Here is a 542,174-nt window from a genome sequence, read left to right as displayed (position 1 = left end):
TCTGAAGAGAGCTTGATAGTTTACATCATCGGTGCAGTCGCTGGCCTTGTGCTGGGCATTCTGGCTTTTGTAAAAACCAACGACAGGCCACCTTCCAGGTTTCAGCTTCCATGGCTTGCCGGGGGTTTCCTGATGAGCGTGATTTGGACCTATCTCTTTGCACAGGAGTTGGTCTCTCTCTTGGTCTCGATAGGGACCGTGCTAGAGATAAGCCCCTCCATTTTGGGGTTTACAGTCCTGGCCTGGGGCAACTCAGTGAGCGACCTGATTGCATGCATGGCAGTGGCACTCCGTGGCAGGCCGGGAGGGATCCAAGTGGCCGTTACTGGCTGCTACGGCGGGGCTATCTTCAACGTCTCGGTAGGCCTGGGGCTCTCCTTTGTTTTCGCTTCGTGGAGTGCGTACCCTTCAGCAGTGAACATCTCAAGGGACCTTGCTCTGTTTCAGACAATGGGGTTTATGGTCGGAGGCCTCCTGTGGGCCTTGGTCATGTTGCCAAGGAGAGGCATGAGGTTTGACAGGGTCTTGGGGATCGGCCTGCTGTCGATCTACCTCTGTTCCTTGTCTCTTAGAATTGTTCAGTATCTTTGATCGCTTCCATTGCGTTGAGTCTTGTTTGTAATCAAGTATGGAAAATTACAATGAAGAAGAACGTTAAAAATTCTTAAACCAACGAATTCGAGCCGGTCTGGTCCAGAGAACCAGTTTGGACCGGGTGTGTCAATAGCGCTATATGTATCGTAGCGTGGTCAATGGCTGCATCGAAGAAAGCGGCGGCGAAGAGAGCCGTCGCGTCCATGGCAGAAGACCTGACCGGGGGAGACGAGAGGAGCAACTCCAACGATTCTACTCAGCCTCCTCCGGTTGGTCGGTTATAATTTGACATGTTAGATACTCGAGAAATGCGGATTTACTCGAATTTGGACGGAGACTTTGTTATCGTTTTTGAAGTTATAGAGAATCGCCATTTGATGTTCTATCTTCTGTAGGGAAATTGATTTGTAGATTCAACGCTTCGATTTCGCAGATTTTGAAATCTATATTTTCCTCTCATATAAGGAGTTCGATCGGATCGGAACAACAAGATAAGGAAAAATTATATCATGGCAGATAAGGTACAAGTAGAAGGTAGTAGTACCTGATAGCATATCAATAACTTCTACAGTGCAAGCTACCTTTGAAAAAATTGGATGCTTTCCTCTTAGGTAATTTTTACTGTAGGTGCGAGAGAAGTAAGTTTCATCCTTCAACCTTGTCCAATGAAACAGAGTAAGTTCCCAACCACCACAACATTTCTCCTCCCTGTTTCTTTCTGAGCACCACCACAATAATTGCATACTAGTCCTTTTAGGATAGAAAATGAATTGGAAGCACTAAGGTTTTTCCAGAAGACTTGAAAGAGTTCATGATGTCTTTGTTGTAGATGCAGCCCAAAACAAAGATTTCCTCTTACGTAATTTTTATTTAGGTGCTAGAGAAGCAAGTTTCATGCCTCACCCAAGGCAGTTTGTTTAATCAAGGTTAACCTTTTCCCGCATGAAACAAAGTCAGGATCCTATGTTCTATTTCCATTATGAACTCTAGGCGCTTTTCCCCACAATAGAGCTTGCTGTAATCCAACATGATGCGCTGTCAGCTCCAAATTGGTATCTTGTGGCATTTCTGCACTTAATGCACCAGGAGGTTTAACAGTTGTACCATCTGATTGCCACCGATCTTACGGTTTTGAAAGATTTGAGAAAAATGTTAAAGTGTGTAGTCGTGGTATGATTTTGTTCTTAAGTGTGTGTATCAAAAAGCTATTTTATGAATATTTGTAAGCTTGTTATGTTGAAGAATTTGTTGTTTTTCTTTTAAAGTTTGAGCTTCAAAAAGCTTTTCTTTTCCAATGTTTGTAATCATGCTTGTTGAACAATATGTTATTGTTATTTCTTCTAAAGTTGGAGTATAAATTCTTTTCTGAATATTTGTAATCATGCTATGTTGAACAATATACAACTGTGGACAAATCAATTGGCATTGTATATGAAAGGGGGAAAAAATTGCTGCTGCTGAAAGTTCAAATGCCTGGGATATGAAATTTATTTTGATTTCTTTACTAATAAATTTTCTTTTGTGGAAATTTTCAGCAATCACCCAACTCCAGATCTTTACAGAAGCCTAAAATCATGAGTCAGCGAAGTTCCAACTATCAGTCTCCGATACATCGGCAAAATATTATCTGTCTTTGCCCTCGTGTTTCTATTGGGAGGAACACTCACCTTCTCTGCAAGATAAATAGAACCTACAAGAAGAGTTTTATGATTACAAAGTCTCTGGTGAAACAACTGAAGCAGAAAGCGAAGCTTCCAGTAGAATCAGCTGGCGTATCAGTGATCAGGAACAATTTTCCTTTTTTTCTTTCTGTTTTTGGGAGACGTGAACACAGATTAACCTTCAAAATGAATCCCGCAAAAAAAAAACAAAAAACAAAAAATACATTTTAGTGAGAATTCCGGAGTCCCACACTTGCACGCGTTCATCTGATGAATTCAGAAATTTGAGTTTTCTACTGGTAATACAAAATATATAACTGGCGACATTGGTTGTGGAACTATCACCCATTAAATGCAACAGCCTAATTTGTTTGTGCCACATTACAGATTGTACAAAATATAACTGCACAATATCGAGCATCACGACCGAGGCCTTACCCTACGGCCGCTGGAGTCCTCACCGTCCGATAGCTGGCCCCAAACGCTCCGGCTCTTACCACCACTGCTGCAGTCCTCTTCCCATCCTGCAATTATCTTCAAGATTTCTGACTGCAGAGACGGGCAATTTTCTTTGAGGTACTCGACTCCACTGGAGCGCATGAATGCTACATGATACAGAGAATTCTGTCATAAGATGAGTACGGTGAAAGAAAAAAAAATGCATAGGAATGCAATCACAAAATTCTCACTTCATTGAATATCCAGTTCTTCCTGAATAATAAGGTTTACCTTTTTTATTAAAAAAATTACAATGCACGTGTCAGGAATTAGGACATACTAAATTGAATACATAACTCTTCAAACAGTTCGTACTTCGTTTAAGCGCCAGATGAAAGGCCATCAAACAAGAAAATATCACTTTTTAGTGCACAGCGAGGGCTACATTGACATTTCATCAAGATGCAATTGGAGGCTCCAAATTTCTTATGTGATCTTTGACAATGAATGCCATGCATTCACTAGACCATGATGTTATAATTATATCTCAGCATGTTAAGGATGTAGAAGAAAGGGAGGAGAATGAATGTTAAATATATAAAATTACAAAAATACCCTCACTTCTTAAATTAGACATTGATTTGGAACAAGGATAATTTGAAAATTAATATTTTAAAATAGGGATAAGATTGAAACAAAAAATATTTTGGGTTCCCTTCCCCTTCATCTTCCTTTTCATGGGTAAGAATGGTTAAAGTTTACCAATCCTTACCTTTCATTTCCTTTAGCACACTCCTCTCTAAATAGGGTTCAAGGTTCCCCTTCCCCTTATTTACCCTTCCCTCACCTCCTCCCGAATAAAACATAAATTGGTAGGTTTTACTCTAAGTAATTGGAAAACAGTTATTGTATCAGCACCCATTCAAGCCATATCCTTTGAAGGGCCATTTTCTCCTATAAACCATCCACGTCTTGTCCTTAAAATTGGGCTTCCATTTATATTTCCTCAGCCACATTATCCTCTGAATGAAATCTATGGGATCTTTCCCTATTGCATTTGCACACAAAAGATCCTAGACATGCATAAAGCTCTTTTTTGTACCCAAAAGTTTAGAATGATTAAAGAATTTCTCAGTGTCAAGATGTGTCCTGGATACCCAACACTAGCATGACAAATGCCTTTGATGTATTATTAAATCAAAGTGTTGCAGTCAAACAAATCCAAACACAGAGAGCAATATAGTCTATATTCTCTGTTTGAGAGAGAGAAAAAACACTATGCCTGTTTCTCGTCTAGATTGTAACACAGAGCCTCAGTTCCTCTTCTTAGATGTTTTTCCTATGATAATGCATAGTATTGTGAGTGATGCAGATGGTAAGGTTTCACCCTCAATCTTCACCTAACATACAAAAAAATTGCTTTCCTTTTTGAGTTTTGCCCATAAGCAACATATCGATGCACTTTGAAATAGACAGTGTAACATTGCTTGTACACAATCAAGTCTAAGAGGGTCAATGTGCAAGTGATGGGCTAAGACAACAAAATGCATATGCAGTGATGAAGCCATGATAGGTTATAAGATTGTACTTTCTATAAGAAATTACCTTCACCCAAACTGACTCAGAAATCTGATAAAGCCATGATAGGTTATAAGCTTCTGTTTTCCATAAGAAACTACCTCATACCCAAAATGACTCAAAATTATGAGGTTATTTCACCTTATTTTCTTTCATATCAAGGATCATTCCGAGAGGTTATTGCACCTTATTTTCTTTCATATCAAGGATCATTCCGAGAGAGAGAGAGAGAGAGAAAGACAGAGAGAGAGAGAGAGAGAGAGTTGATGTGCATAGATTAGAACATATATCTACAAATTACAACCAACTGCTATTTCATTTATGTGTTTGTCGAATCTCTCTCTACCAAAGGATCTAAAATAACAGAACTAATTGGGATATAAAACAAAAACTGGAAACATGTTCGTGAGAGCCAACAACAACTAATTGGATAATATGCTCCTGTCAAAGATAAATTATTTATCCAACTCAACTCATATAATCACAGTCTGAAAAAACTAAATAAAATTTCAACAGAATTTTAATATTCTGGTAAAAATACCAGCATAAGAAAAACCTCAAGTAACCAATCAAGCAAAACTGGAAACCAGAAATTGTTTCTTCTTTTTCTACAAAACACATTATCTAGACTCTACTGCTTTGGAGGGGTACAATGTCTTTTTAGATAAACACTATAGTACACCAGGTATATTGAAGTGGAACAATGGGTGATTTTCTTACACTACCATAAATTAAATAGTTGCATACAGAACTGAATTGGATCCAAAGAGAGCACATAAGAACAAACATTTAGAGAAAAAGCATGCTTAGTGAGACTTCCTATAGGTTATACTGAAATGCTGTATAACCTGAGTAGATACTCATTCAATAGCCTATTAATGAAAAGGACGCAAAACCTCAATAGTAAATGATAAGTACCTCCAAGATTTTCTGCAACATATTTAAGACAAGCAGCTTTAAGTTCTGTAGCATGATAGTGATCAGCTAGTGAAAGAGTGTTGGCAACTGAATCCACACACAAATCCTTGCACAGATGTGCCTCACATAGAAGTCGAAGCCTCTCCAAGCCATACTTATCTGCTGCAGCCAACAACTTTGCAGCCATTCTGCCAGATGGAGAAGATTCAGGGGAGTCTGATTTTGTTGTCTCATCATCTTCTATGAAAGAATCTCTATATATAAAATGCAGCATTGCCTGGTTGGGAACAATGAACCAAAAATGTAATAGCATGCTGGGAATTAGAATAACTCAAGAAAATCAACAGCAATAAGAAAATCAATAGCCTTACCCTAAACACCTTAGGTTCCATATCTGAAATAATAATATTATTCTCCTCATCATTTGGATTCTCATAAAATTGAGATTTAAACACGGGAGATCGTGCAGCTAATACCAATTTATGGGCATGAAATTTTTCCCCAGAAACATCAAAAACCACATCAGAACCTTCCTGCCTATCCAAAAGAGAACCAAAATGTACTCCAATATCAGAATCTGGAACTTCTATAGAGTGTAGCCTAGGTGAGTCCACAACTGACATCACAACACCAACAGTGCAATCAATTTTTAAACAATCATCCTTGAGGTAATCAGACGTCTCGAGAGCAGCACGCCTAAAAAAACGTTTGTAACCCCTGAAAATGTAGATGCAAAAAACCACAATAACATACCAAGAAACCAGGGATGCATGCATCTTCAATAATTGTCGAAATACGCGAACAAATGGAATACTAAAATGAAGCTTTCTTCATAAAACCTCAGAAGAACACCGAATAATTCACACATGTTAAACTTCAAAAGCTACATGTAGTACTAAAAAAAAGAGTTGTATGAGAGCACTTGTGCTAAAATCTTGGAACTGTTTAATATTTCCTTCTATAAACATGTAAAACTCCATACATAAAAATGGCAATCACATGTTTGTCTGTGTTAAAGCCCATATACATATTAGGGTTAAGGTCCATAAAGGTCCTGTTATCTATATATAGTTATATGTAACTATTGGATAATTATGATTCCAAATCCTAATTCGTCACATGGTATCAGAGCGTTAGGGTTTAGGCTACTTCCTCCCTGACTTTTGCCGATTTCTTTCCTCACCGGTTTTTGTTTCCAAGTTTTCCTCTCGCGTGCCGCCGCCGCCAATCCTCCTCGGCTTCCTCCGTCGCCAGGAGCCGCTGCCGCGTCCGTTCCAGCGCCGACTCCCTGTCCCGCCGTTTGGCATCATTTTTTTTGGTAATAATCACGAGCATTTCTCAACATGTCTTCAATAAATGTAAATGCAATAATTATTAATATCACCTTAGATGGTCAGAATTATCCAGAGTGGGCTTTCTGTGTAGAGACTGCATTAAGGGGTTATGGTTTACTTTTTCATTTAAATGAATCTCCACCTGTGCTTAAGAATGATGGTAGTAATGCTGCTGCAATAACAGAATGGCATATTAATGATGGAAAAGTGATGGCTGCCATGGTCAATAGTACTAAACAATCCATGATTATGAGTCTTTCTAAGTTCAAAACAGCTAAGGACATATGGAACAACTTGAAGAAGCGCTATGTTCAGGATAGTGGTGCTCTTTTACATAATCTCATGCAGCAAACTCATGAAATTATGCAGAATGATATGTCCATTGATGAGTACTACTCTGCTTTTGATCGTTTGATGGGATCACTGATTTCCATGATACCAGAGTGTACAACTGTTCCTTGCCCAACACACAAGTTTATTGAAAAGTTTTTCACTTACAGATTTGTTATGGGAGTTCGGGCTGAATATGATTCTATTCGTACACGATTACTTCACAATTCTTCTGATCTCACTATGGCACAGGCATTGTCTGATTTACTTGCAGAAGAAACACGTCTCAAGTCTATGTCTTCTTCTGCATTTGTCTCTCATAGTGTGTTGGCAGCTTCTCAAAGGATCAGTGTACCAAAAAGCTTCTCTTCAGAGCCCTGTAAGCATTGTGGCAAGACTGGTCATCTTCCAGAGAATTGTTTTTCTATTCATCCAGAGAAGTTGGTTGACTATCGTGCACGTCGTGCTGCCCGTGGTACTGCCCGTGGTGCTCGTGGTCGTGGTACTGGTTCCACTCCTGGAGGTTCAGTGTCTATTGCTGCTGCTTCACCTGTTACTGCTCCTTCGTCGTCTTGGGTACTTGATTCAGGGGCTTCTTTTCATGTGACATCTGATCAGTCCCAGTTGGTCGCTTGCAAGCCGGTCACTGATGGAGCTTCTATTCGGACAGCTGATGGTACATCTTGTCATATCACTCACCAGGGTTCACTTTGCAATCCTTATTTTTCTGTACCAAATGTTTCTTTAGTACCTCAGTTATCCATGAATCTTCTTTCGGTTGGTCAAGTTACCGACCAAAATTGTTTTGTTGGATTTGATGACTCATCTTGTTTTATTCAGGACCGTCGAAGCGGGAAAGTGATTGGGACTGGCCATCGCCGTAAAGGTGTTCCTAGCCTTTACATCCTAGATACTTTGCGTCTTCCTTCTTCCATTGAAACTTCTGCTCGTGTGTCATCCGCTACATCGGGTTCTGTTTGTTCTTCCTTCGCCCAGTGGCATCATCGTCTTGGTCATCTTTGTGGGTCTCGACTGTCCACATTAATAAATAAAGGTTGTTTAGGTCATACAACTATTGAGTCTGATTTTCATTGTAAGGGTTGCAAACTTGGAAAACAAATACAACTACCATATTCATCTAGTATTTCTCATTCTGCTAGACATTTTGATCTTATTCATTCTGATGTATGGGGTCCTGCACCTTTTCCTACAAAGGGTGGTCACAAATATTATGTCATTTTTATTGATGATCATTCTCGATATACATGGGTTTATTTTATGAAACATCGCTCTCAGTTGTGTTCTATTTATCAGTCTTTTGTCCGCATGGTTCACACACAATTTTCTACTCCTATTAGAGTTTTTCGCTCTGACTCTGGGGGAGAGTATTTGTCTGATGTTTTTCGTCAATTTTTGTCATCTGAGGGCACTCTTGCTCAGCTCTCTTGTCCTGGCGCTCATGCTCAGAATGGTGTTGCTGAACGCAAACATCGTCATATTATAGAGACTGCCCGCACACTTTTGATTTCATCTTTTGTGCCTTCTCATTTTTGGGGTGAAGCTGTTTCTACTGCTGTCTATCTCATAAATAGACAACCCTCATCCAAACTGTCTGGAAAATGTCCTGGTGAAGTTCTTTTTGGTACTTCTCCCAGTTATGATCATCTCCGAGTTTTTGGATCTACTTGTTATGTTTTGCTTGCACCTCGTGAGCGAACTAAGTTGACTGCACAATCTGTTGAATGTGTTTTTCTAGGATATAGTCCTGAACATAAAGGTTATCGGTGTTATGATCCTTTTTCTCGTCGCATACGTATCTCTCGCGATGTGACCTTTGTTGAGGATCGTCCTTTCTTTTATAACCCCTCTACTCGGCCCTCATATTCTCCCACAGAATCCACATCGTTCCTGTGTCTACCTCCTATCTCATCCTCTGATGATGTCACTACTCCTTCTCATCATATTACCCCTATTCCTGCTCCTTCTATTTCCATCACTCCACCTTCACAGGGGACTACATCTCCTCCTGTACCACCTCCATTTCATCCTAAACCACCTATCACACGTGTATTCCATCGTCGTCCCACAAATCTCACAGTGTCTCCATCTGGTTCTACCACCACGGCCAGTCCTGATATACCTGCTGTTGATGTTTCTAATGATATTGATGAGTCTCATACTGTTCCTGATGAGTTACAGGTTGGTCCAAGATATAATTTAAGAGATCGTGCTACTATTGGTCCCGCTGCCAAGTATGGTTTTACATGTGTGAGTGTCGAGCCATCCACTTACCAAGAAGCTTCTAATATTCCGGAATGGCAACTTGCTATGTCTGAGGAGCTTGCTGCTCTTGATCGTACAGGCACTTGGGATATTGTTCCACTACCATCACATGCAGTGCCAATTACATCTAAATGGGTATTCAAAATTAAGACCAAGTCTGATGGTTCTATCGAGAGATACAAAGCTCGTCTTGTTGCTAGAGGTTTTCAGCAAACTCAAGGACGAGATTATGATGAGACATTTGCACCAGTTGCTCATATGACTACCGTTCGTACTCTTATTGCCGTGGCTGCTACTTCTTCTTGGACCATCTCTCAAATGGATGTTAAGAATGCTTTTCTTCATGGTGATTTGCATGAAGAAGTTTATATGCAACCACCCCCAGGTGTTGATGCTCCTCCTGGTCATGTTTGTCGCCTTCGTCGTGCTCTATATGGTCTTAAACAGGCTCCTCGTGCTTGGTTTGAGCGCTTTGTATCTGTGATACAAGCTGCTGGGTTTTTACCTAGTGATCATGACCCTGCTCTATTTATTCATCTCTCTCCACGTGGACGCACTTTGCTTCTTCTATATGTTGATGATATGTTGATTACGGGAGACGATGTGGAACACATTTCTTGTGTGAAGAAGCAACTTAGTGAGCAATTTCAAATGTCTGATTTGGGTTCACTCAGTTATTTCTTAGGGATTGAGGTATTACATTCGGCAGATGGCTACTACCTTTCTCAGTCCAAATACATACAAGACCTTATTCATAGTTCTGGCATTACAGATAGTCGAACAGCTGCGACACCTATGGATCTTCATTTACAACTTCGTTCTACTGATGGTACACCTCTTGAGGATCCGTCTCGATATCGGCGTATTGTAGGCAGCCTTGTCTATCTCACTGTTACCAGACCTGATATTGCTCATGCAGTTCATATTCTGAGTCAGTTTGTGAGTGCTCCTACTTCCATTCATTTTGGACATTTGCTTCGTGTACTACGGTACTTAAGGGGGACATCTTCTCAGTGTTTGTTCTATGCTCGTGATAGTCCACTTCAGCTTCATGCTTACTCAGACTCCACCTGGGCAAGTGACCCAACAGATCGTCGTTCTGTCACAGGTTATTGCATTTTTCTTGGTTCTTCTCCTCTTGCATGGAAGTCTAAAAAGCAGGTGGCTGTATCTCGTTCTAGTACAGAAGCAGAACTTCGAGCACTTGCCACTACCACTTCAGAGATAGTATGGCTTCGATGGTTATTAGCAGATTTTGGTATTTCTTGTGATGCTCCTACACCTCTTCTGTGTGACAATACTGGAGCCATACAGATTGCCAATGATCCTGTGAAGCATGAACTTACAAAGCATATTGGTGTTGATGCTTTCTTTACTCGGTCTCATTGTCATCAGAAAACAATTGCTCTTCAGTATGTGCCCTCAGAACTACAAGTGGCAGATTTTTTCACTAAAGCACAAACTCGAGAGCAACATCGGCTTCATTTACTCAAACTCAATGTTTCAGAACCTCCACTTCCACCTTGAGTTTGAAGGGGGGTGTTAAAGCCCATATACATATTAGGGTTAAGGCATATAAAGGTTACTGTTATCTATATATAGTTGTATGTAACTATTGGATAATTATAATTCCAAATCCTAATTTTCGTCACATCTTTACATAAGGAAAATTGATTGTGGAGAATGTATGGTGATTCATACACAACAAAGCAGTCCTATGCAACCTTGCTAAATTTCAATTAATTGTGACTACAGTATCCCCTAACATTACCCTCCATAAGTTGCAAAATTTTCCTCAGAATATGGGGCTGACCTACAGTTCTCACCGAAAAATACTATCGGAAGATGCGTATGAAAATCAACAGACTAGTAAGTAAGTTCCACGACTATTGTTTAAGCCACAAAGCAATTCAAGGCTTAGAGAACAAACAACAAACGAATGCAACGATAACCAACAAGGAAATATATGTATTGCAAAAGACAAGAAATGTGCTGTATGACTATTACCACATGCTCCCACGGTATTTGAGAGTATACGGACCGCTCTCGAGAGAACGGTCGAAGTGGCTGTGAACCTTGTGCTTTCCCTTACCGCTCTGGTCGAGGAGCGTGAGCTCAAAGAGCGCCCTCACGTCGGTACCCTCGCTTGCGAGGGCAATGAACACGGACACGTAGGCGGAATTATCTTCGGGGTTCTTCCCGTCGGGGTAGAAGTAGATCGCCCACTCGAAACCACCCACGGAGAAGGTCTCGCTGGCAATGTGTTTGCCGACGCCCATCCCCTTGGCGAGGGAATAACCCTGGATCACGAACTTGTGCGACCCGTTCACGGTCTCCGTCACCGACCGAGAACTCGTCGGGAAGAGCTCCAGCTCCCTGTCCGGCATCCTTCGCAAAAAAGGCTTCGGATGGGGAAAAGCGAGGCGACCGGTGAAGGGGACGGAGCTCGGACGAAGGAATTGGGAATTAGGGCTAACGTATCTCACATCCGATCGTGAAATTTAGAAAGTTTAGGGCATTTAGTTTTTCCGAATCACCCCTCAAAACTTTAAGAATAAGAAAGCAGAGAAAAGTTCATGTTTTTGGTAAATTTACCGACGGCTATTATTTTATTGTATTTTATTTTATATCAAATGACGCTGGCGTTTCTCAATTTGGATCACTTATAAGGGCATGTTTGGTAAGGAGTAATCAGGCTTTAATGTAATCAGGATTACATTACAAGATGATTTACTTTGTTTGGTAACATTTTAGAGATGTAATGTAATGTAATTGGATTACAAAAGAGGAGCCAAGATATGTAATCTGTATTACAAAGGAAATAGTATGTAATCCGATTACATTACAGATTCTATTTTTATCGTACCAAATATACCCTTCCACTTTATTAATAAAATTAATAATTTTATAAAATCAATAATTTATTAATTATAATTAATTATTAATTATTAATAAAGTTAATTAAAATAATTAATAAAAGTATTAATAAAATAATAATTATTAGTTATTAAAATAAGTATTAATAATTATAATTAATAAAATAATTAAAATAATAAAATTATTAATAATTATTATTATTAATTTAAATAAAAATTATTATTATTAATTAATAAAATATTTATTAATTATTTTAATAAATTTTATTTTATAATTTTAATTAATAATTAATTATTAATAAAATTTATTAAAATAATTAATAAAAGTATTAATAAAATAATAATTATTAATTATTAAAATAAGTATTAATAATTATAATTAATAAAATAATAAAATTATTAATAATTATTATTAATAATAAAATAATAATTATTAATTATTAAAATAATTGTATTAATAATTATAATTAATAAAATAATTAAAATAATAAAATTATTAATAATAATTATTAATAATTTAAATAAAAATTATTTATTATTATTAATAATTAATAAAATATTTATTAATTATTTTAATAATTTTTATTTTATAATTTTAATTAATTATTATTTAAACTAATTAATTATTTTAAAAATAAAAATAATTAATTAATTATTAATAATTAATTTTAAAAATTAATAGTTAATAATAAATTATTAATTATTAAAAATTATTAATTAATTTTAATTAGTAATTAATAAATATTTTAATATTTTTTATTTTTTATAATTAATAAAATTATTAAATAATTATTAATTTTATTAATAAAAATTATTAATTTTATTAATAATAAAAATTAATAATTAATAATTAATAATTATTAATAAAATAATTTATTTTAAAGATAATAAAAATAATCTTTATTATTACATTTATTTTTATTTTATTTTAAAAATTAGGAGGGTATTATTGGTATTTTATAATAATAAAAATTAAATTCCTTACTGAAAATAATATACACCAAACACTGTAATGTAATCATTCTTGTAATCAAAGATTACATGCATTCCATAGTAATGTAATCTTGATTACATTACATTACATTACAAACTTGATTACATTACAAGCGTGATTACATTACGTCGTACCAAACGTAGCCTTATTTCAGTTACTGTTTTGTGAAATTTTAATATATTAAAATTCTAGAAATTTTTTCCCAAACTTAAATACTAAAGAATTTTAATAAAATTATTATAGATGAGGTCGCCTTCCAGAATAGATAAATAAGGTCACCAATAATTTCATTAATATGTAATTAGCATTTTATAAAATCTACCATGATGCCTATTCAACAATTGTTGGTGGGTTTAATCCTATTGAAATGGGAAGCCAAAAAAGTCATTACTCGGGCGTAAGCATTCAAATTTCAAATTGATACGACAAACACACACATAGAATTCATAAATTCCCATGGCATGGGAATCAAAAACACACAACCAAGGTCCAGATATCTTCTTCTACATTATTGCCTCAAGATGACCTGAGTTATTAGGGGAAACAAAAAACAAATCAAGATGAGGATAGATAGTTATTATTTTATGGTGGCACACAACTTCCAGCAGAGCCAAGTGATGCATGCATGCATGCATCAACTGGAAGCTGTGAAAAATCACCATTGGTACTTGGCAGCAACAAGGACTTTTTCATAGTGCTCGGCAGCACTTTCCCAACTGAGGTCCTGCATCATCCCTCGCCTCTGCAATCCCACCCAGCTCTCCTTGTAATTCCGATATGTGTTTAGACAATGACCGAGTGCCGCTATCATCCTATCTGCCTCTGCCCTGTCAAAGGTCCATCCCAACCCTGTCTCATTGAACGGATCAAACTGTTGCACAGTATCTCGAAGACCACCTACTGCATGCACAACAGGAATTGTTCCGTACATCATAGCATAAAGCTGGTTCAATCCACAAGGTTCGAACCTGGAGGGCATCAGTAGGATATCAGCACCTGCTGTGATCCGATGAGCCATTTTCACTGAGAACCCAACCCATCCCCTAACCTTACCGCGATGCTCACGTTCAAATCTTCGAAGCATTTTCTCGAGGTCTGGCCTCCCAGTGCCCAGCATGATTATCTGTAGATCTTGACCGACGAGCCAGTGCATGGCCTCCGCTATGAGATCTACACCTTTTTGATGGTCTAATCTCCCAATGAAGGCAAGAATAGGAACGTCGTCACGGACAGGCAGACCAAACTCTCGTTGCAAAGCAGCCTTGCACTGGGCCTTTCCCATTTCAAGAGTTTCCAGGGAGAAGTTGGTGTAACCATCAGAATTTAAGTGAGCGTCAAATTTTGGATTCCAACTATGGGTATCGATTCCATTTACAATACCATGGAATTTCCAATGGCACTCGTTGATGATCTCATGCAATCCCCAACCACCTTCAGATGTTTTTAACTCCCAAGCATAGCCATGGCTAACTGTAACCACACGGTCAGCAGCTCTTATACCAGCTGCAAAAATGTTAAAATGCTCACCTCCAACAGGATCATCCAGTCTAAACGAGTCAATGTGATCATGTGGCAAATCCACATATGAGAAGTCATCTAGCGGACCACGACCCTGGATGAGAAATCCCGATTAGCATACAAATTTAATAGAAGAAAAAAAACATGATGATATAATTGATAATGCTAGCCTTAGAGTTGCATCTTTTAATACCTGAAAAAGCAACTCCTGTCTTATATTTGGTAACAAAGACAGGTCGATAGACTGTTAAAAACAAAAACTGAACAACCAAAATTAATTCCTCTGAATCTCCAACACATTGTCTAATCCAAGATAATGAGATGAACCCACCTTTGGAAGATCTTCAATATTACATGAATTTCTTCAACATGTAATCAACAGTTTATTTACTTGCATTCACATGGGTAACTGTTAATATTAGCAACAACTCCAAATTGAATTATTGACACCAACTCATATTTATCTTTCCATTCACCAATAGGGATACCAGACTAATTGATGTATTTGCTACCTTGACAAATAAATGGTTTGAGTTTTATATATATATATATATATATATATAAGTCATCCATGCCAAAGGGGCCCAGAAAGAACAAAAGAAATAAGAAATAAGAACTCATTTGACACTAGAAACCACACATGAATAAGCATATACCTGATGGGCAATGTTGTGAATAACCAAGAGACAGCGAGCGTATGTCATTAATCCACGATCACGGAAACATGCCTTCAAATAAACTGGAAGTAAGGAGGTATGCCAATCGTTGGCAATGAAAACCAAATTCCCATCTCCATAACAGAATCCACCACATGGGACATGCCAAGGAACCTGAAAAAATGATACAGGAATATTCGCTTGTTCACACAAATGAGAAGGAATAAATAATATGTATATTACTGACACAAATGTTATTCAAAACTTGCCATGAGATGTAATCAAAACAACTAATAGTAATAAAAAAGATGGAAAGTCAATCGAGCTTAATGTATAAAAGATAAGATCAAAGGAAGAGAGAACATTCAAAAAATTCAGAAAAATCTGTAATGAATCTCCAAGAAAAACAACTACACCTTTGCACAAAAGTAGCTATACTCCAAAAGGTAGAACTGCAAACACCTCTTTATTTACGCTGACACCTAATAATTGTAAATGACAAAACTCTGTTTTCTTGCACACTATGTAGCAGAAAACACCTAAAATATTTGTCATTTTTATTTAGCCACCGATATTTGGCCAAACATGGCTGGCTAGTAGTTGAAAATGTTTTTGAATCCTAATCACAAGTACAATTTCAACCGCCAAAGTTAGTTCCAAGACCAATGGCAAAGGTTAAAATTTGAATTAGACATTGACAGCCAAATAATACTTAAACCTTATGAGCATGAATCTTAATTGTATTTTTTGTAAGACAAGATCTGTCACCCAAGTGATACGAGAGGCATTTGCTACCCTAGTACTTCAATATGCAAAGTATGGACTAAGAGATTAACAAGAAAAATCAATCGTAACATCATTTAGGAATACCTCAACTGCTGCTTTGCAGAACAATATCATTCTCTTCAAAATGTCCTGGTTTCAAATATTAAAGGAAAATTTAGGTGGAACTATTCATTGCTAAGAACAAAGTTAAAAACAACGACAATATTTTTTTAGAAACATATGAAAGCTAAAATTCCCTGTTAATGTATCATTTAAAGGAAAAAAGAACAAAAATTACCACTCGGTTTCCGCCATATATATCATTTCCAATATGGCGGAAAATAGGACTATCAATGAAGACAAAATCAACAGAATCGATGTAAGTCTGATAGTATTTAATCTCCATGTCCTGTAAAATAAGATTATGCCATAGTTTAAGGGAAGATTAAAGGATATGTTTCATCAATGAGAATATGAAAAGAATGAATACCTGTCCATCAACCTTGTACCTTTTAAGATCCCCTATTTCCTTAGGTTCAGGATAGTTTCCATATCTTGGAGACACTACCTAAAGAAACAAATTGTAGGATAATGAATATACTTAATTCAAGAACTAAATGAATTAAACTATCCATTTCTATTTGGCATATAATCAAACTCCAACTTATTGTCATGACCAATTTGGATTAAAAAAACTTATTATCTTGTCAGACTCAACCAACAAATCAAAATACTTATAGTTACGCATCCAAACTTATCAAGCTTCTTTGATTAGTCGATAACTCACCATGTGCTAGACCGAGGTGTGATAGTCTCCTGCATAAGCCCTCTAACGTCCTTGTCAAGACCTAGAGTCCTAACTACAACTCAAAACCATCCCTAATAGGCAACATGTGAGGGCCAATGGTAGGTACACCATTTTGCTGATAGCCCTTTCCTAGCACTTTGTTATGCCTAAGATTAAGTTTTGCATTGTTTCTAAGTGCCACAACTTAGATGAGAAAACTAACCCACTAACTTTTTTTCAAGCCCAACAACCTTGCTTTGATGAGAAATTAATCCCATTAACTTGTTAGGCTCAATCACTAACCATTTAAATCCAAGTTAATAGTCATTCACTCATCCAATCCAAACTTTTTTATTAGTTCATATCTCACTGCGGGGTTGAACTAGGGTTTTATAGTTCTACCTAAAAAATGTAGTTCAAAGGAGAAATTAGTGCCCATCAAATTAAACATCGTAATTAACATTAATAAATAAATACAGAAATTCTTTAATGCTTATTCACTTTTTTCCCAAGAGTTACATGAAGAGGTAGCAAGTTAAGACAAGTACCATGACACGATGTCCTCTCTTGGCCAATGCTTTTGGTAAAGCTCCAACAACATCTCCAAGCCCACCTATACGCAAACAAACTGTTTAAGTGCTAAAAATAACAAGTTACAATCTCAACTCAATCATGTAAATTGTAATAGTTTAATTGGTGCTGGTAGGCAAGTGCCTCAAAATGAAAGGTCAGGAGAATGATTGAGAATTCTGTGAAACCAAGAAGTCTTCCTCCAATATCAAAGATATAAATTTCCAAGTAAAGAGAATTTTATTCAGTCAATGTGAAACAAGCCATGCCTGTTTTAGACCATGGTGCACATTCTGCAGCTACCAATATGATATTCATTACATTTGGACCAGCCAAAGGAGGAGAGTTCAGATTTCCTTCTTCTGGTGGAACTTCTTGTTGATTGCTTGAGGTTTGCACATATGCTTCTGCATAGATTCCAAGGTTCTCATCTTTCTTGACATAAGATTCTGTCTCTTCAGAGAAATTTCTCTTTTCAATAATCTGCATCAAAATCCAAAGGATATAGACAAGAAAAAAAGAGAAAAATATATGGCATCAACCACACCAAACTGGTGTTATTGAATACTAATGATACTCATGAATTGTTTTTACCAGAGGAAATACCAAGTACCTACAAACTCACAAGTATATGAACATTTACAATCAAAGGAACTCAAATTATATGGATTACAAGGAATAAAGAAAAATAGTAATTATAATACTCAAATTACAAGGAACTCAAATTTATTTTACTACCAAGTAGTAACTAATACTACTCATTGCTTAGTGTGAGTAGAAAAATAAATAGAACATGATCAAAATTCATACATAAAATTTACAATTTGGTCTTATTTAAGGTCATACAACTAACTTCCCTAAAAGTGTACCTTTAATCATAAAGGGGACAGTAGATTTTGTGAAGTCTAGAACATTGTTCTTAAAAGTATAATGTGGCAGCAATTATTTGTATATTAAATAATATTGGTACTGTTATTTTGACCACGTGTTACCTCAATAAAGATTAGTTTACAAGTTTGACAACGTCATCATGGTAGATAAACAAAAGTCCACTATGTTCATTTTGAACCACCCACTACCCAAGCTAGGAGACCAATTTGTAGTATGAGGTTATAAGTATCTGTACACCAATGAGACAATGTTTCCCCACAAAAGCATATCAAATTACTCAAATGCTTCAAGATATGGAACAAAATAAAACCTGTTGCAGCAGGTTCCTCTGCATTTCCAACACCTTCTTGCTTTGTTCCATTGTTTGTGCAACAGAATCATCATCCTCAACATCTCGATCGCTATCCTCTTGTATATCATTAATATTGCTTCTCCCAACTGCTCCTGAAGACTTTCCCCTGTGGTTGATTGGAACTAGATCCGCTGATTGTCCATGGTATAAAGCATTAAGAAACCTCATTGTGCAAGCACTTCCAGTGTGATCAATATGCTTGAGTGTGATTTTGCTCTAAAGGAGAAAAGAGCCATATCAATCTAAAGGCCTAGAAAAAAAACAAAGGCTTGTAACATTTAAGCCCATTTAAATGTATGTATTAGCTAGCAACACCTCAGTATTTTTCCATGACCAGTCTGGAATCAAGGAGTCCATTTTTCCACATTAAAAGAATTTAACCCACACAACAATTCAGAATATATCAAAGCAAAATTATAAAAGCTCTTTTCCATATTCATTTTGAAAAAGAATTTACTTGAAGTACAAGAAGTCTGGAATTTCAATGTCTCGTCAAAAAAGATGAAATTAAATTAAAGAATGCAAACGTTATCTCAAATTCAAACAACCTGAGACAAGGACAGATAGACTGAAACTGCATTTACAACTCAAAGAAACGAAGAAGAAATTCAGGTTGTATAAACGATTTTTGTTCAACAGGTAGGAAGATACTTGGCGAGCTAGCTAGAAGAACATTCTAGTTTAATGAAAAAAATATTAAAACATCTAGAAAATCCCACTTTAAAATTTCATCTAAACTATATACATCGACGCTCGACGGGTGGACCGATGAACGGATCGGGTGGGCTGACGGACGGACACAGCACCATGCGAAATCACAAATATAGACAAACAATTGTCTGGGAGAAAGAAAAGCTGATCAAGAGACTCACAAGCCAGAATGTTCACAGGTGAAAGAGCAAAGAAAAAGGGAAAAGGTAATTAACTTTTTTCTTGAAACCCCAAAAAAGCTTTGTTGATGATGATAAAGACCACGAGAATCAAACAACGGAAAGAATTAACAATTTCGAACTTTACTTTTGCTGTAGGGAAACTCCTATAATTGAATAATCCCCTTCCAGACAAAAAAACCTCTTATAAAATTCTAAAGAACGTTATCGATAAAAGTTCTAGTTAGCTCCATTTCCATGAGCGAGGAACCGTACCCCTTTCTTGACTTCTGAAAGACCCGCCATAAATCGACTCATACAGAGAGGATTCACCCAGCAAAGCGGAGAGTGGCCAAGAGGGCGAGCCCCGCCGTGCAGGAGGCGGCAGCTGGCCGCGCCGGGCTGCGGCGGCGCTGGAGGAGAGGAGAGGAGGTGGGAGAACATGCTGAGCGAAGTGGCCGTAGTAGTTACGGTGGTGGTACAGCCGGAGCTAAAGGTGTCAGTCTTTATATATACGATGGATTGTACGGTTACGAGGATTCTGAACCGTCCTTTTGATAAAAAACGACCTTTAACCTAATTTTCAAAATTCACGGTCTGAAATCGTTGATTATCATTCGATTTACTGTTCAAAATTATTGCTGAAATGAGGTTTGAATCATTGCTGAAATGATTCAAAATTATTATTTATATTTTATTTTTAAAAAAAAATATTTTATTTTTTCATAATTATCATGAGATTCTCAATCACGTGATTCTAATCATTAGTATATTAATTAATATTATTATATTTTTAATATGCTAAAATATATTTCATATAGGTTATATGTTTTGATTAATTTTATGTTTCATGATAATCTTCATTATAAATATAAATATAATTTTATTATTAAATAAATTATGCCTTTTGATAAATTTATTATTGAATATATTATACAAATTAAATAGTTTCTATAAACTGATAAAATAAGATTAATGAGTTAAATAAGATCATGAGTTAAAAGTAAAATATTTTTATATTAAAATTTTAAAATAAAAATATTTAAAAAAATTAATTTAATAAAAGAGTAAAATAATAAAAACTCAAAACAAATAAGTTAACTTACATTAGATCATGCTAAAATATTATTAAATGAAACTTATTTAAAAATTTCTAAAATTAAATTTAAAATTTTAATTTTTGGAAAATAAATACGAATGAATGATTGAGTAGGTTGAACTAGTTATAGAACCATCGATTAATCAATTCATTTAGAGCCCAATCGGATTGGTAATAGGGTCGAATCCATTGAACCAAATTAATAAGTAATTGACCCGTTAACCTAATTTAAATTTTGGATTGAATCTGATTTGGATCTAACCCATTGGCATGTCTAGTTTATTAGCGTTGTGGGGGCGTCTTCTCATAAAATATGTTTTTTTAAACAAAAACAAAAGAAACAATTGTCATTCCAAGTTTGGGTGGATCCATGAAGCAATTTGCTTTTAAATAAGATTAAGAAACTTATTAAATTTTAATTCTATAATTAATTATACATAAATATGTATAATTAATTATACATAAATAAAATAAATTATGTTGACCATCATTGTCATGCGCCTGTAGCTCAGTGGATAGAGCGTCTGTTTCCTAAGCAGAAAGTCGTAGGTTCGACCCCTACCTGGCGCGATTTTACTCTTCTGTAGTAAATTCAAAACACAGTTTATGTACATAAAAAAAATAAATTTTATCAAAAAGAATTGTTTAAATTGTGTGCAACATTGATTTTTCATGTGTAATTCTTTATAGCATAACAGCTAAGAATCAGATAAAACTCACTGTCGAAACTCACAAGGAATGCGTTACATCATAATTTGAAGTTAGTTACAAGAACTGTAACAGGTCCCCAGAATCCTGTGAATTGTTGAACCTGTGATATCTCCAAACCACAAACCATCTGGTATAGATAATACATTTTTTTTTATTAGAAACATCATCTAGATTTCCAACACATATTGAGAAATGGCTCAAGTATACACGTGAATTGAACAACAGTAAGTTATAATATACATGATCAAATAAAAAAGTTTGATAGACTAATGTCTCCTTGGGAAACAGGGGAATACACAACATGAAACAGCACACAAACTCTCGAGTGAGTTGGCACAAAGCTGATACGATATAGGGAAGCAAACTCTGCACTTAACCATGCGCTGACACTTCCAGAGAAGATAATTCAGTATTCAGAGAGTTTACATCTGGGTTACATTCCTCATCTCTGCTTTCAGGAGCCAGTTCCAGTGCTGGAATTGTTTCAGTGGCAACTTCTGTTGTTGTTTCAATATTGGCTTCAGGTTTAACTTTCTCCACTTTTGCCCTTGTGATCGATACTTTGGGCTTCGCAGCAGCTGGCTTAGCTTCTGGTGATGCAGGTTTTGATTTCTGACAGGGAAGCTTGGCAAGTGATCTTTCAGTGGGCTTCTTTGAACTTGATCTCCCTTGATTCGTTGCTGCTGTTTCATTCAGTTTTGTGGTGGGAGCCAGGTGCATGCTCCAGGTAGCTTCTGAAGGATTTTCTGTCGTCGTGTTGGATGGCTTGCGTCGGCCAAGTTTAGGCGACCTAGCACGGGTTGGTGGGATCTAATACAAGAAAAAGGTGTGGTAATATTGATATTAGAACATTGAAGGGAAATAAAGTTGCATAAATGGTATCAAAAGGGTGTTTCAAGAAGAGAAGAATACTCGATGAAAAGACACTTGAGGATAACAACAGAGCATTTGGTTCCTCAGAACCACAGGTTATTTTCAACATTCCACAGAGTTATATTAGAATCAATGGCATACTTTGCATGAATTAAATGCAAAAGTGAAAATTTCTAATTACATGTTGTTTCCAAGAGTCATACTTTGCATGTTTCTTAAGAGCTCTAAGTGATCATGAAGCTTCATGGTCAGACAAGAGCTGTTTGGTATAGGTTTTAATAGGATGATTGAAAACCCCCTAGTTTCAAGTGTCATAAAGTAGTAAGGTGATTTGCTAAATCAAGAGTATCCAGGTTATAATTTTTTTTGAAAAAAAAAAGAAGAAAGCCTAGTCAAGGTTACTTCAATCAGAAAAATCATAACTCTTCATTGATGATTATCACAGCACTTAAATAATGGTTGATTTGCTTTGAAACACCTGTTGCAATTGTGGATACTAAAACTAAATACCACAATCTGTGTTCTGATGCTTTTAGGAATTTCCACGGTCCTTTTTTTATAGCATCTCACTATTTCTTCACTTCTATGCACAGTCAAAATAAACAAGTGTCCACATGATCAAGAAAGGTCATCTCATATCCCCATTTTATTTAAGTATTAACCAAGAATTCAGATTATAAAATCCACCAGATAGTGCAAACAATTGCAAACACATGCCATGCATTGTGCAGATAAGAATTGCTACCTTCTTCAGTTCAACTTTCGGAGGACCATGTTCTTGATAAAAGCTTGGCATCGGTGTTGCCTTAAAAGTCAAGCTCTTCCTCAGCCGTCTGATCTCAGCCTCTTGATTTTCCTGTATTATAATATTATATAACTTGAGTATGAATGTAGCTGAACTGTGGAGGTTGTCTAAAATTTTCTGTTGAGAAAAAAGGACAAAGATAACTTGAGTTACTCTTATATGTTACCTTAGACTTTTCCTGCAAATTTGTCTGTTCTACTTCCTTAGCTTGATTCTTCTCTTCAAGTTTCATAAAAAACTGAGAACATTGAGATGATATATTTTCAAATGTGAGTAAAATGTTTCACTTTGTGGGAGAATTATAAATGAGTAGAATAAACCATTGATAACCTCCTTGCGTTTCTCTGCACGCTCTTCCAATCTGAAACTAAAACCAGAAATAGTGCTCCTCCTTGCACGTGGAGAACCACTGGGAAAGGCAAACATGATTATCGAATACAAATGTGGCAAGCATACGCTATGTTATGTGCAACCTCAAGCTACACAGTGTAGTTCAAATGGCATCACAATCTCATAATCACTAATACATTATTCATTTTTAGCTTTAGACTATTTGAGCTCAATTATGAGATTTATGCTATTTTTTCCAGTCCATATGTAACTTATCCATCACACGAACAAGTACTGGTATGGAGTAAACTAACAATTAAGAGCCATATTAAATATCAAGCAGGGTCATTGATAGGTGAGCTAAGTTGCTAGGCATCAGAGTAGAGGCACCTTTAGAAATTGTAAAGTGATTTCAACAAGGTGCAATAAAGGAACTAAGATTTGCCGCCTCTTCAAAAGGCCCAAGGTACAGGAAAAAAAATTGAATGCCTGTTCGATGTGTATGATGATTACACCCTTTAGATAGTCTAATTTTCAGCATCATACAACTAATATAGCTGATGCTTTTACCTTCCCAGTAATGATAGTTTTTGATATTCTGTGGACATGATTATAACACTAGAAACCTTGATTATGTCGTTAGACTTTCTTGGTTGAGTTTGCACATTAATAGATAAGTTAAAGGTTAAATTACTGGCAGCTTATGAAATTAATAAGTGCCTAAGCAAAAGAAAGTACAGAAAATGTGCTCATATGATAGAGGATGCATCGAACTGAGGACTTTACTTCCATAGCTAATGGTGGAATTTGACTACCATGTACAAAATTTAACTATATTTCTATTTGCTATGAGTGACTGAAGATATGATAAAGGAAGAGCAGCAATAGAACTAGGGCAATGCACAAATATCTTACATTCCAGTTTCTGAAGCAATATCTTCTACAGGTGCATCCATTGAACCAGTCTTTGTTGGCTGGTATTAACAAAGATAGTTGAAAGATATAACAAATGCACTATACTAAAGCACAAAAAGTATGAGGGTTTTATGGCACTACTTAGAGTTAGAGAAACAAAACAGAGGAACTTACCAATGATCTCCGAGTGCAAGTCCCAGTTGTTAGAGATGGTTGCTTTGCAGGACGAATGGCTGAGAAAAGCATACAATTTACATGAGAAGAAGTGGATACATGTAGAATACCACAGAAGTTGGGAAAAATTACGATTAATAGTCGAGGACGCATCCTTAGGTTGCCCCAGGATTGCCGAGTTCTTCCTCCCACTGGCCCCAAGATGGCCTTTAGAAGGAAATGAGTGACTCGGCACAAGAGCAGATTTTTTCTTTTGGTGTTCATTTGAATGACCATTATGACTCCCTTTGTCTTTCTGTGCCTTTTCTGATTGAAAGTCTTCACCAGATCTCAATTTCTGGAATTATAGGGAATACTTATTCTAATCCAAAATGACCTCTGCGCAAGAAAAAGAGACTCAAAAAGAAGAACTCAATGCAAATACCTCAACAGGATTTGAGGATTTGATTCCTGCAACAGATACAGAACCTTCATTAACCTCTTCAGAAGAATCAACAACTTCCCCCTCTGATTGTTCTGTGCAGCGGTTTATGGCTTCCACAGTATCAACATAAGGATTGCTATCTTCTTTGATCATATTTGACCCAACTCCATTCACCACCGGATCCTTAACCGCCATACCCTTTTGGAACTCCAGTTCGTCTATGGCACCAGATTCCATCCTTTTAATCTACACCCACACCGAAGTTGAACTCTGCAACAATTTGCTTCAAAAAGTCATCTTCACAGCACCACATCACCCTCTCAGACCCGAAAGTGTACATAGAAAAAGACAACGCTCATTTCTGCTGCATCCAGATAACTTAAGCGCCAGCCAAATGAAAAGGCTATAGCGTAAAGTGTTCCAAACTTTTCGTTAAACAAATGCAGCGATTCAAACTACTTCAAGTGAGTATGAAAAATTCGACAGCGAACGAACAAAAAACAAAAACATGCTGAAAGATCTACAAGTTTTACTCACTTAAAGTAGAGGCTCATAATTGCAGCACCGAAATCAGGAATACCAAAACACATTCCCCAACTTTGGGATGGGCGATCCCCTAAACCGGGAGACACAATAGGATCACAGATCAACTAAAAACATAATTACCTGCAGAGTTCAAGCACAGCGATCAAGATGCCACGAGAGATCCGCCACGAAACGGACAAACGCCATTCCCCGAAGTCTCCTCGTGAGATCGAACCGTCGGGATTGAAGTAAATCGAACCAAACGCCTCCTCGCCAAAGGAATCAATGTTCCCGTCGTTCCAATCACCACCGGCCACCACCGGATCCGCCCTCCTTTCCGCCGCCTCTCGGTGACAAGACAACGAAGGGACGGAGGACCTTACGCTAACTATAGCGAGTGGCCGGAATGAATTTACCATTTTGCCACTAAATCCACCCATGGTAAATCTTCGTATTACGTAGAATGTTGCAAAAGAAATTGCCCGACGAGGATATATTTGTCCTTTTCTCCTACCGTGCCGTCTACCGTGCACCTGTCGTGTAACTGTTCCTCCGACTGACGTGGCGCTTCGAAGACAGAAAATTCAAACTAGGTAATTCCTATTTGACCCCAACATTTACCTGCGTCACCTACCAGCTTCCTTGTTGTTTCTGATAAGGCGCCATCGTGGGACCCACAAAATCCACCAACGGAACAAATGGGTTTGATCTCAAAAACGGACGGCCGCTTGGACATCCGCATAGTCATGCGGTACGAGCCTCCGGACAATTCGGTTGGCCTGGATTACGTGTCGGCATCGCGACGTGAGCTGGCGAGAACGTGGGGCGGGCGGATCGGACGGCGAAGAGGAGAGCACAGGGAAGCCGCAGGCTGTTCGATGGGACCTGTTGTCGCCTGCGAAACATCAAATTTCCTAAGTCTCCATCACAGCCGTCCATCCTCACTGACCGAGCAATTGGACGGTCGTAACGGTTGATCTAAACCCGATTGGCGGGTCGGGTCATGCGGATCCAACCCGATAACATTGAATTGGTAAATGAGGTTATGAATCTACGCTTTGTTTGCGTTGTGCAATCATTTTCCATTAAAAATGGAAGTTATAATCAACCAAAACTCATCCTTTAAGAAAAATAGAAATTTGATCCAAAACCACTCACGTCAATGTTTAAAGATAATTACGTATTTTAATTATTTAAAGTTAAAATCAAATTTGCAGTAGCTAAATATGAAATATTTATATATATATAAAGCAACAACCCGATATAATTAACTTGTTGACAAAAAAAATTAGACAAGATATGGTCTGGTTTGATTGGCAACTAAAAATGGGGCCCACAGGCCAGGCCCCACACTTCTATTTTTGTTAGTTGGTTGTCTGTAACACCATAATTTATTATATCTTTCGACCAACATTCTCCCTTTTTTTTCGGCCTCCAGTTAAAAAAATTAATTTAATTTTTTTTATATTTATCCTCTTAAAATTGGTCAAAAAACTTTCTTATTTAGTGTGCAAAGTTAATTAGTATGCCAAATATTTGAGTTGTTTTTTTTCTTAATATTGAAAAGTGTTTATTTATAAATTAAATTAAATTTGAAATAATAATAATAATAAATTTATATTTATATAATTTTTAAAACAGTTTAATTGATTTTAGATTATATTCAGATTCAGGTATCGTTTTCTTCGATTCGTCGATCCCTTTCACCACCAACCCTCTTGTCCTTTATCGGCAACGACGTCTCCTCCACCAATCCAAGTCCAACACACTCCACCTGGGGATCGCCGAGAGCGAGGGGATATGGCATTGGCGTCGCTGTTCCGCCGATTCTCCTTCTCCTCTGCCTCCGTCGTCAGTCGGTACACCCTTTCGCGCACCGGCTGCTGCTGTACCTGTACGTATGTTTCTTCTCGTAGAAATTGATCTTTGTTCGATCGTGGAGGTTATGGTTCTTCTTTATGTGCAAGGATTCAGTTTGTTTGGATCATTACGGTTCACCTTTCGGATCAAGATTGTTTTTTTCCCCCGAAAAAAAATAGAGGGAATAAAAATTTGATATCCGATCAGTATCATTTGGCAATATCGTGTAAACTTCTCTGTTCTTTCGGTACGCGTGTTTGTATGTAGTCCTCATTGACGAACGAAGCAGCCTGCGAAAAGGAGAAATCTGGCGTCACGGTGTGTCCTTTATGCGTTTGTACGTCGAGGGCTGATAGATTAGAGAGCATTTCAACGTTTCTTGATACTCGGGTTTTTATATTTGCATTGTAGTGGACGAAGCAGCTGAATGCGCCACTGGAGATTATATATCCTGAAATCGCAGATATAATTGAGCTTGAGAAGGCTAGGCAGTGGAAGGTACCTCTTGAGTTTGTCTTCTTTCTTTCTTGTTTCGGAGTCTCATTCGTTCAATTTCGGTCAGAAACTATCTTGCTTGCATGTAAACGATCCTTATAAATAGTTGATTGGGATATGCTTCCTGTTCGATGCAATTTCTATTAATGATAGTTGTAAATTTTTATGATGCATAATTTGGAATGTGATGGAAGGAACTAGAACTCATACCATCAGAAAATTTCACATCGGTGTCAGTTATGCAAGCAGTAGGGTCGGTCATGACAAACAAGTGTAGTGAAGGGTATCCTGGTGCGCGATACTATGGTGGTAATGAGTAAGTTGTAGTTACCTTCTTATTGGTATTAGCTTATTTTTAGCAGAGTTTCTCTGCTTCAGTATGGAAATGGAATGCCATGCTGACTTGATTTTGGATATAGTTTTCTTTGATGAAGTCTAATTATTCATTCCTCATTCCAGATACATTGACATGGCTGAATCATTGTGCCAAAAAGGCGCTCTGGAAACTTTTGGCTTAGATTCTGCAAAATCGGGTCGGAAACTACTATCCTCAACTTCCTTAGATGTAATAATCGGTAGCTAGATGGTAACTATTGTTATCTAGATACTTCTGAAACTTTTTATAGAAGCTAGGATTTATATGGCTGATGTTGCCAGTACTGTCTTCCCCTTCTATGTTGTCATATTTGCATTTATAGGTTTAGTGTTTAGCTGCTTGTTGTTTTATGTAGTTCTTCTACCAACTCTTCATCAATCAATTCTATGGAAAAGCCAAGTTTCATTCCACTCCAGAATTTAGAGCTTATCAAGAGCAAGTATTGAAGAATTGTGCTAGATTCGCTAATGTGCCATTTTTTCTGTCTTTGCTCTTTATTTGCAGAATATCATGAAGAAGCAACTTCTCCAAGTTCTACTGTTATAGCGGCTGTTGTTTTGTTTGAACTCTTACTCAATTTGTCAAAATTCATTAGACTCAAATAGCTGATGAGTCATATTAGCAGTGTTTGGTTGAGAAAAGCTACGATCTTGTATCTGGAGGAACAGATAATCATTTGCTACTGGTGAACCTTAGGAACAAGGTAAGAGGGTGTTGGGTTCAACACCTATCGAGACTCTATTTGTGAATTGACTATGCCAGCATGTGGTCATATACTAGCTGGATTATTGCTTCATCATGTTCAAATGTTGCTCTCTTGAATCAAAATATGTCGTTCACAACTGAGGGCCATTGAACCTTTTATCTATCTATTATTTCAGTGGTGTTTCTGTTATCTGGTTGCAAATTTATTTTCAGGAGAATCATTTGTAGGGAATTGATGGATCCAGAGCCGAGAAGGTGCTGGAGTCTGTACATATTGCAGCTAACAAAAATACAGTACGTGGTGATGTGTTTGCCATGGTTCTGGTGGCATCTATGTTGTTAAACAGTTGGATCTTTCTTACAGTCATTTTTTCACCTCTTCAGGGACCAGCCCTCACATCAAGAGGATTTGTCAAAGATGATTATGCTAAAGTTGCAGACTTCTTTGATATGGCTGTTAAATTGGTATTGAAAATCAAGGCTGAGACAAAAGGTATAAATTTCCATGACTTGATGACTCTTTTTTTTGGAGTTATTCACCTATGCTCTTGTTTCTGTATTTCTATGGTAGGATCCACACATTATGTTATGCTTGTGTTCGGTTCGAGATTTACTTGTTTCTCATCTTAATGTCAAAACCAGGTGGATCAAAACTCAAGGATTTTGTAGCCACTCTGCGAAATGATGCTAATATCCAGTCTGAAATTGCCCAAATCCGCCACCAGGTGGAGGAATTCGCGAAGCAGTTTCCGACGATCGGATTTGACAAAGAGACAAATTTGAGATGGACGGATACATAAATAATGCTCTTAATTCAGATGTCACAGTTAAGTTTCAATACTATTCAAGGTAATTTCCCTCAATGTTTCCTAGATCTTTCAATATGTCCCATAAAGTTTGATTAATGTTAAAACACCCTTAAAAGAATTCTTTTGCTGTTAATATATTCTTTGGGTTATTTAAAAAAACCACCCTTTTATTAACAAATATTCCATAATATGCCTTTATTATTATTATTATTATTATTTTAAAAAAGTTATTTCACCCTGCCACAAGGCAACAGACATGCTCCGGAGGCTGGTCCTCGCGCCTGCAACTCGTCAGTAATGCTGATAAAGCGATGAGGAGGCAACGATCGATGGTGTTAGTAAATGGCAGTGCAGCCTCGTATCGCCTTCCATGAGGACATGATGTCGTTAGCCATGCAGCCTCCTCGCTCTCATGTTCTCTGACTGTGATTCAGCATTACTGTGAAGAATCATCAAAGAAAAGAAAAGAAAAGAAATGAAAATTTTAGAGGGGGACATCCCTTAATTGCACTTCCATGAGGACATGATGTTGGCAGCCAAATAGCGAACCGGTTTTGGGCCGACTCATTGAACCGGCCAATCGGTTCGAAGCACACAATATATTCATGGTAGCCGAGCATGTCTCCGCCTTGACATTCTCATCTGTGTTTGTGTACAAAGATGGCGAACTCTCTCGAGAGGTACTCTTCCTGTTCCGAGCAGAAGAAGCCCTGCGTCCGCTGGATCGACCGCTACTTCAACGACTGCGTCTGCACCGCCGCCGGCGAGTTCTCCTTCGCACTCGGCATCGCCAGTCTCGTCTGCTGGGGCGTCGCCGAGATCCCTCAGCTCGTCACCAACTTCCGGACCAAGTCCGCCCACGGCGTCTCCCTCGCCCTACTTCTAACTTGGGTCGTCGGGTAAATTATATTCCTCTCTTAGTTGCAATTACATTCTCTTAATTAAGCATGTACTAATTAATCGCCTTCCTTAATTTCTGTACGCAGTGACATCTTCAATCTCGTTGGCTGCCTTCTTGAGCCAGTGACAGTAAGGCCAACTGATTTTGGCTTTTTTTTAATTATTAGAATGCGTGCTCACTTCATAACTGATCCGTTACTTCTATCTGCAGTTACCTACTCAGCTTTATACGGCTCTGGTAATTAAATCACTAAGATGCAGGTTAGTTCTAAATTTACTTAGCTAAAATTATGAACTAAATCAAAATCGCGGATGCAGTTATACACAGCGACAACAGTGGTGCTGGTGCTTCAATCTCTGTACTACGACTACTGGGTGAAATGGTGGAAAAGCAGGAATGTTGATGTCACTGAAGATCAAGTAATGAATCATTACGGTCTAATTACTCATTGTTTGCTGAAGTAACAAGTGATTTCTGTAGCTTCTAACTAAGAATTATAAAGGTGGAAGAGGAGATCAGAAGGCCTTTGAATCATAGTACAAAGCTGGAGGAGGAGAAGCCGAGCAGGCCCATTCCGACCACTGCGCCAGCTAAAGCAGCGTCGCGTACTGATGTATACTACACGTATGTGCTTGTCTTTATGAATCCTTACCGTGCATGGTCCAATAACTGATGGATGGATGCAATGCGTGCAGGTCGGCGAGGTCATTGGCGAGCAGTGGAACCCCGTCGCATGGGGCGTCTTACCTCGGATTCAGAAGTGGTCCTTCGGCGGTCTCCGTCTTCCACGATTCGTCGTCCGATGAGGACGAGGTGGTGCAAGCTCCAAGCCAAAACACCACCGCGATGTCACCATCAGTGAGTAGTCGAATTACATCACTTGCGGCTATACTGAATCGCTAGGTCTTGCTGTGGATAACGTTCTTATCCATCATACTCAGCAGTTTACTGAAGACACCTAGTTAATAATTTTAATAATGAAGCAACTGGAAGATATTTAATTGTTTGTTTGCCGTCTCATCGGAACTTCAAGATAAGAATTCTTCGTGTCAACAGCCTACCCACATGCGTTTCATTTTGAGCGCTACGAGTCATCGCATATTTAATTTACACGTTTCTGTCCTTTTGATGTGAAAATTTTGGCTTTGTTTAATTTGGAATTGTCCTATATGACTCACTGTATGATATTCAATATAATTTGTTTCCCAGAAAAAAACAACAACATATTCAATATTGGAGGATATGAACTAATTATATATACTTTGTCAGTGCTTCGTGATATATATATTGAGATAATTTTGTTGTAGTTACGTTGTCGGTGGTTGCATATCGCTTTTATATTCTCTTTAAGTATTTAAAATTATCTCTTTAAAAGATTCCTGATTGATATATATATATATATATCACGTTAATCTCATGACCGTTCTTTTCTTCTTGCTGTTAAAATGAGAGTATTACAGTTAATTCACCTCCTTTTATATATTTTGCTCATGGTTTATTAAATGGTAATGTGTCTTTTGGAAACAATAGCTTGAGTCGATCTTGCATCATCGAATCGTATCTAATATTGTCAGTTCACTTTTGATAGGTTAGTTATGGCGCTTTCGTTGCAAGTGTGGTTGGATTACCATTCCAGGCTAAAGCTTCGATGCAAAGAACAATCTTACAGGTAATGAATTATAAGGATAGACAAATCAAGATCAGTGCTGAAACTTAATCTTCAATTTAATCTTCACGTTGCAGGATATCAACTTGAGGACCACAGAAGATGGCAGAGTTTATGGTCTTATATTAGGCTGGATTATGGCTGCAATTTATATGGGAGGCCGTTTGCCTCAAATCTACTTAAACGTAAGTACCATCGAGCATTAAAAAAGAAACAAACCATTTATTGTTATAAACGAACAAGACAAAGAATAATAGAGAGCAAAGGAGAGAAATTCTTATTGCTTGTCTAAATGGTGCATCTATACAATGCTTCATACATGTCCTATTTATAGGACTAATACAAGAATAAATTAATGAGTATTAATATGAAATTAAATGTCTCATATTAATGCTAGAATATAATGCACCAAGAGTTACACATAATGGCATAATGACATCCATTTACTATTGCATTTATAATACTCCCCCTTGGATGTCATTTATATACTGTCTCATTAAAAACCTTACCAGGAAAATCCAGTGGGAAAAAACCATGGTGAAGGAAAAAAGAGTGCAGTATGTAAACTCCCCCTCTTTGTAACATCACTTTAAACTTTCGAGTCTCCGCATGCCAATTTTATACACTAACCTTTTAAAGGTCGTAGTAGGCAATGCTTTTGTAAATAGATCTGCTAGATTATCTGATGAACGAATTTGATGAACATCAATATCACCTTTCTTCTGGAGATCATGAGTGAAAAAGAATTTTGGTGATATGTGTTTCGTTCTATCGCCTTTAATATATCCTCCCTTTAATTGTGCAATACAAGCAGCATTATCCTCATATAAAATTGTTGGAGAATTCTTATTCATGGATAAACCACATGACTCTCGAATGTGATGTATAATTGATCTCAACCATACACATTCTCGACTTGCTTCATGAATTGCTATGATCTCGGAATGATTTGAAGATGTGGCGGTAATTGTTTGTTTCATAGATCTCCAAGATATAGCTGTACCACCATATGTGAATACATAACCCGTTTGAGATCTACCATTATGAGGATCAGATAAATATCCTGCATCTGCGTATCCAATCAATTTAGCTTCACGTACATATGGATAATATAATCCCATGTCCATAGTACCTTGAAGGTACCGAAAAATATGCTTAACTCCATTCCAATGTCTCTTTGTTGGTGAAGAACTATATCTCGCTAATAAATTTACTGCAAATGATATATCAGGTCTAGTATGACTAGCCATATACATTAGCGCTCCAATAGCACTAAGATATGGTACTTCAGGACCAAGTAGTTCTTCATCATTCATACGAGGTCGAAATGGATCTTTATTTACATCAAGCGATCTCACGATCATTGGACAACTCAAGGGATGTGCTTTATCCATAAAAAATCTCTTTAATACTCTTGATGTATAAGCAGATTGGTGAACAAAAATTCCATTCTCTAAATGCTCAATTTGCAAGCCAAGACATAATTTTGTTTTCCCGAGATCTTTCATCTCAAACTCTTTCTTGAGATAATCAACTGTTTCAGATAGTTCATCTGTTGATCCAATAATATTCAGATCGTCTACATAAATTGCAATTATTACAAATTGTGATTCAGATCTCTTAATAAACACACATGAACATATTGGATCATTTTGAAATCCATTCTTTAACAAATATTCACTGAGACGTTTATACCACATACGTCCAGATTGTTTCAATCCGTATAGAGATCTGCATAATTTAACCGAGTAAAGGTCTCGACGATCTGAATTACATGCTTCTGGCATTTTAAATCCTTCAGGGAGTTTTATGTATATGTTGTTCTCAAGAGAGCCATATAAATATGCTGTAACGACATCCATCAATCTCATCTGCAATTTCTCATGGATTGATAAACTTATCAGAAATCTAAATGTTGTTGCATCCACCACAGGAGAATATGTCTCCTCATAATCAATACCAGGTCTCTGCGAGAATCCCTGGGCAACAAGTCGTGCCTTATATCTGACAATTTCATTTTTCTCATTTCTTTTTCTTACAAATACCCATTTATAACCAATTGGTTTAACACCTTCAGGAGTACGGACGACAGGTCCAAAAACTTTATGCTTTGCGAGTGATTTTAATTCAGCTTCAATCGCATCTTTCCATTTTGGCCAATCATTTCTCCGTCTGCATTCTTCTACAGACTTTGGTTCAAGATCCTCGTCTTCATTAACAATATCGCATGCTATAGCATATGCAAAATTTTCATCGACGTCGATTTCATCTCGATTCCATCTTTTTCCAATCAAAACATAGTTTATAGAGATCTCTTCATTTTCAGGTACCTGTGATTCTTCTATAATCATTTTCTCAATGACTGGATGCTCTTCTGGAGTAATTGTTTCCTCAATTTGAGCCTTTACTTCCTTTCTTTTTCGAGGATTTTTATCTTTGGAACCGACTGGTCTACCACGCTTCACTTGCACATTAGGCTCGTTAGCAATAATGGGTTGCCCTTCAGGAACATCAATTCTAATTGGAGCATTTGCAGCTGGAATATAAGACTTCGTAACTTTCTTAGGGTCAGTAAAAACATCTGGCAATTGATTTGCTAAATTTTGCAAGTGAATAATTTTCTGAACTTTGAGTTCAGATTGCTTTGTACGAGGATCATAATGAGCTAATGATAACTCACGCCAGTTTATTTCTTTTTCCAACTGCTTATTTTCCCCTTTCAATGTTGGAAATATCATTTCATCAAAATGACAATCGGCAAACCGTGCCGTGAATAAATCACCCGTCAATGGCTCAAGATATTTAATTATAGACGGTGATTCATATCCAACATATATCCCCAATCTCCTTTGGGGTCCCATCTTTGTGCGTTGTGGTGGAGCAATTGGCACATATACCGCACAGCCAAAAATTCTAAGATGGGAAATATTTGGTTCCTGACCATAAACCATTTCCAAAGGGGAGACCTCATTATAATGTGTAGGTCTGATACGAATTAATGCTGCCGCGTGTAAAATAGCATGTCCCCAAGCTTGTATCGGAAGTTTCGTTTTCATAAGCAACGGTCTTGCAATTAGTTGAAGACGTTTTATCAATGACTCTGCAAGACCATTTTGCGTGTGAACATGTGCTACTGGATGTTCAACATTTATCCCAATTGACATACAATAATTATTAAAAGCTTGGGAAGTAAATTCTCCAGCATTATCAAGACGAATAGATTTAATTGAATAATCCGGGAAGTGAGCTCGTAATTTGATAATTTGAGCAAGCAATCTTGCAAACGCTTGATTACGAGTTGATAATAGACACACATGTGACCACCTTGTTGATGCGTCAATTAATACCATAAAATATCTGAATGGTCCACATGGTGGATGAATAGGCCCACATATATCACCTTGTATTCTTTCAAGAAATTTCAAAGGTTCAGTCCTGATTTTAGATGGTGATGGCCTTATTATTAACTTCCCTTGTGAACAAGCAGCACAAGAAAATTCATTGGGTAGAAAAATCTTCTGGTTTTTCAGTGAATGCCCACATGAATGATTAATTATTCTTCGCATCATAATAGCTCCAGGATGTCCCAATCTATCATGCCATGTAATAAAACTATGTTGATCGACAAACTTCTGGTTTGTAACGACATGTACTTCGCCAACACTTATGTTTGTGAAATATAGTCCAGATGAAACTGCGGGTAATTTTTCTAAGAAACATTTTTTACCCAAGATGATACTTGTGATAGATAAAAATTCTTTATTGTCCTTCATTTGAAGTCTCAATGTGATATCCATTTCTGCGGATATCTTTAAAACTCAATAAATTTCTTTGAGACTTGGACGAATACAATGCATTATCAATATAAATATTTGTTCCTCTGGGTAATATAATATTTGCTCTTCCGGAGCCTTCAATAATTTTGGAACTACCTGATATTGTATTCACGCATGTCTCATTCATCACCAAGAAGGTAAAAAATTTCTTGCTTTTCAAAATGGTATGTGTTGAGGCACTGTCTACGAGACAACTACATTTTTCATTCGTCGAGTATTCGCTTCCGGGAACCTCCATTTTCTTCATGAGATAAAATAAAATATTAAGATAAAAATAAACATGAACAATACGAACACAATATCAGACTAAATATCGACTTGGTGGTTAAGGTACATCTTTCTTATCAAGAGGGAGTTCATGATATTATTAAAATTATTTTAAGTGTTTGAATGAACTTGATTAATAAAATTAATTACTCAAAATATGCGAAAAATATAAATAAGAACTATGTAATCATGGAATTTCATTAAACATTATAAAGAAAACATAAATATCAAATGACATCATTGTTATTTTCATGCTCGACAAGAAAATCGGCTTCATCAAATTGGGAGAAATCATCAATACCAAAAGTTATTTTATCATCACCGGAAGCCGAAGTCGAGTTGGTCTCCATTATCATTTTTCTGTTATTGGAAACAAAGTTGGTCTCAATGTTCCCTTTTCCTTTTAGCGAAGCTTGATAAAGATCGATAAAATGCTTCGGCGTACGACAGGTACGTGACCAATGACCCTTCATGCCGCAACGATAGCGTTTGTTCTCTACGGTCTTATTGATTTGATTCTTTTTATCATCATGCATCTCTTTGTTGTTCTTCCCTTTCTCCATATATTGGGGGGAATTATTGCGAAAATAGTGTCGACCACCACCACCACGTCCACGACCATATCCACGTCCACGTCCATTTCCACGGGCACGACGGCCACGACCACGATGTTGTCTTTCATAATTAGATGATGTCACATTCACTTCAGGGAATGGAGTCGATCCGGTTGGACGAGCTTCATGATTCTTCAACAAAAGCTCATTATTTTGTTCGGCCAATAATAGACATGAAATCAATTCAGAATACTTCTCAAATCCTTTTGCACGATATTGCTGCTGCAGGAGCACATTCGTTGCATGAAAAGTGGAGAATGTTTTCTCTAACATGTCTCCATCAGTAATAGTTTCTCCACATAATTTGAGTTGAGAAGTAATTCGAAACTCCAATTTCGTGAGGTTCGACATGATGACTATAATAGAAACTAAATGATGAGATAAAAATGAACAAGATTGAAAGTTTTCGAGGATACCGTTGTCAACCTCGATGGACTTGGCTTTCACAAATGAGGTGCGAAACTTTGCTACCACAGACGAGGAGGGAGCTTTGACCTTTGCTTCGGAAACGAGAGCTTCGTGCTGATAACGTGTTATAAACGAACAAGACAAAGAATAATAGAGAGCAAAGGAGAGAAATTCTTATTGCTTGTCTAAATGGTGCATCTATACAATGCTTCATACATGTCCTATTTATAGGACTAATACAAGAATAAATTAATGAGTATTAATATGAAATTAAATGTCTCATATTAATGCTAGAATATAATGCACCAAGAGTTACACATAATGGCATAATGGCATCCATTTACTATTGCATTTATAATATTTATATATTTAAAAAAGGTATAAATTTTTCCTCCTAATTTTAATCATTTCAATGCATCCATGTTAAACAGATGAAGCGGGGAAGTGTGGAGGTACGTAGTTAATTAATTCATACATGCGTTTACCATGTCTATTAATTGTGGAATTTAGAATGATTAGTGCCAATGACTCAATGTTTTGTAGGGATTAAACCCTCTAATGTTCATTTTTGCAATCATCGCGAATGCGACTTACGTGGGAAGGTCCTTTCTAACACCAGCTAGTTATATATGATGAGTACTTCTTCTTACAAGTAAGTAAATTATCAAAATAATTATCATGATGTGGATGCAGCATACTCGTAAGAAGCGTGGAGTGGGAAAGAATCAAAGCTAATGCGCCTTGGCTGCTGGATGCAATAGTTTGCGTGTTACTGGATCTGTTTGTATCCTTCATGATATATCGGTCAATTAATTAAGATTTATGTTATTAAAATTCTAATTAATAGATCAACTTTGTGTGTATATATATATATTATGCCTTAACCGGTGTTCCAAACAGATCATGATCCAATTTGTGTACTACAAGTTTGGTTGCAGAAAGGAACAGTGGAATGAAGAGGAAGGCACCGCAGTGAAGGAAAAGGTTCTTATAACTTGAGGGAGGGGATCTACCGAGAGTTGTGTCGTGACTTTTTTTCTTTTTCTGTTGATTGACGATCGAGGAAATTAATAAGATGGATTGTATTTTAAATTTTTGCTGCTGAATTGCCCTTTAAATTGAGAAATTACGTTGGGATATTCAAAAAAGTAGAGGAGAAATGAATCGGTTGACAGTGCCAGCTTCCACCATCACCAAGTCTACGCACCAACAAAAAAGCAGAGCTGACAAATAGATTCTCCAGTGTTTCAGTTCGCTTCTGCCATGCCATTAACTCTGCCTTGCCTCCAATCCATTTCTTGACTATTCTCTCGTTTAAAAGTACCGCAGTCCACCACCCCATCCATCCTTCCCATCTTCAAATCCTCTCCTTTCTTTCTTCAAGTCCCTCTTAATCATGGTCTGTCCTTCCAAGCCGTCGCCTGCCGGCAGCGGCCGGCGGCTCTCCGACCTGCTGGCGGAGCGACAGGAGCCCTTCTTGTTGGACCTCTACCTCATTGAGAAAGGTCACCATGGAAGCCTCCCAACGCCACTCTGCTGGACCACCAAGAGGATGACCAGAAAGCATGGCGTCGGAAGGAGGGGCACATTTCAGCTCCTCAAGTGCATGCTCACCAAGTTTCTCCATGGGAAAGCCTTGAACTGGGGCAGGAAAAAGGTCGTCCTTCCCTTGCAGGATGAGCATGAACACCACCTATCTTCTCCTGTCTCTGTGGATGAGTCGAAGCAGCTCAGCCCTGTCTCTGTTCTTGACCTGCACTCCTGTGGAGATGACTCTCCTGCTCATTTAAATTCCAGTAAGCTTATTGTCAAGATTTAGAGATTCAGTTGTATAATCTCATCATGTGTGTGTGTGTCTCTCTCTCTATGGCAGATGCACAAGAGATAAAAGATTTTAATGTCTTCCAAGAGTTGCTTGAGCTTGCTTGCTGTTCGACCTTCACCGACCCGGCTGCTAACTCAGGGAAACAATTTGATGAGGCAGAGGAACTTGTGTTGAACAATGAGAAGGATGACAAAAGCATCACACATCGCCATGGAAGTTTAGCCCATGAGATTGCTGATGAGACTCTCCACTTGACCTCTACAGAGATGTCCAATACCAGGAGGAAATGGTATGAGTTCCAACCTCATGTGAGAGAGATTGGATTCTATTTAGAAGAAGTCATTTTCCATGATATCAGAGAAGATGTAATCCTAGAGATGCTAGACTTTTTGGTGTAGATGTGTAGGAGGTTACTTAAAAGTACACATAATGCAGCTTTTGCATAGTTTCAGAAATATAATGATACCTAAGGAAGGGACCACAAAATCACTCTCAAAATGCTTTCAAAAAATGGTAGGTGTCTACTCTTATCATTGAAGTCTCAACCACCAGGAACATATATACAGTGCATGCCACAGCAAACAGATTGGCTTCTTGATGAGCAAACGAAGTAACTTGTAATTAAAGACTCAATGACTGCACTTACTCTTTTCGTGCACTTTGTCATTGAATTAGATGTGACAGAGTCATCATTGATATACTAATTAATGCTCAGATTTGGAGTAGTAGAAGCTGCTGTTGAGCATGATCTTTGTCACGGAATTTTCGATACTACACCTGCTTTAACCTTGGTGATTCAGAGATTAGAAAAGGTAGCAGTAAATATATCAGTTTTTTCTCCTAATGATTGGCTAAATTGTCTTCAGTTAGCTTTATTCTATTTGTCCTCCAAAACCATGTGCAGCATTGACTACGTGAAATACAATTCATATAATTAATGCAAAAGTTGCTTGAAGGATTAATGAACTTCAGCAGTGAGGAGAAACTTAAGTTGATGGATTAGAACCTTTTGTCACATCTTGAACACGGCAAGCATGATCCTATGAGTAAAATAATACTTGCAACTTTCAAAATGTCAGAGTACCAGAAGACAGCTTCCCACCAAACTACAAATTATGTATTTAAAGAGAGCTGACATTTTAAGATGTTTGGGTAGGTTAACGCAGACAAAATAACCAGGTTCTTTAAGTGAATAATAAAAGCAACAAGAAGTCTGATTGTATAATGGCATGGGTTCAATTTATTGTGTCTTCAGAAACAAACATGCTTTGTGGAACATCAAGTTTTGAGGCTAGTCATTCCAAGAGTTTGTTGAAGATCCTCGGTCAATGGTGAATCGTAACGATGATTTGCCAATGATGATCTCAAAGCTGTAAAGCACATTTGATTTTTTTTTTTTTTTTTTTTTTTTTTGCCTGCCCCATTGTTTCTCTATGCTGATGTTTGTCGATGGAGTTTGTGGAATAAAGCACACTATGAGGAAATCGTTGGGATGTGTAAAGGAGCTGAACCAAGAATATCATCACACAGGTTGGCTTTGTTTTCAGGTGAGTTGTGGTTATCTGCCCTTGGACTGCTCCAGACGCTGCTAGACACAGACCGGAGTGAGCTCGTCTGAAGGACATGAGTAGGAGATGACTCTAGCCTATTGTTCAAATCACATCCATCAGCCAAGAAGTTTATAGATGAGGAGAAAAGGTTTTTGCATTGTTCATTGGTGGTGCGGCTGGCATTGTTTAGAACCTCTCCAAGTGGACTGGCCATTGTAGACTCACAGGAATTCGACATCAGACCTTTCTGATATTGGCTTACTTGCCTTGGTACACCTACTTCTCGCACCATATTGATTGCATTACTTTCCTGTAATGAAAAACTTGTATGCTCCTTGCTGATCGGAGAGGTGGTTACCGAATTGGAGGAAGACATAGGTGTTGAAATAGAGAGTTGGGTTCTATCGGATCTCGTTTCTTTTACCTCTGACCAGGATACAAACTGATTTCTCGATAATTCATCATCGATTTGGATTTGTTGGCCACCAAACTTTGAGGTAGAGATACAGTTGATGCTGTGAGACTTACTGCTTGGAGGTTTCGAAGGAGATACCATAAAAATGGATCCATGTTGAACTCCACATAAGGGATTCTGTTCTTGTGATACTGAAAATAAGCTACTGCTATTCCTTGAGTTCAAAGAACAAAGCAAAGAGAGACATTCTGATTCCTGTGTGCATTCGTTAGCTTTACTATTGTTCATTTTAATCCTACAAAAGAATGAACAAGAAAAATGAGGGAAAGAACATGGGGGATCTCAAAATAGTTGTTAGAGACTTAGAATGCATAAATGAAAACTAGACATTCGAGAAAATTATAGAAAACAATTCTGCCATAGATGATTTTTAGTGGTTTAGCACTAAGCCTAATTCTCAGCAAGACCAATTTTTTTAAGCCTGATAAATAAACCAGTTAAATGAGTTCAGATAAGAATATCAGAAAAGATAAAGGGACTATAAACGAATCAATGGGACTGAGTGGCAATTGGTTTACTCAATTCGGTTTCATTGGTTCTTGACACTTCTGATGTTGTGCTCAAAACAAGTTGTTTCTTGAACTAATTGGCACAAAGTTCATTACATGGCACGACTTGGCACGGTTTTGGCCATGAACAAAAAGCAGGTCACTTTGTATCTAGCCCAACACCTAATGAGCTCATTTCTGATCTCGAGCATTACGCCTACACATTTGAGCATCAAATAGCCTGGCAAGAACCATACTAGACTCGCCTAGTAAGTTAAGCACGAACCTTAAATCGTTTACTATGGCTAGTTACCAATTTTTATGAATCTTGAACATAAATCTTCAAAAATATCCCTAGCAAGAAAAGTTTTAATAGTGTTTCCTTGGCTCATTAGGTTAGATGGCATCTTCCAGCTTGATAAAATCATCAATACCATCAAGCAATTAAAACAATGTAGATTAGATTTTAAGACAATATTAGTGCCAAATGAAACCACAAGTGAGAGTTACCTGTCCAATTGTGAAGGGCAGCTATCAGTTGTCTGCAAATATTCAGTTTGATGCAGTGAATTGGTGAGGCTGACAGAAATTTCACCATTAGACACAATGGCCACAGATTTTGTTTGTGCTGTGGCAGGAATGACTTTCACAGCATGATCAATGCAGCCTTCCACATGCTTTCTTGAACGATGGCGGCCCCGATTCATGTGCCTTTCACAGTACTTCTGGTTGGCAACAACATCCCTAGAGCATCGCCATTTTTTCCCATCAGTTCGGCGACATCTACCAGGCTCTGGATCCTCATTTCCCGCTTGTCGCCATCCTACTGAAGAAGTCATGAAACTATGCTAAATAAAAACACTGTGCCTATCACCATTTCAGTTGATCATATTGAAGAAGGGAAATTTTCAGAAACCAGATACAATTGCACTTGCTATGATGTAGCACAGTATAAGAACAAAATGTGGGGTTAGGGAATACTTGTGAAAGATATTTTCAGGGACAAAATACATAAAGCAAAAGAAGCAAGCAACTAAGGGATCTCGACGTACAGTTGAGAGTAATAGCTTTAGTATCTAACAAGATATGAAAATAGAATGATTATTACACTAAAAAGGAAAAGCATTTCAACTTTACTTTCTACCAAGTGACTAAAATGCAATTCCATTATCACAATACAAAAGAACACTTTACTTCAACCAAAGAAAATTGGCACTTAATTTCTACTTGACAAATCAAAAGAAGAAGTTAGCATCTTCAATCAAGCAACAAGATACAAAAGACTTGTGAAAATTGCTTCCTTGCATTTGCCATGAGAATGGAAGTCTTACATGTATGTGAGCTAAAATATCCAGTTGAAAATGGAGGGAACTCAAAATCTCTGCTTACGGAGATGAGCAGATTTGGTGGAATTGCCATATTGGCAACAATGTATGTGTAGATCAACGTCTGGCGTTTGAGCTCCAGCCACTGAGATGGAGTGAAAGGTCCACTTACCCTTGACAAAACTCCATGCTTGTTCTCAAGAAAGCCCCCTGTATACATACCTGAAAAAAAAAAGTAGGTGAGGAAAAGAAAAGCGTGAGTTTGAAGATGGCACAGAGGAAATGCAAAAAAGAACAGAGGAAAAAATGTAGTATAGGAAATGAACAAAGCATAAAAAAGGCCACAGAACCATCAGGGGGTCTTGAAGAAGGAGGGATAGAACTTACAACATGCTTCACTTGCCTGCAATATTCAGGAAAGAACGCAGGCGCTAGTATACAATTTATTCCCCCTTTCTTGTTCTTTATTTCATTATAAGAAAGAGAGAAGAATCAAAGTGATATCAAAAGACTATTCGTGGATTCAGTACTCGAATTAAAGAGCCTCTTTACAAGACAAGCCATTGTCTTGCGCGGGGAAGGAAACCTACGTCGAACCCTATGAGATAGCTAAGAACCCTAGCTCCCTGAAACAAGCGTGAAACTACCTATCTATAGCAACATGTTTAATGCCAGTCACCTCCTGCATTCCTCATATGAGAGGGTGTTGGACTAGATGCTGAGAGGTGGTGGCAGCATGGCAATGTCCCATCCAGTTTGAGCATCAATTCTTCCTGCTTTGATGGCGAAGAGAAACTTAGCATTTGCTCTCCCTCAGGAAATAGGGAGCTGGGGGTAAAGAAAGGCGCCATTTTTACAGGCGCTAGCATCCTCAGCTGAGTTCTGGCCAGCTTGAGACATCGCATGCCATGGTCCTCAGCTTCATTCATCCTTTGGCCGCCGAGCTCAGCATCGGAAAACTCCATGGAAGGCGAGAAGACACCACCAGATTCAGAGGAAAACCCAGCCGAAGCACCCACCATTCCACCAAAGTCCATCTTTCAGCTACTGAAGGAGCAGCACTCAGTGCAAGACTGCAGGCACAAGAAGTGCAGATGTGGGTGCAGGAAAGCGAACACGAAAAGGAAGTGAGACGGAGAGGGAGGAGAAAAGTGGCAGGTCAGGGAAAGGAAGCATTTTTAACGTGGACAAGCTCAAGAGGCGACGCTGATTTCCTTTTTCTGTAGAATGGCCGAGAGGAGAGAGACATAATGGTGTTGAGAATCAATGATCAGTTGAGCTAATAGCACTTTCAAATTCCAGTTGAGTTGATCCTTGTTTAGCTCTTGGAAGAGGGGGGTTAGTTAGTGTTTTGAAAATGATTGAATCCAATCGATCGATTGAATCTTGCCCTTTGCCTCCTCTTGTAAAACTACTATTTTGTTCTATTTTTCCCCTCTATTAATTATCACTGAGTGGCATTGTATGAATGCAATGCCATGTGATATCACATGCCAATCATGGCACCTTGCAAACTCATTCCTTCCTTCTGTGGTCCACTTAATGGAAGCATGGAACCTTAACTTGAATTTTGAAGAACAAGTGTATGGGGGGGAATACACACAACTTCCTGGTCCCAATACTAATTGTCATTGATGGTAGGTCGCCATGTGAAGTGGCAGCCAGCCACTGCTACTGCACACTCGACACTTCAACTACATTCCAGTTCTTGTCCACCCAAAACAATCCCACTGATTAATCTCCAAACACTTTGCTCAACATTCCAGTTCTTGGCTTAACATATAAACCTCCTCCTTCCCTACTTTATAAGCAAGCCTTTGCTCGCTTTTTGTCCCCCTACATGGCCTTCTGATTGCGTGCTGCCTTTCGCTTTCTGCACAGTGTACAAGTCCCACAACTTGAGAAGCTTAAAAAGACACAATGATTCAAATTTTTTTTAGCAGGGCATTAATGATTGAGATGCATCACGAGAGTGGCAAGAGATGGAGCCATTCTATCGCTGAACTGTTGGATGGACACATGACTTCCATTGTTTTCTGCTGTCTTTTTATTTTCAGTAACGTTGATGGAGGAATGGTCCATTAAATGAAGCAAGTCCATGGCTGGATGAACAACTCAACACAGGAATGAAAATAAACAAAAACGTCGTCTAATTCTAAAATTAATCGGATGAAACTCTGATGATGAAGAAGAAGATGAAACAGTGGTGGAGATGATGATCTCGTCGAGCCACTAGCAGTCCGGCCCGTTTAACAACTCTAAATTATCATTTTATTGGGCATTTTTGAATAGGAGGGCCGATAATTTTTCTTAAGGCCCAATTTGGCTATTTCACTATCCTATTACTATCCTATTGAATTGGGTATCAATCTATCCCTTCGATACATGAAATTTGTTCAGATGACTAAATCTTGTATGTGGCACCGACATCACCTGATGTTTCTCCATCATGAATCCATGGAATAAATGCCATTATGACCTCTCCTTTGAACACTGCAAGACACCATGATATAATCTTGTATGTGGGTGACTGCTACTTAACCAAATAAAATTTCTGACAACTTCTTTGATATAACGCAAACTTTGATTTATCTGATGATGATCTTTCCAAAGATGTCCTAACGCAAACATGCTATAATCTTGTATGCCAAAAGTTGCACTGCAATCCAACAAAACTTCTGGCAAAGTGTGTTTTTTTTTATATATATAGCAAGGTGGCTTCTTCAGTGGGTTGATTTGGCTTCTTTACTCATGAGGCCACATTAATCTAATCATAACTTTCATTGTCTGCCACTAATGTATTGTGTTAGCCTGCCTAAAGCCTCACATGAGAAAAGTTGATGGATTTGAGATAGTGCACATCCTGTTGACTATTTGATGTCTTTCATTTTGACCATGTTCCAGAATTCAATTCCAAGCAAGCTTGCTCAAGCTTTTGAAGCGTGAAGGACAAGAAGGTAAAAGGATTCCAAGGTTCCACATGTTTCAGATTAAAAAAAGGAGAAGAAAAAAAGGTTATGTACCTGTGTGATGGGTTGGTAGTTGGAAAAATGAGTGCAGAAATGGCTGGCATTGTGTCAGTAGAAGGTTGCACCTCCACAGCTTGGTGTGGAAGAGAAGCACCTTGCTATTTTGTCCCATAAAAAGCATTAAAATAACAGCGAGACCAGCAATGCCTCGTTCTCTTTATCTACCTTTGAATCACCTAATGCTTAGATTAGCTAACACTCTCTCCTTTGGGCAAAACATAAATTACTGAGTGCAGTCAGCAGTGGTTAGCAGTCCCCTCTTTAATAAAAGGGGGTTCACCTCCCTCTTCTCCACCTTTTTCAACTCATTGGATTATAGGTAACTTGCACCTATTTCAGGCCCTTGTTTTATGTTTCTTGATGATTTTTCATTTTCTTCTTCATGAGCATTTAGCTTGCTAAAGGTAAGGTTTTCTACTGGAGGTGTTTATTCTTGATAGGATTTAAGGCTTGGGGTTTTCATTCACCTTTTCTGGTTTGCTTTAGCTGAGGTCAAAATTTCATACAAGCAACGTGAGGGAGGAGCTGGTGCTTGGAAGAGTTAAGCTTTGAGATTATTTCCAAAGAGCAGTTATTTGTAGCCATATTTCCACTTCTCATTTGCAGGTTTATGGTGAGTGTTTGGACTCACGTAATATTTTCTTTGATGTCTGTTTACACACAGATCCTTAGCTGGAAATAGTCCAAGACAGAAGGAGTTTCCCTTCTTGACCTTGCAATGTTATCTGTTAATCAATTTACTTATTCAGATCTCCTCTCACATCTTCCCCAAAAAATATAGTCAAATGTGTTGAAATTTCTGCCATTGTTTATGTTTCAGTGTTGTTCAATTGTTACAAAAGGGAAGTATTCTGCAAAAATCTTACTTGGTGCCATTGATTTTGTCCCTTATGGTATTCATTTTCAAACCCTCCGCAATTCATTTCATTGATCGATAGCAGTTCCTAGGAATGTAGTAATGAGCGCTTTCAGCTTGCTTAAACTGAAGCTCTTTGGAAGAGAAGAAAAGAGGGAGATTGTATCAATTCTTTTTCTGCCAGTACAAGGAGCAAGACAATTCCTTTATACTTGGATCAAAAGGTTAGCTTTTCTATCTTCTGGGGAACTGAAGTGTAGGAGATATGTGATCCTTGTGGGCTCAGAGCAATCTTGCTGGTGCATGCTAGATTTGATGGCTTGACATTTGTTCCTCTATCTTGCTTTCTGTGTGTAGGATTCTTTGCAAGTGACTTCTTTTGCTTTTTATCTCTTGATTTAAAGCTGCCAAGGGTAAATGTTCCTTGTTGAGTTCTGCAAGAAATTACCAGTCAACATTCCTTCAATTCTTTACCTAAAGCGAAAGTTACCCGTGTTCCCACATCATCTGTTTGAACCTAAACCTTGAATTCAACCCCAAACTCTTCTTTTGATGTTGATGCAAATCGCAGATGTATTCCGCTCGACCATCTGGACTTGTTGGCACATCTTCAGCTGCGATGGCTTCCGAAGAGTATTCGGGAAACAGTTGGGATTCCCTCACTGTGGTGCAGAGGACGAACTTCACTGAGTCAAATAGAATGTCCCTTTACAGCAATGCTCCTGGTGCTGCACCCTGTCACAATGGAAGATCTCATGAAGACATGAATTCCATTGACGACGGTAACAAGAGGAAAATTGCAGCTGGAGGTGGACAATTTCCTTTCCACTCTCCAGGAAATAATAGTTCTCAAGTAAGACAAGAGTTAAATTCTTTAAATCTCTGGTTATGTAAGTATGAACTCATGTTAAGTTCTGAGGCTAAACCAATTTCTTTATCAGAAGGTGAAGGCTGAAATGCAGCAACTTGAGCGTTTCAGAGGTCCTCCAGGGAAAGATGAGAAGAAGCAGAAGAATGAATTGAGCCCTGGAAGCAGCGACCATAAGCCAAGCAGTAAAAATGGCAGAGTTTCTGAGAATGCTGATGCTTCAAAGGATGATTCTATCCATGTCAGGGCCAAGAGAGGCCAGGCCACCAATATTCACAGCCTTGCAGAAAGAGTAGGTGGTTTATTGTGAAGCAGTCTTTTCTGATTTATGATTACAGTTTCTCTAATTATTATTATGATTATGACCATTATCATCATCTTAACATGCAGGTTAGAAGGGAAAAGATCAGTGAAAGGATGAAACTTCTTCAAGATCTTGTTCCAGGATGCAACAAGGTAATTGCTTTGCTTCTTGCATAATGGTGCACATTGAACATTACATTGCAAATTTGCAGATAAATGGCAAGGCTTTGATGCTCGATGAGATCATCAACTACGTACAGTCATTGCAGCACCAAGTCGAGGTAGCTCCTAAAGCCTGTTTAATTAAGACATGATTCATCGGCTGGAGTTATATAAGAACTCAAACTTTTGCTACTGAAATGTGCAGTTCCTTTCAATGAAGCTTGCGGCTGTCCATCCGGAAATGAACTTTGATCTTGACCAAATTCTTCCAAAAGATGTACGATCAATAGCATGGAGACTCTTTTCAATTCTGTTACTCGACTCCAATACAAGCACTTACCACAGAATGAGATGTTACTGCATCTGATGTTAACTGAATTTTGTTCATTCAGGTTCTTCAATCGTGCTACAGCGGATCGTCTGTTATTGCATTTGGACCAGGAATGAGCAACTTCCATCCTGCCTTGTATGCCTCCACCTATCAAAGAATCACTCAACTTGAGATGCCTTACGTTGCCCATACTTCAGAGGATTTGCAGCATTCTCCCTTGTTACAAGCCTCACACCTGTCTCAGGTAACTCTCAATCCATTTCTTCTCCAAAACATGCCTTCTTCGCCTGCCCATGCTTCAATTCCTTCTGACATGGCGCATAGCAGAATCTACCAAGTCCATGGCAGGATGAGTTCCACAACATGAACCCTGTTCCTAGTGAAGCTGCCACGGACCAAATGCATTGGTAGGTGGTCTTGTAATAGATAGATCATGGAAGTTTTTTGATGGCAGAGCCAGTGATGCAGCGAAGGCATACCAGTTATCCTCCCAATCAATTACATTTAAGAATGCAGTGATGGCTTCAAGCGTCTGTTCTCGTTTCGGATTAAAAATGATGTGCAGATAGAATTTCACATTTCTAGCTTTTATCTTCATCTTGATTGGATTTGCAATCAGCTGAGTTTCTGTGGATTTTTGTCATCGTCTAATTGGTCGTGTGGATAAATTTATGCACATTCAAGGAACTGGATGTTATCGAACCTCAACTAAAGTCAATCTTAAAAGATCATTCACCTTCTCTTATGGGGAGCATATTTTAGAATGCTCACAATCTTTTCACACTAACTAGGATAGACTGATCAATTGTGCTACTTGATAATTTACTTCGATCGATCATTATAAACGTACAGGAAAAGCATACAGAACCTCTCGAGTGAGAATCACACGTTGTAGGACAATGATGCAGCACGACTCTGATATACACAATCAATCCTCTTCTCTTCTCGCACAATATCAAAGTGCACACAAAGTGGTCTCGTAGCCAAATGTAGGAGAATATATATGTGTGTCAAATATTCTAACAATACCTTGGACCACGCACCTAGAAGAGATCATGCATGTGTGGTACGTCCTATGAAATGATTCTACTTTGTAGTTGCAGGTACAAAGATTACAACTTTAGTTCCTGTTCTGCGTCTGACAATTTCCAAGTGAGTCGCTTTCTTCTGCACTGTAGGATCCAAGTAATCTCCTTGTGACCAAGGACTACAGCAAAGGTTGCAGATGGCTCAAGATCACATGGGAAAAGATGAAAGGAATAGCATCTGGGAGCTTGTCTTGAATGCCTTGGCCTCTGCGATCGATTAACAGATATCATATCAATAGCTAGCACAGAATAGCATAGCATAGCATGAGAATTGAGAGTGGTCCTAGCTAGATTGATTGGTCATCATCTCAGATATGGTCAGAGATCATATGGCTTTCTCTCCCACACGCAAAACCGTTGCATTGTTGAGCTTGAAAAGATCTTTTTTCTGTTTTACATTTGACTCGATGAAGAATCTTCTTTGTTCAGCATCAAAATTAGAACAAGATGTCATCGAAAGAATAACAAGAAGTGTTGAATTACTCAATTAATTCGTTCGAGGAGCAGGGAGCTAGCTAGCTAGCTAGGTAAAGTGATGCATGATGCATTTGCGAGAAAGGCAAGTAAGAGAGATTTGTCGAGCTAGGGAGGACCTCAACCTCATGCAAATGCAATGGGTGGGTCCCCAGTGGGGCAGTGTGGGCCAGGGAGCCACATGGGTGTGTCTGACCCACCCACCCACAAATAGCCTTCGAATTGAATGAAGGAAGGAGGCATTGGCAAGCCCAACATTAATGAGCATCCATTCATTCATTCCTTCCTTCACCCTCACTCAATTGCAACCCATGATCCATCCCCATCAGCTCACAGACATGCACCTTCCCTTTTCCCACCCAAGCAAAGCAACTAAAAAAATATCATCAGACCTTAAGATTCCCCGGCCCTTGCTTGCTCATTCATCCCAAAGATCGACACACGCTCCAGTCCAGTATCAATGTATTATTGCACCATGCACCCTCACCTCCAACTTAACTGAAACTCAGTTCTTCCTAGCTAGCTAGTTGAATTTGCATTGGTTATGCAAAAGTGGGAAGAGTTTGTATGTATGTTCTTCATAAACCATCACAGAGAAGAGAGACGATCAATTGAATACTCCATGCAAGAATTAATGTAATTTCTTCGATATATTGTATTTCTGTACAAAGATGACCACGAAGAACTTGCACTATATATGTCTCTGCTTATGGATTTTAATAAGTTGAACATCATCAAGTTACCAAAATCATCTGGATTAAACATATATATAAACTTCCGAGGAAGAAGAGGAAGGTGTAGGGGATTTGAATTAGGAGTCTGTATTAACTGTAATTCTAATTGAGTTAATTAACATGCTGCGGAATTGGTGAAGGGGTTGAAGAAGTGGTGGCTGGACTTGGGCGGCGCTGCTACTACTACCGAGGCGGCACCGCCGACGATCTTGGGGCCGTCGGTGGCGGTGGCTGTGGGTCTGCCGATCCTCTCGCAGGAGGGACACATGGAGAGGGTGGCCGCCGGGAATTGCATGTAGAACGGCGGTTGCTGCGAGAATTTGAGGGCCCTCAGCTCCTGCAGCTCCTTCTGCAGTCTCTGGTTCTCGGTGGTCAGCGTCTCGTAGCACCGCTTCAGGAACTCGCAATCCACCTCCGTTTGCTTCAGCTTCGTCCTGTATTTTATTTTGATTGATTCTTGATTAATTTATGGGGGAAAAAGAAGATAGAAAGCCAGAATCAAATTATAAATGCGTACCTTGCTCTCCGATTCTGGAACCAAACTTCGACTTGCCGTGGACGGAGATTCAATTGCTTGGCCAAGGCTTGCTTTTGTTTCTGCATGAAAATTAGATCCCGCGCGCTTGAAATTGATTAACAAGGAGAAAATAAATGAACAAGGTGGAATATTAATTATCGATCATCAGTTCCTACCGGATTAAGAGTGCTATGCTCCTTGAATCGGTCCTCCAGCAGAGCAGACTGCTCCTTGGTGAGCCTGAGCTTCTTCCTACCACAGTTGTTGTCTTCCTCCTCGTCAGTACTCGCCCTACAATTATTAGAAACTCTCTCCGCCTCCACTTCCTCAACGTCCTTCTCCTTCTTAACGCAGACCGCAGCGGCCGAGGCAGAGGAAAACGACGAGACGGCGCTGCAGGGGGACGCCAGAGGCCGGCCCTCTTCCCCTGTATTCACAGTGCTTTGCATGGCCTTGAGCACCTCATCGTCGTCGGCGGCGAGGCTCAAGGTGAGGGAGGCGGACTCCCGTGGCTGTCGCCGCCGGCGGTGGTCGGCCGTGGAGGTTGTGCTGGCGGCCGGACCAATAGCCAAGCCTAGAGAAAGTCCGGTGTCACAAAGATGTTGAGGAGGATTCATGTCCATGTAGCTACTTGCCTCTTCACCTCCTCCTCCACTGCCTCTATTTTATATGGCCAGAGAGAGGAAAAAGGGATGAATATATGCTTATGATTGCTAGCAAAGGAAAGAAAATAATTAAAAATAAGACTTGAGTAGGATAATTAGAATCATCGATCATTAACTAAACTTTATATATTTTATGAGGATGTATACATATTCACACCAAATATAATTTGATCCAAGTGTGACAATTAACCTAACTCACTAATAGTACTAAAGAAAATTTAAAGGGAGACCAATGAACAACTCCTAGGTGAGATGAGCTCACTAGCTTGATAGGTGGCTTCTGAGAATTTATTTAACAAATGACCTAATACTTGGAGTAGAGGGCAATGATATATATGTTGCACCACATATGCACCAACAGTGTGATAATTTTTTATATTTTAATCAAGTCTAATATTATAATTATATTTCCCATGCATGATCATATCATCATCATAAAAACACAAATTAAATTGATAGAGATTGAGTTGATCCTAACTTGATCATCTAATTATTAGAGTAAACAAATTTCAAGATCATTGTTCTATTACTCATAATGAGTATAAGAAGCATAATTAGAAAACTTGCAACAAAACTAGATTGTTTGAAAATAGATATATAGTTTTGATTGATTGGCTTAGGAAGTTAGGATGTCATAAATAAGTGTCTTATCTTTTTTACCACCAACTTATTTTCCTTGAATATGAACTATTTAACTAAATAGTTATTAAATTAAAGAAATATTATAAATTTATGAAAGTCAGTTGACACGTCTCATGCCATCTAGAAAAATGCATCAGTGGTGTTGCATAGCACAAATTAAATAGACTCAACCTATCTTAAACTTGTAATTAAGTAAACCAATGTTGTTAATGCTTAAATACCAAAACTTCTTCTATCTAAATGCTTGAGATTTGAATCTAATAAAGCTTAAGTAAATAAAGATATATATATAGAGAGAGAGAGAATAATACTCATCAAATTAAAGATATTTTTGCATCGCAATCTCATCGTAAAAATGAATCAATAACAATTGACCTTAATTATAACTTAAACGCGACAATATATAATGACCAGCCGTTGGCAAGTACTCATGATTGTTACAACTTCAAGTCAACGTCAACTTCAATTGCCATCAAACACACATTAATTAATTAATTTTGCACTGTGTCACTCCAGAAGTCACATCGAATCACGTCGCCTTTACACTGACTCGAGCTTGATCGAGTCACGAGCAGTTAAGTCGAGCAGAATTAACAATTAATGACTTATTATTTGCACAGCCAAATTAATTAAGACCCCAACTATATATGTAGTCAAATACTGCTTTACATATTCTGTAAATCTGGTAACTATATATATATATATGGTAACTATATATATATATGATCTATATATTGAGGGTCCGACATGAATGAAAGGCACACATGAGGTGTTGGGAATCTGAATGATGTACAGTAGCTAACTTGCAAGGTACAGCATCAGCATGGGGCTCTTGTATCTCGCCCTTGTCTACCCTGATTTGGGGAGCTGACACTGTAACTGTTGATGCTTATATTCCTCTCTTTCTAGTTTCTTGATTTCAATGGAATGAGGAGAAGGAAGCTACATATATATGTGCACTGCATATACATGTATATATCCGATCCGTTTAATCTATATATATATATAGACGTGTTGACTTTGTTGGCTATATGATGATGCGTGTTTCTCACACCAAGTACTCTTTGGATCACTGTCGTGCAATGGCAATGGCATGATAAGATATGCATTGACTTAGACGCAACCGCACAAATCTCCATCATTAAAGAATATAATATATATATGTAATTAATTAATGGCTAGCTCTTCAACTAAATCGACCTCCTTACCATATGCCTAAATAATCAAATATTCTCTCTTGATCTTGATCGAACAATATATATCTCGCATTTAATCCTCGTGCCGACAGCGCGCGTGTCGCGGCTGCCGTCGGAGCCACGCGGGCGAGCACCGCTGACGCAAGGGCGGCTGCCTCGCCAATGATTTGCCATCATGTGGAGCATTAGCATTAGCATTAGATTCTTCAGTAGCAATCATATGCCTGCAACTAATTAATAATCAACTGTATTATATATATATATATATATATATATTAATTTGAGGTGAGAGATAAAGAAAGGGATAAGGAAGAAGGAAGAAGAAGAGAGAATTGATCCAATGGGAGAGCACGAGATCAGTCCGTGTCTCTTCTGAGCCACTCTTTTTGCAACCACAGCCGACCAAGTGGTCTGCAAAATTATATTTTACGAATGGCAGCACTGTTTTCCTGTCACTCCAACATTAGGCCATCACAGTGCGTACGCTTATCCAAACCAAAGGTGAAAGGAAAGATCGATGCAGTTGGAAAGTGCACCGTGCATCGATCACTAAAGAAATGACGAGACCTGTTTTTCCGAGGGAGGTGGGTGGGTGGTTGGACTAGCTAGCTAGCTGCTGACCGGCCGTCCTGGACATCTGTTGAGAGCTTTTGCTCAGCATGCATGAACATGCATGTCATGCCTCGTGCGTGGTGACTGTGCTCTGAACCCACGCATGCATGCACTTGGATTTCTTCTACTTAATTTCTGATGGATGAGCTGTAGCCAGATGGAGTTGTTAATTATCACCGGCCCTCATTAATTATTGACCTTTCAAAGTGCTCACATGTCATGTAATATGACCTGTAAATTAAATTAAACAAAATTAAGTTGATAGATGATGAGCTAGGAAGGAAGGAAGGAAGGAGGATTTATTCCCATTACCTTTTTCAAATTTTTTTCTACCTTTACCTCCATAAATGTCAATGGTCCAAAAGGAAGGAGAGAGAGAGAGAGGAAGAGATGAGATAGTGAAAGAAAGGAGAATTGAAACCAAAATCCACTACTTAATTCACTACTATGGGCTTCCATTACTCCACTCCACAATTAATGAACATTAATTAATTAAGAATATTAGGCCTAATCTCAATATATTATGGGACCACATAGTATATGTATGAGTTGGTGTGAGTAAGACAAGTTTGGATTCTTACTTCACATGGAGATGATATGAATCATTTGGCATCACCATCAACAAATCCTCAAATCTGGGGTGGGGGCCTCTTGTCTACCATGAGTTCTGCTTGGAGGCCAACATCCCCTCACTCCTCCTCGACTCGGCCTTGAGTCAACATAGTAATCATGCACCAGGCCACTGTCCTCCATTCATGAAATGATTGAACTTAAGCACAAGGACAAGGAAGGACATGCATGTGGGGTCATTTAACTCTTGCTTCACACTTAAGATATATATATATATATATATATACATGTAGTATTATATATATATATATATCTTGCAATTTTGCCAACTTCTTAATTAATTATGAATTAGGTGTGGAGTACTTAAGGGCTACCGACCAATAATGGTCATTTATATGGCTGCCGGCCATAAGATTGCCTATCATTAAGATTATCATACACAATTAATGCTAATCGATCGATATATCCTTAATTAGCTAGCTAGCTAGCTAGCTAGAGAAGTAAACTCGATCTATAGAAAACTTTAATCACTATACAAAAAGATGAGCTCAAATTAAATTCACATTGATTGATTAGAGCTTCTTGATCATGCATCCTCATGAAAGCATTTATTTGTCTCATAATTATACCAAAGCTTTATGATTGATCTTTGGACCACAGCAATGCGGTTAAAATCATTTGTCCACATCTTAAACTATTTCCTGACATGCTTTATTTGTCTCTTTTATAGTGTTCCTTTAATCATCATCCTTTTTAGTGTCTAAGATGAATTAATGTTTTGGAGAAGAGAGAGAGAAAAAAAAAAATTCATCTAATTTCAAATGATGATGTGGTTAATTAGCAAATATATATATGCTAGCTACTTCAAAACTTCAAGGTTGCTGTACTTCAATTATTTGTGTTTATTAGGGGAGGGGGATCAAAATTTGATTGTTTTTCATAGATCTTCTCAATGAAAGTCTCTCAACATACAGATAAATAATTAAGTCGGTCCCATGAAATGTCAAGTGTCTTTCCTTGCAAGGAGAGACATTGACATAGCTCATGATTAATAACACAAAGAAAACACAAGTCATGCTCACTTGGATTGTTTAATCCACTCAAACTCGTGTCATGTTTAGCTTGAAAACAACACCAAGGGACCAAAACAAAAGCACATGCACCACTGTTCGACAGTCAACATTATTAGGTCTCTTGATTCTTATATATCCATCATGAACCATATATATAATTAATTAGATGGAAAGTAATTGATCAATAAATAAATGATATACCAATGGAAAAAAAAAGATTGTTTAATGTCTTCGAGTATGCATGTGACATCATGGCAAGTATAATCACTTGATGTGCAAGCCATGCCAAAAGCCTACTTAATTAAAAAGATATTCTTCATCATTGAATGTTGAATCTAGACTTGGTAGTGGTAAAAACTTTGATTGTATAGGGTAGGTCATATCTTATTCTCCTACCTTTAAGGGTCTTCAACTTAGACAAAGTGGTGAATCTTACATACGTAGACTCAAATGCAATAATCTTTTTGTTTTTTTAAAAATAAATACATAATTGCTTTTGTACATCATCAATGTTGGTGTAAGAATAAGAAGACAAGGAGATGATAAGTTTGACAATTTCATTAAATAATTAAACATGTGATGATTAAAGAAGAGGGCCACTTTTCTATAGAATATGTTAACTCTTTTGTACTAACATTCTATATTAAATAGATTATGAGACATTCAATCCGCACTAATTAATGAAATCGAAGATAAGGTCATGTTAGGACATATAGATTTACCTACCATGACGACATGAGCTTATCATCTTAAGTTAGTCTTATGTATTTGATAATATATATTAACAATCGTTTGCAATATTTAATTGTATCGTTTTAGGAGATAGATTTAAAAGATCTTCTAACTTACAAGTAATTGGTTGGGTGGCTAGGACTCATCAAGTAGACACTAAACTCATGCATGTAATTTAATTAATACATGATGCTCCATGTAATAATTAGTTAGTTTGGGATTTGAAGAGTAAGAAAAGGACAAATTTCGTAATTAGGTTTGCGTGCATAAAATAATATGCGTATGAGGTCATGAAACCTAAATGGATAATAATGTTTAATAGGTATTACGCAAGGCTTATTAAGGCAATTAATGATAGCACGTGTTGACTCATCATTTGATTTGAATAGAAAATGTTCCCAATGATTTTTATTGCCGACCCAAATGATTTGGCAAGGACGACAGTGCTAATTATTATTGTTATTATTTATCCTTTTTTTGTTACCAACTTTTTTTTTAATAATTCGGAGTCGTGTAGATGTCATTATGTGAATCTTTAAATAAGAGCTTGGATTAGGTCCTTTTTACGTGTATTGGAAGAAAAGAAAAGAAAAAAAAAGAAAAGAATTAGAGAGAAAGAAGACAACTATACAAATTGAACTATGCGAACTATTCAAAAATTAATAAAAGATAAAAATCTCATCAAGAAGAAAACTATATAGAAAAGTCAAACTAAAAACTATATTAATTGAAAGATAATTAATTATATAAAACTATATTTATTATTAAAATAAACAATGTTAATTGCCTCTAAATTAACATTGCAAAAACATTAAATATTTAATTTGTTACAGATATATAAATTTTAAATATTTATTTTTTAAATTGTTTTTTCTACTTAATTGTTTGTTTAGAAATTAATAAAATCATCCGAGTAAATTAAGTCTATAACAAACTTGATATAACTTTGTTACGGCAATTATGGGTAACTATAATGGCATCAAACAAAGAAAGCAATTGTTGGTTGCATTAACAGGGTTGAACACAGCAACTGCATGCATGATTTAAAATAGCTGACAAGAGAATGCTGTTTATTATATTATAATTTCCTATGGAATGGTTGTCTATTCAAATCAAATGATTATTGTTTAATTGAAAATATAATTGTAAACTAATAGAGGAATGACGTTGTTGAAACATATGAAAAATAAAATTGCTTCCTCAAAAATGTTAGCCATTTCACCTCTTGAGCCAAAACATACTGTTCATTTGCAAATGATAAATCTTGACAACGATTTCAGGACTTTTAAAAAAAATAATTAAAATGAGAGGCTCCAAATATAAAAATAAAAATCTCACCTTACATGCTTATCCAACGTAACGTTACTTGTAACAAAATCAAACTCTCGCCCTTGCAAATTTAAGTGAGAAATTGAAAATCTCACCCTTACAAATATCAGTACAAACGCCTGCAACACGAAGGTCATACTTGAGAGGCTAAGCTTCTGCAACTCAAGAGAAACAAATGAACCAAGATGACAAGAACCAGAACCCAAATTACACAAATCTTAAGAAGAAAACATTTGCAACATTTTCCGCATGTCTATGATAATCACAAATAGAGGTGTGTGTGTGTGGATATATATGATGGGGCAGATGGCGATGGAACGTGCCTAGCCACCTGAGTGTGATACTGGTGTCGTCACGAACTGACCGCTCTTGAAACTGTGGGCAAATTGCTGCGGCAAAGCATGCTCCACCTACAACAAAAAGGAATAGATTTGCTCTGCATAATCAAAACTTACAAATCGACAGTTTACATATACTTGCTGCATGAAAATCACTTATTATATTTCAAAGCAACAAGCCCAAAAGATTGATGTTGAGTGTTTAGGTGCATTAAAATTGTTTTGGGTCTAACAATGTCATCATAAATTCTTTTCAATTTCAAGTATCAAAACAGAGCAAGTATGAAAGCTAGAAAAATATTTCCAATTGAAATCTGCTGTGATGATATACTACTTGTAGAACATTCACCATAGTAAAAGGTGGAGATTTCGAAACGCCATCAGTGTTCGGTTTTTACCAGCTGCGCTTCAACTAAATTCAATTAAGTTTGCTGCAAGAATATCCTAAATTGGACAGATTGTTAAGAGGTCCATTGGGCTGCAGAAGTTTCCGCTTCCTGACATGATGAAAATGCGTGAGCGTTTTGCATATGCCAGCTCAACTTTGATGAAGACAACCACATTTTTCATAGGCTAGGAAGGTCGACTTGGATCATGTTAACTTTGGAAGATTTTAGACAAAAAAAAAAAAAGGGCGGGGGGGGGGGGGGGGGGGGGGGGGGGGGGGGGGGGGGTGGGGATTTAGGCAAGAGATGGAGCCCTAAGAAAGACAGGAATATAAAAATTCTCAACTCAATTCAATAACCAAGAGAGGAAGAAAATTGAGGAAAGATTTGTTTCATTCATTGCAAATGATCCATTTACCTCACCATCTTTCTCTTCTCTTTTTGGCCCATGGAGACGTGCAAGGCAATGGCCGTGGTGCTTGCAGCAGCGCGCAGTCGGCATACACTCATTGCTCGTGTTGCAAACAGCAAGTCAGCAATAACAATCAACAGGAGACATAGGAGAAGTATGTGCAGAGTAAAATTGTCAAGTGCTACAGAAGTGCTGGCTGGCAGCACAATGTCAGTGGCAGCGTCCAGAACTGCTCTGAATTTGCAGCTTGCATTGCATAGAGCCTGCCAGCAAAACCAACAGGAGACAAAGGACAGGCGGTATGCAGGAGGTAAAACTCTTCCACTTATTTCATGATTTCTCTTCACACTTATCCCTCCTCCCAAGCAAAAAGCTTTTGGTAATTTCATGCTCTCCAATTTTCCCTCTCCCTTCCAACCTACTATCCCTATTTTCTAAGCTCCCAAGTAAATAAGACATTATAGTGCCTTTTAGATCCCAATTTTCTTGCTTCTTTCCCTACAGTAGACATGCCTTTAAGCTAGATGCAAGTAGGCAAGATGACAGACTCCATGGCTCCATAGTTCATTGGTTACCATACTTCAAATCAGCCTCAAAAAGGAACTAAAAGGTGAAATATTGGTGTATCCCGTAAAAACTTAACACAAAGTCCATATGACAAGAATATCAAATTAGCTACCCATGTTAGGTCCTATGTTTTAAATACATAAAAGAGAAGATGTCATCATGCATGAATAAGAAGGTCAAGCAATTGTTTAATCAGAATTTGAGGACAAGTGATAGCATTAGAATGTGCCTTACCCAGTCACTGTCAGGACTACCGCCTGGAACAAGTACATTAATTTCACTTGATTTGGCAGTAGTTATTGAAGCCCCTAATGAATGTTTGCCCAGGTACAATTGGCAACCTGATGTATTGTCAATTGATATTGTTGGTGCTGAACCCTGCATGAAACAGAAAAGACAAATCTTTGAACTCTGGTGGCATGGTAAATGCAATAACCTATTTATAGTTGTTTGAAATAATCTATTTCAAAAAAGAAAACAAATCTATAAAGAATCTCTTGCAAAAATCTGCTTTAATCAACTTGTATAACTATCAAAGCCTATGCTGATGGTTTAGTGCATAAACAACCATGGAAATTAATCTGTTTGGCAGTTTTTATTAGTTCCAAAGATGATTCTAGTGGAAGTTAGTTATCCCAAGACCTAAGTAATACAGTGAAAATTAGTTTGAATGTTCTTTGCTTGGACAAGGAATTAAATTCTTTGTTATAGATACGAATCTTCATAATATCATTTCTCAGCCCAGAAATGCTACGACTAAAAAAAATGCCTTCCTTTGGACCTAATTTCCAACCAATATGGTGAGCTAGTTACTCTGCCCCAGAAAAAGGGCAGGTCTTGTGCACAATTAAAAAGAATGACCGTCAAACTCCTGTCATACTGCAGAAGCTCAAACTAGATCATGAGACGGAGTGTTCCTAAATCAGAGGGGAATAGACAAATGCATCCAATTGTCTGTATGACTCAAGAACAAGTACAGAGACACAGTACTTTATTTTCAAATGGAGAAAACTAGGGAGAAAATTCTGCAAATTTCAATCCAAAGATCTCTTACAAATGAAAGAGAATTAGAGAAGTTAATGAACATTTTCTCAAAAGCACTAGTGACCTTAAAAAAACCAAGAAAAAACAAGTCCAGAATTAGCATTCCAGATGCTCCTGTAAGTAAAGTGGAAAATAAAAACTAGGCACCTTCCAAACAAATGTCTGAATTCTATAAGTCACTAGATATGGTTTGGTACCTGACATTGCACTTCAATGCCATTGCAATTCACAATTTCACAAGCGGCTACAACATCCTAATAACAAATATTTAGAGAAATTGTTAGTCCATGACGATATGCATGATAAGCCACATAGGGTATCAGTGTACAAATTTACACACTGACCGTGAACACAATACCCATCTTGGTGCATTTATCAATTGTAATGTTGTTCACTTTTCCTGTATAATAAACATCACATAGATTTCTCTCTTTTTTTTCTTTTCAGAATGTCACATTAAAATGACAAAAATTATTTTTCACAAGAAACCTAACATTTGATCAGAATTACCTTTAATTTGTAAAACTGAATTTTTGCATCCATATAGGTATACAGTTTGCTTGGAATCACAGTCATCAATAACCAGGTTCTTTTTTCCAATCTGATTCTCAACAACCCATCTAACGATACAGAAACTAACAGGTTACACTCGAGGGAGAAAATATATATAACTGGAAGACTATATTAAGAGAAGTATTAAAAAGACTACAATTAATAGATTTCTTTTGGGAAAAAGAAAGAAAGAAAAGCATCACTCACTTGCGACCCATTTGAAGCTCGAGTTTTGGAGGCCCTTCTTTACGGAAGGAGAAGGAACTAGCACGAGAACCTTTTTCAGTAGCAGCAACAACACCAGTTTGATCTGCTCGGTTTTTGGTCTTCATATCATCAGTGACTTTCCTCAGACCTTCCAGATGAAAAATTGTATTAATTATTTACTTAGAAAAAAACAAACTGTACAAGTTCAATCTTTTTTTGTTCAGTATGTGTTGCATGCCTGAAGTTACTGATTTGCCAGAGCTGATCTCTTGGAAGACAGCAGACATTCCCTTCTTTGGTTGTGATGTTGCAGCATCAGAGATAAAAAGTGGTGCTGAAGGAGGAGGTGGAGGGGCCTTTGCTGGAGGACCTTTTGCCACAGGAGCGGATGCCAATGTAGAAAGAACCGCAGCACCAGAAGATCCCCAAACAATACCTATGGGATAAAATCTCTTCACATAGTTCTGCAACCCGGGTATGTACAACTCCTTCAAAGCTTTTGCCCATTCTACATGGTTTGCATCTTTATTCCTGTACTCCACAAGAATCTAGATACCAAAGTTGTAAGTTATCTTGCACTTTGCAAGGTAGTGTAAATGATGAAGCAAACATCACACCGCAAACCAATTCTATGTTACTTTAGAAAGTTAGTCAGCAAACTACCACAATGGGGAAAAAAACTAAAGAAATGATAAACCGATGCAAAAGTTTGTTATGATCAATTATTAGTTGAAGGTGTCAGGGATAAAGTTGAACCACATAATTTAAGAGATTTGAATTAGAGTAATTTTATAGTCTTACATAGAGTTCACTATAGGAATAGGATCCATATGGCCAATCCAAATCCTTGCAACTAGCATGGCTTGTTTCAACCCATGAGCATAAAAATTTGCCATTTGTGCACGCACACACACACAAAAACAGCTTGTAGATTTACATGTTGAAATTTGTTAATCTATAATTAGAATTTAGAACAGTGATTGCACAGAATATGTAAAGACACAATAAACGGTAAGTAGCATCAGGTAAAAGTAATCAATTTTTTTCCAGCCATCTGATTGACTTAAAATCATTCTTCAAATAGACAACTAAATTCAAAGCAGAAAAGAAAATAACAGAACATGTGGAAGTTATATCATGAGCCCAAATCATTTGACAAACAAGGTAAAACTAAAGTGCATACCTTGTTATTATAGAATTCCGCCATCTGCCAACTTTCTTCCACATGAGCAGTTGGCACACTCATGCCTTGAAGATGCAACATATAAAAGTAACGAGAAGAGTTTGTCAGGATTCCAAATAAAATTCCAAGTTGTCCACAGTATAAAGGATGACTAGTTCAAAAAATATACATACCTAAATCTTTTCCCAAGTAACCTACCCATGCCAAGGCTGTAAGACTATCTGCAGAAGTCTTCAAATGATTGAAAAATTCCGGCCGTTTTCCTTCTGTCAAGGCACTTGCTTTAAGGATCACTTCATTGAGTGGCTTCAAGAACTCTTGTAAACCATCTAGGTCAGGTTTCTGGAAAGAAAAGTGCGATCACATTCGATGCACTCTAGGCAAGCAAATGCATAGCTGCATTCCGCAAATATTCAAGAATGAATGTAACAAAAATCAGCAAAAAAGTAACAATTCGCAATCAGTTCTGGTTGCTGGAAGTTATCAATGATTCTTGATCAAATGGCAACCGCTAAAAGTAGGTAGTTGATACAGTAAACAGTCCGATCAATCAGGTGAGGTGGTTCAGACTAACAAAGTAAAGCACGCACATAGAAACGCACTGATGCAGATACTTAAATACTTGAGAAGTAATTTTGTAGGCCTCTTCAAAAGTTCAAGCACATTGTACGAGCAAATCAGATTTAGAAGATCCTTTCACAGTCATAGAAAGGAGTCGACGCGCCCAATCCGCCAGCAACGAAACAGGCAATTCGGCAGAGAAGGAAAAGTAGAGGCGGAAAGGATCAGATCATCCGAAACAGACCTGGCACTGCTTGGCCTTGACGAGGAGCTCCTTGAGCACGGAGAAGGCTTCGGCCAGGATCTTAGTGGCCTCCTGTACCTTTCCCCCGATCTTATCGGCGGCGGCAGAAAGCCGCCGGAGGAAGTTCTGGACCAGCTCGTCTAATGCAGCGATGGCCGGATCCACTGCGTCGGGCTCTTCGTCGACGAGGCCTGGCGGCAGCGCGCGAGATCCGGGGACAGCGAGGGCCTCGAGGCGCGAGACCGCGGCCTCCAACCTGTCGACCAGTTCCTTCTCCATGGCCACAGTTAGGGTTCCGCCGGATGGCTGGTCCGGGTATTTATAGGAAGTCGAGCAACGTGCGCACGGCTGGCTTAGGCTGGCAACGGCCTTCTTTTGCTTCGTGGACTTATGAATTCTGGGCGGTTGGTGTAGCCGAAAGGCTTGGTGTCGGTTTACTCTCTGTTTACTTTGGCAGTAGAATGTTGCAAAGGAAAAGAATGAAAGGACTAAAGTGCCCATCCTCTTTGTTTTCCTTTTTTTATATTTAAATAATTTAAGTATCACTAATTTCGGAGGTCAAAAGTAATCCATCAAAAGAAAATTAATTCTTAAAAATTCCCTGCTTACAAATTCCACATTCCAAATTCACAACAGAAACAAACTTGAAATAAGAAATCGATTCCAAATTCCAAAGAGAAACAAACATGAAATAAGAAATTTAAAACAGGGATTGCATTTCTGCAATTTCTGATGATCTTCGCTCGACTGAACAATCTTTAATTCACAACGAATCTACACACAAACAAGTTAATCGTCTCTGTTCCCCGTCTACCAGCCTTGAACCGGCCACCGCCTTTCCGGGTCCGGCAGCCACGAAGCCCTTCTCTTCTTTCTGTCCTTGTTCTTGTCGATTTCCCTTGTGCCTTCTCCTTCCTCGTAATAATTATTGTCCGCCTGATCAATATTCGGCAATTCACAGAGCCTTTTACCGGAGAAATACTGGGTCAGAAACCTCCAAGCGCCGGCCTTGCTCCGCCGCGGCTGCGGCGGAGCGAGCTCCTCCGGCGATCTCGCCGATTTCGAGATCCGCTCGTACCTGGCGCACTCGGAGGCAATGGGCGACGATCCGAGGATGAGCCGGGAACTGTAGGATCTCCCGACGACGATGCTCGCGAGGAAAGAATCAGTCCTCTGCGGCCATCTCGAACTCCTCCCGCCGCCGAGTTCTGCCTCCATCGATCCACAGGAAGTTTAGGAAGGAAGGTGAGTAAATCGAATGCTGAGAAGAGACGATGGAGTTGACGAGGACTCGCTTCCCTAGCTCGCCTTCTTCGCTTCCACGCAACCTTTTCGACGGAGCACCACGGTTGGCATCACCACCGCCTATTAAGGATCGATTACTCACTTCTCTACCTTGCTTGTTATTGGCTGATGCGATGATGAACTTTTTGCATAAAGCCCCAATCAAATCAAACTGTACCATTTTATCATCATTTGTTTTTAATTATCATTAACCACGATATGTTTTAAGAAAATCATACTTAACTAAATTATTAATAAAAATAATTGTAGAAAATCAAATGTAATTATTGCCACAAATTTTTTGATAACAAATTTTTAACATGTTATAATTAACTGAATTGAAGTGACAAAACGCGTAAAACATTTTTTGAATTAAGTGACAAGATCAAGTATACAATGTGCATGAACTATACATTATATACATGAATCATACATTCTTAACTATGCACAAATAGACATGTAACTCACACTTAGTTACGATACTTATTTGATCAAAATCACACAATTGCTATGTTTTCTTAGACAATTCTTGCTAGTGTTAAGGTTCTTGCCGAGTACACTCTAGTGCCTTCGTGTACAAAGGATAGTTTTATCGGTTTAAACCGCTGAACAATAGCCGTATTGCAAGTCGAGGAACCCTTGGGAATGTGAAGCACACGAACTACGCAATCTTCTTCAAGCTTTGGGTTTGCATGGAGATGAGAAGGGAGATCGATCAAGAACTCTCCACTTTCGTCAGTCTTTCCATAGGCCCATCTCACTTTTCCTCCTCCAATTTTGCATTCGACTCCAACCTCGACACCTTCAAATTATACCAATGAATTTAATTTTTTATGATTCAAGTAGAATTCAAATGCCAATTAAAATAACCTGAAAATTTACAAATTATGTACACGTTGAAGGAGCAAATAATTATTAAATATGTAGTTAAACTTATTCATTATATATAGTTGCAACTTCCTCACCTAAACATTGCGTAATTACCTTCAACTCGTAACTCAATTTAATTTAATAGTTAAGATTAAATTAATCTTCCTTATGGAATTAAAAACCACAATTATTAATTCCTAAGCTTGTCGAAAAAGATTATAGGTTGGCTTGTCACAGTGTTGTTCGAAGCTGATACAACCCTCGCTTCAAACTTCGAAAGTGACCTTCATGTATCTATCTTTATCCCACCTAATTAATTATTTATGAGACGCTAATTCCAAATCAAAGAAATTAGATTAACATCTACATAACGATGTTAATTATCTAAAGTCTGTGAATCACTGTGATAAATCATATGTTAAGATCCACATAAGAAGTTAAATCATAACGTTAATTATACCTGGGACAAGCGACTTGACGCCGGCACTGCAGACGACGGCTCCGTCCACCAACACCGTGGACAGCTTCTCATCGCCGTAGCCGGCCTCGCGGACGAGCTCCGCCTCCTGCGAGAGCTGCACGGCCGTCTCCTCCGCCTTCCTCTTCGTCGTCCTCGCGGCCGTTTCCGAGAACAAGAGGAGCAGAAAAGCCATGATCAGCACGTACAAAATCTTCTCCATCCCCCTAGCTTGTTTGTGAGAAGAAAGCGAGGATGGCGAAGAAGGCTTTTATGAGGGAAACGTGGCCAAGTGTTGCTTCGTTTGCAGTTCACGAGAGGCAACAGAGAGTGCTTATCGACGATGGCGATTGACACTGGAATATATATATACTGATAAAGTGATCAGTGCTGAATATTCATTTAATTTAATTAATTCTGTGCAATTTTCTTCTCCATATTTAGTAGTCATGGATTGGTAATCTGAAATTGACGACTTGCATAAACTCAAAATTCAGACCCGATGATTCATTTAAATTATTTAAATGATACCACAATTGCAGTGCAACCAAGTCTCTGAGTGACTTGGCTTGAACTTTGCTAAACTCGACAGGGTTACTTTGATTAATTTCTAGTTATCTTGATCCAATCCGACTCAACTCAAGTGCAATCGAGATTCTAAGGATTTAGATCTATATTGACCAGGTCAAGAATATACCACCCAAAGTATAAATTGACCATGTCAAAGATAAGGATATGCCACTCAAAGAATATATTGACCAGGTTAAGAAGACGCCACGCAGAATGTTGACTGCTTCAATATCATACGACGAACCCTTGCTTACTCCGCAACTTGCTCTTGTAGCGAATTGAAGGCCCAAGAACAGAAGCCTGTCGACCCAAATGGACTTGGAAAAATGAGTGGGGAATCATACGCAAGCATGCACTAGTGCTGAAGAAAGCGAAACAGAGAGACAGAGACTCTCTCCGCCCGACTCGCTGGCCATGGCAGGGGGATGAGGGATTCTGACTAAAACACCCACAGCGCATTAATCTGAACCCATCATCATCAGCACAAGCAACAGACACGGTCCTGGAATCCGGACAAGTAATGAGTGCTCGGAAGATCCGCTGCAGATTGATGTCACCTACTCCTCCCACTCTGCCTCGCCCTTTTACAGCACTCATCGTTTCTAGTTTCTGTTTCTGTTTCGTATCAGTTCGTTGGAAGTGAGGGCCTCGGTGCAGTTGCAGAGACGGCAAGGTCAGTGCTTGTAGTCTGTAGATTTGATGAACTGGTTTTAATCAGAAGGTGGGAGGGATGTCATGGCAACATGTTAATATCGCTTTTCTGCACAACTTTCCTTTGGATTTACTGAGTGTAGTGCCTTGTGGTGGACTGAAGCTCCTGCACATGGCTGCTCCCGTTTCAAAGCCATGGGAGCTCAAAACCCAAACCCTTGCCTCTCCCAAGAGAATCAACAGTTAGGAACAGGACCACCCTACGGGATGCCCACAGTGAAAACCCAGATGTTGGTGGGAGTAATCTATTCCTGTAAGAGCCCCGGGAAGGGCGAACTGGCGAAGGGTAGTGAAATCCTCACCCAGTAGGGAGAAAAGTACAACTTTCCCTACACTTTATCTATTAAAAACTAGTTTTTCTATGAGTTTTCTACGTATCTGATCTCTCTTCTTCATGTTCCACTACCTTTTTTTTCGATAGCAGAAGCATTCAAGTGTTTCCCTTTTATCTTTTCCTTGCAGGTTGATCTGAGTTCCTCTGTTACTCTTGGCTTCTTAGATCGAATTGGAGCATTGCTCATGTTAGAACCATTTTTTTTATCAGATGGCAATTCTTAGAGTGGCTGTTGCACTCTGCCTACTGCTCCTCATCCTCTGCGGCTGTTGCAATGATCATCCGATTTCAGCATTTCTTACTCTGTTCCTGCTTGTTCTTTCCCCTTCCGCTCTATTTGCTATCAAACAGCTCGGAAAAGCCCAGAGATCGTCACAGAGTTTTGCAGACAAGAAGGCAGCTACTGGCTCAGAAGTTGCATCACTGGAATCTGAAGGATTGGAGTATCAGCTGACCAGTAAGGCTCCATGCATGGGCACTGAGTTATCTGAAAAGGATGAAGAGAATTCAATATCCGACGATGAAAATCTCATTGAGATCTCGCTCCCTGATGGCCATTTTCTTGCACATGATGAGACAAAGGCATTGTTGAAGCCACTGCCTCTATTGAGTGGATTCCTGCCAAACCCTCTACAGGATTCAGTGGTGAGGCAACAAGGACTCATGGAGCTCTTAGCAGAAATCAACGAAGAAGAAAACTTGATCGAGATTGACATCGTTAGAGGCTCCATCAAATGCTCAAGAGTGGGAATTAAGACATGAGCTAGGTTATGATTAAGTTCAGTGATAATTCATCCTATTTTTAATTAGTTGTATCAGAGACAAACGTTGGGTGGAACTGAGTTACAAAATGTGAGAAATATTATGACGTTTCTCTTGCTCTACTACAGTTTTTTAAAGCCTGCAATCCTGTTTAAAGCCTTAAAGCATTTGATTTGAGACATTAGTTAGTAGGGTTGTAGTGTTTGTGGCCTGTGGGGGGTTTAAAGACAATACTTTCTCTTTAACTTTCTTTTCTGGGAAGTTTCACTAGTCTTTCTTGGATACCTCCAGTTAAAGGTGTAATTGAATTGAGCCGAATCAAGTTGAGCAGTAAGATGTTCGAGTTTGACTCGATTGATTTTTTCCTAAGCTTGAGCTCGATCGATTCGAGTTTGATTCGACTTTTTCTTCTGTAAAAGACTTTTTCTAAATCACTGGATGCGTTGTATGATGACGTGGATGAGTTCGATTCTGGAGTGAAAGGAGCAAATCGACGTGCTCGAGAAATACTAGGGAAATAGTTGCAAAAACATGCACACAATTCTTATTTTTTATTTTGTTTTTTAAAAAATATTGATGTATTATCTTTTTATCAAGCCTGTTTTTGAGTTTTGTGGTTGCCGTTTTGCATATCTGTAGTACTTTTCCTAGTGTAATTTAATTTAAAGATAATATTTAAATAAAAACAATTTCTTTGTATATATTTTGATTTGCCAATTAATAGTCGAAAATAATATATTTCAACTTAAAAGATATTTTTCATGAATTTTAAATTTATTTTGGTTATAAAAAAAATTAGAAATAAATTCATGAAGTTTGATGCGTTCGCAGCACCGACACGGAGCTTCTTCCCCTAGTGACGCCGTAGCGGTTGTTCCCGTCTACTCTTCTCTTCCCCGAGATCAAGATCTCAGATGGCCGGCTTCTCTGCCTCTGCCTTGGCTGCCACGGCTTTCCTTCTTCTTCTCTGCCTCGGCCAATGTAGAACCGTGAAGAGAGACGGTAGTTCTTGAAATTTCTTTGCTTTCTGATGCATTTTCAAGATCCGAGTCGCTTTGACACCCCGAATCATCTAATTTCACTTAAAAAATGCATTTTTCTTGCATTCGAGTGGTTTGTTAGCTTGTGGATTCATTTGCTTTTTATGGAGATGGATGAGTGTACTTTTCCATTGGGAGCGAGGGTTTGAGACGTAAACCAAAATATCCTTGCTTCGTAGTTTGGGAGCGAAGGATAGTGGATTGTGCTTCTGGTTTGTTCATTAATAACTTTCGATTGATTTCTTGATTGTTATGAGTAGGTATCTCTCTCCAGCAATCTATTGTCCTCACAAGTCATTGCCAACTGATTTTTCGCTAGTTGAAAAGGTCCACCCTTCTTTACTGACATACCGTGGAAGTGACCTTGAGATCTACCAGGACAGCAATTTAGTCCATTCTTAGTATTGAAATCTGGACGTCCTTTCTTTTTTTTTGATGAAATGATTTTTTTTTTTTTTTTATGAAACAATCTGGACGTCCTTTCGAATCACAAGTTAGTGGTAAATGATATCGACATCAAGCACCTGTTGTTGATATCAACATCAAGGAATCAACTCTATGGAGGTAGATGCTGGAGTCAATTGTTCCAAAGTACGCTTTTTGAGTGAAGATTGTACCACTAGGGAACAAAAGATCAACCTTCTATAAAACTACATAGTGGGATTTTCTCTCTTGTGTTAGAAGCAATACACTTAACACATATGTAAGAGGCACATGGACAAGTCTCTACCCATGAAACGAACACATCTCCATCCACACTAGACTCCTCTCAACACCTATTGAGAAAATAAACATAGTCTACTGCTTCCTTCATGCCAAAAGCACTCTCTAAGAAGAAAAACTCCTATGCAAGTTCTCTATCCTGCAATAGATTTTGCATACAGCTGAAGTCCTTGTTGTAGGTTTGTCATGCTTTTTGAGGTGAAAAAGTTTTGCTCAACTCTCCAGCGACCACCACCAAAGAAAAAACAATTCAAAAATCCTTTTTTGATAGGATTTTATCTCCTATAGTTTCTCATTGGGTTGATTAAGCCACGCCAGGCCATTGTCATGTGCACCCACTGACAAACATTTGCTAGACTGTGCACTTATATTCAACCTAAACTACAGAACATGCAACTCAAACTTGTCAAACCCAACAAGAATTGACATTGTTGAGTATGTTCGTACTTTAGAATCTTCAACTAGAACTAAAGAGTAAGGTCACTAGGTAATATCATATACATCTTTCTGAAACTTTTACTTTGAATGTAGTGCATGGCTTGTAAAACAGCTTCGCTCAGTATTGGTAGTTCATTCTTATGCTAACAACTTTTTTTCTTTTTTTACTTTATTTTGTTTATGATTAGAACATGGGTCAGTTCATTTTAATTCATAGATGGAGGATTCTTGACACCTTCCATAATGAAGCTAGCTTTTTTTCCTTGCAGTAAAAGCATTAAATGAAATCAAGGCATCTCTTGGTTGGAGAGTGGTTTATGCGTGGGTTGGAGACGACCCATGTGGTGATGGTAACTTACCCCCATGGTCAGGGGTCACATGCTCACAACAAGGAGATTATAGAGTTGTGACTGAATTGTATGTCAAATACCTATCCTATTTTCTTTAAATACTAATGTGTCTCAAATTTACTGACTTCCAACTTTTCCACTTCCTCTCTTGGATGCTAAACTTGTTGCATCAGTAGCAACGTATATGAACTTGTCCTCTGAGAGATTTTGATAACTAGGTTATCAACTGATTCTGTCTATTGTGTTTTTTTTTCCAAATTTATCTTTTAGCATCACATTTCTTCCATAATTTGATTTTATTATGAGTTTCTGTTTCAGAAGTAAATAAATAGTCATTCATACAATATAAAGTGGATCAGATGGGATTATGATTAATTTTTCAATAGTGCACTTACTTGGAATTATACATTGTTCTGGCTTGTTTGGTAGCTGTTTCATCCAACAAAATTATCCTTATTACATTTTTTGTATAGCTCTTATTTTTGCTAACTTATGTAATATGATACCCAAAATATTTTTTCAATCACTTATTACATTTTGTTGAATCTCTCTAGTTGTCACTAAATCATGGAATATGATGCCCAAAAATATTTTGATAAAGTTCCTTGGATATAAAACTGTGCAGGGTTGCAAAATATAGATTCTCAGCTATTATATGTTCTTGATTCTAGTTTTTACAGTCTAATCTGTGTTGGCAGGATTTATGTACTAAATGCGGAAGTATAGATTTTCTGCTATGTCCATGAATCTACTGATTTTTTATGATATGATGCCCAAATCATAGTTGAGAAATTTCCCTAGTGGTGAAACTGGTGGTGGGAGATTTATAAAATATAAAAATTAGTAGTTTGAGATCGTAGTGACATAATAGGATACATTAACCCAGAGGGTGATCATTTGAAAGTACACATGCTCTGTCATGCTTTTTGTCTAATACAGTAATATGTTATTCACTTCTGGTGATAATTCTATTTCTAATGCCTCTAGCTGGTCTGATTGAGCATAGACAACAAGTACTAATAAATGCCTATAGGCTCTATAATCTTGCTCCAGTTCAATTTTAAAATACGTATAGAACATCAGTTAGAGCTCTGAAAATACTCTCTTCATAAAACATTGTATTCTTTGTGGTAAATTGTGCATAAGTGGTATTTGATGGAAACATAAGAACTCTACAATGTACTAAAAAGTAAGTGGGTGAAAGTTTTATACTAGACCTTTTTTTGTGTCATATGCATTGTTTTCTTGTGCAACCTCTTCACAGAAATTGCTCTGAGTCTTTGAGAAATATCTAATAGTTAGCTATATACCAACTTTCATGCTTCCATTCGTTATGATTCTGAAGTATCTATACATCTGTATATGCTAAAGAAGTTCATCCTCATTCACACCAACATACCTATAGTACTTTGTTGAAGAAATTGTTGAAAATATTGACAAAATGAAGCAACTATCTTGTTTGTAACTACAATTTTTACAACCTATATTTGTCTAACACATGAGAACAGTGTTAAATCAATGAAAAAACAATTATCCACTAAGATAACGGATTTCAGACATTGTATTTATACAATTAACTTATTCCCATTATGAACTTGGTGAAAGGACAGTCAAGCAAACTCTTGTTACTTTGAAATATGGTTTGCTCATAGATTTTTGTTGCTTGAGAATTCATAATAGCTACCTATTTTCAGAAGGAAACTTAGTTTTTCTCTACGATTATTATGGAACTAATAGCACAATTTTGAGGATGGATAATTGTTTGACTAGTATTTTCTAGAAGAGTTTTGACATTTTGAATTTCCTGAGAAAAATCAATTATGAAACTGAAATTTTGTAATGAAGTTAGAATATAGGCAAGATTGTTGGTATGCTACTTCATTATCTTATGTTGAAGCTCATACCTTTATCCTTGCAGGGAAGTTTATGCAGTATCAATTGTTGGTCCTTTTCCCATTGCTGTCACAAATCTCCTGGATCTTACAAGACTGTTAGTACCCTCAACTGCCTTCGTAGAACTATTTAAACTCGTTCTTTATCACATCATGCTTTAAGACAGATGAAAGATTACACATCTGTTATATTAATCATAAGAATTCTGGTTTAGTTTACAACTAGTTGTGGTTGATAACACGTTTCTCTTATATATATATATATATATATATATATATAGACATGATCAGTTAATTGCATTGTCAGTTATTCAGAAATTTAAACTTGTTAAATTGCAATTTCATGCATGGGCAAGTGCTTCATTTTGGAATAAAAGTTATTTTAAAATTCGGTTATGCAATGACAGGGATCTTCACAATAACAAGTTGACTGGACCTATACCCCCACAAATTGGCCAGCTGAGACACCTGAAGATATTGTGAGAATCTTCAGTGATTTCTCCACCATTTCTTTTGCTTTTTAGTATGTCTTCTGTGGAAATTTGCTCTGTTATTTTCTTTTATAAGATATAATTCACAGGCCTTTGATATATTTTTAACCTATTATATTAACTTGTATAGTGATAGATGTCTTTTCTAGAGCCAAGGAGCAAGTTGGCATTTAAATGTCAGACAAATAGTCCAGTTCTTATCACCATGAACATAGATTACTGAATTTTAATTGAAGAAAGCCTGAGAAACTATTATACCTATCAAACTAAAATTTTAAGTATTATTTCATCTATCTTTTTTTTCTAGATATATTAGTTATTAATTGAATGTTATGCAATCCTACCATGCACTATGAGGAAGAATGAATAAGCATGGTGATTTTGCAGAGTCCACTATTCAGTCTTACAATTGCATCTGCAACTTTCAGGATATGCAATTTCATATTTATTTTTCTCTGAAAAAATGTACTACTCTAACAAATACTGAAATACACATGTTTACCCTTTACGTCTGAAGTGGAATAAATCACCGTGCTTATAGTTGCCACCCAGGATAGTGATCTTCAATGTGAGAGACTACTACTATACTTTTGACGGCAATTTCTTATCTACAACTTTGCTTCTGCAAGAAAATATTGTCACTTGCCCCTTCTTGAATATGCCTCAGAACCTTGTGCTATCAGTATGAAATCTTTCATTTCTATTACTAGTGGTTTTGTTAGTTGACACATACGGGATTGCTTTCATTTACCTATTTTAGAAATGCTGGTTCTGACAGGATAAAAGTATGGAAAGACTTAATTACAAAAATAATTAGGCTGGATTAGAATGGGTTGTCTAAGTGATGCATAATGCCTAGGTTAAGAAAGATATATTGTTGTTAGTAAATTGAGCAAACTTGCATTCTGTATAAAGAGAATGAAATGATTAATGTTTTGAAGTTGCTAGCAATGAGCATGATAATTTCTTGCATCTCAAGGATATGCCAAAAATTGTCCCTCTAACCTATTTTCAAATAAAGTGAAGAATTTATATAATTATGAGAAAGAGATTTAGATTTTTCGTTCTAGTGATGGATAGTTTCGACCATTATGTTTTGCCTAAATATGAATCAGACTATTTGAATATTAATCATCTGGTGTAGTTGTGTCGTTTAATTCAGATATAACAGCTGCCTGACTGATGCTAGGTCTTCTTTTAATTTTATTATTAAACTGAATTCTGGTGACTGTTTTTTTCTTGTGAAAACAAGATCTATCTAAACAACTTGGCTTTTACATATTTTATACTTTGCATCCTGCAAACTCATTTTATGGATAGTTAATAAATATAGTTCTATTTCCATGTTTTCTATTGTGCTTTAGGAATCTAAGATGGAACAAGCTGCAAGATGCCATTCCACCTGAAATTGGTCAACTGAAGAAACTGACTCATTTGTAAATTCATGGACAATTTGTTTTTCTCTCATGTAGATTTTATTTGTCTGTGCTGATTTACTGAAACTGTAACAGGTACTTGAGCTTCAACAATTTTAAAGGTGAAATTCCTGTGGAGCTTGCCAATCTTCCTGAGCTACGGTATCTGTATCTTCAAGAGAACCGCCTTACTGGAAAAGTTCCTCCTGAGTTGGGAAACCTAAAGAATCTACGGCATCTGTACTGTTCACTATCTCTCTCTCTATATATATACAGTTGTAGCTGCATGACTGTGTTAATCGCATATTCTTGTCTTGCATACGCATGCTGTGCGCACATACACATGCATTTTGTTGCATATTGGTTACCCTTCACAATACTAATCCAGTGACTTTCTACTTCTTTGGATGCTGAAATTTGTTGGTTTTTCTTTCTATACTACGGTGGTGAATAATTAAATGGAGAAAATTAATAGCTGGATCTCTTACCAGTGATGTAGGTAACAATCACTTATCGGGGACCTTAAAGGACCTTATACGCAATGGAGATGGTTTTCCTTCTCTTCGTAACTTGTACGTGGATATGTTACTTCCATCATAATATGCATTCAGTGATAAATATGCCAGTCTCTGATATGTAGGTATTTGAACGATAATCAAATGACCGGCGGTTTGCCTGATCAGCTTGCCAACATGGCCAACTTGGAAATTTTGTGCGTGTTCTATCATGAGTTCATGCTTACTATTTCCTTGAACGATGTGGATATTTATTTTCGCATAAATGTCGCAGGTACTTGTCAAACAACAAAATGACTGGGCCAGTGACTCTGAAGCCTGTTCAAATTCCGAGATTGACTTATTTGTGAGTTCCCTACTTAAATGTCCAATCCTAAGTAGCTCGATATTGTTTTGTTTTCTGATTTAGAGTAAATCTTGCTCTTTGGTCCATACTGAAAATCTTCTCAGGTATCTGGATCATAATGCATTTACTGGGGGAATCCCGGACGGATTATACAAGCACCCTTTCTTGAAAGAGCTGTAAGCTTCTTTAAGCAGTCTGCATTCCAACAATAGGCACTAATACAATGATTTAAGTAGGTTTTCAATAAGAAAATTGGATGCAGGTATATTGAGGGCAACCAATTGAAGCCTGGGGCAAAGCCTAAAGGCGTTCACAAGGTGTTTGAACTGACCGATACAGAGTTTTTGTTTTAGGTATTTAGTACTATCCATGTCCAATATCCATTGTCTTTCCTTCAAATCACCAGGGAATGACAAATGTTCTTAGAATATGTCAAATATAATCATCTATTTTTTTTCTCAAAAATGTCTAGCTATATTACTTGTATTTTCTCAGAGTTTTCACATGTAAAAGAAATTCGTACCTGCTATATATATATATATATATATATATATATATATATATATATATATATATATATATATATATATATATTGTTATGCTTTCAATGAATAACACTTGGCGTGATAATGAAGAATTTTGACCTCTATAGAAAAAAAACCACAATTCATCAAAAAAACTATCTAACTGCATTGTTCCTCACGTTCCCTTGCTGGGTCCGTGACACAATCATCGCCGCAGAAGAAGCGTTCACGGGAATCTGGCCGTGACGGCCTTGAACTCCTGAGCCCCAACTGCACTCACGACGTCGCAGAACAACACCTTTCCAAATAGCGTAAACCTTCCAATTGAATTAATGACGACGACATTAAAATCTCGTACTTCACCTGTCTCTCTCTTCCTTAATTTCCATACAGAACTGGGACGTACGACGCTTCTCAGAGGGAGCTGTTTCCCGTCAGTTCGGCGGATTGCACAGCCACTGCGTCTTCTTGCCATTATGAATGACTCTAAGAAGTCGATGGGTGTTGTGGATGGAATGTGGTACGCTGGCATTTCTGCAAACAGCCAGCCTCCTCATCCCTCGTCACTGCTCGTCAGCCAAGGAAAGGGAAGGGAAGGGAAGGCATGGGCAATTTGATTGCCCAAAAAATCATTTCATCCATTAGACAAGAGCAGAAAGGCAGTGACAGCCCTTCCTTGGATTGCGCTTTTATGAGACGCGGAGGTCGTCCCTACTCCACCTAATTATATTGCAGAAGAGGATGAAGTTTTTCAAGATTTCGTGCGTTTTGATTGGGAGGCCTGGCCAAGGTTCGAGCGAGCTCAGAACATGACGAGGAGCAGAGCATGGAGACAAACGATTTTGGAGTCCGAGGCTTGCAGCTGGTACTGCCCTTCGATTGACGTGGTGCAGTTTGTAAGGCCAATGCATCAGAGGACTACACCGCGCTATCTTTATCGACACTGACACGCACCCATGACGCATGGGTTAAACTGTTGCTGCTTGCTCCTCCGTGCCTGGCCTGACAGACTTGTGCTCCCTTTTGACTCCTGCACTCGCGAATTGATTTGAAGGGGAAATTAATTAACAATACAAAATTTTTAGTGAGTCTGCATTGGTATGCACCATAATTCTATAGTATCAGTTGGAATTAGATGCATGGGCATGGCTCTTCTCTCCCATTAATTATATGCCTCGTCTTGGTTCTCCCTGTTCTCTATACGGAATACCAATTAAGAATCTCTGTTCATCTCGTCAGATCCAAGCCCAAATATACGCAGATCAACTACCAGCACTTGATGAGAATCACAGGCATTCAGTAAGCTCATCGAGCTTTCAATTCAATCCGTGCATGAAGCTAATAAATACAACTGAAATTCCTCTTTACCTTCGTTGCAGGAAACTAACGCACCCTGCACCTTCGTCTAGGTTGCCCTCCCAACTGTCGTCTCGCCGGCGCTAGCTGCTCGGTCACGGTATCATGGCTGGTCAGGAGCTGCACTGGCCGGGCAGCCACAGGAGCGCTGCTGTGCTGGCGTCGGCGGCGCTCCGTCGGCCGAAGCAGGGGCTTAAGTGCCCCCGGTGCGACTCCCCCAACACCAAATTCTGCTACTACAACAACTACAGCCTCTCCCAACCCAGACACTTCTGCAAGAACTGCCGGCGGTACTGGACCGAGGGCGGCGCGCTTCGCGAAGTGCCGGTCGGCGGTGGCTGTCGCAAGAACAAGAAATTCAGATCCTTGACGGGCTCCAGTCGCCACGGCATTGGTCTGCCGCCGGTAATCCCCAGACTCAATGATCATCAACCTGCTTCCGACCCAGCACTCTTCTCGCCCACTGACGACGCGGGATTCAATTCCCCGCCGAACATTGCGGCCGAAGCGTGCGGCTCTGCCGTCAGCGGCAACGCCATCAATGCCTCTTCCATCGAGTTGCTGAGTTCCATAAACCAAGACCTCCATTGGAAGCTTCAGCGGCAGAGGCAGGCCGTGCTCTTCGGAGCGGAAGGAACTCACAACGAGGGCCAACACGAGGTAATACTATCTTCCCCGCCGGAGCGGACGCCTGCCCTCGCCGCTTGCAGTGGCAGTGGATTCAGAGATCCTCAAGATTCGACCGCATGGCTCTCGGAGTGCCCCAACTACGCTACGCTGCCTTCCACCGCTGCTGTCAGCATCACGAGCAGCGGCGACGTGAGCAACACAAGCTATTGGAACAGAGAAGCTCTTGCATGGAATGACAAGCCAGAGTTCACCACACCGCTGCCTTAGGCAAGATTAAAAAACCATGAAATTATGTGTTATCTCCGATCTTAAGGAATTTTATCATGCCTGATCGATAGATATGATTCTGACAATAGAATCTTTGTCTAAAACCCTGTGCGTGTATATATATATATATATATATATATATATGCCTCTCTCCACCTTTTCTTCTTTATACTTTTGCCGAAGAATAATTGTGTATTTCCAAACTCACTTCCGATCGAGTTTGGTGGCCACTGAGATGACATCGATCATCGAAAATTTCCTAACACAAACAAGTTAATTTCAGTCGGTCCACTGAATAATAGCATGGATGATCAAGGAGAAAGCATGGATTAAGAGCGTACGTATATAGAATGTGGCATCCTTGCACTGCTCTCCACACTGCACTCGGACGAAGAATCTATCTATCTATCTATCTAATGACAGTACTGGCACTGCAATTCCATTATATATATATAAGTTATGTTAACGTGAGAGGAAGCAGTAGCTTTGCTTTTGCAGTAGATGAACAGGGAAAAGGAAAGCTAGTCCACAAAAGACACCAGAGAAGGCTCGTTGCCTGCATCATTGCTGGTTCCCTTATCGACTTCCGTGACAAAACCAACTCCCACACATGTCTGTTTCTCCCTTTTGCACTTCCTCGATCACGCCAAACCCAACCACACCCTCCCTTATTCTTCCATGTTAATTTCTTTGCCTAAACTAAACACAATCTAATCACCAAGCATTAGCCAGCCACAGACAAGCTAGCTAGTTTTCTAGTGTAGAAATTAAACTATTTCTTGTTCATTCGTGAGAAAAAACAACTTGATTTTGACTTAAGCTAGCTAGCCTTTAATCATGAAGCTACCTACCTTCTAGCTTTATAGCTCTCTTTCTTATCTACTTTTTGTCCATAATCTGTATCTTGATTTTGAGATTCACTCTCTAAATTAATTTGCAGCCATGACTTTAAAAATCTTATCATGATCTATATATCTGCAAATGAATTATCACAACAATTCAACAACAAACATAATCATAGTAGTGCTATCAAATATATAACTTAACTTTTAATATTTTAGTGAACCAACTTTTAGTCATTTGCATTGTCAATGAATGTAATAGATTGTAGAAGTCATTTACATAAGTGACCTTCTAGCTCACCTTCAATCATGCATGAAGTATAAGTTTGTTACATTCCTAAGCGAGTCGATCGATCGAGGAGAGGCAGTTTTGGAATTTTATATATTTAAAGGAATTTGGTTTTTGAAAAACAATAGAATTAGGGAGGGACACTGTTGGAACTGCACTTTGGTTTCTTTTATGTTCCCTCCGTCCCTGAACACAGCTGTGTCTTCGCTTTTTCTTTCTCAGTGTGTGTTTAGAGAAGGAAAGAGAGCGGAGAAGCGAGGGGAGGAGAATGGGAGCCATGCCGGATACGTCGTCTTTACTCTTTCCGGCGATGAAGGCATCGACCTCTCCCCGGTTCTGTGGACCGATCAGCAGGAGGTGATTGATTTCGACTTCGCTTTTTTTACTTGGTTTCGATTATGCTGTCTTAGCTTGTCGTAATGGCATCATGTTTGCCTTGTTTTCGAGATTTAAGTAGGTAAATCGTGGAAAAAATGTGGGTTTTTTAACGTTCTTTCAGCCTTGTTTTTGTGTGTCATGCAACGGATGATTGATTAGTGCCATATAAAGCACTTTTTATTGTCTCTTTGACGCATTGAATTCTGTTTAAAGGCATTTGTTTGCAAATTAGGAAAAGCATCACAGTTTGCACCCTTTTACCTCGAAATCTGGTTCTTCTTGCTTCCAATTTCATGAATCTTGTGGTTTTGGTGAGATTATCCTGTTGATTTCAACGACAAAGAGAATAGTCTGTGTGATGGCTTCGTATTGTTCGGTAGGATCCTTTACCGCTGTGGAATTGCTGCATGCGTTTTCTCTATAAATGTATCATTTTGATTTGTAGGATATTCTCTGACGTTGCTGGGGATATAACTGTTTATGTGGATGGGCAGTCATTCTTATTGCACAAGGTATGGCTACTTAAACCATCTCTGCATATGTGACTTGATATAGCCTTATTTTCAATAACTAACAATCATATTTCTTTTGCTGCATGACATCAATTTACTCAAGTAATACTAACTTGATTTATTCGACCTATTCTTTTCCTAGTTCCCTCTGGTTTCACGAAGTGGGAAAATCTGGAAAATGGTAGTTGAATCCAGGGACCCAGACCTCTCACGATTGGAGCTTCATGAGGTACCTGGGGGAGCTGAGGCATTTGAGCTTGCTGCTAAGTTCTGTTACGGGACAACCTTTGAGATTACAACAAGTAACGTTGCCCAGCTTCGTTGCATTGCTGATTATCTGGAAATGACAGAACAATATCAAGAATGCAACCTGATTGTGAGAGCAGAGGCCTTTTTAAACGAGGTTGTGTTTCAAAGCCTTGAAAAGTCTCTGGAAGTTTTATGTGCATGTAATGGTTTGTATCCTATAGTCGACGAGACCGGTATAGTGAATAGATGCATAGATGCAATTGCAATGAATGCTAGCAAGGAGCAACTGGTTTCAGGTTTGGCTCACTTAGAATGCGATAGCAGGTCAGGAAAATTAATGATGCATTGTCAGGACTGGTGGGTGGAAGATCTTTCTGTACTAAAAATTGATCTTTATCAGCGAGTTATTGCTGCATTGAGGAGAACAGGTGTAAGAGCAGATACAATCACCCAATCTCTTATGCATTATGCTCAAACCTCTCTAAAGGGAATTGAAAAACGACAGGTTTGGGAGTTTGGCCTTGATGCAGGAGACAATCAAAGAGTGGTAGTGGAAACTCTTGTTGGTCTTCTAGTAACAGAGAATATCAAATCAGTTCCTCTCTCCTTCCTGTTTGGAATTTTAAGGATGGCAATTGAGGTCGATGCAAATTTCAATTGTAGACAGGAACTTGAAAGGAGGATTGGATTTCGATTAGAACTGGCTTCTCTTGATGACTTGCTTATTCCTTCCTCACAAGCAAGTGATTCAGTGTTTGATATTGATACCGTTCACAGGATACTCGTAAACTTTTTGAGAAGAATTGAGGTAGAAGACTCCGAAGAATCATCACACAGTTCATATGAATCTGAAGGACACAAGTCTCCATGCCACAGTTCAGTGTTAAAAATAGGACGGCTCATGGATGGGTATCTTGCTGAAATTGCACCTGATTCGCATCTTAAACTTCCAAAGTTCATGGCAATGATTGAACTCTTACCAGATTACTCTCGTGTTACTGATGACGGACTCTATAGAGCCATTGACATATACTTGAAGGTACCTTGTCAATTGATTTCCTTGGTTTAGTTTGTAGTTCATATCTGTAAATCCTTTCAGGCTCATCCATCGTTAATGGAATCGGAGTGCAAGAAATTGTGCAAGCTCATTGACTGCCAGAAGCTCTCCCAGGAAGCCTCCAACCATGCAGCCCAAAACGACCGGCTGCCCCTCCAGATGATCGTTCGCGTCCTCTACCATGAGCAAGTTCGGCTCAAGTCTACCCTCTCAGTGAGCTCCGGCGATGCTGCATCCTTCTCGCAGAGGCTGATGAGCAGCAATAGTGTTCCAAGCGGTGCAGTCTCCCCCAGAGACAACTATGCTTCTCTAAGGAGGGAAAACAAAGAACTCAAGCTAGAAATATCGAGAATGAGGGTGAGACTCAGTGAACTGGAGAAAGAACAAGCATTCATGAAGCGAGGGATGACAGATAGCAGCAGGTCAGGAGAACATAGCAGTGCATTCTTTTCCTCCATCTCCAGAGGGATTGGTAAGATTGCAATGTTTGGCCCGGCACATGGAAAGCAACGTAAAAGCACGAGAAAGTCTCAACTTTCAGATGGAAAGAGCCATAGAAGGCAAAGACAATCTGAATTCATAAGCCATTGAGGTATTCGAATGTGATCAAGTTAGTTATTACGGTTAGAGGTAGTTTTCTATCTTTGGTGTAACTGCAGCCTCAACTGAAGAAGCATGTGCAAAGAGATGCTGATTTAATTGGCAAATTAACCGTCGTCTAATTAAAACAATTGAATTATAAAAATTAAAATTAAAATTAATTAATAAATAAATTAATGTATTCTACCACTTTCTACACCCGCGCGATGATACGTCGCCTTAGCAGCAACCCCTCGCTCCGATCCCTCTCGCCGGACGACGCTCTCCAGCAATTCGACCGCCTTCTTCACCTCTCGCCCTTTCCCTCCGACCACCGCACCTACGCCTTCCTCCTCCGCCTCTGCTCCTTCCTCCACCCCGTCCATGGCCTCCAGCTCCACGCCCGCCTCCTCAAGTTTGGCTTCCACTCCCACCTCGTCCTCCAGAACTCCCTCCTCAGCTTCTACTCCTCCGCCGCTGACATCCCCTCCATCCGCCGCGTATTCGCCGGCATCGCCCGCCCGGACGTCGTCTCCTGGACCTCCTTCGTGTCCGCTCTAGCGCGGGCCGGCCGCGACGTGGACGCGCTCGCCGCCTTCCGCTCCATGGATGTGCTTCCCAACGCCCTCACCCTCGTCGGCGTCCTTCCTGCTTGCGCTCGCCTCGGCGAGCTCCGCTCGGGCAGGGCTATCCACGGCTTCGCTCGTCGCGGTGCCCGCAACGTCATACTGGACAACGCTATCCTGGATTTCTATATGAGGTGTGGGGATTTGCTCAGTGCACGCAACCTGTTCGGCGAAATGCCCCTGAGGGATGTCGTGTCGTGGACGACTCTGATCTCCGGTTGCAACGAGAACAGACTACCTGAAGAGGCTATATCAGCTTTCTGCGCGATGCTAAGAGATGGTATTAGTCAGGTCCAGCCCAACGAGGCCACCCTCGTAAGCGTCCTCCGTGCCTGCACTTCTCTCACGGCGTTGAGCAGAGGCAAGAGTATCCATTCCTACTTGATCAAGAGTTGGGTTGGCGTCAATGTTCTCACGGGTAATGCTTTGATAAACATGTACGCAAAATGTGGAGAACTAGCCATGGCCTGGAGAGTCTTTCGTGGCCTTACCTGCAGAGACTCGGTGTCTTGGTCCACCATGATTGCGGGGTTTGCAATGAACAGCCGAGCAGAGCTAGCATTCCGACTGTTTGCTTTAATGATTTGCCACGGGCTCAAGCCGGACAGTGTGACCTTCCTTGCATTGCTCACAGCCTGCTGTCATGCAGGATTGGTCGACCAAGGATTGACGATATTTATGTCAATGAGCAAGATCTATCGTATTTGTCCTGAAAAGAAACATTTCACATGTATGATAGATACCTTGGGAAGGGCTGGACGCCTAAAAGAAGCGGAAGAGTTCTTCAAGAGCCTACCCATTGAACCTGACAAGCATGTAGTAGGAGCTCTGTTAAGTGCAGGCAAGAAGCACGGTTGCAATCAAGCAGAAAGCAAGCTCTTTTATGAGAAGGATTTTGTCAGTCACTTGGGGGTTGGAGGAGGCACTTACGCATTGGTGTCTAATATTTTGGCTGATGCTGGTAGATACGAGGCTTCTTATCATGTGAGAGATCTAATGAGAACACAGAAGGTAAAGAAGACCGCTGGTTGCAGTAGGATTGGGGTTCATTGACATTCCTTGAGCTCCAGAATTCGAATTATGCTTGCTGGAAGGAAGAAGACAGTGGAATGAATGATTGCAGAACGAATTGCTACTACGCCTTAGTAGAGACTGATGATCACAACAGATAGGGAGGGAATAGATGTGTGTAATAGATATTTGATTATCTACGAACGAAAAACGTGGAGTGGCAACATCCAAGCAACAGTGTGTGTATGCAAAGCAAAACTGGGAACTGCTTCCTTTAAACTTATGGCCCCTCTGGAATGGAAAGGACAAAACAAAACAAAAGCAAGGCCACAATTATTATGTACAAGATTCAAACACGACTGCACAAAAAAAGCGGAGGTAACAAAACAAAATTCGCGGATGCATTCCATCGCAAGACATCAGGAACACAAAAACCAAAAGTATGAAAAAATTAAAGTATAATTATCGAGGAATTAGATTCTTCTCATTCCCTGAATCATATGCCAAAGAGATGATGATGCTAAAACAAATGAAAAAGAAGAGAAGGCTCAAAGCAAATTGAGCTCCTCAGCAAACCAAATAGGATCGATTACAGAGAAATATAACTGTGTATTTCGATCGATACGTATACGTTGTCGTTGAAATTAATTTCTTAGATGCGAGCATGGTTCGACCACGAGGTGTGGTCCATGGTTAACCCTGCCCTCTTCTCCAGCCGCACCGGGTTCTCCTTCTCGCCGATGAGTCTCGCTGGGTTCCCTACCGCCGTCGTCCTCGGGGGCACCGCCTTCAGCACCACCGACCCGGCCCCGATCTTTGCCCCTTCCCCGATCGTTACGTTGCCCAGGATCTGCGTCCCGGCGCCGATGAGTACCCCGTCGCCGATCTTCGGGTGCCGGTCGCCGCCCTCCTTCCCGGTTCCTCCGAGCGTGACCCCGTGCAGGATGGAGGCGTCGTCGCCCACCACGGCCGTCTCGCCGAAGACCACCCCGGTGGCGTGGTCCAGCAGCACGCCGGCGCCGATCCTGGCGGCCGGGTGGATGTCGACTGCGAAGACCTCCGAGGAGCGGCTCTGCAGGAGGAGCGCCGCCGCGCGGCGGCCCTCTGCCCAGAGACGGTGCGCCGCGCGGTGGGTCTGCAGCGCGAGGAAGCCCTTGTAGTAGAGGAAGCAGTGGACCATCTTGGCGCAGGCCGGGTCGCGGTCGACCGCTGCGCGCAGGTCGGCCCGGACGGCGCGGCGGATCTCGGCGTCGCTGCAGAAGGCGGAGATGAGCAGATCGTTGACGGACGCGTGGGGGAGGAGGGCGGGGACGGCGAGCTTGGCGGCGAGATGTGCGGCGAGGGCGGACTCGAGGGTGGGGTGGGCGAGCACGAGCTCGCAGTAGAACTGGCGGAGGAGAGGCTCCTCCTCGGCATCGCTCCGCGCCTCGTCCTGTATACGAATCCAGGCCTCGTCGACCTCGACGTAGTGACGGAGGTCGGTGCCATCGACGACAAGCGATCGGCCGGCGTCGACGAACGTGAAGTTAGGGGAGCACTTCCGCACGCGAGCGGCCATGACCTCGCAGGACATTGCAACCAAGAGCAAAGAGGAGAAGGGCGCGATGTGATGTGATTCCGATCAGATAGGAAGCAGATATGTGTACATATATAGAAACCGAACAGTAGCAAAATTAATTTCGTGTAAACGGGAACAAGGATCTTCATCCGTTGATTAAGCAGCCACCGGAGTCATGAACGGTTCCGATCAAAGGCTACTACAGTGCTTCATAAAGGATGACGTTTGAGATTACGAAACAATGTCTGAAGGATGAACAGAACGGCCTTTGACTGACGGCTGCTAATTTAAAAAACGAAACCTTGGGGAAGAAGAAGCCTTTTGACTTGCTTCTCTATAATCATGCAGTGGCTACCAGTGACTTACTCTGTAATTCTCAGGAAAATGACGTGTACTGCCGCATCAGCTCATCCCATCGAATTTAATTTATTTAAATTGAAATTGAATAAAATTTTTTTATGGACCATTTGATTTTTATATAAAAATTAAATTAATAAAATATCAATTTAATTGATTGAAAATTTAAATAATAAAATTTTCTATTAAAGTCAGGAATTATAAAATTAAAAATATTAAACTCTCAGTTAGATATAATGGAATTTGATTTAATTGATTTCATTAAATTTAGATTTTTAAAATTAAAACCATATGAAAATAATTGATTTTTTAAAAAAATATTAACTTTTTAAATTAACTGAATCGCATTTTTTATTTTAATCTACTTCGATCGATTAATTTAATTTAATCCATCTTTTATTCATCTTTATCTAAAAGAGTTTTTAACCAACAACACACTAATTATGCAATTATGAAATTTTTAGGTGAACTAAAAAAATTTATATATACTGACCATTATAATAATTGCAGTAGCCAGTTTATTGAATAGATTATAATATTGCAGTAGCCATTTTAAAAATGATTTTAATATTTGTATCAAGACTTAACAATGTTGACTAAAAGAATTTTTAAATATAAAAATATATTATATATAATATTTTTTATAACAAAATTGAAAAAACAATTTAATTTTTTTACGTTGGAAACAAGGCACCCTTTTGACTTTTTCTTTTTCATTTTTTTGTTCAAAAAGGTGCCATTTTGATTTTTTTTGGGATGGCAAATTATAACGAGGTAGTCATATTTTCGCTCCCATATGCATAATTTAATTGGTATTTAAGTAATAAATTATTATAATAAAAAAATTTTGAAAAAAAATATATTTTTTTAAAATAAAATCCTCCCACATTAATCATAATTTATTTTCCTTCAAATTGTTATAGGACCCATACTGAAGAGCACTTAAAAGCGTTCACTTGATTTTCAATTTTTTAAGCTTCCTTAGGCTAAACAGAAGAAGTCACGTTAGCGACACCAAACATCCGCTTATCCGCGTAATCACGTTGACGCTCAAGTTCCAGAGTAGCTCACAGGATTGAATATGAACACTCTTTAGGTATGATCATTGCAACGAAGGAGAGTCGCACACTCATTAAATAGAGATATCTAGTAAAACTTCTTCTATTTCAATTCACATGCAATTCATTGCATTTTGTGATCGCCAACCATGATTTCACGTCAAAAGCCATATTTTCAAGCCATATTTTCAAGCTTTCTTACTTAGCTAAATAGAAGTCAGCAGCCACGTCAGCAACATTACGTTGACGAAGTAACTCACAGCATTGAAGGGGAAGACTCTATGTCGGTATATTGCACGCAAAGGAAAACCAGACACGCATTAAATGGATAGATAGTGTAACTTCTACTTCAATTCTAAGCAAACACGCAATTCATTGGAAAATTTAAAAAAAAAATTGGAAAAAAAAGGTTTGAATTATTATGAGTATGAGATTTGGGATTTTCAAAATTAATTATATGAATAGAGTCCGTGATAACATGGAGATGTCCCTAGCTTAAACAGTTGAGTCAAATTAACTCTATCGTGCAAAAATAAAATATCATTAATCTATAGATAATTTTGTAAGGCACCTAAAATCATTATAAATGGCAGCATGCATACCAAATTCAATATTTCTTCATACTCAGTGAGGAAGTGTTGACTGTTTATCCGCCACGTATAATTTTATTCGCAATGTGTGATTAATTTAATAAAAATGTATTTATTCACAAAGCCAAAAAGGGGAAAAATATATTAAAACGTATCCAATCGATTTACTTGATAAATGGAACGTTTTCTGTTCGATGCCGATATAAAAACCAATCCGTCGCCCCAATTCGGATCCCGTACCGTTGTCTCGAGATCGGGCGCTTGATCGAGTGATGGCCGGCCGGCGGGATGGGCTTCTGACACGGCCTCATGGATTGCCGTCGCGCGGATCTCGAATCGCCGCAGCCGTCGCCGTCGGCATCCTCCTCGGCTGCGTCTGCGCTTTCCTCTACCCGGACGGCCTCTTCCGTTCTTTCTCCCGCGTCCAGGATTCTGCCGCTGGATCGTTTCAGGCAAGTTTTGGTGCTTCTTCTCCTTGCTCATTGTCTTGCTCTTGCAAAGATGGGATCAGATCCGGGTAACATAAGCGAGAAAGATGATTTCTTGACAATATTTACTAAAAAATGGCTATATCGTTATGGATCTGAAATGGTCTTCGTCTTTTTCTTTATGATTTTTTATTTCCTATTTTCATTCACTCCTCTCTGTTTCTGTATCTCTGATTAGATTCTGTTGAGATACAGCTAGGGTTTTAACTATGGTTTCATTTAGTGGGGATCTGAAAGCTAATGTCGTGGATATTGGCTTTTTGTACATAGTGAAGTTAATAGACTCCTAACAAAGTCTATCTCTCTGTGAGTTCTTTTTCTTCTTTGTAGTTTTCGCGTTTCTTTAGATACACGCTGATTTTTTATACTCAGGCATGTGGTGGTACTGTGTTCATTTGTGATCAATAAAGTAATATTATTGTTTGCTCTGTAGATTTTTGTGACCAATTATGTCATGCCATTATGTTAGTCTTTGCTTTGTGCTCAATTATGGCATGATATTGTAGGTGTGTTTCCTTCCTACGGGCAAGCATATGACGATATTTTAACTCTACATAATCTAAAGTTTTGTTCTTTCTTTCTACATAATCTAAAGCTTAGTGAACATAAGCACAAAACAACTGAGTTTTTGTTGCTTGCCACTACCATGATCAAGAGAAGTCATGTTTGTCCCAATTTTTCCTTAATCATTAGTGACATATGTCAGGTGACTCCATACTGTTTTAGCGTTTCAACCATCAATTTGGGATGTTTGACTTAATAATAGTTGTTTAGATCTTTTCTATCAAAAGTCCTTTAGATGAGCAAATATATATTTGCTTGCTATTGACTTTTGTTTCTCAAAATCTCTTCTTTGTACAAGACTAGGGTTGAGTATTCGGTTAAAACCGAATCGAATCGAACCGAATTAACCGAAAACTGAATAAACCGATTTTTTTTCGAACCAACCGAACTTACCAAATTTTCCAATAAAAACCGAACAAACCAAACCAATATTTTATCGGTTAATTCGGTTTTCGACCGAATTAACCGATTTTTTTAAATATTATGAAAATTTTACTAATTAATTAGGGATTTATAAATTTATTTACTTAAAAATTATAAATTATTTTTCTAGTTTGATTAATTCGATTTATTCGGTTTAACCGAATAAGGAATTTTAAAACCGAAACCGAACAGAATTAACCGATTTTTTTAAAAAAAATAACCGAACCGAATTTTTTAATTCGGTCGGTTCGGTCGGTTTATTCGGTTTAATTGAATTTTTGCTCACCCGTATACAAGACAGAAATGTTAATAGCGAGCTGATCTCTGAACAATTTGTTAGGGTTGAAAATAATAAAGGTGGCAGTTCTCTGATGTAAGAAACCAAATATGAGAATTTTGATGTTCTTCAACATTAGCAAGTCGTGAGATGATGATAACGAAATAAATTATAGTGTAACTCCAAGTTCGAATACTAGTCAGATTAAACTGGTTGAAATTTGAACATTTCATAAGAAACTACTAGGTCATGTTCCAATGATCATGAAACTAATGTAGTAATATCTAAGATTCAAGGAAATAGAATGTTAGATGAGTAGCAAAATATCTAACATTTTTTGTTCTTGAAAAGGAAATTTTACTTGAAAGTACTCCTGAATTAGTGGTAACTCTCTACTTTCTTGTTCTAAGTTCTGTCTTGATATGTTGACTAAGGTCATTGACTTGCTACCCTTCAGAAATTTCCTTTATTTCATATATCACCACCTTTTTTGTTCCAAGCAAAAAGCTTCATGTAAAACTCTAATTTATTTCATTGTTTTTTTGTTGTGTGGCTTAGATGGTATATAAACAGCCAAGTATTACTCAATTGATTCTATTTGTTCTTTTGTGTAGGATACCTTGGTAAAATGTGAGACAAGTGAGAGGACTAGTATGTTGAAATCCGAGAATGAAGAATTGAAGAAGCAGGTGTCAGAGTTGATTGCAAAACTTAAACTGACCGAACAGAATATAAATCAGGCTCAAAAGCATACCCTAACTTTAGGAGAGCAACCTAAAGCTGGTCCCTTTGGCACTGTGAAGTCATTGAGAACAAATCCTACTGTTGTTCCTGATGAATCTGTGAACCCCAGATTGGCAAACATACTCACAAAAGTAGCTGTGAGGAAGGAGCTTATAGTTGCACTAGCAAATTCCAATGTGAAGGATATGCTTGAGCTATGGTTTCAGAATATTAAAAGAGTAGGTATACCCAACTATCTAGTTGTAGCATTGGATGATGAGACAGAACGATTTTGTAACTCTAATGAAGTTCCTGTTTACCGAAGGAATCCTGATGAAAGTATTGATAACATTGGAAGGACTGGTGGAAATCATGTTGTCTCTGGATTAAAATTCCGCATTTTGAGGGAATTTTTGCAGCTTGGATACAGCATTCTTCTTTCAGATGTTGATATAATCTACTTGCAGAATCCATTTGATCATCTCTACAGGGATTGTGACGTTGAGTCCATGAGTGATGGTCACAGTAATATGACGGCTTATGGTTATGATGATGTCTTTGATGAGCCTAAAATGGGATGGGCTAGATATGCTCATACGATGAGGATTTGGGTATATAACTCTGGGTTTTTTTACATAAGACCGACAGTCCCATCTATAGAACTCTTGGATCGTGTTGCAGATCGGTTGGCACATGAACAGGCATGGGATCAAAGAGTGTTCAACGAAGAACTATTTTTCCCCTCACACCCAGGATATGATGGGCTTCATGCATCCAAGAGGACCATGGATATGTATCTCTTCATGAACAGCAAAGTGCTCTTCAAGACTGTGAGAAAAGATGCTCACTTGCGTCGCTTGAAGCCTGTGATTGTTCATGTCAATTACCATCCAGAAAAGTTTGCTAGAATGAAAGCTGTCATCGAATTTTATGTGAATGGGAAGCAAGATGCATTTGACCCTTTTCCAGATGGTTCACTGTCCTAGTTGCATCTGATACCTGCCATGTCCGGCTTGGAATCTATAAGAGCTACAGCTTCATTCTTCTGCCTCGACTTTGTAGGTTATATGCATGCTTGCTTGTTCCTACTATACCTTCTAGCTATTCCTCAATATATTTTCATCTTCAAAAAACTAGGATAGTTTCTATCTTTTTCCCCAGGGTTTTAGTGTTGTTGGCTGTTTTCACCTAAATCCCTTGTGTGTAATCAAAATACTAAACTTTCCGAAGGATCGTTTTAAGCTTTGATTTTCTTTTTCATGTTGTTTTCTTTAGTCGATATTGTAGGTGTATCCAATTATTTGAAAATTTACCTGCTAGTTATCATTCCAATTGCTGTGTTAAATCTATTTTGTTTCAATTTGCTGTCTCTAGTTTAAATACATGTGTTTTTGTTCAGTCCAAATAGACTCCAATGACAATTTCGTTATTTTGATTTTTTAATCAACACAGACTAAATCCCATAGGAGCAAATAATGTGTCCTATTCACTCACTGTTCCTTTGGTCGAAGTAGAGAATAGCTGAGTTGGTTACGACACAGCAGATTTGCAGAATAGGACAATGGTTTGAATCCTAGTGAAGTCAGGCAATACCCTCCTGACCAACTGTAGTTTTTCGATTTACCTTCTCACAGATGGTCGTGGGGCTGCTTAAAGTAGCGGATTTCACCTTTTGCAGAAGAAGTAGAAAATAAAAGAGGGAAAATATTGATTGTCACTTGCACACTGATTGGCATAGCCTCACACTGGCTTCAGCACTTCTTTTGCGATGCTGATGCTCATGGCACTTGAGATCGCTGGGCAAGATGTGGCAGAGCTGATAATAAAATAGCACAGAAGAGAAGAAAACCTTATAGCGGCGAAAGAATTGGAGGTCCTAGAATCCAAGGCTACTTTGGAATCGAAGCTTGAGACAAATGGCAATCTTGTGCATTATTCTGTCCCATTCAGCAATGATGAGGTCCTAGTTATTAACTTCTCGTAGAGGGACAAGTCTACTTCTATGGAAGGATTGCTCCTTATCATTCAGGGTACGTACAAGTTTAGATGGGCATTCTAGAACTTAAGAGAGATATTTCTAAGGTATTAGTCCATTAAATGCCTCATTACTTTATTATTAACTTTTGTTTATTGTTTCTGCTTCCTCATTCATAAAGTGCTTCAGTTATTACATATTCAACTAGATCATCGAACTAGTTTATTTATCCCCAAGATTCCCCAATCAGTAAATGGCATTCAAGTAGAATGATAGATACCAAACTCCTGATAGATCATTTTGAATGCTCATCCTGCTACAGTAGGGAAGTTGGTTCACATGGTATCTTAATGAGTCCTGAAGTGTATGATGAGAAAGTAGAACTTGACATTTGTTATGCAAAAGCCAAAAGGTGAATTTCTGGTGGACCCTGTCTCCTCCTAAACATGAAACTGAAGAAGATGTGCATGGAGCAACTAAATAATACACATTGTTTACTTTATGGTGTCTTTCTTAGACCAGGCGTTCACACATGGAATTGTTTCCGAATTCTCTCCTTGCATTTATAATCCATCCATATTTTCCTTCTACAATAAGGCAGAGGGAAAACCATTTATGATCCATCCATATTTTCCTTCTACAATAATAATAATAATAATAATAATAATAATAATAACATCGTCAAATTCCATCTACAGTAGTTCTGCTCAGCTTCTGGCGTGGAGTTAGGTGTTGCAGTTTTAAATGCGATATGAAGGCAGCGACAGAGGTGGTTGGAGAACAATCGCGGCCGCTTCCATCTCGCGCTCCGCTATCTCTTCCTTCGCTCTCTTCCAGGCTCTCCTCGTCGCGGGTTCAGGAGAAGCATACCAGCCGAAGCGGATCGAGAGATGGTGGGGCCGGGTCGCCCGCTCTTCGTGCTCTTCGGGTCTTCCATCGTTCAGTTCAGCTTCAGCAATGGCGGATGGGGAGCCATCCTCGCGGACGTCTATGCGCGTAAGGTAATTGACCTACCCCCTCTTTCTGATCGATGATGCCATGCATCAAGCGCTGGTCAAGTTGTTGCCAGAGGTTCAGTCGGCGTTTTCGTCGATGCACGATTGGCAAACGGTGCATAGTTCCGATCATTTGGCTGGATTGAAGGTCCGGCCTCTTTTGCTGTTGTTGTCCATGGGATGAGAATAAGCATCCCATTTTCGCTTTCTCGAGTCCGCTTTAGCAAATTCCCCACATTTGTCATAAAGAACGAAATGGGTATAGGAAAGGGAAGAAGGAAAAGCGGTGAGAGTTGAGACCTCAGACAGACATAGCCTGCTGAGAGATCAGATCACCACTGTCAACTTAGTTCTTTTTATAGCGTCAGCCTCAAGCAGGTATGATGTCCTAATCTGCCACCTTAGACCACCCTATATCAAAATCAATGCTCATTTAATTTAGAAGTCAATTTCATTGTAAATCAGAATCCACATAGTGGAAGTTCTCCTCCATGGCTGAATCAATTCTTAAGCACCTGGAATGCTTCTGTAGCATCACAAGATATGGAGCACAGCACACAAAATGTACACACCAATTCGCAGTTCAACTCACGCCTAATCGACGAAAAGAAACAAAAACCTTACTTCACGTGCTCTTGAATGCCAAAAGCACTAGTAGTGGAAAAAGTCCTCTTCTCTCAATGCTCCCCGGTTTCCTTACCTCTCACGCGCTACATGACTCCCAAGACAACCAAAAATAGTCTTTAAATAGGTTCTGGCACTACATTGATTGGTGCACCTAAGTCCCCATGGACAATAAGTCTCTGAAGAGCCAATCACCATTACCCTAAACCCTAAAAACATAAAAGCAGGAGAAAATGAAGAAGAGTACGTAGTGAATGATGTATTTTGTAGCTAGAGAGGGGAATTTGTAGCTAACATAAGACTAGGAGAAAATGCAGAAGAGTAGTGAAAGATATATTTTTGTATTTAGAGAGGAGAATTTGCAATCCTAAATATCATATTTGTTGCCACAAGATAACCTCACAAAGATTGACTTGTCAACTTGATAGAACAAACAAATTTAGCGATTTAATGATAAGTATCAAGTTATCAATTCAATGAAGTCTTTCTTTCTTTCTTAGATTGCTAATCTGGTTCAATTTGAGGTAAAATTGGAATTTGGTTCAGTCTCATACAAATTGAGTTTGAGATAGGTTGGAGTTAATCACAAATTAGAGATGAGATTAAAGCTAATCTCATTGTTGTTGATTTTTTTTTTCTTATTCGTGGTATCAACTTGATTTTATGTTCAGAACATCGACTTAGCAGTTTCAATCTTGAAGTTTTATTTTTTATTTTATGTTGTGGTATCATATATTTTTTATCATTCACATACTGTTTATTTTGTTCATCCAATTAGGCTGATATTTTGCTGCGTGGATATCTTGGTTGGAATTCACAGCGTGGTGTCCAAGTGCTTGAAAAAGTTTTTCCAAAAGTATGACCTTTTATTCCTTCTATTTATCACGATTTGACGACTTAGGGAACTTGATGGTTTAGAAAGTTTTAAATGCACTTGTGTATTTTGAATGCAGTTGGTGGGTTTCCATGTCTGTATTCTTATAGGAAACTTTTGTTTAACATTCTATCCTTGGCCGCTTTCTGTGTTTTGGTGCAATCAGAAATGATCGAGCAGTCGCCTGATAGACCATCTAAGTGCCTATGACAATGGCTTGTCACACCATTCCTGACAGGCTGCAATTCATGCCATACAATGAACTCACTTCTCAATATGACTCAGTTTTTTAAAAAAGGAAAAAAATACTATTGGAAAATATGTTGTTTTGAGGGATTGAGTTTATCTAAGTTTTGGTCCTTGTGTATGTTCAGCATTTACAATCACAGAAGACTACTACTTTGCTGGTAAGGGTTTGGCTGTCTACCATGACTCCAGACCTTACCACTCAATGTGCTTAATCTTCCACCGACACCAAAAGGATTCTATCATCAGCTGATGGAATCATGGAAGCACTTCGTATTTGATCCACCTTCCTTAAATGATTGTTCAATTTTTAATGTTGTCATTTGTCATACAAAAAACACCGTTCAACTAAACTTTTTGTCATACAAAAAACACCGTCATACAATTTCTGGGAAAAAAAATTATGCTTCTGCATTCATTCTACTGGATTTATTTTCTTTGGTCTTGATCACATGGCGTCGACACACTACATCGGACCAATGTGAAACTATTACAACTCAAATGACTCCCGTCTTGTGGATCAGGAGAGTACTATTAATTGTCAGACAATTTCATCAGCATTACTTGTACCAGATGTTGCATAACACTAAAATGTACTTGCATGACTTCATCTTAGAATGTGATGCCTTTGTAAAAAATCTTCTCTTCTCCATCTTTTAGTGTCAAACAGCTCTATGTGATTCTTTGTATGCAGATTTTTGAATCTTCTTTTTTTTCTAAAGCTTACTTGTTGTGCAACTACTTCCAAACTCTTGTTTCTTCCATTCACTTCTTCTTGTGTACTCACTATCTCTTTTTCTTTTACTTTTGCTAATTTGTTCTGTTATTAGTGGAAATTTATTAATACCACAAGCTAACATACTTTTGCTAAATTAAGGATGCAGCTGTGCAACCCTCTTTAGTGATAGTTTATTTTGGCGGCAATGACTCAATGGGTTCTCACTCATCTGGACTAGGTCCTCACGTCCCTCTCCCAGCATATGTTGAGAACATGAGAAAGATAGGAACTCATCTCAAGGTGACTATTTTTAAGGCATAGGTGAAACTTGATCATCCTCTTACATGATAATACATTGATTTTATGTTCAGAACTTATCTGAGAAGACGCGCATTATCTTCCTTACTAATCCACCCGTGAATGAGGAATTGATCCATCGTACGCAAAGGTAGCATATTGATTAGTGTTTGGTGTTGAGTTTTGACTTCTTGTTCATCTATCTGAAGTTTTAACCATCTTATTATCATATCCAGTCCTTACCTAACTAAGTTAGTTCGGACAAATGAATTATGCCGGAAATATTCTGAAGCTTGTGTAAAACTGTGCGAGGAGATGGACATAAAATGTGTTGATACGTTCAATGCAATACAAAAGCTGGATGGCTGGCAAACTGCTTGTTTTGCTGCGTAAGTTTTATCTACCATCTTGTGTGGTTCATTGCAATTAATTTGATTGTCTAGCGACCTTAATTTTATTGTTGTTCCTAGGCAATATTTATTGTATCCTCATATTGCATTGCTTTTAACATTTTGTTCCTTGGCACTTGTAGATGCTGGTATTTTAGTGATTACTTGAGATGCACTGACTGCTCATTTAGGTTAAAAATAACAACTTTATTAGTTAATCTTCTTACCTATCTAATCTAGTTCATATAGATATTTTTATTTTTCTTGAGCAAACAGTAGGGATACCATTCATCCATTTCAACTATCACTTATCTAGGTCTATTAGATCAACTTGTAATGCTCTTTTACTTGATAGTTCTTACTGATAAGAGCTTCATCACAGTGATGGCATTCACTTATCTTCAGAAGGAAGCAAGATACTAGTAGCTGAGATAATTAAGATCTTGAAAGAAGCTGTTTGGAAGCCGTCTCTGTACTGGAAATCTATGCCAACCGAGTTCTCGGAGGATTCACCTTATGATGTTGTTGCTTCGAATGGAGTTTCCACAATCAACATTTCCAATTTGACTTCTCACAGAGAAATTCAATGGGATTGAAAAACCTTTGACCCTACTTGTAAATAAGCTACTTTAGATGTGCTCCACTTGAAACATCCCAGCGCCAAGTAAAATGGTATGAGCAACCTAAGACAGCTTAGAATTAAACGTAGTGCTTGAACTAGACCTTGCATTATCATTAATTAAAATTTTATGCATTTGACTAGTTCCTTTTTAGATAATTTCTAACTGGTATATTCTTAGTTCTTTATCTTCTGATGTGTTACTTGTAGCAGTTGGCTAATCCTTTCTGGTCATTTCTGCATTCAATTCAAGTGTAGAATCCAATTTCTTTGACTCGTTATGACTTGGATGTGCAATTGGAATACTTGAAACAGAACAATGCTTGGTAACTCTGCCTCGATGATTTGTTTTTAATCAGTATGGTTTGTGATTTCTTGTTCTTCAACATGTATTCCAAACTACACAACTCATTGCCACAACGTGAATTCTCATTACATTCCAATGGTGACAAAGAACAACAAAAACAGCCACTGTCAGAGAACCACCGTCGGTGAGTGCGCTTGTGTGTCGGAGAAGCTCTTCACTTCTATAACCTTGTTCACCAACAACTTCCATTTCAGCTCGTCCTTCTTGCTCTGATGCTTCAACTTCTCCTTAAAATTCCTTCAACAATTCATAAGATTATTCGTTTCCATGTAATCGGTGGTGGAGAAGGAGACCAAAGCAAACGATGGGCTATACAAAATACCTGCAAAGAGGGACTTTACAGCCGTCACCCAGAGAGCACAGCCGAGAATGGAGCTCAAGCAGCTGCCACATTCTCTTGCAGTGGGTGCATCCGCCGAGAACTCGGTTCTTGCAGCCGGCGAAATGGCGGACTAAGGCTTCCAGTCCTCTGCACGCCGGGAATTCGCACGGCTCCGCGTTCTGCCTCAGAACCTTGTCGTGAGGGCCGATCGTCCGGCATCCATCTGTGCATATATGAACAAGGGCCTCCATTGCCTCGTGCAGCTGCAGGTAAATCTTCCTCTCCTCTGATCTCCTCAGCGTCTCCGACTTCCTCTGATGAGTCATACGATTCGCTTAAGGCAGCGAAGTTTCAAAGCTGAAGCTGTGCAAAAGAGGTTCGTAGTTACCGTCTCCGCAGCCTTCACGGAGTCGAGCAGCTCTTGTGCGAGCTCGTGATCACTCTCCCTCATCACCTTCCACCCGCCGGAAGCGGACACCAGCTTGAAGTTCTTGACGATCAACCGTTGGCAGAGAAGGGAGAGGCGAGCCGCGTCGCAAAGCCGCGCGAGCTGCAGCGCGTCCACCGCGTTCTCGGCTGTGAGGAGACCTCGTTCCAGTTGATTGGCGCACTCCTCCTTCAAAGAGGGGATCATGAACACATGCGCCAGCACTAGCAGGTGAAGCACGAACTGGTCCATCTCTTCTTGCTCGTAGCTATCAGATGCAATGCCACACGCTTTATTGCACGGTCGAAAATTGGACTCCAGCACTACTTTGAGCTCTTACCTTGACGTGTAGAGGAAGCGAAGGAAGACGAGGACTGCACGGTGAGGAACACCTCGGACGGAGATGGCTCTCCGGCCTCGCCTCTTGGATTGCCTCAGCATGTTCTTCAGCACCGGCGAAGCCATGCCCTGTCGTCGATTGTTACAAGTCCCACGATAAATTCATCAAAAACTTCCACTCTGTTCCGAAGAAGAAGAGGAGGAGGAGGGTGTTACAAGAATGCTGGCATGGGCAGGGACGATTCCATCATTGGTGTAGACCGAAACGTCAGCTCGATAGCCGTCGGAAAAAAGCCTTTCCAGTAGATCAGCGTTCGACTTCCCGGAGGCGGCGGAACATCTGCCATGAGACATTCTCGGCTCAACATGCTTACTGCTGGTTCTTAAACCGAGCAACGGGGGCGGTTGCGGGCAACACCTTTCCTTGCTCATCTCCCTCCTCTGCTCTTCCATGCCTTAATTAGTTTGCTCTTTGTCGCTTCAATCAAACAAGAATAGCTAACGAAACTACACAGATTAAACAAACTGTTCTTCGATATCAGAGAAAAAAAAAGGTACCTGGAATTTGTGAAGGGAAGGAAGGAGGTACTCCTTACAATCCAGCAAGAGATCTCTGAGCCCCCTTGATGAGATGATTAATTGTGAAATGCCCCTCCTCTTCTCCCCTCGGACAAAGTAAAGCTGGGACAAAGATGCAAATCCAGAGGTTAATCTTTTTCTTTTATACATGTTAAGGTTAATCTTTGGTTATCAGCCATGAAACATCCTTTGACATGCAAGAATTAGCCGTGTCGTTCCCTTCCAAATCTTCTGGTGGAAAAATTAGCCTCCTTTTAGCCTCTTACTGTAGTAATTTTAGCTGTCGATAAGGATGTCAACTGACTAAAATAACAATGTCAGACGACGCCAAACATAGTGAGAACAACCTGGCGATGAGTGTTCTTTATTTTGATTATTAATGTATGAATCTTCAGCATATTTAATATATTTATTAAACAAATAATTCTGAAGAAAAATATGGTGCTTCATTGATAATAATTAAAATAGAAAACTTTTTTTTATTATTTAAAAATTAAAGTGAGCTGTTTTATAAATAGAAAAGGTCGATGGATTCGTTGAGAATCATTGTAGCTAGTACTGGCCGTCCGTTTGAATGGGCCCTTCCTGCGAGCCTCGTTCACGGCCGTCCATCAGAGTCTCCGTCTTTCAAAAGCGCGTTTCCATTAAAATCCCTATAAATATCTTTGCATAGTTTTTCCAGTGTCCGTGAAGAGAAAGGCCCTATTGCATTCGCCTTCTCTCTCTCTCTCTCTCTCTCTCTCTCTCTCTTCTCTCTTCGCCGCCGCTGCAATGACCGGACCCGGGCTGTTCTCCGACATCGGAAAGAAGGCGAAAGGTACTTTTGATTTGATATCGCTTTCCCTTCGTCACTCGTCGCATCCCAATTTCCTCCTGCGTTTTTAACCTAGGATTTTGATTTTGATTTTCCCTTCTTCCTTTGGTTGGTTACTCAGATCTGCTGACCAAGGACTACTATACCTACGATCAGAAGCTATCCGTCTCGAGTTCCAGCGTCAGCGGAGTGGTAATCATCCTTCGAGCCTTCATTTAGTTTTCTTCGCCTTTTTTTTTGATTCGTGTCGTTATTTTTAGGATGCCTATACTGTTCTCTGAATTGCTCGATTATAATCGGTGGTCAGTTCATGTCTATTGCCTCTTCAAAAAATATGTTCTTAGCTGCTGATCTGATTGTTTTAAAAAGAGGATCCTTTTTTTTTGTTGCTTTTATGAAAAATAATGTTTCCATTTTGATAATGTTTTCTAGTCCCTGTTCCTTCAAGAAAATTTGGGCACACCTATTCTTTTTGTTACCAACTCAGGCAATTCAGTTTTTCTGTTTACTCATGAATTTGCTACTGGGCAATTGGTTGGTTGACGTTCTTCTTTCTAATTATCTTACACATCTGAAGTGGCTTGGAACGTCTTGTTAGATTAAAAACCCTTTTTATGTGTCTATTCATGTCAAATGGCTTTTTCTGTAATAGTGATTCAACCATCTTGTTATTTTATTTTTAAAATTCTGCTTGTACTGTTTTTAGTATTAATGTCTGTTACTAGTGAATGTCTGCTGGTTCCTTGCATTGCTAGCTTGCAAGTTTGTTTTACTATTTATATGCAGTCATCAACATCACTAAGTCCATGCAGCAATATATATTGAAAACAGAAGTGGATAGGCAAGTAGATCTGATATGAGTTACTAAAACGGAAGAGATGTTTTATATTAGTAGAATGACTAATGATTCTTTGTTGGAGCCATCAGTATAATGTTATCATATAGTAAAATAAACGGAGTATCTAAGGAATTGAAAACTGCATTTTGTGCCAAAGGAGATATTCATAGGACAAAGCACTTCTAGAAGTAGGCGTGGACTAAATCTTAGATTTAACATGAAAAATCGTGCGGAAGCTTTTATACCTTGTCCTGTTAACATGAACAGTGTCAATCAGGAGTTTCGTTTATATATCTGTAATACAAGCTATGCCATCACTTTTTTTGAAGTACATATTATTTTATCACCAGATGTGAATGATTGAAAGAGTAAAATGAATATACTGAAGTTTTTCTTAACTTTATTTAACTACTGGAAATGAAATGGTTGCTGACCATAATAAGTTCTCCCAACACATTTTCCTAGGCAATAGCCTTGTGTTTATTTTCCTTATCATTTCTGTGATAACATATAGTTGGGAGTTGCTGTCATTCTGGGATTGCAAATTATTTCTATCACATAAGATATGAAAGAAATGCTGATGGAAAGGGATTTAGTGAAAATTTTGTTTCCATTTTTTTCTCATGGATTTGATCATTCACATAATGCCACTGCCTAGCACCTTTTGTTGCTTTAATCAAACTATTGTTTCTATCCACTCTGCAAACAGATATTCATGTTCCAACAAGTATCTCTCCAGTGTCCCTCTTAATAATGTTCTTATATGTTTCTCTCCAAAGAAAGATAATGGAGTTATTAAATAGTATTTAGTATTTATTACCATATACTTTTGTGGAAGGAGAGTCTTAGCGCAATGGTAAAGTTGGTGTCATGTGACCTAAATGTCACGGATTCGAGTCTCAGAAATAATATCTTGTAAAACAAGGTAAGATTGCATATCCTTCCTTGGGCTCTTTTATACTTCCCTTGTGTCGTGCTAGTGAATTATGTGTTTATTGCATAAATGTTACCGACTTGATCTCAAAAGACTGACAAACAATGGAATTCAGCATTAGTGCTTTTTGATACCGTAATGAGTATGGTCCTTGTAATTACATCATTACAGCTTCTCTTCAGAGACATTCAATAAAATGGGATGGATACAAAGAAATATATGTGCCCAAATATAGATCCAACTACTGGCCAGATATGTGTAGCTTTAAGTTAATGGTATTTCACTTATTAAGCCTGTAAACTTCCTCTTTAACCCACAAGTTTCCATGTGCGACTGTAGGGTGGTGTGGTACACTTCAAATTCTTTATTTCTCCTCGTTTCTTAGATTTCTATATATCATGAAACGAAATGATTTCTTTGGTTTGTATTTAACCGTGTCATATGAAATTGAGTGTTATGATCAATAACTATTTATTTGGGTATGTAATACTGAAACCCCACAACCTGATCCTTCTACCAAGATTTAGGATCATTCTGTATTAATGTTTACCAATAATTGTATATTTGTGTATTTCTCAGCCGGCTATATTCATCATTTTCCCATTCTCGATCTAATTAATGAGCAGGCACTTACATCTGCAGCTGTCAGGAAAGGAGGGCTTTGTACTTTTGATGTTGGTTCGCAGTACAAGTATAAGAACACCCTCATTGATGCGAAAGTCGACACTGAATCTAATGTACATTTTCTGCTCCATTCTTTCTCAATAATAGTTGAAAATTGATAACAAACTAAGAGGTTTTCATTTCTCACTTCACTTCTTTCCAGATTTCTGCCACTTTGATCATCTCAGACATTTTGCCGTCCACAAAGGCTATTGCTTCGATCAAGCTGCCTGATTATAACTCTGGAAAGGTACTAAGGTTTGCTCATTTTAGTTGTTGACTTTTTAATACTGGATAAAATAAATTTTTTGTTATTCAGCTGGAAGTGCAATATTTACACCATCATGCAAGTCTTGCATCGGTTGTGACTTTGAACAAGTCCCCGTTAATTGAGCTTTCTGGAACAATTGGCGCCCAAGGTATTGCCTTTGGTTCAGAAGTTGGATACGATACCTCCTCAGGAGTTTTAACCAAGTACAATGCCGGAATAGACCTAACAAAGCCAGAGTATAATGCTTCTGTAATCCTGTAAGCCTTACTACTGTTAAATTCTATTTCTTCAACATTTTCATCCAAGAGTTTGTTTGCAATGACACTTCTCTCCTCAGGATGGACAAGGGAGACACTCTAAAAGCTTCCTTGGTGCGCCATTTGGACGAGACACAAAGGAACACTGGGGTACTAGAAATTCTCAGAAGGTTCTCCATAAATGAGAACACAGTCACTGTAGGAGCACAATATGCACTGGATCCCCAGACAATAGTGAAGGCAAGGCTCAACAATTTTGGTAAGTTAGGGGCTCTACTTCAGCATGAAGTGATTCCCAAATCAATATTAACCATCTCTGGAGAGTTAGACACCAAGGCCTTGGAAAGGACTCCCAAGTTCGGTTTAGCTCTCGCTCTCAAGCCTTGATTATCATCGTGGCCACAATTGAGAGCGTGTGCATTTATTCGTTAGGTCAAAAGGGCGGTTGTGAAATAAGATGCTCCACAGGTTTGTATTTTATTTTATTTTATTTTGAAATTTTGACTACTGTGGACAACTAACTAATTTGATCGTCCATGTCTCTAGGGTGTTTAAGATGCAATTCCAGTTGTACTATTTATCAAGATGTTTCACCATTTACTTTTCCACAGAATTCGTGATTGAGATTCTAATGGCCAACCAAACACATTTTCAACTCGGCTATCACTCATTGTCCGAAAGAGCAGAAGACGCACGCAAAAGGCCACTTCTTTTATTAGCGAGGCTCGGTCCCTCAGTAGCTGGCATTGGCCCATGTTTGCTAGATTGATCAAAAAGCAGCAGCATTCAATTTAGTTTTTTGACCATTTCAAAACTGGCTTCTGTTCTTCGAACTGACCTGTTTCTTCTCTTCGATCTGACTGCCTCAAAGACCGACCATCTCGATCTCCTAAGCGTTGGAATCAAGAAGCCATGGGTTTAGTGCAGCAGGATCAAAAGAATGGGCCATGCTAGAATTACAATGCGACATGACCTCCTCTGCACAAGTCAAGTGCTGGGACCAATATCACCTGTCCAGCCAACATAAATCCTAGCAACCTGAACGGCTGAACCTAATGCCACATCCGAATTAAATGTGCATACTTATAGTTGACCATAGAACAACTACTGTTGGTGTCCCCTCCTCCATCTCTTCCTTGTGCCAGCTAGCTATTAATCACTCGTGCACAGCTCCATTCCATCAACCATGATGGGAACACAGGCACAGGCACAGGCAAGGCTTCATTGCCCTTTCCTTTCCTCGCTTCTGTTGGATGATTTCATTCCCTTTTCTTCATTTCGCTCGGCTCCTCCACTGCAACTCACTGTTCCTGCACTGCCAAATTGAATTATCCTACTGCTGCGGCTGCTAGCTGCTGAAACTATTGCAATGAATTTGAACTTGACAGTAGCTGCATCTAAGAAAAATTGCTTATCTGTCTTTGTATACTTCCTTCTCGTTTTCTCCTTCTCTACATTTCCTCTGCTAACAGTCAACCCTGTCTTCGGCCCTCCTCCTCGTAGAATGTCATTGTTGGTCCTAGTAGATGAAATGAAGACTGACTTTGTACGTGTCAATGAATCAAATAATGTGTTTATTATGCCTTTTTGTTGCACAAACAAATAATTGCTTCAGATTCTAGCCAGCAATCATAAGTTTGATTGAAGCAGCCATATTGTGGACACCATTGCGACAAGCTCTTTGGATTCATTTTCCAGAAATACCTATAAGAAATATATCTTTTCTTTAACAGTATCTCTTTATTTCTTTCCTTTTATATAATTCTCTCTCTCTCTCTTTTTCCAGAATAAAAGCAGGACTTGATCTTTTTTACAAGTTCAGAATTTTTTTAATGTGCCCATTTTTATGTTCTTCAAGAGAAGAGAATTGTGAGTGTTGCCAGAATATGACACTGTGCTACTGGTTTATAGTAAAGATTTCTTTTTCTCCTTGTATTTATTCCGAGAAGGTGAAACCTTTACAACTGATGCACTTGATTCATAATTACTATTCCACTGATAATATTGAACATGAAGTATTTGATTCCAAGCTTCAATCTTCAATGAATGAACGCTAGAACACAATTTTTTTTTTTTTTATCTTTGTCCGATATGCGTTAACGTGGTGCCCATATTTTGTTCCTTTGTAGGTCTCTCTACCAATTGCTCAATTCCCACGTATACTTTTCCTGTCTATCTATCTCTATCGTACTCGGATAACTCCTCAATGAATGAACGCAACACACACGAGGAAGAGAGATCTTCCCTCTCTGTCTCTCTCTCTCTCTCTTAGATGTCTCTCCGAGATCACCAGCACAGCGGCCAATCCCCGTTTGGCTCTCTTAAATTTCATCTCTTCCGAGGAACACAAGCCTACGCGAGTGAAGGACGGCAGATGCATGAAGACAAACCTTGCCTGTGATCGCCTTCTGCTGCCTCATCAGCTACTGCCAGTACTAGTGCTACTACTACTACAAATCTCCCCCCTCCTCCTCTTGCCTTTATATCGCAACCCAATCGCTACCATCGTCCGCAACGACTTCCGATGCTCGTCGAGGGAGGGAGGTAGAAGAAGCGATGAGCTCAGAATGCAGCAGCGGTTGCCAATCCGGTTGGACTACGTACTTCGTCCACTCATCAGATGAGCAGAACTCTCTTTGTCACAAAGATGGTGAATCCTTCCGACGGGTAGAGGACGAGGTGGAGGACTTGTCTATGATCTCTGATGCGTCCTCTGGACCGCAACATTTCAATGAAGTTAATGGGAATGGCTACTGCTACCTTTACTCTGCTTTGGTTCCGGCTGATGGTGGCAAGAAGAAGAGAGCTATGGTTGAGCCTCAACAAAACCAGCGATCCTCTGTTCTGGATGACACTGCCAGTTCCCACCGCTTGACCAACTCCAAGGCATGCTCTCTTCCTCCTGCTCTGCTTTACCTCTCTTTGATACTGTTTTTTTTTCCGACTCGACATCTTTGTATGAAATCACAGAATAGCTTCACGGACTGCAACTATCAGATGAAGGAATCCATGGAGGAAAATTTGGACTTCTCTTATGATTTCTCCACGACCCAATTTCAAGTGAACGTCTAGCCTTTTTGTAACTATGTTATATTATATTTCGTTCCCTGTGGGTTTACAACAAGAGAAAATTTTGCAGGCAAACTCTGCTCTGAGGATGCAAATGGGGCACTCTCAATCCTCTGCTTGTGCCAAACCAGCCGCGACAAGACCGGTTAAGTAGCTAATGGTATTTCCATTTCTTTATTTTTACCTTTATTCTTACGGTGAGATTTGTTCCTGTTGCGATCCACAGGGATCGAGGAAAAAAGGAAGGAAGATGTATTAATGAGGCTCCTCTGTTTCGGAGAAGAAAAAGAATGCTACGAAGGCTCCATTCCAATATATCTCCAAGATAGACAGATTTCTTCCTTCAGTGTTTTTTTGTTGTTGTTGTTGTAGTCGTTGTTTTTTTCAGTTCTATGTCAATGCATCAGGAAACAGCCTGAGCAGATGGGAAGAAAATAAATAAATAAATAAAATTGCTTTTATTCCAAAAAAAAAAGAGTAAAAAGTATTGTTTTCAATGATTCTCTTGTCATGGAAAGAGGTAACAGAATGTAGCTTGTGCATCTGTTCAGTGTTTTGTCCGCACACTGAAGTCTTTGGAATGAGCCAGCAGGCTTTGTTTCCCCTCTCCACCAACTCACAAGCATACTGTTAAGGGAACATAGATTCAAACAGAGACTGATTCCATTACGGCAGTCAGGAGAAGGATTCTAAAACAAAACACATAACCACACATAACAATACTAGTAGTGTCTTCTAATTGATCAGAGTATCTTAAGATGCATGTTTTCTGTAGAATAATATCTTATGGATATTCAAGCAACAGTCGATGATGTTGACCAACTCAAGAGTTTAAAAAATCAATTATATTAAAAAGAAGAAGAAGAAAAAACAATGAGAGATTGCTTTGAGCAATATTCCAGCTTTCACAACGCATGAGTAGGACTGGACTACTAATGAGTTGCCAAGGTCCATACTGTTGCAGGTCTTTAATACCTGGGCCTATCTCTTTTATTGGGTCACGCGCCATGTAAACATTAAAATAAAGCACCTTTGCAGTCAATGTGTGGGGTGTTCTTCTTGAAGGATTTCTTCTTCCTCTTCTCCTTCTTTCTTCTCTTCTCTTTTTTCTGTGACTGTGAATCTGAAATGTGCATTTGGTATCTTTGGATGTTCCTCTCCACTTCAACAAGTAACTAAAGAGAAGACATAATCTTTAGCTCTTTCCTCTGAGCAGGTCATTGTTGGCCCTTAGTTTAATTTCCTGCAAGACCTTCATGTATCTTCATTATATTCACTATAGCGATCAGACATCTGATGCACACGGACAAATATATTGATTAAGCTTAGCTGGAACTGAGAAGGAACGTAATGGAGCCAATTAATTGAGAATGCATCCTTTTTAAATATTTCCAGTATATTTATAGCAGCATCCATCTCACTTCTTGTACTCTTTAAATGAAATAGTCCTTCTCTTTAACGTGTGCTGTTTTTTCTTCTTCTTCTTTTTTTTCTAAGAGCAATCGGGTGGATCAAATTTCTCACCCAGATAGTTAGTGAGAGGAAACAAAGCCAACAAGGTGAAAGTGAGACATTAGTGTTCTTAACTCCTCGAGGAGCCCACCTCGAATATATGGGAGGACGATCCCATTTGAATTTCGAAATGAGAAGCAAAAGCATTTATTTAGTGTTCTTGAATCGCATGAGACCTCAGTCAGTCAGTCATCATGTGAATCAACGAGTGAATATATTTATTAAGGATTCTCTTTGCACTCATTTGCAACTTAAATGAAAATAAAAAAGTAATCTTCTTCTCATCACACTCACCTAGCCTTTGCAGGATTTGGACTTCAGAAATCCCCCTCCTTTTCTTGCTTAGTCGCATCGAGCTCCATTAGAGAGACACTTTGGATTTTGTACTCTTTGCTTAATTGCTCAGTTCTTTGGTTTCAGCTGCTGCCTCCAAGTCTCATTGAGAGAAGAGAGCTTCAATAGGGCAGCCATAGGCTTGTTCCTACATATTTGAAACGGCATTTTACTATTATCTAACTTTCATAATATCAAAATCATACTATAAAATTCAGATCTGAATGCATAAATATGTTAAAGAGACTTTCAAGAATACACGATGAGCCTACATTATTTAAAATGTCAAAGTCCTACAAATCCATTAATGATGTTGATTAGTGAACATCATTGTCCTAGATCTTGTAATGAACTTGTGATAAATTTTATCAAACCTTTATAAATTTAAAAAATTATGTGATTTTGATATTATAAAAATTAAGTACATAAAATGAAAAAAAATCCATATTTAAAATAAGATCCTTTTAAATTTATCATGTTCTTAAAAAGTAATTTTAATGGATAAAAATACAGATTTATCGTGCTCTTAGAAATCTAATTGTACTCCTATATGTTGAGTTTGTGGATGAAAAGTAACATAAATATTTTTTTAAAAATTATTAGTAATCAATTTGCAGAAGAATTTTGGAAATATAAAAAAACACCTTGAAATCATGTTGGATAGTTTGATAATGATCGATTTTTAAATACACCCAGATGACCATTGTGCTGGGCCAACAATAGATACGTGCAATTAAAATACATAGATACACCCATTTTTGAAAATGAATATAAAGCATGACCTAAATTTACCTTTCAATTATTAGATTCAAACGAACAATAAACAATTTTCGTAGCTGATTGCACATTTAATTTTGATGTCGATCACAAGATGTTTGTGTTAAACACTCATCAAGTGTTCAAACTTGTAGGAAAACTGCATCAGGTCTGCTTCTTAATCCTTTGTTACTTATTTCACATTATCTTGGAAGACGCTTAAATAAACAACCTAGGAAACAAGAGGATCTTTGCATCATTTTTTTTGGGGCAGTCATGTAAAAATCTTAGAAAAACCCTTGGACTAATGGTCATTTTTCTCTCTAAACAATGCCAAAGGAAACCAAATTCCTCCTAAATGCCTGAAGCACATTCTGAAGTGATTACATTGTATCTGCTATAAATGACCCAAGCTATATTGTTCATTTTGCATACAGAGATTGTGACCTCAAGGATTCAGCAAAAGTATAAAGACATTATATGTCAGCTCTGTTCTAGTTCTTATCAAAGGCTGGCATTTGCTTTCTATGTTTGGAATTCCTAACTATAATGAGTGAAAAGATACAATTGTGTACAGCCATCAACAAAGGATGAAACAAACAGATTTATTTAAGAAGTTCTTCAAATCAGCATACACAATGTAAAATTAAACAATTATATAGATATTTTTGAACATTTCAATCAACAGACCAGAATCTTAAACCCAAATAATTTGTTATTTTCTATGCAACATCTCATATTGAACCAGCTTTAGTTTTTACAGTAGTTGATGATTAAGTTTCTCCATCCCTCTGATAACGCCAGAAATCTACCCATAACATGACAGAAAGAATAAATAATATGGTTGAATAAAAATAAATGATACCAAAAGCGCAAATTGGCACACTATGTAAATTACATTAATGTCTAGTAACGGTTGCACAAGTCAAGCGTAGGAGATGGCTGTATTGGTAGAAGAGACAAAAAAATGCAGCACATCTAAACTATCCTGAAGAAGTTGACTGGTTATCTAGCATAAAATCATATATTTAGATTGAATATATAAGCTAACAAGATATCTAAGTACCTTAAGAAAACCAATTTCTTTGGCTATGGTGCGGAAACATTGCCTGCAGCACATGAGACCATACTTCCTTATAATTGCATGAGAATTGCAACAAACACGGCTACAATAAAGAAAACCACTGGTGAGACAAACATCACACACACAAAAGGTCAAAAACATAAAACGGAGACATCTCTGAGTGTAAATCTCAATCTAGATATTAACCAGAAAACAGCATAACCAAGCAATGAGTTACTGCATCATATAAAAAACCACCGTATCTAAATATCACGAAACAAAAAATAGTTTTTTTTTAATGATATGAGTCAAAACGTCATCGAAAAGTAGAATGATGGAGCAAAGAACTGAAAGAAAACAATCTACGAAATTGGTGTCGTTTCTGCCCATCAACCAAATAAAAAAAGTAAGTTAAAGAAGCTGAGAAACAACAGCAAGGTGAATTTTATTTTGAACCCCAAAAAATACGTTAAAGCGCCCCTTCGACTTTCATCAACAAATAAAAAACATGAATTATAAGACGAGTTGAGCATGCACCGAATCGTCCGTTCAACCCTGATAAGGGAAAAGGGGAAAACAAATAAGAAGATCATACAAAAAGAACTGATAGAATCTCATACCAATCCGGGGATCCAGGGCCATAGTTCTTGGGATGGGAGTTCCAGATGCCCGAGTGCCCCGTCTCTGATCAATCCCGGGATCCAGGGCCATAGTTCTCGGGATGGGAGTTCCAGACGTCCGAGTGCTCCATCTCTGCCCACCTCGCTAGAATCGAGAGTAAAACCCTAAACCCTGAAACACAAACCGCAACGGAAAACGTTCGACAGGAATCGAGAGGCGAGAGGATTATTTATATGAAGAGAGGCGAAACCCTAGGTTTCGAAAACAATATTTCCATTTTCGGCAATGATCAAATTCATTTTTAAGACAGACCGAGAAGTTTCCTTCAAAGCTCGACCAGGTCGGCTACTTGGTCTTGGCCTGGTCAATAAGTTAATAAAATTATTTATTAATAAAAAAAATTCTATAATAATAATTTTATATTTGTGATAGATGAACCTTTTAGAAGAACAATAAATCTTTTCGAGTTAATATTTTAAAAGTTAATTTTTTATGTATATAAATTATATTTCAAATTTACTGATTTTTTTTTTAGAAAAATGAAAGGATTGTTCCATTGACTGTTCCTCAGAGCTTTTCAAAATTACACTGGTTGACTCAGAAAGAAAAGGAACGTGACAAAATCTAACTAATTAGTCAACACCCGCCCGCCGCCGCCGCCGTCACGGTTCGCGGTGGCCTTTGCATTGCGAAGCTCCTCCAACCACTAGAAAATCCTACTCCTTCGACAAGCTTTCGGCCCTCCTCAACCTCTCCTCTTCCTCTGTCTTCTTCTTCTTCCTCTAGGTCTTCACTTTGGAGGTCCATGGGCTCGGCTCCTTGCAGTTGAGTCCAAGTCCGACGAGCCGCGTCACCTTCTTGTCGAGATCGAATCTCCTAAACGACGACAAACTGCTGCTACTCGATGAACTGACCAGCTTCGCCGCCTCTGCCGCATGGCTCTTCGCGCCGTGGGAGTGGTCGCCGAGGGATCGCCGCGGTCAAAGTTCGCAGAATTAGCCTGGCCGGAGGAATCCCGCCCGAGAGGCGCTGAGCTGGCGCCCATCCGCACCGCGAGAGGCCGCGTCGTCCTCCTCCTCGCGTGCTGCAGTTGGGGCTTCGGGCTCGGGTGCGCGTAGAAGTTGATGGCCGTGGTCGAGCACCGGTCCATAGAATAATCTTCGGACCGGCTCGGGAGAAGGTCTCCTTCCGCGGGATGAAACAGCAGGATCCGGCCGTCGAGGAACACTCGGTCGGCGCAGCGCAGCATATCAGCAGCCCGTGCCGGGTGAAGAAGGCCTCCTCCAGACAGGACCTGGAACTCGAAGTCCTCGGAGGTGGGAGTCGGGACAGCAGAGAACAACAGGGCCTTCCCTTCTCCTTCATCATCATCATCATCATCATCACCGGTCTGCCATTGCCCATGCTGGGCGATTGTGAATTTGGCAGCCTCCTTCTAATTTCCGGGCGAATAGAAGGAAAGAGATGATAAGGGAGAAGACAGCCAGGGAGCGAGATGAACGATGTTGGTGAAGACATCGCTAGTGCAGTGATGCGCCATTATTTGCGGCGTGACGAAGGGTTTAAATCCATGGACGACGCCGGTGTCCTTTTGGCTCGCAAAGCCTTCGGCTCCGTAACGCTCTGTTGGGGAGGAAGATGAGAAACTGCGCTAAATTGACTTAATTTTCACATTTTTCCTTTTTAATATTTGTTTTATCATAAATGTCCATCAAATTTTTATATTTTTATGTTTTAATAATTACTAAATTTTAGGTGCAAAATGGGAAACAGTTATCAATATTGTATTTTCGAAATTAATTATTATTATTATTATTATTATTATTGTTTTATGTTTTGGAATTTTCTTGTAACGTAACGTGTTATTATTTATTTTTTTTAACCTCCGTAAAACGGAAGCAACTTCTTTTTCGTTGCTTCTTCCTTGCCCTCAAGTCAATTGCTGCTGGTGCGCGATTAATGCGCCAGGCATTTGCTTCTTGCTTTGCCTTCGAGATCTCTCTCTCTCTTATCCAGGCGACTCTAAATTCCCGTCCACGGGCGCGGCCTTTCTTTTCGTTCTCGCGATCCAGATTTGTTCCTTAGGGTTTGGGAGAGATGGATTCTGGGGAGGTTGTGGCGTCTGGCTTCACCGAGGATTTGCACCCGTCGATCAAAGGTGAGGTTTTTTTTTTCTTGTTCTTTTGTTAGTTTTGTCGTCAGGTTAATAAATTTGTTCTCTTTTCATTTGGCTTCGCTTAGTTCGGGGAGGGTTGGTTTAGTTTGTTTCTAGTTTTCATTTGGCTTTGCTTTGTTCGGGGAGGGTTTGGAAAATCTTGGGATTCCAGTTTCGTTTGTTTGGCTTGATTTATCAAAATGAGGTGTGTCTTCATGTTTCTCCGCTGCGTGTTGGGATTTCATACTAATGGATGTGGAAGCATCATTCTTTTAGATCTTCAATGGTAAACATAATGCATCGAACTCGGCATTAAGAAGTCCAGGGAGCTGAGGTGAGAGTTGAAAAGACGGATAGGGATGATGCATTATTCTAGTATCCGTTCTAACAAATCTATCACCGTACTTTACTTTTTTTTCTTTTCTTTTTTATGGTCAAGTATCACCTTTCTTCTCTTGTATGACTGTTTTGAGTTCCAAATCATATTACGATAAGCTAACTGGGATATTTCATAAGAAAATACATCAGATGCTTTGCAAATTAAGAGAAGGCAATCATCATGAACATTAAGGAAGAACAAGTTACTTTCATGCATTTGTGCATTGATTGATTTTGAAATTATGGAAGAAGACTTTTTGTATTCGTGAGATTGATCAATTTTGGGACTAAGGAAGAGGATTCTTAAATTTTAGCATTTTGTCAAATTTGAATTGACTTCTATGATATAGCACTGGCTATAAACGCTTCTAGCTTGAGTACTGCTATAGTGCTACATTCTTACTTCATTTTTTGTATTAAATCCAAGTGCCGGGACCAGATTGTGCTTGGTTTAGAATGATTCTATGACTGTGTCTAGACACTTATGGACATTGTGGATATACATATTTATTTTTGAGGTTGAGACAAATAGCTTAACTTAAACCAACATAATGGATTTGTGACTCCATCTTGACCTTTGGAGTTTGGTATTGAAGGTATGCACATTGCACACTAGAGCACAAAGCTTAGTTTGTTGTTGCGAATTTAATCCTCCTTTTATTTTCACTATATTTTTCATAAAATGATTTGTACTTTGTGAAATTAAATCTCAAACTATTTCAGCAGCTAACATGTACAACTTTTTGTGGTTTGTTATGTGGATCTTATCCTTTGAGATTCTACAGTAATCAACCACCAAATCAAATTACTGAAATCTTACTTTTTCCTGTTTTAATGACTAATTATTTGTTCCCAACAGTATATTAGTGTTTTGTTAGATTTTAGTTTTCTATCCGTTTCAAACATAATTTTCTTTTGCAGAACTCAAGAAGAAACATCAAAGGGATTTGCAGAACTTGACTTTGGCCACTCAACCTTTCAAGACTTTTTATTTGTTTGTGTTTGCTACACTACAATATCTTAGGCAATCACTTATATATGTTTTAAGGAAGGGCAGTTGGATCATGGCTTTAACTATTCTTTTTGCTGCTCTGGGTTTCTTTCTTGTGAATGATTATGGCTCCAGCGAGAAGGTATCTTATTATCATATTGATTGTTCACTTGCTTGTAAGCTACAATGAAAGGTGAAAAACAAATTGCAAATTTCCTGTAACGTGGGAAACGAGCAAGCTAAGTTCATCATAGCTGAAGTAGATAGTAACTCTTGGGTGTTATAATCATTAAACCACTTGTTGTGTTGTTCCTTCTACTTTAACTAGCTAGTATTTCTAATTTTCTTTTTTTGGAGTTAGATCTTTTACTCTGTTTATTGTTTAACTCAGTTCACATCCTTGCTTGCAGCATATTGTGGAATTGCTTCATTATACAAACTATGTTGTGTGGTGGGTGGCACTAGGTGTGGCATCATCGATCGGGCTTGGTAGGTAGATATTGAGTTTGAGGCTCCTCTAAGCTCAGTTTCAAGCCTGTTCAGTAAAAAAATTTGCAAAGAACTTTCTTTTAAGAAACATAATAATCGTATCGGGTCACTATAGCTTCTTTTGGCTTCCTTTCCATATAGATCATGTTGAGGAAAGCTTTATCTGTGTAATTTGCCGCTGCTAGGCTCCTTAGGATTTAGGAATTCCAATGAGCCAAATGTACTTCAACCTCCACCTAATGCAAATACTTTTTAGTTCTTTTTGTTCTGTTAGAGCAGATTTTATTTGAACTAATTTAAATTTCTTATTTGATTTATTAGTTCTTGTTTGATTACTTCTTGTTTGAAAGATGTATCCATTTCATAGATTCTGAACAACATTGTGTGTTGATAGGATCTGGCCTGCACACATTTGTGCTGTATTTGGGTCCCCATATTGCTTTTTTCACTATCAAGGCCATGAAGTGTGGCCGAGTGGATCTCAAAACTGCCTCATATGATACCATACAGTTAAAAAGAAGACCATCATGGCTTGAAAAAAGGTGTTCTGAGTTTGGACCACCAGTGTATCATGCCTTACCTGGCAGTTTAGTTAGGATTCCAATCTGCAGTATTCTTCCACAGGTTCAGATGGAGGCGATTCTTTGGGGTTTGGGTACTGCCCTTGGTGAGCTTCCACCTTATTTCATCTCAAGAGCTGGTAAGTTTTTCCGATTCTTTACCATAAATCACAATCCAGGTTTCTGTAACAGTTTTATCTAACTCTTCCTTGGTCTCCGGTCTCTATTGATTTCTGTATTTTGTCTACTTTCCCTCACACACATGTTTTTCTTTGTATTGTCCTTGAAGGTCTTTCATCTAACTATTAGGCTATTTTTCGGATTATGCTCTGAATATTATTGGAGGAATCTTCATTAGTTTATTCATGAATGCCTTATTCTAATTGATGCCACCAACAATTTCTCTATAATTGATGTCATTCTGCAAACACATTGGTCTTGTTTCCATTTTTATTATAGTTGTGATATGCTTTATGCTTGCTGTGAATGCAATTTCCAGCACATTAGTTTTAGTCTTTTTTTTTTTGGAAAAAAGGAGCAAGATGTTGCCACTTCTTAGCATAGTTGTCAGAATCATACGATTTACAATTCAAATCACGCAATTCAATTTGTACTCAAAATGGTTCAAACTGTATGTGTTAATCATTTGTTTGTCTCATTTGACATGATTCAAACCGATTCAGTACCAATCAATTGATTCCCGAATATGAACTTAGCCATTAATTAGTTCTAATCAAACAAACAAAAAATTATGCGTAATCTTCAATTTGCATGCACATTTTATACAAATCATCAAATACACACACCTAACTTAAATTATATTGGCAAACTATCAAAACATCATGGCTAGACCTAACTACAATGGAGGAATCAGTGTCCTGATTTTTTAAAGGGATTATATATATATATATATATATATATATATATATATATATATATATATATATATATATATATATATATATATAGTAGTTCAGAAGATAGATAAAATTTTTAAAAATGTTTTGGAAGGATAATCTAATAATATATAATCATACTAGATGTCAAATATAATATTCTTACAAACATTAGTAAGGGATTTTTCTTCTTCTTTATTTTTTTTAACATGAACCATATGATGCATTGAAGGAGAGCCTTGGCACAATGATAAGATTGCTATCATGTGACTTGAAGGTCACGGGTTCGAGTCTCGGAAACAACCTCTTGCAAAGCAAGGTAAGACAACGTATAATAGGCCCTTCCCCGGGACCCTGTATCGACGGGAGCTTTGTGGACTGAGCTGTCCTTTTTAACCATATGATTCATTATTCAATTCACCAAAAAGATTTAACAATCGAACATCATCGATTCAGTAACCTTAATTATGTCAACTATGTGATACTGTGATATGAGTATAATTTCTTGGGATAATTTCCAAGGTACTAATCTGTGTGCCTGCTGTTTTCTAATCACAGCATTGATTTTCTGGGTCTTTCAAATTAATCATTCAAAAGCATTTGTCATCATAATTTATCCTTTTCCTGTATTCCTGGAGCTGGTGTTGCTGTCAGACATTGAATTTGTTTCATAAATTATACACTAATTATCTTCCTTTTCAATCTTAGATTAATTAGTTTGATTTCCTTTAACAAAACATGCAATGCAGCAAGCTTGTCTGGAAACAAAATGGAGTTGGAGGAACTGGATGCAGTGTCAACAAAAGAAGACGGCTTGATATCTGCTTTTCTAAAGAAAATTAAACGCTGGTTCTTCACTCACTCCCAGCATCTTAACTTCCTAACAATTTTAATACTTGCTTCAGTAAGTTGTCTATATTCCTTTCAGATTTTGACAGCATTAGTTTCTAATTGCTACTTGTTCATGTCTTATTCTTGTCATGGAAAGGTCCTTTTGGTGGAAGCACTTTTTTATTCTAGCATTCTTATGTCATGTTTTTAGGTTTTCATAAAGGATTATTACTTGAAATCTGACCTATTAGTTTGTGGTTAATGGTGCAATTTAGGTACCAAACCCACTTTTTGATCTTGCTGGTATTATGTGTGGGCAATTTGGGATCCCATTTTGGACATTCTTCCTAGCAACCTTGATTGGAAAGGCATTGATAAAGACTCATATTCAGGTAAGTAGTTTATAGTTCCCTCCATCTTTTAAGATTCTTTAATCTTCTATGTGGTAATATTGAAATTTCCCTCCATCTTTTAAGATTCTTTAATCTTCTATGTGGTAATATTGAATCTTCAAATTAATTAAATAGGGATGTTGGTTGATGCTGCGTTCTTTATTTTCCATATATTAATCTGCACAATAGCTATGAAAAGATAGAGAATTGTATTCTTTTATCCAACAAATTTGTACAATTTAGGATTTCTTTAGCTTTATGGGAATGGAAGATGCCTAATGGAAACTATCCTACATGCTTTTAATGCAATCCACATTTGTTAAGAATTCTGAAGTTTTGTAGTGGTTGCATCTGTGGCATTTGAAGCATTGTGATGTCTACTGCATTGGTCTTTGCAATATATGGGAAGAGGGAAGGAACTTTGGACGGGTAAGGCACTGTGGAATGGAGACAAAAATAGGGGTGATAGAATAAGGTCAGAGCAGTGAATGTGGAAGAACAATGAAGATGAATAGTTGTGTTTTAGAATCCACATCAATGTATGTGGTTCTCAAAATATGGGAAATATGGCCTTCGGTTGTTGTTAAAATGCTAATTTTCAATGAAACAGGGATGATGTACATTAGCACTGAATCTTTCCAATGGGAAAAAAAAGAAGAAAAATTCACAGGCTCTGTTGTGTGGAATGATAGATTATCGAACTGGTCATTAACTGCAGAAAGCATACCAACTATGAATGTCTGTGTTTACAGTGGGCATAAGATGAAAAACAATATCTTCTTCCCGTCTAGTTATACATTAGTTATTATCTTTTAAGTACTCACAGTTTATTGCTGGTTTTATAGGTGAAGTTTGGATTTCATTTATTGTTTTCCTTAATCCTTTTTACTAAACTTTGATATTCTTTTACAGACAGTTTTCATTATTTCTCTGTGTAATAATCAACTATTGGAATGGTTGGAGAAGGAGTTAATATGGGCGCTTGGTCTTATCCCTGGTCTATCTTCTGTGCTGCCAAACATTATTGCTAAATTACGATCGGTACAGGGCAAGTATTTATCCACCCCGGTTCCAGAATCGCCCCAACTAGACGGAACGGTAGGTCAAATTTATACTTCTTGTGGTTAAGGCAGGCATGGAACTTCTTTCAGGGCAGCATTTTGATCCCTATGTTTTTGGTTCTTCAGGCGCAGCAGTGGAATCTATCATTTACGATGATATGGAATACGGTGATATTGCTGGTGCTTGCTAACTTCTTTGTGAAAATAGTGACCGCTACGGCAAAACGATACCTCAATGAGCTGCAAGAATTGGAGTTGGCTAATCAAGAAAAGATGTTAAAAAATTCACTTGAGCAGTAGATTCAACTGATACTTGCTAGTGGAAGCTACATTCCATTCATTCAGCAGGCTTCCTCGGCTACGATCCGTTAAAGCACTGTCCCACGGCTAAAACATAGCCTTTCATGGCAGGTTCTATTTGTTCACCTGCTCCGAAGGAAAGCAACTTATGCATTTAATTTCAAACATGAGAAAATCTAGCAGTTAAAAGTAAATCCTCATGTTTAACAATCATTTGTCGTTCAAGCAATTGATTGAACAAAGGATGTTCCGACAAGTTACTGGTTATTTTTCTGAAAGTCAAAGGTTACTGCACTTGCACTTGTGATGGTTCTGCAAACCGTCTCTTTCTTGTTTAAAAATGCTTCAAAGGTGCCTTAATACTAGTTTCGCTACATTTTAAACATTCAATTTTATTTTATTCAATAAGTTGTCCTTGGGGGACATCGACTGTCTTCCATTTTCAACAGTGATGGCAATGGAGGACATCTCAAATTAATCCAAGGGAACAGACAGCCATGGAGGAGGAAGAAGAGGTGGTGGCAAAGACTATGAACATAAGCTCAAAGAGCTTCGATCACTGTTTCGTCTCCAGGGCATAGCTGAGTTGGTTAAGACGCAGGCAGACAAGGGAGGAGGGTTCGAAATCTGGCAAAGTCAGACAATACCTTCTTGTGTCGTGTTCAACATTTTCTTCTTTAATAGTTTTTTTTTACATAAAAAGAGTTTCGATCTATTCACTCATTTAGCATCCAAATCGAGATGGATAAATTTTAACACACTTTTAAAAAGTATATCAAGTTTGATTTTTTTTTAAAAAAAAGTTTAGTTAGATATGAAAAAAATGCGTGACGTTAGATTTACCCATTAAAAAAGGGCAAGTTACTGCGCCTATGCATTTGCGCGCGTCAGATTCGGCATTAAATTACTCTGGACTTGTCTCAGTGCCAGTGGCAGTGCCGGTGGCCGGATCTGCAGCTACTGCTGCTGCTACAGTATCGGTGAGGGCCGCTTCTGCTACTAAAGAGGAGAAAACCTTTGGAGATTCCAAATCTCGTTGATCACCAGCTTTCGATTTGCGTACCCAATTTAGGAGGTCGGCCGGCTCCGTCCATGGATTCCAGGAAAGGCAAAGGGAGACGGAAACAGAGATCACCAATAACGACGACGACGACGACGACGACATTCCTCTGCTGCTCTCTCATCGCCTTTTTCTCCATTTCTTCTCTGTTCGCCACTGCTCGTTCAGGTGAGCTTAACGCCTCGCATTTATGGCACGCTCTCCTAATTTGGTGCTTCATTTTTGCTCAAGCATGCTTCTTCTCTCCTTCCCGGGGAACTTTACTACCATTTCAACTGACTGATCATGTACGTGTGTTTGTGCTTTTTCCCAAGCTCTGGTTCCTTTCCCTAAAAATATTCGAGTAAATTTAATGATGCAGCATCAATATCTATATCCATACTTGTTAAGTTTACATCAATTTGTTATTCTCTGTCACAGATCTTGGAAATCCAACAAGGATTCCTCGAGTCCAGGTTCGGTTTCGAATCCCAATCTCTGCTTCTCTCTAGCAAGGAGACCTTGCAGACGTAAGCGGATCTTAGCCTACCTGTGCCGTCTATGCTAACCTGCGCTGTCCGAGTGCAGGGGGCGGCGGGAGGACGACGTCGGGGGCTGGGCGGCGGCGGCAGCGGGAGGCCGGGATCGTACCCTCCGCTCTGCGCGTCCAAGTGCGGGGCGTGCACACCGTGCAACCCGGTGCACGAGGCAGTGCGGTCGGGCCAGCCGGCGGTCGAGGAGTACTACCCGGAGGCGTGGCGGTGCAAGTGCGCCAATAAGCTCTACATGCCCTGACCGGCCGGCCAGCAGCCACCGCCATTCAACTCTTCCAAAATATCCTCGACAGGAAGCGGCGCAATCCGTTGAATAATCGTCGGCACATACGGTTGAGGGAGATGACGCCAAATTAGCCTTCTCCGGTGGAACCCCGCATGTCTGGAGCAGGGGAGACTCTGCTCATGCTTGGCCTCGTCAAAGATCCTCTCTTGCATGATCTCCCAACAAGCAAATAACATATCCAAAACATCAATGTTAGTTGCAGTGAACACATAGATCGATCTACAGTTTGTAAATCTTTTCTTTTTCTTTTCTTTTCTTCTCGAAGCGTCAAATGATTTCTGCAAAGTTTGGTCGTACCATCAAACTGTTTGCATGTGCGAAGGGTCCAGGCAGTTTTGCCTTTTGAATTATTGTATCATTGAGTGGCGCCTACTGCATGCTACTCGACGGGGAAGAAAGAAAGCTAAGCAAGAGAGACGAAGGAACTCTGAAATTTAAAATGATTATGTAAAATCATAATATATTATATTATGATTTATTTTTATTTTTTTATTTTTAAATTTATAAATTAAATTCATATGAGAAAAAAAAAGTTGAGACAAAATAGGTTTAAAACAAAGGCAATTACTATCCTTTTGCTAATATGAACACGTTAATAAAAAATGATGAAAGTGAGTTGTTTAATCACATATATAATAATTTTAATTAAAATTAACCATATATAGAAGTTTAAAATTATTATACGGTTATTTTTTAGTCATTTAATTATTTTAAAATATAGCTAGATTTTAATATTTTCCTATAATTCATCTATATTTAAATGCAAGAATAAAAAAATATATTCTTTTAAATTACAATAATATATATATCCTTGTTAACTATATTTTATTATTTTATTAAAAAAATTCTTTTAACACTCTTAAAAAATAATGCTAATTGATTTTAGTATTTTATTATCCAAACCAATAGAAGCTTCCAAAAGGGTCAACCGTATTGAATTGTGGTTCATAACGTAACGGAGATTTTTTTTATTTTTGCCCTTTCAATTTAAACATTTTTTCTCGTTTTTATTTCGTTCAATATAAACAGTCGTCTTTTCTTTCTCCGGGAAAAGGAGGCCGCGGCCGGGATTGATTTCTCGTCGGCGAGTGGCGCTGTTTTAGTCGCCCCAAAGGTAGCAGATCTCAATCGCTTCTCCCCTAGCAATTCGATCTTCTCATGTTGGCTGTGGTTTCAGATGAGTAGATAGAGTTCTGTGTTTTTTGATATTGTGGGATTTGCGATGCAAATCTGCCCGCTTTTGTCTATAAATTTGTTCTTTCTTTGTGTTTGACAGATCTAGTTTTTTCTTTTACTTTTCTTTTTTTTTTCTGCATCGTCATTCAGAGTTTTTGCCTTTTAGGTTTCTAGATCTTGATCGTGCACCTGCTTCATTTGTTTTCTTCTTTTTCTTCTCTCTGCCAATTCGATGAACATTGAGTGGAGATTTTGTATAACTCAGATTATTGTTACATGAAATTCGCCTTCGTTTACTTTCTTCGGTTTGATCTCTTGAAAATTCTGTTCCGTGCGCTAGCTTCTTAGCTGCTAATTGTTTTTCTTTGAACTAACAGTCAATTATGCTCTCATTTCTTAGAACAAATCGGACAAGGATAATATGGAGTGAGAAAAAACTAAGTTGAGAGAAAAAAACTAAGTCAGGGAATGAAAGAAGCTGCTAATCCGAATTGTTAAACATATGTTCGATAACATTAACTATAATGAGTATCTTAAAAAAATGGCTGTAATAGATGGGGACATGAATTAAATGCTAGAATTTGTGCGTAGATGATACCATTGTTCCTTCTGTTGCAAGAATAAAGTTTATCTCCAATTTGTTGAATTTCTTCCATTTGGTTTCAGGTTCTACTTCTGAATAAAGAATAGAATTTATCTCGATTTTTTAGAATTTCTTGCCATTTGGTTCTAGGTTTTACTTCTGAATCAGTGCATCTATCTTCCATGTACAACGGGAGTTTAGAGCATTCGTCATAACAACAACTAACAATTCGTATATAGTCACAAGCACTCTTTTCAAGCTTGATACATTATTTCACAGTGGCATCCCCTTAACTAAAAGTTATTGCATGATTAGATTTATCAGGTGTTTGCTAATTATTACACTATCATTTCTAAGAGAGTGTGCGTAAGAAATTAATACATTAGGAATTTTCTATTTTTTAGTTCGCATGATAATTCCACCTTAATGATGATCTTTTCCTTCCTTTCATCATTTTGTAGAAAATAAAGGAGCATACCTGTCAATGCTGAAAATATGCTTCAATAACACTTTGATTGATTGTGGTTGCTGTTCTCCCTGATTCTGGCTGTAACTTGGGAGTATGTCATTTAGTGGTATGCATTTGGGAAAGTTTATCAGATGGACTACTCGAAACACAGGGTTAAAGCAGCTCTATGACATTAACTACCTTGCTACACTACAGCAGTAAATACTTTTGGTATTGAGTTGTCATGGAACATGCAGGGAAAATAGTGATGCAAAGGTTTGAATTAGGGAGATTGCTTGGACAGGGAAACTTTGCAAAGGTTTATTATGCCAGGAATCTTAAAACTGGGCAGGGCGTTGCTATTAAGATATTTGACAAAGAGAAATTAATGAGAGTGGGTCTTATCGAACGGACCAAGCGTGAGATATCAGTGATGAGATTAGTGCGGCACCCAAATGTTGTGCACCTGTTTGAGGTCATGGCTAGCAAGAGAAAGGTTTATTTTGTCATGGAGCATGTAAAAGGCGGTGAGTTATTTGATAAGATTGCCAAAGGTAAACTAGATGAGGATGTTGCACGAAAATACTTTCAGCAACTTGTCATTGCTGTTGATTACTGCCATAGCCGAGGTGTTTATCACCGGGATCTGAAGCCTGAAAACCTACTATTAGATGAGAATGGAAACTTAAAAGTATCAGATTTTGGTCTGAGCGCAGTTGCTGATTGTAAGAGACAAGATGGCTTACTACACACAATTTGTGGGACACCAGCCTATGTTGCTCCTGAGGTAATCAATAGGTTTGGATATGATGGTGCAAAATCTGATGCTTGGTCCTGTGGAGTAATTCTATTTGTGATTTTGGCTGGCTATCTCCCCTTTCACGATTCTAATCTTATGGAAATGTACAGAAAGATTAGAAAAGGCGAGTTCAGGTTCCCTAGTTGGTTTTCTCTTGAGGTCAGAAGATTGATTTCAAAAATGTTAGATCCAGATCCAACTACCAGAATTTCAATTGCCAAAGTCATGGAAAGTAGATGGTTCCGGAAATCATTTGATGACAAGAAACTGAAAGGCATAGCAGCAAAAGAAGACGCTGTTATGGATGTTTCAGCAGCCTTGAGCTCCAGCAGCAACAACTCTGAGGAGGCAAAGGAAGACTCGAGTGAAATCAAGAACCTGAATGCATTTGACATCATTGCTCTTTCACCAGGATTTGACATTTCAGGTTTGTTTCAAGAGGGAAACCATGAGAAAAAATTTTGGTTCACGTCCAAGTCACCGGCACTAACTATAATATCAAAGTTGAAGGATTTAGCCAAGCATTTGAGATTAACAATAACAAAGAAAGAGGATGGAATATTAAAAATGGAGCAGCTATATGAAGGCAAGAAGGGTGTTTTATCCATTGACGCTGAGATATTTCAGATGACACCTGCACTTCATTGGGTGGAACTGAAGAAGACAAATGGCGACACTGTAGAGTATCTGAAGTTGCTGAAGGATGGCATAAGGCCAGCTCTTCGGGACATCGTGTGGGCATGCCAAGGTGGTTAATTTACTCACACAATTGGTTTATATTTCTTTAATTTGGTCCAGCTTCCTAAAACAAAAGGGTAACCATGCTTTATGGTACTGTTCTATTCAGTACCAAGAGAAACATTTCAACGTTAGCTGAGCCGTATACATATAATTGTGTATATAAACTTTGTAGTTAAAATTGCTACCAGATGGTTAAATCAGGGTAACAATCAATTTGATCTTCGTTTGTTGATGTTAATCTGTGATACTGTTTTTTTTTCTTGTTCTTTTTTTTTGAAAAGGTTCAGTCCCATAATTTTTTTTAAAAAATATGTTTTTTATATTGTTAAAATACTCTTCTTTCGGCATTAAATTAAAAAGCATTATAATTGTTACGTCATAGAATAAAATTTAATTTGTTCTAAATGATTGCATATGTAATATTGTTATATTAAAATAGTTTTCATCAATTTGATGAAAATTATTTAAATTTAGTTAAAAAATTTTCAGTATTATTGTAGCATATATAAAAATAGTTTTGAGATGAAAAATATGATGGATATTTTTACAATAACATTGGAAAAAGAATATTTTTATGATAAAAATATCCTAGATACTCCTTTGATACCTTTTAAAAATATAATATCTTTTTAATGATAATTTTTATCTATTAGAAAATATAAAAAATAGAACTATAATAGAAAGTAAAGTGATATAAGTTATATTATAAAATTTTAAAATTACTATATAAGTTATAGATTAAAATTTTAAAATTTTAAAAATATTACAAAATATTTTTTAAAAAATAAAAATAGAAGTGATATAAAATTTTGACAATTCTATCAAAACTGGTGATGTTTTCAAAATTACTACATGACTATTTTATTTATTTATTGTTGTATTGAAAATACAAGTAAACTCCAAAATCTCTACAGTACATTTATTTATTCATATTTAAAATTGTTATATGATGTTTTCTAAAATTATTTAGTGACTTTCAAAATATAAATTCCAATAACTTCATAGTGACCATATTAAATCTGAATATAAAAAACGAATTCAATCTTCAATTGCTGCTAACAAATTGTAACTGCCTTTTTAAGACGATGGGCTAGTGTTATATTCTTAATGTTTGTTGCCTGAATCTCAAGTAGACATATCAATAAGTTGTCTTCTGAACCTCACCAGTGGGAGTGGGCAAGGCCTAATGGCCATGTCCGAGTATGCGGAGAAAGTTAGTTCATGTAGCAAGAGAGGTGGACACAAACAAGGGATGGCAAAAATGGACACAAAAAGGGACTGGTAACTTTACCTATAACTTTTTAAACTTTTCTTTAAAATTATTATAAACAATTCACAAACTTATTAGCCATTTTTTAAATATTTTTATCCTCATGAAACAAACTTAATGTTATTTACTTCAACTTAATTCTGCATCCATCATCCAGCTTTAACAAGACAAGTATTGTCAACTAACCTCTAAACATGTGGGCTTCTGACGAGCAAATGAGGATATGTATCGGTCAACTTTTTTCTAAATTAGTATCAGATATCTAATTCTTAGAATTAATTAATCCTAAGAATCATCAATCTGGTCTAATGAAAATTTTACACTGACCACCAAAATAAATCCGAAAGCGCTCACAATGGACGGTTCAACAATCTGACTTTCTTACGCCCAACCTTCCACTGAAAGAAATTCATCTTGTAGTGCGCCGCAGTTGGAACTTGAACTTTAGATGCTCGGAAAACTGCAAAAGCACTCTACCGTTGCACCGTGCCCTGGAGACTATCTCTCTTGTCTGTTGATACTTGGCAAGTCAGAACAAAGTAGTACAATTTACAATCTCCTAGCACAAGAACTTGGAATCAAATACATCATTAGCCAGGGAACCAATTCGATCTAAAGATTCTGAACGGCTAGAAACATTAGAAAGAACTGGATGGCCCAAGATCACCCAAGAGAAGAATACATCCAAAGAGCATACGATAAAAACAGATAAATCAACATTGCAGCACTTGCCCATGGGATGTTAGAACACCAGGCAATAAGAGTTCCATGGATGAGACGAACTTTGCATATAGAGCAAAAAAAAAAAAAAAGAAAAAAAATCAAATCTATGGAAAAATACAATGAAAGAACAAAAACTATGAACATCCCACCAGGCAATAAGAGTTCCATGGATGAGACGAACTTTGCATATAGAACAAAAAAAAAAGAGGAAATAATCAAATCTCTGGAAAAATACAATGAAAGAACAAATTGCTTTTTGATCCAATTTCTGATAATTGAGGCTATGAACTCTATGCGACAAACTAGACTGAGCTCAGCGACTGATGAATACAGTGTTAAAACTTTCAACAGAAAAAAAAATCCATTTAGCAAAACTAATGGTCGAGAAGTCTAACTCGGTCTACATGTATTTGTCTCCAACTTTGCAAACTCAGCACTTTTGCAGTCCGAAGAGAATAATAACTTGTGCATCATCAATAGGATGCAGAAAAGTTGCAACGTTAAGAAACAGAAAATGGATGGTCAAATACACTGAGTAAGATCAATGGGATAGCCGGCTAGCAAATAAGGTATTTGATTGTTGAGGGGTTGCAATGAGTATTTTGGGCAGAGGCCAGTGAAGATGCCCAACAAATATAAGCCTTACGTATTATTATTATATCTAAAAAATGGGATCTTAAAACACAAGGATATTCATAGTCAAAGAAAACAATTGAATATCCATTCCAATCCACTTTAAAAATAAAGGAACAAAATTAGTTCACTATGTTATCTGTGTCTTGTGGCATTAACAGTATTACTGACGGCTAAACTAATTCATTATGCACACAAACCATAAGTCACTAGGCTTAACCCACCTATTGTAGAAGCTGAGTACCAAAAGTGCTATGTGTGTAGTTCCTCCAAGAATATATTCTTCTACTGAAGCATCACCATAGGCAAGAGAACCACTCACTTGCTCATGCTCTTAGTAGGTTTATGCACAGTTCTCGAGTTATATCATTTGAATGTTCAAGTACATGGGTCCCTTTCCCATGGAGTGGACAGAAAATGACAAGGTCAAGATCAATCAAATGGTAAAAAAAATATATAACTATCAACTCTATCAGATTGGTAGAAAAAAAAATTAAAAAGAAGATAAAGATGAAATAAATCAATTTGTATATATGAGATTAAAAAAAGAGGTTTAAAGATCTTAAGAAATGACACTTATTATGTATCAATAAACACCAGATTATTTGCTATTGAATAATGATATATAATATAAATAACAAAGACAATAATTAATGAAATTAGATTAAAACATATAAAATATTGTTATGATATTGATAATATATGAGCAATCATATCACACTCATAATTGATAGAATTGTATTATAGTTTAAGTCATATCTATTGAATTATTAAGAAATACTACAATCATACTTACCAATATAAATTACCAAATAATACTAGATCATCCATAGATTCGTATTATTGCTTAATATTCCAGGTTATTAAATCTAGTTGGGTCCTCAATTGCATTTGACTCAGATTTCATTTAAAGGAAGAAGTCTTAAGGTCATGGTTGATCGAGATAGTCTCTATCCATAATCTCTCTTTCAACAATGAGTGAGAGAGATGGGTGAGGTATCAAGTCTAGTGAGTGGCAATCCTCAAGCTCATGGTAAATCTTGAGCTATAGCTAGGCTAAGCAATTCAAGATGCGATCTAGGCAAGAGACAAATACTCTCCATGTGCAAGTTCAATAGGATTTGAGTTCAGATTAGTGAAAATTCAACAAGATTGATTGAGTTTCCAAAAATCAGTTGACTTGGCCCCATTTCAACCGATTCAAATTGATTCCATACATTTTCTAGTTAAATGCAACTCATTTCCAGTAATATCTTCAATTCCCTTGTTTCTTGAATTTCTAAAATCACTCTTCCTGAGATGTTCAATTTCTTAGGAAAGGTCAGAATGGCATTCAATGTCATTTATCCAACTCAAACAAACTGTATCAACTGATTTTGCCAACCATGGATATAGGGGAGTCACCAAGAATTTGTAGGAACCACTACCAAATAGAAGAGGAATTAACACTTCCAGTCATGTTATGAGCTTTTTATCATTCACATATAAAGGATTTAATTGCCCCATGCAAGAGCAGGAAAATTTGGTATGACAAAAAGCTTAGCTAAGAGTTGAACAATGTTAGACAAAGTTACTAGTGAATCATGAGCTTGAGAGAGAGAGAGAGAGAGAGAGAGAGAGAGAGAGAGAGAGAGAGTTAGCTAAGTGCTGATCAATGCCAGACAAAGCATGCTAGATGAGCAAAAGAGATAGAGAGAGATGGCCTATAGATCTGATCATCACTTATTGATTAGGAAACAGAACTAACTGTAAGAACATGGAAAAGAAACCATCTGTGTAGTGTTTCAAATTAAAGGAACTTAATTCACCCTAATATTTAAGAATTATGAACCATGGAACATTGTTCCAGATTACTGATATAACAAAAAAAATACAACCAAGAATTGTCTATTCAAATTACACGTGGAATTGTAAAAATGATGGACTACCCTACTTTTATTGTGATAACTAGACTTTAATTAATTTTGAAGATGCAAAGTTTAGAACTTGCACAAAATATCACTGGAACTTGAATTGTAGTGATAAAATAGATGACAAGATCGCTGGATGGAATCATACTCGTTTTTGATGGAATGTAACTCATTTGCAGCTATTCCTCAGCCAGTAAGTACACTCAGAAGCACAATATCAAAAAATTCAGAGGGATTCAATGTAGTGAAGATGAACAATATAAATATATAATTCCAATACAGAAACATAGAATCTGCAAGGAACCATTGTTATGCATATGGAGGACTCACCTCAGCCAACTAATAGGAGATACAATAGAGCAATCAGGTTTTGACTTGTTTGGACTAATTATCATTGCATCATTTTGCTGCATATTATCTATGAGACTCAGAGGAAGTAAATGGTTTTCTTCATCAGAAGCTAATGATTGTAAAGGTCGTGTCTGCATCCAAGGATCACTACCATTCATTGCAGCACTATATGCACCATGTGCGACTCCATTCTGCTGAATACCACCAATAACATGCTGTGGAGATTTGGCAGTCAAAAGTGCAGGGCTCCCCTTCATGCTTTGTGATATCAAAGAGTTGTTTGAGAAAATATTTGATATATCTTCTTGTTCTGAATTCTGATGTCCTATAGTTGAAAGCCATCTGGAAGGCCCTCCTAATAACCCCATGTTCTGATCCAATGGAGGTTCCCACATCTGCCATGTACCTTGTGACTCATCAACATATGTCATATGTAAATCCTGAGACTTTAAGTTACATGGAACTTGGCCAAAACTAGTCTGCTTTTCTTCTGAATTTTGCAATCTGGAAATAGGGCACTCAATTGGAGAAGGCTTGGATATAACTCCAGAAGCAGAAGGATTCTTTAACACTTGAGATTCCACCACCTTATCATTGCAAAGAAAATCAGGCCTTGTATCTAATGGAAAATTGTCAAGCTCCTCAGAAACTGGACCAAGCAATGATATCATGTCCGGCACATAGCATGGATCTTCAAAAATTTCTGCTTCCTCTGATGTGAAACTTGATGTCGAATCCTTAATGGAAGTAAATAAGGATTCTGCTGACAAGCTTTTGGGAGAAGTACTACTAAATAAGACATTGGATGAGGTCATAGAAGTTAATGGAAATGGTTGTGCAAAGTTAGTTTGACTGTCACAGAAATTGTCCGATAGCAACTTCTGATTATTTAGGTCTGTAATCTGAGCTTCTACTTGACTGTTATTATTGTGACTTGTTGAAGTCGTTGCAGGGTATGTGGGAGTTGGATTAGTGAATAGTTGATGCCATGGTTTCTTCAGAGTAGCTTGGCGTGGTTGCACATATGAATTCATCTAGGAAATGCAAAAACTCCAACAATCAAAACAAACAGTTATCAGAAACAAGAATAGTAAAGAGCTTGATGTATGCCAACTTACAGGCTGATGAAGGTTGCTTTTGAGAATACTACTATCTCCATTTGACATAGTATTAACACTTACATCTCCAGCCACTTGAGAATTTCTTACATTTTTGAAAGTATGATTCATGAAAACTGTAACTGGTTTAATTGGTTTCTTTACCGCACTAGTTGGGTTCTGGGCATTTCTCCCAAAAAATATGGAGCCATCAAAACCTCTTGATGAAAAGTTGCCAGTTATATGACTAGAGTATCTTGTTTTACCTGTTATCATTTTATTTCCATGAGAAGTATCCAAGGCATGTGCCTTTGATATCACTGCTGGATTTCTCACTGCATCATGTCTCTCATTGCGATTCTTATTGTAAAATCCATGCTTTCTCTCATTCATGTTGCTCGCCCTTTTCTCTAAATCCTCAACATCAGAATTGCTCTTAGTAGATCCCCTATCCTTGTCGTTTCTTCTATCTTTTCTTCTTTTCTTTCCTTGCTTATTACTGTCTCTTTCCTCGTCAACAATGGAGCCCTTTGAAGTTTCTCCCTCAGCTTTCAATTTCTCATCTCTCATCTTTCTTCTTTCTTCTACCAGCTTTGCAACTTCCTCTCTTTGCTTTCTCTCTTCCTCTTCCAGCATCTCTTTTTCCATCTTTGTCTGACGTTTCTCTTCAGCTTTCCTCCTGGTTTTCTCCCATCTTCTCTCATGCAGGTTTCCTCCATCATCCTCTCTCTTATATAACGCCCCTTTGTGGTCTGTGTCAGAACCATCATCTGACGAACTGTTTCTGAATACTAATCTACAGAGCCATCTTATACTGACAAATAAATAGAAAATCAGATTGAAAGGGAAGAAAATGAGAAATGATGAAAATTTCGCTACTGTAGAACAACCCCAGTTGGTGTTTCTCTGGGCTTGCCGATCCTGACTCCATATCCATCCACAATTCCTCATAAGTTCACTGAACGAAGAGCTCCTAGCAGAACATGGAAGATCCAAGATGGGCCTTTTAGAAAATTGGCCACAGTAAGAGCACTTGAAGCGGCCTCCAGTGGGATTCTGGTCCCTGTATGAGGTGTGACAGTTCCGGCAGCGGCGGATGGCAGTCTTCAAAAGCGTCTGCATCTCGATTGCAAGTGCCCGCTGGCGCTCGCGTTCGCGAGCTGCCATGCAAGCCTGCAAATAATTCAATAGAGGCGCCAAAGCCTTGTACCAGACGAGGGTCAGGACGAGGACGCTCAGGCAAGCGATCCTAGGCGAGGTGACCTCAAAGCGGAGCCGCGGAGGTAGGAGCGGCGACATTCCCCAAAATAGAAGAACTGGGAACAACAGCCAAGGCAACAAGGTGGCAATCTTCCGCGACCACCTCGGAACTACACAAAGTATACACATTATTCAAGAACCAGCGCCCTAGCCAGACGAGACTATCTGAATATCCAAACGAGACCGAACAGATTGCGAGCTGGGGAAACCGAATCTTCTTCGGCTACAGCGTTTCTCGATTCTTCCTCAACCACCGTTCAATCCCGGCGTGTTCGACCTCCAAGAAAAAAAAACGCAGAGTCGAAGAATCCCCAAATCCCAATACGGCAAGCAAGCCGATGACGGCGAAAAGACCCTAGAATCACCCAATGTCCGAAGGAGCCACAATCGAATCGGAACCTTGATGGAGCAAGCGACCGAGAGGGAGAGCTTCCTTGAGCAGCGCAGTCAGGAATAAATAAAGCGACGATGCCGAACGAAAATGGAGACGATGGAGCGAGGAATGATGCCGTCGGCGTGGCTCACCGAGAAAACCCTAATTCTGCCTGGTCCGCGCCCATGGCTCAGAGAGAGAGAGAGAGAGAGAGAGAGAGAGAGGAGGCTTGTAGGAGAAGAGTAGAGACACGATCTAGTTATCAAATGAACACTTGAATTTCTCCCCGTGCTCTTGTTTCCCGATGCATTTATTTCCCCATTCATTTTCAATTAATTTTAACCATTTTTTAATCCATTAACAATGTCTCTCTCTTCTCCTCCCAAGCACATTCTTAGTAATTTACACAATTATAGAAAACCAATAATTGATAAAAACTAATTTTAGTTTTTTCCAAAATGTTTTTAAAATTTTAAAATCATATTTCTAAAGAATTTTTGTGTTTGATAGTCAAATTGAATGGTAATTAAGGGAATAAAAAAAATACATTTTGAGATTCCTCAATGATTAGTTCTTGATTCAATTGGACTTTTACGAACTTTGATGAAATAGTATAAAAGTCCTGCGATGATCGCACAAAGCGCAACCCCATCGACGATACCGCCGCCGACAAGAACCTTCATCGTCAGTCCGGAAGAAGGGTCACGACGCCCACTCGCTTTCTTCGCGATTTTGATCCAATAGCTAGATTGATCGGCTCCAATCTCGACCTCTCGTGCGCCGCCGACGAGGCTGTAGTGGTGGCACGAGTCTCCGGCACCGACCACGCCATTGCCATTTCCATTCAGGTACAAAGCGGCAGCACAAGAACAATCTTCCAAGCAGGAAAACAAACACTCCTCCTTGCTCACGTTGACCGTCGGCGATGGGCTTCTCAGCACAGTGACGATCCCTTCCAGTTCCACCATCTCAACGTCAGCCGTCGCCGACTCGCAGAAGTTGGCGTGGTATTCCAGTCCGGAAATTTGCAGAAAAGAGCAGGTTTCAGTCGGAGAACAGACGCCGTAAGGTCCACAAGGAAGCGGAAGGTCACAGAACCGGAGAGCTTTGTACGACGCCTCGAACTCGCCTCGCGAGGCAGAGTAATAGTAGAGGCCGACGTTGCCTTTGCTTCCTAGGGACAAGAATCTAACAGCTTCAGAATTCATTGCCAGGATTTGAGCAATTTTCTTGGATCTTTTGTCGAACACTTTGAGCCCGTTGGATGCCTGCTTGACGAACGCGATTGTTCTGCCCGGCCGAGGCTTAAGCTCCCAGTAGGAGTAGGTGTTGCCTTTCCAATGCAGGTAGGCTGCGACCTTGTCCTGCTCCACCTCGAAGGAGTAGGACGCAGAGGAATTGACAGCGTAGGACGTGAGCTTGCCAGAGGAATTGAGTTGCTGTCTCCAGAGCAGCGTGTGCGTCGGGTGGTCGAAGCTTTGCCATCTGGTTCGGTTCGTCGCGTCGGTGAGGATGAGATTGCCTGTTCTCTTCTTAAGGCGGAGACTCTGTTTCAAGAAACGCGTGGCGAATATTTGTACACGTCCAATTCAATACGATTGTGCCGATCGACGAAGATGGCAAGTTACCTGCACGCCTACGCCCGGAGTTCCCGAACGCCATCCGACGCGGCCGGTGCTGTCCTTGATCTGCAGGTCGCCGTCGACGGTGAGATCGAGGATACAGCTTCCGGCCGGAGTGAATCTCGCAGAATGGTCTGATGACCACACCTTCAAGCCTCCGAGGAGAACGACCATGGAGCAGGAGTAGCGGCCTTGGACGGCCTCGACGCTGAGCGCCGCCCGTAAACCCGGAGGGGCATTCCCCGGCGGTGAGCACGTAGGCTCTCCCTATGAAGCCTGGCTGGAACGGGGAAGGAAAGCCGACGGTGACACGCCGGCCAGTGGGGAAGGTCAAGGCAGAGCATGCGCAGTGGAGGAAGAGGCGGAGACTGAGGAGGAAGAAGGGAAAGGCGCGTCCCATATACTCACTCATATCTCATATAGCAGTAGATTAAGCATAGGCGATATGATTATGGATGGAAGAATTAAGAATTCTTGCAGCGAGGCAAAGAAAGGAAACTCAGTAAATATTGAGCTGGAAATGGTATTGGGAAGAGAGAGAGAAGATTTGCTGGTGAGAATTTTGAGGAAGGTAATTACGCAGCAAGAGCGTTGCTTGCATAGTTGGGAAGGCAAATGGCTTCATCAGTGGGAAGGACTCCACCGACGATGAGCAGAGAAAGTGGGAGGGGAACAACAACGCGAACGAGCGTGCGAGGGACAATGATTACGCGCGCTAATGTATGGAGAGTGAGGTGGAATTGCGATCCTCTCCATCTTCACTTTTCAGGGGCGACGACAGGATTGCCGCCTGCAGGTTTTGGTCCCTTTTAGGCATTTAATTCATGGGACGCGCCGCGCTAATGACTGCTTGCTAAACACGGCAGAATTGCCAAATTCGGCGACAAGGTCTCAAGTCAATACTTTTCAAAACCTAGTCAACGACCAATATCTATTCAGTCAACCGAACTGTTTGACCTTGAGCGATTGTTCAAATCTAGTTTTAAGTTAATGATCGTTTTCTAGAAGAAAAATATAGCTGAGTGAATAATTTGAAGCAAATTTTATTTACCATTAATTTTTATTTCTGCATGCGCTTACATGGAAGAAAAAAAAACAGAGGACAAAATCATAGAAATTTTCATCGAATCAAATGATGTAAATGATGAAGTTGGTCAGCAAGCCGGCAGATCAGGGGGCGGGGATTCAAGGGACTGCAGCTCCTCCTCTCCATTTTCCACCAGGAAGGCCATGGCCAGCCCCCAAGTGATGTGCGCGTCCAAGTGGCAGTGGATGAGCCAGATGCCGGGGTTGTTCGCCACGAAGCGGATGACGGCCCAGCCGTTCACCGGCACGCCCACGGTGTTGCGCATCGGCGGATCCACCAAGTTGAACTTGGCGTTGTCCTTGGCCGGGTTGAAGTTCCCGAACCCCTCCGCTAGAATGTAGAAGTCGTAGCCGTGGACGTGGATCGGGTGATTCTCGCCGGTGACGATGCTGGTGCCCTGCAGCACCAGTTGCACTACTGAGTTGTACTTCAGCTTGTACAACTTCGTCGCCTTCACCGGCTGCGACAGGCTACTGCTCACGTTCTCCGCCGTGTAGTCGAAGGGCACAGGTGGCACCGCCGGGAAGTCGGTGGTGAAGACGCCCGGCAGCCGCTGGTAGTGCGCCTGCAGTAGGGAGGTGACCTCTGGGAATACGAACGAGACATTGTTCATGCTGGCGGCCAAGCGGGTATTGTTGGGCCCGTCGCAAGTCTTTCCTTTGGGGCAGTCCAAGAGGCCGAGACCAACGGTGAAGAAAAGGTTCTCATCGACGGGGCCGGGGACCTCGACGGAGGAGGGGCTTTTAATCGCGGCGTTGAAGGCGGAGACGGCGGCGGTATCGTTGTAGGCCGGGAGTGCGGGGAAGATGGGCTGTGGGGGTGGAGCCGGTCGGGTGCAGCCGCAGTCGTACTCGAGGATGGCGGTGGTGGTGGTGTTGTCAAAGGCTACGTTCTTGGCGCTGGTGCTGGCGTAGGCGCGCGCCGCGATGTAGTAGCGGGAGAGAGGTTGATCCATGGTGACGAGAACGTCGGTGGTTTGACCCGGAGCGAGCATGAGCACGGAGGTGGTGAAGGGCTTGGTGTACGAGGCGTCGGTGGCCACCACCGTCATCTTGTGGTTAGCGATGGCGACGAAGAGCTCGGTGTTGAGCGCAGCGTTAATGAAACGGAGGAGATTCGTCTCGCCGGCCTTCACCGGAATCACAGTGGTCTCTGCATGCAATCAATCGTTCACTTCAGGTGATGGTAGGTAATTATATATATTATTGGAGCTGATGGAGGAATATAATACCTTTGTAGGAGCAGTTATAGAGATCACCGGGCTGCCCGTTGATGGTGAAGGCATCGGAGATGTTGGGAGAGCCACCGGTGCGCGTTGCTTCTCTGACGACGTCAACGGGATTCCTATCCCACCACTCCCCTGTTTTCGTCACAAATTAAAACCCTTGGCTATACGACTGCTTCATTATAATTCTGGAAAAGTTGGTTCAATCTATCATTGTTGCTCATTATAATATCTTAGATTTACTACGATATCAGATGAAACATTAGCTTTGCACATAATAATTAACGTCGAGTTTGCTTGAAGAATCAGTGTATACCATATTCGATCGATAATGATGTTAGTCTAGTACTACTGTTTCTGCGCACCTCTTCTGAGTGCTCTCATCATAATTATAAACATACATACTCTGACACCATTATTCGTGATGATTAGCTGCAAAGCCATGAACTGTATATACTTGCTATATGCTAGGACCATAACTACTCCATCCATAGTGAAAATACTTGTAGCGTACCAAGTATGAGAGGGATCTCTCTCTTAGGCATGGCGAATGGGTAGGAAGCGTTTTCCTTGGGACGGATGATGAGAGCTCCATACACAGTGGCCCTGAGCCAGGAGCTATGCGCATGCCACCACAGCGTCCCCTCCTGTCCCTCGATCGTGAACCTGTACCTGTAGCTGCCGCCTGGCTTGATGGGGCACTGCGTCACAAACTCCGGCCCGTCCGCCCACGCTGTCCTCAGCTGCCTCACTCCATGCCTTATTCAATACCACATAAGAATTGCACCGTCGATTATACAAGTAATTTTGATTACCGATCAATGGGCATCTAAGTAATGTAGAGTATACCAGTGAATCGTGACACTGTATTTCGCTTGATTGACGACATTGATGATGATCGTGTCGCCGTTCTTGACCTCTATGGTCGGCCCCGGAAACTGCCCGTTGACGGTGATGATGTTATGAGCCACGCACAGCCTCTTCACCGGCGTCTCTTGCACCTGCATATACACTCAGTCATTCATGGCTTTGATTCACTCGAGAACTGAGAAAGATCGAGTACTAAAGAAAAAATTAATCACCACAAATTCGTGGTGCTGCACTTCTGCGTCGATTCCATAAAAGAGAAGTGAATTGAGACCTAAAAGGAAGGTAAGAAGAAGATTAATTTTGGCGAAACACTCCATACAGGCAGTGGTGCTTGGAAGTTTGAGATATCAGGGAGGCAGCGACTGATGTAGAATGGAAAGAAGAAGGAACGTACGTCGTCTTATATAGCGGTTAGCTAGTGAAGAAAGGGGTGCAGCCAGAATGCATGCATGAGAACTTCGAAGGTGGTTTGTTGTGGTTGGCGGATTAGGTTTGGATTTTGTGCATGTTTTTTTGAGTTATTTTCACATCGTTCACAAATACATGTATATTATATGATCAAACTGCTCGTTGAATCGTGAGGCAGTTGGTGGCTTGGTGCACCCACTTCTCTAGGTTCTTTGTTAGACATAGTAATTTCAGAAATGCTTCCTTCACAAGTTTGCAAGTGAACTCTTTTAGACAACGCATCATAATGATGTTTCTAACCTTTAATTTCTTTTCTCTAAAAAAAACCTATTTGCATGTATTTTAGCAATTCTTTTTTTGCATGCACCAACAGATTGCTTTTGAAATATAATGCTCAGTCTAATCTGATCAAGAAATGCCACTGTTCTTTTGCTTCTTGGAAGAACTGTTGAAAATTTGTAAGTCTCAGGTTTGGTTAGGGTTGGTGGACAAGATGCAACTTTTGGCTGAGTTATCTCGTCGATCATCTGACCTTATTAATTTCGATTTCTAGTCGATCTGACTTTTGGCTTCAAAAGTCTACCTTTCTTGCTTCTAGAGAAAGATAACCACCGTGTCCTTTAATTGTCTGATATATTCACTTCTTAATTTGTTGTATGGATAGGTGCTAGAGTTTATCTTGCTCATGTAACTTGCGTTTGAAGAATTTAATTAGTTTAAATTTTCCACGAACTGTTAAAGGTTTATCTTAGAGTTTGATATATAGTAACTAATTAGGTACATGGATGAACTAGCTATTACCGACCATAAAGTTGATGATGACATTTACATACTGAAATGCAGATGAATCCATTGGTATCGATCGATCAATGGATTCAATTGGATTGGTTTATGAATAACATATATTTCCTTATGGTTCAAGGAAATGTGATTACACTATCTATTAGCTGGTGAACAACAACCATCAAATCTTGAAACAAGGTAGTAGACTAGTAGTTCAGTCAAAAGCAGAGGAAACCACTGCTGACCCACTCTGTTACGACAAGATTGATGTATGCACTGGTTTCAGTTCTAACCAGCACTCGGCCTCAACTTAATCCTTGCTTCCCTACACAGTGTACGTATATACTTTATGGTGAAGATCTAATATCGGTTTAAAACTAATTAAGAAGCTATATATGATGCTATTGCATTACCAATTAGTATCCCTGTTGGTGAAGGTAGGAGGAGATGGTGAGAATTAAACATTCATTCTATTACATTAACAAAACTATACTTAAAGTTTAATTTCTTCTTTAAAATGCTTGTTCTTTGCTCAAGATCGCTTTTAGATGAGTCATTAGACACCTGACTGGCATGTTGACTCACCAAAACGGTACCCATGACCAGCTAAGAAGGAGGGTGTCAAGTTCTAACGTACCACTAAGCGTTGAACTGCAAGGAGAGAGATGAGAGTGAGAACGGCGGTCAGGACTCAGAGGTGTCCTGACTTAGCTGCTCCGACGCTCAAATAAAGCTGCAGCAGGAGAGGCAAGCACGAAAAATGAAGAAGTAAGAACGTTCTTGGCCATGTGTACATACCTGCACCCACGAGAGAATAGAGTCGTTATATAAAATTACAAGAGAGAGATAAAGATGTCTTATCTTAATTAAGAAGAATATCCCATCAGTGAAGATTTTGTCAAAGAAGATATCTCATCGCTGGTAAGGAGAATATTTCATCACCGTCGCTGCTGTAGCGAAAAGTTCTATTACCCACGCCTGATACAATATCAGCTTATACCATCATAAATCATGGTGCATTAATGGGCTAGATGAGCTATTCCAAATATCATATCACAACATGTGCCCCTTTGGCGACGATCTGACAAGTTGAGTGACGGAGTGACAGGAGTTGGACTTGGAGGGAACGAGCTGATTGAATACTGAGCAGGACACTGAGTAGAGCACGGAATAGGATATTGAGCAGGGACTTGAGTTATAGCTTAGAGTCGGGTATGGAACGAGAGTGTGTCCGGAGGGGTCAGGTGTTGAAGCCCAGGTTGAACTAAGACAACATTTTATTCTGAGCGGGGCTGGTTGCCGAGTCAAGCAAGGAGCATCAGGGCTCAACCTCCTTGCTTGGGTGGGGAGCTCGAGTGTGGATTTCAATTTTCAGGTGCAAAGTTTAGGATGTGAAACCGAGCTATTTAACCCTAAAGTCAAGCCTTATGTCCAACGTGTCGTCTCCATCTGGATCAAATTTTAACTTTCTTGACCAAGGTATATATACCGACCCATAACAATGCTATTGACAGTTTTAATGTTGGATAAAATTTTAGTATATAGAATACTTTAATTATATTAGTTTGACATGTACATGAGCCTTAATCTTAAAATTAAACTTTATCTAATACTTAGGCATGATATCTTTTAAAATTGAGAAACTCTGTCGTTGCTTCAATTCAGCAGCAAAAATAGGTAGAAATTGCATCCTGCTTACAAAACAATGTAACTATAAAGAAGCTCATTCCATGCATCAGGAACTCCTGGAACACACCAATGTGTGCAGTCTGAATAGCTAGTAGGGTTGGCAAGCTGTTCTTGAGTTAGATTGACCCAATATCTCCTGTAAACAGAGGGATGCCCATCTTTTCGATACTCTGACAGCTGAGTTATGTTAAGCAACTGCACGCTTAGGCCTTTTCGCCTCATTTTCGTGATGGTGTTCTCAACCATGTGCAGCATCTTGTAATCTGATCCTCTACTTGCATACCCTTCTCTGTGAATTGGTTCTGTTTCATTGTAGCAATTTTGATTGCTTGCTGCACCCCACTCATCTCCCCTGCCAAAACGATACCTTTCATTCTAAGTTTCTGTATCAATCAATCAATAATTAAGCTAGACAATGCAGTAACGAATCTGAATGGCGATACTGACCAAACATGTGTTGGTGACAAGCTGACAAAGAAAAGCTCGGCGTTGGGGTTGTGATTCAATTCGAGCCAACTGGACCATTCCTTCAGTGCTAACTCAAAGCCCTCTACCATCTCCAACTCCTCTACGTTCTTGATCTCATCCTCGAACGATCCATGCCTTGCCAAAGAAATATGAAACTCAAATCAGTTAAATTAGGCCAACGAAAGAAAGTAAGTAATAGAGCATTCAAATGTTTTCTTTCTGTAACTTACAAGACCTTCATCTTCATCCCAGGCTTTTTCCACCATAAATAAGAGTTGAACACGAGTATATCTGCATCTGCCCATCGTCGAGCATGCGTCTCGATCGAATTCGCCCGCATGATGCGGTTTGTCTTTCTGTGGTGCACTGGATCATCACAGTTAGATTCTACCAACAAAGGAGACCAGTAGAAGTCAATCGATGCGTTGAAATCCTGCAAATTATACTCCAAGTCAAACATAAGTTTCAGATGCAGACATGGAAATCTTATACCTTCGCTCTGAAGGACATCAGTGAGCCATTATAGATCATAGATTTGCTCTCACTGCTTATAAAAGACTCCACCATGCACACCATTGATACCCATTGATTCCGGTTGAGGGAGTCGCCCACAAACACCATTCTTTTTCCTGTTAATCTTGTTAGCAATTTGCGAGCATCAAACCTGTATGCCAACGTTAGTAGTTTCATTGATTGAGATTGGAATGATTTGCTTGCAGCTGGAAAGGAGAAGTATCATACGTGGGGATGTTGCATCCATTTGGCTGCCACCTCCATTGCTGATGCTTGAGATTCCTCCTGCCATACTTCTCGCAAGCTACCTCATCATGCATGTACTCGCACTGCAGCCCCGAATACAATGGGCGCCTCTCTTCATCGAAAACCCACCTCCCGGTGAACAAGTCACAACCCTCCAACTCTGTGCTAGGTGCATCGCTCACAGTAGTGTCGTTTCTCATTGCCTCTTGCTCTTGGTGCTCGAGTGTGCTAATTGGGAGGATGCGATTCACTTTATCGTAGGAAAGCGAGATGGCGATCACCAAAACTAAGATCAAGGACAACAAGAAGGGAACGAGATGAGCAGCAGCAGCATGGTTACTCTTCTTAGCCATGTCATCCATGCACGCATGCCCAACACTAGAGCAGTAGTGCTTGCTTTTATTTCTGCGAATATTTCCGGTGAGCTGCCAATTGTGATGGTTGGGAAATGGTGTTGCTTGCTCTGTAAGGTGAAGGGAATTGTGCCAAACCATGTTGTCGAATTTCTGTATGAATAACTGAATTGTTGAGAGAAACATGAATAGCATTATTGTAGTGTTGATCGTTTGGTGTCTAAGGATGTGATGGTGAAGGTTCACCGGCGCGGAAAGCTAATTAAGAACAGAGTGGTTTCACAAACTTTTTGTGATTGCTTGAAAGGAAAGAAACTGCAGTGATTAGTACGATCTTTTTGTGATCGCTTTCAGAAGCTTTTTAAAATAACAAAAGTTTGCACTCATTTTTAGAGAATCTCTAAAATAATATTGTATAAAGAATCTCTAAAATAATATTTTTTTTTAATTTTATTTATTTATTTATTTATTTTTGCGTAGAACAAGGCCACGAGCTTAGCCACTGTGTTTAACATGAGAAGGTATTTGTGCGTTTCCTTCGTCGCCCTATAAAACAGAGCCCTTGGTGCAGCAAATGACGCCGCTATTCTTCTCCGTCGCCGCGGCGAGTTCAAATGTCTCGATCGGCCTCCGAGGCTGTCGCCCTCTTTCGCTCTCATCTCCAGCAACGCAGGTACGAGATCGCGTACCTTCTCTCTCTCTCTCCGCCTCTGTTTCTGTCCTTCCCAGGCGCCTTTTGATCTTGATCCATTCGCTAGATTTGACGGCGCAACGCTTCGTATTTTGGAGTCCATTTTGGTTGCGCGCGATGTTGAATCTCTTCTCGTGAGCAGAGTGGCTCTGCGGGGCCTTCTGCTATCCGAAGCCTCGTCGGTGATGGGAGGAGCCTCAGGCATGACCGTGGAGAAGAAACTCAGGATCGTTCAGTTCTTCGTTGGAGCTTTTGCTCTCGTCGGCGATGGTGAAGTGAGCCTTCCGCTTTGGTTTTTTTGATTTGTTTGATCAAGCATTGAGAAACATAGATACCTCTTTGTTTAATATGATGCTGCAAAATTTACTTTTCCACGGCGGTGTCAATAATGTCATACCAAAAACGGTAGTAATAAATGATGGTAGCACAGATACAATCCTAGCGGCAGCTAATACCATAGCAAAGGTTGTTAATTGAATGAATGATGCATCTAGAGTTTCATAGCGGGGCAGAGAATTCAATATGCGAGACAAATTTATTTTGAGCATGACAAGGATTTTAGGAAACAATGGAGGATTCTTTATTCAGTGGTTATGTCATGCTTAGAATCAGGTCCACGGGCAATGTGCTGCTATCACAGAGCCATGTGGAGATCCTTTAGGAGATTGAGAGGATGGATCACTCTGCCCTTCTAGTTTCAACTTCCTATGATAGAAGCGGAGGGAAGAACTTGGAAGGAAGGAGGGATGGCTTTCTCTAGATAAGAAGAAAGACATAGATTGAACTCATTGGAGGGAATCCAAGTCTTGCACACTAGATTTATTGTAATAAATGCTAATGCCTTTAGACCTCATATTGCTTGTCTATTTGTAGAATTACATTGAGAGCTAGTAAAATAACTTACTCCAATTTACATAACCTAGTGTTAACTAAAAATCCAATCATGATTAAATGATTAGTTTTTATCTATAATCAATTGGTTGATTCCTTGTGAGCCAAGTCTATGTGGTTGATTGATTAATCTTTTTTTTTTTAACTAAGACCATTTGGTTGATTGATTCATCCTTCTCAAGCCTAGTCCACATGGAGAATATATCCATAACAGCTTAAGTGAGAGGTCTTGTTTCTCTTTCTGATGATTGTAGATGTCACATTTGCTAATATATTAGGGTAGATATGGTAGAAAAAATCATGACGAGATATTTGTATCATCAAATCATGCCTTCAATGTAATACCTATGATATTGCAGTTAACAAGGCTACAACTTTGAATGCCATAAAGGTTAGATGATAGAGATCTAATGGACAACCTTGACATTTTTCAGGATCTTATTGACAGTTGATTAAATTTGGTGAGAAGATTTCAGATGGTGATTCAACACATTTTTTAATTATTTTGTTGTCTGATTTATTTAATTTTTCACATCTGATTGAAGAATTTGAACTTAACATTAATGATTCCTATTCCTATTTGAGATTTATCTGCCATGTTTAGCCATATTTATGTAACTTGTAACATGTATCAGCAATGTTCTTTTGTAGAGTTGCTTAGCACTAAAGTATGAAGCCTTGATCTTGCGAGAATCAAATTGTGTTAAAGTTCAAGGTCTCGAAGTTTCATATGATGAATGGTTAACTTTCGCTAAGGATTCACTTGATAATGGATTTTATCCAATTGCCATACAGGTAAAGTGCAATTTGCTTGTGTCTTTCCACCAGTGATTAACTTGGTTTGTTGTTTGATTAATTTGTTCTTTCTTTGATAGAATGGTTGTTCTTTAGAAAACTTTTCATGTCATGTGTTTATCTATTGGATTCATTACATGCCAGAACAGCTATAAAGAAGTTAAACTAAACAAACATTATAAGCTTATTTAACAGATGCATGAGAATATTGAATGCAAAGTTGGCTCACAAGGAGCGAACAGTGTGCTAATAAAACTAGATCCATATGAAAATTTTTAGTATTTTTATAAATATCAATGTACTATAAGTCAATTACCAAGAATTCTGTTGATTAATAAACAGATATACTTATATGGTACAATGTGTGAATTTTTACAATTACAATGTTATGAGTCAAATCTCAAATACAACAATGCAATATAAAGATTGTTGGCTCAATCTCCAACAAGTAACACTTGAACATTCAAGTTCAATTTCAGATCGAAAATATAGGATTTCAATTTAACCAGTTTCTTGTTGGCGAATCTTGTTATTCTTATTTACTTTTTTTCTTTTCTCCTACTGTTCAACTTCTATATATTTGTTTCTTTATGAAATTTTCTTCAACGAAGGCTTAAAAATAAATGTTCAGTGACCAAATTTCATAATTGTGATGATTCTTCTTTTTGACTTTTTTTTTAATGTAACTTTGTAGGGTTTTGAAAAGGCCCTTCAATGTATCCAGAGTAACAAGAATGAACATAGAGAAGATGTCATGCCTTCCATGAACAAGCATATAACTCTCAAGAATATTGAAAATCTCAGAGACATGGCAACATCATTAACTGCAGGACGTTCTGGTATCTTGTTTGATTACATATGGGTTAGTTTGATAGAGATATCATATTGTTGTCATTTCTCAATCACTAAATGTTTACAATTCAAATGAAAAGGATTGTCTAGAACTTGATCTTAATAAATGTATTATTGGACTTCTAGAATCACGATTACTAGGAATGCCATTACATGCACTTTAAGCAAGACAGTAGTTAATATGCTTTAGAATTGGTCAGTCACTTGACATTGACTATCATATAAGGACGAAATGTTTTGTGTTGAGTTAGTTCAAAAGCATAAAGTAGAGCAAGGTTTAAATAACCATTCAAAGATTGTTTTCCCCCTTTTATCTTTCATGAAAAGAGTGTCCAGCAGTATATGGCAATGATTTCAATATAGATATAATCATGTTATATGAAGATAGTGGATTTCTCTGGGAAATTCATACTAGATACTGGCCAATATATTTGTGCACTTGCATTAGAATTGTGAAAATATATAAATGGAAATTTTATTAAAGGAGTTTGTCAGTAAAAATAGGATAGGTATATCAAAGGAAACCAGAAATTTAGAATATGAGAAAGACAATATTCTCTTGTAGCTCATGTTCTTTGTGTGGAAAAAAGGTTCATTTTTGCATTGAAATTTGACAAATCCAGATTCATGAAAAATCTTGGGTCTGAGGCATACTCAATATTATCCAACAAAATATGCTTTTCAATGTCAAGTTGTATTTCTCACACTAAAAATAATGTGGAGGTCATACTTTAGCTTCATCTTTTTGCATTTTCAATGGTGTTTCATGGTAATTCATAGCTAAATAGTTCAAACACAAGATGTTAATGCCACTTGGTTTACTATAGAATAGGTTTGTGGATAAGCATTAGATATACTAGTTTAGCATCTATCAACTCATTTTCCTAGGTAGAATTGTTTTCCAATGTGTGAGAGGATGATGAGGGAACATTTGTTAAAGATGTTGGGAAAGTATATTCTAGTTGTTATCATCATCATCAAGCTAAGGTAGTCCCAACAACTTGAGGTGAACTGCATAGTTTTTCTCACCATTTAGTTCTATGCAAAGCTATACGACTGATAATATTTCAAATTATCATTTTTTTGTTACATTAACTAAATTTTTCTTTGGCTCCCTTCTACCCCTCCCACCTACTCTAGTTGATTTAATTCTCTAATCATAGAGTTTATTAGTCATTTACTCATTTTTTTAACATAACCATACTATCTCAATGTATGTTTTCTCATTTTATCAACTCCTAATTGCTTGTAAACATTAACAAAAAAAAATAGTAACACTCACATTCATCTTACCATTCTTATACAAGTACAAAGGGTTGTAGCATTTTCAATTATTTCTACTGTAAGGTGCACATGACAATCTCACAAGGCTCCCCAAATCTCATCTCTATGTTTTGACTATGCTAACCAGTCTGCTGAACGATAGGCCAAATAAGGTAAGGTTTGATTGATACTGCCACCTAACACGACAATAGAAATGCAGAATTTACAGCAAACTGTTTGGAATTATACCAAAAGTGTCTCTAGGCAGTTTGTTTAAGAAAACAAAAGAAATAATTATGGCACTATAGAAATTGTCTATGTTTATGCAACTCAGTTTATATTAGCCCATTCATTATCACTATTTGAACCAAGATTTCAATCCATTTATCACCTACATTGTAACTTGAGATATTTTAGGTAAACAATGACACTGGTAGCCTTACTAATATCTGCACTCTGTGACAAACCAGTCCAGAGTCGGACTGCAGAGTACTTGAAAAGTAAAGGTAGACAAGAAGGCCAAGTATCCAGTTCATTGTCAGCTCCAAAAGTTGACGTTGCTAGTTCAGCATTCAGATGTGGTATAAACAAAAGAAACTTGCAAATGCTGCAGAGAAGTAGAGGCCTGCAGTAGGAAATTGGCGAGCTCTTGAAAATTCTGAAATTGAACACTGCTTTCGCAGATGATTCCTGTTTAGTTTTCGTCCTAGTAGACTAAACCTCTGAAAATGAGGTCATATATGCAATCAATATTCATGCAGTTTAAGCAACAGAGTGTAGAGGCCAGATGCGTCTGCCACCGTGATGATGATGGTGGTGTGAACTCTTCAAAATGCAAACTGCTAGCAATTAATGCTTTAGTAGACTAGTTTTGTATGAAAGCAAATATGTTTCTAGTAATCATGTTTTGTTTTCCTATAAATAATATTCCGTGTGTTCCTCAGCGGCATAGGAGCTTTACTGTCCCGTGTCCGAAGCCAATTGCTGTTAAAACCATGTGACATCTTCAATGTGGTTCTTGCCGGGCCATAAGTTAAAATAGCAAGAACAACAAGAGAAACTGAAATAACGGTGAAGAATAGTGAATCGTGAAGGCTTGGTAAAATTGATGAGGGAAGAATTTGCATGAGTATTTCAGTTTTAATTTAAATATGCATGCTTTGAGAAGGATTTTCTATCAGGAAAGAAGGAAAAAATTCAAATTTTTCTCTAAAGAAATGCATGGAGAAAAGACTGATATATAAAACTTTTCAATCTCTCAAACTGAAATCTCTTTCAAACATATATGTGATGGATGAAAATATTTAAATTTCTCACACATCTTGCATTGCCGGGAATGAGTGGTTTTCTTGCATAATCATCATTAATTTTTTTGAAATAATTACTAGTAATTTTTTTTTAATATCAAAAATATTAATGCCAAAATTTCTTTTTTTGGAATCATTAGTTTAATTTGATCTCATTGTGTTTTTGGAATCAAAGGATGTTGGGCATCTGGATTGTGTAAGTGTTTTAGTGGTCGGTGGAAAACTTGTAGAAAGAGACTGACTGAGATTTATCTAGGACGTTCGCACAAATAATGGGTGCATGATATTGCTAGTGTAATGATCGGAGATCGATTTTAGGAGGTAATGATTTGAGATTATATACATGCTTCGTGAATTATATATTCCAAATAATTTTAACCACTTTTTTGTGGTTATGTGAACAAGTTCCTCCGAAACAATGCTGATAATCTTCCTCCTCTTCAAGAAAAAAGAAATTTAAATCAATTACCAAATTCCTAGTGTCCCTCCCTCCTTATGCACTGCCAGCCACAATTATTTTTCGTCTTTCAGAAATGTTTTCTGCACGTTTGACAGATTTAACCAACCAAGTGGATAAGGAAAGAAAAAAGTTGACACTGATCTTTCTACAATCCACGCCATTAAATGCAACCCAACGTGAAGAAATTTAAAGATCTGATTCCTGGCTGAGGAATTTCAACTATTACTTTCGTGAAAAATCTCAAAATGCTCAGCCATGTGTTTGCTGAACCATCCTACACAAATTGATCAATAGCCCCTTTTATTGATCAATAGCCCAGAACTGAAGTCCAGTAACAGGGATTCATGGATTCCATAAGTTCCCCATTCTGCTTCCCAGACGCCATGGATAAGAGCTGGTTCCATACAAACATCCTCCTTATCACATGCTCATCCCCGGAACCTGTTCCAAACTGCAATCCACAAAAGGTATGACTACTAACTGTTCATAATTATCCATCCTCCTTTAAAAAATTAAGATACAGACGATCGAACTGACACATATATATTTGCAGCCGAGATTTAAGAACAGGAGGCCAGCAAAATTGAGCGTTGCTGCAGGGCAGTCTTGTTTAAGCCCGCAAGAAACGCAGTCGTGCCCTGCTTTGAGCTGCAACTTCGACGGGAGTGCAAGGAAGGAACTGAGGAGCCAGAAGAGCCTGAGTGAGCTGGAGAACTACGAAGTGAAGGGGTTCATGGATCTGGGCTTTGTGTTCCGCAAGGAGGAACTGAGCTTGGGGATCATGAGCATGATACCAGGGCTGCAGAGACTGGCAATGGACGAGGAAAGCTGCAGAGAGGGAGAGGAAGAGGAAGAGGATGAGGAGGGTAAAGGGAGGCCGTATCTTTCTGAAGCTTGGTCGAGCAATGGACGCAGACGGTTATCGGTGGTCAGTGTTCCAGTCTTTGGAACTGACATGAAGAAACAGCTACGTTCATGGGCCAAGCAGGTGGCCGCCTCTATCCACCACCACCACAATCATCACGTCTCCAAATAAGTGCCAAAATTGTGTTTCTTTTAATAAATTTTATAAATGTTTTTTTATTATATTTGTATATTAGTTAGTCCTTTATATATATATTGCACTTTGGATGAATAATTGTATATGGCGAGATGTACAGCTAGCCCAAATAAGTTAGTCTCAGTGAATAAATATTTTAATCTTAATCTTATTTGGTACGTGCATAAATAAAATATATACGGTTCAATCTTATAATATATTATAAAGAGACACTAATGGAAGTTCTCAATGGCATATATAACAAGATTCTGAAAATCTAAATAAATTATCAAACAAAAAAGAGTAAGTATTTCCCATTAATATATTATTGATTTTTTGTTTGATTTATTAAAACAAACATTTTTATTAAAAAAATTAAAGAAAATAACTAGCGTACCAGTTATTCAGTGCTTCTTAATAGTTTTTAAAAGAATTTGTTATGGCTGTTTGAGGGCACAACGGTCATTTTGTAAATAAAGTCAACCAGTGTATCATAGAAAAAATACACTGTTGAATTCTTTCCATATAAAAAAAAAAAAGTCAATATAATATTGAAACAAATCTCTCCAAACACAAGTATATAAATTTCAAGATATACATTCCTTATCTCCTATCTCCATTTCATCCCAAGATTTTCAGCATTGTACTTCGCAGACAACATTTTAAATCCAAGATAAGGTTAATTTTCTTTTCAAAATTTATCACGATTTTATTTTTCATGATTGTTTTCACTGCAATTGTTACAAATTTTCAATTTGAGAACGGCGTCGTTGACTTGATTGACAAGATAGATAATTATTCTATTTCTGATGAATTATCAAAAATATTTATGTAGATGTTGAGGATGCAGAGCAGAGCAGTTGAAGAATTACATGTCACAAATGGCAGCTACGACGTTTCTACTGAATTGGACGAGCTTCTCGGTGCCCCGCCGTCGAGTTTCTTCGACCTCGAGCCACTGCGGCAAGACGAAGACGGCGCAGAGATCGATGAGGAGAGACTGAGACTGCGCGTTTGGGACTGTCTCATCCGCCTGAAACAGCTCAAGGGTCGTCGACGGTCTGAGAAGCTCCCGGACCGCCGCGCCGCCGTAGTCGATTACGCGCAGGAGCAGCTGCGGCGGAAGAAGCTAGCGCAAATCCTGGAGCGGATCCTGGAGGAGATGCTTCGGCTGATAAACAACGGGAATGCCCAAGCATTTGTGTACGGCATCGTGCCCAACCGCGGCAAGCCCATGAGTGGCGCCTCCGACAACCTCCGCTCCTGGTGGCAGGAGACGGTGCGCTTTGACCGGAGCAGCCCCGCCGCCATCAGCAAGTACCAGAAGGAGACGTGCCCCGACTTCGTCGGGAGGGTGATCAGCGCCGACTTCTCCGTCCTCGCTGCGCTGCAGGAGTTGCAGGACACCACGCTGGGCTCGCTCCTCTCTGCGCTGATGCCCTACTGCAACCCGCCGCAGCGCCGGTACCCGCTCGACAAGGGCAGGCAGCCGCCATGGTGGCCGACCATGGAGGAGAAGTGGTGGCGCGAGACGGGGGTGCCCAAGGACCCCAGCCCGCCGCCCTACAAGAAGCCGCATGACTTGAAGAAGGCGTGGAAGGTCAGCGTGTTGATCGCGGTCATCAAGCACTTGATCCCCGACGTCGACAAGATCCAACGCCTCGTGGAGAAGAGCAAGGGATTGCAGGACAAGATCACGGCCAAGGAGATCGAGATCCTCCACGCCGTCTTGCGGCACGAGCTCAAGAACTGTCTCGCCGATCAGGACAAACCACGAGAGGCCCCTGCTACTCCATTGATTACGGAGGTGGACGCCGAGCGGCAGCAGGAGACCATGAATGTGTCATTGACCCACTACTCGTTGACCATGGAGGTCAACGACGACTTAACCTTTCCCTACAGCCATGAAATCCAACTGCACGACAACCGCGGATACCTAATTCGCCACGCTCTGCCCTCTGCCCCTTCGACCGACTACGCCGACATGAATCTGTTCCAGAGAAGCTTGAGCCTGCAGCAACAATCTCAGCTGCTTCAATTGCGCCGCACTTGTTCCCTTCTGGTGGAGGAGAAGAAGCGTCCCCATAATGATCACTCAATTGTGAATGGAGCAAGCTTTGCAGTGGCTCACCATGAGGAGGAGGAGGAGGAGGAGGCAATGACAATGATGGTGGAAAGCAATGCAGTCGTCGATCATGTCGGTGAGAACACGATCGAGCCGGAGGTGTTCCCAATTCTGGAGCAGGCTCTGCTCTTCGAGCCCAGTTATGGAGAGGATATTGAAGTTCGCATGATGGACGTGGATGATCACTGTTTCACCCTTGCCCACTCAAGCGCACAGCCGCCTGGCACTGGCAGTCGATCGCCGGACAATTTTGCTGAACTGGAGGATTTTTGTGAATGGTGCAAGGATTATTAATTGTTGATCGACGTCGCATTCGACAGAATTAATGCTAAGTTTAATTTCCTTTTAATTGTTGGTTATATAACGTACAAAAGATAGAATCAATCATGGGATAATTGCTGTAGATTGGTTTTGAAAAATTCATTTGTTTGATCATCACTAGATTAACAAATCAACTCAAAGCAGGAATGGAGGAATATGACATTGAAGTAGGTGCTGAAAAATTATCAAATAAAGTAACTCTATATATATTAATTGTGTATTATGATTTAATTTTATTGGTATTAAAAATTAATCGAGGTTCCTGGATTTTAAGGTTTTTTAAAAAATAAATAAATATGAAATATTGTGGCTCTCATATTTTGTGTTTATATATATATTCAAGTACATTTCCACATTTTTGGAGTGATTTTCTTCCATCTTGGACTTTTATCAATTGATTTTTGGAGTGAGTTTCTCAAATTTCTATTTCCTTGATTTTTTTTAAAAAAATTATCATCGACATTTTTATTAATCATTATATAATAAAAATTTTATTTGTGTAAAATGATTGATCGTTTGCAAAATAAACAAATAAATATATAATAAACTTATTGCAAATAATAAATTATAAACGGAAACGGAAATAGTTAGATTATTTACTACCCAAAAAAATTATCCACCATTTTTTCCCTCCTTTCTAGTTTCCATGCAAGAGCCTCAAGAAGAAAAAAATAAAACAATCTGTTGTGGTTCTATGATCCACAAGTTGAAATAGGAAATTTAAAGTTCATTTCACTCTTAAAGGTACCTTGAAGATAAGAACCCTTGTTACCGTAATAGTCGTAGGCAACTCTGAAGATGTTTCCAAGGAGAACAACTGCACTGATACCTCAAACAAGCATAGCAGCATCATCTTAAACTCAAACAAATTTTACAAAAAAAAATCTAATTGTACTTTTATCATTCCAACTACGTATTATTATTGATATGGAAGGACATGACAAAATAAGATTCATATAGCAGGTCTTAGGATTTATTGTTGTAGACATTTAAACTGCACATGAACAAAACAGTCATCATCCTGTCATTCAGAACAGCAGCTCTCCACCACAACAACAACACAAATAGTAACAAAATGAAATGGAATACAAACAATGCATTCTTCTCACAGACATAACCAAATACCATCTCATTATAAGACCTCAAAGGAATCAAGGCATTTGGCATGCATGAGGCATTTTATTCCACTGGTACGAGTCGAGTCCAACTCCCTGCATGAGAGATGATGATGATCCAACAGGTACAGGTTTGTAGTCGCTGCACACATCTTGACCTAGCAATGTTGCAAGGGAGTCATTCAGGACAGCGTGTTCGTTCACACGACAAGAATCATATTCGAGCCAAACTGATCCGAGTAAAGAATCCGGCCTTGAGAAATCTACTTTGAATGAAGTGCCTCTCTCCCCAACTTTATGACCAGAAAAATTTTCAGTTGCTATATCATGTTGCCTGAACCTGAAGAAACTATCTAATAATTATCTGTCTGATGACCTTAGTCAAAGAAACTAAACTGAAAGCAAATCAATTCCTATGCAAAAGTAAACAATGATAAGGAAGAAAAGCAACGCAGAAATAAAGTATGATTACCTGAAAGAATGTTAGGATGTGGAAACTCATCTACAGAACCAGCACTGATCAGAGAGGTGCTTGAACTGAAGACACCAGCAGATCGACTCAAAGAAGAAATAGGGGGATTACTTTGGCTTTCCAAATTTGTCTCATTGACACTTTCTAGCTCTAAATCTAGTGCATCCACATTGTTCAGTATGATGGATGGTTCTTTATTTGGGTTACTTATTGTCTGTGCTTCATGAACCAATGCTTCCAGTAGACCGCTTCGCCTTGGTGAAACACACTCAGATTGCAATGAAATAGTTGCTGAGGGAGAATCACCCAACGTATCAGTTGCTTCAAGAGTGGATGAACATGGAGGCCAGCAACTACCATCAGTTTCTGTATATTGGAATGAAGGGAGCTCCGAATCCAAAGTCCCAAGAATAGGACCAGGAGCAGAGAATATGCCATTTAGAAGGGCATGGCTACCAGGGATTACTCCTCCAAAATTTTGTAGGTTCTTCCTGGAATCAGGATCGCAGGGATAACCTAATATGGAAGTCAGTTGTTTTCCTGAAGGCTCCAGCACCATATGTTCAAACCTAGAATGCCCATCAGAGATACTACCGGGGAAGGCTGGGTATAGCTTGTCAGAGTGCTTCATGCAACTCGATGTTGAATTTCCAAAGGCACAATGCTGGAGTCCAAAACTCTGACTGAGTAGGCTATTAACTTGTATACCTGAGAAAGGCGAAGCATTATATAGAGATCCATGATTAACATTGAAGTTGTTCAGTACAATATCAGGAATTTCAAAATTGCTTCCTTGAAAGCAAGCATTGGGCTGTTTGTCACTGAACATATATTCATTGGAATTCTTGTATTGCTGATTTTCCTCTGGAACTTGATAGCATATATTAGGAGGGTATAGAGGCAAACCAGCACGTTGGCGTCTTTTTATTCTTGTATTCCAGTAGTTCTTTATTTCATTATCAGTTCGACCAGGCATCTGGAAAAAAAAATTAAAATTAACTGCAGATTTTAAAAATGACTATATCTGAAAGAGAAAATCCTAAGCAAAATTGACATATACCACAAAAATCAATGCATAAATCAACATTGAGGACAACAATGTAGTCTGAAATTGCACCTGAAGCAATATACAAGTGCAAATACTGTCTGTCATCATACTATAATATCATTAGATATCTTAGTAGAACAACAAGCAGGACATATTGATATTCTATTAAGATAACTAATCAAGCAAGTCAATTGATACTAACAGCACATAAAACATTGATAAATCATCAAGTGTCCAGGAGAACAGCAATCATTGAAAATACAGGTAGGATTTCGCATAAATATATAAAAGGGCCGCCTGATACACGAAGCTCCCGCCAATGCAGAATCTCAAGAAAGGATCTATTGAATACAGTCTTACCCTACTTTGTAAGAGGTTGTTTCTGTGTCTCGAATCCGTGACCTCCAGGTCATACGACAACCAAGGCTCCCCATCATTTGACATAAATATATAAATAGAGATATGCAACATACTAGTTTACATAATTGCCATTAAAGAGTATAATAGCAAGAAGTGATTGACAAGAAATTCATTCAGTAAGATATTATTTTTAAAAAATACTAAGTTTTAAGGAATACACAAAAAAGTAAACATATACCTAAAGAGCATTGTTTTAATTATTAGTAAAATGCAATAACAAGATGGTTCCAGTTAAAAAGAATATAAATGTATAGGTCGGTTTACTTCCTAATAGCTTCAGCTTCTGAGATTAGTGATTAGTCAATCAGTTGTAAATTGATCTGAGAGTATAAAATCCCAGGTTCAAATCCTGTTTGTACCAAAAATATATCTCGTTGGTTCATATGTTGGATTTAAGCTAGTGGATGTTGCACCTAAGATTGAATTTTCTCAGTGGATGTTGGATTAAACTGAACTGTCCTATTACTGTTGCATTGATTTTTCTATTATTTGTGTTTATCCTCTAGTTATGTTGGAGGAGGATATTCTCAATTGCAGATAAGGTGTTTGGTACACTATTTATACCACAGGAGGTAAAAATAAAGTTGTGTCAATTCATTTCACTTTCTAGGTGCACCAACTTTGATTCATAGAGGGTGATCCAACCTCTTGAGAGAGAGGATCCTACTTCTGCTACAACTCTTTGATGATCTGCATTCCTTTGCCCAATGTCCATCTACTTGCTATCCCTTTGCTCACTTTTGAGATTCAAGTGGCAAAAACTAACAATTTTCTCTCCTTTGAGTTTTGCAAATTGGTGGGTCCTCTCTCCTAATTCTCCTTTTGATCATTTCTTCCTCCTCTTTTCTGATTTTTCTGTTGTGCCTCTGTAGTGTGGAATCAGGTGATATCTTGGTAGATTCATTTTCCTGTAACACAATTGCAACCTATTTTGCCAAAGATGAAAGTGATTCTGGTAAAAGTTTTTTTACTGAATGGTTGTTTTATTGAGGAAAATGATCACGCTTTATTGATCCTGATTCAACTCAGTTTATTTGTATTAAATATGGTTGATTTTGACATATTGAGGGCATATTTGCAAGGTACAATCCAATGGTGTTCACTTGCCAACTATGATTAGAAAAAGTTCCTCCATTAGTGTTTACCTATATGTCAATTGTTAGTGCCGCTATTGGTTTTATACTTCTTTAAACACCATTTTCTATGAGTTATGGATATGTTGTCATGTAAAGCATAAATAAATTCATGATGATATCCACTAATGAAGAACTAATAATGTTGTTCTACTTGGCAAGTCTACCTCATAAAAAAAATGCACACACACAAAAGTAGTTGAACTAGGAAAAGGAGAATCACATGAAAGGTGTAATTCCATAATATGTAGATATGGATTTTATATTTCATTTAATATTAAGGACTAAAAAAACAAGTTCACTGGCAAGTGACTCACTGGCTCCAAATTGATATATGATATAAGACAACTTTATGAGTTTGCATTTTAAGAAACCATAAAGAAAAAGGGGACAAGACAACTGTAAGGATTTGTGAACTTTCAAAAAGTAAAAAATATATATATAAAAATTACCTGTAGATAAAAGATATAGAGAATGCAGTAAAACATACACAAAACTTGACATACAAAAAGGGCATATTATTGTAAGCTTAAGGTCAGATACATCTAAAAGCAATACCATGGAATTTGAAAATAATACAGAATACAAAATGGTACAGCATAAGTTTGCACAAATGAAATTATCATAAATTAAATTCTAATCTCCACAATTATTAGTGCAGTACTTGAGAAAAGGTAGGTCTCCATTAATCTACGGTATGTCAATATAAGTTATCCTGATAATATCAATAAAAAAGCTTTCAAATTCAAAGTCAAAAGCATTAGGAAATGGTGGCAATGAACTAATATATTAATAAGACACAGAAACAAGAAACCTGTCATATCAGAAAGAATCTGAAGACTTACAAGTGCAGCCATACGAGCCCATTTGTTTCCCATTTTAGCATGGAGTTCAATTATCAGTTGTTCCTCCTCCGGTGTGAAGGCACCTTTCTTTAAATTTGGCCTGAGATGATTGGCCCATCGTAAACGGCAGCTTTTGCCACAACGCGAGAGACCTGTGTGCTTCTGAACAGCATTCCAATTTCCTTCACCATATTTCTTAACATAATTCAACAAAATTCCATCCTCTGCAGCTGTCCAAGGTCCCTTCTTCATAACCCGATTTCCACCACTTAGTGAACTCAAGCTGCTGCCTTCTTCAATAGATGGTGAATCAATAAGGTCCTCTTGAATTCTTGTTTCCTCGCTCTCATTTTGCATCTGATTCATTTTCTGTGACCTAAATACAAAAGGTTATAGATGTTGGAATACTATCAGTAACAAAAGTGACAAGCAAGAAAGTGAATACTAAATGAGGAAAAACTAAATCATTTAAACTGTGTGAAATTTAAAGAAACAGAATGCTGAAGCAACAAATCTACCAAGAAAATGAACAAAATCATGAGGAAAAAAAAAGATTCCACCTGTAATATATCTAGAAATTATCTAAAATAACAATAAGAGAAAAATTAAATTGATCAACAAGGAAACAGACAGATGGAAAGTTAGTTAGAAGAAATCTAGTTAGCTTTGTGAAGCAATAATTTTTATTTTTTTGCAAAATCTATCAAACATTAATACATAGGTCTAGAATTCCATCCAGGCAACCAAAACACATTTCAAAGATGCACAGCCAGAAAGAAAGCCGAATGGTAAAAATAGTTATCATTAACAAGTCCAAAATTGAATTTTAAGCTGAATCAGAGAGAAACGCTGAGCTAGCGAAGAATTGAGAACCGAGAAGAAAAAACAACAATCTTAGGCCCAATACTTTCTCCAACAAAACCTAGACGAGCAACAAAAACTGGTGCCACTAGCGCTAAAGGATCTACTCTTAAACACAAAAGAAGAGAAGTCAAGATCAGTAACTTATAACACAGAACAAAGTTTCCCTAAAAAGGATCAGTAAACAAACCACTAGCATAAGGCGAGATTAAACGGATCAGCAATGACCAATCCTCTAAAATCCGCAGCTTTCCGCAAATTTTAAACTCAAATCGCATCAATTCCTCAAATTTAAGCAAGAAAGAACCTTTCGACAGGAAATTGAAGAGAAGCAAAAAACGCCAAACGGAAACAACTATGCCAAAGCTAGAGTTTGAGATCCAAAACTGACAAAGAGCTCATCAGAAAGCAGCTCGAGTAACAAACACGAAAGTAGTCGAACTAACCAACTCCAGGAACAAAGAACAAATGTGCGTTACCCAGAAAGCTCGAACAAATTCGTGCAGACAGACAAAGCTAGAGAGAGAGAGAGAGAGAGAGAGAGAGAGAGAGAGAGAGAGAGGTACGCACTTGGAAGGTAAATTTTCGGCAGGAGATTGACCTAACCCGCCGGAGAAGTTATCTGAGATCAAGGAATAGGCAAATCGGAGGAACAAGAGTAGAGAAGGCCGCGGAGATAGAGCAGGACAGAAAAGGGCGAGATTAGATATAAGCTCCGCCCGCAGAAGGAGAAAAAGGAAGGGATTTGTTCATCCCCCTTTTTAATTTTCACAATATTAAAAAATACATTTAAAAATGAAAGGAAATAAAAAGACCAATTGCCACTTAAAAACTCCTTTTTAATTTTTTTTAAATGTTTGAATGAGATATTTTTATTCTTCAAATTTAAAAAAAAAACCTGAAGTTTAAATTTTATAATATATCCTATTGCAACATAATGTCATATTTGAAGAAACCATTTTCAACATTAGAAAGAGTTTGGTAGATTATCTAATTTAAATTTTCAAAAACATTTTAATCTTATAAATTAGGTTTTTTTTGTTATATTCATCTACTAAATTAGAAGCATCAACTCGTGTATTGTTTCTTCATTTACCTTTTGATCTCAAAGATTAATATTTTATTTAGACATGAACTAATTTTTTAAATGCCTTGGGATATTATTTAAGTCAAAATGTCATAAGAAGTGTTTTAAAGGGCATTAATAGTTGTGACCCTCTTCTATATATCTTTGATGGTCTTAAATTATTTACTTAAAAAAATTATACAGATTAATTTTATTTATTTATTTATTTATTTTATATTGACACAAACAATATATTTCAGTTATGACAATTATTACCAACAAATACACATGAATAATACAGAAAATTTTACAAACAACCTCTACCTGTTTTACCTGCCCATTGCGCATGCATGCTTCACGTCTTTCATTGGACGGTTGACCAGAGGATGATAACTGTATTGGTTTAAAGAAGAAAGATAATAAATAAATGAATGGCCAAATTACAAGTCAAAGACCATGCGTCATCTCCTCTGAATTTCCCATGGTCACATTCAATTTTTATTGTAAATCTAAATCGATGCCTTCTTATCTCTTTGGGACACTACCAACGCACTTATTACTTACCTCATCCAATATTATCCCTTCCACTCTCAAACGAGAAGATCATCAGTCATCACCATACCAATCAATGAATGCCTTGTGCTACTTGCTCTCCTTTTGATTGTGCCTTCAATCATGAACCAGTCAATAAGGCTGGGAATCACTCTGCAGATTTCAGATTCAACGTTGAACAGCGAACAGAGAAGTTATGAATATTCATCAATTTCTGTTGAATTTTTAAAAGACTGACTTAGAGAGAGAGAGAAAAAAAAAGGCAGGCACCTGTCAGCTTCATGGCCTCATTTTTTATTGAGGTCATGTGAAGGAAGAAACCATGTGATGATGTTGTCCATTGGTCGCCATTAACTTCCTTTGGAGTTCATATATATAATCATGTGGGTGTCTAATGTAGGTGCGCAGCAAAAGTTTAAGTATTGTTTGGGTGGATGAGGAAATAGTTAATGGCTGATGCGTTTCTGCTACTCTTTGCCACGGCCGGAATTTGAATTCCATTCTATCCCTTGGTTCGGCTTCACAAGCTACAAACAAGGTGGCATTTAAGAGAGCCTTGTTTATCGGAACAACTTGTGCTTAGATCATGGAGCAGCTGCATCTTTTTGAAAACTATTGACAGGGAAGAAAGATGGAGATGCAAGTAACACCAAATTGATTAGAAAACAAATAAATAATTTAAGAATGAAAATTTTCAGAAAAATGGGCCGCGAAACCAACCTGGTGATGAATGATTGAATTCTTCCTTGATGATGACTGCAATTCACCTGGGCTGAAGAATCATGCATGGTTTATGAGCAATTGGTATAGTTACCATCTGGCACCAATACTATTTCTGCCGTCGGTAATTCCACAAAAAAAAAAAAACGCTTCTAATATTTGGCACATATCTTAGCCAGTGAGTAAAGCCAAACATATTGCATTCTTCACTGAACAAACGACTCTGTTATATTGCGATCGACATATTTTACATACTGGATGTCAGAAACACTGAAAGCGGATGGTAAATAATCTAGAGTCGAAATTTACAATTAAACCAAAAACCCTCATCCCTATGTCGAAATGACTCTGCGATGGTGTCCGAGAAAAGAAGTTGAAAGAATTTATGTCCTCCATTCATTGAGTCGTCACGCTCTTTGCAAGATTCCTTGGTTGGTCGACATCATAGCCTCGCAGAACTGTTAGATGGTATGCTAGCAGCTGAAACATGAAATTAGCTGATAAGAACATGTGCATACAATATGTATAAAGACTCATTTGAGGCACTTGGACACATATCATACTTACTAAAAAAGATTTTATGGTATGAAAATCAAGCAAAAATTTCAGCATTTTCGTTTCTACAAGAAAATTGCTTAGATTGGAATTTGCAGAAGTTTCTATGCTTTGACAAATACAAAAAGAAGAAATGGTTTTGTTTCTGCATCAATGATTAATTACCAGCCTACTGTTGTTAAAAAGTACCTCTAGGATTTATTTGCTATCTGAAATTTTTTACAATTTTCTGTTTCCATTCTCAATTTACAAAAAATATTTTTTTTAAAAAAAATGGAAACTAGCTTGCTGAAATTGAAAATAGAAAATCAAATTTATGAGATTTTTCATCAAATTATCCCCATAATTCAAATTCATTTTTTTTTTCTATTTTGACTAACTTCCTACATGTATATTTTACATTTATTATAATTAAATTTTGATCAAATTTGTATATCTATCTCCGTGATTCAAATATAACTAATGCTTCTATTGCATCTGGAAGGCCTAGGGCAAATAACCAGGAAATCTCAGGTCAAGATGCTAATTAGACCTGTATATGAGGAGCGGACCTCATTTTTCATTTTAACAAATAAGGTCGTATGCTAAAATGAAAAATGAGGTCCAGTATGCAACTTAACAAGAATAAAAGATAACCTAGCATATTAATTTCTGTCATCTTCTGTTTCATTTCTATATCGCCATTTTTCCTTGGAGGCTACAGAAAGCAATCAGGAAACACATTGCATTTTTTTATGTTGGTAGAAGAACTTTTTAAGGTCACAAGGGAATCGAGAATGAAAAAATAAACAACTCTAATTTTAGCATGGATTGAAACTTGAATCATGCCACCATATAGAAAGAAAACAGATAAGATTCTGATTAGAGAAGAAGACAAATGGAAAAGGGGGCAGTAGATTGTACTTAATTGTCAGCTTTGATGGTAGGTAATTGATTGATCTATCACGACTGAAATTCAATTAAATAAGTATTTTCAACTTAAGACTAGTTTTTCCATATTCCACTGATAATGTAAATTATAGAGAGACGGTACTTTGCACTCAAGGAATTAGTGATGGAATACAGTGAGCACCTAACATTCTAGTTATAACAAAAATAAAAAAATTAGTAAAGTATAATTTTGTTCTTTGCACATTTCTGACCATAAAAGACAAACTAGTTAATTTTATCAAAAATTAACTTTATTTCTTATTTAAAGAAAAACAAGAACGTGTAACTATGTAAGCCAGAAATAGCAAGAAATCTCCACCCAGCATGGCAAAATAAAAAGTAAATAAATGGTAAATTATTGTAGTAAATGATTCAGATCAAAGAAAAACAAGTTAAAAAGTTGTAAGCTATGGACTATACCTGCAATGGAATTATGTTAATAACTGGTTGTAAGCAATCAGCAACTTGAGGTACTTCAATAACTTTGCAAGATTCCACGGGTCTCACAGATGATGCATCTCCCTCTGAGCACATTACTATCAGACGCCCTTTGCGTGCATGAAGTTGTTGAATAACCGACTGTTGCTTACTAATGACAAGAAGTAAAAAAACAGTCAGGGAACAGGCCCTTTCTAAGGATTACAATAGAAAATGACAAACAAATAAACCTGAAGCAAGCATCACGTGAGGCAATGACAATGATGGGAAGTGTCTCATCCACTAAAGCCAGTGGGCCATGTTTCATTTCACCAGCAAGCATACCCTCACTATGCATGAGTGCAACTTCTTTTACTTTTAAAGCACCCTCCAAAGCAGTCGCATAGTTGTATCCTCTTCCAAACACAAGGAGAGACTGCGTGTCTATCAAAGACTCAGCAAGGTCCCTCATTTCACCATCAAGTTTCAAAACCTCTGAAACTTTATCTGCAAGAAAGGGGGAAAAAAGAAACTAGGTGAGTCTTCTGCTGAACATCTTTTCATAATCCTGCACAGCTTGCCATGCAGGACAGAACATACTTGGTAGGTTTGAAAGGTCATCAACTATAGCTTGTCTTCTTGCTTGAGTTGATATTCTGTCAGCTCCAATAGCCAGTGCCATCATAGCCATAGCAACTATCTGACTTGTGTATGCCTAACACAGAAAACATCAAGAATATAAAATATGCCACGGTGGCAAGGAAAAGAAGATTGCTCACTCGTACCTTCGTACTAGCAACACCAATCTCACATCCTGCATTAATGTGAATACCGCAGTGTGTTTTTCTAGCTAATGTACTACCCACAGTATTTGTTACACCAACACATAATGCCCCATTTGCCAATGCATATTCAAGAGCTAGGAGGGTATCAGCAGTTTCTCCAGACTGACTGACAAAAACTGCTGTATCTTCCCTATATATTGGACCTTGTCTGTCCTGTAAATCACTTGCCAGTTCCATGGTAACAGGGATACCTTGTTTCAAAAGAAAACTCGCAATCAAAAAAAGAAAATGACTGTTTAGCCTGTAGTCAAAAACAAACCCATCAGAGATTTACCAGACAGTTCTTCAAATAATGGTCTTGCAGCTAAAGCTGCATTATAACTTGTACCACAACCAATGAAGATGATCCTTCTGCTATGTCTGATTGTTTTCAGATGTTCCTTGAGTCCACCCAAAACAACACTATTATCTTTAAGTCTTCCCCTCATTGTAGTAGTTAACGAATGTGGTTGTTCATGTATTTCTTTCTGCATGAAGTGATCATAATTTCCTTTCTTTATCTGCTCAACTTCCATCTCAAGCACAGATAATGCCCGTTGTACAGATGCAGGCTTCTCTTTTCCATAATCAAACTTCAGTATCGATACACAACCATCCTGTAACATAACAAACATCAGTACTAGTCACCAATTTGAATCACATAATATGATACACAATGCCAGTCTCAAAGGAATTACCGTTCTCAGTTTTGAAGTGGAAGAGTTTCAAGGTATCATGTAGCATGTCTCATAGCAAAGCATAAATGTTGGTTATAATCTAATATGAAAATAATAATCTATATCTCCATGACATCAACTATAATTTTGTTTTTGATATTGGCTATATGGACCTTAGAAGTATTCAGTGTAAAAAAAAAAAATCAAGTAAACATCATATTCTTCACAATAAGAAAGCACACACCACATTGCTTCCAATGAACATCTCTCTTACTGATGTTCTCAAGTACCCACAACAAATTTGGATAGGCCTATAATAGCAATAGATTCTTGATTATCAAGATAACAAGAAAAAGTAGATCCACAACCATCTAGCGGTAAGCCAATATGGTTTAGTTTTGCAAACTGCAACTGCAAGAACAACCATCTTGATAACCCTTTTATTTTGTTCTCTTTGGTGGATCTGTCTGAAGTACAAATAGAAACACTTTTGGATCACGGGCATGTTCATAATGACACCTATTTTCTTCATCATTTACTAATAAACATGAACAACACAACTACTCGGTAATTATTCTTTTGCCAAATTTTATGTTTCTATTGATTACAGAAACACCAGGATTAGAAGAGGAAAGAGTCAAAATGATTAAATAAATTTAATCTAGCATAATGAAAGTGAGCATAAACTGGTCAATCAAAATCCAAATGTATACCAACATATTCTTGGAAAGAAAACCATGAGTTACTTGTACACCACCAATAACTCTAGCCTCAAATATGTCAAATTTGACCCAAAAAAAATCTTGAAAGGAACAGCAAAATGACAGCATTGCTGTCCTGATTACGTGGGGGTCAGTGAAGCTTGAAAAAAATTGATTGATAAGTAATAAATACTCGTTTGCTTATTTGCTTAGTGGTTTTGACACTGGAAGGGGGATAGATCATCTTTTCTAATCAGTTATTGAAGTGTAATAAATTAATCACCATAGGAATCCAATTGCCCACTTACCTCGCTTATTAGACATAGAGATAAACATTAATCATGACAAATGATTTTTTTTTTAAAAAAATGGTATGATAAAGGACTCAGCACAGCAAAGCAATACAGTTGTAGTATTTCAAGAAACTTAATTAGTCTTTCATTAATTTGGTTAGACCCACATCATGCAGCCCATGATTTAAACAAGAAATATGATCCAGCTACCACAAGTTAGAAATCACATTTGCACACTTCAAACTGAAGGAAGCAATTTCTGTTTTATTTCCTTTAAGCATCACATTTATATGGGTTCAAGAACTGCAATAAGAAACTTATGATTTAAGGGGCCCACAGAAAGACAAACATAAGATGATAACTAATTTATTGGAAAGAAAATGTTATCATTGCTAATAACAAGAAAGACAAATATTAAAGGCAAATACAAGAGAGTTGTAAAGTTGAAGTCAAGCAAGAATACAACAAACAAATAGGTAAATGGAAGCATTACCTTTATGTGTACAACCTCATTATCTTCAATAGCCAAATACTTTTTTGTGTGTTCCACAATGGCACACAAGTCACTAGAGAAAAAGAGCTCTTTGGGTTTCTCATCTTTTGTGAGATCTTTTACATCGTGAAATAACTTTCCTCTAACTTTATCATCAGTTAATTCCTGAAAAAATGTATTTCCATTATCATGAAGAGTTGTATTCTAAAATGGAAAATATATGGAAAAAAAGTATAGCATAACAAAATAGCATGGAGGTGACAGCAATGGGGTGTTTTCTACATGTTGCCATTAACATGGACAGTGGCAAATGTTTATATTAAGTAATACTAACAAGACAAAAGTTTGATATCCCAAGCTCTAGCCTAGATGCTCAAGTCTAGAGATAGACAACTTATGTAACCAAGTAATCTAGAACCCAGTTTTTGAATGATGGCAAACATCTAATACAATCCAAACAAATTCATTTAATACAATTATGTATAGACATCAATACTAAAACAAACTTTGAATCCACTAAATTCAGGTCATGTGTTTCAGATGTGAGTTCTTAAGCATCATTTCATATATTTGCCCTTAGTCTAGGTAATACTTATAAATGATCAACTCCAGCGATCCTCTAAACCTCACATAGATTGCCAATAGAAAGTCAAGATAACAAACACCATCCATATAAACTTTTAACTTGCAGCTTCTGAGATGAATGTGATAAGAAATTTAAAAAAAAATGCACTCTCTCCTTGTTAGTTTAATACATTGGTGATCGCCTTGCATCCTTGTTCTTTATTAACTTGAAAAGCAATGCGAACAATCACAAACATAATTGAAAATAGAATAAAGTCATCCTTGAATTCATAAAACACCAACTTAAGAGAAAAGAGCAAATTCAAGCCTTACTTTCACACCCAAGATCAAGGTGCTACCACGTGTACAAGCAATCAACTCATTTGGATAGTGTGCACTTTTAAAAATAAGTGCAAATGCTCCTTCTAGTTGTCTCATTACTTCTATAACAACTTGACTAAATGTGACAGTCTGTTCAGCTGAAACAAAGCCATTAGAAGAAACCAGTGAAAAATTTTCTCATGTAAGCAAGTAAGCAAAGCTTCTTGATGTTAACATGATTTTTATGAAAGAAACACATACATGGAACTCTTACATATATACGGTGACACAAAACCTATTGTGGGCATAACTAAAATATACAATGCCCATTAAACATTAACTCCCATAATAAAAATTTGTTTAAGAAATGATAAGGCTTTAATGCAGTGGTTTCTAAGTTACAATAGCAGGTCTGAGGTTATGATGCAAACATCAACTGTGGATTTAGTGAGAAAGAGATCAAACTTGATATAACTATTGTATTGATTCTATGGTTTGAAATCTCGTACTGTGCCAGACAAAATGGTCGAAACATATCATTCCGGTAATCAATGAAATTCGATACCACTTAGCACCAAAGTTCAAAAATCTCAAGTCATGTCGTAGTTTTGGTCTTTGACGGACAGATATTGTTCTAGTATCGTGTCAATGCTCCATTGCATGGTGTCAATGACAATTGGAGGTTGAAGAAGGAAGGAGATGAAGCAAAAGAAAGAGACATTGTCTGTGTTGAATGATACAAGATTGTTTCAGCCAAAGACCGAAACTTCGACACGGCTCGAGATTTTGAACCTTGATTGGTTCCAACATTAACTAGCACATATAAAGAAAACATGCATATCCTTCATTATATGGTTATTCAATGAAGCCAATCAAAGATTGAAAACTCTAATTTTAATTCACCACCTATAGAAGAGATTGAAAATTAACTAAAACTTGACGGCATTCATCTGTATGAGTATGAAGATTAGATAAGTACACAAATAAATTCAATATGCATGAATATGATCATTAGATGACATTTTTTTGGTATTTATATGGTTGAATTAATATGACTACTCTGTGTGCCAGAGCATAAAGCAGAAGAAATCAACTGACCTTGTAGATAAAAAAGAACAAATACAATTACAGTATAACATAACACTTGCAACTAGGTCATCACACCTCAAAAGATCAAAGATCAGAAGCTACTATTGTAGCTAGATCATCAGACCCAAATTAAAAAAATAACAACAAACAAAAATAGAGCAAAAGTGAAAATAACCCCATCCTCAAAGGCAATCACAATGCAACATATTCTTTGGTAATCAACAGATTTGGGGAAACATAGACTGATGAAGAGGTTAATACAATATTATTGTTGACAACCTAGAAAAACTTTATGAAGTAAACAAGTGGTTCAAACATGAATCCGGGCAAACACCCATACTGTATTGTGTCAAAACAGCTATGGAAAAAGATACCCTGTCAGAGCATCAAGAGGACGAAAGAGTCTAACTATCAATTATGAATGAAACAGCTTTACAGTCAAGCTATCATAATAACTAGGTAGATATATGTTTAATGAATAAACTGAAGAATTTGCACTCTGCTTCTGACTCAAGTTAATAATCCATCCCTAATTTTTTATTATTGAATTTAATGCTCAGGATAAGATAGCTCCCAGAGGAAACAGGGAAAGTACACCAATTCACACTTCAACATGAAAGAAAAATAAAATAACATCAAGGAGGTGTTGCTTTCGCCGAGATTTAAGTAATTGAATTTTCAACTCAAATGTGTGACAATAACAATTCAAATGATAGTCAGCTGTCAGCATATTATTGATGAAATAAAAAACAGAAAAAATATAAGAAGCTTAAAAAGACACTTTCTTCGTCCATTACCCTTTCAGATAGTAAGGAGAAAAAAAGGAGTAAAGACGAAAAAAATGAAAAAATAAATCAACCCATGCTGAACAAGCCTAAAGAAAATGCTTTCAGTAGACACTAAAAATGCCCAGAACATCACCTTAAACATAGATCATTTCTTCCTACAATTTCCATTTCCCCCAACCGTAAAGGTCAAGTTAAACTCAAAATATCAATCATTATGAAAGTAAGTATAAAATAATCATCCTAAATTAAAATTCATATGAAATATAAACAAAGAACCTCAAGTCAAATGGTGCATATTTAAACAAACATATTAGTTTTTAGTGATAGCCATTCACCAAAATGCAATCATATATATAGAACTGCAAACATCTAGCATTTTTGCAGAGGCAGCTGAGGAGATTAAGGTGTACCTTCCTCACGAGCTTTATCAAATACAAATTTTGCAAGCTTGGGAATAACTTCTGTATCAGTTTCTGACTCAAAGGTGAAGCCATGACGAACAAGTGTTTCCTTTAGAACCTGAAACATCGAAAACAAAACTGAAGAATTGTAATAGAACATGGAAGTTTTTTTAACCAAAAACCATGTGATTTTTTTCTTGAGTAATAGTATGGTTCCTGCAATTTACTGACCAAAAAATAAATAAATAGTTTTGCAAAACACCCTTAACTTTGATCACTTTAATATAAGGGAAAAAACATGTCTAGTCAAATCATGAGAAGTACCCATATGGGTTGCAAATGTATGATTGCTAATATATATCATACAATACATTACGATAAAAATGCAAAATGAAGTATGCCAATATATATGAACCAAAATTTGCCAGGATAGTGATTAGCCAACTCAAATTAATACAATTAGACAATCTTATTTTATAAGATTCTTAAAATACTGAAAGAATGGCTATCAAAACTTAAGTCAGACCCAATAAAAAAAACTAATTAAATTACATCCGATGAATTAAAAATTAAATTCAAGCATTATCAAAGAATGAGGAGAAAATAGGTGAGGGTGGAATCTCAAAGTTGTTGATGACGAAGGAGGAAAAAATTGAAGAATGTAGACACTGTGGACAATGATGTAACTGGGCTTAATTTCTAACGATGACTAAGAAGAACAAATCGGGTCACACCAACATTACAAGTTGGTAGTAAGGGTGGAGGAACCTATGGTGATTGCGAAGAAATCTCAAAGTTGTATTCCACTCCTCTCTTCAAGTAGTATAATTGTTGTCTTCATGTTCCTCACTTCAACCATGTTAATGTCATTGAGACATGGAGTGGATGAGAGCAGATGGATGATATTTTCCAATTGAGCAGTTGATGATAAAATGTCTCATTGCCCATTTTAATTCACTTCTTAAATGAAATATAACAATTCATAAAGTTATGAACCTATATTTTTATTATAAACCAAGATTAGTGTACTTCATGAACTATATTGTGCTTTTAGCTTTTAGGCATAAGTAGGACTCCAAGACCCGATTTTACATTACATATCTAATATCTTAATCTAGAGTATCAAAATTTGATACAATATACACTTAATATTCCTTCATTGATCTCTATGCAACAATATATTGCAAAAAGTTGCCAGCTACAAGTATTGTTTCAACAAGAAGGAAGAACTAGGAAGTGGTGGAATTTCCTATGACAATTTTTGCAAGGCAGCAAATTGTTTTGACAGAAAGCTAAAAGGACATTAAGCGAAACAGTAGGACAAGTTAGATTATATCAAAAAAGCATCGATATATAATCATATAAATAAACTTTTTTAAATTTTCTTATGTGGATGATTTACTTGATGTAGTCAAGCTAGAGCATCCAAATCGCTAGTCAATCAACAACTAAATAGGTAACAAAGATTTTTTTGAATTAAATTAATAAGAGCCAACTTGAAGAATGCCAACAAAACAGAATAATATGCTCGTAGATCTAAAAAGAAACGACAAAAAAAACATAAAAATACAACAAAATGACAAAAATAAAATAAAATGCTAAATAAACCTCATAATTAGTTATGATCCCATTGTGAACAACCAAGAACTCATTCCATGCATCTGATGATTGTGGATGACTATTTCTTGGAGATGGCACACCATGAGTAGCCCATCGAGTGTGAGCAATTCCAGCATGAACAGGAAAAGATTGTTCTAAATTTAGATCCATTGCATCCACCTCTACAAAAAGAATCTCAACTTTTAGACCACTGTTAAGAAGTAGAACAAAGAGATTTAACCACCACAGTGAAGTGTTAAATATGTTTCAGAGCTAATATCATCTATATATAGTAAGCGAGCATAACTACAACAAGAAGAATGTCAAGTTGTGTATTCCAATTTTGGGGGTTTGACTTGATCCCACCATTTAGGTGTGTAGAAGGTAATATCAATACCTAAGTTATTTAGGTGCCAACATAGTTTGTAGATGCTAAATGCTAACAATAAAATAAAAGATATTATTCATCTAACCTTGTGTCAGGAAAAAACCATGTTTAGTTATTGGTGATACAAAAAGATATTATAAAGTTTTTAACATTGGAACACCATAAATTGAGAAATTTCTTCCAAGGCCCTGTTTAGCAACATAGAATCATAGAGAAAAATTGAATCAATAGAATGAAACAGATATTCATTTAATAATTTTCTTTTCACATGATGGTCACTTATTTAGGATCCAATCCCCCTCCCACCACACGCACACACAGTCACCCTCTCCCATCACAATTAAAACCAAGTATAAAACTCATTGAATAACTTTAAATATACTAAATTAATGAATGGTTACTTGGTTTCAACTTCAGCAAAAATGAGAATCAAGTATATTGAGCTAAATGGTACCTACTGGTGTCTAACAACAGTATTTCATAGTTTACTATGACAATGCCATATCAAAGGACCTCTAATATTAAACAATCATCATGGCTTACTGAAACTAATTCAGCAATTATGGACTAGAAGACGAATCAAATTCCAATTGGAAAACAATAGTCAACTTATAACATTGAAAATAACAATTCAACAAACTAAAAGGCTGACTGATGCTGCAAGAAACAGAAAACTGCTACTGTATTCAGAAGAAAGCACCCAAATTTTAACTACTAATTAAAAAACACAAATAAACATCAAAAGTAACTAAAGTACCACATTCATGGTTCCCTAGAGATGAGCCGCGCTATTCTCTAGGTGGGGACAGAATCAAATCTTTAACCAAGCATGCAATCAAATAAAATTTTAGGCAACCTACAGCAAGACCGGAAAGTACGACCGCAACGGAAGAAACGTCGACGCACCAAAGTAGACAGATCTAACGAGGGACTCAATCTTGCCCTCCTGACGGAAGACGAGGGGCTGCAGTGAATCGTACGGTGGCATCATCTCTGCCTCCGCGCTGCCGTAGTCGGTCTTCTTCTCGTTGGTCACTGGCGGACGGAGATCTGCATCGATGGCGATCCCAGCAGAGTCGTAGCCCCTGTACTCGAGGCGCCGAAGACCATTGAAAAGAACCTCCAGGATGTACCGCCTCTCCCTCGCCACATTGTAATTCAAGTACGCAAAAATCCCACACATCTCGCTGTCTCGATCCGAGTAACTGACCTCCCTCGCTCTCCCTCAAAGCGTCTGAATAGCTTTCTTCAACTATATCTAGAGAGTGCGAGCTGCAAAAAGGGCAGCTTTTTATCAAATTAACAATATGCAAGGATACCTGGTAAGGCACGAAAATTATTAATTTTTTTGGCAAAAAAGGTCGCTGCCAATATGAATTCCAAAACAAGTATCTCTTTGATAACTGGTTTAATTGAGAAAGAACCCCAAACGAAAAGAGAAGAAGCAACGACGGCAGGGCTGCGAATCCGGGAATGCGAAACGCTTAGATCTCGAAGCAGAGGTTCCAAGGCAAGGAATTGAAGGAAAACGCAGATTGCTGATCTCGCATAGAGATCAGAGCGAAAATTTGTGGAAATTAAATCACGCAATTGCTGATCTGAATAGAAGCATCAGAATAAAAACAAACAGAAAAGAAAAAGCAAAACTCGATGTAAAAACCCTTGATAAAGAAATCGAATCAGAAAATACAATACTAGTGGGCCTCACGGTTCTACGATGAAAAGTCAAACCGGCGTTGCCTTTCTCTCGGAGAAATGAAGCGACATCTATCACACCAAGATTTTATGATAATAATATTAAAAAATTATATATAAAATTTTATGAAATTTTAAAAATACATTATTAAAAAGCAGGCACGGCGGGAAAAAAATATTTCATGCGGTTTATTAATAAGAGCGTGTTTTTAATTTTCTATGCATTTGATTTGAGTTATCTTATATAATTTTAGTTATATAATTATTAAATAATTATATAATCAAGATTATATCTTTAAAATATAATTTAATATTATTTACTTAAATATATTTATTTTATGTAAATAAAATATAACAAGTTTAATATTTATTATATTATCTTTATTTAATTTATTTTTAAAATAAAATAAAATAATTAATTAATATTAATAATATTAATGATGATAATATATTTTTAAAATAATATATAAAATAAATAAATATAATTTTTTAAATTTTAAAGTAAATTTATATATTTTTAATAAACTAATTTATTAAATTAATTATTTTAATAAAATAATTTAATAATTTTATTTTTCTAATTTAAAATAAATTTATATTTTTTAATAAAATAATTTATTAAATTAATAAATATAATTTACTATTTTTTAAATATATATATTAATAAATTGTTTTAATAAATTGTTTTAGACAAATAATCATGGTTATAAATGATAATCTCCAATCAAACACCCTTAAATATATTGTCATGCTAAGTATAATTCATTTTTGTTATCGTTGGAAAGTGTATTGCAAATAAAACCTTTTTTATTATTTGCGATAAAAAAATCATACGTTAACGTCGGACGGTCTCAGCTCCACAATTATCAATAGAGGTTAATCAAGGAATGAAAAGCATGCGCCTATATTAGAGGATATGATCACAAAAAAAATATATATATATATATATATGATAATCCCAGTAGCCACATCTCTGGGGGTGGTCGGTCCGGTCCCACGGAAGTTTCCCACCGACCACCAGGGTAAATCAGAAAGCGCATACGGCGGCCAATCCAGATGCGGCCAATCCAGATGCCCAGTATTCTTTGATTGCATTCCCCATTTGGAGAAAAATTCATGCAAATACGTCGTAGCTGGGGATCGAACTGCGGGTCCTTGAGTTATAACCCGGATGTCCTACCGTTGCACCATTGCCCCGGGGACATAAAGGATATGATCACAAGGCTCCTATATTAGAGGATATGATCACAAGGCTTTATCAGGTTTTGACCTTTATTTATTGGGATAATTTTATCACATGGTGGTCTAACTCAATTATGTGTAGAAGTTAATTATTAATTTTTAGGATGTGTAAAAATTAGGTGTTAACTTTTATATGTGATAGAAGCTGGTTGTTAATTTCTACGCAACTTGATGATCAAATAATAAGTGCATTTCATATAGTTAAAGTCAAAATGGATATCTGTTTGACTTTAATTAGATTTGAAAACCTGATCTAACTTTAATAAAAAAAATGGGATGTCATTTTAATTTTTACCTATTATTTTTTATCCTAAAAATACGCTTTTATAATATAAAAGGAAAATATTTCAACTTAATTAAAATTAATATATATTAAAGCACTTTATATAAAAAATTAGTTATAAGTAAAGCATTTTAATTAAATTTAAATATGTTTAAATTATATAATAATATTTTATGTAATATAATAAATTGATGTATAATAATATAAAACATTTAATATAATAATATTTTATGTATAATAATATAAAATATTAAATTGATTTACTAGCTGCTAGCATAGTAGTTATGTCTAATTAGTTATTATAATAGTATTAGAATAATTACAATTATTGCTGATAGATGGCTAATTATTATAATAATATTAAAATAAAAATATTTTTTAGAAGAAAATATGTTAAATTATAGTTAAAAAAGTTGCATTTAAAAATTAATAATAGTAAAGGATATTTTTTATGTTGCCGTTTGTGAATATATCCAGGACAATTCTAGCTGAGGTCTATTTATTTTCCTTAAAAAAAAAAGATAAACATGAAAGTATTTGAATTATTTTATAATAAATAGATCGACCAATTCATACCGAACAATTAAGCCGAGTCTGAATCAAACTGCCGCTGAGTCGCTCTCGCACCACAAGCCTCTGGCTGTCCTACAGCGGCGCCGTTACGGGATTAGGGTTTGGGAGCCAGTTCCGAATCTCATCCTCACCTCTCCTATATATAGAGAATGCATAGCGTTCCACAAAGTACCTTTCCACTGCCAGAGGCGTTGGTAGATCATCGGCTGCCCCGACCACCGTCTTCTCAGAGAGTAAGCATGTTCTTGATGACCGAAAGCCGGAAAGCGATGTCGCAGTGGCGATCTTCGTCTGGTACTTTCGAAGTTTTTTTTTTCCTTTTCGATTTCGCTTTATGAGCGATCTTGCCTCTCCTCACCTTCAGTTCTTTGGGGATTTTTCACCCAAAGAGCTCAGTCATGGAGGCACAGATTTATTCGGCGGGGTTAACGTGGAGGCTGTTCTTCCTTAACGAATCTGTCTCTAAAAACTCTCGTGATATCTCTTTTATAATGAAAAGTATTTTTTTCGTAGTCAAGTGTCTTCGATGAGATTTGGGCGATGATTTTACCTTACCCGCGCTTCTGACATTAAATCATGAAGCATATGGGAAAATGGTTGAATTTCTTGATATGAGCCCGCAATTTTAGTTTATTTATCGATGTCAGTTTGCGATGATGACCTACATCACAGTTTCATTAACCAGTTCTGCTTCAGAAAGTTGATGATCGATGAAACTGTTCAAAGTCTGAGTTCTTTGCTTTTTTATGCTGTTTTTTTAATCTAGAATTCGTCGCATTCGCTTATGATGATTTGTCCAATCGTTCGAGGCGTAGATAGCCCCAAGTTCCCTGTTTTTGCAGGGAGAACCTACTTGGAGCGGCTACGATCAGATGAAATTCCCGGACACTCCTGATGCAAAATTAATCCTTTTTCGTTCTTCATCGACAAGATTCCTGCTTCGCGATTTGCTTTTTTCCGTTTGTTCTTGCAATCTTTTGTAGGTTGATCTGCCGACATGTGTCTCAAATTAATTTTGTTCGTGATTAAGGTGAAACCAATAAATACAACTGAGTGAAAACTATCCTCCTGCTTGATACATGAAGATGAGCACGGGAGCTCTGTCTCTTGCCACTATGAGTTCAGGGTTTAATCGCAACACGAAATTCTCTCAAGCAAAATAACAAGAACTGGGATAGGATTTGTATCTGTGGAATGCTTGATTTACAAATTTAAATGTGTATTTCTGAATAAATTTAGGCTAATTAAAATTCAATCAGAAACATATGAGAATTAACCTTTCCGAGTTTGGAATCAGAATTAACATCAGATCGAAGGAGAAGAATGCAGTAGCAGAAGCTACCCAGCAACACCAGTACCAAGCCAAGAAGGGACAATATGTGCTTTCAAATGGGAAGTAATTAAGAATAATCAGTTCTTAGCAAAGAGGCCTCCGAAGCCGCAGAACTTCTTTTAGGGGACGGAGACGGAGGTGGTGGCCGCTGGTACTGGTCGTCTTCTCTCCTACCTTCTTGAGGACAGGGTCGGTCTCAAGTAGCTGGTCCTCTCCTCCTCAAGGCCAACCAGGATCCAGTCGAACAGCCCATTTTCTCACCGCCGCTGCTCCCGTGCCCTTGGCCGCCGCCGTCGCTGCGAACACTCTCCCGTTAGCTGCTGATGCTCCGGCCAACGCCATGCTCGTGGATGCCATCTCGCTGAATCGTGTGCGGCTGGTGGTCGCGTGGCTGAAGCTATTGGAAAAAATATTGTTTTTTCTATCCAATTCATAGATTATTCCTGAAAATAGCAAAGTGATTTTCCACCAATTTTTTAAAAAAGAATTGATGTTATCTTCCGCTCACTTTATACGTTATAGGAAGAAATGCCATGGGCTACTAAATAGCATTTAAAATTTGATAATTTTATCAATGGATTTTTCCCTAAATATAAATTGGCCAAGCAAGCAGCCGCAACACGCCATACGGCACCACGCACGAGAGAGGAACGGAATTAGGGATCATCCTGCAAATTGATCCGTCTGGTTCGAGGCTGCACGTCCCGTAAGGAGAAAGTCTTCTATGTTCCATGTTACCCGAACTGCATGAACGCGGCAATTTGAGATCCGTCTGCTTCCCCCCGATACTTACCCTGATTCTCATCTTCGTGGCTGCCCACAAATATTCCTTCTTCTCCTAGGGTTCATCTCGCGATGAGCAGCACCGGCGGCGGCGGCATCGGCCAGAGATGTAACCGTGTCGTTGGAGACTACATCATCGGGCAGCAGATCGGGGCGGGCGCCTTCTCCACGGTTTGGCGAGCGCGGCACCGCGTGCGGGGGACGGAGGTGGCCGTCAAAGAGATCGCCATGGATCGTTTATCCAAGAAGCTGCAGGAAAACCTCCTCTCCGAGGTCTTCATTCTTCGTCGGATCAACCACCCCAACATCATCGCCCTCTATGACTTCATCCAGGTCTTGTCTTTTCCCTTTTTTTCCCTTCTTTTTTCCCCCTCCCACATGTATTTCTTTTCCTCGGTTTCGTACTCGTCGCGGATGTTTGGCTCTGGATGCAACCCGGGAATTGTGGTTGCTTGGAGTTGTTCTGCAGGGTTTTCTTTTGCTTTACCTGCTGAAATGTGCATGAGCCAATTTTCTAAGATGAATTAGTATACCTTTACTTCATTTTTAAATCTTCAGTTTGATGCTGAGACATATTAAGCTTAAGACCAAAACAATCAGTTCCTTACCGTTGTGAGTTCAAAAGGGTATTGCAAGTATGGTATGGTAGCAGATGTTTATCCTATGAGTTATTTGAGATCGACTACAGGAGGGCAGACACACACACATATGCTCTCTTGAACAAAAGAGAAACCTCCTACTAAATTTTACCACACTAAGCACTATGGATAGAAGCATATTAGGTGTCTGGTGCAGGATTGGTAACAACAGCCATTTAAGATTCAGTTGCCGAGTTTACATAAGAAATTTATCAATAGGTTTGCAACATGAAAAGTTGTTTACAACTATTCTTGTTGTTGACCAATTGATCTGATTTAATTGACCATCCTTTCTCAACCATATAACTCATTTGAAAGTTTAATTTACATATTTAAGAGATCTATATTCATGTTAGCTGAGAATGTTACATTATGTTATAAACAACATAAGTTTCATATTGATTTCCATTGTAACACCAAAGAGCACAATACATAATATTATGACCTTGTCCAAAATATCAACAGTGCAGGGTTACCCATAATTATTGCTGGCAGAATCCATTGATGAGCAATGGAGTGATGCTGCTCACAATGACCTGTTGCAGTGGATAAAGTTCTAAAATGATGCCCATTTAATTACCTAGTCATGGCCTATGTGATTGGCCAAGTATAGTGCTTTGGCAAGGTCTTAACAAGTAATGATCAAGCATCCAAGGCATAGTTTTGCTAATAATGCCTATAATCTTGTGCATGAGAGTTGCTTATGAGTAGATGCATATCAAGGTCTTAAGTTTTTTTTTATCTTTTTAAAATGTAATTTCACATTCTTATTTTGTGCATATCATTTGTATCAGACATCTGGAAGGATCTATCTTGTATTGGAGTACTGCAAAGATGGTGATCTATCTGTATATATTCAAAAACATGGGAGAGTTCCAGAAACAATTGCAAAGCATTTTATGAAACAGCTAGGTATCCTATTTTGTCTATTGAAAATGGACTATGAAATGCTTTGTTCTCCCCTGTGAGCTTCATATGAAAATTTCTATAAAAAATGATGAAATTGTTTTTTTCTTTGTACAGCTTCTGGTTTGCAGGTGCTGCGTGATAACAATGTCATCCATCGTGACTTAAAGCCACAGGTTTTGCTTTTCTTGTCATACTTTATATTATATATGGGAAATGTTACTATTAAAGGGGGAATTATTACACTCACAACCCTAGGTAGTTCTTCCTATGTATATACATGTTATTAATCAATAAGGAACTTTACATTACACCCTTACATATTTGATTGATCCATGACAGGAACTTTCGGCGCTGTTTAAACTTGATAACTGTAAGCATGCTATATCGTTGTGATAGATTGTAGCTATGTCTAAGATCCCAAGTGATGCTAAGCTAATTTTTCTACATAGATTCATAAGTGATTGGTAGAAACCTCAATGATTGATCCTTTTTGTCATGTCGTGTGAGGGGCACTTTCTCGATAGGAAGTATCATCTTCAAATCACATGATGCTTTTTTTTTTTGCTAGTTTGAAATCCCCATCCCCATTTTTCAAAATATTTCAGTGAGTCTCCTATATTTTATTTAAACTCTTGTTTACATTCTCAACACTTAGTATACAAAACATAACTACAAACATTTACATCTATAATTTCATTTACAACCACATATTGGATACTATAGCTAGAATAAAGTAAGATGAAGAATAAGACACACTAGGTAGCATCATCAAAGGAAAACATAGATGAATCGATTCTTGTACTCTTCTGAAAGTGGAAAACTCAAGACCATAGGCAACAAGATGAAATCTTACCTTAATGCAGATCTTACCTTAAATGAGGGAGTGGGAGTTTGACACAATATATATTTTTACGTGTTGTATAAAAGGGAAAAGTCTAACACTACTAAACCAAGTCTCATCAATTTAACCAAACCAAATTTACATTTGGTTCAACCTTGCATTAACCCATTCTTGATCAAATGGAACCAAATTGATCTAAATTTAAGCCAAAATGCATGGATTACCGAAAACAGGTGAAACATTTCGTCCACCTGTTGATTGGCATCGGTATGGCTCGACACCAGATCCGGTGGCAACCGCGGAGGTGTTGTGCGACCCCCGCGGTCGTCGCAAAAGGGTCGCGAAACCCAGCAGCAACGCTGGAGGGGTCGCGCGAACCCAAGGACCGCTCCGGAAGGGTCCGCACGACCCAAATGACTGTGTCTCGTTCGACTCCAATGGTTGCATCGGAGGGTCGTGCGACCACTCGCGGTGTGTTGAGATTGCGTTGTGTCAAGTTTTTTTAATTAAAACAGAGATTTTTTTTTTAAAAAATTCAAATTGAACTTTTGGTTGATTATCCCAATAGTCCTAAGTATGATAGGGAAAATCCAAAGAGGCTTAATTAAACTCTAATAAAATTATCTAATTAATTATATATTTTATTTATTTTAATTCTAAAAATATATAATAAGTTTTTTTATTTATTTATCTCCTAGCTATGTTATTATTTTTGTAATGCATCGCATCAACCTCTAACTTAAATATGTGGCAAAACATATTTCTTAAAATCCTAATCGAATTATCCCATTAAAATATATAAAAATTTATTTAAAATTATAATAAAATTCTATATATTTCTAAAACCCTCCGCAAGGACCCTGATGCAGCGACGACTTCAATGGGTCACCGCAGCCGTGATTTTTTTGGTTTACTTAATTTTTTATTTTTGAATATATATTTTTTACAAATAAATTATTATTAATAGTTATATAATATTAAAAATTATTTCAAAAATTTAAAATAATTTTTTAAAATTAATAAATATTATATAAAATAATTTAATTTTTAAAAATAATTTTAAAAATAAATATAAATTTAAAATAATCTAAAATTTTTAAAAATTACAATTCTTAAATATTTCAAATAATTTTTTTAAAATTAAAAATTTGCAAATACATTAAAAAAATAATCTAAGATTTTCAAATAATTTTATAATTATTTTTAGCCTTTCAAATGGTTTTATAATTTTAAATTTAGTTTTGAATTTTGAGAATTACTTATTTTTAAAATATTTTTATAAAAATTTAATAGACATTATCTTATGAGAAAAAATTGAAATATAAATTCAACATATCAAAATATAAAGCATATTTAATAATCAAATATTAATAAAATTAATATACATTTATATTTAAAATTTAAAAAAACTACAAAAACTATATCGGCACGGCACGATACCAAAATCATATCGTTCTGGTCCGGGATTGAAATCCGGCACGGGTCGAGATTTTAAACCTTGCCAAAATGAACCCTACATAAATTCATCCCATAGTGATCTAATTAGGTCCTGATTCACCAATTTAATGTCCTTATTAACTCCTAATTTGATTTAGTAGAGCACTGAACTAATCAATAAAATTAAATAATACATCTTTAAATGAAATGAAATAAATTCAAGACAGATAACACATTTATACATATTGTAAGTATTTTGTTAAACAAGAATTGAATGTTGCTGGGTATAATATTAACTATTAAGTTGTTTTGCTGATAATGAAGACCCACTGAGAACTTTAGCTTACAGTATGTTATTTGTTGGAAACTTGATCATGGGAGATATTCTTTTTAGCGTAAATAATATCCATTTTAATGATTCCAGGCAGCCTCAAATTTGATTTGGCTTTGCCTAGTTAAAATATTTTTAAATTTCTTAGTAAATTAACCTGATCCAATTACTTATTTGATAGTCTGCTCCTATTTTTGTTAGAATCTTCTCCTCTCAACACATGAAGGAAATTATGTCTTGAAAATAGCTGACTTTGGCTTTGCAAGGTGAGTTTTTAACATTTGATGATTAAAAGATTCCTGCACAATATTAGTTATTAGTATTTATCTATTCCTGAAAAGAATGTTTTCTAGATGTTGGCTAATGCCTCTTTATTATAGTAACAACATCTTCTTGTGTTGCAAGTACTGAATATATATTAACCAATCTAGCATGGCTAACTGTACTTGTAATTCTTTTTTACTAGGATATTTGTCTCTTATTGCTTGGTTATGTTGTAAACTTCCTCCTTGACATGCTAACTGTGGATCCTTCCAGTATTGAATGTCTTACTACTATTTGAACTTTGTATTGATTATTTTATTTTCATCTGCATCAGTGTTTGTAAAATGTGTAACTTACTGTAGATTCTTTGTGCTATATGTTTTGTCCAAGAATATCCTTCCAAGGATTTTCTCAGTTTTCCTGCAAATGGTTGTTCCTTACAATGAAAATATCTGATGTTTGGTATAATTTATACCCTGAAAGAGATTGTATCAAACTACTGAAAAAAACTATGCAATTTACCAGTTGATATTGACATGCAAGAGAATTTTTTAGGTGTTTTTATTAGATAGTGGAGAACATGTCCTGAATGGCTTCTCTCTCTAAGTTTGTCAGCTATGCTACTCATATACAAGAACAAAATTCAAGAACAAGATGAAAGATTAACAATCAAAAAAGATTCACGATTTAAAAACTTAGGATCCAAGAACAAGATTAAAAAGATTAAAGACTAAAGATTAAAGAACAAGAATCAAGAACAAGATTAACGATTCATGATTTAAATACAAGAATAAAAAAGAACAAGATTCAAGATTATTCAAGAATGAGATTTAGAATATAAAAACAAGAATGAAGAACAAGATTAGAGAACAAGATTCAAGAATCATGAACGAGATTAAAGATTAAAAATTTAAGAGCAAGATTCAAAATTCAAGGTTTAAGAACAAGATTCAACATTCAAGAACAAGACTAAAGATTTCAGAACTATATTTAAGAGCAACAATCAAGAATAAGGTTCAACATTCAAGAACAATATTAGAAAACAAAATTTAAGATTAAAGAATCAATGTTAGGGAGCAAAATTCAAGATTAAAGAATCAATATTCAAGAACAAGATAAAGATTAACAGTAAGATTAAAAATCAAAGATTCAAGAACAAGATTAAAAATCAATGATTCAAGATTTAAACAAGATTGACAATTCAAGATTTAATTAAGAATCAAGATTTAAGAAGCTGTGATTGTCTCTATTGTTAGCTCTTAATGGAATTATGGAAATAACGTTAAGATCTATGTTAATAGGTTTAAACAAGGTTTAATGTTGGATGTCTAATGCAATTCTCAATTGGTTTCATCCGGGCTTGACACTTGCATGGGTAGTTTTAATAAAATTTTCTTTTACCAAGCACAATTTTTTCTGGAGCAGCAGCTATCCTTCAAGGAAGTGCTAGGAGTATATAAAGAATATTCAAAGAAAAGAATGGTTAGGAAGAAAATGGGAGCAAAAACTATAGTAATTCTTAAAGAGAAATTTTATTATAGTAATACTTTATCTATGCCTTAACAGTCACATTTGTGTATATACTCTTCAACCTAATACAATAACTATCATAGTTCATTACTGGACCAGGAATAGGGGAGTTAGTGAGGTCAATTTGCTAGTTATCCAACTGTCCACACATTTAGGATCCAAGCATGTCTCTCTTGAGTCCTATTCAGGGAAACCTCCTTGGAGTTGTCTGTCTAAATGAGATTTATAGTTGGATTCAGTTGAGTTTGGTCGAGTTTGTATCGTCAAGGGGATAAAAGGAATTAGGACAGCTGCTGTCCTAGGCTAGGATTACAAGTTGATCTTGTAAACCATCCAAAGGATGTTTAAATATGGTCAAAGTTTGGTGAGGAAAAGAGGTATTGATGTAAGAATTGAAAATTTATTGGCTTCTTACATGTCATTTGGGCTTCATCTCTTTAGAGATTCAAAAAAGGAATTTAACCTGCATAAAATTTTCATCAAATATTCATCGTACTTTCTGATTGTTATCTATGTCCTCTAAAATTTTCTGTTTTTTTATATGAAATATTTTCCACTTTGTTTTTTCACTAACTCCTACATGCAACTTGATATTGATTTTTTCCCAGCATTTGCTTGTTTTTTTTTTTTTTACTTTCCTCTTAACTCATTGGGCAGATCTTTGGCACCTCGTGGCTTGGCTGAGACTCTTTGTGGTTCACCTCTTTACATGGCTCCAGAAGTAATGCAGTTTCAGAAGTATGATGCTAAGGTTTGAGTTAACAGTGCTTATCACATCGTAACTACCATGCACATTTGGTGCAATCTTGTATGATGTCTTTCTACTTAAACAATAGGCAGATCTTTGGAGTGTTGGCATTATTCTCTACCAACTTGTGACTGGAAAAACACCTTTTACCGGGAATAGTCAAATACAGGTAGGTCTATATAGTTCTGCCAGTACTTTTATATGTAAGAAATTGTTTTCTTCAAATAACAAAGGCCTTTCTTTAACAGTTGCTTCAGAATGTCCTCAGAACAAATGAGCTACATTTCCCTTTTGATTGTAATTTGGGCAGTGAATGTGTTGATTTGTGCCAAAAGTTGTTGCGCCGAAATGCAGGTATATTCTGCCTTTTCTGTTTAATAAATTACTCATCCACACATTGTCATACTCTAAAGATAAGCCAAAATCCTGGCTTCTATTTACAAAGGTAAACATGGGGTACATTTTGATGGATGGCAGGACCATATTACTTATTTTCTTTAATTTTATGGAATCAAGGAGGAAAGTTCCTGAACGCTTAGAAATTGGAAAAGTGTGAAATTTTGTTTCTAAGAGAAATGCTTATATGGCTAAACTTTAATAGAACTCACTGTATGGCTTGTTCACTTGAAATAGTTCATTTTTGGTTTGTTCTCTTCTTTGATTCTTTCCATATTCCTTTGACGGTTGCACATGTTGTGCAAGTGCCTGCTCAGTGAGTTATCTAAGAATACTTATTGATCACATCAAGCCATCCTTAACTACTTGCTTGAATCTTACATTAGCTTTTCTCTTCTTTTAGAACTCACTGGTAGTGTTATATAAGCCACCGTCTTTTACAACTGTTCTATAATGTCGTATATACAATGTAATACCGATTAATACACAACATTAATTTTTTCAATTAATGGCCTAATCAAATTTAAATTGCAAGGAAACAAAGTTCCCTACCTATGTTTGAATTTTCTCAGTATGTGGCATATATCTTTAAATAAGACAATTCAATTCAGGTTCCAGGCTTAGGTTACCGATAGCATGAATCATGTTCTTTCCTTGACTGAATCTTTTGGGACACTGGTCACTTTATCAATTTAACAAATTGTTACATTGTTCTATCTTCTTGGTCAGAATCTCATTATATGGTTTCTGTTTGATAAAATGATGTTTATAAGCGAATAATCCTTTCCAGTTGAACGATTAACATTTGAGGAGTTCTTCAATCACCAATTTCTTTTGGATCAACCAACCAATGACACAACAAGGTTGTGATAACTGTGTTTCATATTCTTCAATGATCAAAAACTGATATAAGAGTGATTAATAATTTTAATTGTGCATTTGCAGGATTAAATCTAAAATAAGAGATGACTTTACACAGCTTGAATACAGTCAAAAGAGGCTATCAGGAGAAATTTCACATGATGACAGTCTTCCTTTCCCTTTAGATGAGGAATCTGTTGTGCAGGAAACAAGCATTCCTGATCCCCAGAACAAGGCTTCAGTGAGACGTACTACTGGGTTCACTGTTGGTGCTGAACTTAATAAGCTATCTTGCAGTCCATTAAAAGATGTCACCATTCCTTCCAGATATAGGGGTCATACACATGATTTTAGTGTGTCTCCTGCACAAATTGCTAAAGAGACAGAGTTTGTGATAGAACAAAAACCTTCTAATTCCTCCAAAGGTCTTTTATCTATAATTTCCCACTATTACAGTTGGTTACTATATAATATTTAGGTTTACTACTTATCTGTCATATTAGATTCTGCAGTTGTCGATTCCTTGGAATTTGTCGATCAGGATTATGTGATCGTTCCTGGACCCCCACTGGATATGTCTCCCTCTTCAGTAAGCCCCAGTCCAACCAATTCACCTCCCAGATCAGATAGTCCACCAGTTGCATCTTCTAAATTTAATGGACTAAGTGCACCATTGCCAATTATTGGCTCAGCAGTGGGTAATAGCCATACAATTGGAACTCCAGGAAGTGGTTGTTCTGCGTCATTAACTTCACAGGGTTCCATGGACATGATTGATGCTATGGAACAGCCATCAGGCCATTCCATGGTGAGGATTAGGTCATTGCAGCAGTTTGCTTCTGTCATAACAGACATTGTCAAAGAAAAGGTATTTTTTTTATTTGTCAGCTTTTTTCCAGTATTATTTGGGAACATATTCTTTTTGAATGATTAGATTTCTTTAAAAAATTCCGAATTTGGCCAAGGAAGTACATTGATTTTTGTCATTGATAGTTAGCTGGTATTGTATGGTTGAATAAAATCTATATATTAACATGCTGACTAGCATTTGCTGGTTTTATCAGGCATCAGCAACAACTACAACTTGGGTGTTAATCTATAGATACCTTATATAGTAGCACTGGGTGGTTCAAGTCATGCTCTACTTTGCCACTCGACCTTGGCTTCTTGCTGATTCACCAAGTTATTGAAACTAGTAGTTGGATAAAACTTTGTTTTGGTTTAAATTCTTTGATCATGCGTACTCTAGTTAGAGACATAATGGAGGATCCTCTGTGGTTGTGGTGGAGGATCCTGAGGTGGGTGGCTCATAGTTGCAGATAGAGATGGAGTGGAAAACGAGCAGACGGAGTTGGAACTGTTGGAGATGAGGTAGAGCAGATGGAGGGGGCATTGGTGTCCACCTCACTGTCCCAAACAAGGAACAAATGGGAAGAGGAAGAAGAAGAGGAAGTGGGTGAAGATGTTTTTGTCCATTCAATGAAGAGGGGATTGTTTGGGGGAAAAAAATTTGGGAGCCCTCTTTGAGAATATATGATTAGTTGGGCCCTCCTAGGGTAATTTCCATAAAATAAATGAATTATTTTCATTTCTATGCTTAGTTGTAAGAAAGTTATAAATAATAAACAACCAATAAATAACTCTCCACATTGATAAAGTACCTCTCGAAGTTAGACAATGGTTTGTTTGGTCCTCTAGATCTATATGGTATATCAGACCCGCTTTCTCTCTCCTTTATCCCTTGTGTTTGGGTTCATCTCGCCTATTCAAAATATGTATATTTTGTAAAGTTGAAATAGAAATAACCATTCTTCCGAGAATGGATAAGGTAGGAGTAAGTATTGCTTCGAATGGAGTAAGGAAGAACTAAGAAGGATGAACGAGGAAAACTAATTTAATGGGGCCGATGTTCGAAGATACTTTTTAACTAAAATATTGCCTCTATGGGAAATAGTCATTCCAGTGAACAAAGCGCACCAGGACACTCGTATATTTTGCCTTGTTTCCTACAGATAGCATTTCCACCAAAGGAGAGCGGTAGATTACCAGAGGATCACATTGTGAGGAAAAAATCTTGTTCTCTTTTGCGGTACAAGATTCAGCCTTATTAGGCTTCTGCACTCTCTATTTGGCTTTTGCATAAATAGAACTTGTCTATGGGAATTACTAACGCTACTCTAAAACATTGATATGGTTCTTCTACGTCTTGTCTGAATTCCTGCAATACTGACGTTTGATTTTCCTAAAGTTTGTATTTTTGTTTACCTTCTTCCTTCATCCTGGACTGTTATGATGTAATTTTGTTGTTTTTTCCTTTTTTCCTCGAAATGTGTGGATTAACTTGCTATCTTTATGTTGGACAAATTTTGCTCAACCTGCCAAAAGATTGCAAATGGTCAACATCACGAAGCATTCTCGGTTCAGCTATTGGTTCTTGCTATCTGGAAGCAAGCACTGCGCATTTGCCATGCAGAGGCTGCATCCACATCAGATGTCAGTCCCTTACCGGAACTAAAAATGCGAAAGAACTGCATTTCCAACACTGCCGAATATTTGAATTGCATAGACTCTCGAGTGTCAGATCCAGTTTGTTCGGAGATCGAGAGGGATTTCCTCCTGGCTGTCGAGTATGCTGAGGAGCTTGCCTCAGACATCAACCAGAAAACAGGTACAATTGAGAAGTTTCTATCCCGGTTCATATTTAAATGAAAATGTGAAAGTTCTGATTCTGATGCTCAAATTAACGATCACGCAGCGCCTTCGGAGCTGCCGGATGCAATTGAATTAATATTCCAATCTGCCCTTACATTGGGCAGACAGGGCGGTGTAAGTAAAATATCTCAAGCCTTCATTTCATGCAACTGTCTAGTTTCTCTAATTCCAATGGACTTTAGTCGATACTAACTTGTCTATCCATCTTAATTTATTAAAAGTTTAACTTCGTACGAGACCTGTATCTAAGGGCACCTCAATGAAAACATCATGACAGAACACTTTCATCCTGACTTCTGGCACTAAAAACTATTTGCCTCTTGAAACAAAACAGGTTGATGAGATGATGGGGAACATGGAGAGGGCATCATGTCAGTATTCAAAAGCAGTAAGCTTGTTGCGTTTTCTTCTAGTGGAATCACCATCTTTGGTGCTCAGTCCAGCATTTACCCCCACAAATTCAGACCGTTATCGTCTGCGAATGTATATCGATGCGCTCAGCCATAGACGAGATCAATCCTCCTTCCAAATATGAAGAGCGATGATCTCGTAAGTCCATGAAGATTCTACGCTTATGTAGTTCCAATTGTTTGTAGTGATTATTTGGGTTGATGATGCGTGTATGAGATGTGGATAATGTGTCCACCGTAACTGTGAAGTAACAAGGTGGGGGTATTCTCTGGATTGCAAGTCAATGTCGCCTGTTATTAAACATCTGGTTCCACAAGACACAAGATAGGAACTTTGATTCTCCCAGCAAATGTGTTTATAATTTTTTTTCCTGACATGACAGTTTCTTTTGTTGAATAAGTTTCCATTGGAAACCACAACGTTGTTCCATTGTTCCCGAGGAATGCATGGCTCTATCCACAATTTTCCAGTTCAAAGCAGATGCCCCACGCAGGCCCCTTTGCTACTCGATTTATTGAGCTTTTCTCTGTTGCCATGTGGCATTCTCAGGGCAGCGTGTAACACCTCATAAAATGCCATGTGCCAAACAGAAGATGAGCCCGTGGATTTTCATTATTATCTAGTTCAATTTTTAAAAACGTTTTTTTTAAAAATCATTATCTTGAATTTTCTAGATTTTCTAAGGTTTACTTGGGGTTTTTTAAAAATCAGAGATTATTTTGAGCTTTTGAAGATTTAAAATATTCTAATTATTTATAATTTTGTCATTTTTAAATCTTTGTTAAATTTAGAATTTTATTTTTAAATAATCCTCTTTGTTATATTTGTTTTTTTTATTAAAAAGGAAATTAGACGAGTAAATTATTTTTTAACCAACCGCTTAGAGTGGGAGGTGGGGTCCGTCTTATGGCACGTTAAAGTTGGGGCGACGGACGGTGCAGATACCCAATTCTCGTGTTCGAGCTCCGATCGCGATCGTCTCCTCCGCCGCCTCCTCTCCAGCGTCCGATCTCCTCTCTTCCCTCCCCCAACAACCCATCGCCGCCGCCGCCTCCTCCTCCTCAACTCCCCCCGCGCGCGCCTCAATTACAAAACCTCCCTCTCTTTCCCAGGTATTATCTTCCTCCTCTTCCTTCGATCTAGGGTTTGGTCGCTTGACTCTCGTTTTGGCTCCTCGGCCTCGGTCATGTCTTGCTCAGGATCACGCCCATGGCGGAGGTTCCGGCAAGCCCACCCGGAGGTGCCGGTGGTGGCGGCGGTAGTCACGAGAGCGGCGGCGACCAGAGCCCGCGATCCAGCTTCCGGGAGCAGGACCGTTTTCTCCCGATCGCCAACATCAGCCGGATCATGAAAAAGGCGTTACCTGCCAACGCCAAGATCGCCAAGGACGCCAAGGAGACCATCCAGGAATGCGTCTCCGAGTTCATCAGCTTCATCACCAGCGAGTTCGAGCTCTCCTCCAAGATTCTCTTTTTTCTTACTATTATGGTTCGCTAAACTAGCTAAGAGGTCAGAATGTTTGAACGCTCTGATGCTGTAGGGCCAGTGATAAATGCCAGCGGGAGAAAAGGAAGACCATTAATGGCGACGATCTGCTATGGGCGATGGCCACGCTGGGATTCGAGGATTATATTGAGCCGCTGAAATTGTATCTGCAGAAGTACAGAGAGGTGACTTTCTCCCTCTTTCTTTGTTTGTCCACTTGGAAACTCAGATCGAGTCTTAAAATGTTACGCTTCAAGTATGATAATGGGTAAATAAAATGATGCTCTTCCCTTCTTCTTTTTCATGTACTCTGTTGCGGCTTATGCTTGTCCAGATGGAGGTAAGGAGCCTTTTTATTAGTTGCTTATATATTTCGTTGGTGCCATTTTTTTAATATCTTTGTTCCGTATATCGAAAGACAAGACAACTTTTAGCCTATGCTTCTGCTTACATTGTCTTACACTATTATTGTTATTGTTATTTTATTTTTTTGGTCTAGGCGGTCAATTACATTTTTTTCACGTGGTTGATGAAATGTGCTAATTTATCACTGGCTGGTACTCCTAAAATATTTCACAAGTGAAAAAAGATTTCTTTTCGTCAATAAGGACTGATCTAAAAGGTTGATGCGTTATATTGGCAATCTGGGATTACGCTTAATGGACATGCAATCATATTGAGCAGACAAATCATTGGAAACATAATATTGAGCAGACATCTTATAAACAAAGTGTATTGTCCTTTAAGCTCACTTCTATTTATGGTTTGGGTAGTTTGACACACTAGAAAGATGATAGATGTATTGGTACATAAAACTCTTTTTTTGGGGCAAAATTATGCTCTTGGAACCGCTCTATACACATTAAGGTGTGTGGTATTGTATAAATTTTGTATTACCACTGATGGTGTTATCAATATAAGAATAATCTGATAGCATAACTATTTTAGTAGATAAACAGTATATGGTATATTCAATCACATTTTCACACTTGTGTTGACTATTATATCACTTGCTTACAATTATTGGCTATTTTTTAGCCTTCTATGAATCATATTGCTTTTGGCAACTATACGCTTAAATTGGAAATGTGCACCATGACAGTAGGTTTGCACTCCTCATGGACGTGACCTTTCATGGTCACTTCCAAGTTTGGCACCAAAAATATTTCAAATGAAGAGTGGAGATAACACACTTGCATTTCAACTAGTTATGCAGTGTTGGATAGACACAAGGTGCATTACCATTCACAAGAAGATGCGTGACCTTCCGTATAGAAAACAATTTGCATGACATTAAATAGGCCTCCCTAAGTTCTGAGTTACCTTCTTCACCTAAGCATGTTTTAGCCTCAATTACTTGGATTTCTTCTTCAACATGAGCTTGAGATTCTTGTTCCAAAGTGAGAGTATACCAAGTTAAACTTAGGCATAATCTCATTTGTATGGCAATAATAACACTAAACAGAAGAACTAGATTGGGAGTTGGAATGAATTGGAGAATTAGGAATTTTGGGTTAGATATGATCTTGCATTGGCGGGAACTTTGTGCACTGAGACTACCCTTTATATCTTATGTAATTAGTAAGTTTGGATTTCATTGAGTCATTTGAGTTTTGACGATGAATGGGATATATTTTTAATTACATCTAAATCTTCTGGTCTTGTTGGAAAGCTTTCTCTAAAGTTTGAGAAAAACCTGAGAAATGTCTCGTTAGAGGTAATGTACTAATCCATTTAACAAAACGTTATCGTCTTCAATATCACATCTAAGCATGACTTCCTCAAACCAAAACAAATAATCAACTAAACTAGTAGTCAATTGCTTGTAGTTTAACAGAGATTTTATTGGTTGGCTCATATAGCAGGTTGGCAACTATCTCTTTCGGTTTTTGTCTTCTCACTTCCCATTAGACTTTAGATGGCTTGTCCCGATGGTAGGCAGATCACTTTGTCAATATCTCCCAGCAGTAAAACCGTAAGCCTTGCTCAACACAAGCTTGTGTCTGATAATATAAATTTAAAAATTATAAAAATTAAAAGATTTTTTTAAAATAAAATTTATAAATTTGAGTAATTAAATTTTATGTTAAAATTCATATTTTTAATTTTTAAATTATAAAAAATTAAAAGATTTTTTAAGATTTTAAATTATTATTATTAAAATTGATATTTTATTACATACTATTTAGATATTTAATACTTATAATGTTATTATTTATTTATAATTTAAAATTGGGCTGAACTTGGTCTGAGGTTGCAACTTTGATGCCCAGTTTGGTTGTGCTGGATGTTCTGGGATGGGCATGACACGACCCAAATAGCAAGTCGCCATGAATTTGCAGGAACAATTACCATAGAACAAACTGTCAAACTTTCAACGCTTAAATAGCTTTTATATGTATTTACACACTCAAGCTACTCAAAAATCTATGATAATGATTATGATATACATGTTTTTCATACTTTTGAAAAGACTAAACTGTAAACTGCCAAGCATTTTCCTGTACCAACTTTTGGTATTCAACATAATGCTCACTTCCCAGACTCTCCACTTTTCAGAGGAGGCTTCTAGATTAATCCTTGTTGTTTTCTTTACTCAAATAAACTTTTCTTAAACCCTTTTAAAGTTGGCATCATCCTTTATCAAATAGGCTAATATAATATAAACAAACTGTTATCTATTAAGTTTCAAGTTTTAGTTATCAATTTTTCTCCATTGACATTTCTTATTTTTCTTGATACTTTTGAGTATGTTCGGCAGGGTGACAATAAAGTGTCTGCCAAAGGCGGAGATAACTCTCTTAAGCAAGATATAACTAGTTCTCATGGTGGAGCTCAATCTGGTTCAATCTCTCAAGGGGTAATACTTACCTCATTTTTCTGCTAGTTCAACTACAATTGTAATGTTCTATTTTTCTTCCTTGCATTTATAGTACGACTTAACTACTCCTAAATAAAATTAGTAGATTGGTCATCAAGGATCTTTTACACAAGGCATGGGCTATTTGCAACCTCAGGTACCATTTCTCTCTTACGTGATATATAATTTTGTAATATATGATTGGGGCATTTGTATCATAATTTAGTTGTTCACTCAAGTTCAGCAATGTCAGTCTTGTTGTTTGGTTTAACATTGCCATCTAATGGTGTTGCGTAACCTCCACTTCAGATTTTTTTTACCCTTTCGTAAGAGATTTTCTTTATTATTATTAAGGGTGATGTACTTCCTCACATGCAATTCCACATGTTTTGCATACATACACAATAATTTGGTACCTAATGGATGTAAAAGCGTAAATGTGATAATTTTGTAATATGTTTGGAATTGTAAAAATAACTTTTTGAACATTAAATTCTTGTCATTCTTGTTAGGATAGATGTCAAGTTCCTGTTCCTTACTTGACACTTATTAGAAAAATAAAAATTAAGCCTAATTTAAACCTTTTCCCAATTACATTAAAATGATCAATACTTAAGGAATGACTATACCAACAATGGTATGATTGCACCAACAATTCTTTTATAGGCTGTCCATGTGGTTTGCTATGTATTCTTTGCAAGATTAAAATTAGAGATCATGTGGGTTATATTGTGTGTTTGTGGTCATATTTTAGGGTGATCTTGAATTGACTCATCTATACCAAGCTAATTTTTCGTCTGTGTAATGTTTTTGTTACTTTTTCTCCACTCATACCTTCCAACCAAGTAATGGGATCCTAAATGTTTAGAGGTGCCACTCAAGTCTGTTATACATTGGAACTATACAGAATTGTCATTAGAACTAAGGAAGTTGGACATTTGACTTACCATGACTTTTGTTTCTAGAAGTTAGGAACTAAATATATTATCTGTTTGGAAGATTCACCGATTGAAACAAAGTGAACACCTACATTATTAGCGGTTAATTCATAAGGTGGCTTTTAGGGTTTCTTTTTCCAATCCTTTCCCCATGTTATGAGACATTAATATTTTGTTTTCATTTTAAACAATCCTTATTATGTTTGGCTGTTCTGTTGAGGTGTGTTCATTGGCAATTCAAATTTGGATTCTCGTTAATGAAAAGGTGAATTTTTCTGATGCTATTTCTCTGTGGTGCAGTAACTAAGATCAGAACCTCGTAATATCTTGAAGTGTGGCTTATAGGCGGAAAAGCTTCCTCGCTCTATGTTATCACTAAGCTTCCTATTATTTGGTGTTTTAGATTATAAAATAGCCCCAGTTGTAACAATTTTCACTGTGTGTACCAAATTCATCTTTGTTTTCCCTCACTGGATTTTAGTCGTCGGCAGATAGCTTTCGATAAGCCCATTTCATCCACAGTAACACTGAATTAGCATTGTAACTATCATGTAAGTGAACTGACTTGTCACCTCTTCATTCGTAGTGCAATTACAGCTTGAATCTCCGGATTGATTATGTGCTGAGTATATGTTACCAACTATTTTTTGTTCTACATTATAATGATATGAAAGACATGTGATGTGCCTCTACGGGATGTCTTTTTTGCCTTTATTTCATTAGTTTGCAACACCAGGAGTTGCCAAACAGAATCATCAAAATGTCAGTTGGGGAACTTTTAGTTGCTGCAATCACATCCTTAATGGTTTGGTGAAGATCTGGAGTAATTGATCATGATCTAATATGGTATTTTGTATATCTCTTGGCTTGATACGACCACAAAATATTGATTGGATTCACTAAATTTAGGCAATCTTGCACTGGTTTTTGTTTCGGGTAGAAGCCATCCGTCAAGTAGCTCTGGAAGTCTGGCTCCTTAGACGAATCCTACTGACTGCAGCAGAGCGATAGGTCGCGCCAAAGCGGCTCCAATCAATCCTTCAGATATTGATAGGATAGAAGGTTCAATTTTACAGAATGTTTAAGTCTCTTGATAGAATGAATTAGTAGCATTATGGATTTTGTAAAAGAATTCTTCTCGTCTTAGATCCATTGGGTAAAAAAAACTCAAAAGGTTTCATTGGATGCCAAAAAAAAATGGAAAAAAGCTCGGTCAATGCATAGAACTATATTCAGTATGTCCTCCCAACACAAATGTAATTTTGTACCTACATGTGGATCCATTTTCCTTTTTAATTGTACAATAAGGTTTATTTTACTGTTTTTTTATTGGGTTGGGGAAGTGTACTCACTTGGATCTGGAGTGAGTAATCTCTCAGTGGGCATACCATCTCCTCCATCCTTTGGTAACTAATTCTTGTTTATTATTATCTTACAGATTCATCTCTTTGATTATAAATTCTCTCAAATGTTTTGCTTCTCTGATGAATGATAGTATTGTTCTTCCAAGGGGCATGCCAGCCTTGGGTTGTGAAAGAAGAGAATGTTTGGCACAAAGAGAATGTTAGTGGCTCTTGAGCTTTCAAATTTCAAATACAATCATTTGAATGATTATTTCTGACGATATCAATTACCTTTTGGGGTGCAAATGCATTTATATTTAAAATTTTCAACTGTCCATGCTAAAATCAAATAATTATTAAAATTACGATAAGATAAATTTCAACAAAAGATTATCTCGATATCCATCTAAAAATCGTGAAACAGACAAACGGCAGAAGAAAAAACGCATTTGGACGACACGATTGACAGCAAGCTGGCGAGTAGGAATAAAATACATGGCCGTAAAAACAAATTGTACGCGTTACGCCATTCAAATTAAAGCAGTTCCCAAATTAATCATGCTAATTAAGCAGTAGAACAATTAAAATTAATGCACCGTAGCCGTTTCTTTACGGTCCTTTTTTCCGAAGGCGAGTCACAAATTTCCTCATCCTTCAGCAGTTCTGTTCTGCAGCGAGGAATTTCAAGAGAGAGAGTGAGAGAGAGATCCATGGCCACTTTCACAGTCCCTGATCCTGTTCCTTCTCCTTCTGAAGACGCCGAGCGCATCTGGAAGGCTTGCCATGGTATTATACAACGCATTAACTTAATTTCAGTAAGTAGCTAGCTAGCTATACTTCTTTTTTACTTAACCTCAATCTTGTTCGTGATTCTTTAGGATGGGGAACTGACGAGCAAGCAATAATTAATCCAAGTATTAGCACACAGAAATGCAGTTCAAAGGTACCAAATAAGACTGGCTTTTGAGGAGCAGCACAATGAGAATCTCATCAAACGGCTTGAATCAGAATTGTCAGGTGACTTTGAGGTACTCCTCTATCTATAGATCTGTGTGTGTGTATATATCTGACTTTTCTGTTTAGAGAGCTGTATCTCGATGGATGTTTGAGCCACTTGAACGCGAGGCTGTTTTCGCGAACATTGCGCTGAAAAAGAAACTCGACCATCGAGTGATCATCGAAATTGCGTGTGTGAATTCACCAAAGGAACTCTTGGCAGTCAAGGATGCCTATCAAGCTCGTTACAAGCATTGCCTGGAAGAAGATGTGGCAGCCCATACTGTCGGTGATCTTCGCCAAGTATGCACCGATTTCTTTCTTGTTTTTGTACGCCTTTCCATGTTTGATTGGCACTTCATGTCAATTGCGATGCAGCTCTTGGTTGCACTCGTGAGCACATACAGATACGATGGGGAGGAGATCGACCTGGGCTTGGCACGGTCGGAAGCCAAGACTATTCAGGTTGCGATCGACGATCACAGCTTCGACCATTCCGAGATCATTCGAATTTTGAGCACTCGAAGCAAGCCACAACTTCGCGCTACATTTAACCATTACAAAGACGAGTTTGGTGTTTCTATTACTAAGGCAATGGTCATTTAGTCTACTTTTGGATCCAAACCAATATGGAAGATTGAAGTAACCTACTGACCATGTATATGTTTTGGTTAGGCTTTCGCTGCTAATCCTCTGAATGAGTTTGCACACGCACTGCGAACAGCAATTCGATGCATCATCTCACCTCATAAGTACTATGTGAAGGTGACTAGCAAGAAACATGAATTAAGATCATTGATCCAACCTCTTTTCATTTACTGATTGGGTTTGGTTGATATGAATTGGCTGTCGTTTGTAGGTTCTTCGCCGTGCAGTCTGCAGCAAGAATACCGATGAGGATGTGCTAACTCAGGTCGTCGTGATGCATGCGGAGAAGGATTTGAAGATGATCAAGGAGATGTTCTACGAGAGAACCAATGTTACACTGGAACATGCTGTTGGCAAAGAGACTTCAGGGGATTACAAGGCCTTTCTGCTGGCTTTAATAGGGAACTAAATAAGAATGTTTAGCTACTTCATCACAGTAGCATTACTATTGCTGAAAAAATGAAGATGTGTGGTCATGTTGGATTTTGGTTCAATCAAAGACAATCCTTCCTATCTTTAGATGCTTAATCACTAGTTTGTTTTTTAAGAACATGATTGACCAAAATAAGACTTCCTTTCAATTTTGACTAAAACTGCAGAAGAAAATAGCATAAAAAGATCACCAGTTAGGAGCAAATTACATAACACAGCGGTAAGTAACATGAGATCCAGTAAGCTCTCCTTCATAGGTGACCTTAACAATCTGCCCTTTCTTCAACCCATAATACCGAGAAACTGGATCAGTCTCAAGCATACGAGGAAACTGCAATACGAACATCTTGTTGCATTAGGTAAATGTGGGTTTTTTTATGGATATAAAGAAAGTATGCCTTTGATGCTTGCCAGCTTCTGTATTCTTATTGAGAAACGTAAATGAAATAATTATCAGCATAGAAACAGAACTTTACTCAACAAACAATGAGTACCACATGAAATGAACCTGATATCCCTTACTCTACGAAGTGTTTTATGATACTGTCCAGATGTAACCTCACCTATCATTGGGACTTGGCAGATCAAAATCAATTGTGTAGATGCCCATGTCCAATACAATAAGTCAATCTTGTTCAACACAAGAAGTATCAACTATTGGAGGTCGACTACAAGCCTACATGAATATTCCCTCCATCTTTTAGTTCATGGAAACAATCATGTTTTTTAAGATCACTAAATAATATTAAGCAGATTTTACTTTGATCTTGTCTCTCAAGCATTCAACTCCAATTTATTCACTTTATGTAACTAAAGAATCTAGGTAGTTATCTTTGACATGTACATCCTATTTTAATCTATTCCCTCTTTTGTTTATCTATTGGAACTACATCCAATTATTATGAATTATAATTGGCATGATGCATGAACAATCAAGTATAACAAGTAGTTGGTAGGTTGTTCATGCTGGTAAGTGTTGAAGACGTTGGATGTTATGTTGAATTCGATGAGGCTTATGGCTACAGATGGGAACATGTTTTCACATATTAAGTACACCTTATATGCACTTCTGGGAACACACACAAGGCATTTGTGTGCAAGTCTCATTCTTTTGACTCGTAAACAAACTCTCATGCCGTAGACCTATGAGATACCTCATATCTAAGGATGTCGGATGCAACATCATTGGAATACTAAGGTGAGCATTATGGTACTCAAGCTTGGGTGGGCATGCAATGCCGCTCTCAACAGGCCAACAGTGCACGAAGAAACCAATTGGTCGGAACATGCCACGACCTACCAGTATAAATAATTGAAGGCCACAACTGTTATACTTAATGAATTGTTATGATACCACTAGTCATGTGTTGTTGATGGTTATTGGTTTGGTTGTTTGGTGTTGTTGGTAGCTGTTGGATTGCTTGTTTAATGATGTTGTTGCATTATGCTGGTAGTCGATAATCATATACATGCATTAGTGTTTGTTGAACTCCAACTCAACATCTATGTTGACTTCTTTGTTGTTGCCTCCAATTTCATGTCCAGACTTTGATAGCAATGCTAGTTAGCGGAGATAAACCTCCGACACTTTATTTGGGGATGCATTGCTGTTAATTATGATAGATGAAGATGTCAAAATATCTGTAGTTTGTTTAGCACATTAGATTCGATATGTTCAGCTTTTGTAATAGGCGATTATATTGTAGATGAATTAGGGTGTTGTGAATTGTTGTTTAGGTCACTCTGTCGTAGGCATATCTACATTTTAGTGGATTAACCCTAGTTGAGAATGGGAAAACATGTTTTCCATTTTCACAATTACCATTTTATCAGGAAATTCCTTTCTGATTATTTATGGAAACCTTATGTACTAACTGGTACACAATTGGTATTCCAGATCCATCCAGTTATATCCAACAAGGAACCAATATGGGTAAAAAATTGACACTATACCTTCACTTGAAAGTTCAATGGCAAACACACACATTATTTAGAGGAGAGAATAACTATAAAAAGTACATTAAGATGACTTTTTCTAGACAAAACTAAGGACAATAGCTAGGACAATGAAACATAATTGGATAAACAGAAAGCACAATTTCATAAAAATAAAATAAAATAGCCAAAAAGAACACTAGAAAACATGCATTTAACATATACCAAGAAAAATTGTAGAAAACATTAGTCAATAAAAGCAAAAGTGATCATTATTTTTAAATTTAGTAACTTGAAATTTTAAAATGCTTTTACCTGACTTTCACCCACATTGTACTTCTTCAGTAAGTCTTGTTTCTCATCTGTAGTTAGGAATTCATGTTTTGGCATCAAAACATGCTTTGTGATATTAACCAGCAATTCAGTTATCTGAGATCATTGAGCAGATTAGGCATCACAATATCAATAAAAGTCCTCCAGTGAAGAACTTATTTTTATAGAACAAGAAAAGAAATGACCATGAATAAGGCAGAGATGGAAGAAGCCAACAGTTAAATGATCCATGATAACTTGTGCAAAAAAAAAAAGATAACATGAAACTTTTCTTTGGACCCTGTTTATGTTTAATAGAGTACTTAGTTGACCCCAAATAGTTGTGCTTATGGTTTGTTGTATTTTTCATGGACTACTACTTTCTGTATTTGAGCATATAACTATTGATCCTTTGTCCTTTCAAAGATCTGTTTACTTTCTTTTCAAATATAACTTTCTATTTAGAAGCACAGTTATACACATAAGGATTCCTGTGCTGTGACATAGTAGTCTAGAATAAGATCTGGCATCAACTCTCAAGTGTTTCAAGGTTTATTTAAAGTGTTCTTTTGAGTTGCTCAGAAAAATCCATATTGAATTGAAAGGGAATTTGTAACTAGTATGCTTCAGGAAAAAGGTGTTTTTTCTCTTCAATAATTGAATGCTTTATTGTTTTGAGTGTCTTTTGTTAGTGGTGTAGAAACTTAGAGGACGTAAAGCAATCACTATAAGATTCTATCCTCTAATATCAATTCATCACTCTTCAAGTTCTTCACTAACAAAAAACATAAAAGTTAGTAAAGAAAAAACATAGAATCCCAAATATAATTATCAAATATATTCTTAGTTAGGTTGTAGGCTCTTAAAATCCTATGTTTCAAACCTAAAAGCTGATCCCGTAAAGACTTCACAAGTCCTAAGTAGGATAGAGATCCGGAAAACCTTGCAAATAGCATGTCACTTGCAAATAGCATGTTCAATTTGATTTGAGACACTTATCCTAAAAGCTTAACCTTTCAGAAAAGAGCTCAAATCATACTAACATTCTGGATAATGTCAAGGGATAAGCATTCAATAGCATCTGTTGAAACTGAATCATAACACAAGAACTTTGGAAAACTATCTACAAGCTTTTGTTGAAAGACACAAACCATATCCTGCATAAAATCTATTAAAATATTACAGTTGCAACTTTACCTAAACAAGTCAATAAAGTATATTCAAGGAAGATACTAGATAAGATGAATAATCATGTAAGTAGAAAAAATCTTAAATTTCCTATGAATTCCCAAAAATAAGGATTGAAATTAAAAACATATAAAAAGAACAGGCAATCGAAATCACTTGGAACGTCTCCACTTTGATCCTGGAAATCTCTTTAACGCCATCTCTGGCTTTGGATGACATTTTACTTTGTAATACCAAGATTAAATTAGTCAAGTTTTCTTGTTTGACGGCGTTATACATCTCACGGAGAGTTGACAACTTGAAAGGCTCAGTTCCAAAAAAGATAACAAGAAGCTGGAAAATGCAGAAAATCCATTAGTGTGATATAGGCAGAAAGTATTTGTTATTCAATAAAGAAAAGAATAATCATGAACTTCACAGAAAGAATTTGTTTGAGGATTGACAGAGAATTTAATAAGGTAATGAGAAGTTATTAAAACTGTAAATGAAAAAAAAATTGAAGAATCAATTGGACGCTAACAGCCAACATAAAACAATGTTAAAACCATACGAGTAAGGATCTAACCACATAAAGTTTAATGTTAAGATTAATTCCCTCAACTTCAAATACAACTTTCATGGTACCAACCAGAACTCACTGACTACTTCATTGTATATCCTCTTCAGTATTCATGAATTATTTTCACACTTTACTAGGCCCTTGATGGATTATAAGGGAAATAAGCAGGTACCTTCTTGGGGGGACTGCCTTTGGAAGGGACGCTGAGGGAGATCCTGAGGTCGTCAAGCTTCGGTTTATCGCCCAACTTGGCGCGGAAGGCGGGAAGGGTGAGGGCGAGTTCGTCGTCTGGGACAGGGAAACCACGGTCGCGGAGCATCTCAAGCAGGGTGCGTCGCGCGAGGAAATATCGGTGGCTCTCCACCGAACCAAGGTCCACAAACGAGCTCAGGCACTCCGGCACAGCCGATCCTCCACCTGATTCCGTCTCGGCGACCTCCATCTCCACCTCCGCCTCCATCTCCCTCCTCGTCGTCAAATGGATTCGGAGCAGCACAGCGAAGGCAGAAGCGAAAAGGCGAAAAGACGGAAAGCGGCAGCGATCGAGTATCTCGTTTTCCCTGCGAACGCAGGAGTCGAGCTGGACGACAAGAACGAAGTCTGTAGTGTTTAGACCCGATCAAAAGAGGCTAGGGCAATCTCAAATCAGCATGAAACTCGATCAGAATTTGAAATCTTAAAGTGTTGGGCCTGGGCCTGGGCCTGGCCCAGTTAGCTCGCGTAGTGCCGGACTTGGGCTCATCAATAAAAAATGTGATGCAAGAAACTGCATGACGTGTCAATTGCTATCCACCTCGTGGACGAGGGCCGACAAAATGACGACGATCACAGCCACACATTCTCATTTCAGTAGTCTCACCTTTCGTCTATTCTTAGCACCAGCCCCAAGCGAGTACGGATGGTAGTCCACGAGTCCTCCTCATCAATCACCTATCGCCTTACCTTTCCTTTCCTTTCCGCTTCCCATCGCAGATCTCGCCTCTCCCTTCATCTCTCATCGTCGAGGTACGAAAATCCTCCTCCGAAACCATTTTTTTGTTCAAGAAACAAAGACTAGTACTCGGAATGCTGTTTTTGTTCTCAATTTTCTCTTCTTTTCTTTTCTGTTTTTCATTTTTTTTATTTGTGGTCATGTAAAGTATGGATTTGCCATGATTTCGCTTGTTATCTTGGTTTGCAGATTAAGTTGAGTTCGTACGTTTCGATCGATGTCCTCCGCCTTTATAACTTGATGATTTTTTTTTTATTTTTTGATTCTTCATTCACAAGAAAATAATCCATTTATTTGAAACCCTAACGGAGGAGGAAGTGTTTGCTGGGATATATGTGTATATACAAAAACCATCAATTTCTTGTTACAGTAACGCGTTGTGTATACTACTGCCCTCATCTATGGTTGGAAGAACCTCGAGAATAGTGGTAGCTAACGCGAGCTATTAGATCTGCTTCACGTCTAGGTGCCCACCATCAGGAAGAAGATGCAATATAAAATATCATTGAGTTTGCCGTATTAAAAAGACTTCGTTCACTTTGGAATTTCATCCTGATAATGATAATTGATTAGTCTACCTGACTTACGAGACTTGGTGTGTTTTATTTCTACACCGATTTGAAAGATTGAAGTTTTAACACTACACTAGGGAAAAAATAAGCACGAGTAAGCATACCGACCAAAGTAGAATTTACTTGCTTTTATAAGTGTACTTGTAATTTCCTCACGACCAGCTTGACTGCACTGAACTTGTATCGTTTCTTCTGGATATTTTATATTCATTTGCTAAGAACATCTGCCCTTTTATCTTGTTTATTGTATCTTGCATGTGATATATCATTGTAATTTTTTAATATCAACAAACTCTCTGTTATTTAGGAATGATTATATTTGGGCAGCTGATCTATTATCTCGTCTGTATGTTTTCTGTTACTATCACCCTTTCAAATTTTCAAGCATTGAAAATTCACTTAGTGTTCATCTGATTCAGGGTAGTTCACTGAGTAACCTACATTGTAATTGTTTATTTTCTCGAATGCTGAGGAATTTTTTCCTGGAAGGTGCAGGAGTGTTGTTTGATTGAGATATCAATCAGAGATTTGAGCTTTTCAAAGTTTATGGTGGTTTGAAGTGGTAAGAAATGTCAAGAGCAAATACACACTGGTGTTATGTTTGCAGGGAAGCAATTCGGCCGCATGGAACTACCATGATGTGCCCAAAATGTGATAGAGGATTTGTGCAAGAACTGAATGAGCTAGATGGAAGCCTAAACCCACTTGATTACTTGGGGGAGGACTCTAACAATCACAGTGATAATCATTTTGGAATTATGGATGCTTTGTCTGCCTTGATGAGACAGCATATGGGAGGACTGAATTGGGAAATCGACATTAATAGCAGATCCAATGCTCCAACCGGGATTGAGATCGTCTTCGATGGAGGACATGGACTTGGTACAAGGCGTGTCAATATAGGTGACTATCTTCTCGGTTCTGGATTCGATAACCTCATAGAACAGCTCACTAGGAACAACAGTCGTGGTCCACCACCTGCTTCTCAATCAGCAATTGACTCCATGCCCACTGTAAAGATAAGCAAGAGGCATCTTCGTGGTGATTCACACTGCCCTGTTTGTAAAGACAGATTCGAGTTGGGATCTGAAGTACGGGAAATGCCCTGTAAGCATATATATCACTCCGACTGCATTATTCCGTGGCTTGTCCATCACAATTCTTGCCCGGTTTGTCGTCATCAGTTGCCATCTCATGGCTCTAACCATATGCCGACTAGAAACCATCATAGCGGTGGCAGTGCAAGCAGCAACAGTGATAGTAGCAGGGAATCTGGTGGTGAGGGCCCAACCAGGAGGAACAACAGTAATAGTAGCAGGGAATCTGGTGGTGAGGGTCAAACCAGGAGGAATCCTTCCTCTGGCCGGCCATCTCAGACTGCTAATCCTACTAGCTCTAATGCAAACGAGTCGAGTGGGAGCAGCAGTGATGGTATTCCTGAACTCCATTATACTGGATGGCCTTTTGATTATTAAGATCTCTAGTCTTTGTTTATTATTCCATCAGATCTTGTTCAAAACCTTTTCATGCAAATCCACGCCCAGCTGTTCGTCCAAGATTCCAATGCGAAGCATCATGTCATCTTATGTTGATTTTCTTTAGCACTTATCCTTTTCTGCATTTAGCTTCCTGGCTTAGATAAAATCGAAAAGTAAAAATAGATAATAGAAAATCAAGACTTCCCAAGCTGCTCCTTTTCAGTAATTGTTCATCATTTCCTTTCATCTATGTGCCTGTACATGACTTGTGCTGACTTTCTGCGGACCACTGTTTGTATGTCTTCTGATGAGCTTGTTCATGGAAATAAGTTTGTTATTGCCAGATTTTTCTATTTTGGTTAGAAGTTCAAGGGGTGGTTGTTGAAGTTTCGATATGTTTTGTAGTTGAAGAAAAAGATAAAGTATGGAGGATATTTATTGAATTTTAATTGTAATCACTTGAGCAAAGAACACCTACGGAGTATTTGTCGAACAGATAATTTTGAGTTGGACTTCCGTTTTGTTTTTTCAAAATAAATAAATGAAATGAAACATAAATGCTAAAAACACACATTTACTTTATTCGTGACTTAATTTAGCTTACATCGAACGAAGCACCAGGAAGATCGGATTAGAATCAGCACAAAAACCACCTAAAAAATTAAACTACTTCGGCTTCCTCCAATTCGCCCTCATCCGCCGCTTCCTCCGCCTTCCCAACCGCCGGAGGCGCCGCCTCCTCCTCCCTAGTCAGATCCGCCACCGGGAACCGGAAAGTCCCGAACTTCGGCGTCGTCTCGATCGGCGTAGGCCCCTTCGCATCGAAGAAGAATGAGAACTCCCCTCCGACCGCCCCGATCGACTCCTCCTCCTCCTCCCCCGCGCAGCCGCCGTCGCCACGGACGAGGTCGCTGTCTCGAGCGCCGCGGGGCAGGTCCGCCGCCGCTTCGCTTCTCTAGGGCGGGCCTCGTTATCCGCGGCCTCCTCATTCCTCCCAGTCCTCCTCTTCTCTGTGCGGACGCGGCGCTCCTCCGGATCTGGGCCGAGATCTGGGGAGTCGACCGGAGTGGCGGCGGAGAGCGGCGGCGCGTCCTCCGCCTTTGCCGCCATGGGGAGGACGAAGGAAGGCGGCTGGAAAGAGAGTTATTAGAGAGGAATTAAAAAAGCAGAGGGATTCCTTTCGCCCGCGTGGGCCTATTAATTGCTGGGCTATCACTATTAGTACTAATCCACTAATAATAATGTTAATTATAGTTGACATAGTCCATGCCAATTTGCAACGAATAGATGACTTTGACACTCACTTTACAAAAGTATTTTAAATTATATAATTGCGAATAAAATATTATTTAATAAATTATTTTTAATTTTTTGTTTTTATATAGGATTCAGTTAGGAATATGGATGTAGATGGATCCCAATTCAATTAGCTTCTAAAGAAGGATTAGTGTGTGATTATGAGTGGGATTAGGGACAAGGCAGGGGGATATTATGTTCTTCACTTGAGAATTGCCATCGCTCGATCAGACGGCTCTCGTAGCTCGATCAAGACCTTATCTGATAAGATGGAATCTCCTCCCTTATCCTCGAACGAAACGTAGCGAAGATCGAAGTGGCTGCCCAAGGTTGGACATGGCGATGGCGTTCGCAGCGCTCCCCCTCGCTTCTCCGACAGCCTCGCTCGCCCTCCTCGCCGGCCGCGGCGGCGGCCTCGGCCGAGCTCCTCTCGCCCTTTCCAAGTCCCCCGCACCTCGTTCTGCTGTGCTACTGCATTCCTCCTTCCTATCCTCCCCTTCTGCGTCGCTGTCGTTTCCTTCCTCCGTTTCTGGTATGCCTCCCGCCTTCAGTATTTTTTATTTTTTGCAGACGATTTTGTTCTATCCATGCCTTTAGATTCTTATCATTTTGAAACTTCATGTGGATATGCGTTCTTTAGGCTAAATTCGAAAAGGGAACATTTTATAGTATGGTTTCTGGGTTTTCATGATGAAATTCATAGTGAGCAGTTCGATATCTGTGTGAACCTTTGATCTTTGTAAAAAGGAAATTACGCAGTTAATTTTTGACATGCTTTATTTGGTTCTTGGAATCGTTTCTTTTATAAAATCTCATTTTGTTTGTCTATGTATGGTGCTACTTTTACTAGTATGTGTCCTATTCCACAAGTGAAAGAGCTTTGAACAGATGTCAGAACATAGTTTCTTGATGATATTGCATTTGATGCTAGTTTTTGAACTATAGTGTACAGTTCTCAATAGATGTAAAACTCTTCGAAACAATGGAAAATGAATGTCCATACCAATATCAGCAAGTAGAAAGTTGTGATTTTGGTCAAATCTTCTCGGAAGGTGTTAAAATACATCAATACCTACTCTAGCAATGTGTTTTCTGTGTGATGATGGTGAATCCTATGCTTAACAAAGGCTTATTCCTGGTAATGGAAATTAGAAGATAATTTGTTTTAAAACTACAAAACATAATTATTTAGATATGAAAGCCTGAACTGAGTTGTTCTAATTATTCTTTGTATTTGATTATATGTGACATGCCACAATTAAGTGTGCCAACCATACCAGAACATATTGCATCATAATATACAGAATCCTAATCGTTAGCGAGGGGGATATCTCTAATGGTTGAAAGCATGAGAAACTCAATATTTCCAGGAAGAACAAAAGTTTGTTTGTATTACTTTTATATCTGCAAGAAAGAAGATTACTAGTAAAATGCAATTGGTTCTTGCTTGTGTATGCCTACCATACTTCATGTGAACGCTTTTGTTTATAAAGTGAAAATGACATCAGGAAGGTTAATTCAGGTTCTAGCACATGAGACGTCTTAGCATCCCTCTAGGACTTAGCCCTATGTTTTTTTGTCTGTTGCATAATAGTAGGTGTCTGCACTGATGGACTATTTACTCTGATTCTCCTCTCTTGAGTTAGATAGCCATTGATGAATCAACAATAATTATCTGATGTGCAAAACCTTGCATTAGGAAATCGGCTATCTAACGAATGAATTTTCCACTCATATTGATTTTTTTTCTTGATTCCATTTGATAGACACTGCTATAGTGAGCAGGCCATGCCATTTTTTTTTATTATTGACTTGCATCATTCATCCAATAGAACAACACTCTACTTCTTTTGACTTTCAACTTTCTCCATCATCCCGTTTCAAAATCAAGTGAAACTCAGAATGTTAGTGTAAAGTTAATCTTACTATATAGTAGGAAGTCTCAGTGATCCATGTTGAAGTCTTGACAACTATTTAAATAAATATTGTTCGACCGATTTGAAAATTTAAGAGTTAAGGTACATCTAGAGGATAAGTCTATTATTTATCTGCAGGTGCAATTTTGAGTCCATTAATGACAAATACTTGCTCCCAAATTTCTGATGCAAATATTAGTTTTTTGATCTGATTTCATGATTTCACTGTGGAAACATTTGGAACGTCTGAATTGGCTTAGGGCTGTTTGCATGTAAATTTTTTATGTGAAAAGATATATGTAAACCAATTGACATTGTAACATCCTAACAATGTTGAAGATTTGATCCTCAGGATTGTCTTTAGGCATTGATTTCGGATGTAATAGAGTTGTGAAACAGAGGTACCACCGTCTAGTAGTGAGAGCTGGAAAGGCTGTACTTTGCATGACAAAGAGGAATAGATCTCGAAAGTCGCTTGCTCGGACGCATGGCTTCCGCAGACGAATGAGAACAACCAGCGGAAGAGCAGTTTTGAAGCGAAGACGTGCAAAAGGGAGGAAAGTTCTTTGCACAAAGTCAAATCCAAACAGTGGAAAGAGGGCGTGATCACAGGTGGAATTCTGCACCACTACTCAGTTGGATTCATTCAGCTTATCGTGCTAGTTTGACTCTGATCCAGACATGTCGTGTTTTGTCAATTTCTTGGTTATGTAAGCACAATTTATTCTTATTGTGAAACTTGTTCAGTGTTTTGCTTGATACTAGACGTCCATCTGATGGAAGAATATCATCTATACAGGAAACTTTTTTGGAGATTAATTGTCCTTTGTTTTTCTGTCACAAACTCTATGGACGCATGGAGGTGTTTAATTCTAGGCAAGTCAGCGCTTTAGCAGTTGATCAGTTGTCTGGCTAGGCTGACTGTTTATCTCAGATTACTTGATCAACTGGCCTAATCTACCCATTCGTGTGTGGTCTGCTTGGCCCATGAGTTTATTTGATTTGTTCCATTCCATTAGTTCATTCAGTTTATTCAATTTGCCTAATTTATTCAATCCACTTGAATTGCTTAATTTGTTCTACTCGTTGAGTTGGTGACTTATCCGTCTTTTTTTTGTGATAATTTAGGTATCTAAATCTTGGATTCAATTAGTCTCAGAGGCAGATGGTCTTAGCGCATTATATAAATCTGAAAGTGTTTTTTGATAATTCAAGTATTTAAATCTTGGATTCAATTAGTCTAAGGCTTCTCGTGTCTATTAACATGAAAAGCTGTTGTTCTGTCACTTAATAAACTCGGGAGTTCCTGCGCTAAGCTATCCAAATTCCTCAAGGAGAAAAAAACAGAAAAAGTGGTGTATAGCAAACAGAGAAACGTCACAGGTCAAGTGCTAAAGATTTTTCTAACCAGAATGAGTACATCACAGTATCCTTTCCTAACCGGAATGAGAATATCACAGACAGTATCTCTACGAATTCTGAATTCAAACAAAATGTTTCTTCACTGAAAGATATACCACTAGCAGTTCTGGGTGCGTTCGAAGCCCAAGTGCTGCTGATAGAACGGAGCCTGCGCGAGTGGGGCAGCATAATTAGGGAAGCTTGGGTAAGTGTAAGCAGCAAAATTCGACCCTGTTCTTACCTGGAACATTGCGTGGTCAAGATGCTCATATGTGTTTGAATACATCATTGTAGGGCTGTGCCACTGCATGTATACAACATCTTCTGTGTTCTGATTGCATCCAACAGCATATGGGTTGACAGTGGCTGGGTTAGGCATGTTGTAGCTCAGATGACTTTGGTTCCTCTGCAAATGACTGAAGTCGCCAAACTGAGAAATGCTTCCATTATGCTGCAGCGATGAAGGCTGAATAACACTGCAAGGCTGAAGATTAAAATACTGAGGAAGTGAGAACCCTCTGACATACCTGCAGAAATTTAGGATGCATGTTAGCACATTGTCAAGCGGGGGAAAATATCAGGAATAAGTTCTGCTAGTTAAGTCGGCTCCCTTTACCTTGAATAACTCCGGTCATAGTCTGGATCACAGCGATCCTTTTCCCTGTCTCTGAAAACAGCTACTCTGGAAGCACCATCATTATAAATGTTTTTCTCAATTTCTTCATCATTTCTCTGGTATTCATCGTGTCTACTTAAGAACAAGCTTTTGCCATCAGATGAAGCAAGAGAACCTTCAACTTCAGAGTTATTTGAACCATTAAAGATACGGGCTCGAGCTTTGTCATATTCTTCCTTCCGCTCTTCTACGGTTCTCACCTCATTTTTTAAACCTGGATCCAACCCATCACCTGAAGAAGCTGTCTTGGGTCTTTGGCGAATGGCGATCTTAATCTTCTCAGTCGTATCTTTTTCAGGTACTTTTACCAGTATTTCTGACAAACAAACAGCTGGATATTTACTATTAGACATTTTCCTTGCAACTACTCTGCTGCATGACCCATCCAAAGGATTATCAACTGCCATGGTCTGTAAACCGTAGTGTTGGGCAACACGATGAGCAGCACATCTAAGATAAGAAGTTGGTAAATGTTGAAATTCAAACTGTTGTTCTTGAGGATTCTGCATGAATCCCTGAATGTCCAACTCCATTCGCAGAACTACAGTATCAAGAAGATCTATAGTTATATATTCATATAAAAAGGAATGCCCCAATAAAGTATACACTATATGGAAACAGCAGTGTGAAGATTACAAGCTCCTAGTAGTTCCAGGATACCAATGAACCACCCCATAGGACACAACTACAATCTGGAAGAATTGTCAGAGAAAAGAATTCATCCCTACATTAACACATCCTAACAAACCCCTTGGTACCCTTGGGTGGTGCAGATACAATGGCCACGGTGTAAAGTGCAGTCAAAAACAATTTATCAATGAACAAACAACAAAAAATGAAAATAGTGTAGTACAACCAAACATGGTTTCAACCATTGCTAATAAAATTCATTAACCATGTGGATCCATCCTAGTCAGGGAAAGGAATTTCCAGCAAGATTAGAAAGCAAAATTATGATAAAATGGCAAAAAAAAAAATTAAGATCACAGCAGGCAACTAAGAGGGGCATGGTCCACTTCTGCTTATAAACCACTTAAGTTGCAAGAATTATCCTTACTATAATTAAAGTAGAAAAGAAAAACATCGTAAGAACACTAAAACAATTAAGCGTTTTGGTGGCTGTACGGTAATTTACACCACATACCACAAATGGATTTTATCCTAAACTTCCTTTTGCACCATCTTCCAGTGATAGAGTCTATTCCTATAGACTATCGAGAGTGTCTATTCCTATAGACTAAGGAAATAAATCCTTCAACGGAACTGCGAATCATGATATATAACAGGAAATCTGAATGAACAAACATCTGCATCTTCTGAGAGATTGAAGGCATCAATTATGAAGTTTTAAGGCATCACAAAACATTGCTAGTAGACCATGTGAATCAATGTCACTGCAAATCATAATGGATAGTCATTCATTCCCATGTAAAAAATGAGGATGTAGTCATTCCTAGCATTCAAGAACATCAATAAACTATCTTCCTACAATTGACAATCTTGCCTCGACCAATTCAAAGTTTACACTTTGGATAAATTAATAATGAACATCTTCTTGCCTCATCATGTTCCAACAAAATTCTTCATCCTGCTACACCTTGGTGAAAGCACAAAGCTAACAATCTAACTGTTACACCCATTTGGTCATTTAGCAAACCAAGAAAAACCCGAATGATGCAACAATGGTGTAGGACAATCCGGGCAAAGCTGAAAATGGTCTAGATCTATGTTAATTGACCAATGAAAAAATCTGACTTAGATGTAGGTCTAAGTGCCTAATACAGATATCTATAAAGACTTTATACATGATCAATGAGTGTCAAGTATAGAGTCACAATGGCCGACAATGGGTATGTAAGAGGCAAACAAAGAGTTCAAGTATTAAAAGCCTAAATGACCATACTTTTTCAACGTAATGTCTCGAACTGGATTTAATGAACTAACCAGTATAGAAAACTCATATGACAACTAAAAAATCATGAACTATCTATCTGTGAACAGAATCAACTAGAATATAGGCAAGATTGGCAAACGCAATTGAGCAGATTGTTCCAGCTTCACAAATCAACCAGATACAAAACTTTCCTTGTATAGATTAATCATTTTCCTAGCATATTTTACTAATTATGGAGATTCATATCCAGAGTTAAAGGAAGAGCTTTTATTACAAAAGGAGGCCTAATTAGCCACGAGTAAAGAACAAGTGAATTCATTTTCCTGCTTCTCAATTGTTCTCTATGTTTGTTTCTTATGTTACCACAATTGAGCAAAAACAGAAAAATCCAGAGCAGAATCTAGATGGACGACAGAACAAGAAAGCAAATTGTTAGTCATTAAACACAAATCCCTTCAAGCAAGAGATCTTAAGAAACAACACAGACCGAATCCAAGAAACCCAAAGCGATCCCGGTGAATAGAAGTCCTGAGTGCGAGCGAATCCACCAATGAATTAAAAAGAAAAAAAAACCCGAAGATTCCCAATTCCCAAGCCAAAGCGAGAGAAGAAACCTGCGAGCCGATGGCGAGAATTTTCAAGGACCTCGAGCAGGAAAGGGTCGACATGGCCGTGAAGTCCCTCCTCCTCCTGCGCGGCGGAGGCGGCGGAGTCCACCGCAGGGCCATCCGAGCAGGTCGCCACCGAGGACTCCATGAGAAGGACAGGAGAGAAAGAAGGATGGGGAGGGCAAGGGAGAGGAGAGAAGGCGGAACACGCCTTCGCTCCGCTCCTCTTCTTTCTCCTCCTTGTCTCGTCGCCTCGCTTCTTCGCTTGTGGCGAGAAATAAGGGTTTCGATGGCTACGCCTCGTCCTCATTCCTCCCTCTTTAATCCTCTTTATTATTTTCCATTTTTACAATAATAATAATAATAATAAATAAATAAATAAAAAGTAATTGCCCAAAAAAGACAAACGATACAAATTCCCGCGAATAACAAACTCCGTGTCCTTTTCTATTCTGATAGATTATTGCTAAATACAATCATATTTTACATCTTCTTAGTAAACAAGAAAAGGAATTTGTAGTAAACAAGTAAGTTATTGACTTTAATCAGTCAACTATGGAACATAAAAAGATATTTATAATCTTTTTGACTTTTTCTATGAACTAATTTCTTGTAGATTTTCTCGATCTTTTATCCGTTGTAATATTGTGGCCTTGGACGGATTGAGTTAAGACGGACACATGGGGACGTGGTTCGTCCACCTCAACTTTTTACGTCCATTATCCATGCATGGAAACGGAAACGGGAATTGGAAACGGGAAACGGGAAACGGGAAACGTAGACGGAAACGGCACGATACAAACACTTTGACGTGGCCATCGATCGTTCCTGTGGGAGCTTTATCCCGATGGATTGCCTGCTGCTCAGCTCTCCCTTCTCGCCTCAAGCGGTCATCAGCTCAAGGTAGAACACACTCCGATTGGCCTGGTGTCTGTTTCTTTTTAACGATCTTCGCCATTGATTCTTGGCCTCTTGTAAATTGGTCGTCGTAGCTGCCAAAGATCCTTCATTGGCTTCCACAGCCTGAGCTATCAGCTAATCAAGAAGGGCTGGTCGAGACTCCGATGCGGTTCCATCGGCGGAGCTGAAAACGGATCCGTCGTTGGAGGATTTGGCGGAGCGGCGAGTTCGTTCGGCACTCTGAGCGCCGAAATAACGCAGGAAACGGTGGACTTCTTTGTGAGTGATGCGGAGGGCGATCCAGATCAGCCTTCGGAAGGCTTCTGCTCCATTGATCAAGCTGTCAATGCTCTCCGAGAAGGAAAGGTTGGTGAGAATCATACCGTACGTAGTAGTGCCTTTAGTGTTTGATGGTTTGCCCCAATCATGATATTTAGTTTTAGGAAATTGATGATTCCTGATCTTATCGAAACTTGAAATTTATTCATGGCAAACTCCCTTCCAAGGATTCTTGATTTAGTTTGTAACTCTGTACTTGTTCTTCCCTGAAGCTAGAGAGTCTTTAGCTTCTTAGTTTGTAACTCTGTACTTGTTCGACACTGAAGCTACAGGAATTTGCTGTATTCTTTTCTACAATTTGTTCATTAATTGTCAGGAATAAGAGGACAAGCAGTTAACCGTTCATTATTCTATAGTTTGTGATTGCTGTAGATGGCGATGAACAAGACGGTGAGAGCGAAGGTGATCTTATCATGGCAGCTACTCTGGCAAACACCAAGGCCGTTGCCTTTATGATTAGGCATGGTTCAGGAATAATATCCGTCGGAATGAAGGAAGAAGACCTGGAGAGGCTCATGATTCCTATGATGTCCCCCATCACTGAAATAAAAGACCACTCCAACGCAGCTGCCACAATCACAGTGGTAAGCTCAAGAACTTGCTTATTTGATGAGAATGAGACTCAAGATGATGCTGACCATCACCAGTAACATACAATTCACCGAATGGTCCTAGGATGCGAGGATAACCTCCACCGGTGTGTCGGCTGCTGACCGAGCACAAACTATTCTTGCTCTTGCTTCGCCTGATTCCAAGCCAGAGGATTTTAGAAGGCCTGGCCATGTGTTTCCTCTCAAGTATAGAAATGGAGGCGTAATGAAGAGAGCTGGGCATACTGAAGCATCGGTGGATTTGGTGACCCTAGCTGGACTTCAGCCTGTGTCAGTTCTCTCAACTATCGTCGATCCAGAGGATGGTTCAATTGCAGGTCTGCCTGCATTGCACATAATCGCCAAGGAGTTCAATTTACCAATAATCTCAATCACTGATCTGATCAGGTATGCATACATCAATAGGAACTTGGTTGAATCTTTTTTTTTTTTTTGTAGTATTAATGACACCTACTCTTCAGATTGTAATCAGAGTAACATGATTTATGATGATGGATTTAATGTGCTTCATGAAATTGCACACAGAACACTGATTTCACTTCCTGTTTCATTTTCCAAACAGGTTAAAAACACAGCTTTGTTTTAGCCTAAGATACATGTGATAAATGAAGTTTGATACATACAGATGTTCTTTTTTGTTCCTCAGGTATAGAAGGAAGAGGGAGAAACTTGTGGAAAAAATTGCTGTATGTCGATTACCTACTAAATGGGGACTCTTTCAAGCTTATTGTTATCAGTCCAAATTAGATGGAACTGAGCACATTGCTGTTGTGAAGGTAACCATTGTTTCAAGGCATTTGCCTTTAGTTTGCAACTTTGGACAGTTTTGAACTTTAACATGATCAAAAAAGTTTGAGGATTGAGTTAAGCCTTCATAACAAACATTGATTATGTCCAAACCCGTATGATAACCTTCTCCAAGTAGCTAAGGCAAACACTGCTTCATGATGATTGCATTTTGTTATTTTTTTCTTGCTTTTCTCTTGAAATATGCCTCTTTTCTTTTTGGTTAATTAAGACGACTGCTGAGCATGGTTGAATCTCTAGGGAGATGTTGGAGATGGACAAAATGTACTGGTAAGAGTCCACTCTGAGTGTCTAACTGGAGACATACTCGCATCTGCTCGCTGCGATTGCGGCAATCAGCTTGATCTCGCGCTTCGTCTGATAGAGGAAGAAGGAAGAGGAGTTCTAGTTTACCTCCGCGGCCATGAAGGGAGAGGCATCGGCCTCGGCCATAAACTCCGAGCATACAATTTGCAAGATCAGGGCCATGATACGGTGGAAGCTAACTTGGAACTAGGCCTGGCTGTTGATGCCCGTGAATATGGAATTGGTGCCCAGGTACATAATTTCGCTTACAAAGCTTCAACTTGAATGGTTGAAGTCGTCGATCGAGAAAGAAGAACACAGAACAGAATAGTAGAAAATACTGAAGAACAGTATGAATGGCTTTGTGTTTTCCTGCACTTGCAGATTCTAAGAGATGTTGGCGTGCGCACAATGCGATTGATGACCAATAATCCGGCAAAATTCATCGGGCTCAAAGGCTATGGACTGGCTGTCGTCGGAAGGGTCCCTGTAATTTCACCTATAACTGAGGAAAACAAGAGATACCTGGAGACGAAGAGAACCAAGATGGGGCACATCTATGGCTCCGATCTTCCTGAAAGTTCACCCTGATGCTTGATCTCGGATTTGAATCAAGCAGATGCCAACGAAGAATCATAAAATCCTTGGAAATAGTCGACGATCTCCTTTCTTCTTCCTTTTTGTTGTTTGTTTCTTTCATGAAGAATATTATAGTCCAGTGATATTAAGAAATATAAAAATATCTAGCAAATTCTTTGATTCAGCTCATGTTTTTTTTCTTCTTTTGGAAGTAATTATCCTCTGGCTTTCCTTCTTATCCATTTAATGAATTGTCTTTTTGTTTTTTTTTGTAAATTTGATTTATTTATTTTCGGTTGTTGATGTCGATTTTAAAATAAAATAGAAACGCTATTTTTGACAATATTAAAGAGAAGACGCGTCGAAGTTTTCTTTTTTCGGTACACGTGTCAGTTGAAATTATCCAACGAGTGAAACACATGGCATGGTTCCGGTTGGCCGATCGTAACGTGACAGCTACGTGTCCGCGTTGGCTTGTCGAACCGGCGAGAGAACACGCGGTTTCCTTGATTTTTCAAAATAAACAAATAAATAAAAATTAAAAGAATAAGAAATTGACTGAAATACCCCTGCACTTTAGCTAATAAAGCACACGCGTACTTCACTGCCGATCTAGATCAGATGGCTGGCTATCCTCCCGGTTCCGGTTACCCTCCCTACGGCGCTCCTCCGGCGGGACAACCCTACGGCTACAGCAGCCCTTATGGAGCCCCGCCGCCTCCCTATGGAACCCACCCACCGCCCTATGGAGGCCCTGCACCTTCAGCGCCCCCGGCAGGCGAGAAACCGCCCAAGGAAGGCAAGAACCAGAGCTACGGCCAACCCGGGTACTACGGCCAGTCCGCTCCACCAGCCGCTTTGGCTTCTCAGTCTCCTTATCCGGGACCGTATGGCGGCGGCCCGTTCGCGTCGCTCGTACCCTCGGCGTTTCCGCCGGGGACCGACCCCAACGTGGTGGCGTGCTTTCAGGCCGCGGATCGCGACGGAAGTGGGTCCATCGATGATAAGGAGCTGCAGCAGGCGCTCTCGTCCTACAACCAGAGCTTCAGCATGAGGACCGTCCATCTCCTTATGTACCTCTTCACCTCCACCAACGTCCGCAAGATCGGTCAGTTACTTTCTCGTCCTTCCTGATAGAAATTTTCTTCTTCTCCAAGTAGCAAGTAGACATGTTCTGAACCCTAGGTCATCCAGCGATTAGCGCCTAATGATACTTTACCCTGATTCGATTATCATCGCCGTCTTTTTATCTATCTAATTGTTTCGTGGCCAAAAGCCATTCTGTTTTTGAAACATCAACCTAAAAGCTGAAAAAAGCCTTTGGTTGTCGACTGCTGTAGTCATTCTTCAGGCAAATTGATCTATCACTAATTCACTATGTTTCTAGTTAGTGATCATGACGTCCAAGAAAATGATCATTAACCCATCAAACCCAATGGGGCATTCATTGGATGTAAAGGCTGCTACCTTCTTTCTATCATCCCTCACTGTTTTCACTATCCTTCAATGTTATGTCAATTCAAATCATAGGATCAGATAATCTTCAAACCTGAGCGTTTAGTATGATCTAGCTTGGATTCAGGTCAACTTGAATGAGACTGATGATTTAACTTGTTAACCAAACTTAGTTAATGCGGGGAATGGGGGAGACGATGGGAAGACTAAGGGGAGGCAGATGAGGAAGTAGACAAAAGATGAGGGTGGTTGTAGGAAGGGTGGAAAATATTTTTTACTGGTCTACCACTACTAGACATTCTAGGTTTTGAACATTGTCTAGCTATTTGATGGTTTGTACTTTGTAATACAGGACCCCAAAAAATGTTTTATCGTGATCTTGATAATTGAGACAGTATAATAACTTGACTCATGAAAAATCATTTTAGTTTGTTTTAATTATGTCAAAATTCAACAAAAGAAGTATTGAACAGCATTGTAAATATCAGTTTTATTTTATGGTATTCTAGTCAGTAATTGGAATATTCTGATTTCACACACACAGGTTGCAATGGTTTAATTAATGTTACATTTGAGCTGCATAAAAATGAAGACAACACCTTGATGTCTTTGAGAATTCAATATTGACCTCAGATTCTCTTGGACTTTATTACAGTCTAAAAAAAAATTCCATTAAGTGATTTATTCACTGAGCAATTGTGGTTTGACCACCAAAGTAAATATTTGTAATTTTAGTAATGTTTCATTACTAATACTTCAAACCCCAGCTAAACCTTTTTTTTCTGAAAAATACTCACAATCACACACAGGAGGATAAGCTATTTTCCTTGAACATAATTTCATTATCTGAGAAATAATTTTTCATGAAACAAGAAAGCCTTAATTATTTACTCTTCCTGCTATACCTTGCATGGGAATTTTAGGATTACCGAAGTTGATGATGCATTTCCTACTCATAACCGCACTATATAATTTTTATGCATTGTAGCATTTGTTGTTACTTGGGATTAGATTTGACTTGTTGAACATAGTTATTTCCTTGGGATGTGTTCTGAATTTTTGAAGTTGCACAATTAGTTTGTCTGTTGGAAGTTGTATTGACTTGTTGGAACTGTGCCTGCTGAAAATGCTGGAATGCTGTTTCTTGTAACTCAAGATGCCTTTAGCCTATAATTATGATCTCTGATGTAATTCAATTCAGAATGGAGAGATTGGAATAAAACTAACAGTTTATATTCTACCAGGATTACTCTCTATCAGCTGCTTCCACTTCTCTCATTTATTATGTTATCTTATTGCCTTAAGTTTCTCTCTTTCCTGCACAATCTCCTTCTTCCTCCCATGTTCATTTATATATGTTGATGTACTACTGATTTTGAGCAGAGCTTTATGTTCTTGAAATTGTCTATTATTTATCTGTGTTGTAAACATTAAAAAATGATCCACTATAATTTTTACCATGATATCCAGTTTATAGATCGTAGGCATCACAATGATCGCTCCCTCTCCCGCTTCATAAGCACATTTGTCTTTCCCTATAAGTAGAAACATTCTCATGTACGGTAAATTTGAATCTTTGGAAAAGCTTATTCATGCGTGTCTTGTTCTGCAATCCACTGATTTTATTTTATTTTGTGTATCAATTTTCTCTTTTACTGCTGCTAAATGGGTATCATATCTGATTGTCTAAACGCAGGGCCTAAAGAGTTCACTTCTGTCTTCTACAGCCTTCAGAGCTGGAGGGTACAAGAGAGAATCATTATCAGATTATGTTTGTTAATTGGCTTTTAAAATACAATTTCTATTGATGTATTCTTTTCCAGGCTATCTTTGAGAGGTTTGACCGCGACCACAGTGGCAAGATCGACACTACAGAGCTCCGTGAGGCCCTTCTGAGCCTTGGTTTTTCTGTTTCCCCATCAATCCTGGATTTGCTCCTTACCAAATTTGACAAATCAGGAGGCAAGAGTCGAGCCATCGAATATGACAACTTCATCGAGTAATAGTTAAATTCATTTATTTTGTTGAATGAATAATAAACAACGCATAAACTGGTTGTCCATATTGCAAAAATGTTCATGATTGATGTTTGTTTTGGCTGTGATGCAGGTGCTGTCTCACGGTCAAGGTGATACATCGCCCATTCACAAATCTTCTGCCTTATTGCTTTTTTTTTCCCTTTTCAAATGAATTGACAACTGATTTTGTTCAGGGTCTGACAGAGAAATTCAAGGAGAAGGACACCGCATATTCAGGTTCAGCAACTTTCACCTACGAGTCTTTCATGTTAACCGTCTTGCCCTTTCTCATTGCTTAAGTGTTTTTGCCTTCCTTTACTATTCGGCAAAGTCTAAACTACTACTTATGTTTGACTGTGAACTAATTTGACCATTGTTGCTTGGAACTTCCTAATTTGATGGGGCTCGTGTGCTAGTAGTGTGTCGTTTAATGGTCAATGTAGACGCTGTTGTAATGAAATAATACCAGGAATTGCAAAAAAAAAAAAAAAAAAAAAGCCTGTTGTGGACGAGAAGTGACTTGGTTAATGCATATTTCAGCAGAGGAAAGAATAAAATAGCTATGCTTTTAAAATGATCAAATGCTGGAATTAGGTTCTGAGAACTTTCTGTTAAGAGGTTAAAGATTTAAACGCATATTCATTACTGAATTTTCTAAACGCATACTACTTTTTGATGTTTCAAGTTGCATGGCCACATCACTCGAGAAGAAATTCATTTCTGAGATGAACAGCAAAAGCATTCACTACCATCAATTGTTCAATTTCCATTTCTCAAGCATCAGTCAAGGATTAACATGCCAGAGCTGAACAAGAAAATAAGAAAACCACCATAATCTAAATGAACTTTTCCCTCAATCTAAGGAGATGGATAAACCATTCAACTGATCATCAAGTCTATATCATCGCTGACCCCATCTTGAGGGGTAAAGGAACACGCACATAATGTACAGATACATAACTAGTTACTTGAAATCTAAAAGCCTTCTGAGTACTGTCAAGCCAGTGGTGGTGGTGGCGGTGGGGGCGGTGGTGGTGGCGGCGGTGGCAGTCTTCGAAAAGGTGGTGGTTGGTCGGCATAATTGGATCCCTCTTGTGCTTGAAGAAAACCGTATTGATTTCCAGCAGCTGGGTGGGGTGGAAAACCAACCATCTGGTAATTTGGAAAAGGAGGTGCTGGGGCATATCCACAAGTGCTTGCTATAGTCAAATCAGCAAGGGGTGTGAATGCAGGCGCTACTGGTGCTATTGGTGGCGGTGGCGGCGGCGGTGGTGGTGGGAAAGGTGTTAAAGGCGGCGGCGGTAGCAGCTCCACAGTTGGGTCTGGGTAAGTAACCGGTATAGGTGGTTGTGATGGAGGCTGATTCAATGTATTAGGATGCAACGGGGGAAAGGGTGGCACGAACTGTGGCTGTGGTTGAAATGAACATCGAGGATCATCCTCAAGTTTCAATCTTTTATTGTTCGACTGAAGGTCTTCTTCGATCGTGGGCCCAACAATGTCATTCGAATGAACAACCCGCTGAGCATAATCTTGCATCTGAGTAGAGATTGTTAAGTCTGCAAGCGGTGGCACACCTGGAGCAGCTTCGAAAGTCGAGTATGTTGAAGCTACAAGCTGGGGCGGCGCAACTGAAGCAGCTTCCAGTGTTGAGGATGTTGAATTTCCTGCCTTCTGGTTCCCTTCTACATATTCAAAAGCATAATTGTTGGAAAAGCCAGGAGGTCCATGATCTGGAGATTCCAGAAGTCTTCGATCTGGTGACATATCAATATTAAATTGGTTGCACAAATTAATCGATAGTTGATACCCAGATTGAGCTGCCTGGAGAACAATTCAGGAAACAGGTTATGAAGAAATCTATAACTTATAAAGCAGTAAAATATTAGCAGCTTTTATAAAAATGTCAATTATTGTCAAAATCTAGAGTAACCTTAACTGACATAAGAGATTTTGATTTTGCTAAAAAAAAAACATTAATATATGCCACCACTTTATGTAAGTCAGTCTCCAATATGGTTCCAAGCATCCAACCGAGATTTATAAAATATCAATCACCACTATTAGAACCACAACTTATTTGATCCTCTTGGTGTTTATATATACATGCCATAATATTCCATCTCTGGAGCTAAATGCTCAATATAGTTTTCATGATCTTTTCTTAAAATATGATTATGGAAACATATTTCCATCAAAGCTTACTATATTGAATCATCACAACCTGTTAGAATATGTAGCACAACTGAAATTACCAGGAAATTTTTAATGTTCAAATAAAATACCTTCAGCTGTTGGCAAACTTGGCTATACTTCATTTCCTGGGCACAAACCAATTGGGAAAATATTTAAACTTAAGAAATAAGAAACATAATAAGTGCAAAACATTCAAAAGTATGAACCAGCAAACTACCTGCTCAAGAAGTGCTTCTTTTAAACAGGCAACAAGAATTGCTCTTGTTGATTCAACATCCTTCAATTTTTTTATGGAGTCTCTTAACACTTCATGATATTTAAGCAGCTCCTTCAGTGTTCCAGAGCCATGGAAGTTCCCTTCTAATCCATATAAGAATAAATGAAAGACACACAAGTTAAATGCGTGAGAAGGATGAACGAACAAGACATGAAGCCCAGAATGGAAAGGAACATGGTTTGTTTATTTCACACAATATGGGGTTCACGTCGACACTAGATATTAAGGCACAAATAAGTCACACTAGATATTTTAAATTTGAGATAGAAAAGCATGGAGTTGAAGTCACACTAGATATTTTAAATTTAACATCGCTGCAAAGCACTATAGCTGTATATCAACAGGTGCTGAAAAACATGTACATTGCAAAGGTAGAAACAAGATATGCCAGCATGATGTCATAATTTTTTTGAATCAAAAAGAAGAAAAAAATAAAATCTACGTATCTTCAGTTTCATTTGGGACTGGACCTTGAAAATTAGCATTGACTAAAAATGAGAATCCTGCTAAATTCCTCAAGGAAAATATCAAGAAACTCTCTAATTGCAAGTAGGTTGGCATGTTACCAACTAGAAGAAAAAATTGGATGATGCGTGTCTTATACAACAATGAGCTAAAAGGATTGTTGGTTAGAAAAGTTAGATAGTCTTCTAAAGTAGTTAGTGCAAGGACATAAGCCTTTACTAATAATAGAAGATATATCATTGCATGGTAAGTTATCACTTCTATTGAATCTTTCTCTTTTTAGTCAGTTGTAATTTCACTGCATTTTTACCATAATTACCTCAGTTATAAAAGTGTATTACACAGAATAGAAAGAGAACAGTAGAAAGGACAGTATTAAAGACATCAAATAGCATAGCACCATAACTGAGAGACTAAACTAAAATGCAAATTCCACTTTGGCACCTAAAGTTTTGTTTCTTAAAAATACCTTTAATTTGTGGCCCCTAAAATTCTCACTTTGGCAGGTGACCTTCCCAAATTCATGATGTCATCCACAATTGTGAGCAAAAGTGATGAAATATTGCTCACATGACCACTAGGATTGAAAGTATTGAGGAAAATTATCTTTTTACGCCAGGGATATTTAGGATTGCTAGTCTTTCACAATCCCAAAACTCCTCCAGGAGCAATGGCTGACAAGCAGCAATGAGCAACATGCCAAGGGGAAGCAAATGATTCTCATGCCAATGAGTGAAAAGCAGATCTATTGTGTATTATGGAAGAACATAGCACTGGTGCAAAGACATTTTTACCCAATGGTTCCGCCTAGTCAACCATGCAAGCAGCATCCAGCCACTTCCGCCATACTTGTGGATGACCTTGGATGATGTTAATTATTTTGGAAAGTCAGGGGCCAGATTAGTACACCATGGACTAAATTGATACTCATTTAAGAGGCAAATTGAGACTGAATTGATACTCACACAAGGCAAACTCAAGATGATTAAAATTTAATGAGTCAATTGAGATTTTTTTTTCTTGTTTTTTTGATTAAATTGGAAATTGTATCAAATAGACTTGCAAATTGTCGAAATCGCATCATATTAATTACTATATTTGCCCAAAAGAAGGGCTCCAACACTACCAGCATCATTATTGCATTCAACTTGCAGAAGTACAAGAATACTAAAGAAATTAGAAACTAAATTTTCTCCATGTAATGTGAGTTATTTAAGAAATATGCCAACTTGGATACAACAACTATTACTCACTAAATTTAGAGCAATGAGATAAACTAGAAACTTACTTTGATTCCACGTATCCGTTTCAAAGCTCTCAACAAAGTTAACGGCAGCTTGACAATTGTCCAATAATGTTTCTTCGTCAAAGGGAAACCCTGATGCATCACTATAAGCTGAAATTAGTTTCTGTAGCTGTTCACCACCAGGTTGTTTCTGCAAATAAATAAACAAGATGTTGGTGCACATATTCTTGATGAGGTTATGGCATATGAAGGTCACTGTTGCATCGACGTGTCTATGTGAGGCAAAATGATGTAGACCAAGTACTTACCAGTTTGTAAGAAATACCCTTCCCATTTCGATTTCTACTATCAATATTCTTTGTCAGCATATCTTGTTTCAAAGATTCGTGAGAGCCAAAAACTTTGCGTTGTTCCCATATATTGATCTAAGGATATTTAGAAGAACCAAAAGAGATCAATATATTCAGTAACATAATTTTGATGAATATAAAATAACATATCTCACAAGAAAGCTCCTGAATAAATAGCTTTACTGTCCAATTAAATTTAATCAGTGTATATCTTACAAAACCAAGCCTACAACACAAGGCTACTACTAAATAACAAGTCCAGGAAACATATATTTAAGTAGCCTTACCGCAAACAAAAAGGAATGTGGATGAAAACTTTTAGCAGCAAACATAGCAATAAAAAAATGATAAGAAGAGCATAGCACCATTGATCAGGAATTTTTTAGTACTCCACGGATAGAAACAGGGCGAAATTTCATTTTGTCCTCCTGTTAATCCTTTTTTGATTCAATTATTGTCAAAATGCCATGGGAAATTTGTCTGCCTTTTAGGTATATGAAGTAAACAAGGGGAAACAATTCCTTCTGTCTGACCTATCTAGTCATTACTTGAACTTTCACCCATTTCAATGTAGCAAAGTGAGTCAAGGCTAAAATATAGGGAATCAATTATCACTTTATAGCTTTTAAACTAAGGCTAGCAATATTAGACATGAATCACTAAAACATCTACCGACTTGACCTGAAACATTAAAAACCAAAATCCTCAAAGTGTCACGAGAGGTCTCGAATATATAAATGATTGAGACAAATTGATTCTTTTAAAAGAAATTAACTTTTAAAATCATTAATATTTTTATATCATATAAGTTAATTCTTTAGATGAATCTAATTAATATTTGATCTTATAAATATATTTTCTAAAATATATAATCATTTTTCTATATTTTATATGGTTTTATAGGAACCGAAATAACACGACCTGTATGACACAACTAACACAACATGACATGAATTGTCATGAAAGGGGAGTTCCATTCAACTAAGACCCATGTGCTAACACCCTAACTTCTCTGATCCTTTTAAGGTAGCTTATAGTAAGTCTACAATAGAGATAGAAAATACCCTAAGCCAAGAAAGGCACATATATAATTGTAAGGTTGTCAAATCGAGGTTCATTTAGCGGATTAATTTAGTGAATTTTCATATTAAGAATTGTAAAGCTCGGATTAATAAATTCCACACTTACTTTTAAATGAGTAAAAAAAAGATAATATCCTAGTTAAAATGCAAAAAAGAATTACTGAAGCAAACAAACTAGTCGTAACCCATAATAAAAAATTATACGTTCGAATAAATTGTTCACAAAACACAGTGTTGTCTATTCATTTTATTTGGCATCAACATTAAAACGGACTAGCAAACATTGATCATCTAATTAAACATTGACCATCTAATTACTGCTAATAATTGAAAGAATATCATCAACCTCATCTTTGAGGTGGATTCTAAGTCTTCATGTCATCAAAGTGAATGAAGAGAGGAAGACGATGACAACACAATGTGAAGATTGCTTTGACATGGTCTGACTTATTATTCTCACTTATTCTCCACTATGAGCCTTTTGTGTCAAGATTTGTCTTTTTCTCTTCTCTCGTTTATCATTGAGTGTTGATTTTATTCTTGTTGTTGACTTTGAATCATTTCACTTATCATTCTCCTTAAAGTGAGTTATGACTAATTTATAACTACTTATGTTTATGTGCACGCCCAAGAAATTAAACCTATGAATCATTTAAACAAGCTTGAGTTAAACAAAATAAGCGCTTTTGATGTAAGCATCATGTAGAAAAGTAGTAGTTATAGCATTGTGTGTCATCCTCATTGGGGTTGTGAGGTGACCCATTGGGGTTATCTTGCACTTGAAGAAGTAGAAAAAGGAAAAATAGAGTGATATACTTTATCTTCTCATAAACATGGGTTAGAAAAATAAAAAACAAAAGGTACTTTATATAAGCTACATTTATTTTGCATGTGCTCAATTATATGTTTGCTACTTGTCTAGTATTTTCCACATTATCGACAATATAAATTGTCATTTATCATGCATTTAACCATATATGGTTGCACCAGTTGTTTGAAAAAAAATAACTTAATTCAATTGGTTTGAGTATTACTTAGTGATATAGCCTTGTATAGTTTTATGTAGTACACCTGAATTACTTGGGACAGTGATGTGCCAATGATGATGCTGACAATATATCATTACATGTTTTTTCAAGTGGAATTATTGATCGGATAATGTTGAATAGCATACTTTATATATATATATATATATATATATTGACCATTATGTGTATTTTATTTTCTAAACAATATGGACCACATAAGCCTCAACGTATTGCATCCTTTTTGGAAATATGCATTATGAAGTTTGTAGATTGGATAACACCTTTATAATTTGAAATCTTATGAAGACCTACTATCTTATGATTGATAATAAGCACTTGCCTTTTTTACAAAATTGCAAACTTTTAAGATTTATTTGCGTGTTTAGCAAGATCAATTACAATAAGACTCAACTTTCATTTGTCATCCGGTCAATTTACTTCAACGAAGGGAACTCTTGTTTGCAAAAGGGAGGGAAAGCACGGTATGACAACAGCTCTCAACTTGGCATCTTGCCAATGGAGGAAACAAGGACAGTGGCACAACTACAAAGATTAACAAGCTCATTCTTGCCAATTTCGTGAGGTTCCACAAGTTTGCGAACTTGAGAATGCAATAATCATGAGTCAAGGAACTTAGCTCGCTAAGGACGTCTCCAATCACACCCTCGCCTATACAATCACATCCTTCTTCTCTAGCCTTATCTTTGTCAGCTAGATTTGGGAGACAAATAGCATCCAAATCCCTATCACTAATAGACAGGTGGTTCGCCTTCATAGGATTATTTCTTCATTTAGTCGTTTTCCCTTCTCCTTCATTATGTGTTTCCAATTGTACAGTTACACTAGTTAGTGAAATAAAAAAACAGATTTAATTGAATTGAATATTACTCAATGATGTAGTCTTGTAGAGAACTCAATAAGAGATCAAATTTATGTAGTATACCTCAAATACTTCGGACAAACACATCTTAACGATGATGACATTGACAATTTTCACACATTTTTTAAAGTGAAACTATCGATTAGATAATGTCGAATAGCATACTTTTTCATATATACAGTAAGCGTTAATCATTTTAATTTAAATTTTTTTACTATGGACCGTATAAGCCTCAGCTTATTGTGCCCATTTAGCACATGCGCTATGTACTGGTTAGATCGCATAACACTTTTATAATTCAAAACTTAGTAAGGACTAGTATCTTGCCTTATATAAGTTTACCAACATTTAAGATTCATTTACATGGTTGGCAAAATTGTTTCAATAAAGCTCAACTTTCAACTTTAATGTAAGCCATTAGGTCAATTTACTTCAACGGTGATAACTCTTCTTTGCAAAGAGGTGAGGGAAAGCATAGTAGGACAATTTCTTCCCTCCATTTCCTTCAAATGGAATTGAGCAAGAGGTAGAGATTGAAGACTTCCGCTAACTCAATTTGTCTATGATTTGCTTTCGTCGAGTGTTATTCCCAAGGTATTCTACCTCTACGACCACCTTCATCAAGCTCTCAAGTTGGTATCTCTCCATTAAAGGAATCAAGGAATCAACATGATTGACAAATTTGTTTTTGTTGATTTCATGAATTTCAAATGTCCGCAAATTTACTAAGAGTGCAAAAGGGGTTATAGTGGACAATCGAGGAGCTTAACTTGATGACACCCTCACTTCCACAACCACAACTTTCTTCTCTCCTCATCTTTGTGACTAGATTCAAGAGACCAACGACATCAAACACTCTATCATCATCGTGCTCATCTCAGTAGAATTATTTCTTCATTTTGTTTTATAAGTCTTTCACCCTCCCCCCTTTAGTGATATCTACAATTACAACTCTCCTTTTGCACCTCCCCCCCCCCCCCCCCCCCCCCACTCCACACACACACATACGATAAATTTTAATAAGTGAAATTACCATGCAAACTTGATTCCTCTCCCATTAAATTGTGGTTAGACTCGAGCTCAACCGAAACCCTTGGTTTCACCCCTGAAGCTATCCAAAAGAAAATTTAAATTATGTCACTAATTCTTTCAATTTAAATCACACAAAAAAATATTTATAAATTTTGGGACTCCATAATGTCCCGTAAAAACTGAAATTCCACATAAAGGAATTCACTTTTATTAAAGATATTTTAAGGTGAAATGAGATCTGACACACTGATCATATTTCTTCCTTCATAAAACTTTTCCTTCATGCTGTCTTGTAGGAATTTTCATCTCATAGCTATTTACATTTGCTAAAACTAGCATGTTCTTAGATAAAGTAGGATTCATGATTCCAACTATCATAAGCCTTAATAAACAAATACGAGATGCTCAATTTCTGTTACACAGAAGGCATAAAATACAGTGCAAAAGAGTGACAAGAAGATCATAATGATTAACAAAAACTGAAATATCTTAAGATAGGAAAAGTAAATTAACTTTTCAGCTATAACAGAACAAAAAGGAATAACTTGTCTTCACTTACCAATCTATGCACAGTATTTTTTTCAACATCGTTTCCATTAGCAAGAATGCCATTGAGAACATCAGGAAGGACTTTCCAAAATTCCTCGATAAACTCTAAGCCCTTCCTCCTGCTATTTTGGACAATATCGTTGGCTAAAAAGAGAAAAGATATTCTTTGATCTCTTGAAGCTAAATGAAATTGATGTAGCCACATTTCCACAACCTCCTTTGCTTTCTTTCTATGGAAGATACACCAATGTGACAAAGCTATTAAAGTTAAGTCCATTCAACAAAGCCTATGATGGATGAGTAACAGTAACACGAGTGTGAATTTGATGTAAAGACCAATACTAACCAGCATTGTTCAGACAAGAATAAATGAGAAAATGTAATGAGGACTCTGCAATCACAATTAGATTAAGATTATATTGTTTCTATTATGTGCTGAATAACAGTTTTTTATTCTTTAATAAAGGCTTCAGATAAAGTGAGGATTGAGGGGCACTTACCATACAAACAGATAATAAATCTTCACTAGTATTTTTTTTAATTGTCGTGTTCTTAGCATCTGGTGAGATCTAGAAGGCTACAAGCAACCCATTCAAACATAAAAGGAATAATGCAAATCATGGAATCCAATAACAAAACAAAATAATAAATATATAAATAACCGCCTGAAACAGTATCAAGAACAAAATCATACCAAAAAAACTGAATAAATAGTTGTGCAAAAATGAACCCTAAAGGAAAGGAAGTCACACAAGGATACAGTTTGTTTTTCCAACTGGTGATTTCTGAAGCCAAACTAGACAGAATGTGACAGTTACCTATGCGTTATTACTGATCATTTGAAACTGTTTTTCTTGTCAAAGCAAAACATGGCATGATTATTAAATTATTTAGGCATCTGAACATTAAGACAGCAATATGATAGCTCATGTCCTGTACAGCACATCAATTTTCATAACTAATTAAAGTTGATGATAATATATACATCTATAGCACAAGTGTCTAAGTAATTCAATAAAAAGTTCTAAAATCTGAAGAATTTCCAACAGGCACAAACATTAATGGTAAAACAAACTACTTTCCAAATTGATATATACCAACAGAAATAGAAGGATACTCTCTATGCTATGTTGCGTACTGTTGAGGTTAAGAAGTTTGTCTGCCAAAATCTGCTCATTGAATGGCCCATTCGTCATGCCTGAAATATACTTTTGGAAGTTAAATGTGCCAGACAACATAGACATTTCAATAGATCCACTTGAGTTAATAAAATAGGAATGCATGAAAAAAGAGAAATGTAGGTATATTAAGAAAACCCAGAAAACAGTATCGATAAAAGATTCCTTCAACTATTAGTAATACATATTCCCTTTTTGAATCAGTTTATGAAATAAGAATCAGCCAAAAGTCCACCAGTTAAACCATCTTATCAAAAGAAGTGACACTCACATTAAAAAAATAGAGAAAATCTCATTTCACCCCTTAAGTTTACTTTCTTTTCAATGCATTCCAGAGTTTTAAGATCATCAAAATTATCAGATCATTCTTTTGTACCTGTGATGTTTCATAGCACTTGCAGTATGTTACTCTGACCTCACAACAACCAGTTTGTTTAATCATATGTGAAATGTATAAGAAAGATGAATGATGACAATTATTTTCTCTTAAAACAACACATTCATCCTGTTAAATATCAACTAGCAAGTGTCAGCATGATTAATTAGCAGATATTGTTGTGGCTATCTGACACTTGTAGGAAGTATTCAAAGAACATTAAATGAAAAGCATTTTGAAAAATTATTGATCCCTAGAATGAAATCAAGTAGATTACTTTCCAAAATCTACAAGCTTCTATCTGCCTGTTTGCCTGTTTGAGGGTGAAATAAAAGCTCTCTCGATACTTGCTTGTTAGGAACTTTTTCTTCTTTTGCAGAAAATATGAGTTTACTTTCAAGTTTATGTCCCTCCTTTTAAGGTTTAACAACTGCTACATTGCACTTCATGTATTCAAAAACAATCAAATAAAGTAAGTAGACAGAAATTCTGAAACATTATATTTACTGCTTATAATGAAAATAGGAAGTAGAGGATCATGATTAAGACATATCCAAACTTGCATGATCTGGAAACATATGGTAAGAAGATCAGATACAGCATCCAATATCTAATTAACTCAACAAGCTACCCTTCCTCAGTACATACAGAGAAGATAATCTATTACTCAAAAACTGCACACCACTATTCAGAATTATAAGTAAATGGGGAAAAATAACCTCTTTTACAAGATAACAGTTCAGATAAAAAGATATTAATTTGCACAAATGCGCATACCCGAAACTTAAAAACCTTTCAAATCAGAAACAAAAGGGAATGTGAAAAATAGGACACTGGAAGAACAAAATTCCAGAACCAATCAAACCTGCTAAGACTACCGCCGCCGAGCGGAACCGCAGTAGGTCGTCAATGAAGTGGGGATATGGGAAGATTGAGCCATTCTGGGCGCTTTATGAAGGCAATATAGGCAGTAGTGGGGGATGAGCTAGGGTTTCCCTTCCCCCGGCCTTAAATTGGAAGGAATTTTTTCATAAGAGGGAAGAAATCATTTGCCGCTTGGCTGTCGTCAAGAGGGGGAAGAGTATGTCATCACTCGCCTCTGCGGGAACGCGCCTTGGGGTTTTGACGCCAACAAGCGGGATCGGGGTGACCGATGGATTCAGGTCGGGCTGCGAAGCGCTCGGTGCGAGATCAAAACGTGATCTAGCGTAGATTTGCTCCGTCCCCATTGGATTGATCAGTATCTCTCTTTCTCTCCCCAAAATACCCTTCCTTCTTTATAACTACTTTTTTTTTTTCATTGCACTACCGTTCTTTTTCAAAATTAAAAAACTAACATTTTACACCTTGCAATTAAAAAAATTGCATTTTCACGCAAATGTAATTTAAATTATAAGCAAATTTGGCAGGTTAATTAATTAAGGTGAACTTAAAATTTTATCATATAATTTTAAAACTAATTAATTTCCTTTCCATCTACTGATGTGTTTAACTTATCGTTCCAATTATTTATTCACCTTAATTCCATTGTGTTTGATAAATTTATTAAAACATATTACTAATCCATTATATTTCCCTATCCCTATCAAAAATAGTTTGCAACCAAAAGGATTTAACAATTGTAGTGGTTTGTTGATCAACTTTGACCAGAACCAGAGTCAACGTAACCAGGACATCAATCACGTTAAAATAAAATAGATTCGCCTAGATTATTTTTGAGCCGCCAAACTTGTGATACTAAATCTATACAGAAAAGAATCAAAATGGCGGCTTGTTTAACAGTCTAACGTATCGCGACGGCGGGGCGTTGGATTGGAATAATACTGGAGGATCTTATGCCATCCCTTCCTCTGTTGTCTGCGAGTAGAAGAGCACTCCGTTCCTACTCTTCCTGCTTTCTCTCCAATTAGGCAAATCAAGCTTCTTTAATCTTTGCACGCAAATCAACTAAAGACCAACTCCCACCCACTGCCATGTGATGCATCATTGAAGGTTACGTGGTCCTTCAGCTAATGCCTCGACATGCCTGTCCTTTCCTCCATCGATGCCACTGCGAGCAGCCCAACAGTGCGTGATTTCATCCCCGTTGATTGAATTTGGTGGATTTATTAATGACTTTAATTTCTCCCTTGCTGTCTCTCTGTCACTTTGACAAAGTAAATAAAGGCAGCGGCCCCTTTTGTTGATTGAACAGGCGAACTGCTCCTCCTCTCCCAGGTCTCAACTCTCAGGCTGTCGGTGTCACTCCACCTTGGTTTTCAACTCGCCCTGTTTTCGATTCATACAAGAAAGAGAAGAAATTCCTGCCTTGCATCGTCCTCCCTCCTCTTTTCTCCTCTGCTCAGAGGAAGGAAACAGCTGCTGCCTTCTCGGTTCCTTCGCCTGATCATGGAGAAGGGGATCTGGGTCTTTACCATTCTCATTGTCTGCAGCTTGGCATTCGGAACTGAGGGCCTGGGTTTGGAGCAGAATCGGCAAATACTTGGCTTTCAAGGTGACTTTGAGTTCATTGGAGTAAATTAAAATAAGTTTCTTTTTACCTTTCCTTTTTTCTTCTTTGTAATGAATTGTTTGGTCCTTTATCTGGTTCTTTATCAGTTTTTCCATGATTTGCCAATCTGTGTGCCTGTTGCTCATCGGCATGCTCTGTTTCTTCTTAACCAATTCCTTGATGTGAATCTCCATGAACGCAGGAAATGCTGGTGACGCATTAGACGATGATCCTGTTGGAAGGTTGAAGGTGTTTGTCTACGAATTGCCCAGCAAGTACAATGTGGACTTGGTAAAAAGAGATCCAAGATGCCTGACTCACATGTTTGCCGCAGAGATTTTCTTGCACCGGTTTCTATTATCGAGTCCTGTTCGAACGCTTGATTCCGAGGAAGCTGACTGGTTCTACGTCCCAGTTTACCCAACCTGTGACTTGACCAAAGACGGCCTTCCTCTGCCCTTCAGATCTCCAAGAATGATGAGGAGCGCAATACAACTAATTGCGTCGGAATGGCCTCATTGGAACAAAACTGAAGGAGCAGATCACTTCTTCGTCGTCCCCCATGATTTCGGGGCATGTTTCCATTACCAGGTAATTAACTAGTCGAGAGCACTGTTCGTATTTCATGTCGAACTCAAACAGCATCGTCTCGATTGTATGGTTTAATTTCTTTCAGGAAGAAACTGCGGTGCAACGCGGAATCCTCCCCTTGCTTCGACGTGCTACGTTGGTGCAGACTTTCGGGCAGAAGAACCATGTCTGCTTGAAGGAGGGATCGATTGTTATTCCTCCATACGCCTCGCCCCAGAGGATGCACGCACACTTGCTTCCTCCAGACATCCCTCGCTCCATCTTCATTTACTTCCGCGGATTGCTTCACGATGGTATGAATGATCCCGAGGGGTGCTACTATGCGAGGTACGTACGTCTCACCTTCGTAGACTGAACTTAGCTCTCGAGAGCTTGAAGCTGATTGTGCAACTTACCTACGTACGTTCCGTAGGGGCGCTCGGGCTTCGTTATGGTTGAACTTCAAGAACAATCCCATCTTCGACATCTCGACTGAACATCCATCGACTTACTACGAAGACATGCAACGCTCGATTTTTTGCTTGTGCCCATTAGGTTGGGCTCCTTGGAGTCCCCGATTGGTGGAAGCAGTGGTGTTCGGTTGCATTCCTGTGGTCATAGCCGACGACATTGTGCTGCCTTTCTCTGACACAATTCCGTGGAAGGACATTGCAGTATTTGTGGCTGAGAAGGATATCGTAAGGTTGGATACGATACTGACTTCGATGCCGACAGAGATTATATTGAGGAAACAGAGATTGCTCGCGAATCCTTTGGTTAAGCTGGCCGTGTCTTTCCGACAGCCTTCGAGAGCAGGGGATGCCTTCCATCAGATACTGAATGCTCTTGCTCGTAAGCTTCCACATGGAAGCAGCGTTTACTTACAGCCAGGGCAAAAGGTTTTGAACTGGACTGCAGGACCAGTGGAGGACACTTATCCATGGGAGAAATAGATAGATAGATAGAGACCCTTCGATACATTTCGACATTGTAGATGTAGTTACAGGAAATCACCAGCATCGCTATATATGCATGGTTCAAAATCAAACCCAACCTCCCCAACTAGAACGAAGGAAGCTTCAATATTGATGTGAAGAAGAAAAAAGGGGAAGAAAGCTAGAAATTCATTGTTGCAGGCACTCCAAATTAACTAAGCAGCTTATTTCTTCTATGGATGATGTATACAAACAACTTCACACTAATTTCGTAGTCCTCTCGATCGCAAGCGTCTCTTGAAACTCCTTTTCTTGGCAGTGAAGCAGTGGCATGCGACTCTGCTGGCGCAGTTGCTCGTAGAATTTCCTAATGAACTCCTCCGCCTCGTCGTCCACCTTCGCGCTCCGTCCCAGGTACTCGTCGTCCGACGAGTAGTTAGAGATGCGAACCGCGAAGGCCGCTGGCGAGGTGATCGGGGAGAAGATGACCGATTTGGCGGCCGCCGGAAAAATCACGGCGGCACGCCGAGGCGAGGCGTGCCGGTAGTAATCCTCCGCCACCGCCACGGAGCCATGCAAGCACGGAAGCAAGTAGCCGTGGCGGCGCTTGCCGTCCTTGTAGGCGCTGCGGCGGCTGCGGCGGCGGCGGCGGCGACCGTAAGAGATGGGGTGATTGGGGGTGTTGCTGCAGGAGAACTCGTGCTCACGCGGCCCAAAAAGAGGCCTCTCCGGCTGCCGGCGCCCGTACATGAAGTCACCAAGAGATTCACCGAGCAGCTGGATCTCCAGCAGTAGCTGCTGCTGCTTCCAAGCGAAGCTTTTCCTCATCACAAAGAAGGTGCCTTGTAGCTGGCTCCATAGTGCTTTGGCAGCCGAATTCCGGCCAGTTCGAAGCTCCATTCCCTTCAAAGTGAATCCAAGGATGTGGAAGAGCAGAGCAGCAACGAGCCTATTTATATAGAACTCACCATGCCTGTCTGAAAGGGCTGATCAGCGGCGAACCGCGTTGCCCGATGACTCGATTGACCAAGCAGTCAACTCATTCTAAGATCTCGTTGCTCGGTAGGTAACGACTGAGAAGCTTCGAGCTGGACCTTTTTTTTGCTCGAAAACAAACAATAATATTACTAAGTAAATAAACTGGTCATAAAATATAGATAGTCTTGACTGATGAAGCAAATGCATTTTCTTCTAGAATTATAAATTATTTAACTAATCAAAATTACGAGTAAGATGAGGGTTTAAAATTTTGTAAAAGGATATTTAAAAATAATAAAAAAGCAAATTATAAAGAATAAAATGAAATTGTCGATGATCTGTCGATTAATTAGACGTCCATCCATCTGCTCAACGACTTTGGCGCTTTTCAATGTATTCTATATTCCCAACTACTCATTGACCGTTGACTGTACGTATGTGTGTGTATATATATATATATATATATATATAGACGATTTTGATATTTTGCGCGACTGTCTCTTGCGCGCCCGTGCATGACTCGTGATCTACCATCCATCACGTGATCGAGAGCCAGATCTGACCGTCCAAATGTGAAAATACACAGTTCGCCCGCCCAACCCTGTCGCTTCCGCCCGCCCTTGCCTCGATGTCCGATCACTGCCGGATCGGACCCGATCGACGTGCCACTTCACCGGCGCAAGTGACACATTGGCCGATGTCGGATTCTGGCCGGATTGTGGCCTGAATTTGGCGTAATTCGGCTAGAACGCGGCCAGCAGTGGCACGTGGCATTTTCCGTCGCGATTTGGTCAGAATCCGACTGCGATTGGGTCGGAATCCGACTGCGAGGCCGGAAACGCCACGTGCCACTGCCGACCGCATTCCAGCCAAATTGCGTCGGATTCCGACCACAATCCGATCGGAATCCGACACCGGCCGACGCGCCGACAAGTGGCACGTCGATCAAGCCCGACCTGGCGGACGGCGGTGATCGGACGACGCAGCGAGAGCGACTGAAAGCGGTGGGGGTCGGTTGTGTTGCGTATGGGATCGCGCAACGTGGGTAGCACAAAATATCATTTATATATATATATATATATATAATTTTTCTTAATTAGTTATTGTTTCAATTAAATAGATAAAAAAGAAAGAAAGATATTTTGTATGTGGTCTGATCATCCACTTGAGGATCAAAAGCCAAGTCCACTTACGCTTCTTGATCTTCTTCTATCGAAGTCAACTCCCATCTCTCCTTCCACAGGGTTCTATTCGAGAATCACTAAAATCCAGCCCTCCGTTCATGTTCCCCACTCCGGTCCCTGCGCCTCTCAGTAGATCCCAGCCCTTCGTTGGGGTTTCCTTTCCTGATATAATAATGCATTCTTCTTCCTCATCGCGTCGCTGGATCCATTCCCTAATAAGGAAGCTTTTCCTCTCTCTTCCTCCTCCCTGGTCTCTCTCTCTCTTTACTCTCTGACTCCCTCTCGTGTGCTCGGAGGCGATGAATCATTCGCTGTCGGGGGGAGGCCGGCCGGTGGTGATGGGCCCTCCAGCTGGGCTCGCGCGCTACGGCTCGGCCCCCGGATCCTTCCTCGCCGGGATCGCTGACTCTGTCATCGCTTCCAGCGGCGGAAGCGGATCGGAGCGGTCTCCCGCCTCCGCCGGATCCGAGAGGATGATGACCCGGTTCTTCGCCGGCGATTCGCACTGCCTAACTTCCGAATCAAGCTACCGGAGTCCGGACGGCGACGCCACCGCCACCGCCGGATCCCCTCTGGTCCGCCACAGCAGCCTGCCTTCGGCCTTCTTCTCCCATCTTCTGGCGGATCAAGGTGAGCATCGATTCCATTCCCCTACGCCTTTCTAATCCAATGCCTGACGAGGACAGCCTACGTTTCGGGTAACCGGTGGAACGAGCTTCCTGCCCCGTGTTTGTGCTGTGACAGCTGATGGAACCACGCCCAATTACAATGAACGTTGGATGTAGATCTCCAGTAGAAAAAAATAATATCATTTTAGTGGGTCATGGCTCAGCATCATCCAGGGCTATAATAGACTTTCTGCAACAGTTTGGATCTTTACTTGTCTTGTGAATCCTTTTTAATTGTCTTCTAACATGACGGAGATCTCAGTTAAACTGCTAACAAAGTTGACTCAGTGACTTGCTGAAACTTAAAGAACTTTGCATGGTTGGCCATGTTGCTTTTGCTTAGACTCCACCCAAACATAAAAAAGTCTATGTAGAAATTAAAATTTTCAAATGGATCTTTCATTGCTTATCTGAAACTAAGAAACTTGGTGGTTGCTGCATCAAATTTTTACCATTCTTTGTCTACTTTTATGCTGCTTCTGTCTCCTTTCCTGTTTGTTAAACTGATTGAATTTGCTGTCGCTGCCAGCAGGTCTTTCTAGTGCGAGGATGATTGGAAGTTACTCTCAAACAGGCACAGAAAACCTCCATGTATTGGCACATAGAAGGCAACGTGCCCAGTGGGGCTTCTCAAGGCAAGACTCCTTGTCACAAATTTCTGAATTGAGCATCCCAGAAGTGGAAGAGAGTGATACATACCATGACTCCGACGAGGCAGCTGGGAATGCCAGCCAATCCTACATTTCTAGCAACTTTCAATTGGGCTCATGGGATGATACCAATTCAATTACATTTTCTGCTCCACAAAGCAAAAGGATTAAGTGCAATAATGAGGATATAGTTGCTAGCCTCAGTGACATTCATTCACAGGTAAGGTGCTCATTACTGCCAAAAACATCAAGGATGAAACACCATCACTGATGAAACATGTCTGAGAATGATAATTTAGATTTAGCTTTGAAGTAACCATAACTACGGCCTATTAGTACTGAATACATTGTTATCATTAATCACAGTCATCTTGAAACAAAATTTTAATGATTTGGACAATGAGGTCTGATGAAACTTCGCTGCTGTGAAGTTGGCTGTCAACAAATGCTGAAAGAATAAGAAGAAAATATAAAGCAAAAGTAGTGAAAACTTTGCCAATGCCCTGCATTGGCTCAAGATAGTAGTAGACCCTTAGGAACCAATTTGGATTATTGTTATCTTCATCTGCATCACCTAATCATGGATTATCTGATGGTTGCAGTTTAACCTTCCAAGGACATCATCAGAATTGTCTGAGTTAGAGAAATATGTTCAGATCCAACAAGATTCAGTCCCTTGCAGAGTTCGAGCTAAGCGTGGTTGTGCAACTCATCCCCGGAGCATTGCTGAGAGGGTTAGCTCATATTTCTGTATCTTTCTTTTAAGCTCCTAGACAAGTAATCTTTGATATATGCTTGAAACAATATGTGCAAGTTGGTAGCCATAGATTATCCTTAAGCAAGCACAGAATAATATGCAAAAAAAAAAAAAAAAAGTAGCATGGAACGAAACAAGGAAGTGAAAGAAAGATATTAACTTGTTTGCTTCCTTGCATCATTTGACAAAAATATGGAACGCTCACTGGTCAAACTGAAGCTAGTTTAGGTGAGTTAGTTTATATAATTATGAAATGAAAGCAGAAGTTTCGATCTCTAACTTCAATAAATTAAAATTTATAAAAGAATTGTCTTTGTCCATTTCCCATGTTTAATCTCACCTTAGTGGTAACATATTCACAGGTTAAAAACATTTAATTTTATATAGAAAACGGCCTTCTACCTTGGTCTTCTCGAGCCAGCTTGCTTGCATGTGCCTTGGTCAATGTGGCTCATATTTTCAACAATTTTATTACGATATTAAAATTTCCTTTCTTATATTTTTGATAGTTTAATTCTGACTTATGTATATTGTTTATGATTTAATAAACCATAGTCTTGATATTGATTTTTTTTGGTTTGTGAAATATTTTATTTTTCAACTTTTGTTTTGTTTTTTGTTTTGAGAAATGAAATTTGAAAATCGAACAGAAAAATGAAATAAATATTTAACATTAATGAGAGATGAATGTTGTCAAAAAGTTAATGGTAGTTTTTCTTTTCTTTTCAATTTTTTTATTTAAAATGGTGAAATTATAAAGAAGAATCTTTTACAACTAAACAAGACCTTAATATTCTTTTAGTATGAAATTGATGATTTTGCAATTTACCCTAGCGTTATAAAACTGGTTGAATAAAAATTAAATACTAAAATTATTTTAGCTTTAGTTTGGCAACACTTTCCAAGTTTAAACTCAATTAAGCATCTTAATTTAAAGTTGACTGAAAAAGTCAATTTGAATTTGTGTTAGAAGGAAAATATTATGTGACTACTTGACATTCGAATGGCCATGAAAATACTTGAAACTAACTGTTCTCTTGGTTTTCAAGCTCTGAACATCACAATCACCAGCTTATTTTTTATGATTTTGTTTCTGTCCACTCAACTAAAGAGCTATTCATTGAATTTTTCTGGCTGTTTTGTTAGGAGAGGAGAACAAGAATTAGCAAAAGGCTGAGGAAATTGCAAGATCTTGTGCCTAACATGGACAAGGTACCCACTAGAACACGCAAAATAAATGTCGTGTTTCAAGTTGCATCCATCTTTAAGTGAGATAATAGAATGTAGATAAACAGGGTTTTGCAAAACTCACGCTTAATCTCTTTACATACGAGTTAAAAAGATAACATAGTCACTGCTACTTAGTGATGTTTCTGTTGAATTCATTGAAGCAAACGAGCACATCAGACATGCTGGAACTGGCGATTCAACACATCAAAGAGCTGCAGAGCCAAGTACAGGTGAGTTTTGATACTCGAAAGAATCACTTATTACCCTAATCTTGAAGGCAATTTTTTGAAAATGCATGAACAAACATATTCAAATATGTGTAAACATTAAACTGTTATCCAATATGACTAATCACAGCCGTTAGATAATGCAATATTTTCCTACAAACGTAACTAAACATCACACATTTACTTGGTATTAAGCATCTTTTTGGGTGCGTCTTTGTATGTATTCATATGTTAGATTTATCGGCCCCTATAGCACTTGGGTCCGTTTACTCTAAAAGATGGAAAGATGATGGATGAATTAAAAGTGAAAAAAAAGAGTGACTGTAAAGAAAAAAATATTTAAATCCACTTTTTTTTTAAAACAAAAAAAAACTTGTTCATCCATCTATTTATCTATCCATGAGTAAATGAAGCTTCTAAGCGTTTAGCCAACTAGGTGTATTCATGTACACTTTAACCAACATCAATATACAAACTGTAATATCAGTAGCTCAATAGAAAATGTGGTCAGTCATGAATTATCACTGTAAAAGCCATCAAAACTAAATTTGGCTCAACATTTAACCATAAATTGGCAAATGTATCTGACATCTCTAACACTCTCTCTTTTTTCCATTTCTTTTATTCTTCAGAACCTTAAACAAGAACAAACCAATTGTACATGCACCGCGAAGCAGGAAAAGGCTTGAGGCCGGCGACTATGCATGCAAACGCTGTGTATTATTGTTGTTGTGTTCCCTGTTTTCTTTAAACAAATCAAGGATACAAGATCACATTGCCTACATTGTACGCATACATGGATCTAAGGAACTATACAAGGGAGTTGTGCACTGTTATTATTGTGCTTTTCTAGTTAAGCTAGACAATTCCTCGCAGCAAGTATGTTGAGGGTTTATTATGATATCGTATAGGACCTTGCTGATTGTAGGTGACAAGTACATTCTAATAATATCAGCTCCATAAGTATTGTTATTCAGGCAATTTGCTACTTGAATCTGGTTCTGGCATCTCTTTTCCGATGTTTTACCTACTAGAATGAATTGCAATTTCCCCTGGTGAGCAGGTCTCGATAACACACAAAGCAAGCGTGATGATATACCATTTTTTTTTAGAATGCATGCTTAAAGATGATAGTTATTTCGTGTCACTCTTACTAACTCATGAGTAAACACAGCAATGGATCACATACAGACCAAATATGAGCTATCCTGGATGTTCCTAGGCTGACTCTGCCTTTACTTACCACCAACCTAGGAGATTGAGCCAGAAGAAGAGCCCAGGTTGATCCCACCCCAACCAAGGCTGAGCCAGCTCAAGAACAACTTGGTTAGTACAATGAGTCAAGATATATGTAAAAACTGTTTTAAAATTATGAAAAATATAAAATTAAAAATTATAATAAAAATTGGCCCCGTCCAGGCCGCTTGTGGTCAATGCGCAATTCAAGGCCTAATGGACGTGTGCAGGCACACCTACTCAGACTGCTGAAGATCATTGTGGGTATTTTCACTGAAACAGACGATTCTGAAGGCCAGATTAGACAGAACATTTATGATAAAGGAACATTCAATCTTACCAGTGAACAATCACATTTATGATAAAAAGAACATTCAATCTTACCAATGAATCCGCCAAAACAAAGACTTAAGCCTGGAGGATCAAGGTGAAACATAGACTGCTCGAAGGGCAAATTACAGCAGACAAGTTAGCCAAAGAAGCAAAACGCTCAAGAAGTAAATGTCTAACTTTGACAGAGCTACCATGGAGCATCGGGAGTGCAAGAGGGGTTTCTGTAAGCTCCAAGGATTTTCTATACGTATTTTTTTTTCTGCTATGGTTGAATAAAAGACCAACTATCGATAATACAAGTTGGAAATTAGCATCATTTGGAACCAAAACCAAACCATTTTGCCAAAAAGAACTTGTTTTTCCCACGGGTTTCACGTTCCTTCCCTGGAAGAGGTCCTGGATTTGGAGTCCGAGGTGGGGCCACAACGGGGAGAGGCTTTTCCCTTGCTGCAACAATAATATCACACGCTCTAGGAAGGCTAAACTCAGTGATAAAATGAATATAATTTCTTATGCTGTGATTTCTTTTTTTCTAAAAACAAAAAGGAATGATTTCAAGGTCGAGCTGCTTTTGTGAATTTGCATATTTAATACATTTGTACTTCTTTTTTTTTTTTGGCTAACAATGAAAATTGCAATATGTTTTTATTCTGAAAATAAGTAAAAAAAAAGTTACAACTTTATGGTAACATAAATGGCTACTTTGCGACTAGCAGAATTTGCCTTTGAATGTTCAAAGTAGTAGCAGGTGACTAATTGGGGGAAATGAACAAGGCCTTCAAAATAAACAAAAATAACAGTGTTTGTAGCTTCCCAGATGCTAAAGTCCAAACTGTTGGAACTAACAGATTTCTAGAAAAAAAGAAGCCTAACCGAGTTTAGTGGTTTTTGACTTTTCACGATCTAGGGATTAAATTTCAACCTCTTGGAGGATCCGTTTTTTGGTCAAATCAATCCATTCAATTTACAATCAAAGTATAGTCTGCACCCACTAAATATATTTCCTGCCACTCCCACTGAACCACTGAATCCATGTGTCTATATATATATATATATATATATATATATATATATACTAGGGGAAAGTTCAGTGTTTTTTCAATATTTAGTGAATAATTCGTCCAATTCCTTCACTAGGAAGTTCTATCATTAAGTTGGTAATTTTCCCCTTAGTAACGGTATAAAGGTATCTTGTGCGATAACCTAGTATGTTGATTGATTATTTATTCTTCTTAGATGCTCCTCTCTTCCTTCACATCACCTCTCACTCTACTCTCTTCCTCCACTCCCTCTTTCTAATGGCTCATTGTTAGTTCATAGCAATTCACTGATGATCATGTTGTATTTATTTCTCTAATGAACACTCATGTAATACAGTGATAAACTTTTAATATTTGAGATTAAAACATGTTTCAGACTAATTAAGTTTGGAGAAGTAGTGAGCCTGAAGTAAACATCCTAACAAAAGTAAACAAAAAGTAAACTTTCAGGGGATAATTTTGAGGAAGTAACATAGAATGACACCATAACTCAAGATTACTCGGGTGAAATGAAAACAATTTACGAAAACAGAATCATTTCTATAGGGCCTAGAAAAAACAAAAACAGTAATTTTGCATAACTTACAGTCATGAGTAGCCTTTCCATAATGCTTATTGAGAGCTTCAAGAAACAAACTGTCCTTGTGATGTTGCATCACTAGTTGAAAACAGATGGCAAGAAGATAACAAACTCAAAAAAGAGTTGATAATTAGATCAAAATAATTATGAATAATTAAAGATTACATTGCTCAAACAATTCATGTCTGTAGTTGGGAGAAGAACCAGCTGAAAGCAATCGTACTGCCTCTGCATCTCTCTTTGCAACAAACGAAGATGTGGCATTAAGATTATGTGTATCCAAGAGAATACCTGCAAGCTGGAGACAGAATAATGATCGCTAGAACTTGCAAAAGAGGGTGAAATCAACAATAATATGACTCAGATTGTGGGTTTACCAATAGTTTTTTCAAGTTAGGATTCTGAAGTAGATCATAGGCTTCTTCACAGTAATTATCTGTGAGAATTGTGCACAGTGAACCCACCTATGCAAGAGAGAATGTATGAGAACTTTATAAACAAATAGCTCTGTTCTCAAATTTTCAAACAGTGATCAATCACCTCATTCTTAGTTTTAAGCACATCTTGCCCGATAACAAGCATACTTAATTGTCTGTTCATCAAAAGATTACCAAGATCTACCTGATTCACGCACGAAACAAGAAAATAGTCGTGAGAAATGAACACAGATGATCACTGACAATAGATTACAAAAGGTTAAACTACATCGAGCATCTTAAGCATCAGATACTAATTTAATTTTCTTTGGATATAAAGGTATAATAATGAATATCATGAGTCGAAAACTTCAACTGTCACTGCGAATACAAGCATGCAAAAGAGTAGTGAGGCCTCAAGCATATCACTTCAGTATTGATCACAGAGGAGATATCGACCTTATGCATCATGGAGCCATGGAGGCTCCAAAATGAAGATTGGCACCAGCAGACATGATAAGCGATGTTTGGAAGCACTCAAGCACACATGTAATGTTGTAAAGAAATAGTAGGTCTAGAAAGTAAAAGGTGACAAAAGTTACCTCGTCAGCAAAGAGCAGTGCTGAAGCATCAATACCAACATGGAAAAAGAGCCAAGCAGCTTCTTCATGTTTGTTCATCCTCCCTCTCTCAATGTTCACCACTGGTATCACGGCCACATCTTCCTCCTCTCTATTCTGCAGTAACCATGCATAACATATAGCCGCCACCATCGTACTCGTCGTGCCTATCAAAGAAACAAAACCCTAGTTGGAGAAATTTGTGGTCGAATGATATGGAGAGAAGAGCTTATATGAATTTATTCAAACCATTCGACGATCCGGAGAGGATGATCTTGGCCTTGGATAGGACTTCTCCACGGGAGATCCTCCCGATCATTTTCCTCTGCCCACTAAGGAACGCGTTGATCTGCTTCACATCCCCTGGGGACAGCGCCTCCCCTACCCGATACCCGGATTCCAACGCGGACGGGATGGATCTACCGTGGGAGGATCTCTTCTCCTTCTCCGGCAGAGAGAGCGTCTCCAGTGAACACGTCGTGGAAGAGACAGACCTCCGATGTGCCGACTCCACCAGATTCCTCGGAGGCGACAGAGCCAGAGGTGAGGCATCCTCCGGCGGAGGCAGCTCAGGGGAGCGGCTGCGGAATGTGCGACGGGAAGTAGCCGCGGGCGATTGAGGCTCGCAGGGAAGATCTTGGCGGAAGCGGGAAGTCCGACGAACCGGAAGCTTCGGCGGGAGCGACGGTGGCGGATTGGAGGCAGTGGCAAGCTGGGGTTCGCCGGAGGGCAGCAAGGAATCGGAAGAGGAAGGGTTTCGATTCTGGCGCGAGGACGACCGCCGTAGAATCTCGTCGCTGATCCCTTCCAGCGTCTTGTGCCTAAAGACACAACAACGTAAGCATCATCATTATTAAAATATACTTTTTTTTGTTTTCTTTTTCGTTTTTAAAATTTACCCTATATTTTAATTATTTTTAATTCATCGTTTGCATTTGGATAAATATTATTAAAATAACCTTTATAATTAATCACTAACACTTTTAATATACAAAAGTGTTGTTGAAATATATACTTAGTAATTCTTATTAGCAAAATTTAAATGAAGATTTTAATAATATTGATAAGTGCGAAGATAAAATGAGAGAATATTTTTTAAAATAATAAAAATGATGGTAAACTAAAATTTATTTATTTTTTAATATCCCAGCCTCGTACCTCCTCGCGGATCTCGACAGGGGATCCTTCCGATCAAGCAACGACGTCTTCGCCGCCTCTCTCTGATCGGAAGAGGCGAACCTCGGCGACCCAAAGAACCTCGCTGGAGAACCCGGCTGCCCGGCGGACGAAACAGTCACTATCTTCTTCGCCTCCTCCAGCCACTCCTGCGTCAGCCGACCGGTGTGATTTCTGCCACCGCCGCTGCGCATATTCCTCTCCACCACCACCACCTCCTCCTCCTCCTCCTCCTCCTCTTCCTCATTTGTGCTTATTCCTCCTCCCATATAATACTCTCGCATCTTGTTCACGTCAGCGGTGCCGAAGAACCAGTCGTTCATCAAGTCCGGAAGGTCCGGGAGTAGCTCGCCGGCGGCCACGTCCCCTCGCTTCTGGGAGCTCATTTTCTTGGAGTTGGCTCCCTGCACCATGAGAGGAAATTAACTAGCGATCTGGGAAGCGATGGCTGGGGCTGGAGATGGACGAAGAAGAGTTTTATGCAACAAAAAGACTGAGATCACGAGGCAAGCAGAGTCCAACTAACGCTGCAGATGGTGCCTGATTGGAAGGCCGGCCGTTTGAACCAGTCTTCGAACACAGAAACAAACCGGCCGCCGTGAATGATCGGGCCGGGCATGTTTGGGCCCGAACCGGCCCAGTTAATATTAAGCTTATTATTGTGTTTAATTAAGTCTCTTCGGCAATAAAATAAAAGTAATAATATTGCAGCTATTTATTTATTTATTTATTTATTTTACATGGAAATATGCATGTCCATAACTTTGCTGTGGCGAGTAAATAATAAAATAATAATCGACAATTAAAGTAATTCAATTATCTTTATTGTTTAGAGTTGGCATTCCAATAAAGGAAAGCCAAAAAAGGAAGTAATCAAAGGCGTAATCTAAGGATTCCAAACCCGTTCGTTTCCAGCTGTTGTTGACCAATCCAATCCGTGTCCGTCCTTTTCGTTTTCCAGAAAATTTTGTGTGTAATTGCAAATTGTAATCCTTTTATTTAATTTAATATTTAGTATTATCATATAATAATATATGGCATTTAATCCGTAATATTTATATGCGGGAAGTAATCTTCCGCGAGATTCTCCTCCTCCTCCCCTGCCCCTTCTCCAACGCACCGCCTCTTCGCCGGACACGATGTTCTCCGACCGCGTCCACCCACACTCTCCTCCGTCGCCGGAACGATCCCTCTCTCCCCGCTCCTCCGACTCTTCATCCCAAAGCTTCATCCCCAAACTATCGCCGCCGCCCGGAGACTACGTCATCCAGGTCAAGAAGGACCTCATCCTCCGCGTGCCCTCGCCGGAGAACATCCACCGCGTGTCCCTCTACGCACGCCGCTCCGCTTCCCGCCGCCGCCGTCGCAACCTCCTCTACTGCCTCGCTTCGGCCGTCGCCTCCCTTTCTGTTATCCTCTTCCTCGCCGCCGCCATCATCCTCTACTTCGTCTACCATCCTAAAGAACCCGTAATCTCCATCGACGCTGTCTACATCAGGAACTTCAACCTCTCCGCCGCCGCCCTCTCGCCGAAGTTCGTCGCCACCGTTCGATCGCTCAACCCCAACCAGCGGCTGGGCATCCATTACCTCAGCAGGGGCGAGGTGACGGCGTCCTACGGCGGGGTCAAACTCGGCGACGGCGCTTGGCCGGACTTCTTCCAGGAGAGGCGCAATGTGACGATGTTCGACGCAGACCTATCGGCGTCGGGGATCGTGCTGTCGTCGGCGATCCGTCAAGACTTGGTGACGGCTGAGAAGCGCCGTCAGGTGCCGTTACTCGTCGAGGCGTCAGTGCCTGTCCAGTTTAAGGCTGGCGCTGTCACTAGCTGGACCATCACCTTCAAGCTCCGGTGCGACGTGACGGTGGATCGTCTAACGCCGGCCTCCAAAATCGTTTCGGAATCTTGCGGGGTCGAAATGCAAATTTAATCAATATTATTACGTCATGTTTTGCGAGAGATTTGTAAACATGTTTTTGAGCCTAATATTTTACCTAAAAAAGAAGAAGAAAATAATTTCCCTGATTAATAATTCCAGTGTTATTTATTTTTATATTTTAATTATTCTCCAAGTGCATGAATTAGATTTTAATTTTGAGCTTCTCCTATAATTAAGTTGGTTACGATATAACAGTTATTGAAGTAAGTAAAGATTGAATCTTATTAAAGATGAAATACTTCTTTTATCATGATCAATTGTATCTTCTTCATTTATTTTGAAGAATTTCAATTTTGAATTGTATTTGATGTTGAAAAATTGCATCGAATATTAAATGTGTTAGAATTATTTCAATAATTTAGAAATAAAATATAGAAATTATTTCCTTCAAGAGTAAAATATTTAGCCTTGTTTCCTATTATATTCTCCAAATAATAATTTTTTATCCATTATATAATTTATATTATTCAAATAATGTATTTCTCCCTAATGGGATAAGACTTGGTTGTTGTTGTTGTTGTAGTGTGTTTCCAATAAATTAAATTTAACTTTAAAAATATATTACATTTTGTAAAGGAAATTATAATACGAAGAAATATATAAAAATAAAGTATGAATTTCTTTAAAAATAAAAGAAAATTAATTTATGTAATATGGATTTTTTATAAACAAATAAATGCAAATATTTAAATATATGAAAATGAACGGCTTATTATGGACATATATTGTTAACATATATTTTAAAAAATTAGAAAGTAAATCAACTTTAATAAAAACATTATAGCTTCTATAGCATTAAAAGTATTTGTTTTTAAAAATAATTTTATATAAAAAATAAATATCAGTGATAAAGTGGAATTTTTCCTTGATATAAAGTATGCATGCGTACATTGAAACATTTGTATTTTTGTTACATTTCCAGTATTCTTTTCTTCCGTTCGACGGGAGAAGAGGAAAGCAGAGGGAGAAGGGTTAGCCATGGCGGACGCCTGCAACTCTCGGAGCCTCTCGTGGCTCGTCAAGCCCTGCCGCCCCGATCCCCGCCGCGAGATCATCGCCCGGACGCCGCTGGATATCATCCACCACCTCAGGCCGTCTTCCGCCGCCCCAATCGTGTCGCTGCCTGACGATCTCCTACTCGAGTGCCTCTCCAGGGTGCCGACGTCCTCCCTACCCGTCCTCCCTCTCGTCTGCCGCCGTTTCTCCCTCCTCCTCGATTCGCCCGCCTTCCTCCGCGTCCGCCGCTCTCACGGCCGTCTCCGCCGCACCCTCCACGCCCTCTCCCTTTCCGATCTCGGTCGACTCTCCTCCGCTTCCCTCTCCGCCGATTCTTCCTTCGACGCCTCCTGGGACCTATTCACCACTTCTGCCGGAGCAGTCTCACTCGAAGCCCTCGAGGGATCCTTTTCCTTCGCTCATGCCCGTGTGGCGGTCCTCGGACGCTCGATCTACATCATTGGCCGCGGAGCTACCCTCCGGTACGATACTTGGACTGGGGCGGTCTCCCCTCGGGCCCCGACCATTTTCCCTCGCAAGAAATTCGCCACCGCGGCAATCGGAGGCAAGATCTACGTGGCCGGGGGAGCCGCCCGTACTTCAGCGGTTGAGGAGTACGATCCGGTGGCCAATGTGTGGCGGGTAGTGGCGGAGGCCCCAAAGCAGCGTTATGGCTGCGTCGGCGCTGCTTCCGGAGGGGTGTTTTACATTGCCGGAGGTTTGCGCGTCGGCGGAGGCAGGACTGGAGTGGAGGCTGGGAGGCTGGACGCCCATATTTGCGCTGGATCTATGGATGCTTACCACGTGGAGGCGGGTGCGTGGGTGAGAGGCCGGCCGGGCGCCGGGGCTGGGTCGGCGGCTGCGGTGCCCGGAGGTTGGTGCGTCGTTGGGGCATGCGGATCGGGGCCGTACGTGTACGTGGTAGCAAGCCACGCGGTGGAACTGTCCTTTTGGCGTTGGGAGGGGAAGGTGCGGCGGGTCGGCGGCGGTGAGTGGACGCGGCTGGTACCACCGCCAGTGCCGGCCCGTGTGGGCCTTGGCGGGGCTGTACGCTTCAGCTGCGCTGCCGTGGGGGAGGAAAAGGTGGTGGCGCTAGTCCAAGTCTCTGTCGGGTGTTCAGGCGGCGGCGCTGCAAGATGGCGTTCGGATAATTTGGCGGTGGAGGGCGCATTGCTAGTGTACGACATAAGGAGCGGCGAATGGAGTCGAGGCCCGGACCTGCCTACGAGACTCCGACGAGCCGCTGTTGTCTGCGTTGAGTTCTGACGAATTCCACGGTACCACCTACCATGTAGCGTCATTAAGCATTCACCAAGAGGTTGATAGTTATAGATGTGATAGTCTAAAATGATGATCAAATTCAATGTTTGAGATACGTCTATGTTCAATCGCTTGCTTTCTTGGATCCAAAGATCTGGTACTCTGTAGTTTTTCTCTGTTCTCTTTAGCTTTTGTTCTCGTTCATCCTCTCAGTGGAGTACTAACCACTCGCATCATTGAAGCATACTTAATGAGACTGGTAATATCTTCTTAACAATTATCTTTTCAGGTATTTGGACAAGCTGTTCCTGTGCCTGTCCATAAGCTTGGCATCTGCTGAGATTAAGTTCATATGATTGCTGGTGAGGCTTTTAATTTGTTTCCTTTCACTCTTCATCTAGATTTTGAGTTCTCTCTATTCCACATGAAATATTGTGATACAAGCATTTAGTCTGTGCAAATCTATCTTTGCTTGGACTTGATTGCTTACTGGTTGTCACTGGAGGCAGCAGCCATGTGATTGTTATACATATTTTTTGTTTTCAGTTTCAGAATCCCGAGCATTCATGGAGTGTCTTCTGTATGCTCCGTGCCAATTGGCAAGTACAATATTGGCACTGCATCTGATGAGTTATTTTTCCATGAACACCTGAAGGTTGCTCTACATGGTCAAGACAGAAGATTAATATATGAATTTTTGCCACATGTTAGTACATTGTTGGACCGACTCATAATAAGATATCATGACATTAGTGTAAAAGTAGTTTGGTTGGTTTGTTAACGTCAAGTCTGGCATTTAGTATATATCATGAAAGAATGAAATGACTGTTGAACTTATATTTTTCTCACATCTAGACTTTTATTATCCACTCTTTTTGTGTTGGTCTTTGGTCTGAAAGAGTAGATCATTGTTTGGAGAGTAGATCATGTTTACTGTGTTGCTGAAACTTGAGCATTTGTATCAAACTTTATTATCAATTAAATAAGATCAAGCTTTATTATGAATTAAATAAGCTGGAAGCAGTTTTGCTAGCCTTTGACTTGGTCGGGCCCACATAACAAATTGGCTCGGATAAGATTATTAAAGCGTGGCTACTCTGCTCTGCTTTGCTCCTTCCTAATCCCTCGCCATGGCCAACGCTTCGGTCGCTCCCTTCACTCCGCTTCTTGCCTCCGTCGTCTCCACGGCCGCCTCCTCCCGATCGCCCTCCTCCCCTCCAGAATCCATCTCCGTAGTCGCGACTCCGAGCAAACCTTTAGACAACAACCACCGCCACTCCGTGCACAAGTACTGCTTCCTGGCTCGGCGGAGGGACCTCCTCGCCGGGGTTTCCTTGTCCGCGATCTTGTGGAAGGAGCCTCTCTCTTCGCTTGCCCGTGAGGTGGAGGTGGGTGCGTATCTGCCGCCGTCCCCTGCCGACCCTTCCTTCGTCGTCTTCGAAGCAACCTCCAAAGACACGCCCGCTCTTCGTGCTGGTATGTACCACCTGTTCCGTTACAAGCGTCTATATCTTCTTCCTACATTCTCGATTGGATATGCATTATGCGGTTGGTTTGATATGTGTGCTTAATTCTAGATGGCAGCTATTGTTCTTTGTTACTCCTTTGCTTACCTCTCTCTTACCTTATTAAGTTCTCATCATTTGGTTAATTGTTTATCTAGAGAACTAGTAGCAGCTTTCAACATACTTGGGAATAAAAAGGCACAAGGTCCATAATTATTCTTTTAACAGTTTAAAACATACCCTTTGTTACCTATCCTTACCTAGACTATGGATTAGAAGCATTCCTTTTTCTGCGGTGTGCAACATTATTGAGCTTGTGTGAAAAACATTTTAGTATTCATAAAACAACATATGGATGAAGACGCCATGATATTTATTACATGTGATGCATCCATTTTGCACTTTGATAGTGGTTCTTATTGCTCTTCAGCATCTCATAGGTTTTCCTGCGCAGGCAATGTGCAACCATACAAATTTATGCTCCCACCAACTTGGAAACAAACACGTGTTGCAAACATACTCTCAGGAAATTACTGCCAACCAAAATGCGCTGAACCATGGGTAGAGGTGAAATTTGAAGATGAAAAGCAAGGCAAAGTTCAGATTGTGGCTTCACCGCTAGTTCGGCTGACAAACAAACCCAATGCTACAATTGAAGATATTGGAAGCCCTGAGAAATTGATTGCTTCTCTTGGACCTTTTGTCACTGGAAACACATTTGACCCTGATGAGTTACTAGAAGCATCTGTTGATAAGCTTGGTGATCAAACAGTAATTTCTTAACTTTTGTCTCTCTTATACAATAATTCTAGTGCTTGTATGTTTATGTGTCTTTTCTTTTTAGCCTAACACTTTTAAGCTTATTTTAGGAAGGTAGCGACTTGAGAAATTATAGTTAACCATTCATCATCTCTTCCATAAACATAGACATTATAACTAGCCATTCATGACCTCAAAACGGTGATCATTCTCTAGTTTACAAGTTTCCTTTATTTTCTTGTGGCTTGACTGAATTACATCTTTGGTCATCTTTCACCACCATTGGTTAAATTACATCAGTCAGACAATTTTTCATAATGTTCTTGGTTCTTTACATTATTCAAGAATATCAATTGAAATGAGCTTATTAGCTTATCATCTTTCATTATCCCAATTGCAGTATTACAAATATGAACTTGAGACTCCATTTGCTTTGACGGGCTCACATAATCTAGCAAAGGCCACTGCCAAAGGAAATACAGTAATCTTGTTTGTAGCAAGTGCTAATGACAAACAGTGGCCAGTTTCTCAGAAGATTCTCAGAGCAATGCTTGACTCATTTCAAATATGAGTATCCTCATGATCAAAGCCCAGTGTGATTACCTTCCTTCTACTCTAATGTTGTTAATGTCTTCATATCTCCCTCCTAAAATTTAAATCTGAAAATTTGATTTTAGCATCTCCAAGAGGCAACAGAGCGGAGCTACTTAAAGCCCTACTAAGAGTTTACTCTTTTAATCTACAAGATGCAAGGCTTTTCCTATTCTTCTCAAAGTTACGAGACATTTTCATATTTTTGGACAGTGGTTGAAAGTACCTTTTTTCCTTTGTGAATGGAATTGCCACAGAGGATGAATAAGTGTTAAAGAATTGGCTAAGATTAATCTCAATGGAATTTTGATGTAGAAAACATTGGAAGGCTTCTCTTTGCTTTCTTTATTATGAATCATGCTAGATCCTTTTCTTTTGATCTGTTCTGCATCATTTATTTTCATCATTTCATCAACATCACAAAGGGGAGCTTTGGCGCAAAGATAAAGTTGTTACAGCGTGACTTAAAGGTCACAAGTTTGAGTTTCGAAAATACTCTTATAAAGTAGGGTAAAATTGTGTACAATAGATCATTCCTTGGGATCTCACATTGACGAGAACTTTATATACCGGACTGCCTTTTATTTCATCAACATCAAACTTGATTTGCGTAATGGAATTTGACCAGAAATAAAACAGTAAAAGCATCATATTTTGCTTGTCCTCTCTTTCCAAGAAGGGAAACATACAAGTGTAGTTTGTGAATTTTTTTTGCAAAAGTTAGATATCAAAGAACTTTAGCAGTTTCACGATGTACTCGTGACATTTTTGTCCAACTGATGTAACAATCATGTTATGAAACACAGGATCATGTTCATGTTGCTTCGATGTTCATGATGTTTGCTGGAAGCTACGCGTCATTTATAAGAATTTTCAAAAGATAATCTATAACAGTGATATAATTCTATTATTAGCTTGACGTAAACTTAAAGAAGTCACGCAACGAATAGAACGATTCGTAAATTAAATTAATATAATTCAATCGACTTAACACACTAATTTTTACCTGCATATAACACCACAATTTTGTCCTAAGCAATTCCGTTACACAAGATAGCCATGAATTTATTAAAAGTAGAGTTTGGATATTAGTTCTATTACACAATTTACCGCTTCAGTTCCTCATCGAAAGACCAGACAGTGAGAAAAAGACAAAATAAAGTAGAAGTGGAAGGAACACAGTCGAAGGTGGTAGAACAATCAATAACGCAGAGGCAGTAAATGCAAGGTTCAGAAACAATCATTCGCAAAGCTAAAACAGCATGGCGACAACCAAGTAGTAGAAATTTCTTGTAGCTGCTCCTTTCATGGTAGTTAGCTAGCCTTGGCAACTGAGAATCGCATGGCAGCAACAGACTCGCCATAGACACTATTTCAACATTTCACATCTGTCAAACCAGTGTAGCCCGGGATTTCCACATTTGACCGGTGAGCACTTCTTTTACGAAGTGCTGTCAACCTGAAAACAACCAAGGCAACTATAAATCAGAAATTTATTGCATGTTAATATACTAAGAATGCTAAAAGATTTGAGCATCAGGGTTTTTGGACATGACATCATCATCCCGGCGTTAATGTCGTAGATTGATTTCCTGTCGTGGCTGCTGCTTTTGTGGGACTTGTTTTTACTATGTTTTTGCTTCCGAGGTTCTTTCTTTATGATCCTGTAACGTCGATGGTGCCCCTTCACAGTGTGGCAGTCAGATGTAACCGGTGGGTCATAGACATCTGGTGCCCACTTAACAGACAATTTGGTATTCGGCTGCACGCCTAGTTGCGCACGGCTTCCTTTCAAGGCTGAGATAAGCTTTGAAGTAGACTGGGCAAGCCAATATAAGCCATTCTTATGCATTAAAATAATGAAGCTATTTACATCAACTATTCTTCATCAAATAAAAATTGATTGTCAGATAAGTTGAACGCCCTACGATCCTGATCAAATTTAATCAGATTCTAGTATACGTTAAACTAAGAAGCAATTCCACAAAAACTTAAATAACCAGGTAAATTCAGATAGGTATTGAAGACACTGAAAGGTTGAATTGGAGAATGTGCCATACGAACTGTACTTATGGTGAAAATTACAAATAAACCAGACAAACCAAATCAACGAATCAAGCAGGTTGATTAATAACTCAAATAAAATCATTGTCCTTCCCTATTTCGTATCTATGGCATTTTACCCCTAGTGGGCCACTTTCTCATTCAATAAATGTGTATAACTTTGGGTCACTTTTTGGAGAAATACAGGACAATCTGAAACTTTTTAAAATCATATTCAAGATTAACAAGTCAAAATTGGCTGACATGTCTTTTTTTTTAAATCATATTCAAGATTAACAAGTCTAACATTGGAATATTACATTGACAATTACAAGTACCAACTGATTGTTTTAATGTCTATGACCCTTTTGTGGCCATAAGTGAATGTGCAATCCCACTCTGCATAAGCTTATACAGCCACAAGCAGCTTAAGGGGAAGCCTTTAAAGCAATGATCAATATGAGGACGAGGTTCATCCTAACATTAGTAAGGAAAACTATAGAAACATGTGGAACCTGGTTTATCCTAACATTATAAGCAACAACTTAATGCAACATCTCTTTGTAGCATAATTTGGACAGCAGATAGATACACAAATTGGTGTGGAAAAGAACTTACAGGTTTTTCAGAGTTCTCGACATCTCTTGTTATATTCAGTGGTTCTCTTGTGTCCTGGGAAGGAGGTGATAGCCAATATTCCATTAAGTGCCCAGAAACATGCTTGTTAAAATCCTCCAATTTATTATCATCCATTGGAGTTACGTCAACCTGATCGACAGCAAAAGTTTCATCCTGATCTGTATCATGGTCACTATCACATCCTACCTTATAAGAATCGCCAACATGAAGGATTCCATTTAAAAACTGTCCAAGTTCTCCAATTATCAGTTCATCCTTCTCATTAATAGACAAAATGTCAAGATCCTCCGAGGCTACATTCTTCAAAATATTTTCCATGATTGTATGAGTACTGCATTCATGCTCCACCAGTGATTCCATGAAGTCAGGACTGCAAAAGAATGGATCAGTCTCAAAATCCCTAGAAGTTATCTTTTTGCACGACAAACAGCTGGCCGTTGCTTGAACCCTGTAAAATAGTTTTCCTTTTAATAATCAGTAATATATATGATAAGTTAATGAAAGTAAAAGTATATAAAAAAAGTTATATGTCACAGCTAAGTTCTAGATCATAGTTGTAATAACTGATGTTCCAACAGAGGGATTTTTGTTAAAAGATAATTCAACTTACAAGATATTGATAAACTTTGAAGTGGTGAAATAAACATAATAAAATTTTTGAAGCACATGTAATGTAGGTATAGCTCTTGGTTCGAAGCACAAGAACCCAAAGTGTATAGCATAATATCTGAGAAGATGATCTATTGAAATTGAAATTTCATTCACAATCCATTCTTGTGCAAGGTGCTTGGAATCGTACAGGTATTTATATTGAGTTAGTTTCGAGAAGATCTAGTTCCAGGGAAAAGAATCACATTTGGAGGAAGATAGGATCTGCAATTACCATTCCTTGTCAAATGAACCAAAAAAATGATTTTATCATCTTTTCATTTGTAAACAAGAGGGGAAAATTTCCAAGTAGCCAAATCTGCAAACAGCAGAAGCAAGGATTGACCAAGTACAATAACGATAACAAACATCTTGTGGTAGACTTTTGGTTTCCTGCAGCAATTATGGATTTCATTTACGAAAAATGCAAGAGGATTATTAGTTATATTTTTATGACCATTTACCTAGACAACCTATAAACTGTTTGGTTGAATGACCTAGAACCGCAAACTGTTTAGTTATACAAACCGACTGAATAAGTGTCACCAGGCATATCACCAACTATTGAGCACTGAGTACTGGCGAGCTGATGACATGTTCAAGCAACCCCGAGGGGGGAAATTCCGAGACAAACAATCCCCTCCAAATTAAACGTCTTAAGAACAAAAAACAAAAGCATCTCATCAAAACGCAAATTTTCTTTAAGTACCTAAAAGATCTATCCTCATTAAGCAGTAATCTATAGAATAATAACAAATCAAGAAAATAAAGGAAATACCTCTGTCAAGTTTCTTTAGTCCGCACCAAGAACAGCAAAACCCCAAACGTTAAAGATGCCCAAGCAACTCGAAGCACGAGAAGGTACCGCAAATTGATGAACGAGGAAACAAGACAAAAGGAAGCAGGAGAAGAAAACCTAATTTGTTCGCAACCGGGGTGAGATTTTAACACCCCTCGGGAAGTAAATGTTAGCTAAGATTACTACGACGATTCCACTTATTACGCGTTTGTTTAAGACGGCTGGAACTGGATTTGCTATAGGAGGTCAACGAAGAAGAAGAAGAGTAGAAAGCCGGTCGCGGGTGGAGGGTTTCTCCGAGCACCGAAGGCATGGTCGATGCTCTTCGAAACAAATGGCACAAAGCCCTAATCCGCCGCCGATCCCAGAGTTCCGAACTCGTCCGATCGCATTCAAAGCGAGAGGATCGAAATATCAAGGAGGAGGAAAGAGGAAGACGATGCAAATTGCGCAGCCCGATCGATTGATTGGAAGGAAAGCGCAAGGAGGATTATAAAGGCGCCGTTTTTATTTAGCGGGATAGTCGGTCAGACGTTACCCTAACGGGACCACGTGTTCTTAAGGCTTAGTCCATTAATTACAAGGGTAGATCTGTGTGTCCAAACAGTGGGTGAGGATAAGTATCATTCCGTGGAAGGATAAGTATGAGGCTTGAGAATCGCCGCTGTGTCATCCAAGCCACCAAACAGCGGAAAGAGCCTCGCGGCGGTGCCAGCGGAGCTATGACGTCGCGGTACAGTGTTGCGAGGCGAATGATTGGTTTAATTTTCCTGTTTGGTGCCAGGCACAGGCACAGTGTTTGACCAATAGCAAGCACGCGGATTCGTAAACCGTAGCCGCAAAAGATGACTAGGCATCGTGTTCAACCGTTTCGTGTCAAAGCCAGCAAGACCGGACCAAATAAACCGATTCGACCGATTAAATCGAGAATAAAAAAAAGTGAAAGCGGGCTGGCGGATCCAAATAGGCAGAGATCCGAATCCGTCGACACGACAGTGAAGAAAAGGGATCGGTGGTTCTCCGCGGTCGCGGTGCCGCACGGAAACCCTACGCGAGGTTTTTGTTCCATCGCGTTCCGCCTCCAAGCGATTGACGACGGTTCTAAGTCTTTTTCGAGTGTAGCGGCGGGCGGCGGCGGCGGCGGAAGCAGCAGAGGAAATGGTGAGGCTGACGGCGGACTTGATATGGAAGAGTCCTCACTTCTTCAATGTCATCAAAGAGCGCGAGCTCGATCTGCGCGGTGAGTACTTCGCCATCTGCTACGTGACTTGCTTGCTTGTTCTTTTTCTTCCTAGTGTCTAGGTTTTCTTTCGTTCCACGGCCTATCGTCTTCTACAAATCACCTGCATTTGCAGCCGTCGTGGTTCTGATGTGATGTTTCTGATGGTGGTTTCAGGTAATAAGATCGCGGTCATCGAGAACCTTGGTGCTACGGAGGTGAGTTGGACTTGGCACTGATTTTTGTCTCTATTTGTTTCCTGGTTATCGTATTTATTCTTGAGCTTGTTTTATGTGTCCCTGATCTTAGATTACATCAGAGCTGGACTTATGTCCTGGCATACAGTTCAAAATTAGGCTTTTAGTGTCAGTATTAATTTCCCGCAAGGTTTGATTGTGAAGTGACTAGCAAAATCAGATGGATACATTGGATTTTTCAACATTCAATACTGGTTTTGACTTGGAAATGCAATGTAATTTGTGTTTAACGTAATATTTATCACCTGTGTGACAAAGCATCGTTACTGTGATTTGTATGCCTAAATGCATACCGTTAATAAAAATTGGACTAGTCCTTGTCACAATATTCATTTCCTTATCTTACGTACTTGTTTGGAGAGAGAGAGAGATCCAACTGAGAAGATGATATTCGCCCTAGAATCTTTATCTTGCATATTCACGCTGTATATTTATCTGATTTACTTTTTGTCTGTGCAGAACCAGTTTGACACCATTGATTTATCTGATAATGAGATTGTGAAGCTTGAAAATTTTCCCTACTTAAATCGTCTTGGTACTCTGTTGATCAACAATAACCGCATCACTCGTATCAATCTGAACCTTGGAGGTTGTATCTTGGGGCATAAACAGAATTACCTGCCTGTAATTCATTACCTTTTAAATCACTTTTCTTCCACTCATTTTTGCAGAATTTTTACCAAAATTGCACACGCTGGTTCTCACTAATAACCGGTTGGTAAACCTGGTGGAGATTGATCCTCTTGCATCTCTTCCAAAGCTGCAATTTCTTAGCTTACTGGATAATAATATTACAAAGAAGCCAAATTACAGACTGTATGTGATTTACAGACTCAAAAAGTTGCGTTTGCTTGATTTCAGGAAAGTGAAACAGAAGGTTGGTTGAGTTAATTTTCTGCTGGATCTGTCTTACAACTGTGATTCATACAGGAAGCATGTTATTTTCTGCTGAATCTGTGTTTTATTATTTTAACCTTACTATATATTTTGCTATTCAAAGCATTACATCTACATTCAAATAGTTATTTTCTATGTTTCTTTGCTAAATTAATTTTCTAAAGAGTAGTGGCCAGATGTATGAGTCTGTTACTTGGACTAAGCATTTATGCCTCCTTGAACTGAGTAAACAAGAATATGAAAGCATATGGGTGCAATGATCTAATCACATTGAAGTAAATTATAGAGGAAATAAGTATCCCCTCCAGAGGGTTGAGATTGTGGTTGATTGAAAGGTCAAGGGATCGTTGAAATTAATTAGCATCAAATCCATGCCAAAATTTAGGTTCACATGGCCAGATTAGTGCTAATTCATGTCGTATGTTAATATGAGTCGGCACAATACTGAACTATTCCAAGCTACGAACAAAAGTAGTAAAACAAGATCTAAAACCTTGGTGTACAATTTTGTTAATGTTTGTATTTAAAATTAGTTCATCTGAAATATTACATTGCTGATTCTGAAGGGTGATTTACCATAAATTTCCAGTGTTTAAATTTTAGAGGTAAATTACTGAGCATGATAATTTTGCTTGCTGCTCCTGTAAAATTTATTGTTTTGTTTTATAATATGCACTTGTTTCACTTTTTTGTTGTTATTGTTGTATGGGTGCTGTTTACACTACTAGGAGAGGACTGAAGCAGAAAGGCTGTTTGCATCTAAAGAAGCTGAAGAGGAGGCAAAGAAAGTAGTAATTCCAAAGACATTCACGCCAGTTGAGGCTCCAACTGAACCAACTGTTTCACAATTAGAGCAGCCTCCTAAAGTCACCCCTACTCTAGAGCAAATTACTGCTATTAAGGTAACTCCTCCCTCATTGCCAATAAATGAAGTGCCAGAAATAAGTGTTCTTCCTAATGTAATGCATCTTTTTAATTTAACTGCTCATTATCAGAGGTACTTCTATCATGATGCTGAATGACCTGTGTTTGACAACTTTACTGTTAGGAATTGCCCCATTTGTTGATGTAATAATTTCTTATATGCAGGCTGCGATCATCAATTCTCAAACTCTTGAAGAAGTTGCTAGGCTTGAAAAGGTATGTTCATCACTATCTAACAGGCTAGTTAAGCAGTTATAGTAGGATACAACTGTATAAAATAAGTCTTTGTTTTTCTTCTTCTAGTTTTAATGGGTTACCTGAATAGGTTTTCTTGCTGCTATACAGGCACTAAAGTTAGGTCAAATTCCTGAAGAATTTATGAATTTGGGCAAGGAGACAAATGCGTCGGAAGATATGGTAGTTGATACAGTGAAAGCAGATGACCAGAATGAAGGAAACGAAGTTCAAGACAATGAGCAGAATGAAGATGTTCAGCCAATTGAACAGGTTCTCTCGACCTAATACTCTACTTGCATTGCCTTTTATTTGGTGTATTAGAAACTGTCAAATTGGCAAAACACCACCACCACCACCATTGTTGTTGAAGCATTGGGTAAATATGCCAAAAATCATGGGCTCATTTTTTGTTAAAAGAACTGTCTGATTTAATACAGTGTACTATACTTTAATAGATGGAACTTACGTTCTGACATCTGATAAACAGCCAGTGAAAAGTTTATGCAACATATCTTCGCCAGAGACTTTTTTTGATTTTTTTTTTCTCACACATCTAACATCCTGAGTTCTCTTTGCATTTGGGAGGACTGAACTGTTTCTTGAAGAGTCATTTCTAATGCCTTCTTGTTCCTTTCTCCTCTTCAGGACTAGGAGCTGATACTGCAATTGTGAAGGGGGTCTACTGCTGGTCCTTTAGTTATCGTTCAACTGTTTGAAGCTACAAATGGGCAACTGAGTGTAAAAGCAATAGCTGAGCTAATTCCTATTCATGCGAGCAACCAAGTGTTTGAAGCCACTTGCATTTCTATTCTATTTCATATGGAAAAAAGCACCCTTCTGTTAACAAAGTCCGTTTCTGTGAAAGATATAATTCTGTATTAATCCATCCAATGAATGTGAAAACTGTGTGCTTGTTCTTGTTCTACTATGGAAAAATTGCCTGTCAGCCTCGGATGCTTTAACTACTAGTAGTTTCTCTGGAGTTGCCACTAGATTATTTTGGATTGTGGGTGATTTAATTTTGATGATATATAAATGCATTGATTGAATTAGCTCATATAGTTTGGTGAACCGAGTAAATTCATCAGGATTTTGGTAAAGGTTCGAGCTCAGGTCAAACTCTGATCAAAACAATAAAACAGTGCAGCTCCAGGTCGAGCGCTGGGTGGCCTAGAGTTGGTTCATGTACTGTTCAAACTGGAGGTTGACAATCCTTTTCTTTTGGCAGAAACAGTGGAACAGCACGGAAATAGAGAGGCCGTCTAAAGTAATGGAACAACTTGGAAGTGAAGGGGAAAAAAAACAACAACAAAACAAAACTTGAAAGTGACGAAAGAGGATGCGAGCACACAAAATCCCTTCTGCCGCAAGCTTTAGGACGCTCCCACCATAACGACGATCATGTGTGTTCTCTGGATCTCTCCCTCGCTGGTTCCTCAAGGCACGTTATTTTTGCCCTAAAAACCCATGTCTTTGGCCGAGTTCTCGGCACGCAAAGCATAACAGCAATATGGATCTTGTTCATGAGCTTTAGAGTGCAAAAAAAAAAAAAAAAAACCACAATGTTCAAAGCTTAAAGTATTCTATAAAAATCATGTTGGTTAGGATGGAATAGAATGTAATCAAAATGTTGCTTGTTTTGTTTTTATTCTTTATAAAATTGATATTCTGTGTGTCTTTCTATGCACACGACATCCGTCAGTAACTGAGTGCGTAGCACGCCTGAATCACTTTCGAACGTCCCGACTCGCTCTGACACGCACTTAGTCACGGACGCTGCATACACAAATTCCAGTTCTATGGAAGTTTCTCATTGGCCATAGGGTAAATTTGAAAAATACAAATAGACTTGTCGGACGATCCAATATCACAAGTAAGTTGAACACCGCGGATGTATAAGGTACCTAACGTGGGAATCAAATCCTCCTTTGACGAATGATATAAGGATGAATTATCATTTTAAGGAATGAGTCATTTCATTCCATCCACTATTGAATGATAAAAAAGAAATTTAGTATTGATCAACTGTAATTTTTCGATTTATCTCCTTACATATGATCGGAATGAGGATAAATGTATTAGTAAAATGGACAGAGGGAGTGGAACAAATAGATTGAGTTCGAAGCATGGGTTAAATTAAAAGTGTTAAGTGAGTCAATACAAGTTGAACAGATCAAGAAGAGTAGTGAGCCGGTTGGACGGAAACGGACACATATTAGGAGAATCAAGTTAAATTGTCTACGTTTAACTACTCACATGGCCATTTTCATTTCTATTTCCATTCGGTTCCACTTTCATCGACCGATCGACCTAAGGACTATAAACTAAAATGCAACGAAAAGTTAAGCCTTTAGAGGACGCATTTCTTCTTGCCCGTTCCTGAAAATCCTCCGTGAGCAATCATTGTTCGCGATAATTATATTTTCTAATGGCACTAGTCTTCTTCTTGTGTATAATTTAACCATTATTAGTTGGTCACAACATACTATACTTTAATTTGATTAGATAAAGCATACAATGGACTCCAACTAGAAACTAAACATGAATTGTTGTTTATATATGCATTTCAATTAAAGATGCAAATAGGAAGCTTTTGTTGTATGCATTCAATGAGCTAAAAAGTTATTGTGATTAATTAGAACAATAATCTATTAAAGCATTTCAATCAGAGGAGTGGTTCCACATGTTAAAGTTGCAATATTTATAGTTTATCACTTTATCTGCATGAACAAATTATAAACTGTTTATTTTTTTTTTAAATCCTCCAAAAATGAAGTGTTATATATGAATGATGTTCCTTAGTCAAATGTGTAGCTCCCAAGAACTTTTATAGTAGGTGCCCCTCAAAGACCTATGAAATAAAATATTAGAATTCTCTATCATAATTTGGAGTTTATTTCTTTCGTTTTTATATTTATAAATATGGGCCACCATTTGCTTGCACATGTTAACCTTAATCATGAATGAAATTTAGTTAATAATAGTGAAATGTTAAATTGAAATGTAGTTCCCGATAAAATAAGAAAAGTTCACCTAACTTTTAAAATATTTGTCTCATTTCAAATTTAAATGAGATGTTCGGATAATAAAAATAATAATAGGAGCTCTTAGTAAAATTTATGATAAACTTTTATAGATTTTTTTTAAATTTTACTCAAAAGATGTATCAAGAGAGATATTCCATCAAATTAATGATATATAGATATATAGAATTGATATCCTGCGCGATTAAATTTATGCAATCGTGCGCGATTAGAAATTTTTCACCAGCATGACAAATTCTACGACTAAAAAAATCCTAAAATCCCTCCCCCCCCCCCTCCCCTCACACACACATACACGATCCTAACTCTAACCACCCAATCTCGATCTCTCTGTTGTCGCCTCTCCCTCTCATCACTTGATCCCGATCCACGATGGCTACGACGGATGGTTCTTTCGGGGCAGTGATAAGAGAGAGAGAGAGGCAACGGTAGAGAGATAGTGATCAGGTGGTTAGGATTAGGATCGCGTGTGTGTGCATGGTGGCAGGGGGGGGGAGGGTTTAGGATTTTTTTTAGTTGCAGAATTAGCTACATTGGCGAGAAATCTTTTATTATACACAGTCACGTAAATTTAATCGGGTAAAATATCAATTCTTTTATATATATATATATAATTATTATTTCAAACAATTACAGTAACTTAAGAGAAAAAAGAAAAAAAAATCAGAATCAAAGTCCAAAGTAGGCTTCAATGAATTTCAAATCTCGCTTTGTCTTTTCCGGAGGTGGCGCGGTGGGAGCGGCGAATGCGTGCGCTCCCTGGCGAGGAGGAGGGAGGGAGGGAGGGAGGGAGGAGGCTTTGCTGAGACGCGCGCGGTGCAGTGGTTGCAGTGGCGTTGTCCACGAAAACTCAGTCATTATTGTCATGGTCCACTCCGGCTCCGCCTAGCTCATATCATCCCTCCTCTTCCAATAAGCGAACGTATATATCTTCATTTTCTTTCTTTCTTTCTTTAATTTCTTTAATTCTTCTTTTTCTTCTCCAATGTCAGTCATCATTTCCCACCGCTCCGTTGCACCGTTCCACACTCCACCTAGCTTCTCACAAGATCCGCCCGCATCCTCCCCAGTTCCCTCCCTCTCCTTCTATAAGTCACTTCCTTCTCCGCCCACTTTTTCTTCTTTCTCTGTGGGGGTTTTCTCGTCTTCTGCGAGGTTATTTAATTAACCTCGCAGGGATCAGAAATCAACCCCTTGTGCGTACGTAGCTTGTTAGTTGAGAGATTATGGAACTCCATGCCCACGCTGCCACCGCCAAGAAGCTCTGGAATTATCTGCGAGTAGCATTTTTCATGATGAGGAAAGGTTTCGCGTCCAGGCGACGGCTGGCCATGGAGATGAACCTCCTCATGAAGCGAGGCAAGTCCCTCGGCCGCAGCCTCATCTTCCAAAGCCACCACCACCACCGCCCGCCGGGGAAGAATGTCTCCACCGTCTTCGGCCGCCGGGAGTACGAGTTCTCGTGCAGCAACAGTCCCAACTACCCTGTTTTTTACCACGGCAAGCGCCACCGCCGCAGCTACTTCCCCTGCCTGCACGCCGTCGTCTCTGACGACGACGCGACTCCGTGGGCCGCCGTGGTGCCGCCGAGGATCGAGTACTCCCCGCTGCCGGAAAACTTCTTCCTGTCATCGTCGTCGTCCCGAGATCTAGCGCTGGGGGAGCAGCGCACGCCGCTGCCGTCCGCTTCATCCCCATCCTCCGTCCGCGTGGTGGACTACTCGTCGGAGTACGAGGAGGAAGAGGAGGGAGGAGGAGGGGAGGTGGACGACGAGGCGGAGGAGTTCATCAAGCGGTTCTACGAGCAGCTGCGATCTCAGAGCCGCGTCGCATTGCTTCAGTACCAGGAAATGGAGTACCAGCAGATGCTCGCCAGAGGATTATGATCGATCCATCTATATATGTACGTACGTAACGATATATAATCAAATATGATCATGCTCATGCATGTTTCATTTGCAGTGTGGTTTGTGATCTTTAATTAATTGGTATAAATTAATAAGCCGGTTCTATTACTACTACTCTCGAGACTCGAATCACGATCAGTGGAGAGAATGAATAAATGAAATGCGTTTGAGATCCATGGAAATTAATATTTGTTCGACCATGTGAATCAATCATTATCTACGGGATGCTTTCGATCGAAAAAATTGCTGTGCCTGCCTGGTCGATCGAGAGCTAGGTTTGCAGCACATTTCGATCGATCGCATGACCCCTCACCAAGCCAGATTGCATCGCACGGCATCGATCTATTAAGAGTGTCGCGTCAAGTCACAAATTTTGTTCTTCGCTTGCCAGCATCGATCCAACTTGTCATCGTCGATAAGATGGTGCGTCACTCGTTTGCATTTTGTTGACGTCCACGATGAGCAAAGTTCATCAGGGAAATACGAACTGACAAACATATACACCTGTTTACTAATTCAGTGCACCACCAAAGACAAACTTGGTGCGGAATGTAATGAAATACCATGTATAGTGTATGAAATTATTGCATCTACGTTTATTATATCAATACGTATTAAAATACAGAATTAATGCACCTATTATTTGATATAATATCCATGACATTTATCATATTCATCTTTCAGATTCCCGTGTAATTTGCCAAATCAAGTAAACTCTTAATATATTTTAAGAGAGAAAAAAGTTGGGATAATACTAGTGTACTGTATTTCTAATGACAAAAAAAATTATTAATAAAGGAATCCTTATTGAAACTGAATGCCTCAATCAACAATGTTCTCTACAGACCAACAAACAGTTTGAATATCCTGCAACTTCTGTAAGATCCATCAATGGGAATCCAGCAACAAGTGCCTCCAATGGGGTGAATCGCCATGAAGGAATCTTTTCAGAAAATCTAAGACCAAGACTGCAATAAACATTCAAGAACAATGTGTTTGGGATCTTCAAAGAGGCCAGTATCATGACATGGAATATGGTAAATGATATTGAAAAATGGAATCAGGAGAGAAGCTTACTCCAGAAGCATTAATCTGGACTTTGAGTGGCTTTTATTACCAACTCTTCTGTAGTGGTACCTATTATCTCATTGGCACGTTTCAGTGGAAGGCAGAAAATCCTTCCGATAGAGTCCTGAAATAGAAGTTGCAACCAAATGGATACACCACATCAATGATCGGATCAAGGTCTAATGCATAACATAATGGAGTCGATATCCAATAAAATGTTTGTATTTACTACGTTTGCCTGGATGATCATAGAGAATCATCTCAGGTACTTGACATAGAGAAGCTTGACAGAGCTTTAACTGACTGAAAAAAATAAGAATTTTTTCAGAAAGGAAAAAGTGGTTATTTTGCAATCTTACTCTAGCAACAATTCCAAGTCTCTCCAACTTCTGGACAGCATCTAGAACCTCAAAATTGCATTTCATTCCGAATTCTTCCTCAATGAGCTCTTCACACCGAATGTCAAGATCCTACATGCAGATCCAAATATATTGAAATTTCATATAATTGTACTATGATATTCAGTATGACATAAAGATGGAAATATGCGACTATGCAAAGAAATAGAACCTGCATTGTAGCCTTCCCTTGCTCCATCAAAATAAAATAAGAAACTATAACCTCTTTGACCTAAATATGTTCAAGAATTCCGTTGATCAGCAAAAGAAATGCAATTGTTCTATCAATAAAAGTTATCAAGATTCGTGTATGGAACCTACTTCTTGTTGGATCACATCATCACACAAGTGTAATAGTGTGCCTCTCCCACTATCCAATTGTTTGTCATACATTGACTGGGTGATTAAGTTTCTGTAAGTCTCCATGTTTTGCTGAAACCTGCAGCATAAATGGAAGTTAGCATTTGATAAATCAGGAGAAGATATTAACCACAATTTAAAATCAAAATCCCATCCAGAAGTTTGGTCAAATATAATGGCTGTTTAGCAATCACTAAAGCAATATAGAAAAACATGAACATGAAAGCAACTTCATGATAGTAAGCCTCATTTGCAGAAAGGATTGGCTAGTCCAAAAACTGCTAATATTGTATGGGATATGTAGCAAAGAAAATGAAAATAATTTTTAACCATAAAATAGATAAAAAAAAAAGAGGAGAGAAATGAAAAAAAAACAAATGATCCTATGCGCTGAATTACTTTAGTTAACAGAAAAATGCAAGAATGATTTTGGACTAAAGTCCATACCAACAGCATGGGCATTCACATAAAAAGCAAATTATAAGGGCAGCATTAAAAAAACTCAGTCGAGTTTTTAACATTCCTTGATTTAATTATGCTTTACTGAAACAAAAACAAGCATCAATGTCATCATACAAACAATATCGAAGCCAAGATTAAGGAAAAAAATTAAGTACAAAAGGTGTATCAGATAATTCCTAGTGTTTAAGCATTATGATGATTGTTTTAAAAAAAATCTAATTGTGTCTCATCCTAAACAATTCAAGTACAATACAAATTAATGTCCTTGTGCCAAAAGAAGCATAGAAAAAACATATTTTGAGTAAAAGTTGAAGAAGTGCTTACGAAAAATAGACCTTAGCACAATAACCAACAACACCAGAGAGGACAGCAATAACAACCCATATATCAGCTTTGGGCATTTCAAGAGAACTAACAAGAGTAACCTGCAACATTCAGGATCCAATCTGAATATCATTTCTGGTGGAGAATTCAACTGGTTATTTATTTAGACATACAAGTCCAATTATGACAGAAACAATAAATTTGACCCAATCCATAGGTGTTAAACTTGGATTTTTCTTTTCAGGCTGCAAAACAAAATAATATGTATCAAATATTGGTTAAAACAGAAATTTGACGCTAAAAATGCAAGCGTCTTCTTTTTTTTTTCTAAAAAAAATGCTGACCAAAACTAGTTCCATATCTGCCATAGGTATAGTCTTGTAGTGCTTCACAAAAATTCCTCGGTCCATCTTGTTCTTGTCACCAGCTCGTCTGTATAATTTCCATTACACATAAGGGGTTAGATGTCAATCTGATGCTAAAAGATTCATTTCCATGCATAGGGTTATACTTCATAACATGAGACTGGGCTTTCTTTTCAAAGATCAAGTCTGAATTTCATAGAAAAAGAAAGAGTAAATTAGGAAAATGGTACTCAAGGTATGCCCTTCTATCAATTTGGAACACAATTTATCTGTTCCAAAGTCACCCTTTTGTTTCATCCTGGCATTTCAGCAAATCAATTTGATAGTGGGGGACAGAAAGTGACAGGGTGACCTAATCAGCATATTTTGGAGTTGCATATTCCTCTTTCTTATTTTCTCAATCAAATTTCATGCTCCTTGATTCCTTTATTTCTTTGTTCTCCTTGTTGACTCTATCTCCCACTCCTTCCCATCCCATCAGCTGTAGACTCCACCATCCACCCTTCATGTCCACTATGTAGACACAAAACTAACCATTGTCAGTATGGTCAGCCACCTAGCCATTCACATAGGAATGAGGGTTCCAACTGTTTTGATGCCATGCTCTCGCAGCAAAGGATCCCAGAACAACAGTAAGCGATTTTGATGGCGATCGAAGGTGGCATTGTCTTGAGCGAAGGTGGTGATGGAGGCATAAGAGAGAAAGAAGCACACAAAGGAAGAACAAGAAAGGTATGAAATTGACTGGATCTATTAAACTATGCTAATTGGGAATCCCAACAAAATGTCTTCCTCTGGGAAATAGATTTGCCCACCAAAGTAAAACATTAAGGTAAATTTAAGGATGACAATGGAACAAAAGAAATCTTGTGTACCAAATTTAATTAGGAGCAATACTCTGTGGAGTATGGTTGAAATTAATCAGAAAAGGAAAAGGTAGACATACCTATAGACAACAATCATCCTATCAAAAGTAGGCTCCTGTATCATAATCTTCCCAAACAAATTTCGCATGCTTTAACCGACAACGGAAAGGCAAGAAAAACAAGCATCAGCAGTAAAGCTATGAAGTTAAAGAAGAAAAAAAAGAAAACAATCATGATATATATGAAAACTTTACCTCAGTTCCATGTTTTCAATCCTAATTCGTTCAACAAACAACTCTTCTGTTTCAGAATTAGGTTCATCTGTTTTTTTGGGATTACTCTGTGGCCTTTTGTCTCTCCTTTTGGGAAACAGCAATTGTAACCTGCACCAATTTTCAGCAGTAGCAAAACCATAAGGTAATTAAGCAAGGGAAGAATTAAGAACAGAAAATATCAGTACCTTGTTTTCTTAAGCAACCACCTCCAAATACGGGAAATGATCATATCAAGTTTCTCCATTACAAAGTAATCAGTTGTTTGATCTATTCCAATGCCACGACGAAATATTACATACTTCAGAAACAAATAAAAAATCATGAGTGTCTGATGGAAAAAAGGTGAATTTAACTTTTACAAAATAATTTATGATAGGAAGAGCTAAAAATTGGTGAAATAAATTTTCATTATATACATTCAAAAAATGAGAGACTACCAAGATTTTCAAAGCATTTCTAATCAATATATGCTCCAACACTAGAGCAGCATGCACAAGAAAAATATTAAAACTACAAAGTTGGTTGAATCTCTCCATTTTGTGTTAAGGGAACCAACGTAGGTTGAACCATAAAGAAGATGCTGTCTTCATGTCCCAGATCCTCATGCTAATGGGATCCTCTTCCTCATGCTACCAAGTAGCCAATGGACCAGAAGAGAGAGGTGGTTGAATTATGCATTGTGTCATCATATGAAGTGTGATAATATGTTGAGATTAACCTCCAGATCTTTCTGAATGGATGGAACTCATAATCTCACTGTCACTACAAATTTCATGTCAACTTTCAGTAACAACTCCAAAAGTCACTGCTAACCGTTCGCAAACAGTTGTTGAACAAAATGACAGCAACTAGCTTTCAAATGCTCAACTATTCACAATAATATGCCAACATCTCTAATGCTCTCAATCCCATCCAGCGCCACAAGCTGTAACATCGCAAGCAATATGCAATCTTGCAATAACTGATAAGAAGGTAGCACACACAATGACATACCATTGCAGCAGGTGCATGTAAAAACCCAATGCAACCAAGTGCCAGGCAGTGCTGATTGCGACCTCGACAAGCAGCCATAAGCAGCAACAACCATGAGATGTGCCCTTTCTTTGGGATAAACAAGGGCTGTAGCTGGGCCCTATGAACAATTGCTAGGAACTTTAAGCAACAGGGTGCAGGAGGTTTTTTTATCAGATTACTTTGATGCAGTCCTTTGATGATGCTCTATGTGTGCTCCTAAGATCTGGGTGATGATCATGAATACCAGTCTACCTATTGTTCATTTGTTTGTTATTGTCGCTGTCCTTCTAAAGGAAATGGGAATTTATTAACTCTTTTCCCTTCCCTTGTGTATGTGTCCCTCTGAATTCACCTGAAAGTGAGTTGTATATCAATTTAGGTTAAGAATTTGCCTATCCTATGATTGGATAGGAATGCCTATGTTTTTATAGGTTCCCTTTGCAGCATTTATTTGGTCAATCAGGTTGAAGAACCTGGCCTTTCATATATTACACATGGCAACTGCAAACTAACCAGATTGTATTAACTCCTTTACTAACTATGATCAGAGAAAACCCTGGCACATTTTTGCATAGATCCAGTATGTACGTAGATCATTTGAAATGAACTCAAAGCTTACCAGTTGCATTGTGGAGCATCCAGGTGAGATGCCAAAAAAAACTATGTATTCATATGCTACAACTAAATGAAAAACATACAATAGAGAACAACGAACAAGATTATTGGCATTTCTCCCTATTAAGCAATTTAAATAAACTGTAAAGCAACCATACAAAATTCAAAGATTATTCAAATAGCACTACACATCTGAGAAGCAAAAATTTGTAAATGATTTCTATGAATTATGATGTATAATCTATGACATTTGAAATTTGGATAGACAATGGCAATATTTAACAAAAAAAAAGTATCATATTATTTCCTCCAAAACAGTTATTCAGATCAGAATATAATAAGATATACTGTCTTTGCCAAAGAGAATCAAGAGGTTCATGAAATAAAATGGAAAATAGGAAACTGAAGCATCACATGTTCGCATAACAAGAAAGCTATAGTAATACCTTATCTGAAAATTCTGGAAGATTGTCATGATGGTGCTCTTTAAAATACCTTGATAAAAGATGTTTGTCGAGCTACATTAACCAATATCAGTTTGATTTGTGAGCAAAACCGTTTGAACAAAGATGTGTAAAAAATGCATGTTCTTCATAATCTATGCATTACTGGCCTTGGACTCATCGACTTTGATTGGTAGGTTCAACAAGTACTGTCCACTATGTGCAACATCAATCTCCTCGTCAGTTACTATTTTGAAGTTGCTCTTTTCCATTATCTACATTTCAATATGAGGATAATAGAATATATTGGAATCAAGTAGAATCAAATGTCATTTGTATCAAGGAATTGTCAGATAACACAGCTATTACAAAATAATACATTTTCTTGACTAGATGTTCATGATTTATCTAGGTAATTCATATGATACAACATAAATTTAAATACTCTTAAACAATATAAATGGCCAAATAAATAAACCAGATTAGGTTTGTATATTGTTTATTCATTTTGATGTTTCAGTTGACCTTGGTCTCTTTTGCCTGATTTTATTATACAAGCTTGTATGGTATTTGCCACATTGTGAAGATAGATCATTGGATAAATAGAATTTCTCAAGTCCTAATGGCCAACAAAATTTCTCCTATTCTTGTCTCTTCTCTCTATGGTCACATGATCAACAACTGAGGTATACTACTTATATTGCATCACCTAATCCACTGGATCAATTCTTTATATTCCTTAAGCGAATTAAGGATTACATTTCTATTTAAAAGCATTAAGAAGGTAGGAGGAAGAAAGTTTCCAGTTATATATGCACAAACTTTTACTCTTGACATCAGCCAACTAAGAATACTTTGTGATAAAATCATTCTTCACTAAGTTGTAACAACCCATTATCTTTAACAGGAAAAACAAATTCCTTTAAGTTGCTAATGACCAACTTCTAAGTCAATATAAAACATCTTATGATATGCAAGCATTTCATAATGTTAAATGCTCAAAAGTTCAAAGGTGCTATCAATTGTGTTAGTTTTAATAATTCAGGTACTCTATCTAACAGATAACATAATCATGAACTTGATGCATTTCATATGGAGATTTACAGTTACAACTCACCTGAAAGAAATATGTCAAGAAATTTTGCTCAAGAATACTAATTTCTTCAGATGTTAAATTCTGCTGCTCCAATCTCTTGTCACCATGAACAGGATCAAACAGGGAATACAGTTGCTGACATGACAAAATTATCTTTCAATATTGAAGTAGATACGCTTAGACTGATCAATTAAACACTTAATTATTGTCATGGGATGAAGAATAAAAAGAGGATAATAATAGGGCATCCGTGAGATACTAACAAAAAACCTGTAAAACAATTTTCTCAATATGTAACTGTTGGTAACATACCATCAGGTCTTCAAACTGAAGAAGATACCATGCTCTAATAGTATACTCAATTCTCTTACAGAGCTTCAAAAATTCTGTCCGATCAGAACCGTGCTCTGAGAGAGAAAATCATGTCAAGGTGGCTGAATAGATCGCGGGGATAATGAACAAGTTAGAAAATAAAATATAAACAAAGTATAGAACACGGAGTTATACTAGGAGGTAGTGTAGCATATAATTCATAGAGCAGGCTATATCATTCTGCAAGAGCAATCAAACCCAACACTATCGAGTTATATCTCCCGTATCGTTATGCCTAATTTCTGCTCATATTTTAGTCCATTGTCCAAAATATGTTGATCATCGTGAATAATGGAGATTCAAACTCTTTTTTTCCATCATCAAACAGACCTATAATGCAGATCAACAAAAGGGGAAAAAGCACCTCGCGAACACTTGCAAACTAGGTAATTCACACGCATTAGATGAGAGTAAGATTTAAGAAAGAAAGAGAAGAAGTGAAGCACCAATGAGATCGGCGAGCTTCATGACTAACTTAGGCTTGAGGATGGGAATGACGGATTCGCGCTCCAGCCGGATCACATCCTTGCTCCGGCAGCTGCTCTGCAGCTCGCCTGTGCCGCCTCTTCCTCCTCCTTGCATTTGGCTTAAACAGATCTGCGGAGAAAGGATTCAGCTGGGGCTCTTCTAGGGCTATCCGATTGAGGAATAGGAAGAGAACGAAAGAAGAAGGCAATCAAGGGACGGGCGGGCATAGCAATGATCAGAGCGGGCAGGAGGCGCCACGGCCCCTCATAAATAGTGGGACAAAAGGAAGGTAGAGAGTGTAAACGATATAAAATTAATTAAATAGAAAAAAAAGAAAGGTTTTTTTTTTTTTTCCTTTTTTTTTAGTTTCGTCCAAATTGATTCATGTATTGTTTTTAAAAAATAAATAAATTGATGTGCAATTTATCAAAACATGCCATTTTTAGTTATAAATCATTAAAAAAATATAAATCTAAATTTATTTTTTAAAACGAGTTCATTTTAATGAAAAAATGAGCCAAAACAAGAGGAAGATCATTCTTCTCCAAAATTAATTAGATAGGTAAGACAAGCAGTTTTAAAAAGCAATTAGATTTTTAAAATATTATAAATCAACTTACACCTTTAAAAAAATATAATCTCTCATTCGGATCATCACCAACAAAACAAAATAGGAAGACAAGAAGCCATATATTTGCCTTTATGCTTCTCTATGATGTTTATTTAAAACATGAACAACCACCAAGCAGAATGAGATGCCTCATTGTGCTGAAACAGCCTGAAACACTCAACTGTAATGCAATCTATCTGTTACGGAACCACAGTTCAAAATGCTACATGTCGATCGCTATAATTAGAATTTTTAAATGACATAAGCAGGGTTAAATGATTAAATAATCCAAAATTTAGTCAAGTCTTTGATGCAATTATTGAAATACTGAACTGTAAAAATGAAAGCTCCAAACCCTTTGTGGGAATAAAAGCTAACATTCCATGTGTTGAATTCAGCATGGTTCATTCCTCATTGGATTGCGCGGCGGTATGAGCTGGATACCTCCCCATAATATCAGACCAGGTGCTTTGCCCATCTGCCACTTCTTTCACCACCGATGCTACCTCATCGATGCTCACACGGATCTGCTCCTTGCTGTCCCTTTCCCGGATCGTCACACTATCAGTTGAATCGACAGTTACTGCAAAAGGTACGCCAATTTCATCGGTCCTGGCATACCGTTTTCCGATAGATGTGCCTGTAAAAAACCCAGTGAACAAATGCTCAATTCATTCTGCTGTGCAATGAAAGTTCACAGATCACATAAAAGCGCACAGTATGAATCATCCATCGAGAACGTATACCAATTGTAAAGAAAAGGATACATACCTGTGATGTCAATAATATGAGAAATCCCAGCTGCTGTCAAAGATTTTGCTATGATTTTAGCAACATCATCAAATTTTGCGGTTTTAATTAGGGGGAAAACAGTGCATTTGATGGGTGCCACGAGAGGAGGAAAACGGAAGACATTTAGTTGTTCATCCTCTGATTTGCTTGGCCGTGTGTAGAAAGAATGCTCAAAAAGACAATATATTATCCGTCCAATGCCAAAAGACGGCTCAATAACAGAGGGTGTGAAAACCCTTTGATGTTCCTTCTTCTTTTCAATGCTAATTGTGACCATTTTCTTTGTTATGACAACAGCTTTCCCCAGTGTACAAACATAGAACTCTACCTCGCCTTTAGATTCCAAAGAAGCTTTCATTTCCAGTGCTTCCTTTTCATTCATAGCCTGTCATAGCGCCGTATAAATAAATAACAAATTCAATGAGTGTACAAGGACAGTTTCAGTGGGCAACTCAAGTTTACCTCCAATGCTTCAACCACCATCTTTTGGTTGCCCTTAAATGAGAGACCAAGTTCTTTTTTTGACGGCACAATAACAAGTTTCTAAAATTAAAAGTGATCAGAAACAGACACTATCAGAAAATGAGAAAAAGGAGCCATAAATAAATAGAGAAAGAATGAATAACAACATAACATTTGCAGGCAAGGAATAGATCAAACGCAGAAATAAACTACAGAGCATAGTCAGACATAGGAACTTGCCTCTATCTCTCTAGGTTCTGAGAATTTTTCATGAGCAACCAAAGGGACACCACTTTTTTCCTGTTAATCAAATGGAATTATTTAATTTCAATAACAGTCCATATAGTTTCTAGATATAACAAAGTATATCAAGAATGAGCATATTTGCCAGACAATAGTACAATGACAAGAGACAATAGGAATATGACTTGGAACAATTTAAACAGATGCTTGGCAAAAAGGCAAAAACTGAAGGGAGATTTAGATAATTAACTTAGTTCAGCATGATATGAACTGGAAAGACTACATGTAAAAAATATAGTTTCTAAATGTATTTAAATGCAGGAAAGATGTTTCTTTTCATGTTTGACTGGACACGTTTTGTATCTTTAGTACCTTTCCAGTGTCCTGGTTCTGAAATGCTTTTAGAGAATGTGAAGGTTTTAAAATAAAAGTACAGTATCTGAATACTAAATGCAAATGGGGTGATAAAAGTTTCCATCTCACCGAATGAGCTCGTAAATCATATGCAGATCTATCAGCAATTCCAACACATTCAATCCAGCCATAAGAACATTCAATCTCTGCATCCCAACAGTCAGCTGCATAGTGAGCCATCTCATTTGGCAAATGCTGCCTGAAACGTAATCGTTCTTTATTGATTCCAAGGCGTGTTAGAAAGAGGTACACCCTCCCAATAAAGTAGCCAAGTGTTTCATTGTTAACAATTCCCTAACAAGTATAAACAATTTCCAAAGAGACTCAACAGCCATAGCAGTAAAAACATAGAGAAGGAGAAGAGTGGAAAGAACATAGGCAAAGAACCAACCTTGGAAACTGCCTCACCAAGTATAATGGGTATTGCTGATTCCCCTGTCATTTGCTCCTTTCTAGGGAACATCAAAAACTCCAAGTTAGCAACATCAATGAATTTTGGATGCGACTTGTCTTCTGGATCCACAAAATGCTCAATCTCTGCTAATGTAAATTCACGGACTCTGAGAAGACCTTGCCGAGGTGAAATCTGCAATGTTTACGAATGGTTCGAGATGACAACCATTTTAATAACTTACGCCATGACCAAAAACACATTTTAAACTCTTTTGTATTTATAAGGATGAAAATGAAGGAAGACAATCAATGAAAAGTAGAGACTAACTTACTAGGAATTAAGTGATACATCAACAAAATGTGACGTGATGTATTCCGTTAAAGCAACCTACATTTCAAAAGTGAATTTAAAGAATGTCTGTTCATTTTCATGTAAGACTTAATTCATCTGGTTTCATTTAGTTGTTTTTTTTTCTCAACAAAAGTATGACAAAATAACTTTTTCTTTACATTTTTGAAAAATGTCTTTCATCTTGGTTTAACTATTTGTGAAAGGACTGGATATTATTATTCTTCTAATTCATTTATTCAAAAATGTTAGAAACAGTGTTTTACTGATTAACATTCTGAAGATACATGTCCTCATATCTGAAAATTGAAAATGTTGATATGGAAAGTTCAATTTCAAAAAGTTCATAGATTCCTTAACAAAATGTTTTGCAACCTCCCATTTGCTAAGAATAGCAAATATAGTGCAAAAAATAATGTGGCTATTATAAACTTAAATGATTAATCACGATCGTCATTTTTAAGACTAGCATTTCTCAGTGATGATATCGTTATTGGGGGTTAGAAAGTAGCTCCGCATTCCAAAAAGTGATTAGCTGATCAGGGAGCCAGTGTCCCAATGCTGAAGTCACTGATTTCAGATTAGTTCTTCTATAATGGGACTAATAATTATATGAAAATCCAGTATGAAATTCCTTGTAAAAGAATAAATTTCAGAAGTTGATAAAAATATCACAAGTATTCACTTTCAACACAACAATGATCGGCAATAAGTTAATCTCATGTACTAAAGTTCCTATATCCAGATGGAAAGAGAAAATAATGCAATAATAACGAACCTCATTTCTAAATGCTTGACCAATCTGAGCTGCTGCAAATGGAAGCTTATTACCATTATAATAGTACAAGTCCTTGAAGTTCACAAAGATCCCCTGAGCAGTTTCTGGCCTCATATATCTATAAACACACGATACACATTAACAAGATACTGAGAATTATTAATTAACTTTTAATCAAATGTTAATCTGTAATTATTTAAAAGTCATCTGACCCGGGCAAAAGACCAGATGGGCCAATGGAAGTCTGAAACATGAGATTAAAGGGGTAAGGATCAGAAAGTGTGTTTTTGGTGTCTGGTGCTGTGATCCCGTAATCTTTAAGCTTCGCACCTAATTCCTCTGCAGAGAAATCATCTAACATTGCTAGAACATGCTTAAGCTCTGCAGCTTTCTCAGCTGATAATGTGAGATCCTTCTCGAGCTTCTCTTTGCAGTAGTCCTTGAGTAAGTGGTCAGCTCGATAACAAGTGCCTGTTTTCTCATCCTTTACCATCAGATCAGTGAATTTATCAACATGTCCAGATGCCTTGAGAACAACTTCAGGCGTGACACAGGGGCAGTCAACCTCCAACATATTCTCTTCTAGGACAAAATGCTACAATGAAAAGAAAAAAAGAAACGAGGTAAATTCAGAGAACAACAAACCTTGAACTTCGATACTTAGAGTGAAAAAAGATACTTAATCCTGCAACTGATAGTCATAAAAACAATAGATGCGCAAACAATGTGTATAGCAGAGAAGAAAGATAACCAAAAAATAGTAATCTATACAAGTCTAAGCCTATAGGAAATCTTGCAAAAAAGAAACAAATAAATTTAAATTAGTTCTAGATTTATGAATTCTATCATAACATACAAAAAAGATTTGAACGTCGCTTTATTGTTACACAAAGATCAAATAGAACAGCTGTTCTACTAATTTTCCTTTTAAATTTCAGTCAGACGACCATAATTCTACATGGTATATACTCCATCAACGTACATATACCTAAATATAGACAGATAGCGAATATAATTACGTAGAAGAACGATTATTTACCTGGCGCCAGAAGGTGAGCACGTTAGACTTGACGGCGCAGCCAGGAGGGCCGTAGTCATAAAGGCCAGCGACGCCGCGATAGATCTTGAAGGAGGGGATGTAAAAGAGCCGTCTTTCGAGCGTGTTGACAACAGCCTGGCGGAACGCCTCCCTGCCGCCGCCGGCTGACGCGTTGCCATTTCTACTGACAGCGGCTTGGAGCTGTCTGGCTGCGGCTCCGGCCTCCACCTTGAGGGCCTTGAGAGATTCGACAGCGGCGTCGATTTCGGGCTTGGCGGCGCCGGGGCGAGTCTTGAGGGCGCGTACGGCCTCGGCCTGGGCATCGACAGCGACCTGCTTCTCAGCAAGCGCTAGTCGGAGCGATTCCTCGGAGGCAGCCATGGGAAAGGAGGATGCGTAGCAGAGGCGGAGGCGGCGGAGGGTTTTGGTTGGGACGAAGGACTCAGCGAAAGCGGAGGCGAGCAATGCGATACGCATACAAACGGTAGCGTGGTCCCGTCGTGGTGCACAACTAAAATGTCATCATAATCGAGCCGGGGAATTTGTTCCGCTGCGGTTCTGATCCGTCTTCGTATGATCTCACCTCACCGCATAGCAGAAATTAAATTAAATTAAATTCAAACAGAATTAGTTATATTTTATTATTTACCTAAATACATAAAAATATAACAAGGCAGCAGTAAGCTGAATAAAAAATGATAAATTCAAATCAGTCTTTGGACTCAATCTCTGGGAGTGATCAGTTCGAATTTCTCTACAGAAAATTCTTCTTTCTGAATCATCAGAGTAAATCGGAAAGTGTATACAACGGTCAATCCAGATGTCCAACATCTTTTGATTGCGTTCTTTTTTTAACTCACATAATGTAGAGTTGATAAAATAAAAAGCACTAACTATCTGCTACAAATTAGAAGAAAGGATTTTCACAACCATTTTATAAAAATGAAAAACTAAATGAAAATTGCATCTCTTCTATAGGCTTCATCCTAACCAAAATTGAAAGTAAATTAAAAACAATTAAGGAGAGCTAATCCTACCTTTAGAAGGACTAAACCAAACTAGGTGATAAATAAGCTAACAAAATTGAAAACAGCCAAGTTAACTAAAGTTCTATCAAAATTCTCCTAACACCCTAAACAGGACAATTACCACCTTTAAAGACTAATTCTCCCAAAGTGTAGATGTTACCAAAATAAACTTTTAAAACTTCAATTCCTTGTGTGTATTAAGTGCTTAAAAGACCTTTAAAATGTTCAGCTTGAAAGCACATAGAGACTAATATTGTCAAGATAGAGGTAGACATCAAAGACGGACATGCATATGAAGGTACATTGTGATGCAAATACAAAAGATGAGGCACAAAATATATGATTATGACACAGCAAGTGCATAAACGTTGGTCTCAATTAATGAAGTGATGCTACTACATAAAGAAGGGAACAGTGATAATCATCTCTAAGAAAGAGCAAATGAGACATCGCAATTTAGAGATGCTCAAGACGAGCAAAATCTTTTTTTTCGATAAGATATAGCTACACTTATCTTGAGAGGACCTTGCGTTGCTCCCTGGTGAAAAAGTTAACTTCGCGTTGTTAAGAGGTTGAGACCTCGTCGCCTATGTAAATTGCTCCATTCCTTTCTATCCTCGTCTAATATGCAAAACAAGCAAATTATAAGATACTGAGATTCATTAATCAGCTCGATCAAACATCTATGATACTTTGAAAGATTTGAATGGAAATGCGAGTATCCCGATTGAAACCTAGACCAAGGATCGTCTCCCAAGAAAAACAAACCCAACTTCAGCTTTTCCTTCCATCAACCTAGCTAGAAAGAGAGATCTTCCTCGCGTCCAGCGTACGCGGTGACGTCTTGATCCAACGCGACCGATTAGGGAAGACAAAGAAAGAAACCGAGTGAAGGACGCTTCCTCTAGATCCAAACCCTAAAGCTTCGATTTTCACCATAAGCTTCCTTTCTATCGTGCTCCTCTCCTCCGACAGCGATCGAAAGATCGCCGGCTGTCCCGCGACGAATCCACTCACGGAAAAGACCGACGGTTTCCAGTCATCGGAGCCCATTTTATAGACAACTTTGCAAGAGCCTTTGCACCGTCAGCACCCAGTCGCACGTGCTTCATGAATGCGAGTGGCGATTGAACCGGGTTCAGAAGGACATTTGGTCATTGTTGTCCGTGGTCACGAGTGTCGGTTTGCCTTTGGTGTCTGATGCGTCAAGCAACCAATTCAATGATTTTCTGGAACAGAGGAAGAGCGTAGGGGTAGTTTAGTCATTAACCACTCTTGTTTCCATCCGCTCTCTGCCAAAAAATCTGTCCGTCCCTCGAGGTAAACAGCTCTTAATTACCCTGTCCGAGGGACCACTCCCACTTTAACTGCCATCGATGCCTCTTCTTTTTGACCTCGCTGACGCTGCACCCCGCCATCACTTTCAAAGCCCGCCTGCTGCTTCTCATTGATGCTCGCATGACAGCTGGAAAGGCCAGGCGGCAAGCTGGAATCCATGGCCGCGGCGCTCCGGAGGAGGTCGGTTCTAGGGTTTCTGATCCTGTTCGTTGCAGTGGCGGGGAGCGAAGCGGTTCACCTCAGGCCACAGTTCTACAAGTCTAGCTGCCCCAATGTGGAGTCGATAGTGAGGAAGGCAGTCGCCAAGAAGGTGCGCGAGACATTCGTCACGGTGCCTGCCACACTCCGGCTCTTCTTCCACGATTGCTTTGTGGAGGTGAGTCCCAGAGTATTCCTTTCGTCTTATTTTCTTCTGTTCCCTTTCCCTTTCTTCTTTATTCTTTGTATAAAATGCAGATCCCAATTGTAAGTTACGATTCATGAACTTGTGGTTGGGTAGGTTCTGGATCGGATTTTTTTCACAAATTAGGTCACATGCTCTTTAACCTTCCAGATTTTTAACAAGTTGATGATTTTGAGACAAGAATACGTAGAGAAGTAGGCGGTTGAAAAAAAAATACTCCTGAAGCGATTGGTAAAAGCACAGGGTAGAAGATAGAATGCCTTCAATGTCTGAGTTGCCTTATTTAATATCTGCTCGTGACTTTGTCTGTGTTGTGTAAAGAAAAATGTGCCCTTTCATGCTGAATTGCCTATGTTTGGAAGAAAACTAAATTGGAATTTATGCAACACTGATTTAGCAGTTGGATCAGAATTGAGGTTTATTGATTTTATTTTCAATCTTTGAACATTAGGAAAAGGATAGTTCTTGATTTTTCATCGTGATTGATGACTTACTTTTGGTTGGGATCCCATTCATTTATTGGTCTTTCTCTAATATCAAGATTTGGCTTAAGGTAAAGGCTTGCTGATCTATATCAGATAAGACAAATGCAGTAGTAACTTGTCATATTCTTCAAATAGTTATCCAATGAATAACTTTCGGAAATTCCTGTTGACAGACTAGCTGAATGACTATGTTGACTTTGTGAAAGATTGAAAATAATGTTCTTAATGAAATTAGCTAAACGTTGGATTCAAGTACAATTTAGTCTTTGCCCACGCAAAGATTTCTTTATTCACATCATGTTACAAGTCCCAATCAATAATTTCGTTTTCAAAGTAAGTAAACCTGCTATAAGAATCCTCAAAGTTGTATTTAAGGCAACCTCTTTGTGGCAACCATGCAAGCCCTGACCCCTATCCAAGTCATGAGGACAGTTAGATCACCTGGCAATTTGAGTATCTAATTGCTCAAATTTGCCCCAACTGTTTAAGCAGAAATATAAAAAACTGTCAAGGGAACCAAGTATAGCAGGGAGTTATTAGAACTCGCAACGTTTAATTGTTTTCTTTACCAAATCATTCCCCTACTAATTTGTTTTTTTTTCCAAGTCACCTCCCCTTATGTTTATATGCTGTTAGGATGTGTGGATCCGAAAGTGCATTTTAGATACAAAGGAATTCAAACAAGTTGATTTTGTGTGAAAAACATGTGACAAGTCGACTTCCAAATCAGCTTGTGGGTGCAAATGACCTCAAACAAGTTGATTTGGAGTGATAATCACTTCGCAAGTTGATTTGGAAAGCTAACTTGTGACCATGCTGCCCATGTTTAACTCGTGTAAGCTGATTTTGAAATCATTTACTAGGATGTAAGAATAAAAAAACATTTTAGGTGCAAAGGGACACAAAGAAGTCAACTTTGAGTTAAAATTCAAATCAGTTGGTAAAATCAATAATGGGCTGTGATTTGATTAAAAAAAAAAGTGAAGTGTGTGATATGGTAAAATTATCCAAGGAGACTAATCATATCTGTTGAATATTCAGGGTTGTGATGCATCAGTTATGATAGCTTCACCAAGAGGGGATGCTGAAAAGGATGCCCCTGACAATCTCTCGCTTGCTGGTGATGGTTTCGACACTGTCATCAAGGCCAAGCAGGCTGTGGAAGCACAATGCCCCGGTGTTGTATCCTGTGCAGATATCCTAGCAATTGCTGCAAGGGATGTAATAGTACTTGTAAGCTCATTCTACTTGTTACTCCTTGCACGCTTGCAATTACCATTTATGAATCTTTGTAATGGAATAAATTTTTGTTGCTAGTCTGGTGGCCCAAACTTCATCGTGGAGCTTGGCAGACGCGATGGGCTTATTTCTCAGGCTACACGAGTTGCTGGCCGTCTGCCTGGTCCTGAATTCAACCTCAACCTTCTCTCCAGCCTCTTCAGGATTAACAACCTCACAACCTATGACATGATCACCCTTTCAGGGGCTCACACAGTTGGCTTCTCCCATTGTAGCCGTTTCAGGAAACGTCTTTATTCATTTAGTTCATCATCTTCAATGGATCCATCATTCAATATTGCATACGCACGTCTGCTAAAGCAAGCGTGCCCACCTAATGTCGATCCAACCATTGCAATCAACATGGATCCCTACACCCCAACAATCTTCGACAATGTCTACTACAAGAACTTACTGAACGGCGAAGGGTTGTTTACCTCAGACGAAGTGTTGTTTATAAATCACCTATCAAGGTCTGTCGTCCAGAAGTTTGCAGCCAATCAAACCAGCTTCTTTAGTGCCTTTGCTGGATCGATGATAAAGCTTGGTAGGGTTGGTGTGAAGACTGGTATGCAGGGCCAGATCAGGAAAGAGTGCACTGTATTCAATTAATACTTGAATCATGAATCAACGGCCAGATATGATTCATTTATGTCTTTTTTACAAGTAAATGCGATTAGTTTATAGATCAAATGGCGAACAGTACAGTTAAAATATAGTTAACTGATGAATCCCGAATGTAGATCAATAAATGAGTTGCATTGTTCCAATGTGATGCAGCAATTGATTCATTCCTTCAGTTTTTAGATATCGTTATTGATTCACAGGCTTTATACAAAAGTTTCTTCATCTGTCTCATCAGTTGAGTTTCTGGTATTCATTAATAACTCATCGGCGCTATTGAATCGGAGATGTGATTTCATAGCTATTATAATTGAGTTGTCGCATAGTTATAATAATTATAGTTTTGTAGCTGCTATAAATGTGAATGTTAAATAAATTTTGAATGATTATAATTTTTATCTAGAATTGAATCACAAGGACGTATAATATATTAAATTAAAGCTTGTTCAAAAATCTATATTTATTATTGGGTGTGATCCATAATCGTCTAGTCTTAAACTTGAAAAAATATGGTTTAAAGATTTTCCTAAGACTCTCAAGATTTTTTGTTTTTTAAGATTATTTTTTATATTGTAACAATTATATAATTTTATAATTGTTACAATGTTATAGTTGTAATTATGACATATATATAATAATTATAATTTCTGTTATATAGGTATCCCATTGATTTAGGATTTAAATGAAAAATATACATGAGATAATAATAAAAATAGTATGGGAGGATAATTATGTTATTTTACATTGAGGGTAAGATATCCTTTTGATATTTGATAAAAAAATTAAAATGAGATGCCTCACAATTTAACAAAAAGAAATATCTTCTTGATTTTTGCTTTTATATATATACAAAAGTACTTAGTGTTATTTTTTTATATAAAATTTATATATATATATGGATATCTAATCGAACAAATACTAAATTAAATTTGGTCCCAAAATTCTAAAAAAACACTACCTTTATTTCTCTAGCTGCTCTCCCAAATACAAGATTGAATTCATATCTAGGCTCTTTGAATCTTTCTGTTTCCCTCCAGCAAGCCTTGCAAACTTGGCAGAGCCATGAATGCAGCAGCATTGAAGTGGAAAAAGAAGTAATTGAAGTGGAATCACATGCCAACCAACAGCTCTGGTAATAAAGACCACACGTTAAAACTTCATCTACATTTTCACTGCTCTCTATTTACTGCACTTTAATGAAGCCATCCCAAGTGCCCATCCCTCCCCCTCTCCTCGATCTCCTATAAATTGCCTCACTCTCCAAACATCATCAGCATCCCTGATCATGGAGTTCAGTGTTAAACCTCTCTTGCTGCTGGCTCTCATTTTTGCCACCTCTATTTCATGCCTCGAAGGAAGGGACATCAAGAGCAAGGCTGCAGAGAACTACAAGCCTCAAAATTTCTTTGGCTACGGAGGCTTCTACGGCAACCCCATGGGTCCTCAGTTGGGCTTCAGCGCACCTGGCTTCGGGACCGTCCCCATCATCGGGAATGCTCCTTTTCCCGGCGGCAGCGGAGTCGTCGGAGGAGGACGGCCAGCCGTGAAGCCCTAATGCCACAGCCGTTCAGTCATGGAAGTCGGGGCTCGGTGAGCTGACAATACATTAACTGTTGTTGTTGTTGTTGTTGTTGTTGTTGTGATCATCTGCTAGTCAATGAAGAGGCGTCGGTTAAGTCAGTTATTTTCCTGGTAGTTGATGTACGTGTGCTTGTTGTGTCCCCATATGTCGTCGGTCAGCGTGATGTAATCTTAGTTTTCAATATCAACTTCTCAAAGTTTAACAAAGCCATGTATCTAACGAGATCAAATATATAGCATAGGTCAACGTAAGGTTTGGTTGGTCAACCAGATTGAAGTCAACTAGAGACAAGATGTCAACACAACGGGCGGGTTAGCTCTGTTTGACTAAACGAGGCCTCCAGCTCTTGCAAGAAGTGAGAAATTAGGTTATCAAAGATAAAAAAATAAAATAACAAATAAACAATAAATTTCGACCGGGTTCAGAGCGGATTGCTGGCTGCTGCGGGAATGAACCCATGAACCGAAGCCGAACCCTTCTGTTTCCGGGTACCTCGCCGACTCCCTCGACGCCGTCAGTCGCTCGGGCCCAACAATGGCGAGGCGCCGTGTACTGCTCCTGCTGAAGCCTCTCGACGTCTACCCGCCAAGGCCCAGCATGCTTCCCTCCTCCTCCGCTTCCTCCTCCTCGTTTCCTTCTTCCCTCAACCCTAAGGTGCTTCTCCTCTCGCTCTTCTTTGCTAACTTATTTGAGTGTTTGGTATGGTGGTGAATCATGTACCTCTGGGAAATGAAAAATCGACGCCTTACATAGCAACAGACTGCATGGAGATATTTTTATATTAGGTTTGCCCTTAATTTGGACCGATCATATGATGCTAAACAAATGATATTCGGGTATTCTTGACGCAAGTTTGGGTGATGCTGGTTGGTGATATAGTTGATGAGTGTTGAGGATTTGAAGTTGAAAATCTGTCTTCCTTGTATTACAGTTAGCTGACGATTGTCGTGATAATATTATGAAAGTTGCTCATTGGTCCTGTTTTTTATTTATAAAGCATATTATGCTAAACTCTTGGTGTAATCTTGTATGGTGATAAACTGACGTTCCTACACTTTTTTTTTTTTTTTACCTTTTTTTTCTTTTTCTGCTTCTTTATCCATCACCGGGAGTTTGAGTTAGTTGATGGTTTCTGAGGATGAAACGGTGTTTGTATAAAAATCAAAGTCGAAGCATTTTAGCCTTTTTAGAAAGGAATTCTCGCGGACTCATGGAGAAATGCTATAACATTCAATTTTAGGTTCTTAAAAAAGTCATCAAATGTTGAATTTTTCCCTGTTAACCTATGATTTGTTACGTTAACTCAAGCTGGTGTGTCATAGATACTTAATACTCAGGGCTGGTTTTTTTGCTATATTTTCAGTAGAATTTGAGATGGTATATCTGTGTGGCATTGTTCCTTGGTCATGTGGTCAAAATTTATCGCTTTTTTCATTAAAAAGAATTGAATACTGAACTCACCCAAGTCCTGGATGTGTTATTTTTGTGAGACATATTCCTCTATCATTGAAGACAAAGACAAGCTTTCTTTCACACTTACGCTAATTTTGACTGCTATTAGTGGGATGAAATCTAAAAGAGACTTTAAATTTCTATTTCATAGATTCATATCACTATTAGTATTTCACCTTAATTTTGTAACTTCTAAATACACCATGGGTCAGGGATTAAATATATTCTGGGGCAATTTTCTAAGTTTCACAAGAATCTTTGTGTCATTTGTATATTATGTTTCTCTTGTTCATCCTGTCTTTTGGCAGGCAAATATAAAGAGCTCTTGCATATTGCTAAACTAATGTGCTAACTCATAAGTAGAATCTAATGATTGCTAGATCCCATTGAGCTAGACGCTAAGAAGCTTATTTTGATGACACCAATTAATTACTGTTGGCACTGCTATAAGATATCAAATGGTGGATATTTTTTAACGCCAGGATGTACATGTTGTACCTCAGTGAACTCAAGCACGTGATCTTTAGGATCTTCAGATGATTACTCTCTGAACATTGCCATGTTGTTCATTTGTACATGAAAATTCTTAATGTTTTATGCTAGAATGTAAGGATGTCTTTTGTCACAACAAATTATGAAGTAAGTAGTTCAACAATAATCTGGAAGCCTCATTTGACTTTGTGAACCTACTTTTTATAAATATCAAAGCTAGCCTATTTGATTTACAGCCACTAATTCACTGGAATTTTTTGGTTTTGTTTTATTTTACTTATAACCCACCTATTATCTTACCTTTTATTGTTTTTTAATCTCATACTTTATCATTTTTGTTTGGAGCTTGTGTATTTAATTGTAAAAATTTCCTGTAGTCTAAACATATTGGCATCAGCTCTATTAGATAAGCATATACTAACATGCATGCATCAATCTGGTTACCACTCAAGGCGCTTTGCTTACATGTCTAACATTATGATTTCTGCTTTATGCTTCCTCTAACTTTTGTAGTCTTCTAATGTCCAAATGCTGTTAGCACCTATAGCATGCTAAAACTACATAAATGATCTTCTCACTTGGAGATTCCAAATAATAACTATTTGTTCCTCTTTGCCGAGTTTGTCTTTGTCAAGTATCATGTGTGACCACTATCTGCATGGGAGCTGCCACAATAAGGTCTAGGGATCGATTTCCAATAGGTACAGAATGGACCGCTGGTTGTCTCACCTCCTTATGCAATGGGCCAGGACCAGGACGAAGTCTCCCGTGATTTACTTCCCTTCGAGATCGCTTAGGGCAGGCAGTGTTTGGAATCTTATTTGGTGGTCAAAAAAGATCAAAGCTGGGAAAAAAAATCATATTGGACTTTGTTAGCTAATCTACTTTAATAATTTGATAGTCTGGTGCACAAATTGATTTAATCCCTTTTTGATATATGTTTTGTCATTATGAAAGTAAATGATAGCATCACAAGGCTCTTGCGGTTTCATGGACCATACATGTGTGAAAATAGTATTTCATGTTATTACAGATGTTGCTTTGCACATACTTGCACGGTCTATCACATTATTCATTTTGGATGTCTTGCAGATTATAAGTTATTTGAATAGCAGATGTAAGGTACATAAGGATACAATCAGATTCTGTCAGGATGTACTACAAAGCAAATACGTCGAGTGGGAACCAGTCACACGGGATAATTTGTGTCGTCCAATTCGTCATGTAGATCTTGTGATCACAATTGGCGGAGATGGCACTCTTTTACGAGCTAGTCACTTTTTGGATGACTCCATTCCAGTACTAGGTGTCAATTCAGATCCCACTCAAGTTGAAGAGGTCACTTGTTTCTGGTCCTTTTAATTGTTTGGGCAGTTGAAATTTCCATACATGGTCATTCTTGTCAATGTCAAAAGCTTTGTCGCAAAACTTATTTTTCATTCTCAGGTTAATGAGCTAAGCGATACATTTGACGCGACAAGAAGTACAGGTTATCTTTGTGCTGCAACTGCAAAAAACTTTGAGCAGGCAACATCCAGAACTTCTACTTTTATACAAGATTAGAATTCAAGTTTGTTTATTGATGATTTGCAAATTCTCATTTGTAGTATTTGATTATGATCGGCAATTGCTTAGTCGAGTGTTCCTTCGGTTTCTCATCTTCATACTCATTACCTCTATTCTATTTTTACAAAGGTATTAGATGATGTCCTTGAGGGTCGCAAACAGCCTTCAGAGCTCGCAAGAATATCCATTCACGTAAATGGAAATCTGTTTCCAACTTATGCTCTAAATGACATTCTTGTTGCGCACCCTTGCCCAGCAACAGTATCTCGGTTCTCATTCAGGTACAAATCTTCCCTCAAGTCTGAGCCTTTACTAGATGTCTTTTGGAAATAAAGATATTTGATTCTTCTTTCAGAATTGAAGACGACAGGACAAGCTCAAGCTTAGTTAGCTCCCGATCAAGTGGCCTCAGGATCTCGACCGCTGCAGGATCAACAGCTGCCATCCTTTCTGCTGGAGGTATCCCCATGCCGATTTCGAGCCAAGATCTTCAATACATGGTGAGAGAGCCCATCTCACCCAGAGTTGCGGAAGTTCCGCTGTTGCAGGGATTTGTGAAGCCTGAACAAGTAATGCTCATCGATTGGTATACTCAAGAAGGTGTCATATATGTTGATGGTTGTCATGTAACTCGTCCTCTTCAATACGGGAACAAAGTTGAGGTATCAGCAAAAGCTCCAATTTTGAAAGTTTATTTGCCTCGTGAATTTTCGAGGGATTGTTCTGTGACATATCATCAACCACAGAGTGAACTATAATTTTGTAACTTCGATTCTTTGGTGCTTGTTTGAGTTTGACATGTTATTACTTTGTCTTTACTTTGTCTTGAAGGCCGAAGATAAAGACTAATCAATTTGTGGAAAATTGATATTGCATTCGATTTTTTTTTATTTGGTGTTGATTAGTAGAATTTTTTTTATAGTTGATGATTATAAAACGAAAATATAGATGAAAATATGTTAATGATTCTATTAACATTAGAGAAACCATGAGAATTTTAGTTGTCCTCCAAATTTTAAGAAATTATGTTTAAATTATTGGAATTTTTTTAGCAATTAACCTAAAAAAAGGTGGAAAAGAAATTTGAAGATTTTTTTTTAAAAAAATCTTGGAATTATGCTCACGACTTTGGACACGATTAGGATCACGCTTATCTTATCCCCGTTCATTTCTCTTGGGGAACAGAAAACCTCCCATTTCTTGGAGGAATGGCGACGGCGATCCTCTGCTGCTCGTCACCCGCGGCCGTTACGTCTGCCGTTCCCGGAACAACCTCCCTCGGTTTCTCTAGATTCCTGGGCGGCGCAGTCACCAAGCCGTGTCTCGGTGGCGTCCCCGTCGCTTCCAAGCGCCTCCTCCGCATACATTGCCAGCAGCAGGAGCAGCAGCAGAAGAATCCGGTGGTCATCCCGAGAGAGCAGCGGTGGATGTTCGAGGAATCCGAGATTAACGGGCCTGTACTCTCTCTTGCTTCCCATTTTGTACCAAATATTTAATACTTGACTGTGTTTCCGACTGGTTCTTGGTTCTTTCAGTATGCCATAGTTGCAAAAAAAATCATTTCTTGACGGTTTTAATTCTCCAATTTCTATCTTATTTCTATGGAAGTAAATCACTCTCTTGCACAAAGAGGAAACATTGATTGTGTTACTATTTGTAAATGTAAATCAAAAACATTGAGCACAAGATATGAGGGGTATACAAGAATCGGAACAAACAATAAAATATGATGGTTCACTAGTTAAGTCGAATGTAATTAGGTTGGTTAAAAGGTGTTGGGTGATTGTTATTGGGTGGAGGTTCACAGGATTCGGAAGACTTTTGATCTGTTGTGGGAACAATTTTTCTGTTCGTATGGACTTAATGTAGGTGATAACTATCTTTAGGGATGATTTCATTAGTGGGCATCTTAGTAAAGATACACATGTATGTAATCACTCATGATTTTACATTGTTATAGATCAGGTTATGAGTAAGTTCCATTTTGGTTATCTGAAGGTGCTAATTGTTAAGGTGGCTCTAGGCAATTGTAGTGCGTAAAAGAAGAAAGGAACAGTTTAGAAAAGGCTAGATGCATGAACATAGATTTATCATGGTAGTAGAATAAGGAAGTTGTTAACTGATGAAGAGAACATAGAGCATCTGTGTGTTTCCCTCTTCACCAAAAAGAAAATGGAAGAAATCAAACAATGATGAAATTGTGTTGTGAAATCAATTAATCTATTATCAAATCAGTGAACTGAAAGTGGCTAAACTAAACACAAACAGAAATTGAACAATTCTGCTTTATCACACAAATTCACACTAAAATAATGCTAAAGTAAATCCAATCATACATGGACCTTTCTGACACTTATTGTTTGCCATAAATATTAATAACACATTTTTGAAAAATTCTTGAAATTTGGTTTCTTCCTATGTAGTTTTCCTTTATTTGGATCTAAAAAAACTATTTGAAAATGTTCTTTGAAACATTGTTGTTCATATTGGCAAATTGTTAAATTTTTTTATAATAAAAAAACATGGATCATCCTCAGATTGTTTCCATGAGTTCAGATTTTGGCTTCATTTGTCATGCAATTTCTTAGTTATGCTTTGATAGTGGATGGAAATTACATTTCCACCTAATTTTTTTTCTCATATTATGGATTCTGTCACTTAATTACTTCTCAAAAATGTAATACAAGATCCCTACTATATTTCGCAGGATATTTGGAACAAAACTTGGTATCCAAAGGCTGCAGATCATATTAATTCAGAAAAAACATGGTATATAGTTGATGCAGCCGATAAAATCTTAGGCAGACTAGCATCAACCATTGCAATACATATCAGAGGGAAGAACCTTGTAACTTATACTCCTAGTGTTGACATGGGGGCTTATGTTATTGTGGTATGTATAATGAAAGCAACTGTTTCAGTTTTTAGCATTTTCCAAGGTTTAATGTCATAAGTTTGCACAATATGACGGCAACTGAACCTGCAATTTGCTGAAACCTTGTGAAGTGTAATTATCATTTTCTTTGCAGTTGGCTGCACATCCAGAAGAAAACTCTGTAACCTAGACATTCTGATTATTCTGTTTAATTTGTTAAGGATGCTCACTTCTAGCTTTTTAATCAGCCACTGTTAATTGCCACAAGGAATCTTGGCAGGATGATTTTGCAGCCACGTTTGGTTCTTCCAATGGATATGAGGATAGTTCTGTACAATTTTTAATAAGTTGTTGAGTTCTTGGTTTGATATATTGGATACTTTTGATCTATTTATATATCTAATGGTGTCTAACCTTTTGCACATTTAAATGCTTGATAAGTGTCTGATGATCAAATAATCTTATATGTTTGTTATATTGAGAATTTCTGATTTATTTATATATCTAATGGTGGTCTAACCTTTTGCACATTTAAATGCTTGACAAGTGTCTGAGAATCACTTAATCTCATATGTTTGGGACATTGGTGAATAGATGATGTTATCAGATAATATTTCCCATTTGGTTACCTTGGTTCGTTTGCTTTTTCTCAATCCTCAATAGTTTGCATGATACCTCGAAATAGGTGAATGCTGAAAAGGTTGCAGTTTCTGGTAAAAAGAGAAGCCAAAAGCTCTACAGGAGACATTCTGGGAGGCCAGGTGGTATGAAGGTGGAAACTTTTGCACAGCTTCAGGAGAGAATTCCAGAAAGAATAATCGAGCATGCTGTTCGCGGCATGCTTCCTAAAGGAAGGGTGAGTCAGTATCTCCATTTTTGACAATCACAATATCACATATTATAGAATGTTAAGATATTCAAGATGTGAACACATATGAGGAAGCTAACCTATGGATATACTTATTTTGTTAAAGAAACATGTGGAATGCATTTCAGATCCATCTGTTCTAAAGAAAATTTGTAGATAGAAGAGTTTTTTAATAAAAAAAACAGATAATATATTATGGTTAGCATCTTAATTATTTTTCTTTGAATGTTTAGGCCCGTAAATAAATGTTTTCGCTAGCAAGTTACATATCCACTATTACACATTCTCAATGACCTGATATAATCTCTCAATATTTTTCCTAGTGACCTAAGAGTAGAGTTTCTTGTCACAAGCAATATTGATCACAAAATTTGTTTTTTTTTATTTGGCTTTGATCCGCTACTGTTTGATCTGCTTATCATTCTTCTGAATGAGTCATTCGTTTGTTCACTATTTAACTGCTTTGCGATTAGAATTTGTCGACAAATCTACTGAATTTTGTCTGTTATGTGTAACTTATGGCTTTCCTTTTCCAAAATTGTAGGGACAATATCCTATTATGATTTAATAACTGGTAAATTTGCCTATTGCAGCTTGGAAGAAGACTTTTTACTCACCTGAAAGTGTACAAAGGGCCAGATCATCCACATGAAGCTCAGCTGCCTATTCCTCTTCCTATAAGGGACAAGAGAATACAAATAGACAACTAGATCAAAGTTTCCTTAGTTTATTGGCTCCATGTTCTGATTTTTGTTAATTGCTCACATGCCTGATACAGTGGTTTTGCTGTTAGTGGTAATCATCTAGCCTCCAATAACTGGAATGAATTCTCCCATTTGTAGTTTGATTACGAGTTTATTGTTTCTATTATACTGTGTGTTAAAGTTGAACAAGAATTCAAAATTGTACTAATTTGTTTATCATGTGATTAACATGATATAATCAGAATTACTATTCCAGATAAAAATGCTAAAATGAATTAGAAAATTACTGCATCAACCCATTCCTTTGGTGCTCGTATTTATTTTTAATAGATAGGAAAATCCTTAAAGTCTTAAAATTGAAAGCCAGCCTGAGTTCATACTTGTCAAGTGGCAGAGCTGTCCGTTCTACATTTTCTCTATTCGTACAGAGACATGTACGGTCAGTCGGGTGGAAATTTGCAGCATCCAGCTCAGCACCAGTTATAAAATCCAATATATGATGAAGACATAATCATGTAAAATAATAATAATAATAATCAGTAATTTGTTGACTCTCAAAGTTTTGACTAGTTGCAATTTATCTATGATTGTAAACACAAGATTTATCTGACCCTAAATTTTTATACTTAATTAGTTGAATTGAGTATTCTTCGGTTGAATGTTTGACCCTTTTTTTTTCTATAACTGCGGCTACAGGCCACTTGCCTTCTCCTGACAATTAATTTATCGTCATCCATTCCACCTCTGTCGTTGCCATATTCGATCTCTCCTACTAAATTCTTGCATTTTTCAAGTTGCTATTGGAATGAGCATTCAGAAAACTCAAAGTTTTGCCATTCTCGTTTTGAATTGTTTGAATAATCATCATTCTAACTCATCTTATCGAAATAATTAGTAGGTAAACATTGAACTACACCATTCTATATCGAGATATTAGAACTGACGTTCTATTAATATGGAAGTCATTGACCAAGTCGAACAAAAGAAGAGTAAAAGAGTGAGAAAGTAAAGCCAAGCATGTGATGTGGGTAGTAGAGATACAAGGATTGGAACCAATCAATAAGAATATTTTATAACTTATAATTTTACCCCAAAAAAAAAAAACTATTTTCCCTCCACAATTAGTCTAATTCCTCCATTCGGTAGAAAAGAGATGTTCAAAAATGCTATTCCGGTCAAAAATAATTAATGCTTCGAGATGTTTTGAATGTTCTTTTTTCTCCTTGAGGATTGTGAAACGGTACCAAGTTCGATGCACACGAACTTCACGAACTTCACCAACCACGCCAATTACACTAAAACTTTCAATTTTATTTTATTTTATTTTTTTCTAAACAAAGTCCCACTAAATGAATAGAAGTATTTTTTAGACCAATGAAGTGATAATGCTCTGATCTTCTTAACACACTCAACCACCTTTTCTCCCTTACCAACACACTATGTTGAGATGCAATAATTAATTAAGCTTTAATTGTTAGCTTAGCATTGACTTTGTAGGTAATTCTCAGATATTTTTATTTTTTTAGAAATATCAAATTTAAAATACTCTAAAATATTATTTTAGGATTAGTGAATGATTTAGGTAATAATTTAAAAGACAACATATATACTTTATTTTCAAAATAATACAATTTTAAACCGTATTTAAAAAAGTTGCTAAAAAAATGAATCACCTCAATTGGTCTCTAACCGAAAATACTTTCAGTAGGCAGGCCAGGGCCCACCAGGGCCGGTGTATCAGTCGAGAGACTTATAAAGTCAACGAGTTAATCAATAAATCATAAATGCAAAAGCTAATCAAACACATTATTATTTCTCCAAGCTAAATTTTAGAAAAATAAAAAACAAGCTAAATAAATAAATAAGAAATGCAATTTGTATATATCATTATTATTTTCTAAAAGTATATTTTCAAAATAAAATCGGTTTGATTTTAACTAAAAAACAAAAAGTATGGCGGCTATGTTAAAATACACACCGACAGCGTAGTTCAATCATCGTGTATATTGGTTCAAATTTAAAGTCTCAAATTCCGTAGTTTCATTAATTTTTATTTTAAAAAACAAAATAAACTTCTAGAGCAAAAGCCAATAATAATAATAATAATAATAATAATAATTTCTAACACTTAAAAAAAAGGATAATTCTATTTGCTTGAATCTATATAAACACAGTAGAGTCAGTTCCAACAATCTCCGTATCTTCCATCTGTCCTTTCTCTTTTCTCCATCTTGTTCTCGTGGAGGAATTGTTGAGATGAGAGCCATCACAGCGGCAACGCTGTTTAAACTGAGCCCTCGACGTCTCCTCGTTCTCTCTTTGCTCTTGGGTTTGAGTTCCTTCTTGGACCTGAGATGCAGAGCCCAGACACAGACACTGGTTGAGTCTGAAGGTAACTAACTGCCTTCACTCTGATTTCTTCCTCTGCTTCTTTTTAGTTTCTCGTTCGAGGATTCAGTTGAGGTTTTTCAGATCTTAGTCTTGTTCGTCTCCTTCGGTTTGATTAGAAGGGTTTTGATGAATGAAATGGGTTCTTGTTTATGTCCGGAGTCTTAAAGATGGAGACTCCTTTTCTTCTATTGCATATTTCTCTTCTTTTCTGTGACATTTTGGGATTCTAATGCTTTCCTTAATTTTTTGACCCAACATTCTCTGTAAGCCCTAAAGTGAAAAAGGATGGATTCTTAGGAAAAAGATATATTTTTTTTAGCATAGTAGTTCAGAAATATGTTGATATTTTCAGACTTTTAAGATAAAAAATCACTTGGACTTTTGCTTGAGGGAATAATGACAGTGGCATCAACATCTGGTGTCCTCCCAAAGAGTAAAATAAGGAATCACGTTACTCGGAGATGTATGCACGGCTCTTACATGGATTAAAATATAAAGGACGCTACAAATTACAGAAATCACTTTTGAATGTTCCAAATTAGGGGAGATAATTGGAGTCACTGTTAATCGTGTCATAAATATCTCATCATCATTCGACTTTATAAAAAATTATATAAAATAGTATAAAAACACATAATTTATAGAAATAATTTTATAGGGTGTAAGATCAACTTGAACTTCTTTCAGCTTATATTGTGTCGCTGTCAAGGCTTTATATTTATAAATGATTTTTGAGATATGTTTTATGAGGTAGTGTTTGTTATTGTTAGCTCTATCTCAAACATCTTCAGATGAATAGATAAGCACGAATTAATTATTTGATTTAGTGGTTGTTTAGGAATGAATCCATCTTTTTCAATTAAATAGTTGACTTGGTCATATATCAAATGCTAGATGCATTAAAAGTTGATCAGGTTCCAAAATCCGAGGCCATCATGATCTCAAATCTAGTTGAGCCCACCCTCTGAAAATTTTGACTCCACTACGTAAGCAGTGCTATTGATGTCCTTATCTTTTCATACTAATTTTGTCTCATAGTCAACTAAGCAATTTCAACTTATTGAATCAACTTGTCCAATTTATTTATTTAAATTTTGCTCACGGTCGTTTGAACACGTGACGAAGGTGGTGCAAATTTTGCCCTGACTGTGGTTTTGCTCTGGCTGCAAAATAATGGCCTAGCATAGCTGCGAATTTATAATTTTGATATATCGCAGCTGGATTGTTCGAGCAGCTATTGACAAAGCAGGGGCGGAGGAAGACAAATAGTAAAAAAAAGGAAAAAGTATTTTAGAAAATAAGTGCATTAGTTGTTAATTTTACAAGTTCTATTTGAAAAACATCTTTTGGGTTCCATGGGTTTCTAGATTCATGAGACATAAAAACTTCTTTGCATCTGATAATTAATGGTCTTCCTAAAGTTTACTGGTGGACTAATAGGCACCAAGATTTCTATTTATGCACTGCTTAAAAATAATAAGATAGATCCCCAAGGTGTCATAGGACACGAAGGGCTACTGCATGGAGTATCACAAGTGGCAGTAAGGTTGGGGGTAACTTGCCTAGAAGGCTCTAAGGATAACCACATGAATTATTTTTATTTTTACAAAAAATGAATAAGGTCATAAATTCATTTTATAATCATTTCAAACAATAAAAACCCTTTTAAAAACTTAAACAAGCATCTCCTATTGTTTTAAATGTCCCTTTTATAAATTTCCCAAGGTTAAGTCCTGTCCCATCAGAATACTTAGCTTTATGTGTTGTTGGCCGTTAGCATTTCACTAGGAATAGTGCCAAGTAATTAGTGGCCTCTCTATTAGTTATGCACACTTATCAAATTGGCTTATATTAATATACATTCTACTGTGACCTAATGGTGAAATAGTTTGTAGTGCCAATCTCTCATCTATTTTTAAATTTTAAATCTACACCAAACTCTGTCAATTATCTGCCAATTTTATGAGATTTAATTAAATTAGCAAGGCATGGTTCTCGAGTGTTAAATGCTATATATGACATGTATGCTTGGAACAATTGTGGATCATTTAATTTAATTTAATTTAATTTACAGTTGAAGTTCTACAAACCATTGGCTCAAAGTTGAAGAAGGAATGGAACTTCGGTGTGGACCCTTGTAGTAACGCTCCAGGATGGGTAGACCCAGAGAACAAGCCGGCGAACTACGCCAATAATGTCACTTGTGGCATGTGCAACACCACAACCAATGCTTGCCATGTCACTTCCATGTGAGCAACTTCTTATTGCTTGTCACTTTTACTTGCTTTTATATCTCTCAAGATAAAAATATTATATCCAGCATGGGAATTCATGATCAATAAGGGATGACTTGTTGCCATGCTATCTTTATCACAATTAAGAGGAATTGAATGGAAAATTGTTGATGGATTGTGATTGTATGTGAATAACAAGATTTCTTATTTAGCTGTTATTAATACTTTGAGCGCCTTTTTGCAAGAAATATCAGCTTTTGTGAAGTTTATTGATTACTAAATTGAGTATAAGTCAACTATGATCGAGCATGACACTGCTGAATAAGTAGATTATGAACTATTGGGCAGGAGAGACTAAATATTTTTTTAAAAAGATGGATTTCAAAAATATCATTTTCAAGAATCTTCAGCTTTTTCTGATAAATTTCCCAGGATTTCTCTAGGAGAATAGTATGGCACCCTAGTTTAATTAGTATGTTGATCATAAAATCAGTGTAGAACATGGCACCAAAGGATTACTTATATTTTTAACATAGAATTTCACTAATTCTGGCTTTATTTAATTGAATCTTGGACTGAAACCAAATTACTTTTAAAAGTTGAATTTTATAACATTATATTCTTTTTCAAAGAACAAGTTGCATCTACACATGATATAGCATTCATAAATATCGACACATGCACCGTAGAAAGTTTATCTTTCATGGCTATACCTTTGAGAGAAAATTAATGATAAGACTATTAATAATATAAATGTACAAATTGGTTCCTTTTCTAATAGCTCAAGATTTTAGGATTAATTGTCAGCCAATCAACTTTGACAAAGACGACAGGAAAAACCTAGGTAACTTTTGGTTCCACGTAGTGTTAATGGTCAATTGACAAATTTGTTTATTTCTTTTGCAGCATTCTTAAGGGGCAGAATTTGATTGGAGAGCTGCCGGCTGAGTTTGCCAACCTTACTTTCTTAGATACACTGTGAGTCACTGCAGTGATTAACTAATGCCTTGTTTTTGGTGAATGATAAAGCCATAGCTCACTCGTATCTAGCAGAGATCTTACAAGGAACTATCTGAATGGAACTATCCCAGCTAAATGGGGAACTCTTCGCCACCTCACCGATCTGTAATTTATATACTTCTTCCATTTCTTTTTCTGATATTCATGAGGGTTCTTTTGTAACAAAAGATTTGCAGGTCTCTTTTGGGAAATCGGATATCTGGGAGCATCCCTGAAGAGCTTGGAAATATCACGTCACTCACATCACTGTACATTCCTTTGTCCTCTGCCATAATTTTCTTTTCTTCTATAATATTTTATGGTACTAATTAAATAAACATATATAATTTGCGATAGGACATTAGAAGCAAACTTTCTAGAAGGCTCAATTCCTGAAGCCCTTGGCAACCTCAGTAATTTGACTCGCTTGTAAGATGGATACATGCACTCTGTCACTAGTTTTGATATATATATATATATATGCATGCATGCAATGTAATTTGATTCGTGCTTTTGTGTTTGCTACAGATTGCTTTCATCAAATAATCTGACAGGGGAATTACCAGAATCACTTGGCAATCTCCTGAAGTTAGAGGACTTGTATGTTACATCTCTTGTATCTTCTCAATATATAATTATTTTTTTTCTGCTCAGAAATATGAAACTTAAGCTGAGCAAGTTAAACATTCCATCTACAAACTTAACAATGTACTTGTGTGACAAGATTTTGCCATTAGCTATATTCGTAAATAAAAGCTTAGCAAGCTATGCATTGTAGATTCATCTACAAACTTAATAAGTTAATATGTAGATTTTTGTCATTAGTATTTAACCTTATTGATTAAAACTAACAAATTACCATGGTAAAAATTGAAGTATAGTAATCCTCATTATTCCTGAAGTGTAAATGGTGGAAGTAAAGGTTTATGATTTATCTTCACAAATTAAGCTGTGTAAAGAAGTTTATGTAAAGCGTCAAAACACATAACATGTTTGCTTGAACCAATGAAATTTAACAGTAAACTTTTTTGCATTTCTTTTTCCAGTAGAATAGATGGCAACCCAATTTCTGGCAGAATACCAAGTTTCATTGGTAACTGGACAAATCTTAAACACTTGTAAGTTGTCAATCACTGCTATTCTAGACCAAATGTTAATCATTAATAAATTTCGTTATGAACAAGTTGGATACTTGAACCATGTGCGCTAGTGACATGCAAGGGACATCTATGGAAGGTCCGTTTCCTGATAGCTTCTCCCGACTGGAATCGATAACTGAGCTGTAAGAGCAATTAGTTAATTAGTATGCCAATCCGCTTGAAGTGGTTCTAAGACATATTTGAAAATTTATTTAATTTGCTGCAAATCCAGGAGGGTGACTGACTGGAAAGGCGGAGATGGACAGTTTCCTCCACTGCAGAATATGACTCGAATGAGGAAATTGTAAGTAAGCCACAAAATATCATCAGTGAATTAGCTTCTCTCTCTATGTATTTTGGTATCCATATACATATCTTTGCTTTATTGACTGTTATTTTTATATAGGGTTCTTAGGAACCTGTCAATATCCGGTGTTATTCCTGAATTTATAACAAAGATGACACCACTAAAAATTTTGTAAGATTTTCTCTCATCGGAAGCTCCACCATTTTTATTAGCAAGCTCAGTTCAATAAACAACATGATGTTAATCTTGCTTTTACTTGCCAATTTAATTCCTCAGAGATTTAAGCTTTAACAACTTGACCGGGCAAATCCCAGATAGCTTTGGTGAACTACCATGATTTAGATTTATGTAAGTGTAGCAGTTATAGATATTATTTGTTGCTGAGTTTCAACTCTGCTGCACCTGTAATGATATTACAGATCTCACATTCATTTAATATGTTTAGGTACCTGACCAATAACAAGCTCAGTGGAAGCATTCCATCATGGATTTTGACAAGTAACAATAATTTGTATGTCTTTTCTCAGTTATATCTCTAATCCATCTGACTAGAAGAACTATATATATTTTGCATGACAAACATCAAGCTTATAAGGTCTTCTATTTCAGGGATGTCTCTTATAATTCTTTTAATGTATCTCCACCAAAATCCTGCCAGGCCACAAGATGGAGTGTAAGATTTAATAATTGTCTATTGAACTGTTTATAGTTCTTTAAACTTGCACCACTAACTATTTAACTTTTTGCACGCAGGAACATTGTTTCAAGTTTTTCGTCTACAAATGACAACTCGTAAGCTTTAGATACTTTCTTCTTGTTCTTTCCTCGTAGCTAGGTTGAGAAGGATAAGGTTAGTGTATAGATAAACAAAAAAAAAAAATCATTATATATCCCAGATGTGATTGTGTCTTCTGACATAAGACTTAATTGCTAAATTTCCTTTATGGGACATAATATTAATTCTTACCTTTTGCCCTTGGACTAGATCATAGATGTTATATTTAGCAGTTTAGCTTGTTAGACAAAGCAAGAATCCCATAGAGATGACATAAACACAACAACAATTCAGTGGTTGAGAAACTTTGATATTGCTGATGTTGGTGATGTTCTTCAATAGAAAACTTTAATTAAATTGTTTATACGTTTCTTAGCTTCACCTCTACTTAAATATTTTTTGTATATACTCAAGTTTGCATAGATGTAAGGGTGAGCATCTACAACTTTAATCCACTACCAAACCAAACCGATCCAATCCAAATATTTGATTAATTGTTTTGGTTTTGGTTTGTAAGCTAGGTATATTTATCTGTTTTTTTTAGTTTGGTTTAGGTTTAATTTGAACCTACACAAATTAAACCATTAAAACCGTACTGAATTGTTAAGGTTATTAACTTGTTATATACATGTGTATATATGTACGCATGTGTAGGTATATGTAGTGAAGTTAGTTTACTAAGTATGTACTTTATCTGATTGTCTTTTGTGTTCATTACAAAAACATATACTTTAAGCTACAATACTTTAGTTGTTATTTCAACAAAAACCTTGCATAGAAAGTAGTCTTATTTTATCTTTAATTGATATATCTTTATTCTACAATTTTTGATCAAATTAAATCAAACCAAAATTAAATTGATAATTACAATTCAGCTTCAAATACAACTAAAATGGTTTTGATTTGGATTTTTCTAACTGAAACATTTTAATTTGGTTTCAAACCAAAATGTGCCCGCCCCTAGCTGTGATAAATTCTGAATGATTACATAGAGAAAGGATAAAGTATTTTGCTCTTGATAAAGAGTTAATATTGGGATGTTGGATATTGGAGTCTTAAAAGACCAATATGATTTAAAAAAAAAAATTGAAATGTCATCAATCAATGAAATTTGAAATTGACTTCAAAATCAAAATTTACGTTTTACGTATATAGATTTAGACTATTATTTTGTTCAAAACCAATTAAAGGTGAATAATAAATTAATTATTCAAAGTTAGTCCAAAATAACATTAATTGTTAATTAATGTTATATAAGGAAGTACATGGGGAATAGTTTCATATCGAAAAAATTCGATGGACTTCCATTCTTTATTAATATTATTGTGTTAATGGAGTTAACACAAAAGCCTAGGTGCTCTCTTCTCATGGACGAGCAGGTGCTCGCACACCTGTGAGTTCGCGGCCCGCCACGCCGCACGCGTGCAATGGGCGCTTTATTGGCGCACGTGGGTAGTGCCTATGTGGCATCCACGTGGGTAGAGAGAGATGATCGGACTGCTGACTGGGCAAATGAATGACAACCGTTGATCAAAGAGGTGTGATAGATCGCATGTAATGCGATCTGGAGCATTGAATCACAACTTTACTCATCCCTTTATATAAATAGATCCCTTTCGATGTTGAAAATTTCATCGAATAATCGAGTCATCATCGATTCTACTCATCCATTGAAGCAGTGCTATTATTCCGAGACGTCGTCGTTGTATCTTACGAAACGAATTGCTGCTATCTGTAAGCACGTACCTGTAACGGAGAAATATCGTTTTATGGAGATAGTGTTGAACACTAACCTCGATGATCCGATATCAATTTGCATTCTCCCCGATAGCCACCGACCAATATGGGATAAATACAAGAGTTCGATGATGCCAAAAGATAGGATAGCCTATTGTGATAAAAAGAGTTGTAGAAAGAGAGAGTGACCGCTTAGGCAAAAAAAAACAAAAACAACAAGAAGGAAAAGGATATCAATTGCGACGAGGATATAGAGGAGCAAAGGCTCTCCCATGGGGTTCTATATAACTTAGTTGAATACAATTGATCATCACTATTGCTACGATGAAATTTAATAGCTCAAATTCAATTTGTTGGGTGGGGACCAAAGGTCTAGTTAATTTGCAAGATGTTTGTGGTGGGAAGAGGTAGAATTATATATTCTTAGGTGAGAGAATTGATCCATTAACTTATTAGGCCCAATCACTAACCTAAAATGCTGAAGCCCAAGCTAATGGTACTTAATTCATCTAAGCTTATAAAACTTCTCTAGTATCTGATAACTTAGCATGTGAGACTTAATCGACTTATGATTTGACATCCATCATGATTCAAACTTTAACTCCTAGGACAAAATCAAAGAGAAACATATAACCATTTGCGATTGATTTTTCTGTCGCTAATCGGTCACAGAACGCATTTAGTGACCAATTAGCAATAGAAAAATTGGATCACAATTATTTTCATCACTAATCCATTTAGCCACAAAATTTAATTTCGTCACTAAAATTAACGACGGAATCTTAATTTTCATTACTAATTTCAGTGAAAAGTTTGGCAAAATACACCTTAAAATTCATTCAACATTCATCACAAAACAACATCCACGACATTCAACAAAACAACATTCAACTTACATTCAACAAAAAATAATATTCAACATCCACTACATTCAACAAAAAATAACATTCAAATACACTTATCCATCACAAAAACAAATACACTCATCACTTCTTTGGCTTCTTCCTTTTCATCATCCCATCCTGCAACAAGTACAATATATGAATCTAATATATGCTTGTTTAACAAAAACAAGCATATCATTCAAATTCCACTACATTTTCTATTTTGAAACAATCCATATATGAATCTAAAGTTATGCTACATATTAGTTTATAACATGGATTTACACAAGGACAAAAGTACAATCCCATATGTGAATCTAAAGTTAAGCTACATATTATTTGGATAACATGGATTTACACAAGGACAAAATTATTTATATGGTTCAAACTTCACTACATTTTTTATTTTGAAAGAATCTTGCTCATATATATATATACAGGTTTGATCTGCTGAGCGCCTCTTCGTGAGCGCCTCGTGAGCGCCTCCGACGTGGAATCTGACGTGGCTGAGAAATCGCGACGGCGAGCGCCAGCCAAACGAAAGCAAAGGTAAAACCCTAAACCGAGCACTCATCTCGCGATACCTCTCTCTGCACGCCGCCTCCTTCTTCTCCGTCTCTCTTCTCCCTCTCGCTTCTCCCTCTGCTCGCTTCTCCCGTGCTCGCCACCGGCCTAAACCCTCACGATTTCTCCCTCTACTCGCCGCCGCCCTTGTTCCCCTATCCGCAGTCGCTCTCCCGCTGCTTTCTTTAACAGATCTGCTCGCCGCCGCCCTTCTTCCCCTACCTGCAGTCGCTCTTCTCCCTCTGCTTTCTTCAACATATCTGCTCGCCGCCGCCCTTCTTCCCCTACCCAGTCTCTCATCTCCGTCTGCCCTCTTCTCCCGTGCTCGCCACCAGCCCCTCTGTGAGCAACAGATCTGCTCGCTGCGCTCCTACTTCCCCTGCCCGCCGTCTTCTCCCGTGCTCGCCACTGCAACTGCACTGCTCGCCACCACAACCTCTGCTCGTTGCCGCGCCTCTGCTCGCCGCCACGACCCTGCCCGCCGCGTGCACTGCTCGCCACCGCAGCCTGTGCTCACCGCCACTGCTCCCTCGGTCCTCCCATTTCAAGGTATAAGACAGAGCCATATCCAGATATATTTTTCAGAACCAGGATTTATCAACTGTTGAGTCTGATGGTTGTTTCCATGTTACCATAGTTATGAAAAAAGTACAGAATTTCAGTTATTTCCTCTTGTTACCATAGTTTAATTCATAGCATTTAGTTTAAAATGTATTAATTCATAGCATTTAGTTGAAACAGTATTAATTCATAACATTATTAGATCCAACTTTGTTTAAAGATATAGCTGATAAGTTTGCTATAGATTAGGAAAAGTGGAAGCAATTAGGTTGTAAACTGCTTAATTAGTTTGTTATGGTTAGTTTTGCTATGGTTAGTTTAATACATATTCTTTAATACAGATTATCACTTCTTCTTAAATTGACATTCCCCAATAATGGAAGACATTGACAATGTTGATCAGCTATATATTCCCCAAGTTGCAGATGATCGAAAATTAAAAATTGGGATGGAATTCACATCAGTAGAGGAGGCATTTTCGTGCTATAACCAATATGCACGAGAAGCCGGATTTAGTGCAAGGATAAGCAATAGTAAGAAAAGTAAGATAACAAATGAAGTTGTTTGGAAGACATTTGTATGCTTTAAACAAGGACATACTGATGATCAACGACATAAACAGACAAAAGATGATCAACAAATAAGGGAAAGAGTACGTGGGGAAATTAGAACTGGATGTAAGTCAAAGATGTCAATTGCAAAAAATCAAACTGGATCTAATTGGACTGTTACAAATTTTGTGGAAAGTCATAATCATCCACTCTCGACGCCTTCAAAGGTGCATTTACTAAGGTCACATCGTAATGTTTCAGTAGCGAAAAAAGCATTGACTCAACAATTTTCAGAAGCCAATGTACCAACTTGTCAACAAATACGATTGTTGGAAATAGAGTATGGAGGACCTGAGCTAGTAGGTTGCACAGAAAGAGATATTAGAAATTTTGAGAGAGACCTAAGGGATGAAGAAAAAGGTATTGATGCTGAAACATTAATTGAGCTATTTGCATCTGAAAAAGAAAAAAATTCTGGTTTTTTCTATGAATATGAGGTTGATTCAGATAACAGATTTAGTAGGTGTTTTTGGGCAGATCATATATCAAGAAGGGCATATAGTGTATTTGGTGATGTAGTTGTATTTGATACAACATATAATACCAACAAATATGGATTGATTTTTGCACCTTTTGTAGGAGTTAATCATCATCATCAAACAACTGTTTTTGGTTGTGGTTTTTTAAGTGATGAGAAAGCTGATTCTTTTGTTTGGCTACTTAACAAGTTCATTGAAGCCATGCCTACAGGTGCACCTAAAGTTATTATCACAGATCAGGATCCTGCTATGACAAAGGCGATTGCACTAGTTTTCCCTCAGACATTCCATCGATATTGTTTATGGCACATTTTGAATAAATTTTCAGAGAAATTAAATCCTTTGACTTTCCATGAGAACTATCAAAGCATAAATAATGTCATCAAACATTGTACAACGCCAGATGAATTTGAGAAATCATGGGAAGAGGTTATCAAGTGTGCTAACTTGGAGAAAAATAACTGGTTGTGTTTGATGTATGAATTGCGACAAAAGTGGGTGCCAGCATATTTTAGCCATGTTTTTTGTGCTGGAATGTCAAGTAGTCAAAGATCTGAAAGCTCACATGCATTTTTCAAGACATATATTTCAAAAAAAAACTCATTGATGGATTTTATCACTCGTTTCAATAGGGCACTGAGACATCAAAGGCACAATGAGTTAATTGCAGATCATATTGATATGAATGAGCATCCCAGAACTAAGACAAATTGGCCAATGGAAACTCAAATGGTTAAGTTGTACACAAAAAATAAATGGATGGAGTTTCAAAATGAAATGAGTGAGAGTCATGGTTATTATGTGCAACAGATATCTATAGAAGGTGAACTTGTAATTTACCATGTGATGAATTTTCAAAGTTCTTCTTCCTCTAAACCAAGGGTCCTCACGCATGACAATCATAGAGACTACATATCATGTAGTTGTAAGAAATTTGAGTTTGATGGCATTCCATGCAGGCATATGTTAGCTTTTTTCCGTATAAATCAAGTGTTTCATTTGCCTGATAAGTATATACTCAAACGTTGGACACAACATGCAAAGGTTGGAGCAATATATGATTTGGGAGGGCAATCTTTTGTTGATGATCCGGAAAAATTTTTAATGTCAAGGCACTCAAAGTTGTCATATAAAGCATCGGTGTTAATTGATGATGCATCTTTGACTGAAGAGGGAACAAATTTCTTAGATGAACAATTTGATGGTATCTACAAAAAAATTCAAGAGATGAATGTTGGTAAAAAAGGTGACAATGGAAGTCAAAGGAATAAATCCATGGATGGGACTCCTGTTATTAGTGATCCTTCTTTAGTAAGAACAAAAGGATGTGGGAAGAGATTGAAATCATCAAAGGAAAAGGCAATCCCAAAGTCCCGGCTATGTCATGGATGTGGTAATCGAGGTGTGTCACATGACAAGCGCAATTGTCCACTTTTACAGCAAGGGTATGTATCAATTACTTCTTTATTTATATAAATTTATTTGTAAATCACTTTATTTTATTAAATGTTGTAAATATGATCATGTATTTTTGATTGCCAGATCAAGTATAGATAATCATAATATCAACAATGACGACACATATGAACCCTTGGCATCTATGGCGGGTACTGTTTTGGTTTCATTTTATAAATTTATAGTGGTTGATTGATTGAGGAATTAAAGCTAATAATTGTCTTTATTGTTGTAGGTTCTAACAACATGCTTTAGGATTCAATGTTGAAAGGATTTGAAGGAGACAATATGCTTTAGGTTCATTTTTGTTGTTGATGCAAGTGACAATTCTATAACCCCTATCTGAATGTAATTTAAAACCATTTTGTTCTGCTGTGTGAATTTGTGAAACAAGTACGTTAGCCAAACATCTATGTTTGATGCATCTATGGTTCTATAACACTGTTTCATTATGCTGTCCTAACAATAGCAATATTAGGTAAAAGTTCAACTTACAGGCTTCACTGTCAATTATAGCTGGCATACCATGTAGCATTTTTTAACATGTATGTATAAATTTCTGATACTACCAAATCTCTACTGTTATTTCTTTACGGTATCATACATGTCTAGGCTCCCATTTTATTACTCTGTAAAGTTCTATACTTCAGAAAATTGTTTGCATCACAAACACTGATCTGGTTCTTTTGTTTTGGTCATCTGTAGGGTGGATACCACCAATATGAAAGACTTACAAAAGATAGAAGATCATTAATTAAAGATCTGCAGCTCCACCCAATGAGATGCAAAAGATGAAGAACGCTCTGTACCCAAAAGGACTATCATGAAATCGAATGAGTTTCTACCTTGTAGGTTCTGCAGAATGTTTCCCCCCTGCTTTTGGTATTCCTCCATGACGATCTGAGACAATTGATTTTATTTGTCATATGGTGGAACATCAGTAACGATAGTAAATTTGCAGAGTTTAGGTGTCTTTTTTGTATTCCTCCACACAATTTGAAGAGTTTTTGCCCCTTTTCTTATGATGATACCGGTGCTGCCATTGGAGTTTGGTCGTCACAATTGATTATATAAGTTTGGCTCTGATGATTACTCGCATGAGTTTGAGTTTGTCTCTGAATTATGATGATTACTCGCATGAGTTTGGCTCTGAATTATATATAAGTTTCTTAAGCTATCCAAGCACTTCTGTGCAGAATTGTGTCTACAAATGGTGCAATTTTGTGGTTGTAACAAGTGTAGTAAATTGATTCGTAACTCGAGGCACTTGTAAACAACTGGTTTGGGACATTGCTTGATAAAATTTTCTAACAAAAATGCATGTTTGTGTTGACTTCTTGATAAAATTTTAAATACCAATAACTCTGTGAGATCGATGCTTAATCGATTCACTAATCGATTAATCAAGACTTAATCGATTAGTGAATCGATTAAGCATCGATCTCTGATTCCTTGATTAATCGATTTGAAAGGATAAAGTGTTAGTCGATCTGGTGATCGATTACCTAGCATTCTGTGATTTAGGATTAATGTTTAATCAATCCACTGATCGATCACAGAATGCGGATAAAGTGTTAGTCGATCTGGTGATCGATTACCTAGCATTCTGTGATTTAGAATTAATGTTTAATCGATCCACTGATCGATTACAGAGCATTCTGTGAGTTACGCACAAAAGGGATCATAATCGACCAGCTGATCGATTATGGTACATGGTAATCGATCGGATGATCGATTACCATGCCTTAATCGATCAGCTGATCGATTATGGCTCGCCGTCGCGATTTCTCAGCCACGTCAGATTCCACGTCGGAGGCGCTCACGGAGACGCTCACGAAGAGGCGCTCAGCAGATCAAACCTCTATATATATATATATATATGAATATAAAGTTAAAAAAGATAAAATAACACAAAACTAAAACTACTTATTAGAAGAATATATATGACATTGGAAAAGCAGAAGAACTCGTTAATGAATAGCGAGAAAAGAATTCTTGCATTTACCATTCTATTGTCGTCTTGATCCCATCGTCCATCGTCTGCTTCCATTACTGTAATGTCATGATCCGATCCTTCAATTTTTGATTTTCTTGTTTTAACATTTGCACTTTAATAGATGAAGAACTGGAATAACGACCTCCGGCCCTAGGAGTCATCACATGATCATATGCAACCCGTGTACCCGTGTTTGGGAGCAAAAGTGTCATCCTTTTTCTTGTGGGTATTGTGAAATACCTTCCAACAAGTGTTAGGTCTTCGTAAAGTATTTACCTGTAAACATAAAAAAAAATTATGAATTAAAATAAGTTGATTACTAATTATAAATTTTTTATATAATATTATTGTAAACTCACCAAGTCTATTGCATGTTCTATAATAGATCATGATCCAATCATATGCTCTGAAGATCCCGTGCTCGAGCTAGCAATTTTAGTATTTCTATTGCTTTGAATGGTCGATCAATTCGTTGTCATTTTGCTGCAACTCAAATGTTTTTTCATTCATCTCAAATCTCAACTGATATATAGAATGATTTTTTTTCTTTTCTTCTCCACTTGTATGTCTTTGTATAACTTTTAACAATAATTGTTTCATGTTTTTTTAAAATCTGCCTCGTGGCCTAGCTCTTAAGTATATTTTTTCTGTAACAATATCAAGAAAATTAGTATCAAAGAATATTGTCCAGTATCAATAATATTCAAATTACTTATAAAAAATTCATGATAATAAAAAATTTTAAGATCTTGGTCTACATGCCTCCTTGTAGAATGAGAAGTGCATTGTCGTTCTTTAAATTTTTTATGATATACGTAGAGATACACTATGACCATTGAGAATAAAATTGCATGAAAAAACTTTGAATATTTGAAATAATAATGACTAGAAGGAATATCTTCCCTCACAATGTTGATTTTTGTTTTTTATTTTATTTTATAAACTTTAGTTAGCAGCATTAAGTTTCATAAACTTCTCCTACACTTCTTTAATTTCTTCAGTTGTCGCCTTAACCTCTCGGCTTCAGTGTAGCCCATTTCCTCCAAATGTATGGGTGCACATCAAAATCTTTGAACTGCAAAAGATCTGACCCTACTTAGCACAAATATTTAATGGCATTTTGCTTTCCAAAAATTATTATATTTTACTTCTAAGTACCTTTATGTTCTCAATAAAACATGCAGAATCTTAGCCAAAGAGATTGATCAACAAAAGTAGGTTAGAAATGTCTAAACTTCACCTGTAAAAACATGCTTTGAATTCAAGAATTTGATGAAAAACTTAAATGCAAACTGATTAACTGAGGGGGAAAAAACTAGAATAATATAGGCTAAGTGCGAACAATTTAATGAAATTGTGCAATCTGATTAGGGAATTTCACACCAAACGTTTCTGCTTTGTGCGGTTTTGCAGGGGACCTTCATGCTTAAGGAAGAATCTCCCTTGTTCAGGGAAATCAAGAAGTAGGTTTAGAAGCTTTTAAAAGGATTGCCACAAATTGAGATATAATTCAAGTCAATAGAGTTAGTGATAAATATTGGCTTTCATCTCACATGATTATGTCTCTCATCGTTTTGCAGATTGTGAGTTGTTCATTAATTGTGGTGGTAGTAAAGTGACTGTCGATGGGCATGAGTACCAACAAGATTTATATGACACTGATGATTACTCTATCTATCGTGGGAGCGAAACTGGAGCATGGGCATCCAGCAGTACTGGAATCTTTCTTGGAAATGAGAACATGCAAAATTTTAATGCATCGAATTCATCAATCCTTAATATAAGCAATCCAGAATTATACATGACAGCTCGGCTTAGTCCTCTTTCCATGAAATACTATGGTTTATGCCTACAGCAAGGAAATTACACAGTGAGACTCCATTTTGCTGAGATCATGCTCACTGATGACCAAACATATGCTAGTGTGGGTAGACGTTTGTTTGATGTATCAATCCAGGTGATTAATTTTTTGGCCTATAATTCATTCTTGTTTTATCCTACAAAATAGTTACGTTCATAATACTTAAACACTCCTATCCTTTGAAAAGTCTTCTTTTATGTGCTAATTCATCTGTTAACCAGATAATACTCTAAACGAATGCAGGGTCAAAAAGTTCTGCAGGATTTCAACATTGCAAAAGAAGCTAATGGAACTGGCAAGGTGCTTATAAAAAACTTCACTACTTGGGTTAATGACACACTCGAAATTCACTTTCAGTGGCGTGGCAAGGGAACAAACAGCATCCCTGTGAAAGGTGTATACGGACCTCTTATCTCAGCCATTTCTGTCACTCCGAGTAAGTTCTTTTGAAATGATTTTTTATTTTCCATTAATATTTTGCTTGATAATAATAAATTGTGTCGCTTCTTGTAGATTTTAAGGCTGTTTGCAAGCATAAAAGCAAGCTATCTGTTGGGGTCATTGTGGGCGTTGTTATAGCATCTTGTTTGGTACTTATTCTTGCCTTAAACATCATTTGGTTTTACTTCATCAGGAAAGATCCTCGAGACAATGGTAAGCTATAGTTTTAATTTTTTATAAGCATGTCCCGAATTAAAGACTATGCTTTAAAAGAAAAGTAGTTCATGGGTCTTTGCTTAGTTAAACACTACGATCATGCAGAACTCAAAGGCCTAGAGCTGCAAACTGGCTACTTTACTCTGAAACAGATTAAAACTGCTACTAGGAATTTTGATATTGAAAATAAGATAGGTGAAGGCGGGTTTGGTCCAGTGTACAAGGTACAAATGCATTTGCAAATTGTATTTTTTTTATTAATCTAAATTGTGACAAATGCATTGTTTAATTATGACGGTCTCAGGGCGTACTATCAGATGGTTCCATGATAGCTGTCAAGCAACTTTCTGCCAAATCTAGGCAAGGGAACCGTGAATTTGTCAATGAAATAGGAATGATATCAGCTTTACAACATCCAAATCTAGTGAAGCTCTATGGTTGTTGTATAGAAGGAAATCAATTGTTGCTTGTCTACGAATACATGGAGAATAATTCTCTCGCTCGTGCTTTATTTGGTATGTGTTTATCTAGATGCACAAATAGATTGCTGGAAATGTGCTCTTGGTTCCGTCTATAACATTTACTTCACAAATCATTTGTAAAAGATACAAGGTTAAACCTGAGTTTTAATAGGTCCACCGAAATATCGCCTCAATCTAGAATGGCAAACAAGACGCAATATTTGCATAGGGATAGCGAGAGGATTGTCATATCTTCACGAGGAGTCAAGGCTGAAGATTGTTCACCGAGACATCAAGGCGACAAACATTCTACTAGATAAAGATCTGAATGCAAAAATTTCCGACTTTGGTTTGGCCAGACTCGATGAAGAAGAAAACTCTCATATCAGCACAAGAATAGCAGGGACAGTGTGAGTTGTATTATAGATTTATTCATAGTATTACTTTTTTTATGCATTTTTATGCAATGCAACATATGTTGATGTAAACTTGGTAACTCTTGCAGAGGTTACATGGCTCCAGAGTATGCAACGAGAGGTTATTTGACAGACAAAGCAGATGTATACAGTTTTGGTGTGGTGACACTAGAACTTATCAGCGGAATGAGCAACACTAATTATAGGCCCAAGAAGGAATTTGTTTATCTTCTTGATTTGGTAAGGAAGTTTTTCTTTTTTCTTTTCATTGATGTGAGAACTTGTCTGATAGATCACCATTTCCTAATCATTACCAAATTTGCTCTGTAGGGTGAGTTTGGTTAGGAAAATCTTCTTATAACATTTTTCATGTTTTAGAAAATAGACTTCAGAGAGTTGAAAAGAGTAATAAAACAAATATTTAGAATTAGTTCCTGCATTAGTATAAAATAATTGCAAGCTAATCCGTAATCAGACAGATTAGTTTGAACCAAACTATTTAGTGAATAAGTAAAATGATTTAGTGTTCAAACACTACAACTATTTTATTTTTTGCAATTTTTGGACAGACATGCTCGTAATTAGTCTCTCATTTAATTTCCTTTGGTCAATTAGGCATCTAATTACCCATGGTTGCAGTTGTACCAAACAATGTGTAAGTCAATGCAGTTATACAAATCTTGGTTACTTCTTAACTTTTCCCTCTTTTTAGAAACTCGTTTCTATGCTGCGTTCTCATTATCATTTCCATTAAACTTGGGCTTCTTTTCATCTAGATTAATTGTTTGATACATGTGCACAAATTCTAATTGGCATCTTCTCATTTCTTTTTCAAAACAAGGAAAAAAAATCCACTAAACAATAGACTGTTCTGTTATTGAATCTTACTGGATCTCAATAAGCTATTCCATTCTGCAGGCTTATGTTTTGCAAGAGCAGGGGAATTTGCTTGAATTGGTTGACCAAAGCCTTGGTTCCAACTACTCAAAGGAGGAAGCACTGCAAATGCTGGAACTAACTCTTGTTTGCACCAACCCCTCCCCAACGCTCAGGCCTGCAATGTCATCTGTGATAAGCATGCTTGAAGGTAAGATGCCTGTGAAGGTCATGCCAGCAAATCGAGCAGCTTCTACGGTTGACAACGTGAAGTTCAAAGCTGTGGAGGTCTCCTATGACGACCAAACAGAGAGCTCCATTGATGCGTCATGGAATGATTCCTTTATCTCAGCATCAAATTGCAAGAACCCACAGGCAAAAGCCATTCTGCTTCACTACACAGATTGGGGTGAAGAAATGATGCTTAATTCATTGGGATTACGCTCGTGTGAATGCTTATAAAGAAATGTGTTATTTTCTATCCTGAAGAATAATTGTCACCATTTAAGTAAATTCATCCCTAGAAACTGCAACTATAAAACTCAGTAAAGCATGTACACTGTTTAGCAAGCCTACTTAAGTTTCTTATACTATCATTTCTAAGTATTAATACAGAAGTGTTTGATTTTTGTTGATGTCTGATTCATTAACTAGCCATGAACAAGTCTTCACCACAGGATTTTACTCTTGCTTCACTTGGTTTAAGCAATCACCAGCTGAGCAACATGTTTAGCACCCTCAACTTGCACCATTGAACTTATTGCAGTTTTCTATTCTTCATATTTATCTCCTTGTTCTTCGAAATGTGGTCTCACTCTGAGTTTGTAAGATTATGCGTTTGAAGGAAAACTTCACAATTTCTGGTAGTTCCTATCATTTCTATGTATGATTATTGTAACTGAGTTTTCTAAGAATGTGGTTACTTCCTATAACACTTGAATGGTGATTCTCTGAATGAACCTTAGGCAACAATTTGCTTAAGGTGAATCTGAATGTAATTTATTTCACTTTAATTATACCCTTTAAATGTATATTTAACATTATTTGTAAGTGTATTTAGACTGAATGCAATTAATAATGTATAAAATTCAAGATAGTTTTAAATTGCATGCTTCCTTGTCAAAGTTGAGTATTAAATTTGTTTAAAAAAATATTTCATTTATCTTCTTTTAAAAATATTTATAATTTTAAAATCATCAAAAATATTTCTAAATTATTATCTTTGATAATATATTTTATGCATGCACATATTTGTGTATTTTGATAGTCCAAAATTTTAAAAAGTATTTTTAAAATTTCATATATTATTTGGGTTGTTTTCCTAAATTATCAAACGCGAGGCTAATAATTGAATCTTTATGGATCCCGATGCAATTTTACAAAACCTCTAAATTAAATAAAGCAGCCCAAAGGCCAAATCACCCCGAACCCATGCAATTATCCACGAGTAGCCAAACCCCACCTCCTGCGCCTTGCTCGCTTGCGAGATCGATCTACGATTCCTCCTCTCAAGATTACCAATCGCCCCGGATTCGCCCCATCGCCTCGTGCTCTGACCCTTTTGGTGGAGTTTCTCGATCGTAATCGGCTCAATTGGGGCGCCACCGCGCGAGGATGGGCTGCGCTGGATCCACTCCGGTCAAAGGAGGAGAAGGCGAGCTGAATAGATCTTTCCTGTCTTGCTTATGCCTGTTCCTCTTGTTTACATCTCGATTCATTTTATCGAATTGGACCTCTATTTTGCTCAGTTGCGCAAAATTGTTTTTTTGGCTCTTGAATTGCCGTTGTTCTGTTGCGTATCTGTAGCATCTGGGTTCAAGACATGTTTTTTTTTTCGTTTAAAAAACCAGTTTCCTCTTAGCATTGGTGGCAATTAGATCCGATGAGATATTTACATTCTTTGCTGGAGGACGGGTTGACCGAGTATAATGAAACGGTTTTTAATGGAGAGTTTTCTTGTTTGAGTTGAAGGTCAATGACTTTTTGAGATTCTTTTGAGCGTTTCAGGGGAAGTGATAGCTACTGGTGTGGTAATTCTCATTCAAATGATTTTTTTTTAATCTTCTTTGAATGGTTTTCATGTCTGACTTTGGATTGGATAATTAGAGCATATAATATTGCTTATATTCTTTTATGATATCTGAAAAGGAACTATGTTTAGCTATCAGAAAGTAGGGGATTCATGTAGAAATGAGAAACTTAAGTGATATAGCAATCATCAAGAAAATCTGCACTATAGCATTCTATAACTCATGACAGAAAACTCTAGGAACAAGTATCAGCAAAAAGGATCAAAAGTCAGATTGTTGTGCTCTAAGCCCTTTTCTCCTTAGGCCAACTATTCACCTATTTTCAAATCTAATGTCAATTGAAGAACAAGTACGAGGCTGAATTTTTTTCTAGTAAATAAATTTGCAGCAAGCCCATTTTGTTTCTGAAGTATGTTGGCCTTGGCCTACTTTTCTATTTTCATGTTGGAAAACTGGGTTTTATTTACTTCACCAGGAATTTGATTATGTGTATGAAGCAAGTTCCTTGTTTTTTTTTTTCAATACACATGCAGATTTTGATTCATGCTCTCCTACAAGAAACTAATCTTTCAGTCTGATTGATATCTTGCTGATCTTATGGAAAGGAAATCCAGATTCATTTGTTCACCAATTGCACCGAATGGTCCATTTAATCACAATTCACTTAGTGACTTTCTTTTTTGTTTTCTGTCTTAGGTTAAATGCATGCACTAAAACTTTTACCCTTTTAGTTGTGCCATGAATAATGGGCTGCTAGATCTTTCTGTATAATATATCTCGTTCCACAATTTCTGTGCTGAAAGAAGTTTTCCTCAACCGCTTGAATTTTATATGAAAACATAGTGGATTTTCCTTGTGGGTCATGTTTATTCATAGATCTAGAAGCCTTTTGTATTAAATAATTCCTGATATTGATTTTTTGCAAATCCAAATAGTTAGAAGTTGGAACCATCAGGTCTTATTATAATTTCAAGATAGACAGTCAAAGTGATTTTTCTTGAAAGGAAAAACTTTTGTGTGATGTGTATACTGGTTATATATGGTTGAGCAGTATGTTAAATGTATGGGATGAGCCAATCGGGATCCCATGTATTGCAAATGTGTTAAACTTCAATCTTTTTCATGTTAGGACCTCCCTCCAGTTAGCTCTAGCTGTTGAATTGCTCATATACAATGTCTGTAGGAGATGAAGCTAGGAAACACCCTTTTGATTCCTTTTTGCACCAGAACTAATAAGCCCAAAGTTAACACATGCCCATCAAATTACCATTTTTTTCTCATTAAATACTCAACATAACAAGCAATAGCCTATAATGGAGAACTGCAGCATTTGATGCATAATTTAGTTCGTATGATTGCACCTATATCAATCTGAAATAGCTTCAATGCATTCAGAGACAACTAAGACACTGCGGAAGCCAAGATCCTGGAAGCATCCCCAACCGATAACTAGGGCAGAACTTAAACAGTTGCGTGAAGAATTTTGGGACACTGCCCCTCATTATGGTGGCCAAAAAGGTGCTTATCTAATCAATTCTACTTTTGCCTGTGTTATTATCTATTGATAGTTTTAGCATTTCTTGCTTGCCATATAGTGTGTTTGTGTGAAATCTCACGTATGCTGCTGCCAGTGATGGTTCTAAACTGGGTGCTCATAATTGCTGCTGAACTTATCCTGAATAACAATCATATGATTTCCCACTGTCTTAAATTCAATGCATTGTTTAACAGGGTGCATTATTAGCATTGTGTCAACAATATACATGATACAGAAATATGTTAATATATGCATTTATTTTGGTCATACAACCAGAAATTCATTAGTACCCTGAATTAGATTGCAATATCAAGTCGTTCCTTATAATTCAAGAGTATCAGGTAATTTCAAACAGGAGACTACAACCTGCAGGTTAGTGGCTATTTCTTTCAGAGATCATTTGAACAATTGTAACGATAATGGAATATTTAAAGAGGAATATTTTTAGTAAGAAGACTTTTGGAGTGGAAAAAATTATATATTTCTAGAATATTCTGGATTATTAGGGAGATTCTATTTAGGCTGCTCAAATTTGTTGGCCATTTTTAGATCTGCAGTAGTGCAGTTTATTATATCTTGATCTGTTAGCTGATATTTGCCTCTTTCAATTTGAAATTTATCAAGTTTAGGATTATAGATGGACCAAACATTGATTACAAAAACTGGTTTGTTATTATGGATGAAGCTTTTGGATTGTTAATCTCATAAAGCCAACCAGCTAGTTGGCTCGTAAAGGCATTGTTATATCGCCAAAGGGTTGAGCATCCAATATGGATACTCAACTCTGCAACAGGTGACAACTTTGCAGGATTTTGCCTAATGGTGCTAATTTTTAGTTAAAAAGTTCATGTCTATAACAACATTCTTTATAAATGTACACTTGAGCTATATATGAATGAAATACATATCTCTGTTTATGCTAATAGTTTATATATATACTATTACTATATATATTATATTGCTAAATTCATAAATTGAACATGAACTCTATGTTTTATTTTTGAATCAGTTATAAAGTTTGTAAATACATTCATTTATATTGAGTTTGCTCAGATTCACAGAAGTCCATAAACAAGTCCTTAGTATTTTGAAATGAATAACTTACAGACTAATCTAAATTTCTAAGTCACATCTGGCATTGAGCTTGGTAAATGTATGAACATTTGCTATTTTTCAATTTTAGTTGAGGGAAAAGAACCTACTTTTATGGTTTGTTTAGTTCTGTGCTACTTTGTTTCCTAAAGCTACCATGAACTTCCCAGAAGCATTAATGTAAGTTGATAATATCTCAGAGATCTGGGATGCACTCCGAGCTGCTGCCGAAGCTGATTTAAGCCTTGCACAAGCAATAGTGGACAGTGCGGGAATCATAGTTTCGAATGCCGATATGACAGTGTGTTATGACGAACGAGGTTACAACTGTTTTCTTTACTAATTACGCTTTCGTTCTCCTCCATCTTCAGGTTTCCTAGTTGTGACATACTCCATGAAATTTTACAGGTGCCAAGTATGAACTACCCAAGTATGTTTTGAGCGAGCCTAGTAATTTGGTCCGAGACAGCCAATGAAAGTGACAACCAAAGCAAGAGCAAGTCATTAATGTAAATCATATATATGACTCGCTGCCCCTTTGAGTTTGAGACTCTGCTAGGAAAATTTTTTTGGGCCAATTCACTCATCAACCTTTCCCTTTGAGTAACTAGAACAAAGCTCCATTCAGAAACAAGTGTGTCTTCGTGTAACTTTCAAACTCATTTGTTCTCAAAGTGCAGTTTCTTGGTTTTTGTTCATGCTATAAAAGATTGCGCATATCTTGTTAATATTATCAGTCAAGCAACGCAACACGTGGCATTATGCAGTTCCAATACATCTCATATATTTTAAGATTAATATTAAATTAGTTAATACTCAAAAGTAAATTTATTTATTTATTTGTTTTATAAAAGAGAAAAATAATTATTTATATTTTCTTAAAATATAAATAAAGAATGGAAGCTAGAAGCGTTGCTTTATCAGTTCCAGTTTCCTTGTCGCGGACGAAACGTTACGTCCTTGCTATAACGCCAACAAGGGTTCAAACCGTTTTCCATTTCGGCAGGAGAACAAGGCGCAGGTGATGGTCGACGACAAGTCGCTGATTGCGATGGCGAGCAGGGAGAGAGATCGGGAGCTCCTTATCCCAGTGGAGGACCGCCCCTCCGACGCCGACGAGGACCCTGACGCCAAGGCGTCCTCTTCTTCAGTCGCCGGTTCCTCCGCCTCCGTCCACCTCCACAGCTCGGGTCGAGAGGTCGCTCCCCTTCCACTAATTTGGTTTCGCCGCTTCTCTTCTTGATTTAGGGTTTTTGTTTACTTTGATCTGGTCGGAGTCTCCTTATTCTGATCATTTTATGCGTTATTTAGAGGATGGTCACTAGGGTTTGGTCTGGTGCGGTCTTTTTTCTTTTCGATTGACTTTTCGTCTCGGATTTGTTTGCTTCAAGCGGTGGATCAAATTAATGGAGAATGACTGAATGAGCTGCAAAAATTGCTCCTTTTGGTTTTGTAAAATAATTACGTTCATATAGGAAATACTGAAATAGCGAGTCAACTAAATGCAACCGTGTTCCTTGTCTGCTCCTGCAAAGAAATCTGTTGGTTCTGCCTTAAATTTTGACGCTTATATAGCATGATACTCAAATTATGTTCCTCGTCATATCAAAATCAGTTCCCTCGAAGTGTGTGGCTCGTATGACTAGAACTGCATGGATAATGTGTTATCTTTGGTCCCTTTTTAATAACGCCGTTGGTAGATTTTCACGTCCTGTTCATGCTGTAAAATCCATGCTCGTAATCTCCGTGATATTAGAAAGAATTATTGGATGATGGCTTCAAGAATCAACTACAAAACACTGGTAGACTTTTATTAGAAAGAACTTATTCCATGAGAGATGCACAGACATATCTGGAATCTTTGCACTGTTTGGGGCTGATTTACGGAAACTTACCTCAGTTATTCCCACTTGTGGTCTCAGGCCTTTTATAAAGTTATACGAAGTTGGGCATCAAAGAAGTTCATGACAGGATGGTAAGCTTCTCTTTGTTGATCTTAAATTTCTCCGGTCCTTCATAAGAAACTAGATTTCTTTTGGTGTACGCATTCTTTTAGTTCTATCCATTGGAAATTTTTAGCGGCTATGAAAATGTATGTGTGAATGTGTTTCTTTGCTATTAGAACTAGTCTATTGTGGCCTTTGCTGGTTTTTATGTTTTCTTTTCTGTATGTGTGAATGTGTTTCCTTCTTTCTTATATTTAATGTCACGTGCTGATGGTAAAACACAATTTTTAAGCTCATCATTGTTAGGCTGAAGGACTTGCTGATTTCAGGAAAATTTTCAGAGTTGTCTCTCTCCCTCTCATGATGCATTTATTTATGCGTTGAGGTGCCCTCTCCCTCTATGAGATGGTAGTGCCAGGTGTAGTGTAGCTATCTTAATGTAAGCATATGTGAACAAATGACAATATGTTAATTGTAAGTTGGTTATAACCTATAATAAGTGGAAAGGTAGACGAGAGTGGAACTTGGATGCAAGTCTTCATCATCTGTGGTTTGAGCAGTGAGTTGCCTTATATTATCTCGGAGTCAGTTGGTCACACCTTATATCTTATGAAGATTACTGATTATTGTTACTTGAAAAATAGAGATCCAGAATTAATCATAATCTTTGTCGAAATTTTCTTTGTATGATTGATCATATCCGTAACAAGGTCGTTCAACTTTGGTTTCTCAAGATCAGTAGCCGTAAGTATGTTTACCTCATTGATTCTTCATTTATCGCTAAATGTATTCAATAGACTTAGTTTATGTATTCAGTATGCTTCATTTATTTTCCTTTAATTTTAATTTAGACATTATCTTTGTTGACAAGTTATTATGAAGAACATATAAATATTAAAACTCAGGCCATCCATCAGAATGGGTGCTGGATATACTTGAATGATGCAATAATCACCAGTAATCCAAAAGCTTAAGCTCTTAGAAAAGGGACCAATTTATTTACTTGTATCCTGATACTCCCCATCATGATGTATAATTATTTTGCTTCACCCCTTTTTTCTGGCTCTTTTCTATTTCTAAGCCATATGCTAAATGACTGGTGTATTTAACTATAGAAAGCACATTGGTTTTGTATGTGTTGTATTTGTTACCATAACTTTCAAGTACTCCTGGATGAAATCTTAATTTCTGATCTATTATTGTTTCCTGTGCAGTGTCATCTTGTTTCCAATTGCAATCACCTTCTATATCACCTGGTGGTTCATTCACTTTGTTGATGGCTTTTTTTCACCAATCTATGCTCAACTTGGGATTAACATATTTGGTACGAAAATCGATTCTCTCAGAGAACATTTTGGTTTATCTGCCTAGATTATACCTTTCTGTATCCATTATTTAAGAGCATGCATGTATTGGTAATTAATATTATTTAACTTTTTGTAATCTTCTCACCACTCACCGGCTTTATCTCTCAATTATAATGCCAAAATTTCAGGCAAACTCATGTCCAGGTATTATTCCTGAATTAGCCATTGTAAGGGTTCAAGAAGCATTTTTTTATTGCATCACATAATTTATCAACATTAATTACTGTCTTGGATAAAGATAAGTGCTCTGCTGGGTGTGTGTTAGTTTAAAAGATCCTTTGCATTTTGTTATCTTAGTTAATCAGGTGGTTTACTTAAATGGAACTCTCATTTTTGTAGGACTTGGTTTTGTGACTTCCATAACATTCATCTTCCTGGTTGGAGTGTTCACGTCATCATGGTTAGGGGCTTCTGTTCTCAGTCTGGGTGAATGGTTTATCAAGCGCATGCCTTTTGTTCGGCATATCTACAATGCCTCTAAGCAAATTAGTTCTGCTGTATCACCTGGTATTTTATACTAGTCTTTTTTTTAATTCTCTATCAGATGTATTCGTGCATAATCTATGTTCCCATTTTGCAGACCAGAATAAACAAGCCTTTAAAGAAGTTGCCATTATTAGGCATCCTCGAGTTGGTGAATATGCCTTTGGATTTATCACTTCAACTGTTCTTCTTCAGGTCCATTATTGCCATGAATGCTTAGTTTTGATATTTGTTCTAAAAAAAGTCTATGCTCATGTTCTCTTGGTGCAAATTTATGCACCTCTACTTAGGAGTGGAAAAAAAAAACTAGTATATCGGATCAGGTGGCATATATGGGAATAAATTAAATCATTCAGGCTTAGCTAATTGCCATTCTCTCTGGTTATTTATTTCAAAAAAGGTCAAATAAGTAGAATGGCAGAATGAAAACGAAGGGCTGACAAAACATGTGGTAGAGAAAGGAGCGAAGGAAGAAAAGTGGAAAAACTAGCCCCGTGTGTGTGTGTGGAACAGAAATCACTATTGGTACCGGCTGAAGCATCATAAAAGTATCTAACGCCCATAATTATGTATTGTTTGTGCTCAAAGCTGTAATTTTGGCAATTCTGAAGATTCATTTCTCTATCATGTTCTTCCTCATAAAAATTGTTCATTTTGTACAGTAAAGTATATCACCTATTTCTCCATTATGCAACAGAGCTACAATGGAGAGGAGGAACTCTGCTGTGTCTATGTACCAACAAACCATCTCTACATTGGTGATATTTTTCTGGTCAATTCCAATGATGTCATCAGACCAAATCTCTCTGTCCGTGAAGGAATTGGTAAACCACAGCCCTTCCACCATTATTATTTTTATAGCAACTCAGCTCCGGAAGAGCCGACTCGGCCAAGAAAACATCCTGTGAACTCATCCTTATTAACTCAAATCCATCGTTACTTGCAGAGATCGTCGTCTCAGGTGGCATGTCAATGCCTCAAATTCTAACAACGCTACATGAAAGCCCAGCACTCAATCGAAGTAGAGCCAGCAGAAGTTGATACCAAATGGCACCATGCCTTGGCAAGTAAACACCTCTTCATCTTGCATGTCAAATGCCCATATATTTAACTCTACATATATTTAACTCTACCAACAGTGCTTGGTTTAGACAGAGGTAGATAAAAGCTCTGGTGTTATTATCTAGATTTGTGTACTATTTGGATCTCACAAAACATATGTTGTAAATTCTAATTTCATAGCTTCAATCCATTAGCTGGGTAAGCCAGTTTAGCGTTTATTACCACAACTATATTTCATGCATTGTGAATACCAGTGCCACTCCAATTTTCTTGCCTGCTTTCTAATAAGCCTAAAATTAACATGGAAGCTTTTAGTTCAAGATCTGTTGTGGTAGCCATAGATGTTTTCGAGCCATATTTTACTGAAGTTAATAAATAAATTAATATACATTTATTATATACTGAAATTTCCCATTTAAAAATTTAGTTGAATGCATGGGTAATTACGTCATAATGCAGTGAATATTATTGCTGAAATTTTTGATGCATTTAACGGAGTTCTTAGGACAGAATTCCAATTCGCCTTATTTTATTTTATTAAAAAGATGTCTTAAATCTACTTTGTTCTTAAATCTTTCCTATTAAATAAAAATGATTCTCTTTTTATTTTAAATTTATTTTTTTTTATAAATTCGATTTTAAACTACTTCTTATATTCATATAATTATTTTTATTTTCTAAAATTACAATTTTATTTTAAATTGTAAATTTAATTTAAACTTCTATTGAAATAATTTTTTATTGTAAAAAAAATTATCTACATTATAAAAATTGTAAAAATATTTTTCTAACTTTTTATTTGTAACTATTTTTTATTGTGTTAAAATGTTAAAAATATATTTTTAAAAAATTATATAAACTAGTTACTGTATCTACATTATTCTATTAAGAAGATCTCACTAATGCAGCATCCTGTATCAATATCATTGCCCATTATGACATAATCTCCCTTTTTGTATGTCTAGCTTGAGCTGTAATCTTATTTTTGAGTCATAATTGTGTTTATGGTGGTAATATTCAACTTTGGTTTGAGAGAATTTTAATTAATGAGTAATTAATTTTAATTTTCAGTTTTAAAAATTTTAAATAAATTTATTTTTAAAAATAAAAAAATACTTATCACATTTTAATCTTCAATAAATTTGAATGTGTTAAATATATATATATATATACTAAACTTGATCGCAATTGTTTAATTTTTCTTTAGGTGAACGGCAAGTAAATTGTATCATGCATGAAAATGAATAAATTGGCGAGATCAATCCTTTTCTAAACTGTGATTCTTCCTTGTCATGTTTGCGTTGCTAAATGTCTTATCTAACCAGAAAGCTTCTCTCTTACTCTACAGCTGTTCCTTGTGTGATTAATTTCCATTTTTTTTCCTCACATTTTCAGTTTAGATCTCAAACATTGAGTACTTCACTAAAAAAAAACTGTCTGAAAAATAAAAATAGTTTTCAATAACTTTGAACTATTATTTAATAAATCGAAATGGCAAAATCTCTATTGAATTGCAATTATTTTATCTGAGATTGTGAGAGACATTCGGGTAAAATATTAATTGAAACTACAGGGATCAAAATGAAATCAACCGACACATAAATATAAACATCAGGCAACTAGGAGAAAGCATGAACATTTGATTATAATTAATTAATTTAGTTTTTAATCTCAATAAAATTTTGATAATATAATTTTTTTTTCTAAAAAAGTTTTATGAAATTTCAATCCTTGTATGGCACAGTAGATATTCTAGTGCAAGTTAAGCTTGACTGTGTTCAAACTTGCTGATGGATAATCCATCGAGGAAGCTTAATTTGTCTGCCAAATATGGCAGTTGAACTGCACCAAGACATCCTGAATCTCCATTAGCTTCTTCTTCAAACATCAATTGTGATCGATCCACACTCCTCCAACCTCTCCCAACTCCCAAACTCCCTTTCTCTCCTATAAATCACCACTCTCTTCCGGATTCCCCAAACTGTTATCTCTCAATCGACCATGGAAGGACTTCCCACTTACTGCTTTCCTCCTCTCGACACTAACAACCAGAATCCAGCAGCTGCAGTCGGTGCTGATCTCGATCACTGGCCGACCTTGCTAGCTCAACTACTCCAGCCACCGCCGGGGATAACCACACCGCCACCGCCGGGGCTATTACTATCCGACGACGGTGCTGCGAGGGAGGGGAAGGAGAAAAGGAAGAGAAAAGGAAACAAGAAGATCAGTGAAGAGAAGCCGAGGTTTGCATTCCGGACCAAGAGTCCCGACGACATACTCGATGATGGCTACCGGTGGCGCAAGTACGGGCAGAAAGCAGTCAAGAACAGCTCATTTCCCAGGTGATATCAAAAAATTTCAAGTTAATTTCTGTTTTATGTCTATTTACAATGATCTGAACGAATCTCTTTTTCTCATTGTTATTATCGATGAATGAAGAAGTTACTATCGATGCACGCATCACGCATGCAACGTGAAGAAACAAGTCCAGCGTCTCTCCAAGGATACGAGCATCGTCGTGACTACCTACGAAGGAATTCATAACCATCCATGCGAGAAGCTAATGGAGGCTCTTGCTCCTCTGCTCAAGCAGCTCCAGTTCCTCACAGGCCTGTAATCATCGATCAAGGTTGCTTAATTCCTGACCAAATCAAGAACAAGATGTAAATAAGTATACATACATATATATACACACACACATACAAAAAGTTGCATGGTATAAGTGAATTGCATGTCAAAGTTGATTCATATGTAGAGAAGAGAAAGGAGTGTTCTTGTTCTTTTGGTGCATGGTTCAGTTCGATCTCTTTTATGTGATTTGTGTTTGAGCGTGTTATTGGAAATCAGATTGATCAATTTACCCATGAACCGACTAAGAACACAAAGAAGGGGGCAAAATGAGCTTATAATTGAAGTGACAACTCTGATAAAATTTACAGCAGTTCTTGTCATTCATTAGAGGTTGGGATTTCTAAAAGGTTCCGACAACTGGATTTGTACTTGTCTTCCATTAGCAGTTGGTGTTTCTAAAAGCTTCCAACATCTTAGTTACAAGGATTGGCCTTGGCACAAGTCAATAGAAAGACAAAATCATTATAATACCGTATCCTGTACAGTTACAGGAACCATGCCCAACACAGTTTCCACTGCATCTGTTCTTGGACTAGTGTCGAGATACTGCTGAAGCTTTCTGCAGAAGCTTGCTCCTGCTCTCATCTTCTAACTTTTCAATTCGGTTAATTGGGCTTGGATTATCGATCATTGACAAGAAATTCGCAGCAACAATTGATGGTGCACTTCCGGTCTCCTCTTCTGGAAGAGATGATTCTTCTGTTTGGATCGATTGAGAGCTTTTTAGTTTATCCTGTACATGAAACAAAACAATTGTTAGACTCACATTGTATGCCCCTTCAAATTTATTTTTGTGTGTTCACCCAAACTAGTTATTGAATAAGAAAGATTTGTTGTATTAAAAAAGCATGCTTCGACTGATGCTGGATCAAATCATATATTTTTGTCCTGGCCAAAGTAAATGAATGTGGGCAATAAGCAAAGCTAATAGCAGAAAATAAGCATACCAACAAAGCTGAGTTCTCTGTTCTCAATGCATTGGAGTTTGTGGTTAGTCGACTTATTTCAGATCTGAGGTTAGTGTTTTCAGCAAACAAGGTATCAACTTTCTTAGCAAGTTCCTCATTTTCAGTCTGAAATACAAACAATTAGAACTTCAGCAACATGATGAGACAGATGACAGCCTGAAATGCAAACAATTGGTCAATATTTGAACTTAAATGTACCTGTTTTCTCAACCTTGATCTTCTAGCAGACTCTCTGTTAGACTGTTTCCTTTTCTCTCGTTTCACTGCCCGCTCATCCTGAACAAATAAGAACTCCCAGAGTCAGCCAAGAGACAAGCTATGTCAGGGAAAGATCCCAGATGACAACGTAACACATGGAAGTGCTTTAGACTAGAGTCTAGAGCAACACAACTAGCTTAGGTATGGGTCCGGAAACGTAACACATGGAAGTGCTTTAGAGGGAACACAATAGCTTAGGTATGCCAGATAAGGGAACCAATGGCAGCTGCATTTTATACCTTAAAGGGATGTTCGTTTCTATGAGAACCTACATGAAAATTGTTATTGAGCACAACCGGATGTCAATCAAATACTACCACTGAACAGAATAAACCAGATGTTAAGCATTGTATTGAGAAAGATGTTCAATACCAATAGTGGGGAAGATTTGTTTTACATCAGTTACTGTATTACTGAATACTTTTCTTTTATAAGGTTTAGTAGCAATTTTAAAACAAAAGCAAAGACAAGAAATGAATATCAGGAGTGGAGATTCCACGCACCTGCATCCATGGTTCAGAAGGTACACCATTACAACCAGGCATCATAGGAATGGTTGTTTGGTGAACGGGTGTCCCATTTTTTTTCACTGGAAATGCTTGCCCTAGACTAGGTGAAGTTTTATTCCTCATTTGATATCCTGTAGTATCCATAGGTGTCCCGGAAACTCCTGAAGAAACTTTCAAGGATGAACTTTCCCCACCATTGACAGGATTAATATCAGAGTCAATTTTTCTATCATCTGCAGTTAAAAAACATATTTAATGACTTGAAAATGAGCTATTGTTTCCTTGACTTCAGGCAAACTGGAAGAACGCAGTTTAAGAAATTAGAGTACGAGATAGCATGGATTGTGATACCTGATGATGATCTATCTTTAGAACCAACCTTGCTTTGGTTGCTAGATCCCTGTTACAAGAGAGGATATTCTGAGTAAAAGTAGTACTCGTGCAGTTTCATGAAAGTACTGAAGACATCATTTAAAGCAACAAAGGAAATGAAAAAGGTTAAAAGGACATTACTCCTGCTGAATTACTCCCATCACTTCCATCGCCAGACCCATCTGCACTATTATATCCACTGTACATGTGCAATAAAGAAATACTTAGAAACCCATAGTAGTGCTAATCTCTATCTGCAAATATAAACTAGAATAAACCTTTGTGACGGCTCATGTTGACGAGAACTTGCTGCATTATTCGAACTTATATTACCCACAGCTGCATTAAGCTTAGTTGTTATCTCTTTGTCCTTGCTCCCTAATGATGTATCAGCAGCTCCTATATTCAAAGGAGTTGCCATCTGTAAAAGAAGGTCATATGCGAAAAAAGTTGATCTCCAGGGAAGAATTTAAACTTCGAATGAAACACTATATAACAAAAATTTTAAAACTGAATAAATAAATTGCAAGTAAATATTTCCTCACCACTAGTGCTTCAGTTGCTGCAAGGAGTTGATGAGAACCCTGCAAATAGAAACATGTTGCCCAATGAAACAATTCTAATAAATTATTGGGCATATAACATCCATGCATAAACTAGTTGTCATATATCCTAAACACCAAGCAAAGTTCAATGCAGAAAAGATGGTATGTCAGAAAGAACGACTTACAGGAGGCATCGATGGGTGATGATAACCTCTATTTGGATAAATTGCCGCATATGGTGACCCAAAAGGAGGGATAAGGGGCTGAGTCCATGAAAAAAATAACGAGACTGATGAAAGTTAGTTAATAGTCATCTTATGCAACGAAAAAATTAATGTATGGTGTGCCCAATAACATGCTTTTGCAATTCTATTCTCAGTTCATTGGCCAACAGTACACACTTCCAGACCTTTAGCAATTCTATTCTTGCATCAAGATTGACGAAAGTTATGTTAAGAGAGGATGCTTTATATTACTTTTCTGCCACCACATTCCTCCCTTTACCAGCAAGACTTGTATAACCCCATTCAATAAAGCAATCAGCCACTCTCAAGTCCAAACCCCAAGAATAGAGTAACAACAGAGAAATACTTCTAGATGTCACGCGCATGTAAGAATAAAAAAACCACTTCCCCAAATTCAAGCGAATGGATGAAACACAAATATGTTTATTAATTATACATAAAAGTCTGAAGGTAAGAACAATGCCAGATACATAAACTAAGGCATGGTTCACTTTTTATTAATAATAGATCTCCTTTTAGATAAAGTTGTAATTAAAAAGAAGAATGCAGTTAGAACATGATCAAATAATTTAAATACCCTTGGAGGCCACATGTATGGATGAGGTGCATAACCAGGCACAATTGAAGTGCTGAAATAAGGAGGCATCACTCCAGGACCATAATATGCCTGAAAAAGAAAAAGAAGAAGAAAAGCAGCCTCTTCTTCTTTAGTAATGTTCTTAGTTTCTATTCAGAATGATACAAATAAAATTAAGTAATAGCTAACCTGCATAGTTGCCCAGTCAGGATATGGATGAAATGCAGGTTGATCCTGAAAATGGTGAAAATGATACTGAATTAAGTCATAATCGGATACTAGTATTTCTCACTACTTGCAACAAGAAAAAAAAACACTTTATCAAGGATTTAGGTAGGATAAGGACAGCAAGTAAACAAACTGTGACATATTGAAAGCACAAAAGCCAATTATTCTTTAAGCTCCCCACTAGTGGGTTACCTACAATTAGTAAAGGGTGCATCAGTGTGTGGCACAAGCAACTAGATATAACAAAATCAATTGTTTAGTAAAGAGAAAATGCACATGTAAAATCATCATATAAAATGTACACCCACCTGTACATGTGAAGGCAATTTCTCAGTTTTTGAAGGCGTCATTGCTTCATTATTTCCCATTAAGTTGCTATCTGCATGTATATAATTGCTTAAAATCACAAAATGAAGAACCTTTGGGAACATAATCAACAAGACATTTCTTTCCAGGAAAATTCTGGAGTATTGACAAATTACCGGTTGATCAATTATTTTGGATTTATTGACTGACCATCTTGCAAAAAAATCATTATAGTATCTGACAACTAACAAGGTTGTCATGCTCGGCAGTATGGTTAGCAAACCAACACATACTGAACTGAAGGTCCAACATAAGCTCGAGACAGGATGCAGAAGGCATTTTAAAAAGGTAAAGTTAACAAACGGACCTACTGATTACCACCCAAATTTTGAAACCCCCCAAAAATGGTAAATAATGCTTTAGGACAAAAACAAAATCTGTTCAGGACAACAAAATGTGACACAGATCCATATGTGACTGGACCATATTGCAGGTTCCAAGGTGAACTACGAACAAAAAGGTAACTAGTGTAAAAATCTGAAGGTTTTGATTATTTGCCACAGAGAAAAGATAGCATAACGAGAAGACAGTTCCGTATCTGACTTAGAAAAAAAGTTTCTTATCATCGGCTAATCAGAGACGAGCTTTTGTAGCAGGAGAAACAATAATTTTCTCAAAGTATGACACTATCCGCTGCATATCAACTTATCTTCATCATCTGTCTAAATTTTTTTTCCTTCTCCTATCCATCGAATCTTTTCAGTATATGATCCATAATCTAGTCCCAATTATCCTGATGCATCGTACACACCTCTAATCTTCCTAACAGAAACACAAATACAAGAAATCATATTTACGACGAAATTCGTAAACATCCGTCCGTGTTAATTCTGACCAACACAATTCGTAGACAGCAAACCGTCGACTACTGCTAACCTATATCGGGGGCGAACAGACAATAAAAACAACACAATGCAGAGACGGTGCACAGAATCAGCCCGACAATGTCACTGACCTGAAGCATCCAGCAAGGATTCCTTCTCCGATTATCTAGCGTGCCAATTCAAGACAACTACGCCTCCAAAAAGCAGAAACCGCTGGAGAAAGGGGATCAAGTCCCTCAAGGAGACTCCGAGCTCGAACGTTTTCAAAAGGAGGATCGAACGGCCAGAGAAGAAGCCAAAAGAAATCCAAACTCCAACGCTACTCTCTTCTTCTCTCCAGGAATCCCTCAGAGACGGCGCAGCGGTGGGGAGGTGAGACGGCCTCGTCCCAACTCGAGCGAAGTGTAGAGAGGAGAGAAGAGGGAGCCACGTCACCGTACACGTGTCCGTATCAAGCATGGAGAAACGATGTATACTGCGAACTTAAACTTACGCAAATCCGCAACCCGGATAATAAACCGGAGAGACGATTGGAGAGCACTCACATGAAGGGGTCGAGGCAACGCCGTGGGTAAATGCAGCGGGTCGCCGTGGCCAATCGTGTTGTCGTGCGCCACTAGTTCGTTCAGAACAGGGTCCGCACACGTGTCGTCGAAATGCAGTAGCGGTCAATCACGTGGCCGGTGATGTAAGAGTTGGCAGGCGTGGACCCACCTGCCACTACTTTAGTAGAATTGGGTTCTTGCTTCCACGCGTTTCGTATTCACCCGGATGATTTCCCTTTCGTTGATTCGTTGGATGAGTGCACCTGACGTTTGTGATCAGATCACAGGAAAGGTAGCATGTTCGTGCCTGTTAATAATGGTTTATTTACCGATAAAACAAAAGGGACGCAGCTCAGCATGGCCTTGAAGTTGGATAATGGAATAACGTGGCCACGTGGGGGTGGCGTGGACGGATAATATGGTATTGCTCGAGTCAAGTCAATGTTTAAAGTATGAATTATTGAGGTCACTTATTCAGACCTCATAAATGGTTTGAATCAAATTAACTAACAAAACATTTTATTATTTTAATTCTTCGTGAGTTGATGATTTCTGTATTTTTTTTTTTTCAAACATCGTTTTTTGATTTTTTTTTTAAATTTTATTTTAAAGCCCATTGGCAAAAAATCCTGAACAAACATCCTCGATCCCGAAGCCCATTTTTTAGCCCGTTTAAGAAAGCAAATCTATTCGGAAGAATATAAAAACGGTTATTCAGTTAGTTAGATTGAGAAGGTGCAATGGAATGCTATGCTATTTCTTGATGTTTAAATTCATTTTTGTTCAATATTTGGATGAAAATTGTTTTTAGGATTTTGATTATTCTTATCTTTCAATTTTGTCCTCGGAAGATTTTTTTTTAAAAATGAATTTTTTTTAGATAATTTCTCATCAGCGATGGAGCAATTCCGGCAGATAGGCGAGGTCCTCGATCGGCAGCCTCCGTTCGCTGATGGTCCTGCGTGACGCCATCGACGTCAACCCCCATCAATGCTGCCTGCTCGTCGACGCCTTGGACTTCGCCGTCGGCGACACCCTCCGCACCCACTTGACCTTCGACCCTAAGCACGCACTCCCCTGGCGGCCACTCGATCGAGCATCCGCTCTCCGGGTTCCACCTCGTCTACCTCGAGGACGAGCGGTACGTGTGCGGTGCCTGGAGCCCAAGCCAAACCAAATTGGTGGGGCAAAGCCCTCGCCCTCCACAACCTGCTCTGGTGTGTTCCCGTCGTGCTCCAGGCTGTCGCCGCCTTCGACGACGAGGTGACCCACAAAAAAGGGTTTGAGATTGCTCTGTGAGCTCCTCATGAGCCCACATCCCAACTTTGGGGGCAATTGTAAAAAAAATACAATAAAAAAACTAATTTAGCTTGAGATGCTCCAACACTCTGCATATCAGGGGGTGGCAATTGTAAATTTGAAAAATAAATTGTAAATTTGAAAACGTAGGACGAGCTAAACGCCAAGAGCCAGCTTCTTTAGGTTCCTTCCTCTTGTCATATCACTGCTCCAGTCCAACCGGTCAGCTGTCGCCGTGCTTCTGCGCCTCCCTCCTCCCCTGTGAAACAGAGCGCCATGGCGGAAGGCAGGCAATGGATGCCCCGCAAGAGCTTCTGCGATTTCGTCCTCATGCTCTTGGGTTCTGCTTTCCTCGTGGTTCTCGCCTTTCAGCTCCTCTTCCCTCGGGACGCCAGTTCCGCTCCTATGAAAGGTGAGATTTTGATAGTTGAAGTTACTGGGGGCGAAATATTAGGGTGATCTTCCATGGATTTTCATTGTCGGCAAGGAAGTGGGTTTGGTGATAGATCTTTTGTATGGTATGGCGTTGGTAGGGGCGGGTTAGGGTTCTTATTAATGACAAAAAATGGAAATTAACTTCGCAAGTATCGATTGCTCTCTCTTTTCGTTGCTCCTTGAGAGTAATTCGAGAATCCCGTGGTTGTTCGCGTTGCTGAGAATGGTGAGATTTTTTACGATGAAATTTGCAAACTTGCACCGACCTACAACTACAGCGGGGATCATGCTTGCTTACGAATCTCATTGTACAGAGGAATCATTTTTAGTTTAATATCATTCACTTTCTTAATAATTTATTTACGACAGGACGTGAGTACTAGTATTGTCGCATAGGGTTAAGGTTCAAAAACTTTGCATCTTGCTTGTCTGAGTAGACATGAGCATCTTTCTTAGACATTAAAAAGCAAGTTTCTAATAGTTTAATTAATCATTCTCGAAAAAAGTCCCCACAATGTTTTTTTTTATGATCATTTTTGAAGCTATGATACTGAATATTTCATTGTTGGGTACTCTCTCAGTATTTTTCTATGATTAATTAAAAGCTATTGCTTATATAAAAAGTCCTAAAAGGGATCCATAGGTGAATGCAAACCAGCAGCTCACAGATTCAGGCAGTGCTTTATTGATTAACTTTTCCTGTTAGTTTATCTGCATCCTTTTTTTATGAATAGAATCCTGAGCCCTAAAATATAATACAATCTCAAATATTGGTGTTGCAAAAGGATGTGATATTCTCTCTGGGGAGTGGAAAAATGATTCTGCTCCAGCTTACAGAAATTCAAGTTGCAAGTTCATATCTTCTCCTCAAAATTGTTTGACAAATGGTCGACTGGATACTGGCTACCTTTACTGGAGATGGAAACCATACAGTTGTGAACTTCCTCCAATAGACACAAAGAAGTTCTTAAGTAGTATGAGGGGCAGATCAATAGCTTTTGTTGGCGATTCTATTCTCCGCAACCAGATGGAGTCATTGCTATGTATTCTCTCAAAGGTGCTTTCTGAACGTGCTTGAAACTGTTACTAGTTTCATTTTCACTTCTATTTCTATTTCGTGAAAAAATTGGTGGCAGATTTCCTTCTTGTATGATCTTTAGCATCACCCCACATCACCATTATACATTTTAATTAAGCAAGTTTCATTATGAAGCAGACTTTCAATGCCAAATTTGAGTTGCCAATGGAAATGGCATCTGGGAAGAATTTACCTTGGATTCGAACTCTGTTGATACTGTAGTTTACTTATGATTTGAAGTCGATTACCCAATATCAATAGTCTAGGTTTTTCTCTTTACTTTACAATTGGAACTTACCTTCTGACCATGATTTGTCTCCTTGAATGTTTGTCTTATCGTCAGGTTGAAGAAGCAGTTCTAGTTTATCACGATGAAGCATTTCAATCCAAGACATGGCACTTACCCTCTCACAACATCACATTAGGACTCATTTGGGCTCCTTTTCTGGTGAACTCTACTGAAACAAAGTCCAAGAAAGACCTACAGATTTATCTTGATGTCCTCGATACCACATGGACTAGTCAATCCCAAAACTACGAGTACATAATGTTGTCTGGTGGACAGTGGTTTCTCAAAGAAACCACATTCTGGGAGAACAACACCATCGTCGGTTGCCACTACTGCCCAGACAAATCGTTAAAAGAACTAGGCATGGACTACTCCTACCGCAGCGCCCTCCGATTGGCTTTTCGCTTTTTAAGCGCCGCCGACCACAAACCTCTTGTGGTTCTGAGGACTTGGACTCCGAGCCACTTCGAGTATGGAAAATGGTACAATGGGGGGATCTGCAACAGAACAATGCCGTTCAAAGAAGGTGAGTACAATGCTGATCCTGAGGATGCAGTAATGAGAGGTGTGGAATTGGAGGAGTTTCAGGAAGGATTGTCAAATGGTTTGAATCTGAAACTTCTTGATACTTACCATCTTTCACTGATGAGGCCCGACGGGCATCCAGGGCCCTACAGAATATACCACCCTGATCTAACTAAGAAACCCCAGCAGGATTGTCTGCATTGGTGCTTGCCTGGGCCAATTGATACCTGGAATGAGTTGTTGATAGCAATTCTTATGGGAGAGGAAGGATTGAGGTCTTCTTTCTAAATCAACTATTGTGTTCATTCCTTCAGCACAAGGCGTTCATATATATATAATAGTCTGTTTGTTGGATTACGGGAGATCCTATGGTCTTATTAATGCTTAAACTGGAATAAATACGATCTGAGATCGGTTGTATTTCTTTGTCCTTACACATTGATGGTTGTTTTTTCAACATAATGTCAGATGTGGATGTTACGCACGTTATTATTATTACATAGTAAAAGAAAACAGATATATCTCTATTAATACTGCAGATTTTTGTTAGAACGAAAGGTGCTGCTTACCACATGAAGAAGTAAGTGGCATCAAGGTAACCGGAGACAGGACAGTAGAACTGCCGATTAAGCCGTCATCATCAGCGGAGAGCAAGGAAACGATCTCCGGCGGCATTTCTTCCCGTGCAGCCATTGACGGTCAAGCTTGCTCTTGAGTTTCCTAGAGTCGAAGACTTCAGCTTTGACTTTCTTGTGTTCGTGCTTGTGCTGTTGCTCTTCAGATGCTGATGCTGAAACTTTGTGTGGTCTTTGCAGGCATGTGTGAATTCCCCTGTAGGTGATGCTAAACAGCAAGGGATCCTCATCCGACCGCTGCACTCGCTTCGGCGCAGGACAATTCTCTGTGTTTAGATTGTAATAGGCTGCTGTTTGATGACCTTGGGTGTTTGGCTCCGAGGATATCTTTCTGCCCGTACTTCCGCCAGCTGTGGCCGTCGTCGGGGAATTCGCCTCCACCGGCGCCGCCGGGAACGAGCCTCACTTGTGTTGTCTGCTCGTGCAGCATCTTCCTGCAAAGATCGAGGCCGAAGATCACGTGAAGGTACACCCCAAAATCTCAGGTGGCTCAATTTTGTTGGGTTTAGGACCAAAGCTCCCGCCTTTTCTTCTTCATCTCCAAGCTGCTGTGTTCCGCGAACGTCTGACTAGAGTTCTCGCTGCGGGGGCTGTCGCCGGCGGTCGACGCCGGGGCTCCGTCGCCGCCAGGCTGAACCATCAGAATCGACTTCTGGATGGGAGAGAGGATCTCGAGGGCTCAAGTTATGACTCAAAAATCAGATTTACAGACATCTTTGTTGATTTTTATCCTAATAAATAATATTATTATTTTAGTTTTTTTTATTATTTTACATTTATTGATTAGTTAATAAATAATTATGTAGTTTTATACATTGCGCTCTAAATCCCAAATTTTATCCGAATTTTTATTTCGCTAAAATTTAGAAAACTCACACTGTAAAAGTCTCTAGCGGCAAGGCCGGTCGATCACGAGTTAAGTCACGACTGTAGTCGCGATGGTGTGGAATCGATGCATAAGTTCATCGCGAACTCGATTCCCCACGACAAGCGACGCGAGCACTCGCCATGGGCGACCCGACCAAGACCGATCCCGCTGGAGCCGAGAAAGAGGCAGGAGAGACGGAAGAAGCTCTGGAACTCGTTCTCTTCCACGCCGTCGAGTGCTACGTCTACTTGGTAATCCCGCCGACTGCGAATTATTTCTTTCTGTTGCATCGTCTTTCCGATCTAGTTATTGACCCACACCCTTCCTTGCCCCCCTTGGGGTTTTGCTGACAGATCCCGCCCAGGAAGACTGCAGCTTCTTACAGGTGTTTTGATCCCCAATTCCACTCTTCGGTTCTTACGTAGATTGCAAAAAACCATTTCTCCCATTTTACTTACTGGTGGATGCAGAATTGTGGTAAAAAAATTGTTCCTCTTTATTGCCTAGTATGACTGGTAGGTTTATATCTCGTACAAACAAGCGTCGAGGGTCGTAATAACTTGGAATCGTGATCGCTGAGGGTTGTAATAAGCGTCAGGAATGGAGATAATTGAGGAGTGGGTCACTTCTAGATTGGATATCCTTTATGGTTTGCTATTATATCTTCATGCATAACCTTATCTGATTCTAGATTTGCTTGGGCTTCATTTGTGTTTTGTTCTGGCGCCCTAATGTGTAAGCTTGATGTATAAATGTTTCATTAGCGGTGGACCAAGAATGATAAATTAGACTTCCAAGGTTACTTATTTTTTGTTTGATTAAGGTAAGGAGAAGCGCTAAAAAAGACAAACACTTCTTAAAAAGATATTGTTTAAGTTTGACTCAACTTTCTAGCAAGCTTGAAGCTAAGAATGATACATGACTCCTTATAGTTCAGTCTTTTAGAATTACTCTGATACGGTGATTTAAGAATTACAAAGTCTAGTTAGATCCATTATTGACTAAATTCCAATTTGAATTGATTTTAACTTAGATGAGCTTCTTGTTTCAAGCTTGTGCTTCAATGAAATTTTAACTTTAATGGATTTCAAGCTCAGTTGTGGTTGTTAACTGGAACTTGTTTAACAATTAGCTGAGCTTATTTAGCTACATAAATGAGCTGAGCTTGGGATCAATGTACTAGAATAGTTAGGAGGAGCAATTAAACAAATTGCTGGAATTTAACTACATTATTTTAATATTGCTATACCAAGGGGGGGAGAGACTTCCTATCGCATATTTATATGGGGCACTATGTGGTTGATTTCCTTAAATTCACTTTCTCCTTCCTAATGCTTGAGTCTTTGTTTGTTAATTTTTTCAACACTTTTTAACTTTCCTTTCAGGTTTTCCTGTATTTCCTTTTGTAATTTGACCTTTTTCCCAATAACTTTGCATGCAAATATTTATTTCACAGCGTTACCTAAGTTCGGGGTTCACATACTATAGCTTATTGTATAGAATAACTTTGCTGATTTTCAGGGCTGATGAGTGGAACGTGAACAAATGGGTGTGGGAGGGAGCATTGAAGGTTGTTAGCAAAGGGGAAGAGTGCATTATCAGATTGGAAGATAATAAATCAGGTTTACTCAACTTTCAAATCAAAATAAAACAGAAAGCAGTAACATTATATGATTTTGAGCTTTCTTTATCATGAGAAACACTTTTTTAGGAGAATTATATGCTAGAGCATTCTTGAGAGAGGGAGAACCACATCCAGTAGAACCTGTTATTGACAGTAGCAGGTTTGCTATCTTTCTGTTATTTTCTTGCAACAAATTTTGTAACATTTTGAAATGCATCAAGTCCAGATATTGTATATTTATCAACTAGATGGATTATCTATACCCAGTAGATTCCTAATAGCACAACTTGGTTATGCACCAATCATGATTTTCATTCACTTGATCACCATTTATCTTTTCTCCAGATACTTTGTGCTTCGCATTGAGGAAAACATCGGTAAGTTCCTTAAACTTTGTTACTGTGCTTTCAAAACCTGACATATTTAATTAATATTCCAAATGAAATTCAAAGACAATGCCTTTTTGTCCACATAAGATTGTGTTTCGTTTATCCAATTGAGAAATCAAGTTTGCTGTTATTAGTTTTATCATCCATCCTTAGGGAGTATCATTCTATTGTATAAGTAGGAGATTTTTCTTTCTAGATTCACTTAATTTTACTAAGCAAGTAAAATCCAAGATTCAAAATAAGTTCTTATTTAAAAGATGTATTGTGAACAAGTCTAGCATCTGGTAGCAGAGGTGAATAATCTGTTTTCGAATGTCATTATGCTAAGTGATTGAACACTTAGTGACATTTTGTCAGATGGGACGTGGAGGCTTGAGTGAGATAGAGTGAGTTCCACTGTTTCAAATGCATATCTAGAAATGTTAGTTTTGGAATTTTGAAAACAAATTAGATAGGTCTTGTTAGTCAACTCAGAAGAGCATTACCGTGAGGGAAATTAAGGTGAAATATCATATTGCATTTCAATTCATAGGCATTCATTTCTTTGCTTTAAGGTTGAATGCAAGATCAGACAGTTAAGCATTTAAACTGCAGGTGGCCGAAAACGGCATGCTTTCATTGGCATAGGATTTAGGGAAAGACCAGAAGCTTATGATTTTCAAGCTGCTCTCCATGACCACATGAAGTATCCTCCTTTATGTTGACTAGTAACTTATATATGATGTCTGGTAGTACTTGCAAGTTGCAAGATGACATATGATATTGTTTCTACCAACTGTATAAAAAGTTTGCTCCTTTACAGTAATTGAGATATCTAAACAAAAAGAAAGTTGCTGAAGAGATGGAGCAACATTATCAGACAACATCAACAGTTGATTACAGTCTGAAGGAAGGGGAGACTTTGGTGCTTCAATTGAAAAATGTAAGTAGAAACATGGATAGAGGTGTATCTCTGTCAGTACTTTTCTTGAGCATGGTTCGGTGGTTTTAGTTTATTTCAGCTGGAAGCTCTATTATTTTGATGCTTTCTTGTAGACACATGTTGCCTCCGTGTATAAATGGAATAAGGTTCTATTGTAAGAGGATGAATAAGTACAAACTAAATAATCATACACCAAAATAGTTAGACTTGCATCAGTAGAACAAAGAGAGATTTCGAGGTTCATTATAATTTAAATGAAGAGTCCTTTTTTTTGCAAAGAAGTAGATCTATTCTTAGATACTGTGTTTACCTGGAAAGTAGGAAAGAAAAAGAAAGGGAATAAAATAAAATAAAATCATCAATTTCTCTCATTGAACGGAATTTGAGGGGAAAGAATTTAATTCTTACTAATTCCTCTATTTTGGACACAAATGAAGTTTAACCATCTAGCAATTATAATTGTTAGTGTGAATGGTAGATATAAATCAAAGACAATTATACGTCTGTATTTTATATAATTGAAACATTCCATAGGCATTTTTTTTACCAATGGCATGGCCTTGCACAATTTAATGGGAAAAAGATTCATGTAATTATGTAATTGATATCAAATAGTTGGGCCACTTTTTTTGTTTACTGTTATTATTATTGTCATGGAGTGTTAATCAGCTAATTGAAATCATAGTCCGTGATATTAGATCACAAAAATATGATCCAAATGATTCACGTGGTCTCTATATTCAATTTTACTTATAGATTCTGTCAAATAATTTCTGCCCAGTTGGCTTGTTGCATTCCCTTTGGATATATCTGGTTAAATTCCTGTAAAGTTGTAGGGAGAGGATCTTTTTGAGTCTTGTGTGATTAATTGATTGGGTGCTGGGCTTTGGGCTGTCGGCAGCAACATCGACAAAAAAAAAGTTTGATGTAGTAGAAATTAACAAAGCTAAGATGGATAAGAGTGTACTAGTGTGCAATACGAATTAGGGCATTAGGCGTAGCCACAAATATGATAAAATGAGAGAAAATAGTTTTAGATAGTCATATGATCATGGAGCTCAATGGACACAATAAGATCGATGTAACTGACCCCAAGTAGCTATGCTACTTAGTTTGGGCAGTAGTAGAAAATAATAAGATCATACTTAAGTTTTGCTACTGCATAATTTGACTATTTCAAACTTACTGTAAGCTTGCGAGAAACTGACTTGTGCAAACGCTTTAAACCTACGGCTACTGGTCTATGTTTTAGCATGGATAAGGATCACATTCTGACAGAACGTCTACCAGTTATTAAAATAAAGTTGATGAGACATCAAAAAGCAATGACAGACAAGACATTGAGGGAACAATTATACTATAATTAACTGCAGTTGAGCCTTTAGGTGTTTTTAATTTCTTCTCATCCTTCGTGTTCTAATGTAATTTGACAGGAATGCACTGCTTGTCTATTAGTAGATATGATCGAAATAAAGAAGTCTCATCTATTTCCGTCTATGTTTCTAGTTCCTTGTCCTTTTTAACCCTTCTGCAGACTGGAAGGTTAGGTTCTACAGTTCTCCGTTCGCTAGCATCCATGATCTTAACTTATATTTAGTTTAATGTAATTGCGGTGAGCTGCTTGCAAAATGCAATAATCTTCTGAAATATAGAACTGGAATGTTTTTCTTTGGTTATGTGTCCGAAGACCTCTATTGTTTATCATTACCACTTAAGCGCTACTTTAAGTTACTTCAATTTCCCATGGATCCATATTAGTTTTTTCATAATTAAATCTCCAACTGTTTCCATTGGCATGCTTTGTGCAATTTTCCGTAGTTGTTGACCCCTTTTAGTTTCCTATGAAGCAAAAACAACTTGTTCTGAGCACCAATTAAATTCATGGACTTTTCTCAATTCTCAAAGTCTTGCTTGGATTATGATGTGCTTATACGGGTCTTCATACGGTTGTGACTTTGTTGCATAGATTTGCTTTCTCGACACCCCAGTTTGGTAATGCTAATGGCAATTTGTACACTTGTTAACAGAAAGGACAAAAGGTGAAGTCCGCAAGCATGGAGCAGGGTCTGAACAATCTTTCCTTGGACGATAAGACGAAAGCCAGCGAAGGTTCAATTCTCCTTAAACCACCCCCACCGCCCCCTTCTCCGCTTTCTCCCATCAATCCTGTTCAAAAATCACCCTTTAGTTCGCAGCCATCCAACGCTGAAGACGTTAATTCGCAATCTGAAGCTGAACTTTCACCTGAAGAATCATCCACATTGAAAGATAGCACCCAAGACATTATAGATGATGATTTCGGAGACTTTCAAGCGGCTGGATGATTTCTGTAAACAGTTACGTTTATTTTTTTGCCGCTGCTTCTCATTGTGATTTGTTTATGTACTAAGACTGTGTTGTGTGTAACTATGATGTTCATCACTCGATATACAACATTTTATGTACTCATTCTCTTGGAGGCATTAGCCAGTGCTGTGCCCTAAAGATTTACGCATGATCTGCATGTGCAGCATGGTAATTCCCTTAGTCAGCGGATTGCTGATTTCTGATGCATTACAATACAAAATGCCACCGATCTTGGATCTTTGGTCCTTGATCCTGACAAGCATGAGCCAAACCAGTCAAATAAATCAACTGGCGTGGTCCAGTTTCCAAAGCATAATTGCACAAGTCACAAAGAGTCATGTTGTCTTCCGTTAGAGCCCCACGGACCACAAAGTTGTTCTTGCATCAAATTTTCTATGCTTAAATGTTCAATCCATTGACCTTTGATCCACTCCCACAAATCCTTGCTCCTTTGATCGACTCTACCGACATTCGATTGGTTGGGCTCGAAGGGCCTCTACAGTTCAACGAGTCACCCATCAAGGTGGTTGTCGTATTCATTTTGCTGTAGTCACAAGAAATTTGATTTCTTTTGAGGAAAAAATTAAAGAATAATTAGCAGATATAAACCTACACATTGTTTATAAATACTTGAAGGCGAGAAACATTGGCTATTTACAGTATTTTCACAGATTTTCTCGGTTCGATCGAACCCGCTTGGTGAGCTCAATTAGAGCCATATCTACTACATCATGAAACCCTAACTGGGTCGCACTCGAGTCCGGATGAGCGTAGGTCACCTTAGGAATCAGCTCGATCACCGTTTCCCTCATCTTCTCCACCACGGTTTTCGGAATCCCAGCCAGCTCTTCCTCGATGTGGTCCCATTTGGTCGGTTTCAACAGAACCGACCAGTCTTCCGGTCGAGCCGGCAGGTACCATTCGTATTGTGCGTACGCCGAGTGCTCGGAGAAGAACACCGGGATGCAGCCGGCGAGAATCGCGTCGAAGGTGGACCGCCGAGTGAGCGACTCGCCTGGCGGTTGCAGGCAGAAGTCAGCCCGGCGCATCACGTCGAGGACACGATCTGGGTCTTCGCACCTGCGTCGGGTGGGGTTGCAGTCGACCGGGAGGCAGCGCTTCGACTTCCAGCATTGGGACATGACCGAGGCCCGAACCGACGCCTTGTCCGCGCCGGGCCGCAGTCCGCCCACAAACGCGAACAAGTGGCTCCGGATCCGAGCGAACCGGCGGAGCTCCGCCTGCCAGTCCGCCACGTCCTCCGCCGTTCGCGGGTGGAAGTAGGAGGGGTAGGGGATGCCGAACTGGTTGCGACCCTCCCAGGGGTGGCGCTCCACTGTGAGGACGGTCGTGTTGGCGAACTCCGGGAGGAGGAGCAACCGGTTGGCGCCGGAGTCAGGGTGGGCCGGGTTGCGCATGAAGTCCCAGGAGGTGCGGCCGACGACGAGGAAGTGGTCGCGGCCGCCGCGGCGGCCGAAGGCCGGGAGGGAGGCGAGGTGATCCGCGAGGTCGACGGCGAGGGCGTCGCGGCGGGTGTGGTTCTGCTGCCGGGAGTTGGTGGCGGCGTGGAGGCCGGCGAAGAAGGGGACGTAGAAGAGCTCCGCCGCGGCCGGGTCAGCGGTGCGGCAAGGGTGTCGCTCGGCGCGGGCGTGGAAGATGACCTCGGCAGCGAGGGGGTGGGTGGCGTACCAGGACGTGAGGCCCGGGTCTACGTCAGCGTCGGCGGGGAGGCGGAGGAGAGGGCGGCCGAGACCGCGGTGGCCGACGTGGGGGCAGACATCGCAGCAAGCCACGCAGGAGAGGCCGCGCTGGACGAGGGCAGAGTTGAATCGGGGGTGAAGGCGGTGGATATAAAACGGCGCGATGGCAGGGTCGCAGGTGGCCGCCAGAGGGCGGCTGAGCTTGGCCGTTCTACCAGAGACAGCCGTAGACGCCGGTGGGAAGGTGTAGAAGAGGAAGCGGAGCCAGAGAAGGTAGCAGAGGGCGACGCAGACGACGAAGCGGAAGCCGAGCAAGAAAGAAGGCCTCTTCATCATCTCCTTATAAGAGCAAGAGGAAGAAGAAGAAGAAGCGAGGAAGAAGGAGAAAGATGGCTTGCTCTCCATGTCTTTGGAAGCCATTAATACTCCTCAATCAGAGTTCGCAAGGAGAACAAAAAATGGACCTTTCTGATGGATCTTCTTCTGCACCAATTTAGCAAACAAACCGATCGAGAGAAGAACAGAAACAGGGAAATAATGAAGCTGCTCTTGTAGACAGGCGAGCGGAGCAGCCAGCTTTCCCTGTTTCTTTATAGCGGAGACGGTGAGATGAGCCTGGGCAAAAGTTGAAAAAGAATAAAAGTAACGAGGGCATTTTTGTCCATGCGAAAAAAATACAAAATACTTCTTTTTTTTTTTTATTTTTTTTATTAAAATATTTAAATAAATTTCTTATAATTTGAGAAAAATAAATTTCTCTTTGAATTTTTTTTTACTAGAATGGTTGATACGTAAAAGAATGGGTGAAAAAGAGGTGAAGACAAAGTGGCTTCACGTGGTTTTGTCAAAATATAATTTTGCACATGATAAATATTAAAAAGCAAGAGACAAAATTTATATATTCTTTAAAATGTACAAAAATGAATAAGAAATTGTAATTTAATTTATTTAATAAACAATTAGCTTTTATGTTCAGTTGCAATTTTTCTAAATCAGGATGATATATGTTGATATATATTGTTGGATATAAAAAATATAATTTTTTAATTATATATCTGTCTTTTTTTCATAAAATGTGGGTTATATATTATTATAAAAGTCTTAAATAATTTCTTAACTATATAAACCATTATGTCTTGTCTTAAGACAATATTAGGTCATCAGAGGTTATAAGTAGGATGGTGATCAGTTCTAAAAAGATTTGATTTGTATTTGAATTATTAAATTTGAACTCAACTTGAATATTTTGATAATTTTTTTGAATCAAATTTGATTTCATAATATTATATTTAATTATTCATGAATTGATGGTAAATTAAACTTAATCAAATTTTAATTATTTTTATATAATTTTAATATATTCAAATTAAATTTAAATAATTCAAATCAATCTCAAATTTAAATCATAATTCGATTCGGTTTAAATCAAAGTACAAACAATTCAAATCAAATTCGAATTTAAATTTTATTTTAAAAAAATAAATTAAAATTATTTATATTTTTAAATTTTGAATTGAATTCAAATATTACATATATTTTTTAAACTCAAATTCAAATATTAATATTTTTATATTATTATTTATTTATAGCTAATTATAATTTTATTAATTATATATTTTTAAAAACAAAAACAAAAGTCTAGGGTTTGTTAGTCTTTGACTTTGACTTGAGTTGTGTTCCCCAGCTAAAGCCTGTACAGTGACGTAAGAAAATATCGAACAAAATTTATGAAATAGCAACCTTCTTGTCATCTTGTGTCAGGCATGCACTTAAAAAAAGTATATTCACACTGTTAAATTTTGTCTTTTTTTAAATGTTTTTACTAAATAATTTCCTTAAAATGTTTGGACGAATATAATTGATGGAGTGGTAAAAGTACTTGGAGTCCATGGAATATATAATAAATTTGGCTCACAAATAATTGTCCTTCCCATCAATGAATTAGGTAGGTTATCAATTTTTTTTTCTTTAATTTTGTTTCTACACTAATTTCTTCGTCATCTATATATTTCGGCTTAAACTTGTTTTTATTTCATCATTGTAATTAGGATTGTAAAAAAGTAATTAAAAATACAATACATAGCATAAAAGAATAATATTCTAAATTATATATATATAATAGAGATGAATTAAAATGAGAAACTAATAAAAATATTGGATGGAAAATAAAATTAATCCTTGTTTTTTGTGCCTTATTAATTATTGAAACGCCTATTTTAAGCATCAAATCTTGCATTAACTTTCCCCCCTCAAATTAGGAAAAGTCATGGCATTTAGCTATTGTCCTCTTTTCGAGAATAGGTTAATTAATGTTTAATTATTTGAACAAGATTTCTTTGTCACATGCTGTTGTTGTCACTATTACATATTAACAACAATTTGATCATTGCATGTTTGTTTGAGATTCTATATATAAATGTGTTTGTGTATTTTTATTATTTCTCCCCCAAACAATTAATGTCAAGTTGTTAAAATCATAAAACATAATTAAACAATATTAAAAGGCTAGCTATATTATATAACTCTTTATATTTGACAAAATTTAATTCTTCCATCTGAAAAAAAAAAGTAATGAAAGTATAAAAAACTTTTTAAAATGGAAGGTAAAAGAAAACTATTGTATGGGAAATGATCTTAATTTAGATATCTTATAATCAAGCACTCAAAAAATAAAACGATTAGGAATTTGAATTTGAAGAACATTAACAACCCTTGCACTTAAAACAATACACTTTTCGATGTTCATATGTTGAACGTCTATATATCTTGTTGGGTGATAAACAAAAGTGACTCGAATGTTCCATACGGTGGAGAGCTTTGAGCCAAGTCAACTATGATATTACTTTTCAGAGTCGATATTTCTATAAGACAAAAGCATATACTTTTCTAATCGCGATTCATGAGTCATGTGGAGAAGTATGAAAATGTCGTCCTTACATCTAAAACATCCCTAGATTGTCATTGATCTTTAGCACAAAATTAAAGCATCTACGTTTGAAAAGTGTTTTAGGGAAATATTGAGGGGTAGGTATATATAGTTCAAAATCACATTCCTCTTGCACTGTCCCACCATTTGACCTAATCAGTGTTTAAGTGGTCCACTACTGGTCACCATCTAAACCCTAAGTCTTAGTGGAGCATATATAACAATCTGGTTGAGTGAGGCTTCACTGAAACCACTACTGATCAAAGTGTTGCATTATGCTTGAATTGATGGAGACCTCCATTTTCACAGTGTTAGCTACGGACGTCTATCGATTCTTCATTCTTTTACGCAATGAAAACTCACTAGTAGCTAGGAATTAATTAATGCTTCAATGGATTAATTGTTATTATATATATTAACAATGTTCCATTATCTTTTTAGTGACTAATAATATAATTATCTATACTGACGGATGATTCTAGAGTGATCTCAAATCTTAATCTAATAACTAATCTTACATTGGAAGACGGACAGATTCTCCTAACACATGAATTAATGTTAATTAATGCTGAGATGCCACTTTCCATTAGTCAACTATATATATACGAACCTATAATTAATGAATTAAGGGTTAGCTACATGCAAATATATATACATATGTGAGAGTGGTTAATTTATATATATATATATATATAGATGATCATTTTGTATAAAAAATAATAATAATATTTTAGATAAATAATTATATAATTAATGACTTTGGTAGTGCTCAACCAGGAGGGTCCCCAACTGGTTGGCTTAATCTAAACGCTAGTTGACATGCAAAGGCCCTTCCCAGGCATTGACTGATCCAATGATGTGTCTTTGAAAAAAGATTATTTTTTTAAAAAAATTGTTTTATTGAATAGATTTTATTTAATAATATTATTGTGTCACTCGGATTGCGCGTGAATAGTATCGTCGATTTAACTGGTTCGAGTGAGCCTACCTCACGAAAAGACGAATATATATAAATTAATTAATTAGACATATACATACATGCTCACTAAGGGAGCTAGCTAGCTAGGAAGGTTGATATTGACTATCTTTAAGTTTAGCAAATTAATGCTTTAGTTGTCTAAATAATGACAAGGAGTTGAAGGAAGGGTTGACGATCGATGAAATTAAGCTATCATTTAATTTGCACAATTAAGTGTAATCCATGTGCATTATTTATAGATAGATAGATAGCTAACCTCACTCGACAGAACTCATAATCCCACTCTAGATCATAGTCGAGCCTGTTTCAGCTAGCTAATAACTGCAGTCAATTGAATGGAAAATTATATTCTTGTTGCTTGTTTTGTTGGATAACAATCGATCAATATAATTGAATGGAAAATTTTTGTAGTTTGTTTTGTTTAATAATTACAATCAATTCAATTGAATGGAAAATTCTCGTAGCTTGTGTTTGTTAATTAGATAACAATCAATTAAATTGAATGGAAAATTCTCGTAGCTTGTGTTTGTTAATTAGATAACAATCAATTGAATTGAATGGAATTTTTTGTATCCTCTTCAATTGGACGGACCGCTTGCACTTACATATCATAAACTACTTGTTATTCGTCGAGCACAATAATGAGTGGAATCGAAGCTACGCAGCCACGCCACATTTGATGGACGATGCAAGTATGAGTATCTGTCTGTCTGTTTGATTGAGTAAAAGAAGGATCAACAGTTGTGAATGTTGTTTTCTGCGGGCTCATTTTATTTTGAAGCCGCCAAACAAAATTAAAACCTTTTGAGTTTCAGGCCCCTCAAACAAAATTTTGCTTCCCATGGCCATGGCCTCTCAGAAGACAAGCTTCATACACAAATGTAAATCAGCACCAATGGCATATCAGTGACAGAGGCATGCAACTGAGCTGGAAATTAAGGAATTTGCAGAATCTTACATTGCGTGTATGTATATTCTTCAAATTAATGGTAGAGTGTCCACGTTAGAACTTAGAATAGGCGAGCGAGGTTGATCATTGGTAGGTGGCGGTGGCCATGGAGGGCGTGGCCAGGGCGAGATCGGTAGTGGTGATGCCGCCTTTCCCTCCCTTGTCTCTGTGCAGTGCGTCCCACGAAGCCACGGCAGCTGCCATCTCTGCTCTCTTGTTCCCCTCCACGCCTGCAGGCATTGCTGCCGGCGATGCAGACGTTGTTTGCGCCCAGACCTGCTGTGACATCGTGTCAGAGACACCCGACAACGTAACGTTCTTCTTTTAATTATTATTATGTAGCAGGCAGATCAGTACGTACGTGAGCCACCGTGCGGTGGTACACCACGGAGGCAGGATAGAGGCCGTAGGAGGCGCTCGCTTGTTGCAGGTGATGGAAGCGGGCCGCAGGAGGTGGCGGAGTGAGGACCGTCACGACCTCAGAGGGGCGTGTCAGAGCTGGCGCCGTGGAGGACGTCGGCGATGGCAGCAGCAGGAGACTGGGCGCCGACGTGGCTGACGAGGCCGAGTGAGGGGTTGGCACGCCGCCGCCCATCAGCATCAGGTGCTCCTCGATAGTCGACATCGCAGCGGCCGACGCGGGCACGATTGTGTTCGGAACCACCAAGGACGACGGACGCGGCTCCTCGCGGCCGCCGACGTTGCTGCTCCACATATCGGGCCACAGGAACGTCCCCTGAGGCTTGCATATCCTGAATCCGCTTCGGCGAGCCTTCTTGCTGTTCGGGGCGGCGCCGCTCTTGGCCTTAGTACTTATCCTGCTGCTGTTGGCGATGGCGGTGTCGTTCGTGGAGCTGATGGTGATGCCGGAATCATAGTTATCGGTCTTCGAGTTACCCTCCGCCGCCGTCCCATCGTCATGGTCCATCATCTCCATGCTCTTCACATTCTCCTCTTTCTTCGTCGCCCCGTCGTCATGATTTCCAACGCACTGCAATCCCTTGTCTACTCTCATTGCCTCCATGGCCACTTTCTTAATCTCTTTCTCCTCCCTCAGTTGGAGGATCTTTTCCTGCACAAATAAAAATGGCATCCGCAAGTAATCGGAATTTGAAAAATCCAATGAAATTAAAGAAAGGACAGACGTAGAACAGTTGGTACCTTCAAGAGGTGCAAAGAATTAGTGAGAGTATTTATCTCTTCTTCGTGTTTGTGATTCCTCTCCACCAACCTTTTGTAATTCTCCTGAGAATCCAACAAGCAGATTAGCACAATGATTTATCATTAAACAATAGCTTGCAGAAACAAATTAATGCATGCAGTTTAACAAGAATTAATATTCCTCACGTGTATGTTCATCTACATTAATTAAAACAAGAATCATCATTTGACTTCCAATTGTTGTCTATTTATTAAGAACAGAGCACAACAATTAATACAATGAGACAAAGCTAGTAGAAAAGGTAATTAAATCTGTTAATTATTGATCAAATCTCTGTAAATATCAAACTGCATCAGCGCCGGGGCATCTTTACTCACATTATCCATGTTCTTCAATGACCATAGCTGATTGATGTCCCTGTATAATTAATAGCGAAATGATCAATGAACAAGAGTAATCAAGAGGTGTATTTTAAGCTTCCTACGAAGAGCTAATTATTATGGTTTATAATTAATGTAAAATCGAAAAAAGAACCTCTTCAGGATTGCAATTTCCTCCTTGAGTTGTATTTTTGACTTGCACTCGCCGCTGCAGGGGCAATCCGACATGGCGTCACCGGGTTTCCACCAAGGCGGCGGCACCCAGTAGGGGTCGGACACGCCGACCAGCTTCCGGACGTCCACCAGATCTGCTGGTTCCAACCAATACTCCATGGCGCCCTCCGAGTTGTGCCGCCGCCGGAACCGTTCGGCGCCGTTAGTCACCACCTTGCCCGCCATGTGTTTCAGAAGATGGTCCAGTAGCCCCGTGTCGCCAATGTGCTTCCTCGCTTCCTCTCTCAGTGTCTGCCGCATTATGGGATTCCCTAGCGCGGCCCTCTTCTCCTTCATAATCCCCAGCAGCTTCAGCTCCGCCGATGCATACCTCTCCGTCGACCACCGGTCCTTAGTTCCCTTCCTATGTTGCCGTTCCTCCCCGCCCCTTTTCTTATCAGTGTTCCCATTTACGGCCCCTGTTGGTCGCTTCCCAGTCAGCTTCTTCTCATTTTTCTTTCCCTTTTTTTTCTTCGTATTAATCTTCCTCTCAACCTCGACGCTCTCTCGCTTCCTTTTCCTCTCACTCTGCTCCTCTTCGACGTCCGCTCGGGAATCTACCTCAACTTCCTCTTCGTGGTCATCCTCCGAGGTCTCCGCCGACTGGTGCCTTCCTATGTATTTGACTTTTCTTCGTATCCCCCATTGGATGAGACCAGAGCGCTTGATCATGGCCAAGAGGCTATTTTCGGCCATGGCTGACTCTCCCTCGCCGAATTCTTCTTCTGGCGGGGCTATGGATTCGCTAGTTACCACGGGCGCCGGAGAGTCCTCGTGGAGATTGGGACACGACAACCAGAAGCTCTCCAAGTGCTTCTGCGCTTCAACCTCCGCCAGCGGTACCAGCCGCCATAGTATCCTTCCCGCTTGGTTGGGACTCATGACGAACCTCTCGTCCAGCTCTGGGTCGCGGCCGGTCTCCGGCGATAGCGAGAAGTAGTTCCGCAGCGCGAGCATGCTGGGGAAGCTCACCGTTACCTCCAGCCTCGTCGCCTCGCTCACCTGCTTTCCAAACGCATAATACGTAAACCAATGCTTAATTAATCTAATTCTGATACATCAAAATAGACAAGAAATCTCTAAACCTTTACGACTCTGATGGCTTTAAGCTGGATCGGGGACTTGGGAGGAAGCTTTTCGTGATCAATTTCGAAGAAAGCGCCCAGCTCGAACGCCGTTCCTTCATGAAAAAAAAGATTAAAAATTTTAAACTGCAACTGCAGGGGAAAAAAAAGTCACGATATCCGAGGAATGCTGAAGAAGAAACGTACCGTTGCATCCGGATGCAGGGCTTGAATTGGCATCGGTCAGCTGCTGCTTGCTTGAAGCCCATTTAACTTTCTCCTCCTTGGACGTGGATGAATCATTCCTCTTCGAGTAATAGTACTTCACCTGTTGTCGGGAAGAAGCAATTTGTATGCTCACCATGACATTTCCTTTTATGGAACAAATCACATCGAAATACCTTCTTACAGAGCCACATCAAAACAAAGCATAATTATGAAAACTACTAAGCAGTCCTAATCTAAAACGAAGGTATAAAATTGGGGTTTGCTCGCATGAGTGGATTTCTTTCTTGCACGAGCGTTGTCATGATGATTATCAAAAGGAATCGCGCGCCGCTTCCTCGCTTTTTCAGTTTGGCTGCGGCTCTGAAAGGGAATATACGATCTACACGTCGTGATAATGACCTCCTTCGCTGCTTACATATGAATTGGACCGTCCGATCGCTCTGGATCGGACATGGATCTTGATAGACGGTCTGGATGTGACCATCAGAAAATTCGATGGGGAAACAAAAAGAGAGGTCTTTTTCCCTCGAGAGAGTGAGAGTGCGAAAGCGAGCGAGAGAGAGAGAGAGAGAGAGAGAGAGAGAGAGAGAGAGATACCTTGGTACTTGGCTCGGTCGAGCAGGCAGAGACAGTAGTGACGACTTCCATGCTAATTGCTTCACTTTGCTGCTATGATTCTTTGTTTTCTTCTTCTGATTTGCTTCAGGAATGTTTGAAGAAGGAACAAAGCAGAAATTTTAACATCTCTACAAGAAATAAAAGAGATCAGATTGCGAAAAGAAACAGATCGATGCTTCGGCCAAAGAAATCGTCAATCAAATTAGATCGTAAAGAAATTAACACCGCCGTGACTTGAGATCAGTCTAAGGAAGAAATGGAAACCGGCTGAATTAAAGGTAATGTAGTGTAGCTAGTTTGACATTTGCAATATTTTCTTTGAGCTCTGACTAGAGCGGAATTTCCTGTTCTTCATTTCCTTGCTGGCCTAATGAAGAACTCGAGCAGATCCACGGCATTGCATGGATCGAGAAATTAAGAAAAGCTCAAATTGTCAATCAACTAGTTGGTACAGTTTCCAATCTGGAAGACAGCTCCAAATCAGACCACAAACTCATGAAGGGAAGGGATATATAATGAATCAAAAGAATGCGATCTATCTAAAGTAAAAACAATGACAAAAAAGAACAACACGGCCGGACGTTTTCCGTCGAGCTTCTCCATCCAACTCGATCCGACTCAAGCTGAGCACTAGAGAAGCAAAGGCATTTCCAACGATCGAATTGCGCGAAATCATTTTTTTTTAAAATAGGGGAATCAAAGAAGGCTTGAACGAAGAGAAATCGATCGACAAGCAGTTGAAATCGTACTCAAATTGAGTACTGGAGAGGGGCAATACCACAGAAAGAATCAATCTTGGGAGCCGCTTCATCGATCCTGATGAAGAAATCCGCGGTCTTCTCCGCAGGTCACTCCCTCCATTACCTTCTCGACCACAAGAAGAAGCTCCGTGGATGAAGAGTTCAAGCTGTTGCCGAAGACGACTCTGCTCTCTAACAAACACGACACGATTGTGGAAGACGAGGTGTGCAGATCGTTATATGGAGCAACGCACGCACTTATGGTTACTCACATACCCTCTATACCTGTTTTTGATTGGCACACATGTGAACCCCACTGGGCCCCTGATGAGTCAGCAATGATGACAGTTACGGTTTAAAATATCGGGGCTGAGGGGACCACCGAGGTGCGATGAATGATGATTATCTTCGACACATGTTCCTCAGGCGCTCTCACGTGCGCCGCGGAGTGTAAAGTGACGGAGTTGTCCTATAACTTTGACCAATCTACGATTTTGCCCCTAATGCCACGCTTTTCATTTTGCTCGCCGTTTTCCACACGTTTGATTATTTGATTCAGGACATTTTATTAATTAGTAATAATGCATTAATAGTTTAAACTAAATTAAATTAATCAGGAATGAACCCATCACACGTTCATTATTGCAACGCTTGTTGTTTACAAGAATTCTAAACCAACGCATCGTTCTAGGGTTTCGTCTTCAGCTTGTTCGCTGCCGCCGCCGCCGCAGCAGCTGCTATTGGTGCTGTTCCTATCTTTCTGTCTCTGTTTCCATTCCATTTTGTGCTATGTGTTGCTTTGTTGCAGTACCGGGCGGTGGGCGAAGGGGAGAGTAGATGAATCGATAGTTCTGTAGAGATCCACAGCTTCTCTGTGGAATGCCCTGCCCTGCCCTCGCTCGCCCTAGATCAAATGCTATGGCCTCGCAGTGCTGGTTCTCTGCATCTTTTTTCTTGCAAGCTCGCCTGCAATGGCCATGTTGATCCTCTCTAAATCGATGATTTTCGTTGTTTCCCAGGTGATTCTTAATCTGGATCGAAATCCCTAAATTTGTTTTTTATTGATTCCTTCAAAAACCTTAGTTGGATTCTCTTGCTTCATGAAATCATTTTCGCTGCTTTAGTGGATGTTCGATTTGTCGGACTCGGATCGATCAAAAATAAAAATCGATTTTGATGAGTCGGGGTTTGGCAGATCTGTGAATCGATAGCTTGAACTCCTTTTTAACTCTACATTGAGCGAAACTGTTGAAGATTTGCATAACCCAGCAACAAGATTTATTGCTGCCTTCTCTTTCGCTGCTATTGGTCTTCTCGATCTCTTTCGTCATTCCATTGTATTCGTACGCTGTCTTTGCTACAGAACTGGGCGGTAGGCGAAAGGGAGAGAGCAAATAAATCCATAGCTCTGAAGAAACCCATAGGTTCTCTATGGAATTCCGGCCCTCAACTGCCCTAAACCTAACGCCATGGCCTCATAGTACGGGCTCTGCGCTTCGTTCTTCCTTCGTAAGCTCGCCTCCAATGGCCATTACATTATTATCCTTTTTTTTATCATGGATTTTTGTTCTTTCTTCGGCGATTCCTAATCGGGATTTAAACCCTTATTTTCAGATTTGTTTTGCGTTAATTCGTTTGAAAAAAATATTTTTTTTTCACTTATTTTGTTCAGCCGGATTTATATGTCTTTAAACAAATCATAAAAAAAGACCCAACATTTAAAATAGTGGATAAATAAATTTATTCAGAAATTGTGTTATCTTTTTCATAAATCTTAATAAATCAAAATCGCCAATATTTAAGTTATTAATTTTATATAAAAATCGAAAGTTAGCCTACATAACAATCATAATGATCTAAAGTGGTATCGCTTAAAATGATGGCTTTTTGGGAAACACACAGATGCCAAGATATTTATTTAAAAATATTGAATTTAGCAATTATTCGGGACGTAGGTCTAAAATGTGTTGAGGCTATAAAAATTGATGGTTAAAATAAAATTATATTAAAATTTAAATTCATTAATAATACAATTTATATAGAAGTTACAATATGGTAGGCAAAGTAATTAGAGAAAATTAAACTAATTGAGAGACAAAATAGAAATGTCTTCGTTCGTTTTGAAATTAAAGTTTTGAGTTTGTATTAGAATGTGACATAATTTGACATTCAGGATTTTCTAAATTTATTTTTAATTTTAATACTTTTTCAAAATTTACAAATTTAAAATAATTTTCCTTCACCAACCAAACAAAAAATAACATTCAATTTTTTTATTATAATTTACGTGTTTAAATTTTGTCCGACTTCTCCTTTTGTTTAGAGAGTGATTTTCCTTTTTTTTTTTGTAAATAGAAAATCTGACACGTGAATTCAGCCATATTACCATACGTATTTCAGTTGAAGCGCAATATTTATTTAATTAATTTTAATTAATTTTTTATATTTATTAAAGATGGAAAAAATATTTTTATTTGAAAGGCTCAAATTAGCTCAAACTTGGCCCAATTATCGGCCCGTATATTCATCGGGGTATTAAAGTCATTACAGCTGTGGCCATTTCCCTATAAAAGGTGCTCTAGGGTTTACAGTCGCGGTATCACGCCGCCCCTGAGTCCTTCGTCTTCAGCGTTTCCTGATCCCGACCTGGTTGGTTTTCTTGGATCCCCCTTTCTTATCCTCCTTACGAATGATACTCATTCTCTGTTATTTTCTGGTGAAATTAGTGTCTTTGAACTGGTAAAGTTTCCAGTCTTTTGCCGATTCTTGGATTCATTACTCCTCTGTCTTTTATTCTTTGGTATTTTTTAAACATCAAGTTCTTTTCCCTTTGATCTCTCTCTGAATTTGCTACGGCTTACAATATCTTGAGGATTTCCGTACTTTCTATAATGGAAAAATATGTCAATATGATTCATTACAGCAATTTTTTTTAAATGTAATGGTTTTTTCTTTTTTAGTTGCAAGCGATTAATTGATTGTACAATGAAATATTACAGTGCTAATGGCCACGATTCCTGAACCGCTCATCTGGGAGATTGTGAAAAGGAACAATGCTTTCCTTGTGAAGCAGTATGGCAGCGGCACTAACAAGGTGGTGTTCAGCAGGGAACCTAATAATCTCTACAATCTTAATTCCTACAAGCACTCTGGTAAAAATTTATCTATGTCAGTCTGTTTGCTTTTAGAACCACACACACATAGTTAATCGTTCTTGGTGCAATTTTTTCGTCTCGTCGATTTTATATCCCGATTGTAAAATCACAGGGTTGGCAAACAAGAAGACAGTGAGCATTCTTCCTGGAGATAAGGATCTTAATGTTACTCTTGTCACAACTAAGACTAAGAAGCAGAATAAGCCTGTAAACTTGCGTAACAGAACGGAAATGAAGAAGGAGTTCTTCAAGATGGCTAAAATTGTGAAGAGTCAGGTATAACTTCTAACAATATCTTGTTATGTTTGTCTAATGGGTGGTATTTCTCGTGTTTGCAATATATTTTCTTACTGAACTTGAATATTTGTTTCTTTACTCCCTACTCAGATAATTTAAGTATCTGTTGTTTTCCTCTTCAACCCATTATATGTTGTTAATTCATCGTTGTACTTGAGTGCCTTATGTGAGTAAACAGTGGCATCATATTTGTGGCATGTGGGAGATGGTAGTGCAGTATCCAACTGCAATTTCTTTGCCAATCTAGTGAAGTTTTTGTCTATTTGCGTAGAGGAATTGAGGACTAAGTTTTCAGTGTATACATTTCTTTTTTATTTGTAGCTTAGTTTTAACTAATATTGTGGATTGGAGTTTACAATAACCTATATGTTGTCCAGCATTATTGTGTTTGTGATATTCTTTTTGTTTAGAATCTTCTCGCTCGTTTTCCATGATTCCATATTCTGAATCATTGGTATGTTTTTATTCAAACTCTGCATCTATGCCATTTGCCTACTGATTCTTTTGGATAAAGTTGTGTTTCTCCTTTAACATTAAATTTTTGTCATATTTGTAGTATTAACTAATAATATGTGAATCCTCTCAATTACTTAGGAAGAGATATGGGTTATAATACTTATTTAAAACTTATTTCTTGTTTACTAATGGGACAAATTTTATATTTTGATGTTGGTTGCTTACCTAAAAATATTATATTGTACCAACTGAAGATTACCTTAACAATTCAAATTTTCTAGTCCTTCATGGAAAACACTTCTTTATATGTACCTTGTAAGGCAACCTTTTTTGCAAGATATTAAATGGTAGTTTGTGGCAAGTGTTCAAGCATTTTCTAACACTTAGGTGGGTGCTTAGGCAGTTGGTGTCAAAATCATGCTAATCTAAAGAAGAGAGGAATATTATGTGTGCGCTTGAATATATATAACGATTGATAAATTTGCAATTCATAATTGATAAGTCCTAAAGTTGGAAATAATCAGAAATCAGTACTGAAAATAGCCATAATTTGAAAAGAAAAAGAAGATATTCTTAGTGTACTGACAATATATTTTTTCAACGAAAAGAACAGGTATAGTTGGGGTTGAGAAAAGAAAAGAATGTAAGAAAAGATGGGTGAATGTCCATTTACTCCCTTACTAAAAATTCGAAAAAATCCAATGCAGGCTAATTGTGCAGGCTGCTGACAGTGTGTGAAAAACTGGGTATAAGTTTGGGGTGGGAGGATTAGACAAACAAGAGGAGTCGGTTGGTTAATGGAGATAATTATAGTTTTTAATATCAAACAAACAAGTAACTTTTAAAATAAAGTTTAAAGTTTTTTAACACCCGTGGAGTGCCTGGTGTAGGTGTTTTTTTTTTAAAGGTCTTCTTAACCTGGATCTCACAGCCGCAAGGGCCTTTTAAAACTTCTTATGCAGCCACTTTTTTTAAAAAAATTCTACAGTAGGCTTTAAGTCGTCCGTGCATTCTTTTGGGTGTTTCTTTGTTTATTTTTTCTTCTGTTGTCTTTATTAGCGAGCTATACCACAGGTATTCGATTGAGTTCTCCATTTTGTTTACTGTGTTTTTTTGTAGTTTTTTAAAGTTGCTATGATGAGCTGCTAACATGCAAGGAGAACTCTCTCAGCTGATTGCTTCTCCAATGAAATTTTCTTGTTACGCTTGGCTTCTGAGCTTACATCTCTCTTTTAATCCTGATGCTTCCAACATCTGTCTTGCACCTTTTTATTTTGTTTGGCAGGCGAGTTTTTTTTTATTTTAATTCTCGATCTACCTTATTCAAGTTATGATTTTCCAGCTATTCTATTTTTTTCCACTTTTTCTCTGCTTGATATGCTGCGTGGTGGCCTTGGGTTGTTTCATCGATGCGAGTAATTATTACCGTTCTTGTTTCGTTGCATTGCTCTTTTGAAATATGTTATTACCAATTAATATTCGACCAAGTGCTTATATATTCCTGTTTGCAGGTGACTGATAATTACTACAGACCAGATCTAACTAAGGCCGCTCTTGCACGACTGAGTGCTGTTCATCGCAGCCTTAAGGTTGCCAAGTTTGGTGTTAAGAAGAGGAGACAAGCTGCAAAAGCCAAGAACTAGGTCAAGGATGGGTGGTTGATTGTCGTTTAGACATGTTCCCTTGCTTTGTTCTCTGATCACTCTATTTACTGTCAATTTGTTTGGACGTTAGAGACAAATTTCGTAATTTCACATAAGTTGTTTTTAGCTTATTAATATGTTATCTTGGTTTCCATGGGGAAAACCGTTGTTTTTGTTTGTTTTGATTCCGAAAGGATGCCGCAATGTTTCATGACTCTGTTGTGCAAATGCATTTGTTTGTTTTCGAGATTATATAATATATTTTCACAGTCGATTAAGTTTTAATTAAAATTAAAATATACATCATATTTAATATTATTCAAGGTTCTATTATATATTTCTAAAAAACAAACAGTATATTGTGATTGTGATGTTTAATTATGCTTTATTAAAATAGGATTAACAGAGATAAATTGATGAATATCTCTTTACCATGCTCCCATATTAAGTATTAATTAAAATTTTATTCCACACTTTTAATTATCTAATGTTAAAAATGTATTTAACAATTTTTATGTTTATAATGTTCATTTGTGTGATTCTTATTTGAAATATATATTATTATTAACATAATGTATCCTTTTATATTTTTTTCCACTAAATCAAATCCTTTAGTTTTTTTATTAATTATATTTTAGAAAGAGCTGAAGATAATATACAAGTGAGACACGGACTTGGGCACAGCTATAATCAATTTTTAAACTCTTCTTTTAAATAATTGTCCATCTTTTATTATTATTTTTTAAAATCAAAGTTCAGTGATTATCTATTCAAAGAACTATCCTCGTAATTTGTTGAATGATCTATGAGATACATACCATAAAATTTGTTATATGATTATTCTTTACCATTGACTTGATTTAAAGAGAGCGAAATTAAAATAACTCTGGTGGAACTGAGGAGCATTCCACAGTCAACACGAGTGCGCTCATCATGGTGCATGGGCAACTGTTTTCGTTTCGGTGCACTATATTTTTCAATTAAAGCTGTTACATTTAAAGCTAGCGAAGAACGTCAGCTATATATATATATATATTCCACTGCTTGCGTCGACGGCATTTATAGCTTCTTAACTCACTCCCCGGCCCTCAACTTTGAATGCCCAACTTAACTTTCAGAGGTTTTTTTTTATCTTCTTCTTTCTATATATTATTAATTTTCTTGAAAATTAAAGCAGCGTACGTGGCAATCCTTTTAATTGAGTTGATCTTGGCTAGTCAATTATCTTGACTTGAAAACAATTCCCATTTGCATGTCATAAGCTTAAGCCATTTTTGGCCGATGGATATGAAGAATTAGGTAGCTTTATGGTCACAGCAGCATGCCTTTTTGTTCTCTCCATCATGCATGTGCTTCCCAACATCGATCAATTCTCTGGTGGCCTTCTCAAGGGCACGCTTGTAGCCTGCGTTGCCCCCCGCCATGCACTGTCAGGGAATGTCTCTGGAGTTGATCAGACCAAAGCACTTTAAAATACACAACGAGCACAGATTCATTCAGCCTGTGTGTTGAGAAACCCACCCAAGCTCAAATACATACATTATGATTATTTAAAATTCCATGTTTTGACATAAAGTAATCATGAAGAATATGATTTACGTAATCCTGGATTAGGAGGGGTTGCATGGGAATGATCACCACTGCAGAGCTAAAAATGACCTAGAGATTGGCTTGCTTAAAGCTAATTCATAATCATGGAGGTATGATGATAATGGCTGCTGGACCAAAAGTTGCTTTAGGCAAGCCATGGAAAGGTTCTTGGCGAAATTGAAAAGGTGACAGAGATCAAAAGGAGAATCACTTCTTCTCGCTGCTCTCTTAATTGCTTCAATTATAATGAAAAAAAATAAAGGATAATTTTAAGGCTTACAGGATCAGGAGGAGCTCGATCGGCGGAGAGAAATTAATTCCTGCATGCATGGGGAAATTAAAGCTTGGTTAGTTGCCCAGGGCTTCCAGGGCCTTGATCTGAGACTTGAGAAACTTGAGATAGTTTGCAGCCTCATCGAGCATGGTGGCGGTGTCCATTTTGCTTCCTCCCGGGACTATGTTTTGCAGTATCCTTAGCCTCTCACTTATTCTCTCCCTCCTGTGCCTTGCTGCCACTGTCTGTGGGTCACTTGAGATCCTCACATTCTTCCTCTTTGGCCTCTGATCACCTCCTTCTTCCTCCACTCCAATACTGGTTATCGGCCTTAGAGCTGCGGCCCTGTAGATCATCTCCTTCACTTGCGCGATCGCCTCGGTGTCGATCTCGTAGCAGCTTTCCTGGCTGAAGTTGATGCTACAAGGCACTAGAGTTGGACTACTTTTGTCTGCTCTCTGCAGTTTCCTCGCTCCTTGATCATTCTTGCTGAAACTGATGTGGTACCCTCCTGTTTTCTGATCATAATCTTCAAGTTTTCTTTTAAAACCAGGCCTTCCTGACTTGGATAGTTCAGAAGAATTAATATTGCATGCGGATTCCACCGAAGAGATCGTCACGCTGTCGCACAATCTGTGAGTGGCTTTGCTGCTAGAAAAGATAGCTGAGAGGCCTTCATCACTGTCGTCGATGGCTTGGAGTTGATCGAGTGCGCCAAAGCTTTGACTGGGACAGCAGGTTTGCTGCTGCAAGAAGGTACTCAACTCTGGGGGCGTTATGTTGTTCATCAAACTCAAAGTTGGAGCTAACATTTCGATCGATTCGTCGTCGATCGTTTCGAAGATGGAGCTTGGCTGGCACATCAGAGTCCCTGGGAGATCTAAGCTGGAACTTTGAAGAGCTTCATCAAACCTGAGCTTATCGTAATGATCAATCCATATACTCGAAGGCACAGAAGAAGCCTGATTTCTTGTGCTGCTCAAACTTTCCATCTCAACGTACGTACGCTTGTTAATTCTTCAGCACCTGAAAAACGCCAAAAAGAAAGGGAAAAAATAATAAGCCAAAGAATTTCACGATGAAAAACGTTAAAATCTCAGAACCTCAAAGAGAAAGAGACAAGGAAGAAGAATGTGTAACAGCGAGATTGGCTTCTACTATTTGGAACTTGCTCGATCTGTTCTCTTCTCTGTTCTACAATGACTGCTACAAAGTGAGAGTTTCTTTATAGACCTTCGATGGGATGGCCCTTCATTTCTAGCTAGGACCACTGTGGAATTCAAAAGTGAATTATATATTTGGAGGGCAGTTGCAACATGAGTTGCTCAAATGGGCAGCACATGAGCTCTCTGAGGAGGTGATGAGCCATAATTTATGCAGTGAAAAGACCTGCAGCTAGCTAGCTCTTCTTCTTGCAGGCCAACTTTTTCTTTGAATGATGTCTGCAAATTAACACAAATCCCTTGTTTCTGAAACTAATCTTTTTTACAAAGGAATTAACTTGTAATTTCAAATGCTTGCTGTTTCTCATGGAGGTTGACAGTTAACTGCAATCATCATCATTATTGTCTCACCCAAGAAATCTTTGGCTTCATTTGAAGTTAAGGGTACAGCCATCAATCATGGGTGGGCTCATTAGATTGACTTATCCCTTTAAATAATATAACAGATTGAGTTAAAATTTTCTCAATTAATCATTTGATAATTAATCTTTTTTTAATAAATAATATACTTGACTCTCATACAGTATGCACACAAGCTTGTTTTTTTTTCTTGAGGCCCACTGATGAACTCATCTGCATTTTGAAAAAGAGACAAAAATGTTTTTTCCCATTTAAAATTAGTTCGTTTTGGTTGAGCCCTGAGGAGCATAAAATATATTATGCTTCTATGGATCATTTTAGATCCACAAACCACGCATCCTTTGATTTATGATTTATTTATAATTAAATCTATAAAAGTCCAAAAAAATAGAAGAGGCTTAATCTTAATAATGCATATATAGTTAATATAATTAATGGAAAATGTATACGCAATTAAGTTAATTCTATAATATTATTATTAGTTACCAATAAAAGTGATCGATTTTCATATATAGACAAAAAGATAAAAAAATAAAAAAATATATATTTAAAATGTTTTTATTGGCTTGTTTGTTTGGATTATAATATAGACTCAGGTCGGGTTTGACCCGGACTCATAACCGAGTCAATGGGCTAGGTACCCGTTGACTCGTTTCACAGGGCAAAATCATAATGGGCTTAGCAAAGTGCTAGGTAGGTTACGGTTTCAACCCTTTAAAAATCACCGAATCGGCGGTTAACCATCGATTCAGCCCGCATGTTCGAGTTTTTTTTTTGGGTGTAATTGACGGTTCCAACGGTCAAAATCGTCGATTAACCTATGATTCTAGCCGTTGGAGGGATTTATTTTTTCCGATGGTTGAGATCATTTGACCATTTTTTTTATCAATGAGTATGATTTAGTGTTTTTTACTCACCAAACTCTATAAATAGAGAACTCATTTAATTGTTTCCACACATATATTCTCTATTCTCATTCTCAATTCCGCAATCTCTATACACTTTACTCTAATTTTACATGCTTTCAACTTTCGAGTTCTGACTACTTTTATCATCGTGATCTCAGAAGGGCAAGAAAATAGTAAATCCGAATGAGGAGTTTAACCTCAATATTCAATCCACAAATGATGCAACCGAGCAACTTCTGACACCCGAACATAAAAAAGTACAGATGCAATTATTTCTAAGGTTTAAAAAGTTTCTCCTTTAAAATATATTATTTTTAAAAAATATTTTGAGAATGTTACTCTTCCGTCGAGAGAATTATGTGTAAAATATAAACAATGCAATACTTCCTACAAATTCCAAGTTGACGCCGTCTATGAGCCGTACGTTGAAATTACACGTACAAATGAATCACCTAACGGAATATGGAATCGAACATTCTCAAGCATAATTATTTAGATTTTTCACTTGTAGAAGTACTAATTCTGATTTATTTTTATATTCTAATAATAAATTACAAGAATCATTAGCTAAATTTGTTTCCGTACAATAATATCTTTTAGTTAGTTTTGGATCTAAATTCACTTTTGAAGATTTTTGTAAAGAATCTTTTAATCCATTTGCTAAATATATTTCTAGAATTACACTTACTCATACAATTAAAAAATTAATAACAAAAAAAAATTAATTGAAGAATTTAATAAATTAAATAATAAAAATTTTTATGTTCAAAATATTTAGAGTGATCATTGATAAACACATTGGTATATAAGTGTGATTTGTTATTAGATTGATAACTCCTCTAATATCCAAAAAAGATTATTAGCTTATAAAATTTTTGATAAATAGCTCACAATTATTATATTTAATTTTAAAAGAATATATATTAACTCATAAAATATTTTCAATATCATTTGATAATGTTAATTATAATATTGCTAGTATTGTTGAATTAAAATTTATATGTCAATCCATTATTAGTGGTTTATTTTTTATATTAATTGTGTATGTCATATTTTAAATTTATGTGTTCAAAATAGAATAAGAATTTTAGAAAATTATATTAAACCAATTATAACGACTATTTTCTATTTATGATCTTGCCTATCTATAATTAAATAATGGGATAGATTTTGTAAAACTAATGGAATAAGATTTAAAAATTTCCACATATGTGTTAACATATTGGAATTCAACATTTCAATTGTTACCAGATTTATTTCAATATAAAAAATTATTATATTTATTTTTTACACAAACTATTAATAATGTTAATATATATTTATTTTCATACTAATGAAATATTTATAATAGTATTTGTTAAATTTTAAAAGTATTAAATGGTCCAACCGAATAATTTTTAGATTTTTATTATTCTACTTTTCATTTAGTTTTAATAAATTTTTATAATGTAGTATTAGTTTTAAATAAAAACAATAATAATAAATTTTCGTCTTCTTATATATTAGCAATGAAAGCGAAATAGAAAAATAATTTTTTCGTATTTATGAAATTTTAGTTGCAATTGTTTTAACCTTTGATATAAATTAGAAATTTTATAAAAAATATAAATTTTAATTATATTTAAAATTCTTCTACTTTAAATATATAATATTTAAAATTATTTATATGATATTTATAAAGAATATAATATAAAATATGAAATATAAATTAATATTTTTGAAATATAAAATATTAATAGGAATTTAAAACTTACAAAAAATATATAATTTTTATTAAAAGAATAGACAAAATATCCATGAGGATCATTCAGTTCTAACAGAAACAATTATTTTATAATTTTTTAATTTTAATGAGGTAGATTGTGAAATAAATTTTGATATCTTATAGTGGTAGTCATTGAAGACTCAAACTTTTTCCATCTTATCCATGATTACTAAAACAATTTTAATATGTCCAGTGTTATTTGATGATTAAATCAGAGTTGAATAACACTAAAAGCCGGGAGTAATGCTTGAGCTTCTAACAGAAAAAATGGATCATGAACAAATTAAAACTATATGAATTTTGATTCTTTTATACACGTAGTTATCTTATTTATTATTATTTATTATTTTTTTTATAAATTTAAAATTTAAAATTTGAATTAACAATTTTGAATCATCAAACTGTCGATTTCAATCATGGTCGGATCTATTATAATATCTATTATTGGAATCCAAAACACATGGAAGTGTATGATCTGATCTACAAAAGAAAACATGCATGAGAGAGGACAATTTTTGTTATTTATATATTTACTTGCTTTTTAAAACAACTAGGAGACGACAACAACTATACCTACACTAAATCTAAAGCAGCCTCGCATTAAACAAACTCTCCGCTTGTTTCTTCCTCATGTCGCCGGAATCCAACAAACGCACAGTGAACTGGATGCATTAGAATACTGCAGGCGCAGTGGAGGATGGTAACGAATAAACGAAACGTGGATCGATTTTAAAAAGTGAAATCAAAATAAAATGTGGAACAATAGGCCTCCACATGCAACACGCCTCTGCAGTTGAACAGTTCAGAATCCACTCACTTTAATAGTCAAAAGAAGTGGTTTGTTGTTGTGGGAATCAGGCCATGTTGGAGACCCAACGAAACCTAATTTTGTACCGAGGTTTGGTCCTTTTTCCATGAGTATTATTAATCGCAGGGTAGCTGAACTCTGTTGATTTCTTTAGTCCTCCAGAATCTTTCCACCCCCTCGATCAGTAGACTGGTCGGCGTCATCGTGGAGCAATACCCTCACCTTTTTGCAGTGTTCTTACTTATCCGCTTTCTTTCCGGGCGCAAGGTGAGAAGAAAAAGGCCTCCTTGATCGCTCCCTTTGTTGCTCCTTGCTGGTATCGATATAAAGTTCCGATTTTGCAGGTTGGGTTTGGTTCAAGATCTCTCCTTTGGCGTTGTTCGTCTGTGGCGATGTGATAGATTGGAGGAAGAGGTGAAAGCGAAGTTTTGTTTGAGCTGTCCGATTTGGATTTGTTCTATGAGGGAGCAGAAGGGCGGGACGCTGCCGCGGAAAAATGTATGGCCGCGGCTTCTCTGCGCGCTGCTGCTGCTGCTTTTGGCTATTTGTGGATCTAAAGGTAACGAATTAGCGACTTCGATCTGTTCTCTTACACAACGTCGAGTTTCTTGTTCGTCGCCGTGTTGGAGAGCTTGGTTAGGTCGTCTCCATTTGGCGCTCAGGAGATAGTCTCTGAAATGAGCCAATAGGGTGTATGTTGAAGTTCGAAATCTCAAAGTTTTCATCTTGGGGATGGAGTTTATATTGCGTTAAATTTGGGGAAGAAACTGGATCAGACTCACTCCCAAAGATTAGGTTTCGATTCATGACCCCGAAATACTATCTGATAGGTTTCTTTGCTGCTTTGATTTCTGTCTATCTTTTTACTTTTTTTTTTTTTTGAAAAAACTAAGGAACCACAGTAGTTCACCCACTGTTGCATTAAACAATAAGAAGTTTGATTGCTACATATAATTGTATAATCAACTCCTTCTTAAAGTCAGCAACTGTGCCACAATAACACAATAACTTAGCCAAAAATTGAGAATGAAAGACCAGTAATTCCGTAGGCAAGCCGATCAATACTTTCCAATTTAGACAGCCAACGATGTGGTTTGAATTACTTGCTTGACACATTTCTTTAAGTTTTATCAGGCATCTATGAGTTGACGAGGGACGTCAGTGGCATAATGAATTTTCTTCTACCATCAAATAGTCATATTATAGTCATTTAGGTGCATCAATCTAATCTAGATGCTCCACCAATTGAATTTTGATCCCACCAATTGAATTTTGGCCTTAACTTACTAATCCCAAAGGATTAAGCTCGTAAATGTGCTTCTGCCCATTGCCTTTTTCGTTCTGAACTTTCTTAAGCTAGGACTGATATATGGTGGATGCACAATAAATATGGATACTTGCTTGTCATTGTGAGAATAAGCAATGATTGAGCGCAAAGCCTCAAGATTCTTGCTTAGCTAATTCTAAATTGCCGATACATAAGTGATTGAAATTGTTTGCAGATAATATACTTGCTCATTATTTAGTCATGGGTTACATCAAGCCTTCTACTTCTTTGTTAGTTGGTATTGCTCAGTGTGACTAATCAGTCAATAATAGATTTGCAAAGCTGAGTCATAAACGTCTATGTGCCAATCAAAAAGAAATTAAATTCAATAAGAGATGTAATTGCATCGCATTCTCTTTTTAATTGTAGTTTCAATGAATAACTAAATTCACCTATGAGGATGGCTTGCATATGAGTGTTTGTCTTCTATGATGCTAACATTATGAGTTATATAGGTCCTTACTTCAAATTATATCCAATCTCTCGACGAATGTTGCTTCAGACAATAATTGGTTCACCCGTTGGTGATGCTAAGATGGAAATTAATACATCAAAGCTGCCGAGAACATCCTCCATTCGACTTCTTCAAACACCAAATCTAGGTCAGTGAAAAATGGTGATATCCATTTACTTGATACTGTATTCATTTTCATAGATATTTTCTAAAAAAAATGTATGTTTAGACACTTATTTAACAGAATCAGAGAGCATGCCAAATAGCAGTGCACCAAGTCCGTCAATGGTCACTCAAGGTAACTTGATAGATTCAGAATATACCAAAATTCTTTGCAGCAAATAAGACAATGACACATAATTAAAGCTTGTGTATCAGGAACTCCTATCATCAAACCTGAGCTTGAGATTCTGCCACCTACTAGCGATGCAGTAGTACCATCAATAGCTCCTAGCTCTTCGTTTGATCACATTACTGAGCGACATAAGCGGATACAAGGGGAACCTCCAAAGGCGGGTGTAGTTCCTGAGGCTCCTGCTCCAAAAGGTAAATTTGCATTTTAACATATTTATATGATATTCTTGTAAAGATAAGGAAGATATATTTATGCAAAAAATCCATCTCCGTTCATTCTTTATGATATCTCTTTTAGCTACTTCTAGAACAGGAATTCCTCAGGCTGATTTGCATGGAAAAGCACACGGCAACAGTTCTCTAGCTGCAGCACCTGTAGCTCATGGTTGGTAACGAGCCATTTAACTGAATGGTTATTTGCTGGTTTATATTTATGTATAATCATATATATGCTACTTTTCTAGCTTCACCACCAGCAATCAAATTTCCAATTCGGAAACCAGTTGAAATTTCAGTTATTGCTAGCGAATAGATGATGACAATACTGCTCATTGTATTTTTCATTACAGTTCATGTTCGTGTGTCATTCATTTTCTCCATAAAATTTATATGCCGGACCTGATATTTCTCCAACATCATTTTCTTAACTTGCAACTCACAGCGATAGGGATGATGGCATAAATGTTGCCGAACCTCCTAAAATATTCCTGTTCCTGCTTCAAAAAATGAATCACCTAGCATCTTTAGGTTCTTCTATCTCTACTAGTTGACTGATAACAAACAATAGCAAGCAATTAGCAATTAAAAAAATTGCGACACTGTTAATTATATCCAAATAATGACAGAATGCAATTTGCAGGGCCTGTGGCATCTCCTGTAACAGTCATTTCGCCTGCCATCCATGAGAATAGCCGCATACCAGTTGCTGCACCTCCTCTCAATTTGTTTAACCATCCAACCCCAATCAATTATTCACATGCAAATGGTATTTATTCACATTTCATAGTTGTAATTTAAAAATTAGCCAAACCATGGTTCATTATCATTTTTCATAATAATGCTCAAGATGGTAATACATAATGTTCAGAGCCTATTGTGTCTCCAATAACAGCACCATCTCCTGTTCTTCGTGAGAGTCCTGGCATGCCAGTTCCTCCACCTCCAAAGGATTTAGCTAATCATACAACCCCTGATAATGGTTCCTATCTTAAAGGTACTTGACCTGTATTTGACAATTGCAACTAGAAATTATTTGCCAAAAATGACTGATTGCATTGCGCAGGGCCTGCGATATCTCCTGTGACAACCATTTCTCCTGCCATCCATGAGAACAGTAGCATACCTGTTGCAGCACCTCCACTCAATTTGCTTAACCATTCAACTCCAGTTAATTATTCACATGCTAATGGTATTTAATTACATGCCACTATTGCAATTGGGAACTTAGCCAAAGTATAATCAGTTAATTTTCTTAGTATGCTAAGTTTGGTAATACAAAATGTTCAGAGTCTGCTCTGTCTCCCATAACTGCACCACCTCCTGTTTTTCATGAGAGTCATGGTATGCCAATTGCGCCACCACCAGAGGATCTATCTAACTATGCAGCCCCTACTAATGGTTCCAGTCTCGAAGGTACTCCAATACTTTACAATTGCAGTTCAAAAAATTTTCAACATTATTAATGGTTTGACAATAATGACAGAACGCAATGTGCAGGGCCTGCTACACCTCCAATAACAGCCTATTCTCCTGCCATCCATGACAATAGTGGCATACCACTTGCTGCACCCCCACAAAATTTATCGAACCAAACAAACCACCCTGTAAATTATTCACATGCAAAAGGTATTTGGCTTATATTCTCAAATTGCTATTGGAAAGAAAGTCAAACTATTCTTATCCATTGCTGTTTGGGTTATAATGGTTAAGATTAATAATTAAAATGTTCAGGTCCTACCAAATCTCCTGTAACAGCACCATCTCCCGCTTTTCATGGGAGTCATGGCATCCCAGTTGCTCCACCCCCAGCAGATCTATCTAACTATTCAGCCCCAGCAACTGAAGGTATTTTACCCCATACAATGCAGTTGCAGTTAGTATGCCAGAATGTTCTATCATTAATTTCACAAACGATTCTTAATATTGAAAACATATAATGTGCAGGACCTGTTATGTCACCAGTGACTGCCTTGCCCCCTACCATCCATGTGAATCCTGTTACGCCTGTCGCTGCACCTCCAGAAGATCTATCCAATAATAGAACCCATCATAACTATTCTAATACAAAAGGTGTTTGATTCTGTTTTCTCCAATTCCAATGATGATGTTAGCTAAATGATAATTTACAATTGATGAATCTTCTAATGGTGATTTGTAATAGGGACAAATACACAATTTGGAGGTCCTGCTGTATCTCCAGTAGTAGCAGCACCACCTTCCATCCATGAGAATCATGGCATACCAGTTGCTGGGCCTCCTGAAGGAGTATCCAGCCATGTCCCCCCTAGAAATGATAGACACTCAGGAGGTAGTTATCTTCTGTTTGAGGCTGGCATGATAAAGGGAGCATATTAATTTAACTGTTATTTTTGTAAAGGTTCTTTACCTGCGATGAGCCCTGCACCGCATGAAGCCAAGGTGCCTCCTGATAATGCTCATGGTCCTCTTACTTCTCATTCACAGCCTCCGTCAGAAACAGTACCTGAGAGTCCTCCACCTGTGCCTGCAGCTTCATCTCATCATCACCAATATACACCAAGGAAAAGGGCAGGAAACCCTTCATCTGCTCCATCTCCGCTGCACACTCCTGATGCTTACTATCCTTGTAAGATAATACAAAAACATACCATTTAAGTTTCTGTTGTTTTTTCTTTAAAGTTTCATCTAAGATTCTTGTCATCCTCCAGCACCACCCTCCCTGATTTGGCCAAAGGTTCATGCCCCACCACCACACAATCAAGGTGATCAATGTAAGTGATAAATGATCAGATTTTTTAAGAGTTTAACTGGATTTCCTTTTCTCTTGTTGGTTCTTCTTTCTCAAAGTCCTGCTTCATTTTGGTAGATAATCAAGGAGCCCCTAGACCTGCTCAATCAAAAGTGGCTCCATCCACTCATCATGGAGGTATACGTCTACCGTTCAATGTGAGTCTCCTTCAGTAACCTAATTCAGTTCTGGCTTATTTATTTTGGTCATGGTCATCTTGACAGGGCCTATTCAGTTTCCTGCAATTTCTCCAATTGGGTTTGTGAAGCCAAAAGCACCAAAGATGCAACCTGTCCATGCACTTCCACCTCCACCTCCTAATTTAGGTGAATTGCAATGTGTCTAAGCTAACTTATATAAATGGCTGAGAAAACCTCTTGGTTTGGGAAGAAGCTATAAGTACTTGGGACTACATAATCTTTTTATGTTGATGCATCTTAATAGAAACTCTGTTACTCATTGAAATTGTCAAGAGTTGTGTGATATGAAGTTACATGATCAGCTATGGTATTTGTGCAGATTGTACACCTCCATCTTGCCATGATCCTTATACAAATAGCCGTCCAGGATCACCTTGCACCTGTGTTTTGCCAATGAATGTTGGACTGCGCCTAAGCATTCCATTGATTACATTCTTTCCCTTGGTCTTTGACTTTGCTCAACAAATTGCATCCGGAACATCTATTGAACAAAATCAGGTGCGGATCATGGGAGCAAATGCTGCCAACGAGCAGCCTGATAAGACTGATGTTCTCATCGATCTGCTGCCTTTTGGTGATCAATTCGAGAACAGCACAGTGTTCTCAATTTCTGAGAAGTTCTGGCACAAAGAGTTGTTCATAAACTCATCTTTGTTTGGTGACTATCTGGTGCTTTATGTCACTTACCCAGGTTGGCTATTTTTTCCCTATAACTGCGCTCAAGTCTTTTTGTTGTGTGAAGGAATATTTTCCCTTATCATTGTGATGTCTGGAATTGATATACAAATATTATGTTCTCCGTCCAACAATTTGGCTAAATAATGATCCAAAGATGTTGAATAAAAACTATTGAAAGTTGTTAGAAGTAGGATGCAAGTTTTGTTTCCAACCTTTTTCAACAAGAAATAATGTTTCAAAGCTGTATTGTCTTGGTTTTTTGGCTTGTTTATTTTTACAGTTGGATGGAAATTCTTAAGATGGTAAAAGGTTGTTTTTCTTTGTTCTATCTGTTGGCTGCATAAAAATCAGTGAAGTATCAATAAGTGAATCAAAGTTCAAATATTAAGAATCCATTAACTGCACTATATATGAGGGAACATGAGTTCAAAATGGTGCATGGTCTCCGCATGTTTTTTCCCTGTACTCATAATCTATATATTTTTGCAGGTCTTCCTTCACCACCTATGGCACCCGGAAGCATAGATAATCATGGATCATCTGGTGGTGACAGTAGTTCTAGGACTTTACACCCATTTGCAGTTGATGTGGGAAAGCGAGAAGGAAAACACAATCACAGCATAGTAGCTATTCTGGTTCTTTCAGCTGTTATAACTTCCATTTTATGCATTGGAGTTGTATGGATTTTGCTATTGAAATATAGAACTAGGTCTCATCTTTCACATGCTCCTCAAGGTTTGAGAAACTCACTCACAAAGGAAGCAGGTAAAAAAAATTTCAGTGCTGATCATGTGGTTCTAGACTGTCTGATAGGATGTTTTAGTGTTGGTCATCTTCTGAAGGATAGTTCATTTTATTCTAGTAAATATGGAGTTAAAATTTGTAAATAGCTAAATTTTACCGGCAATTCAATTGTCATCCTTTCCTTGATCTTAAGCAATGAACCAAAGATATCACCATAAAAGGAGAAGGGGCTCTAATGTCAGGGTTTTTTTTGTTTTGTTTGTTTTTTTGGTCATATTTTACAAACATTTTTAGCTCTTAGTGATAAAAGCATATTATTGTTTGCTACTTGGCTATAACATGCTTGACTATGTGGCCAAAAGGCAAGCCTGCATAGGTATTATTCTGTGCAATATTTCATACCTGAAAATAATGCGAATGATATTCAAACTTCTCTAAATTCTCAATCTTGGGTTCTTATTAACAGTTGATTGATGACATTGTTCATTTCCTAAACTTTAGCCCTAATTTTGTTTAGGGACTGATCCAAGCATGATCAAAAGCAGGCCAACATCAGCATCAGCATCTTTCAGCTCCAGTATACGAACATATGCAGGAACAACTAAAACTTTTAGTTTACATGAGATGGAAAAGGCCACAAATTGTTTTGACCACTCAAAAATAATTGGTGAAGGTGGTTTTGGATGTGTTTATGAAGGTACATTTGAAGATGGTACGAAGGTGGCCATTAAGGTTCTTAAGAGAGATGACCGACAAGGTAACCGAGAGTTCTTGGCTGAGGTTGAGATGCTAAGTCGATTGCATCATAGGAATTTAATTAAGTTGATTGGTATATGCACGGAGGTGGACAACTGTCTAGTTTATGAACTTGTTCGGAATGGCAGCGTAGACTCTCACCTACATGGTAAGTAATCTGAAATGTGATTCTGTTTGGTTCTTATGTCACATAAATAAGAACTACCTTGACTTGTATATTTAGCAACTGATGGAACTTATCTGAATACTTATATATATGTTTATTGAAGTAAATGCATTCCTAACTATACGATAGCCTGGGTTTTGGCATGCTAATGTTAAGAAACATGTCCATATACTTCAAAATCTTCGTGAATGTTGGTTACTTGTATCAATGGAGAGATTTGATAGTAAAAGAAAACATAACCCTTTTGCTGATGATGCTACCTCTTATGAATCCACTACTAAATGTAAGAGCTACTGCTCAGGTGCCGACAAGAAAGTTGCTCCACTTAACTGGAATGCTAGGCTGAAGATTGCACTTGGTGCTGCTCGAGGTCTAGCCTATCTGCATGAAGATTCAAATCCTCGTGTTATACATCGTGACTTCAAGTCTAGCAACATATTGTTGGAAGACGATTTCAATCCCAAGGTGTCTGATTTTGGTCTAGCAAGAACAGCCAAGGGAGAAGGAAACGAGTACATCTCCACGCGTGTTATGGGAACTTTTGGGTACACAACTCCACATTACTATTTTTCTCTTATTTCTGACTAAGTTGTCTCTGGTCACATGGATTAACACCATCAATTTTCTTGCTTTTAGCTATGTGGCCCCTGAATATGCGATGACCGGGCATCTTCTCGTCAAGAGTGATGTTTACAGCTATGGAGTTGTACTTCTTGAACTGCTTACTGGAAGGAAACCTGTAGACATGCTGCGACCTCCAGGGCAAGAGAATTTAGTCACATGGGCACGGCCACTTCTCACAAATAGGGACAGCCTAGAATCAATTATAGATCCATCTGTTGGCCCTGACATTACACTCGACAGTTTGACAAAGGTGGCTGCCATTGCTTCAATGTGTGTGCAGCCTGAAGTGGACCAGCGACCGTTCATGGGCGAAGTGGTTCAAGCGCTAAAATTAGTATGCAATGAAGGAGATGATTTTAGTAGAGTATCCGGGAAGTTGTAGCTTGGAGGAGACATCTACTCGAGTGGAACAGCCAAGGATCAGCATGGGGTGGGACTTGGGGTCAGAGAGAATGCTCCCTGATCCTGATGTGTTCAGTGTGTCTGCAAGGTTTACAAGGGATGCATCAGGTTCATTTCGCCGCTATTCGAGCTCAGGTCCTCTGATGCCAGGCAGTCGTAGCCTGCAATTTTGGCATCAAACAAGAGGCTTGGCATCAGGAAGTGCAAGTGAGCATGGCAATTTTGACAAGGGATTGACTAGTGACCAGTTGGTGTAGACTAGCACATTGCAACTCCATCTGCGAGACTTTCTTATTTTGAAGCTGCAATTTTTTGATTGGAAATGGACAATTTCCCCCTTCTATACAGCAAAGTTTGATCTTTCTTATTTTTGTTTTGGTTAAAAGAGTCATTTTGTGCAGCAAGAGTCAAAATTAAGATTGCTGTGCTACTTATCATAGCAGCTTTGTTCATGCAATCTTAATACAAAGCCTTCTGTAACTGGTTTCTAAACTTTATCTGAAAGTTATGCATGATTAAGAGTAGCAACTAGCAATTGCTCCTCCATAGATTTTTAATAATTAAGAGTTGTATTGAATATGCAAAAAGGTGTCTTTGAAAACCTCTGGTCATTGTTTTCAAAAAGATCTGCAAAAAGGTGTCACAACGACATTGCCTTGGCCTACTTCTCCCTGATAGAAATCCTTAGTTGTATTGTATTCACCTGAATTCGCTCATGTGTTTCGAGCATTAAAAATCAAATTAAGTACTTGAACAACATACAACAAAATCTCCTCCAAATTTCTAAAGCATCAACAAACCAAAGGCCTGTCTGTGTTAGAAATCTATCCATTTGATCTTTGGCCTTGGCACCATTCTACAAGTGACCTTGTCTTGTCAGAAATCATTCTTATAAAAGATATACCATCTCTGCACTGCACACAACCATTGAAAGGCAACTAACAACTCATCTTTATACACGCAGCTATTTTATCTTCTATTATTATTATGGGCAGACATTTGCAACTTGCAAGAACAACCGAACTACAAATCTGTAAGCGTAATTTTCTCAACTAATTATTTTGCAAATGAATGAATGAGACACTAAATGTTGAATGTAGTAGGGACATACGTGCTATGCCAACTAGTAGTTTTATGTAACGGCAGTTTAACCAGCTATAACACACCAGGATGGTTTGTATATTAACCAGGAAAATGTTACAATCTATTCAGCAATTTTGTTTCTAGGAATTTAAAAACCATTCCAAAGCCAAAATCCCCACAAGATTAGACACATAGATCTTCTAAGAACCAGAAAAACTGGTTTCAAATTATGAAGACGAAAAAGCAATAACATAACAACAGCTACTCCATCCTCAACTTGTTGGCTGGAACCAGAGCTGCTTGTAATGGATGATGTTGTTCTATGTTCCACTCGACTCACAAGATTTTGAATGGTTAGCTGGGAGTTCTGGCAATGGCTGGCCTACCTCAACTGGTTTCATCTCCAACTTCTTCTTTTCTCTGAGGGCAACTTGTCTGGGCATGACATCTAAAATGAAGCTGCCACCATTCCACACTGTGGCAGAGACCTTGAAGATTTGGAAAATCACATGCATCTTATAGGACATGAAGATTGGGACTGCAAGGGCCATAGTTGCCACTGTGAAGCCAGCTTGCAGCAAAATGTACATGATGGGCCGGTTCTGATCACCCAGCATTCCACTCAACCGCCACCAGATGTTATTTGCCTTCTGAGCCTTCTTAGAGAGTTCCCTGCATCATGCATTCCAGAGTGCAAGAAGTTATATGAGCTAAAATGACAACTTTTGATATTGCTAAATTGACAAACTTAATCATCACTTAACAGCAAATACTAACTGTATTTTTAATGTAACAAATATTATCAATACTAATTCATTTCAATTTTTTTCTTTCATTTGTAATATTTTCAAGAAATTTAGGAGATCGACATATGGTCAATTTTTTAGGCAGTGCAAAATGTGGCAGGAAAATGTGTCAAGTGTCTCGTACAGGTAAATTGATACAGCAGAAAAGGCTATCAAGAAAGAATATTGAACCTGTAAGATGTCATGACTTCAGGATCACGCAAGAATCGTTGACGGCGTAGAACATCAACAATGAGAAAATACAGAATTTGCCACAGGGTATATGCAATCAAAGGAACAACAAATAACCATGTCCACAGGTATGACTTATCTTCCGCATATGGCCACAATGCCCTTGCTGCCCTCCCTTCTGGTTGCATGGCAGCAAAAGTTTCAGGGTTCCACCACCGGATAGTAAAGAAAACAATTCCTGAAAATGGAGTTTGTGATAGAAATACAATTATTAATGGAAGATAGAGATGCCATAAATAAATTAAGTAAAGAACCAGAGAGAATGCAATTTCAACATTAAATCAAGATCAAACTTGGTGATGTTATTCATTGATTAAAACTTGGCGTGAAATGGAAATAAAATATCATGTCATCCACATCCTCATGGATAATATTGTCATTTTTGTTGATTAATTAAGATAACTAGAAAGGTGCAGTAGAAATGTCAAATTAAACAAGCTATCATAAGTCATAACCATCTCCAGCATTTGCACCTAATGGTAACTCCAAAATGTAACGTGACATACCAATGCGTATAACTAAGCATGGATGCCCTTGATTTAAATCTTTTGTTCTTCTTTGCATCCATCACTATGGGCGCATGCATCATCAACTTGTGCACATTCTTAAATCTCTCCTCTTCAATAAATACACTTGGTTGTAACAACAAGAATATAAAGTTCCAAACTAAACGTTTTACCACAATATAATCCTTTTTATATCAGAAACAGCCACTACCAACTGAAATAATTATTTCAATCAACAGTTAAAGTAAGACAAGGTTCAAAAATATCGCACAAGTCACCCTACATGGTGAGACAAGACTTTGTAGTCATGGAATGATTAAGAACTAGATCAGAAAAGAATCGTATGACCATTAAATTAACATATTGAACCAAGTTCATCAAAACTCTTCCTGAGAGGAACACCTTTAGATTGAATATCACATATGGTCTTTCTCAGCTACGAAGTAGTGACTCACCAGGTAAAAGATGTATGAGGACACTGACAAGTTTGTCAAGTGAACTAAACACCAGGCTATTACGCCAAACAATCAAAGCCCAAGCAAGGGGTCCCTACAGAAGATTTGCATGTTAGCTACGTGGGATATAAGCACATTTTATAGGAAGAATTGTAGGCAGCCTTACTTCAGCAAATGAGAAGCAAACCATGAAAAGCTTTTCATTTTTTGGAAAGAGCAGTAGCATTACTATGAAGATAGTGTTGGCATAGTAGCAGAAATCCTGTTAGAAAAAGGAAAAAAAAACATGGCCAGTAAGATACTGCACCCCAATAATGACTGACTTGCACAATATTGTTATAGAACAAAAGCGATGTTATGTTATTTTAAAAAATCACATCATAGAGAAAAGAAAAAACAAAGTAGAAATAACTTCTGGAAATTTTGTTTAATGCACAACAATGAATAACAATAGAGAAGAACATCCATTTTTTGGCTATTAGCTTACTGTATCAAGAGTTGAAGCTTGATAGATAAATTACAGGAATGTAACAACAATCTTGAGTGGGTAATCGGCAAAAGGGCGTACAGTTTCAAGTTGATGTAGCAGATAGTGGGCACAGGAAACATGCATTTCCTACAAATTGACTTCTAACCCTTAGACAATAACCACCACAGACACAACATAACTTGCAAACTTGCCATTGTATGTAAACATGAAGACGACTCCTAAAGTTCACATACATTGGAAACTGACACAAACAAAGAAATTACTTATTGATTATGATGCACTATTATACCTTTTCTGAAATTTACTGTTCATCCATGAATCGTCAGAAATTAATATCAATCATAGTCAATCCATTTATCCTGGGATCAGTCAATGGTCTCAACCAATTGAGTAGTTTGAGGCTTTGCGCAATCAAACATAAAATCACTTTCATGTTTAAACACAAGGATATATCATACATCTCTACCATCAAACCGACTCACTGAATATGTTATTTATGAAGTATTATTAGTGTTGGGACAAACACAACTTCTAGAGGAACTACCTGCATATACATCTACATATTGCATAAGATGATCTCAAACCAATTGTTTGGCAACCATCCCTACGTACGCTTTCACAAACCTATGCAACATTTCAACCCTCTTTAGTGTTGAATGGCTATCAAAATGATTGCTTGCCATCCAAAACACAGAGGTTATTGGTATCCTCAGTATCTTATTGGCCTGTTTAAATAAGAGGTAAAAGGAGAAAGGCAGGAAAAGAACAAGAACTACACACACACACGCACAAAAAAAGGACATCTATGCAAGGAAGAAAATTGGCTAACGTTTCAAAGATTAAACATTCGGTTTCTCACCAGGAGGTAATAGTGCCATTTCTTGTACCGGTAGTATATCCACCGAAGAGGAACGAAGGTGACATAGAAAAAACAATACACGTAGGGTACATCTTGCGGCCCTAATTCAAAAAGAAGTTTGTATCTGAATTGTCAAACTATCGTCTGCAAATCATTAGATCTTCATAGATTTCCAATCCTTCATGCGAAATCGACAACTACTTACTAGCGCCCAGAATGTAACAAAAAGCGCCAAATCCAAGAACGCCCAACAAATGAGTTACCTGGATGAGGAAACAACCACAACAGGTTGGCGATTCAAAACATCGAGAGCGACTTGAACAGGCAGAAAGATAATCAAATCACCTTAAACAAAATCCGCTCGTGTTCTTCGGCTTGTTTAGCAATCCTTACGGCTTGCTTCGACAAAATCTCCTTCGTCTGAGCCGCTTGCTTCGACAGAATCTCCTTTGTCTGCACCACTCTCTAATCGACGCCCACAGAATAGAATCACGTCGATAAAACAAACACAACTCTGAATACGCAAACGAAACAAAAGAAATCAGAGGCGACATGATATACCTTTGAATGATCTGCGATGCGATGCCGCACCTTGCCGAGGGCCTCCCCGTCGTCGATTCCCGCTTCCGCCTCCGCCATCCTCTGAACTTATACAATTCCAATGATCAATGAATGCAAAAGTCGATGGTTCGATCGATCTCACCGGAGCTCTTGCTTCCGTAGGGGAAAGGAAAACTCCAGAAAAAGCAGCTTTCTCCTTTCGGAACATTATTATTTAGTTGTTTATGATCCACCCGTGAAAGACGCGTAATATACAAGAAAACAGCATAATCCATCCTGGCCGTCGATCTTTAGTAGCTCATCCCGATCACTGCAAATTTTGCCAGGTGGACCGCCCTCGATCCAATAAGAAGTAGGGTACAAAGAAGTGTATTTATGGCGTCAGTAAGATTAAGTACAGCGTCGAGGCGGGTAAGAAAGCTGCAGAATGTGGAGACAGCGTCGATGACGGGCCCACTCTTTATATCCAGTAATAAGGAAGGTGAAAAAGAGAGTAGTTGCGTAGTGGTCGCGAATCCGAGTGGCACTGGCACGCCTCCTCGCTTTCCCCTCCTCTACCCAAAATCCCTTCTCCGCGATGTCGTGATTGCATCCGGCGGCCTCAGATCCCCGCGGCCTGTGCTTCATCTGCGCCGTGTTCTTCGTGGATTCACTATTTGGACATCGATTCATGTCTCACTAGGGTTCATGCATTCTTTTGATCCGTTTGGTCCTATTTTTTCGGCTCCTGCAATCTTGAAGTTTGGAGATTCGGATAGATATCTGAAGGTGGTCAAAAGGCTAGGTTCTGGAACAAGGAGGAGAGGAATCATGTTCTATGGGACGATCGTATGGGATCCTTGGCTCATTCTGGCGCAGATCGTCTGCCTCCAGTGCCTTTACTATCTCACCCTCGGGTTCTTCATGGTCCTTCTCGTGGGGACGCGAGTATCTCGGATGAGTCTCATGTATTTCTTTGATTTCTCGATGCTTGTGGCTTCCACCGTCACTGGGTGGTGTGCGATCGTTTCCTTCATACTCAGTTCCCTTGCAGGGTACAATATCAACTTTTTATTTATTTGTTTAGGTTGTTTCATCTCTTTCAGTTCCTCTTCTGGTCAAGCATCTCAATCTCCTACTTGTGTTTATTAATTTTTCAGACAATTCGCACAAAAGCAGTTGGTGTTTCACTATTTCTGTCCATTTTCCATTTGTGTGCTTAATGCATAGCAAGAGAAGTTCAATTTGTTGTTTGTTGAAATTGTGTTTGCTATTATTCATTCATATACGCCAGCTAGAAACCATAGAAATTGAGTTACCGTTGATTTTTAACCTGCAATTGTTTTTTTCTTTCAATAGATATGATGTTAATCTACATGTTTTGATTTGAATTACCTGCATAGAGTATATAGCCATGTGTCCTGATTTGTTCATTACCTGGTGGTATGTTATATTTTGTTGTATGACCTTTCAAAGCTTCTCGATTCAAAAAAAAAAAAAAAAACTAAGTTCATCAGCTTTATGAAAGCTTCTTAACTCCAAAAAAGGAACCCAGTTCATCTACTTTATAAAAGATTTTGTTCTTTGGCAATTTGGGAACTACTTGTTTTAGAACTAACTTGCTTGTTGCAAGATGTAGCAAAATTAACCTGATTTACCTTTATTATTTTCCTTGAGCAGGGCAGTTTATTTGCTTTATTTGATAGAAAGATCTAAAAAGTGCTTGGATTTCTCAGCTACTCTCTACATCATACATCTCTTTATATCCATCATTTATGGAGGTTGGCCATCATCCATTACCTGGTGGGTTGTTAATGTAATTGGTTTGGCATTGATGTCTTATCTTGGTGAAAGGCTGTGTATTAGACGTGAGATGCAAGAAATTCCCGTCAGACGACTTCGCTCAAGTAAGCATTATTTTGCATGATCTTTTTTATTCAGTCGTATTCCTGTGCTTGTGGCACATGCGCACGCGCGTGCACACACACACACACAATGAATTTGGCCTCCTTTTGCATTAGAAACTCTTCTTTCCAGATTCATTAGCTAGTGCTACTGGTTATCATGGATTTTTTTTTTAGAAAAAAAGAAGCAAAGTATTAGGTGGTGCCTAAGAGACTATTTCAGGTCCCTCAACCACAACCTAAAATTAGTCTGTACTATGCATTTTGGGGCCAAACTCAATCATCAGATTATGACTCAAGCATCTGACATGGTTGTTTCTTTATTTTTTTTCATGTGATCAATAGTAATGCCTACCATCATTGTCATAGAGTTGGTATCTGATACTTGTACAAAGGAGATAGATGAAGAGTCTAAATATTAGATGTTTCACTTTATAACTTGGGGGAATCCCTTCTCTGTTGGAATTTTCCAATACTTAGTAGACCTTCATTGTGCTTGACTAGTAGATTGTGCTGATCCTCTCTGCCTCCTCACCTCATTGAATGTCTTTGCATATGATGTGCCTAGCCATTGCTGAGCTCAGTTATTCGCCAGTTAATCTTGCGCAAACTTCATTATCCTGCTTTTGCTGTTTGCGTATTGGTTTACTGCATCCCCTACCTCCTTCCTCCCAACTTGTCTTGCAGCTCCCTATCCTAAGACATTTCAACTCTTTCCCATAATTCTCATAAAGACCTTTGATCTCTCATTCAGATCAGCTGCTGTGAATCCTGAGTTGGATTGACCGATCCAGAATGGGCCTGTTTCACCAATCATGGGTTGCTTGGAACCTGTGGCAATTTAGTTGTGTATAAATCATCTTAGGCTGATTGTATTTTGTCACTCATATCCTAAAGGTGTTTGAATTTGTAAATTTTGAAATGATTAGTTAAATTAACTAAGTTTGGTTCTATTGTGTGATAGGTCACAGGCGACACACCATCTATGACCCCAATCTAAATATCACTAGATCTTAGTGCGCCTACCTTACAAAAAAAACTCAAAATAAGTTTTAATTGGGTTTAAAATCTACTTCTACAATTATCAAAAGGAGGATGTAGCCCTGAGCGAAAGTTCATGTTTTTAATACTTTTATTATTCTTATATATGTTGTTTATTAGTTGACACGTGCAAGATTTGTTTTGCACAGATGTTTGATGGCTACAGTATTCTTCAATCCTCTTCCAAAATTCTAGGAGCTGCAACATCCCAACAATAGATCATGCTAATGGCTTACATGGGCGCAGTTGTTATTCTTTTTTCTATACGTGCCAATTAATTTGTTGAGGAGCTTAAAAGGGATATTTCAAGTTGATAAAGACATCTGCAGTTGGAGATATTGCTGCCTAGTGAGTCCCACAGGAATGGCATCTCTCAAGGGCCTGTATATACCACGTTAGTTATTTGTATTGCTAAAACCATCTTTTTTGTTTGTTTGGGATCAATTCTGAAAGGAAAATAAGTCTTCCATGATAGAAATGAGTTTTTAGGAGTTGAAATTTCAAATTTTGTTTGGGGAACACAAATTGTGCTAAACTACTTTTGTTCTGTTTAATTGTTGATGAATAAGCTATTATTACATGCACGTAAAAAGGATTACAAAACCTGCAACTTGTTGCTAATCCATAAATTGAGTTTCTATTTATGCAGATATTCAATTATAATTGACCCGTCATCCTGATCCTACACATGTGAAATTATATTTTACAAATTATAAAGGATAAAGTATAATATTTTAAATTATATAATAAGTATGTAAGCTAAAATAATACCATAAAAGAATATTACCTATGTTGAAATACGCTTTAGGACCACATTCAGTACCGCATCAAGGTTCCATAAAACTTCATTCTGGAAAATAACATTTATTTGGCGATTGACAGAAGAAAAATGCAACAAAGAAGCTATGAAAGGTACATTTGAGGCAGAGGATGTTTGAAGGACACAAGAGATCGCACATTTGCCAACAAAGTGGCAAAAGGAGTTTTCAGCTAATGAAATGTGTAAATCCAGAATTAGCAGGCGAGGCTGGATCAAAAGTTGCTTATGGTTACATGAGTCACAAATTTGGGATGTATACTGATGTGGGAAAAGCATCAAGGCCTCCAGCTAAATCAGAAAATGTACAAACACACTGCGGAAGTAAGGAAAGAGGTCAGCAACACTGATACGGCATTTACAGCATTGTTGTCCAACAAGCTCATTCCTGATATCTTGATCACGGTCGGTGCTCTATTACTCACCACCTTGCATGACGAAAAGGAAGAGTCTCATATATGTGGGGGAAAAAATTGAATAAAAAAATGGTTAACCGTCGAGTAAAAATTTTTTAGTAGATGAATTTGCCAGAAAATCTTCATATTTAATCTACCTAATAGAGCTTCTAATTTTGATATCTAGAATAATTTACAGAAAAAGCAAAAGGGAACTACAAAAGTTTAAGTCGTTTCACTTTTAGCAGGCTTTTAGCAAAAGGGACCTGCCAAAAAACAAAAAAATACTTGTGTGCGCCGTTGGATGTGAAAGAAAAAAGTGTCACTGACTCACTGGTAGGCACTTGTTGAAGTAGTAGATTTACCCTGGTTGAACCAGGTTTTTAACTTGATTCTACTAGAACATCATAGGTCCCTATGGTGCTGGCCTGTTTCGAATTTGAAAACACTAGTGTTGGTAGAGATGTGCGTACCTTTTTCCTTACAGTGCAGTAGCCACTAAACTGAAGAGTTGCACCTAACAATGAATCGATCAGGCTACCACCCAACCCTGCAATAGTAGCAATTGGAATTAGTAACAACTGCTTCCAGACTGCATCCGTAGAGCAGTCGGCTGCTGCAAGTGACCCAGTGATGACAGAAGTAAGCCCAATAACTAAACCAGCTGCTGCGGCTGCTAGAAGTCCCTCTACGCTGACAGCACCATTTGTACCTTTTCGAACCGTCTGACAATTTTAAAAGAAAATGGTGGTCAAAGTTTTAAGAGCATACGATCAAAGAACACCACTTTATGAAAGATGTATAATTATCAAGGGACAATGGGCTACATGCTGGGTAGAGCAAGCCAGAATCACTCTAGTGTCATTTCTTGCCAGTATCTGATAATACAAAATGAGTCTCTGGTGGATATAATACAAAATGACTTTAAGTAGACAGATTCTTATAACTTTAGAGTATAAAGTTAAACATTAGTTAAACGTTCTGAAGAAACTTATTTATTTGACAAACTGGTCGGTGGATGTCAATGCTTGTATTGTGGCTTGTCATATCCATGTCATTTTTCTGCAATTCATGTTATGAGTCTAATACTACCAGTCCTATTAATAGGAAACGAAAACTGCTTCCACAATCAACTAACTAAATCTACACCCTCAGTTGGATAGGAAGGTTTGAAGAATCGTTTCAAAAGTTAAATTAATTTGCTACCAATCATCAAGGAACAAGTTAAAATCACCAAAAAGATATACTAGTTCACGTTTCTAGATTCACAAGGCATGAATATGAGAGCTAGGGGTGGCAGATTCCACCTTTTGCTGAAGAAAGCTAGGAAAAAAAATAATCCCATACTGAAACAGTTAGCTCAAGTTATCCTTGCCATAAAAGTTTGTTGATCAAGTCAATTCAGGCCTACATGTGGGTCTCCTATTGCTTCATGTTGACATTTTTGAAAAAATGGCAGTCTATGACAAAGAAATTGATCTTATTGTCGAGAAAGAACATAAATGATTCTAGTTTAATTTGATGAATGTAATATTTTGCAAAAACAAACTCCACAGAAAAAGATAACTATCCATTAAAAAAATCCAGACCTAGTAAAACTTTTGCAAGAAAAAAAAAAACTAAATCAAGCCAAATAGATTAAACCTGGATGGATACAAGAAAATATGACTTAAAAAGCATGAATACTTCCTTTTAACTGCAGTTTAGTTCAGACTACACTACAACTAACAAAGTAATAGTCAGTTAAAACACTCTATTCAGTATTCATCACATTCCGAGCAAACTTTAATACATTATCAAACTAGCATCTACCTTGAATGTAGTGATTAGTCTTGGTTGGGCATTGCTAAGTAATCCAATTTCAGATGACCAAGTGTCTCCATTGCAGCAGGCATAATGTCCAATAATGCCACCAATAAGACCAGTGAAAAGCTTTGACCTTTTTGTGTCCAAGCATGTATCTTGTCCCCCAATCACAGTTACAAATACAACTACTAAAATAGTTGCCAGTCCACTATTAGCCAATACTTGTATCCTGTTAAAATTGTGACCTTTATCACCCAGCCATATGGAGCAGGAAATAATCTTTCACTCAAACAAGACACATTATGATAAGTGAGTTGGAATTTTTTTTCTTCCAATTTTTAATTTCACTATGCAAGCTCATTAATTGTATGAACTAGGTAAGTTTGACAGAACCATTCTGATATTAGGAATTTGTTGCAACATGTATCATTCATCAATGAGTACAAATTTATCACACATATTATCATACTTGAGAATAATAATTGACATACAAAGAAGAATTTTGCAGCGCAATTAATAATTAAGCTGGTATATTATAATATAAGATATGAAACACAAGTGTGATTATTGTAAACAAGACTCCACAGTTGTCAAGCATATTCCATAGAATTGAGAAAACAAAAAGAGACTTGAATAATTGGCTTGATCACAAGGCTGTTGACTAATTTAGTTCAAAATTAAGGAAAATTCTAAGTCCAGCATTAGCAGAGTTACAGATGTTTTGGACTATTGGTACCAGATAAAGTAAATTGCATATAACTTAGATAAAGCCTTCCTGCAAATACATCACAATGCAAATTCAAGCTCCTCAATTCCATCATGGTCAAAATATATTACAAATTACCGATTAATGATTACCGATTAATGAAAACCAACCTTAATTCAATATTCTATAGACCCTACAGAGCAAGGCCATGGTTTGATGCATGACACCCATACCATTTTTTAGGTTGAGCTAAAAGTTGGTATCAATTATCTGTTTATTTTAATACTTAATTTGGAAGCACCAGTTTTGAAAGGAAAATGGCAAAAAAATGAATGTAGGACCAATTTTATTTATCCTTATACTCAAGTTGGAAGTGGCATACACAGACTTTCAATCTATTGCCCTGGAGCACCTGCTCATCTATCTACAAAGTTCTGAGCATTGGATTCTTCCAACACTTGTTGAGCACATCAATGTGCTTTTCTAAAGGGATGTAGTATTGTTGACTGTTTCATTTGTGATGATGAAGTAGTAAATCAATGCAAGAACAAAGAAGAAGAGATGATTATGATCAAAATGAATTATGAAAAAACTTTTGGCAAGGTAAAGTGGGGAACCCTTCCACAAGTCCTTTTCTGCAGAGTTTCTCTAGGCTCTAGATATCTTGGATCATGTAGATTTTCTCTTCAGCTAATGGTGCAATAGTGGTAAATAATCAATAGGAAATGGTTTAGGTGTGTGAAATGGGTAAGTAAGCTGACTTCGTTTCACCTTATTTGTTCATTTTGCTGATGCACTTCACAGGATCTCGACTAGAGGATAACAGGTTGGGTCAAGTGTTGCACGTGAGTGCCAGTTTTCAGTTTCCAAATCCAATTCACAAATGCCACACTTCTTTTCTTGAGGGAAATAGTAGGAGATATTCGTAATCTTCAAGTTGTTCTCTCAGCATTCTCCATATTTAGTTGCCCACACATCAATGTTGACAAATCCTCATTTTCCTACTAGGGAGGAAACCAAACTTGAGAAATCACTTGCAGAACTCTTTGCTACTCCCATATGTTTCAGTCCTATTATCTCAGGTTTTAGTTAGTGGGTAGCAAACTGAACAAGAACTAATAGTACCAAGTGATTGGCAAGGTGGCTAGTAGACTTGAACCATGGCAGAAAGCTTTCCCATCATTCAGAGGATGTCACACTTTAGAGAACATTGTTCTCACATCAATACTCTGTACCAGTGGACAGTATAGCTCTCCCTACTCCAGTTAAGCATAAGTTAGACCAGCTTAGAAGATACTTCTGTGGCTTGCTCTGATGTCTCTTATACAGTGCCTTGCTTCCTAGGGGAGCAAGTATGCATGCCAACACAATATGTAGGACTTGACTTGCTAAATTTGAGACTACACTACTTATATTTTCTCTGCACATAATGATGGTCTCTCTTAACCTTATGCATTTCTTGGCGTCTATCATAAATCATATTTGCCTTCACCAATAAGCTGGACCCAGGCGAAGCTCAATTGTTTTGTCATATACTAGGAAATGAATTTTTCAAATCATGGATTTTTGGACCCTCAGTCTCAAGCAATCAACCAAGAAGATCAGTGTTGTTTCCTTCTGCATGGTCTTGGCTGATGGTGCATAGCAAGCTAACTATGAAGCAAGCAAGGAAATGCTCGATTCAATTTGTATATTATGCATAAGAGTGCAAATTTCTCAAAATAAAAATAAAACGATAAATACACTGATTTTTTTCAAAGTGACCTAGCTAGGACCAGTTAGGGACATCCACTCTCATGCTTCTGTTTTACTGGAGAGAATGCATGGCTTTATGAGGTAGAACCACTGCCAAAGGGTTACTTATGGGTATTAAACATTCGTGTTCTTGTTGACTCGGAAGACTAAAAAGAGATTTGAGGCAGACAAATTAGCGTTCTTTTATGGTCAAATTCGTAAAACGTCTAATTGGGCAACATAAAAGCTGGAGATTCTTGACCGAAGAAATGTAATTATTTAGTTCTACCGCCATCTGAACAACTACTCCTAACACTTGTAAATTAATCACATTAGATGACCGAGTACGAAAGGGGGAGAAACAGAAACAGAAACAGAAACATAACCAATTTCGCTGTCCTCCTTCCTTGAATTCCTCATCTATCTTGCGCTTCTTTTCCTCGCCCATCTTGGTGAGCTTCGAGGACGTGAAGAAGAAGACGAGCAAGAGCGCGCCGAATCTGGAAACTAAACGCTTACACTTCAAAGAAACTAAAATCAGTTCGCAAGAAACGGGGGAGGTCCGAACCTGTATCCGGCCGCGATGTGGATGGCCATCACCAAGAACCCAGTTATTGCCCCAGACAGATCGAGCGACCTGTGGCGAAAAGATCTTGTCGCGATCGCCAGTGCGAGGGCCACTGCCACCGCGGTGCGGACAGGAAATCCCTCCATGATCTCGCGGTCGTCCTTCTCCTCGGAAAGACGAGAGGGATAGCGATCGATGGACGAAAATATATAGCCGGCGGTGGAAGAGAAAGGAGGCAGTGGATTTGACTCGACCGGAGCAACACCAATTATATTATTATATTATATTATACCAATATATTATACTATATTAAGAAATATAGTATTAATATTAACACGCGAAATCTTTAACCGGAAGGAGCAAATTATAAACGGCACTCGCCTAAAACAATGCTTTTATTTTAGTCTTTTTTTTAATAAAAAATAGTAGTACGATGAGAAAAAAAAATCAAAATTATTTAATGGATTATACTCTTGAGTTGAGATTTGACTGGCCCGTTAAGAGCCATGTTGGATCGGGCACATCTTTTCCCCGTTCAAATCACGCCGCTCTAAATGATCCAATTTGTGACTGTCAAGTTGGGATGGCAACGGGTTCGGGGATTGGCGGAGAAGCCTTCTCCATCCCCGTCTCCGAAACCCAAACTCATATACCATCCCCGTCCCCATCCCCATCCCCGTCGGGTATTATAATTTAAATATCATCCCCGTCCCCGTCGAATTTCGGGTATCCAGCGGGTTTCGGAGATCCCCACAGATTTCGGAAGTGATTTTCCCCGCAGATATTTCCATAGATATCCCCATACCCATACACATCCCCATCCCCGTCATGACATAATTAAAAAGTATATTTTAAAATTTATTACTTTTTTATTAATTAAAAAAATATTATTTATTTTAGAAATAATGAAATTATAGAATTCAAACAAGTAATTATCAATATGACTTATTTTTTCATTTGATATAAGGATATAATCAAATTAATGAAACTCAATGAATGAAATTATCAAAGTCGAGTTCGGGGATGGGGACGGGAAATTTTTGGAATACCATCCCCGACCCATCCCCGTTTTCCAAGATTCGGGGATTCCCATCCCCATCCCCATCCCCGCTTTCTCGGATTCGGGGATTCCCCGATCAAAATGAGATCGGGGAATGGATTTCCCATCGGGTCCGGGTCTAATTGCCATCCCTACTGACTGTCAAGGCCTGGTTAATAAATGAATTGCCTAAACAACAGTTAGATTAATAAATAATTTTACTTAATCTCTTATTTTAAATAACTTTTATGTGATTCGTATTTATTAATTTATAAATATATCCCTTTGTATACAACTTAAACTTCGCCTCCAAAAGCATGTTCCCAACACGCTGAGAAAAATGATCCAGGAGCACTAGTTTTGTCAGAGTAACAGAAGAAATTCATGCTTGCAAAAGGAATTGGGATTGACTAAAACTAGAAAAAATGAAATGATTCCACAGATATACTATATTGTTTTCGCATCCAAATATCATCCTTGTCTTAACCACAAACCTCATAAACGATTAAAATAAAAGGCAATTTAGAAAAGGAGACGTATCTAACATAATGTTGAGAATGGAAACGCTGAATTTAGGTTTCATAGATTGCCAAAGTTCAATAAAACTATAAAGAAAGAATAAGGCAATGGAAACATGGGCACAACAAATAGAAGAAACAAAAGTCTGACCAACGCTTGAATGTACAGTCGATTGGCAAATTCCTTGAACGGATAGAGTGCTACCCACATCTCTAGATGTAAATTTACTGAATCACGCAATCACATCTTCTGAAATTTTCTTGATTGAATTCCTCGTCTGATAGACCATAATCGCTGTAATATTTGAAAGGCGAGATACATATTAGGATAAGCACAAGAATTAGATCTAGACAAATCAGAGTGATAAATGAGCCAAGGGTTTGATGAGAAGGAGAAAAATGATATTGAATGTAGTATTTAGGTGAAACAATAAAATAAGGGCACATCTGGAGTAAAACATCATAAGCAAGTATGATGTCCTTCAGTACTAACTTATCGATTGATGGCATTTTTCCCAACAGAGAAGCCTAATTCCTCGTTGATTCATAAATGTAAGTGTGAGAGGTGAAAGAGACAAAAATATTCTTATATGATTAGAACAGACTTGAATGGCCTTGTTAGTATTAACAAACAATAAGGGCCAGCATAGGTCTTATTCGTGAAATAAAATTTACATACAGACTTGTAATCACAACATTTGTAATACAATCATTAAAAAGATCAATTGCTATCTCCAATTAGAATAATGAAACATATTTTACAAAAAAAGAAATCAGGGCAATGTGGTTTTTCTAGGACATAGTATGTGGTCACCTCAAATCAAACTTGAAACATTCTTCGCACACTAGATTTTGTGGTCCCCAACAACAATATCACAACCAACTGATAAAATTAACTTAAGAATGAGGATGTGTGATCGTGTAAGCTAAAACAAAGAAGCAAGGACTAACAACTCGTATGTTAAAAACATAAACTATTCCATTTATGTTTAACCATATTAATCATTGTGCATTTTAATTGGTTATATTAAGGCAAGATATACCTGAGTTCAAATTCTCTGATCTCAGCAAGCTCTTTGCCACATTTATCTGTCCATTGAACTTTTCTCCCCAGTGTGGAACATGATGTCTCATTTTCCACTTGTTCTGAAAGTTCATTGACATTGACTACTTCACAAGTTGCAGAACAATCTCTGGAAGGTTTCTTCAGATTATTCTTCAGGCAAGGCTTCTTGTCACTCTTATTAAGAGCATCCGTAGTTGATGTCTTACTCGTGTCAGAAGAGGCTGTTTCTGTATGAGTCTCAGACTGGTTAACTAGACTGACGGCACTAGGAGAATGCCTATCAAGTTGCACATGAGCACATCCAAAGCAATTGAAGCGAGCACAACCCCGAGAATTTTGAGTTTTCCTGGCTGTTGACTGAGGTTCAAGCTCAAATTCCTGCTCCACTAACTGGTAACGATTCCAAGGTGAGACTTTCATGGGCTCTTCATTTCTTCGTCCAAAAAGCAAAAGGGCAAGACCGTTTGTATACCCTGACGCCGAAGAAGAAAAGAATCCTCCTCCTTCTACAGCCAAAAGCATTTTAACAGTTTCCCTGGGTAAATTAGATGGGGTAACTCAACTCTTCCCTTCAAAATTACAATAATTCTTCCTTTTGTCCATCATTAAACTTCCTACAAGCAGTAACAAAAGGGGGGGGGGGGGGGGGGGGGGGGGGGGGGGGGGGGGATCAGAACATAGTATAAAATAGTTCAGTAGCACCTATCTTATAAAAAGAAACAACTTAGGCTTGTTAATCGGTTTTTATGGCCAAACATTGCTAATTGTTCTTTTATTCTATCAATTGGAAAAGAAGCTTCAATTCAATTGATGCATGGAAAAAAAGGGAAAAAGCAAAACAAGCATGACCAGTGATATGCCATAGCACTTAGCAGTGTTTTGCACGCTATGATATACAGCCACACAAATATTCCTCTGCCATAAGAACAAGGGGCGAAAAATGGAAAACTTTGATCTAAGTTTGAGTTAAAGTACTAACTAAAATGACAAAGAGATATAATAAAGAGAAGATTCTTTGATGAAAACTATGACATGGTTAATAGGGCACATCTCAACATGCTAAGAGACAAGAAAATATCTTACTCGCATATAAATATAGCAACGAGTTTTTTCAACCACTAAAGCCACTGCCATTTGCTTGCTATAATTCTAGTAGAAAATGGAAGCTTCTTACTCTGAAATGAAAAACTACACTACATTGATTGGATCTATATGTAATCGAGTTTCCGTCAACCACCACCACCCAGTAAAACAGGAAGAAAATAATATGAACGCCACAAATATCTCTTCACACCAGAATACTAACACTCAAATGAAGCTAGAGATCCACGGAGCTATAAATCTTCTCAAAGTTGGTAAGAAGAGGGCTGGGGAAGCTAACCTACGAATGGTCGATTCTGGCATCCTAAAGCCTTTCGTTTTTACCATATCTTTCTACGCTATGAAGAAAAAGTTAGGGTTTACACATCCGCTTCCAGGTCTATAAAACGCAATAAAATCGCAAAAAAAGACAGCTTTATTTCACAAAAAGCAAGGATCGCAGTGAATCTGAGGGCGTCAAACCTCGTATGACGCAGCAGCGAGGGGAGATTCAATGGCAACACCGCAACAGAGATCTGTTCTTCTCCTCCTCTACCGCAGTGATAACAGATCAGCAATGCCAAAAACGTAATAAAGTAAACGGTGAGTGGAGTGGGACGCCGCCGATTTACACGTGTGATCACCAAGAATATCTCACGTCCGTCGGATCATCCCAAACGCGTAATACGTCGATTGACGACCGCTCGATGGAGACAGGCCTGGCGTGCTTGTCCTCGCGTCGTAGAATTCTCCCACCAAAGTTCAAAACGCACACTTACCCTATGAGGGCAACCCGCCGACTTTACCGGGAGGATATCTCAGGTGGGTCCCGCATGATCTCTCGCGTACTTTTCACTCCTCGATTATTGTTAAAATTAATGGGCAATAATTGCGGGTACCTTAACTTTTAGTAGAAATGAAAATAGTCTCGTTTTTTACTTTTTAAAAAACTAACACAACTGACTCCTTCAAAGTAATGACGATTATTAAGTTTGATCCGCCAAATTGAAAAGAATTTTTTTTTATATTGAATAAATAAAATATAAATAATTATTTTTTAAAAGTATTTGATTCATGTAAGGGAATGTACGTAGAAATAAAATAACTAACTATTTTTACGGTTACAATAGATAAAAATAAAATGAATAATATTTTCTTACTTTATGCATAGAATACTCTAATATTTAAGGAATAAATTTAAAAATATAATAATAAATACTTTCCTAAAAAATATTTTAATAAAGTAATTTATAATCGATACGGCAGATTTAATTAAAACAATTGGCTCAACGTACGTGTAAGTCTCTTTGCCAGTCTAAGATAAAGTGTATATAATTTCGTAGACGTTTTTATAAGCAGTGTTACCATGTTATAATATTTGTTTTATGCAACATAAATACCTTCATAGTCCAATTTAATATAAGATTTTATGACTAAACAACTAAAAGAATAAAATCAAAATGGACACGAGTTTTGGAAACAATACAATTATGTGCTGACAAAAATACAGCTTCCAACGAAGCAGAAAGGACTCCCAACTTAATTACAACGCAATACTTAACACAATCATTGTTCATATGAAATCCCAACAAAAGAAGCACAATTTTCATCATAAATTATGTGGATAAATTAAGGAACAAAAATATCATAACAATTTTCTACAGATCGTCATGTAAACACAACTGTACAGGCATGAAAGGGAAATTAGTAATGACAAATTAATTAATTTGCAACATCTGGAACTCTAGAGTCTCAAGTCTTTTGAAGCAATGATCCGATAAATGGAAGCAAAACCGCATGATTATGCAACACAATCAGTCTCTGAACATAGCGGACTTTCCTGGTTTGGCAGAAGTGTCAAAACTAGGTACAGTCAGAAGGTTTCCGCTGTCAGACATGTAGAAGTAATTGTAGTTAATTCTTGTCACCAAGTCTGCCAGATGAGGGAAATGCCCAACATTAAGCTTAAAGGAGAGGATCTGCATGCAAGCATATTTTAAAATAAAATCTTTTCAATCGGTTGTCCAAAAAACTCCATTATCTACAAAATCAAAACGAGAAGTACTACCCTCAGAAGAAATGCAACACAATCATCAAATTGTTTCTCGATCCGATCCACTTCCGTTTCACATCTTGTTTTGATTGCAGAAGCGGCTCCACCGCTGCTTAGTGTTTGCTGTACCGTGTGAAAGTCAAGTGCCAGTCCGAGAATGGTCTTAACTCGACTTGCTATCAGCGCCCACTGCGGTTGCATGAGAAGATGAAAGGATAGTGATTGATGCTGTCGGATTGATTTTAATCACTAAAATAAAAAGTGAGCATAGGCAGAAGTTAATACAAGCTTATCTGAAGCAACAAAGCATTGACGTTGAATAGACAACAGGTAAGCATCATGAACTTCTATAACTTCATCAAGGGAACCAGCAGATGCCATTCCAACGCAAAGTTCAGACCATGCAGTGTGCAAAACCTGCATCAATCTGGTCAATTTCAAAGATGATTTACCTCTAAAAGTGGTTCCAAGAAGAATGAATTGTTATTTACCTGATCCATGACATACTGATGAAACGCATTGACAAAATGGAGGAGCTTCTGCTCTACTAACAAATGATGCTTGTAATTGCTTGTAGTGGCTCCCCTGCCCTGCCAAATGAAAATTTTATGCATGTCAAGAGTGATGTATCATGAACCTTCAGTATTAAATGCATGAAAGTTCTAAATTGATGGTTACAGGTGGACAGAAAATAAAATACATAAATATATGGTGTTGAGTTTGAGATAAATCTCAATCTCTTCATGGATCTTTGCATACATGTAAAAGTTAGCGCGAAGTCAAACAATTCACAGAAAATAAAGTATTCAAAGAAATTTAAAATCTGGAGGTGCCAGAAGAGGATCAGAATGATAAAACTTGTTCAAATCTCTAGATGAAATGCTACATCAGTAAAACATTTATGGGCGTCCACATGATAAAATTAAAAGAATTTTTCCTACTTTCCAATGCTAATTCTTTAACACATTGACAATTCTTTAAACTTATTCAAAGACATCTCACCATCCAATCCAGTGTGAACTAAATTTACACTTGGTAGGAATTGCTTTCTATCATCTCAAAATGCTAAGATTGAGAATAAAACTTCTGATAAACATGAACAGAAAGATTCTACTATCAACGTTGATGTTGTAGTGTACTTTGAGAACTAAAATTCAATGAGAAAACATAAAGTACTTTTGTCAGATACGTCATCTGCAATAATTGTGCAATAAGAAATGAAGTATGACATGAGACAGAAATGCACAGTGCAAAAAAAAAAATGAAAAAAGAAATTTAAGTGGAAGAACACAAGTTTCCAAGGAACTCAAGCGAAATGATTGGTATATTTGTCAACTCTGGAGTAACCTTTCGGTTTAAAGAATGGAAGTATTTGTAAGGCGGTCGTATATTTGTGAAGAAAAGGGAATACTGATAACATGTCACAGATTATCTAATTGCAGGTCCACTGCTTGAAGCAGCAATAAATTGAATCAAAAGAGCGAAAAGATAGGTGCATTCATGCAAACATTATGAATAGATCTTGTTTGCCACTCTGAGAGAGAAGTATAGTTTCCTAAAACATAAGTTACAAAAATTTCCATTGAATGAAGTAGAATATTAAGCAGCAAATATGAATTGTAATTGCTTGGCAAGAGAAAGGAATGATTAATTTGCACCTTCCACATCCATTTTCGAGTTCTATCAAGAACATACTTTGCACGTTTGACCTTTAGTAAGAAACCCATAACCTGAACAGAGCACAAAACAATCAAAATACTGCAGTGTTATGGAAGAAACATTTTCAAACCAGAAAGCACCTGATTATATCTCTTAAGCGCCTCCATATTAACAATCAAGTCTAGTGGCCAAGACACCTATCAAGACAAAGAGGCACAAAATTTCTTTACAAAGCAAAATGCAGTTTATAAGAATATACATATAGGCAGATTTTCATAGGGGCTCCCAGGGTTTCAACTATTCCCATTAGTTATTGACCAAAGAACACACCTTCTCACACCACCACCTTTTTCTTCTCCAGATATCCTTAGTAAGAAATATTGACCCCATTGGTCTCCATCAAACATTTTTATTTAAAAAATCATTTGATGGAGCAAATCAACTCTAAATCAAAATATAAAACCCAGATATGTGTTCCTCAAAGCATCAGAATTCAAATATGACCTTAGTTTTTGATGTGTTCCTAAAAGTGGCAGAAATTCAAAAATGATATTAGTTTTTGGTTCCAAACCGTTTTGATCTATTGAGCCATTTTGACCAAATCTGCTCTAAATCATAAAAATAAAACCATACATATGTTCAGAGGACTGTAAGTTCAAATATGATCTTATTTTTAGATTTCAAGCAGTGGAAAACTATATTTTTAAAAAATAATAAAAAAATTGCCTCTTTTTTTTTTTACAAATAAAGGTACTGTTAAGCCGCTTCTGTTCAAACTGTTTAATGAACTAAACCATTTCAGAATTAAAAATTAAGGCTGGATTTCAAGACACGTTGTAATTTAGAGTTATAGAGTACATGAAATTTACATTTTTTTTCTACATTAAAGCTATTTTTTTATCTTAATTTTTTTGCGAGATGAATCTTTACCATTTAGAACAAATAAGGGTACTATTGGATTTATGATATTGAGATCTCCATCAAACTGATTTGGTCAAAACTAATGGACAAGATCATTTAAAAATCAAAGATTAAGGTCAGATTTGAATTCCTTACACTTTTGCTCACACTTCTAAGAAGACATCTTATTTTGTGATTTGGAGCTGTAAAGCACCACAAAAATTACATTCTCTATAATAAGTTGCATTTTTGCATTTGTATCTTTTTAGAACCAAATCTTTATCATTTTTGACAAATCTATCTGAACATAATTTTTTTAGTTAAAATGGGTTGTTTAGATCAAAATGGTTTAATGGACCAAAACATTAAAAATAAAAAATTATTGCTAGATTTGAATTCCTCACACTCCCAAGAACACATATCTAGAGGGCATAGCTGCTGTTATTTTGTGATTCATAGTACATTTGATCAATTAAAAAATTAAGTTAATATTACTTGATAGGGGTATTTCAAGATGGGGGAAAATGGATGTGAGAGAGGTGCACTCTTTGGACAGAAAGAAAGTGTGAGTCGCCCTGTGAAAAGAATAAAAGTCCAAGGGCATCCTTTGGAAAAAGAGTCATACACATACCTTGTAACTGAAATTGAGCATATCTAGTGCATTAATGCCAAAACATTGATTCTGTGCCATTCGTGGATTTGAGAGATTTTCCCTTTCAGTTTCTTCATAATCAGAATTTGTCAGAGACACAACCAAAGAGTCTGGTGTGCTAAGAAGAGCACCATCAGATGAATTTCTAATTGATTCCTACATTTTTCACAATACAACAATTATATCAAACAGGTGCCTAGGTGAAAGCAAAACCAAGTGTGACAAATCTTTGAATAAATTCATACCTGCAATATGGCATTCAACTCAAAGTCATCATCACAGATGTCTCCCTTATCCAACTTGCTAAAAGTGACTACAAGGAAATGCTGCAGCAAATCACCTGGAACACAGGATCATCAGGCAAGTCGAGAGTGTACATTTACAATAACCAAGGCAACCCAGAATCTTACCTGAGCCTAATAAATATATAGCATGAAGAACACCAAGCTCATTCATTAATGTCCAATCATTCATTAGCTTTGACAACATTTGTTTACCAACATGAACTACCTAGAATGTAATAACGACAAATGTTAGAAACAAACAAGTTAATCTGAAATAGCAGCCAACCAACCTACCTGCTTCATGATATAAGCAGCAAGGCATTCTTGGATGATAACCGCAGGATGAAGTGTGTATTTGGTTTTATTAACTTGAATCCATCTGAGAATTTTTGATGCAAGAGTACTATTACTTTGAAAAGGCAGAAGATCCGATACATCAGAATTTTCCTGCTTTTTTATATAATTTCAATAAAAAGTTCAATCAAACGAATCTGATAAATACATGAATCATTTGATTGTACCTGGAAAAAAGGAAGAAGAGTAGGAAATGCATATAAACTTTCCAAACTCCTTTGATCATCTTGCTTGTGTATGTGTTCTCGTCCATCAAATTGAAGACCAAGTGCATAGTCAGTTCTATCAAGTCTAGGGAGTCTTAATGGATCACTATCCAACCTTGCACCAAGGTCCCTATCACCAAAGATGTCCTCACGTAAATTTTCATCATTAATTGGTGGAAGATAGAAATCTTTTGAAATGTTAAGTTCATCCCAGGAGGGCATGTTCTTTCTCAGAATGTCCCTACTAACAGTTATCACTGGATTTCCAGGGCACAAAGAATAAAATATACTCTTTCCTAATGAACTAGCAGCTTCAAGATCTTGCAAGTGGTTTCTGTGAAGTTTTGTAGCCTTTTCTGATCCTTCTGGATCAAAAGGGGATGCTGAAAATCTTATTTTGCATTCACTGTAATCCTCTCTATCACAGTCCCCGAGTATCCTCCTAAATACAACATCAGCTAAAAACTTTTTCCATACTTTCTCACAGGCAAATTTGGTGCCTAGACCCTCTTCGTTTCTTCGTTCTAAATTACATCCCAATATCAGAGTCTTGTATTCTCGAGCAATATCGGCAGACCATAAACACTTGTAAGCATGATCACCATCAACTAGCAAGCCAACCAACGAGACTAGGAAGACCTCTGGCAAAGTCAGAAATCCCATAACCCGTGCATGGTTACTTTCACAACATAACATGCATTCCTCAAGATTGCTGCATTCGTTTTGATGCTCACAAATTTGAGAGCCCAACTCAAACCCCTTTGGTAGCATAGGCTTGTATGGTTCAGACTTTTTGTTGTTGTCTAATGAAACAATGTGGTCGCCTTGAACGTGTCTCACCAATTGCAAAGATTTTCCAGCAGATACAATGGACTTAGCTATGTCCTTCAGAAATATAGGACAGACTATGTTATCAATATCAGCTTGGTCTCTCCCTTGTGAAGTAAATCCTAGAACATGCTCTTGCTCACTCATTTTGTTTCTCATTTTTGTAATTGACTCGTACTGGGTTAAAATCTCTGGGACATTGTCAGATTTTACTTTCCTCCATCTTCCCCGTCTAAGAAGATAGCTCATCTCCCAAAAGGCAGGTTGGTCAATGCCAACTTCATTATTTGCATAAAAATACATCTGCCATTAAGTTCAAATTCAGATAACAGAAGAAAGAGGAAATCAATTAGAAATCTGCACTGTATAAATCTTTTCAGTCAGGTTTGTCGTGTTGACCACAAAAGTGTGCACAAAATATGGCATGTAGTCAAAGTACACTTGATTCTCCATAGAGAATCTCAAATTATCTCACTTGATTCACCTTTCTCCAGATCAACATGTAGGATATACAAAATAGCAATATTGTTTATGTTAGATGAAATATTAGCAGATAAGCCTTTATACATCAATGTTTTTGCAAGTAGGTGCTCAACAATAACTAAATAGGGAGACATTGACTCGAGCTCATGAAGATCATGCACAATTCAACAGTGAATAAAGACATTGCACTGAATCACTGATGTATACAAATACTGATATAGTGAGATGCTGAACCATACTCATTAAGATCATGCATGGTTCAAGGGTGATTAAAGACACTATACCAATATTATTCAGTGAGAATTGAACCGTGCTCAAGGATGTAAAGCTTGCTTTTCTTAAAGCCAACTAAAATAGTAGTCAAAATAATGGCACATTTGGCCAAAAATGCAAAATTTTAGTCGAAACAACTAAATACCTCTTCAAAAGCATCATCAAGAATTCCATCATATAGCCATGAGTCAAGCCCCTCTAGATATGGCAACAAGCTTTCAGTGAAGAAGAAAAGCAGCATAAGATAAGCCTCCTCCTGTTATTTTAGCAGAATTTCTCAAAATTAATTGCAAAGATTAAGGGGCAAGGAGTAGCAAAAACTGAACATTTATTATTCTGCAACCTTGCCACCTTCAACAAGACAGAATTCATTTAACTTTTTGAAAAGATAATCGAGAATATGAACTGCCAATTCACTTGCAGATGGTGATGTCTGACAATATGCTCTGGGGATTGCTCCATAAACAATTTGATGAAGGAGCTCTGCTCCTGCACGGATACTGTAGATTGGTGGTTCAACTGAGATGAGAATAAAATGCTAAGAGGACAAAATTATTACCCCCAAAAGTTTCATAGTTATAGAGATGTTTATTATGAAATTATTGCATGAACTAATCGCTGGAATAAAGTACTTAGAGGACAAAATTATTACCCCTACAAGTTTCATAATTATAGAGATGTTTATCAAATTAGTCTGTGGACTAATTGTTGATAGTGTTAGTGTCTTAGTGAAGTGGATGAACCCAAAATTCAATTAATCTAAAGAGCTTTATGTTCATGCCGGGCTAACAATAAAGTTCATGAATACAAATACACTGAAGAAAATATTGCTTAATGAAAAAGAAATTATTACCCCCAAAAGTTTCATAGTTATAGAGATGTTTATTATGAAACTACTCATTGGAATAAAGTACTTAGAGGACAAAATTATTACCCCAACAAGTCTCATAATTATAGAGATGTTTATCAAATTAGTCTGTGGACTAATTGTTGATAGTATTAGTGTCTTAGTGAAGTGGATGAATCCAAAATTCAATTAATGTGAAGAGCTTTATGTTCATGCCAGGCTAACAATAAAGTTCATGAATACAAATACACTGAAGAAAATATTGCTTAATGAAAAAAAATATGATACTTTAAAAATAGTATATTGCCGCATACATGTTCTGCTTAAAAAGTACCACTTTACTATGGTACTTGTTAATGGAACACAGTAGTTGCACAGTAGTATACCATATGTATAATTGATTTTTCTTCAAAAAAATTGTATTCACAAAGAATATAAAGGACATCAATGAAGAATTAAGATTAGGACCAATATAATCAGAATAATTTCAAGCTAGACAAAATTTGAAGCATTAATGGTCCTTATCAAAAGAAACTTATTAAGTTTATAGATAATTTTGCAATTTCAGAGGATATTATCACACTGAGAGTGATTGAAAAACACCTGCAAGAATTTGCCTCCAGTCAAAATGTTAAACTAACTACCATACTATAATAATAGAATGTTCACTTGAAAAAAATATAAAATGCAAGCAAGATATTGACATGTGTGGAAAACTTAATTTATGTGTTAAAGACAACAAATTGACCTTGACAAAGAATCAGTCAATCCAAGGAGAGTAACTTTAGCTCCTGAATCTGAACCAACAAAGTTGACTTCCTCCTTCAAAACAACATCTCGCAACCTCTTTTCCATTTAAGTAATTGCATATTAGACTTGAGTAAAAAATGAAAATTAGTAAAGACTGCTAAAAAGGATTAAAAAACTGTAAACCTTAAGCCATGAAGAAGCAGAATTGGCAAAAGCTTTGAGGGTAGGGACTCTGAAATGTGTAGATTGCAAATTTTGAACATGTATCTCAACTTGCTTCAAGCATGTGCCAGCAAACAAAAACTGGCTCAGAGTATTATACAGACTTGTATATGACAGATGTGTCAGATATATCCCATTTTTCAGGCAATATTCTTGTTTATGTTCATCCCAGTGAAAGGAAGAACTTGAGAACCCCTGGAGCATTTGTAGGATGCCTTGAACCTGGTAATACAGAGGATTCCAACACTAATGAGAGAATTATTTTTGAAGAAGCATACCAAAGAAGATGAGAAGATTAAAGGTTACCAGTTCCCTCTCATCTTTTTTGAAGGTAAGAACTGGTTCTGCATGAGGAAGGCCATTTGAAATGCTAGAGTGAAGCTTACTGATGAAACTATTACTAGTTCCAGACTGTGCTACATCTAAAAAAGAAAGAATAGAAATGACAAATAGTGTATAGATATATCTCAGTACCATCTTATGTGCAGGGCACATACAAGAAATCAATGAGAGATATAGCCAGAATTATCTTCAATATTCAGCCCAAGATAGACAGCACTTAGAAGCTAAGCCACCAAATTTTGGATATGAATTAATCCCATACGACAATATCAGAGCATTCTGGGCCTTCCCACAGGTACTTCTAGAACAGGTTATTTGGTGTTTGACATAATTTATGTGATAGTTGAAAAAGAAAAAAAAAATGACAGTATGGATGGAGTAGCACATGATCAGGATCACTCATCAATGTATCATAGAAAGTGAAACATGACTGTTGCAAGCATCATGGAGCAATTTTACTAAGTGGAGTTGAACAGAAAATAAGAGTAGAGAACAAAGAAGGGAGTACAATATCCATTTTGAATTGGCTACATAATTTATATAGCAAAGTCCTTGCATTAAAAGATATGGTAGATCGACTAACAATGTGCAGAAGGTTTTTATGAAAAAGTTATCAAAAATAACATGTTTATATAATGGATTACACTTTTCACGATATAACAAGCCAAACAAAGATCATCGACAATAACAAGCTGAGTCTCAACTATTTGGGTTGGTTAAATTGATCTAATTACTCATTCAATTCTATATTATGCCATATCACTAGTTATAAGTTGATGAAAACTTTTACCATTAGTTATCTTATGTAGAATTTTCTATTTCCTTGGAGCTTTAAAACACTTTCAGTTGTGTAGAAGTTTCTTAGTTAGCTATTTTGATCTCTTACACCTTCGAGTTTAATTAATAAAATTTAACTAGCAAATTTAAAATTATCTTTCAACATCAATGATCAATTTCAAGTTCTTATTTGGGATACCATGCCCATCCAGTTCCATTGTTCCTTTATCTTGTTTTTCTTGTTAGAAATAATAATATACGTGAGAAGAATTTGCAAATAAAAACATTGTAATTCAGCATGACGTGCAATCAATTTCTTATTTGTATAATACAAAATAATGATTCTCAAGAATATAGTGTTGGAGCCTTATATGTCCCTCGAAAAAAGTACAAAGAATTTATACATTTTCCATCAAGCACAGCAAAGAAGAAACAAGTTCCTCCTATTTGTTCTGCGAAGAAATATATTTTCAGCTAATTAAAGAAACAAAAGGACCCAGAATCACAAGCAACTGGCAAACATCAGCAACTCTAATCTAAGACATGCAACGTTAAAAAATAAACATAACCAAAACTGGCAATAAAACAATACCATGCAAGATGAGATTAGACATGCTCCAAATATGCCACAAGCTGACACTGTATATTCAACAGCGAGCATCCAATGAGTTTACGTCAGAGTTCTCTACTCTGACACCAGCGAGGTGCTGCCGGAGAAGGATGTCGGCGGCAGCTACAATAGCACATATAGTCCGCGGCAGCGACCGCAACCCTTGTGGCCCGCAAGGAAGCCCCAGCCGCCGGCGCGCTATTGGACAGACGGCGGCCAGCAGCGACTCGCAGAGAAGAGGCACCGTGAGAGGGAGGCGAAGGAGCGCTCACGGCTGGGGCTAAGAGTCGACGCAACAGGTGAAGGCTGCACACGCCCACCGGTTTCTCGTGCGACGAACTTCGCGAATCGCGATCGCCGAGAAGAAAGCCGGGGGAGTGAAAACCCTAACCAATCCGATTCAAAATGAAATCGAAACAGATCCACCTCTTGCAGAAGAGTAAACAATTTCACACACACTTCATAATTTCTCCTCATAAATCATTTAATTTAATAAATTATTCAAATTAAAAGAATTCTTGCAAAACTAAATATTAAATTTATTTAGGAATATTTAATTCGACAAGTAATCAGTCATTTTAATCCTTAATTCAAATTTTATGTCGAGAATGCATGGTTTAGGAGTATTTAATAACTGACCATATAAATTATTTTCGAAAAAATATATATTTTAAATGTTGAATGATATTTTTTTTAAGTTCTAAAAATTACACATATTATTGTAATTATTAATATCCTAATGGTTCAGTTAGTAAATTAGTGACTCAGTTTATTTTTCCATTCGATTCTAATAAATATGTAGAGCATTTAAGTTTATCTTTTATTTTTCATCAATCATCAAAATAAATAATTAATATTTTAAAATTATCTTTCCACAAACAAATAATCAATAGTACATCTAAAACTTAAATCATAGATATTTAAAATTATGAAAACGTTTTGACATTGCACCACCGTAGTTCATAATTTATGATCTATGATATTATAATTTAATCATCTTAGACCTTAAAATAATAGAAAAAATGGAATGATTGTGGTAGAAAATTAATTAAAATTGGTCTCCATCGAATCGAATGCAAGCTCATCATAATATGTTAGGTTGACATTTGAAAGCATTTTTTTGTTTAATATAATATAAAGGAAGAAAAGTTAAAATGATTGTTATATAAAATTAATTAAAATCCATCGAATGCCAGCTCATTGCATTCGTCATTATAACTTGTTAGTAACATTTATAAATGATCTTTGTCTTATCCCCAAGCTCTAGCAATGCAATAATTCGACCCCTTTTTTCTACACAATGATAAAAACATTCAAATTATTAAAAAAATATATAATAGTTTAACTTTTACGATGTCACTAAGTTATGAGAACTACAGTACAAATTTTTGATCTTGCCTTTCTCGGACAAGGCCTGACTTAGCTATTGCCTGGTTGAAGAAGTTAAAAAGCATACGTTGACGACGGCATGGACGAAGTGATGATGGAGATTTATAATATAATAATATTTAACATATTTATCATTTTTAGTGGCCAATCTTCGTAAGCACCAGTGGTCTAGTGGTAGAATAGTACCCTGCCACGGTACAGACCCGGGTTCGATTCCCGGCTGGTGCAATTTTTACTGCTTTCAATATGATGATCAGTGCTGGCTCAATAATTTTATGATGAATCCTTGCTTTTGGTATATGCTCAAAGAAGACTTGCAAATGAACTGATAATCACAAACAAACTGAAGCTCGTTTATGACAAACACTCAAACATCACGCCTAGTTTACTTACATCCCAACAGTTGGATACAAACCAAACATTATACAAGATAATACATAACACAACCATCACTTATAACAACTGCAACTGCATTAATTTGATACTCGATCGATCTCATATAGCATTTCCATGGGTAGATGCTTGGAGAAGACCGTCCCGGACTTGTTGAGCAATGTCACGGACAGCCCCCGGTCCATGAGGGATGAAAACTGACGAGGACTTGGACTGTGCTCCAATCTCCTTCATGGTGTCGAAGTACTGGGTGATGAGCACCATGTCCAACACGTCCTTCGGAGTTGTTCCTGGCACATTCACAGAGAAGCCAAGCACGCTGTCTCTCAGGCCATCCACGATCGCCTGGCGCTGCCTTGCAATGCCCACGCCCGACAAGTACTTGGCCTCCGCCTCACCCTCCGCCTTCTTAATCTGCACAATCTTTTCGGCTTCCGCCTTCTCGTGTGCTGCCAGTCGTAGTCTTGCAGCTGCAAAGGCACAATATATATATATATATAGAACTTAGTCTTTATTCTGATTGGAATTGGAATTGGATCTTTCTCTTTCGTTAATCTAAGAAAATTAATTACAATTACCTGCGTTGATTTCATTCATTGCTCTTTTAACATGTTCATCCGGTTCAATATCGACGATGAGAGTCTGCACAATCTCGAAGCCATAAGCAGACATGGCCTTCTCAAGTTCCTCTTCCACAGCTTTGGCTATCTCATTCTTTTGCTCAAAAGTATCGTCCAGGATGAGCTTTGGCACACTGGCTCTTATCACTGGAAAGAGGGAAATTGTAGATCAATATACTTAGAGAAATTTGAATGGTGACTTTCAGTGACGTGTGGAAGTTTGTGAGGGAATACTAATATTTTCTTTTGGGGTTCAAATTTAAACTACTGAGATCAATTTCTTTTTCAAATCTGAAAAATAAGAATTTTGCTTCTTGATATATAGAAAAAAGGGTCAACAAGAGAAGTGCATGTAAGAAGAAAGAAAACAGAGTCTATTAGGTAAGCAAGGAACAAGAAATTAAAACTACAACATCGAACAATTCAAAAGTTCCACATCCCATAACTTCATTTTACTATGCCTACAATCGATAAGTGATTCCTATCTTAGAAAAATACATTAGTATGCAGACAATCATCGACGAGAGATTCATACCGTCAAATACATAAGCTTGGATCTGAGACTTTGTGTTGCTAAGCTTATAGAAAGCATCACTTGCTTTGTCAGGCAGAGCACGGTATTGGATGGATGCCACAACGTTCACAAACACATTGTCCTGTGAAGATGCTAGCAAAGTCAGACAATACGCTAGATGCTTGACATGTTCTGATCATGAACTAGTACACGAATTTCTTCAAACAACATACCTACAAACTAACTGAGCTCTTCATCTATAAAAAAGCTCGCAACTTTTTTATCTCCAAAACTCAAAGGACTAGTTTAGCAGAGTGATCAGGGAATTAAGCAACGCAAACCTTTGTCTTTGTTTCACATTTGACGTCAAGCTGCTTCATTCGGAGGGAGAGGCGGCCGGCGACACGCTTGCCGAATATCCAGGGCAAGCAGTGGCATCCAGGCTGAAGCACATCGTCGAATTTCCCAAAGGATTCCTTGATCGCTACTGTGGATTGTCCTACTTGAACGCAGCAGAAAGCTTGGCCCATGGCTTCGATCGACTTCTCCCCTACTTTTCAAAACCAAATAATTCAGTTAATCTCAAAAGAATAACAATATCGACTGCTAGAACAAACAAGGAATGGATCAATCAAATTCATATGAAAAAATTTTGTCTGCCTAAAGAAAAACAAATTTGAGCTCTGCAATAATATCGTCAAAAGAATATTAAGGAAGAAACTTAACAGGCTTGAGAATGGAATGAAGGCGTAAAACTGCACAGATAGGAAATGAGCAGTTGCTTGGATATATAGAGAGACGAGAGCAGCTGCCGGCGGATGTGTTTTGGATTTCTTCGATGCAGAAAGTCAAACAATTAATGGACGTGAATCGTGATGTTGAGTTGGTGTTGACGGATTCTCAAGGGAAGCTGCAAAGTCATTGGATGAGGATGAGATCGAACGAGATGCTGCTGGCTAATATAGTTTATCGAATATTTTTTCAGGTATTTTATAAATCAAATGAAACCAAAATATATTTGCAATTTGATTATATTTATTCCTGCTTTTTATATTGACTCTTGACTTGCAATTTCCTAGAAATTAAGGTCGACCTTTAAGATTTTTCCTAGAAATTATCTCTACCGATCGAGGGTTGCATGTGTATATATATATATATAAAGTCAATTCTTAGAGGTCTATTTACCAGAAAATTACATTATAAATGCAAGTTTATGCATACTTTGATATACAAAATTATCTTTTTTTTATTGGTAAGTCATTTTCAAGGGAGGATAAATTCAACGGCACGCCAATAATTGACTTTATAAGTAATTACTCAATATCTCAGGCTGCAAGTAGAGCTTCACCTGGTTTGTATCTGAGAAAGAAATACGAATAAATGAAAAAGAATATACAACAAAATTGAGTTGTATGATGGGCCCTGCTGGCCCAGCTGTCGAGGCTGCGGCCCGCACGTTGATTTGCATCTGGCCCAGTTGCGCCGCGCTCCCCGATGGAAGAAAGCCTACACCAACGCGAGTTAAGTAGCGATTTGCAACGACCATTAAACGTGGCGAAATATCAACATCCGACGATGACGATTTCGAGCTCCGTCTTCGACTTTCGTGACTTAAGTCGTGAATAAAATTGTGGTGTTTCTACCTCTGTTCCCGAGCGTAACGAGGCCGTGTGGTTGAGAGATCCGATCATTCGACCGTGGAAGCGTCTGCGAGGAGGAGGGCGAAGCGATGTACGGATTCGAGGCGCTCACGTTCAACGTCCATGGCGGGTACCTGGAGGCCATCGTCCGCGGCTACCGCTCCGGCCTCCTCACTGCCGCCGACTACAACAACCTCTGCCAGTGCGAGACCCTCGACGACGTCAAGATGCACCTCTCCGCCACCGAGTACGGGCCGTACCTACAGAATGGTGCGTTTGGTTCCCGATTCTATGCACTTTCCCAAATTTGTGCTGCTGGATTTATCTGTTGCATTATACAATTGCAATCTTGTGCTTGTTTTTGGGCATCGAGGGACTTTGGATGTCGAATAGGATTTATGATTAACTGGTTGGCATGTTCTGGGTTCCTGTATGCCTGATCAGAAACCTGATTCAGATCAATTCCTGTGTCTGGCGCGGATCTAGGAAAAAGGGAGCTAGTGGTTCCCCTGTTTTCCATTGTAAATTCTATAATTAATTTGTGATAAAACTTTTCTCAGGAGAATTTGTGAAGGAGAAAGGCTCGAGGGTTTCACGTGTTGTTGAATACGATCGAATCTAAGCTTGCATAACCGTTACATCAAACGTGATTTTTCACACATCGGATGCAAAGACTCTTGTTTCATTGTGTAAATAATTAAGTTTATTTAAATTTCATAAATGTTAGTGAGCTTACTAAATTCATTTCTTATAAAAGCTTGCTCTAGCTGAATACATCATGGAGTAGATGCAACATGAGAATGCAACAATGCACAAGTCGACAAGAATCCTTGTTCATTATGATGCATTTGAGTCTTGAATACATGGTCAAGTTGAAGCTAGCGCTACTCTAGTATATGTTAATAATTGCTTAACAATATGGTTATAATAAGCACTGATGATATTTTACAAATATCATCTGACTTTGCTTATGTATTATATATGAAGTAAGTTCAATATTATCCTTCTTTTAGTCAATGTAGATGTTATCTTGTCATCTTATATCAGCTTGTAATTGCTTGCAGAGCCATCTCCTTTACATACAACTACCATTGTGGAGAAATGCACCCTTAAACTTGTGGCTGAGTATAAGCATATGTTGTGTCAGGCAACAGAGCCTTTGTCAACCTTCTTGGAATATATAACGTAAGCATTACTCTAAGCATTTTTTTACATGTTTATTCTTAGTTGCTGCCACTTCTCTGGTTCCCAGTGTAATGTTTTCCTGCTTTACAAACTAGGTTTTTTTTTCTAACTAATTTCTTTGGACATCCAATGGAAACATTGACTCACCTGTTGATCCTGATAGGTATGGTTACATGATCGACAATGTTGTCCTTATTGTCACCGGCACATTGCATGAGAGAGATGTTCAGGAACTGCTGGAAAAATGCCACCCTTTAGGAATGTTTGATAGGTATGCCCTTTCTGTTCTGTCTATTTTTGGTGTTAACATGTTGAAATCTTGAGCATCTTTTCTGCAGCATTGCAACACTTGCAGTTGCCCAAAATATGCGGGAACTTTACAGATTGGTCCTTGTTGATACACCATTGGCACCATATTTCTCAGAGTGCATCACATCAGAGGTACTGTTTGTCAAAATTTTGTCTATTTCCTTGTGCTTTTTAGTGTGACAGCTGCAAAGAATCAGTATACCTGGATAATTGGAAAAACATATATTTGTTTAATTGCAAAGACCATGGAAGTTTATCTTTATTTGACTCTGTCAGGATTTGGATGATATGAATATAGAGATCATGAGGAATACCTTGTACAAGGCCTACCTTGAAGATTTCTATAACTTCTGCCAGGTAAACAATGATGACATATTACAATATCTATGACTGAAAAAGATAGTTTGTTCTACTACTTTTGGCTTAAACTGTTACGTCAAAACAGAAACTAGGTGGAGCAACTGCTGAAATCATGTCCGATCTTCTTGCATTTGAAGCTGATAGAAGGGCTGTCAATATTACGATAAATAGGTGAGCCAAAATTAAACTTCAGGTTATTCAAGTGGTGGCCATGTTCGTTGTATTGTTTACCCAACACATTCATCAAAGTTAAAAAGTTTGTAAGCATGAGATTTTTTGCTCATTAATCGAGGGCTTGGTTTTACAGCATTGGCACTGAGTTGACTAGAGATGATCGCCGGAAGCTTTATTCTAATTTCGGCTTGTTGTATGGTTTTCACCCTTCTATCATATGGTCATGTAGCTTGTATTGGTTGTTTGCACTTTTATATATATTTCTTTCTTTACAGATATCCCTATGGCCATGAAGAACTTGCTATCTGTGAGGATATCGACCAGGTAAGATAGTTGAATTGCTTGTCAAATTAGATCATCTAGCTCCAAAGTTTGAGTTTTTGGGAAAACTAATTTCTTCTATTTATAACACTCTCACAAAATTGTGATTGGGCAGTTCGGCTGGATTTGCCTAAGTGCAACATGCCCAGTTGTGTGTGTGTGTATATATATATATATATATATATATATATTATGGGCATTGACAAGATCCCAGGGCATGACTTGAAAGCACTTGATCTATATTATTGTGTTGGTCTTACCATCCATTACATTTTTTTGATGAAGCACATCGACCTATCCATATATCTTAGAAAACTTTGCTAGAAAGACCAGAATTCAAAGTGTTGAGGAATCAATTTCAGTCCCAGACTAAAATGGCCATGCGCTAATGTCAACTTGTGCCAACACAAGGTATAGGTCAACATAGGTGAATTGTGCTGACTGGCACCAATCATTTAGAGGGAGATTAAGTGACAAAAGAGGAGAGGGAATGAGTGTATCAATTTCTATAATGCCTTGGTAGTTAGGATATTTCAGAAAAGAAGCTTGTCATCTATCTCAGTCACCACATATTACTCGTTGGACCTTCCTCAATTCCTTTTCATCAACTTTGCCATTTGACAGTCACTGTCAACAAAGAAAGGAGACATCTAACTTGGTTTTGGATTTCACCATTGTATTACATTTTAATGTAGGAGGGGAATGGTGACTTCTCATTCAAAAGGTGTCAAAATCTCTCATACTCAGATGCATATTGCCCGAGTTGCATTAGTATCGGAAAAGGCCAATTCGCTTTTTCTTGAAATGTTAGTCATCTCATAAAGATTAGGGATAAAAATATGTTAGTCATCTCATAGAAGGAATAGGAAGGGATGCAAGAAGTTGTTTAAGTTGCACAAAGGAATAGGTATTGGGAAAGAAATAATGCTTGTTGTGTTTAATCGGAGAGAAGTATAGAAGCCTAAAATTCCAGTTGGGGACTAAATTGTGCCTATCTGTCAAGGACCAACCGGCATTTGTTGATCAACCAAGAAGGCTGATTTTTCTTCCTTCCAGTTCCACTCTAATTTGGCGTAGACAAAATTGCTTGTTGGAAGGAAATAAATTGTCACTTTCTTTCTCTCTCATTTCAAGTAAACACGCCTTAAACATGATTACATTTATATTTTTGGTCCAGGTCCGTGGTGTGATGGAGAAATATCCACCATATCAGTCCATTTTTGCTAAGATATCCTATGGAGAAAGTCAGATGCTGGACAAAGCATTTTATGAAGAGGAAGTAAAGAGGCTCTGCTTGGCTTTTGAGCAGCAGGTAAACATCATCCACCAATTGTTTGACACGGATAGACTAAATTTGATTTATATCATTGTTGCAAATCATTAACTAATAACGATAATCATTCATTTTAAGATTGTGCGGCCTGCTTGATCCACCTGACTCTGAAATTTTTTGATTGAGACTAGATGAATTTAGTCAATTTGCCTGCTCTCTAGTTTTGTATTGACAAAAGGATATCACTAGCTTTCCCCTAATTCCAATTTGCTGTTAATGCTTAACTTCTCAAAATTTTCCACCATCTTTGTATCGGGAGGATCTTGTCGACTCTTTTGGCCAAAGACACTTCTTTGACATGGCTATTTATTCTAGAGTGTGTTTTCCTTGATTTTACACGTACTGTGATTGCTGATACAACAGAACTTGGTCCACAAGAATCACAATGCATTTGTGTTAATAATCCATTTTGCTCGATATATGAATTCCATGGAATTGTAAGATTGAGATAATTCAATTATCTTCCTGTTTTCTTGAAAATACCAAATGATTTGCAGAATTCTCTCTACATGCTGTTTAATGGGCGTTGTTCTTTTTTGATGAACTAACTCACCAGCCCTAATCAATTCTCACAATGACAATGCAGTTTCACTATGCGGTTTTCTTCGCCTATATGAGATTGAGCGAGCAGGAGATAAGGAATCTGATGTGGATCTCTGAATGCGTAGCGCAGAATCAGAAGTCCAGAATCCATGATAGTGTGGTCTTCATTTTCTGAGTGCTGCATGAGCGCACAAAAGTACATGTCTGGAGATGCTCTTTCCATCATTTCAGTCTCTTGTTATCTCTTTACTGTTACCTCAAACCATGGTACAGGCATTGTTTTTCCGCATAACGTGTTGCACTTAAACTTTGAAATATAAATAAGCTGTAAGTTGGATTAGAAAGGAATGTGCTTCCTTTCAAATATAGTGAAATTTTGAACAGTTTCAGTTTGATCTTTTCCTTGCTTTCAAAGCTATTTGTCATTTGAGAGCAACTTAATAAACTTTTTGAAAGTTATTGTCAAGGTAATCTAATCTATTTTTATGCAAGTAACATCATCTTCAATTAAGCGGGAGACAGAATAATCATGTTTATTTCTGGAACAAATGGCCTGATTCTTGTAGACCTGGGAAGTCCAAAACGATGCTATTTGCATCAAAACATATGACTCTTTGGATGGCAGATCAGATTGCTTGGTTTCCAGATGTACTAGCGTTTTGCAGTGGAAATAGGTATGAAAATGGAAATCTTAATCAAAATTCCACTCAAGTTTTTTTCCTCAAGAAAAAATGATCCCAAAATTATATTTGTAAAAAAAAATAGAAACTTAAGTTTATTTTGAAATTTTGCCTTACCCAAATCCCCTTTTCATAAATTAGCAGCTGAGACCTTTTCTAAAATAGCCCTCTACCATTATACATTAAGTGTTAAATTAAAATAATAATTTACAAATTTCTACCAAGGGATCTGATGGTAATAAGCGTACCGCTGTTATTATATATCAAAAATAAAAAAAGAAATACAGAATAAATTTTGATCTAATTTAATCGAATAAAATAAAATTAACAAAATGTAAATTTTCAGCAGAGGCGCAAATGGTCAAAATATATATTAAAATATCTCTAACATAAAGCGTAAAAAAATCGACTATTTATACTTGTGCTGCGTGAATGCTGATTATTGACTAAGAAATTTATGATACAAACAGCAGCACGAGTAATCCCCTGAGAAAATTTTTCCACTTTATTTTCCAGCCATCCTTTCGAATGCATTTAAGAACATTAACCTCGCTGTTTAACCAATAGATTACTAGTCTATCATGTTCGAAATTGGTTTATGAAGGTGGTGGGAGTTCCCAATTGCGTGGCACGGGCCCAATATCAAGTATAACCTCTCGGTGACTAGACCAAACAAGTTTGATTGCTTCAGGTGTACCAATTCCTGCACCTCTTGGATCACCAGCTGGCCCAAACCTTGAATTTTAATGGTGTCACACATGAGTTTTTTTTTTTAAAATAAATTTCATACAACGACGCAAACATGTAGTGCCTAAATAAACTAACCAGTGGTTTTGTGGAGCTCCTGTGGTCCTAGCCCTGATTCCAGCATATGTTGTCCCATTCACTGATTTCCCAAGAACTTCCTGCATATATTCAAAATGAGGGACGCAATATGCAAATAGGTAATCAAGTGGAAAAACGTTCACGCTTCAGATAGTACTAGTACAGATCTACAATATAAAAATTGAGTGAAATTGATCACCCATGTATTTTTTGTGTGTGTTATTTTCCCTCCTCCCCAATCTTCTCCCACTTCCCTCCTATTATCCACCAAAGTAAACAAGCTATAGAGGCTTGCTCTAATTTATGACACTTGAATCCGTAAAATTTTGGGTCAGCGAAACATGTGGTTGGAAAATGCAATCCAGATTAGAGTCAACAGTTAACACATTCCATGATTCCTTCAGCAAATGAATAGTTGAAAAGAATAAGATACTATATGTGGGTATGTGGGTGTAGAGTGGCCTAATTTATTGAGACAGTTGCAAATTGTACCTGCAAAAACAACGGATCATTTGAGACCACAGCAGCAGTCAAATGTGCATGCATCCTCTCACAAACATCCAACACCTCAGTGAGTTGATCATGCTTGTAGTATGTAACAATCTGAGCGAGGAATTTTTTTCAGCAATTTAAACTAGTAGATGTAATCCCAAACAAAAGAGAGTGAACAAGAACAATAAAGATAGGCCATAATAAAAATATACTTTGTAATAAATTATAGAAGAAACGAGAAAGCTTAGCATTAGACAATATCATGTAATTCAAGGAAGGGAAAGGGGACAAACAGGATCAGGCATAAACAAAGAATGAGGGAAATATCTGACACACGTCATTTAGCACACAGACATTGTTTCAAAATAAACTGCAAGAACCAAAGAACTTTACATAGTTTGGCATTTCAGAATATTTCCATGGTCAAGGCAAAGAAGAATCACACATGACGAAAATAATAAAAAATTTCATATTATTTTTTCTGTAATTCCTACCCTGACAAATTTAAGGATGATTTTTTCCTTTTTCTATTTGCATCATTCTTATTTTCACTTGTATTGTAGCCTTGAGTTTCTAAATGAAGGTTCAGCCTCTACCATTTCTCCTAAACACTATCTATCTTCTGACCTGCAATGTTAATTCAGGAATGCTCCTATGTGTGTGCTCACAATCTGACATATACTGTGTGTCATTTGTGTTCAACTAATAATCTGATGCAAAGAAGTATTATAGTGCCAATATCACCGAGATAGTTAATCAAGTCCTTGTTACGATTCAATTGCTCGTTTAAAATTATAAAGAAAAAGCAAATCTTCAGACATGTTGAGTATGACTGTAGAAAAGGTGTTGTGCATATTTGATTTTGGCATCCTTGTCCCAGAAACCATATTGTAATGGGTTCTTTCTGGATTAATGAGAACAGATAAAATTACCATAATACTTGCCAACCATCATTAAATATCAAAACCAATTTTTCTCAGATGAAAGATCAGTTATAATCCTGACAAGTATTGAAGAAACAGACCAACCAATGAAATGTGTAACTAGTAAAACAGCAAGTTTCCCTCTTATAAACAAAATAATAATGCAACTATGAATATCACAATCCATGACTGCAAAATTCATTATGAAAAATCATTTTACAAGAAAAAATACCTTGCATTTCAGCTGGAGTGACACATACCTGGAATGGCCCAAAGATCTCCTTTGTGGCAAGCTCAAAGTTATGAGGTTTAAGAATTTCTTCTAATGGAACAAAGACAGCAGTTGGTTTCAGGGCTCCATAGATTTTTGGAATAGAATGATTCTCCAATTCTTGACCACCGAAGAGTAGCTTAGATCCTGGGATCTTAAGCAAGCTATCTAGATGTTCTAGCATGCTTTCTGTTGTAAACTGTTAGAAAATGAATTCTCTGTAAGTGCATAGAGAATAGGTGAAAGAATTGATTGCTACACTTGCAAACTATAGACATAAGAATAACTCATAATCTGCATAGCCATAATTCTTAGAGGTCATAATAACAAGAAGACAGATATCCTAACTAATTAGGTTAAGCTATAGCTGAAAAGGAGCCAAGTCAAACAAAAGTCATACATATTTGAACTTGTTCATCAAAAAAAAAAAAAGCAGAGCTTAAAAATTTGTGTTCAAGGTTATTTAATTATAAATTTATTAAATCCAGTAGTTGTTTAATTATAAGTTAATTAAGCTCAATCAGATGCAATTAATGTTTGCGATTATGCTAAGACCTTGATTCAAATAAAACCTATCTAATTTATTAAACATTTTAAAATAATTTTAAGCAAATAATTTAGATCACTCAGAGTTGTTTATGAGATTGAATATTAGGTACTATGTTAAAGTAGTCCTATCAAACTTGATAAAAGATTATTTGACATGTCAATGACACTCAAAGTATTGCATGAATGTAACTTCCATCCTAAAGTAAATATGTGTGTATTTTGAATTCAAAAAAATAATCATGAAAAAATTATGATAGAGAAAGAAAGGCTGGTAAAAAAATTCTATGATGCAAACCAAGTCAAACTAAATATTGCACATTATCACTCAAAGAAGGATCATCTTTCTGTTATTGGTAATAAACTGTCCAACTTAGTCACTCACAGTAAGAACAGGTCCAATAGTTAAATCCTGCAGTGTCCTTCTCTCTGCTAGATGCTGCATTTTAGATAGGAGCTCACTAGCAGTCCAATTCTGCACACAACATTAAGCTTTTTGCATGAATTATTAAAAAATGATGCATTAGAGAAAAATGTGGCTATGGTTTAGTAAGGGAAAAGATACCTTCTATAGAAAAATGTTATCAATATTCTACCTTGACATTTACAATTATCTTTCTGTTTGAAACGGAAACAAACACTTCAAGACATAGCCCTTGACAAAGCATTTGCTACTCTCATTTTCATTTGTGCTGTCAAACTCAATACAGCATCAACAGTTGGGTCAAAGATGTTATTTAAGAAACAGGATTGGTTCAAAGATGTTATTAAAGAAACATGATTGGCTCAAAGATAAATCATAACGTACATAACTGTACTTAGAAGGTAGATGCAAATTCACCATCAACATCTTTGTTAGACTAATTTGATCTAAAATACAGCACATTATGATGAAGTTCTTAAGAAAGGAGGCCGTACATTGATTTATCTGAATTATCTAGTGAAATAACTAGCTAATACATTGTTGTATGGAGTGGGTAAATGCCTCTTTCACATGGCACCAACTGCACCATGTTGTTGTCAGCACTATATCATGCCAAAATGACAGAACAGAATTTTGCCATCTAATATTTGCAACTTCTTTTATGAATTGTTAATGCATGTACAAAAACCTTTAATGTGCACTACATTTTAGCCCCTGCCAACATATGCCAATCAGTAAAATTCTTTTATCATACTAAAGATAATAAATAGTACCTCATGAATGAAAAGGATTGACTGTGCAGAGCACTTCTGACCACTACAGGCGTAGGCATCTTGGTCGCACACCCATGCAACATAATCAACCTATGAAAATCAAAAGAGAGACGGTTTAAAATAACTTAACATTCAAAGGCTTAACGGTTGGAAAGGCCCTTTGAGGCTTGAGCTGCTGACAGACCTCTTGAACATCCGGGCCAAGAATTTTCCAGTCAAAACCTGCGTCTTCCAATTTAATGCGACCTTTTAAATCCACTGCCAATTTCTCTGCCACTCGTGAACTCCCGGTAAAAAGTGTCATCTGTGGCTTTGCCTGGTTGAAGGAAGCAGAAAAATGCACTAAATACCAAATAAAAAGAAACACCAAACAATAAACACAATTATATAAAATTAAAAATTCCCAATGTGTAAGCAAACACCAATACATGAAATGAACTCCAAAATCTCAGGGGTGGGAGCTTTCTGAGCTCACCTAAGGTTGCACTACATTGACCTTTTTAGCAAAATAAGGAATAAAAAATGATTATTGAATTTAGTGTAAATACAAACCTCTATCAAAAGTTTGTTCATTGTTTTACCATCAGAGTTGATGAAATCAACATCCTCCTTGGGTAAGCCACAATCGTGAAGTAGCCGAAGCATCTGCTCCATCACAATGCTTACCTGTGGCAACCATAACAAGCCATCAGTTGTGCCCACCATACAAGTTGTTCCAACAGTCCACTTAAAGAAAAGGAAAAGAATAGCAGCTGGAGACATGTTTGATGAAAGTAACATTGGATGCTTGATGTGGCAGTAACACAGATCATGAATATGATTATCCACATACGATTTAATGATACAACATGTGACAATAATCTATTACATACTAATGTTTGTTTATTTACTAATATTATTGTTGTCCTATTAAATTTTGAGTGTTTTGGCCTAGGTTTGAGTTTACTTTTCCATCGTAAATAATTAGTTTGATTGCAATATAATGGATCGTGATTTGGGTTAATTGATGTTTCAGCCTAATTGATTTGAGCTAAATCAAGAATTATATGGTCAGGGGCTAGTTAGGGTCATGGTATTTGTGCCAAGAATGAACCATTTAGGGTTTAATGGACTCTAGTGGGTTTTTAGTGGTTGAACCAGTTCTTTAGAAGCTGAGCCAGAGCGAATTGGTCTAGCTGAACCTGTTAAAGTTTGGTATATTTAACTAAAGCTTTTCCTACTGTAACCTATTTCTTCTTCCTGATCACTCTTCCTGTATTGGTAATTTGGTAAGCCCCCTTCTGGTCTCATTGACACCGCATGTCTCCTCCATCCTGACTTCTTCCCTCCTCTCCCTTCCAGATCTGCCACCTCTTTTATTTGTTAACCGTCGTCTCTTTCACTCATTCCTTCACTTTGCTGATGGCTTTGCCATCATTGAGATGTCATCATCCCATTCCATCATCCTTACCTTTTTCAGACTTCAATTCATCGATCATATCTTCTCCCATGTGGGATCTAATGATGGGTATGCCATGGGTGCTAAAGATCAGTTAGAAAATATTAGACTACATTTAGACAGTGCACTTTAGCTAAAGTTCTTTAAGGAAATGCATTATTATAGGAGAAACACCAAACAAGTAGTGTTTATTTAAATAGAGGTAACAGGATCATCCTTGTTTTACCTTGCTATCAACTTTAATAGTTGGCTTATTGCCCATGTACAGTGCCCCCATTAGTTGCAACACAGGAATCTCCAATGGAAAATTAAATGGCGTGATAATAGCAACCTGTTCAGAATACAATTTTTTTTTTCTGTTGAGATATTTCATCCACATATCAATTAAACAGATTGTAAAACTTATGCCATTAGCAGTTTTGTAACTTGTGAAACACTATAGCAGCAAAAGCCTCAAAGCCGAAAAATTCCATGGTCATTTATGATTGTAAGACTAAAGCCTTCATTGTGATATAAATTACTGCACATGGATAAAAGCTTATGCTTATTCTTCACCTTCCTGAGTGCATACACATACACATTAATTTCATGAAGACAATGATAATCCCTCAGAGAATCTCATATGCAAATATTAATTGTTCATTTCTCAAATCAGAACAAATATGCCTTTTGCAAATACAAGGATAAGTTGTTCAGTTATCTACGGAGAGCAGTGTTCATTATGCATCAAATGCAATAATATCAACCACAATACCTTTGACTATGCCACATATTTCCTAATTCTAGAACTCGAATAAATATGCCTCATTTGAAGATCCAATGTAAGTAAACAAGAGGATGCATCATATCATAATACGTTTACTTATAGGGTAGCATAACTTACTAGTTTCCAAGGTACTTTCCTAGCATGCCAACTTCAAAATTTATGATAATAAATTGCCAATTTCCACATGTAAGTTCCATAGACATTATTAGATGGTCAAGCGACAAATGAACGTAACTGAAATATTCCAAGAAAACTCGTGGGCCTTAAGTGGGTGTATGTCTATCGATTTGAATATCTTAAATGTCTAATCTTATTATTTCTGTTGAAAATGAGAAGTAAATGCGTAAAATGAGTATCTGTGTAATTAGTTATAGATATGTAAAAAGAGTATTTATGCAATTAGATAATAAAGCATAGTAATGTCATTTCAACCTCAGTGGCAGGTGAAGATAATTTTTGGTTCTCCCCCATTTTACCAACAAAAATATTTAATATTTAGATGCCAAGAAGCAGTATGTAGAATTTGAAACAACACTCATAATTTGGTTAATGATGTATCAATTCACATGCGGTCATGCACTTCTCATCTCACTTGAGAAGAATCTGAAAGGCATGGATGTCTAAGATAGATAGGATAAACAAACATGTAGCAAGAATTCTGAAATTTTTGTGCTTCAAGACTGATCAAAGGCTAGAGAACAATCCACATTAACCTTTATTGTACGAGTCCTATATAAATAGTGCTAACTCATGTATGTGGAGAAGAGATACTAACTGGACCATATGGCCATCGATAGCCATGACTTTGCTGCCCCAGATGGTTGCCTGGTACTGCAAATGATCGAGCTAGAAAGCGGACCTGAGATAAAAATTGTCAAAGATCATAGCGGAAAATCACTAACCACCACCCCAATTAAAAGGACCAAAACATGACACCTAATGAAGATTCATGTGAAATTAATAAAGACCTAGAATCCATACTAGAAATAATCACGACAAAAATAACAAAGTCAAACATCACATTAAATATCCAGAAATTACAATAAAAAAGAATGTTAACTAACATTCATTAAACATAAAATGGTATCTTTAGTTTTATCTCCATCCACTTACCACTTACCACTTCCCTACATTATGAAATCACAGACGGTAACAAGGTAAACAATTGTTAGTAATTATTGTCTTGCCAAAAGAACATTTATTGACAAAGACATAGCTAGATAGTTATGTGAGTGGGGTCATTATCTTATTGTCTGGCACTTCTGATAAGTTGTTGTTTATGACATTGTGATAAAGGGGTTCAATGACTGTGAGATCACCACAAGCCATCATTTAATTAGTAGCCGCTATGAAAAGATAGTCTTAGGTTCGAGGAAGAAAACAATAAGAACTTACCCTGAATATAGGTTGAGAGGTGATGTGCGATGACTAAGATATATTTTTTTTGGTGATAGATGACATGTTATGGTTCATGAGAAGTTAAGAATAAGCCTAGTAAAACTAAAAGGAATAATTTGACCAGTGAAATAGAGAACAATATCTATGTACTTAAAGATAGTGTAGAAAGAGGAAAAACTGTGATAGATGTGTTCGGTTACTAGAAAGGAAAATTAACAATATAGTATTTTAAACAATCAGTTGTAGATTCAATAGTTGCCAAAATAAGAGAATTTATAAAAATATATAGACATTTAAAGATAACTAATAGATTCTGTAATTAAATAATTGAACTAATTAGTGTTAATTTCACTTTGAACCAAATGCATTCGACTCATATACATCCAGTGACAGTAAATTCTGTATGAAGATAATTTTCAATTTCAATTAGTTAGCGATCATATTAATTATTATCGTTGCAAACACAAATACATATAATGTACTTCTAGTTTTCCTAGCTACCTTTGCTTTGCTAGAAAAATTCATTGGGGTCAAATGATCCCACTCTAAACATGCTGGCTACGTTCCTGTTTATTTATAAAATTTTGAAAGTGAAATAATTGTATTTTTTAAAAATAAGAATGGATAATTGAATAACTTGAATGAGTATCAATCATCTATTCAAATCATTCAACCTTGAAAGGAATAGCGGATTATTGCTAGGATGACCTAAATGATGCCCATGGAGAAAAATACTAGAAGGCAAAACTGCAACTGTTTCATGATATAACAGAATATAGATGCCAAGTGCTAACATCTCTAAGTCAAATTATTTAGCATAATACTGAAGTTGGATTGAGCATAAATATACTCAAGTTGGATGGAGCATAAAGTATACGTAAGGATTTTTTTTTATGTACTTATTCTCTATCTCAAACAAAGTGAAGTAGGACTTTTATTAGAAATAGCAACCATGAACAGCTAAACCAACAGAATATCAGGTCTAGCATTTACATTTACATGATACTATTTTGCTTATACCTGGTCGCCAGAAAAATTCTCCAAAAATTTCTGAGTAACAGTGACTTCGGCAAGAGCTTGTGCAAAACTCTTTGGAGATACTCTCTGGATAAGCCATGCAAAATATTCTGAAACCTGATATTGCATACAAGCATCCATGTCAGTAAATCATCAGTAACACTCCATGGTTCATTCTGAAGAATGTTCACTAATCATCATGGCTATCATAATTAGTTAAATAATAAATACACTCTATAATTCAAAGGTATGTACCTGAGGTTGTCCAAGGATTTGTGCAGATTTTGCTGAAATTTCACCAAATAGTAGATATCTACAAAATATAACCATAAAATCAGCCATTAAATATAAGAAAGGAGCAATAATACTTTAAAGTTTCAACCAATGATAAAATCAGATTAAGTAAATAAAGATCATTGTGTCCTCTCTTAATAATTCAACAGCAATTGACAATCTAGCTAATGCACTTCAAATAAAGGAAATGAAGTAAGATGCAAAGAAATGGTTTTCCAGTTAATGTCCTCGACAGAAATGTTTAGTGAGTTTTAATATATTTCTCAAAATGTGATATATGATTAAGAATTTATGATTGAAAACTTGAATATGACTCTATTTTAATAATATTTTAATGTCGGTCAGCTAGAAGCTGCCTAGGCGCTAGTTAGTTGGCTGACCCCTTATTGTCTAGAACACTTTTTAACACTTGACTCAAATAGAATGAACCTTCAACTAAATGAACAAAATTTGTAATCTAAAGTTAGTAACAAATCAAATGGATTTTAAACCACAAGACTAAATGATTAATCCTAAGATAAAACCCAATGCATTCCAACATACATTATGAGAACAGTTTTGTAGGCCACTCGAGCACTGGAAAGTTTGAAGAAGGTAATATTGCATGCAAATCTAGACTGAGATTTTGTCAGTCCAGACCCATAAAACAGTTACTAGGCAAATTCTACACTGCAAAGTCAGGCCCGTCGCATGGGCATTATCAAGAATTTCTGATATCCATACTATAATTAAATTGCATATGGATGATCCAAAATCTTGGAGAACAGGTCAGACTCTGGCAGTAGTGTTGGTGAAAACTTTCTAAACCCTGCTGGTTTGCTTGATAAACTAGTAAATCTAGCAAGTAACACAGTTATCTGGTTATGCACCTCCACCAAGAAACTTATGTTGAATATCCACAATATCAACTTTTCGATCCAAATTGGATTTCACATTTCCTACCTCTATAAAGTTTGTCTTGTCAAACTGGGTAACTTATCAAAGGAGAAAACATTATATCCAAAGTTAAGATTCATAAATCCAACCAAAGATGGATTTTCTTGGAAATTCTTGGATTGTGTTGAGGTCCAACATTTTATATTTTGTTTACCTGATACAACCCTATAAAGAAAATGGACAATTTTAGAACAAAGAAAAATCAGAATCAGTTTGAGATCTGCTTATATATCCCTCTAGAATTTAAGGAGAATGCAAATCCATGAAAGATATAAGTTAGAAAAGGAGTTACTATATCTACAGAACTGTGCAAATATGCAGTACTTTTGAAATGATTGAGCAAATATGAGATTGGAGATGCAATCTGAAAGGTGATAGAATTGCTGTGATCATGTGATACATATTATCCAATTCTTGTATATATAAAAAAATTGTTAGAACACTAAGAGGCTGACCTCTCTTGAGCTCTCAATGGATTGTGAAGGCCATGCTTTGGGCACCTAGACAAGCTGTCCACAAAAGGCTGCAAAAAAAGGTGAAAATTAGATATATATATATAAAGGTAAAATAACTCCAGAGATCAGTTCCACGAAGAAAGAAAGCACAGAACAGAGTAACAGTCTGATATTCCAATCAAAACTGTATTGGTGAATTGAAGGTGACCTCGAGTAGTTTTGGTGAACTGATGTAGTTAACGCCATGCAGATGGAGATGTACCTGTCATTTCTTTGCAAGAAGGAAAAAAAAAGTGAAGTAGCATTGGACACAGCATACCTTGATTTCTGATTCCTGAACCTCAGCAACTTTAATGAAAGGATCCCCGTTCAAGGGATCAAGCAGCCAATTTGAGCTAGAAGATGTTTTCCACTGACCTTGCACTAAACCAGCAAAAAACCCAAGTTATCTTCCATGGAAACCCATGTAAAAACTTAAATTAAGTGATGAATGATGCATATAGCAGAGTCTCAAATACATGTACAATTCTAAATAGCAGGAAATAGAAAAATCATAAACGATTAGGAAAGCAAAATAATAATTAAGACTAGTATTAGGAATTAAGAACTGAAAACCGAAAGAATGAATTGGACCGATCCAAAACAAACAGAGAAATTCAATTTAGAGGTAAAGCAATTTGGTTTCAGTTTTAAAAGTAAGGAGGGAAAAAACTGTTTTAGGTCAGTTAAGAACTCTAGAAAACCAAAAAAATCCAACCAAAATAAATTTATGTATCATTTTGAAATACAGATAATTGATAAATCTAGCATGAAGTTTTGGTGTTTCAGCAAATCTAGCAAATGGTACAAATATAGGTGACATACATATTTGAATTTCTCTTTTATTAGCAATTGTGCAAATATTAACTTTTAAATATGATTCTGACTATACCAAACTGAATAGAAGAAAAAAATTTATATGGAAGCAAATCTTGTAGTTCTGGTAGTTTCTATTTGATATAAGTATTTTATTGATAATAAATTACTAAAACAATTTCCACTTTTAAATAAATTAGTGTTTTGAACTAAATTGAAAGCTCAAAGTTAAGACCTGACCTTTTTGGAGAGTAACTAGTAATTGATTTCCATATTAAGATGATATTTCACTTTTGGGGGAAATTTAAAATCTTGAGAATTTTCTATGATGCCCCAAATTTATTTCCCAGCTTATTAGACAATTACAAAGATTGAGTCCTGGTCTTCATGATTTATTTCCTTGATTTGGTGAGAATGGGAACTATTTCCACTTAACTCAAAGTTCATTAAGTTAATTGGACAATTATGTATGGAGTAAATAAGTGATTTTATATACTATTTGACTAAAGTTATTAAATTAAAGAAAACCCATTCTGATCACATAAATAACTGACTTATACAATTATCACTTTATCAAATTAGCCCATTCATAGCTAAACCTTTTTGGCCGTTGTAAACCTAAATTTGATTGCAATTGACAAACTCAGTCCTTATACAGGAGCAGAGTCAAATTAATGATATGGTCAATTAATAGTTTAACACCTTAATTTCTTTAGCCTAAGTCTGGTCGATTAAATTGATGAATCTGTAAATCTGAATACTGTTTAAAATGACTATATCTACATTCTCAAAGGATCAAATAAATCTCATTCGTCAGCATTCAAGGAAACAATATTATGGACACAGATAACAGTAACTTACCCAAGTTGTTTACTTCTGCTGGTTGGGAACCTGAAAGATCAACTGGCACCGTAGCAAAAGATGGTGAATGTAGGGTTCTGTTGATTGTTAAAATTAAACCAATCAGAATTTACATCATGTTTTGGCAATACACGGGGTGCACAGAAAGGTAAAATCATTGAATCAAAATAGTTAGGCGCACAACAATACCGGCTGAGAATTAAATCACTAACATAACAAAATACAAAATGTATCCATCATAATAGTAGCATCTAGAAGTATACATTACCATTCTATGGCCCAATAACGATGCAAATCACAATAATTACAATACTTTATTTTTTAACGGAGATTACAAGTTGAGCAGTACTTATAAAACTAAGCTAAGACGAATTTTGAATATTTTATCGAAATATAGCTTAATCCCGAGAAAAATAACCAAATCAAATAGAACTCTAACAGCAGAGGATATATATATATATATATATATATATATATTTTTTGCCCTCCAAATTTGTGGGTGGTAAAATATTTGACATGAGACAAAGCGTGGATCAAACACATTACTGAATTGCAAAGATTCATCACAGAAACCAATCTTCGATTAGAGAAATGAATAGCTTCGAGGATCCCACTTCAATTTGGATGTCACCGGTCACTGGTTTTTTCTCTTCGCCCTTCATTTTCGAATCAGATGACACTAATCTCGCTTAAACGAACGACGATTCGCGAAGAAATTTTGCTTAAAAAACTTCCAGAGCGGCTCGAAGAACATTATTTTCTTTCCAGCCATACGAAGCAACGAGTTATGATGCAAACACTATTGAGATCAAAAAAAAAGCACAAGGGGCGGGGAGGGACCGACACCTCGAAGAACCAAGGAAGAAGCCAGAAGTCGCCCGGTGGGCTCTCGCCGTGATACCTCCTAACTACGAATCGATTCATGGCAATTGCTGGAACCCTACAGATCGCTTGGAGAAAGAAATCGGCGAGAAAGAGAAAGAGAGATCGAGATGGCAAGATCGGAGGTATATCCAGGCCAACAGCGTCTGGCAATCTGTGCCGAAATCACTGCTCTGTGTTATTATCTTACTTTACATATAAAAAAATATGATGAATTATTATTATTATATATATTTTTATAACAAAATCCTTTTAGTAAAAAATAATAACAAGAGGTATTCTTTTAAAATTTGACCAATTATATATACAATGAATTACATGCTTTGAAATTGAAATAGTCAATGATCTGACGAGGATACAACTGCCGTGCAGTGCAGAGCTACAAGTGTGTGATAGCCTGAAGAAAGGCCGCTGTGTCCTCGGAAGGCCGCTGTGTGATTTTTTAGCCATGAAAATAAGGAGTTCCCAAAGATAGTCCGATAATCAATAAAAAATTTTTAAGAAATCAGACTGTCACTTTGTTTGTGAATATCAGTCTGATTGACGCAGTAATTTTAAAATGATTTTTTTTTTAATCATCAAAGAGCTGCGTTTTTTATTAAAAAAAATCTTATTCTATGTTTAGTCATACCATTACTAAACTTTCCTTTTAATTTTATTCAATATTATTATAATTATTATTTTTCATTTAAGTTTTGAATTCATAGAAGGTATTTATAAATATATAATTATTATAAATATAAATATTAGATGAATATATTAAAGTTATATTATAATAATTATAATTTTATAATAGGTATAATATAAATATGAATTTGTATATAATATTTATAATTTTAATTATAAATATTTAAATTTCATATTATAAAATGATAAGTGAATAATATAAATATTTTTAAATAAATTAAATATAAGTTATAATAGTTATAAAATTAAATTTGTTATAATATATCTGATGGATTGATGAAAAATAATTATATAAATAATACTAAATAATATTAGAAGATAATAAAATAATTATATATAATTTAGTAGTGAAGTGATGCCCTATTGGGTGCACTTGAGACCGTGGGCCCCAGGTTGGGTAGATGTGTGGTCGGACCTAAGCTGTGCCACAGCTCATTGACCAATGTAGATTGATCAGTGACAGTTGAGATAAAATTATGAGTTTCTAAAATTTAAACCGCCATTGGACGATTTTTCGTTGCGAATAATTTTAATCTCAGGTACCAATTTGCAAAAGGCGCACATCCTCGTCCGGCCCGTACTTGATCCATAACCCTAGCTATTCTAATTTCCCAGTTTCACTTGTCAATTTCTTCTTATCTTCCTCGATTTATTTTCACCAAATCTCGTCGAATTTTCCCTTGCTATATCGATCTCCGTCACCGGATCAGCGAGAGGGGGTCGGGGCCTTTTCTGGCCGCGAGCGATGCCGTCATACGCGGATTTGGATCGCCAGATCGAGCACCTGAGAGAATGCAAGTTTCTACCGGAGGCCGAGGTGAAGGCTCTGTGCGAGCAGGCGCGGACGATCCTCGTCGAGGAGTGGAACGTCCAGCCGGTGAAGTGCCCGGTGACGGTGTGCGGGGACATTCACGGGCAGTTCCACGATCTGATCGAGCTGTTTCGTATCGGCGGCGAGGCACCCGATACCAATTACCTCTTCATGGGGGATTACGTAGGTTAGTGTTTCTAGCATCCGAGAGAATCAGCAGAAGTCGTTTTTGCTTATTTGAAATAGCCAATTTCCTATGTTCCCTAGAATGGACATTAGTTTTATGTTCAAAGATAGTAACTTACTGCGCCAACTGATGTTTGGGCAAATATATCACGTAGTGATCGTGAAACTTGTAGTATTTCCGCTCATAATTTTGCTTTTCCCTCATTTTTTTTAGTTAATGAGAAGGTCGTTAAGAAAGAGAAATGTTTCTTTTGCATAATTCGGTTAATAAGTCCAGCGATATGCTAGCCAAGGCAGGAGATCAGTAGAGGATGTTTGGAGTAGATAGACGATTGTTTGGCATCATATCAAATTTTAGGTAGCATCTACTATCTGGAATTGAGTACTAAGGAAAACGGTTAACTTGCTTGACATGTTTATTCAAGGCAATGAATGATGACAAAAGCCTTGCATTCCCCCAATGCCTGGCATGACCATTAAGTTCTCCGTAAGGATTTTTTTGTTTGTTTGATTAATCACAACACACAGTATATCAATTCCTTGTTCGCAATTCTCATGGCTGCAACTTCTTGAAGTCAGCTTTCCATGCAACAGGAATTATATAAATTTGCTGATGCAGAGAATCTGTGAATCTGAAATCTATTTGACCTCCTTCCTTCAAAGCTGAATTGTTTATGTAGGAGTAAGTAAAAAAGATAACAGAACAGTAAATGTAATTTCTTCATTTGGCTCACAAACATAATTTCAGTTCCTAGTTTTGTGAAATCTGTCTCTCTCTCATACACAGAGTTCTCAAGTTCATTTGCTCTATATTCCAAACAATGAAAAAGTTGTTTTGAATGTAAAGCGACAATTATATGTTCCACCTCTCTTCATCTTAGTCTGAACTATTTGTAAGTGTATATCATGTTGGACAATTAATCCCCTTGATTCCATGTTCCCACTTATGTGATGTATTTGACACTTAGATCCATACTTATCTTAGAGAATTATATTGAGGCTCGAGACACATATAGCTCCCAACAAACTACATATTGACAATAATTTCATATCTTTTGTACTTTAGATTTTTTTTTTGTTCCTTTATTGGCATTGTACAAGATTGCAGTTCAAATTGGGCTTGTCACCTTATTGTATAATTGTCATTAAACAGGACATTTCCTGACTGTCATGTTTTTGGATGCAGATCGCGGTTATTATTCTGTTGAGACAGTGACACTCTTAGTTGCCTTGAAAGTTCGCTACAGAGATAGGATTACAATTCTCAGAGGAAATCATGAGAGTCGGCAAATAACTCAAGTGTAAGTGTCTATATCTGCAAATTTACTCATCTTTATGGTTCTTCAAATTGTAGCGAATCAAGTTGCCATTTGGTCTTTGAACGAGAAATTGAACATTTAATTAATTTTAGTGAGTGTGACTTAATGAACACTTGAATAAACTTTTTTTTTTTTTGTGTGTCATATGTTACATGGCTCATTTTTTGCCAAAGTTCTTGAGTAAACATTAAGTTCTCTCAGAATATGGTGCTTATGTCAATGAACAGTGAACAACACATTTGTAGTTCTTTGTCTTCAATATCTGTTACACATTAGCTTAATTTAATTTATTAACATCTAACATCTATTACAGATTAATTTTATTCATGAATCTTAGGTTTTGTTTTCAGGTATGGGTTTTATGATGAATGCTTAAGGAAGTATGGAAATGCAAATGTGTGGAAGCACTTTACTGACTTATTTGATTATTTGCCTCTTACAGCTCTTATTGAGAACCAGGTCTGTTTTCTTGCCTTTTTACACCATATTCTCCACAGTTGTAATTTATATAAATTATCTACTTTCTGGTTTCTAGATATTCTGTCTACATGGTGGTCTCTCCCCATCGTTGGATGCATTAGATAATATCCGTGATCTTGATCGGATTCAAGAGGTATGTGTAAAATTAACATTATCTCCACTGTTTCTAGACCTTCTGAAAGATGAAATTGATAAGAGCATTGACTAACTAAAACTAAAATCAATAGTTACAATTTATAATTTTTATTATTTCAGTTCTCTTCTTTTTTATCTTGATAACTTTGTTATGGAAATGTTAGTATAGTATTTCTTTTGTTTAGCCTACAGTAGATATTCCGCTAGAGTATAAATTTGTGAAGCTTTGACATTTTTATTTACTCAATCTTTTACCTCAAAGTTCAGTAGTTCTTTATCATATATGCACATACTGAACGGTTTACACTTGAGTATAGAAATGTTTAAAATAAAAAAAATTGGGTTTACACTATACAGAGGTTGTACAGTTAGTGAATTTATCAATCTCAAACTTAAATTTATATTCTTTGTGTGCACCCCACTGTTCATCGCTGCACCAACATTGATTCTAGTATGGAATTTATATGCTTATCCAGCTCATTGCAAGAAAGTTTTATTATTATATGCATCGGATGATCAATGTTATTTTTCCATTTGGTTTTCTGTATTAAATAAATGTATTTCTTTGTTGAGAAAACTGTTTTCTGAGATGCTGGTAAAATTGTTTAGAATCAGGTGAGCATTTCTTACCTGGTTCATACCTTCCAGATTCAGGACTAAGGATTTGATGAATCTCACGTGGGTTTCCTACTGATTGTGGCAAGCCAAGAAACAAGTTATTCCTTGTAATTATTTTTGGAAGATTAATTCTTAAATTGAATAAAAATATGATGCTTAGGTTTTTATTTAATCACTAATTAATTAGCACTTGATGTTCTGACTTCTGTGAACTGCTTTCTTTTTACTCTTATGCAAATTCACAGAGCAGATAAGACTGTGACCTTCAGGTCCTCACCTCGTTCTAATTTACTCTTTTAAGTCGGATAACCTGCCATATGTACCTCTGGAGATTCGAAATTGCACACATAATATTTTCATCCATGATAATTTTGTGAAACTTAAATTTTAAACTTCATCTCCCTTTATACATAAGAATAAATGTAACAGCTCTATTTGCTTTACTCAATCTAATTTTCTCTATTATTTGTCTGATCTATAGGTTCCACATGAAGGTCCCATGTGTGATCTTCTGTGGTCTGATCCAGATGATCGATGTGGATGGGGAATATCACCAAGAGGAGCAGGATACACATTCGGCCAGGACATTGCTCAACAATTTAATCATAGAAATGGTCTCAGCTTGGTGGCTCGGGCCCATCAACTTGTCATGGACGGTTATAATTGGTGTCAGGTGAGTTAAGAAGTGTTGATTAGTAAGTCAACTCATTGTTTGTTTTTCTGATTACATGTTTCACTATTATCCACATGCAAATATTATGTGAATGGCAAGATGTGAGCTTCTGAGAAGCATTTACTGCACCAAAATGAAGAGTGGAGGTCTTGATTATAAGATGGAATCATTTCTTCGAGCCTTGTGATCTTCATTTGCTCTTTTCTTTTTGTTTGCTTGTTGCAGGAAAAGAATGTAGTTACAGTATTTAGTGCCCCAAACTACTGTTACCGGTGCGGTAATATGGCAGCAATAATGGAGGTGGGAGAGAACATGGAACAGAACTTCCTTCAGTTTGATCCTGCACCTAGACAATTTGAGCCAGAAACCACCCGGAAAACTCCTGATTATTTCTTGTAGTGTCAATACGCCTCTCTTTGTCACAAGCTTGCTCGTTAGATCTGTCATAGGTAAGAGTTTTGGTTGCTGCAGAGATGGTCATTCTTTTGTTTGGGGTTTTATCCGCTTCTGCTGCAACCTTCAGAATTCTCACCTTGTGCAATGCCTTGTATTCCATCGCGCTGAGATGCTGCAAAAGGCATGTTCCTCTTGTTTTATACATTTCCATTCCAAGAACTGCAAAACACGATTGCCCTCATATATTTGTATTAAGGTTTTGTTGTATCTGACTCTGTTTCATTTGATTCAAACAGCGATTAGGCTTGGAAAATTCGAACGAGCCTATATCTGTCAGGCTCTGTGCTGAACTTCTAATTGTGTTGGTATTATGATTGTTTTTTCTTGGGAACTTTTGCTTCTACACATACTTCTTTATGATCTGTAGCGAATAGTTGGGATTAAACCTGTCGGATTGTGCTGTTTATGCTCTGAAACGAATAGTTGGGATTAAACTTGCCTCTTTCACACTTGTTCTTCAAATTAAGGTGCATTTGGAAGAATTTTAATGCCATATTAATGGAGAAACTTTAAGAATCTTATGGTTGGAATTCTAGTAATGCTCGTGCTTAGTCTCAGGTTTTTGGAAAATTTTAAAGTCGAACTCGCCATTGTGATCAGATTTGCAAATCTTCGATCTTTTTTTGATAATAAATTCTCATTTTATTTGATATGCTTCGGTCACGCGACTTGAACTGATTGGTCATCGGACCCACCGCCCGCATAGCTAGTCACGAGTAAAGCACGTGCACCGGGATAGGCCCATGGACTACGACTGCACGATATTGACTATTGAAATCGAGACCTATCGAAGTTGCCGCGGAAGTGTTCCATCGTTTCGATCACCCGAAGTTGGATTTCTTCGTCATTTCCCGGATTCCACTCCATTCTTCTGCTGTTTGTCGAAGGTTGGATCCTTTCCCAAACCCCTACCTTTTCTCGTCTACTGGTTGTTTTTCCTGCAAATCGATGATATGATTGTTGAAATTTCCTTATAGGGTTTTGGCTTTTTTTTCTCCGTTCGGATCGGTTACGATGACGGGGGAGGTGCAGATGGTGCAGGAGGAAGAGAAGAGCCCCAAGGATTCCGATCCCCTTATCCGGAGACAAGCCGTGACCGAGTCTTCTTCGTCATCCGAGGGTTCGGATGAGATCAAGGACGAGGAGGCCGATGCTGGTTCCCCTGCTTGCTGCCGCATCTGCCTTGAAAATGATTCGGTTCCAGGTGATTTTTTTTCCGGCCAATTTGTACTTATATGTTTAACGGGTCGTTGACTTCGATCTAAATTGTTCTCTGAGATGAGCTCGCTGTTGATTTTAGTTAGCAGTTTGGACTGTGTAGCTCACAGCTGAGTTAAGGGATTATCTCTGGTGGATGTTATTTATTAGCTGTGATTAGGCATAACCCTTTCTAAGGTTGCCTAGTACTTGTGTTTTTTTATGGACAGTTGGAACGAGTATTAGGAGGATTACATGAAGCATGCACCATGAATTAAAATTAGGAAATTTTCGAAAGCAATGGAATCACTAGATTCAGGCTCAATGGGAAGTAGGCCATTGAGATAATAAAATCAAGAAGCTTCTATTTCAGACAATTTAATCTGTAAGCTAGGATAAAATATAGGTATAATTGACGGATATTCTATCTTTATTCCCAATTAGCCTTTTGTTTATGTTAAATTATTAATTATTAATCCAAAGACTGATATGAACTCAAAAATGCTCACTGTAAAAAATTTGCTGAAGAAATGTATTGTGGCTGTTTTGATATGCATGCTAAGTGAATGTTGCACAATAACAGACTTTTCTTTGTAGAATGGAAACTTTATTATCATTATTGCACACACAATAACCGTCTCTTTTTTCTGTAGATGATGAGTTGATATCTCCATGCATGTGCAAAGGCACTCAACAGTTTGTCCATCGTTCATGCCTTGATCATTGGCGTTCGGTGAAGGCATGTTGTCTTATCCCTTGTGGTGCATTATTATTTATTTGTTTTTACTATGACATCATTATGCTTGAAAGTTTTCAAAACAACGGAATGAATTTAATGCTCTTTTGTCGAGTTGTATGGTATATTCATTAAGATATTTCATAAACATAATCAAGGGGCTACGCATATTTAAATTAATACAAGCTGGTGACCTATGGTTACAAATATTGATTCGCTGAATAATGAATCTTGCTGATATTCACCTTATACTGATTATAGGGCAAACAAAACATGGTCAATTCTTATTTAAATGATATTTATGTGAAAAATATAATGCTAAATGTACCATGTGAAACATAGCCAATCCAGAATGTTATGTAACATCTCTACAAAATAGTGATGAAAGGGGGAGAAAAGGGTTGTCTGCTTAGTAGCTTTTTTGAGGATTTTAAATGTTCAAAGGTCATTAAATGTGTTCTTATATTATAATTCAGGATATAATTATTTATGATATGTGGATCTGGATCAATATGTTCTCCAAGAAGTGGTTTATAAAGGTGTGACAATGAAGTTCATTGATTGGCTCCTAATTGCACAGGATGGCATTGCAGTAAAATAATGATATTTATAGAAGGGATAATAGAAAAGAGAATGAGGAGTCCTGGATCTCTAAATATTTATCTTAACAAAGAAATAATTCTAGAACAGAATTGGTCATTTTGAATTGTATTTTAAGGATATATATTGGTCTTTAGATTAATGATACTCACTATTCAGTTTCTTAATTTACATTTAGAATGCCTAATATGGATATGTGAATCTGATCTGGTAGTCTCATATTGCCCTTTATCTGGCCTCTAGATGATGAGAAAGGGTGACATATGATATTCTCTTAAATTAAGATTTAAACTCTTTGAGATATGAAATCTAGATGTTTGGTCTGGATATTACATCATCCAATATTTTCAGTCAACAGATACATAAATAATGATCAAATGTGATACGAAGGAAATGTTAAACAAAGCAAAATTTGTTTATATGCATGATGGCATAGATTGGTCATTACTAGCCACATTCATAACATGAAATTATGTAGGATTTACTTATCTACATTTATAATGATTATCATTTATACATTGGGCATCCTCCAGATAAATCAAGATTCAAGGTGATGCTCTAAAAAAAAATTTATTAAGACTAGTGTAATATCTTTGGTATGTGGATTTAGTTAGGCTGGTTTGAAGAGATTCCTTTCTCGATAGTTTAGTATTTTATCATTTCCAAATATGTCTGTACCAAATTAATATATAATTATTTATACTATCATTTTTTGATGACTGCTTAATTGTTCATTTATCCTGGAATATTGTTCTAGTTGTTGATGGTCAATTGCTGATTCTTATTTCCACATCTTCTTTTAGCTATTAATTAATTATGTCTGCTTTAATTGAATACTAAGTTGTACTTTATTTTCTACTGACAAGAATTGCAGCCTGTAACTTATGCTGCATAAGTTACAGACTGTTGAACTCTTTGTGTTTATCTTAATTGTTTATTCACTTCACTGTGAGACTATAATCACTTGCTGATTTTGGGTTTAGTGGATTAAACTTCTACCCTGAAAACTTATGCTTGCTTGTTAAATATGCAATACAACCTATAACTCATATCTTTGGGTGTTTTTCTTTGTTCAGATTTTCTCAATAAACGTACGCACAGAAGATTAAGCTTCATCCTCTTATAGGTTATAAAGCCCATTTTTTGTTGTCATCTTTCACCAGTTATCAGGAGTTTTCTTTTACTATTTGGATAAAGATGGATCTCTGAGGCATATTTAAACAATTAGTGCTTATTAGGGTTGGTTATTGCCATTACAATAGTCATAATAATTTAGGGACTTCTAGAATTGCTTTCAATTTTCACTTGCTTGGCGAACAACCTTTCTTCATGTTGATCCAGATTGTGTTCTTTCTCTGTCATCAAGTTTCAATGGTTTATATGCTTAATGTTTTTAGTGATTTATACTCATGAAAATATTTCAAGAAATCAAAAAGGGCTTCTTATGGTGGACCAGTTAGGTGGATTTGATCAAATTTTCAGTACACGTTTCGCTTGGAAATGTCAAACATCGGGCATAATGTTCATAGAAGTTAATTAGTAGGTACAGAAGATTTGAGATGATTCAATGCTGAAGGTTGACGTTGTATTGGATCATGTGCAGAAGCATAGTCATGGCAGTGCTTTCTTGATCATAAAACACTGAAAGATTTTAATCATTGATTTTTTTTTTTTTGTTGTGTTGAGTAATCTTTGATATTTTCCAGATAGATTGATGTCAAACATGTCAATTCTTTTAAAATATACAAATGTAAATGCGCATATAATTCCTTGCACTATTTTTCTTGACAAACAGCCTGCAATAGTTCTCTTTTTTGCTTGTGGTCTTGTCTAAAAACTATACTGCAATTTTGAAGCCACTAAAATGAAATTATTTTCCTGACTCCCGCCTATCCTTTCATCTAGATTTCTTGCATTCCCTACAGTATTGTCATTTCTTTATGCTTTGCTGTGGCATAGATTCCTTCCCATATAGAGAGAAATATTAGACTGATGTCTTGCACAAGTTGATGAGTATATCTTGTCTAATTGTAATATCTACAGGAAGGTTTTGCTTTCTCTCACTGCACAACATGCAAGGCTCAGTTCCATCTGCGAATAGAATATCTGGAGGATTACTCCTGGCGCAAAATAAAATTCCGTATTTTTGTAGCTAGAGATGTTCTCCTCGTCTTCCTTGCTGTACAGACTGTAAGAGAAAAGCTTAATTCATCTTTTGACCTTTTGTGTTTGTATATTTCATATTTCCTTTTTTTTTTGTTCTTGTTTTGTATTTCCTATTTGATATGGCTGAATTAAGTGGTTGACTTGTCATTTGAAATATATTTTAGACTCCATATCCTTTTCACTTGCAAAAGCATTGGCATACCCCATGTCCATTGTGCTTTATTTTCACTTAATGACAAAACATACCACAACAATGTAGTTATTGTTTTGTAGGATGCTACCTGTGGTGATTAATCTGTTATTTTGAAAGATTTCACCTGAATCCTTAAGCTTCCATCAGTCATACAGCATGCTAAGTTAGGGAGCATGGACTTGATTCTTTATGACACACATCAATCTGGATGATATATGTTTAGTAACTCCTTTTTTGGTTCAGTTTGGTACCCAGAAACTTTAGCTAGATAAATGGTCTTTGTTGGCATCAATTGGTCTATCTTGAGGCAACTCTGGTAACTGCTTTATTTATTTTTCAGGTCATTGCTACCATTGGTTGTATTGCTTATTCTCTGGACAAAAATGGGAACTTCAGAAATTCCTTTAGTGACAGTTGGGATAGCATATTATCCAAGCATCCAATTCCTTTCTACTACTGCATAGGTAAACCATTTTGTTACACTTGTTTTTATTGGCAATTAGCAACTACAGAAATCCAGTTTTAAAGTCTAAGCAATGTATAATCACTTGACCTTTGCCAGAGTTTTTTTTTTTTTCCTTTTTGAGGATCTATACCTGAGGTTTTAATATAAATCTAAGAGGGTGGTTGCCAGATGCATTTTGCTTCTTTATTTGTTACTTCTATGACATGATTTTGGGCACTACAGGTGTATTGGTTTTCTTAGCCCTGCTCGGATTTTTTGGGTTGATACTCCACTGCTCATCCTTCAACACTAATGATCCCTGCATGACTGGTTGCCGAAACTGCTGCTATGGGTGGGGAATCTTGGATTGTTTCCCTGCTTCAATGGAGGCGTGCTTCGCTCTTGTAGTCATTTTCGTGGTTGTGTTTGCTATCCTAGGCATTGCCTATGGTTTCCTAGCTGCGACAATGGCCCTCCAAAGGATTTGGCAGAGGCATTATCACATCCTTACCAAGAGGGAGCTCTCAAAGGCAAAAGACATTCGATCCCTCAACTCTTCTTTGTCAATATTTTATCAATTGGCTTACTGGAGGATTTGTGTGAAACAGGAGTACGTGGTGGAGGACCTCCATGGATGCTACACGCCACCAAAATTGGATCCTGAGCATGAAGAGCGTCTGAGAGCCCTCAAACTTCTGTAGAGGTAAGATTAAAGGTCGTATTAAATGTAATAAGAAAGCTTGTGTTTGTTTTAAACGAACAGGTTGGTTCATTGTCTCTTTTTTTATTGGCACTAAATCCTTGTTCTTTAGTCGCCTGCTTTTTCATCATAGTTCTGAGTGTGATTTCAGATTTAAGATCATCACAATTTATCCTGCTAATGAAAAATGCTACGAATTATGAGCCCTATTGTGACCCGCTGCTCTAATCTATAAAATCTTTGTTTCGGTATTTAAACATTAATAAGTTTCAGTAACTGTTTTTTTCTCATTGTTGGAATTCATATTCACCTTTATTGAGTGAGTTCCTTCAATTGCTTCGCAGCGCTGCCTTTAGCTGAAGAAATTTTCCCTTCGTCTTCAAAATCTTTATCATATAACAAAATTTAGAAATGTAAAATAAGCAATAGATTGCCGGATTTTTTTTTCTCCTTTGAATTCATAAACTTTGTGGCAGATGTTTATCAAACCTACGTAACCCCCGGCAAATTTGGCTCTAGCCTTGATATACTCCAATGAATCTTTACATTACTAGCAATCACAAACACGATTACTAGCAGTCACAACACTCGAAATCCAACTGCTCTTTATCCTATTTACGAGGTTCCTTTTACAAAAAATGTCTTTCAAAATTTTGATATATAGTGTTGCAAAATTATATTTATAATCTGTTAACGATCACGAGTGATAAAGAAATTAAAATTATCTCACAATTAAAAATAAAAAATTGCAAATTAAAATGCACTCATTTTATATTTAAAATGCGTTGAGTGTACGGTTCAGTCTCACTTCTTGTACATCCAGTGAATTAAGAAAGCACAAGTGGTTCTGGATTTGATAGTCATGTGCACAAGAAATTTGACACCACGGGTATATGTCTACCGAGAATCAAATCTTGGTTCGTAGATTCATCGTCAAGCTCGTTTACCAACTGCGTTGTACCCCTGGGGACTATTTTTATGATTTTAGAGTATACGTGGGGTGATGCTAGATTGGTTGAAAGGACATCCTTCTCCTTATACTACACATGCGATTGCAATATAAAGGGAAAAAGCAAATTAAAATATAAAAAATAAATTGAAAAATAGTACTTTGTTTTAAAAAAGACAATAATATATTTTGTAATAATGATATTTCTGTAGAACAACATATCGGAAAGATAGGATGCCCAGCATCCTTTGATTGATTTAGAAAAAAAATTATCACATGATTTGAAAATAGAATCAAATAATTTTTTTATATCACTAGAATCAAAGTGATGTAACACAATTGTAACGGTAGGATATCCGGATTGTAAGTTATATTTGTAGGAATTTTCCTGAATAGGGAACGCAATCAAAGGAAAATTGGCCGCCGTACGCGCTTCCCGATGTAAGGTTCTCCAAGCAGGGTTTACTGATTAAAAGAGAATAAGAGTATTGAGGATTTAGTAGAGCATGTCCAGAACAAATTCATTACAGTTAAATTTCCAGGTGCTAAATCGACTACCAGAAACATTCTAAACCATGGGAAGAGAAACGTAGTAAGATATAACTCAAGTTGCACAAGAAAAATCATCCAATGATATTAAGAAACTAATCATGATGCATTTTGAATTAAAGATGCAATAATGAAAATTAGAATTTAAACAGCCACCTCTTGGCAACAATCCGCAGAGATTAGAGAGAGTGAAGAAGAAAAAATAGAGATACATTTATATTTGTATAATACATTATAAAGTAAAAAAGCTGTTTTTTAAATTATTAAATTATTGTCAAATAAACTACAAACTATAGTCATGTCACTTGTTAAGCAGGACTCAAACTCAATCAAACTTTTAACAGATAAACTTGATCAGATTGTGTGAAAAATGAATGACACGTTAAATCACTTACAGTCCTATTTTGAGTACTTGGAGATGATATTTACTAACAAGCTACGTAACAATTGCAAGGTGAAATGCTCCAAAGAAAATATTTGAATGTAATTCAACTTTGATGACACGGGACAGATCGAATGCAGAATCTCGCTAGCAGAAACCTGGCAGCATTTTTTCCCCTCATTTGATACAAATGATAAGTAGAAAAACACATCAAAATCACCACGACTTGCTCCACACCAAACGAGAAAATTCCTTGAATGTATTCGACGTCAATTCTAAAATGCAACTCCAACCAATGGTTCAAAAAACAAGTACGCATCAAAAGACGACTACTACAAGACTCAATGCGGTGTTTTGTAGTATGAACCAACAAAACTAATCAAGCAGATCATCATCGTCGTCAGGAAGAGGCTGAGCAGCAGCAGCAGCAAGCTCGGCTTCATGTCTGAGGGGGAAAAAAAAGAACGCACAATCAGAACAATTTGAAACAGGATAAGTTAATGATCATGAATGCAGTGGACAGAAATATGACGAATAACTTACACAGATGTATTAAGTAAAACTATCTTTCAATGGACATGAATCGAACCATTAAGTCATATTTAATATATTTTTTTTGTAATAGAAAACCAGGTCTGCCAATAGCATTCCTTGCTTTGGTCCTATAGTGAGTACCTATCAAGCATTCCTTATCAAGAAACTCTATGTTTGAAATCTAAGTTGACTATTTGGAAATTGAATATGTGAATATATCATCATCCAACTGCAAGAGATCCAAGAAACCTCCAAAAGATATAGAAATCAACCTTAAGATGACAAGCAATACTAAAAATATATTTGAAATCACAAAGCAGATATTGAAATAATTTGTTATATAGAAGCATAAATTAATTGAACATACTGTTGCTGTGCAGCCAAGTCAATCTGAACTTCTGGAGGCGCCAGTGCAGGTGATTCAACAAAGTGAAGGTTGGGATCACTGGAATGGCATTTACCATTAGTTTTATCTGATTGGATAATTTCAAATGGATTCCAGCACCAAACTATACTAACCCAGCAAGTTTCCTGGCTAGATAAAGGAATGGCTTCTCAAAGTTATAGTTGCTCTTTGCTGAAATCTCATAGTACTGGAGATTCTTCTTCCTGTGGAATGTAACTTGCTTTGCTTTAACTTGCCTGTTCTTCACATCAACCTTATTGCCACATAGAACAATAGGGATATTCTCACACACCCTGATTTCAAAACAAATTGGACAGTTAGATACTTAAAAATGTCAATATATGCCTATTAGGTTCAATGCACCTAGCAAACTACCTGCATAGATCTCGGTGCCATGTGGGAACATTCTTGTATGTCAATCTTGCAGTGACATCGAACATGATTATAGCACATTGACCGTGGATGCTATGAACCAAAGATGGCAAGAATCAGGTTAAAACAACAATAACCATTCCACAAACAAATATTTTCAACATTAAGAATGCAGATGCCATCCATCAAATTAGCAACTAAATTAAGAAATCAACATGTTTGGCATTCATAAAAAAAATATTTTTGATTGTTTTCTCATAAATATCTCATTTTTTCTCACAACAATGATATTGCCACTGAATCACATATCAACAGTGTGTTTCTGCTATATCATATGCATTTGACAAGATAAGACGTTTGCAATACATCGAAGAGAAACACTGCCTCGATCATTAGAGACTAAACAAGTGGCACCAAGTTAAACAAGCAGATTCAACCACCACAAAACACAATGACAAAAGTGAAGAAGAGTCAGAACATACTAGTATCCATCTCTCAGGCCACCGAACTTCTCCTGACCAGCAGTATCCCAACAATAGAATCGGATCTTGCCACAGTTTGTGAAGAAATCCAACGGATGGACCTCAACACCAATAGTAGCTAAAGAAAATCCAAGACAGTGTGGCAACATTAAGCATACTTAGTAAAAACATAAAAGAAATCTTACAATAAAATGATACTCACGTTCATACTTCTTCTCGAATTCACCAGTAAGATGGCGCTTCACAAATGTAGTTTTCCCTGTGGCATACCAAAGGATAACGAGAATCTTTAAGAGCAAGGTCCAAAGAAAGTTATACGAAAACACACGCAAAAACGAACAAAAAATCGATTGAAGAATAGACACGGCTAACATTGATCCAGTTATGGTGGCAGCAATATCTAGATGTCGTTGAGAGAGAGAAAGAGAGAGAGGAGGGCACAACCACCAAGAAGTTTGTTAGCCTCGATAACCGTTCAAAGCAGAAAGACGATCATTTGGACGAATTTTGAATCTTCATAATCCTGGCGAAGGCGACGAGATGCAGAAAAAAATACAGAGGGGCTAAAAGGATTCACCTGTTCCACCATCACCAACAAGGACGAGCTTAAAGCTAGGATAGTCCACGGTTTGCTGGTTCGGCAATGCCTGCAAACAGCATAAGCGATCCAAAGATCGAGAAATCAACAAAACAAAATCTTGAAAAGTAGAAGAGGAAGTGGATCGGAGACGTTACCATGCGATCGGCCTCCTATGCTGCAAAGGGGACGAGGAGGAGAAAAGAGACGGTGCGTCGATTGCAATGACGGAGGCTAACCCTAAAATGTGCCTAGGAATTATGTGGTTTCCCACGCCACGCAGGGTCAGCTTGATTTGAACGCGACTCTCTCAGCCGTTGAATTCACCGATCGACGCTTCGATCAAAAAAATACCCAAACTGAGGTGCAATTGGCCCGGCCTTGTCGATGGCGCCTGAACCAACTTTTTTATTTAATTCATGGAATTTCTTTTGTAAACAATAAAATTTAAGATCATTGGCCTTGGTGATTTTATAGTCTCTGATAAATTCTTAGTGTTTTAAAAAATATTTCCTAAAGAAGGAATTATATAAAAAGAAGTTTTGGGAAAACACTTGATGAACAATGAATCGCGTCGCTGTAACAATCTTATTTTTATATAAAAAGAAGTTTTGGGGAATAAAATCGAGCAATTAACGAGGTGGCATCGAGCTCAAGAGCTCCCACGCGGACGAGGCTCCCCGTCTCTGCCTTATTTATTTGAAAATTTTAATATATTATTTATTTTAATATTTACTATATTATTCTAGTTCAATTATAATTTTTTTATAATTAAATTAATTTAATATTTAATTATTTTTAAAAATAAATTATTATTCCTAATTTTATCATTTAAATTATTTTTAAATTAAAATTAATTTAACATTTATTATATTATCTTTTTCATCTAATTTTGTTGAGAAAAGCTAAAAGTACAATTAAAGAAAAGGATATATCACTTTTGCAAGCTCCGAAAGGAACTAGATCAGAACTAAAATAAGAAAATAAAAATCACAGAAAAGACTTAACCGTAGGGAAACCAAATAGACAAACTTCTTCGAGTCCAGCTAATTCATTTATGCAACCAAATGTAATTAACACCCGTCCAAATTAATCACGTAGCTGCTGATTTAAGGTTGGAACTCGAGAGAAATCGACCCAAATCAACGAAACCGAAACGAAAACCAAGGTACCAGTCTCAGCCTCGCCGCCTTCCGCTCCTCCGCCACGTATTCTCACAATCAAGAAGGAACAGGCCAAGCAGCCCTTTGCGCTGGGTAAAGGCCCCTGCGTTCCCCAGGAATGCACGCCCCCGCCGGAGATTCTCATCTTTACTGACGTGTCGGGGTGTCAGGCATGAAACATTATCGGCATCACATTATTCCAAATCAAATAAGCGGGGGAGATTCTTTAATAATAATCAAGGTCCGTGCATATTACTCTCAATCTCCGTATGTCAACCCAATCACGTTAAGCTCTAGATCGAGTCCGCCTTTTGTTCTTCAAGATCCATGTCTTAACACGTCTCCCTTGAACTAAAATTCGCGTTTAATTCAAACCACAATAAGTGGCTTGCGGGTTAAATAAGGCAATGCATAGAGTTAGGATTTACAGTGCATTGGGTTATCGATGAAACTTGTAATTAGGAATAAATTGCATGTTTAAACCTGAAATAAGATATCTAATCCGGTTGAGATCCAGATGGATTGACTCCTTGAGAGATCAAAGCGTAGCACCAAGTCGGAAATGGATAGCCTTATTGGGTCAATCGAGTTGGCGAGTGATTGGATCACCTTGAGATCGAGCAACGAGAACACGAGGGTGTATGTAGTCGACCTAAGGCTGTTGACAGTATGTCTGACTCCTACGAAGATTACTTGAGGCGACTCCATCTTTAGGTCTGCTGGCTTGATCATGAATTCAGCATTGGGTCGAACCTACCTTGACCCTGCGTCGATCAATTCCTGCATCTGCCGTGTTGATCCTGCCATCTCCGCCACGTCAATTAATCCATAAAATAACCATCGAAGGAAAGAAGTAGGCAGCGTCGTTCCGCCAACCAGTGAGATGTCTTCCGCCTAAAGATGACAAGACATGGCGGTATGGCAAGGAGCTATCATTTACATGCAAAACACGCACCGAATCGTTGACTCAATCTTCTTCCCTCGTTCCTGCCCGCCGCTGATTGCTTTCCCTGTTAATTCACACAGTTTTATATAAAAATAATTTGAAATCAAGAAAGGAAAACAAATACGGCATGTAGACAGACACAGTTTGAAGAAGAACCCTGGCTGACAAACTTAAGTTAACAGTGAGCTCCTGGTTAGGCAGCCACCGAGCTGACCTCACCAGCAGGCAACAAACTCACAGCTAGGTAGTCAGCTCACCAGCGGCCTGGCCTGGCCATGGCCAGGCAATCACCACGAGCTTATCAACTTGTCATTACGTTTGGGACTACAGTGATCTTTGTCCGCCGAACCCTCTTTCCTTGGGTTGACCGAACTCCTACTCTACCACAGACGGAGCGACAATGAAGCTTCTATCCGAACTCTTTTAGCTCGTTGGATCACCTCAAGCCCAGTCAACACGCATTGACAGCTAGCTCATCGCCACCTGGCGCGGTCAGCCATTTCGGCAGCGTCGATCGCTTATAAATAACACACGATCCCCACGTCTGCTAGGACCACAACAGACTCCTTCCAAGTCGTTCCCAATTCACCGTCATCAGCCATTAGGCTTCCAGCTCAAGCATCGAGCAGAGGCCGAGCTGGGAGTGATTCGATCGTCTGCGTCCCCAGCGCCTGATTGATCAAAGCTTCGTGTTTCATATCTGCGCGCGCTTCTCCAACCGAGATCGATTCATGGCGGCGACCAACTCCACGAACAACAACATGCCGCATGTAGTAAATGCAGAATACAACAGCGAAGGCAGCCGCGACAGCAGAAGAGTTGCTAATAATAGTAAGAGGGATGACGCTGTCGCTGGTTTTGCGCGTGGAGGCGGCGGCGGCGAGCGGATCCAATCCAGGCAGGCGGCGGCGGCGAGGAGGGCGGAATACGTAGAGGAGGACATCAACGAGGAGGCGGACGCTTTCATCAGGCGATTCAGGGAGCAGCTCCACCTGCAGCGCCTGCAATCCATCGAGAATTACAACCAGATGCTCGCTCGAGGCCTCTGAGTTACCACATCGTTTTGATTTTTCGTGTTTGCTTTATATGTTTTTATTCTGATTGTTATTAGCAACGTATATGCATTGGTTCAATATATAAGAATCAGAATAAGAATATGAATAAACACACCATTCCTGTTCCTATGGAAACTAAATAGTTCTCAACACAACGATGGATTGTGAGAAACAGGAGCAGAGCTTGTTTGTCGATTGTTGTGGTGTTGTTGGAACAGGAGATGAGAGGCTTTGACCCTTTCCCTATATAAAGGCGTTTGCATTTCAATCAAGCGCGATACCTGCAGGAAAAAAAAACAATCAGAGGTTTGAGTCTTGGTAGAAAATAGTAATCAAGAAATTTAATCGCTTCCATGAATTGTCATCTTTCATCACATAAATTGCTCAATTTTTGCCCAAATATAGCTCAAAAATCACTTCCCGTGGTATTCTAACAGTACGAAGAAACTAATGATGCAGGTACTTACTGCTCTGCGAAAAGCAAACATCTCTTCTTGGCCAGACAACAAAGACACAATCCCTGTAGGAGAAGCTCCTGAGCCAACACTACCTGCAGCTAAAACATCTCGCCGGAGCTTTCCACCTTCAATCTCGGTTTCAAACTGGAAACTGCACAAACATTGCTTGAAACACTTTCTAGTAATTCCTTATATGCAGAAGTAATCTAGTAATGAATAAATACCTCTCAAGATCAAAAAGAGTTCCTTCAGCTGTTCCTTGAAACAGATCATCAATTGAACTATCTGCTAAGCAAAAGGTCAAGCAATGATGGTTGTATAACTCATCAATCAACGTAATAAATCTCCGGGCCTGAATGTTCCCAATAGTAAATTATTAGCATTATCAACAGATAAAAAAGAAGTGATCTTCAAAGAACTCATAGTGTTTCTATAGATTAAAATTACATAGACCATACCACTCTTTTGAAAGAAAACAAGTTATCTACCGAATTTTTAGGGGCAAATTTTAAAACTAACCAAAGCAACCTAAGCTAGTAAAAATTACCACCAACGGAAACAATAAAACAATAAAAGGAAGAGCATCAGCGTAAAAGAATACCTTGTCACGAATCCTCATACTCATGACTGGTATATTTGAAATGAAAACTGTATGATAATGTCTTGCTACTGCAATATAATCTGCTGCCCCGACCTGATATGAAATAGAAGTACATAGCTTACGCTAAAAGACTAAACTTTCTTCGTAGATGCATTTGTTTGAGTGCAGCAGATAGTTATAATTTAAAGCAGATTTACCAAGCCTACTAATACATTTATATCTGTGATAGAGCTACCTAAATAGGGAATAGCAATGAAGTGATTGAAATCAAAAAGATTTGCATCACTAAGGAACTATATGATCATAAATTGAAGAAAAGCATTACTGGGCGGCCACATATGTATTCGAAGTCGAATCTTGCAATTCCATTACAGCTTTCAGGAACTTCAAGAAATCTGTTCGATAAATCATTCTCACATCAACTGAATTTTCATTAGCATCTTAGCAAATCATGCCCCTCTATTTTATATTTAACAAATCAAGCCCTTGCCAAATTTTATTCTGCTTTTACCCATTGTTTTCAAATTCCCTCCAAAATCCAAAACCAGTTCAGCGAGCAAGTTGATTCTGAAATTAGCTTGCACGGCCAAATCTTTATGTTTATGCACAATTAGGATGTGAGAGACCACAAAGATGACCATTTGAGTTGGAACTTGGAAGGAATCAAAAAATTGAATTTTGTGCAATAATCACACTGCAAGATAAAATCAGCTTCCAGATCAATTTTGTGTCAATTTTACAATGGAAACTGATTTGAAATAAAACTTGCAGTCGAACTCATGTATATGCACTATTCTGAGAGTGAGAAGCCACAAAATGACCATTTTAGAATGAAAACACACACACACACACACAAAAATTGATGTTGTGCAAAAATCCTATTGCAAGGTGAATCAATTTGCAAGGTCAAACCGATTTTCAATTGTTGAGGGGGAATATGACAATAATGGGTAAAACCAAAATAAAATTTGACAAGGGCATGATTTGGTAAAAATCAAATAGAGTGGTGTGAATTGGTAAACAGGGAACATAAGGGATCTGGTTTGGTAAGATGCTATTTTTTCCAGTAGAAATAGTGCAGAATGCTTACCTCCCAAACATCACAGGAATTATAGTGGAAGTTATCCTCCCTCCAGCCATCCCAGTGATCTTGTGCCAAGTTTCTTCATACTCTCTGCAAGAATCAGAGTTGGAAGGCCAGAAAAAGTATACCTGCAGGTAAATGTCAGGCTATTTGACTTTCATCTTTTAACAACTACGAAGATAACCTCAATATGTATGCTCAACTTTAACAATCACATGACGTCCTTTGACTCTTTTGTAATATAATATAAGTATGCCAATAACTTAGGATACATGTGTTAGAAGAACAAGAACATAATGCTGATGAACCAGTATTTCAGGGCATTTTCACAAGGCAAAAATTGAAGTTAAGTTGCACCAGACAGCTTTTACCCTGCCATAGAGTGTACATGACGAAATAAATTTAGAAAAAAAAACATATTCCATACCAAGAATAGGGCAGACAAGAATCAAGATTGACACATTTGAAATCTAATAAAACATAAACGCCCACACTATAAATTTAGAAAAATCCATATTCCATACCAAGAAAAGGGCAGGCAAGAATCAAGCTCAATATGTTTGAAATCTAACAAAACATAAAGGTGATTCACAATAGCAAATTTGGATAAAGAAAAGATTTTATGTACATTTACGGGATTATCTCCACTCCTGATTGATTTGGTATAGCCTCTCGTTCTTGGGATTCCATTTTTCCCTCTCCATACCCGTGTCAAATACTAACATTTCAGCAATTCCAACACCAGAAGGGCCACTAGATGCCCTATTTATCACTTGTAAAAATTTTCAAAAACAAGAGTGTTGGACACTTAGATTCGCACCCATGTTAAATACTCATACACAGTCCAAGTAACATAGACTATAGCTGTAATGTTATGTGAAAATATATCAGAAAGAATCAAAGCAGTCTGGCATTTGTGCTAAGACAAATCAAGGTTGGCAAAAGTTGAATGATATCCAATTTCTAAAAGATCTCATGCTATTTTAATTTAATTTTGAATTAAATTCAAGTGGTTATCATCTACAAAAGGTGGAGTCCATCTGACTACTATTTAGGTGGTAAATAAGTGGATATCTCCAAGTCATGGTATCAGATTTTCTCCTATGCATTCAGATTCACGAAAACCATACAAAAATTTTGCAGAAGTTTGTTCAGTTATTGAAAATTAGGAAGACCTATATTTAACTATTTTGCATGCAAGAAATGGTAACTCGTTAATACCAAGCCTGCAATGGGAAATCTACTTTTTGTTAGTTCAGTTAGCCCAGCAATGCCTTCAGTATTGCAGTCATCTGTTACATTGCATGACTTTCTTCCATGTGTGTGGTTGACCTGTCAAATTCTACAAATTTCATCCAGCAGCATGTAGGACAGATATTGCTAGCATAATGGCACTTATATTTCTTGTATGAAGTACTAAAAAATCACATCTATGAATAAATCTGTCCTTTCCATAACACTCTGCAAGTTATTAACAGAGGGAGAAAACTGACAACAATTTCATATTCAATCATATTTATAAAGATAGCAACAACGCAGTAGAACCATCAGATTTAGCAATACAATAATTTAAGCTTACTTGATCCATTCTTTTATTCGGTATTAAGCGACGATAGTCTATGTCACTTCCAACCAAGATTTTCTGGCAATTTTCCTCCAATTTCAATAAAAAAGAAAGAAATATATCTTTCTGCATACCATCCTAAAATTTCAAATAAAATAGTTATTAAAAATTGAAGGTAGTACTTCAAAAGACAACATACTAACTAAAATGTAAAGCTTAGTTGTATTATCCAAATAGCTAGAAAACATATTGACAAGACACTGTTGGGAGCAAACAAAGTGTGGGTCTAACATTAATAAAAGCATGCATATGAGATATGTCAAACACATTAATTTATTTCTGAAAAGACAAACACTACTGAGAAATGCCTCACAAAAATATTGAATGTGTGCTTCCCACTTGGTTTCTTAAGCATGATAACTAGGTTATAATGCACTAGAGCAAAATATCCACCTTCGGCATTTGTGATAATGATAAGAGTGATGACCCAAAGATAATTGCAATTTGTTTCATATCTCACGTAAGCTAACACTGATCCTAACCATTATGTCATACAACAGGTCAAGTAAAACAATGTGGGACAGACATCAAGTGGATAGTAGGATTTGAACTGCATTAATAATTTTTTAAAAAAATTGTACAACAAAGATCCAAATAGACAATTAAAGCACATGGTACTAAAAACAATGCATACTTTTTGCTGTTTTCAGTGGGAGGTATTTAGTGAGAGCACTGTATCACTTCAAACCTCACACAAATAGCTATGCCTCATTGGTCAAAATAAAATATGCTGAGAAACAACCTATCAAAATAGTTGAGCTTCTGAGGTCCTTACATAAAAAATGACAATAATACACTATGTGTGCTAACTTATATGGATATGGGCATGATAGAGTAATAAAATGTCACGACCCACTATGATGGCAGATAGATGATTACCTGATTCAGTTCCTCTGGTGCCCGGTTACTGGTCGCCACAAGAACTGTACCAGTGCTCAGTAATTTGCTGAGAATACCAGATAAAGCAACAATAGCAAAGACATCAACTGTCTGTACAACATGAAACAAACTCAATCTTTCAGTAATGCCTTACTATCTTAAAAAAAAAAAAAAAAAAGTGTCAATTGCTAAAATTCTTAAAAAACAAGCAAATTCAATCCATGTTCACAACACTTTTTAGGTCCAATTCATTCAATTCAATATCAATAAGAAGAAGTTAGGTCCATTTGAATTGGTGGTGTTATCAGAATGTTAAATCAAAGTACAACATCCTAGATAAGAAAAACCTGTATCTCATCAAAACAAAGTATGCTTGCTCCAATCTCATCTGTTTTTCTGTCAATTAAAAATTTATCTGCTACAGCAGAAAGTATATGCTTTGTATGTACTTCTTGTTTATATCTTTCTTCTCCAACCAACCATTCTTTGACTTTTTCACTAAATGGGAGACCATCTATCCAACTAAAAACAGTTGAGTGTTGAAACTGATCCACTGTTTGATTCTTCCATACTTCATGCATATGCTCATGTATTTCAAGCATTGCCTGCCAAAGAAAACGTGAACGATAAATTTTTAACAGATAGATGAGATTACCACAACAAAAACAAAGGATACATGGAAACTCTTTTGAAAAAGGAGAAGCAATTGGATTTGGGTGTTTTTGGGTTCAGCTATACATTCAGTTACCATGTGAGTACAATGAAAACTCAATAATTTAGCTAAGCTGTACATCATCAAAAAGTGCCAGATCGAATTGCTTGTCTAACTACAGTCAATACCGTGCTATAACAATAGCATCCAGTATGATGTCGTACTTGTATCATGCGAGATGAAGGCTGTAGAGTGGAAGATGTGGTCTCGTGCTGGGCTGAAGGATGAAGAATGAAAGCCACAGTGTCAGAGATCACAAATGAATTCTGAAATAGGAATCACTAGGAGGAAGAAAGAAATCAAAGTGAAAGAGGGAGGTTGTTGTTGTTGTATTGCAATCGCGACCTATTCATAGGGAGTATTGTTGCAGGAAAAATCCTAACATTAAAAGGGGTGCTCTTATACCATGTCAAGTTTGGGAAAATAACATGGTATTGCATTCATTGTAAAGGGATAGTTACATGTAGGACTCAATATAGAAAATGTAAACTTAAAATATCAATGTGTGCTAAACAAGAAAACACTCACATATATAAGCTTATAAACCCTCTTTATCAGACCATAATTCCTTAGGTAGAACTAAACTACAGTGTCACAAGTGCACTATAACTTATGATGATATGAATAGCATGGAGAAATTTAGCTTTATACAAAGCAAGCACCATTGAGGGAATCAAAGAATAAGTAAAAGTAAACAACAAACATGAAATTAGCCTTCTTCCTATCTTGATGTACCCAGAATCAAATAATTGAAGGTGCAAGGACCATTCATCCAATTAGAATCAGATCTGAATGTGAATGAAATAATTATCTCAGTTTTTGTGATCCTGCATCTACATGACATGTGCATCTGTTTATCAACACACAGACACTAACCAAATATGGCAAGTGATGAATGTCATATGACAATTAAAGAAGAGAAAAAAAAGGATCACCTCATGAAAGTGAAACCGCCTACGATGTTTAACAATGCCTTCAGTTGCAGAGTAAAACATATCCATTAACATGGTTTTTCCTGCATCGACAAAGATATCCTCTTAGTCCTTTTATACATAAGTATTGCTAGCCTCCAAACTGCAAAGATTGCCTCAAACCAATAACGATTAAAGCATGTTATAACTGATTTTGAAATGCAAAATATTCCCAATGAAGAAAATTTCACAAACGATCCCTCCAGTAGGGGAACTTGATTTTTATTATCAATGGACATTTTAGGATCATAGAAAAAGTGAATTGACTAAACTACAATATCTATTGTTTACAAGCTACAAGGAAAAACACACAATAACGCACCACTTCCAACATTTCCATACAAGTATATCCCTTTTGGAGATGGAGGAGGAACTGGCTTGATACCAACTAGTGAATCTAGCTTCTTCTCGCGGTTAAGATACGAGACCATCTTTCCAACACCTGGTTCTACATTCTGGTGCCTTCTCCTGAGGCAAAATCATAAATAGCACACACCAAGGAAAAACGTAATTTTAGAACCAGGCCAGCATGAGAGAGAGAAGAGAGATTGAAAAAGTACATCATAATTAGAGGAAAGTTGTCATACTACCATTTATTTCACTAGAAAGCCTTCCAATGTAGCAAGGAATGACACTTCAGCTACCTTCATCTAGTACTCAACTAAACTAGACCATTTATTCATTATTATGAACTGTCACCTTCATATTTAAATATTCATCACCACAAAAGGATGAAGTAGAAGAAAGCCATACTGTTGCTTCAACTTCTTTGAGCACTTCACTTTCCTTCTCAGACCATTTTGTAAACAAATTCAAGAATTCACAACTCAAAAAAAAAACATTACTGGCTGCTAAATTTGCCATCTTAATCATAAGGCACGACTATCACAAGGTAGAAAACCACAACATTCCTGATTACCTCTGTAAAAAAGCAAACATATAATAATAGCAAAGCAATAACAAGGATCAGATTATTATTGTGAAACAATGCTTGCTCAACTAGTCATTGTCAGATCTGCATATCAGTATAAATATGGGTGACCGAAACTATGTTAGTTACTGCTTGCAATTTCTGTATTTCACGCATTGTAAAAACAGAAGGGAAAATCACAAGTGATGCCTACCTTGAAATCCACTTGCCAATAAAACTCTTCCTACGATTCCTAGTATCTATCCATACACCGCCTTGTTGTTTATGCTCAGCTTCTTCCAATAGGAGTTTCCGCCTTTCATTCTCTCTACTCTTCTCCCAGTGTGCCAATTTAACCTGATGACAATGAAAGTACAAGATGGCATTTTATCAGAGGAATACTAATACAATATGCTTAACAAGCATATCATGAATATTAAACATGGATAATTTGAAATTATACATGGTAATCCTCCATTTCCTTTTCATAGTTTTGCAGCTTTCCCAGTAACTCCTCAAGTTCAAGAGCAACCTTTTCCTGATAAATATCATGTTTAAGTTTTCCTTCACTAACCATGCTTCTATACTGAACCAGCGGACCTTCAAGATAAAGTAACAAGAAAGACAAATAAAAGGGGAAGAATAAAGATAGTCAAGAAGCTTAAACTAGAAAGCTGGCATGAATAATTACAAAGAAGCGTATGCTTGCCATAGAACTTCCAGAGACGTAAGTACATGCCTCAAAGGAAGTCATATGTATGTGTAACACAGAAGAGATATTCAAGGAATACAGAAGAGTAAACAGAAACAGCCACTGATGTCCAACCTGCTACATGCACATTAGTTGCTATGACCAGATTTTAGGGTGCTGATTTGGTTAGATTTCTAACGTTACTTAAATTATCTCTCTTTTTAAAATAATTAGATTATTTAATTAATGGATTGGAGAATTGAGATGTACAATGTTTAATTATCTAAAATTTTCTTGTTTATGAATAAAATATAACTATATTTCAGTACAAGAAATTCACATTCTCTTGGAATTCTTTGAATACTAATTTTGATAAATCTTTATTCCTGCATGACAATTGAATGTCTTTTTAAGCTGATTTATATGAAGTTTTCAATCAGATGAACCCCTGATTATTCATTGGTAAAATTGAATAATTCCTTCAATATCACTTTTATTTTCCGAACTAATTAAATGGGAAAAATTCTTTTGAGAAGCATTTGAGTTGGTCATTGATATTCTATAATATTGTAAAGCTTTTTCAAAATTATTTAATATGACAAATTTGAAATTTCTTATGGTGACTAAAATGGGTTTACAATTTGCTAATTAAATTAAGTTTTTAAATTGGTCAAATATTCAAGTTAGAAGTATATTAATGATTAAGAGTGGATACTTGAGTTAGTAGACATATGAATCTTTTGTTAATTGATTAGATCCTAATGATTTAACCTAATAATTGATTAAATCTTAAGTGGATTATGCCCGTCTATTAACAAATCCGGCCAAACAAGGACAGCCACGTGGTAAAAGGAGACTGAAAGCAAATTTAGGAAAGCAATCAGCACATTTCATTACTCATGATTATGAAAAATTCAAGTTAATGGTCGACCATTCTCATATTGCAACATGTGTGAAGGAAGATTAAGTTGATCGGTCACTCATGTCGGATCATCTAATAAATAGTGCTAACCTTCCATGTCAAATGTATGCAACCTATTCTTGCATCACAATATTTTTTATTATTTATTTATTGTTGGAATTTTTTGACTTGAGAATAGGAACATGGCCCTGCCAAGCACATTCCCGATACCTCGTCTTTCAGGTATCCTCCTGCTCGGAGTTCCAAACATTTGTAAATCATGGCGTAGTCAAACATCGTGCTGCTTCTAACCTAGGGGATGCCAAGGGCAAATTTCAGGAGAAGTAACCCACTCTGTCCGTCAGACTACTGATATAGCAAACCAGAATCTCATTCTCTAGTAAAGGACTAGGAAAAAAACAGAAAGTTTTGTGCTATCATTTCAAACGCCAAATGCGTTAGGCCCTAACAAACCAAGAAATATGAGGTTTGCGATGAGTCTGATCTAGCAACGATCAAAATCCTGGAAGGATTTGTCACGCGAAATAACAAACAGCCAAGAAGTCTGACGGATAATCGCCAAGGATATGACATCTAGAGATCATGACAGTGCGGAGGTGGACTCACCTCGGCGCGGGTCTGACGAAGACCCCGAGACGCCACCGGAGAAGCAACGAACACCGATCCAAGGATTGCTATGGGCTGTGCATCCATGCGCCGGGATTCGTCGACTCAGCGAGAGAAGCCGTGAGAAGAGGATGGAAGAGGAAGTGGGGAGGCCTCTCATCGCGTAGTGGAAAACTCGCAGAGGTAGAGAGAGGCGTAATAGGGAAGGTGAAGAGAAGGGACAACGCAGACGGAGCGGCGTGGCCACTCGGATCACCAAGCCAACGGGCAAGCGTGTGTTGTGGAAGACATCGGAGCAAAAAAGGCAATGGATCAATTGAGAAACAAATATTTTTACACGAAATTTATTTGCATTTAAAATATTTTATCTAGTCAAAATTATACATAAGCTATAATGTTAATTAAAATTATATTTTTAGTTCTTTAGAATAGTTCTTCCAAGATTGTGAATAAACGACAAATGTTAACTCGTTTGCGACTGGTTACATAACATTGCTACAAACATACCTATAGGCCCAGAAAGTTATTGAAACTTTACTTTCTAGCACGTCACTACGATAACAAAAACCAACAAGTTCATATATTTGTTAATAAATTATGAGCCTTGTGATTTATCTATTAAAAGGTGACGCAAAATCATGAACAATTACAATTGATGTGCCTATTAAAACTCCAGCATTATATGGAAATGCGCAAAGCAGCGTAGATGCATTAGACACCAAAACTGATTGATCGGACAGAATCAAGAAACAATTTAGCTAAGGCACAGCCATCAAGTTTGATTTAACAAAATACTAAAGAGCGAAAGGTAGGATTATCTGAAAAAGTTTGCAAAATTCGATGGGAAAAACAACTGGCCATCACAATAACTCTTCTCGTTTAATAAATAAGTCTGTGCGTTGAATCAAGAATAAGTATTGGACCATGATTTCCAAATCACATTATCTACGCCACTAGAGTGCTGGCAGTTGTTGCGTCGCTGCATGAAAGCAATGAAACATTAATTAGATTGAAACCTCAAATAAGCATGTTCAAAACCTCAAGCGCAAACAGCCAAATTAGAATTTTTGGTGCATGGATACGAAGATTAATCTATATGACCACCAGACAAGGAAAAAATATATATAAATAATTGCCAATTTGTACATGTCAATATTATATTCCAAATAAATTGAATAAATGCCTTCACAAGTATAAAAAGAGTGTTTTTTGAACACCAAATATACTAGAAATATAAATCCAATTTAAATAACAGGAACCAAAAGATTAGCCAACTCTTATCTATAAAAAAGATGTGATTTCGAAGAATTGTTTGCTGTTTAGTAAGACAATCCTTGACCGCTCCAGCATTATCAAATATTAAAAGACAAGTAGAACAGATCTTTATTATGTATTGTCATTGAACTGCTATCTCCAGCATAAGAGTTCAGACAATGTAAACTGGAAAATCAAATCTAAAAGTTCAGACTACGTAAGATCAATTCATTTATAATAAATCTCTCATATTATTGCAATTCATTACATATCTCTCTAACTTCCTGTAAGAAGAGGGCATGATCTATCCATCAACATCGCCAACTATATGAATTGTGTTAGTTACAACTATCTAGAGTTGGCAAAATAGATTCTCTGTTGAATTCTAGGGAAGGCTACATCATTAACATTAAATATTTACATTTCTTATATCACTTCTAATTACATGAACTATGACATTGTTTGGCATCCCTCTACCACTTGCATTTTCAACTCTAACCATAAAACCTATTGATCCTCTACGATTATATCCCACTTGTATTAATTAATATCAACATTAAACCTGAATTGATCCTAATTGATAATAGTTGGAATGTCATGTCATATAAGTAAGATGAAGTTTTTCTTGACGGATAATTACATTATTTGTGATGATAAGAAAGGACAGACGTACTGCCAAAACTTTGTTAATTAGTGTATACATCAATGGATCACATTGAAAGTGCTATTTGTACTATTAGTTATGATACAAGAATTGTGACACCTTCATACAAACATTTGGCTATTGAAGTGGCGTTAGGATCAAAACTAATTAGATTTCAAGAATTAGCCAAGAAAATAAAACGACTGGCTGAAAACTCACTATTTAAATGTTGGTGGAAGCTTCTTTGTCCTCTTGTAGTATCGGGCCAAGCGGTGAATTCTGCTCTCCACCAAAATCAGCCTGAATTTAGAGTCCTTGTCCTTCCTGTTCTTTTCCAAGTGCTTCCTGATTGCCATAGCCTTCTTAATCAGGTGGTACAGATCTTCTGGAATCGCCGGTGCAAGCCCTTTATCAACATCAAAGTAAAGGACAAACTTTCATATAAGAAATATCCATAAAAAAGAATAGAAACAACCTAAGATGACACAAGAGTCTAAAATGGGAATTTTTTTATCTCGATGATACCGTGGGCTTTGAGAACCCTGAGGATTTTGTTCCCAGTAACGCTCTTAACCTGTGCGATTCCGTGAGAATCACGAAGAATGACACCGATCTGCGACGGCGTCAAACCCTTCTTAGCAAACTTGCAGATGCTATCTTCAACCTGACAGCCATCATCAAACGCACGAGAATGATTCAGAAAAAAAAAATCCCAAAAGAATAAAGCGCAAGGAGAAAATGGCTCACATCTGGAGCAGAGATCTTTAGCCAACTCGGCGGAGTCCTCTTGTACGGCAGCGCCGACGAAGAGATACCTTTTCTATAGCCCAGAAAAGCAGAGATTAACAAATCGAGGGAGAAGAAACGAGTTAGAAATTGAAGGAGACAAGGAGGCATTGCTTAGAGAATTATATTACCCTCGACTGTGCATACGACCCATGGTGGCGACTGCGGGCGGCGACGAGCGGCGTCGAAGCAACGAGCAAAAGCAGCAGCCGGCGCAACAAGGACAAGTAGGGTTTGTCACTGTTTATATAGAGGCCTTTAATATTCCCTGAGGCGACCAACGGCGTTTGATTTCAATCAGACGGATATGGTTGGATTCCTTGTTCGGATTTGATGTGTGGTTGAGATCGAAAGCGAGTAAAGAATGGATGAATGAGATTGCAAGCGTAACCGTAACCGACGAGCCAATTTGAAAAACAAAATTTAATCCAAATAAAAAAAATGTTTTGAAAAATTCAAATTAAAATTGGAGCCTAATGTTCGATTTTTTTGAAAACATTTTCTAAGCAAGATTTCTATATAAATAACAATAATAATAATAACAAAGGTTTGTGTTTTCTGTTATTTATTAAAAAAAAAAAAACATAAACCCATCGTGTGTTTTTAGTAAATTTCTTCTCATGATCCATGAGCAATTGCAGATCGAAAAACCTTGTTGGTGTAATTTCGGGGACATCACGACCTATACACAAGCAATGAACAGCTTCTGCTTCGTGTACGTTTATAGGGTCCCACGGAATTCCATCCGTCAGCTGGCAGGCTTGATGTCTAAGCCCCTGTAGCCTGTCTGGTTTCGGACACGGAACAGATATAGGGGAATCGTCCCCCGCAGCCGGTCGCTGGCGCTTCGCCATCAGCCTCACTCTTTTGAGATCTCCTCTCCACCCACCGGCAGCCGCCACCGCCTTCAAATCCCCCCTCCTCCTTCTGGATCTCGAGATAATCATGAAGGATCTAGGCGAAGGAATTGCACTCGTGGGCAGGGCGGTGGCGGAGCGGGAGCTGCCGCTGAGCCAGAAGGCGATCAAGGTGCTCGGCAATGTCTGCTTCTCCGCCTTCGTCCTCTTCGTCCTCGTCTTCACCGTTGTCGCCATCACCTACCAGCCTCCTGACCCATGGTTCGACTCCCCCAAAGCAATAATCTCCAAGTCCCTAGCCGCCACCCTCCCCAACGCCACCTTCCGCACTGACGACTCCGTCCTCCAGACCGGCGAAGACCTCGCCCCCTCCCCCTCCCCCAAGAACGCCACCGACTCGCCCGATGCTTCCGATAACGATATTGATACCTCCGACATCGCCGCCACATCTTCTGACCCCGCTGACAACGCTTCCTCCTCTGCCGCCGACAACGCTTCCACCCCTGATGCCGCCTACAACGCTTCCGCCGCCGACAACGCTTCCACCCCTGATGCCGCCTACAACGCTTCCACCCCTGATGCCGCCGATAACGCCACCTCCGCCCTCCTCCCTACGCTTCCGACACCCTCCGCCGACTGCAACTTCGACGCCCCGATCAACTGCTCTGACCCGCGCGCACTGGCTGCTATCCGACGGTTCAACGCCCGGGTCTTCCGCCGCTCCATCATCTTCCTCAACTACGAGAAATCCGTCCCGGGATCTGTCACTGGGGAGTGCGACGCCTCCTGGCGTTTCCGCAACCGACGCGAGAAATCGTGGCGTCGGTACAGGGACTACCGCCGGTTCCACCTCGCCATCGCCGACAACTGCAGCTACGTGGTCGTCTCTGCCGGGAAGTTCCACTCCGGTTCCAATGCCGCCCCTAAGTCCCTTCCTTCTCCTCGCCGCTCCTCTAACCCTGCCCCACCCACCCAGATCCCGGACGCCGAGATCAATGACACCATCCCAACTCTCGGATCCGAGTCGAATTTCCGAAAGGGCAAGTATCTCTACTACACGCGCGGCGGCGACTACTGCAAGGGGATGAATCAGTTCTTGTGGAGCTTCCTCTGCGGCCTCGGCGAGGCCCAGTTCTTGAATCGAACGTTCGTGCTGGATCTCAACATTTGCCTGGCCGCCACGTACAGTCCCAGTGGACGGAACGATGAGAGCAAGGATTTTAGATACTACTTCGATTTCGAGCACCTCAAGGAGTCAGCTTCGGTGGTGGAGGAGAGTGAATTCTTGAGAGACTGGCAACGGTGGGAGAAGGCCTCCGGCCAAAAGGGCGGCGGAAAGATCACGGTCCGAAAGGTGCCCACCTACAAGATCACTCCAATGCAGCTCAAGAAGGACAAGAGCGCTATCATCTGGAGGCAATTCGAGGGGGCCGAGCCCGAGAATTACTGGTACCGTGTCTGCGAGGGGAGCGCCGCTAAGTTCATCCAGCGGCCATGGCATTCCATTTGGAAATCCAAGCGACTGATGAACATTGTGTCGCAGATAGCAGGAAGGATGGATTGGGACTATGATGCTGTCCATGTGATCAGGGGAGAGAAGGCCAGGAACAAACAGCTTTGGCCCAATCTGGACACAGATACCTCCCCCGAGGCTCTTGCGCAGAAGCTAACAAAGATGATTCGTGAATGGAGAAACCTGTACATTGCCACAAACGAACCATTCTACAACTATTTTGATAAGCTGCGATCGCACTACAAGGTGCATTTGCTTGACGATTACAAGGATCTGTGGGGGAACACAAGCGAGTGGTATAACGAGACAGTGTCCCTCAACAATGGGCGGCCTGTTGAGTTTGATGGGTACATGAGGGTGGCAGTGGACACAGAGGTGCTGTATAGAGCAAAAAATCGAGTAGAGACGTTCAACAACTTGACAAGGGATTGTAAGGATGGTATCAACACATGCTAGCACTTGAGCAGGAATGAAGGCCGAGGAAAATGCAGATATCATTCGCGCTTGTCTATGCTTTTCAGGTACTTGTTGAAATTCTTGTCGTGTTGAGATATTGAGCATAATCGATCTGTATCCTTTTCTATTTCCCCCATCACCATCTTGATTATTTTGCTATGTCTCTTTGTTGGTTAATAGATTTATCATTTATTGATCACTGGTTACTGTCCTAATAATATTCATCATGTTTCCTCTTCTGTTTTTATTTGATACAGTAGGAAGCTTAATGTGATATTTATACTCTTCTTCCTAGTTGAGATACTGGTTAGGATGATACAAAGGCTACTTCTTGCATTGCGTAGGACTTGAAATGATAAGAGTATTGTTCTGAAGCAATGCAGTGTTGAATAGTTGATGTACTTAAGTGGAAGAATGAATCTTAGCTAGAATGAATGTATAACCACTTCCTGCATTTTCAATCGCATTTCACTTCCTCTTCACGTGGTTGGTGCCGATTAAACCACGCGAATTCTCGATTGCCGACGCCATCTGTTCCAATTCCAGTTCCATGAATATGGAGCCACTTTAACAAAATTGCGTGATACGTTCCACCATCTCAAGGGAAAAAGAGATAATAAAAGAAATTAGAGAAGTGATTGACAAAATTACGCTTGCGCGATGGTTTTCCTTCGAAAATCTTCCGTGGACGCTCGCTACATGCTGAAAGCCGATATACCTGTATATTTGTAGGATTGCACTTGATTAGCTAGTTTTTTTTTTTTTCTCTCTCGAATGTTCGTGTCCCTATCGCCAAAGTGTCATCAAATTAGTTAATGCGCCTCAAATAATATTCTCAATGGCAATCTATAACATAATGAGTTTTTAATGGAACTATAAAACTATTAATATTGATTTCATATCAGTAAAGATATAATTTTGCAAAAAGATTCAGAAGTTGATGGCGACACGTATTCAGGTGTTAGCAGTTCGGATCGTATGATCTTTACAGGATGACTATAGGACTGATCATGTGAAACGTCCGGAGTCAACGTATGACTTTTGCAGGATTGTTGGTCGCTTCTTTGGCCCCTATGAGTTTTGTCTGTACTGTGAGATCAACGATACTAAATCGTTTGAGGTAAACGAAATCACCGTTTCCCAGATTATTGGTGGCTTCTTTGTGGCAATGGAACGGGAAGAAGGATGCCACGAACCGTCTTCTTGGAAAGAGTATACATGGACAGTCATAGTCATAACTCGATTGTGCTAACATTAGCTGAGGAATTCTTTTGTCCCTTCGTCTCGCGAAATAACAAACTAGTTTCTTTTTGATGGAAAATATAGCAACAAAGTGAGCAAGATTCTTACGCGTTAATTTATACTCCGTCTTGCACCTTCTTTCAGCAAATTGCTTCCTTGGGCAACAAAATTGCCATCCAACTTGCTGCTAGAAGCAGAGTCTCAAGGCAAGACAAGCAGCACTATAGATTATTAACCAAGCTATTTCTTTCTTCTCACTTCTTTGTTTCTTCTCAGACAGTCTGTAGGTACTACACACTGATGGGTCCTTGCCATTGCAGAACTTCGAAATCTTTTTTGGAGCAATAGAGTCGCTCCTTTCTCAGCATTAGAGTTGAGGCGATACTTCTCCTTAGTCACACTTTCTGTTTTCAGATCTACTGCAGACTGACTTCAAAGCTTCAAATGGGAAAGCATGGATCAGAAAGTCCCTGTCGAGATTGTGTTATACTCCACTTTACATGGCTTTGATCAAGACCTACAAGTTTTTCCATGATATGTGATCTTTCATTGGCATTCATGTGGAAATGACACTGGATAATTGAACTTTCTGAGGTCAGATTCAGCTTGCAAAAACAACTCAAACGGTTTTATAAATTTATAATGACATGCAACTTACAATGTCCGCTTGAGCATTACTGCTGCATGATCTTTTCAGGCTACACAATTATATAATCAAAAGCACAATGTCCTTGGGGAGGCTGCCTGAACATCGAACAGAAGACTTCGTTAATTCAATTTATCACCAGCCGAATAGATGAAAAATATTACACTACTTATGCTACATAAACATCGAGCATTACTGATTCGAGGCAAACTAAAATAAGTGTGTAAGGAATGCATGCAAGTAATATACTTGAAAAGCTTGGTGAAACTTGAGAATCTGAGTCAAGGCAAATTTCTGATGTAAAACAGTAGTAACACAATTGCATTTGGCCAACTCAAGCAAACTGCAAGTGCCAAAATACAGAGAGAGATTTCACTGTTGCATCTGCAAGTCCATTGCCAAAGAGTAGAGAACCCTCCTATAATAATGTTAGAAAATAAATGAAACATCAAAAACTAGATTTGCAATGTTTCATCTGCAAATCCATTGTCAAGGAGTAGAAAACCTTAGAATCCAAAATACATCAACATCAAAAAGACGTGAATGGAAGGAAAGAAAAGAAGGGGAAAAAGGCTAAAAACAAATGTAACAGGCGTATATAGGAGAGGGCATGTTGCTAAGGATCAAGGGATCCCAATATTTGAAATTTTTCTACACATAAAAATCTACGCTAAATCTCAACAGCATCCAAACTTGAGAGTCAATGCCATCTACCAGCTTCCATTGTATCGAGAGTTAAACTGACATCACTCATCTGGACTACATGCTGAACTCCAGATGAAACATAGACCGTCTCCATCTCCAAAGGCCGCGATCGCAGAGGGTTTGTAGTTGTCTGTGTACTGCTTCTAATATCAGCCATGGCATGCAAATATGCATGAGGAAACCAACCTGGAAGAACAAGGTGAGCCGTTGATATGGTTTAAGAAGAAAGATACATCAGAATGAGATCTTACCAACTTCATCTTTGACATGATCATTATTAGATTTTTAAGGGGAAAAGCACTCAAGGCATATACCTGAACAGGTAAGGGAACGTACCATCGACATCATAAGGAAGGGGGAAGAATTGCAGATAACAAAATGAAGCAATTATCAAACCTATAAATGACAAACAATTGGTCATAGGCACACATAAGACAGCCATTGACAAACACATAGACACTGTAATATGAAAATTAACTTGATTTTAAAACATACCAAGAAAACCTCCTGCAAAGACATCTTGCCAATGGTGCCAATAGTCATCAACTCGAGAAATTGCAATAAGAGATGCACACAGCAGTGGGAGAAGTACAATGCACAGTTTTGCAACATGACCCCTATGATCAAAAGCCTTAATTTTCCCTGCAAGGTACCAAGATAGAAAGCCTAGACCTGCAAAAGACCCTGCAAAAAACATAAAGAATGTTGCGACACAGAACCACCATATTCCTATAAAATATCACAAATTATCTAATGTTGGCTAAGTTTCAGCACTTGTGTCAAATCAAGTCCACAAAAATTTCACATGCATTTGCTTTAGTCCATACTGAGGAAAAGACTCAATTAGAACATTCTGGTTGAGAAACTATGAAACAGAATGATCTGGTCAGTTGAAAAGTCAATCATTTGACCTAATGGAAAAAACGACCATGCAAGTAAATAGCCAATTAGTGTTGTATTAAGTAATGTATCAGAACACACTAAAAATAATGCTAGAATGAGTTGAGTGTTAAATACAACATGGCATTACTTAACAGGGGATGTACGTTGAGTCCCTAGTTTTCTTCTGATTGATTGAATTGTAGAGTCCGTGGATTTATGAGTTTTGCAGACTGTGGATGAACTCCTTTGCACATTGGATAGAAAGATACTATTAATTATATGTTTTTATAACCATAATAGAAATACAAGATTGATCAAGTTTCATTTTCTCAATCCTATTATGCTGCAGATCTTGACATTGATCATCTGAATGAACTCTAGTATCAGTCACCTGTAGATCCGATATAAGACCATATCATTTCTTTGTAAATTGGAAAAAGACTTTTCATGAGAACTAAAAAGATTTATGTTCTTGTAAAACATCGGATATGACAAGAGCTGAGAAGATATCTATATTGCATAAACATAACTAGATTAAAAGTTCTCAATTTCTTGAGTACTGAGAACAGGCATTTTGCACTTCCACGTAAATACTCCTGAGGTACTACAATCACACAGTTAGAAAGCTGTCACTCTTGTATAGATAACTAATAAAAGCAAATATCCTTATCATTCTGCCCAAGAATTGTTGTCAGATAACTCTTCATGTATGATTCTAACAACTCAATTTAGTCTCATATATAGAATTTCTTTCTTTCGTACAGGAGTTTTGAGATAATTGTTACTATGAAATTGAGCTCAAGTATTTTTGGGCTAGAGGTTTGACCTATCAAGTTAGAGGGTACATTTGCTAATTTGGGGAGATTGTTGCAAATCATTTTAGGAAATACTTGTTCAAAGCATGGTGAAGTGTAACAGCTGGAAATATTTGAATGCACTAGTAGGGCTGCCATTGGAAATGGTTCATAGCTATGAATAAAACTTTGAATTTTGATGACGCTGACAACCTTAAGTTGGGGGAGATTGGGTTTATGTGGCTTGATAAAGTACCATACACTTATGCTCAAACTTTTCTTAGAATGATTGGACCATTCAAGTTAATGAAATTGTTTCCTAATTTCAATCAGATTCTTATAATTACTATCAAAGCAAACCAAAGCCTAAAAAATGATAGGTTTCCGATCGCAAAGAGCTTCATGTGTGGTGTAACTAAAGTTGTAAATGAATTAAAAGTTTGAGCATAACAAACAATCTTGGGAATCTTCGGATGATTTTGGCCTGGAGTCAGACTTTGGACTTGATAGGGATGTCAAACCTTTGTGGAGAAGATATGGCATCCCAATTTAATCTCACATGGCACATTATGAGCTAACGAAAGGAATTTTTATGGTTATAATGGCTGAATTGTTATTAACTTGATCTTAAGCATTTTGGTAATAGTTGGACCTATCAAGTGGGTTAATTTTCTTATTTGGCTGGTTATTACAATGACAATTACATACAATTTCAGTTACTAAGCCTAAATTCTAGAAGATCAAATGCACCAACCATGAGAGAATGTGACTAATTTTTTATTTACAAGTGATATTGATAGCTCACAAGAAATGACATTTTGAGGGAGTAAGTTGGACCATGTTGAACTTAAAACTAATGAAGCACTTAGAACAATGAATGATAGTTGTCAATACAGCAGAAAGTGATAAAATTTGTAGTTAAACCATCAAAGGCTCAATAGGGAGGTTATTGATGCTTACATGATGAGTGCCCACTTGGAAAACTCTTGTGCCCTTCTTTGATAACACTTTTGTCCCCATGGCATATGACACCAGTTGTTATGTTATCATAGAGCTGTATATGAATAGACAAGTACACAATCCTGTTTGACAAAATGATGATTTATGTGAAAATTTAAATTCCAGACTCACAGGACTTCCATCAGGAAAACAACGCCAAAAAAAATCAGGCCTTGGCCGACCAACAGCATCCTTAATTGCATCAGTTAAAACTCCAGTTATAAGCACCGAAAAGAGCAAACCTGAATATAAATGTACCAATCAACTCGAAGAATGCCAGTTACTTATTATCAAACAAAACTACTGATTGCCACTATCAAAAAAGAGAAATTAAGCATACCCAGGATCGCATTGTGTAAATCATACACATTCTGCTTTTTAATATAAATTGCGATAATAATTGCAAAAGGCAATAGAATTGCAATCACCTGCCAAAAAGATATTATTACAAACAAATCAATGAGAAACTAAATAGTAATAAATAATTGAGAACACTTGAGAAAAGACAACTAAATGTACCGGAACAGCCCAAAATGGAACAGTATTGCCTTTCAACGGATACATCAGATCTGTCATCATGCCTTGTCCAACAAACCTGTGAAAGGGTTCTATAATATTCAAACAACCATCTATTACAGCAAGGAGGATGAGTATGATCCAATCATGCATATGAAATCTTGCAACTTGGGTTCCATGGGATCTCAATGTGTGAGATTCTAGCTGTATATCTGGCATTTTCACCTGAAAGATACATAGATAAAGAATTACACTGTAAAGATTCTTGAATTTGTATTTATCTGTTTTTAACAGTTGCTAAATGTAAGTACAGATGTAGGTAAACGCATCTATTTTTGGATTCTAAAAATTGCAATTAGAGACACAGATACGAAAACATCATGAAAAATCTGATAAGCACTTGAACAAGAAACACCGTAGAGAATTTAATGACTAGTACAACAACATAAGCTTAATAGAACTGGTGGCGCAGATATCAATATAATGATCCATATAATTAATAATGAAAATTTATGTCACTCTTATTACTGTTTAATGATACGAGTATGAAATTTAACTCTTGATCAACTTTATTGAGTCAATATGAGGACCAGAGAGTATCTAAGATTGATATATCTGCAAGAAATATGCGCACTGAAGTTTCTGCATCTATTTACAATGACAAAAACATTTCCTATCAATGGTTATTCTTTTATCTCTTGACCAGGACTACTGACATTATGCGTCAAAGCTAAAGGTCAATCAATACTATGATCCATCTATGAGGAAGAAAAAGAGTGCAACACAATGGAAGGTTTTATTATTTAAAAGTGGAGTATTAATAATTCCCACTGCATAATTGTTTCAATGAACCAATGTGTAATATTAGTTCCTCCAGTATATATGGTTTTGACCATGAATATCAGGTGTGGAGGATCAGTAGAGATGCATGATTACAGTGAACTATGTATCACATAATTCCCTAGCTATCTATTTTACATACTCAATAGGGTAATGTACGAAGAATGACATAAATTCAAACGATATATATGTGGCACATGATGTGTAGTTTTTCCCAGGAAGAACATATGATGCTTCTTGAACCAATAGCTTTTATTGCTTCCCTGAGAGCTATGGTCCAAGAAGCAGCTATAATGAAAGAAAATTACTATTATGCACACCAAGTTGTGAAGAAACAAGCATGAATTTCCTGTTATGGCTAAATAAAGTGCAGATTACTATACTTATGCCTTGTTTCTTCAGCTCAATGCAACATACATCTGCAGTAACCGAATGAATCAAAATCAATGGACAGTCAATTAATTTTATGATTTATTTACAGAAACCACACAGGATTCTTATATTTGACACACAACCGTACTCAGAAAAGCTATGGCTCTTTACATGTGACACACCTTGACTTTAATTTCATGGAAATTACGTATTCATTTCCCTCCTAAGAGCTATGGCTGTGGAAGATTTCATTGTCAATCAAGGTATGCGTTTATGATGCCAAATTATGACAGATTAGGGTGAGCGGCATGGATGAACGAAGATAATTAGTTTGAAATTGAATGCCTGCTGCTTAAGATTAGAAAATCCCCTCGCTGAAGGCTAGGTTTATCTAATCAACACTCAAGAAACAATGAAGCCAAAAGAAGACCAGAACCAGCGGAAGTAGGACAGAGAGAAATTGCGTGTTATTGACACAAGCAAAAAGAGGGCCTAAACAAGGACTCATTGTAAGTCCATGCTTTCCACTCATTTGTTACTTCTCAAGGCAATGCGCCCAACAAAGCGAGATCTAGAAGGACTACCGTTTACTTGAAGAAAATTCCCTGATATGGAAGTCAAATCTAAGGAAACACCAAAGAGGATGCGGAAAAGGCTGTTGATTCATTATCTTACAGATTTCCTTTGTCGTATCGGAGTAGATGTGCTCTCCGTCTGCGGAAGCAGCGGAATCTGAAGACCTTCCGTAACTAAACCCTCGTCCTCGTCCTCGCCCTCCTCCGTGTCGGCAACTGCAAGCATCTTATCGAAAGAGATGAGTTGTCAACCCATTAAAAGCAACGCGGAAGGAGAAAGACCATACGTCACATCATGTTTGCCGCAAAAGCATCGAACAAAACCTAGTGGTAGTGGGTCTGAAGAAAAATTGGCTATTTTTAGTGACAGAAGAAACTGTAAAATAGGCAAATTATTATAAATATATATATATATATATGAAACAAAATTCTCAATTTCATTATATTAAATTGTTTGACGAAACCACTGTCCAGAAGTAGTTTTGTACGGTTATTTTTCTCCTTAATTTTCAATTATTTGTCTTAATTTTCAATTATTTGTCCAGAATCATCTTTCTAAACTAGAACTCAAGGTCATAATTTAAAATTTCAAATTAACCCATTATATTTAAAATGAGTAATAATTAAATTTCATTTATTAGATTATTAATTTATTTAAATTATAAAAATAATCATATCACAAATTGAGTTTGATAAACGCTCAGGCTTGATTCGGCATGTTAAGTTTCTTAATAAACAAACTTAAATAAACTTCATAAAAGCTGGTCTTTTGTCTTGCAAAATTATCAAATCAAACTTAGCCCATAATAAAAAAAAATGGATCCCTCACCTTTGCACGCAACAAAAATCATGAATTAGTGCAGTTAATAACGCGAGGTTATAGAAAGATATTAGGCGGAATATCTGATTGTCACCGACAGATTGACCAAAGTTGCTTAAAGTGAATTATATGTTTTCAAATCAGGAAGACACAAGTTATACTCCCTGATAAGATGATTATCCGTGCAATGACCATGAAACGGAGAATCCTTTTGGATCAACAAGAGAATAAGATTTTAAAATGCAGTAGCATTAACGGAACGGTATGACTTGGTACTCTTCCACTAACAGTTGCAACATTGAACAATAAACAAGCTTTGTACCGATATAAAGCTTACAGATACTGGCTCTTCTACAAGACCTTATGAAATTTGTAACATGTATATTTCCGAATGATAGAACACACTCGCGGTAGCAGTTAGTAATTTACAAGAAGTCAGACAAACCACGGTGAATTCTTGAACAGAAAAGCACACCTGCATTCCATGATACTACGTTTCACACGAGCCCTTTGCTAAAGAGCAGCCAGCCATGGGCACCAAGATACTGCCTTAGTTTCCTAACAAGGTAGATAAATATATATATATAACAGGCGATCAACACCAATCAGCAGCAGATCGGATGGACACAATCACTGATCTAATGAAGTCAGTCGACGGAAGCATTCGCTTTGGATGCAGAATCAAATAGTTTATATGAAGCATGAAATGCAGGACCGTAGAGTATCAACAACTTCTAGCTGATAACTGTAAACTATGATGTATTATCTTTTCATTGCTGGATGGCTATTCTGACACGATTGCTCAAAGCTGATGGCCTTCCAATTGCTTCAAGAATCCTACTAAAGGCTATCTTCATAGGGACACATGTAACAGAAGGCACTTGCCCCGCAGGTTTTATCAAACTGCCCAACACATTGCTACCTCTAGCATGTGATAGCTTAACACCCCCACCACCAAATCTTTTTTCAATTGTGAAAGAAGATAGTGCTCTAGTTTTTTGGCTCGACAAGCTTGCTTTCTTATGGGACTTCTTCTGAATTTTTCCTGATGATAATTGGTGCTGGTGGCGATGAGAAACTTTCTTATTTGCTACCTTAGGTACATTCTGAGAAGGATTGGGATATATGAAGGAAGGAGATGCATTTTGATATCTAGACCCCACAGCTTCACCATCATCCAAAGAAGATGCAACTGGATGAGGACGAGGAACTCGTTGCATAACTGTTCTTCTTGCAGTCCTCCAAACTGGTTGGTTTGCTGTATTTTCATCTGTATTAGCATAATTGATGCACAAATATTCACCTGTGCAACCATCTTCTAAGATCTCAATCTGGATGGGGTGCCCTACAATTGCTTTTGCATTCAACCTACTCATCAGAGAAACCAAAGGAACACGCTCGCCTTGATAGCTGGCTTTAACTTTCAGGTCGACATCATACAAAATGGTTCCCATATCTCTCATGGCATGAGCAGCATAAACAGGATCATAACACTCATCAGAGTCTTCCCAGTATTTACCTCGAAGTCCATAAGGTGGCTCATCAGCCTCCCAGCCTGATGTTGACATCAAATGAGAATCACCTTCCAAATTGTTAAAGCCAATATGGTTTCGCCCAAGATCCCTAGCTGCTTTAGAGGCCAGTTTATGTCTTTGTCTTCTGTATTCATCCTGCTCGTGAAGGAAATCTTCACGAATCAAATCAACCTCATCACAAGCATAACTACTAACCTCCTTTTTGATGTGGTACAAACCTTGATCAAGAGCCTTTTGTCTGCAAGGTTCCATCTCCATTTTCGAACTACCACACCTGATTACATTTGTTGTTTCCCTCATAGAACAATCCCATTTATCTGAACTCATAATGCAGATCTTGCCATCCATCCCATCAATTGGCAGCTTAACTACACTACGGTGGTTGCGTTTTCCTTTTATATGCCATTTACAGATTCCGACCCCAGTAGCGTTAGCTGCAGATTGTTCAAAGGGATGAAGGTTGGATATGATGCTGGAAGAAGGCACTTCATCATTGTCCATCTCTTCGAATTCATCTGAAACACAATGTTGAGGAGGGTCACAATCTTTTGATCCAAGGGATCGACCAGTATCTGAAATGAAACCAACATAGATAATATAAAGAATAATAGAAAATTTAGTTAACGATAACTGCAAATAAGCATCAAAAAAGGGAACTAATACTGGGTTAAGAAAATAACACAAATATCTTTCATTCTATCAAAATTTATGTTCAGTGTATTATTCACAATTGGTACAAATGAGAAAGCAGGGTTAAGTTCTTGTTTGTCTGAAACGTTTAACAAGGCATGAGATGCACGGTAAAAAATAACCATCTTGCCAACTATATGCTTTTGCCCCTGCTAGTCTAAATTCTCACTAATATTCAATAAACTAAAGTTGTTTGGCTCAGAACTAACAACTCATCCAGCAAGGATTCCATGTTAATGGTTACTTTTTACCATTCAACAGCATCATTGAATTTTTTTTTTATTATTATAAGGTACTGCAGAAGAGTTGAAGCTTTGGATTAGTGCCATCCAGTAACTGAAGTGCAAAAGGTTACAGCTGTTAATTAACAACAGAGCAAACTACTAGTTCACAAAACTGCAATCATCTACATTGAAGCAATATAGTGATATAAGAACTTGACATATTTTGTGGCCACATTTGCAATACCAACGACTATGATACAGAGTCATGCCAAACTAAACATTGCTTAGGTAAGTAAAATGCAATAAAAGAAAACAAAAATAAGACTAACAAACTTAAGACCCTAAAATGTGCCAATGATGATGCAAATCAAGCTAAAAGATCACACTATTCAAGAGCAATACCTCCTGAGATATGCCCCTCCATCTCAGTGTCCAAGTAATCCCTTGGAGAAGTATCTGAATCATTTGTCAAACTCATCTCAGAAGTTGAGCAATCTTCTGCCACTGAACCAGGTTGATTGAAACCACACTTGTCTGACAATGATTGAGTTTCTTCAGAAGAATTATCTCTATCATGCTGTGAGACAATTGAATCAGCAGAAAGATAGATGCAGCTACTTTGTTTTGCCTGACAAATACCCATATGGTCTTGCTCGCCTTTCAATGATAAATCATAAGGATAACAATCAAGATGAGAAGAATGAGGAGCTGGTATCTTTGCACTAGTTTGTAGAACTTGAACAAGTGGGCGACGTCTATCACGTTTTTTGACTGAAGACTCTTCAGAAAATCCACCATGTGACCTTTTACTCTTGATTGCCAAATTACTTTTATCTCCATTGACATGACTTGTACCTCCAACTATATCGTCAGAACCTACAAAAGCATTCACATCATTCTCAGCAAATTTGGTGCTAGCCAACAAAGAAACAGACAGGAGAGACCCTTTTCTTTAGAGCAATAGGCAAACCAAAATCCTGAAGTCCACTCATTTGATAAATGGCTTCAGAAATATTTCCTATTTGCTTACAGTTTTTTGCATCATTTGAAATCATACAATTGCTCACATTTTTTTCAAGCAACAAACCTTGTTTTCTAATAAGTGGAGCCTTGTGAATGGCACAATCACTTTGGAATGACGATTCATCATTTCTGGCAAATTTATCTGAAGGCGACGAGTTATTAAACTCTATCTTCACAGTACCTAAAGGCTTGCTGGTAATTCCATTTGAGATGATCGCTTGTTTTGGTTGCTTTAGCTCAAGCTGCTTGCTCTCAAGTTCAAGAGCATGAAGAATAGCATCTTCTCTGCGGGCATATTTTTCCCTTTTCTTGATAGGTACTCCTAATGAAGCTTCAGCCTTTTCAATGCAAGCATCAAACTCCCCACAGCGAAATGCCTTAACGCGCTTTGATTTTTCCAGATTGTACCAGTCACTGCAGGTAGGTTCATCTTAAATATCACTACTGAATACTAATACATGAGATTACTAGACATAACCAGATAAACAAAATGCAATATAATCCAAGGTTTGTATGAGCCGAGTAATTAATTTCTCCAATATGTAAACTTAAAAACAATATGAAGCTTATAGCCATGAATAAGGAAACTGTTGGGAGGTCCATCTAAAGATTTTGGAAGCATTTGCAGTTTTGCACAGTGCCACTTAATGAAGATAGAGTAGGTTCTATCCTTGCTCAACTGGCCATTGGATGTTATTGCCAAGGTCTAGTTCAAATCCCCTCCAAGTCCTCAAAAACAAACAAAAGAAGAAAAACTTCAAAAGCCAGTGGTATCCCTGTTTTAGACTTTTAATTGATAAGCATTAGGATTAGAAAACTGCATTGGAATAATTGAATCCGGTTTGAGTTGTTGGAATGAATTATAACCAAGGTCTTGGTTTAAATCCCACCTATGTGTATACTATGACTATGCAACTATTAACTAATGCATCCACCCGAACCCACAGAATTTGATGGTAAAACGGTTGTCTTGCCCTTGTTAAATAGTCTTGATGGAGAAACACGCAAAAATGACTTCATCTCATCCAAATTGTAGTGCTCTTGTAAAACACATGACATATCAATCAGAATTGGAAGTCAGACAGACTGACATTTTCCTTGGTTGAGAAAAATGCAAATTGTATTTGTGTATGCAAACAGCACAGAGTAAAAGTTCTAGATGGTACATAACTATCCTTCCTTTGAATCTACAGACTTCCACATTTTAATGTATACTTCTCAATTTCCAATAAATAATAGTTCCAGTAGTTGTAGAATTTACCAAATCATATGCCTCAATTAAACCCCAATCCTCTAGGTTATCTATTCGACAATAAATAAGCCATAGCATTATATTGTACTCTTGAGACTAGCCTATGTTTGAGTTAAACTAGATATTTGGAATGGTTTCAATTACATTACAATGCCCTAGGGAGGGAAATGTTTATTGAACTATAAGCATTCAGCGCTTACAGTAACCATTACATGGATTCTTAATACTACAAACAAAAGAAGAAATCTCAAAAATTAAGTCATATCAGAGAAAGCAAAGGATGGAGCTAGCGCAAGATAAAATTGCATCATTTCTGGGAATGAAAAAACTGTGAGCACCATATGCATCAACAAATAAAGAGTTTGTTTACTATGTAAGTTGAAAAACAACAGGTAAATCAGAGATCTCACACGCTGGCATCCTCCCTACCCAGGAGTTTGACTGGCGTCCCCGACCTCGGGGACATGAGATGCGATGCCGAAAGCTCTTCTTGCCCAAGAATCCTCCCCGGCCACCAGGATCCGTTCCTCCGTCGCACCCAAACGATCGTCCCGACGCTGCAATCGACGCCGATCCCTCCTCCATCTCCACCCTCTGAACCCCCCATCGCCCGCCTTCCTAGCACCCTAGGCCAGGCCCAGCGGAACTGAAAGGAGCCCTAGAAATCGAAGCCACCGCGACGAGTGCTCGGCAGCCAATGTCACCGATGATCCCGACGGCGGAACACGGATTTTACAGATCCAATCAAGAAGAGTCCAGCTCCGACATGAGTTCCCACTCATATCGAACGAGATCTCATCCTCGTTTACTCCGCAGGGGCCTCCTCTCCTTAGGGTTTCACCGATCGCGACAACCACCACCTGAACGGCGGCCGTCCTCGCACCACAGACGAATCGATGTGCAGTTCACCCTTTTCTTCCCTCCCCGTTTTCGCTCACAAAGCAGAGGGATGAGATGAGGCGACGCTGATGCCGAAGAGAAGGAAGACGAGAGGAGGAATAAATTTTTTCCAATTTTTATTCAAAATAGTAAATGGAGGAAGACGGTGACGACGACCTCCGGAGACCGCTCCACGAATCACTGGTTCGGTAATTGAATAAATAAGCACTCGCCGTTCACATTTTTTTTCTTGCTCTTCGTCCGCCTTGGCGAGCCATTGAGTCGAGATGGCTGTGCGATGGGGATCCAACGAAGGAGAGCGTTTGGTGGCATGTGTTCTACGCACGAGGCAATCCCTGGACCCAAATAAACAGCCTAGGAAAAATGTCACATGTACACAATAAACACCGATGATGACGTGATCAGATACTTACTTGCAAGCGCGATATGGAACACCCACGAAACAAGCTTCGGCATACGCCACGGTGATTGCTTGGTCAATTTGGCTAGCCAGCATTCCTTGTATCGTTGATACAAGTAACAGACAGCGTCACAGTCTGGTGAACATGAGGCAACGCCAAGCATGAATAATGCTCAGACATCAAGTGGTAATTGTATTTAATTTAAACTATCGCGCCTATAAGGAGACTTATTAATGTACGAGTTTTTTTTTTCCTTTATGCACTAGTTGAATCGATAAAACCGACAAAAAACGTATACAAAAGGAACCTATTCATAAGACATCAGTGATCGAAAATTTTCTGTGCTACAAAACCGATTACAAGTATAAAGGACATTCGCTTACTGATACATGCTAAAATTGACAAGTAATCATAGTACTGCGTGCAGCATTAAGATCGAACCGATGTTAATAGCGCCTGAAATTAATAATCATCGTTCTGCCACTACAAAAACGAAGAGAAAAATTCTGTTTCTAATAATAATTACAACTCGTCTGTGTGACTCTTAAAAAGCTTCCTACTACATTCTAATCTGAACTGCGAAGGAACAAAGCATCGAATTAAGACAAGTATATTTCAACGACGTTAATATATGCCTAAACGTGTTACGAGTTCTTTTGACCAGATTTTGTTGTCCTCTTGACCTACAAAATCACGAGTTTGGAGCTACAAAAGTCTTTTCCCAGCCGTGACCAAGAAAAGCTCCGTGATGTGAATAAAACTGATGCTCCACAGACCTTAACGCAAACCAGACACCAGAACATGATAGACATTATCAAACAAGACCTCAAGGCAAGCAAGCAACAAATACGAACGATCACGGTGATGCTCCAGAGCCCGTCGAAGATGGTTTCTCTTTTTAGTAAAAACAAAAAACTGGTGAAAGATGACACTGCAATTGTTACGCACAATTATAGGGTTTACATATCATTTGATATGTACAATACGGGATCACCATCAAACAAAACAAATTATTCCAGGTTTTACAGTCGATCTATTTGTTCATAATACCTCTACGACTTCTACTACTGCCGGGCAGAATATAGCGTACAAGGAGAGCAGCATTTCAGTGATAGCCCAGCGGCGCAGGTGTATTTTTCAGCTCCATTCCCTGGTAATGAATATCCTACAATGCAATCACCAACAGTGAGCTATGTGCCATTTATACTATCGGAAGAAAGATAATGCACTCCTCTTAATAGGGCGAGGCGATAGTTAGCATACCGAAGCGAAGTGGTTGACATCGCGGTGGTGAGCCTCATCGGCGCGGACGACAGTGACGACGTCCTTGAGCGTGGCGTCGGGCGGGAGGCACCAATAGTCGATGGCAATGGCAGGGGCGGGGACGTTCTCGATCTTGCCCGCTTCCAGGTCCTTAAGGTACTCGGTGTAGGAGTGGATGGCCTCCTCCTCCAGGTAACCGACCACACGGTGGGCGAACTTGGGCGACACCAGGTAGCCCAGGAAGTAGGCGTTGAAGAAGACGCCCTGCACCGCAAGCACCAGCGCCCGCTCGTACCACCGTGGCTGCGCCACTTCCATGAAGGTCATCAGGTGCATCCGCTCATTCTCCGCCTCCTCCAGCAGCGCGCGGATCCAACCGCCGCTGTGCTCGAAGCGGCGAAGCGACCGCAAGTGGAGAAACATGCCGCCCACCATCCCAGGGACCGCCGCCACCGTCTCCAACATCATCGCGCGGCATCCGTACCTCCTCTGTTTCAGAGTTGGAGCAACTCAAGAGTTTAGTACAACGCTATAACACACAGAGAAACAAAAAAAAAAAAGCGAGTAATACAAAAAAGACTCCAGAGAAACTACACCGCAAGGAAGCTCCGAAATCCTTGGAGAGGAAGAAACTACACCGGACTCCGGAGGAAAAATAAGAGAACGCACCTGGAAGAAGATATCGGTGGGGAATCGCAGGACTTTGACAGTCCAGTAGGCGATCTTGTCGAGGAAGGTGGTGGGGACGTGGTGTTTGTTCAGATCGATCGAGGTATCGGACTTGTACGCCTCCCATGGCTGAGAAATTTACCATGCCCAATTAGAGTAAGAGATTTAGCGATGCGATCGATTACTAGAATTGAGTCGCTTACCATGAAGCAAGACCACCTCCAAGGAGTGCCGTCCTCCTTGGTGATCTTGTACCGCTCGATGCCCCAATAACTCGAAACAAGCTTGCCTTCGCTAGGATGGACGGCCGCAGATTTCGCCTCATCCTCCTTCTGAGCCTCGCCTCCGAGCGCCGGAGACGCCGAAGTGCTGGCCATCCGGACAGGGAAGAGGCGCAAAAGCACCGGGGAGGGCGAACGCGAGGAGGACTGGAGCAGCGCGTACGACGGTTCCACCGCGGCGGAGGCGCGGTATGCAGAGGCGGTGGAGAAGAGGCGAGGACCGAGGTGTCGGAACAGCGCCGATCCGGCCATCCGAGAGCCCATCGTCATCAGCAAACAGAATGAAAGGAAGAAAAAAATCGAATTTAATTATGGAACGATAAAGAGCATGCGACGGTGATATTATAGCACCCACGAGTCGGAGAGTCTGAGTCGGTTCGCGGACAAAGCTAAGCCGTCGAATTCACCAGAGATTCGTGAAGAGCGATATCAATTTGGGTGCGCGAGAGAACGTGGCAGTTTCCTTGCTTATCGGAACGTAAAGATGCCAGCGAGTACACGTTACGAGTTTGATTGTACTGGCGGCTGACTGCCGAGAAGCTTCCTTTTCTATTTAGTCCACGAATCAATTAATTAAGTAACCGCGGTAGTTATGCCTTTTTTGTGGCGAGGTGAGCTGGCGATTGGTGTTTCTTTTCTTGGGCGGCAAGGCAGGGCGCTGGAGCAGGATAAACGTAGATGGAGTTAGAGCAGGATACAGGGAAATTTGAACTCCCACCGGCCACCGTTGACTTGGAAATCTCATATGGCTAGGGACCATTTCAATAGAATTGATTAATATATAATTGTTTTTAAATATTTCTTTACGCATCGTTTCTTAGAACATTCTTGAATAATGATTTTTAATAAAATTTTATTATTGTTAGATTTTTTTATTTAATTGATGGTTATAAGTGTTTAACTATATGTTCACAGAAAATAAGTATTGAAACGGATCGAGGTGCCAGCGCCGAAATATAAATTTTCTTTTGACGGCTTTTCCCTTTTTTTTTTTTTTGTTAAGCAATAAAGCATCTCCTTTCCCTTTCCTTTCCATTTGCCAAATCCAACTCCCAACTTCGAAGTGCCATCGACCCCGTTCCCTTTCGTCGTCGCGATTCAGGCCATCTCAGGCTATCTGAACTCGAAAGCCATGGATTTCAACTAGCTTTTGTCTCTTATGGATCCGCCGGAGCCCTCCGGCGGCAGCGGAAGTGGAAGCGGCAAAGAAGCGAGTGGAGGTGTGGGAGGAAGAGTACCTCGCGTATTTTTTCTTCGGAATCTCATTCTCCCCCTCGCCGCCCCCTTTCTGTTCTCCTTCCTGGCGGGATTCGTCGGTTTGGCCATTGAGCAACTCTCGGTCTCTTCCCTGGTCTCGCTACCCTCGACTTGTAGAATTGTTTCTAGTGGTGAGTTTCTTTATGCTTGTTCACAATGTTCTTATCAGGCATAATTTCTTTCATGTATCGTTTCCCTAACTAAAATGGTGACCAAGTTGACCTAGCGTAGTTTGCAAATTTCACATTTAATTAGTATGTTCTTGTTTACCCGCTGATTCAAACTTATGACTCTGAGTTTATGTCCATTATTTATTGCTTCATGTGTTGGATAATGTTTTTCTTTTCTTATTATACATTGGAATTACTTTAGTTGTTAACATGGGTCGTATGTAATATATACTTATCCTGTTGTTTCCTTGGTCCTTTTACATTCCATCTATAATATGTATTTGGTATGTTTTCAGGCCGGTGAATTTTTATTATTGTGACACCTTCTTTACCTTAGAAGTGCTAACAAGCTCAATGCACATGATGAATCTCTTTGCTATCCTTTCAAACTGCTAATTTCTAGCTTCAATATGCATTGACATTGAACTGTTATGCTTGGACATCTTTTAGGTGTAGATGTTAGAACGTCCAAGACATGCGAACTTGGAATATTGAATTATAAAGCTAAGCGAGTGCTCTATCCTTCAGAGAAGAGCACAAGATTCCCTTGTCGTTATGATTACTATTGGTCTGCCATTTTTGAGGTGATCAGTAATCTATTTAAATCAGACTATTCAATTACTTCAAAACTATGGCTAATAAAATGAAATACTTATGTATGCAGGTAGAGTACAAAGAATATTTTACTAGTCAAATATTTCATGCAGTGGCAGAGGTCCCCAAAGAAGCTCTCCCTGAGAAATGTCGCCCTGGTTTTGAGACTGCCTGGTTGACTAAAATGAAATTCAAGGTAAAGGCTCTGGTTTGTGTTCTGAAGCAAAAGCCCTTTTCTAAGGTTTGGAGGAGAAATTCACTAATCATATGGCAAGTGATCGATAATATGCTTGATGCAGATGCTTATCTGTTTTTTTTCTTACCCAAATGCATGTCAAAAATTTTTATAAATTTTATTTTTTTTCCTCCTTAATATCACAATATCTTCTGCCCTTTTTAATATGCTATTCTTTCTGTAGGTAAATGAAACATACAGTTGTAGGTATATACCAGGTAGTAAAAAAGCTGACATTATGCCAGACGATCTCTTTCATTGCCAAGCAAAAGAACCTACCATTACAGAGATGTTCAGGAGATTTTTTATTCTGTAAGTTCCTCAATATCTGAGTTTTTCCTGCATTTGTGATCAGGTGCAACCTCTTCTACTTTGCATCAATGTGATTAAATACAACTTCATAAATAAAACCCAAGTATCTACCTCTTTTAACATAAAATGCTGCTTTCTGAGATTATTTCTTCATAATATGTGTTAGATCCTTTTTTTCCTAGTTCCTATTACATTTCTTGGGAGATTGATATAGTATTTCAATTGTCATTATCCAAAATCTGAGCAAGGACTGGAGGCATGAATCTAGATGAGGGTCCAGTTGAGCGCCTTAAATCTTATTAGGCACACGAATTCAATCAGACATTATCTAAGTGACAACAACATCCTTGATCATGTCTTCGTCTCCTCAAGCATAAAGTCTAGGAGATTCATTTATCTAGGTGACAACAATATCCCCGTCTTATTAGGCACCCAAGTTTGAAAGATCTATTCCTTGCTATGATGACACTTTTCCTCTTCTTTGTGGCCATGACATGTGCTAGTTAGGTCATCGTCCTCACATTCTTCTCCAACTTCTCCTGCAAGCTCACCATGATGCATGTTGGATTGGGTATTGCTATGATGCGTGCCAGTGTCACATGGATGCATCCTCATTGATGGCAGTTTGCATGAGCCTTGTTGATGGTAGGCTAGTTTCAAGAGGCAAAGCCCTCACATGAGGGGTATTTTGTCATTTCCCCACTTCCCACCTCCTCTCCACCTTTCCCTTTCCATCATTCAAGCAAACAACTTCATCCCTTCCTCTTCCCACCATATTTCCCTCCTTCCTTTCCTCCTTTATCTCTTTCCCTTCCAACTTCCCTCCTCCAAAGTAAACTGACCCTAAAAGAACTTTATTCTTTAATGAAAGGAATAAAGCTTGATTTTGTTCTATATGTTAAAACATAAGAATTATACTTGAACAAGTGCATAACCCTTATGCAATTACATACCTAGGTGTTTTAAAGCTCGTAGCACTGTAAGGGCATCTTTGCTCTTGTGGAATGAAAGAATTTCGTGGAAAGGCATAGAAGTTGAGGCATATTCATCTTCCTATCCTCAGAAATTTGGAAGGAATCCAAACTCCTTTCTGTGGGAAATTTTTTTTTTCCAAAAAAATTTCCACCTAAAATATGCTGGAAACAAACTTTTACAGCAGAAAAATTGGGGAATGTTGTCTTTGCCCTTCTGAATCGTCCTTAGTCTTTTTATCTTGGCATAGAACCTTGATGAAACATCTCTTTGAGCTATCCATCACCTTCTCTCCCAGTTGACAGCGCTCAACTACCTTGAGCCCTAATTGAGGTTCAATGCTTGGTCACCAACCTTGCTGTGGACCTGAATTGTCAGAACAACGATGAGGGTGAGATTGTAGGCGGCCACGATACTTCACTCGAGCATGGTTGTCAGGGAGTGTCAGCTGAGATCGGAGGTGAATGTTCTCAGTTTGGCATCAGATGGGCCTTGGATTATGGTTAGGGCATTCATATTCGCGAGCAAGTGTGGATGTGTGGCAGTGTGGTCAGAGGGACTGATGGGGAGGAGGTCAATGAGAGAATATCTTCTGGAAATGGTCCAGGAGTCGGCAGTGCTGTGAACGAGCTATTGACTGAATTATTTTATTGGAGAAATGTGGAATTCTTTGTCACTTCCTTTCCTTTGCGTGATGTAAACAGTGCCTAAACAACACAAACTACTAACATGGATGAACAAAAGGAACTGAATTAGAGAACTGGGTGGGTAACCTAGGGTTGGGTGCCACTGCTAGATCCACCGATAGCCTCAAACTATGGATTAGTGTGCCAACTCAACAATAAAGTAATTCTAATTGAATGAAAGAGCAATAAACATGATAAGAATTAGTATGGAAGTTGCATTTACTTATAAATGCATATATGTTATTTTGATCATTTTGAATAGAATCTGAAAACATACTTGGTTTTTCCAATCTTGTTCCATGTTATTTCAGGTGTCATGATGTATGTATACTTGTGATAATTTACCTTTAAATTCAGCATATAGTGCATATTGAAGGACCATAGCTAATCATATGGCTAAAGCTATGTTACTTGGACTGAGGTCATGATTATCTTACATAGTATGATCTAGGTGTTGCTTCATCTTTCTATTTTTTTTTTATTATAAATGTTCAAAATATATAGGGGTTAGATAGAGTCTTGAGCATCAGAGGGCTAAAGTATAGGTCTCCCAATGGTAGGCAAGGGTAGGCTGTATATAATTACAGATACATTTGTTTCGTTGTTAAGTTTCTTGTATTTCTTGTACTAGATTATTTACATGGTTCGCTTCCTTTGACCATTATTTCAATAAGATAATTTGATGCTGCAGCTTTAAGTTGAATCATTGTACTTTCTTTACTATAGTCATGATAGAATTTAGTATGTGAAGTCTTCTATGGTTGATTGTAATTTCCGTAGGCATTTGATGCTCATCAATATCTTAAAACAGATCCAAAAATTTATACCTCAAGGAGTTTTTTGGACGTCATATATTGCATTCAGCAGCAGGAGTCATCTCTGGCATGCTGGTCTCCATATTTGTTCTCGTCCTTGTCAGAATATTCCAAAACTTAGCTCGAACAATTGTTAGAAAATGGACCAGTTCGAATGCTAATATTTTGGTGAAACTCAGGCGATTTTGCTTTCTTGTGGCCTTCATATGTGCTATGTGCTGGTTAAGTTAATAGGGTTGCAACAAGCGTTTTCCAAAAGGTCTGTATGAAGTCCCGTGGAGATAGAATTTTATTTATGTACGATAAGTAAACTACAATTCTTTCCTCTAATTTGTAATTATTGCTAATTTGTAACTATTGCCTTCATAAGAAGGTAAATCGAGAAACTGCAGTTGGTCACAACGCAGGAGGATATTATCTGATTTCATCAGGAAAATCCTTATCCTTTTCTGTAAATTTGTTGCGTCGTAATCAACTCAGCTATATCTCAGTGGGATTAATGTATTCAGTGCTTCCAATGGAGCAGTCGTAATAAGTAATAACATCAAAAAAACAATGCTGGCAAAACCTCACATTGTTTATCATAAAACTAAATAAAAATTAAATCTGATATTTCAGTGTTCTGCCTTGTCATTATACACATCCAGCGGAGCTATAAAGGTGTCAAATACGTTGGATGGCTTGCCAGACATCGCCTAAGAGTATTTGGTGCAACGAGGCTAATGTTAGCTTCAACTTGACACAACTGAAAGGGTGGGGGAAAGTGGCAACAGATTTGGGAGAATGTCATTATGTTAGTTCCATGTAAGTTGAACTACCAAGCTGTTTCCACTTTTGGACTTAAGTTTCTGAGTTGGAGTCACGACACTCCCACAATCCAAGTGTTTTCCCAAGGGGCACCGTCGGACCAGCATCATCTATACCCATCCTTAAAATCAAATACATCTGATGTTAAGTTCAAGAAACGACAAAAACGCCCATGAAATCCGATCGATATGACATTTGTTAGGAGAACATCCCATGTAAGACGACAGTTTCCTGGTTTTGCTTTTCTCTTCTAAATTAAATCAGTGTTGCTTGGAGTGTGCAGGAGATTTGTTTTGCTGTCTTGGTCTACATATATTGAGCTTGGATCCTCTCTCTGTTGGCTTCCCACCACAGCTTAGCATGCACCTCCCCGAACTTGTCTCGACTGAACGTACGGCAGACACCATCAAATCGTGGCCCTCATTAGTAACAGAATGAAAGTGAATGCATGCACAGTCTACGATGTAGCAGAAACTCCATGTGTTAAATAAAAACCTGAATCGCACACGACGGAGTTCCCTGGTGCCGTCGCCATTCTCGCGGATGGTGATATAAACACCGGCCTCATCTTGCTCCACCCACTCCGTTATCTCAAGGTCGCTGGCGTTGCTGGCGGAGACGGACGCCTCGTCTCTGGACGAGACGGTGGTCCTCGATGCATCCACCGAAGCGGCTTCTTCGGTCTTGACACCGGAGGCTCCTTCTGTGGTGGTCGCGGCAGCGGCAAGTGAATGAAGCCGATGCGGAAGGATGTGGGACGTGGCTAAGGCTGCAGGTAGCGGTGGCTTGTGCGTCTCTGATCTGGCGATAATCAGCTCTGTGGCGGGTGGCGCCGGAGTGATGGGGCTCTCCTTTGTCAAGCTCACCTTCGACCACATCGATTCTCCCTGAATACATAACAATCTATATATATGAAGTATCATCTCTTACGATTCGTCATCGATGGCGTACTGGTTCTAAGATGATTGACTGACCTCGCCGTCGTCGTCCGATCTGGCTGGAGTCTGGAGCGCCTGTCGGTCATAGCGCTGCACATTGTAAAGCTCCATGATCCTGTCGTAGTTCTCACCCCACCATCTCTGTGCTTGCCACTTGTTAAACATCTCCCGGCTAAGAGGAAATTACAAATTAACTCGATCGAGTTCATCAAGCCAACATTAATTTCGGTCAGGGCCAGAAACAGATGGTAAGAATAAGACCTGAATCGAATGCGCTTCAGTTCGTTGCCGGCTCCTCCAGGGAGAGAAACGAAGGTGATATGAACGCCGGGCTCCACCTGCGCCATCCACTCCTTGGGTTCAACGTCCTCCTCCACCACTATATCATCCTCCATGCCCACAGTCCACTTCCCTCCGCACCTCCGCTGCTCCTCTTTCACGCTCTTAGTCGCGTCCCACGCCGCTGGCCTCGAAGTTACTGCGCCCAACTGGTTGCTGTAATGGACGGCGTCTTCGTAAGTATAGGCGCCGTGCTGCTGCCTTTGGCTATGGTGGTGGCGGAAGCTCCTGCTCCTGAATGAGGAAGAAGAGGATGAGCTGCTTCCACCTCCTTTGGAAAACCTCAGAACCATGTCCTTTATCTGCGTAGTTCAAATCGCGCCTCCGCATCATGTTATATATTGACATTGATCTATTTAGCTTTATGATTCAACAAACAGTAGGAAGAAGATTGGTGGCTCGTGATTAGCCATGAATTAGCATCGAGAACACACGATCGCCAGGTGACTGCACAAGTGAACGGTTTAAGAAAAAATTACTTTAAGAAATTACCCTTATGAAAGAAAAAAAAGTCATCGGTTTGACCCTTGTCGCCCATTTCATAGGGCAATTTTGGAGGAAAGAAAAGTAGAGAGAAGTTTTTCCTATAAATATCCTTCTTGTTGCTACTTCGGTAAGCTGATCCTTCTGGTTCCTTCGTCCACAAGCCAACCTTTCACTAGTCCACGAAGCAACTGTGTCCACTAGTGTAGACCATATATGTAGTTCATAGTTCATACTTGAACAGAGACGTTGTCTAAGATCAAGAGAAAATATCTAGATTCAGAGGGTTCTTGCTGGTAACTTCTCATATATGTTTGTGGCTAAATGTTCGGACAGGAGAATTATTCAGCATTGGCAATCAGATATTTCTAATGTATTTTTTTATTATATCATGAGGAAATTATATTTATGGAGTAATCATTTGGATTAATTCATCCATAATTTTTATCTCATATTTATCAATTCAAAAAATCTATGTATAATCTTCGACAAATTCGTTGTGTATAATTTCATCATTTATATAACTGATTACAAGCTTAAGAATTTTTTAATTAAAAACTGATTCTTCTTTATTCTACAAATATAATAATAATATTTTAATAATTGATAATTGATCGTTATATGAAAGTTGTTTTCTCCCTCAAACAATATATTATTGGGTGTCTTCAAAGAATATAAAATAGATGGAGTGTAATTTTATCTTCATACCAATTGTTGTAAACTTCTTTGTAACTTCATCCTCACCTACTATGTCTGATCCTTAGGTTTTTCAAAATATTGGGAGCTATACAATATGTTGCTATCACACGACCTGATATTACTTTTGTAGTAAATCGTGTTTGTCAGAATTTATATATGCTTCCACTGAATAAAATTTAGAAGATGTGAAAAGAATACTTCTTATCTTAAAAAGTACTACTATTCTATGTAATTTTCTTTTATATCATCAAATATCTCTAAATTTACAGTGCTTATAGTGGATATACAACATTTCTTGAATGAAATCTTATCTCATAGAATTTTAAAAAGTAACCTATAGTATCTCTTATTCAAGTATTACTATTGAATATAAATTTATAATTAATACAATGTCTGAAATTGTTTGACTTTTATCATTTCTTTTTTATCTTCATCTTGTGTCAAATATTGCACCAAATTAATTACCACAACAATATTAGAGCCACATATTTTATAGCAAATTTTATATTTCATATATATATATGTAAAATATGTAAAAATTAATTTTTATTTTGTTTGAGAACATGTGACAATTTAATAATTATTTATCTTTTCACATTCCTGTATAGGATAAATGTTGATATATTTACTAAGCTCTTATCTAAATAATATTTCAAAAGATTAACAAGCAAGCAAACATAACTATCTCTTATTGAATTTGCCCATGGGTAAAAGAGAGAATATATCAACGTGACCGTGCCAAACTAGATTAATATTAGAATACTCTAATTATTAGAATAAATATTTTCGTCAATTGATCGAGTACTATAATATTTTCTAATCAAGATACCTTTTCAGTTCATTACCTTTCTTTCCTTATCATTTGGGGCTAGCCATCGGCAAACGGCAATTTGTTGAAAGTATTGTACTTATTTGTCCTTTTCCTCCTTCGCAAAAGAAAAAATCATTCTTCGTAAACATTTACTTCTCTCGATCGTGCTAAATGGCCACAAGAGAAAAACAATACTCCAATTAATTAATGCGACTTCATTTTCTGCAGCAACACTCCTCTTTGCTTCTTTCTTCCCACTATAGCAAAGCAAAGTGTAAAAGGCAGCGTTAATTTATCCAGCGACGAGGTTTGTTTCCGTGATATAAAGCTCCTACAGCACAATCCTTGTTTAAATTAAAGGCACGAAAACGGAAGGGGATCATCCTTCTATATATGCAAGTTTGCATGGATCTGCTCGTCTATTTGCCTAATCAAACAACGTTAATCCTGATCGACCTCTCCTTAATTTTTCTAGTGCAAGTATACTGATTATCCTTACTTCCTACTTAAGCATCATCGTATATATATGTTTTGTACATCTCAAGCCACCAGTTGTATGTTTCTCTGACACCAAAGTGAAAAGAGAGTGGGAGAACCATCGTCGCTTTATTCCTCGCGGCGGCGCCTACTTCCTCGTCGCACTCAAAGGCTTACTTTCCGCCAGGTTCTTCTTTCGAGAATTAAAGAGTTAACTTTCTCGGACGTCATGCTTCTCCAGCTAACTAGGGATCTGCGCGTCTTCTCTCCCTTGAGTGGCTGAACTGTTTATCTATTTAATTTGGGCCGATCGACTGACCTCAATTTTCTACCATCTATATATGCAAAATGGACACGGACCTCTTCAATTAATGTGCAATAAATTAAATTGTCGAGCAAATGCGCAAATGATTGGTTAATGTTTAGGACTATCTAAGGCTTAATGCATCAAATAATACGTTGATTTTCTGAATGAGAAAAAGTATCACTTCGGTACTGACTGACCTGTGAGGTGAGGCTTTTTACGGCTTCTTTGTTGCTCGGAGTCTTCGACGCACGCGCCCCGTCCTCTGCACCGTCGTCAGCGTCCTGCTTCGCGCACGCAATGCAGGCCAACATCTTCTCTGCCGCGCGCGTCGCGTCCTTTGTTTAATTTGTTCTCCGCCTAGCTACTGCGTACCTGCCCCTGCAAGATCAGACGCAACACTATTCATGAAGTAGCTAGCCATGTCGATCGATGCCCACTGCATGCGGAGGGGAAGCGGAGGATTAATAGATCAGAAAGAAAGCTATGGCGTCGCCGGCGTACGTCTTATAATAACCCCGACCCAGAAGCCTACCACGCCCTATTTAATGATGGTGTCGGCGATGCCAAGCTGGGTGCCCGATCGATCTGGTAAAATAGTTTCATTATATTGGGCAAGTAAAGTTTTGGCAAGGGCTATTGGCAAGGGCGTTTGCCTGCCATTATGCATGGAATGGAAGGCAGCTCGGAGTGGATAGTAAGTAGTAAATGAAGGTACTGACTGCTTACGGTACTGACTTTTTGTATGCGTATTACTTTATTATAAAGCCGACAGATCTTGCTGTTAGCCATGGCCAAGAATAAGATAGATCTATTGCAGGTACTGTCAATGACTTCACCTAGAGGCGACAATAGTTAAAGATATGCACAGATGCCAATTAATGGTTCATCTACTGGAATAGAGGAAGAGAGCTCATTTAACAGCAAAATTAATTCAGTATGAACCGCCCCTATACTTGTCTGAATTCACTAGCTAGCTAGGGCTCAAAGCGGAATCTAGCGTAGCAAAAGGAATTGAGAAAAGATTTATATAGAAGCTTTCACCTTGATTAAGTTGTGGTTGTTGTCTCCAGAGTTTCTTCCTTAGACAGCAGGCAGGCCAACACAAAGATAGACGATCGCCCACGCGGATTTACGTCAAGCGTTTTGTCCCCTTCTTCGAAACGCCGTGGGGAGCTACCACGTATTTGCAACAGCCAGCGAGTGAGACGAGAAGTCGACTTCGCATGTCCCCTGCATCGGCCCCTTCAATTTATTGGCTAGAACTACTGCATTGCACTCTTCAAGTGCTCCTTTATTATTATTATTACTGTTGTTTATTCCTTTTCAAACTGGACCGTTGTCTCTCGCTTTGGCTTTGCACTTGCTTTGCCTCTCAGTTCAGTTCAGTTCAGTTCCCAGTGCGATCTTCCAAGAGATTCGAGAAGCAGTTGCACAACGTCCCTGGAAAATGTGCTTAGCGATAGAACAGTATGTTCTTTTACTTTTTAGGAAGTAGCGACGATAAGCGTGTTTAGTCACTTGTGCTACGTTCATGGAGGCTTTACCAGCCTTATCGTTGTTTGTGGCAAAGCGAGCGATGCGTTCTCCGATGTTATGCAGAAGCTTCTTTGTGTTTTGTTTATCCTTTACTTTTTTTTCCTCCCTGAAAAAAAAATTATTGGTTGCAGAGTTTTTCTGGTTCAAAAACTGTAGGGCCATGATATTCTTTCTTATTTATGTGGATGACATCTTATTAACGGTAATGTGATATCCTGTTCGATCTCTATCTCTGCTATATGTCAGCAATGGCAAGACTGCTTACAAATACCGATTGGCGATTCAGTCTGGCTTGCTTTTGCTTTTTTGTCGCATAGATATCGCCACCCTATAGTGATGCAGATGTTCTTTTTTGGAATTCGAAAAAGCAACCCACTGTATTTCTGAAGCTGAATATAAAGCTATAGCTAATGCAACTTCAGTTATATAATCACTTCTTTCAGAACTTCATCTTGCTATCTTGACGCTAGCCAACAATTATCTGTTTCATAATCTCAGCAAATTGCCGATATTTTTACTAAGCCATTATCCGGACAACGTTTCGGCAAGCTGTTGTCATGTAAACATCTATATATTGCAACATAATCAATAAACTTTATTCTTTTGTGCCTCTCTTTTGTTCATGCTATTGCAGCTGGCCTTTGATTGGCGATTCAGTCTGGCTTGCTTTTGCTTTTTTGTCGCATAGATAGACGTAGCCAAATTGTGTTTTGTTTGCTTTTTTTTATTTCTGAAAGCTTCTTTTGTTATATATTGTGCTTTTCTCGTTTATGATCCCACTTGACGCCGAAATCCAGATCAGACAGAGAAGCTTCGTCTTCGAAGAGGAGCGTGGAAAAAGCAAGCAGGCACTTAGCATTGCATGTGTGCCGCAACGAAATTCAAGGGGTTCTGTTTGTTCCTTCTCCAGCTTACTTTCTTTTTTTCTCCTTACTTTATAAGAAAGAATTATGCATAGAAACTAATCTCACAGTTCAACCAGAAACTGACACGATTTGATGGTTTGTACACAAAGAACGATCGATGTAGGACGTAGAAGATTGCGGAAAATTCGTTCTTTCTCGTAGCACTTAATTCAAAATTAAAAGATAGGTCGAGGCGTTGTTTATATTTTTGCTTTTGGTGTCTTATGTTTGAATGAACGGCTGTTGTTGCTTTTGGCGTCGTTGTTTGAATGAACGGTCGATGTTTGAATTAACTTGCATAAGTTTTTTTTTTAATTTCTTGAAATGTAATCTTGATATTTGTTTAAAAAAATATCATTAATTTCCTCTTAATTAAACTTTAAATCGTTTTCGAAATGTCTCGATGATGAACAACTAACCATAAACCACTACCAACTACGGACTAGAAAAGATACTGATTTAATTTCAAACAATTACGTGCACTGAATGTGATAGAGGATCGATGAAGACATACGGCTAAAATCTCTAATTGTCATTTTAAATGATACACGTTAATTTGGAAATTATGTATCATCTGAAATTTAAAAGATTTTAATAATTTTAAGCATAGTAATGAAATAATTTGATTAAATTTTAATTTACGATCTAAAAAACAAAAGGTTTGAGTAGTGATTAATTATTGGCATCACTAGATATATATACAACTTAGAATATTTTTTATTCCAAAAAAAATTATTTATAAATTAACTAGTAGTGCACTTTTCATTAATGAACTGAAAATTAAATTATAATTTCAAAAGGAAAAATTTGCACTTAGAAGTATTAATTTATAAGATAATTCATCGGATATATGTTTCAAACGAGATCATTAATTTGGGGCCTCTTTTATCAGAAAAACAATATTCAAATCAATAAATTATATTTTTAAGATCCACTACAGTTTGTTTTTAAAAAAAAACATGTGCATTACTTTTTTTTATATTAATAATAGGATCTCAAAAAAGTTTGAGGTCTTAACAAATTAATGCTTATAATTAATGCATCTTTAATTAATGCAGGTTTATAATTAAAAAGTTTAACAAATAAAATAAATTATATATCCACTTTAATTAATGCAGGTTTAAGGGCAGACACAGACACGACGGAGGCGATACTAAACAGGAAGTAGCGCCGCTCACTCTACTTCCCAACGCACCTCCGCCTCGGAGAGGTGAATCGTACGTACGCCTTCTCTCTTGGTGTGGGGATTCCGGCGTCTAGTTTGATCTGCGGCGATGGCGATGGCGATGACGACAACGGAGGAGGGGCTGAAAAAGGGAATTGCCGAGTTCTACGACGCGTCTTCCGGGACGTGGGAGGACATCTGGGGCGACCATATGCACCATGGCTTCTACGACCCCGGAGCCACTGCGCCCATCCACGACCACCGGGCTGCTCAGATCCGCATGATCGAGGAGGCTCTCCGATTCGCTGGCGTTTCAGGTGCCGCTTGTTCTTCTTCCCTCACCTCGCTCTCTTCCGATATATTTGCTTCTCTTTTCATCCAACTGCAAAGTAGTTCGTTATTTTTTTAACGTTTTTTTTGCATCAAGTATTGGTATTCTGTTTGTCACTGTATCATTCATTCACTTTTCGCAGATTTGGTTCTTTGCCTTCTGTAGATTCCCATTTCATTTTTCAATTTCAATTTATTCCAGACTAGCTTTTTTACTATATTTTTTTTTATTTTCGAAAACGATACGGGAAAATTATATTCACCCAGTTGTAATAAACCAGATCGATCTAGTGCACAGAGTGACGAGAAAAATACAGAACAAACTTTTTGAAAGAATCTGAACCCACCAGGCCAATAAAGAGCAACAAAACAATACTTAGCAGAAATAGAAGAGACATAGTGTTATGGCAGCAAGCCTTTCAGTCGGTGTGTATGTGCTTTTGAAATGCTTAGATTTTACACGACACCTCCAAAGATTTAACAAAGAGATCCAATGGCAGAGGGCGACAAAGAGCTTGAGTGGCAAGAGGACGAAGGAGAGTCTTGGTATAACCATAAAATTATTATAGTGTGATACAAAGGTCAGGAGTTTGAATCTTACAAATAACAATATCTTACAAAATTTTGTAGGATAAAATTATATATAATATACTCTTTTTCCAAACCGTATTGACTGAAGTTTGATGCGCCATTTATCCATTGACAGGGGCATCTAGCTAGCATCCTAACTTGCTCTCCCCCGAAAATTATCTCATTTGTAGTCTTAGAAATGGTGTAAAGCTAACTTGAACGCACAAAATTTTTTGGACATGGGATCATCTGAAAGAGGTCAGGGAAAAGCTTCCTTTCTAATTTCAACCAAAGCAGGAAAAGAGAAAGAACGACCCTGGGTAAAGAATACAAAGAGGAATGCTTTTGCACCATCAACCAAGATCCAAGCCTTAATAGAGCATAAACCAACTAGACAATAACTTTTGTCTCGTTTATCTGTTGGATCTGCTAACAATAAATATTCTACGCCCCCTGGCTATGATGAGATGGTAAAAAATGACAGACTTATTAGATAATTTTTAAACAACGAAAGTTTAAATCTTATCCGGGACACATTAGATATTTTATATATTTTTTAAATTTTTTAATCTGATAACAATTTCTTAACAGCCACACACATGCCCTATTATGACTGGACATTACTTGCTAATTGATAAGAGTGTGACCCAACTGACCTAATTAATGGGACCCACTTAATTAACAAGATGGTTCTGGCAATGGGACCCATTTAATGTGTCCGTACTTGTGCGATTGCACAACCTAGCCCGAATTGCCACCTCTACACGGGCCCATACTAGTTTATCAAGATGGTATGTCCTCACTAGCATTGATTGTTGATGTCAGTGCTACCAAAACTTAATGGCAATGGGAAGTGCACACCTGTGTGAGATAAGATACCATTTATGTGGTTCCTTTATCTGTTTTTTTTAGTAGGTGAGTTAGATATATGCTAAATTTCTATACCACTTAATGTGGGATTGTGTACCATTTGCATAGTTGAATCTCGACGAAGCCAAGACAATGTTCTCTTTGTAGTGGTCAATTGTAGTTTTCTGATTTACCTCCTCACAAATGGTCATGGAGTCAATCGTGTGAGACCGCTGGAGTGACGGATTCCACCTTTGCTGAAGTGTACCACTTGCATAGCCTTTTAAAACCTTAATCTCAGTAAGGTAATTGCTCAAATCTGTGCCTAACAGTGTCCTCAGCTTGGTTAAATATGGAATCATCTCCACAGTGAAGCCAAATGACTAAATCTTCTGCTCAAATAGTAGATGCTATACATTCAACATCTTTTCTGCAACCGAACAACTTCCTCTAACATCACAATGTCATAAAAGAAAAACAGCTTATTCCATAGATAGTATTCAAGTTTATATAATATGGGAGCAATATAATAAAAAAAACTTGGACCAGGCTGCTCGCACCTTGTGGACAACCATTGTTTTTCTTTGACACTTATCATAGCACCCATGGAGAACAAGCAAAATACCCTCAAACTCTTACGGAGAACAAAAATCCTCTTCTACTAGTATCTGATATCACACAGCCTCTGCACGCACAGGCTTTCAACTTGAAATCATACTATCATATCTTGAGTCTATCTGATTTCAAGCAATCTTATGACAATCATCAAAACATTAGTTGTCTAAACATGGACTTGTTAGTATGGTTGGATTCAGTATTGTTGATGTACTAGCTTATGTAAAGCTCAAGGGTGCAACATAGGATCAACATATTTGACTTAAATAGCTCAGAGATATTACTTGTTTCTGCTGTTTCGCGGTAATCAATTTGGTATGCCATTTCTTGTGATATAGATACCCAACAGATAATAGTTGGTTGGCAACTTTAGTAAAGGTTTTAAAATTCAAGGTTGAGGAAAGGTAAATGTGATAGGCTGCATATCTAGTTGTTATGTGCTATTTTTTTTGGATGCTCATTAGCTCAAGGAACTGGATGAATTGGCATTTTGGGGTACACAAGTGATGTTCTATTGTATCACTATGGAAGTTACTATTATTCAAAAGAGTAGAAAGTGAAACAGAGATATAAAACTCCAATGTTAGTCTCATATTTACAAATGAGAGTTCTCAAATTATACTTCAATACTAAGAAATTCTCTACCTAAGTACCTTGACATTTTAGTCTGATTGAATCCTCTCTTGGGCTTTAACATGGTATCAAACTAGACTTTCACCTATCTAAAAACCGATGCCAGTCTGAAAAGCATATTAAAAGAAGTAGAAAGTGACACAAGAACATAAAATCCCACCCTTTAATTCTACCTCAACAAACTAGATTGAGTTCTTTCTTGGGCTTTAACAGTTTAACAATTATAGCAGAGTTTGTGTTGGCTGAAACAAGTTGATAGAATTTCTCTTCTTTCTTATGTTTCCCAATATCCATACTTTTTAGCTCAGTTCTGATTCTATAGTGCCCAACAATAACCCTATTAAGACTATTTATAGTTTCATATTGGTGAAGTGTTCAAGTCTTAGCAACAAGAATCTGCGCTAGTAGAACCGTCGAAGTGACTTCCTTAATAATTTGGTATAGATGTAAACACAATTTCCCCCAGGACAACAATTCAAATAAAGTGAATATTAATTTGGAACACAAATTTAGAGAAAATGCTCGACATGCTCCAGATTTTGATGCTACATGTGAAACCATGATTGTTAGATAACAGAAACCAGATCCTAAAATTTCTACATTATTTCGAGATGTTTGGTTAGGCATAATTATATTCTCTTAGTAATAAGCTGCTGGCTTGCTTTGTGTGGATCTGACACTGTCGGATCATATCCCAGGCATATTGTAAACACATGCAGCTGGGTGGATGATTAGATTCTATATATCATGATTAAGTGAAGCGTACTCTTAGGGTAAATGATAATCGTGCACGCCATGATGCGTGCTTCATCAAGCAACAAAACGTGCTCATATATCATACTTACCTTTGGACGGACCAGCTATCTGGTAAATAGTTTGAACAATAATGGTACGTGTGGGAATCCTCTGTGCTGGCTGTGAGCATTTAGGCCCTGCTATTTTGTCATGTCCTTCCACGTACCATAAACTCTCTCGTATTCTTCCTTGGCCTTGCCATGCTCAGAGAGTGCAGTGGGGACAATGCGGGCGTGTTTTTTACTGGACAAAAATAAAAGAATCCTTAAGAGCCTCTTAATTCTACAGAACCATCAAAGGTGGAATTTCCCTTTTTATTTGTCATCAAAGGTGGAATTTCCCTTTTTATATAGTAGTTTTGGTCACAACAGAAAACAACCAAAACACCTATGATCAATCTATATTCATTTATAAATTTATCTTTTCTTTAAAAAATTATATTTAATATTTTATAATTTATATAATAACTTTAAAAATTTTATAGCAGAATTTGTCAGCTGTATTTTTTTAAACAATTTTAATTTTAAAATATGTTTTATAATTTTAAATTGATGTCAGCTGTTTTATTTTATTTTATTCTTTTTGTTTTTGCCCTTTATAACGCACTTGGGTCTTAATCGAATCATCATTCCGAGATGGATGCTCTGCTCCGGTCGAGCTACTCCCCATTCTCGGGCTTCTACGATGCGCCGTATCCGCTTACGGAGACGGCAGCGTGCAATGAAGTACGCGGTGAGGAGCTGCCGCAGGGAGCGGCTGAGTTGAACGTTCGCGAGCCATCAGGGTTATGGAATATGCTGTGGTTGTGGAAGGGCTACGAGCATCCTGGATTCTATCATCCTGATGACTCCATCACCTTCTTTGGTCACTGCATCGCCCAAGCCCCGATGATTGAGGCGGCGCTTCGATTTTCTGGCATCACAGGTCCTTTTTCTCTGATTAAACTGAGGTGTAAGGCCTAGTCTGTTTTCTACCTGAGATTTTAACGATTGGTCGTTTGATCTGTGCTGTGGATATCTTGCGACTGTATACATAAGCAATCCGCATGTTACTTACAGAAACGTTCTATGTAACTCATGGTTATTATGTCTAATTTCAATTCAAATATCTTCCATACTCTGGCATTGTGGAAACAATGAGATGAAATTTAGTTTCCTTTTGATTTTCCTACACGCAGATAATCCTCTGAAAAAACCAAAAAAGGTAGTGGATGTGGGTTGTGGCATCGGAGGTAGCTCTAGATATATTGCAAAGAAGTATGGGGCTTATTGCCAGGGCATCACATTGAGCCCTATCCAAGTACAGAGAGCACAAGCTTTATCAGCTGATGAAGGACTAGCAGACAAGGTATGCAATATTGCCTTCCCCCCCTGTTTCCAGAGGGACGTATTGATTAACGTATTAAAGCTCTACTTGTTTTCTCTAGCCTCAACGGGGAAAATTTATTCTTGTTCAGTTATCAATGACCTTGTGGACATGGACAGGTAGATTTTCAAGTCGCCGATGCTTTGAATCAACCTTTTCCTGATGGACAATTTGACTTGGTTTGGTCCATGGAAAGCGGAGAGCATATGCCAGATAAAGTGAAGGTAGTTTTTTATACTACTTGAGAATGTGTTCTCTAGCATTATTTTTCTATGCCCGGAAACTGTGATGCTATTAAGTTTCCACTATTCCCCTGGGGGGAAAAAATCGAGTGTTTAGGAGGAACTGTAGTTCAGTACCGCAGATCTTTCCTATTTGGACATTGTTCCATATCTCTTGTAGGATAGAAATAAACAAAGCTTGCTATGGTGATTATTAAAAATTATGAAACAAAATCATTGTGCATGTCTAGAAAACAAAAAAAAAAAACATGAGGAATTCTTTTTCTTGACTGTTTGCTTTATGTAATTGTTTCTAATTTCCAAGTTGGAGGTTAGTCTGGGCCATAAGAACGTGGACAATTTGGCATAACCCAAGTCATTAAAAACATTTTTTTTCCCTGGAAGACTGTCTTTTGCAATAACAACTTAGCTGTTTTTTTTGGATGCTATATAATTATGATGAATGTTCTTGTATATCCTGAGCTGAATGAATGCAGAACGAAGAGCATGTTATGGTATTAGTTGAATAAATCTCGAGAGCAGAAACTGTACCTACCAAGAGCGCAGAGTATCTAGCTAGAGTGGCTAAGTGATCGATTAGCCTCACAACTACCGACTGTCCTTGGAAATTTCTCCCAGGTGTTGGTTGAATTAACAAGTCTGTGGGCAGCTTACCTAACAAAGACAGTTCATTCTCTAAAAATTGAAAATAAGAAGAGCAGCTCATTGTTTAGTCAGCCATATGATTGCTCTAGGACTCTTTGCTGTTTGATATTTAGTCTAACATAGTTTTCTTATGAATCAGTTTGTGAGCGAACTGGCACGCGTTGCTGCACCTGGAGCAACAATCGTTATAGTAACATGGTGCCACAGAGATCTCTTGCCATCCGAGGCGAATCTGGCTCCTGATGAAACAAGCCTCTTGAACAAGATATGCAATGCGTATTACTTGCCGTCCTGGTGTTCAGCTGCAGACTACGTTAAAATAGCAAATTCTCTATCACTTGAGGTATAGTAATCGAATGTATTTAGCAAATATATATACAAGTCTTGTGACGCTCACTTCTACCAGTAATAACGCATAATGTTTCAGGACATTAAGACGGCTGACTGGTCTGATTATGTAGCTCCATTTTGGCCTGCTGTCATCCGATCAGCCTTTACATGGAAGGGTTTTACATCTTTAGTGCGAAGTGGTATAACCTCCTTTACCCACAAATTGTTACTCCAGCCGTAATTTTTTTTTTTGTTTCGTCCCTCAAATTACTTGTAGTGTGCCAATGTTGAACTTCTAAGCTTTTATAGGGTGGAAGACCATTAAAGGTGCATTGGTAATGCCTCTGATGATCCAAGGCTACAACAAGAATCTAATCAAGTTTACCATCATCACATGTCGTAAACCAGCACAATCGTTGCCAGATCGAGGCTAGCTGTATCATCCAAATATCCTTAACAAGGACCTTCTTAGGGTAATTATATGTACCTTAGTCGGATGTAGAGGTATTTTATGTACTTCTATTTAGCTGCTCTGTTTGTTTGAAATTTTAAAAATTGAGTGTTTTGCGTTTGCCTGGAACTCGTATAAATTGGCTGGAAAACTGATATTATTAATAATTTAGTACAATAAAAATATGTTGATTATTCTTAATAGCTTTGCCTACCATGAAGTGGGATGACTTCATTGATTTCAGCATATGGAATATGATCGAATTGGTTATTATAAAATAGACTTGTTAAGGAGAGAAAAATCAAATTTTGTAGTGGTTAATTATAATTTTTTGATTTATTTTTTTATAGATGATTATAAAATTGATTGTGTGAGACTGTTAGATGAAGAATATATTTATTTATTTATTTATACTGAAGAAGGGATGACTTCACTGATACAATAGTGAATCATGGAGTAAGACAGCAATGAGCTGTAGTCCACTCTGTCAGCTTAACTCATCTAGTTCGGTCTTTGTATAATGTTGTGATGTGCCCAAAAGAAGTGTTAATCTCAAGTTCCTCATTGGTCAGAGGGCAAAACCAGAAACCTGTCTCTCACAAATTTCGATCTTAAGAAAAAGAAAAACAAATAATAATAATAATATTTTTTTTTGTCAATGTATTATTTCCCTATTTGGGATTATCCCCAACCACCCCCTCCGCTCCACTCACCCCACTAAAAATATCCAGCACTTTGCAACGGGCCACCGGCCATGGCGTCGAAACAACGCACATGTGCCCGTTCCGTTCCGTCGCTGATGCAGACTGGTTATCGATTCGGCGTGCGCTCAGACAACCATCCCAGGAGTAGAGGACGTGGCATCCGGCCATAGAACCGTAGGGGTGGGGCCCGGCTTTCCTGCAGTGTCGCCGCTATCGTGTCCGTTACCTTTCGGCCTTCGCTAATGACATTTTAACTCTTCTTTCTCATCCTCTCTCTCTCTCTCTTTTCCGACTGGGATTTGAGTTCTTGATCACTGTCTCAAACTTTTCTCCGCCGCCGGAGGCTAGGAACCATGGAAGCCTTCCGTAAGCAGGCCAGTAAGCTGAGGGAGCAGGTGGTCAAGCAACAACAGGTGCGTTTCTCGTCCCTAACTTCTTCCCCTTTTTGTTTCCGCTGAGTTCTTATTAATTGAAACAGATAACTCTTTCCTGCATTCCGAAAACCAGAAAGGCGTTGTTTCTCTCTTTATTTTAAATTGAACATGCGATAGGTTTGGCGACGATGGACCTTTTCCGAGATTATATCTTTCACCATCTAAGATCGAGAATGGTGTCTTCCGCAAATTTGTGCATATCAGTGAGTTAGATGTGAATCAGATACGAGTGTGCTCGTTCATACTTAATTTGTTTTAGTGGTTGCAGTTGCTTTGATGAAATTGGACAGCAGTATAACCATCATCTGCGCTAAGTGGAGAAACTGTCGTAGATGGATAAGGATGGCATCTTTTGTATTCGAAAAGTGATTCGAGAAATTCTCGATTGTATTTCTCTTAGCCTAAAGCATATGAATACAGGTCATCATACAGAATTTACGGAAATATCTTGGTGTGTATAGCAATATGAAAAATATAGATATACACCCAACACAAAACTGTGTCTACTTGAAAGCAAGGAAGTGCAAATGGAGGGAAGGGAGGAGGGAAAACAATCATTTCCCTTGTCTACTTCGATGGAAGAATAAAAAGTAAGGGTAGAGAAAAGGAGAATTTGGATCTCTTTTCCACACTTTTGGTTCCTTCTAAAAATGGGCTCAAAAGTCGAGTAAGTATTGTAAGATCAATTTATCCTTGAATTTTTGGGAATGGTAAAACCAAAAGGATGAAATTGTCATTTTCTTTATTTCTGCTTCATTTCAAAGGAAAACATCGTAGTCATTCAATGCTCAAATTAGTAAAACTGTGCAATTCACACGACAGTCTGTCCAAACTCAGCAAGTTTATATCCGCACTGTTCAATAATTCTAGAACTGTGATATTGAGTGGCCTATTTAGATTTCGTATAGAAATGAATATACATGCCACAGCAAGTTCATATCAGTGCTGTTCAATAATTCTAGAACTGTGATATTGAGTGACCTATTTAGATTTCGTATAGAAATGAATATACATGCCACATGAGGTGATCAAAGTAATCTCTCATACAGGTCGGTTGACACAATATCTTCCCAGCTTAATTGACTGCTGCATTGTTATATATCTTCCCGTCTTAATTGACACAATCTAACTAATAGTGATTTCTTCCTCATTTTTTCAATGCATTGTTGTCTGCATATTCTGTCAATAAGAAGAAAAAAAACTTGTTCCAAGAACTTCTTAAAATAGTAAAATTTTGTTTAATTTGCTTTGTGAACATTAATTCCTAGTCACTTAAAGAAGTTCCATTCAATTGTACAGGCAGTCTTTAAGCAAATTACTGGACGTTTTGTTCATGATTTTTCTCTTGTTGATGAATCTGAACTTCAATGTCATCAAAAACTTCAGACACTAAACGCTTCTACAAAAGCAGCGAAGGTAAAGAGAAGTTGAATAAGAACTTCCCTAAACATTTTCTTTTTATTTTAAATTAGCTGTTTATATAGCGCCTTCAACGGGATATAGTGCGTGGTGTAGAGACATATATTGCTATAAGTTCTAAGCAGGTGGAAATAGGTAATATAAATTCTTACTCCTCTTAAGTCCTTAATGATTATCATTCTTACATCTAAACACTATAATTTCTTTCCAGTAAAAAAGCTAGCTGAAGATTGTTGCAAATATGGAACTGAGTATCAAGATTTTGGTTATCCTCTTGCCAGTGCTACTCTAGACTTTGGCACTTCTCACATTCTAATGGAGAAAGAGAGAGATAATCTTCTTAGAATGCTAGGAGATCAGGTTATTTTGTATGATTGAATAATGTTTTAAATTATTAGCTGAACTGAAAACATTGTTTTTCTTGTTTCTGCTACTTGCAGAAGATCAACATCATCTGACATAATTTTTATATAATTGAAATTTGTTAGAATTTCTACAAAACAGATTATAATTATTTAACATATACTTGCAGGTCAGTTAGTGCAACTTTGTGCATTTTATTATGACCTTGATTGTTTTGCATGCAGGTTTATGAGCCAATTCGAACAATGATAATGGGTGCTCCTCTAGAGGATGCTCGCTTTTTAACTTATCGATATGAACGTATTAGACAAGATGCGGAAGCACAGGTAATCTTGTCTTTGCATGTATGTTGTTTTGGAGTAAAGAACATGTGTTTAATGGGTTAGTGAGTACATTCATGCCAATTAGACAGCTGAAGTTGTTAGACGTCAGTTGAAGTTCAAGGAAGTTGGTGCAACAGCAGATGTTTCCGCCAAACTACAAAATGCAGAATCAAAGTTATCAGAACTCAAGACTACTCTGTCAGCATTAGGCAGAGAAGCAACTGCAGCTATGATGGCTGTGGAGTCTCAACAACAACAGATTACTTTTGAGGGACTTCTCGCAATGGTACTATCTATTTTAGTCAAACACCTATACTGGTGCCTTATGACTTTTTCCATTTTATTAGAAATTTAGTTCTTATTTTGTATAAGTTTTCCTGCCAAGGTAATGTGTTTATTTAAAGTCAAAAAAAAAATTATTTAACCATATTGAAAAGATTGGACTAGATCATTCAAAGTCAAAACTGATTATTTGTTTCTGTTTGCCAGAGTACTCCTTTGGTCCTTCCAACTCGCCAGATTTGACTAATTTTGGTTGAATTGTGGTGGTTATGTAATCAATATTAGTTAAGTTTGCCTAGATCTTTATGTATGCTGTTCTATGAAGGATATGGGACATACAGTGCCTTTGTCTACAATGTCAATACTCAACGTGAAGGACATCAACTAATTTGAGCTTAGGAAACCATGTCGTGGCTATAAAGGCTATTTAATTTGCAACATTCAATGCAAAAGTGATGGTGCATCGTGATGTATATATGAAGAACTAGAGCTAAAATTCTTTCATGATAACTAGTAATTAGATTCTTTGGCTTCTCCTTGCAGAAATTTTTAGGTCCTGTCAAAGCCTATTTTAATTAAACAATGGTCCTATAGACAGGGTCTGTCTAACTGAATTATGATATATCTGTTTGAGCTTGAGAATGCTGTTTGTAGGGTGATGTGGCAGACAAGAGATGTCAAAAGTCTTAGTTGTTACATAAAACCACGTAACTTTAATTTTTGTATTTTTATTTGTCTGTAGATTTCATTCCTGAAAATATTCTGTTCAAAATGATTTCATTCACCTGAGGAAGCTGAATTTGCCCACACTATCTGGTTTTGAGTGTCTGTGCTGATTTGGTTTAACCAAGATTTGGTTTAAGAAAATGTTTCAAAAAATAATAAGCAGGTTAACTTTTTGTTTGTGTAAACATGCACGAACAGCGAGCCTTAACTATTACATCCTTGTGTGTCTCAGAACATGAAACATAGACTTCAAGGAAAGTTACTTCCATCTGATCTATGATGTGACTGAGATTGCACTGGTAACGAACTGTGTACCACCCAATGCTACTCCTTTTTGTCAATTGGAAGAAGAAGAGTTGAGGGTATTGTTGCAGGAGGAAGAGGCAGGTCGGGTGAACAGTCAGTGGAGAGAGAAACTAAATGACTTAAAGAAGTGCAATGTGTTTCTTTCTAAAAGGAATTGATTAGTAGGGTGGCACTGAAAATACTTCACAAAAGAAAGAAAAATATATTTATTTTATCCTTCTTAAACTATACCAAAATCCAAAAACAGAGATATAGTTCATTCATGTGATCATACAAAATTATTAAATCCATAACCCACAGGTTTTTAGTAAAATGACAACTACATTTAGAACTATCTATCTGCTATATGATTAAGATTATGGCATTCCTATAGGTAACTGTGTAGTTGAACCCAAACTGTGGTCAAAGAAAAGGTATGGAAGATTACCTATAAATCTTTTATGTTCTTCTGAAACACACACGTTCAGTAATTTAGAATAATATCGTTAGCCACACGGCCCACACAAGTAGTAAAAGAGATCAATGCTAGAAAAGCCTGTTGGTTCATCTTGATCTTTTATATTCATCTACTATATCAAGCTTCAGTTACAATTTTCATAGCCTCCACCCTTTTTGACTAGATGTAGGCTTGGTCCAAAACTCACTGCAATTGGCAAACAACTAATATCCATGACCCATACTACATGTTGACTACAAAATTATAAAATTATGAAATTTCAAGAAATAAAATGAAATACAAGATTACAAATTTGAGAGCAATTGAATCAGATAAATATGATGTGATTCAATTTAATGCTTCCAGACCTTGATCTCCAACAACTCCATTGTTTTCTTCCCTGCCTAAATGCTTTGAGGTTTAGACTTCAGATGTTTGTGTTTGAGATGACCTGGAACATTTACAGTCTTCATGTTATTAATCTTCAGGTTGAAGCTGAGAGGACGTACCATCACAATGTTGCCGATATCCTTGATAAGCTCCACAATGAGGTATTTGATTTGATTTGCATTAAATAACTTCGACAAAGCATCTAAGTGGAATCTATCAATCTACATTCTTGACTCTTTATAGATAGTAATAGGTAGTTTTATATGTCATAGTTCACATGCCTTTTTATATAATGTGCATTTATAAATGTGTTCATTCTGTCATAGATGCTTCAAACCAAGGAAAATAATGAGTTATTGAGACATACAGCAACAAGTGAACCAGTGCAATCTCAAAGTGGAAAGGAAGATTTCAAGACAAATTGGTCTCGTAGCGACCCACTGACACAGACTGCAACAACTGATACTCAAACAGCGATGGAAGATTTCAACACAAGACATTTTCATGATGAGGTAAAGAAAGAAGCTGCAAAAACTGAGGTGGTAGAATCTCAAGCAGGAACGGAAGATTTCAAGACCAGCCAGCCTCATAATGAGTCTTTAACACACACAATAATAACTGAGACTGTTCAATCTCAAACAGGAAAGGAAAATTACAATACAAGTCGATCTGAGGGCAAGTCTGTAACACAGAGTCTTCCCTCAAACACTGATTCTCAACATGAGGCTATGACACAGGATACAAAAACTGAGACCATGCAAACACAAACAAAAGACAGAGATCCTAAAAAAACTAAACCTGGTGATCCTGCTGCAAATGGTCAGCATCCAATGTATTTTGTTGCACAAGTAAGAATTACACATCTTAATTTAGATGGATGTTTAACTTGCAAGGCCTTGCACATCTAATTGATCCATGCAAAAATTTTCCTTCACATTTAAAAGTTTCTTGGAAGTTTTTATATATAACTTTTATTTTCCATGAACATTTTATGTTAAGCAAATTTTCCCAGAATTACTATTGAGAATTGCTGCTGCAATGCACTCTGTTGTAACTTCTAGACCTATTTTCTGTAAGAATGTAACTTTGAGAATTTAGTCAAACTTTGCAAAGAGGCTCCTAACTCAGTATTGAATGATGCTCTTGTGATAGTTGGGTTTGTGTGTCTTATCACAAGAGTTTCTGCATATTGTCAAACTTAATAGTGAGATGACTAGTAGATACTAATAATTATTGATAATTTTGCGAAACAACGGATTAGTCAGGGCTAATTACAATAATTGGTGGTACTGATAATTTTCTTGCACGCCATTAGTTAGGGCTACCTGTTACTATGACCTTGCAGCAACCAAAGTGCAAAACTGATAGAGAAAATTTGTGGTTTTGTAGCCATAATGACTTTGTTCCCTGTTACAGGCTTTAGCCCGAAGCATCTTGAGTCACATTCCCACTGCACTCATTGAAAGACATTGTTTGCCAACAGGCTAGTTAAATGTAACAAACACCAAATATACAGTATTTAGAATATGTATGATTTTTAAAAAATTGTTTTGTGGATTGACACCGAGTAGTGCCTCATAAGTTTTCTTGTATCTTTTCCGTATTTTTATACAAATAGCAAAGATTTGCTTTATTCCCTGTTTGCAGATTTGTGTCATGAAATAATTCTACGGGCAAATGTGTTTCTCACTTTGAAAGGCAATTCTTATGTGAGATTAGTTTAGTAGATAAATTCATGCATTTGGTACTTATCTTTTTTTCCCCTACTTATATGAAGGTTATTCACCCATTTGATGCACAAACTGATGGAGAGCTAAATTTATCTGTGGATGACTATGTTGTAGTGCGCCAGGTACATCGTCACCAAGAGACAGGCTAAGTCATCCATGCCATGCATTTCAATTTGGATTTTCTATTTGTGAATTTCAATATTTTCCAATCCTGTGCTTTTAGACCCTCTTATTAGGTAAGTGATGCACCATATTAGGTGGTGAAATAAATGATTTGAACAAACAAATTAATTTATTTGGGCATGAAACACAGCTCTAAACTACTTATAATATTTTCTCTATAGTAGGTATCGATCAAAATGGTGCTGGATAAGTTAGAGAAGAGAGAACAAAGAGGATAGAACAAAGGAAGAGAGAGAGAGGTACAGAGAGGAGAGATACTGGAAAGAAGAGGAATTCAATTTATCAACCAGAGTCATTCTTTTAAATCTTGTCATGCTAAATTTTACAACCAATTGACTCCAACCATTGTGAATATAAATTTTTTAGTCATGTAGCGGAAGTCTAGTGAATCCCAGATAAAGCTGAGCATCCTTTTAGTTACAGTGATATATTTTGTCAATGTTGGCCTACACTAAATGATATTCTAAATTGTGACCACATAAGCCGACTCTGCTGGAACATGCCACTAGGTTTATACTCTTATTATCCTTGAATTATACCCACCTCTAACTCTTCTTCACAATCAGTACCTCCAAGGCTCCAATTATGCTTTTAAATCCAATCAATTAAAATGTCATTCTTGTCCCTCTTGTTAGGACCGATGGAATCAAAATATCTCCACAATGGTATGATATTGTCTACTTTGGGCCTAAGCCCTCATGGTTTTGTTCTTGAGCTCAACCCAAAAGGTCTCATACCAATAGAGATACTTTCCATCCTTTTAACTCCATGATCTTTTCCATGTGTTTTAGATGTGAGACTATGTTTGCACCCTTGCAACCCAACACCTCTTACTCATCCCCGCTTTGTGTATCATCCAAGTTGGTACTCGGTGGCAGAATTGCCCCAGACCAGCAACGTTCAAATCCCCTAGGTTCATTCCCTTAAGGAATAAGTTCCTTCCACCTAGGAGGTCGCTCGGTACCGTGATTTACCACCCTTTTATAGGTCTTGGGGTGGGTCGTGGAGGGGCGCTTGGGATGAGCGTTATCACCTTCTGCCACACACAAAGGAGACTTTAGCTGTTGGAATGTGATTAAGGATTATTCTTAGAAAGGGAAAAGCAAGAGAGCTGCAATATTGGTAAAATTTCGGGGGCGTTTGGTTGGCGCATTTTCCGTTTTCATTTTCTATTTTCCAGAAAATGAAAACGAAAAACGCGTTTGGTATGCGTTTTCATTTTCATTTTCTGGAAAATAGAAATCCATTTTCTAAGAAAACAGAAAACGACTTTTGATCGTTTTCCAAACCTCCAGCTTAAAATCAGAAAATGGGAAAACGCGGCGTTTTCCACTTCGCCCGACCTCTTCTCCCTCACCCCTCCTCCTCTTCGACCTCCTCTCCCTCCCCGCCCTTCGCCTTTCCTGCTCCGCTCCCGATTACGACCTCCGCCTCTCCCTATCTCCCCTCCCCGCCCTACGCGTGCTCGCTTTCCTCCCCTCTGGCTCCCTACTGCTCGACTACTCCTCCCCGTCTACCCTCTCCTGCGATCGATGGTACGCCGACGTCAACCGCTCCTTCGGCCTCGACTCCACCCCATTCTTCGCCGTCACCGCCGACACCCTCCTCCGCCTCTACGATTGCGAGGATTCCTCCATATGCCGCGTTGGATGTGAGTGGACCGGCGCCTCTCGGGGCTGCGATGCCCGGGCCCCGTGATGAAACACGACAGGTCCGACGATGCCCAGGCCCGGCGACACCGCCGGAGGCACCGGCCGAGCCCGGCGACACCGCCGGAGGTGCCGCGCAGGCTCGGCGATGCCTCCGCGCGCGGGCCTCGCGCGAGCGATTTTTTTTTAAGTTAGGCTTTAATCAAATTTTAATAATTAACTCCTAGCTATAGTTGGGATAGTTTAAAACTAATTGAAACAATTAACTCTAGATTATCGAACCAAGTTAACTCTAGATTATCGAACCAAATGCATTTTCCAATTTTCTTTTCTAGAAAACAGAAAACAGTATATCATACCAAACGCATTTTCTGTTTTCTGAAAACTAGATCAGAAAATGGAAAACTAGAAATAGAAAATGGAAAACAGAAAATGGAAAACATTTTCCAAACCAAACGCCCCCTTCTATTTCCAGAGCAGTGGTTTGATGTCAGTAGTTTTGTTTTTTTGGAAAATAATCAATAATAAAAAATAATTGGTAATGATCAAGTAATCATCAGAGGACTTTGAGCTTGTTATGATATTTTCTAGAATTGCATCACTACTCTTACCTTTCTCCCTCTGGGAATGTTCTCACATATATCCACATAGGTTGTGAAAACGCCTTGATAACAACAGAAGAACTAGCAGTAAGAAAGACATGGATTTTGATAAATTCTGACAACTGGTATGGTTGTTCATACAATTGAATGCACTTACAGTGTTTCCATTTAGCCTTTTAATGTGACTGTTTAGGTGAGAAAGGTGCTTTGTAAACGTACTACTAAAAGTTTTATAATCTAAGTGAGCTTTTGTTCTCGACTCCTACGTAGCTTGTTCTCATCTTAGTTAATGGTTGCAACAAAAAAATGTGATAAGCAGATGTGAAGTTTTTTACATAGGCAATCCCATCGTTTCTTTTGATTTCAACAAGATTCCACAGGTAGCACCTAACGGGTGGTCCGAAGGTGAATGCAAAGGAAAAGCTGGGTGGTTTCCATCTGCTTACGTGGAGCGCCGAGACAAAGCACCAGCAAGCAAGGTGATGGATACTCACTTGCTTACTTGACTTTTCTGCGCACGTCAAACTTGTTGTACAGATGCATGTGTGAGTATTCCCCTGCACACTTGTTGCTTGATGATTTTCCTGTCCGCAATCACGTTGTTCATTGAGCGTACCATTGCTTTCTCAAGGTGATACTGGAAATTATTGTAAAGGGTCATGCTATTTCATTTAGTTGGCGATGATCTCTCATCATGTCTTCTGAATTTGTACTCAACGTGCTCTATAAAGAAGAAGAATTTTGCTTTATGGTTCAAGATGTGTAAATATTGAAGAGAAATAATGAGAGCTGCATATTGACAACATATATCATGCCTTATTATTATAGCTGCAACTTCCTTATTAATATTATTATAATTAGTAGCATAGTTGTAACTTCTTTAGATAGATGTAATTATCATAAATCACCCTTGATGTAAGGTTGAAAATCAATCTTGTAAATCTCCGATATGTTCTGTATAACTTGAAGAACTCTACTTGTATGAGACAGGTATTTAAAAGTCTCTTCTTGTGAAGTCTAGATCTTGGCTCCGGTAATATTTGTAGTATTCTTGTTAGTGTTATTTCAGTTCAATCTTTTGGGCTCCTGGGATATATTGATTTTCAGTACTTCTTGTCGTATTTGGTGGGTTATTTTTTTGAGCAACGGCTATCATGTCATCTAGTAATTTGGATATTTTTGGTGTGCGTTTCACAAGTAAGAATTATTCTACTTGGGAATTTTAGTTCGTTTATTTGTCATGGAAAAAGAACTATGGGTCACAACGATTGTAGTGATGTAGTACCTTCTGAGCTTTCTAAATTGGCTCAGTGGGAGGCCACGGATGTTAGAGTCATGACATTAATTTTATGATCAGTTGCTCGTTCCCACTGTGAGGTCATATAAGATAGCTAAAGATAAGTAGGAGTATTTGAAAAAGGTTTACAATCCAGATAATACAGTCAAGTATTTTCAACTGGAGTACGAGATTGCTAGTTACTAAGGTGATCTCTCCATTCAAGATTACTTTTCTGGGCTTTTAAACTTATGAGTTGAATATGTTGACATAATTTATGCCAAAGTACTAGTTGACTCTCTTTTTGAGGTTCAAGAGGTGTATGAACAAAGCAAGCAAGATCAATTTTTGATGAAATTACGTCCCAAATATGAGGTAGCCTGCTCTAATTTGATGAATTGTGCTCCTGTAGATGTGTGCTTTGGAGAGTTGCTTCGTGAACAACAGCGTCTTGCAACACAAATAATTTTCCAACAAAACAAAATGCATAATAATGCGATTGCTTATGCAACTCAAGGGAAAGGCAAACATGTGACAAGTTTAATGTTATAGCTGTAAGGAATACAGACGTATTATTGTTAATTGTTAAAAAAAGATTGCAACTATTATAAGAAGTTTGGGCATATATCAAAGAATATCTATTTTTCGTTAGCATTGTCAAACTAATCAGGCTGTTGTTGCTAATCAAATTGGTGTTACTCTTGAAATGGTTCAGTAGATGATTATTACCGCCTTTTCAATCTTAGGACTTCAGGGTAAGCGTACCACATCATTTTTGTCTTGGCATGTGGATTTTGATGCATCCAATCATATGACTAATTCACTTGAGACTCTTAGCAATGTTAAACAATATCATACAAATATTCAAATTGTTAATGGTAGTAAATTACTTATTTATGTTATTGGGGATATTAATTCTTCAATGAAAGATGTTTTGATATCTCCTAAGCTTTTTACTAGTCTCATTTTGATAGGACAATTGGTTGATAATATCTGTGATGTTCGATTTTCTCATGATGGTTGTATTGTACGATCAAGTGTCGGAAAAATACTAACGAAGGGGCCTAAAGTTAGACGTTTGCTTCCTTTATGTTTGTTCATTCTTAATTTTATTTCGTTAGCGTGTGTCACTTTAAACTAAATAGGTGAAGTATGACACAAACATTTAGACTATCTTGTCTTATCTCATTTATTAAATTCTGATTTGTTAGGCAATAAAAATCAATTCCCTATCTTATATATGTCACTTATTAAATTCTGATTCGTTAGGCTATAAAGATCAATTTTCTTTTCTTCTTTCTTTGATTACTCTACGTATAAATTGGGTAAAAGTAAATCTCTTTCTTTTCCTTTTCATGGTAGTCATGCAAAAAAGTTATTTTGATATGATTCATAGTGATGCTTAAGGTTATTTCTATCTTTAAAATATTTGTGATCTAATTTTCTTCAAAAATCAACATATTAAAGTCTAATTCTAGTGGCGAATATATATCTCATAAATTTTATTATTTTCTCCGACAAAAAAGGCATTATACATCTAATGAATTTCATGATTTTCTCCAACAAAAATATATTATACATCTCAGCAAAAATGATATTGTTGAACGTAACAACTAATATTTGTTAGAACAACAAACTTTATTACTTAAAACTTTTGTTCCAGTTAAATTCTGAGCTGAGGCCTTATGTATAGCAGTTTATTTAATTAATCGTTTGCCTTCCCTAACCTTAAACTTTGAATCTACATATTTTCTATCTTGTTCATAAACATCTTAATTATCTTGTCATGCATACTTTTGCTTGTGTTTACTTTGTTCATTTGCCACCTCATGAACTCCATAAATTTTCTGCTTTGATACCATGTCAATTAGATTGAATACCTTCACAATGAGAATTTTCTCGTTATATAAAACATATAAGAGATTTACAGGGTTGATTTTCAATCATAAATCAAAATTGATTTACTATAATTACATCTATCTAGAAAGTTACAGTTGTCCCCGGGACAATGGTGCAACGATAGGACATCCGAATTGTGACTTAGGGACTCGCAGTTCGATCCCCAGCTACGGCGTATTTGCAGGAATTTTCCTCCAAATGGGGAACGCAATCAAAGGATGCTGGACATCTAGATTGGCCGCCGTATGCGCTTCCCGATTTACCTTGGTGGTCGGTGGGAAATTTTCATAGGATCGGGCCGGCCATCCCAGGGATTGAGTCCATAAGACTGACCGAGATTTATCAATTTTTTTTTTAGAAAGTTACAGCTATACTAATAATTACAATAATATTAATAAAGAAGTTCCAGCTATAATATTAAAGCATGAAATATGCTGTCATCCTCTCAAATTGATGATTCTTGATTATCATGCGTTAATTGACAACATATATCATGCTATAATATTATAATTGTAATTTCCTTATTATTATTATTATAATTAGTAATATAGATGTAACTTTCTTAGATAGATGTAATTATTATAAATTAATTTTGATTTATAGTTGAAAATCGGCCTTGTAAATCTTTGACATGTTATCGATTAAAAGCATCCGTATATCAATGCAGAAATATGAGATAACTATTTATTCCAAATATAAAATTAAATATATTTAATAATATTACTATGTCGATTTAAATCTGGGAAGAGTTTATCTATTAATTGAAGAGTTCATTTATACTTTAGAAAGATTAATAATCATAATATAAACCGGTGGAAAGAATATATTTTTCAATAGTGACTGGATTAAATTAAATTTCTTATAATTTCTGAATCATATTTAGTTTTCTATATATTACTAATTCTTTTATATTTATGCTTTTCGCGCATGAATAGTTCTATCATTATTTTTAATATTATTATTTATATTAATGTAGTAGTCGATTATTTTTTACTTATTATATTTTATGACACTTTAAATTTTAAGAAAAATATAACTTTAGATTTAGTAATCTATTTATTTTTTAAATTTTCAATTAATTAAAATTTGTAATTCTTGCAATTAATTCTCAAAACTATATAAATGGTCCTCCCTATAAATGGGACGCCTTGTTATGAACTCTTGTTCCTCTACACGGTTCCTCCTCCCTTGTTTTTCTCTCAGAGGGTTTCGATCGATCGTTGTATAGCACCATAAGGAATGCGGTTCGCGGCTGCCTTCTTCGATGGGGCATCCCCTAAGTTCTCCCGACTCCTCGTCATATGTGCTATCGGGTTCGCTTCTTTCGATTACCATGTATTTTCCTTGTTTATTGTCCGAGATCGAACGAATGTCTTGCATTTGAGTTGTATATGTTTCAGTTTTCCTTGTTCATTCTGTTTTGCATTAAAAGATGATGGATTGAATCTTTTAGTTTCGACTTTTACCACTAGGATGAGCGACGATGTATCGTTGTTTTTTTTTTCTCCATTTAATGTTGGCTTTTCCAGTGAGTCTTTGTTGATATTTGCAGTCTTACATGGTTCTTATGTGTGGATGATTTAGTTTATGCGTGAATTTTTAGTTTTTCTTTTGGTACAAAAAACTGGGGTTTTGGTTGTTTGAAGGCCAATTGGAACAGAGTAGAACACGTACATGATTAGCGCCAAAGCAATGCTTAGTAGAGTAGAGAATGCTATTTTATCTGAGTCCGTTCATAAAGGTGTTGCAGTACTGTCAATACTGTGGTTTTGAGTTATGGAAGGGAAGGCTAATGTTTGGTTCTCACTCTGTTCATAGAGGCTAATCTTATTTATCTAAATCATATAGGAACTATTCTCTTGTATAAATTTGATACCCAAACTTGTTTTTTTGGAACATTACACACTGGCTTGTAAAATTGTATAGATTAAAAGAAAGTGGATGAAAAGTTAGATTAAGACACCCGGTTAGAATTTTATAAATGTTGTTTTTTTTTATCAAGAAAGAGATAAAAATATATATAAGTTAGGAAAATATTAAATAAAAATTTGACTTTGGGATGTTGATTATGCATCTTGGTCGACATATGCTTCCATTAAATTTGACAAAGGGATGATAAAATGACATCTTTTATACATCCTCATAGCAGGAATTCAAAGGGTGATTTAATTAATTTATAATAAAATATCTTTTATCCTTTTGAAAGACACATTCTATATCTTATGCTACACTATTCTCTTTCTTTTGATCAATAAAGACGGAATTTAACATGTTTTTTCCTTCTTTTTTTTTCTTACAGTGGCGGTGGAATATTAGCATATGCTAATGCAAAGTCGGATCATAGTTTTGATACACCTGGAACAACAAACAAAAAAAAGTTGGTTGTCCTTGGAACTGGTTGGGCTGGCACTAGCTTCTTGAGAAATTTAGATACCTCCAAATATGATGTCCAAGTGGTATCACCACGCAACTACTTTCTATTCACTCCTCTACTACCAAGTGTCACTTGTGGGACTATTGAACCACGCAGTATTGCAGAGCCTATTCGCAATATCATGCAAAAGGTACTTATGTAATAACATTCATTTTTAGATCTGTAAGAACAAAGTGATTTTTCCTTATTTGTGAATCCTGTAAAAATTTAGAGTCCGTTACTTTTGTACCTATTGGCAGTTCTTTCTGTCTAATCTGACTGTTATATTTAACAGAAAGGTGAAAATATTCAATTTTGGGAAGCTGAGTGTCATAAGATCGATCCAATTGACAAGAAAGTTCTCTGTCGATCCAATATTTGTACAAACTCAGATGGGAAAGGGGAATTTGCTGTAGATTATGATTACTTGGTCCTTGCACTAGGAGCCAAGCCGAATACCTTCAACACTCCTGGTGTGATGGAGAACTGTCATTTCCTTAAGGTATATTTAAGCCTGCGGTACATAACTACATAAATATCAGTCCAGTGTTACTTTTTTTTTTTAATTTTTCTGACTAAAGCTCTGTGAAGAAAAGCTCAAAAAAAACATTAAAAGTATATATTCAGTGGTGGTAAAGGTGATGGAAGTATGACATACTTGATGTTTAGCTAAATATCGAACATAGAAGATTGAGTTAGCTATTCTATGTGATACACACAGATTGGAACTATCCTAATTCTTTGTCATTTCTTGTATGTAGAATTTCCTAATACTTGATTTTTCTAACAATTATATGCTAATAAAAATGCTTTATGGGAAATTCTTTTTCTTTATTTGTTTGTTTATGTTCAAAAAGGAGTTACATATCTCTAGCATTTGGGAAACCTTTTCTCTAGGAAATAGAGGATACACAAAGAATCAGGAGGAGTGTGATGAATTGCTTTGAGAGAGCATGCCTTCCAGGCCTTAGTGATGAAGAGAAAAGAAATAACCTCCATTTTGTCATTGTTGGTGGTGGTCCCACTGGCGTAGAATTTGCAGCAGAACTGCATGACTTTGTGACTGAAGATTTGGCCAAGTTGTATCCCACTGTTAAAGATTTGGTGAAAATTTCAGTAATTGAGGCCGGGGAGCATATTTTGACAATGTAAGGAATAATTCTCTACATATTTTTTTATTGGCATTTGCATTTTGATCAATATTTTGCTAATCACAATATTGGCTACTTGGCTTTGTCACTTGTTTCCAATTCTCAAACTACAATGATGTTGACGTGCTTCTGTATCACTCATTTGTTATACTTTTGTGGTATCCTTGAAAGATGATTTTTCTACATTTTGGCATCCCTGTTGACCTACAGTATTGAATCCTTGATCCTTATTAATTTCCAATATCAAACCATAAAGATTTAGATTCACTGCTCTGTTATTAATTTTGAACAGTTGCTTATGATATTAACCTGGCAAACACCAATATGATAATTTTTGGTCCTTGGGTGTTGTTATATACAATCCTACAAAAAGATCATACACTAACTCCGAACAAGGGTCGATTCCTAGAGTTCTCACTACTTTGGAAGTAAGTCTTCCCTCCTGTGGGCGTTGTTATATACAAGCTTTGAGGGCTAGACATATTTTACTTTCAACAATAGTATATATGTTTAGCATAGGACTAGACAAAAATTATTAAAAAGAGCGGCCATGTAGTCCACATAGGTTTCACTATATGTATTGATGAGAAGCAAAATTGACTATATGAATTTTCTTAAGAAACTTGAATTTATCATTATAGTATTACAAATTTTCTTGTTTCTTAATTTTTTTTCTTCTTAAATAAATCTCTAAAAGAGTTAACAATATTAGATTGCATAAGATAAATTAAATGGGGATTCTCTCAATTGCTCACGACTCAACTATTATGAATATACAATTTGTTTGTATTTGAGATGCCCTGTATAAAATACTCTACGAATCATCTTTTTCTGGAAATCACTGTCTCATTGAGTTTTGATGTGTAGGTTTGACAAAAGGATAACTGAATTTGCTGAACAGAAGTTCCAAAGGGATGGTATTGATGTGAAAACCAATTTCAAGGTTGTCAAGGTAACTGATAAGGATATCACTATGACTAATGGATCGACCGGAGAGGTTTCAGTTCCCTATGGAATGGTTGTTTGGTCTACTGGTATTGGAACTCGTCCAGTGATACTGGATTTTATGAAACAAGTTCAGCAGGTAAGCTAATAAATTATATATATTATAATATTTGATGATTATCGAGTATGTGATCAATGATATGCTATAACTTGGTCTATCTCATTGATTGTTCCTTTAATAAAGGCTGATAGACGGGTATTAGCAACTGATGAGTGGTTGAGAGTCCCAAATTGTGATGGTGTCTATGCTCTTGGTGACTGTGCAACAATAAGTCAGAGAAAAGTCATGGTACGTATACTAATTTTCCAACATGTTCTTCTAAAGATTATTTGTTCAGAAACCATCCTAGCACTTTAGCAGATTTTTCAATCATGCAATATTGTGTGTTTCCTAGGACTTATTCAACATGTTCTCTGTGTTTCTTTCTTCATTTTCTCTCAGATTTCTTAGACAATTTTATGGATTCATTGGCTAAGTTATAAATGTCACAGCTCTGAAGGAATATTCTATCTTTTATTTCCGAAGAAGGAAATAGTAGGAAAGGCTCAAAAAAATTTATCATACATAAATGCAGAACAAAATTTAGAAAATGGCTAAATTTGAGAATTGCAATACTATATATTCCACTTTTTGGTTCAAATACGAATAGCTATGCTTTATGAAAATTTCATCATGTCATGTAAATAGCCTTCCAAGCCTATTGATCTCGAAATATTACTCAGGAAGACATCGCAGCAATTTTTAGAGTTGCAAACAAGGATAATTCTGGTACGTTAACCGTAACAGCTATCAAAGATGTACTGAAGGATATCTGTGAGAGGTACCCTCAAGTAGAGCTTTACCTGAAGAGCCAGCATATGAAGGATTTTGTAGATCTATTTAAGGATGAAAATGGCAATGCTCTCAAACAATCCAAAGAATTGGATATAGAAGTGTTTAAGAAAGCTCTTGCCCGTGTGGATTCACAGGTTAAGATGCTACCTGCTACAGCTCAGGTATATTGTGCTTCTTTGCATCTTTATTTGTAGGGAGATTATCTCAGGCAAGGAAAACCTTTTAATCTTCTTCTATTTGTATGATGTTCCAGGTGGCTGCACAACAAGGCGACTATCTTGCTAAATGTTTTAACAAGATGAAAATCTGCGAGGAGCACCCTGAAGGTCCTCTTCGTATAAGAGGGTCAGGTCGTCATCGGTTCCATCCATTTAGGTCTGTATTCCATCTTCTTATCTATTTTGAGTCATACCAGTTAACGTGGTTGCATGGTACGTTACTGTAATTCCTTTCTTTGAGTTAGATATCGGCATTTGGGGCAATTTGCTCCTTTGGGTGGAGAGCAAACAGCTGCACAGCTGCCTGGAGACTGGGTTTCTATTGGCCACAGCACACAGTGGCTTTGGTACTCTGTGTATGCAAGGTAGTGCAAGTAGAAGATGAATTGTGCATGCAATTTATATCTTTAGTTTCAATCTTATTTTATTGATTTTCTTTTCATGGTAAAATTCAGTAAGCAAGTGACTTGGCGCACGAGGTTTCTTGTGATATCTGATTGGATGAGGAAGTTTATATATGGAAGAGATTCGAGCTGCATGTAAGTCACACAGCGTCCTACAGAAAATGCCAGACCGATCACTCAACAGGACTCCTGCTGCTTTTTTTTTCCTTTATATTTTTCTCCCTTCGATTGAGTTATAGATGACAAAATTTTGTTTATTCTCTAATTTTATTATGACGTTGCAACAAATAAGAATTCATGAACAGAATGATATAGTGATCTTGGTTGAGTACATAGTAATTACCTTGTATCCTTTAATTTTGGTGCTTCTGTAAGAACGCAAACGGTGAGGTAACCTTGATCTCCGTGCTTGGCTGTGAAATAGAATGCTGGGATGAATAGGAACCGCGAGAGACAGGCAAATATGAGCCCTTTCCTTGATATTTATCGGGTACATTCTACCGGCAAGGTCCTAGGCATTGTATATGACAATCAATGTTTTGAGTATAGTTGAGTTGGTTAGTATAAAAGTGGATAAGAGTCAAATTTTAACGAAACCGAGTTAATGTCCTTCTCCGTAGAACTATATCTTTCCAATTTACCTCTTTACAAATGATCGTGAAGGTAACCGTGTAGAACCGTTGAAGTGATTATGATAAATTCCTCTCTGAATAGATAATGCTCGATAATTTGCCATGATCTCAAGCTGTGAGAACCTATATCTTCGGCTAAGAAACTGTTCCGGCTCCTTGCTGACGATAGCCACACCACCAGACAGTGTAATGTCGCGTCAACCTATAGTTCCCCGTTGATGATAAGTAAGAAAAGAGAAATAGAAGTGTGTAGAGAGAATCAGAGATGGTTGATTGTCATACCTGCGAGGTTTATATAGAGATGGCGGGAGTGATATCCTCGGATCTCTGTGTTTGCAATTGGTGGTGGAGGCGAGATCAAGTAGGAGGACTTGGTCTATATCTCAATCCTTGCAGATAAGTTGCTAAACTTGATGAAAAGGTCAGTGTGTTGATCCGTTGACATCTGCTCCGCAACCTGAGATCGGAAATGAGCGATTTGTATGAGTGGCAGGGATGTGCAGGTATGTCGCAAGCCTGGGTGGATTGATGAACTGAGCTAGGTATGCCCCGAACTCTTTATGTACGACATAGCTGAAGGAAGTGAGGCCGGGACCAGGCCATAAGGTCGGCATGTGATGCCGGGACCAGGTGGGACCATGTCATAAGGTCAACATGTGATGCTGGGACTATGTCATGAGGTCGGCATGTGATGTCTATACTCGGTTGAGCTTGTTGCAAGAGGGCGGAGGGTATATACCATTGTTCCGAGCGTCGCGGCCCGCGATGACTTTACAAGGAGGTTGGTGTATGTTAGTTTGATTCTACTGTGATCGTGTAAGATCGGCTTAGGTAATCACCGAGGTTGAGACGAGATCGGTCTATATCTTAAATCCTGATCCTGCGTCAACCTCTCAGTGAGGTCGGTGATGGATTGTTGGGCAAGACCAAACTTTGTAGGGGGAGAGGCTGAAGAAATCTGATCTTCGAATGAGGTCGGCTGTAGACTGAAACTACGAAGAGATCGTATTTAAGTATCCAAGTACGTGACGACCCCTTAATGGGGTTGGTGGTTTGCTAGGTAGGCTATATGCTTGAGGCGCGAATATTGAACTACCGAGGGGGAGAGGTTGAGACTTTTTTGGATGAAGGTTGGGAAGACCTCGTATCTGATACTGAGGAGTTCGTTGTCTCCTTAGGGAGGTCAGCCTTCTTTTGCCTTTGTTATGGCCTCACGAAATCGGAATCTCTTTACTCTTGGTCCACGTCATGGCCAGGTATTTTCCCCGGATCTTACTCATCCTCTACGTCACTATGAATTACTCTCGCCGGATCAGATACCAAGGAAGATCGACAGTGTCAAGACATCATATATCAGGAAGAGGTCGAGCGCGTAATCGATATTTTGAACCAGCAGTTCTTTCTTACTTAAGCGCCCGAACTGCTTCGGATCCTCCATCGCCTGCAACTGCAAGGATCAATTCACATCCGACGAGACAAATTCCTAAACTGTTTGCTGAAGTTAAACAATGGCATCATGTTATTTATGAATCTTACAGAGCATTGTTTATTGATGATCGAATGCCAGCAGCAGCAAGGTCAGCAGTAACTGTCATTGATCCTTCAGAAGCAGCTTTTGCTCGATAGTATTTGACAATTGGTAATTTGGAATAGATTTTAATTAATATAAATACAGTTTAATCTAAATATAATTATTTTTATGGTTCAAGTTTATGTTTTTTTATATTAATTATGGATAAACTCAGATAAGTTACACATGTTATTTATAGATATTGTTATTTTAATCTGAAAGAGTAATATTAAATTTTAATTTTAATAGAAAATATTAGAAGTGAAAATTTTTAGATTTAATAAATTTAAAATAAAATATATAAAATTTAAGTCCAATACGAGTAGACATAGTACGTAAGAAATTATTAAAATAATTAAGAAAAGTAAAAAAAACTTAACTAATAATGATAATATTAAATAAAATTTATTTAAATATAAATAATAATATAATAGAAGATTAAATTATTTATTTGAATATAAACTAATAATAATATAATAGAATATTGAATCTATTGACATTAGAGAATCTATATAATCGACACCATTTAAATTATTATTATTCATATTTAACAAAAGCTATCTTAATAATCCAAAATAATTTATTTCTTTAGGGTGAAAAAAAAAACATATGACTCTCATGATTTTAATAATACTTTTATAATTTAAAATAATAAAAATTGAACCTTCAAAAAAATCAAGATCACTGCTTTGTGAATTTTATTTGCTTGTATTACTTTTTTTCCATTAGAGCATAAGAATTCTGCACGTGAATGAAACTGGAAATGGCATGAGAAGGATATTCCCAGTCATCGCTATTCAAATGTTTAAACATCCACATTACATCTATCACATACATTATCCAAAGTGCCACATGAACTGCATATATAGATCATATATTAAAAAAATCTGTGCCTCCTTTCTTTTTTTTTTTTTTACTAGCTAGTAATTTTCTTTTATTTCTGCTTCTCAGATCCTGCCTAGATTGGCCTCTGGGCAGGCATGCAGGTAGGATATATATATAATGTTGGTACTCGATCCACTACAGAATTTGTTACCAACCTTTGCCAATTAGCCATAACCAGTCGAGTACAACGCCTGAGAAAAGACCTGCAATCAGAAAAACAACCAACAAGTTCCCCAATGCATTTTGTTCCGGACCCTGCATTATATATATAGACAACAAATAAGAATTCATGAACAGAATGTATGTCTATATATATGTATATGTATATAATGATCTTGATTTATTGGTAATTACCTTGTATCCTTTTGGTGCTTCTGTAAGAACGCAAACAGTGAGATAGCCATTGCTGAGTCCCAAGACTGACGTCAACAATATCATCCACCCTTGATCTCCGTGCTTGGCTGTGAAATAGAATGCTGGGATGAATAGGAAACGCGAGAGACAAGCAAAAATGAGGCCTTTCCTTGATATCAACTTGATCGGCTTCAGAAGAGGTACATATCTACCCACAAGGTCCCAGACGTTGTACATGGCAATCAAAACGAGTGTATACCTGCATGGAATTTAATTTATCGTTTTATTTTTATCATAGATTCCTCTCTGAATTAATAGATATATATACATATATGTGCTCGAGCACTTACCATGATCCCAAGCTGTGAGAACCTGTATCTTCGGCTAAGAAACCAGGAAAGATCGACAGTGTCAAGACATATATCAGGAAGAGGTCGAGCGCGTAATCGATGTTTTGAACTAGCAGTTCTTTGTTACTTAAGCGCTCGAACTGCTTCGGATCCTCCATCTCCTGCAACTGCAAGGATTAATTCACATCCGACGAGACAAATTACTAAACTGCTTAATTACTGAAGTTAAGCAATGGCATCATGTTATTTATGAATCTTACAGCAACGTCGTTTACTGATGATTGAATGCCAGCAGCAGCAAGGTCAGCAGTAACTGTCATTGATCCTTCAGAAGCAGCTTTTGCTCGATAGTATTTGACGATTGGTAATTTAGGAAACATAAATGCGTAGAGAAAGACGCAAAGCAGCTCAAAGAATGTTGAGATCGCAAGAAACAACACTGAAAAAGGAGGATTTAGATCTCTGTTTCAGATAAGGTAGTTGTTGACATATTAATCTAGTTAGATTGTCAATATTCTACGTACTTCCGCCCTTGCGAAGGCCATCATTTGAACTCTCAAATGCTGCTTTCGTGATTAATCTCAAAGCAGAAGTCAGAGTCCCAGAAGCTGCGAGCCCAGCCATGAAAGACTGCAGTAGTTAAGTTTGCATTATTAACTAAGCATACACGCTGCCAGTAAACTAAGAAATCAGATGGGCAAAGATGCTCACTTGAATAAACTCTGGACACATCAAAGATAAATCACCAATCATTCCTCCTTGAGCGAAACCGTCGGCGGCACCAAATCCTGCACTCGCTATACAGACACCAATGAAGATGCCCAGCCCACCTTTACCAGATGTTGCTAAATCTAACTGCGCCGAATCAATGGTAGTGGAATTGAATATATGAACAAGCAGTTTAGAAAAGGATATGCTTTAGAAAAAGTCGATTCCTAATACTAACCACAAGTAGGCCAAGTGAACTTAAGAAGAAGAGCGAGTAGCCCAACAGGTTTCGGCGTCTAGTATTAAGTTTTGCTTCGTGATACGCTAGTATGGCCGTTGTTCCAAGGGCAAAAGGTTGGTAGACAAGCGTGAGTACTCTCGTTGGATGGTACCTCTGAAATAAAATTAAGGAAGAAATAATTGAAGCACATATCGAAAGGAAAGAAGGCATTCTCGATGAGAAAGTGATTTCTTACGGGAAAGAGGTAAGCATAATAATCCCCAATGGTCAGCATGCTGTTCCATGCGAAAAGGGATCCATTTCCAAGCAGCCAGGTTATAAACAGCGCAGTAAATCTTCCCTGTTTCGAATAAGAGCTTGGTCAAGCGATTGAATCAACACAGTTATGGACTCGGTGAAAATTGTATTTGTAAATTGTAAGGAAGAACCTTCGTTTTGTCGAGTTCCCAGTTTTGCATGTGGTCGCTCATGGCAACTCCCTTGTAAATCGCGTTTTAAGCAAGCCCTGTTTAGAACTCAGAATTCCAGTAAAGCGTAAAAGAAAAGTAATCTCAACTTTATCGATTGGAAGATCAAATAATCATAGGTATTTGAGCCTCTTTTTAAAGGTTTCAATATGGACAAAGTAATCTATCTTCAAATTACTCGGTCTTTCTGATAAAATTTTGCTACTTTGTCTTAAGTAATTTTAAAATAAAGTTCCAATTTAAATATATATTTATATATATAATCTAAACAGAATTATATAATGACAAACGGATACTTAATTTAGTTAATACCTGGTGGGTTCAGAAATAAAAGAAACAGAATTTAGAAGGAATAAATAAACGCAAAAACAATATAATTATCGTCATCATCATCATCAATCCAACTTCCCTTCTCGGATGTTCATAAAGTTGATAGTAGAACAATGCTTACCAGGAGCAAGATTAATCAATACAAACGGAAGCAAACCAAAGCCATATATATGAAAACAAAGGAAATGGATCTCCTAATGTTTTTCCCTCGCCAGAGAGCTTTATAAGAACAGCAAGGCGAAATTGAGGTGCGAAGGAAACTAAGAACGCCACACTTTATAAGAGAAGCTACGAAAACAAAATGCCCAAAAGGAAACAACTTGTCGATTTGAAAGAGAAAGAGATGAAAGCAGTAAAAGCGATACCTTTAAAGTGTGTGGAGGAGGACGAAAGATTCTTCCAGGAATTCAAACCGAAGTGGGGATTCAAGAATATCTTACGTTGGGCGAGGCCCAAAGTTCGCCGAAAAAAGATGAAAAGAAGAGAATGGTTGAGTGAGAAGATGAGGATGCGCTGCTGGTCCCTCCGCAATGACTGCAGAGCAATAAGAGAAACTTTGTTCAGACATAAATGGACATTAATTATTACCAGCCAGCGGTTCTCCCTCTGTTGATTCCGAAGCAAATGGATTCCATTTTAAAGCTGTAAGAAATTATTTTATGGAAAAAGGTTTCCTAAGAGAGCCAATTGCATCCAACCGATGAAGAGAGGCAATCATGGACGCATTCCCATGTGGATGCTGTGTGTGGAGTTTGACCGCAGGCCAAAATTGAGGCTTTGTAGATAATCAAAATTAAAAGAATATAACCTTTTTTTAATTACGCCAAATTTGAAGTTGATCAGAGTTAGAATTGGTAAAAAAAGATTATATTCTTTTTGTAATTCTGTCTGAATCAGAATTGGTACATATATATAATATAAATATATATAAAGTAATTAAAAAAATGATATCATTGTGCAATTATACGCGATTCTGATGTGGTTGGGATTTTTCATCAGCGTGGCAACGAAATAAAAATCGTGATTTTGAGATGGAGAGACGATTTTGATGATTTAGGATTAGCAAATCCTAAAACCCAGATGAAGGCAACGGGATGTGGCGACGGTGGCAATTAGGATGGGGAGGCGACGGTGGCGACGAGCAAGAGAGGCGGCGACGGAGAGAGCTAACGAGAGGAAGAGGCGACGGGGACGGCAACGAGGGACGATGATCACGATTTTTGGAGGTTTAGGGTGAGATTACGATTTTTATTTCGTTACCACACTGGCAAAAAATCCTTGACGAAAAATTCTAATCGCATCAGAGTTGCATACACTCGCACAAGATATTATTTCTGTATAAAGTAAAGTGTTAAGTGAACGTTGAGTGATTAAACAATAAAAAATGATCATAAATAAATACATGAATTTTAAGTTGACACAACACTGCCATGTAAGTGAATCTGTCAGATCAGCAACAAATCAAAGAAAGTATTCTAAAAATTTCACACATCTTAAAAGAGTTAATCTTTAAAATTCTTTAAAACCATAAAAATAATTTCTAAGCATTATTTTCTTCAAAAATTATGAAAACTCTAAAAAAACGAGTCTAAAACTGATACCATGCTAAAAATCTTTGTTCAGCTATTGAAGTCTGGGAATGACAATAAACATATTGAGTCCTTGTGCATCCTGAGAAAAATGGAATGGTTTGAACTCAGGGAAAGTATTACTCACAACACCAACAACCCAAAACAAAAGGCTATCAATCTTTGCTCCACATTTACATTTATAATGAATGCAACTCTTACAAATAACTATTATTATCGACCTTCAAAAATTGTGATTGATAAATGATTGGTCGTTATCGATTCTGGCTTGCTGGTTGATGAATCTGACTCGAGTGGACCTCTAATAGTAACAAATCCTGGTTCTCTGGGTTCTGGTAGAACAGCATCCTCACTGCCCAACATTAACACAACTGAAGACATTGTTGGTCGATCTTCCGGTCGATTTTGGACGCATAAGAGACCAATCTTTAGGCACCTCACGGCTTCAGTCATAGGAAATGAATAGTCAATTGATTCATCAACTAATTCTAAGATTTTTCCTTCTTTGTACAGACTCCATGCCTGAAAATTAACAAGTTTGATAACAATATTACTGAGATGATCCATAAATAAGCTAAAGGAGTTTGACTCTTTAAGCTTACATGTCCAAGAAGATTCAAATGGCGCGAAGAGCTATAAATTCCCCTATTCTTTTTCCCGCTTATAATTTCAATAACCAATACGCCAAAACTAAAAACGTCAGATTTCACTGAAAATACTCCATCCATCGCATATTCAGGAGCCATGTACCCACTGCATTTATAAGTTTAATTATGCATTGTTGTTGTATATTGGGAAAACAAAATGATAATATTCAAAACTGTTTAAAAAACTTACTATGTCCCTACGACTTTTCTAGTATTGGCTTCTGTTTCATCTCCACCGAATATTCTTGCCATACCAAAGTCTGATATTTTCGGATTCATATCCTTGTCTAGAAGAACATTACTGGCTTTCAAATCTCTATGGATAATTCTAAATCTAGAATCCTGATGGAGGTAAAGAAGCCCACGTGCAATCCCTACTATGATATTGTATCGTGTTCTCCAATCCAACAATGCCCCTCTTGCTTTGTCTGTTTAGAAGTTAGGTATTAGTAAAGATCAAATCAATTTCATGAAATAAATGAGGAATTAGCATGCATGAACATTGAACCAGCTGGCCTTTCCATTTATGAATTTTGTATTATGAATGAAGCATCATCATCAACTTGTTTATAGTCTGCATAGACTGATTGCCAGATTTAATTGATCTTCTAGATTGCAAAATGAAATGAAAGAATATTGTTTATTTGTTACAGTAGGTAAGGTTAGTCGGTTTTGTTTCTTGCAATTAATCACATTAGCATCTATTCCTATCTATCAGACATTGCAAATGATTTGGAAACTTAAGAAGGAAAATAATCTAACATATGATTCAGTAGGTACTGTTTAAACTACTTGCCAAAGTGGAACATAAAAAATGAATGTAGAAAACTTAAGAAGAAATTGCTCTCTGAATGTATATATTCTACTCTTTCATTTCTTATGAAAACCTCATGAAACTTGTATCATATATAGTCTATATGGAAAAACAATGATTCTCTTTCTCTTTTAATTTACTGAAGTTGTAAATCTGGATTAATTAGACCATGAGAATGGAAGGAACAACTAACCAAATAAGTTAGCATCCAAACTTTTATTGGGCATATACTCATAGATCAACATTTTTTCTTCTCCTTGAATGCAGCAACCAAGAAGTCGAACAAGATTTCTATGTTGTAACTTTGCAATCAGCACCACTTCGTTCTTGAATTCGTCGAGTCCTTGCACTGAGCTTTTAGATAGCCTCTTTACAGCTATTTCTTGGTCCTCTCCTAGTTGACCCTGTAATCAATGTCTTTTAGAAGAGTTGACCTTGAAATAAGTAAGTCACGATCTCACTGTAATTTTTTTTCCTCTTCAAGATTTTGCTCAGATATGCAATAGCCAGGTGTCTTCAGTTACATACCTTATATACTGGACCAAAGCCACCTTCGCCAAGCTTGTTACCTATGGAGAAGTTGCCGGTGGCATCTGTTATTGTGCCTAAATCAAAGAGTGGCAGGTCCAAGTCCTGTCCTTCATTTTCTTCGTTAAGGTATTGCTCTGAGAAGGAATTATTACCTGTAATACCTGGCAGTATGTTCCCTAATCAGTCTTAGTCCGTGCAATAAAGAAGGGAAACAAAATTGTGTTTGCCTCCTCAATGGAGGTTTATCTACACAAGCTTTCCTATAAAGAGGGAATTCATATACGCAAGAAGGAAAAGGGTTGCAGATATATACTCGTGCTAATTCTCTTCTTTCTCCAAACAAAGGCAGCGCAGGATAGGAGGATAATTGCCACAGCAAGCACCACAATGACAATGTAAGTATTCTTTCGAGAACCTTTTGATTCGCCCCGTGCGAGATCTTTTCAAAGAAGAAAATGAACACCATTTCAATGGTAGAAGTAGCATCATTGTGTATGTATAAAGCATTGAACCATCACTGTATAGATGAAGCTGAAGGCATGTGAATTAACCCAAGTCAAGTTGTGCATGCATGGAAGCGTACCAAGATCGGAGGCAGCAAGGCGGACATAAAGATCCTGTCCGCCGGTGGTGTACACCCTTAGATCCGTCAGATTGGAAGTCCACGTGATACAGCCTATCCCACTTCCACCCCCGGAGATGTTAGCGGCGGCATAAGCAGTGCACGAGCAATTCTGCAAGCACATGTCCTTGCAGTTGTCGAGGCTGAGGTACATGTCCACTGCGGCGCTCGACGTGTCCGGAAGTTTCGCGCCGACGACGGTGGTGAACCCATCAGTGCGATTCCGGCAGTCCAGATCTGTGTTCCTCAGGCAGCCATCCCTCCCATCCCTGAAATCCCAATTCGTGGGATTCCTGGGATGGAAGCTCGGGAGACACTCGCACATGGGCGACTCGTTGGGGTTGCAGAAGCCGTTAGGGCCGCAAGGCGACACGTCGTCGCACGGGTCCTTGGGGGCGAACCAGAAGGGGTTCCACTGCTCGTCCTGCTCGATCCACACAAGCCGCTGCGTGATGCCTGACTGGTTAACGATCAGCCTCGTGATGTACGCCGGATCGTGTACGTAGAAGGAGTAGAAGACCTCGTCGCGGTTGACTACGAACTCGAATGATAGCTGATCGTAGCTCTTCATTTCGGGGATGCCGCTGAAGCGGAGGCCGTTCCATGGCCCCGCGCGCCACTTCTTGGTCGTCCCCGACCAGAGGAATATCTCCGCGTAGCCATCCAATTCCACCCCCATCGTGTATCCGCTCGGTGCCGGGTCCGTCTCGCTCGTCCACGCCGTGAGTTTGCGGTTCAGCCCACTCGTGAGGTTCCACCCCAGCTTCATGCCCGGGAGCAGCGTGTCCGTCGGGAAGTCGAAGCTCTGCCACAATCTATCACTGCTGCTACTTCCCGACTCCCGGATGACGAAGTTCCCGTCATCGAGGAGCTGCGCCACGGGACTCGACAGGGACCCCGACGTTCTTGGGCTCGAGGAGGACCAGAGGACGGTGGAGTTCTCGTCGGTGAAGATGGTGAGATTTCCGGCGGCGTCTAAGGAGAGGATTCCACGGCCGCCAGTGATGGGGCGGCCACGGTTTGCGACCCACACGACGGTCTGGACTGACACCTTGTAATACCATATGCCGACGTACCGTCCGCCGGAGCCGGAGCCGAAAAAGCCCAACACGAAGGTTTGACCGGGGGAGACAACGGTCGTGCCATTATCGATGAGGGGATGAGCGGGAGTTATCGTGTCAACTCCAATCCCACTGGTGTTGGTTATCGATACAAAGATGGCAGTAGCGATGAGGAGGAGGAGGCGACGGAGGAAGCAAGTTCCCGTGCGGAGGCTGCCGCTGAACATTCGTTCGACTCGAATTCCTGTAAGCTAAGCACTGGCATCAATGAATCTAGACATGGCCCGGCTATCGGCTCATAATTTATTTATGAATTCAGTCAACAACTTTTAATCCACATAGAATTTATGCATCCGGCAACAACCCCATTTTAATTTCTATGATTGCCTGCCTATTCAAACTTTACATCCTACGTAACGTGACACGAGGAAAGCTAAATTAGTAGGGCTTCCATGACTTTTGGCGTGGACTGGGTGTGCAACAGAACACCTGTTCTAGAACGGCAAGTAGGTGGGCCAAATGCCTAGCTAGCTAGCCGAGTCTGAAGCAGGATGAGACACCGAAGAACACTGAATTTTCAAAGGCGTCGAGTAGCAAGGTTAAACTCTCTGACTGGTTACCTTGGACGGTAGGTGGATAGTATCCCGCAGAGCAGTGCCTTGCAGTAGTTTGGTAGAGACAGATAAGGGCAAGATTCCGCTTTGTGCATGCCTTTATAGGTGATTTGCGGATTGCTTCAGGATTACTGATTATCTGCAACTCGAGATTGCATTCGAACTCAAAGTAGATGAACAACAAAGATGCATGTGATGGTGAGGTGGGAAACACTTTAATCAGGGGGGCAAGGAGTGAGGGTGTCCCTGTAGATGTGAACAAAACAATTTATAGTGGGACAAAGGATGATGAAAATAAATATGCGTTGACACTCAGACGCAGAAATCAAGGCCGACACGTGGAGAGTAGGAAAAGAGATGAGAGGCATTGACGTCTACATTGATGAATTACCTGGCGGTTCCCAGTTCAGTACTTCCAGCTTATAAAGGCAGAGTGTAAATTGATGATTGAGGAAACTAAATTTTGGAATTGATTACGCGGTGGATGATATTTATTGGTCCGGTCCAATTAATAACACCATGGCCAACCTGGCCTTGTTACAGAAATTGACTTGACTTTGCTACAGACATTGGAGAAAACCATAAAAGCATGTTAGCGGACGTCGACGGCCTACCTAATTGCGTTTTCTTCACTTGACTTTGATGGAAGCGCAGGTTGGCTTAACAAAACACGTTTCAGGGAACGCTGTGCAACACGTCACGAGAGTCAGCTGACTAGGGTGAGAGAGACGCATGCTGAATGTGAAGGGATAAGATCAATTATTTATACTTGATGCTTGAATCATTATAAATCTTCGCACAATTTCAAAGTTGCCCACCTAATTTTCATACGGACATATAACCAAACAAGTATCACTCGTTATCATTTAATAATAAATGATGTTGCAAAATTAAATTCCATTGATAAGAAAGACATGATAAAAATTTCTGTTTTTGATGGGATGAAAAGAATGACAACCTCTTGTCTTTAGAGGACCAGAACCCTTTTATAATATAAATAATCCATTTATATTATCAATCCATCAAAATAATATAATGGCTACACACTAAGTACATAGTCATATAAATGTTGGGCCAATAATCTAGTGTGAAGCCCACGTAAAGGAATAGTATCATATAAATCTTATTTTAGACTTTTAAATAGGTTAGTTTTTATATTCTCATGATCCTCGACCTTGGTAGCACACTGGAAGTTTGATTTATGTTCTATTTATAGATGTTTTAACCATTTACGATCCGTTTGATTGATTGAATAAAAAATTGTATTCTTTAACAAAAATCTTAGAGGCAACATCATCGCAATATTCTATTTATTTTTTTCAACTTTCCGAACTTGTTCTCTTCATAATTTTTTTTTATTTTTTATTTTTAAATAATTATTATTCTATTCGACGTCACAATCTTAACACAAAAAACTAATCTAAAATCCACACTCAAGCCACAATACCTTATATCATGTCCTTTTTTCCCATCTTAATTCGCAGCACAATACTTAATTTGTTTAGTCTTGGAATGGGATTGAGGATTCAAACGATTCGATTCATCTTTAATATGTCTGAGAATGAGATGGTTTTTTTAATTAAATTGCGAATGATGATAAATTAGCTCTCTTTTTTGTTCTTTTTTGTTTCTTTTAATTCAATGCGCAACACATGTACTTGTGATCTTTCATTAGATCTTTTGTCCTTTCGATAGCGGGCCTTCCATCTTTGTTCGGCCCAAACATTGTCCACTGACGGACTTCTATCCCGTCGAGATTGGTTCCGAGCAAAGCCATTAATGGCTGCCGAAGTCTATATTGTGTAAGCCCTCGAATCCCTTCTTCTACCTCTCCTTACCTACTCTCCTCCAACCTCTGGTTGCTTGTTTTCATCAAGATTTATATATTTTTTTCGATTCAAGTTTTTTTGGATAATATTCAGTCCATGTTGCTTGCATTCTGAGAAATTTAGAAACTTTTTAGTTTTTTGCGAGGATTAAGTATGTTCTTGGCTATCCATTCTGATAGTTCAAAATGCTTCTTTGGGTTGATCGCTTGGCCTAAAAACCTTTTTATCGATTACAGTTTTTATTTTATATTCCGTCGATACGGTTTCATCTTCCCCAGTAATTTTGTAGAAGTGGGTGTTTGTAATTTACTAATTTGTTATCAAAATTGCTCCTCGATTTTTTTTTTTTTTGAATTTCTCTGTTTTTATTTGCCGATCTATTATCTGATTTTTATTCCTGGAGATGATTTGAGTTCATTTGTGCTAATGGAAGGAGCAACGTTGCACCTGTACACCGACCATTAGCATAATAGTTAAATGGGAAAAATAAAAATAAAGGCAATATATGAAAAGTTGAACCTTTAGCTGTATATTGATGGAGATAAGAATCTGATGCTGGGGGGAACTCAGTGCTTCCAGTCGCTTTCGACATTGGTAGGTTTGTGCCAACATCTTTTGGAGCTACAGACTTAATGATTCTTCTTATTGTTAATACTGTTTAGAGAATCTAATAGTCATTACTCATAGCTGCACAATTTTATTAACAACTGTATCATTTGACCACCAAATATTGATTATCAACTTCTTGTTCGCATGCTCTTTTCCTTTCTTATTCAATAGTGATTTTAACACTTGGGTTGCATCAAGTAATGCTTTTAGAATGCTTGACCAGAGAAACTTGTTATAGTTCAATCAATGAAACAACACTCTTTTTCTTGTTTATTGTAGATTCTCTAGGGTGGTTTACTTGTTGATTGATATAAATTAGCAATCAATATATCTATTATCATGCACATAATTAGATCACCTATATTTAGGATGATTCAATTTAGTTAAAAATATTATTAACTAGAATTGGTTATCTTACATCCCAATTCTCTAGGAGATTAGCTAATTAATTAGTATTGTTTAAAAATACTATTCCATGAATGTTGGAGAAGCTTGCAGACAGAAAAAGGAAGGTGCCTTATCTTTGAAGGTGTGGAAACCAGACTGTGGGATGTGTCAGACAAAGGGAATACCCAACAATTAATAGCTTAGTGCTTAGTCCAGAGGGGCATTGAGTGTTGGGATGAAGAATGTTTGGAATCAAGTACTTTTAGCAATCCAAATCTCCAAAAGTTGGTATTAGTAGTGGTGGTGATAAAACCAGCACGGTTTTCACCCTATTACATAGAGAACAAATTAAACTCCAATCCAATAAGATTATCTTAGCAATCTCATAAAGCTAGTACACCTCCATAAAATTCTTTATTGTAGTTGAATATTTCAGCTTGATATGAGTTAATATCTTCCTGAATTAACAACATGGGCTTTCCTACCTTCATTTGGACACATTTTTATTTTCTTGAACAATTGATCATGATATGTTTCATAACCAGGCACTCAACTTGAAAGTTGGAATAAAACATTTCTGCTGCAATTTCTCCTTCAAGATTTTCTTGTACATTGCTCTTTCTCTTCCTTGCATAATCTTCTTCAACTATATATATATATATATATATATATATATATATGTTTTTTTGTCTTCCTAGAACACTCGTAAGACTTATGGTAAATTTTCCACACTTGTAATATTTTGTCCATGAGGAGGCTTTCTTTTTTATTTTTTTTTCCCTTCACTATGTCGCTTTGACCGATCAAGAGTGGAACTCCTCTTGAATTCTGAATTTGTCTTCCTTTGCCAAAAAATGTCTTCGCTTTTCCTGAAATTCATTGTCTCCTCTTCTACCTTGAGGAGATAAAGCCTTGTCTATTTCTCATTTCCTTTAACAAACAAAGAGGGAATATAGATATTTGAAAAAATAAATTTAAGCATTCATCCTTTGTAACTCATCCACCCAAAATCAGACAGAAAAAGTTAATTAACACATGTTGATAAAGTATTACTCCCATCACCTTCCCATGTTTTCTATATCTTCATCACCTCAGATAACCATCTCTTTGAGAGACAATGCCTTAAGCTAAACTAGGGTATATTCTCTAGAACATATAGCCCAAGGTGCTAAAGACCAGAACTTAAGATATTAAAAGAGAGATGATGCAATTAATGTCCTAACTAAACATATTATTTTGAATAAAAAAGCCTTTACATCAGTTTGAGGCTTAAGTGCTTTAATTAACAGAATTCTAAATGAATTTCTTGGTTCTACTGTGAGCATTGCTTTAAACAGGTTTCTGCAACCCTTCCAGATGAAGTGCTTATCAAAATGAGTGCACAGTGCCAATTTTTCACCAAATCAACTAGCTGAGTCAGATGGTCTTTTATTTAAATTTCCTACCAGACTTTGTATGATAGCTGCACAATACAAAGCATTTCTTGATGCAACTGGCAGTCTCTAGAGATCGCAATAACCCCAGGAAAGTTTGCCGGGGTTCTTCTATAGCACAGGATCTCAAGGTGGTGGACAAGAGAGACTAAGACTAATTTGCAGAAAAGGCCTGCGTTGCTTATGTTGCTTACTGAAACAATAATTTATTTCTCTTGATTTAATAAAAGAAACCCTCAGATTTACACAACACATATTTACTCTTCAGAAGTCTCTATCTGGAGCATAAAGTGAATTGTGTGGCCCCCATGGCTATATATAGGAAGTTTCTTTATATGACCATGATATTCGTAATTTTAGGTTCATTTATGTTTCTTATCTATGGTATGTTGAACAAAACTTGACTGTTGAAAAGATATTCATCTTGTCCATGCATCAACCTTGTCATTAGGGCTATGACCAACTGCTGAATCTGGATCTGTCGGGGGACTTGGGCCTTCCTCTTTAAAGGTAGCCAACTGAAAATAAATAAAAAAGAACCAATTCCAAAGAGCTCCAAGTAACTTTCTAGACTTAGCTGCACCATACAATTATTGATTTTATTTCATTATTTTCTGCAAATTCCTTAACCTTCATTTCATTCATAATCATCTTTACTGGTTGCTAATTAATACTCGTAAATTGATGCTGATAGACTGCTATAACTCAGCTGGCTCAACATGCTCGGATATGAATTAACACTAGTGTTTATTATAATATCCTGCCAATGAGAGGATGCCCTGGCTTTATCAATCCCAGGCCTCCTAATTCCTTCAGTAGTGGGCTCGATCATTAAAATTAAATCGGATCCATGGGGGAAGTTCTTGCTCAGCCAATCTTATGATGAGTCCAATCGATTAACATGATGGCTTGGTCGTATCGGAGAGCAGCGACAAGTGTCCATGGACAACAAGTTAAGCTGACAGAGGCAAGCACTAGTCAAACAAATTAAGGAAACCAAAATATTCAATCGCCTCTCAATCAGCAGTAGTTGCTTTCCCCTCCCCTGTATCGTCCACCCGTTCATAAATTTCATGCAGGCATAGTTTCCCACTCCGTTCATTTATTATGTAGGCTACCTGTTCGACATGCTATAATGCCTGCAAGAGCTATGAAATTAAAGCTAGCATGCACTATTGTTCCTCTCGTTCCATCTATGTCTTAATTTTGCATCTTAAAACATGTCAACCTCCATTTTTGCACTCACCGTTTTAAGTCAAACATAGCATTTCCCAGACAAAATCCACTGCTCCCATATTTATTCCTGCCCATGCTCATCAAGTCCACCTCCCTCCTGTTTCCATTACAACGTGCGCCTCACTTCATCTATCTATCTATCTATCAATTTTATCTCCCCAGATTGTAGAGAGCTTATTAATTAATATATGGTTGCTTTCACCAAACCCTGTAGTTGCATGAATGTGCTGGCCACCTTGTCTTTGTCGGATGACGCCCACATCAGCAAAATTGTTGGATACATGGAGTGAAAGCTCCCCTTCCAAAGCTAAAGGTTGGTTACGAGACAAGCTCACTGTTTGTTCCATATCAATACAATTAGTTATTGACATAAAGGATGCATACTTTACAGAGTACTTGCTGCTGTTGGTCTCCATCACCTTTATTTGGAGACAGCCAAACCCACCTTTGGATTAATCGTCAAGAGATATATTGTAATATATATGATATAACACGCACCTCTGTTTCCCACATAATTTGATCCAAAAAGGAGCATATATGTATGATATCTGAAGATGGCGAGGGGAGGGACTAGCTAGCTCCTTGACTTTGGCCTCCTTCAGACCTTGTCATCGCATATTCTAAGGTCAACGCAGAGTCGACCTTATCCTTCCTCCCTCACTCACTGGCCAAGGGCGCACAATGAGTCCATTTAATGCTCCGGTGAGCGTTGCCGAGTGTTCGACTCACGAATGGCTTCCAATGATGTTCCGGCTAAAAACCGACGATAGTCAACCCACGGGTCAACAATATGCCACCTCAACCGTCAAGGGCCCCACGGGAAAGAAGGCCTGCAAAATTACTGAAGAACGAACGGGTTAGCTGGCGCCGGGAAGTCCCGGCAGGCCACTCCGACGCTCAAGTTAGGTTTCAGGTGGAAAGTAGTGAAAACGAAGAAGATAGTAGTGAGTATGCGAAGAATGCGATGCCTCTTTCATACCTGTGAGAGGACTTATATACCTGTGAAGAGAACCCTCCACCTGTCAGCATGGCAGACTTTGAGGGTATCCGGGGGGACAACTTCTGATACTATCTGACATCTGTGTCAGGAAGATGGCATCTGAGGGACAAGGGCAAGCTGTCTGTAACCGTCTTCCGACGTGGCGATACCCCTGGCTTTTGTCGTTTAGCCGGAAAAGGGGAGATGATTGCCACGGGGAAGGAAGATGCCGAAGACATGAGCGTAGCCCGTTCCCTGCATATCAGTTTGCACGCTTCTTTGTCTGTAGTGTGAATTAAACTTGAGCCAGGATTGTTTATCGGAGTGGGAAATCATCTGGGACCGACAGCAGTCGGGTTTACCCAGGACCAAGTGTGGAAAGGGGGCATTGTCCGGGCGAACCAGACATTGCGGGTGAAAGGCCGGGTGGGGCCGACCGGGGTCCGGGGAGGTGTAGATGGTGCTGGCCGGGTGGACCGGGGTCCGGGGATGTGAATCCCGGGAGATGGCTCGGCAGTGTAGTCAATGTTTGGGCCGAGGTGTAGATGGTGCTGGCCGGGTGGACCGGGGTCCGGGGATGTGATTCCCGGGAGATGGCTCGGCAGTGTAGTCAATGTTTGGGCCGAGGTGTAGATGGTGCTGGCCGGGTGGACCGGGGTCCGGGGATGTGAATCCCGAGGAGATGGTGCTGGCCGGGTGAACATGTGACTTCTCGTATTCCCCTAACCGAGGGTACCCACCTCGAGACCACGGGTCCCACTGTTGGCCACGTTAGCCACTTGGTTGACCTTTGGGGCCGCCTATGACTGGGCCAGACTTCCTTGACCGTGGGCCCCTGAATCGGCCAGGATGGGCATTCTATTGACCGACTGCGCCACGTCAGGCCTGGCAAGACTTACCACATCACAAGTCTCCCCGCCAAGTCTAGTCGAAGGAGGTATGCGACTGACTAGACATCAGTCTCACCGAACTTTCTCTCTCTATTTTGCACCATTCGCGTGTCGGAATACGATGGCATTTAAAAAGACGCATATGCCCGACGCCTCGCCTGCAGTGTCAGGCACGTGCCAGGGGCGGTACTCTCTTTGCAACGAGGTTTACTGCAAAAGTGTGGCGTGGATCAACCTTGGAAACAGAGCCTTTTCATCGGACGGCTATGTGATGCCCTCCATCCGTATATATATAAACCCTACAGGTCGCTTTTTTGACACCGCCTATACTTCGTCATCCTTTCCGGCGATACAGCGTTGTGCTCACGGCGGTTGGGTTTCTTCCTCACTCTCCATTAGCAATGTCTTCCGAAGGACCCTGGTATGAGCACCAAGTATCTCACTTCAATGAGGAGACATTGTCGATACTTCAGGAGCAGTACCCCATCCCGTCGGATCATGTCGTCGGTTTTCCTACGCCCGGCGATCGCCCCTGCCGGCCTCCAAAGGAGTATGCCACTTTCTTTCTTGACCAGATGCTTAGTGGTCTGCGGTTTCCGGTCCCCACCTTTTTCTATGAGTTAGCCGGTTTTTACCATATCAATATCGCCCAACTATCCCCAGAATCCTTCCAGATCATCTTTGGGACTATTATTGTCTGTCGGTTATACAGCATTTACCTTACCGTGGCCCTGTTCCACTCCCTGTATTCGCTGAGAAGTTGTGAACCTGGCATCTTCTTCTTCATTGCCAGACCGGGACTGGGGTTTCTGAGCAACCCGCGCGTGGCGGAAGGAGGATGGAAGGAGCGTTACTTCTACATAAAACCTCCTCAGGAATACCCATGGGCCAGCCGGTGGGCTCAGAGTCTTTCAGCATTTCAGCAGGGCGGCGAGGTGCCTACTAATGGTGCGCTGCGCAAAGCCCGTCAAATACTCGAGGGCCTGAACTTCGATGTAGATAAGCTAGTCAACAATGAGGCGTTGATGTACCGCGCAGGCTTAAGCCAGGCCAATGTTCCTCTAGGGGATAATTTATGTGAGTATGATATGCTCCTATTCTTCCCTTGGTGATGCAGTTTCTAATTCCTTGCTGTTCTATAGACTTGGTCATGCTAGGACATTCAGTTAACCAAAATGTGAAGTGGGAGTTAGCTCGTCCCAACAATCTCAGGGTAAAAGAGGATCCGGCTGATGACTCTTGGTTCGAGATTCCGACGCGAGTAAATGTTAAGAAGAAAGGTTCCTCGAAACCTAAGTCAAGTAAGGCCCCAAAATTACAGAAATCAGCACCTTCCGATTTGGTGAAGTTGATTGAAGGACCACCAGCGACAAGGTTACGTAGTGCCCGACAGTTTGTGAAGGCTGAGCCGTCGCAGACAGCGCCATCACCAAAGAGAAGACTTTGTCGGACGTACCCGAGAAGACAACTTCGGTCGCGCGGCCAGCGGAAGAACAACCCCGACCGGTTGCCCCGTCTGCCCAACTCCAACAGGTTCAAGCGCCCTTACCATTGCCATCACAAGGTCGGCCCCCGGCCAAAGGATTAGTAATTCACGCGTCCGCGGAGGGTGATGGTCAGAAACCAACCACCAGCGCTGCTTCCCTTCCTCCTCCCCCGGCAGGTTCTCCGAGGGGAAAGAAAAGAGCCAGGGAGGAAGAGCCTCCAGAGAGCTCTTCCTCAGGAGAGCAGGGGGAGAGGCCCGGGAATAACTCTCCCCCAGACTGGGCTAAGCCAGCCCCCGGATTTTTCCTGGACTTGCCACAACCGGGAGCTTCCAACTCTGTAGTGTATCCAACGAAATTTCGGGGGGATGTCCATTGGGTAGACGCTCCCGAGACCGCTAGGGATCGATTACAGCGTTATGAGCACGAGGTGCTTCCCAAGTTAGGCCTGATTGATATCATCGATTGTTTATTTGAATCGCATGCCAAGGTAGGTCATCCCCATAGTTATTGCACCATTTTTCTCATTATCCCTAGCTCTTATCCTTTGATTGTAATTGCTAGGACGGCCTAGCGAAGGAGGCGATCCGACGACGCTTACTAGAGCTGGAAAAAGATTATGTCAGTAAAGAGGATGAGCTGGCCATCCTTCGAGGTCAGCGACCACCGCCCAAGGCTCCAACCGTCACCTATAAGGCAATCACTGAGCTGCAGGAAGATCATGAGCGCGAAATCCAAGCTCGGCAGCGGGTAGAGAGAGATTTTGCAGAGTACAAAACCTGGCACAGAGGCCTCTATGATTACATGTTAACTTTGCAGGGACGGTCTTCAGCTGATCAGCGGCTTTGGAGGATGCGCTAGCGGCCGAGCAACAAGCTAGGGACGACCGATTACGTGCGGAATGTCGCCTAGCCCAGGAAGAACAAGATAGGAAGGCGATCGAGGCCCAACTAAACTTTGAGAAAACGGGCTTGCAGGAAGAAGTTCGCAGACTGCGACAGCAACTGGTGGAGTTTCAGTCTCAGGCAGCGGGCTTACAAGTCGATCTAGAGGAATCCCGGGCTAGGGAAGCCGACTTACGAGCCAATCTGCTGGAGCTAGAAACTAATCAGAACAAGCGATGCAAGACTCTGTTTGAAGTGGGGGTGCAAGGAGCGATCCGGCGTTTATTCAAAGCGGGGGTGATTAAGCGTGACATGGATCCTCAGCTCTGGGACCTTCGCCAAGTGTGGGCAGCTCTTCCAACTTCAGTGAAAGCTGCCTACCCTGGAGTTTGGGCAGCCGGGGCAAGCACTTCTTCCTGCATTACACCCGCAGCACCGCGCCAAACCCCAGGGATAACAGATGCTCCACCTGTTCTTGCTGTGCCTCCTACTGGCCAGGATCCTAGTGTGATTGGATCGGCCACCGTGCACCCTCCCTGTATTTCTGATGAGCTACCTCGGGAGATTGGTCCCGATCTATAAAAAGAAAATCTTTACTGTTTATGCTTATGGCGTCCCTTGCCCCATCTCTTGCATTTCAGGGTTGTGTGAGGAATAAATTTCCTATTGTTCGAGAGATTTTTCCGATGAGTTGATTTCCCGAGCGAACTACGTGGTTACCCTCGTCTAATCTCCCTGCTTTCCGTTACCGATTATCCGGTCCATAGAGCTTATATTATCGGCAATTTTTGCGTTTCGGCCTCCTCGCCGCGTTCCAACATTATCATCTAATTTTGAAACTTTCCCGGGCGAAGAAGCTTGATATGGTACTTATTATATCAGCGAAATATCTGCCTCGAAAAAGGGGACATACCTTTTCGTCCTGACAGGCAGCATTCCATTAATGACGAGTGACGTGCAGGGTAATGTGCTATCCTCGTCTATTCTTGTCGGTGAACACGCGTCAGACAACGAGACGTTGCTGACACAAGTCGGGCGCGCGGGGGCCGTACCACTAATCAACACCGTCGAAGCTTAACCGTCACGATCGGACGGCTCTCTTTATGATAACGAAGAGGCGCTGCCCTTTAAAAGGTCCGGGCTCCTACGTTGCCGTTCACCGACTAGGTTATTCGTCCATACCGGCGAGCGTTTGTGTTTCGTTTTCAAGTAAGTTCCGCCTTTCCTGTTTCTTCTTTCTTAATCCCGGTATACCATGTCTGATGTCAAGGTGTGGTATGAGACCCAGAAGTCTACCTGTTCCCAGTCCACTATCTCTCGCTTGAGGGAGGAAGGAAAAATCCCGGCGGACCACGAAGTTCGTCTCCCGTCTCCGACGGATAGAGCGAATAGACCCCCGGCAGGGTTTTGGACCTGCTTCTTAGGTCAGATAGAGAACTGTCTCAGGTTCCCCCTATCTCCTTTTATTCACGACGTAGCTAGATACCTCGGTATCAGTCCTTTGCAGCTAGCGCCCAATGCCTTTCGTCTTCTTTGTGGGACTGTAATAGTCTGCCGAGCATATAGGATCCCCTTGAGGGCTCCACTCTTTCTTTCCCTGTTCGAATGTCAAGAGGGGGAGAGGGGGACCTATAACTTTAGGAGTAGGCGGCACCATAAATTTTTAGATGCATTGCCTAGTTCTCACAAAGGTTGGAAGAAGTGTTTCTTCTACATCAAACCACCGCCTTCTTGTTCACAACCTGAGGCGTGGTGCGAAGGTCCTCCCCATGAACCTTTTTTAGATGAGTATCGCGAATCGTCCGTCTTTCATCAGGCTGCCGCCACGTTAAGTCCTTTGAATTTCCATGTCTGCCGTCTTACTGACAATGAGGGGCTATTATTCCAAGCGGGGCTAAGCAAAGTCCTAGCGACTCCTGGAGCCTCCCTAAGTAAGTCCTTTTCCTTTTATATCCGCTCTATTATACTAACTAACTTTCCGTCCCTTCTCGCAGGCGAGCTTTTCATGGATGCTTCATTGGTTTCTGATTACGCTCCTCTTTCGGAATGGGGGAGCCTATTGGAAGACTTATCCAGTCCCGACGAGACAGGAGATGTTTCCCGGGACAATGCCAGTATCGCCGAGGAACCTACTTCACCCCTTATTTCAGTCGGGGCTGAGCAGTTGGTCACGGCCGAGGGATTGGCTGAGAAGGAAGGTATGGAGGCTGAGGGATCCGGCAAGCTTGACCGGGACATTATCTTGGGGGAGGACATGGATATTCCTCCTTCGGTTAGCTTGCCCCAACAGTGTGATGTCGTCACTGCTTCGGAGGTGGTGGACGGGACCCCTGCGGCCGAGGAAAGGGAAAAGTCGCAGCCTTGCTCTCCCGGCGGCGGGTTGCATCTTTCGGAGGTTTCTTCCCCGTCATACGGTCAGCCTATTCTTATTTCTCCGGGGGAGAGCCCCCCGACCAAGAGGAGGAAGATGGTTAGGAGAAAGCTAGTCCCCTCTGAAGAGCTTTCTCCAGAACCCACTGGAAGATCGACCGAAGGCAGTGGTGCCTGAGGGAGGACAGATGGAGGGTACGGACGGTTCGAGGGGTCCGTCCGGGAAGGCTGACTCAGAGGTGCTGCCGATGATATATCTTCCCGAGGTACCTGACTTGGAGGTGTATCGGACCCAAGTCCTTCCTACACTACCACGTAGGGAGCTGAGCGCCCGCATGTTGGCTTCATTCAACAAGGTAAGATCTTCGACTCTGTCCTTTATCTTGTGACAATCTTCTCATATCCCAATTCTATCAGTTCTCCTTGGAACTTCATGCTGTCCATGATAATCTCGGCGGCATGGAAGAAACAGCGGCTGCAGAGGTCAAGCTGGCCTTAGAAAAGCAGAGAGCAGCCGAAGCAGCCCGAGACAAGGCGCTGGCTGAGTCCCAGCGGTCTCTTGAACGATCAGAGAGTCGCCTAGCTCGGGTTCACGAGTTGGAGAAGGAATTGCTCCATCAGAAGGCTTTGGTTACATCGGCCAGTTCAGAGGCGGCAGAAGCTCGGTCACAGGCCGAAGCGTCCCGGGCGGCTATGGAGAAGGAGAGGTTAGGGGCAGTCAAAGAGAAAGAACTCCTCAATCAACTCCTGATCACCGTCCAGGAGCGGGAGGCCGCCCTTACAGTTGATGTAGCAAATGCCCGGGCAGAGATCACCCGCGTAAAGGCTGAAGCAGCCGAGTATCGAGCCGGGGAATCTGAGCGTGTGGAGAAGGCTAAGGAGGAGTATCTCTCTTCTCCGGAATTTGTCAAATCCGTTGATCAAGGAAAGTATCAGGCCTTTCGGCTGGGAATGATGGCCTCCCTTCGCCGGCTCATCCAGTCAGGTCTCGTCTCCAAGGACCTGAGCTTGGATACGTTTGATGCAGCCCGAGATTGGCTAATATTTCGGCAAAGGATGGAGAAGGGTCCTCCTAAGAGTGCCGGCTCTTCCCTGGCTCCGCCGGCTCCTGAGGGAGCCACAGAAGCCCCTCCGCCGAGCCAGGACTGAAGGCGGGGATAATGAACAGACTTCCCGACTTATTGTTGTCCGGCATTCATGAACTGGCCGGCCCTTATTAGACAGCTCCCTATATGTTCCTCTTTCTTGGCTTTGACACGTGTTTCTGCTTTTGTTTTTGTAATCTTTTGGAATCCAAGTTTTTACATCTCCCGATGAAATCCAAGGGCTAGGGACGTTTTTCCTGGGTCTATATATGTGTGTGCCCGATGGTGTTGTCTTCTCATATCGCTTGTTGTTCCTCGTCACATATTTCCTAAAAATCATGGACTCGAACAACTTAGTCCAGCGCCTCTCCGAAGCTATCCGGGAGAAGGAGGCGGCTGAGCGCCAAGCAGAGATTTGGACTCGCAAGGCGGCGGAGCTCCAAGGGACTATAACAGAATTAGAGCACGAGCGCCGGGCTGATAACCAGCGAGTTTCTCTGCAATCTTTCGACCTTCGCGCCGCCAATCGCCGCATTCGAGTGCTAGAACGGGAGGTTGCCTACATTCGCAGCCAGGTTCGACTGCTCCAACGGGTGTTGGATGGGGCCATGGAAGGAGCCCTACTGTCCAGTAAGATATTCGAAGGGACCTTGGCCCAGCTGCGAGAGTTAGAGGCGCGGCTGAACGGTTTGAATCAGCCAGGAGTGCTTCTCCCCTCTTCCTCTGGCAGTAGGCCGAGCGAGTCGGGTCAGGAAAGTGACTGAGCTAAGGCTTTGCCTATATGTGGGTTTTGTGTCTAAATGTCCATGTTATTGTATCCTTTCTAATGTCAGTCTTCCTTTCTGGTGTCATTTGCCGTTTTGGTGATTGATCACCTTCTTGCCTCTCTGGACAGACACGAATCACCACGACTGATAGTCTTAAGGCACTGAGAACGAATCGTCGGAACCGAGATTGCGTTTCCCGCCTCTTCGTATACTGCATTTTCATTAAAAGCCAATTGCTATGCGTGCCCGGACGCCATTGGCCGCCGAAGCGGCGGCAGAGGGCACCCAAACCATCAAGTCCGCATTATAAATACGCTCAAGGGTCCTCCGCCTCCTCATTCTAACTTTTCTTTCAGAAAGCTTCCCCATCTCTTCCTTCTTTCCGGCATCCTTCATTAAGAGGTCATGGACAACGACGCTGCCGAGAGGTGCATGCGACAGCTAATAGCGGCTAAGGAGGCCGCGGAACATAGAGCCCGAACCTGGGCTCTTGATGCGTCGCACCAACATCTCCGAGCCCTGATACTACAGGGAAAGCTTGGACGAGTCTGAAGCTCGGGATGCTGCCCGGGAGCGGGAACATCTGCAAGCAATGGCGAAGGTAGCAGTCCTGGAGAAAGAGCTGAGCTTGGTTCTCGATCGAGCTCGCGCGACTGAGCGGAGTTCAATCGAGGATCTTCGCCAAACCCGGGAGCTGAGGGACGAGTTCCTCGAGGGCGTGGCCCGGGTGAAGGCGATGGAGCGCGAGCTGAAGGAGCCCGGCTCTGTTTTTGGTCCCATGTCCAATGTAAACCTTCCCCGGGGTAGACTGGGCGAAAATTAATAAAATAAGAATTTTAGTAAAGCTAAGTGTTAATCTGTGTGTATCGTCTTTGTCATGTCCGCCCATCTCATATCCTCCATATCTTCATGTCAGATCACCGTACGGGAAGATGAGGTGTGATGTCCTTTCTCGCAATATTTTGGCATGTTGAACACGCCAACAGGTAAGGTGAGTAAAGTGCCTGGGAAAACGGCAGAGAGTTATGATAACGCCTAGTTTCTTGTGTAACCTAAGCGTCAGCGGCTCGAATCGCGAGACTTGATAAAGTTGTCAGGACGATCGAACGGTGGAGGACGGGCGAGCTAGGCTATATATTGGGTTCAGAAGGTTGATTCGAATCCCATCTTTTCTTGCTTCTCTCCTTCTTGTGTCCCCAGGCATGGATCTTGCCGGAATGGAGAGAGAGATAAGGGTGTTGAGGGCCGAGAAGGAGGAAGCTGAACGCATGATGGGGATCTGGGCCAACAGTGCGATCGATTCCCGCCAAGAGCTGGCGGAACTCCGGCAAAATACTTAGAGGTGGTCGAGCATAGGGCCCAGCTGGAAGGGCGCTTGGCTGCTGCCGAGGTTCGACTGCGGCAGGCAGAAAGGGAGGCGTCTATGGCCCGGAGAAGGAATCGCAGACTAACCTTGGGCCTGGCTACTCTATCCCAGGATGCTCGGCAACTGAGGGATTCTGTTGAATCTCTGAGGCGGGACGCATTAAGGGAGGAGTCTCCTCCTCACCGCCTGGGTCAGCGGCGACGGCCTCCGATGCTCGCCTAGATTTTTAGTTTTACCCATACCACCCGGTGTCCAGAATTACCTACGATTTTCTATTCGTAGTTCTGGATGCTGTCCCCTGTACGCCGGCGGGTAGGTCGACGGCGCAACGGCGGTGAGGTTAAAACTCATGGTCGCGGCCGTAGTGGGAGATATTCTCCCTCGACACCTTGGTTACAAGGGGATGGTGGATGTTCTTGCACTTCCTCCTGCAGCAGTAGGAGCTGCCGCGGGTAGGGATGCAGCTCGACAGTCAGCCGTCGAGGAAGAGCCATTTGAACCCTTCCATTCTTCGACGGGAGTCTGTGTCCCTACTTTGTTTTCCCTATAGGGTGTTTGGTTGTACTGTCTCCTTATGTAGTAGTGGTTATACTACTTTCTTATGTAAGAATTGTTGTACTGTCTCCTTATGTAATAGTTGTGTTATGCAATAAGAAAGTGGTGGTTTTGTTATGGTCTTTGTCTTAAAACCATATGATCATGTAAACGCCGAAGTTTATTTCTGTTGATAGTAACCCAATGTATGTGTGACAAAGGAACGTAATCTTATACCAGTAATGTAATGCATGTGTGACGAGAGTAAGCATTGCGGCATTAACTGAAACAAATGGACCGCACCTGCATTATCGAAGCCCGATAAGGGGTAAGTTCTCCGGGGGTATCCCTTGCTGATGTAAGCCGAGGAAGTCCTACATCTCAGCGATGAGCCGCGGCCAGAGACTGTGTTATGTTGTAGGAGAATGAGCCGTCCCGGACGGAAGGTTTGAAAGCTTGGATAAAAAGCCATGGATATCCCGGGGCTTGTACTGGGAACAGATATGCGTTGAGCTCCGGCTATGAGACCGGGCCTGAGCCGGGAATAAGAAATGAAATTGCGTCAGACATATGTTGAACTCCCTAGGAGATGGGCCTGAGCCGGGGAAATGGGATTGCATCAGACATATGTTGAGCTCCAGATATGGCGCCGGGCCTGAGCCGGGAATATGGGATTGCATCAGACATATGTTGAGCTCCAGATATAACGCCGGGCCTGAGCCGGGAATATAGAAATGGGATTGCATCAGACATATGTTGAACTCCAGATATAACGCCGGGCCTGAGCCGGGAATAAGAAACCAGACTTGTCTCGGGTCTGTGCCGAGATCAAGGTAAGGCGCCGGACCGACTCCGGACTTTGGTCACCGGGTCTGAGCCGGGAAATAAGAACCGAACTTGTCCCGGGTCTGTGCCGAGATCAAGGTACGGCGCCGGAGCTGGTCCGGGCTTTGGTCACCGGGTCTGTGCCGGGAAATAAGAACCGAACTTGTCCCGGGTCTGTGCCGAGATCAAGGTACGGCGCCGGAGCTGGTCCGGGCTTTGGTCACCGGGTCTGTGCCGGGAAATAAGAACCGAACTTGTCCCGGGTCTGTGCCGAGATCAAGGTACGGCGCCGGAGCTGGTCCGGGCTTTGGTCACCGGGTCTGTGCCGGGAAATAAAGAACCGAACTTGTCCCGGGTCTGTGCCGAGATCAAGGTAAGGCGCCGGAGCCGGTCCGGGCTTTGCCGAGAAAGGGCTTTGGAAAGCCAACTTGTCCCGGGTCTGTGCCGAGATCAAGATAAGGTGCCGGAGCTGGTCCGGGCTTTGGAAAGCCAACTTGTCCCGGGTCTGTGCCGAGATCAAGAAAGGTGCCGGAGCTGGTCCGGGCTTTGGAAAGCCAACTTGTCCCGGGTCTGTGCCGAGATCAAGATAAGGTGCCGGAGCTGGTCCGGGCTTTGGAACCAACTTGTCCCGGGTCTGTGCCGAGATCAAGATAAGGTGCCGGAGCTGGTCCGGGCTTTGGAAAGCCAACTTGTCCCGGGTCTGTGCCGAGATCAAGATAAGGTGCCGGAGCTGGTCCGGGCTTTGGATTGAATGACTCCCAGACAATTATGAATACCAGATACCCCACGCAGTTGGGGAGAGTATAAATAGATCCATGACTAAGCAGAAATACCAAGGCGTAGGCATGAGCCGGGAATAAGTGAAGATAATGCCACCACCGTATCCGTACATGTGATGAATGTCGGGCATGAGCCGAGAATAAGAGGAAGTGATGCCACTATCATACCGGGATACGGGAATGTCGGGCATGAGCCGAGAATAAGAGGAAGTGATGCCACCGATATACCGGGATACGGGAATGTCGGGCATGAGCCGAGAATAAGAGGAAGTGATGCCTCCGATATACCGGGATACGGGAATGTCGGGCATGAGCCGAGAATAAGAGGAAGTGATAAGGAGTCCATATCTGTTACCAAGGAGTGGCCATCCTTAGTATGGCCTCAAAGTACAAAAGGAATGTAGATGTTTATGCCAAGGGCATTTAAAAGCATACAGAAGGAACAGCATAAGAAACACATGAGGATATGCCAAAGGATACATGTTAGCTGTAATACGGGCGAAGATGGGTAGCATGCCATGGCCGGGGGAGCTCCTTGTCTTGGGAATCTGCCAAATAGTAGGACCCTCCTTCGAGTCGGCATGTAATTCTGTATGGGCCTTCCCACCGTGGCTCCAGCTTTCCCACGTCCTCTAAAGGTTTCCTCTTCTTCCATACGAAATCGCCAACATGGAAAGACCGGTGTCGAACGCGCTTGTTGTAGGCGAGGCTCATGCGCTGCCGATACGCGAATAAGCGTGCATTGGCTTGCTCCCTGGTTTCCGTAACGAGGTCCAATTCTGCGGCCCGATGTTGGGCGTTGTCTTCGGCATCCTGGTAAGCTTCGATTCGGGCTGTCTGGCACCCAATCTCTACTGGGACAACAGCTTCTCCCCCGTAAACCAGGTGGAATGGCGTGAGTCCGGTACTTTCTTTCGGCGTGGTTCTGTATGCCCACAGGATGTCGTGAAGTTCCTCGACCCATGATCCGCCAACATGATCCAGCTTAGCCTTCAGTCCTCGGACAATCTCTCTATTTACAACTTCGGTCTGCCCGTTGCTTTGAGGATAATAAACAGAGGTGAAAGCTTGTTGAATGCCTAATTCTTCACACCATTTCTTTAACTTGTGCCCTTGAAACTGTCTCCCATTGTCGGAGACTATTCTGCGGGGTATACCAAAGCGGCAAACGATATTCTGCCACAGAAACTTCATTACCTTCTTCTCGGTGATTTCAGCCAGAGGTTCGGCCTCGACCCATTTGGAGAAGTAGTCAACCGCCACCAGCAGGTATTTCCTTTGTCCCGAAGCAAGAGGGAAAGGTCCGACAATATCCATTCCCCATTGATCAAAAGGGCAGGATACGGTGGATGTCCTTAGTAGCTCCGCAGGTTGATGGGACAAGTTTTGGTGTTTCTGGCAGCTGGGGCAGCTACGTACGTGCTGGGCAGCATCAGCTTGCATAGTCGGCCAGAAATATCCTGCAAGCAAAACTTTTCGTACCAGGGTTCGCCCTCCAGTGTGATTGCCGCAACACCCCTGGTGTATTTCCCGCAGAACATAGCCGGCTTCATCTCTCCCTAAGCATCTTAGCAGGGGCCGAGAGAAGGCTCGCTTATACAGGGTGTCACCAATGAGCACGAATCGAGCAGCTCTTCGCCTGACCATCTTGGCTTGCTCTGGATCATCAGGTAAGACCTGCTGCCTAAGGTAGGCGAGGATGGGGTTCCGCCAATCTTCATGTTCTTGTGCTGGAGCTGCTTGATCTATCTGGGCGATAAACATCTCCTGGACGAGTGGTTCCTCCAGATCCCAGGTAGATAAGGAACTTGCCAGTTTAGCTAGGTCGTCAGCCCTGTAATTATCCGCCCGAGGGATCTTCTGTAAGGTGACTTCTTGGAATTCTAGCTTCAGCTTCTCCACAGTTTCCATATAGCGTTTCAGGCGATCATTGCGTATCTCAAAGTTACCTTTCATTTGCTGATCTACCAATTGAGAATCTGAATGAATGATAACTCTTTGAGCACCCATATGTCGGGCTGCCTGTAACCCAGCGATGACAGCCTCATATTCAGCTTCATTGTTGGTAGCCTTGAAGCGCAGCTTTACAGCCAGCTGCAGATTGTCTCCACGAGGGGAACACAACAACACTCCAACACCGCCACCATGTTTGGTAGATGAACCATCAACAAAGATCTTCCATACTCCAGTGGTATCATGTCCCGTTGCTTCAGTAAGGAAATCCGCCAGGGCTTGTGCCTTGATTGCAGTCCGAGGTTGATATTGGATGTCATACTCACTAAGCTCGGTGGTCCACTTGATAAGGCGCCCTGAGGAGTCGGGATTCAATAGGACTCGTCCGAGGTTACTGTTAGTGAGTACTGTAATGGGGTGAGA

At 38.1% G+C, this 542,174-nt stretch overlaps 91 protein-coding genes, 1 long non-coding RNA gene, 6 other non-coding genes and 7 pseudogenes across 128 annotated transcripts; 60 read left to right on the top strand and 45 right to left on the bottom strand.

Annotated features, from left to right (window-relative positions):
- Nucleotides 1–609, top strand: part of LOC141824857 (cation/calcium exchanger 1-like) — a 1,692-nt pseudogene extending 1,083 nt beyond the window's left edge.
- A 1,844-nt stretch (nt 610–2,453) lies between these two features.
- On the bottom strand, nt 2,454–11,625 carry LOC141828290 (BTB/POZ and MATH domain-containing protein 4-like). Its single transcript, XM_074715695.1, has 4 exons — nt 11,144–11,625; nt 5,561–5,906; nt 5,190–5,466; nt 2,454–2,860 (listed from the first exon to the last, which is right to left on the bottom strand). Exons 1-4 carry the CDS (start codon nt 11,521–11,523, stop codon nt 2,676–2,678), a joined length of 1,188 nt encoding a protein of 395 aa, XP_074571796.1. The 5' UTR covers nt 11,524–11,625; the 3' UTR covers nt 2,454–2,675.
- A 1,802-nt stretch (nt 11,626–13,427) lies between these two features.
- LOC141818155 (granule-bound starch synthase 2, chloroplastic/amyloplastic-like) lies at nt 13,428–19,887 on the bottom strand. Its single transcript, XM_074705736.1, has 9 exons — nt 19,691–19,887; nt 18,504–18,761; nt 17,572–17,785; nt 17,281–17,345; nt 16,436–16,513; nt 16,244–16,354; nt 16,051–16,095; nt 15,181–15,354; nt 13,428–14,618 (listed from the first exon to the last, which is right to left on the bottom strand). Exons 1-9 carry the CDS (start codon nt 19,856–19,858, stop codon nt 13,662–13,664), a joined length of 2,070 nt encoding a protein of 689 aa, XP_074561837.1. The 5' UTR covers nt 19,859–19,887; the 3' UTR covers nt 13,428–13,661.
- A 1,123-nt stretch (nt 19,888–21,010) lies between these two features.
- TRNAR-CCU (transfer RNA arginine (anticodon CCU)) lies at nt 21,011–21,083 on the top strand. The gene has a single exon. It is a non-coding gene; the product is annotated as a tRNA-Arg (tRNA).
- A 334-nt stretch (nt 21,084–21,417) lies between these two features.
- On the bottom strand, nt 21,418–25,614 carry LOC141818261 (uncharacterized). Its single transcript, XM_074705813.1, has 9 exons — nt 25,412–25,614; nt 24,746–25,015; nt 24,454–24,658; nt 24,322–24,380; nt 24,148–24,206; nt 23,233–23,311; nt 23,069–23,140; nt 22,843–22,953; nt 21,418–22,034 (listed from the first exon to the last, which is right to left on the bottom strand). Exons 2-9 carry the CDS (start codon nt 24,980–24,982, stop codon nt 21,597–21,599), a joined length of 1,260 nt encoding a protein of 419 aa, XP_074561914.1. The 5' UTR covers nt 24,983–25,015; nt 25,412–25,614; the 3' UTR covers nt 21,418–21,596.
- Nucleotides 25,615–25,733: 119 nt separating this feature from the next.
- On the top strand, nt 25,734–29,506 carry LOC141824848 (serine hydroxymethyltransferase, mitochondrial-like). Its single transcript, XM_074712183.1, has 12 exons — nt 25,734–25,810; nt 25,908–26,043; nt 26,938–27,168; nt 27,398–27,448; nt 27,542–27,628; nt 27,820–27,941; nt 28,085–28,190; nt 28,357–28,470; nt 28,627–28,704; nt 28,935–29,030; nt 29,091–29,199; nt 29,349–29,506. The coding sequence occupies exons 1-12, from the start codon at nt 25,734–25,736 to the stop codon at nt 29,504–29,506; spliced, it is 1,365 nt and encodes a 454-aa protein (XP_074568284.1).
- A 650-nt stretch (nt 29,507–30,156) lies between these two features.
- LOC141832121 (vacuolar lysine transporter YPQ1) lies at nt 30,157–38,283 on the top strand. Its single transcript, XM_074719608.1, has 12 exons — nt 30,157–30,414; nt 30,502–30,544; nt 30,627–30,653; nt 30,734–30,835; nt 30,919–31,040; nt 31,112–31,274; nt 32,005–32,085; nt 32,160–32,267; nt 37,639–37,659; nt 37,751–37,809; nt 37,901–37,991; nt 38,108–38,283. Exons 1-12 carry the CDS (start codon nt 30,176–30,178, stop codon nt 38,204–38,206), a joined length of 1,155 nt encoding a protein of 384 aa, XP_074575709.1. The 5' UTR covers nt 30,157–30,175; the 3' UTR covers nt 38,207–38,283.
- A 320-nt stretch (nt 38,284–38,603) lies between these two features.
- LOC141827657 (uncharacterized) lies at nt 38,604–39,430 on the top strand. The gene is made up of 2 exons (XM_074714959.1): nt 38,604–39,003; nt 39,078–39,430. Exons 1-2 carry the CDS (start codon nt 38,604–38,606, stop codon nt 39,428–39,430), a joined length of 753 nt encoding a protein of 250 aa, XP_074571060.1.
- Nucleotides 39,431–40,505: 1,075 nt separating this feature from the next.
- On the bottom strand, nt 40,506–43,907 carry LOC141835878 (growth-regulating factor 6-like). The gene is made up of 4 exons (XM_074723308.1): nt 43,550–43,907; nt 42,877–43,092; nt 42,056–42,371; nt 40,506–41,292 (listed from the first exon to the last, which is right to left on the bottom strand). Exons 1-4 carry the CDS (start codon nt 43,905–43,907, stop codon nt 40,506–40,508), a joined length of 1,677 nt encoding a protein of 558 aa, XP_074579409.1.
- A 2,352-nt stretch (nt 43,908–46,259) lies between these two features.
- LOC141814100 (transcription factor bHLH76-like) lies at nt 46,260–49,053 on the top strand. Its single transcript, XM_074702086.1, has 9 exons — nt 46,260–46,303; nt 46,386–46,512; nt 47,327–47,608; nt 47,697–47,915; nt 48,014–48,079; nt 48,139–48,207; nt 48,294–48,365; nt 48,481–48,663; nt 48,747–49,053. The coding sequence occupies exons 2-9, from the start codon at nt 46,510–46,512 to the stop codon at nt 48,828–48,830; spliced, it is 978 nt and encodes a 325-aa protein (XP_074558187.1). The 5' UTR covers nt 46,260–46,303; nt 46,386–46,509; the 3' UTR covers nt 48,831–49,053.
- Nucleotides 49,054–50,618: 1,565 nt separating this feature from the next.
- On the bottom strand, nt 50,619–51,896 carry LOC141830834 (homeobox-leucine zipper protein HOX19-like). The gene is made up of 3 exons (XM_074718279.1): nt 51,409–51,896; nt 51,233–51,312; nt 50,619–51,149 (listed from the first exon to the last, which is right to left on the bottom strand). Exons 1-3 carry the CDS (start codon nt 51,853–51,855, stop codon nt 50,831–50,833), a joined length of 846 nt encoding a protein of 281 aa, XP_074574380.1. The 5' UTR covers nt 51,856–51,896; the 3' UTR covers nt 50,619–50,830.
- A 6,290-nt stretch (nt 51,897–58,186) lies between these two features.
- LOC141843929 (cyclase-associated protein 1-like) lies at nt 58,187–63,824 on the bottom strand. Its single transcript, XM_074731950.1, has 10 exons — nt 63,546–63,824; nt 62,914–63,082; nt 62,741–62,805; nt 61,796–62,105; nt 61,558–61,705; nt 61,309–61,418; nt 61,143–61,198; nt 60,996–61,052; nt 59,989–60,132; nt 58,187–58,461 (listed from the first exon to the last, which is right to left on the bottom strand). Exons 1-10 carry the CDS (start codon nt 63,822–63,824, stop codon nt 58,375–58,377), a joined length of 1,425 nt encoding a protein of 474 aa, XP_074588051.1. The 3' UTR covers nt 58,187–58,374.
- A 365-nt stretch (nt 63,825–64,189) lies between these two features.
- On the bottom strand, nt 64,190–64,872 carry LOC141814085 (uncharacterized). Its single transcript, XM_074702084.1, has one exon. It carries the CDS (start codon nt 64,761–64,763, stop codon nt 64,356–64,358), a length of 408 nt encoding a protein of 135 aa, XP_074558185.1. The 5' UTR covers nt 64,764–64,872; the 3' UTR covers nt 64,190–64,355.
- Nucleotides 64,873–65,299: 427 nt separating this feature from the next.
- Nucleotides 65,300–66,441, bottom strand: LOC141844285 (uncharacterized). The gene is made up of 2 exons (XM_074732326.1): nt 66,160–66,441; nt 65,300–65,631 (listed from the first exon to the last, which is right to left on the bottom strand). The coding sequence occupies exons 1-2, from the start codon at nt 66,377–66,379 to the stop codon at nt 65,348–65,350; spliced, it is 504 nt and encodes a 167-aa protein (XP_074588427.1). The 5' UTR covers nt 66,380–66,441; the 3' UTR covers nt 65,300–65,347.
- Nucleotides 66,442–67,118: 677 nt separating this feature from the next.
- LOC141844262 (uncharacterized) lies at nt 67,119–68,643 on the top strand. Of its 3 annotated transcripts, none has more exons than XM_074732317.1 (3): nt 67,119–67,399; nt 67,521–67,723; nt 67,900–68,643. In XM_074732317.1, the coding sequence occupies exon 3, from the start codon at nt 67,982–67,984 to the stop codon at nt 68,531–68,533; it is 552 nt and encodes a 183-aa protein (XP_074588418.1). In that variant the 5' UTR covers nt 67,119–67,399; nt 67,521–67,723; nt 67,900–67,981; the 3' UTR covers nt 68,534–68,643. The 3 variants fall into 3 exon arrangements, with proteins under 3 accessions (XP_074588418.1, XP_074588410.1, XP_074588402.1); XM_074732309.1 differs by having other exon boundaries at nt 67,521–67,754; XM_074732301.1 differs by lacking the exon at nt 67,521–67,723.
- A 736-nt stretch (nt 68,644–69,379) lies between these two features.
- LOC141836597 (uncharacterized) lies at nt 69,380–76,281 on the top strand. Its single transcript, XM_074724103.1, has 11 exons — nt 69,380–69,535; nt 71,004–71,151; nt 73,003–73,074; nt 73,384–73,455; nt 74,832–74,903; nt 74,979–75,122; nt 75,374–75,454; nt 75,523–75,594; nt 75,672–75,743; nt 75,848–75,919; nt 76,006–76,281. Exons 1-11 carry the CDS (start codon nt 69,448–69,450, stop codon nt 76,094–76,096), a joined length of 984 nt encoding a protein of 327 aa, XP_074580204.1. The 5' UTR covers nt 69,380–69,447; the 3' UTR covers nt 76,097–76,281.
- A 1,447-nt stretch (nt 76,282–77,728) lies between these two features.
- On the top strand, nt 77,729–78,520 carry LOC141824838 (dof zinc finger protein DOF5.7-like). The gene has a single exon (XM_074712173.1). The coding sequence runs from the start codon at nt 77,729–77,731 to the stop codon at nt 78,518–78,520; it is 792 nt and encodes a 263-aa protein (XP_074568274.1).
- Nucleotides 78,521–79,919: 1,399 nt separating this feature from the next.
- On the top strand, nt 79,920–82,438 carry LOC141814222 (BTB/POZ domain-containing protein At3g08570-like). Its single transcript, XM_074702167.1, has 4 exons — nt 79,920–80,008; nt 80,475–80,541; nt 80,684–81,829; nt 81,890–82,438. Exons 1-4 carry the CDS (start codon nt 79,920–79,922, stop codon nt 82,436–82,438), a joined length of 1,851 nt encoding a protein of 616 aa, XP_074558268.1.
- A 215-nt stretch (nt 82,439–82,653) lies between these two features.
- On the top strand, nt 82,654–84,200 carry LOC141829773 (pentatricopeptide repeat-containing protein At4g38010-like). The gene has a single exon (XM_074717288.1). The coding sequence runs from the start codon at nt 82,654–82,656 to the stop codon at nt 84,103–84,105; it is 1,452 nt and encodes a 483-aa protein (XP_074573389.1). The 3' UTR covers nt 84,106–84,200.
- Nucleotides 84,201–84,516: 316 nt separating this feature from the next.
- LOC141829763 (putative serine acetyltransferase 4) lies at nt 84,517–85,675 on the bottom strand. The gene has a single exon (XM_074717281.1). The coding sequence runs from the start codon at nt 85,634–85,636 to the stop codon at nt 84,716–84,718; it is 921 nt and encodes a 306-aa protein (XP_074573382.1). The 5' UTR covers nt 85,637–85,675; the 3' UTR covers nt 84,517–84,715.
- A 2,172-nt stretch (nt 85,676–87,847) lies between these two features.
- Nucleotides 87,848–91,361, top strand: LOC141829752 (arabinosyltransferase RRA2-like). The gene is made up of 2 exons (XM_074717272.1): nt 87,848–88,078; nt 89,993–91,361. The coding sequence occupies exons 1-2, from the start codon at nt 87,899–87,901 to the stop codon at nt 91,085–91,087; spliced, it is 1,275 nt and encodes a 424-aa protein (XP_074573373.1). The 5' UTR covers nt 87,848–87,898; the 3' UTR covers nt 91,088–91,361.
- A 1,499-nt stretch (nt 91,362–92,860) lies between these two features.
- Nucleotides 92,861–97,143, top strand: LOC141845020 (GDSL esterase/lipase WDL1-like). 2 transcript variants are annotated; one of them, XM_074733034.1, is made up of 6 exons: nt 92,861–93,077; nt 94,474–94,551; nt 95,693–95,833; nt 95,920–95,981; nt 96,067–96,219; nt 96,602–97,143. In XM_074733034.1, exons 1-6 carry the CDS (start codon nt 92,967–92,969, stop codon nt 96,813–96,815), a joined length of 759 nt encoding a protein of 252 aa, XP_074589135.1. In that variant the 5' UTR covers nt 92,861–92,966; the 3' UTR covers nt 96,816–97,143. The 2 variants fall into 2 exon arrangements, with proteins under 2 accessions (XP_074589135.1, XP_074589127.1); XM_074733026.1 differs by having other exon boundaries at nt 95,905–95,981.
- A 140-nt stretch (nt 97,144–97,283) lies between these two features.
- Nucleotides 97,284–98,934, bottom strand: LOC141848607 (BTB/POZ and TAZ domain-containing protein 4-like). Its single transcript, XM_074736659.1, has 5 exons — nt 98,510–98,934; nt 98,295–98,422; nt 97,916–98,222; nt 97,528–97,841; nt 97,284–97,442 (listed from the first exon to the last, which is right to left on the bottom strand). Exons 1-5 carry the CDS (start codon nt 98,744–98,746, stop codon nt 97,313–97,315), a joined length of 1,116 nt encoding a protein of 371 aa, XP_074592760.1. The 5' UTR covers nt 98,747–98,934; the 3' UTR covers nt 97,284–97,312.
- Nucleotides 98,935–99,629: 695 nt separating this feature from the next.
- LOC141831722 (mitochondrial outer membrane protein porin 5-like) lies at nt 99,630–104,588 on the top strand. 3 transcript variants are annotated; one of them, XR_012602083.1, is made up of 7 exons: nt 99,630–99,689; nt 99,808–99,878; nt 102,085–102,195; nt 102,285–102,371; nt 102,441–102,649; nt 102,730–103,117; nt 103,261–104,588. XR_012602083.1 is itself a non-coding variant. In XM_074719132.1 (6 exons), the coding sequence occupies exons 1-6, from the start codon at nt 99,644–99,646 to the stop codon at nt 103,034–103,036; spliced, it is 831 nt and encodes a 276-aa protein (XP_074575233.1). In that variant the 5' UTR covers nt 99,630–99,643; the 3' UTR covers nt 103,037–104,588. The 3 variants fall into 3 exon arrangements, 1 of the variants encoding a protein (XP_074575233.1); XR_012602082.1 differs by having other exon boundaries at nt 103,196–104,588; XM_074719132.1 differs by having other exon boundaries at nt 102,730–104,588.
- Nucleotides 104,589–105,196: 608 nt separating this feature from the next.
- LOC141831599 (protein SOB FIVE-LIKE 5-like) lies at nt 105,197–106,052 on the top strand. The gene is made up of 4 exons (XM_074719026.1): nt 105,197–105,535; nt 105,620–105,709; nt 105,789–105,863; nt 105,945–106,052. Exons 1-4 carry the CDS (start codon nt 105,206–105,208, stop codon nt 105,975–105,977), a joined length of 528 nt encoding a protein of 175 aa, XP_074575127.1. The 5' UTR covers nt 105,197–105,205; the 3' UTR covers nt 105,978–106,052.
- A 522-nt stretch (nt 106,053–106,574) lies between these two features.
- On the bottom strand, nt 106,575–110,332 carry LOC141842709 (uncharacterized). 2 transcript variants are annotated; one of them, XR_012602971.1, is made up of 4 exons: nt 110,003–110,332; nt 109,386–109,485; nt 107,525–107,711; nt 106,575–106,961 (listed from the first exon to the last, which is right to left on the bottom strand). It is a non-coding gene; the product is annotated as an uncharacterized LOC141842709 (long non-coding RNA). The 2 variants fall into 2 exon arrangements; XR_012602970.1 differs by having other exon boundaries at nt 106,576–106,970.
- A 1,599-nt stretch (nt 110,333–111,931) lies between these two features.
- LOC141844494 (vacuole membrane protein KMS1-like) lies at nt 111,932–118,422 on the top strand. The gene is made up of 8 exons (XM_074732531.1): nt 111,932–112,161; nt 113,458–113,669; nt 113,938–114,016; nt 114,411–114,716; nt 116,222–116,376; nt 116,579–116,695; nt 117,608–117,793; nt 117,883–118,422. Exons 1-8 carry the CDS (start codon nt 112,101–112,103, stop codon nt 118,054–118,056), a joined length of 1,290 nt encoding a protein of 429 aa, XP_074588632.1. The 5' UTR covers nt 111,932–112,100; the 3' UTR covers nt 118,057–118,422.
- Nucleotides 118,423–118,928: 506 nt separating this feature from the next.
- Nucleotides 118,929–119,890, top strand: LOC141844503 (uncharacterized; annotated as a pseudogene).
- Nucleotides 119,891–120,972: 1,082 nt separating this feature from the next.
- LOC141844487 (CBL-interacting protein kinase 18-like) lies at nt 120,973–123,914 on the top strand. The gene is made up of 2 exons (XM_074732522.1): nt 120,973–121,049; nt 122,156–123,914. Exon 2 carries the CDS (start codon nt 122,387–122,389, stop codon nt 123,695–123,697), a length of 1,311 nt encoding a protein of 436 aa, XP_074588623.1. The 5' UTR covers nt 120,973–121,049; nt 122,156–122,386; the 3' UTR covers nt 123,698–123,914.
- Nucleotides 123,915–128,472: 4,558 nt separating this feature from the next.
- LOC141844478 (uncharacterized) lies at nt 128,473–131,442 on the bottom strand. Its single transcript, XM_074732519.1, has 2 exons — nt 129,688–131,442; nt 128,473–129,603 (listed from the first exon to the last, which is right to left on the bottom strand). Exons 1-2 carry the CDS (start codon nt 131,053–131,055, stop codon nt 128,545–128,547), a joined length of 2,427 nt encoding a protein of 808 aa, XP_074588620.1. The 5' UTR covers nt 131,056–131,442; the 3' UTR covers nt 128,473–128,544.
- Nucleotides 131,443–131,859: 417 nt separating this feature from the next.
- On the bottom strand, nt 131,860–133,589 carry LOC141812905 (G-type lectin S-receptor-like serine/threonine-protein kinase SD2-5; annotated as a pseudogene).
- Nucleotides 133,590–133,940: 351 nt separating this feature from the next.
- LOC141833504 (laccase-3-like) lies at nt 133,941–136,460 on the bottom strand. Its single transcript, XM_074720970.1, has 5 exons — nt 136,316–136,460; nt 136,083–136,234; nt 135,748–135,992; nt 135,240–135,368; nt 133,941–135,160 (listed from the first exon to the last, which is right to left on the bottom strand). The coding sequence occupies exons 1-5, from the start codon at nt 136,418–136,420 to the stop codon at nt 134,076–134,078; spliced, it is 1,716 nt and encodes a 571-aa protein (XP_074577071.1). The 5' UTR covers nt 136,421–136,460; the 3' UTR covers nt 133,941–134,075.
- A 2,529-nt stretch (nt 136,461–138,989) lies between these two features.
- Nucleotides 138,990–140,572, bottom strand: LOC141826331 (xylan O-acetyltransferase 12-like). Its single transcript, XM_074713605.1, has 5 exons — nt 140,193–140,572; nt 139,944–140,115; nt 139,682–139,884; nt 139,431–139,586; nt 138,990–139,335 (listed from the first exon to the last, which is right to left on the bottom strand). The coding sequence occupies exons 1-5, from the start codon at nt 140,570–140,572 to the stop codon at nt 138,990–138,992; spliced, it is 1,257 nt and encodes a 418-aa protein (XP_074569706.1).
- Nucleotides 140,573–141,177: 605 nt separating this feature from the next.
- LOC141831181 (protein DOUBLE-STRAND BREAK FORMATION) lies at nt 141,178–145,833 on the top strand. Its single transcript, XM_074718601.1, has 5 exons — nt 141,178–141,236; nt 141,322–141,529; nt 142,797–142,940; nt 143,635–143,779; nt 145,526–145,833. Exons 1-5 carry the CDS (start codon nt 141,178–141,180, stop codon nt 145,687–145,689), a joined length of 720 nt encoding a protein of 239 aa, XP_074574702.1. The 3' UTR covers nt 145,690–145,833.
- Nucleotides 145,834–147,107: 1,274 nt separating this feature from the next.
- Nucleotides 147,108–148,000, top strand: LOC141831171 (uncharacterized). The gene is made up of 2 exons (XM_074718591.1): nt 147,108–147,289; nt 147,376–148,000. The coding sequence occupies exons 1-2, from the start codon at nt 147,167–147,169 to the stop codon at nt 147,856–147,858; spliced, it is 606 nt and encodes a 201-aa protein (XP_074574692.1). The 5' UTR covers nt 147,108–147,166; the 3' UTR covers nt 147,859–148,000.
- Nucleotides 148,001–151,271: 3,271 nt separating this feature from the next.
- On the bottom strand, nt 151,272–156,911 carry LOC141831160 (transcription factor GAMYB-like; annotated as a pseudogene).
- Nucleotides 156,912–158,700: 1,789 nt separating this feature from the next.
- Nucleotides 158,701–170,202, bottom strand: LOC141831150 (glutamine--fructose-6-phosphate aminotransferase [isomerizing] 1-like). Its single transcript, XM_074718572.1, has 12 exons — nt 170,004–170,202; nt 169,486–169,851; nt 168,201–168,373; nt 166,602–166,710; nt 164,327–164,472; nt 163,430–163,594; nt 161,561–161,882; nt 161,227–161,477; nt 161,042–161,156; nt 160,693–160,948; nt 160,445–160,613; nt 158,701–159,019 (listed from the first exon to the last, which is right to left on the bottom strand). Exons 2-12 carry the CDS (start codon nt 169,760–169,762, stop codon nt 158,936–158,938), a joined length of 2,067 nt encoding a protein of 688 aa, XP_074574673.1. The 5' UTR covers nt 169,763–169,851; nt 170,004–170,202; the 3' UTR covers nt 158,701–158,935.
- Nucleotides 170,203–172,907: 2,705 nt separating this feature from the next.
- Nucleotides 172,908–172,991, top strand: LOC141814706 (small nucleolar RNA U36a). The gene has a single exon (XR_012600514.1). It is a non-coding gene; the product is annotated as a small nucleolar RNA U36a (small nucleolar RNA).
- Nucleotides 172,992–173,017: 26 nt separating this feature from the next.
- LOC141814666 (small nucleolar RNA Z223) lies at nt 173,018–173,110 on the top strand. The gene has a single exon (XR_012600508.1). It is a non-coding gene; the product is annotated as a small nucleolar RNA Z223 (small nucleolar RNA).
- Nucleotides 173,111–173,152: 42 nt separating this feature from the next.
- LOC141814673 (small nucleolar RNA Z278) lies at nt 173,153–173,270 on the top strand. Its single transcript, XR_012600509.1, has one exon. It is a non-coding gene; the product is annotated as a small nucleolar RNA Z278 (small nucleolar RNA).
- A 1,075-nt stretch (nt 173,271–174,345) lies between these two features.
- On the top strand, nt 174,346–185,824 carry LOC141833098 (serine/threonine-protein kinase ATG1c-like). The gene is given in 14 exon segments (XM_074720495.1): nt 174,346–174,821; nt 175,921–176,038; nt 176,150–176,208; nt 178,846–178,910; nt 181,096–181,189; nt 181,275–181,355; nt 181,435–181,540; nt 182,373–182,445; nt 182,528–182,868; nt 182,947–183,311; nt 184,829–185,111; nt 185,199–185,269; nt 185,490–185,684; nt 185,687–185,824. Coding segments are annotated over 14 exon segments (2,142 nt in total). The 5' UTR covers nt 174,346–174,560; the 3' UTR covers nt 185,717–185,824.
- A 709-nt stretch (nt 185,825–186,533) lies between these two features.
- Nucleotides 186,534–191,467, top strand: LOC141829851 (nuclear transcription factor Y subunit B-like). The gene is made up of 7 exons (XM_074717342.1): nt 186,534–186,678; nt 186,766–187,011; nt 187,107–187,236; nt 187,386–187,391; nt 189,813–189,911; nt 190,018–190,068; nt 191,150–191,467. Exons 2-7 carry the CDS (start codon nt 186,776–186,778, stop codon nt 191,150–191,152), a joined length of 525 nt encoding a protein of 174 aa, XP_074573443.1. The 5' UTR covers nt 186,534–186,678; nt 186,766–186,775; the 3' UTR covers nt 191,153–191,467.
- Nucleotides 191,468–192,902: 1,435 nt separating this feature from the next.
- LOC141812866 (annexin-like protein RJ4) lies at nt 192,903–194,245 on the top strand (annotated as a pseudogene).
- A 146-nt stretch (nt 194,246–194,391) lies between these two features.
- Nucleotides 194,392–198,859, bottom strand: LOC141821344 (DNA-directed RNA polymerase V subunit 5A). The gene is made up of 4 exons (XM_074708761.1): nt 198,435–198,859; nt 197,860–198,036; nt 196,519–196,632; nt 194,392–194,599 (listed from the first exon to the last, which is right to left on the bottom strand). The coding sequence occupies exons 1-4, from the start codon at nt 198,720–198,722 to the stop codon at nt 194,474–194,476; spliced, it is 705 nt and encodes a 234-aa protein (XP_074564862.1). The 5' UTR covers nt 198,723–198,859; the 3' UTR covers nt 194,392–194,473.
- A 272-nt stretch (nt 198,860–199,131) lies between these two features.
- Nucleotides 199,132–201,654, top strand: LOC141821327 (putative E3 ubiquitin-protein ligase RHC1A). Of its 2 annotated transcripts, none has more exons than XM_074708742.1 (2): nt 199,132–199,267; nt 200,321–201,654. In XM_074708742.1, the coding sequence occupies exon 2, from the start codon at nt 200,395–200,397 to the stop codon at nt 201,298–201,300; it is 906 nt and encodes a 301-aa protein (XP_074564843.1). In that variant the 5' UTR covers nt 199,132–199,267; nt 200,321–200,394; the 3' UTR covers nt 201,301–201,654. The 2 variants fall into 2 exon arrangements, with proteins under 2 accessions (XP_074564843.1, XP_074564852.1); XM_074708751.1 differs by having other exon boundaries at nt 200,315–201,654.
- A 203-nt stretch (nt 201,655–201,857) lies between these two features.
- Nucleotides 201,858–202,477, bottom strand: LOC141821358 (uncharacterized; annotated as a pseudogene).
- Nucleotides 202,478–202,903: 426 nt separating this feature from the next.
- LOC141821350 (large ribosomal subunit protein bL34c) lies at nt 202,904–205,334 on the top strand. The gene is made up of 2 exons (XM_074708774.1): nt 202,904–203,131; nt 204,868–205,334. Exons 1-2 carry the CDS (start codon nt 202,936–202,938, stop codon nt 205,119–205,121), a joined length of 450 nt encoding a protein of 149 aa, XP_074564875.1. The 5' UTR covers nt 202,904–202,935; the 3' UTR covers nt 205,122–205,334.
- A 518-nt stretch (nt 205,335–205,852) lies between these two features.
- Nucleotides 205,853–209,404, bottom strand: LOC141834673 (uncharacterized). The gene is made up of 4 exons (XM_074722011.1): nt 209,101–209,404; nt 206,533–207,133; nt 206,158–206,443; nt 205,853–206,085 (listed from the first exon to the last, which is right to left on the bottom strand). The coding sequence occupies exons 1-4, from the start codon at nt 209,402–209,404 to the stop codon at nt 206,035–206,037; spliced, it is 1,242 nt and encodes a 413-aa protein (XP_074578112.1). The 3' UTR covers nt 205,853–206,034.
- Nucleotides 209,405–209,872: 468 nt separating this feature from the next.
- On the top strand, nt 209,873–212,787 carry LOC141848718 (putative monofunctional riboflavin biosynthesis protein RIBA 3, chloroplastic). Its single transcript, XM_074736765.1, has 7 exons — nt 209,873–209,997; nt 210,087–210,360; nt 210,690–210,917; nt 211,009–211,331; nt 211,591–211,720; nt 211,992–212,288; nt 212,421–212,787. Exons 1-7 carry the CDS (start codon nt 209,942–209,944, stop codon nt 212,625–212,627), a joined length of 1,515 nt encoding a protein of 504 aa, XP_074592866.1. The 5' UTR covers nt 209,873–209,941; the 3' UTR covers nt 212,628–212,787.
- A 448-nt stretch (nt 212,788–213,235) lies between these two features.
- LOC141834682 (calcium-binding protein CBP-like) lies at nt 213,236–216,482 on the top strand. The gene is made up of 5 exons (XM_074722022.1): nt 213,236–213,723; nt 215,767–215,813; nt 215,894–216,069; nt 216,180–216,198; nt 216,283–216,482. The coding sequence occupies exons 1-5, from the start codon at nt 213,237–213,239 to the stop codon at nt 216,385–216,387; spliced, it is 834 nt and encodes a 277-aa protein (XP_074578123.1). The 5' UTR covers nt 213,236; the 3' UTR covers nt 216,388–216,482.
- Nucleotides 216,483–216,829: 347 nt separating this feature from the next.
- Nucleotides 216,830–227,888, bottom strand: LOC141834644 (uncharacterized). Of its 3 annotated transcripts, none has more exons than XM_074721975.1 (8): nt 227,613–227,888; nt 226,311–226,391; nt 225,204–225,451; nt 220,581–220,697; nt 220,315–220,462; nt 218,502–218,644; nt 218,374–218,409; nt 216,830–217,912 (listed from the first exon to the last, which is right to left on the bottom strand). In XM_074721975.1, exons 2-8 carry the CDS (start codon nt 226,387–226,389, stop codon nt 217,085–217,087), a joined length of 1,599 nt encoding a protein of 532 aa, XP_074578076.1. In that variant the 5' UTR covers nt 226,390–226,391; nt 227,613–227,888; the 3' UTR covers nt 216,830–217,084. The 3 variants fall into 3 exon arrangements, with proteins under 3 accessions (XP_074578076.1, XP_074578084.1, XP_074578090.1); XM_074721983.1 differs by having other exon boundaries at nt 218,502–218,641; XM_074721989.1 differs by lacking the exon at nt 227,613–227,888 and having other exon boundaries at nt 225,204–225,423; nt 226,311–226,379.
- Nucleotides 227,889–228,952: 1,064 nt separating this feature from the next.
- On the top strand, nt 228,953–230,824 carry LOC141834665 (putative beta-1,4-xylosyltransferase IRX10). The gene is made up of 4 exons (XM_074721999.1): nt 228,953–229,241; nt 229,441–229,829; nt 229,915–230,156; nt 230,242–230,824. Exons 1-4 carry the CDS (start codon nt 229,136–229,138, stop codon nt 230,759–230,761), a joined length of 1,257 nt encoding a protein of 418 aa, XP_074578100.1. The 5' UTR covers nt 228,953–229,135; the 3' UTR covers nt 230,762–230,824.
- Nucleotides 230,825–230,880: 56 nt separating this feature from the next.
- LOC141834691 (uncharacterized) lies at nt 230,881–231,654 on the bottom strand. Its single transcript, XM_074722033.1, has one exon. It carries the CDS (start codon nt 231,641–231,643, stop codon nt 231,002–231,004), a length of 642 nt encoding a protein of 213 aa, XP_074578134.1. The 5' UTR covers nt 231,644–231,654; the 3' UTR covers nt 230,881–231,001.
- A 1,464-nt stretch (nt 231,655–233,118) lies between these two features.
- On the top strand, nt 233,119–237,418 carry LOC141835054 (transcription factor bHLH128-like). Of its 2 annotated transcripts, none has more exons than XM_074722491.1 (6): nt 233,119–233,535; nt 234,106–234,443; nt 234,826–234,957; nt 236,127–236,192; nt 236,372–236,440; nt 237,070–237,418. In XM_074722491.1, exons 1-6 carry the CDS (start codon nt 233,205–233,207, stop codon nt 237,124–237,126), a joined length of 993 nt encoding a protein of 330 aa, XP_074578592.1. In that variant the 5' UTR covers nt 233,119–233,204; the 3' UTR covers nt 237,127–237,418. The 2 variants fall into 2 exon arrangements, with proteins under 2 accessions (XP_074578592.1, XP_074578588.1); XM_074722487.1 differs by having other exon boundaries at nt 234,103–234,443.
- A 675-nt stretch (nt 237,419–238,093) lies between these two features.
- LOC141812714 (uncharacterized) lies at nt 238,094–241,453 on the bottom strand. The gene is made up of 7 exons (XM_074700726.1): nt 240,912–241,453; nt 240,645–240,829; nt 240,167–240,247; nt 240,004–240,090; nt 239,792–239,924; nt 239,633–239,704; nt 238,094–238,453 (listed from the first exon to the last, which is right to left on the bottom strand). The coding sequence occupies exons 1-7, from the start codon at nt 240,979–240,981 to the stop codon at nt 238,320–238,322; spliced, it is 762 nt and encodes a 253-aa protein (XP_074556827.1). The 5' UTR covers nt 240,982–241,453; the 3' UTR covers nt 238,094–238,319.
- Nucleotides 241,454–242,972: 1,519 nt separating this feature from the next.
- Nucleotides 242,973–243,790, top strand: LOC141840369 (NDR1/HIN1-like protein 13). The gene has a single exon (XM_074728375.1). The coding sequence runs from the start codon at nt 242,978–242,980 to the stop codon at nt 243,767–243,769; it is 792 nt and encodes a 263-aa protein (XP_074584476.1). The 5' UTR covers nt 242,973–242,977; the 3' UTR covers nt 243,770–243,790.
- Nucleotides 243,791–244,726: 936 nt separating this feature from the next.
- LOC141835348 (F-box/kelch-repeat protein At5g26960) lies at nt 244,727–246,836 on the top strand. The gene is made up of 3 exons (XM_074722798.1): nt 244,727–246,051; nt 246,324–246,396; nt 246,581–246,836. Exon 1 carries the CDS (start codon nt 244,757–244,759, stop codon nt 246,038–246,040), a length of 1,284 nt encoding a protein of 427 aa, XP_074578899.1. The 5' UTR covers nt 244,727–244,756; the 3' UTR covers nt 246,041–246,051; nt 246,324–246,396; nt 246,581–246,836.
- Nucleotides 246,837–247,164: 328 nt separating this feature from the next.
- Nucleotides 247,165–249,194, top strand: LOC141835359 (psbP domain-containing protein 6, chloroplastic). Of its 3 annotated transcripts, none has more exons than XM_074722820.1 (4): nt 247,165–247,510; nt 247,994–248,310; nt 248,699–248,893; nt 248,986–249,194. In XM_074722820.1, exons 1-3 carry the CDS (start codon nt 247,165–247,167, stop codon nt 248,867–248,869), a joined length of 834 nt encoding a protein of 277 aa, XP_074578921.1. In that variant the 3' UTR covers nt 248,870–248,893; nt 248,986–249,194. The 3 variants fall into 3 exon arrangements, with proteins under 3 accessions (XP_074578921.1, XP_074578913.1, XP_074578908.1); XM_074722812.1 differs by having other exon boundaries at nt 248,976–249,194; XM_074722807.1 differs by having other exon boundaries at nt 248,699–249,194.
- Nucleotides 249,195–249,933: 739 nt separating this feature from the next.
- Nucleotides 249,934–253,485, bottom strand: LOC141845034 (uncharacterized). Of its 4 annotated transcripts, XM_074733072.1 has the most exons (4): nt 252,998–253,485; nt 251,551–252,019; nt 250,446–250,708; nt 249,934–250,348 (listed from the first exon to the last, which is right to left on the bottom strand). In XM_074733072.1, exons 2-4 carry the CDS (start codon nt 251,929–251,931, stop codon nt 250,264–250,266), a joined length of 729 nt encoding a protein of 242 aa, XP_074589173.1. In that variant the 5' UTR covers nt 251,932–252,019; nt 252,998–253,485; the 3' UTR covers nt 249,934–250,263. The 4 variants fall into 4 exon arrangements, with proteins under 4 accessions (XP_074589173.1, XP_074589157.1, XP_074589147.1 ...); XM_074733056.1 differs by having other exon boundaries at nt 249,934–250,708; nt 251,551–252,035; XM_074733046.1 differs by having other exon boundaries at nt 249,934–250,708.
- A 578-nt stretch (nt 253,486–254,063) lies between these two features.
- Nucleotides 254,064–257,519, top strand: LOC141836493 (U2 small nuclear ribonucleoprotein A'). The gene is made up of 8 exons (XM_074724001.1): nt 254,064–254,258; nt 254,415–254,455; nt 254,954–255,083; nt 255,166–255,371; nt 256,120–256,293; nt 256,481–256,531; nt 256,661–256,822; nt 257,198–257,519. Exons 1-8 carry the CDS (start codon nt 254,177–254,179, stop codon nt 257,201–257,203), a joined length of 852 nt encoding a protein of 283 aa, XP_074580102.1. The 5' UTR covers nt 254,064–254,176; the 3' UTR covers nt 257,204–257,519.
- A 3,195-nt stretch (nt 257,520–260,714) lies between these two features.
- LOC141848218 (uncharacterized) lies at nt 260,715–261,598 on the top strand. The gene has a single exon (XM_074736283.1). The coding sequence runs from the start codon at nt 260,823–260,825 to the stop codon at nt 261,480–261,482; it is 660 nt and encodes a 219-aa protein (XP_074592384.1). The 5' UTR covers nt 260,715–260,822; the 3' UTR covers nt 261,483–261,598.
- Nucleotides 261,599–262,226: 628 nt separating this feature from the next.
- Nucleotides 262,227–269,846, bottom strand: LOC141829843 (uncharacterized). Its single transcript, XM_074717361.1, has 16 exons — nt 269,608–269,846; nt 269,102–269,196; nt 268,811–268,924; nt 267,864–267,968; nt 267,697–267,768; nt 265,807–265,919; nt 265,601–265,729; nt 265,427–265,495; nt 264,460–264,547; nt 264,289–264,360; nt 264,116–264,216; nt 263,291–263,408; nt 263,142–263,201; nt 262,931–263,041; nt 262,581–262,695; nt 262,227–262,471 (listed from the first exon to the last, which is right to left on the bottom strand). The coding sequence occupies exons 1-15, from the start codon at nt 269,741–269,743 to the stop codon at nt 262,591–262,593; spliced, it is 1,488 nt and encodes a 495-aa protein (XP_074573462.1). The 5' UTR covers nt 269,744–269,846; the 3' UTR covers nt 262,227–262,471; nt 262,581–262,590.
- A 485-nt stretch (nt 269,847–270,331) lies between these two features.
- On the bottom strand, nt 270,332–275,288 carry LOC141829744 (glycine--tRNA ligase, mitochondrial 1-like). The gene is made up of 9 exons (XM_074717287.1): nt 274,710–275,288; nt 273,883–274,265; nt 273,671–273,788; nt 272,542–272,736; nt 272,220–272,444; nt 271,734–271,793; nt 271,494–271,574; nt 271,011–271,416; nt 270,332–270,879 (listed from the first exon to the last, which is right to left on the bottom strand). The coding sequence occupies exons 1-9, from the start codon at nt 275,184–275,186 to the stop codon at nt 270,644–270,646; spliced, it is 2,181 nt and encodes a 726-aa protein (XP_074573388.1). The 5' UTR covers nt 275,187–275,288; the 3' UTR covers nt 270,332–270,643.
- Nucleotides 275,289–277,159: 1,871 nt separating this feature from the next.
- Nucleotides 277,160–280,047, top strand: LOC141829939 (peroxidase 51-like). The gene is made up of 3 exons (XM_074717432.1): nt 277,160–277,451; nt 279,005–279,196; nt 279,281–280,047. Exons 1-3 carry the CDS (start codon nt 277,233–277,235, stop codon nt 279,851–279,853), a joined length of 984 nt encoding a protein of 327 aa, XP_074573533.1. The 5' UTR covers nt 277,160–277,232; the 3' UTR covers nt 279,854–280,047.
- Nucleotides 280,048–281,904: 1,857 nt separating this feature from the next.
- On the top strand, nt 281,905–285,722 carry LOC141838924 (putative NADH kinase). 2 transcript variants are annotated; one of them, XM_074726561.1, is made up of 5 exons: nt 281,905–282,101; nt 284,484–284,729; nt 284,838–284,918; nt 285,087–285,238; nt 285,313–285,722. In XM_074726561.1, exons 1-5 carry the CDS (start codon nt 281,982–281,984, stop codon nt 285,713–285,715), a joined length of 1,002 nt encoding a protein of 333 aa, XP_074582662.1. In that variant the 5' UTR covers nt 281,905–281,981; the 3' UTR covers nt 285,716–285,722. The 2 variants fall into 2 exon arrangements, with proteins under 2 accessions (XP_074582662.1, XP_074582655.1); XM_074726554.1 differs by lacking the exon at nt 281,905–282,101 and having other exon boundaries at nt 284,265–284,729.
- Nucleotides 285,723–286,131: 409 nt separating this feature from the next.
- LOC141838506 (large ribosomal subunit protein uL13c) lies at nt 286,132–289,570 on the top strand. The gene is made up of 4 exons (XM_074726015.1): nt 286,132–286,414; nt 287,665–287,850; nt 288,518–288,688; nt 289,294–289,570. The coding sequence occupies exons 1-4, from the start codon at nt 286,166–286,168 to the stop codon at nt 289,408–289,410; spliced, it is 723 nt and encodes a 240-aa protein (XP_074582116.1). The 5' UTR covers nt 286,132–286,165; the 3' UTR covers nt 289,411–289,570.
- Nucleotides 289,571–291,631: 2,061 nt separating this feature from the next.
- Nucleotides 291,632–310,269, top strand: LOC141824828 (putative LRR receptor-like serine/threonine-protein kinase At1g53430; annotated as a pseudogene).
- On the top strand, nt 301,429–303,795 carry LOC141848106 (protein FAR1-RELATED SEQUENCE 5-like). The gene is made up of 3 exons (XM_074736228.1): nt 301,429–303,530; nt 303,628–303,692; nt 303,776–303,795. The coding sequence occupies exons 1-3, from the start codon at nt 301,444–301,446 to the stop codon at nt 303,793–303,795; spliced, it is 2,172 nt and encodes a 723-aa protein (XP_074592329.1). The 5' UTR covers nt 301,429–301,443.
- A 975-nt stretch (nt 310,270–311,244) lies between the features above and the next one.
- On the top strand, nt 311,245–315,174 carry LOC141838497 (uncharacterized). Its single transcript, XM_074726004.1, has 4 exons — nt 311,245–311,461; nt 313,233–313,355; nt 314,667–314,786; nt 314,875–315,174. The coding sequence occupies exons 1-4, from the start codon at nt 311,422–311,424 to the stop codon at nt 314,940–314,942; spliced, it is 351 nt and encodes a 116-aa protein (XP_074582105.1). The 5' UTR covers nt 311,245–311,421; the 3' UTR covers nt 314,943–315,174.
- A 244-nt stretch (nt 315,175–315,418) lies between these two features.
- LOC141827718 (protein CONTINUOUS VASCULAR RING 1-like) lies at nt 315,419–319,542 on the top strand. The gene is made up of 7 exons (XM_074715038.1): nt 315,419–315,664; nt 316,389–316,441; nt 317,627–317,736; nt 318,119–318,286; nt 318,360–318,457; nt 318,960–319,086; nt 319,209–319,542. The coding sequence occupies exons 1-7, from the start codon at nt 315,491–315,493 to the stop codon at nt 319,301–319,303; spliced, it is 825 nt and encodes a 274-aa protein (XP_074571139.1). The 5' UTR covers nt 315,419–315,490; the 3' UTR covers nt 319,304–319,542.
- Nucleotides 319,543–321,325: 1,783 nt separating this feature from the next.
- LOC141833161 (putative WRKY transcription factor 43) lies at nt 321,326–322,188 on the top strand. Its single transcript, XM_074720549.1, has 2 exons — nt 321,326–321,666; nt 321,764–322,188. The coding sequence occupies exons 1-2, from the start codon at nt 321,326–321,328 to the stop codon at nt 321,939–321,941; spliced, it is 519 nt and encodes a 172-aa protein (XP_074576650.1). The 3' UTR covers nt 321,942–322,188.
- A 33-nt stretch (nt 322,189–322,221) lies between these two features.
- Nucleotides 322,222–327,205, bottom strand: LOC141833151 (common plant regulatory factor 1-like). Its single transcript, XM_074720539.1, has 13 exons — nt 326,979–327,205; nt 325,966–326,036; nt 325,619–325,663; nt 325,430–325,519; nt 324,793–324,870; nt 324,608–324,646; nt 324,341–324,483; nt 324,204–324,261; nt 324,042–324,090; nt 323,685–323,923; nt 323,122–323,199; nt 322,903–323,028; nt 322,222–322,688 (listed from the first exon to the last, which is right to left on the bottom strand). Exons 2-13 carry the CDS (start codon nt 326,023–326,025, stop codon nt 322,488–322,490), a joined length of 1,206 nt encoding a protein of 401 aa, XP_074576640.1. The 5' UTR covers nt 326,026–326,036; nt 326,979–327,205; the 3' UTR covers nt 322,222–322,487.
- Nucleotides 327,206–328,876: 1,671 nt separating this feature from the next.
- LOC141812886 (protein trichome birefringence-like 26) lies at nt 328,877–331,513 on the top strand. The gene is made up of 3 exons (XM_074700838.1): nt 328,877–329,103; nt 329,912–330,183; nt 330,548–331,513. Exons 1-3 carry the CDS (start codon nt 328,968–328,970, stop codon nt 331,304–331,306), a joined length of 1,167 nt encoding a protein of 388 aa, XP_074556939.1. The 5' UTR covers nt 328,877–328,967; the 3' UTR covers nt 331,307–331,513.
- A 1,059-nt stretch (nt 331,514–332,572) lies between these two features.
- Nucleotides 332,573–337,940, top strand: LOC141838880 (uncharacterized protein At1g03900). Its single transcript, XM_074726489.1, has 8 exons — nt 332,573–332,772; nt 332,875–332,906; nt 334,043–334,143; nt 334,233–334,305; nt 334,491–334,522; nt 335,129–335,219; nt 335,345–335,456; nt 337,484–337,940. Exons 1-8 carry the CDS (start codon nt 332,662–332,664, stop codon nt 337,778–337,780), a joined length of 849 nt encoding a protein of 282 aa, XP_074582590.1. The 5' UTR covers nt 332,573–332,661; the 3' UTR covers nt 337,781–337,940.
- Nucleotides 337,941–338,418: 478 nt separating this feature from the next.
- Nucleotides 338,419–340,039, bottom strand: LOC141847102 (putative xyloglucan galactosyltransferase GT17). The gene has a single exon (XM_074735085.1). The coding sequence runs from the start codon at nt 339,920–339,922 to the stop codon at nt 338,468–338,470; it is 1,455 nt and encodes a 484-aa protein (XP_074591186.1). The 5' UTR covers nt 339,923–340,039; the 3' UTR covers nt 338,419–338,467.
- Nucleotides 340,040–344,440: 4,401 nt separating this feature from the next.
- Nucleotides 344,441–346,993, bottom strand: LOC141824818 (protein AMEIOTIC 1-like). Its single transcript, XM_074712154.1, has 5 exons — nt 346,053–346,993; nt 345,896–345,935; nt 345,518–345,601; nt 344,718–345,428; nt 344,441–344,632 (listed from the first exon to the last, which is right to left on the bottom strand). The coding sequence occupies exons 1-5, from the start codon at nt 346,991–346,993 to the stop codon at nt 344,441–344,443; spliced, it is 1,968 nt and encodes a 655-aa protein (XP_074568255.1).
- Nucleotides 346,994–351,354: 4,361 nt separating this feature from the next.
- Nucleotides 351,355–354,526, top strand: LOC141837510 (large ribosomal subunit protein eL28y-like). Its single transcript, XM_074724894.1, has 4 exons — nt 351,355–351,410; nt 351,761–351,913; nt 352,029–352,192; nt 354,181–354,526. The coding sequence occupies exons 2-4, from the start codon at nt 351,766–351,768 to the stop codon at nt 354,310–354,312; spliced, it is 444 nt and encodes a 147-aa protein (XP_074580995.1). The 5' UTR covers nt 351,355–351,410; nt 351,761–351,765; the 3' UTR covers nt 354,313–354,526.
- Nucleotides 353,798–353,891, top strand: LOC141814653 (small nucleolar RNA R24). The gene has a single exon (XR_012600504.1). It is a non-coding gene; the product is annotated as a small nucleolar RNA R24 (small nucleolar RNA).
- Nucleotides 354,527–356,250: 1,724 nt separating the features above from the next.
- On the bottom strand, nt 356,251–357,168 carry LOC141838240 (uncharacterized). Its single transcript, XM_074725698.1, has one exon. The coding sequence runs from the start codon at nt 357,166–357,168 to the stop codon at nt 356,251–356,253; it is 918 nt and encodes a 305-aa protein (XP_074581799.1).
- Nucleotides 357,169–361,386: 4,218 nt separating this feature from the next.
- On the top strand, nt 361,387–370,485 carry LOC141832744 (uncharacterized). Its single transcript, XM_074720149.1, is given in 24 exon segments — nt 361,387–361,507; nt 361,585–361,799; nt 363,023–363,169; nt 363,251–363,319; nt 363,400–363,567; nt 363,674–363,760; nt 364,235–364,360; nt 364,463–364,588; nt 364,658–364,783; nt 364,882–365,007; nt 365,092–365,220; nt 365,326–365,439; nt 365,539–365,664; nt 365,756–365,902; nt 365,972–366,199; nt 366,282–366,344; nt 366,440–366,499; nt 366,586–366,687; nt 366,881–367,252; nt 367,729–368,004; nt 368,501–368,887; nt 369,207–369,450; nt 369,542–369,874; nt 369,876–370,485. Coding segments are annotated over 23 exon segments (3,969 nt in total). The 5' UTR covers nt 361,387–361,507; nt 361,585–361,699; the 3' UTR covers nt 370,189–370,485.
- A 592-nt stretch (nt 370,486–371,077) lies between these two features.
- Nucleotides 371,078–375,116, bottom strand: LOC141813956 (glycerophosphocholine acyltransferase 1). Of its 2 annotated transcripts, none has more exons than XM_074701962.1 (8): nt 374,923–375,116; nt 374,707–374,826; nt 374,567–374,624; nt 374,362–374,462; nt 373,179–373,274; nt 373,013–373,106; nt 371,992–372,229; nt 371,078–371,686 (listed from the first exon to the last, which is right to left on the bottom strand). In XM_074701962.1, exons 1-8 carry the CDS (start codon nt 374,998–375,000, stop codon nt 371,335–371,337), a joined length of 1,137 nt encoding a protein of 378 aa, XP_074558063.1. In that variant the 5' UTR covers nt 375,001–375,116; the 3' UTR covers nt 371,078–371,334. The 2 variants fall into 2 exon arrangements, with proteins under 2 accessions (XP_074558063.1, XP_074558069.1); XM_074701968.1 differs by having other exon boundaries at nt 374,707–374,814.
- Nucleotides 375,117–375,444: 328 nt separating this feature from the next.
- Nucleotides 375,445–378,411, top strand: LOC141838700 (uncharacterized). The gene is made up of 3 exons (XM_074726257.1): nt 375,445–375,956; nt 376,582–376,808; nt 377,996–378,411. The coding sequence occupies exons 1-3, from the start codon at nt 375,610–375,612 to the stop codon at nt 378,001–378,003; spliced, it is 582 nt and encodes a 193-aa protein (XP_074582358.1). The 5' UTR covers nt 375,445–375,609; the 3' UTR covers nt 378,004–378,411.
- A 283-nt stretch (nt 378,412–378,694) lies between these two features.
- Nucleotides 378,695–384,088, bottom strand: LOC141830812 (protein PGR-like). The gene is made up of 5 exons (XM_074718247.1): nt 383,873–384,088; nt 383,691–383,804; nt 380,871–381,093; nt 379,532–379,783; nt 378,695–379,091 (listed from the first exon to the last, which is right to left on the bottom strand). Exons 1-5 carry the CDS (start codon nt 384,016–384,018, stop codon nt 378,960–378,962), a joined length of 867 nt encoding a protein of 288 aa, XP_074574348.1. The 5' UTR covers nt 384,019–384,088; the 3' UTR covers nt 378,695–378,959.
- A 1,385-nt stretch (nt 384,089–385,473) lies between these two features.
- Nucleotides 385,474–388,123, bottom strand: LOC141830821 (uncharacterized). 2 transcript variants are annotated; one of them, XM_074718258.1, is made up of 3 exons: nt 388,059–388,123; nt 386,473–387,109; nt 385,474–385,724 (listed from the first exon to the last, which is right to left on the bottom strand). In XM_074718258.1, exons 2-3 carry the CDS (start codon nt 387,015–387,017, stop codon nt 385,655–385,657), a joined length of 615 nt encoding a protein of 204 aa, XP_074574359.1. In that variant the 5' UTR covers nt 387,018–387,109; nt 388,059–388,123; the 3' UTR covers nt 385,474–385,654. The 2 variants fall into 2 exon arrangements, with proteins under 2 accessions (XP_074574359.1, XP_074574368.1); XM_074718267.1 differs by having other exon boundaries at nt 386,473–387,030; nt 388,059–388,122.
- Nucleotides 388,124–389,184: 1,061 nt separating this feature from the next.
- LOC141842961 (uncharacterized) lies at nt 389,185–399,226 on the bottom strand. 2 transcript variants are annotated; one of them, XM_074730965.1, is made up of 17 exons: nt 398,798–399,224; nt 397,393–397,508; nt 397,048–397,308; nt 396,863–396,960; nt 395,611–395,767; nt 395,413–395,523; nt 393,645–394,814; nt 393,418–393,570; nt 393,250–393,349; nt 393,085–393,179; nt 392,819–392,995; nt 391,428–391,484; nt 391,287–391,358; nt 390,120–390,218; nt 389,914–390,045; nt 389,644–389,817; nt 389,185–389,554 (listed from the first exon to the last, which is right to left on the bottom strand). In XM_074730965.1, exons 1-17 carry the CDS (start codon nt 398,817–398,819, stop codon nt 389,390–389,392), a joined length of 3,159 nt encoding a protein of 1,052 aa, XP_074587066.1. In that variant the 5' UTR covers nt 398,820–399,224; the 3' UTR covers nt 389,185–389,389. The 2 variants fall into 2 exon arrangements, with proteins under 2 accessions (XP_074587066.1, XP_074587074.1); XM_074730973.1 differs by lacking the exons at nt 389,185–389,554; nt 389,644–389,817 and having other exon boundaries at nt 389,920–390,055; nt 398,798–399,226.
- A 1,135-nt stretch (nt 399,227–400,361) lies between these two features.
- On the top strand, nt 400,362–400,432 carry TRNAG-GCC (transfer RNA glycine (anticodon GCC)). Its single transcript has one exon. It is a non-coding gene; the product is annotated as a tRNA-Gly (tRNA).
- A 98-nt stretch (nt 400,433–400,530) lies between these two features.
- Nucleotides 400,531–402,549, bottom strand: LOC141836437 (hypersensitive-induced response protein-like protein 1). Of its 2 annotated transcripts, none has more exons than XM_074723930.1 (5): nt 402,458–402,549; nt 402,073–402,281; nt 401,753–401,873; nt 401,176–401,364; nt 400,531–401,067 (listed from the first exon to the last, which is right to left on the bottom strand). In XM_074723930.1, exons 2-5 carry the CDS (start codon nt 402,259–402,261, stop codon nt 400,700–400,702), a joined length of 867 nt encoding a protein of 288 aa, XP_074580031.1. In that variant the 5' UTR covers nt 402,262–402,281; nt 402,458–402,549; the 3' UTR covers nt 400,531–400,699. The 2 variants fall into 2 exon arrangements, with proteins under 2 accessions (XP_074580031.1, XP_074580038.1); XM_074723937.1 differs by having other exon boundaries at nt 402,073–402,284; nt 402,458–402,542.
- Nucleotides 402,550–403,390: 841 nt separating this feature from the next.
- Nucleotides 403,391–407,996, top strand: LOC141833043 (V-type proton ATPase subunit d2). The gene is made up of 10 exons (XM_074720438.1): nt 403,391–403,641; nt 404,436–404,556; nt 404,720–404,827; nt 404,895–404,997; nt 405,142–405,222; nt 405,311–405,396; nt 405,533–405,592; nt 405,675–405,723; nt 406,898–407,032; nt 407,640–407,996. The coding sequence occupies exons 1-10, from the start codon at nt 403,461–403,463 to the stop codon at nt 407,769–407,771; spliced, it is 1,056 nt and encodes a 351-aa protein (XP_074576539.1). The 5' UTR covers nt 403,391–403,460; the 3' UTR covers nt 407,772–407,996.
- Nucleotides 407,997–408,701: 705 nt separating this feature from the next.
- Nucleotides 408,702–421,882, bottom strand: LOC141824807 (delta-1-pyrroline-5-carboxylate dehydrogenase 12A1, mitochondrial). Its single transcript, XM_074712143.1, has 17 exons — nt 421,751–421,882; nt 421,397–421,458; nt 420,551–420,627; nt 419,154–419,257; nt 418,835–418,902; nt 417,405–417,462; nt 417,153–417,266; nt 415,510–415,593; nt 414,195–414,299; nt 413,083–413,196; nt 412,715–412,846; nt 412,531–412,620; nt 411,719–411,808; nt 410,777–410,986; nt 409,594–409,704; nt 409,102–409,181; nt 408,702–409,011 (listed from the first exon to the last, which is right to left on the bottom strand). Exons 1-17 carry the CDS (start codon nt 421,880–421,882, stop codon nt 408,873–408,875), a joined length of 1,770 nt encoding a protein of 589 aa, XP_074568244.1. The 3' UTR covers nt 408,702–408,872.
- An 823-nt stretch (nt 421,883–422,705) lies between these two features.
- On the top strand, nt 422,706–427,128 carry LOC141812329 (serine/threonine-protein phosphatase PP2A-1 catalytic subunit-like). Its single transcript, XM_074700376.1, has 6 exons — nt 422,706–423,117; nt 424,303–424,417; nt 424,786–424,894; nt 424,971–425,048; nt 426,150–426,341; nt 426,567–427,128. Exons 1-6 carry the CDS (start codon nt 422,865–422,867, stop codon nt 426,738–426,740), a joined length of 921 nt encoding a protein of 306 aa, XP_074556477.1. The 5' UTR covers nt 422,706–422,864; the 3' UTR covers nt 426,741–427,128.
- A 448-nt stretch (nt 427,129–427,576) lies between these two features.
- LOC141845934 (uncharacterized) lies at nt 427,577–433,041 on the top strand. The gene is made up of 7 exons (XM_074733930.1): nt 427,577–427,684; nt 427,775–428,001; nt 428,648–428,733; nt 431,374–431,520; nt 432,030–432,153; nt 432,378–432,664; nt 432,743–433,041. Exons 2-7 carry the CDS (start codon nt 427,812–427,814, stop codon nt 432,833–432,835), a joined length of 927 nt encoding a protein of 308 aa, XP_074590031.1. The 5' UTR covers nt 427,577–427,684; nt 427,775–427,811; the 3' UTR covers nt 432,836–433,041.
- Nucleotides 433,042–434,843: 1,802 nt separating this feature from the next.
- Nucleotides 434,844–437,348, bottom strand: LOC141839573 (GTP-binding nuclear protein Ran-1). Its single transcript, XM_074727356.1, has 8 exons — nt 437,244–437,348; nt 437,086–437,155; nt 436,711–436,767; nt 436,509–436,626; nt 436,030–436,119; nt 435,768–435,947; nt 435,616–435,693; nt 434,844–435,159 (listed from the first exon to the last, which is right to left on the bottom strand). The coding sequence occupies exons 1-8, from the start codon at nt 437,244–437,246 to the stop codon at nt 435,090–435,092; spliced, it is 666 nt and encodes a 221-aa protein (XP_074583457.1). The 5' UTR covers nt 437,247–437,348; the 3' UTR covers nt 434,844–435,089.
- Nucleotides 437,349–440,323: 2,975 nt separating this feature from the next.
- On the bottom strand, nt 440,324–449,914 carry LOC141833979 (uncharacterized). 3 transcript variants are annotated; one of them, XM_074721455.1, is made up of 14 exons: nt 449,708–449,911; nt 447,952–448,088; nt 447,703–447,845; nt 446,901–447,046; nt 446,543–446,622; nt 445,243–445,500; nt 444,896–445,006; nt 443,972–444,094; nt 442,399–442,520; nt 441,634–441,703; nt 441,309–441,401; nt 440,932–441,059; nt 440,717–440,858; nt 440,324–440,530 (listed from the first exon to the last, which is right to left on the bottom strand). In XM_074721455.1, the coding sequence occupies exons 1-14, from the start codon at nt 449,865–449,867 to the stop codon at nt 440,396–440,398; spliced, it is 1,848 nt and encodes a 615-aa protein (XP_074577556.1). In that variant the 5' UTR covers nt 449,868–449,911; the 3' UTR covers nt 440,324–440,395. The 3 variants fall into 3 exon arrangements, 2 of the variants coding, with proteins under 2 accessions (XP_074577556.1, XP_074577562.1); XM_074721461.1 differs by having other exon boundaries at nt 447,952–448,026; nt 449,708–449,873; XR_012602251.1 differs by having other exon boundaries at nt 440,390–440,530; nt 440,932–440,992; nt 449,708–449,914.
- Nucleotides 449,915–450,502: 588 nt separating this feature from the next.
- Nucleotides 450,503–452,598, bottom strand: LOC141840245 (small ribosomal subunit protein uS15-like). Its single transcript, XM_074728178.1, has 5 exons — nt 452,522–452,598; nt 452,352–452,424; nt 452,130–452,268; nt 451,824–452,010; nt 450,503–450,686 (listed from the first exon to the last, which is right to left on the bottom strand). Exons 1-5 carry the CDS (start codon nt 452,542–452,544, stop codon nt 450,653–450,655), a joined length of 456 nt encoding a protein of 151 aa, XP_074584279.1. The 5' UTR covers nt 452,545–452,598; the 3' UTR covers nt 450,503–450,652.
- A 649-nt stretch (nt 452,599–453,247) lies between these two features.
- Nucleotides 453,248–455,455, top strand: LOC141839753 (uncharacterized). Its single transcript, XM_074727577.1, has one exon. The coding sequence runs from the start codon at nt 453,336–453,338 to the stop codon at nt 455,214–455,216; it is 1,881 nt and encodes a 626-aa protein (XP_074583678.1). The 5' UTR covers nt 453,248–453,335; the 3' UTR covers nt 455,217–455,455.
- A 2,093-nt stretch (nt 455,456–457,548) lies between these two features.
- On the bottom strand, nt 457,549–463,056 carry LOC141848464 (lipid phosphate phosphatase 2-like). 2 transcript variants are annotated; one of them, XM_074736601.1, is made up of 8 exons: nt 462,888–463,056; nt 461,004–461,225; nt 460,825–460,912; nt 460,617–460,726; nt 460,446–460,539; nt 458,305–458,481; nt 458,146–458,205; nt 457,549–457,995 (listed from the first exon to the last, which is right to left on the bottom strand). In XM_074736601.1, exons 1-8 carry the CDS (start codon nt 463,011–463,013, stop codon nt 457,805–457,807), a joined length of 1,068 nt encoding a protein of 355 aa, XP_074592702.1. In that variant the 5' UTR covers nt 463,014–463,056; the 3' UTR covers nt 457,549–457,804. The 2 variants fall into 2 exon arrangements, with proteins under 2 accessions (XP_074592702.1, XP_074592627.1); XM_074736526.1 differs by having other exon boundaries at nt 458,305–458,493; nt 462,888–463,052.
- An 849-nt stretch (nt 463,057–463,905) lies between these two features.
- On the bottom strand, nt 463,906–469,659 carry LOC141848372 (uncharacterized protein At1g51745-like). The gene is made up of 5 exons (XM_074736427.1): nt 469,645–469,659; nt 468,742–469,566; nt 467,144–467,493; nt 466,459–466,932; nt 463,906–465,714 (listed from the first exon to the last, which is right to left on the bottom strand). Exons 2-5 carry the CDS (start codon nt 468,936–468,938, stop codon nt 464,378–464,380), a joined length of 2,358 nt encoding a protein of 785 aa, XP_074592528.1. The 5' UTR covers nt 468,939–469,566; nt 469,645–469,659; the 3' UTR covers nt 463,906–464,377.
- An 889-nt stretch (nt 469,660–470,548) lies between these two features.
- On the bottom strand, nt 470,549–472,160 carry LOC141839904 (ubiquinol oxidase 1a, mitochondrial-like). The gene is made up of 4 exons (XM_074727761.1): nt 471,768–472,160; nt 471,565–471,693; nt 470,896–471,384; nt 470,549–470,797 (listed from the first exon to the last, which is right to left on the bottom strand). Exons 1-4 carry the CDS (start codon nt 472,113–472,115, stop codon nt 470,738–470,740), a joined length of 1,026 nt encoding a protein of 341 aa, XP_074583862.1. The 5' UTR covers nt 472,116–472,160; the 3' UTR covers nt 470,549–470,737.
- A 683-nt stretch (nt 472,161–472,843) lies between these two features.
- Nucleotides 472,844–477,203, top strand: LOC141840632 (uncharacterized). The gene is made up of 5 exons (XM_074728681.1): nt 472,844–473,233; nt 473,723–473,856; nt 473,937–474,062; nt 474,286–474,413; nt 476,883–477,203. The coding sequence occupies exons 1-5, from the start codon at nt 473,005–473,007 to the stop codon at nt 477,115–477,117; spliced, it is 852 nt and encodes a 283-aa protein (XP_074584782.1). The 5' UTR covers nt 472,844–473,004; the 3' UTR covers nt 477,118–477,203.
- A 611-nt stretch (nt 477,204–477,814) lies between these two features.
- Nucleotides 477,815–482,058, bottom strand: LOC141844971 (protein Brevis radix-like 1). The gene is made up of 5 exons (XM_074732965.1): nt 481,945–482,058; nt 478,893–479,272; nt 478,668–478,803; nt 478,189–478,580; nt 477,815–478,078 (listed from the first exon to the last, which is right to left on the bottom strand). Exons 1-5 carry the CDS (start codon nt 482,056–482,058, stop codon nt 478,000–478,002), a joined length of 1,101 nt encoding a protein of 366 aa, XP_074589066.1. The 3' UTR covers nt 477,815–477,999.
- Nucleotides 482,059–485,331: 3,273 nt separating this feature from the next.
- LOC141839738 (gamma-tocopherol methyltransferase, chloroplastic-like) lies at nt 485,332–492,298 on the top strand. 2 transcript variants are annotated; one of them, XM_074727567.1, is made up of 6 exons: nt 485,332–485,670; nt 490,323–490,492; nt 490,630–490,734; nt 491,537–491,740; nt 491,825–491,927; nt 492,037–492,298. In XM_074727567.1, exons 1-6 carry the CDS (start codon nt 485,463–485,465, stop codon nt 492,159–492,161), a joined length of 915 nt encoding a protein of 304 aa, XP_074583668.1. In that variant the 5' UTR covers nt 485,332–485,462; the 3' UTR covers nt 492,162–492,298. The 2 variants fall into 2 exon arrangements, with proteins under 2 accessions (XP_074583668.1, XP_074583659.1); XM_074727558.1 differs by lacking the exon at nt 485,332–485,670 and adding an exon at nt 489,781–490,069.
- An 881-nt stretch (nt 492,299–493,179) lies between these two features.
- LOC141837877 (SH3 domain-containing protein 2-like) lies at nt 493,180–502,530 on the top strand. 3 transcript variants are annotated; one of them, XM_074725255.1, is made up of 11 exons: nt 493,183–493,295; nt 494,616–494,732; nt 494,801–494,870; nt 494,947–495,095; nt 495,323–495,424; nt 495,507–495,707; nt 497,660–497,722; nt 497,888–498,409; nt 499,339–499,413; nt 502,106–502,270; nt 502,357–502,530. In XM_074725255.1, exons 1-10 carry the CDS (start codon nt 493,236–493,238, stop codon nt 502,229–502,231), a joined length of 1,485 nt encoding a protein of 494 aa, XP_074581356.1. In that variant the 5' UTR covers nt 493,183–493,235; the 3' UTR covers nt 502,232–502,270; nt 502,357–502,530. The 3 variants fall into 3 exon arrangements, with proteins under 3 accessions (XP_074581363.1, XP_074581356.1, XP_074581349.1); XM_074725262.1 differs by having other exon boundaries at nt 493,180–493,295; nt 494,820–494,870; nt 502,106–502,530; XM_074725248.1 differs by having other exon boundaries at nt 502,106–502,530.
- Nucleotides 502,531–506,139: 3,609 nt separating this feature from the next.
- On the top strand, nt 506,140–511,065 carry LOC141845411 (external alternative NAD(P)H-ubiquinone oxidoreductase B3, mitochondrial-like). Its single transcript, XM_074733473.1, has 10 exons — nt 506,140–506,213; nt 507,200–507,464; nt 507,609–507,815; nt 508,211–508,461; nt 509,332–509,548; nt 509,654–509,758; nt 510,193–510,465; nt 510,558–510,679; nt 510,768–510,887; nt 510,978–511,065. The coding sequence occupies exons 1-10, from the start codon at nt 506,140–506,142 to the stop codon at nt 511,063–511,065; spliced, it is 1,722 nt and encodes a 573-aa protein (XP_074589574.1).
- A 2,829-nt stretch (nt 511,066–513,894) lies between these two features.
- On the bottom strand, nt 513,895–516,963 carry LOC141845280 (equilibrative nucleotide transporter 3-like). Of its 5 annotated transcripts, none has more exons than XM_074733489.1 (10): nt 516,829–516,963; nt 516,095–516,181; nt 515,902–516,006; nt 515,664–515,819; nt 515,429–515,572; nt 515,242–515,347; nt 514,978–515,156; nt 514,718–514,884; nt 514,368–514,626; nt 513,895–514,268 (listed from the first exon to the last, which is right to left on the bottom strand). In XM_074733489.1, exons 2-10 carry the CDS (start codon nt 516,134–516,136, stop codon nt 514,161–514,163), a joined length of 1,266 nt encoding a protein of 421 aa, XP_074589590.1. In that variant the 5' UTR covers nt 516,137–516,181; nt 516,829–516,963; the 3' UTR covers nt 513,895–514,160. The 5 variants fall into 5 exon arrangements, with proteins under 5 accessions (XP_074589590.1, XP_074589655.1, XP_074589482.1 ...); XM_074733554.1 differs by having other exon boundaries at nt 516,095–516,171; XM_074733381.1 differs by lacking the exon at nt 516,829–516,963 and adding an exon at nt 516,585–516,701 and having other exon boundaries at nt 516,095–516,171.
- A 1,089-nt stretch (nt 516,964–518,052) lies between these two features.
- Nucleotides 518,053–522,020, bottom strand: LOC141844923 (receptor-like serine/threonine-protein kinase SD1-8). Its single transcript, XM_074732939.1, has 7 exons — nt 520,628–522,020; nt 520,358–520,483; nt 520,042–520,205; nt 519,707–519,917; nt 518,890–519,127; nt 518,655–518,805; nt 518,053–518,574 (listed from the first exon to the last, which is right to left on the bottom strand). The coding sequence occupies exons 1-7, from the start codon at nt 521,952–521,954 to the stop codon at nt 518,266–518,268; spliced, it is 2,526 nt and encodes an 841-aa protein (XP_074589040.1). The 5' UTR covers nt 521,955–522,020; the 3' UTR covers nt 518,053–518,265.
- Between the last annotated feature and the right edge of the window lie 20,154 nt (nt 522,021–542,174).

This window comes from Curcuma longa, chromosome 1, assembly GCF_044706935.1.
Source record: "Curcuma longa cultivar G26 ecotype Majalengka, Jawa Barat chromosome 1, ITB_CL_G26_1.1, whole genome shotgun sequence".
In the NCBI taxonomy this organism is placed as follows: Eukaryota; Viridiplantae; Streptophyta; class Magnoliopsida; order Zingiberales; family Zingiberaceae; genus Curcuma; species Curcuma longa.
This window is presented reverse-complemented; position numbering and strand designations above follow the sequence as displayed.

Excerpts from the sequence above, each read along its gene's own strand:
- LOC141834682 (XM_074722022.1), top strand. The coding sequence starts at position 213,237 with ATGGCTGGCTATCCTCCCGGTTCCGGTTACCCTCCCTACGGCGCTCCT. Across the intron at positions 213,724-215,766 it reads CACCAACGTCCGCAAGATCG|GGCCTAAAGAGTTCACTTCT; the intron begins GTCAGTTACTTT and ends GTCTAAACGCAG. Across the intron at positions 215,814-215,893 it reads ACAGCCTTCAGAGCTGGAGG|GCTATCTTTGAGAGGTTTGA; the intron begins GTACAAGAGAGA and ends ATTCTTTTCCAG.
- LOC141838497 (XM_074726004.1), top strand. The coding sequence starts at position 311,422 with ATGGGCTGCGCTGGATCCACTCCGGTCAAAGGAGGAGAAG. Across the intron at positions 311,462-313,232 it reads TCCGGTCAAAGGAGGAGAAG|AGACAACTAAGACACTGCGG; the intron begins GCGAGCTGAATA and ends CAATGCATTCAG. Across the intron at positions 313,356-314,666 it reads TCATTATGGTGGCCAAAAAG|AGATCTGGGATGCACTCCGA; the intron begins GTGCTTATCTAA and ends ATAATATCTCAG.
- LOC141828290 (XM_074715695.1), bottom strand. The coding sequence starts at position 11,523 with ATGCCGGACAGGGAGCTGGAGCTCTTCCCGACGAGTTCTCGGTCGGTG. Across the intron at positions 5,907-11,143 it reads AAATACCGTGGGAGCATGTG|GGGTTACAAACGTTTTTTTA; the intron begins GTAATAGTCATA and ends CTACATTTTCAG. Across the intron at positions 5,467-5,560 it reads TGGAACCTAAGGTGTTTAGG|GCAATGCTGCATTTTATATA; the intron begins GTAAGGCTATTG and ends GTTCCCAACCAG.
- LOC141836437 (XM_074723930.1), bottom strand. The coding sequence starts at position 402,261 with ATGGGCCAAGCTTTCTGCTGCGTTCAAGTAGGACAATCCACAGTAGCG. Across the intron at positions 401,874-402,072 it reads AATGTGAAACAAAGACAAAG|GACAATGTGTTTGTGAACGT; the intron begins GTTTGCGTTGCT and ends GCATCTTCACAG. Across the intron at positions 401,365-401,752 it reads CCAAGCTTATGTATTTGACG|TGATAAGAGCCAGTGTGCCA; the intron begins GTATGAATCTCT and ends CCCTCTTTCCAG.
- LOC141812886 (XM_074700838.1), top strand. The coding sequence starts at position 328,968 with ATGGCGGAAGGCAGGCAATGGATGCCCCGCAAGAGCTTCTGCGATTTC. Across the intron at positions 329,104-329,911 it reads CAGTTCCGCTCCTATGAAAG|GATGTGATATTCTCTCTGGG; the intron begins GTGAGATTTTGA and ends GTGTTGCAAAAG. Across the intron at positions 330,184-330,547 it reads TGCTATGTATTCTCTCAAAG|GTTGAAGAAGCAGTTCTAGT; the intron begins GTGCTTTCTGAA and ends TCTTATCGTCAG.
- LOC141838880 (XM_074726489.1), top strand. The coding sequence starts at position 332,662 with ATGGGCGACCCGACCAAGACCGATCCCGCTGGAGCCGAGAAAGAGGCA. Across the intron at positions 335,220-335,344 it reads GCTCTCCATGACCACATGAA|ATATCTAAACAAAAAGAAAG; the intron begins GTATCCTCCTTT and ends ACAGTAATTGAG. Across the intron at positions 335,457-337,483 it reads TGGTGCTTCAATTGAAAAAT|AAAGGACAAAAGGTGAAGTC; the intron begins GTAAGTAGAAAC and ends ACTTGTTAACAG.
- LOC141839738 (XM_074727558.1), top strand. The coding sequence starts at position 489,781 with ATGGATGCTCTGCTCCGGTCGAGCTACTCCCCATTCTCGGGCTTCTAC. Across the intron at positions 491,741-491,824 it reads CAAATTCTCTATCACTTGAG|GACATTAAGACGGCTGACTG; the intron begins GTATAGTAATCG and ends ATAATGTTTCAG. Across the intron at positions 491,928-492,036 it reads TACATCTTTAGTGCGAAGTG|GGTGGAAGACCATTAAAGGT; the intron begins GTATAACCTCCT and ends AAGCTTTTATAG.
- LOC141829744 (XM_074717287.1), bottom strand. The coding sequence starts at position 275,186 with ATGCGTATCGCATTGCTCGCCTCCGCTTTCGCTGAGTCCTTCGTCCCA. Across the intron at positions 271,794-272,219 it reads ATGATTTACGAGCTCATTCG|GAAAAAAGTGGTGTCCCTTT; the intron begins GTGAGATGGAAA and ends TTTGATTAACAG. Across the intron at positions 270,880-271,010 it reads TCATATTATTGACATCACAG|GCACATCTATCGGAAAACGG; the intron begins GTATGTATCCTT and ends GGTTTTTTACAG.
- LOC141839904 (XM_074727761.1), bottom strand. The coding sequence starts at position 472,115 with ATGACGATGGGCTCTCGGATGGCCGGATCGGCGCTGTTCCGACACCTC. Across the intron at positions 471,385-471,564 it reads CCACCGATATCTTCTTCCAG|AGGAGGTACGGATGCCGCGC; the intron begins GTGCGTTCTCTT and ends ACTCTGAAACAG. Across the intron at positions 470,798-470,895 it reads ATGTCAACCACTTCGCTTCG|GATATTCATTACCAGGGAAT; the intron begins GTATGCTAACTA and ends ATTGCATTGTAG.
- LOC141833161 (XM_074720549.1), top strand. The coding sequence starts at position 321,326 with ATGGAAGGACTTCCCACTTACTGCTTTCCTCCTCTCGACACTAACAAC. Across the intron at positions 321,667-321,763 it reads AAGAACAGCTCATTTCCCAG|AAGTTACTATCGATGCACGC; the intron begins GTGATATCAAAA and ends CGATGAATGAAG.
- LOC141835054 (XM_074722487.1), top strand. The coding sequence starts at position 233,205 with ATGAATCATTCGCTGTCGGGGGGAGGCCGGCCGGTGGTGATGGGCCCT. Across the intron at positions 234,958-236,126 it reads CCCGGAGCATTGCTGAGAGG|GAGAGGAGAACAAGAATTAG; the intron begins GTTAGCTCATAT and ends CTGTTTTGTTAG. Across the intron at positions 236,193-236,371 it reads TTGTGCCTAACATGGACAAG|CAAACGAGCACATCAGACAT; the intron begins GTACCCACTAGA and ends AATTCATTGAAG.
- LOC141838700 (XM_074726257.1), top strand. The coding sequence starts at position 375,610 with ATGCATTCTTTTGATCCGTTTGGTCCTATTTTTTCGGCTCCTGCAATC. Across the intron at positions 375,957-376,581 it reads ATACTCAGTTCCCTTGCAGG|GGCAGTTTATTTGCTTTATT; the intron begins GTACAATATCAA and ends TTCCTTGAGCAG.
- LOC141836597 (XM_074724103.1), top strand. The coding sequence starts at position 69,448 with ATGGCCGGCTTCTCTGCCTCTGCCTTGGCTGCCACGGCTTTCCTTCTT. Across the intron at positions 73,075-73,383 it reads CTCCTGGATCTTACAAGACT|GGATCTTCACAATAACAAGT; the intron begins GTTAGTACCCTC and ends ATGCAATGACAG. Across the intron at positions 75,744-75,847 it reads ATTCCGAGATTGACTTATTT|GTATCTGGATCATAATGCAT; the intron begins GTGAGTTCCCTA and ends AAATCTTCTCAG.
- LOC141845280 (XM_074733489.1), bottom strand. The coding sequence starts at position 516,136 with ATGAGCGACCACATGCAAAACTGGGAACTCGACAAAACGAAG. Across the intron at positions 516,007-516,094 it reads GGGAACTCGACAAAACGAAG|GGAAGATTTACTGCGCTGTT; the intron begins GTTCTTCCTTAC and ends TATTCGAAACAG. Across the intron at positions 515,573-515,663 it reads GTTCACTTGGCCTACTTGTG|TTAGATTTAGCAACATCTGG; the intron begins GTTAGTATTAGG and ends GATTCGGCGCAG.
- LOC141845034 (XM_074733056.1), bottom strand. The coding sequence starts at position 251,931 with ATGGAATCACTGGTGGAGCATGAATGCAGTACTCATACAATCATGGAA. Across the intron at positions 250,709-251,550 it reads TCGAGAACTCTGAAAAACCT|TCTACTTCAAAGCTTATCTC; the intron begins GTAAGTTCTTTT and ends TGGCTTGCCCAG.
- LOC141829851 (XM_074717342.1), top strand. The coding sequence starts at position 186,776 with ATGGCGGAGGTTCCGGCAAGCCCACCCGGAGGTGCCGGTGGTGGCGGC. Across the intron at positions 187,012-187,106 it reads ATCAGCTTCATCACCAGCGA|GGCCAGTGATAAATGCCAGC; the intron begins GTTCGAGCTCTC and ends CTGATGCTGTAG. Across the intron at positions 189,912-190,017 it reads CTGGTTCAATCTCTCAAGGG|ATTGGTCATCAAGGATCTTT; the intron begins GTAATACTTACC and ends TAAAATTAGTAG.
- LOC141830812 (XM_074718247.1), bottom strand. The coding sequence starts at position 384,018 with ATGGAGGGATTTCCTGTCCGCACCGCGGTGGCAGTGGCCCTCGCACTG. Across the intron at positions 383,805-383,872 it reads CACATCGCGGCCGGATACAG|ATTCGGCGCGCTCTTGCTCG; the intron begins GTTCGGACCTCC and ends TTTAGTTTCCAG. Across the intron at positions 379,784-380,870 it reads GACTAATCACTACATTCAAG|ACGGTTCGAAAAGGTACAAA; the intron begins GTAGATGCTAGT and ends TAAAATTGTCAG.
- LOC141831150 (XM_074718572.1), bottom strand. The coding sequence starts at position 169,762 with ATGTGTGGGATTTTTGCGTACTTGAATTACAATGTGGCGAGGGAGAGG. Across the intron at positions 168,374-169,485 it reads CGTTAGATCTGTCTACTTTG|AGGTGGATGCAATGGATCTA; the intron begins GTGCGTCGACGT and ends TTCTTTTTGTAG. Across the intron at positions 161,883-163,429 it reads ATGAGGTTGTACACATAAAG|GATGGTTGTGTATCGATACT; the intron begins GTAATGCTTCCA and ends GTTATGTTACAG.
- LOC141833043 (XM_074720438.1), top strand. The coding sequence starts at position 403,461 with ATGTACGGATTCGAGGCGCTCACGTTCAACGTCCATGGCGGGTACCTG. Across the intron at positions 405,223-405,310 it reads ATTTCTATAACTTCTGCCAG|AAACTAGGTGGAGCAACTGC; the intron begins GTAAACAATGAT and ends ACGTCAAAACAG. Across the intron at positions 407,033-407,639 it reads GCTTGGCTTTTGAGCAGCAG|TTTCACTATGCGGTTTTCTT; the intron begins GTAAACATCATC and ends ATGACAATGCAG.
- LOC141845411 (XM_074733473.1), top strand. The coding sequence starts at position 506,140 with ATGCGGTTCGCGGCTGCCTTCTTCGATGGGGCATCCCCTAAGTTCTCC. Across the intron at positions 506,214-507,199 it reads CTCGTCATATGTGCTATCGG|TGGCGGTGGAATATTAGCAT; the intron begins GTTCGCTTCTTT and ends TTTTTCTTACAG. Across the intron at positions 509,759-510,192 it reads TAAGTCAGAGAAAAGTCATG|GAAGACATCGCAGCAATTTT; the intron begins GTACGTATACTA and ends AATATTACTCAG.
- LOC141845020 (XM_074733026.1), top strand. The coding sequence starts at position 92,967 with ATGGTGGGGCCGGGTCGCCCGCTCTTCGTGCTCTTCGGGTCTTCCATC. Across the intron at positions 95,834-95,904 it reads AGATAGGAACTCATCTCAAG|AACTTATCTGAGAAGACGCG; the intron begins GTGACTATTTTT and ends TTTTATGTTCAG. Across the intron at positions 96,220-96,601 it reads CAAACTGCTTGTTTTGCTGC|TGATGGCATTCACTTATCTT; the intron begins GTAAGTTTTATC and ends GCTTCATCACAG.
- LOC141831722 (XM_074719132.1), top strand. The coding sequence starts at position 99,644 with ATGACCGGACCCGGGCTGTTCTCCGACATCGGAAAGAAGGCGAAAG. Across the intron at positions 102,372-102,440 it reads CTGATTATAACTCTGGAAAG|CTGGAAGTGCAATATTTACA; the intron begins GTACTAAGGTTT and ends TTTGTTATTCAG. Across the intron at positions 102,650-102,729 it reads TATAATGCTTCTGTAATCCT|GATGGACAAGGGAGACACTC; the intron begins GTAAGCCTTACT and ends TTCTCTCCTCAG.
- LOC141814222 (XM_074702167.1), top strand. The coding sequence starts at position 79,920 with ATGGGAGCCATGCCGGATACGTCGTCTTTACTCTTTCCGGCGATGAAG. Across the intron at positions 80,009-80,474 it reads TGTGGACCGATCAGCAGGAG|GATATTCTCTGACGTTGCTG; the intron begins GTGATTGATTTC and ends TTTGATTTGTAG. Across the intron at positions 80,542-80,683 it reads AGTCATTCTTATTGCACAAG|TTCCCTCTGGTTTCACGAAG; the intron begins GTATGGCTACTT and ends TTCTTTTCCTAG.
- LOC141824838 (XM_074712173.1), top strand. The coding sequence starts at position 77,729 with ATGGCTGGTCAGGAGCTGCACTGGCCGGGCAGCCACAGGAGCGCTGCT.
- LOC141821344 (XM_074708761.1), bottom strand. The coding sequence starts at position 198,722 with ATGGAGGCGGAGGTGGAGATGGAGGTCGCCGAGACGGAATCAGGTGGA. Across the intron at positions 198,037-198,434 it reads AAGGCAGTCCCCCCAAGAAG|CTTCTTGTTATCTTTTTTGG; the intron begins GTACCTGCTTAT and ends TGCATTTTCCAG. Across the intron at positions 196,633-197,859 it reads TCAAAGTGGAGACGTTCCAA|ATAACTGAATTGCTGGTTAA; the intron begins GTGATTTCGATT and ends CAATGATCTCAG.
- LOC141834644 (XM_074721975.1), bottom strand. The coding sequence starts at position 226,389 with ATGACGAATGGGCCATTCAATGAGCAGATTTTGGCAGACAAACTTCTT. Across the intron at positions 218,645-220,314 it reads AACGGATACGTGGAATCAAA|AAGGGAACTTCCATGGCTCT; the intron begins GTAAGTTTCTAG and ends TATATGGATTAG. Across the intron at positions 217,913-218,373 it reads AAGTTTGCCAACAGCTGAAG|GCAGCTCAATCTGGGTATCA; the intron begins GTATTTTATTTG and ends ATTGTTCTCCAG.
- LOC141824807 (XM_074712143.1), bottom strand. The coding sequence starts at position 421,882 with ATGGCTAAAAAATCACACAGCGGCCTTCCGAGGACACAGCGGCCTTTC. Across the intron at positions 420,628-421,396 it reads TTCTTCCTTGGTTCTTCGAG|AACCCTACATTCACCATCTT; the intron begins GTGTCGGTCCCT and ends AACAATCAACAG. Across the intron at positions 409,705-410,776 it reads AGATCTTTGGGCCATTCCAG|ATTGTTACATACTACAAGCA; the intron begins GTATGTGTCACT and ends TTCCTCGCTCAG.
- LOC141821327 (XM_074708742.1), top strand. The coding sequence starts at position 200,395 with ATGTCAAGAGCAAATACACACTGGTGTTATGTTTGCAGGGAAGCAATT.
- LOC141829843 (XM_074717361.1), bottom strand. The coding sequence starts at position 269,743 with ATGCAAGGAGGAGGAAGAGGCGGCACAGGCGAGCTGCAGAGCAGCTGC. Across the intron at positions 267,969-268,810 it reads TCTTGACATATTTCTTTCAG|ATAATGGAAAAGAGCAACTT; the intron begins GTGAGTTGTAAC and ends ATTGAAATGTAG. Across the intron at positions 264,217-264,288 it reads TTTCTGTCATAATTGGACTT|GTTACTCTTGTTAGTTCTCT; the intron begins GTATGTCTAAAT and ends TGAATGTTGCAG.
- LOC141844494 (XM_074732531.1), top strand. The coding sequence starts at position 112,101 with ATGGATTCTGGGGAGGTTGTGGCGTCTGGCTTCACCGAGGATTTGCAC. Across the intron at positions 114,017-114,410 it reads GGCATCATCGATCGGGCTTG|GATCTGGCCTGCACACATTT; the intron begins GTAGGTAGATAT and ends GTGTGTTGATAG. Across the intron at positions 117,794-117,882 it reads CGCCCCAACTAGACGGAACG|GCGCAGCAGTGGAATCTATC; the intron begins GTAGGTCAAATT and ends TTGGTTCTTCAG.
- LOC141848607 (XM_074736659.1), bottom strand. The coding sequence starts at position 98,746 with ATGGAAGAGCAGAGGAGGGAGATGAGCAAGGAAAGGTGTTGCCCGCAA. Across the intron at positions 98,423-98,509 it reads CTGCCCATGCCAGCATTCTT|GGCATGGCTTCGCCGGTGCT; the intron begins GTAACACCCTCC and ends AATCGACGACAG. Across the intron at positions 98,223-98,294 it reads CGCTTCCTCTACACGTCAAG|CTACGAGCAAGAAGAGATGG; the intron begins GTAAGAGCTCAA and ends TGCATCTGATAG.
- LOC141827657 (XM_074714959.1), top strand. The coding sequence starts at position 38,604 with ATGGTCTGTCCTTCCAAGCCGTCGCCTGCCGGCAGCGGCCGGCGGCTC. Across the intron at positions 39,004-39,077 it reads TCCTGCTCATTTAAATTCCA|CAGATGCACAAGAGATAAAA; the intron begins GTAAGCTTATTG and ends CTCTCTCTATGG.
- LOC141824848 (XM_074712183.1), top strand. The coding sequence starts at position 25,734 with ATGTTGCAAAAGAAATTGCCCGACGAGGATATATTTGTCCTTTTCTCC. Across the intron at positions 26,044-26,937 it reads ACGAGCCTCCGGACAATTCG|ATTCAGGTATCGTTTTCTTC; the intron begins GTTGGCCTGGAT and ends GATTATATTCAG. Across the intron at positions 27,942-28,084 it reads CGATACTATGGTGGTAATGA|ATACATTGACATGGCTGAAT; the intron begins GTAAGTTGTAGT and ends TCCTCATTCCAG.
- LOC141812329 (XM_074700376.1), top strand. The coding sequence starts at position 422,865 with ATGCCGTCATACGCGGATTTGGATCGCCAGATCGAGCACCTGAGAGAA. Across the intron at positions 423,118-424,302 it reads CTTCATGGGGGATTACGTAG|ATCGCGGTTATTATTCTGTT; the intron begins GTTAGTGTTTCT and ends TTTTGGATGCAG. Across the intron at positions 424,895-424,970 it reads CAGCTCTTATTGAGAACCAG|ATATTCTGTCTACATGGTGG; the intron begins GTCTGTTTTCTT and ends TCTGGTTTCTAG.
- LOC141830821 (XM_074718258.1), bottom strand. The coding sequence starts at position 387,017 with ATGCTTTTGGCTGTAGAAGGAGGAGGATTCTTTTCTTCTTCGGCGTCA. Across the intron at positions 385,725-386,472 it reads ATCAGAGAATTTGAACTCAG|CGATTATGGTCTATCAGACG; the intron begins GTATATCTTGCC and ends CAAATATTACAG.
- LOC141830834 (XM_074718279.1), bottom strand. The coding sequence starts at position 51,855 with ATGGACATGAATCCTCCTCAACATCTTTGTGACACCGGACTTTCTCTA. Across the intron at positions 51,313-51,408 it reads AGCATAGCACTCTTAATCCG|AAACAAAAGCAAGCCTTGGC; the intron begins GTAGGAACTGAT and ends ATTTTCATGCAG. Across the intron at positions 51,150-51,232 it reads TTCCAGAATCGGAGAGCAAG|GACGAAGCTGAAGCAAACGG; the intron begins GTACGCATTTAT and ends AATAAAATACAG.
- LOC141829773 (XM_074717288.1), top strand. The coding sequence starts at position 82,654 with ATGATACGTCGCCTTAGCAGCAACCCCTCGCTCCGATCCCTCTCGCCG.
- LOC141831171 (XM_074718591.1), top strand. The coding sequence starts at position 147,167 with ATGGATTCCATAAGTTCCCCATTCTGCTTCCCAGACGCCATGGATAAG. Across the intron at positions 147,290-147,375 it reads CAAACTGCAATCCACAAAAG|CCGAGATTTAAGAACAGGAG; the intron begins GTATGACTACTA and ends ATATATTTGCAG.
- LOC141837510 (XM_074724894.1), top strand. The coding sequence starts at position 351,766 with ATGGCCACGATTCCTGAACCGCTCATCTGGGAGATTGTGAAAAGGAAC. Across the intron at positions 351,914-352,028 it reads TAATTCCTACAAGCACTCTG|GGTTGGCAAACAAGAAGACA; the intron begins GTAAAAATTTAT and ends GTAAAATCACAG. Across the intron at positions 352,193-354,180 it reads CTAAAATTGTGAAGAGTCAG|GTGACTGATAATTACTACAG; the intron begins GTATAACTTCTA and ends TCCTGTTTGCAG.
- LOC141848218 (XM_074736283.1), top strand. The coding sequence starts at position 260,823 with ATGGAACTCCATGCCCACGCTGCCACCGCCAAGAAGCTCTGGAATTAT.
- LOC141845934 (XM_074733930.1), top strand. The coding sequence starts at position 427,812 with ATGACGGGGGAGGTGCAGATGGTGCAGGAGGAAGAGAAGAGCCCCAAG. Across the intron at positions 428,002-428,647 it reads TGAAAATGATTCGGTTCCAG|ATGATGAGTTGATATCTCCA; the intron begins GTGATTTTTTTT and ends TTTTTTCTGTAG. Across the intron at positions 431,521-432,029 it reads TCTTCCTTGCTGTACAGACT|GTCATTGCTACCATTGGTTG; the intron begins GTAAGAGAAAAG and ends TTTATTTTTCAG.
- LOC141839573 (XM_074727356.1), bottom strand. Across the intron at positions 436,768-437,085 it reads TGTTGGTGATGGTGGAACAG|GGAAAACTACATTTGTGAAG; the intron begins GTGAATCCTTTT and ends GGTATGCCACAG. Across the intron at positions 435,160-435,615 it reads GACTTGGCTGCACAGCAACA|ACATGAAGCCGAGCTTGCTG; the intron begins GTATGTTCAATT and ends TTTCCCCCTCAG.
- LOC141833504 (XM_074720970.1), bottom strand. The coding sequence starts at position 136,420 with ATGGAGTGTTTCGCCAAAATTAATCTTCTTCTTACCTTCCTTTTAGGT. Across the intron at positions 136,235-136,315 it reads TGCAGCACCACGAATTTGTG|GTGCAAGAGACGCCGGTGAA; the intron begins GTGATTAATTTT and ends GTGTATATGCAG. Across the intron at positions 135,369-135,747 it reads AGAGATCCCTCTCATACTTG|GGGAGTGGTGGGATAGGAAT; the intron begins GTACGCTACAAG and ends TGACGAAAACAG.
- LOC141824818 (XM_074712154.1), bottom strand. The coding sequence starts at position 346,993 with ATGAGTCCCAACCAAGCGGGAAGGATACTATGGCGGCTGGTACCGCTG. Across the intron at positions 345,936-346,052 it reads GAAATTGCAATCCTGAAGAG|GGACATCAATCAGCTATGGT; the intron begins GTTCTTTTTTCG and ends TTAATTATACAG. Across the intron at positions 345,429-345,517 it reads ATTCTTTGCACCTCTTGAAG|GAAAAGATCCTCCAACTGAG; the intron begins GTACCAACTGTT and ends TTATTTGTGCAG.
- LOC141840369 (XM_074728375.1), top strand. The coding sequence starts at position 242,978 with ATGTTCTCCGACCGCGTCCACCCACACTCTCCTCCGTCGCCGGAACGA.
- LOC141826331 (XM_074713605.1), bottom strand. The coding sequence starts at position 140,572 with ATGGATGACATGGCTAAGAAGAGTAACCATGCTGCTGCTGCTCATCTC. Across the intron at positions 139,885-139,943 it reads TGATGTCCTTCAGAGCGAAG|GATTTCAACGCATCGATTGA; the intron begins GTATAAGATTTC and ends TATAATTTGCAG. Across the intron at positions 139,336-139,430 it reads TTGTCACCAACACATGTTTG|GGGAGATGAGTGGGGTGCAG; the intron begins GTCAGTATCGCC and ends TCGTTTTGGCAG.
- LOC141818155 (XM_074705736.1), bottom strand. The coding sequence starts at position 19,858 with ATGTTCTCCCACCTCCTCTCCTCTCCTCCAGCGCCGCCGCAGCCCGGC. Across the intron at positions 17,786-18,503 it reads AGAGGAACCTGCTGCAACAG|ATTATTGAAAAGAGAAATTT; the intron begins GTTTTATTTTGT and ends ATTTTGATGCAG. Across the intron at positions 16,514-17,280 it reads AGAGAGGACATCGTGTCATG|GTAGTGTCTCCAAGATATGG; the intron begins GTACTTGTCTTA and ends TTGTTTCTTTAG.
- LOC141836493 (XM_074724001.1), top strand. The coding sequence starts at position 254,177 with ATGGTGAGGCTGACGGCGGACTTGATATGGAAGAGTCCTCACTTCTTC. Across the intron at positions 254,456-254,953 it reads AGAACCTTGGTGCTACGGAG|AACCAGTTTGACACCATTGA; the intron begins GTGAGTTGGACT and ends TTGTCTGTGCAG. Across the intron at positions 256,532-256,660 it reads AAGTTGCTAGGCTTGAAAAG|GCACTAAAGTTAGGTCAAAT; the intron begins GTATGTTCATCA and ends GCTGCTATACAG.
- LOC141840632 (XM_074728681.1), top strand. The coding sequence starts at position 473,005 with ATGGATCCGCCGGAGCCCTCCGGCGGCAGCGGAAGTGGAAGCGGCAAA. Across the intron at positions 473,857-473,936 it reads ATTGGTCTGCCATTTTTGAG|GTAGAGTACAAAGAATATTT; the intron begins GTGATCAGTAAT and ends TTATGTATGCAG. Across the intron at positions 474,063-474,285 it reads TGACTAAAATGAAATTCAAG|GTAAATGAAACATACAGTTG; the intron begins GTAAAGGCTCTG and ends TTCTTTCTGTAG.
- LOC141848464 (XM_074736526.1), bottom strand. The coding sequence starts at position 463,013 with ATGCTTGCAGTTGCCGACACGGAGGAGGGCGAGGACGAGGACGAGGGT. Across the intron at positions 461,226-462,887 it reads CGATACGACAAAGGAAATCT|GTGAAAATGCCAGATATACA; the intron begins GTAAGATAATGA and ends TGTATCTTTCAG. Across the intron at positions 458,206-458,304 it reads CTTTGCAGGAGGTTTTCTTG|GTTTGATAATTGCTTCATTT; the intron begins GTATGTTTTAAA and ends TGTCATTTATAG.
- LOC141821350 (XM_074708774.1), top strand. The coding sequence starts at position 202,936 with ATGGCGATGGCGTTCGCAGCGCTCCCCCTCGCTTCTCCGACAGCCTCG. Across the intron at positions 203,132-204,867 it reads GTTTCCTTCCTCCGTTTCTG|GATTGTCTTTAGGCATTGAT; the intron begins GTATGCCTCCCG and ends TTTGATCCTCAG.
- LOC141814085 (XM_074702084.1), bottom strand. The coding sequence starts at position 64,763 with ATGGAGGCAGAACTCGGCGGCGGGAGGAGTTCGAGATGGCCGCAGAGG.
- LOC141848718 (XM_074736765.1), top strand. The coding sequence starts at position 209,942 with ATGGATTGCCTGCTGCTCAGCTCTCCCTTCTCGCCTCAAGCGGTCATC. Across the intron at positions 210,361-210,689 it reads ATGCTCTCCGAGAAGGAAAG|TTTGTGATTGCTGTAGATGG; the intron begins GTTGGTGAGAAT and ends ATTATTCTATAG. Across the intron at positions 210,918-211,008 it reads CAGCTGCCACAATCACAGTG|GATGCGAGGATAACCTCCAC; the intron begins GTAAGCTCAAGA and ends GAATGGTCCTAG.
- LOC141833979 (XM_074721455.1), bottom strand. The coding sequence starts at position 449,867 with ATGAGAGGCCTCCCCACTTCCTCTTCCATCCTCTTCTCACGGCTTCTC. Across the intron at positions 447,846-447,951 it reads AGGAAATGGAGGATTACCAT|GTTAAATTGGCACACTGGGA; the intron begins GTATAATTTCAA and ends CATTGTCATCAG. Across the intron at positions 441,704-442,398 it reads ATTCCTGTGATGTTTGGGAG|ATTTCTTGAAGTTCCTGAAA; the intron begins GTAAGCATTCTG and ends TTTATCGAACAG.
- LOC141818261 (XM_074705813.1), bottom strand. The coding sequence starts at position 24,982 with ATGGAATCTGGTGCCATAGACGAACTGGAGTTCCAAAAGGGTATGGCG. Across the intron at positions 24,207-24,321 it reads CTTGCACTCGGAGATCATTG|CCAACAAAGACTGGTTCAAT; the intron begins GTAAGTTCCTCT and ends TGTTAATACCAG. Across the intron at positions 23,141-23,232 it reads GTGCAGAGAAACGCAAGGAG|TTTTTTATGAAACTTGAAGA; the intron begins GTTATCAATGGT and ends CAATGTTCTCAG.
- LOC141848372 (XM_074736427.1), bottom strand. The coding sequence starts at position 468,938 with ATGGGGGGTTCAGAGGGTGGAGATGGAGGAGGGATCGGCGTCGATTGC. Across the intron at positions 466,933-467,143 it reads TCCACTTATTAGAAAACAAG|GTTCTGACGATATAGTTGGA; the intron begins GTTTGTTGCTTG and ends ATGCTTTTGTAG. Across the intron at positions 465,715-466,458 it reads GGAGGGGCATATCTCAGGAG|ATACTGGTCGATCCCTTGGA; the intron begins GTATTGCTCTTG and ends GTTTCATTTCAG.
- LOC141813956 (XM_074701962.1), bottom strand. The coding sequence starts at position 375,000 with ATGGCGGAGGCGGAAGCGGGAATCGACGACGGGGAGGCCCTCGGCAAG. Across the intron at positions 374,827-374,922 it reads GCATCGCAGATCATTCAAAG|AGAGTGGTGCAGACAAAGGA; the intron begins GTATATCATGTC and ends GGCGTCGATTAG. Across the intron at positions 373,107-373,178 it reads TTTGCTTCTCATTTGCTGAA|GGACCCCTTGCTTGGGCTTT; the intron begins GTAAGGCTGCCT and ends AATCTTCTGTAG.
- LOC141837877 (XM_074725255.1), top strand. The coding sequence starts at position 493,236 with ATGGAAGCCTTCCGTAAGCAGGCCAGTAAGCTGAGGGAGCAGGTGGTC. Across the intron at positions 497,723-497,887 it reads TTGATAAGCTCCACAATGAG|ATGCTTCAAACCAAGGAAAA; the intron begins GTATTTGATTTG and ends ATTCTGTCATAG. Across the intron at positions 498,410-499,338 it reads CAATGTATTTTGTTGCACAA|GTTATTCACCCATTTGATGC; the intron begins GTAAGAATTACA and ends ACTTATATGAAG.
- LOC141843929 (XM_074731950.1), bottom strand. The coding sequence starts at position 63,824 with ATGGAGAAGGAACTGGTCGACAGGTTGGAGGCCGCGGTCTCGCGCCTC. Across the intron at positions 61,053-61,142 it reads AGATGGGTATTGTGTTCACG|GATGTTGTAGCCGCTTGTGA; the intron begins GTCAGTGTGTAA and ends ATTTGTTATTAG. Across the intron at positions 58,462-59,988 it reads GTAGTCCTGACAGTGACTGG|GTGGAGCATGCTTTGCCGCA; the intron begins GTAAGGCACATT and ends TTTTTGTTGTAG.
- LOC141834691 (XM_074722033.1), bottom strand. The coding sequence starts at position 231,643 with ATGGAGCTTCGAACTGGCCGGAATTCGGCTGCCAAAGCACTATGGAGC.
- LOC141844262 (XM_074732301.1), top strand. The coding sequence starts at position 67,982 with ATGGCAATTCTTAGAGTGGCTGTTGCACTCTGCCTACTGCTCCTCATC.
- LOC141839753 (XM_074727577.1), top strand. The coding sequence starts at position 453,336 with ATGAAGGATCTAGGCGAAGGAATTGCACTCGTGGGCAGGGCGGTGGCG.
- LOC141844923 (XM_074732939.1), bottom strand. The coding sequence starts at position 521,954 with ATGTTCAGCGGCAGCCTCCGCACGGGAACTTGCTTCCTCCGTCGCCTC. Across the intron at positions 520,484-520,627 it reads CCTTGCTGCCTCCGATCTTG|ATCTCGCACGGGGCGAATCA; the intron begins GTACGCTTCCAT and ends TTCTTTGAAAAG. Across the intron at positions 518,806-518,889 it reads AGAAAAGTCGTAGGGACATA|TGGGTACATGGCTCCTGAAT; the intron begins GTAAGTTTTTTA and ends TTATAAATGCAG.
- LOC141844285 (XM_074732326.1), bottom strand. The coding sequence starts at position 66,379 with ATGGAGAAGATTTTGTACGTGCTGATCATGGCTTTTCTGCTCCTCTTG. Across the intron at positions 65,632-66,159 it reads CGTCAAGTCGCTTGTCCCAG|GTGTCGAGGTTGGAGTCGAA; the intron begins GTATAATTAACG and ends TATAATTTGAAG.
- LOC141844478 (XM_074732519.1), bottom strand. The coding sequence starts at position 131,055 with ATGTGTATACTTTGTGTAGTTCCGAGGTGGTCGCGGAAGATTGCCACC. Across the intron at positions 129,604-129,687 it reads AAAGCAACCTTCATCAGCCT|ATGAATTCATATGTGCAACC; the intron begins GTAAGTTGGCAT and ends TGCATTTCCTAG.
- LOC141812714 (XM_074700726.1), bottom strand. The coding sequence starts at position 240,981 with ATGATCGGGAGGATCTCCCGTGGAGAAGTCCTATCCAAGGCCAAGATC. Across the intron at positions 240,830-240,911 it reads CCTCTCCGGATCGTCGAATG|GCACGACGAGTACGATGGTG; the intron begins GTTTGAATAAAT and ends TTTCTTTGATAG. Across the intron at positions 239,925-240,003 it reads CTAACTTGAAAAAACTATTG|CTTGCAGGTATTCTCTTGGA; the intron begins GTAAACCCACAA and ends TTCTGTCTCCAG.
- LOC141814100 (XM_074702086.1), top strand. Across the intron at positions 47,916-48,013 it reads TTCACAGCCTTGCAGAAAGA|GTTAGAAGGGAAAAGATCAG; the intron begins GTAGGTGGTTTA and ends CTTAACATGCAG. Across the intron at positions 48,080-48,138 it reads TTGTTCCAGGATGCAACAAG|ATAAATGGCAAGGCTTTGAT; the intron begins GTAATTGCTTTG and ends GCAAATTTGCAG.
- LOC141838506 (XM_074726015.1), top strand. The coding sequence starts at position 286,166 with ATGGCGACGGCGATCCTCTGCTGCTCGTCACCCGCGGCCGTTACGTCT. Across the intron at positions 287,851-288,517 it reads TGGGGGCTTATGTTATTGTG|GTGAATGCTGAAAAGGTTGC; the intron begins GTATGTATAATG and ends ACCTCGAAATAG. Across the intron at positions 288,689-289,293 it reads GCATGCTTCCTAAAGGAAGG|CTTGGAAGAAGACTTTTTAC; the intron begins GTGAGTCAGTAT and ends TGCCTATTGCAG.
- LOC141844487 (XM_074732522.1), top strand. The coding sequence starts at position 122,387 with ATGGAACATGCAGGGAAAATAGTGATGCAAAGGTTTGAATTAGGGAGA.
- LOC141834673 (XM_074722011.1), bottom strand. The coding sequence starts at position 209,404 with ATGAGGACGAGGCGTAGCCATCGAAACCCTTATTTCTCGCCACAAGCG. Across the intron at positions 207,134-209,100 it reads TTCTCGCCATCGGCTCGCAG|TTCTGCGAATGGAGTTGGAC; the intron begins GTTTCTTCTCTC and ends TTGATACTGTAG. Across the intron at positions 206,086-206,157 it reads TTGACCACGCAATGTTCCAG|GCTCCGTTCTATCAGCAGCA; the intron begins GTAAGAACAGGG and ends CCACTCGCGCAG.
- LOC141847102 (XM_074735085.1), bottom strand. The coding sequence starts at position 339,922 with ATGGCTTCCAAAGACATGGAGAGCAAGCCATCTTTCTCCTTCTTCCTC.
- LOC141838240 (XM_074725698.1), bottom strand. The coding sequence starts at position 357,168 with ATGGAAAGTTTGAGCAGCACAAGAAATCAGGCTTCTTCTGTGCCTTCG.
- LOC141829939 (XM_074717432.1), top strand. The coding sequence starts at position 277,233 with ATGGCCGCGGCGCTCCGGAGGAGGTCGGTTCTAGGGTTTCTGATCCTG. Across the intron at positions 277,452-279,004 it reads TCCACGATTGCTTTGTGGAG|GGTTGTGATGCATCAGTTAT; the intron begins GTGAGTCCCAGA and ends TTGAATATTCAG. Across the intron at positions 279,197-279,280 it reads CAAGGGATGTAATAGTACTT|TCTGGTGGCCCAAACTTCAT; the intron begins GTAAGCTCATTC and ends TTTTGTTGCTAG.
- LOC141842961 (XM_074730965.1), bottom strand. The coding sequence starts at position 398,819 with ATGTCTAATCTCATCTTGCATG. Across the intron at positions 397,309-397,392 it reads AAAAAGATGAGAGGGAACTG|GTTCAAGGCATCCTACAAAT; the intron begins GTAACCTTTAAT and ends CTGTATTACCAG. Across the intron at positions 391,359-391,427 it reads CGCTTAAGAGATATAATCAG|GTTATGGGTTTCTTACTAAA; the intron begins GTGCTTTCTGGT and ends TGCTCTGTTCAG.
- LOC141829763 (XM_074717281.1), bottom strand. The coding sequence starts at position 85,636 with ATGTCCTGCGAGGTCATGGCCGCTCGCGTGCGGAAGTGCTCCCCTAAC.
- LOC141832121 (XM_074719608.1), top strand. The coding sequence starts at position 30,176 with ATGGCGAACTCTCTCGAGAGGTACTCTTCCTGTTCCGAGCAGAAGAAG. Across the intron at positions 30,415-30,501 it reads CTTCTAACTTGGGTCGTCGG|TGACATCTTCAATCTCGTTG; the intron begins GTAAATTATATT and ends TTCTGTACGCAG. Across the intron at positions 32,086-32,159 it reads TGCAAAGAACAATCTTACAG|GATATCAACTTGAGGACCAC; the intron begins GTAATGAATTAT and ends TTCACGTTGCAG.
- LOC141831599 (XM_074719026.1), top strand. The coding sequence starts at position 105,206 with ATGAGCTCAGAATGCAGCAGCGGTTGCCAATCCGGTTGGACTACGTAC. Across the intron at positions 105,710-105,788 it reads TCTCCACGACCCAATTTCAA|GCAAACTCTGCTCTGAGGAT; the intron begins GTGAACGTCTAG and ends AAAATTTTGCAG. Across the intron at positions 105,864-105,944 it reads AACCAGCCGCGACAAGACCG|GGATCGAGGAAAAAAGGAAG; the intron begins GTTAAGTAGCTA and ends TGCGATCCACAG.
- LOC141835348 (XM_074722798.1), top strand. The coding sequence starts at position 244,757 with ATGGCGGACGCCTGCAACTCTCGGAGCCTCTCGTGGCTCGTCAAGCCC.
- LOC141829752 (XM_074717272.1), top strand. The coding sequence starts at position 87,899 with ATGGCCGGCCGGCGGGATGGGCTTCTGACACGGCCTCATGGATTGCCG. Across the intron at positions 88,079-89,992 it reads CTGCCGCTGGATCGTTTCAG|GATACCTTGGTAAAATGTGA; the intron begins GCAAGTTTTGGT and ends TCTTTTGTGTAG.
- LOC141844971 (XM_074732965.1), bottom strand. The coding sequence starts at position 482,058 with ATGTTGGCCTGCATTGCGTGCGCGAAGCAGGACGCTGACGACGGTGCA. Across the intron at positions 479,273-481,944 it reads TAAAAAGCCTCACCTCACAG|ATAAAGGACATGGTTCTGAG; the intron begins GTCAGTCAGTAC and ends TGAACTACGCAG. Across the intron at positions 478,079-478,188 it reads CTCCGTCGTGTGCGATTCAG|TCGAGACAAGTTCGGGGAGG; the intron begins GTTTTTATTTAA and ends CCGTACGTTCAG.
- LOC141831181 (XM_074718601.1), top strand. The coding sequence starts at position 141,178 with ATGTCTCGATCGGCCTCCGAGGCTGTCGCCCTCTTTCGCTCTCATCTC. Across the intron at positions 141,237-141,321 it reads TCTCATCTCCAGCAACGCAG|ATTTGACGGCGCAACGCTTC; the intron begins GTACGAGATCGC and ends TCCATTCGCTAG. Across the intron at positions 142,941-143,634 it reads TTTATCCAATTGCCATACAG|GGTTTTGAAAAGGCCCTTCA; the intron begins GTAAAGTGCAAT and ends GTAACTTTGTAG.
- LOC141840245 (XM_074728178.1), bottom strand. The coding sequence starts at position 452,544 with ATGGGTCGTATGCACAGTCGAGG. Across the intron at positions 452,269-452,351 it reads TAAAGATCTCTGCTCCAGAT|GTTGAAGATAGCATCTGCAA; the intron begins GTGAGCCATTTT and ends GATGGCTGTCAG. Across the intron at positions 452,011-452,129 it reads CAGGGTTCTCAAAGCCCACG|GGCTTGCACCGGCGATTCCA; the intron begins GTATCATCGAGA and ends ATGTTGATAAAG.
- LOC141834665 (XM_074721999.1), top strand. The coding sequence starts at position 229,136 with ATGGAGAAGGGGATCTGGGTCTTTACCATTCTCATTGTCTGCAGCTTG. Across the intron at positions 229,830-229,914 it reads GGGCATGTTTCCATTACCAG|GAAGAAACTGCGGTGCAACG; the intron begins GTAATTAACTAG and ends AATTTCTTTCAG. Across the intron at positions 230,157-230,241 it reads GAGGGGTGCTACTATGCGAG|GGGCGCTCGGGCTTCGTTAT; the intron begins GTACGTACGTCT and ends TACGTTCCGTAG.
- LOC141835878 (XM_074723308.1), bottom strand. The coding sequence starts at position 43,907 with ATGGACTTTGGTGGAATGGTGGGTGCTTCGGCTGGGTTTTCCTCTGAA. Across the intron at positions 43,093-43,549 it reads TCATATGAGGAATGCAGGAG|GTATGTATACAGGGGGCTTT; the intron begins GTGACTGGCATT and ends TTTTTTTTTCAG. Across the intron at positions 41,293-42,055 it reads TGCCCTTCACAATTGGACAG|GATTAAAATGAACAATAGTA; the intron begins GTAACTCTCACT and ends ATTCTTTTGTAG.
- LOC141838924 (XM_074726554.1), top strand. The coding sequence starts at position 284,352 with ATGATAGCATCACAAGGCTCTTGCGGTTTCATGGACCATACATGTGTG. Across the intron at positions 284,730-284,837 it reads ATCCCACTCAAGTTGAAGAG|GTTAATGAGCTAAGCGATAC; the intron begins GTCACTTGTTTC and ends TTTCATTCTCAG. Across the intron at positions 285,239-285,312 it reads GTATCTCGGTTCTCATTCAG|AATTGAAGACGACAGGACAA; the intron begins GTACAAATCTTC and ends TTCTTCTTTCAG.
- LOC141835359 (XM_074722820.1), top strand. The coding sequence starts at position 247,165 with ATGGCCAACGCTTCGGTCGCTCCCTTCACTCCGCTTCTTGCCTCCGTC. Across the intron at positions 247,511-247,993 it reads CACGCCCGCTCTTCGTGCTG|GCAATGTGCAACCATACAAA; the intron begins GTATGTACCACC and ends TTTCCTGCGCAG. Across the intron at positions 248,311-248,698 it reads ATAAGCTTGGTGATCAAACA|TATTACAAATATGAACTTGA; the intron begins GTAATTTCTTAA and ends TCCCAATTGCAG.
- LOC141833151 (XM_074720539.1), bottom strand. The coding sequence starts at position 326,025 with ATGGGAAATAATGAAGCAATGACGCCTTCAAAAACTGAGAAATTGCCT. Across the intron at positions 325,520-325,618 it reads CTGACTGGGCAACTATGCAG|GCATATTATGGTCCTGGAGT; the intron begins GTTAGCTATTAC and ends TTTCTTTTTCAG. Across the intron at positions 324,647-324,792 it reads ATCACCCATCGATGCCTCCT|GGTTCTCATCAACTCCTTGC; the intron begins GTAAGTCGTTCT and ends TTCTATTTGCAG.
- LOC141848106 (XM_074736228.1), top strand. The coding sequence starts at position 301,444 with ATGGAATTCACATCAGTAGAGGAGGCATTTTCGTGCTATAACCAATAT. Across the intron at positions 303,531-303,627 it reads TGTCCACTTTTACAGCAAGG|ATCAAGTATAGATAATCATA; the intron begins GTATGTATCAAT and ends TTTGATTGCCAG. Across the intron at positions 303,693-303,775 it reads ACCCTTGGCATCTATGGCGG|GTTCTAACAACATGCTTTAG; the intron begins GTACTGTTTTGG and ends TTATTGTTGTAG.
- LOC141827718 (XM_074715038.1), top strand. The coding sequence starts at position 315,491 with ATGGTCGACGACAAGTCGCTGATTGCGATGGCGAGCAGGGAGAGAGAT. Across the intron at positions 316,442-317,626 it reads AAGAAGTTCATGACAGGATG|TGTCATCTTGTTTCCAATTG; the intron begins GTAAGCTTCTCT and ends TTTCCTGTGCAG. Across the intron at positions 319,087-319,208 it reads CTCTGTCCGTGAAGGAATTG|AGATCGTCGTCTCAGGTGGC; the intron begins GTAAACCACAGC and ends CGTTACTTGCAG.